General features: G+C 45.0%; 2 protein-coding genes across 4 annotated transcripts; one reads left to right on the forward strand and one right to left on the reverse strand.

The window, feature by feature from the left end:
* Positions 1–15,090: 15,090 nt before the first annotated feature.
* On the reverse strand, positions 15,091–295,800 carry ARHGEF37 (Rho guanine nucleotide exchange factor 37). Of its 3 annotated transcripts, none has more exons than XM_069244612.1 (13): positions 295,702–295,800; positions 147,214–148,010; positions 123,944–124,067; positions 122,192–122,339; positions 70,194–70,390; positions 60,125–60,255; positions 46,710–46,814; positions 36,382–36,492; positions 33,450–33,779; positions 32,449–32,577; positions 29,719–29,947; positions 22,994–23,169; positions 15,091–17,374 (listed from the first exon to the last, which is right to left on the reverse strand). In XM_069244612.1, exons 2-13 carry the CDS (start codon positions 147,994–147,996, stop codon positions 17,159–17,161), a joined length of 2,679 nt encoding a protein of 892 aa, XP_069100713.1. In that variant the 5' UTR covers positions 147,997–148,010; positions 295,702–295,800; the 3' UTR covers positions 15,091–17,158. The 3 variants fall into 3 exon arrangements, with proteins under 3 accessions (XP_069100713.1, XP_069100714.1, XP_069100712.1); XM_069244613.1 differs by lacking the exon at positions 295,702–295,800 and adding an exon at positions 200,931–201,264 and having other exon boundaries at positions 29,719–29,917; XM_069244611.1 differs by lacking the exon at positions 295,702–295,800 and adding an exon at positions 200,931–201,136.
* A 169,551-nt stretch (positions 295,801–465,351) lies between these two features.
* Positions 465,352–483,138, forward strand: LOC138304494 (toll-like receptor 13). Its single transcript, XM_069244614.1, has 2 exons — positions 465,352–465,526; positions 479,974–483,138. The coding sequence occupies exon 2, from the start codon at positions 480,116–480,118 to the stop codon at positions 482,975–482,977; it is 2,862 nt and encodes a 953-aa protein (XP_069100715.1). The 5' UTR covers positions 465,352–465,526; positions 479,974–480,115; the 3' UTR covers positions 482,978–483,138.
* The last annotated feature ends 93,578 nt before the right edge of the window (positions 483,139–576,716 follow it).

Here is a 576,716-nt window from a genome sequence, read left to right on the forward strand (position 1 = left end):
GGGGTATTCCGGATGATGTGTGGGTCAGACTAAGGTCTGAATGTCAAAGACCCTCAGTGGACAAGAGGGTTTTAGTGACACCTAAATCTAAATTAGATGATAAAATTATTGTGTTTATAGGTAAAGGTGGACGTGATCCTAGTAAGGGTCTTGGTAAAGGACTTAGGTCTTGCTAAGATAGTCTCTTGGATGGTGTAGATCAACTGGCAAAGATAGTTGATATAATTGAGGTGGTGTTTGTGTTTAAGAATAGAGTTGATTTGGAGGAATTACGCCAGTGGATTCAGAGAGCAATATGCCTGTTAGGCAAAGCTAATATAGCTCTCTCAAATGAGAGAAGGAAGAGCATAATATAGAAAATAGATCCGAAGCTGGAGGATCTAGCCAGCAAAGAGGGCCCTTCTGCAAATGGCTTATTAGTTGGGGATGACTTTATAAAGGATCTTTCGGGATATGTGGGAACTTTTAGTTTGCTTCAAAAATCTCTAAAAGAGATGAAAAAAAGTATTTCAGGAGCGTGTTTTTGGGATGGCAGGGAGAACGAGGAGTCGGTTCCCCGGCCAAGGTATCACCAGAAGCTCCTTTGCTCATGGCTGCAGAAGCTATCAAGGACAGCAATCTTGCAGGGGTGGCAGATTTTGTCCCCAGACGCAGAGAGTTTGTGGTAGGAATACCCGAGGAGTAACAGAGGATCAACAGGTAAGATTTGAGCTTTCTATTATCCCCTTAAAATTGGGCAGCAAACTTGCCCAGTTTTATCAGAGCTGATTTCAGATTACAAGGGACCATTGGAAGATAGAGATTGTTCAAGGTTTTGTAATAGAGTTTGTGGAGAGACCAGTGCAAAGATACACTCTGAAAAAGTTGAGTTTTCCTTCTGATCATATGAAGTTGATAGATTCAGAAATATAGAAGTTGATTACAAAAGGAGCGGTGGTATTTGAGGAAGATCAGGGGGACAGGTTTATATGCAACATATTCTTAGCAGAAAAGAAAGACAAAGGTATGCGTCTGGTTATAAATTTGAAAGAGTTAAATGATTGGGTGGTTTAACATCATTTCAAGATGGACGGAATACATTTGTTGAAGGATGTGTTGCAGAAGGCAGATTGGAGGACCAGGTTGGATCTAAAAGATGCTTATCTGACTGTTCAAATTTGGGAGGATCATCAGGGATTTCGGAGGTTCAGATGGAAGAGGAGGTTGTGGAGGTTTGTACGCCTGCCTTTCGGTTTCTCATCAGCACCATGGTGTTTTTTGAACGTCCTTTGTCCTGTGGTAGGGTATTTGAGACAAAGGGGTATACGTCTGATAATTTATTTAGATGATATTCTGATTATGGATCAAGACAGGGAACATGCAATTTTGCACGAGTGTTGCACTAAGCCTGTTAGAGAATTTAGGATTTGTGGTGAACAGTACAAAGTCATGGTTAATACCAGGACAGCATACTCAATTCCTTGGTTTTACTATAGACACTGTGGTAGGAATGTTGAAACTGCCAAAGGAGAAGTTGAAGAGAATAAGGAAAGAGACAATGAATACTCTAGAATTGGACAGTGCTTCACTAAGAATGTTAGCCTGTAGGGTAGGTCTTTGTCCTCTACCATTCAGGTGATTTTCCCAGGGCCTTTGCATTATCAGGCCTTACAGAGACTGAAAGCAATACACTTGAGAGATGGATTGAGGTACTCAGAGACTCCTTTGTCTCACTTAGGAGGCAAGACAGGAATTGTCATGGTGGCTGAGAAACATGGAAGCTTGGAATGGGAGAGCAATTTTTGGAGAGTATCCGGATTTGGTTATAGAATCGGATGCAAGCGTGGAAGGATGAGGTGCAAGTTGTGGATTGCTAATGACAGGTTGTTGCTGGACAGAGCGCGTAAGTAATCTGCATATAAATTGTTCAGAATTGTTAGTAGGTTCTTTTGCAGTCAAATGTTTTGCAGATCAGTCAGTAAAGTGTTCAGTGGTGTTGAGAGTGGACAATGTGTCTGTGGTGAGGTATGTCAGCAGGCTGGCAGGACCATGTTCACAGGGTCTGAGAGATTTGGATGAGATCTTTTAGGAATACGGCATTGAAAGGGGCCTATGTGTGCAAGCAGAGCATATTCCAGGCTTGAACAATTCTGTGGCAGATTGGTTTTCAAGGAATTTCCAAGAATCCAGAGATAGGATGTCTGACAGGAATATTTTCATGAGATTGAACAATTGTGGGACCCATTTCAGGTGGATCTCTTTGCAACCAGGCTGAATGATCAGGTAGGGAGGTTTTTCAGCTGGCACTCAGGCCCAGTAGCAACAGGAATAGATGCATTCCTCCAGGATTGGAGTGGTCTTTACCCATAAGTGTTTCCTCCATTTATCATGACTGGGAGAGTGACGGAGTTGATTCCCAGATGGGAGACTATAATGGTGGTAAATCCTTTCTGGAGCTCTCAGGCATGGTATCCAATCACGTTGGAGATGGGGAAATTTCTCAGTGTTATGCCCAGTGTTTCCGAAGATCTTGAGAGGGCCGCAGGGGGATGTACACAGTCTTGTTGCTGCAGGTCAATTAACGGTGGTGGCATGTACTCTTTCAGGAAAGTTTGGAAAAAGCCAGGGCTTTCATCAGAGGCTTTTAGACTCATTGAAGAATCCTGGGAATCAGTGACAAGGAAGATATTTAGACTAGCATAGAAAAAATGGTTGTGCAGGTGTGTAGAAAGGGAGTTTGATCCTGTTTCTGTTGAGGTAGTACAGGTAATTAATTTCTTGACTGACTTATTTGCAAAAGGTTTGTAATACAGGTCAGTGAATATGTACAGATCAGCAATTGATGCCGGTCATATTTTGGTAAATGTTTTTTCATGAGACAGGATGTAATGGTGAAGAGATTGTTAAGGAGTATTAGAATTGGTAAACCTCCAAGTACTAGATATACAGCCCTCTGGGATGTTCCTAAGGTACTGACGTTTCTGGAAAGTTGGGGTGATAATAGTGATTTGAGTTTAAGAGATGTCTTTGAAATTGACTATGCAGTTGTGTTTAGGGTATTTTCGATTCGTTTCTGATGTTTGTGCTTTGGAGGTTTCTTCTATTATATGTTTTCATTTGAGACAGAGAACTAAGGCAAATTCTTCTTCAATTGTTTTATCAATACTTTGATGAAAGACAGAAGTTATGTGTTGTGCTATGTGTTAAGAAGTATGAGGGCAGAATGATTCTATTGAGATCGCCTGGAGTGGAACAGTTGCTCATTTTTTGACATCCTCATAAGGCAGTTTCTTCACCAACTCTGGCAAGATGAGTAAAATAGATTATGCAGAGAGCTGGTGTGAATGTAGGTTTCTTTAGTGCTCATTCTGTGAGGGGTGCAGCTTCTTCAAACACTTGTATTGTGGATGGACGTATGCAGGGTATTTTGCATTGTGCTGATTGGTCATCTGATGCTATGTTCAGACGTTTTTATTTCAAACCATTGGAGAGTGCTGCAAGATGTCTAGTCGATAAGCTTCAAACTTGCATAATATTGGCATCCGGGTCTTGACATAAAATGTAGATTTTCCCCCGCCATGGTGGGCTAAAAATCTGGATTTTAATAAAGACACGGAATCTAATATTATCCCTCCAGTACAAACCCTTCCCTGATGTTTTTAAATTGTATTTTTCTAAAGGACAAGTTTAAAAAGTTTAAAAACCTTACCGGAATATTGATAGATATATTGGAAGATGAGTTTGTTTTTCTAAAGAAGTCTTTAGTTACAAGTTGGGGATCTAACTTCAAGGTTTATTTTACTGCCTATGTTCGCAGTTCATAAAAGAAGGGAAAATAGGGGTTGCTGTTTTTTTTTATTATGTTCAGAATGTTTAAAGATTATAAGTTATATGAGCTTTAAATATGCTGCTGAGTGGTGGCAATAGGTGATTTACTCCATAATATTAGCCTCTGTGTCATTAATAAAATGGAGACAGCGGGGAACCTTCTGCATGGAACAAGATGACAGGAGTGGGGTGTTTGGGACAGTCCCAATAGCACTTGTCCTAAACTAGGAGACGGTTTTCCCTTTACCGCCACCTGGGGCCGTATTACACAAGGTGACCCAGGGGCCCCTGGGCACTTTAGTATTACAGAAGGGGCTGCAGTTATTGTGCGACCTCTTCTGTAATATAGACAGCGCTTGTGCACATGTAGTGGAAGAGCTATTGTCAGAGAGGGTTCCCTCATTTGCATGGGAGCATGGCCCCATGCAAATGAGGAAATCTTTTTGTCTCTGCCCCTGCGGCAAATGCAAAAGCAACAAAGTGATGGATGGAATGCTTACATTAATCTCAGCTACTGGTAATCACTCGGACTGCATCCCAATCCATTGTGTTTTTTTGCCACCATTCCACCCCAACCAAATGCAAAAAGAACAGATGATGGACAAAATGCTGAACAATCACAAACATTCACCCCCAGTCAGAGATCTGGGCCTAAACCCATCGTAGCCTAGCAGATGAGGGGTGATACCTCGAAATCAGTCCCAGAATGCTTGTTTTCAGTCCAGGGAAGACCTGGCCTGGTAGTTCGGGCTGAACTATTTGCATGGGAAGCAGGGCAAGACTGATTTGCATATTGCTCGGCCCAAACTGTGGTGGCATGGTGGGCAAGAAAACAATGGATTTAGGCCCAGGTCTCTGACTGGGCATGAATGTATGACATTGTTCAGCATTCCATCCGTCATCTGTTCTTTTTGTATTATAGATGCGGACTCAAAGGGAAAGAAGCTCAAATGAGGCGCACTGACAGTGTTCCACAAAAAGGTGGCCCACTATCACAGCACACCCTGATGGCAGCCCTTTGGAGGGGGAGATCCGCTTGCAGGTGGATGCAGTCACTCATTGCACACGCATGCAAGGGGATCTCTCTACCCTCCCAAAAGTGTAGGCGGGTTGCCACCTGCACAGTGAAACACAGAGTGGCTGCTTCAAAGTCGCTCCATACTTCACTTGAATTAGTTTGTGGCTGACCTGGGGGCAGTGCATTCATTCTAGTACTACACATTTTCTTACACGTGCAGGCTGCAACTTTTAAAATGTGTCCCCTAGCGAAAACAAGGGAAAAGCGTTGTATTCGTAATGCGGCCCCTGAGGTCTCTGGTGGGTTTCTTAATGTAATCCTTGAATGAAAATTATTTTCATCATGAGGAGTAAAAACCATTTATAATTAAATAAGTCAACTTGGTTCCAAAATGTTATTCCATATTTTTGTTTTCATGAATTCATTATCAACACGTCCAAAAGTGCATTCCAGATTCTTAGTGTGAATACGTGTAATTCAAAAACCCCAAAACATTTCGAACCAACAGCGGCCCTTCATCAGGGCGCACCCAGCACCGAGAGAATGAAGGGGGCGCTGGGGACGGGCGCCGCGTTAAAAAGGAAAGAGCGTCTGAACAAACCAGAGTCCACACAGCCGAAAGAGATCCTCACCAGCAACGTACGGCACTGTTTTGGGGCAGTGCCAGTGTGAAGAAATACTTATGAAGCATATGAGGATAGGGCGGCATGCTCAGTCTGCCAGTGCAACAAAGGTAATGATTCGTATTGGCAGCTCTGGGGTATCAGAGTGGGCCCTAGGGCTATGCTCGTTGGATATATCACTGGGGGGATGAGAGGTGGGAGTGATGGCACTGCAGCTGTAAAATAGCGATATCTGAATGATTTCACGAAACGTCACACAGGGTAGTCCCGTCTAGTGCGACTCCAGCAATTCAATATATCTCAGCAGCCACTGTTTTTATTTTTAGTCCTCTTACTTTTGCAGGTGCCCCTATGGACCAAAATCGAGGAGCTTCCACAGCAGAAGAGAGAGCCCCAGGGGACAGTCTGTGAAGGGCGGCATGGAGCCTCAAGGGGGCGCTAGACCTGTGAGTCGATCACACGCTTCAGGGACAGATGAAACAGTTTGCGTTTTGAGAATGCTAATGGTACTCGGAATGAAAATGCACGCGGAAAATGTTGTGCCTGGCGTAGGATGGCTAAACCAAACATTAAATACTGAAAGACACACAAAAGCAATTTGAAATAAACACACTTTCTAGGTCAGTGTTTGTTCTTCACAGTTCAAATTTTTAATCAAAATATTAATAAAATCGTTATATATTCAACCAAACAAAATCATTACAAAAATAGCAGCGGTTTATTTCACAGATATTAAAAAAGGACACACAGTGGATGGATAAGGTAATGGCGCGAAGCGCTTGTACAGGTGATCAGTGTGTGCAGAGTGCTCTTGTAGGAGCTCATTTTGAGTTGGTTGGAGGGGCACTCAAGGGAGATGGTGTCCCAGATAATTCTGAGAGGACTGGTGCCCACAGATCCTGATTTTATCAGATGTGGGAGTACTTCGGCTGGTTCCCTCACAAGTCCCACTTGCTTAACACAGGTGGCATACTTTACTCAAAAAGGCCTTTGGAATCGGTAATATGAATGCAGTAAAGGACCCGGTGTTGCAGGGGTCATGTGTTATTCACCATTCAAGGCCTCTTAACGGCATTGCCCGTAATAAAGGGTGGAGACACAGGGCCTGACTTAGAGATTGGAGGACGGGGTACTCTGTCACAGACATGACGGATTTCCGGTCAGCCATATTAGAAGTGCCACAATGCACTTTTAATATGGCAGATGGGATATCCGTCGCTTTTGTGAGGAGTTACTCCGACTGTCAAACTCCAAATCCGGCCCACAGACCCAATCATTAACTCAGTCCCGGGTATCCTCCACCCCAAAGTCCCGACCTAAAAAATCGAGTCAACTGGCAATAATCCCTAGTGGTGAGCATAGAGAAAAGAGGTCTGATAGCGGTGTGGAGGGGGTGCAGGGAGATCTGTTTGTGCTGTGGGGGTGGCCTAGAGAGCGTTGTGGTGGAGAGCACGAGGGCGGAAAGCTGCCACAGTGGTCTGGAGAGAGCGCAGAGAGCTCTGCTGGTATGGAGTGGAGATTGAGAGCCCTGTCAGTGGGGTGTAGGGAGTACCCAGAGACTTGAGTTAACAGTGTTTATAGAGAGTAGAAGGGGTCTAACAGTGAAGTCGAAGGCACGTAGCTGGAAGGTTTTCAAACCGTAGCATTAACCTCGGAGAGAGGAAATGTCCATGGAAGAATCAGTTTAGGAGAGGCAGTAGCCCTCATCTTCATCGAGGACCCCAGTCACAAACCACCCCAGTTTTCACCTACAACTAAAAGCCCCATAGACCCTGCTGCTCTTCCGGGGACACAGCTTTCTATAAAGTGCATAATCTCCTGAGCTTCAATAAATGTATATACTTGAGAAATACGAAAGGAAACAGCAACCCCCGTGCTGACGCGAGGAGATGGCTCCGCTCCAAGGACCCGAGTCCTGAGTGAGCTGTTTGCAGCCCTGGTTCACTGGCTGCGATGACCCTCGCTGCCCTGGTCTCAGCCTCTTGGACAGCATGTTTTTCTTAGCAATGGAAAGACGCCGCAAGCTCCAGAGAGTCCGAGTTTACTCCGGTTGCTAGAATTTGGAAATTTTCCTACTTGTGTTGTGATCCAGAAAAAACCTCTCTGGGGCCCGACACAATATTGTTCCAAAGATGGAAGAATACTCCATTTTCAAACCTGAATAGGGCAATACGAACAGTCCTTGGCGCAGCTCTCACTAATATGTGTCTGCAAAAACAGCCGTTGCATAGCCAAGCGCATCGAAGCCCGGCCGCCCGCCTCCGTGCGAAACTACCTGGTGCAGGGAGCGACGCTACATTCAGGGTGCCCGGGGTTCCTGTGCTGGTGCCAGGGACCAGGCCCAGGGCCACAAATGGAACTGGAAACAAAGAAAACGAAGATTTTCCATCGCACCAGCACGCCAGCACTCCGGGAAGGCTGGTAGGCCGGGTGAATAGTCACTTCTATGTCAAGCAGCCTGCGAATGACACTCACCCATCCCTGCTGACCTTTCCCGAGACCCTCACCGGTACGGACAAAACACACACACATACGCAGATTTACACACACGGACACACGTTCTCTCCATCCATCTCACTCTCTTCTGTGTCTCTTTAGATGAGGAGTGGCTGTAGGGTGGCCACTTCTTTTCAGGTGACTAGAGACATTGATTCCAGTCCTGAACCTGAGATCACAAAATGCATCCGTGATGTTGTAGCCTTTCACTGAACTAATTAGACTAAGAAACCTGAACACAATAACCTGTAAGTGATAAGGTCAGGACTGCTGGAGTGAGGTGCTCAGCTTACTGGCTATAAAGCAATGTCCCCTGACTGCGTTTTAGGAGGAGGCATGGGAGTCCCTGGGAAGCCTCAGATATCCCCTTGCAGGCAGGTGCAGTCTTTGCAGGGGAATCCCTGCCTCTTCTTGTGAGCAGGCCCATCCCCTTGCATTGACAGGCAGCAAAGCAGTTTCAAACTACGAATCCACCTTTCAGTGCTGCGCTGTCCCCAGTGAAGGTGTGAGTGCTCGCCTCCACTAGAGACAGACATTTTTTATAAAACAACTTGCAGCATGATTCTCGTTTGCTCAAGGTGTGCCCAATGACAATGCGCATGATGCAGATTTAAAAGTACAGGAAATTAGTGTAATGCTGCCAACTGTGTTTGTCTTCTTTAGTCAGACGAGTCCTGTCCCTACACTATTACATTTTCCTACATGTGCACATATACAAACTCCCACACACCATGCACAGGTCTTACATATTTATCACTTTTTGTTTCTTTTTATAAGGTTGAATGATGGATGGGGTGTAAACCTAAGCTCCCTAGTAGCTTGGATTGCCTGCGCATGGCACTCTCATTAACCACCCATAATGCAAAAAGCTTCGATGTGATGATGAATTATCATAGGTAAATAACGTCTCTACTATCCCAGGTCATCCCTATTAGACAAGTATATGAGCCTGAGGTCAAAGCCCTATGGATTGATCTAAGTGCAAACATTTGTGGACTTCGATCATTGTCGTTTATCTGCGACCACTGATGATTTAAGTTTTTATATGTTCCTATGTAGTGACAGGATCTGTTGTGATAAGGGATATAGTATCCCAAACCCTCCCCTTATGAACATCATTAGAGTATGGTTTGGTCCAACACCCTCTGGAGAAATGCCCGCTATTCTAATCTGCCACAGAATTACGTTAAGTGTCACAATCTTGCAGCCCATCTACTCCCAAGATCACTCTGCCAAAAACTCTAAGATTTGTACATCTTTGGGAATCGTGTACCTTTCCCTTTTAACATGACATTTGTGCACCCTGTCCAGATAACAATTCATTCTGTCACAACTCTCACAGCAAATATATGAATCACCATCATCTCCCTGTGTGCTGACCATAATATAAGTGTCTCTGGGCTTGGGTGTTTACTATTAATACTAAGGGCCATATTTATACTTTTTGACGCAAAACTGCGCTAACGCAGTTTTGCGTCCAAAAAATTAGCGCCGGCTAACGCCATTCTGAAGCACCATGCGGGCGCCGTATTTAATCAATGACGTTAGCCAGCGTTAGCCGCCGGCGCTGCCTGGTGTGCGTGGAAAAAAACGACGTACACCAGGCAGCGCCGGCGTAGGGGGATATGGAGCTTGGGCGCCAAAAAATGGGGCAAGTCAGGTTGAGGCAAATTTTTCGCCTCAACCCGATTTGCGCCATTTTTTTCGACTCCCAACCCCCATAGAAATGACTCCTGTCTTAGCAAAGACAGGAGTCATGCCCCCTTGCCCAATGGCCATGCCCAGGGGACTTCTGTCCCCTGGGCATGGTCATTGAGCATAGTGGCATGTAGGGGGGCACAAATCAGGCCCCCCTATGCCCCCCCCAAAAAAAATGACTTACCTGAACTTACCTTAATGTCCCTGGGATGGGTCCCTCCAGCCTTGGGTGTCCTCCTGGGGTGGGCAAGGGTGACAGGGGGTGTCCCTGGGGGCATGGGAGGGCACCTCTGGGCTCCTTCAGAGCCCACAGGTCCCTTAACGCCTGCCTTTTCCAGGCGCTAAAAAACATCGCAAAAGCGGCCGTATGTCATTTTTTTTGACCCGCCCACTCCCGGGCGTGAATTTTGCCCGGGAGTGTAAATACGGCGCACATGCCTCGGAGTAAATTTTTTAGACGGGAACGCCTACCTTGCATATCATTAACGCAAAGTAGGTGTCCATGCTAAAAAATGACGCAAACTCCATGGACTTTGGCGCTAGACGCGCCTAACGCCAAAGTATAAATATGGAGTAAGTTTTGCGTCGGAATTGCGTCAAAAAAAACGACGCAATTCCGGCACAAACGGAGTATAAATATGCCCCAAAGTCTTTTCGGGTGCTGCGCTTTAATTTGGTAGGAAAAAAAATATATAGACATATATCCGTGATCAAGACCGTGAAGGTCAAAACGCGTTGGTGTCAGTTTGTTTGGGGTCTTTTCATGCATTAAAAAAAGATTGATGCAATCCTGTGAGTGCCGCGTCTTTGACATAATTGTCAAACTGGTGTGAAGATTATTGATGGGAATAGGTCCTTCCCTGGCGTAGGCACCGACAAAAAGTGAGCGCGCCTCTTCTGGACCTTTTGGATTTGATATATATATATATATATATATGTATATATATGTATATATATATATATGTGTGTGTGTTAAAAAAACGTCTGGAATGCAGCGGCCTTCTCCTTTTATCTTACCCCAGCAAGAGTGTGAATAGCTAGAATGACAAGTACTTGAAACATGCAGGAAAGGAACAGTGAACACAGCTCTGAATGTTAAGAGAATCAGCAGCACTATGTGACAGAAAGTTGCCTGTCATAAGACAGTCTGTACTTGAATATACAGTAAATGTAAAAAAGACTTCGTTATTGTTAATTTTCCTTGTGAACTCCAACAATGATACTCGGGGGTCCAGCACCACTCAGACCACCCAGCAAGCTTAACCATACACTGACCTACCGCAACACCGCAACTGATGAACTGTATGACACAGTTATTTTCACTTGGTCTCTACAAGTTAGTATGATCATATTTAGTATCCATCTCAGCTTCCTAACAAATTATGAAACGGACAGTCTCGGGTAACTATCTGCTTGCAAGCCTCTCATTCGCCGTGGTCCTCTGGCATTTTCTCTTTCCAGGTTAAATCCATAATAGAACTAGCACTGAGGGCCCACTCTGAGCCTCTCAATGTAGTCAGAATCTGTGACTCCAGTGACACCTGTATTTATGCAGGATAGAGAGTTTTGCAATAACTGTTACCAAGAAGAAGAACAGTACTCTGTTCACTAAGGTTACATTTTGGTGGCAATTAGTGGCAGCAGTGCCACAGTATTTGTTATGCTGTCAGTTCTCAAGATGCATTCTCTGGGGTTCTTATGTCCCTCTGTACTACTAGAAGACCTTGCAGGCTATGGCTATATGGCAGGTGTGATGAAACTGGATCATTGTTCATTGGCAGGATGTAGTTTCGCAATCACCTCAGGCTCTTCATCCAGCTGTTTCACCACATCAGACATTATCATCACCAGATTGTGATGCTGAATGGGGTCTCAGCAGCCTGGCTGCATCGATTTCCTTCAATACAGAATCTTTCTCCACACTGAGACCTCACAAAAAGGGTCTCTCAAAAAGGCTTTATGACATGTTGATAGACACCGGTAGAATCCTTTTGTGGCAGAAGAAGCAAGGGAATCTGAGAGGAGGAAAGCAATGGAAATAAACAAGAGATTTGTAAAGCAGAAACACGGTACTAACATGATTATTAAAGAGGCCTCAGTGTGCCACCTGCTCATGTAAACTTAGGGTAACCGAGCACATCACTTGTTTTCAGAAATGTCAAATGCTCTTTAAGTAGACAAATAGAATTGTGTAGGAATTTGCAAAGAGTGGACTTCAGGACTGAGAAAAACCTGCCTAACACTTCAGTATGCTGAAACAGTGGGACCCGGAACAACGCCTGGCTGGAGGTTTATATCAGGTTTCTGACAGGAGCATGATCAGTACTAGGGTCCCTCCTTGGAAGCTATGAAGGTTAGAGAAGGGCCTCAAATACCCCCAGTGAATGTTAATCAAGGGGGTGTTCATTCATGCTTTCTAATCCTAAGAAAAAGAAACGTAGCAGCGATTAAATGCACTGGACCCATTCCTGCAGGCCTTTAAGGAGATCCAAAAAGAGTCCACGTCTGTAGCCCTAATAAGAAGCTACGTTGCATTCACACATTCACTCTCTAGGTGATTTTAAGCAATGGGCAACTCTTAACAGACATATATGCTAACAACAGGGCTTATAAGGACTGATGGCTGGTGCTTCTCTATCACATACCCTATGCCCACACAAGGGGGTGGGTTTGCTGTAGTGCTGCTTTGAGGAGGGACTGAGGCCACCAATTCCGAATTTGGGATTGGCTCCAACATTCAACAACTCTGTTTTGGATGGACTCATTGTAAGGAGGATTTATGAGGATCAAGACATCGACTCCTAGCAGATGGCTGTTAGAGGTGAGGTTACAGGGCTCTCGATTGCCTCCAGTTGGTTTAAAATGCGAATGTCACCCATCGTGTGAAAGGAGAATCTGTGCACTGAGTGACATCAGTCAGCGAATGCTGGTAAAGAATGCCATGAAATACCAAAATGATAGAGAATATTTCTGTGCTAGGCTACAGGATATACCCCTGCCCATCAATAAGAGCATATTCCGAAGCTGGCTTCTATTTATAAGGAACAGCAACAGTCACTGTCATTGGAGGAAGGTGCCTTTTATGCAGATTTGCATTGCAGATCTGAGGCTGCAGAGCAACTCTGGGTCGACGGTGACAAACGCTGGTGACAGAGCTAATAAAATCAGTGCTGTGAAACAGTAGTGCTGACAAAGCTGTATTTACGTCTATGCAGTCCACAAGCAGAGAATACAATAGTCACCGCTGCAACCACTGTACGAGGGACTCAGCGTTGCCTATCACGGGCAGAAGCACATACTCAGTTGGGAGCTTCCAGATACAGGTGACTCATTCTCAACTAGTCATAGCTCAATGGAAACAAACCCTGTGGCCCACCAGCACCACAGGTGCAGATTTGCATTTATCTGACTTCAAGTTTGTTGAAGGCGACATCGCAACTGCCAAGTATCTCTTGAATCCTTTTGACTCTTTGTCCAATGTTGGCCAAAGTACTGGGCCTCGAGGTACCACTGAGGAAGGAGGCATTGTGGAGTGTGTACTAAATGCACCTTGATACCAGCCAGAGGACTGTAGAATGTCAACTGACATAGGTTCTCTCCTTACCGAGTTCAAGACTCCTGGGTGACTGTTGGGTAGGTTTACCTCTTTCTGAATTGTAAAATGGTAGAAAGAGAAGTTGGAATCAGTAGCCTAAGACATTTTAGTAATCCTGGGTGGTTACTTCTGTGCTACCCCAAAGACAACCTCAGCAGCTTCCCACAGAACATTTTGTAAGAGGACAAACACTAACACATCTTGAGTTTTGGCACTCTTCAGGTCAGCATTGGTAAGTGCTTAGGTGAAGATCTTCTCTTCTCACCCTGCATTTAGAGGAAAGACATTTTGGAATAGAAGAAGGTACCTTCCAACCAGTGAATTCTGGGCTTAGTATAGAATGGTTGTGTTCTTTAATTTTGATTTCAATTTCCTTGAGAACCATCAGGAGATTTTGGAAATCATTCCAGTTGTGCCCAAGGACAATAGTATTTTTCCCTTTCCTTTTTTTCAACGGCCTTTGCAGGAAAAATGGTAACAACTTCCTCAATCTACTTTAACTCCTACAAGGGTCTCTGATAAACTAAAGTTCATATGTACCTTTGGCAAAGTCTGACAACTGGGCCATAAGGTTTGCTAATAGGCGAGTTTGGTTCCTTATAACGAAAAAGTAGACACCACCTTGTAGTAACGTTGCTGAAACTGACACCTGCTGCTCTTTATGTTATTCTTTACCTCAAAGTTCTCTGGAAGGCCTATCTAAATGGGTACTAAGTAGGCCCAAGAATCAATTCTCAGGTAGAATAGTTACCTCCATCGCCTACGTGCTGCTTATGTTCCAGCCAGGAAGTTCTAGGCTCTCAATAACCTCCTTGACATAGCTCGACCAGCTTTCATCCTGCATACAGCTGGCTTCTTTTATCAAGACTAATTGTGTAGCAATCACAGTCTTATCCCAGAAGGCGGCTGTCTCAGCCTTGATTTGTACCTAAATGTGGTTCTCATTGAGCTAAACACGCTCATCATTCAAGACTACTTTTCAGGAGACAATTACATCTCTGAGGAGAGTAAAGGACCTCAAAGCCTTTTCTTCTTTCTCTTCATACAATGTTTTTCAACAGTGAATAGTGGGTCGAGAACTAATCTCAATTGCTTAGACTGTTTACTGTTTCCATCATGAAAAGTACTTATCACTTCCGGTACTCTTCCTCAGGCCCCATAATTCTAAGTAGGTAATACAACTTCTAACTTTGGCGGCTGGTAGTGCTTCTTATTAGAATAAAGCATAATGAAAAAAGGGCTGTTTGATGCCATTAGGAATGGAGGTGATCTTACCAAGGAGGTCTCTAGTCTGATGTTTGTGTCTAGCTTTGTTCTGTTTCTGGGTCACATTTCAATATTAGGCAGGCATACCATGGTCAAGCGTCACAAGCACAATAACTGCAGCAAAGCAGGACATTGTAGGCCAGAGTCACTGAAAGTCAATAATCCCAAAATAGGTAATTTGGTTCAACAGGAACTCAGTAACTCACTTCGTTTGTTAATCTTCTGCACGTCCTCTTGAGATATAGGTATCTCATAAAATCATTCAGTTCTATAACTAAGAGGAGCACGGAGTTAACATAAAAATAAGAGAATAGGGTGATTTGAGTTCCTTATTTTGGAATTTGTGCCAAAACCATCACAAATGTATTTTTACTGCCCAGTGAATGCTGAGCTACTTTATTATCAATTTGCAGATATTCATTCTCTTTTGTGATCTTCCCCCTTTGAGACTGAAGCATATCTGTTTTGATAGCCTTTTTCTGAAAAATGTTTTCCATTCTGTCAGGTTGATTTATCATGTAATTTGAGTAACGTTTCAATTAACTTTTAGAGAACAGAATGTACAGTGTTAGCCTCAGAAAGAAAACTGAACAGAAAAAAATGTTTATTGTGAAGCGCAGTACGAGAGGGGGCACGGTTACAAGTTGCCGTGCAGAGCGACTGATTGTTAACCTGGGATGCAGTCAAACGAATGAATGTTGATAAATTTTATGATTTTACAAGGAAGACAATAGGCCCCATTCACCAAAATTTCTATGAGTAGTTGTGGCTTATTGTTGCAGTATTTCTGGCTTGCTATTACATTCCAGGAGTATGCCAATAGCATTTCCATCTTATTTGTGAAAAGCAGGAGTAAGAGGGAGAACTACAAGAGTGAGTCACAAAAAACTTTGTAAATTGGGACTAATATCTATAGACCCTAAGTTCACCACTTAAAAAGAAGCATCAACTGCATTAACTGAGCTCACTTACTTGGTGGAAATATATAAAACTACTATACAAGCTTCTGGGAACAACTTCACTACTATGTAGAGTCTGATTTGACCAAAACTGCCATATGTAACAGGTAAATCCGCCAGAACCTTTTAGGGCCACTTTTCTAGCTTAATTCAAGGTAAATACTTTGTAGGGATACTGTGATTGGGAACTGAGGACATTTCCAATTGCATAAATGACAATTTGCAATGATTTCTATTCAACTTATCACACTATACTAACCCAGTGGTCTACATAATAAATCCTGAAAGTAATTACTTATTTGTAATAGCAGTTCTTCTCTAAGTTGGTATCCAGTGGGTAGTAAGGGATTGCACCACATCCGTAATCATTCTTCCAAAATTTTCAAATGTATCTGTAGTAAATTCTGAATAGAAACCAAGCTAACAAATGCAAAATGTGTAACAAATGCAAAATGTGTACGTATTTGGAAATATTCACAGCGAAGCTTGTTCAAAACACTAGCATACTGTATGCACACACTGCATTTAAAGAGGCACTCACATACACACCATTCACAATGAAAACTCATGCCTGCAAAGATAGAACAATAATAACTAGCCTTTTGTAGATGTACAATTTCAAATCCATTTGTTTATATATACCATATTCCATTCACAGTATAGCAGACAACCATATACCCTGCACACGCACATATTTCTTGAAGTACATACAGCTTCAAGTTGTTTCTTCCTTGTCCACCGTTCTTCACACTGTGTGGACATTAGGAAATGACTTCTCTCAGTGCCTGGCTTGCCTTTGCCTAGCGTAAGCCATGATTTATTTTAACAGACCATTGTCAGATTTAGGAATTTGTTGTCAGTTCAAATAGATCATTCCACTTCAGTCTGTTCCTATGTGCTGTCCCCTCATAGAGCTGATATGGTAAAATCACTTCAATCTTCTGAACTATTAGAGTGATAGGGGTTCTCCTGGATTGCCATACCATACAGTTTGGTAATAGATGTCTTGGTGCACCATTGATCCATGCAGAACAGCCAAGGCAATCAGTCACTGCTCCACGTGGTAGGCTCTTAAATGTCATAGGGCGTCTTCTCATACAGTTGAATCACAGTCGTTGTTCCATAGCAAGGCAATCATTTTCAGGAGCTTCCTCAAACAAAGTAGCTTACAGTCAGTTTCCAAGTGTTGTCCTCACAAACAGGCAAGGCACATTCAGGTCTCGTGGGTCTTCATCCCATGAAGTAAGTTGTGGTGACTTCTCATAGAGTTTCACCACTTTCAGGGGTTTAGTGTCTACTGAAATATGCTGCTGCCCCCTACAGCAGTTACAGTCAGTTCACATGGACCACCATCTAGTATAGTGGGGTCAAAGTGCATTTTCATAGGTTGTCACACAATATAATAGGTTCATAATTTGTTCTCGTGCACCAAGCAGCAATTTCTAAATTAGTTGTCATAATTCACTGTTCCAGCAGGACACCCAGGGTCAGGTTTATTCAAGATTGTTTTGATGCAGAGAATTGCAGTCCTCATTAGTGCCTTCTACTGTAGTTTGTCATTTCCTATCTCTCTGATTTTCTCCCTAGGTTTCTGTATCATGTTTATCTTCATGGAGACTGGCAAGTAGATAAATTAGGTTCCTTCTTTTTGTTTTAATCTAGATGGTTGAAATCCCCAATATGTGTTCTGTGGTGACTATGACACACCGGGACCAGGCCAGATACCCGGCTGATGGATGGGAACAGTTACTAGAAAACTGGAAGGCACATATCCCCTTTGTCCATTCACCTCCACTAGGCTCCACTCAGTGCTTCCCTTTTTATCATGTGGTTCCAGCACTGTGACAGGCTGCCCCGGCTGCATACTGACTTCTTGGCTGCTCCTCGCTGTGAAAGCATATCCCGCCACTATCTAAAGAAAAGATAAAAAAGGACAGTCAGCAAGGCAATGCCCTAGTCTCATGTGAGCCTAGGAAAGACACATTTGTGATTAGGAGATACTCATTACCTCAGATGAACTTGAGCTTTCAGACACAATCAGTCATGCACTGGAACCTATACATTTTGTGAGTGCATCAACAAATATAAGAATGCTGGAGTGCCTTTCAGGAAAGGCATAGATCATTGACGTTGCATGATGAAGATTGCCTAACCTGACTTGAAACCCATCCATTTGTCTCACTACCACCACTTTAGGATTCGAAACATTCTGTGGGGTCTCCTATCAGTGTGTGCCCTGACACAGACCTGACAATCTTCAACTAGTTGACGCGTCATCTCCAAACATGTATAGATTAGCCTTTTACACGTCTGGTGGGACACCCCTCCAAGCACCCAAAAAGCTCAGCCACGCTAAATATCCCTAGTTCTCCATATTTCTTCATGTGATCTCCCACTGCCTTGACTCGTCCACTGCTCTGAAACCCACACCTCTGCAGAACAGGTGCATTGACCTGTGCCTCCTGATATGTAACTGCAATGCCTCTGTCTCAGCAATGCTTGCAATGCCTATTTTCAACACTCACATCCCAACCCTCAAATTGAACCCTACACACCATTGCAACTTCTTCCCCTCTGGAATATTTAGTGACAGGAGACACATGCTTCTCAGACACTTCTCACCCATCTAATTCTACGCTCACCTAGGACCTCTGGCCAAAAGTCCTTTTCCATTTTCCCGATGCCCACTCCTCCTTCCTACTGTACTCTTTCCTTTCAGAGTGGAGTAGAGTGTCATAGGGTGGAGTGGCATATAGTGTTGTGGAGTGGTATAACTTGGAATAGAGTAGCCTAGAGTACGGTGGCATAAAGTACAGTGTTGCAGAGTAGGTTGGCATAGACTGCACTGTATTGCAGGGTATTGGTTTTGAGTAAAGTGTTGTAGAGTGCATTGGCGATGAGTGCAGTGGTGTAGAGTAAGTAGAGTGGTGTAGAATAGTGGTGCAGAGTAGAGTGGGGTGGTGTACAGTGAAATGGCATAGAGTGGAATGGCATGCGGTAGAGTGGTGCACTGTGGAGAAGAGTGGCGTACAGTGGAGTGGTGTAAAGTGCAGTGGCACACAGTAGATTGTTTCAGAGTAGAGTGAAGTTGTGCAGAGTAAAGTGGAGGGGTGCAGGATAGACTGGAGATGGGTAGCATAGAGTCAAGTAGAGTGCAGTGGCATGGAGTGCAGAGTAAATTACAGTGGCGTAAAGTGTAGTGGCATACAGTGCATTTGCATGGAGGTGAGTGTTGCAGAGTAGAGTGCAATGGCATACAGTGCAGTTGTGCAGAGTAGCATATGTTCAGTGACAGACTGTGCAGCCCTGCAGAATAAAGTGTCTTAGAGTGCAGTGATGTAGAGTGCAATGACGTAGACGGCACTGGCGTAGACTGCAGTGCTGTGCAGTGTTGCACAGTTGTGTGCTGTAAAGAGCAGTGGCATACGGTACAGTGGAGCAGAGCGGAATAGAGTGGCATAGAGTGCAGTGACATAGAGTGTAAAGGTGTAGAGTGGTGTAGAGTGCAGTGGCTTGAGTGCAGTGGCATAAAGTGTTGCATAGTAGACTAAAGCAGAGTAGAGTGCAGTGGTGGAGAGTAGTTGGCACAGAGTGCAGTGGCATAGAGTTCATTGCTTTCGAGTAGAGTGGTGTAGAGTACATTGACTAGAGTGCAGTGGTGTAGAGTACACTGGAGTAGAGCACAGTGGTGTAGAGAAGAGTGGTGTAGTAGAGTAGTGCAGCATAGAGTAGAGTGGAATAGAATACAGTGGTGTAGTAGATTGATTCAGGGAAGAGTGAAGTTGGGTAGAGTGAAGTGCTGCACGGTAGAGTGTAATGGAGTGGCATTGAGTTGTGGTGTAGAGTGCATTGACACAGAGTGGAATGGTGTATGGTAGAGTGGAATGGCATAGACTGGAGTGGTGTAGAGTGCAGTGGTGAAGAGTGCAGTGGTGTGTAGTAAAGTATAGTGCATTGGCTTAGAGTACAGTGGTACAGAGTAGATTAGAGAGGTGTAAAGTGGTATAGAGTGAAGTGGCATAGAGTGCAGTGTTGTACAGTAGATTAGAGTGGTGTAAACTGCAGTGGCATAGAGTGTCAAAGAGTAGAGTGGTCCAGTGGCATAGAGTGCAGTGGAGCAGAATGGAGTGGCACAGAGTAGAGCGGTGGAGATTTCAGTGTCAGAGAGTACAGTGTTGCAGAGTAGAGTGTTGTAGAGTGCAGTGGAGTAGAGTAAAGCGGTGCAGGGAGCAGTGGCACAGAGTACATTGGTATAGAAATAGAGTAAATGATATCCTTGTGTCCTGTAAAAAAATTCAAATGGAAGCAGTAATTTATTCTCAATATGTCCTTGATGCCAAATTGTCCTTGTTCAACTGCACCTGTTGCACAAATAGAAAGAGTGACATATAAGTGTGTGTGCAAAATGTAGAAAGGAGAGAAAGAGACTCCTGCTAAAGTATTATGAAATATTACTGATGAGTATTTGTTGTTCTTTTGAAAGAACACACTGGCATAGGTTAGTGGGGATAACACAAGTAGGTCAAATCTATTTTAATGAAAAAAGTACTCCATGGCAGAAGTAGTGTATCCTGAGTTGTAATGGTATTAATTAAGTATGTAGCTGTATTCTTTTGTGGAACAACAAATTATTACTGTATATTGATCCTATTTTTGGTGTAAAGTGTTACTGCATGCAGTACATGTAATGTTATTAAGGCGCACCAAGTAATGTTGTATAGGCTAGGGCTGGAAAAGTAATAAAAAGTGAGAGGCCTGTTTGTGTTGCTTATATGATTTCATAAGTGAAAGACAGGGCCTGCAAGAGAATATATTTTTAATTGTTGTCCATGGTAAAAGGGCATGGAGGATGCAGTGTAACTGTTGTTAGAGCGTGTGGTGAAATATAAGTAGACATAGTGAGGGTCTTGGGGATGCTTAGATCTGTGGGGGTGTGGAGGAGGGATTCTTAGAGTGGCTTTAAGATTGTGGTATCTGTTTGTTTACAAGTAACAGGAAAGTTAATGTTACAACTTGTGCATAAAAGCACGAAGGTGTGAAATTACTGTCCTGGAACAAGTAGACTTGCTGACTGAATGGAAGTTAGGACTTTGTAAAAGCATGAGAAAGTGGGGAGGGGTGAGGTGAGTCAAGGGACAGAAGAGAAATATGTAGATGGGTGAAATGAAGTTGTGATTTATGTTCATTGTTTTTGTGTTGAGCATCACATTAAAAGTATTATAATCTATTAACTGCAAGTAACAAAAGGATCTCTGTGTTCAAAGCAGTAACCGACTTACCTATCTAACTAAAATAAAAATCTGCCATCCGCATGTTACGTGATGCACTATTTTAGGGTTATCTTAAAGCCTAATAAATAGCGCATAAAAGGGGCACGAGTGGGCTCCATGAGCAGTAATATGCATGCCTCTTTCCTATGAACACTCCTACTTTGAAGTAAGTGAACATAAAGTAAATACCAAGCTTCCTCAGAAGACACAGCTTGATGTTTGATCTCTGTCTTAGAACCCACAGCAAATGGGACAAGATAAGAACAAGATTTAAAGGCCTATTTACAGAAGGTGAGTTTGTGGAGGAATACAGTAAACACGGTTTAGGCAACAGAAGGGACAAAGACACCCTGCCTAAAGCAAATAAAGCCAGCAAATAGAAAGCCATAAAATGTGATTTACTAACCACAAAGCCAATGATAATCAATGGGCAGAATGCATTCATAGGTGAACTTTCTTAGAGTCCCCAAGGTGTCTTAAGCTGCGCTGTCTGGTAGTCCGAGACCTAAAAATTGGCATATTTTTACAAACAGGGGCAGTTTTGAACTTGTAAGGACACACTGTAGAAGAGTTTTGTACTTTATGGAAGACTGCAATGACTTGGGCTTGCTGCAGGCAATGTTGGTTTTAAAGGAAATTAACAGTAAAAACACAGCCCAGCAGACCATTAAACAGGCCCAGAAACAGCAAAAGAATTTGCCCCCCACACTAGTCTGCCAGATCAGCCCATCCTGCACTGCCTAATTTACCTGTAAATCAGTCTGATCCTTTATTTAACCATAGCACCAGCTTGTCAAGGTCAGAAGTATTGGCTCTGTGAAATGACCTTGCTCCTTAGTAGCAATCCTGGGTTTGTGGTCTACAGCACATTGAAAGTAGGCAGGAAAAGACACAATTATAACAGAACCATTACTCACCCATCCACTGTGCGTAATTTAGAATTCCCGGGCCAAATTTAAAACAAGGAACGTTTGGGTAGAATTCTAGTAGAAGTCCTTGACTCAGGTAACCTCTTCATAGCTAGATACATTTTTAAAATTCCTTCGACTTGCCCTCTGCAACATCTATGTGTCAGTGCCATATTTTTTCCTAGATTAATGGCTCAATTCCAAGTGGTCCTTGGAATGGGAATAATGTATGAGCCAATGCTTGATTTGAGCCAGTATTTTTCGTAATCACACATTTCCCAAGAGCAAGAAGAGGACGCACAATTGGGAAAGTAGGAAAAGAAAGACAGAAATCCATCGCCAAGTGCGAAAGCAAGGAAACGAAGGAGTACGTCGAAGGAGCCGGGGTGTCTGCCAGTGGATGAAGTAGGTCTAAGGTGGATTCCGGACTGCGCAGCCTTGGCATTCGGTGCTCTGCGTTTAATACAGTCGGCTGCTGGCTTCCGAGTAGCGCGTTGGGCACCGCCATTCCTTCTTTTACAAATTAAGAAACACTGGTATTAACTGTGCATGTTTTCACCTTTCCAAGCTGTGCTATATAACAGAACATTTCTGTCACGTTTCACCTAGTGAAAATCTACAAAAAAAAACTCCAAAAGTGGGGCAATTTTCACCCGATAGACATTACCGCCCCCTTGAAAGGAGGGACCCGGTTTACGTAACATCTTTTCAAAGGCTTGGGAGTAAACTGTGCGCAAGGCCGAGGACGATTGATCTCTGGTCCCATGGAAGGGAAAGGACACACACCTTACTGATGTCAGCTACAGGGATATTTCAATGGCTTTTTAAGTAAAACGTTACACTCATACCCAACAAGCAAGAACATGGGCAAACATTGTTAAAATGTCTCAGGCAATCACATCAGACCGTATTTAAATACGCCATGCCACCCGAGGCTTGTTTCTTCGAGGCGCCCTCTTTGTGAATTCATTGACCGAAAAACACAACCAGAAGATATTGTGTACAGTGTGCAGCCTCGTTGACTTCTCATCGACGTAAGTGAATCATTTGTGACATTTCTGGAGTCCACACCCTCACGCCGCCAAGAAAAATACACCATTCTGAGCCTATCCTCAGGTTATGGAATTACACAAAACACGTCACACAGTTCTATAATTTCACTAGCACACGGTGGATGATACTGTCTCACTTGGCCTCTTCTTTTGAGACGCACTAACCCTGCTACTTTGGTTGATATTCAATTGTATCTTTATGGGCTGACTTCAGGGGCAGGAGCAGTGCATTGCGATGATTTACCAAGGGACAATATCATCTCTTCTCACCATTCCCCGTGCACACCACCGCAAACATTACCTGGAAAACGGGCCTGGCGCTGTAGACCTGAGGGCTGGGTGTCTCCTGGATGGTGTAGGAATGCCGCCTCTTCTCCAAGCCGCTTTCTGGTAACAACAGTGTTGGCTTGGCTTGTTGCTGACTCTGTGGCAGGTGGTAGGGTTGAAGTTTTGCACATGGCACATAGCCTCGGCTTCCTGCGTGACAGATAACAATAGAAAAATGATATTTTCCCTGGAGTACCAATCGCCTGCACCCCAGTCCCAGGGCAGAGGGATGTGGACAGATCATACAGAAGGGGAGTGTGGTTTATCTATAGCAACAATACAACTTTGTGACCAAGAATTTAATTTCATCCACTAGCGGATGCGTTGAAAATATGAACATTCCACAAAGATATATAGTGATCCTAATGTAAGAGCATAGAAAGGATTTTAGACTAAGTAGAAACAATATTATTTTTTTATATAGCACTTGATACGGTGCCTAAGCATTGTAAATGAGATATGTTACTTTTAACTAATTTATGGGAACAAATAAGATAGCCCTTGCCACACGTATTGAAACTAGAACCTTTAACACCAAGGAACTTTTCAAAATCGTTAAGGAATTCTCCAGCCCGGCTGCCAGCGAAAACAACATACCCTCACAGGAGCTACGTGACTACCTTGCTCATTTCTTCCACAACAAGATTGCAACAATATACAGAAACTTTGAACTCCAACCCACATCTACGGACTTCCTCGACAGATACGCCACCACCGAAATCGACACAAACCACATACTGACCACTTAGAACATCCTCTCCATGCAGGACATCACCTTCACCATTAAATCCATCCACTCTGGAGCTCCCACAGAGCCATACCAACACTACCTCTACAAACTTGGAAACCAGAGGATCGGCCAGAAACTCACCACACCAAAGTTAGACACTACTCAAAAAACGCTCTGCCGACCTGAGCAAACCGAAAAAATACCTGCCAATCTCCCTGCTCCCATTCCCTGCGAAGGTACTGGAAAACATCATCAACAAGCAACTCATGACATACTTGGAGCAGAACCAACTACTCAATGCCTCCCAGTCCGGCTTACACAGCAATCACAGCACCGAAACTGCAGTGATCGCAGCCACCGACGACATCCAAGCACTCCTCAACTGAGGACAAACAGCAGCCTTGATCCTCCTCTCAGCAGACTTCAACACCATATCTAACCACATGCTGATCAAAAGACTCCACCACATTGGCATCCAAGAGGATGCGCTCAGATGGATCACCTCCTTACTCACGGGAAGTACCCAGAAGATCTACCTCCCACCTTTCATCTTCAAACACAAGGAGATCACCTACGGTGTCCCCTCAGCTCCACGGCTTCAACGCATATATAACCCTGCTGGCCAACATCCTCAGATCGCAGCGTCTCAACATAATTTCCTTGGCCATCGACACCCAACTCATCCTTACCCTCACTGATAACACCCCTCCACCACCAGAACCAGCTTCCACAGATGCATGACAAGCATCACTGATTGGATGAAGAACAACTGCCTGCAGCTGAGACAAGACGGAAGTACTGATCGTTGGCAACAGCAGCAACACATGGAATGACTCCTGGTGACCATCAGACCTAGGACCCACACCCACTCCATCTGAACACGGCAGAAACCTCAGAATTATCCTTGACAACAAGCTCACCATGAAAATACAGATCATCGCCGTCTCCTCAGCCTGTTTCCTCACTTTGAGCATGCTAGGTAAGATCTTCAAGTGGCTATCTCTACACACGAGACGCACCATGACACAGACCCTCATCACCAGCCTAATGGACTATGGCAAGGCCCTCTACGTAGGAATTGCCGCGCATTTCTTACAGAGACTTCAGATCATACAGAACGCTGCAGCCAGGATCATCCTCGGCCTTCCCCGACAAAACCACATCACACCCCACCTCAGGCAATTCCACTGGATCCCTGTGCAGAAGAAATGCCAATTCAAGCTGCTGACCCATGCACACAAGGCTCTACACAGTCAAGGACCCACGTACATTAACCACTGCCAGAACTTCCACTAACCATTGAGAAGACTATGCTCTGCCTTCCTTTCACTTGCCCATACTCACTGCAACTTCCGAGCAGAAGTGGAGGGCGCTGCTTCTCTCATGTCACAGCAAAACCTGGGACAGCCTCCCCACACACCTCTGGACCATCACATCACTTCTGGAATTCTGAATGGCCCTCAAAACCTGGCTGTTCAAATAAGCTTTTAATATCAAATAAGCCTCCTGGACCTACAAGTGCATGGATACCCTACCAGGTGATTAGCCACGCTTAGTAAATCCTAATTGATGGTACTCTAGTTATTGCCATCAGAAGGATGAAAGGCTGACTCTGGCTTTCTGGTATTCAAATTAGTTACCATCTGATTACTGCATTTGTCATTAGTGACAACTGAACTCACTGAGCCATCTTGTCAGCTTAGTAGTGTGTTATGATATTTCATTAAATCAATGGCAGCTGTCATTATCTGCCAACAGTCTCCCATTTATCTATTAACATATTGTTAGATCTTAATCCTGGTTCACTGAAAAGCGTGCTGGAGATTTGTCCTGGGACAGTGGTGGTGATAGTGCATTTTCTATAAAAGCTTGTTTCGATGTTCTCACAGAACTGTAGGGAAGGGGACAAAGGTGCAACAGACTGGGCAGTGGCGTAACAAAATGTGAGGGCCTCCCCTGCTAGATACGCTGAAGGAGCCCCACCACACTCACATCAGTAGTGGATGAGGGGAGCCCCTCCATTATGGGTAAGCCTATATCTCCCCCCTCCGCCAGCGGTGGCCTCTCTTACGCCTCTTAGAGTGGGCAAGAAGAACCAAGAATGTAATGAACGACTGCTTGTTTCAAGGTCTGTAACTTTCAGATTTATCACACGTTTTAGGGATTCCCATAACATAAAGCCATAACAGTCTATTTGAGGTAGGGATCTAGAGTTGTGGGACCTTGAGGGTGAGCCAGCCTCCAATACAATTCTTTTCACAAAAAGGCCACCGAGTCAACTGTGGAAGCGTCCCTGGAAATCCCTACTCAGGGCTGCTGTACAGTCTCTATCTACTAACTTTTTAGCATCTGTCTAATAGCTTTTTAAAACACTCAAAAAAGCTGACTGGATGTCCTCACACACTTCCCAGGTGTCATGCTTCATCATAGGACAAACCCATGCTCTTCAAGGCCCCAGCTTGATGGAGTGCAGGCCTACACCCTGTAGTCAAGGAGGCACTTTCTAAGCTTCAATGGAGCTGCAGATCCACTAAACAAGATAACAACCAGTGTGGTAAACCAATATGGATTTTACTTAGGGGAGTACCACTCTGTATTAAAAAATGTGTATGGACTGTAGGGGAATCTAGTACCCGAACAGCACAAACTCTACTTATGTGATGGTTCCTTCGTTATCTAAATTGAATTTAAACAGTTTTGGTACATCAAACAGTTGTATCCAACACGGATGCTGCCAACTAAGTGGCGACTACTTCAAGACCCTCAGGAAAGGCCTCACAATTTTCTGTTAGGTCAAAAAAAGATCACTTAAGAGTGCTGTTAAAAAACAATAATTTACTGAGATGGACCAGACACCTCTGCTCAATCTCCAACGCTAAATAGAGGCCAGTGTTTAGGATTTAGACTTGACTGTGGAAAGACTTACATCTAATTCTGGCATAACCACTTCAAAACCATATGTTGTCAGCAAAGGCTGTATTAAATAAATGTGGATATGTCTCCGTTTACTTATGGAGGGCATTCGCTGGGCCTCATTTTTAAAAACCACTCGCTCCCTGGGTGTGGTGTAGTATGGAAGGCTAAAACAACTGAACCAGAAGATTTGGGTTTTCATACCAGCTTCCCCACCGGACCAAATTTTATACTCTTATTTTTTAGTACATTCCCCTGCTTCCTTTTTTGAAGAGCTTTTAATTACTTAAAATTAGGTAAATTGGTTATAGTATATGGATAATAAGAAAACTAGACTGGAACTGGAAATTGGCTATTCCCCCCCGGAGAGGAAGGCACTTCCTAAAACGTGCCTGCCTAAAAATGAAACTGAGACATTCTCATGACATATTAGTAACAGCCAATACATTCAATGTCTCCTCTTTTCAAGCACCTATGGGGCTAATTTAGAAGAGGTTGGTGTGGAATAAAACCTCAGTACTGTGTTTTGTGTCTCATAGTCCACCAAGCACATTCTACTCATCACTCACCACTAGTACCAATGTGGCCCTCAGACTCTTCCTGTACCGTACTTTATGGCCCTCGAGAAAATGTTTATGCATATCTATGATTTAGCCTGTATTTAATGAGGTGAGCTGTCCACATACTGGATGTCCTGTCTCTTAAATGGAACAAGAAGACCAACTGTGTATTTAAGAAGGAAATCAGGGGGGCTTATTACTATGACAGAAAAGAGCAAACAGGGATTTCCTCTATAACAAAGTTCTCTTTCCAGTCCTTCGTCCAAAAATATATAAAAGTTTAAATATTGTGCTTTGAAAATGTCAAAATATTCCAAATATATAACTTTACCATGGATTTCCAGAGAGTGAAGCCTGCTGAGCTGTTTACATTCCACTGACATAAAGGGACGTAGGAGACCAGCGATGATCCATTGTTCTTTCATGCAGCACAACAGAAGCCGCTCTGTCTCCCACACCATGCAGCGCAAGTGGGATGTAAATAAAACATGTGCCAGCATCTCTGAGTAACTGTGAAAGGTACTTAAAGTGGCAGTTTCACAACAATGTAGGGTTTTCAAAAGAACTTACAATACCTCTTTGCATACCTTAGGTTAAATTGCCTTTAATGAGAAGAAAGAACTGCAAAGAGTATAAATAAATCAGGCAGCAGTAATGATCTATGCAGCGCCTGACATTTATGCAACATTGAAAGGTACTACTCAGATAGTACTACTAACTAACCTTTGATTACCCTCATTATACATCACAAACAAAGACAAAATGGCTACTGCGTAACTTCCCCCAAGGTGCACTGTGAGAAGCCTTCAGTTTGAGATACTGTCTGCCTAGGATCTTGAAATCATCCTTAGCTGTGCAGTTTTGCAGTGGATGCATCAGAAGACAGCTTGGTCCTAGCTTTAATATAGCCTTAAAGTCCTCTGATGACGGCCGTATTGATTCTTAAAAACCCTGAACCGAGTTATATGTACGGTCTGTAGGCAAGGGCCATTAATAATAGGTATAGCCCATGGCAGAAGGGTTATAGGGCTATTAGTACATTCCACCCACTAAGGGTAGAATTTACTAATTTAAAAAGGGAGAATAAGAAACACAAACCTTGGAATGTTGGAGCGGAATGCTTATGCCAGCAATTAAAAGCCCGAAGCCACTCCATGGTCTTCAGTGGAGCTCTTAACCTTCCGATGTTCTAAAATAGCCTGATAGCCAGATTTAGCGGGCTATAAAGGACATTAAAGGCCCTCTCCAGAGTTAAAGGTCTGAGCTGAAGGCGAGGGCCTTCAACAAGGGAGTGTGCCTTGAATGGCTGGTGTAACCCAGCTATGGCAGGCTATAGGGCTATTAGAACCACCCACTCTGAAGGGCAGAATGTCTGAATTAGTAAAACAAAGGCCTCACGGAGCCTGAGGTGGTTAAAATCCCTTTAGGCTCTGCAAGGCCTTTGTTCACAGCAACAGCTGTGAAAGGCATTGGAAGGTTGGAGCTACAGGCTTCTACCAGCCAGTTGAAGCCCAAAGCTACTCCGCTGTCTCCAATGGAGTGCTCAACACTCCAATGTTGTAATAACGGTTGTGTTGATGGTTGCAAAATGCTGTGCAATTTTGCGCTGAGCCAATATGACTTTTTCATGTTGAGTAAATAAGGGCAATGCTTTGTGTTGCTTTGAGTCACATGAGTACCCACACAGAACATTAGTAAACAACCCCCTTGGTTTGTGTAAAATGGATATTCACTTCATACAAATCTGAGAGTAAAATCCCCTCTCTGGCAGTGCTTAACTAGGGAACAGAGCTAGGTTCTGACAGGAGACGAAGGTTAAGAAGCCTGGGACTGTTTTTTCTGAATGGTAGGATACATTCCGAAGACAACATTACATTCTGAAGGCTGGAAAATAATTTAAAAGTTGGGATATATTCTGCATAGTGGGATGGGCTTTGAGGTGTATGTTGTGTTTATAACAGTAGGTGAGGTTCTAAACTGCAGGCTAGTTTCTGATTTGGATCTAGAATTAGAAAGGTGGGCCAGGTTTTGAATGTTGGACTAGGCTCATAGCTATGTTCTATGTTCAGAAAGACAGGCCAAGTTCTGTATAGCTGAATAGTATTCGAAATTGTTAGCTATGTTATGAGCTGGGTTAGGTTCTGAACGAAAGTCCAAGATGTAGAGGGTGGGCAAAGATTTGAACAGTGGGCTAGGTTCTGTATGGTGGGTGAGGTTCAGAAGGGTTAGGTAGCTTCTGAACTTTAGGCTAAATTCAGAGTGGCGAGCTAGAATTTAACATGTGGGTTAGTTTCTGGTTGATAGGCAAGCTTCTTAAGGGTGAGGAAGGGTCTGAAGAGTGAGCTCTGTTATGTATGTGGGGTCATATGTAAAGAGAATGTTATGTCCTGGGTGGTTTGAAAGGTGTCAAACGTAAGTTTAGCTAGCGGGCAGTGGCTAGAATCTGGACAAGGGGCTATGCTGTGAATGGGTGCGAATGGTGGCTGTGGATCCTACCTCCGGCATCCACCAACCAGCGATGTTTGTTCCCCTTAGTGTCCATGTCCTGCAGGAGCGCGACAATGTGTCCTCGTTGCAGAGTCAGGTCCAGTTCCTTACTGCCACTGATGTTCCCAGTCACTTGATAGATTTTGTCGGGGCCATGCTTCTTCACCAAGGACAGAACTAATTTCTCTGATTTGGGGCTTAATGATTGCTGAAAACCGGGTACAGGACATAGTATCAGCTAAAATGTACAGGAAAAGACAAAACACCTCAACAGTGATCTTTATCACAACAGTATTTTATGCACTTTACATTTATAAGAGGCTCAAGTTATTTCTTCGAAAAGCTAAACAAATGTACAGAAGTACAAACGATCCACTACTGTAGGTAGCATTTATGGTAATGAGGCAAGTGTAAAAGTAAAAGCAGAGACTGTTGTGAGTATGTAGTTTACACAAAGTTGCACCAGGGCAGCACGGAGAGTGTTCTATTTCCAGTTCATTGCTGAGCATCTTTCCAGCCCATCAGAAAATCACAAAGGAAGAAAAAACTTGGCTCATTCCAAACAAAGGAAGCTCTAGAATAGACTTTCAGAGATTTTTCCCAGTAACAAGTAAACAGCGCTTGTAATTCTAAAATCTCAACCTCTTATTGCAAAATGACCTACTGCACATTCAAAGAGCTCAATGGTAACCTCGGCCTGGGCTGAAAATGGAGAGTCTCTGAGGCACAGGAGGAGCAATCGGATAATTCGCAGTTTGGCAGAGCAAGAGCACTGCCATAAATTGTAGATGGTCCCACTTTGCCATAAATTGTCAGTGCGTCTTCTCACCATAACTTGGCAGAGCTCCCACCCCACGGTAAATCGTCTGTTGCCCTGCCACATAGCTCCACCTCCGGGTCTCTGATCATACTGAAAAACCCCATAACTTTTTTTATGGAGGGGCAACCATCACAAGATTTCTCAGCCAGATCAAGGAAATCACTCAATGATCCCCACAGTTTAGGTAGAAAACTCCCGGAGTGTCTGGGTCATTGATATTTTGTTTTTAAGAAGAAGTTTATTCTTAAGAAAACAAAAAGGATTCGTCAAGGAAGAATACCAAACATGCAGCTGGCTCAACAAAACTTTCCTGGCTTCAAGGGAGCTACAACATTGGCTACTCCTCTGAAGACAGAGAGATCCCTGCCAGCATGACAAGGACCTCTAAGTATGGAGGGCTGTATTCTGCTGAGAAGGCAGAGGCGATGGTCTATGCTGACCTGGTGGCCCAATGGACTTCACACCATTTTAAGTAATCCCCAATGTTATGTATCTGGTGGCCCGCCTATCAGTGGCCAACTCACCACCATGGTGGCCTAACTTTTGATTTCTCAACAGCCACATTTGTCATCTGGAAGGGATGAGAAGAATGGAATATTACCCTCACAATCTCTGTGTAACCAACCAGCGCATGCTGAGAGTAAAAAGATTTATCTGATTTCAGCAGCCAAACTCTCCATTTAAAACTAAACAGACTTGGAGAAGCACCAAGGATCTCATAATTCCAACAGAGCTGGCAACTGCTGTAGCTGGCCTCTTGGACTTAAAAGGTCACATGTAATGAAGACCATAGACTGATACCATGTCCAAGCTGTAGGCTGCCAGAAATCATCCGCAACAACTGCCCATGGTGGATGTCCTCACACTCTAAGCCTCAGTGATTAAAAAGACCATGCACAGACATGCATTCATTGCAAATAAAGGACAACTCCTGCCATCTACGAGTGGATATAGACCCATGTAGTCAGGCATAAGTAGACAGAATCAAAATTAAATAAATGTAAAATGCATGGGCTCTATCTCCCACAACTCTTCCTCCCATTACACGCCTGAGCAGTTACCAAAGGCAAGGTAAAAGCAGTACGTTGGTATCTCAAGCATGACATCCAAACTGCTTCCCATGGAGGCTTTGCTATAATTTCAGCACTCTAACCTCAAAGGACATTCACACTGTGTAGCATGCTACCATTTACTAACGTCAGAGTCTACTCAGTGGTATGAAGCACTATATAAATGCAAATACAATACATTAGAACTATATACACAGTGGGATCCAATATGTGTCAGACTGTCACATTATATAACATCCAAATCACAGAAACCACAGATATCACTCTGTATGAGGAATCACATTGTTGAAAGTGCATGCCCTTCTAGCATTACTGTATGCCAGTTATTTGACATCTAGACCCTCCCTCTAGAGGAAATACCCCAAAGCTCTACAAATTAACTATCTATTTTCTGGTTGGGCATAGTAAGGGTTCATTGATGCAGAGCTGCTTACTTGACTTCATCTGTACCCGGTAGCAATTAGGACCACATGATATTAAGATACAGTAGGATATAGCAGAAGTAAGCTCCAAGCACCCCTTGTGCTGATGTCTGGCTCACCTAGAAGGATCATATGTATTTGTGGGCCCCTGGTATACATGTCCCAATAGGCCCAATTCGGCCTTGTGTATCACACTGTCTTTTGGCGTTTGCCTCAAATTCTAGCTTTGCAAGAGAGTTTACTGATGTCTATGGACAAGCCCTGCATGTTTTCATTATGCTCTCATATTCATGTTGGAGCACTCCATGTTTAAGTTCACCATTAGGAGCACCAGATTTTCCTACTGTGCAACGTTCTAATGACAAAGTAAATCTATACTGGATTTATTTCGAGCAGTACTCCGATACATTCCATGTTTAAAGTGTACCTGCACTGACGGGCCTGGCATAACCAGCTCAAAGTTTCTGCAGAGCTCGCTCAGTTGAGGATCGAATCGGCGGAAAGAGTCCTCGACCATTTTCCAGAACAAATTCTGGGGAACTTGACTGTGTGGCAACTGTGAAGTAAAACAAAAAAGACTATTTATTAGCACATTTGAATGAGGAACAAGTTTTGATGGAAGAACTGCAATAAAGGAATGTCATGGTTTGATTTATTTGCTTTGAACCGGACAACATGCACCACATCCACATGCTTCACATCGACATACCTTGACTTATTATTTTTTTTAAACGTTGACGTTTTCATTACCCAGAATCTATGGATTCCACTTGTCTTTGGATCCCAAGACTGGCGCTAGAATATTAAATTAGCCAGCTCAAGGTCATGGCATGGTCAAGTAGTGGTCATTATCAAGGTAACGTTTTTTTCGAAGTCAAGGTGTGTCTCAGCATAGGTTGTCATTATGATGGTCATGAATCCTAACCAAATCTATCTCTACAATATGTTAACTATCAAGCATAGAACTTGTTCTCTGCACAAGTCCTTCTGACTGCCCATAAAGTTTGTCCTCTGACCGTCTTCTTTCCATTTAGTGCACACTTTCACTATCAATCCTAGCACTGTCGACTTTAGGGTGGAAAAGAAAAAGAATTGCACTGGAGAAAGGCCAATGAATTCTTTGGTGGACTTTCTGTTAAGCTGTTGTTACATTTATGTGGGTTGTACTTCAAATACCTTGAGCTCAGGTGCTATTTACCTAAAGTCTGCCACCACCGATATGATCAAAGAGACAATTCAATCTGTCCTGAGTCTTGAATCAATGATCAATTTTAGAATCATTAAATTCAAGTGGACCTGATATTTGCACCTCGCTAACCTGACCTATGAGATATGTTCTCTGTGGCCTGGACAATGTCCTCGTCCTTCCTCCGGCCCCCTCCAAGGACTGACTTAACTGCCCAAAGCAGCACAGCGGGCTCTCTTTACCTGACTCAGCGCTGCTTCAGATGCTTGAAGCACGTGCTTGGATAGGTCCCTCTGAATGACCACAAATGCACTGATGATCTTCCCCAGCCACTGCACCGCTAGCTCGTTGACTCTGGGGAGCTCAGACATCAGCATGGAGTGAATTGCCCGATAGGTATTCATGGTATCCTCCTCCTCATAACTAACACTCCCCATCTCTGCTTTCTTTTCTTGTAGCTGTTCATAGTCCAGCAGCTTAACCGAACGCTTCTTGATGAGGTGTTGTGGCCCTTGCAGGGCCTCACAGAGATTGCACAGAGGGTAGTAGGCCAGCTCCTGTATCCTCCGCTTCTGTAGGATGATGATAAAACCAGAAATATTAAAGTTAAAATTGATACAGCACATATATAGATGTGATAAAGAGGTTAATCAACATTCCATAACTTCTCTCCGAATACCCTTTTTTCCATTTTTTGTTATGACATGAGCGCTGGTGATACCTAAATCTGCCATTAGCCAAACCTACTAAACCATGAGCTTGAGCAGTAAAATATAATTGGCTAGAAATTCTAACTTAATGTCCAAATTGTTTTCTTATTGTTGGAAAGGCCTAAACAGAAACAGTTTCATAACTCTGAATGTGAGTGCTGCCTTTTTTGTGTGCATTGAAACTGCCTGGGCAAATACTGATACCACACAGGATCAGATTTTCAAATTGTGTCATAATTATGACACGCTGGCATTTTACACCTGATAAATGCTGGCAGGTAAAACCTGCCTAAATCTATAAGTGGAAACGGCTTAGAAAAAAAAGGTAAAACATATGGAATTCGGTCTATAAAAACCAGTTCTGCATGTTATTCCCATTTTTCTTTTAAAAACTTGGAATAGGAGGTATTTACTACACATGGTAATACCTCATCCTGCAATAATGCAATGTGCCACATGTGATATGTACCATACCCTATTCCGGCAAACTTGTGATGAGGGCCATTGTGAGTTTAGATCCCTCCTGCCAACAGCTCATGCTTTGTCACTGCAAGACATATTGGGCCAGATTTAACAGAAAGTGTCGCATTGGTCCCGAAGTGCCAATTTTCTTGCAGGCCCCTTCCGCCACCTATCAACACCACGGTTGCACAGCATTTACAATACGGCCCATCATGGCGCACGTTAGGATGATAGCGTAAACATTTTTGATAGCTACTCATCTCAGAAGACTTGACTCGAAAGTGTTTCTGTTCTTAGAAAAATATGTTTATTCTCAAAGTTGTACTTCAGGCAAGAGCTAGGATGTCATTTGTATCTTAAATAAACCTGGAGAGAGAGTGGCTCTCTTAGATTGAAACAAAACACACTCAGGATTCAGTGTCACCTCCTTATCACTGGCAGCTGCAGAACAATTAGAACAATGTCATCTAGTGCTGTGAAGGTAAAGGATGTGGGAGGTATGTCGGGCGCGTGCTGGAAATGTCCATCCCTGTAGCCATATAATTGTGCCTATCGGGTAATGTTGATGTTACATACAATTCCCAAGGTGACACCCTGTTCTGTGAAACTGGTGTACCTTGTTTCTGCATTGAAACAGAGGGCAATGTGTGCAAATCTAATCAGAAGCCATTTCCTCTAGTACATGTTGCGAACTTTTCTCATTGGAAATCCCCTCTCGTTGAGGAATTGTGGCAAAAACTAAGGTCCTGCAAAATACAACTTGCCTTCCAAAAAGATGGCATTTATAGTTAAGAAAAGATAAGATGAATGCAACGAACGAGCAAGGAGTTCTAGAGGAGGGTATAATTATAGCACCCATTTCAAAAAAGTGTAATACAATTACTGATTTGGTAATGCCCATAACTTAATTGAATTTGGACCAGGAGTGATTCCTAGTCAGAATTCTTGAACCTATTTTGGAAATACTTCAGAGAAACTTTGGAGGGTTAACAGACATTTTTCTTAAAATATATATATATAGCATGCAGCAGAAAGTGCCTTAGAAGTAAAGTTATTTTTACTACTCAAAGACATAAAAATGTACCTATTTTGCTACTGGTAGATTTCAAACTGAATCACAAAGAGAGTTAAATCAGTTAGAATAAGACAGACTGTCAGGAAGCATTGGGAATTAATCAATAATTTCCCCAGAGACAGTAATTGCAGAAGAAATCCAAACGCCATAATCATCTCTAAATAAAAATATGGATTTGAAATCTATTCTCAACCTAGTTGGTCCCGCAAAATATTGCTCAGAAATGTTCTGATACTTTATAAGATGTTTGGTGAAATTTAGTATCCACCAAAAAATAATATTCTGGTGGAATATTGATCATACCCCTTTTACAAATACAAATCCAATTTAATTCAGTTAATTAAGACTGAGGTTTGCAAGACAGATGATGCTCCTTTAGGCTGAAGTCTTGGGTTACACATATGTGGGATCTCTTTGCAGTTTGCTGGGAGGTGGGAGATCCACTTATAATTGGTGGATATCACTTCCACTCTATTTAGGGTTTATGCCATGTATATACTGTAAATGTGGTGGACCGATGCACTTGCACCGATAGTTGTCGGATGGCCAGCACCCACCGAACTCTAAATAGCCTCCACAGTCACTTACAAACCACTGTATCTGTGTTAAGGAGTTAGGAAACGCTCGAGTTCAGTTTTTAATATTATTTTCTTTGTATGCCTCAAATACCACACATAAACAATAAAATCTAATTTTATCCTCAAAAAGAGCCCATAATCCAAAAAGCAGTGCTATATAAAACAGCAAAATAAGCACATTATTTGAAGTAGGAAGATGTCTGTTTTGTAGCCCTTTACTAAATTGATAGTAACCTTAACTAGCCATGTGAAGAAAGCTAACGCTCTTTGATTAGGTACTACCACCGCACCTACGGTCTAGCACATTGAAGCCAAGTGTAGGGAACACACAGAGCTATGCATGACTTACACACTCGGGGAAGATCTGCTGGTGCAATTCTTCTGCCATATGCCGATAGAGCTGAATGGTGGGTTCTGGAATTTGCAGTTCACGTGTGTGTGGTTTCGCGGTCAAGTAAGCCTGAATCAAGCAAATAGACAAAATGTCACCCTGGAATCAGAGAAGACTCTCAAATCAAGTGTAGGAGAAATTACTTCAAAAACCGGCACAGAAAAAAACCGGTATCGCTTTTTCATTTAAGAATAACTCATCTTAAATTTAAATGGACATTAATGGACAAACAAAGCCTCAAAAACACTTAATAAATAAAACAGCACCGCACCAGGCCCTAGGAGCAGGTCATTGATTTATTTATGATTTTTTATGAATGTGCCGTGTACCTTGTGAGGCTAACGCAGAGAGCTTAGAGGAAGAGATCAAAGGCTTGCAAAATAAAAATTGACATGGCGACTGACTAAGACAGGCAGAATAAAGCCACTGTTCAGTGTAAATGTGTTATACGTTTGCTTTGAAAAACATTCTGCATTGTTAACAGACGTGATGCCCGCGTAAAGCAGCTGGTTTTGATAACATTAGTCAGAACTGCGGAGGCTATCTGAGATTCCTTTAGTGCGCACAAAGATCACCACTGCCATTGTCACCAGTGTCCAGGTATTATCTGTACCATATTCGGAAGTGCCCCTTTCACCACAGGTATCCCTGAGTGTGAACGTCCTGTTGCCACTAGTAGAAATATCCCCAATGCCACCTGTCACCGTCTGTGTTCATGTTCCCTGTACCCTTACTTTCACTCAGTCTCGTGCAAGGGCACCCACTAAAATGCGTCCAACCACCATGAGTGCCGATGCTTACTACCTGCATTAAAGTCCAGGTACCACAGGAATCCTTTCTGCCCAAATCTGTATCAATGTGCATCAGAATAAATGCATGATAAAAAATACGCCCATTTGCAAATTTGCTGCTAGAGAATATATGCACCTCCAAATTAACAAAACTGAATATACCCACCATAACTGACAGAAAATATATGCATAACTGTACTAGAGAAAAATGTGAACTGAAGTTACCATGTTACATAAAAAGTGACAGCCTGTGCCAAAGAATGTGCCCATCTAGATTAATGTGGGACAAAATAGGTCCCAATGAATTGTTATGCCAGGTGATATGCCCAGCAGGATCACTGTACCAGATTATATGGCCATCATAGTTGCTGTGCAGCAAAATATGCCTGATAGAAGTACTACAAAACAAAACATTGATTACAATTATGATGCCACATATTGTCCTCAACAATTGTACTGTGCCTACCAACAGTCAACCGATTGGAATCTCCATGCAACAAAAAATGCCCATTGAATTAAATGTGTCCATATTCTACTCCTCTTAATCACTGTGCCAAGGGAGGTTTTCATTAGGATTACTTATCTATGTAATATGCCCATGGAAATAATTGTGCCACATTACAGTCAGGATCGGAAGATATGTGCCATGTTGGATACAAGGCTCATTTTCAACAACACAGTGTTGACGCCAAGGCAACAACAAAGAACCTTGCTTAGTATTGATTTTAAGGTCATGCGTAGGCGTTCAACCTCGTGCATACTTTTAGCATACTTCTTATGGCTTAAAGCGAATTCATTTGTTGGTTGCAGTGGCCTTTAAAACATTTTGCTCACTGGAGGTCTGTTCTGCCTTTTTCTCCCTCCTTTTTTCTGTTTCAGATCAGTGACTAACTACTGTATTATTCCACTTTGGTTTCTTTATATGTTGCTGTGACAGACTATTTTTGTTAATCTTTGGTGCTCCCCTTTCATTGTAGGTGTTTAAGCTGTTAGCTGGCTGAGTTTTATTGCAGAATTCCATTCCTCCCATCTCCTCCCATGTCACTGACATTTCTTTTGGCTTTATTCCAGAGCTGTCCTTGTTTACCTCTGGCTCCTAAAATAAGCTTATTTTGCGAAAGAAACACCCAGTCATTTAGCTCACAGCTCATGAAAACCCCATAATGCCCTTTATGGTAAAATGTAGCTAAACCTAGAAGCAATGATGTGAAACTTGCTTAGCCTCGCATCACATCTTGAGTCACTCTCTCCAGGTCCTCTCCCTGCCAGCGCTCACAACATCACACACAGGGAATTGCTTATCTCATTTATTGTGGCCATAAATCTTCTCAGGCTTCTTTGCTCATTGAAATGCAAGGCAAGAATGCTTGCTAGACTTTTTATTCTGTTAAAATAAAAAGAAAATATTTTTCCAGCCTTATTTTCCAATTTCTGTTCAGACGTTTACACAACATGAGGTAGTGCAGTCATCTGGTCTCTCCTCAAGGGCTGCACAAGCTCCTGTTTAGTTTTAATGGGAATAAGAAGTTTAGCTTAGCCTTTGGCTTGCAGGCCTGTGCCCCATCACCTAGTGACTTTTAACGTACTTAGCTTGCTCTGTTTTAGCATAGCACATTTATTTAATTATTTCCTCCAAGATGGCTGCCATGCTCATAGTTAGGAAGATGTTTTAGTTTCACGTTATCAGTGCCACTCTGTAAAGGCGTCACTATCAGCGTCAAAGATAAATGAGATACCTATGTATTCACATCATGTACTTTCCCACTTTCGTATGACAGTGCCATAATGTACCTTTTCAAGGAATTGTTTATATAATTGCCACTCCAAGCATGCCTTCTTACCTATTGTTTGGGAACATACCTGCGTCAGGGGTCCTATAAGATCTGTATAAATACATCTCACACAGACAAGATAATCAGAGGGATTCCTACCAGATGCCGTCGACCGATGCTATCTATGCTACACATCGCCTTGATGCCGACCCAGTCTTCGTGTCCCCACGGAGTCTGATCTAGAGACCTCATTCCAAGGTAACAAGGGTTGAGAGGCTCTTCTCATGGTCATGGTACTGGCAGATTAGGTTTAACACACTTAGCTCTCCTTAGTTTAGATATTAGGTCCATCATGCAAGAGGATTAGGGCCTATTTCACATCTATTTCACATCTCATGTTATTGCAAGATGGTGGGGGTCTTTGTATTCATGACTCACCTTTTTATCATTCTGTTTCTTGCAGTGTTCATTATCCTAATCATTGCAGCCCATGCATTTTAAAGTAGATTGCAATCTTGTTAAATAAAAACTATTGAAACTTTACTGCATCTCCTTTATTGTCTGTGTATGACTGAGAAATGTTGCTCATGTGAGACAAGGGTAATCTCCATTTAACCACAACCTCCCTGAGATTTTGCACTCTTGAGTCCATGCGTAAAGGCTGCTACAAATCACTTATTACTGTTTTGGGTTTTTGGTGAGGTACTGCTTATGAGCCGGTAGGGTTGGGCCGACAGTTGCAACTTGTTGTAGGATTGGCTGAGTCGCCTACAGGCAAAAGTGCTGTCATCCCTAAACCAGCAGTCTTGCCTAGAGCGAGAATCAAACTACAACAGAGTCTGTGATTTCTGATGCTCCATCTGCCTTTAACAGCACTGTTTGCTGCAAATTTAGCAAAACGCTACATTCATTTAATATGGTTGATTCTGCGTCAGTATGTTCCAAATTATATTTATGGTGCCTTATTGCTAGCTGGCACTCTGTACATATGCTGTGCCTCGTTTTTTATTCCTAAGCCCAGATTGATTTTAGTATTAAACACACACTTGTACCTATAACATTGTTTTTACATGGGATTTATATATTGTGGGATAGTGCCATCTATCTTGGCATGTTACCCCCGATTTCAGCCTGTTTGTCAGTGTGTTCTGCCTGTCTCACTGGGATCCTGCAAGCAAGGACCCAAATGCTCATAGTTTGTGGCCTATATGTGTTGTCAGTATCATTGACTTTGTCACTGGAGTTCTGCTAACCAGAACTCCAGTGCTTGTGCTCTGTTTACCAAGTTTGTCACTATAGTTTACTGACTCCATATCCCAATTCTGATTGACACTCTGCCCCCCCTTATAAGTCCCTAGTATATGGTACCTAGGTACCCAGGGCATTGGGGTTCCAGGAGATGCTTATGGGCTGCAGCATTTCTTTTGCCACCAATAAGGAGCTCTTACAAACCTTTCTTCAGGACTGCCACTCCAGCCTGAGCGAAATAGTGCACACACTATTTCACAGCCATTTTTCACTGCACTAGGTAACGTATAAGTCACCTATATGTCAAACCTTCATTTACTGAAAGCTAGGTGCAAAGTTACTGTGTGTGAGGGCACCCTTGCACTAGCAAAGGTGTCCCCACGTTGTCCAGGGCCAATTCCCCAGACTTTGTGAGTGTGGGGGCACCATTATAAGCGTGCACTACATATATATAAACACATATATGTAGCTTCACAATGTTAACTCTGAATATGGCCATGTGAAGAGTCTAAGATCATAGAATTGACCCCCAATTCAAATTTGGTATTGGGGGGTCAATCCCATGCACACTGGGGGCTCCAACATGGACCCCCAGTACTGCCAAACTAGCTCTCTGAGGTTTCCACTGCAGCCCCATCTGTTGCCACCTCACAGACAGGTTTCTGCCCTCCTGGGGATTGAGCAGCTCGATCCCAGGAAGGCAGAACAATGCAATTCCTTTAGGAGAAGGGTGCTACACCCTCTCCCATTGGAAATAGGTGTTACCAGCATGGGAGGGGTAGCCTCCCAGAGCCTCTGGAAAGGCTTTGAAGGGCACAAACGGTGCCCTCCTTGCATAATCCAGTCTACACCGGTTCAGGGACCCCCAGTCCCTGCTCTGGCTCCAAACTAGACAAAGGAAAGGTGATTGACCACTCCCCTGTCCATCACCACCCCAGGAGTGGTGCTCAGAGCTCCTCCAGAGTGTCCCTGGCGTTAGCCATCTCGGATTCCAAGATGTAGGTCATACTTGGGTAGGTAGCCAATCCCCTTCTCAGGGCTATTTAGGGTCTTTCTCTGGGTGTTTCTTCAGATTCGGTTTGCAAGACTCCTCCAGGACTCCTCTGCATCCTCTGCTTCAGCTTCTGATCGTCGGTTTGACCGCAGACTGCTCCAGGAACCGCTGTACCTGCAACAAAGTACCCAGGAAGGCTACTGTGACCTGCAACTTCAGCTCCAGCCAGCAGTTGCAACAGTTTCCAAGGTGTGCACGCTCTGAAGACTGCCTGTCTTCCCCTGCACCAGAAGAACCAAAGGAATCTTGTGTGGAGTGGCGGAGTCACTTCCCTGCTTCAGCAGGCACCTTTCTGCATTGACAACCGGTACTCTAGGACTCCTCTCCTGTCGACGAGCATGATGCGTGAAACACAGGTGGTGGTCTGAAATCACCCAGACTGTCCAAAGGTCCAGCTGTCCAAATTTGGTGGAGGTAAACCTTGCCTCCCCGTGCTGCGACAGTACCCCTGTGCACTGCGTCTTCTGTAGCTCCTTGGGCGTCTGTGCACTTCTTCCAAAAGTCCTTTGTGCACAGTGCAGCCCAGGTCCCCAGCATTCTATCCTGCGCCGCTCCGCTCCCTGAGTTGTTCTCTGGCGGCGTGGGATCCTCTTGTGTAGTGCTGCGACGACCGCACTTTGCAACTCCCTTGTCCACGTGTCCTGGGACTCCCAGTCTTCTAAGGGCTCTCTGAAGTGCTGAGAGCCCCCTCTTTCTCCTCAGTCTGAGTTGAGACCCCCAGGTCCCGCCTGGGTCCGGGCAGCTCCTCTTTGATGCAAAACACATTCTTGCGTGAACCAAGAATTGTTGCGGAATCCAGCGACGCAAACAGCCTGCATCCAACTACTCGACGTGGGACATCTCCCTCACCAAGCAGGAACCTGCAGCTATCTGCTTTGGTGAATTCCTGTACTTTTGCACCTTCTTTTAGGTTGGCAGGGGCTCCTATTCTCCCTGGACTCTTCTTCGACTTCTGGACTTATTCTCCTCTCTCCACAGGTCTTCAGGTCCAGGAATTCATTGTTGGTTGCTTGCAGTCTTGCTTGGTTCTTGCATAATTCTTCATCACGACTTGTAGTGTGTCCTGAGGAAACTTGATGTACTCTACTCCTGTTTTCCTGGGCTCTGGGGTGGGGTATTTTACCTTTTCTGTTTTCTTACACTCCCAGTGCCCCTCTACACACTACACTTGCTTAGGCGGGTATTCGTTATTCGCATTCCATCTATTTTAGTATATTTAGTATATGGTTTGTGTTGCCCCTAGGCCTATTGCAGCCTATTGTGTTTTTCACTGTTCGCACTATTTTCTTACTGTGTACTTACCTGATTTTGGTTACTATTGTATATATTGTGTATAATACATACCTCCAGAAGGAGTATTGTGTCTAAGATATTTTTGGCCTTGTGTCACTTAAATAAAGTACCTGTATTTTTGGTAACACTGAGTATTGTCTTTTATTGTGTATAAGTACTGTGTGACTATAGTGGTATTGCAGGAGCTTTGCTTGTCTCCTGGTTCAGCCCTGGCTGCTCTGCTACAGCTACCTCTAGACAGCATAAGCTGCTAGAGCACTGCCTACATTTTACTAATAATGGATAACTGGACCTGGTATAAGGTGTAAGTACCTTAGGTACCCACTACAAACCAGGCCAGCCTCCTACATATATGTGCTATAAAATGTATGTGCCTTACTGGCCATTCAGTATTAGCAGATTCTTATATATAACTGGCAGAAGTACTATCCCTGCTTACATGTCACTAATTTTGACTTCTTTACTAGCCCTTGTCAAACTCAACACAACACCACACAACTGAATAGCACACAATTCCACACCACTCAACATAATTCCAGTCTACACAATTACACTACACACCACATAATTCCGCACCAAACCACATAATTCCACTCAACACACAATTCCACTACACACCATATACATCCAACACACACCACAAAATTCCACATCATCAGATATAATTCAATGCCACGCCCCATAAATTCTCTCCACTCCACTCCACCACACGTACCAATTCAAGCACACCTAATTGAAAGCCAAACAATTCCACACCACATAATTCCAATAAAACCCACATAATTCCACTCCACACCACATAATTGTAATCCACACAATATAATTCAACATCATTACACACATTTCCAAACCAAGCCACTCCACATAAATCCAAACCTTACGACATAATTACCCTCTGGCGCTATTAAATGTCAATGCTCCGAATCGCAAGGTTGTGCACTCTTGAATCCACCTGTGGCCTCTTTAACCACTGCCAGACACTATGTGCCCTTTTAGCTCTCTTTTGTGGGTTCCTGCTTTCTTCTTTTGAGAGTTTTCCATCTTTCACTTCCTTCGTCTTTCCCCTTTGCGTGTTTTTCCCCTCTTTTGCTTGCAGAAAATTTCTGATCATTGGCAACCACCGGATCAAACTAAGCACTGGGTGCTGCCCCTCGTTCACTAGGTCTGTGCATCTCCAGTGTCTTAAGGTTTCATTCAGATGAGTTGTTTTGTGTGTGTGTGTGTGTGTGTGTGTGTGTGTGTGTGTGTGTGTGTGTATATATATATATATATATATATATATATATATATATATATATACATGTGTGCGTCAATATATCTATCTATCTATCCATCTATCTATTTATCTATCTATCTATCTATCTATCTATCTATCTATCTATCTATCTATCTATCTATCTATCTATCTATCTATCTATATATATATATATATATATGTATATATATATATATATATGTATTTATTTTGTTTGTGGTTATGTATATCCAACCATTCAATGTCTTTTTAAGCTCTCTCTTGGCTAGAACATTTGTTTTACAGCTGAGAGTAGTTTGTGTTTTAAGGGCCTTGTTTGTAATAGTATTGCAGCAGGCCCGCTAGGCCTCAAAATGTGTAAGGCACTACACCCTCTAGGGGTTACATATATGGTTACACTGCATTACTTTCAGCCATTCTGTTTCATGTCGTTATGTCCTCTAGGGGCTGACTATATGGTTACATGACCATGTTTCTCCTAAATTCCATTTTCATTATGGTGTCGTCTAGGGGCATTACAGTCAAGATACTACAATATTTGCTGCACTCAGAAACTTGCCCCATTATGCTTTGCAGGGCATTCCTTTTACAAAATATTTTTGCCTATAGCTCACCGTGTGGTGGTCCTAGGACAATGGGACCACCATCAAAATTTTGAGCATGACACACTCTGTCTAGGGCATCTCTGTGCCCCACACTAATACCCCACCAGTCAGTGTCTTTTTAAGTTATCTCATGGCTGGAACTTTTGTTTTCCAGCTGGGCGTAGTTTGTGTTTTAAGGGCCTTGTTTGTAATATTATTTTAGTAGGCCTGCTAGGCCTGAAAATGTGTGATGCACTACACTCTCTAGGAGCTAAATATATGGTTACACTGCATTACATTCTGCCTTTCAGTTTTGGTGCGGTTATGCACTTTAGGTGGCTGACTATATGGTTACATGACCATGTTTCTTACAAGTGTTATTTTTTTATAGTGGTGCCCTCTTGTGGCCATTTTGAGCATTACAGTCAAGATACTACAATATTCGCTGCACTTGGAAACTCGCCCCACAATGCTTTGTGGGGCTTTCCTTTTACAAAACATTTTTGCGCATAACTCACCACATGATGCGCTATTTCTGTCTAGCTCATCTCTGGGTCCCCAGACTAGATTGGGGGGACCCAAAATTATAATATAACTAATAATGCAATATTTTCATTTCATGCTGAAGATAGAGGAAGAAGGTAAATAGAAATGCTTTAGTTATATGCAGGGCAATAGTATTATGTGGAATTATGTGCACAGACGACCAATTTATGTGGCAAGAAAAGTCCAGTTATGCATATATAACACCAATAGCTCTAACTCAAGCAAATGGGAGACCTATTGCATTGCAAATGTCTGTTTACGTTTGTCACTTATTGATTTATTTCTGTGCATATGGTTTGGAATGACCTTTGGTGTCTCACCATTCGAGTTTCAGTCAATATTAATTTACACAGACAAATCTACAAAGATGTTCAAGTAAAAGCAACATGCAACCTTTTTCACATCTCCCACTCAAGTTTCTTTTGATGTTATCGAAAAATATTCGAGTCCTGAGAGAGGGAAATGCCCTCAAAAGGCCCTCAGGACTTCAGCGAGCATGCATTGTAAGCAAAGTGCACCCTTACTATCTGCAAGCTCGCAGTACTAGCAATCATTATGCACCCCCAGCAGCCAGGGAAGGTGGCGTCTGCATGTGTTATGTGCCTTGCATCGTGAGTAGTTTGCTCATAAACTCATGTGTGACCTCTCCACTTGTTACGTAAATTGAGGACGGATGCTGCAACATAATGTTTGCATCGGGCACTTATATGCAGGTAACACTTGTTCGACTAAAGGGCAAATATTAGTATTGATGCTGAAAGAAGTACATTTGTGAACGACTGGAAATTAAAATTACATTAACAGATATATCACATGTCACATTACATTAAAACAATGTCATTCGATGCAACCATAATGCTCACTATTAAAAGAGAAAAAAAAATGGAAGAGACATAAATCACTGTAAAGTAGCAAAATTTGCAATATATAATATATAATGAATGTGCCTGTACTACAATTACTAATCTGTGCATCTAATTTCTCCCATTAACGGGGTTTTACGCACCGGACCCGTCATCAGGGCAAAAAGATGTTTAAAATCTTTTTAACACTCACAGCGATAACAGGTGCAGGCGTTGAAAAAAATCTTCTGGAGAATAGCACATTTTTTCTGTTTCGTAGTGGAATAGATTAACCTTTCATTTAGATTTACCGCAACAAATTAATATTTGAGTCATAGCATGAATCATAACTGTCGATTAAAGGTGTGTGCCAAATTAATAGGGGTGCATTTGGCTCTTGCGTGGCTTGGCGTTATTTATGGTGCAAGATATTGGTATTCTCACATTGAGGAACTGACTAGGTCCTCAGGCGGTACAGGAAATCAATGCTCTGCCACACTTCTCGCAGTGATTGGGATCAATTTTCCTGCTACCCGTCATTTAATGCTTGCTTATAATGGGATCGCTTAATTCAAGTCTGGGGCATAATTGAAGACTGCTTAAGCTCATAAAAGAGCAGAGGCTCCATCTCTGAGCCATGGACCACAGGGCAGCAAAAAACCCAAAGCTGCATATAGGACAGCGGCTGGAGGCTCCAGTAGTGCTAGCGGGTACGCGCAACCCGTTACTGACCCTGTTCACCCCTTTTGACTTTTGGCCCTGTTGAGAAATCTTCCCCATAACCCAATAGGCAGGATACTTCTTTTTCCTACCTTACTCTGGGGATTCACTAAAATGTTCATCCAAGTGCCCTTGGAACATGTCAAAGAGAATAACACAGAGGAGGAGAGTGTAAAATTACCTCAAGATTATTCAAGTAAGAAGCGACATTCTCCCTTAAGTCGGTCACACGCGACGCCAGAGTCTGAAACTTTTCTACCAAGATGTCATATTCTTTGTCATCGACCTGCAAGTGACGAACAGTGGAAGGTGTTAAGTCTTTTCGATCTACGGCACATACACTAAGTCATGAAATAATACCTGTTTAAGCTCTTTATATTTCAATTTTTACGGGGAAGCAGTTATGGATGTAGATCAGCCCACTGCTAACCACTGCACTTACCACTGTGGTAATGGCAATATGATGCAGTGTGTGCATACCTCAAAATAATCAACGTATACTGAACGCAAACTACTTAATAATCCTTCAAACCAATAGTATCTCTGTGTTATAGTCAAATATATTACACAATCATGTTAAGCTCATTCATGGCTGGATCTGAAAATCATTAATTATGAGGTTTAATGTGTTTTTAACTGTTTCATATTTTCCAATGCTCATTACAGTACTGCAGAAATTTGAAATATTAATTCATTAAATTACGCTATGAAAATTATTTAGGGAATCTCAACCTACTGTGATAAGAACTGAACCTGGTGTGCTCAGGGTGCTCCCACTGGAATAGCATATTTAAGGGTATCACACAGCTTTGTTCAGAAACAATTACAAATTAAATTAAGACGCTGCAGGACATGTGGCCCACTGGGAGCAACCACTCAAGTACAGTAGCTGCAATATTTCCATTGACGAGATAGAGTACACAATTAAAGAATGAATTAGTGAACACAAAAGTAACATATACACCAAGATTCCAAAATTCACGACTGTGCAATCAAGCTGGCCACATCCATCATTTGGGTTTGTAACTCTTTCACCATATAGTACCGTCCATACGAGGAGGTGATCATATATCACTTCTGCAATGGCAGGCCTATTGCACACACCCACTTGATTCTTTTTTCCTGAAGGAATAAATGAACATCAGGATTTAAGCTGTTTCATACCGCTGTAGAAATTGAATGGAGCTACAACAGATTTAGGAATAAGACGGTGGATAGCATGTGACTGTCTGCTATGTCCATAGCGAGGACCAATGGGAAGAAGACGATCTCTAAGTGAAAGCAGTAAGAACACACAAGGCATATTGACAAACATAAGGACTTTCAAAATTGTATACACATAGCTTTGTTAAACGTGTTGCTAGTGCTGGCTTTGGTAAATGTATGCACATTTTTGCATCATTTTATGTTTAGCAGTGAGATAATTGGAGAACCATTGCATATCCCCTGATGTAGTTCCAGAAATCATAAAACGGTAGCGGTTCATTTAAATCACACTGCATTTTGGGACAATTTCAACGTATCATTTGTAGAACATTTTAATCATTTTTTAAAATGTTGCATGAACATTGATTGCATTATTGTTTAATACAGTATATGTGAATATTCTACTGAGTTATATTTGGTTTGAAAGATTAATGAATCGTTTGCACAAAATATGTATTGAATATTTTGATATACGCATACTACTTCACCCAAGTGTACAAAGTCATATTTTCATGTGCATTTGTTGTAGATAAATAGTGTCAGATTGGCGTTACAAAACCACTCCAAATTTTCATTACTTATCTGTGTTGTAGTTATAGTGATATGCACATAGTGAACTGCAAGGTCAGACTGGGACACAAAATAGGCCCAGACACCAAAATAAAGTGGATCCTGTTTGAAATTCGGTCTCTATTTCGCAGTGATATGCAGGGTCGCCTGTTCAAGTAGGGACTTTCACTCTAGTCAGGCTAAGAGAGCCACATAGCTAAGAAAAACACCCTGCTCACTCCCCTGGTAGCTTGGGACGAGCCGTCAGGCTTATCTCAGAGGCAATGTGTAAAGTATTTGTACACACACACAGTAACATGGTAAAAACAACATAAAAGTACTTCTCATTGGGGTGTGGCCAGGCGAGCCATCATGGCGGCTGCACTTTGAGGGAGCTCCCGCTCTACCGATCTGACTGCTGATCCTGCCTGACAGCTGATCCAACCCCGCTGGCTCGCACGAGTGGGGTTGCTGATGCTGAGTACAAGCTTGCCATTATTTGTTCCTTGCTAATGTGAATGTAGCTGTCCGGCAGACTATCCGTATATGAGCGGGGTATCTAGATGTAGTTAGCTGAGCACCTCCACAAGTTATTGTAGTTTCAGATGTTTTTGGGGTCCACAGATGCTTCTAGGGTGGGAGTGTGGGGTGGAGCGGTGTTGAGGGGATGGGGAACTGTTTTGATTAGCATAATAGTTTGTATTGCACGTTCTCTTCCAGTTCAATGGAAGACCTTGTGTACAACTGATGCCATGCACAAACATGTTCTGAAACACCGATGTAGGACTAATGTTGGATCGAAACCCTATGGTTTATGTGATCAGCTGGCCACATGGGGTGTCCTCTGCCTATGGGGACGCTCCGTGGCCTACACACATCCACCCCTACAGTTAGCATGATCTCAGTAATTTCATATAATGTTAACAGGCTCCTTCACCGTATTAAAAGGACTGCAGTACTTAGGTTTATCAAGAGACATGCCCCGGGGGGTGGTCCTCCTGCATGAAACACATTTATTGGGGACCCATTGCTCCTTTTTGGGGCGTTTCGGATATGACAGGTTTTACCATTCTGGTTTTACCCGAGGTTCCCGGGGAGTGGCACTGTTGATTCAAAAGTCGCTACCACTGACAGTGACAAAGGTTCACAGGGACCCCTTGGGGACATACATTGGAGTAGAGGATCGGATAGAGACCAAGCAGTATAATTTTGTGTCCTGTTACATTCCCCCACATCTACTGCAGCCTACCTGCGGGGCAATTGGCTCGCTGTTGGCGTCACTCCCGGACGGTTTCACACTGGTTGGGAGAGATTCAAAGCTGTGCTGGACCCAATTGAGGATGTCTCTGTGGAGCCCAGCTCTGCCCGACGTCTCAGTTTGGTGTGCCTTAAGGCCTGGATGGATTTGTGGGGTTTATTGATGTATGGTGGGTCTGGCACCCATGCGAGCGGGCTTATACCCACTGATCTGCTGCCCATCACAACGAGACCCAAATTGACATCATCTGTGTTCCGGCAGCAGATATCATGATGTCGGTTTGTTGAGGGGGAACTTGAGGCCTCTTCCGCTGCAATGTGGTCTCAGTGGACTCGGGGGTGAAGCTATGGGCAGCCTGTAAGTCAACAATGCAAGGCACTATTAAAAGCTATATTCGTGGGCAGGAGCAGCGTCAAAAGGCAAAATGCACTCAGCTCGAGGCTAAGATATTGGAGTTGGAGGGCCAGTCCGGACACTCTGACACGCAGGAGGTACTTCGCCTTCTGGCCCTGGTGCGGTCTGAACTATGCCAAATATCCCTAGAGGATGCCAAACAATGCTGGCAGGCACCAACTAGCAGAGTGTATGAGATGGGTGTTAAGTCTGAAAAGTTGCTTTATTGGTTGGCAACGCACAAGACAGCAGCCAGGGTTGTGCCCAACATACACGATATGGAGGGAAACCTCCAAGTAGCATTGGCAGCAGTAGCCCGGGAATTTGTGGTCTACTACTGAGACCTATATGCTAAGGACCCCCTCCCACATGTGGCGAAGGAGGGCTCTGTGGTGTGGGATCTTCTGCTATTGACTTTCCCACCTAATCTTGCCCAAGATTTGGACCGACCATTGTCAGCAGATGAGGTGGATGCTCCAATATCCGAGCTTAATGGGGGGAAAACGGCGGGCCGGATAGATAACCAATTTAATTTCATAAATGGTTCAGTTCACTGCTGGTGCCCAATCTCTTGAACCTCTATCCCAATGCATTGTCGCGGGGAGCCTTCCCCCCTGAACTGGACTGCGTGGTCCTGCCAAAGGAAGGACTGCCTCCGGACCAGTGTGCTCATATCAATCTCCCTCATCAATGCTGACAAAAAAAAATATGCCAAAATATTGGCTTTGCACCTTACTTGTACGCTGGCCCATCTCATTCATCCGGACCAGTGTGACTTTATGCCAGGCAGGAGTACACAGCACTGCATCCGCTGTGTTCAGGTGGCCTTATCTCGTGGCTCACAGTCCAATGGTCCTCTTGCTCTTCTTTTAATTGATTTTCGCAAAGGCATTTGACAAGATCTTGTGGGAATACATGGAGGTTATCCTGCTACGTATGGGGATGGGGCAGCAGGTCCGCCGAATGATCCGGATTCTGTATCAGCACCCTAAAGCCCAAGTCCGGGTGAATGGAGTGCTGTAACACGCATTCCCCATCCAACGAGGAATGCGTCAGAGATGTCCTTTATCTCTGTTGCTTTTTGCGCTGACCATTGAACCCCTGGAGAAGCTAACCTTGGATGTGCGGCTGGAGGTGGGGAGATGGCATGGAAGACAGAGTGGCGTTATATGCAGACAATGTCCTGGTATTCTTAGGGGATCCGTCCCAGATGTGTGGAGTTGTTGGAGAGATTTGGGGAGGTGTCTGGGCTTCTAGTCAATACGCAAGAATCAACTCTGGTGGAGGTAAGGAGGGATGCTCGGGGCAACACTGGTGCCCCCAATTCTTGGTGCGCAAAAATGCGTTTAAATACCTGGGGATCCACATCTCCCTCCTTAGGATGACCCGGCATACCAACTCGAAATCCACAAGGTGGGCTTTGGCGGCCTGCTGGGGCTGCTTTACGGAGGCAAGATTCCTGTCCACGTAGCTCCCTGTACCCGGATAGCTGTAGGTTGCTGGAGAGCGGCCCTTAAACTAATAAAATGGTACTGGCACTTTACTCAATTGACTCCACTGTGGCAGGGGGAATGGCTGCATCAACTCACTACACTGCAGGGGTTTAATCAATGGGACTCAATAGGGATCACCTACTTGGGTGACGTGTACACAGGAAGTAGTCTTTTGTCATTCCAGGATCTAAGAGAGCACTATGGGCTACATAAGTCACAATTCTTTCGGTACTTGCAGCTGCGTCAAGCCTTGTGGACCCACATCCCTCCTAATGCCCAACTCCCTGATCACAGCCAGCCTGAGGCTAAATTACTAACTGGGGGTTTGGGGAAGAAAGCAATATATCACATTTACAAGTCATTACTTACGAACGCACCAGATGGGCTTGACCACCTGCGACAGAAATGGGCACATTGGGTCTGGGAGTTGGATGACTACGACTGGTGGGATGCTTCATTGGCCCTTAGGGAATCAACCATCTCAGCTAGGTTGAGGATGATACAGTTCAATTACCTACATGCATCTTACTTAACCCCAGCAAGAATCTCCAGAATGTCCGGCAGGGTGTTGATCACATGTGCTAATGTGACATCCCAGACGGTGATTTATGCGGCCAGAAGGTGCCCGGAAAAGTATCACAAAATATGGGGGAATTGGTGGACCCACCATGGAGTTCTATTGTAATGTTACCTTTGATTGGTGGATCATCTATGATTTGTTTTCTGACTATGTGAATTCTGTGATGGACAATTTTGGAACATGCTCTGTGTACACTATTCTAAACTCACTAAAATCAATAAAATTTGGTTATTCAAAAAAAAGTACTCCTCACTAGTTTAGAAAAATAGGCACTATTTATCTGTTAAAGAAGACCAAAACGACAAAAATCCAATATACACAAGCAAAGATACAAATTTTTTAAGAATAAATCTCAGTAAATAGCTTTGAAACACAATGTCTTGAAGGAGTCTTTCCCAACAGTCTGACACGACTTGTAAGGGAGTTGGCAGGTCATGGAGTAGCACGGACCACAGGTACAGTACCTTTTGAAAACAAGGAAAAAAAGACGTTGCATTGAATTGGGGAGGAGAGGCATCACTGGAGCAGGTGCGGTGTTGGTTCCTTACTGCTACCGGGGAGGTGAGGCGTCAGTTCCTTACTGCTAGGCAGGGGATGTGAGTCATCAGTTCCTTACACTGCAGGGGAGATGATGCGGCGCTGGTGGCATCGGTTCATTATGATTTGGTGGGGTCGATGAATCCTGCAGGTCAAGACGCGATGTGTTGACTTTGCTGTGTCCCAATAACACCACAGGACCACATGTGCTGCTGAGGAGTCGGGTGTCACGGAAGTTGATGACACGGCACTCAGTAATCATGCTGTGGGAGGACTTCAGAGGTGCTGTGGCAGCGTTGGGCCTGCGGCATCAGTCGCTGCATTCAGCTCAGACCACGGCTCCAGTGCAGACAACAGCGTGCAGTCAGATCGCAGCGCCGGTCCTGAAGTTGCTCTGGAGTCTATGTACTTGGTTTCTTCTGGGACACACCAGAACTCACTCCCAAGTGCCCAGGTACTAGATTTGGCACCACTTGGCGTATAAGGACTCTCAGCAATAAAGTCTAGGTGCTGGCAGATTAAGTCTTTGATGTCCCTGACACTTTTAAGAAGAAGCAAGCTTAGGACAAGCCATTGGAGAACCTATGGATACAGGATGTAGAAATCAAAGTCCAGTCCTTTAATTCCCAGGACAGAAAAAGCAAGCAGCACAGCGAGGCAACAGGTAGAGTGACAGCCCTGCCTACGGCATCTAGCTCTTCTTTCTGTCAGAATGTCCTCAGGCCAGAAGGATTCTAACTTTGTGGGGTCAGAGGTCCACTACTTATACCCATTTCTGTCTTCGAAGTAGCCAAACGTCAGAGAGAAGTATCTGTAGCGTACAAGACCCTTTCTTTCCAACCCTGGCCCCAGACTCACTCTAGGGGGTTGGAGACTGCTTTGTGTAAGGACAGGCACAGCCCTATTCAGGTGCAAGTGTCATTCTAGCCCAGGAAGACCCATCAGGATATGCAGGACACACTTCAGCTCCCTTTGTGTGACTGTCTAGAGTGAATTCACAAACATCCCAAATGTCATCCCAACCCAGACATGTATTCCACAGCCAGGGAGAGGTACAGAATGGTTAAGCAAGAAAATACCCACTTTCTAAAAGTGGCATTTTCAAACTTACAATTTAACAACCAATTTCACGAAAAGATGTATTTTTAAATTGCGAGTTCAGAGACCCCAAAGTCCACATCTCAATCTGCTCCCAATGGGAAATTACACTTAAAAGATATTTCAAGGGAATCCCCATGTTACCATATGGGAGAGATAGGCTTTGAAATATTGAAAATCAAATTAAGCAGTATTTCACTATCAGGGCATGTAAAACACACCAGTACATGCCCTACCTTTTAAATACACTACACTCTGCCCATGGGACTACCATTGGCCTACTTTAGGGGTGACTTACAGGTAATAAAAGGGAAGGGTTGGGACTGGCAAGTAGGTGCAGGTCGACATGGCAGTTTAAAAGTGCACGCACAGGCACTGCCGTGGCAGGCCTCAGATATATTTACAGGGCTTCTCGTGTGGGTGGTACAATTAGTGCTGCTGGCCCACAAATAGCAATTGATTTACACGTCCTGCGCTCACACCGTATACTGTTCTAGGGACTTACTAGTAAATCAAATATGCCAATCATGGAGAAATCAATCACCAATACATCTTAGAGAGAGAGCATATGCACTTTAGCACTGTTTTTTAGTGGTAAAGTGCCCAGAGTCCTAAAGCCAACAGAAACAGGTCAGACACAATAGGAGAAACAAAGCAAAAAGTTTGGGATAACTCTGCAAAAGGGGTCATGTTCAACAGATCGCCATAAGCTAATCAGGACAGTTGTTAACATGTAATGACACCCTGTATAGCTGTTTTGCAAGAGACGGAAGTCTGTGTATATGTTTGCTGCAGGCAATGTTTGTGGTAATATCAAGGAATCAACCAAAAAAAAGGACCACCAGTTGATAAAAAGTCCTACAAACAGCTATAAAAACCTGCCCATACACCGACCTGTAAGACCTGTCCGTAGCACACTTTCAGATTGCCCTATAGTCACGGTCACTAGAATTATGCGCCAGGAGAGGGCCGAATTATGCGGTAGGGTTGAGTAAATTATGATGCATGAACGGGCTAATTATGCAACGCAATGCAGCACATTTTTAATAGTATCATTTAATTATTTTTTTACTTTTTTCCATTGTTAATACTGTCTGGGCATTGAGTGAACCTCATTAGTACCAGCTTAATACCTAAATGTAGCAACAAGCAACAGAAAGGTGACCACTCACCCTTTTGCAAAAGGCCTTTCACTGGGCAGCAACATGTGCCGCTGCATTTTTAGTAACTTTTGAACTGACACAATTTTTGTTAAAATCTGGAGGTTATGCAGCAGATGGCGGATTAGGGGGCAGATGTGGCAAATATAGAATTATGCAGTGGCCCTGCCTACAGGCCAGCCTAACCCTGGTGAACGGTTTCATTGTCTTCATTATCGTGCTGATGCTACCAATGTTATGAAATATTTTTCCCAGATGCTGTGATTTTTACCGAAGCGTGATCAGTATGGCGGTTACTTAAAAGCATGAGATTTGGAAAACTGCACTCCTTAGTAAGAGTTTGCAAGCCACACCCCAGTTATTGAGTTTAACGGATTTAGCTATGCAGCCCCCTTAAATTAATACATGGCATGCAAAGCTTACTTTCCTGTCACTGTGGTTTACAGAAATACTCAATTTGAGTATTGTCCGGTTTCATTTATCAGGACTCGTGCTTCTGCATGCCTCCGATAAGAAATATCTCACAACGGAATCTAACTATTATTTTATTTGTAATGGCCAAACTTCCATTTGATCCCTTCCTTTATAATTGTAGACAGAATTTCCGGTCCCTAGATATTCAGTTCAGGCTTCCGGGAAGAAGATAATGTACGTGAAATTTCCACGTTTGGAATGCGTCGTAAGGCAGTTTTGTAACGAACCACTAGGTGGAAGCATTGGGATGCTGATGTGCTTACGCATACCGACGGAGAGCGAGGGAAGTAACTTTCCATCGTGGAGAGAACTCCATTCAACAGGTCTGTGTTATTGCTAAGTCAACTCCAATATGTGAGGCCACGCTCACTAACCACAGGTCAGTGGCGTAGCATGGGGGTGGTGTGTTGGGGGAATGCGGTGTTTGGACTGAGACGCTCCTCGAATAAATCTATTGGTGGCTTGACAGTTGGGGCTAGGGGTGCCCGAATCGGGCCTGCTATGTCTGTGTTGTTTTGTTACTTGTTGTGAGCCAAGAACGAAAGGCTAAATAAACAGTGACCTTTGATGTCAAAGGGGAGAGAGAGAGACAGTGTGAAACCAGATAACCTAGGCACAATAATGGCCTACCTGCTGGTCCAGATTCTGTGACCCTAGAAAAATACTGTATTTCCCAGAGCCTCCTTTTTCTTTATTACCACATATGAACACACCCTCCCTTAAATACCTGAGTTCAGTATGCGCTTTACAAGTTCCTCTTATATTTGATTTAGTAGTCTGCAAGGTTGGTCCATCTTTAATAGGAATCTAGGCCACATTTAGGGACAGATTTAAGAGCTCCTAGGGTCCCCTTGCTCCACGTTAGTGTGTAATTTTTTTTTAACGTTCATGTGGCCCAACAAGGCCAAAATCACAGTATCCCAATTACAGCGGCACAATGCATGCATTGCACCACTTTGTAACCCTTTGCGCTACATTATGCCTGCGCCAGGCATAATATATGCAAAGAGGGCGTTCCCCCATGGGGGGGTGAAAAAATAGTGCAATAAAATCTAAGATATTTCTTTGCGTCATTTTTTTCAACACTTTTAACGCCTGCTCAGAGCAGGCCTTAAAAGGAGGCACACCATTGTTTACAATGGGCCTCAATGGGCTTTGCAGGATTAGCGTCAACATTTTTTATGCTAATCCTGCAAAGCTCCGAACTAGTGTAAAAAATTATGACGCTAGTTTCACTGACTACCACCATGGTGCACCGTATCTTAGATATGGTGCACACATGATGCCGTTAGTAGGGCGATAAGGGGCGTAAGCCACTTTCCTTAAATCAGGCCCGTAGGGTTTACATTACTGCTGACTTGCCTCTTAGTTCACTAATGGCATCGTTGTTGGGGTCGAGCAATGAATGTTTCTAAAACTTTTTTGAAATAAATGTCTATGTATGTAGTGATATAATCTGATGTATCAATGTGAAACACTTTCAAATGTGAAAGAAATACACTTTTTGAATTTTTAAGAGATTGTATTATATGGTTACATCATGTTTGTTGCGCGATATACATGCCAATCACATTTTTATGTCTCGGCTTGTGCTTGGACTGTTAAAGCCAAGCCAGACCATGGCTGGGCTCTGTCTCGCCCTATTAATCTCCCTGTGCACCCTCTTATATTGGTAACTTGTACTTAGTACATGGGTCACCAGTCACTTTTAACAAATGATTTGTAACGGGCGAGGAGTAGAAACATGGAGCCCTGTCCAAATGCACCGATTTGACAACTCTACCGTCAAGGCTCTTGTAGTAGAGCCGAAGAAGAGTGTAAGCAGTGAAAATACATTTAAATTATGTGATCTTAAGGCAGGGACTCCAGGCTGTTGTATTGTATATGACTGTAGTCATGTGTACCTAGGGAGAATTACCAGGCCCAGGTTAGGCGGGCAGAGGCATAGTTTGTTGTTTTGGGCATTACTTCTCAAATACATTTTTCATGTTATAGTTGGGCCTGAGGGCCCTGAGTTGGTCTGACATGTCTGTGACATGTTTTCTTCTTGTTCTCAATTCATGAAGAGATTTTAACTTGTTCATTTTTTAGATTGGAAGCTATATATATATATATATGTATATATATATATATATATATATATATATATAAAGCGTTTTTTGACTTGGCAATATCTTTTGCACCGTTTGATGAATCGTCACAAAATTTTCCAAAAAAAGTGTGCCGGAGATTCTTGTTGTGCACGCAGATTGTGCTTTCGCTTATTTGGTGGAAATCCGTCCAGTAGTTTTGGAGATATTAAAAGGAAACTAAATTTGCAAGCATTCATCCAATCATCCTTTGGGTGTTTGATTGCCAGTAGAATGCCTGGAAACATGAGACTGGCACCGCTTTCCACGCCTACTACTGCAATATTCTTTGAGAATTGATTTGATTGTGTGGCTTGCTACGTAGTTGTGGATAGAAATTTGCAATGAAGGGCATCTGCACCCTAATTGTATAAAATAGACATGCTGCACATTTTGAGACTGCAACCTCTTCAACATAAAGGAAATGTATCATACTTTAAAGCTACCAAGACGGATTGAAACAAATTGATTGCCCTGATGAAGGAGACCCAACCTCATGCAGTACCGGAATGTTGGCGATTGATATTCTGGGAGGGATTTGTCTTGTATGGCATGAAAATGAAACAAGGCCACAATATTAAATAAGATACATGGTCTGATATGATTGTGTGGTTATTCTATGTAACAATTGTGAATTTCTTCCTGGTACTGCAATATAATAATATAATGATTATCTGTGAAGAAATGCATTATGTCTGTGTTAGGCTTCAAAGAGCACACTATCAAATGTTAGAGCACAATATTCTTTTGAATACATTTCTGTTTTTAGATCATTTGGATGTTATGTGTTCATATTATTTTAGAACAATGAATAGTCCCTACATGTAGAGATTTATTCTAACAAACTCAAGTGTATTATTCTAATGTATTATTTTAGAGTGCTGTGACAATGAAGCACAGTATGTGTTCCCCTATTGATGGTAGAGGTTGAGAACAGAGCTTGTTGTTTCCATTGACCTCCATTACACAAAGTATGGTTGCCTTCCTGTGATGGCCAATGCTCTGAGTGAACCAGAATTATCTCTGTGCTACTCTGCCCTGTAGCCTGCCATGCCATCTTTCATGTTCGCAGTATGTCCTTGCCTGCTGAGCTTCCCAGCCCACCGAACTGCCCATCTACCCACAAGAAATGCGACAGATAGTTGCTTCCTAGTGATTGATCATTTTTCTAATTTTTACAAAGCTTTAACCACTGTGGAGTGCAGCCTTGATGATTCCCGAATTGATCATCCTCCCAACACTACCTGTGGTGCCTCTTCTTGTAAGGTAAGTACAATTGTAGATGTATTTTACCTTACTTGTTCGGTTTATGTTTGTGAAGCTTGCACTATTGCGGTCATGCCATGCCATGCATGTAATGTGGGTGTTTTTCCTGAACTCACCCTCCAAACCACTCCGCACAACAACAATGACAATAACAAAGTTATTAATAACCCAAAAAAACAAGTGTAGCAAATGTACCATGCCCATTCAGCAGAAGAATGGTAAAAGGGTGGTATGTAACTGGCGGTACATTTTAGAGCACCTGTAAGGTAGCACACTGCCATTTACAGACAGCACATTTTCAGTTGAAATGGTCACTAAATTTACGTTGATATGTAAATTTACTGGTAAAAATATTTAGCACCAAAACAAATATGTGTGGAATGAATATTTATCATTCGCATATCACCAAGTAAAGTTTCTTGATTTCTTTTGATCCTATTAAAATCTTTCTTTCCATCACACTTCAGAATAGCAAAAGAGAGCTTCATTTGTGCTTTTCTAATTGCTGATATAATCTCAAATAAGTGTGTAGTTCATTTCCCGATATTTAAATGTTGTTGTGTGCTAGGAACAAAACTGACATGCTACAGCCTTTCCTTTTATTTCCACTATACCAGCAGAATTGTCATTTAGGTCAATGGTTCTCAGCCTGTGGTCCAAGGACCCATGTGGTCCACAAAGCCTCCTCAGGGGGTCCACAACTGCTTACAAAATTAAATAATATTAACAGATTAGGTCCCCAGCTTTCAGTACTGACTCATTAGGGGGTTCCCGGATTCCAATAATGATTCAGTGGGGGTCCCTGGGATCCAGTAATGCTAAAGTGGGGGTCCATAGAAGTTAAAAGGTTGGGAACCACTGATACAGATCATTTGTACAAAATCCTCTCACTTTGCAGTCAGAAAAATAAAAGTAGACTCCACTTTCTAAATAAGAGGCAAACTGTCAGAAGACATAGGCTATTTGATTTTTGAACGTTCAGCAAATGTGACAGGATACACACAAAATTGAGAGGCATCTTAATTGCTTATTCACCTTCTGAACTCCAGCATGATTATTTCTAGGCGTGGTACAGCATACCCAGCACCCTAACTTCCAGCGCCTATCCCTCTGCTGCAGAACGTATCCTTACCAGTAAAGCAGCAAGCATGCCCCTCCACCCCTCTGGCTCTCAACCATCGCAGGACATAACTGGCTATTTCCAACCCCGGCTGTGTCCCACAGCTGTGGAGGCACTCACCACTGTCAGGACTGCGCTCAGCAATGGCACCATCTGTGGAAAGATGAGCTTGACAAGGTCCCACCTTCCTGTTGTGGGGCAGAGCTATTACTGTTCCTTCCTAACATGGCTTAATCCACAACAGGATAGAATTAGCCATGCCGAACCCCTTTGGTGTTCCTTGCCTGCAGAACAACAGGTCTATCTCCACCCCATCCTAATTGCAGCACTCACCCGTTGCAGAATCCCAGCCTCATGTTTCAGCATTTGGCTCAGGCGGGCAGTCTTCTTTGTGAGGCTGTGAGTGTTGATCCTGGACACTCTGTCCATCAGGGTCAGCTGCTCCTTCTTCACATACTTGGTAGCTGCTCTCAGATGAGATGGAAAAAAGGACAAATTAATGGTGGAACCAAAGGTTGGAGGGAACATGAAGGAATTTTTTAATTTTTTAAACTGAATCCAAAGAAACAATATGTTAACACGTTCTCATCCCACATGGATGTGTACAACTAGAGTCCAGTCTTCAGACGCACCACCTGCAGCTGGACATCCTTTTTCATCCCCATCCCACGCAAGCCATTACTCTGACATTCTCTAAGTCGAGTATCCCTCTTGTGAACCTTAATTTAAAAAATGCTAACACTTACATAGACTATATTTAGGGGAAATATGCTATCAATCAAATGACATCACTGCAAAAATGACAGATGGACATACCACTTAGGGACTATGTGACAGATACCGACCTCACTTTATCTCATGTTTTTTTGGACAATGCTTTGTCCACTAATCATGCCTCTTCCAGACCATGCCGCATCCTCAGTTTACAGCCTTTCAAAATATATCCCGCCCCCACCTTTGATGCTGACATTTTGGTGTGTGCAACCCTCGCCACATCCATGTGCTTACTGGATCAGTCGCTCATCATTCCAACTTTGACAGGTTGGGAAGTTCAGCTTTCTTGCAATTCGCAAGGAGATATATGAAAGGTTTGCGGCTGCACTGAAAGGTTACTGAAAGCTAAAGTTGTCTGTTAGGGACAGCTTCCGCCGTGAGTCTGGCAGCTTCAGGCTTCCGGGGTGGGGGTGGCTAACAAGTCAGTTACAGGGACAACTGCACGCTCCACCTATCCTGTTATAGAGCTGCCCTTCGAGCATTGAGGTCATTGACTTAAAGACACAGGAGTCGCAATGCCAGCGCATATTGTTAAAGCATATGCACACGTATATGTCTGCTGTTGCCTGCAAGCCTCCATCTCTTCATTTGCAGCCATTAATACGTTTTCGCAGTAGGCCTCCTGAATATTCATGAGGCAGTATTTCTGGGAATCCTTGCACTGTGATGGATTTGTACATCCATCACATTACAAATAATTTGCCGCATCACTTCTCAGACAGTGTCCAAGGGCAGCACTATGATGCTTCCCAGCCTAATGCACATCTGGCCTGAAGTCCTTATGATGTGAAACCATTCTTAAATAGGGCCAAGAACATTACAGTCTCAGGGAAGGGACTTGGGTGACATTACCGATCCAGATATGCTGACTTCGCTAATTAATTATTGACTGAAGTTTGGACAAACTGTTCCCAGGTCGTCATAAAAGCCAATGTTTTTTATGGTTTGTGTGCTGTCGTTAATCAGGCAGAGGTTGAAAAGAAATGGCCTGCTCCACACGTACCCGAAAAGATGACATTTTTGATGGGCTGTGAGTCGATGATGTTCTTGTACATAAGAGAGCCTGAGGCCTTTTTGAACAAGTGTAATTTAAAGGAGAGGTTTAAGTTGTTATTGTATGGCTTGTGATGTCACAGGAATACTGCAAGAGGATAACCGTTCACATCTTCGTCGTTGTGCTCTGTAAGAGGCAACAGCACTTGTGCTAACCCAAGAATATTTTGAAATATTTCGTTACCGGAAACCTCCTTGAAGAAGGAATTGTTACTCCAGCTCTTAAAGAGATTAGAGTGTTTTAAATGATTATAAGAAAGGAGTGGGAACTCCTTGGATGTTCGACTCACAACATCCATGATAATAGAAACACACACATATATATATATATATATATATATATATAGTCGTCAGTAGAGCTGAAAGGGGTAACTCAAACCCCAAACAATTGCCCATGTGGCAGTGTCCTTTGGACAACATGGTAGTAAACTGCAAAACACCTCAAAGAGTTTTGAGGCTTTGTAAATCAACCTGCCACCCTTGGAGTACTCACATGCTAAGCTCAAAAAGAATGCTGCAAGAGAGTTGACCAACGCGCTGACATAAAATACATCCATCAACTCTTATTGTGGTACAACAGTTTTCTGAGTTTCTTTCTCAGTGGAAGGTCTCAAGTCTTGATGGGGTCTATTCCCTAGCTTGGGAGTGGTGGTGGAAGGGTAAGCATTCTTGTGGAGGTCACCAGTGTGAAAATGTGTTACATACCATGAAGTGGTAACTGCTGAAAAATTGGGTAGAAATTGAGAGTGGAGGAGATTGGCAGGGGGATGGCCTGCACGAGGAAAGGGGAGCGGAACGGTAAAATGAAGTATTCTTCCATTGCCACCAATAAAATCCCACTGTGCTTGTTCCATCTAGTAATCTCTGTGGACAGTGGATGACCAGTCCCTGGGAAGTATCCTGCTATCCGATGGCAAAACCAATGAAGTTCGTACATGTGGCCGATTGTCTGAGTCGCAGGTTGTCAGATGGTTTGCTCTGAAGCTGAGGCGTGGCTCGAAGGTCTGGCCTAGCTGAATGTTCATTAACTATTGATGCCCATGTGCACAAACACCTGCCAGGAGTCTTCTCACTCTACGTAATTGTTTGCAGGCACTAGAGTATGTGTCATCAAGTTAGGATGCTGAGTATTCCACAGTGTGTGGCTACAGCAATGTAGCATTCAGGGGTGTAACGCAGGTCCCAGCAGCCCCTCCAGTGCAGGGGGGGGGGCGCCATCCATTCAGGCCTATCCTGCCCGAGGCAATGAATATCTGTGAGATATGAGAGACTCAGGAGACCCTCCTCACATTCTGCATCCCTTCATTTTACATTACAGTAGTGGGTGCATTGGCACAGCTACGTCTTCTCTGTTGTTATTTATTTGTTTGTGTGTGTTTCGGGAGTTTGCGGAAGTTGCTGCTGGAAATGGCAAGTAACCACCCAATAGCCTTTCCTTTTAAATTTGAAAACTAAGGAATGGAGGGGCACCCGTATAAATGAGAATCGGGTACTGCACGACACAGCTATGGCTACTGAAGCACAAATCAACGAATTTTCCGGATTGTCAAAAGCATTGCAGTAGTTTTTAGGAATTGTAACAGAAAGCTTTGCTGTCAAGAAAACTGCATGTCATCGACCTATTTAAACAGATACAATAAGAGGAAGCTCAGAGAAAAAGAGTGGTCTTTGGGTCACAGGTTCAGCCCCCGTTTTTCATAGTTTGCCCATGCTTTGATGAGCCGTCTGTCAATACAAATGACACTTCGCGTATGGTTGCTTTGTTCCACTTTTATTCCTAGCAGGGTTTGGTGATGGGGGCCTTTTCCTTAGACTACGGCTGCAACATGACGTAGCTTGTAACTCAGCCAATTTATGTTCTCTAATGTATTTACTTTGCTAACATGACAACGTTTCTTTTGCAGGTTTATAGCCTTTTTTTAAAGAAGTTTAGGGTGTTTGGATGCCTTATCTGGTCAAAAGGAGACAGTCCTGTTCTCTGATGGACCCTTTCAAGCTAATTTCGTTTACTTTGCTGTCATGACATGTTGGATTTAAGACATTTTTGTTCACAATATAAAGGCACTCATGCATACGCATATAGCATGTAGGTTACCTTAAGGTGCAACAAAAATATTCATCCTTTGTCAAAATTAGCCTCTGTGAAATGGTTTGCTGTCTGTTCTTTGCAGACTAGTACTAAAGGGTTCCAGGCGGGGTGAAGCCTGAAGAGGCCCAAGCGCACGTTGCAATCCAGTGCGACAGCTTCGCATCTATATCCAAGCAATACTGGCAACAAATATCTTCCCTGTAAGGAAAAATCAATTGCATTTTTCTTCCTGAAGGGCAGGTGCTCCCAAATTTAAACTCCAGATCCATCAACTCAAGTGACCCCTGTACACCTGGAGCACCCAATTCCAGCACCACCTATAGAGTCTACACAAGTAGGGCCACATCACTGGATCTCTTCTTGCTCCACCTTGTCGAGGGACATCTCAGTCCTCAAGCTTTCATCTGATGGTTTACTAAGTGTATCATTGGAACATGATTCAAGACCAACAAAGGGGAAATGGTCCCCACTTTCCGCAAAGGTTGGACATATACCTCAAGCCAACACTAACACCCACAGAAATCAATACCTTTCAGGACATCATAAGGCACTTCTTTGGAGATCCAAGCAAAGGCCCCAGCCCAAGGAACTCCTGGGCCCCTTGAGTTCGATAGGGTGCAGGCATCAGCATCGAACCCCACAGAGCATGTCATGCCCCTGGAGAAGACGCAGGACTGGTTTGAAACCCTCAACAGTGGCAACTACCTCGGCACTATTTCTCAACAAAGTGCAGCCACCCCAAAGATAAACTTTGGCAAACACACAGAAATCTCTTAATTGAGAGATGATTGGTCACCTTTGCCCCAGAACTCTAAGCAGACAGAGCTACTAACCAGTGGTGTCGGACTAGACCACTCCCTCCTTCTCACTGACATATAGCAGGGGAATCTACTGACCTCAATTAATTTCACCTTGGTCACCACGATAACAGCTGTTACCTGGCAGTCAGACAAATTGGAACTCCAACTGGACCTAAATAAATACATTAGCTGCACCCATAACCAGGCTGGAGCGCAAACTGAACACCCTGAATCCAGGTGTGCAAATTGCTAATAAAACCTGTGAAAGAGTCAGTCCCTGTTCCTGCCACCCAAGAGTAGAAAAATTAAGCGCCCTCCCAGAGGTCTTATCAACTATGATAGCAGACTGGAAACAGGCTTTACCAGGGCTGACCAATTCAGGCACCCAATGTACATCTCAAACTTCGACTGCTACAGTAGCCTCCATGGGTCCGAACGCAAACAGTCCACAACCATCAGAATGTACCACTGCCCCAGCCGCAGGTGCCCCGGGGGCAACCTAACCTGCCCGGCCACGAACACCAACTATCAACCTCAGTTGGAAGGGAAGCCGCGATATCTAGTAAGGGCATAGCAAACACTCTGGTGGTCAGTTCAGAAACCATTAGTTGCGATCTGAAAAATACAGCCCTTCCATTGGGCAATCAGGTCTACACAGCAACCTACTTTGCTGTTGTTCCACTCTTCTTACATCACGCCGCAGACTGCTAAAACCAATTTTTATCACCTACTGCCCCCAAACTTGTAATGAGGTCGCAAACTTGGTGTTCAGCATCACAGAGCCAGTGGAATTGCTAAAATTCAGCAAATACAATAATATCATGAAAGACATTTTAGAGGCTGCACTTTCCTAAAGACCAGCCCTGACCTTCATGACCGAGCCACTACTTCGGCTCACAATAACTGCTTCAAAGTGGCTTAGACCACGTAGACTAAAGATTCCTCACCACTTTTTCTTGGGGTGCTGCTTGCACTTACTTATTGTTGTTACATTTTTAAATTGCTCCAACATATCTCAGTCATTGCTCTCCACTTTAATATTCGACTCACTGTGAGTGTTCTTAACTTTACCACTTGGGTCTTGTTGATTATATGCATTAATATTTTTATTTGATTTTGTATAGATTTTATAAACATGCATCCCATGTTCTGACGTAAGCACTGGTTAAAGTGTTAACTTCTGAGCTTTGGCCAAGATGGTACACCTCACAGTAGTTCCATCACCTATAGCTTGCGTGTGTGCAATGCATTTTGGGGGGAGTTTTGTGATAAGCGCTTTATAGCCGGTGGGAGAGTTGGCTAGGAAATAATATTTTGATTACCAAGTCATTGAATAACCCAATTATAGCTTGAGTGTTGGCATAAAAGAGCGTATGATAAGCATTTTTAGTGACTGAACAGGTACTAAGATTTAAACTCCTCAGAAAATACAGTACAAGAGGATTTCCTTTGAAGATGGTCTCTGTGGATTCCAATATCTATTCTAACTACTTTTTTTATTTAGAGGAGTTAGCTCACTAGGGGGGGTCATTTTGAGTTTGGCAGGTGGAAAAGCCCACCCGCCAAACTCCTGCAGTCATGTTGCTGCCAGTGCTGCCGCCATCCCGCGGGCCCCATTACGAGGTCCCCACTGGGTCAGAGGGCGGAAATTGTGTTTCTGCCTGCTGGCCCAGCAGGGAACAGCCCACAACATTGAGGTCAGCTCTTAATGGAGCCGGCGGCAATGTTGTGGTGCATAGGGTGCAACAGCACACGCCGCGCTTATCACTGTCAGCATAGCAGACAGTGAAAGGCATGACGGGACTGCCCTTAGAGGCCCCAGCACTGCCCATGCCAAGTGCATGGGCAGTGCAGGGGGCCCCATGGGGCCCTCTGCACCCCATCTTCACCAGCTTTTACATGACTGTACAACCGCCATGTAAAAGCTGGTAGACAGGGGGCTCATGCTGCATGCCCAACCACCACGTTCATAATGTGACGGTCCGACCGCCGCCAAAGTGGTCCGACCAACTTTTTGGTGGTGGTCAGACCACCACCGCAGCCCTGGCGGTCTTAGTAATGCCAGCCTCTGTCTGACTCTAATATGATACTTTTTTAACGGTTAACCAGACTCAGATTAATTTGATTGTTTGTAATATGGTATTGCTTTCTTTTTATGTGTTTGAATGTGCATGTAATCGTTTTAATTAACTATGCATGATAAATAAATAAACATTACTTTTCTGTAAAACGTCCTGATTTAGATGCTGGTGAGGGGAATACTCAATCACAAACGTGACAGGAATCCCGTCTGCGGTATTACGATCCCATTATATCATGTAGGGATCGTAATACGGTGGACGGAATATCCGTTACGCATGTAACAGAGTGTTCCCTCCACAAGGATCTAAATCAGGCCCTGAGTCTTTTAAGTTCATGACTTACATATGAAACTTATGTCCTCATCTAAATCTTGGCAGACGGGTTTAACTGTGTCACAGCGACAAAGTAAATTACTCCGTCATGCTCACAAGGTGCCCACTTGCCAAATGTAGAAATGTCTACATGCCCAGTGGACATTTTTAGCATTGGTAGGAACCGTTGTTAAGGTGGTTCTTGTCAATACATTGTAAACTTGGCAGATGGCTCCACCAACACAACAGAGCTGTGTGTCAACCTAGAATTATTTTTTTAGTTTCAAAAAGAAAATCCTGCATTGGGATTTTCTTTCTGAAATTAAAAAAAAAAAACAATGTCCTCTTGCCATTGGAGTTTTCTCCCATGGTGAGAGGGCATTGAGCACTTTTCAATGTCCTTACTGCCACGTTTTTCCTGGTCATGATGGGCATTGAAAATTAGGTGGGCAGGCATAGAGCCAAACTGTATGAGTTGGATGATTTACATGAGTGTAGGAAATGCCCCACTCATGCTTAAGCAGGCCTGTAGCAAGGGCAGGCATTGCCACAGAGGTATGTATTACAATGTTATTGATTGTGCACATTTCATAACATATTTTGGACGTCACCCAAGGTCACTTAGAGGCAAAGGCACCCCTCTACCTGGTATATTTAGTGTCAAGGATTGACAAGCACGTGTGCTGGAAGAGGGGAGCAGCTAAGATTTTAGAGTTCTAAGTACGATGAGGGCATTTTTTTCTGGATGTTTATTTCTGAGGAATTTGACAGTACCAAGAGTTACATGCTTCTCCTGTGCTGGTAGCTGTGTTGCATGTATGTATGTATTATGTACATTTATGTATGTATGTTTAATGCATGTATGTGTACATGCAAGGGTATTTGTTAAGCACATACCTCATCAGAAAGCAAGAGAGAACAGTAAAGATGGGAGGTATATTATTTGCAACTTTTTCCCCCCAATTATGGGATTAACAATAGAGAAGTCGGAGGAGATGAGTAGCTAGTTGGTGAAGGTGTAACGTTCCTGGAGACGTATGTAAAGTGGGGAGGGGGCAGATATGATAGACAGTGGGTGAGCTAAGAATGCAGCCTCCATTGTATGAACAATTGCTTGATTCATTGGGGTGCGTAGTGAGAAATATAGGTGGCCTTCAGTAGGAGACACTGAGCAGCAGGTAGCCAGGAGAGTGTTTGTATGTTTTGTGAAATGTGGGTCCCAAACCCTAAACATGAAGGGGCAGGAAGAGTACTGAAACCCTGTTCTGCCCACTTTAGAACTTGCAGAGTAGGTGTTCAGGTGTGCCAGTGCCTATGTTCTGCAGTGACTTGCATTCCATGCAGGGATATCAGCAAAGTAAGGATTTGTTTTAGGAATCTCCGGAGGTGAAACAACATCTTACCCCTGAGTAGAATGACATGCCAAGTGTAGGCCTCAATCCAGTCTGACCCCCAGGTTCCTTAAGAAGTTGGTTGGAATAGATAAAGAGCCTAGCTTCGCATTTGAGGTAGGTTTCAGGTTGAACAACTACCTGATATCAGTTTTCCCATTTTTAGGCATACAGTTACAGGTGGTTCTGAATCATACAGTTGTCATTTGCCAGGAGTTAAGCTCCCATATGCAGGCTTTGGAATCATGTGTGTTTTGTAATTTTAGAATATTCTGATTGTCATTGACATAATTGCAGCACTTAAAGCATACAACTGGATATGGGGGGAATAAGGCTCATGAGGGAATGGAGAAGATGGAGTCCTGTGAAATAGATGGGGTGAGGAGAGGACAAGTAATGAGTGAGAGAAGTTGTGTGCACCCACTCGGAAATGCACATTGAGATCCAGATCAAAGTCATAACCAGTACACTCATGAGTATGAGATGGTGGATGAAGATGGGATGATGCTTTTGATCAGCGAAGTGTAAAGTTCAAAATGCAGTGTACAAAATCTAGAAATGTAAGTACTGCCCGGTGGCAATGAGATTTCACTCTGTCCTGTGGCATTGACACTGGCTTGAGCATTGGCGAGAAGAGTGTTGCTATGATCAACTCCTTGACTTGAAAATAATCTGCTATTTCGAGAAGCTTAGACTTAAAAAATCCAGTGGTGATGAATCTAATTTTAGCCTTTCCCTTGCTCACCTCTCAGTGTAACAGTAATTGCTGAATCCTGTATTCTTCCAGATAATTTTGATGCAGTAAACTTTGAGGACCTTGTAAAGAATCCCATAGTCAAACGATACTTCAGTGATCATTCTGGTCGGTGGCAGAGTGAAGTGGGTGAAGTGCAGGATTTGCAGGAAAGCTGGAGTGGAGTGTCGACAAGGATTTGCTGGGGATCCAGGCTTTCAGTACAAGACATTGGTATGCCAGAATCCAGTGGGTGTGAAGATGTGGAAATGTCTAGCCTGGCCCCTGAGGGGTAGGGTTATTCAGAGCTGGAAAAGAAGCTGGTAGGGTGATCACGAATCAGTCCACGAGGTAGGGACCTGGTTCCCAGTCTCTTTTCTTAAAACAGTTGTCCAGAGAGTCCCAGAGTTGTTAAGGCACATTTCCTAGAGTTGCTGATGGGTTTCTGAATTCTTAAATGTTTCTGAGGAGCATGAAGTAGAGACAATGAGGGATGAATAGTATGTCTTCTTAGCCTTTTTTGTTGCCAAGTAAAGTCGCCTATTTTCATTTGAGGGGCATCTTTTTGGCTTTGTGGATGGTGAGCTTTAGGGTAAGCAAAATGTCACTTCATCATAATAGCATTGGAAAGGTGGGGGGTGGAGGAGGTGTCAGAAAACACCCAGAGTTCAGCTGCATTGACTATGGTGCAAACCAGATGAAGGTGTGTGCTCTGTTACAAACCTCAGCTAAATGTCTTCTTTACTAAGATGAGATAGGATAGGTGTTTTTGAACTGGGTTCATAGACCGAGGTGATTGCTGACTGCTTTTACTGCAGCAGTGAGGACTGAGTTGCATTACCATAGCTGTGTGGGAATTTCTCTTCTGGAATTGAAGAAAATGGTGGCTATCCATGTCTGAACTACATAAATGCTATTTTGGACAACTAAGTAATGGACAGTGGTAGGCTGTCAGAGCGCAGAGGGATGTGCAGAGGTGGAATGGCCTGTGGGCAACTTAGATAGGAGTTCACAGGCTGGTGTCTGCAGGTGAGTGAAGGAGGGGCTGAATCAGTTAACGGTTGCTCCAGACAACCTGTAAAGGTATACTGTACAGATGAGTATCTTTCCATAGACCCCATCAGGCTAAATTTATCTCATATATTCCTAGCAGGCAGTCCCCGTCTTACCGACTTCCTTGTTCCTCTTGAACTCGTTGATGCGGCAGTTCACTTCTTCCATGGTGGCCGTTGCTTCTCTCAGTATGTTGTAGGCCCTGTCGAAGTTGGGAACATTCTCCAGAATCTTCTTCAATAGCAGGGGATATTTGGTGATTCGTTGCACGGGCTTTACTAGAAGGAAGCTGAGATCTGGGACAGCTGTAGGTCTATAGAGAGAAGGAAACTTTAGTGAGACAATACTAATGCTAAATTCAGAGGAGAGGAGTTGGCAAATGATATGATATGGTCGATTGCAATGTTTTTCCATGTTATCTTATGCATTACTTTGCGTTGGTATTTCATGTTAATAATATGCCTCAGTGAGCTAATGATCTAATGATATCTCAGTGAGCTAAAGAACCTGGTGCAGAGTTCTGTTCATACAAACTAACAAACTCTATCTTATAATTTAAATTTGGACGTCATTATGAGTGGACAAAAATATGGCCAGAATTGTCTCCATCCTCTGAGTTATCAATAGCTGGGGGTATTGATAACTCAGGGGTTGGGCAAAATCCAGTCCACTATTTAGTGAGACCCTTAAGGTTCCCTTAGAAATAATGAATTACTGATGTAATTGGTACTTCTAGGTCTGATTCTCCCAGTAATTCTTAATTTCCCCACTACGTTTTGCATCTGAAATATCTATTTGAAAATAAACAGATATGTGGAAACATCGGGGATCCCAAAATACACGACAAGTAACTGCTGTTAACGACCCCCTTCAGACTTAAGAGTCCACTCATAATGAGGGCCTTAGGCTGTCACTATCAGCTGGAATTTGGTGAGTGCTCATTATCGCTGGATACGTAATAGTTATTCATTACTCTTTGGGGGTTCTGACCATCGTATTATTGGCAATTTCCTTTCTATCTTCAGAGAAACATGACTCCACATAATGCTCCAAACTGTAATTTGTTTTTGTGTAATTGCGCAAATTTCAGCAAAGTAATGTATAATTACTATGGGTGCCAATTTGAAGTGGCATCACATAACCTGCGTTTGAACCACTGACATCACAGGATGTGATATCATATGATCTTTGACACTAAGGGGGTCATTCAGACCTTGGCGGACGGCGGAGGACGTCCGCCAAGGTACCGCCGACAAATGACCGCACCGCGGTCAAAAGACCGCGGCGGCCATTCAAACATTTCCGCTGGGCCGGCGGGCGCTCTCCAAAAGAGCGCCCGCCGGCCCAGCGGAAATGCCCCTGCAACGAGGACGCCGGCTCAGAATTGAGCCGGCGTAGTTGCAGGGGTGCGACGGGTGCAGTTGCACCCGTCGCGTATTTCAGTGTCTGCAAAGCAGACACTGAAATACTTTGTGGGGCCCTCTTACGGGGGCCCCTGCAGTGCCCATGCCATTGGCATGGGCACTGCAGGGGCCCCCAGGGGCCCCGCGGCACCCCCTACCGCCATCCTGTTCATGGCGGGTTTCCCGCCATGAACAGGATGGCGGTAGGGGGTGTCTGAATCCCCATGGCGGCGGAGCGCGCTCCGCCGCCATGGAGGATTCAATGGGGCAGCGGTAAACCGGCGGGAGACCGCCGGTTTACCCTTTCTGACCGCGGCTGCACCGCCGCGGTCAGAATGCCCTTGGGAGCACCGCCAGCCTGTTGGCGGTGCTCCCGTGGTCAGTGACGGTGACCGCCAGGGTCAGAATGACCCCCTAAATCCTCCTAGGAAGTGATGTCACATAACCTTAATTCCAATGGCATCACAAAAACTGACACTGTTAAAGTTAAGAGACTCTTAAGCGCACAAGTTATAGAAGAGCACAAGTTACCAACACAGATAAAGGTCTATTCTATATACCACCTACATTTTAATAGGAACATTACACATTTCAATTTTTATTGGAGAAAAAGTATATGTTTGTTGGAAGGGAAAAATATAGTGCCACTAAAACACAAAATAACACTGTAATCAAATTATGTGTCAAACTGTCATGATTTAATAGTTTTTCTAGTATATACCTTATCTATAGAACACATCGGTAATTTACAGAAAGACGCAAAAAGGGATTTAAAAAACATTATCTTCATGTCAACCAATGTGAATAATGTTACTGGCATAAAGTGTTCCTTAACATTGTACATACTGTTTGATTAGCACTACCTGTAATTCATTAGCACTTACTAAACCACATAGGTGAGATTTTTATTCAAGCACATAATTTTGTACGTTTTCGAAGTAATACAAATCTGCAAATCCTGGTTTATAACTGTGTATTTTTTTATTATTATTTTACTCAGCAGCATACACATTGCCCTGCTCTATACTAATCTGTTTTACCGATCGAAGAGCAAAACGCCTCAGTTCACAGCCAGGAAGGGCAGAAAGTACAGAGTGCACATCTCAGCTTTAGTTCTTGGCATTGCCCTTACCGTCCCTGGGGGTCAAGGGTCGCAAAGGTAGTGCCAGTGGACACAAGGGATACATGAAATGCAAAGCTGTCCACATTTCAGCGAGCCACGCATCCCTGTGTTAATATTTGACGTAAGGACGCATTTCGTGCAAAACAGTGCACAAAAAAGCACCACGAACAAAAACTGCTTGTGTTCTTACCACAAATGGCGCATAATTGTGTGTCATGGCGTTAAGGTGTAATTTGGGGAATTTCATGCAAAAAGTATAACGTGAAATTCCTGAAATGACAACTAGTATGCCAGTTTAACGTACATTTCGGCCAGTACTCCTCAAAATGATATTCAGTAGGGCAGTGTAGGAAAGTACCACCTTGCCTGGCATGTTACCCCCATTTTTCACTGTATATATGTTGTTTTAGTTGTATGTGTCACTGGGACCCTGTCACCCAGGGCCCCAGTGCTCATAAGTGTGCCTGAATGTGATACCTGTGTAGTGACTAACTGTCTCACTGAGGCTCTGCTGATCAGAACCTCAGTGGTTATGCTCTCTCATTTCTTTCAAATTGTCACTAACAGGCTAGTGACCAATTTTACCAATTTACATTGGCTTACTGGAACACCCTTATAATTCCCTAGTATATGGTACTGAGGTACCCAGGGTATTGGGGTTCCAGGAGATCCCTATGGGCTGCAGCATTTCTTTTGCCACCCATAGGGAGCTCTGACAATTCTTACACAGGCCTGCCACTGCAGCCTGAGTGAAATAACGTCCACGTTATTTCACAGCCATTTTACACTGCACTTAAGTAACTTATAAGTCACCTATATGTCTAACCTTTACCTGGTAAAGGTTAGGTGCAAAGTTACTTAGTGTGAGGGCACCCTGGCACTAGCCAAGGTGCCCCCACATTGTTCAGGGCCAATTCCCCGGACTTTGTGAGTGCGGGGACACCATTACACGCGTGCACTACATATAGGTCACTACCTATATGTAGCTTCACAATGGTAACTTCGAATATGGCCATGTAACATGTCTATGATCATGGAATTGCCCCCTCTATGCCATCCTGGCATAGTTGGCACAATCCCATGATCCCAGTGGTCTGTAGCACAGACCCTGGTACTGCCAAACTGCCTTTCCTGGGGTTTCACTGCAGCTGCTGCTGCTGCCAACCCCTCAGACAGGTTTCTGCCCTCCTGGGGTCAAGCCAGGCTTGTCCCAGGATGGCAGAACAAAGGACTTCCTCTGAGAGAGGGTGTTACACCCTCTCCCTTTGGAAAATGGTGTGAAGGCAGGGGAGGAGTAGCCTCCCCCAGCCTCTGGAAATGCTTTCATGGGCACAGATGTGCCCAATTCTGCATAAGCCAGTCTACACCGGTTCAGGGGACCCCTTAGCCCTGCTCTGGCGCGAAACTGGACAAAGGAAAGGGGAGTGACCACTCCCCTGACCTGCACCTCCCCTGGGAGGTGTCCAGAGCTCCTCCAGTGTGCTCCAGACCTCTGCCATCTTGGAAACAGAGGTGCTGCTGGCACACTGGACTGCTCTGAGTGGCCAGTGCCACCAGGTGATGTCAGAGACTCCTTCTGATAGGCTCCTTCAGGTGTTGCTAGCCTATCCTCTCTCCTAGGTAGCCAAACCCTCTTTTCTGGCTATTTAGGGTCTCTGTCTCTGGGGAAACTTTAGATAACGAATGCAAGAGCTCATCAGAGTTCCTCTGCATCTCTCTCTTCACCTTCTGCCAAGGAATCGACTGCTGACCGTGCTGGTAGCCTGCAAAACTGCAACATAGTAGCAAAGACGACTACTGCAACTCTGTAACGCTGATCCTGACGCCTTCTCGACTGTTTTCCTGGTGGTGCATGCTGTGGGGGTAGTCTGCCTCCTCTCTGCACTAGAAGCTCCGAAGAAATCTCCCGTGGGTCGACGGAATCTTCCCCCTGCAACCGCAGGCACCAAAAAGCTGCATTACCCGTCCCTTGGGTCTCCTCTCAGCACGACGAGCGAGGTCCCTCGAATCCAGCAACTGTGTCCAAGTGGCCCCCACAGTCCAGTGACTCTTCAGTCCAAGTTTGGTAGAGGTAAGTCCTTGCCTCCCCACGCCAGACTGCATTGCTGGGAAACGCGACTTTTGCAGCTACTCCGGCCCCTATGCACTTCCGGCGGAAATCCTTTGTGCACAGACCAGCCTGGGTCCACGGCACTCTAACCTGCATTGCACGACTTTCTAAGTTGGTCTCCGGCGACGTGGGACTCCTTTGTGCAACTTCGGGTGAGCACCATTTCACGCATCCTCGTAGTGCCTGTTTCTGGCACTTCTCCGGGTGCTACCTGCTGCTGAGAGGGCTCCTTGTCTTGCTCGACGTCCCCTCTCTCTCCTGACGCAATTTGCAACATCCTGGTCCCTCCTGGGCCACAGCAGCATCCAAAAACGCTTACCGCACGATTTGCAGCTAGCAAGGCTTGTTGGCGGTCTTTCGGCGGGAAAACACTTCTGCACGACTCTCCACGGCGTGAGGGATCCATCCTCCAAAGGGGAAGTCTCTAGCCCTTGTCGTTCCTGCAGAAACCTAAGCTTCTTCTGTCCAGTAGAAGCTTCTTTGCACCCACAGCTGGCATTTCCTGGGCATCTGCCCATCTCTGACTTGCTTGTGACTTTTGGACTTGGTCCCCTTGTTCCACAGGTACCCTCGACTGGAAATCCATCGTTGTTGCATTGCTGGTTTGTGTCTTTCCTGCAGAATTCCCCTATCACGACTTCTATGTCCTTTGGGGAACTTTAGTGCACTTTGCACTCACTTTTCAGGGTCTTGGGGTGGGCTATTTTTCTAACCCTCACTATTTTCTAATAGTCCCAGCGACCCTCTACAAGGTCACATAGGTTTGGGGTCCATTCGTGGTTCACATTCCACTTTTGGAGTATATGGTTTGTGTTGCCCCTATCCCTATGTGTCCCCATTGCATCCTATTGTAACTATACATTGTTTGCACTGTTTTCTAAGACTATACTGCATATTTTTGGTATTGTGTACATATATCTTGTGTATATTTGCTATCCTCATACTGAGGGTACACTCTGAGATACTTTGGCATATTGTCATAAAAATAAAGTACCTTTATTTTTAGTATAACTGTGTATTGTGTTTTCTTATGATATTGTGCAAGTGACACTTGTGGTACTGTAGGAGCTTCACTCGTCTCCTAGTTCAGCCTAAGCTGCTCTGCTAAGCTACCATTATCTATCAGCCTATGCTGCTAGACACCCTATACACTAATAAGGGATAACTGGGCCTGGTGCAAGGTGCAAGTACCCCTTGGTACTCACTACAAGCCAGTCCAGCCTCCTACATTGGTTGTGCAGCGGTGGGATAAGTGCTTTGAGACTACTTACCACTCTTGTCATTGTACTTTTCATAAGAGAAAAATATACAAAACAAGTTCAGTGTGTGTACACATAGCTAAAAAGTTTTGCATTTCCTCTTTTCACTCTTTTCTAAAGTGCTGAAAAGTAGTTCTAAACTTTCAAAAAGTTCTTAAAAGTTTTAAAAGTTTTTTTCTCTGTCTTTCTAAAAAGCTCTGACAAACTTTTTTCTCTTTTTCTATCACTTAAACTCTTTCTAAAATGTCTGGCACAGGCCAAAATGTTGACCTGTCCAAAATTGCATATGACCACCTTAGCTGGAAAGGAGCAAGGAGTCTCTGTGTAGAAAGAGGTTTGAGTGTAGGGAAGAATCCTTCCTTGGAATTGTTACTTAACATGCTTAGAGAACAAGATAAGGCTAAAAGTGCCCCATCTGTTGAAAAAGTAGCGAATGGTTCCCAATCTGATCCAGGGACTCCCCCAGGAAAAGATTCAGGAAAGAAACTTTTTAGCCTGCCCATTACTAGACAGTCTAGCATAGTTGGTACTGAGGTGGAGTCACATCATACTGTAGTGTGGTCAGTTTTACGTATATTTTGCGCATTAGCTTCAGGCCTTAGGCCTCTGTGCACTTTGCCCTAAATATATTTTATTCATTTGCTAACAGCTTAGAGCCTCTGTGCACTTTGCTCTAAATGCTTTCTATTAGGCTTCGTACTGTTATTTTACAGAATAGCCAGTTCTACGGTGTTGTTTTTTATTCATATCACACTGTTTTGCCTACTTCAGCACTGGAGTTCTTCATAACATATTCACTCTGTGCTTTAGTCAAGGATACAGTCTGGTACATTGCCGATAGACGTGGTAGGAGTCTAGACTTGCCATTCCTGCGTAGGAACATTTTGTGATCACGATGACATGTTAGTTATAAAATCACTTCTTTGTCCCAATACATGCAAGAGGGAGATTCCGACCAGGGAACCACAACTAGACGCTGACTGCCTCGTTGCAGATGCTGAACCAGATCACAGGCCTTTGCTCAGGTATGAGTGTGTCCGTCTCCCTAGTGATACAGAAAGGCAAGCTGAAAGCTTAACATGCTGTGCTCTAAATAGAACAAGCAGAGGGAGAGTAGAAACGGTTAGGAATTATGATAGCTTTATTTCTATGTTTTACTCTCCTGGTTACTATATCAATCCTACTATGTTGTATTGTTCTGGTTATTGCGGCTCACGCCTTAATATCTAAAATACAGTCGTTTTATTAAAACATTATATAAAACTTATACTGTCTTTGTCATTTGTATATGAGACCATATTGTGAATGAGAGAGTTGGATTGGATCTGAGTGACCACGACTTCCCTGAGAAGTTCCAAAGATGTCATGCGCTCGGCTGCCCAATCATTTCTTCCCCGTGGGAGAAATGAGGCACTGCTAGTTAGCCGGAGCAACAACCGGATTTAGGGTGACAGAGTTCCTTACACGTGGGTCAGACTCAGTCCCACACACCGTTATCGATCCTGCTGCCTAGAAATCCAGTAGTCTCATTTAGGATAATGAGAGCCCACGCGACAATACAGATGATGTGCTCTCACATTACACTGTCAGCCAAGCTGTTAGGGTGCCTTCTGTAAGGGACAGGTCTCCTTCTGTTCATTCCCACCATACCTCTGTGTCTAGAAATGTCCCTCCCACCAACCCTGATGACAGATTGTTAGAAAGGGAACTCAATAAGTTGAGGGTGGAACAAACCAGACTGAAGCTTAAAAAGCAACAGCTGGATTTGGATAGACAGTCTTTAGAACTAGTGAAGGAAAGACAGAAGTTGGGTTTAGAAACCCATGGTGGCAGCAGCAGTATTCCCCATAGTCATCCTGCAAAAGAGCATGATTCCAGGAATCTGCACAAGATAGTTCCCCCTTATAAGGAGGGGGATGACATTAACAAGTGGTTTGCTGCACTTGAGAGGGCCTGTGTTGTACAGGAGGTCCCTCAAAGGCAGTGGGCTGCTATCCTATGGCTATCATTTAGTGGAAAAGGTAGGGATAGGCTCCTTACTGTGAAAGAAAGTGATGCCAATAATTTTACAGTTCTTAAGAATGCACTCCTGGATGGTTATGGCTTAACCACTGAACAATACAGGATAAAGTTCAGAGAAACCAAAAAGGAGTCTTCACAAGACTGGGTTGATTTCATTGACCATTCAGTGAAGGCCTTGGAGGGGTGGTTACATGGCAGTAAAGTTACTGATTATGACAGCCTGTATAACTTGATCCTGAGAGAGCATATTCTTAATAATTGTGTGTCTGATTTGTTGCACCAGTACTTGGTGGACTCTGATCTGACCTCTCCCCAAGAATTGGGAAAGAAGGCAGACAAATGGGTCAGAACAAGGGTGAACAGAAAAGTTCATACAGGGGGTGACAAAGATGGCAACAAAAAGAAGGATGGTAAGTCTTCTGACAAGGGTGGGGACAAATCTAAAAATGAGTCTTCATCAGGCCCACAAAAACACTCTGGTGGGGGTGGTGGGCCCAAATCCTCTTTTAATCAAAACAAAGAAAAGAAACCATGGTGCTATTTATGTAAAGTAAAAGGCCATTGGACAACAGATCCCAGTTGTCCAAAGAAAAGCACCAAGCCTCCTACCACTACAACCCCTACTGCTACACCTAGTGTCCCTACTAATAGCAGTGGTGGTGGGAGCAAACCTACTAATAGCCAATCCAAGGGAGTAGCTGGGCTCACTTTTGGTAACTTAGTTGGGGTTGGTCTTGTTAGGGAGACCACAGAGGCTGTGTTAGTCTCTGAGGGGGCTATTGATTTAGCCACCTTAGTTGCTTGTCCCCTTAATATGGATAAGTACAAGCAGCTACCCCTAATAAATGGTGTTGAGGTTCAGGCCTACAGGGACACTGGTGCCAGTGTGACTATGGTCATAGAGAAACTGGTCCACCCTGAACAACACATACTTGGTCACCAGTACCAAGTAACCGATGCTCACAACAACACACTTAGCCACCCCATGGCTGTTGTAAATCTCAACTGGGGGGGGTTATTGGTCCAAAGAAAGTTGTGGTAGCCTCAGATTTACCTGTAGACTGTCTACTAGGAAATGATTTGGAGACATCAGCTTGGTTAGATGTGGAGTTGGAGGCCCATGCAGCAATGCTGGGCATCCCAGGGCATATTTTTGCTTTAACCAGGGCTCAGGCCAAAAAGCAAAAAGGACAGGGAAGCTTGGATCCTGGAACAATGGACCAAGTGCTCCCTAAAGCTAGGGCTAGTAGAAGCAAACCACTTCCTACTATCCCTCCCTCTACAGTGGATTCAACTTCTGAGGAAGAAGAATTCCCTCCCTGTGCAGAACCTACACCAGAGGAGCTGGAAGCAGACACTGCTGAGCTTTTGGGTGAAGGGGGGCCTGCCAGGGAGGAGCTGAGTGTGGCACAGCAAACCTGTCCCACATTAGAGGGGCTAAGACAGCAAGCTGTTAAACAGGCTAATGAGGATGTCAGTGACTCTCACAGAGTTTACTGGGAGGACAACCTCTTGTACACTGAGGCAAGGGATCCTAAACCTGGAGCTGCCAGGAGATTAGTGATTCCTCAAGAGTACAGAAAGTTCCTCCTAACTCTTGCTCACGACATTCCCCTAGCTGGACATCTGGGACAAATGAAAACTTGGGACAGGCTTGTTCCTTGTTTCATTGGCCTAGGATGTCTGAGGACACAAAAGAGTTTTGTAAGTCCTGTGAAACCTGTCAAGCCAGTGGCAAGATAGGTGGCACCCCAAAGGCACCCCTTATTCCACTGCCTGTGGTTCGGGTTCCCTTTGAAAGGGTAGGGGTTGACATAGTTGGCCCCCTTGACCCTCCTACTGCTTCAGGCAATAGGTTTATCTTGGTGGTAGTGGACCATGCCACAAGATATCCTGAAGCAATTCCTTTAAGGACCACTACAGCACCTGCAGTGGCAAAGGCCCTCCTGGGAATATTTTCCAGGGTGGGCTTCCCAAAGGAAGTAGTATCAGACAGAGGAAGCAATTTCATGTCTGCATACTTAAAGGCCATGTGGAAGGAGTGTGGTGTGACTTATAAGTTCACTACACCCTATCATCCACAAACAAATGGACTGGTGGAGAGATTTAACAAAACTCTCAAAGGCATGATTATGGGTCTCCCTGAAAAACTCAGCAGGAGATGGGATATCCTTTTACCATGCCTCCTTTTTGCCTACAGGGAGGGAGGTACCCCAGAAAGGAGTGGGCTTCAGCCCCTTTGAACTCCTCTTTGGACACCCTGTTAGGGGTCCACTAACACTTGTCAAGGAGGGTTGGGAACAACCGTTAAAAGCTCCAAAACAAGATATTGTGGATTATGTACTTGGCCTCAGATCAAGGATGGCTGAGTATATGAAAAAGGCCAGTAAAAACCTTCAGGCCAGCCAAGAGCTCCAAAAGCAATGGCATGACCAGAAGGCTGTTTTGGTTCAGTACAAACCAGGGCAGAAAGTGTGGGTCTTGGAGCCTGTGGCCCCAAGAGCACTCCAAGATAAATGGAGTGGTCCCCACACAATTGTTGAGAAAAAGGGAGAAGTCACCTATTTAGTTGACTTAGGCACTGCCAGGAGTCCCCTTAGGGTGCTCCATGTCAACCACCTGAAACCCTACTATGACAGGGCTGATCTCACCCTGCTCATGGCAACTGATGAGGGACAGGAAGAAGACAGTGATCCTCTACCTGATCTCTTCTCTTCCACAGAACAAGATGCTATTGTGGAAGGTGTAGTTTTGGCTGATTGTCTTACTGCTGAGCAGAAAGACCATTGCATAAATCTCCTAGATCAATTCTCTGAACTCTTCTCTACTGTGCCAGGTACCACTTCTTGGTGTGAGCACACTATAGATACTGGAGACAGCTTGCCTGTCAAAAGTAAAATCTATAGGCAGCCTGACCATGTCAGGGACTGCGTAAAGCAAGAGGTGCTGAAAATGTTAGAACTGGGAGTGGTTGAGCACTCTGAAAGTCCATGGGCTTCTCCTGTGGTACTTGTACCAAAACCCCATTCCAAAGATGGAAAGAAGGAAATGCGGTTTTGTGTAGACTACAGAGGTCTCAACCAGGTAACCAAAACTGATGCTCACCCTATACCCAGGGCAGATGAGCTCATAGATACACTGGCATCTGCCAAGTATCTAAGCACTTTTGATTTGACTGCAGGGTATTGACAGATCAAATTATCAGAAGATGCTAAACCTAAAACTGCATTTTCAACCATTGGAGGACATTACCAGTTCACAGTAATGCCTTTTGGATTGAAAAATGCACCTGCCACTTTTCAGAGGTTGGTGAACACAGTCCTACAAGGGCTGGAAGCTTTCAGTGCAGCATATTTGGACGATATAGCTGTCTTTAGCTCCAGTTGGGATGATCACCTGGTCCACCTATGGAAAGTTTTGGAGGCCCTGCAAAAGGCAGGCCTCACTATCAAGGCTTCAAAGTGCCAGATAGGGCAGGGTAAGGTGGTTTATCTGGGACACCTTGTTGGTGGGGAACAGATTGCACCACTACAGGGGAAAATCCAAACAATTATTGATTGGGTTCCCCCTACTACTCAGACTCAGGTAAGAGCCTTCCTAGGCCTCACTGGGTATTACAGGAGGTTCATTAAGAACTATGGCTCCATGGCAGCCCCTCTTAATGACCTCACATCCAAGAAAATGCCTAAAAAGGTATTATGGACAGCAAACTGTCAGAAAGCTTTTGAGGAGCTGAAGCAGGCCATGTGCTCTGCACCTGTCCTGAAAAGCCCTTGTTACTCTAAAAAATTCTATGTCCAAACTGATGCATCTGAATTAGGAGTAGGGGCAGTCGTATCACAACTTAATTCTGAGGGCCAGGATCAACCTGTTGCTTTTATTAGTAGGAGGTTGACACCTAGAGAAAAGCGTTGGTCGGCCATTGAGAGGGAGGCCTTTGCTGTGGTGTGGGCACTGAGGAAGTTGAGGCCATACCTGTTTGGCACTCACTTCATTATTCAGACAGACCACAAACCTCTACTTTCGCTAAAACAAATGAAAGGTGAAAATCCTAAATTGTTGAGGTGGTCCATATCCCTACAGGGAATGGACTATACAGTGGAACATAGACCTGGGAGTAGCCACTCTAATGCAGATGGACTCTCCAGATATTTCCACTTAGACAATGAAGACCCATCAGGGAATGACTAGTCTTATTGTCCTTCGTTTGGGGGGGGGGGGGGGGGGGGTTGTGTAGGAAAGTACCATCTTGCCTGGCATGTTACCCCAATTTTTCACTGTATATATGTTGTTTTAGTTGTATGTGTCACTGGGATCCTGTCACCCAGGGCCCCAGTGCTCATAAGTGTGCCTGAATGTGTTACCTGTGTAGTGACTAACTGTCTCACTGAGGCTCTGCTAATCAGAACCTCAGTGGTTATGCTCTCTCATTTCTTTCAAATTGTCACTAACAGGCTAGTGACCAATTTTACCAATTTACATTGGCTTACTGGAACACCCTTATAATTCCCTAGTATATGGTACTGAGGTACCCAGGGTATTGGGGTTCCAGGAGATCCCTATGGGCTGCAGCATTTCTTTTGCCACCCATAGGGAGCTCTGACAATTCTTACACATGCCTGCCACTGCAGCCTGAGTGAAATAACGTCCACGTTATTTCACAGCCATTTTACACTGCACTTAAGTAACTTATAAGTCACCTATATGTCTAACCTTTACCTGGTAAAGGTTAGGTGCAAAGTTACTTAGTGTGAGGGCACCCTGGCACTAGCCAAGGTGCCCCCACATTGTTCAGGGCCAATTCCCCGGACTTTGTGAGTGCGGGGACACCATTACACGCGTGCACTACATATAAGTCACTACCTATATGTAGCTTCACAATGGTAACTCCGAATATGGCCATGTAACATGTCTATGATCATGGAATTGCCCCCTCTATGCCATCCTGGCATAGTTGTCACAATCCCATGATCCCAGTGGTCTGTAGCACAGACCCTGGTACTGCCAAACTGCCTTTCCTGGGGTTTCACTGCAGCTGCTGCTGCTGCCAACCCCTCAGACAGGTTTCTGCCCTCCTGGGGTCAAGCCAGGCTTGTCCCAGGATGGCAGAACAAAGGACTTCCTCTGAGAGAGGGTATTACACCCCCTCCCTTTGGAAAATGGTGTGAAGGCAGCGGAGGAGTAGCCTCCCCCAGCCTCTGGAAATGCTTTCATGGGCACAGATGTGCCCAATTCTGCATAAGCCAGTCTACACCGGTTCAAGGGACCCCTTAGCCCTGCTCTGGTGCGAAACTGGACAAAGGAAAGGGGAGTGACCACTCCCCTGACCTGCACCTCCCCTGGGAGGTGTCCAGAGCTCCTCCAGTGTGCTCCAGACCTCTGCCATCTTGGAAACAGAGGTGCTGCTGGCACACTGGACTGCTCTGAGTGGCCAGTGCCACCAGGTGACGTCAGAGACTCCTTCTGATAGGCTCCTTCAGGTGTTGCTAGCCTATCCTCTCTCCTAGGTAGCCAAACCCTCTTTTCTGGCTATTTAGGGTCTCTGTCTCTGGGGAAACTTTAGATAACGAATGCAAGAGCTCATCAGAGTTCCTCTGCATCTCTCTCTTCACCTTCTGCCAAGGAATCGAATGCTGACCGCGCTGGAAGCCTGCAAAACTGCAACATAGAAGCAAAGACGACTACTGCAACTCTGTAACGCTGATCCTGCCGCCTTCTCGACTGTTTTCCTGGTGGTGCATGCTGTGGGGGTAGTCTGCCTCCTCTCTGCACTAGAAGCTCAGAAGAAATCTCCCGTGGGTCGACAGAATCTTCCCCCTGCAACCGCAAGCACCAAAAAGCTGCATTACCGGTCCCTTGGGTCTCCTCTCAGCACGACGAGCGAGGTCCCTCGAATCCAGCAACTGTGTCCAAGTGGCCCCCACAGTCCAGTGACTCTTCAGTCCAAGTTTGGTGGAGGTAAGTCCTTGCCTCCCCACGCCAGACTGCATTGCTAGGAACCGCGACTTTTGCAGCTACTCCGGCCCCTGTGCACTTCCGGCGGAAATCCTTTGTGCACAGCCCAGCCTGGGTCCACGGCACTCTAACCTATATTCCACGACTTTCTAAGTTGGTCTCCGGCGACGTGGGACTCCTTTGTGCAACTTCGGGTGAGCACCGTTTAACGCATCCTCCTAGTGCCTGTTTCTGGCACTTCTCCGGGTGCTACCTGCTGCTGAGAGGGCTCCTTGTCTTGCTCGACGTCCCCTCTCTCTCCTGACGCAATTTGCGACATCCTGGTCCCTCCTGGGCCACAGCAGCATCCAAAAACGCTTACCACACGATTTGCAGCTAGCAAGGCTTGTTGGCGGTCTTTCGGCGGGAAAACACTTCTGCACGACTCTCCACAGCGTGAGGGATCCGTCCTCCAAAGGGGAAGTCTCTAGCCCTTGTCGTTCCTGCAGAAACCTAAGCTTCTTCTGTCCAGTAGAAGCTTCTTTGCACCCACTGCTGGCATTTCCTGGGCATCTGCCCATCTCCTACTTGCTTGTGACTTTTGGACTTGGTCCCCTTGTTCCACAGGTACCCTCGACTGGAAATCCATCGTTGTTGCATTGCTGGTTTGTGTCTTTCCTGCAGAATTCCCCTATCACGACTTCTATGTCCTTTGGGGAACTTTAGTGCACTTTGCACTCACTTTTCAGGGTCTTGGGGTGGGCTATTTTTCTAACCCTCACTATTTTCTAATAGTCCCAGCGACCCTCTACAAGGTCACATAGGTTTGGGGTCCATTTGTGGTTCGCATTCCACTTTTGGAGTATATGGTTTGTGTTGCCCCTATCCCTATGTGTCCCCATTGCATCATATTGTAACTATACATTGTTTGCACTGTTTTCTAAGACTATTCTATATATTTTTGGTATTGTGTACATATATCTTGTGTATATTTGCTATCCTCATACTGAGGGTACACTCTGAGATACTTTGGCATATTGTCATAAAAATAAAGTACCTTTATTTTTAGTATAACTGTGTATTGTGTTTTCTTATGATATTGTGCAAGTGACACTTGTGGTACTGTAGGAGCTTCACTCGTCTCCTAGTTCAGCCTAAGCTGCTCTGCTAAGCTACCATTATCTATCAGCCTATGCTGCTAGACACCCTATACACTAATAAGGGATAACTGGGCCTGGTGCAAGGTGCAAGTACCCCTTGGTACTCACTACAAGCCAGTCCAGCCTCCTACAGGCAGTGCTTGAAATGGAAACATTAAAGTGCATGTAGTCTGTGCCAGAGTACCTGCTTGTTTCCGAGAAGTGCCTGCACTTTCCAATTAGAAGTATTACGTTTTTCTTGAGCTGCGCCGGTCCTCTCCCTCTCAAAATAAAAAAGTGCAGGTACTCAGTACCAGACAGTACCGGCCCACTAAAAGCACTGCAGTAGAGGGAAGGGGCCTGAGGATAGGAATGGAAGTGAAGGCAGGGAGGAGAGCAGCTAAGTGATAGGAGTGGAGGAGGAGGGAAATGAGGGGAGGGAAAGTGGCGAAGAGAGGAGGGAAGATGAGGGGAAGGAAAGGTGCAGGGAAGAGAAGGGGAAGGAGAAAGGAAAGGGAAGGGGAGGGTAGAGGAGGGGAAGGAAAGGAAAGGAAAGGAAAGGAAAGGAAAGGAAAGGAAAGGAAAGGAAAGGAAAGGAAAGGAAAGGAAAGGAAAGGGAAGGGAAGGGAAGGAAGGGAAGTGGAAGGGAGAGGGAGAGGAAGTGGGAACTAGGAGAGGTGTGTAAGGGAAAGGCGTTGGAGCAAAGAGAAAGAGTGTAAGAGGCAAAAGAGGTGGGAGACAGAGGGATAATGTGTCCATTTCTTACGATAATGGCATTACTCCTAGTCCTACTCCCTCACCTTCCTTTAAACCAATGAGGCTTCCTGCCTCCCTCTAGACCCTCCCTTCCCCTTTTAAACCCCCCCCCACCCCTACCACCTCCTGTACAAAAACCAAGCCCAAGGAGCAACTCAGACTGTCCGTACTGGGGGGGCGGGAGGGTACGGAAAGGAAGACAAGGGAGTAGGACTAGGAGTAATACCATTATCGTAAGAAATGGACGCATTACCTCCTGTCCCTCCCTCGCCTTCCTTTAAACCAATGAGACATAGCAAGAAACACACAGGAGACGGACATTGAGTTGCAAACAATTTATTATAATGCACACAGACCACCAAGATCCTACCCCATTACCTCATAGAGGATAAGACCCGGTGACCCAACACCGACTCCAAACCACCCAAGTCCGCCAGCCTATAATGCCGAACAAACGTTGAGGGAGAGGTCCAAGTGGCGGCCCTGCAAATCTCCACCACTGAAGTCCCCTGAAGCTCAGCCACCGTAGCCGCCATACCCCTGGTAGAATGGCCGTGAATCCCCGGGGGGGGGGGGGAGGGGGGGGACCACCCCTTTCATGGAATATGCCAACAGAATCAAAGACCTCACCCACCGACTCAATGACGCCGTGGAAGGCTTTTCCCCCTTATGGGCCGGACCGAAATTTACAAACAGCGAATCACCTTTACGGAAAGGAGCCACCACACTCAGATACTGCAACAATGCCCTGCGCACATCTAAAGAATGTAAACGAACCTCCTCATCCGAGGAGCGATTTGGACAAAATGATGGAAGGATGACCTCCTGTCGAGCATGGAAAGAAGAATTAACTTTCGGAACAAAAGAAGGAACCGTAACAAGAACCACCCGATCCTGAAAAAGTCTACAAAAAGGAAAGGAACAGGCCAAGGCCCCCAATTCCCCTAAACGGCGGGCCGAAGTAATGGCCACCAAAAAGAACGTTTTCAAAGACAGATGGCGCAAATCACAGTCCCCCAGTGGTTCAAAAGGGGCAGCAGTCAATGCTTCCAAAATGAAAGATCCCAGGAAGGAAAAGAACGTACAGGGCGAGGAAACAAATTAAGAAGCCCCTGAAAAAATCTAGGCATCAAATGACTCTCATCTTGTAGATTACGCCAAGGACCCCTAAACGCCTGAATAGCCGCCCACTGCACCCGCAGAGAAGCCACCGACAATCCCAATTGTGCACCCTCCTGTAAAAACGGCATCACCTCAAATAAAGACGAGCAGGTAGGATCTAAATTATGCCTGAACCACCAAGAAGAAAACACCTTCCACTGCCTACCATATGAAAGTAAAGTGGAATGCCCTCTGGAGGCCAGCAAAGTAGAACTCAAAGCCACAGGTACCCCCAGCCTCGTCAAACCCCGGCGTTCAACTTCCAGGCCGTCAAGTGTAACCTCCTCAATGACCCCATCGAGAGGCAAGGAAACTCCAGGGGAGACGGACAAAGAGGAAGAGGCCACATCCATCCGGATGCCATCAGCTGCAGCAACGGAAACCAATTCGCCCTCGGCCAATGGGGCGCAATCAAGATAACCCTGGCCCCCAGATGTCTCACCCTCAACAGAAAAGACCAGATCAGCTGAAACGGCAGGAAGGTGTACAACAGGCCCTGTGGCCAAGGACACGACATCCCGTCCACCTCCCAAGCTTGAGGACACCGAAACCGGGAGCAGAAGCGACTGAGTTTCGCATTTTCCGGGGACGCAAACACATCCAACACCGGAAGACCCCAGAGACGAAGAAACAGCGACCTCCGGAGGGAAAAAAGTTGTGAGGAAGGAATCACCCTGCTTAGCAGATCTGCCCGAACATTGATCCCCCCGAATGTAGGTAGCTCGGAGAGAAGGAACCCATTCCTGAGCCCACAAAAAAATCGCTCTGGCTAGACTGAACAAGGCCCTTGACCTGGTCCCCCCCTGTCGGTTGACATAAGCCTTGGCTACTAAGTTGTCGGTCCGAATAAGAACCGCAACCCCCTTCAGGGACACCTGGAAATGAATCAGAGCCAACAACACTGCTTTTAACTCGTGCCAATTCGACGACCGATTGGCCTCCAGCGGGGACCAAAACCCCTGAATCTGTGCTGACCCCATCCAAGCCCCCCATCCTGAGAGGCTGGCATCCGTTGTTACCACCACTGGGCTCAGAGGAGACAAAGACACCCCTACCCGAAGATGATCGGACCCCAACCACCATCTCAACTCCCTGCGAATCAATCCTGACCCCGGAATCCTGGTCATCAGAGAACCAGACCCTGGTGTCCACCTTTTCAGGAACCAGTTCATCAAGCAAAGAAGATGAAATCGCGCCCAAGGGATCAGAAATATCACCGATGCCAAATGACCTTGCAGACGTAACCACAGAAGCGCACGGGGGGCAGGCTGCAACACGACCTCCCTCACCATGGACTGAAGCGCGCCTAACCTCTTTTCCGACACCGTCACCAAACCGAGAAGAGTCCGAAACTGAGCCCCTAGAAAAACCAGATCTTGGGACGGGACCAAATGTGACTTCCCCCAGTTGATCAAAAACCCGTGGTTTTGCAGGACCACCAGCACCCAGGCCACCTGCCTCTGTAACAGGACCTGCGATGGAGCATGTATCAAGATGTCGTCTAGATACGGATGAATAAACACCCCTTCTGAATGCAGCAAAGCCACCAGGGGGGCCAGCACCTTCGTAAAAATCCGGGGAGAAGACTTGAGGCCAAAAAGCAGTACACAAAACTGATAATGAGCCTGACCCACAGCAAACCTCAGGAACCGCTGAGAAGTCCTTGCCACAGGCACATTTAGGTATGCATCCTGCAGATCCAGAGACACCAGAAAGTCCCCCGACTGACCATTAGAAAAATAGTCTGAATTGACAGCATGCGGAAATGTACTGTCCTGATCCAAGCATTCACCCCTTTTAGATTGAGCACAGGTCGAAAACCCCCTGACCGCTTCTGAACTAGAAACAAGACAGAATAAATGCCCAGACCCCTTTCTTCTAGAGGAACTCGGTAAATGGCCCCTTTTAAATGCGAGTCCCGGACTCCGTCCAATAATGCCTCTCTCCGGGCTCCGACCGCAGGCAGAGGAGTGGGACGCACCCCCGAATCTGGAGGCACCACAACGAAATCGATGACGTAACCATCGGCCACAATGTCCAGCACCCAATGTTCGCTGACACTCGCCTGCCAAGCTGAAAGAAAGTGTCTCAGCCGTCCCCCAACCTGCCCTATGCCAGGCCCACAGTGATTGTCAGGACCCCTTCTTGAACCCTTCACCACTCCCCTCCCCACCCCGCCCCAGGTTCGAAGGAGAAGCCCTCTTAGGGGAAAAGCTTGGCTGAAAACGACGTTTCCTGAAAGAAAAAGATTTTGCATCCATCTTGGGAGAAGAACGAGAATGCTTCTTCCACCCTTTGCCAGAAGCAGATCCCCCTTTATAAGGTAAGGCATGCTTCCTTTCCTTAAATGCCTTGGACAACATTGAAGGCAATTGATCTCCAAACAAGCTACGACCTTCAAAGGGCAGTCTCAGGAGGGCAGACTTCTCCCCAGGATCGGCCTTCCCGGACTGCAACCAGAGAGACCTCCGGGCCCCAATCAAAGCCCCAGATGCCAGAGCCGAAGTACGGACCACATCTGATGAAAGATCCGCCAGCAACCTGGCCTGCTGCTCCATACCAGCCAGGAGTTCAGAGCACTCCGCACCTTCCTGAACAGCCACTGACAGCTTATCAAAGTCTTGTACCAACGACTGGGCTGCATAAGCAGAATATATACCTGCTCTCAGGGCCAGATTCTCAGCCGCAAAAGCCCTCTTGAGCCCCGAATCCACCTTACGGTCTGTGGCATCAGTAGGCACACAATCCTCCGGATTGACAGCCGTCTTGCCAATCAGGGTAGCCAAAATTGAATCCAGGCGAACAGAGGAAGGCAGAACATCTTCCCCTTCTAGCAAATAAAGTTTCTGAAGGAAACGTGGAACTTGAGCTTTATCCACATCCTTCCATTCCCGAAACACCATATCCTTCACAGGACCCTGAAAAGGCATGGCAAACTTAGAAGGCGTCTGATACTGCGGGAATAAGTGAAAGTCAGTGCTCGTAGGCTGAAAGACTGGAAAGCCTAAATTGTCCTGCACATGTGCCATCACCTTCGACATCTCTTCCCTGGAGACATATTTTTCCCCAGAAGAAGTAGATGGAGCCTCCCCTTCCTCAACATCCGAAGAAGACCTTTCTGCAGCAGCAGAAGGATGTGATGCTTTAGGCATAGTAGGTCTGGCCATCCCTGCCTGGAGAGCCCTAGAAACAGCCCCCTCTATCATGTCCTGCACCTCCTCCCTGGACATGAGTGGGGCAGCACTTCCCAGCACCTGGTGACCCCCAGGAGTCAGCATGGGAGCAGCACCCTCCTCCTCTGAGGAGGAGGAAGAAACAATCCTGCGATGTTTAGCCTGAACCTTTCGGCATGGTAAACCTAATTACAACTACCAACACACTGACCCCGTCTACCAAATATATATGATACAGGACCTTCCCATAAAAAATCCTGTAACCAATCAAAAAGGAACCCAAATAGTTAAAAATGCGGGCAGAACGCCCGTCCTACCGGTTCCCCGAAGTCAAAAACGTCAGCCGGCACCTCCACGCGGCTCCGCGGGCTAAGGAACCGGAAATAGACGCCCCAGCCGCAAGGAGCCGACTGACCTCGTCAGCCGACTCCCAGGACGCGTCCTCCAAGCAGCCTCACCTGCCTGTTGAAGACGTGACTGGCCAGAGCACACCTCAAGGGGCCCCGCAGCCCTAGGAGTGCCAAAATCGATGTCCCCCAGGCCCCACCATAGAGGAAAGGAGAACAGGTAAGCCTAGCGTGGGCTAGACAAAAAAAACAGGAGGTTGTAGGGGTGGGGGGGGGGGGGGTTTAAAAGGGGAAGGGAGGGTCTAGAGGGAGGCAGGAAGCCTCATTGGTTTAAAGGAAGGCGAGGGAGGGACGGGAGGTAATGTGGGTGATAGGGTAAGGGTGGCGAGGAGAGTGGGTGAGAGAGAGTGGTTGGAAAAAAGAGGGAAGGTGGGTGTTAAGAAAATATTTGTTTACTTATCTTTATGTGTATGAAAACCTAACGTTCAAACATTGGCGGCTTCTACTGATTGTAAGTATCTGACATTTTCCAACCACCTTGTGACACAGGTCCAGAGTCCGTGCGCAGCATTACTGGAATCTGCAAACCGTTTGGACAAGAATCAAGTCTGATATGGGCGCGGTATGTTTCTTTTCCCAAGAGTAGAGCAGCCATGGTGCATCAGAAGGGAGTGGTTAAAGGGTTTAGCAATCGCCTTTATGTCATCCCTTTTATTACTTACTTAGATGAGGAAGAAAACCACGAGGTTGTTACAAAGGTCAAGTGAAAAGGAGGCCTGTCGTGCAGTTGTTGTGGAGTGCTAAGCATGCGCACGAGTTCAAACTCTCGGATCACTCTACTATGTACCGGGCACTTTATTCCAAAATATATTGCTTTGTTCTTGGAAACAGCGGGATGGAACAGTTAATTGTCCTTATGTTTTGATTTCTCAGTGTCGAGGTGTTAAATTCTCTTTTGTTTTCTCGTTTTTGTGCGCTGATATTCCATTGTTTCAGACGTATTATATTGCAATTGCATTTTTTATGGCATAATGTGCGTCTGAGGTAAACGCGCCCATCCAAGCATTGATGTGGGCCCCATCCCTTTCCTAGATAGTAAAAAAGGAGCTATCATTTGGGTGCAGTGGGCTTCTCAGACCCCTGGGCATTGGTGCTGCTGCACCTGCTGCAGCATTGATAGTTGTGCCTCACACTACTTACTCCATGGGGAATGCTTTTGATGGAGGAATCTCTGTATGTCATATGCTTATAGAGGGCCAGTTTAAAGTTTGGTACAGTTTAGGACAGTCCGCCAGGGTGTCTGAGGACATTACATCTACCACTCTGATGAATTACCGTCAGCCAAATTTAGATCACTGGTGCCCTAGAGTTGATATCTGCACTCTGATAGGGGACCGCCATCAAGGTACAAAATGTTTGGTGGGTGACCATTGTCAGGTTTTACTGCCGTTCAACAAACTTTAACAAGGTTTTTGTTGTTCAAAAACAAATTCCCAAAGTGGGGGTTTGTTAATGAAAAATAAATAACTAATAACCCCCACTGCCAGGTTCTTTTTACTAGGTGTGGGGCCATTAATTGTTTTTTCTGTTCTTCACAGATAGAAAGCACGACCATAACATAGCTCATCCAAATAGGGCACAGGTCTAGTGCCATTCCTCCAACAGGCCTTATTCCGCCAGAGGAAGGATTCTGTTGATGGAGCCAGCGGTGGCTCTGCTGACGGAAAGCCGATTGTCTGCTCAACTAAGAATGAATTGGGTGGACCGAGCGTTTGTAGGGCAGGCTACTCCATCATGTTTGTGATAGACTACCCTGTCTGACAATCTGTGAATATGGGCCAGTGTTTTTATGTGATGATCAAAGGTGTGTGAGAGGTAAAGGAGAGGTGAGGTTAAGTCGCTTCATGACAAGTGAGCAGAGCTTTATTTATTTTTGGCCACCCTTCTTTGAGGCAGAGATTAGCAAGGGTCCTAAAAGTTAAAGTTGTGACAGGAAACCAACCTGCATCCCAATATCACCTCTGGATTCTTATGGCAGGTGAATGGGGCAGATTTACGTTGAATAGAGGAGTGGCGTCATCAGACAGGTGACAGGGTGGGGCTGAGGGTTAAATGGGCTGCATCCTTTCCACAAGTGAGCGTGAGTGTGCAGGACTATGCAAAGAGGATGCTAAAACCTGACAAGGGCCACACTTTATATAGCCTGTAATAAGGCTATGATTCATGTCTATTTTCTCCAAAGCAGTTAGGTCTCCCAAAAGTCTGAAAAAGTCAACAAGTGAGGAAGGAGAATGAATGGGCTTCAGTAGGTGATTACTGAACCGTCCATCATGTTGTGTTGGATGGCAACCAAGAATGACCCAGAAGGTTCATGACCTGGACCAGGAGTCCACATTTTTCATAGATAACAACTGGACTAGGAAGGCAGCCCAAGTGATATGGACTTCATGGCAGATTTATCAAAAGGTCACGCAGCACAGCAAGAGAGCGAGATCAGGAATTCCTGCTCTCTCCCTCGACTAGTGCACTGAGTGCTGCTTAGCGCCAACACAGGCACTTTTTCACCATGATGCAAGGGTGCCTGTATTAAAGGCTGGATTGTTTATGTGTGGGAAAGGCCACCTTCCTGCACGAAAACAACCATTAGAGAATTTCTATGTGTGCTACAGAATGAGAAAGTGGAAATAATATAGGGAAGGCATACCATTTTGATGTGGATTACTGCCCTTAGAAATCCTTCTCAAGCGCAGAGAAATACAAGACAGCGATTAGCGTTACCTTGCGTTACTTTGGATTTACTAAGCCATACAGAGCCACCAAAAATGGCTTTCCGTGGCTTAGTAAATCTCGAATAAGCCTTTGCCTTTCCTTGTGTGATGCAAGAGCAATGCGAGGGCTTCATAAATCTGGCCTGTCATTTTTAACAATAACTGACAAAACTAATAGGCCTACTGTTATTGCAAAACCAAGAATGCAGAAACGTATTTCCATGCAGCATCCCATTAATGCCAGACTTGTTGAGCTTGCCTGTGACCAGTAATAGTGGCGGTATTGTTCTTGATGATGATACAGTACTGGTGGTGGTATTGGTAGTGTGTATTGGTAGTGTGCTGGGGATATTGTTGATTTTATTGGCATTCTCTGTCACACAATTCTTCTGCCTCCCTTCTCTTCATCCTGGTCTCTCTGATATCTTATGTCTACACTTTCTCTCTCTTCCCTATCTGCTTTTACTCGTTATCTCCTTTCCCTCACCTTACCTTCTTCCCACCCTTCTCTTTTCCTCTCCTTCCACAAGATACCCTCTCTTTTCCTTTAATCTTCCACCATTTCTCCACCATTCCTTCTCCCTTTTACTTCCTCCCCTTTTTAGCTCTCCTCTATAGTTTGTCTTCTTAGTCCTTCTCTCTGCTCTTCACATTTCTGCTCAAATTTTCTCTCTCTGGATTCAAATCTTCCCTCGTCTTCATTCACCGTGACTGTCCCAACTCTTCCCACCATGGGGAAGAGTAAACGCGAGCCGCGCTTTGGGGAGGCTCTGGGAAAAGAAGATCTCAAACTGAGCATGTGGCCTCTTAAAAACATGCTGCAGGCACAGGCCAAGGCTGAGTCCCCACCCCTCTGGGCTCTGGTTTCACTGCACCCGCTGCACCACTAATAGGTGGCTCAACGGGTTACCCCAATATGGATGACAACGGTGTTTCTGAGTTGAAATGTAGGAGACTTGCCCCACTAGGCAACATTGAATGCCACTTTACAAGTATTTCTGAAAAACATAAGTACCAGACCTGCATTTAAAACGTGGTTGGGATGATTAGTATGTTAAGTATGTTACTGCAAGAAAGCATCGGAGAATGTCATTTTGAATTTTCCGTTTAAATTGAATCCATTCATCCGTCCATCCACTCATCCATTTATGCATCTGGATGTCTGTAGTGGTATCCGTGTGTTGTCGATGGGTGTCTTTGAAGTGGGCATGTTGTTATTTTAATGGGCGAGCACAAAGTGCTCCGTCCATTCTGTAATCTCTCTTTGGGCTTGAAACAACGCCCATGCCACGTCAGTCACTTACATTGGTTCGTGGGCTTGCCTTTTAAAATCCACTTGCTTTCATTTGTGAAAGGCCTTTTCCAGTGTTTGGCCCACCTACACAGCACCGGTAAAGTACCAAAAACATACTAGGCTCGATGTTTTCAGCCTGGAGTCCGGACTACTTTATCTGTTTATTTTCCACGCAGCGCGATCGCGCTGCATTTTACATAGTGCGATCGCGCTGCGTTTATATTTGCTTTACAACGCTAATAGCTCTAACTCGAACAAATGCGAGACCCGTTGCATTGAAAATGCTTGTTATTATTGCCATTAAGTTCCACTTTTATGTGCACAATGTGCCTGACTGCTTAGGTGTCAGCATGTGCATGGGCAACCATATGTCTGTGATTCTTGGTAACTTTTTGCCTGTGACTGTGATATCTGTATGTCTTTTATCCTTGGTGGATAGGTGGCTCTATGACTACTGGCCCATGTGCTTTCGTTTCTACATGTTTTTGACGCACGCAATGTTCTCTCTTTCTGTGCAGGCCTGCATGAACTAGCATCTGCATGTCTATTTATGTGAATGGGTGACCGTGTGCCATTTGGTCTATTCATGTGGGTATTTGTATGTCTGTTGATCTGTATAAAGGGTGCCAGAAAGACTGTTAGCTTTTGCACAGAGTGCTTGTATGACTGCTGGTATTTCAGCACGGGGACATGTGCCTGTTAGTCTCTGTGCATAGATAACTGCATGTGTGACGATTCTGAGTATGTATGAGTGTGCATGAACGACTTTTGGTGTTTTGTCTGTCCAACTACAGACTGTACATAAGTCCTACCACTAAGCGTTGACCTGAGCTGCGATACATTGGCTGTTTTTTGTGCCTGGATAGCTCTGAGCATTTTTACGGCCTGTGCATAAGTGTGTATTTATGTGAATGGGTGCACGCTGTTTGCCTCTGGGTGACTGTATTACACAAAGCCTTTGCAATGTGTAAATCATCTGATTTGTGGGTACTGAAGTGAGGTTCAGATCCGGAATCAGTGCTTCATAAAAAGCCTGTGCTCGCACAATGCACGCACGCATGATCAGTTAGCATGTTGTGAAAAAAGAAAGATGGCGTAGTTCTAAGTAATTTGTACCTGGGAAAGAAACTCTGGTCTGAACAAAAGCAGTTTGAGAACGTGAAGTACTTGAATATGCATGGATGGATTGACGTGCGCCCCCAGATGGGCACGCAACAAGATGCGCCCTTCCAGGTGGGCTCCTAACGAGGCCGATAGGGAGGCAGCGAATAAGTGGCACAGTTTGATCTGTTATCATGTAACACGCCATCACATGAGGCTCTTCACAGGATAAAGACATCACTTCTAATATCAAGGAAGAGGTCCTGTGACTGCTTACTCAAGACCTCATTCTAGATTAAGAAATTCCTGTTGAGCGCCACTTTCTTATGGAGGGCTCCATAGAGAGCAGACGCAGTCTAATCTCTCCATGGGAGCTTTCGGGAGGGGAATTGAGGACATGGGCCGACAGGATCAGTGGGGGATACGTGGGGGAGGCAATTAAACAGGAGGTTTGTATGGGGGTTTAAGAGAGGGACCGGCCTCTTCTGTGCCAGCCCATCACATGGTCGGAAGTTTGGTCGGTTCTATTAGGCAGGTAGTGGAGTGTGTTTAGCGCAGCGGCATGGCTTCAGGCCATGACACTGATGCTGTAAGGGCCGAGCGTTGATTGCTTGGCGAAGCTGGCTGTGCTGATTTTCTCAGGCCTGGTGTCTTGGACCAGGCCTGGGTCGGCATGATGCGCCCGATGCGTGCTGATTCCAGCGGCGATCCGGCTGAGGTCGCAGCATGTGGTTCGCATGAAAGGGCCAAAAAACATAAATCAGGAGGGGGAGGGGCCGCATCGCGTCCACCGCCGGATCCAAACGGGGCCTATTTGTGGCCTTGATAGGCGGGGCCAAGGAAGGGGAGGGGCTCCGTGGTGATGATGTCGCGCTGGGCCCCGGGGGGACTGATATTGCTGAGCAGGTGTTTTTGCAGTCAGGAAGGCAGCAGTCTGAAGCGGCTGGGCCCAGTTATGAGCGCAGCTTGTCTCTGGATCTTTCCTTTTGCAAGGGCAGGGCCAGTGCAGGTGGGGGGTGGAGCCTCTGGGAAGAAGAAAGGCAAGGGGGCAGGGAAGCAGAGCATAGGGATGGGGCAGAGCAGGGCACAGGAGACTGGAGTCATGGTGGGCAGCAAGGAGGCAGAGGGGCAGAAGGGGTGTCAAGGGGACATGTCAGGCCATGTGAGGGAGGGCCCCATCGGTGGTACAACAGGGCAGTCCAGGGCACCTAATTGGTGGGCTGTGGATATAAAGGCCAGGATCAGAGAACAAAGGAGAGTGGAAAGTGAAGAAAGGTGGGCCCAGCTATGCAGGGACAGGGAGGAGTCCTTGGGGAGAGAGAGAGGCAGTCCAAAAGGAAATCAGGAAGGGGGGCCTGGGGGCCCATCAGGCCCCACAGCAGGGCAAGGTAGTTGGGCATGGGTTCCAAACACAAAGGAGAAGATTCAAGAGGCTTGTGCGGCCCGGGGTCCGGAGGCGTGGGGGGCATGAGTAGCGCACACGGCCTCAAGAGGTGCGGGGAGTACAAGTCAGTGTTGGAGGCTGGCAGAAAGGAGGTGATGCCAATAGGGCACAACACGGCCCTGGACGTTGGTATGAAGCAATAGAGGGGTCTTCGCCCGCCTTCTTTACAGTGCAGGAAAGTGGTAGTCGCAAGTATGGCATATGCCATGGGGGACAAGCGCCGGAAGAGTGGAGCGATGTAATGGATGCGAGGGGTGATGAGGACAAGTGTGAGATGGACGAAGATGAGGTGATGGAAAATGACTATCAGAATGAGATGGACAAATAGGAAGATGGGGATATTCGCGAAAGCGAGGTGAGAGGGGGCAAAGGGAGTGGGATAGGGTGCAGGAGCGGCACAACCCCTCTTCATTTTCTTTCAGGAGAATAGGAACAGTTGAACGTTACAGGTGGCGACACACAATGAGGAGCGTGGTCGCAAGGCTATGACAGATTCAAGGGCTTTGGTTCCCGGTGTTAAAGGTAGGAGAGAATGGTAGTTGGTGTGAGGAGAAGCCCAAGGCACTGCTGTGGCTAAAACGCACAAGTCAATAGGGGTGGGTGATCAATCTGTACATGACACACCTGGAGCGGCACTGGAGGGGGACGGTAAGCAGACGAGAGTACAAGACACAACTACTGCAGGTGATGTTGGGGTGAAGATGACCAGAGACGGGACAGCAGTGGATGACAAGGACAGTAGGGGGGCATACGAAGCGACTCCCTTATATGAGCCTCGCAATGCTGTTAGGTTCACATGTGGCTGACAAGGCTAGGATTTGGGGGCATGAGTATGTCGATGTTTTCAAGCTACTCCAAAGGTACTTACAGGCTAAGGAGGGTTCCAAGGAAGAAGAGTGGAAGTTAGCTCGCCGGGCCCAGGGTTCCGATCACTCTGGACAACTGGACTTTGGCTTTTCTGATATATGCCAGTATTTATTGCGAGAAATTTCCCGACAGGGCCATCAGAATGTTTAAGCACATAGACATTATACGCAAAGCCCAAATGCATTTTGGGGGGTTAGCCTGGCTGAGCTATGACCAAGAGCTTCGGGCACAGGTAAGTGTGAATCCAGATAAGCCATGGGGGGATGTGGACTCAGAATTGTGGATGCAGTGGATGGCGTCATCACACTCCACAGCATCAACACATACCTCTAGTTGCCTACTGGTGGTATATAAAACTTTTCAGTCCCGTCCCACCCACGGGGGGCGGGTACTGTACAGCGACCCCAGACACCTACTTCAGGGGCCTGTTGGAACTTTAATAAGGGTTTCTGCTCGAGACATCCATGTAAATTCAAACATGAGTGTTCCAAATGTGGGGAAGGACACCCAGTCATGCAGTGCTTTTTGCTTGCCAGCCCCGCTGAGCAGTGGAGAACAGCCAGGGGCAGAGGGATGCAGGGCGCTCCTGCACCAAAGGGCACCTACGCCAATTAAGCTGTATGTCTTACTGCCGTGGTTGCGCATGTTCTCGGATGGGACATAGCATGCAAATTGGACTGGGGTTTCAAGGAAGGATTTCGGATAGGTTATCAGGGGCCAAGAAGAAAAAGATGGGTGGACAATTTGCGGTCTGCCAAAGAAATGCCTCGGTGGTGGCAGATAAGTTGGCTAAACAACTGTCAGAAAGCAGAGACGCGGGTCCATTTGTCGACTGGCCTCTGGAGAATCTGATGATTTCACCTCTGGGTTTGGTCCCCAAAAAGCCTAGAGGTGAGTTTCGCCTCATCCATCATTTGTCCCGGCCGGAGGGGGTGTCGGTGAATGACTTCATCAAGCCAGAAGACATGAGGGTGGTGTACGCATCAATGGACGATGCCATTTGGCTTGTTTGTGGGTGTGGCAGGGGAGCGGAGCTGGCAAAATGTGACATTAAAGCAGCTTTTTGGTTTCTGCCTACCTACCCTGAGGATTTTGCACTTGTGGGCATGCAGCTAGATGGGGCAATCTATGTGGACAGAGTCCTCCTGATGGATTGCGCCATTTCATGTTCACTTAACGAGGCTTTTAGTACTTTCCTACAATGGATTTTCGTTAGGGTGACTGGGCATCGGGAGGTGACACATTACTTGGACGATTTTCTGTTTGTGGGTAAGGCTGGATCTGATTCCTGTAGGAAGGCTTTGACAGGGTTTGAAATGCTGGCCCTGGAGATGGGGGTTCCTTTCGCTCCGAAGAAGATGGAGGGCCCCAGTTGTTTTTCTGGCATTCTTGGGGATAGAACTGGACACAAAAGGCTTAGTGCCAAGATTGCCGGCGGTGAAGGTGAACGAGATTCTAGAGTTCCTGAGACATATCCAGTCCTTGCATAATATCGACCTGCGCATGGCACAACAACTCCTGGTTTTTCTCAATTTTGCATGCAGGGTAGTCAGGGGGGTAGAACATTTTGCAGGCAGCTGGGACTAGCTATGTCCAGTGCCTGCCTCCCGCACCACAGGATTCATGTGTCGGTGGGTATGAGAGAGGACATCAGGGTGTGGGAGACATTCTTAACACAATTCAATGGGGTCTCCATTATTTTTTGGGCGGAGGACATGATATGGCAGGTTCAGAAATCTTGGAAGCAGCTGGGGCCTCTGGTTTTGGTCTTTTCTGGAATGGGAGGTGGTGTGCAGAGAACAGTGCCTGAACAGTGGTTGACACAAGGCAGGAGCATTGCCTTTCTGGAATTGTTTCCTCTACTAGTGACCTTGACAGTGTGGGGGGATGAGCTGGCGAACAGGACTGTAGTGTTTCATGTGGACAGCATGACAGTGGTGGAACTTGTGAACAGACAGAGGGCAAAAGACCTTAGGGTATTGTGATTATTGAGGTGTTTATGCTCAGATGTTTATCTTTAAATCTCATCTTTACAGCAGCACATATTACTGCGGGGAACAATGCTATTGCAGATTCCTTGTCTCGTTCACAGTGGCAATGGTTTCGCAGTTTCACACCAGAAGCAGAGCAACACAAGACAGCGGTCCCGGCAGACATTTGGGAGTAGGGGGTGATGGTCATCATTAGGAGGAGTTATCGACTTCCATGGTTGGAGTTTCAGAGTTTTGAGGGTTTTGAAGGGGATTTTTGGGTGCAAGACAATGGCACGCTTGAGTTCCGGGAGTTACGCTTTGTGTTGTTCTTGATACAAATAGATTTGTCGCCTGCCACAATTGGTGGCAACTTGTCTGGTGTTTCCTTTTATGGGAAATTGTTTTTTAGTTGCGTCTCGGCCAAAGATGACATTTTGGGGAGAATGTTGAAAGATTGGGGTAGGGCCATAGTGGGGATGAGCAAGGCGGCAAGGGAACCTATTACATTTGACTGTTGGAGCTATTGCATGTGTTACCGGTTTGTTGTACAGATGCTCATGAAATTTTGTAGTTCAGGTTGTGCATGGTGTGGATGTTCTTTGGGGCATTTTGGGTGTCTGAACTTTTGGGTGTAGGTAAGTATGCTTGCGAGGGGGCAATTGGCCATATGGCTTAGAAAGTCAAAGACTGATCAGTTGGAAAAGGGGAAATGGGTGTGGTTGCGGAAAGGTCAAGATGCAGCCACTTGTCCTGTTGTGGAGTGGACTAGTTTTCGGTCAGAAGGAGTGCCAGCTGGGGTCGGTGTTTTTAGTCACTTTAATGGCAAGAATCTCATCGCATTTCAGTTGTTGTCTGTTTGGCGGTTGGTGTTGCGACAGATTGGGAGACAGGCACAGTGTTATGGAACTCATTCATTCAGAATAGGGAGCGGCTGCAGTGGCAGCTCATCTAGGTTGGGACTGGGCACAGATTAGGTGGCTTGGTAGGTGGAGATCTAGATGCTGCAAGCGATATGTAAGGGCTTGATCTGGGAGGGCATGTACAAGGGGTTTGGACGGTTAAAAGGGTTCGAATAGAGGGTTGTCGGTGATTGTAGATTTTGTACTAAAGTTTGTTCTCTTCGCAGGTTGTGTGAGTGGCCCCAGGAGTGAAAAAATTTCACTTGGATAGTCGGGCATTCGTTCATACACTGGGCAGCAAAGTACGGGAAGAGGAGGTATGGATGCTCCTTAGGACTGTAAAAAAGTCTGAAGCTAGTTCCCGAACTACTGCCATGGTGTGCTGTATATTAAATATGGCGCACATATAGTGGCTTTAGGGGGGCACTAAGGGGCGCACTAAGGGGCGCAACAAAAGTGCCACTGCACTAGGTACAGCGCCACTTTTTATAAATATGCCCCTTCGTGCCATAGTGCAAAGGTGTGTGCAGTACAGTAACCTTCTAGTACAAAATGCTATGCGTAGACACACTCTAAAACGTTTCCTACGTTTTATGTGTGCTACCCAGTGCAGCAGGCATGCACAGTCAGAAAAGAAAGGAGAAATGAAAACATTTCTCCTTTTAATGCCTGCTTTCATATGGTTTTTACTTTTTGTGCAAAACCCTGTCTACTGGTGTTTGTAGATACAGTTTTGTGTCAAAGGGCATGGTTGACAGCATGGGAACGTCCATGTACCACCCATTTAATACCCCCTTGGCGGTAACACAGAGCAGTGCTTCACGCTTCTTTCTTACTTTTAGGGTACTTTCCAGTGCAAAACACATTTTGAACTGGAAAATAAATAGGTAAAAAGACTTTGCATCAACTTGCTTCACTTTTGTGATGCAAACTCAGTGTAAAATCTTAGTAAATATACCCCTTAGTAGTGTAAGTAAACAAAAAACACATCACTAAAACTTTAGCATTGCATTTGGTACAATATTGGGTTGTACAAAGCTATCAAGTTAGTTTGTGATATCACAGAGTCACTGGCAGGGTCCTATGTGATGCCAAGGAACCCTATGTAACAGGCTGGACTTGTCCTATTGAAATAGAGTCATCAATGATTTGCATACTGCTGGGTTCAAACTGAGGTGGCATGGTCGGGAAAATAACGATGGGCTGGAATGCTACCCCTTGGCAATTGCCAGTGGTTAGAGAAATCGCAAACATTCCTTCTATCACTTGTTGCGTGTCTGATGTGCTGCCCTAAGTGATTTACCGAGACGTGGTTCCTGTGCTCACTGTGCCATAGGAACCAAGCTATATCTGACAGAAGATCCCCCATCAGGGAGAAACCGATATTAAATTGCTTGCTTTCCAGTTCAGGGAAGACCTGGCCTGGCAGTTCGGGCAGGACTATTCATAGTGGAGAAGGGCTAAGACTTATTTGCATATGGCTGGGTCCAAACTGAGGTGGCATGGTAGGCAAAAAAACAGTGGGTTAGAATGTTACAAATTACAAACATTCCTCTTGCCACATTCTGTGTGTTTGATGTACAGCCCAAAGTGGCAAGGATATGCCCATACTTGGGTCCTGCACTCACTGTGCTGCGTAAACTAAGCTACACCTGACAGAAGAGAAACCAGTCTTCGGTTGCTTGTGTTCCAGTTCCAGGAGGGTCATGGGAGTCCCTGGGGGGGCAGGTTGGGAGCTTGCCCCCCCCTGCATTTAGGTGCAGCCTGGAGTGCAGGCTCACACTGCAACATAACACTATGACCCCTAAGTGTTATGCTGCCTGCACTATAATGACTATGCCTCTGCCTTTTTTGACATTGTGGGAGGATGGATAATGTTAAAATTATGCCCCTCCAGGGACATGGAATTCCTATTGTCTGACACCTGGGACATATTGTTTGGGGTCAAGGGTTTGAACGCTGAATTTTTACTAATAAATATTCATGTATTCTGAATGTTGAATCTGCATAGAAAATTAATTAATATAGAAAAAAATACACAACTTTGAAAATGTGCCTTCTTGAGGGCCACCAGCAATCGCAAAGTGTCCTTATTAATTGCTTATTGATAAGAAATGTTGTGCTCATGTTTAGATTAATGTAGTAGTATGTTATAGTAATGATTATGTACTATGTATTTCCTTTATTAAATTATAGCTCGTAAGTTAACGAGATGTTGGGCCTAGTTGCACAGCCTTATGTTAAGTTGCACTGCTTAAATAATTCACATAAAAATGGCTGGTTAGAGAAATGAATACTTGTATTGTTCCACTGCATTGATCAAATGCTAGTAGATGGTTTCTTTTCCCATGAGAACTGCTTGCTAGAATATGCTGTATTAGCTATTGTTACAATGTAAAGTACAGTGTGCGTGAAAGGGATATTCCCAGGAGCTAACAATGGATGCACTGACTGAAGGACAGAGAGGTACAAGATCGTTACCTGATGATTCCGATGATGGGAACAGGAGAAGAGTAGCCAATCATCGACATGTCAAAGACAGTTTAGTTATAGCTTAGATTTGAAGTTCTACTTTCATTGGACTAAATGTAAATGTACAATTCTTTAACCAAAGCAATGTGGGAAGAGTTTTAAGTGATTTTAACTTAGCCTGACTGCACCAAGAGAGGAGAGACACTTTCCTGTTTTCCTTTCACCACCAATGAGGTGTGCTCGTCTTGATTTATTTACTTAGAGAATTCTATCTTGAACTATATTGCTTAAACTTTATGCTGAATGCTGACCCTTAGACTATGCCTTATTAATTGTTCGGATAGTTAGGGTCCCCTTGTTCTGAACCATTCTCTTTCTTGGCCAGATGCTGAGGCTGACCGAACAGATGTCCAGTTGACGAAGACAGTTGCAGGTTGCTGATCCATACCGAGGAGAGGTATTAATCAAATGTTATTGTTTGATGTAGTTTGTCTTTTAGAGATTCTTTAGGAGATTTGCTCAACCAGTGTTGTTTCTGTATGTGTATCATTTGATTTTGAGATTAGGTTACGTGATATTATCATTGTTGATATAGGGAAATAAACATTCTAACTTTTACCTAAAGGTGGGGTTATTCATGACCAAAGGGGTCATGGTGTGTGGAAATTACTGACTCCCAAGATTACTGATTCTATTGATTGATATTGTTATTGATTGGTATTGAAATTGAGTACTATGGTGGGATTTACTCTAAGGGCAGTCAAACGGTTCATCAAACTGCTAATGAGCCCCCTTATTAAAGTTAAGAAACCAAATAAGGTCAGACACGCTAATAGAGATGGTAGCAGAGTATGATGGTTTGTCTCCTTAAGAGCCCATCATAAAGGCCTGGTACATGGTTTGTCTCCTTAAGAGTCCACCACAAAAGTTTCCCCTTAGGAAATAGCAGGTCCCCAGAGATGGTAGTAGGGTAATGGTTAGTCCCCTAAAGAGAGAAAATAATTTGCAGATTGGGTAAGAGAAATTGGTGAAAGTTTGGATTTTCAGATTCGATGATACAAAGTGGAGAGGAAATGTGTCCCTAAGATGCATGTGTGTGGCGCTTTGTGCTCAAAACATTGTCCACGTGGTTGTTGGTATACAGACCTCACGTGGTCTAAGACTCCCTACTATATTGAAAAGTGTATGAGACATTTGTTTTTTGTTGCAATTTGTCTGGTTTAATAGGTCAATTGGGCATGGTTAACAAACTCAAGATTGCGTGTTAAAGTGAGTGAAAGGCTTTTCGACTGAGATCTGGAGAGTCTTATGTGCACTAGGACAAGACCCACTGATCAGTTGAGAGTAAAATTTGCAGTTTGAATTTTGCTTGCGAATCAGGGAATCTGAGAAAGAAAGAGTAGTTGCTAGAGCGAAAGGCTGTCAGTTAAATATCCGTAAGGGTTCTGTAGCGATTGTGTTACCCTACCTGTAGTAAATGGACAAATTGGGTTTTGATTTTGTTTAGCGCTTGCAGTACTTTTGCCTTACTTTAGTGTGAATCCGAGTTTGGGAGGACAAGCCGAAAGACTTTGTCAGCCGCTGTACGTGTGAGTGTGACATCATTGGAACAGTGCTGGGGTAGGTCAGTGAGTGAGAAGAGTCGTGCACGGATTGGTGGATAACCATGAGAAAAGGATTTTGGAATTGAAAGTCACTTCCTGATTTGATTGAAAATTAGCATTAAAATCGGAGAGATTACATTTTTCAAGGCTTTAAAGAGTCCCTAAAGGGGAGATATGTATATTTCAACAAGTATAGGAGACATTACACCACCAGAAGGTACACCCGCCTATATTGTATTCGAAGAGAAGAGTGCTGCACCATGTCTTTGGCTGAAACAATGGTACAAAGTGACAGAGAAAGATGGGAGATTAGAGTTTCCTGCTCATGGAATATTTAATTTGAGGAGTTTAGAGAATTTGAGGAGGGTACTGTTATTTGAAACATCCTCCAAGACTGACACAGTTCGAGGCATTAGCAATTTGGGAACTAGTAGCCAGACAGAAACAGCAATTAAAATTTGAGAGGAGAATAAGAAAAACTGAGAAGACACTAGCAGAGGCTAGATGGGAGAGTCATCAGAGATTTTGGCGAACCATGACTTTGCAGGGAATTAAATAGTTTCCTGCAATTATACAAGAGAATGAGAACGAAGCTACAAAGAGCACCAGAATGAAGGATTTGTATCCTTCCAATGACACAGAGCAGAAATCTACAGGATCTCTGACACATGATGAAGAGTCAGATGATGAATCATTTTACAGTTATTGAGAAATCGTCCCCCGGCGTATGCAGTGCATGAGAGAAGCTCAAACACCAGTGTAGATCCTACAGCGCTGATATCAGTTGAATCAACACAGATCCAGATACAGGTTAACCATAAATCTTCCATTACTTCAGCAGTTAAAAGGCCCATGCCGCAAACAGATATTCCAAGAATTTACCCTGATGTACCTATTGTAGATACTGCAACAAATTTAATAGTTCCGACAGGACAAGTTTACCAGAAGCCAACATTGGTCCAGATAGAGTCCACCCCAACTTTTATGTCCTCGATACAGTCACAGACAGTTCCATGATACACCCCTATAACAGGATCACAGACAGAAATGTTCACCTTGACAAATCAGGATACAGGAATAGTCCACCCATGAGAGCCAAATGTCAGACCAAGCCCAGATGCAGTGTCAGTACCAGTTACTATAGGTCCGGTCATGCCATTGTTCACCCAGGGAAATAAGAAGAACAGTGAGGAGAACTCTCTGAGCCCGAGTGTAGAAAGAGAGAGATACAACGCAAATGGAAGAATGACAGCTCCTATGAAAATAACGTTTGATGGGACAGACCCATTAATTGATTTAAGTCCTTTCAGAACTCCTCCAATTAATAAAGTGAGATCATACATAGGTCTAAATCCAAGCATGGTGACACCAGAAACCCCAAATCTAACAGTACAGCAAGTGCCAGGTGTGAGTCACAATAATGTTACGTTACAGGGTTTGACAGCTCAGAAGTTAACCGAATGGTTAGAGAGGCTAAGTAATACTCAAGGAGATTCTAGCGGAGGAAGTGCCCTGAATTTGACCAGACTTAGACTATAGGCAGAAGACCTAATTGAGGGAACCATGAGGTTAGACAGAATTGGCACGTTCAAGGAAGATGAGTTGCATTACCTATACAAACTGATTACTAACCAGGCAGGAATAGTGCATTCGAAATTAGCAGAAGTTGAGAAAATGAAGCAGTAGAAGAGGAATTACAAACTAGATTTTGATTCAAAAGATTTTGATAACATGAGCATACCAGGAATGAAAATTCACCTAAGGGAATTAATCCAGAGTATTCAAACAAGGGGAGCATTAGACAAATGAGAAGGCAGATGGGTGAGGAAAAGAGACAAGAAGAAAAGAGATCTTGCTAATCTTACTGCAAATGTGCAGCAGGTTGAGTACCCAGTGAAAATTCTACCAATGAGGGAGATTCCAGGAGGGAATGTTGTCCATGTCCCTTGGAGCAGAAGTGATATTCTGTCATTCACAAATGATTATCCCAGGTTGAGAGAGAAGCCAGTGGAATGGTACCAACAGACAGACAGGTTTGTGAAACTCGCAAAATGCCTGTAGGAGGATTTGAACACCCTGTTAGAGATAGTAGTCCCAGCAGACTTATGGATTGAATGCAACAGGAGTGTAGATAGGCCAACAAGAGAACCTCAGCGAGATCCAGCAACAGGTGCACCGTTCCATGACATAATGAAATACTACTATAAAGTGACTGAATTTTTGAAAACGAGAATTTCGCCAAAGAACATTGACTGTCAGAGAATAGACAGGACAGCCTAGGAAGCGAAAGAGTCAATATATGCATATTATGAGAGATTGTTGCAAGCGGTTACACATTACAGTGGTACAGAAACTATTGAGCCGAAAGACATGATTCATTTTGTGTTCAGATTTGTCAGAGGACTGAGACCTGAAATTAGTCAGATGATTAAGAGTCATTTGATTTGCTGGCAATCAAAGCCGATTGATGAGGTATTGCAGTATGCAAAGTACTGTAGTGATGAGATTGAGTTTAAGCAGAGAAAGTTGAAAGAAAAGGCAATGGTGATGCAGATTAAAGTGGAACAAACAGAAATGAAGGGAAATTTTCTGCAACAACAGCAGGGAAACATAGTGTTTCAGAATCAAGCAAGAGGTAGAGATTGAGGAGGAACTGGAAACGTCAATTGTAGTCCTGATTTGAATACTGTAGTGGTTCAGAATGATGTGTAGGGAATGAAGAGATTGTTGCCATGTCACGCTTGCAGAGGGCTCGTACATTGGAAGCGGGAGTGTCCGATGTTGGTACAGGAAGGTATTGTTCAGCAAACAAGTTCTTTTCAAAACATGAGATGACCGAGAATGAAAGGTCATAGTTCAAATTTTCAAAACTAAATCAGGTGCAAGGTTTTCAGCCCAAGGAACAAGTGCAAAGGCCAGGTTTGCAGATGCCCCAGCCGCAGCAAATGCAACAGCATGTTCAAATGGTACCTAGACAGCAAATTCAAATACCTCATGCCCCAATGGAACAGCAGCATGTGATGCTTCCTCTGCAGGCCACGGGTCAAAGGTTTAATCAAAGTAATAACACAGTGCGCCAATTCCCATTACACAGTGAGAATGGAATAGACGATGACTGGGTGAGTGAGAGTTCGGATGAAAAAGAATGTATGTTAGCAGCTTCCCTAGAAGTAGATCAGAAAGGTCCATATGTAAAGGGAAAAGTAATGAGGCACAAGTTTCATTCTTGGTTGAAACAGAAGCTACACGCTCTACAGCACGAACTGCAGAAGTTCCAAACTTGCCCCTTTCAGGGAAAACAGTCCAGATTGCAGGTGTCGCAAATCAATATTTGACCAACCCATTTCCAAACCAGTTCAGGTTAAAATTGGCAACTGTAAAGGATTACACAAATTCGTTGTTTGTGACTCAAGTCCAGTATTCTTCCTGGGAAGGGACTTGTGTAAAATGAGATGCTCAATTACTTTCTCAAATGTTGGAATTGAAATTCAGATTAACAGTGATGATGAGGATGACCCAGCTCCAGAGACAGATTGTGACAGATATGAGGAGTACCCTTTGATTAGCTTTTCACAGTGAGAAATCTTCCTTGTGGCTTACAGGGAATAGTTCAAATGAAGGTGTGGGATTTGACAGGAAAGGACATTGGTCTAATAAAAAGAGTTGAGCCAGTTAATGTTCCAGTCAAGCCAAATGTGATTTTTCCCCAGATTCCTCAGTATCATATGATACAGGACACCATTGATGGGATTGCACCCATAATTGCAGAATTTGTAAACCAAGGAGTTTTGAAAGAAGTGGTGAGCAGTCCATATAACTCACCAATAATTGGATTGCAAAAGCACTGTGGGAAATTTCGAATTGTCCAGGATTTGGGAAAGGTAAATGACCTTGTGATGAAATGCTGCCCTGTAGTGCCAAATCCAGCAGTGATTTTGTTTCAGATCCTATGCAATGCTGAATGGTTCACTGCAATAGACCTGTCACATGCATTCTTTTCTGTACCTCTTCATGAGGATAATCAATTTCTCTTCTGTTTCAAATTTTGGGATTGAGTTTACTGTTGGTGTAGAATCCCACAAGGTTTTTCAGAGTCGCCTTCCATTTTGAACCAGATTTTGAAAAAAGAACCAGGAGTCAATGGAAATGCCTTTCCAATCGACATTGGTGCACTACATTGATGATTTTTTGATCTCATCCACAACAAAAGAAGAATGCAAGTATGATACGATTGCCTTACCGAATCATTTAGGGAAGAATGGTCATAAAGTGTCCCCAGCAAAATTACTATACTGTCAGAAGGAAGTAAAATACTTGGGTCACCTAACTGAGATAAGAACTAGGAAAATATCCAGAGAAGGGTGTCACAGCCATATTACAGATGAGTCCGCCTGACACACATAGACATGTCAGGATGTTTTTGGGAATGGTAAGCTATTGTCGCCAGTGGATTCCCAACTTTTCAGTCATTTTGAAGTCATTGCAGAAGCTGACTCACAAAGAAGTTACTGATCCCTTAGTGTTAGATCAAGCCTCTATGAAAGCATTTTCTGAACTGAGAGAAAGTCTGTGCAAAGCCCAGGCTTTGGGAATGCCTAATTACACAAAACCCTTTACATTGTTTTGGCATGAGCGTGATGCATGTTCATTGTCTATCTTGACTCAAGTCCATGTTGGTGTAAGCTGCCAGTAGCATATTTTTCAGCTACTTTGGACCCAGTTGCAGCAGCTTTACCAGGCTGTCTGGATTCAGTCGCTGTGGTTGGAACGAGCCTCACTCAGAGTGAGAGCATTGTGATGGGACACCCTCTGACAATTATGGTCCCTCGTTCCATTGAAGTCTTACTTACACAAACCAAAACGCCATACCTTACAGGTGCCAGGCTGACTCGTTATGAAACGAGCATCCTGGGGTCCCAAAATGTGTCATTGAAAAGGTGTACAGTGCTTAATCCAGCAACCTTACTCCTGAAAGAGAATGTTAAAATTGACAAATTGGAAGACGTTGAACATGACTGTCTCAAAGAAACTGATCTGTGCACAAAACCGAGACCTGATATTAGAGATACCCGATTGGAGGAAAATGATCAAATTATTTTTGTTGATGATTCCTGTTTAAGAAACAACACAGGAACACTGAGAGCAGGATATGCTGTATGCACAATTTCTGGTATAATTGAAGCATCTTGGATTCGAAGAGTATATTCTGCACAAGTGGCGGAACTGGTAGCCCTTACTAGAGCATGCCATGTTTCTGCACAGCTTAAAGTTACCATCTATATGGACAACCTGTATGGATTTGGAATAGTCCATGATTTTGGCCAGGTGTGGTCACAGAGAGGTTTTTCTGACCTCTTCTGATTCATCAGTCAGAAATGGTGAGATAATTCATGAATTGCTGCAAGCTATTCAAATGTCTGAGAAGATTGCCGTGGTGAAATGCAGTGCACACCTGAAATCATGAGATTTTGTGTCAATGGGAAATGGATAGGCGGATCAAGTCGCAAGGTTTTGCGCATTGAACTGTATGTCGTTCAAAGATAAATGGGAATTGTTATCTGAGGAAGATGAAATGTGCACGAGTTACGCATTACATGTTATAGATACCTTGGAAGAATTGAAAACATTGCAGGATAACGTTGAAATGGAAGACAAAAAGTCATGAGTCAAATTGAAATGTGTCCAGTGTGAAGATGAACTATGGGTTTCTGAAGAAGGTCAAATGGTTTTGCCAAATAGTTTGCTGATTCAAGTAGCTAGATATTATTATGGTCAAGCACATGTTGGGAGGGATGCTATGATTCAAGTGTTTAAACAAAATTGGTTCAATCCAAAATTTAGACAGATTGCCGAAGCAGTTTGCCACTGTTGCGTCATTTGCCAGCAAATGAACTTAGGCAAGGGACAGTGGTCAATTTGAGTGGTGGAAGAGCAAGAGGTCAATTTAGTAGAATTCAGATTAACTTAATTGAGATGCTGGTGTGTGGAGGATTGAGATATGTGTTGGTGATTGTTTGCATCTTTAGCCTTTGGATTGAAGCTTATACTACACGAAGGAATGACAGCCTCACAGTAGCGAAAATAACTGCTTAGGAAACTGATACCATGTTTTTAGGTTTCCGGTCTCTTTAGTATCAGATAGAGGAAGTCACTCAACAATGAAATTATTAAATTACTATGTTCAGCTTTAAACATTGAGCAGAAGTTGCATTGTAGCTACCCCCCTGAAGCATCAGGACTTGTGGAACAGATGAATGGTACTTTGAAATCAATACATGGCGAAAATGTGTGCATCTATGAATCTGAAATGGCAGGACACACTACCGTTAGTTCTGATGTCAATGAGGAACACACTCAACAGGAAGACAGGACTGTCACTGCATGAGATCCTCATGGGCAGACCAATGAGGTTGCCAGCGGTTCCTGCAAATGCTCTTGTGAACATATCAGATGATATGGTGTTGGACTGCTGCAAAAGTCTGTCTGATGCGGTTCGCTCTTTGCCTCATCAGGTGGAAGCTACCACACTGCAACCATCTCAAGATCAAGGACACAACCTGAGAGCAGGTGACTGGGTTGTGATCAGAAAGCACATGAGGAAGATGGGTTTGGATCCTCGGTACAAGGGTCCTTACAGGTAGTTCTGATCACTGCCACAGCTATGAAGTGCGCTGGAGTTCCGAACTGGATCTACACAAGCCATACAAGGAAAGTGGCATGTCCTTTGGACAATGAAGAGGAGTTGTTGAGAGTACCAACAACGTCCATACCAACTCCAGAACTGGAGAGGGGAGAAGGAGAAATTGAGACTGAATCTGAGCAAACTGAAAGTGGTTCGGTCACTCCTGTGAGAAACTAAGGAAAAGACCAACAGGAAAGTGGAAGTGAACCAACCTCAACTGAGGCAGCAGGAGAGTCTAGTTAGAGGAGGGCTCTACCAGAAGCAGATGGTCTTGAGAGATAAACAGAGCAATCAACAGATCCTGAGGGAGAAGGAAATGAGGTGAATCAAAGCCAATGTGGTCAGATTCCTCCTGAACCAGTTGCAGGTCCGTCAAGAGAAAATCCTGCAGAACAAGGAGAAATTACAAGTCCAACACTGAAAAGAGCATTAACAAAAGGTCAATTGAATGGAGATAAGTGGCCGAAGTCACAAGCAAAGAGAAAAGAAGCAATTACAGTGACATCAATTGAGGAAGAAGTAGACACAACAAGGAGATAAGACTTGAGTGATGGAGAATTAAACGGAGATCGAAGGTTGAAAAGAAAAAGGATTGCAAGCCGAAGGTGCACTGGTCCTTACTGGGCATATGTAACAACAAGTGAATGGCAAAGATAATTTTTGTCTTTTTGTTTTGATCGAGATATTCCAAGTCAATATTTTGGCACTTGAAGGAAATCAATGAACTGAACTGCTGAAAACTGTAAGCTGAGAAAAGTGCAAGAAAGAGACTGTTGAACCGGAAAATACTTCTTGATAACCTGATTTGACAAGCTGCTAAACCGATTTTGACAACTTACTGTTTATTTACAAAAAGGGTCCTGGAAGAAAGACTGAAAGGTGTAAATCATTGCTAAAAGGACGATTGAAGATTTGTTTTTGATTTTTGTTGCATAGTTATATTTTAACCTTCTACTTTATGATTCTTTTCAGATCATGAGTAACCTTAGTCAGCAGGGTGGGAAGAATATCTGCTGTAAATACATGAGTATTGGTTTGGCGATTGTATGGATGATGTTGTGCCTGCTATTGATTGTGGGAATGACTGTTCTTGACAAGAGTAAAGCCAACCATACCTTAACATTAGAGACAACTACTGCACTCACAGAAGTAGAGAAGTTTAGGCAAGATGAGAAATATCTGCACGTAGAAAATGCCTAAGGAGAACTTTCTTCTAACGTTTTCTATTGCTTAGTGAGTGAGTATGTTGAGACGATGAATGTGAGAGATTGTTATGTTTGCACGCCGATTCCTTCATCAGTCGAGGAAGGAGTTACTTATCATAGTTTGCCGCTTACTTACGGGATAAGTTGTCTGTTACTAACAAGATTCTATAACCAGGAGTACATTCAATATTTCTACTCCAATTATGACGTTGTGTTTTCGTTTGTCCCTATAATTAGGTACCCGAGTAGAGTAGCTAAGGAAAACACTATAGAATTAGTGAGAGGATTCTTTGAGCCTACGTTGAAGTTTGGCACTGCATACACGCACCACAACAATTTAACATGCTTTCTTAGACCCACAGAAAATAGCTGCTTAGATCAGACAGATGACAGAAGAAAAGCATTTAAGAAGAAATTAGAAAAGGGTTTAGAGAAAAGAACATTTAGAAATGATTATGCATTTTTTAAAATAAAGACACAAGGAAGGTTAGCATTAGATGCGCAACATGTAGGAAAGCTGCGTGTGTGTATAGGCCCAAATCTAGAACTGATACCTTGTTTGTGGGAACGAGTGAATGCAGACATGTTATTTTGTTTCAGAGTAAATGGACGTTCATTTTGAATAGACAGGATCCGTCAATTCCAGGAGTTTATTACATCTGTGTATCAAATGCATATTACCGACTTTCAAGAGGGTGGTATGGCACATGTTACTGGGGGATAGTTTTCCCAAAGATATTTTAGATAGAGAGCTTGAAGAAATTACCTAAAATCACTGAATTGCATCATACTAGACAAAAGCGAGAATCGTATGCTGGCATAGTTGGAGACATATTTGGAGCAATCTTTCTTTCAGTAGAAGTTGTTCTGAATTCATTGAAAATTCGAAAGTTGCCTACTATTGTGGATAACATGTTGACAGATTTTGCAGGAGCCATGATCCTAATGGATACAGAAATGGCTGGGGTAAGATCTATGACTCTTCAGAACCACCTTGCTTTAGACATTCTTTTAGCAAAGGATGGCGGAGTTCGCAAAATGTTGAACTCAAAGCATTGTTGCTCATATTTTCCTGATAACAGCAAAAAAATGAGAAGCTTGATTAGTAATATGACTAATGATAGTGCTGATGTGAAAGAGCTGAAAGAACCAGGAGTTTGGGAAAAGGTTGGCAAAGTGCTTCAGTGGGAAATTGGCTTGGCAATCTAGGAAAAGGGATAATATTGAAAATAATACAAAGGATATTGATTATTGTGATTTGCATAACTGGAGCATGGGGAATATGTAAATTAGATCATGTGATTAAATTAAAGAGAATGAAAAATGATCAGAGGAGGAGGAAAGAAATGAAAATGGAAAAATTGTTCAGGTAAAATTTGAAAAGAGAACAAAGAATTTAAAGAGATAGGGAGGACAAATTTTAGTGGAGCAACAATTTGTGTGAAAAGATGTAAGTCTGATTACATATTTATTCATCAGAGGGGGAATTGTGAACACTGAATTTTTACTAATAAATGTTCATGTATTCTGAATGTTTAATCTGCATAGAAAATGGATTAATATAGAAAATAATACACAACTCTGAAAATGTGACTACTTATTATTTTTACGAAGTGTCCTTATTAATTGCTTATTAATAAGAAATGATGTGCTCATGTTTAGATTAATGTAGTAGAATGTTATATTAATGATTACGTACTATGTATTTGCTTTATTAAATTGTAGGCCTTAAGTTAGCGAGGTCTTGGGCCTAGTTGCACAGCTTAAATAATTCACATAAAAATGGCTCGTTAGAGAAATGAATACTAGTATTGTGCCACTGTGTTGACCAAATCTTACTAGATGGTTTCTTTTCCCATGAGAACTGCTTGCTGGAATATGCTGTATTAGCTGTTGTTATAAAGTAAAGTTTACTGTGTGTGAAAGCAATGTTCCCAGGAGCTAACAATGGATGCACTGAAAATCAGAGAGATGCAAAATTGTTACCTGACAAGTCCAATGATGGGAACAGGAGAAGAGGAGCCTATCATTGACATGTGAAAGACAGTTTAGTTATATCGTAGATTTGAAGTTCTACTTTCATTGGACTAAAGGTAAACGTACGATTCTTTAACCAATAGCAATGTGGCAAGAGTTTCAGGTGATTTTAACTTAGCCTGACTCCACCAAGAGAGGAAAGACACTTTCCCGTTTTCCTTCACCACCAATGAAGTGTGCTCACTTTTATTCCTTTACTTAGGGAATTCTATCTTGAACTTTATTGCTTAAACTTTATGCTGAATGCTGACCCTTAGACTATGCCTTACCAATTGTTCGGATAGTTAGAGTCCCCTTGTTCTGAAACATTCTCTTTCTTGGCCCCATGCTGATGCTGACCAAACAGATGTCCAATTGACAAAGACAGTTGCAGCTTGCTGATCTATACCGAGGAGAGGTATTAATCAAATGTTATTGTTTGATGTAATTTGTTTTTTTGTTTCTTAGGTACCAACCGCTATGTTGATAGAGCCATAGCTATATGTTTTTCCAAATTTGTGCTAACTATATAGTTTTGCATGAAGCCCAAACATGATATTCTAATCGGAAGGTTAGTTAGGACACTTTTGGAATGTAGTTTTAAAATCAAGATTAACATGAAATGTTTGCGAATTAATGTGTAATAATGCAGCATAGAAAATGTATTAATGTGCTTTTACAAAACGTGCGTTTGAAATGTGCCCACGGGGAGTGGCCCCCAATGTATACAATGATTAATGAAATTGACTAATGATGAAATATTAATGTACTAATGTATGATTTTTGTATTAGTATTAAGGATTATATTTTAAGGTTTTGCTAATTAATCACTAGGCCTTAGTTAGCATGAGTCGGGGCCTAGCTGCCCGGTTCCATATTAGATGTGTTTTTCTAACGTGCAATGTGCTGACTTGCTGAAGGACATGTAGTTGTATTATTCCAGAAGTTAGAAGATGTGTGTAACCGTAGTGAAATCTTTTCTCATGAGACCCGACTTGCTCAAGGAGACATTCTTGCCGAATGAAACAGTGTAGACTTGCAAAAGGTACAAGGTCGCCTAAACTGGTATGGACAATGGGACTACTGACAGGGTCTGTGAGAAGACCGAGAAAATATGAAATTGTACCTGATATTCTCCCCGATGGAGACGTCGATTAAAGGAGCCAATAAACTACGTGAGAACTGTTATGAGGTGACAATTTTGATGAGGCGACAAGTAATTCATTGGACGGAGAAAATGGTGTGCGCAAACTTGCCCAATTGGAAATTAGGGGACTGGACAACAAGAGATGATATAATTATTTGCCACAAGGAGAAATTAGGTTATTATTGATCCTAGCCTTTTAATCCTAGCCATTATGTGCCTTTGCTATTGCCTAGACACTTTGTCACTCTGACTTTGTGGATAATCTCTTCAAATCATCCTCATCTTTGTCTTGCCCATTCTTATACTTTTCCTCCTTATGAGGGAAGTGTTCCTTATTCCTGTCTTGCTGAACTTTGCTGAGTTTCCTGGCTGATGGCGAACCAACTGATGTCCTGAGGACGAAGACTGACTCTGTATGCTGACTTATTACGGAGGGTAACTATATGATGATGAAACTGTAATTGTCTATTTGCCTTTTCTTCTGGGTACCAACTTCTATCTTTTGATAGAGACCATAGTCAGATGTTTTCTAAATTTGTGTTGCTAAATTGTTTTGCATGATGCCCAACATGCTAATGCTAATTCGAGGTTAGTTAAGGAGTTCACTGGACGGACGCAAATAGACAAATGACTGAATCTATGCTTTGTTGAATAATGCGCTAATGATGCTCTGCTAAAGTTAATCCATGTTGACATTGTGCTTTGTTCTAATGTTTATGATTCTTGCTTTGCTGAAATCTTATTCGAGTTGCCACGTTATGACGATGTTGATGTGTTTTATGGTTTTGAGACTAATAAACTTGCTAGTAGAATGTAACCAATAGGGAATAAATATCATACATTTTGTTAAATCTGGTGTGGTTATTCATGACTGAAAGGTCATGGTGGTTTCTGATTCTTATCAATGTCATGGTATGTGTTGAATCGATTTGTTATTGCAGATATTATTGACGTTATTGATCTATTGATTGGTATGTTGATTAGTTGCCTCGTTCTAAGGTGTCTTCAATCAGGGTCAAAAGATTAATCGGCCTAAAACGAGTCCCAGACTAATTAAATTATCTAGAAGGGGACACATTATCAAGACCCACAGAAGATTTTTTCTAATTATTAACAACAGTTGATGTTGTTTGTTTGTTGCACCTAAATGTATGCTATTTCTATTGTGCAGTTAATGTTGCTATTGATTTGTACTGTAATCCTAGAATGCGTAACCATCCATGCTTTGATTAAATTGGGATTCTTTAGGAGCCTGTGTTTTGTGTAAGGGTTATTGAGAGGGAAGATGAAAGTAGGAGTAGGTGTAGAATTCCACCAACTATGGCCCTCACTATGAGTGTCCCGGAAAATGACCTGGGTTTTCCCCATCTTTAGAACTATCTAGGTATCAGTAGCTCTGGGTGTGGGAAAATTCCGACCATGAGAAACTGGATCCTGAGGGTCATTTAGGAAATGAAGAATTATTGTGGGGATCAGTAATTCCCTGTTAGTCCTTTCCTTTAGCTCCTTATTTTATCCTGGAGTTTTCATGGCGATTTTGACTGCTGTAAACTGAAAGCAGCCGGAATCTGTTTGTGAAAATAAGCAGGTTCATGGGAATAACAAATAACTCTTAATTCAATGGAGACAGTAACTGCTCTTCCCCGCCCCACAGCAATTAAGTGGCCACTACCCTTTCACAACCATGGGGTCGTGCATTTTATGATATAATGAAATGTGAGCACCTATATAATTCATGTGGCAGAAATGTGGTATAAACAAAAACCTGCTTGCAGTCCGAAGGCTCCCTGACTCCCATACGTAGTTGAACTCAAGGCCTAAATGAACCTTCTGCCGGGTAGTTGTGTTTACATTTCAAACATGTCACCAAAGTACACATTGGATAATCACGTTTGTGATTGTTCTGCAAATGGAGCGAGACCTGAAAGCCAGATGCTGCGCCCTGGTACTGTTTCTGCTGCAGGGGGTGATTTCTATTTACATTTAGTTATGTAATACAGCAGTTGTACTGTTTCCAAAACCTTTGTGAATGGTAGGTGATTTTATTGTGCAATGTAATATTATTGGACTTGCAAGCCTCAAAATGATGTTAGGCCAAGATGGTCTCGCGGTCTGTAAAAAAGTGTTTATCTCACTGAGTCAGCGACCACAAATAAGCCACGTAGAGTGCACATATGTGCTTTTGAATGGAGGAAAAACACCAGGCAAAGAATAGCATAAACGACAAAAAGACAGCAAAAAAGGGGGTGTACAAGTGAGTAGAAGGGAGAAAAACACAAAGCCAATTGAAATGAAAATGGGCTAGAGACAGAGAGAGAGCGACGGAGACGTTAAGATCGAAAATAAAGCCATGTTGGAAAATCTTTCCATTTCCACACGGCTCAATCCACCTGTTAATAATTGATGTTTCCAGTGATACTGTGTGCAACTATAACTACATAATCCCAACACACCGTCCACTTGGCCGCCTGAACAACCGGCACTATTAATTCGGTGACACTCTGATACACTAGGGCAGGGCGGGGGGAACTCATTTTAAAAAGCTTTGCAATCAGTCGGCAGTGTGCAGACCCGCTCCCCCGGCCACCACCACCGTTGATATCTGGCAGCTATGCATGCCTGCCCACAGACTGCTAGCTGTATGTGCTGTTTCTGCGATCATATGACTCGATTGAAATGAATCAAAACAACAACAGGCTTAGCTAACAAAGGGCTGAGAACACGAGACTGGCACTTTCGCACAAACACACTGGTTCCCTGTCCTGTCCACACCCACCCTCCGCATAGCTGGCATTGTTCTGCAAGCGTGGCGCGAGCCCAAAGGGCAGAGAAGTCCGAACCCGCCTCACCGCACCAGGCCCTGACGGTCACACTGTTCACTGGACTGGCCCAGGCCTGCCTCTCTGGATGTAGCCAGATCTACTTCGTCGCTCTGTTGTCTCGTTGTTACTGTATAACAGCCCTGGTATCTAGCGTTTGTATTTACAGCAAAACCTTTACTATGAGATATGATATAGACAGAGGGCAGAGCTCACTGGGCGATGTGTCTGCTGGTGTGATCCATAGTCTGAAAGCGAGGTCTCTCAGACAGTACTTACCTGCGAGAGGTCGGTGTGGTATTGTGGGACATGTTGCGTAGTCGATGTCTTTGTTATGATGTGAGGTGTTAGGTTAGTGTTGTTGCAGTGACTCTCATGAGTAATGAGGCAGTATTGTGTCATATTACAAGGTTTGTGAAGCAAAAAATCTACCATTTCCGGAGGTACCCCAGATTAGGGGAACCCTGTGAGACTCTACTTTGTAGTCAGAGCAGGGTGTATTGTGGTTGTGTGTTGTATGCATGGTGGAGTTGGGGCATTGTGATGACAGTTCTGTAGTGTACCTTTGATTATAAGGATAGTTGTGATGTGACAGCATGATGCGAGAGCTAAAGGTATGGCCAGAAAACCTTTTAAACTCCCTTAAAATTCAAAGTGATCTCTTGCTACTTTGAGGGAAGAACACATGAATTTGCATGAATGTTAAAGCAAAGCATTTTAGTGACTAACAGGAACTCATTATTTCAATTCTGTTACAATTATATTTGAATGTGTGAAGTTTCTGTTTACCTTGATGAATCAACTGGGGTTCTTAGCACCCTTCTGCCCTTTCATGCATGAGTACAACAACCAGAAAGTTAAAGGTGTTCAATGACGGTTTGCTAAGAGTCGGGACCTACATAATCTTCCCAATGGTGATGGAACAATATCCAGAATGGGAGTGCTGCATTCAGTGTTACATCTCTGAGGTCATTTGGATTGTGAAAAATACAAGCATCACATACACCAGTAGTCCTCAAAACCTATGCAGGTGGTCCGCAACTGATTAGAACATTAAATAATATTAACAGATTATGAAAGTGTACCTAAAAAAGAAACAAAATGTAAAGTTTTGTAACCATTATGAAAATGTGGAAGACTTTGAAATTGGAGGTTTAAAATTAAGTTAGTATCCCATGATTGATTAGTGGAAGCAGTGCAAATGCATTAAACAGAATATAGCATGGATGAAGAGGACCTCAATTGAATTTCAAAAAGCTACAACCTTTCTATTAAAATTTAGATTTTTTTTTTTAAAAAGTACAATTTAAATAAAATATTTCATAATTTTTTATTTGCCTGATAAATGCTTGTTTCTGTAACCTTTGTGTATTGTTTTGCATTTTAAATCTTGCGGGTGTCCCCAGATTCCAATATTGATTCAGTGGGGGTCCCCCGGTTCCAGTAACGAATAAGTAAGGGTCCACAGAAGTCAAAAGGTTGAGAGCCACAGACATAAACAATAAGTGTAGCAAATAAATAAATAATAAATCCAGGACTTGTGAAGTGCGGCAAATCACCCAAGAGGGTCTCAGGGTGCTGAATCGTAGGCATGGGGAGATAAAGTGATTTGCCCAAAATCACAGGATGGGGAGCTGACACTGAGACTCAAACTTGGTTCCCCCAGTGCCAAAGTCAGAAGCTCAGGTCATTAGGCCACATCCTCTCCCCTTCAAATTAGCTAGTGGTTAGTCCATTCAGCAGGAGAGTGGTAAGGGTGTGAAATGTAGCTGGTGGTGCATTGTGGAGTAAACTGACCCAAATATATCACTAAAGCATGGTGTGGTAGCGCATTCTCATTTATACACAGCACGTTTTCCATTGAAATGGCCACTAATGTTGCACAGATGTAGTTTTACTGCTAAAATTATACAGCACTCAAATGAAGTGTAAGATCTAAATCTTTATAATTTATGCATTACCAAGTAAAATGTCTTGATTTGTTTTCATCACACTTTAGAATAGCGAAAGAAAGTGCTTCATTTGTGCTTTCCTAACTGCTGATATTTTTTTAAATATTTCTACAGTTCATGTTTTGTTTGAAGAAATGAACACCCTTTAGCCATTCCTTTCACATTTAGCAAGAATGACAGCAGATTTACATTGCAAAACCCTTTCACTTTGCAGTCAGAGAAAGAAACACCAGTCCCCATGTTAAAAGAATAAACATCAGTTTGTCAGAAGATAGAGCCTGACATTTGATCTCTGTGACAAGATAAAAACAAAACTATTAGGTATCTTTACTACTCATTCACATTCTGAACTCTAGAATGATTATTTTGAGGCTGCTGCAGCACCCCCAACACCATACTTCCAGTGCCTACACATCTTCCATATGTGGTTTTTTTTGGAACTTTTGATCAGTTTGAGTTACGAGCAGATATTTTTTGTTGATGTCTGTAAATTATCCCACAGATGATAAATTGGCTAGCAACAGCAGCAAATCCATAATTAATATGAAAATAATTTATTTTCAGAATCACATACCAGTTTCCCTATATATAGTGCATTTATAGTGTTCTTTCATGGTGTTTTCTGGTGTGCTAAGGTGAAGTATGCTGGGGTTAAGTAGTTGTGGTCCACGGTGCTATAATATGGTGGAATTGTTTCTGTTACACAATGGTTGACAGAGGGCAATGAGGTATGATAGATTTTACAGACTATCTATCGGTATGTTGCCAAGATGAAATAGATGCTGAGTCATGAGTATTGTATGCTCACATGTTGCAATGTTGTCTATTATGTTGGAGTGCGAGCAAAATTATAATGCTGTGTTGAATTAGTGTCATTTCACCGGGGAGAGTGTTTCTTCTGTCATCTGCTGGTTGCATAAGCATGACAGGAGTGTGTGATTGCCCAGAGTGCTGTGTAGGAATGGTCTGCTACAGATGTGCCAGGAATGCTGAGATCACAAATGAATAGGGCAGCAGGCAGACAGACTGGTGGCATCTCTCAACTGAGGGCTTCTGCAGAAAGAGTCCTAAACTGTTACCCTTCCACTTTCCTGGAGGCACAGGCATCTCAGACCCTTTGTCTTGATGCTGGCTTGAACTTCTCTTCATGGTTTGGTAAACAAGGTGTGAGGTAGATCTCAAAACATGTCGGGCTCGTTTAACTTTTGAGGGAGCATGACCCTCTAGGAGAGTGGGTGGTACAGTCTATAATGACCGTTCAAACTTCTTTTGCTTGTCTCACTTCTCCTCCTCACTGCAATTCCCCAATCCTTTCTCTATGATTTGCCACGGGCCCCACACTTCTCCTGTAGCATTTTGTGCACAGTACACACGACAGCCTAGGTAGCCCACCAGAATGAAGCGCGCAATAGCCTGGCATGAAAGTATAGGTTATCCTACTTACAGTACAGTATTGACGTGGGCCAGGATCTCCTTGTACAAGTCTGCATTCTTCTTGTAGCCATCCAGCAATGAGAGGGCCTTCTTGTAATCGGCACAGTAAACCCGATAGACAAGCTCCATGTCTTGGCTGTACGTCACAAATAGGTTACCTGGGAGATTGGACAATAGTTAGCATCTGCACGTCAGTCCAAAAGGCTGTGGCAATACGGGCCATAAAAAGGGGACCCAATGTTCGAGAAGGAGCTGGCTTACTTAAAGGACCAAGCAGGTGTTTCACGTTGCCACATGTCTAATTTCCTAAAGTCAACCTACATAGGAGGTCACCCTCGTTTGCTGCTCATCTATTGATTGTTTTTGGATTAAAAAGTTGATTTTGGTGTAGTTATACTAGAAAATGTCCTGACGTCAGTAACCACCATCACCAATGATGCCCTAGCTGAAAGCTTCAGGTGACCGTGAAATCATACAGTGGACACAGTACTGCTCACTCTGTGGTGCAAAGCTTTGTTAACATACCTGCACATACAAAGGCAACTGGGCAGGCCTATGCTCAGTGCCTTCCAACCACTGAGAAAGTATAAAATGTTGTCTCAAAATAAAAACACCTCAGTCATAGCGGTAGAGGAAGCCAGTCAGCAGTTTAAAGAAAGAAAACAGACACTAAAAAGGACAGCTGGCTTTATATTAGCCAGAAAGTTGGAAAATAGGTGTATGAAAAGGCCTGGAAAACGGAGGGGAGAGCAACTTACAGGTGAACATCAAGTGTTGCAGAAGTGAAACATAGGCCGCAGGGAGTGAGAAAGCAGCGCCTTGGGTTCAAAGCAGGGAGTTAAAAACAAGGGATGAAATGAAGGGATGGCGTGAGCGAAGAGTCAGTAAAAATGAAATGCATTGAGAACAAAAAACAGGTGATGCAAAGAGAGAAGGAAATATTGCTTTGAAGTGGGAATAAAATAGACATAAAAACAAGTACAAGTAAGGGTAACAGATTTTAAAAAACTGTCCGAGAGAAGGAAGAGGCGAAACTTAGAGAGGAAGTCATGGAGTAAAGAAGGTCAGGGAGGGCAACAGAGACTGGTGACTGAATGAGTGTCTGTGCCAGTATAGGGACCCAAATCAAATGGCAGGTCTAAAGTTCAGACTCAAATAAAATATGATTGTTTTTTTTTTTTTCCTTTTTATGCTTGTAGAGTTTTTGCTGCAGCAACATCAGAAAGAGGGAGATGTTTTGGAGGACAGGCTGTTGGGTGTGGTTCAAGCCCTTTGGCTTGCATTAACCATTAGATCATTTCCTCTCTATATCTTCCAATACTTGGGAACCTTGCAGAACCTATTAAATGAATGCCTTTTATGCCGCCACCCGCAAAATGCATTACCGGTACCACTTATTCAGATCTAGGAAAAGGATGCAGCCAAAATATTAAGCCACTCCGAAAGCCCCCTTTGGTCTTCAAAGGGTTCTGTCTACCTTACTCTACCACTGCTTCACGCATGACCCAGCTACCTTCTGGCCAGGGTTGGGTGACCACCTCACTGCATGCCATCACAAACACCGTTTCCATCCTGAACTTGTCACCTACAACTCACTGATCTCAGGTGTGTGAGTCTAAGTAATCCAACAAAAGCAAACCATGAGTACAAGACCCAGAAGGCATTAAGGAGACACTCAAAAGCCCCCGACTGGAAACCTTATCTATAAGGGCACAAAGTGAGGTGGTCACCCCAGCCCTTGAAACCTCACATTTTAACTCACCAATTAAGCAGAGCTGGTCCTGCTCTTGACAATCAGACTTCTTCAAGTCCTCCAGAAATGCCTGGGACACCCTAAGAATTTCATCTGTGTTTGACAGAAGCTCATCTACAGCAACAAACGGAATCTGGAAAACAAAACAGACCCTTAATACAAAGTCACTTGCTACCAAGTCAGCATGCATTTCAGATTATTGTAGCGCAGTCATAGAACACCCATTGGTGCAGTGCTTAATTTGTAAATAAAAACGTGCCGGTGCTCAAAGCCCTTCTCTTAAACACGCGGCTGCTGTATTTAAATGTGCCAACACAGAATACTGAGGCAGCGTAATCCCAAAGCCATCTCAGGCCTCTTCAATCCATTTAAAGCCCCTCCTTGTCCCTTCAGCTCACTCTTGCAGCTTTCTGCTTTCTCCCATTGTAAAGCTTTTTCGTGTTTCTCTTCCTCTGTCTTTCCCAAAAGTGTATTTTGCTCGCTGTAAATGCTTGAGGCAGAAACATAAGCGCCGTCCCTCTAAAATAAGTGCTGGTGCTTAGCACCGGTTACAACAAGCACAAATTAAGCACTACATTGGTGCAGGGATCGGAATTTACTAGTTGTGCCAGGTTTACCCCACCTGCTAATTAGCAAATTGTTTACAAATTCCTCGATTTAAAAGAACTAAACTTGGTGGAAGATTCTTCTCTGTGCTTGCAGCTAAGGAATGGAATCAACTAGCAACGTCTATTAGATTAATTCCTTCACACTCATTGTTTAGGAAAAGACTAAAAACTGTACTTTTTTTACTCAATGGTACTGTGTGAGCTTTTCCATAATTAGTCTTGTTCGAGCTTTATCCCCATGAGACCTACGGGTGTAAGCGCGCTCTATGAATCCGAATGACAAACATAAACTCTGCACTCCAACAAATTTAGTCAGAATAAACCTGAAAATTGCCACAAAAAAGGTCCTGTACAGCTACTATAACAGCAAATGTGGATTATCAAAACGGGTAAGCACCAAAATCATCATGCCATTCCCTATTTTGTGAAAATCTCAGATTATCTCACCTGCCAAATTCAGATCCCTGTGGTGTGGGATTTAATTAGGTGCGTTAAATATCGCATCCCAAATTGAGATAATCCTAATCAAGACCTTACTATTTTATTTTAAGCAAATGAAACTCTACAAAGCTCAGGTTTAAAATAACAGAACTGAAGTGTTCAGCAATATATCCTATATGAACGGATTTAGAGAACTCTATTTGGAATAAGACTTTTAGACAAACAGAGGCTTATCGCATTGGCCATGTTTGAAGCTTGATAATGTCACATATCCAAGACAAAGTCGAATTTTAACTGGATTGTTATTGCTATAGTACACTTTGAACTGAACCGGCTACTGTTCCTCAGTGATCGCAACTTTGAATTTTTTTTATGTCATCAATAATTCCCGCAATTCAATTATTGATGCTTCATGCAGTAAAATAATATTCTGACTATCAGCATGTTTTAATAAAAATATAATGACAACGCCTCTATCACCCGCAAACCTTGTAACCAAAATGTATATTTTAATTGTTTAAAATAAAATAATCATGTGCAAAAGAAATGTCTTCCATTTCAAGAATTGTGCTCACTAGTAACATTGCTTATGTGTTTTTGATGAAGAATAATTCTGATAAAAGCTGAGTTGGACGTTTTGGCGGCCCTGAAGCTCTGTTCACAAGGGCTGGGCGGAAAAAGAGCTCGATGGAAAAAATTTTGAAAGGAGGAGACATTTTTCAAGTTCACTGGAGATGAAGAGATTTCAATTGAATCAAGGAGCTGCTGCGAATCAACCTTCGCTTTAGTTTTGCAATTTATTATTTAAAAAAAAATGTTTTTATACAGTGCTTGCCAGGAAGGGACTTACAAGACTCAGCATTAAGAATATGCTTTGTAATAACGACAATTTCTTTGGATGCGTTTTTTGACTGTTCGGTTCTAGTAGCCAGGTATGTGGTGCAAGTTTGACAGATACGTTTATGATAGTCTTTTGTCGCTTTCCTATAAATCTCTTTAGCCTCAGGGCCAGCATTTTTTGTCCACGATCTTTCTACAGCTTTACATTGTTAACAGTCAAAAGCGCATTGGGAAACCAGGAGGAAGGAAGGATTTGATTGGAGTGTGGAGGTCTAAATCAGAGGAAAGCCAGTCATGAAAATGTTCTCCTGCTATTGTAATGAAGACCAAATCATTATGGATCAAGGGTACAACAGGGCTTGACAAAGAAGAAAGATCAGGCAGAGTCTGTAGAAAAGAGTGCTGAGTAACCCTGGAGCAGATCGACCAGCACATGCGGTATAGCCGATGTTAAGAAATTAGCCGGAACATAGAAAACCAATGGAATAGGTTAGGGCCATAGTATAAAAACAGATGGGGCGGTTCTAATAAAATTATTGTTAACAAAGATAGGGTCCAATAAGTGACTGAACATAATAGATATGCATCTAGGTTTTATGTTTCTAAACCCGTCCTTAATCCCCCTCCACATGTGAGTTGTCCTCCTTTAACTCTGCTCCCATCACCCCAAGACCACAGTAACACTCTATTGTGCCATTCATATGGAGCCCCCTACCCCATCTAGTTGGTGCCAAGGAAGGGCACCTGTCTTCCTAGCCCACTGATCTACTGAGGAAGCTCACTCACTCTACATCTCCCGCACTGAATTAAACAAGGAACATAAGAAAAATAAGTTGATTTTTCTTTTACTATAGCACAGGGGTACTGTATTGTACATGTAAACCTTTACCTAATCTCTATCACTATTTCCAAGGATCACCAAAATTAGCAACATTTTCGCAATTTACAGTGATACCAAAGAAGTGGAAAGAAACCCTCCAGTTTTTTAAATGGTCCTGCTGAGGTTTCCCATCTGCAAGTGCACCTGATGTAAGTAAACTTAATCCCGATGGCTGCACGGGAGGGCAAGTCCATGCTTTCCTCCACCTCTCCTCTTCTGATGGCTCTGCCTAATTCACTTTTGTGATGCAGCGTGTGATTTGCTGTGTTAAGCAAATGTTGTAAAAGCGGTGCTTAAAGGGTTCTGTTATGATGTGTGAACTTCTAGAATGTGAGCGGTGGCCGGATTCGCGAGAAGACGGTTAACGCGAGGGAGACCGATGGCTGAACGGCAGGTTGTGTTGTAGTGAAATAAACTTACGGCCAAACAAACAACGTGTTTATGGCCCAAATTACAAAACTTTTGGTGCCAAGGGTTTATGGCACAACCTGGGTTGGCTGGATACTTACCTGATTCCATCCGCCGACAGAGTTGAAGAGCGCAGCTCGAACATGCCATCAGCAATGACCCAGGGGAGGCCCAGACAAGCAGTGAGGAATGTGACACTTCATTGCTGAAGGTAATCGCTAATCTCCATTTTTCCCACAACATCTCTCTCATTTTACGGAAGTGAGGAGGTGCGGCCAGCATATCAAAGGTGCTCTGCTCTGGGGGAAGTCTATTTTTACACACAGCCGGAAGCCTGGACGGTACACTGCATGCTTCGGTGGTGCGGGGGCGGGGTCTTTTTCACATGAACAGGAACACTAGTATGCTGCCTGAAAGTGCTCTGTGTGGGCTTTAACAGCGATATAAACATTTTAAAAAGATTGCTGCCCTACACAGTACTGTGTACCATATTCTGACATTTGTTTCAATGCTGCCTGAAAGTGTTCTGTGTGAACTTTAAAAGCAATTTAGACAAAGTTAAAAGACTGTTATCCTGGACAGTGCTGTGTACCGTGTGTTTACATTTATTCCATCGAAAACAGTTTAACCAATTTTAAGCTGCTCACCCAGTTGGTTGGTCTAGAAGTGCTTTTTCAATGTCTTACCTGGAATTATTTTTTTGTTTTGTTTTTGGACATTTGTTACTGTAATATTAAAACACTGTTCACCAGGTACGGCTTCAAACAAAGGGGAACAGAGTACTTCTGGTGTCAGAGGTAAAGGGGACTGTACCCGGGGTGGTAGCAGCCTTCATGACTCTGAATCAAAGAAATGTTTCGCCCTTGACAAAATTTACAGGAAATGTGGGAGGAAAGGCCACTATGCAAGGGTGTGTAAAACTAATAGGAGTGTGAGTTCTACTGTAGGTGCGGTTGAGCGTGCAATGGGAAAGATGGATGTTGACAGGATCCTTGTAGTAAGGGAAAATTCCAAGATGAGAAATGGGACCGTTTCCGAAATGAAAGAGAGGATGGCTAGGCCGAAAGCAATTTTCAATGTGAGTGGGAAAGATATTGAACTAATGGTGGATTTGGGGTCCATGTACACAATCATACCCCAACGTATCTTTAGAATGTTGTGGCAGAATGTTAAACTTTTGCCAAAGGATATAAACCCGGGGGGTTATCAAGGTGAAGCCATTGACATTCTGGGGTACATGGAAGGTAATATACAGTATGGTTCAAGGAGTACAAGGGGTAAAGTGTATATATCACTTGAGGGACCTGCAATCCTAGGGTGGATGCATCAATTTGATTTGAACATTATATTAAATCCCGGAGTTCCCAATCAGGTATTAATTACGTTAACAAAGGTGTTGACTGAGGCAAAAAATGTATTTAACAAAAAGTTAGGATGTCTGAAAGGGTATGCTCATAAAGTTAAAGTAAAAAGTGATGCAGCACCAGTACAGCATAAATTAAGGCGAGTCCCACTGTCAGTTCGTGAGGGATTGAGAAAACTTTTGACAGAGATGCTGGAAGATGGGGTCATCGAGCCTGTTGAGGCGTCAGAGTGGGTATCGCCAGTAGTTATTACCAAAAAGGCTGATGGTCGCCTAAGGTTCTGTGTTGACTTGCGCTCTGTCAACCAGAGTATTGTAGTGGATGTGTTTCCACTTCCCGACATTAGTGAACTACTTACTTTGGTGAAAGACAAAAGATATTTCTCAAAGCTAGATCTAAGGAGTGCGTACCACCAGATAAGATTACATGAGAGCTCCAAATCACTTACCACACTCATCACTCAAAAGAGAACATTTCAGTTTACACGCTTACTGTTTGGGTTGGCATCCTCAGCCAGCGTTTTTTTTTTTTAAGATCTCTTTTATTGCTTTATAATTACATGTAAACGCATACAGAGCAAAATAACTTCCCATCTTTTTGTATCCCCCCTCCCCCTCCCCCTCCCCTTTCGCACTTCCCATCAATTATACACAGGTGTTTGTACGGTTCACAAATGAGTCACTTATTTGGTCTCTTGTACGATCTTCAACAGGAATATCTTGGTCAACTATACATGATCTGACTCTGATAAATTTGCCTCTGCATCAGAGTTAGAAGTGTCAGGTGTTCTAAAATTGTCCAGTATCGTGTTCCAATGCTGAGCATTGTCTCTAGTTCCTAGGCCCCTGAGTGTTTCCCTTAATAATACTGTCCCTTCAGTTTCCCCCCATTTGATTAATGCATTTCTCCAACGATTTATCTGTGGTCCCTTCGGATCTTTCCAGTGTGAGGTAATTTCTCTCCTTGCTAATATCAGAGCCAGGTCTATGAATCGGTTTGTGATTTTATGCTTGCTGGGGCGAGGGAAATCTCCCAAAACCGCCACCATGGCTGATCGGGACAATGTTCTGCCCATGCAAGTGGAGAGTGCCTCAAATATCCCCGTCCAGTAGTCCCCGATTAGTGGGCAACTCCAGAGCATGTGCAGCAACTCTACTACTAGTTCTGCACATTGGGGGCAGCTGGCATTTTCTACACCATAAATCTTTAATATCATATAGGGGGTTAAGTAAGCTCTGTGATAAACATATGTGTTTATTAATTTAAACCTGGCATTCCTGGAAACTGTATATATGTGTGTGGTTATTCTGGTCCACTGTGTGTCATCTATTGTAACATCCAATTCCCCCTGCCATTTGGTCTTAAGTTTATTTAAGGGAAGACATATGCTGGTTAGTAGAGATGTATATATCCCTGATATCAACTTCCCTTGGTCTCCTATAGTGCATATTTGGTCACAGGTATTATGTCTGGGGGGTTCTTCTAGTCCTGTGCCCCATTGTCTACGAAGAGTCCTAGCAATTGCGTTAAAAGTTAGGAACAGCCCTGGTGGTATCTGGAACCTTTCCTGCAGTCTGCATAAGTGCACAGTTTCCCATTATTATATAGAGCCCCTATAGTGTCGATCTGAAGTGCCATGAATTGAGTGATGCCCCTTATCACATGGTTTCCTGTGATGGTTCCTATACAGATCAGGGGGGCTTCTGGTGAGTACGGTGTTCTGGTATGTGTTAGTTTTAGGTATTGTTCCCAGCAGTGACGTGATGCTTCCCATTCTAACGGAAGTGGTTTATTCTGTTTCTTGGGGTTTAGTAGAATGCCCAGAATTCTATCACGGGAACAGTGGAGAGGGGCTCTCAGTGCTTCCCCCACTGGGGGTGCTCTGATGAATCACGCCAGCCATTGGAGTTGGCTCGCCCAATAGTATAATTCAAAGTCAGGAACAGCCAAACCACCCTCCGCTGTTGTTCTCTGGAGGGTGCGCAATGCTATCCTTTGTCTGTTGGTTCCCCATATAAATCCTGTAATCAAGGACGAAATTGTTTTAAATACCACCCTCGGTATAATGAGTGGTATGGTTGCGAAATAATATAACATTCAGGGTAATACTATCATCTTAATCAGTGCAATTCTCCCAGTGACCGCTAGCGGAAGTGTCTGCCAGAATATCATGCTGTTTTTGATACTCCTAATCGTGCTCTGAATGTTCCCCTCTAGTAAATCCTCAGCAGAGTGATAGATATTGACCCCTAAATATTTGAATGTGGACGGGGACCACGGGAGACCCCGATTGTCCATTGGTTCTTCGATACCCCTAGTAGCTGGGAAAATGGACGACTTCCCCCAGTTTATCCGGAGCCCAGATGCAGCTCCAAAGTTGTCTAACATTGTCATTGCTCCTGGTAGATCGGTCTCTGCGTTCCGGAGGAAGAGTAACATGTCATCCGCATAGAGAGCAATATGATGCGTCCAAGCATTGATTGTAATGCCTTCGTAGAACCTCTGGGACCTAGCTGATTGGGCGAGAGGCTCAACTGCCAACGCAAAAAGCAAAGGTGATAGCGGGCAGCCCTGTCTTGTACCCCTACCTATGACAAAGGAAGGGGATATTGTACGGCCAGTGCGTACTCTCGCTGTGGGGTTTGTGTAGAGAAACCTCGTCCATTTGACAAACCCTTCTCCTAGTCCTAGCTGCAGCATCACTCATTCTAGGTAGTCCCATCGTAGGCTATCAAAAGCCTTCTCGACACCTATCGAGATGATTACTTCTCTATTTGCGTCAGAGGGCAGGGCATGAAGGAGTGAAATCAATCGACGGATATTTTGGGCAGTGCTTCGCTTTGGGATGAATCCCGATTGGTCCTGATGGATTAATGAGGACATGTATGGTAGAAGTCTGTTAGCTAGTACTCTGCTTAATATTTTATAATCTAAGTTCAACATTGATAGTGGGCGGTATGATCGAACTTCTGTGGGGGGGTTTGGTGGGTTTCAGAAGGGGAATCATTATGGCCTCTGTAGTGGAAGGAGGTAAGCTGTTGTTATTCCATGCCTCTGCATATAAAATGCTGAGCTGGGAGGTTAATGAGTCCTGATACGTAAGGTAGAACTCCAAAGGGAGACTATCTGCTCCTGGTACCTTGCCCCTTGCCATACTCTGGATTGCAGTCTTTATTTCTGTAAGCGATATGGGAGTCGCCAGGGCTATTCTATCTTCCCCTTTCAATGCCGGGAGGTTGAGGTTCCCCAGATCTTGTAATTGAGCGTCGCTGAGTACTTCGGTGGGAGGGGCATATAGCTCTGAGTAATATTTAAGAAAGGTGGCATTGATCTCCTTCTGTCCATATACTTTAATACCCGGAGTGGTCTCTAACTCCACCCCTATGGTTTGATGTTGGGGCGGTTTGGCCAGCCAGGCCAGTAGGGCACCTGTTCTGTCGCCCTCTGTATGTTGCTTCTGCAAGAATTGTTTGTAGTCGAAACAAGACAATCTAGTGTTAGTTTCTATTATTCTAGCCCTTGTTTCTTCTAGTTGTGTTGAGAGGTCGGGTTGTGTTGGGTGCTTACGTTCGAGATCCCTTAGGGAGTTCTCGAGATCGGTTAATTCTATCTCTAGCACCTTCCGTACTCCCACAGTTGTGCTAATACAATATCCCCTGATCCCTGTTTTAAAGGATTCCCATTCTACAGATCTGGACGAGGCAGTTCCAGCATTATTCTCGAAGAATTCCGTAATCTCCGTGCCCAGTTGGGCTCTAAAAGCTTAGTCTTCAAGTGACTCTGCTCTCAGACGTCAAGTGGGAATCAAAGGTCTCTCGCCGCACCAGGCCAAAGAAATCAATAAGGGATTATGATCTGAGATGGTGGGGCCAAGATACTCGGCCTTTGTCACCACAGATTGCACCTCTGGAGACGCCAAAAAGGTGTCCAGTCGTACATGCAGGTCGTGAACTGCTGAGTAGTAAGAGTATTCTCTATTGGGGGGATTAAGTTTGCGCCAACAATCCGTTAATTGCCAGTGTTTTTGCCACTGCTGGAAGTGCAGTGCTGTTTTATGGGTTACGGATTGTGACAATGGTGGGTGCGATCTATCAATTGCGGTATCCATTACACAATTAAAGTCTCCTCCTATTAACGTAGTGCTAGTGAGAAGTGTGCTCATGATCAGTGATATTCTGTCTAGAAATCTTCCCTGTTCGTGATTTGGGGCGTATAGTCCCGCAAGAGTTCCCTCTGTCCCGTCCAATCTACCAGAAATCACTACGTATCTCCACTCAGTGTTGATCAAGGTATGAGGAACCTGTAATGGGACGCCTGGTCTGATCAATGTCAACATTCCCCTCGCAAACGCTGAGTGGGTAGTGGCGAATATTTGTCCCCTCCAGCGCTTTTTCAAGGCCTTGATCTCCTGCTCCAACAAGTGAGTTTCTTGTAAGATAGCTATGTGCACTCCCCTTCATTTAAGAAAGCTGTGAACCTTGTACCTCTTGGACATGTTATTTAGGCCCCTGACATTCCATGTGATTATCTTATATTCTGTGGTCATAATTTAAGGAGGGGTGTAGAGGCGGTCCGCTAACACCGCTCTACTACTACTACTGGACAAACCTATTGAGTTTCATAATCTAAGGTGTGAACCGTTTGGGCTGCGAGATAGATGTGCCTGATAAACCCTGATAACAACACAACCAAAATCAAATCCCCTTTGTAACTCCCTCTCCCCAGGACCGGTACCTACAACTCTCCCCGTCCAAACCATTACAACTATTGTAATCTTAATTATCAACCTATTGGAGGGAAGCGTGCCAGAGACCAAGAGGCAGCGTCCCGGACCCTTCCCCAGCCCCGATCATGTGTAATGTGGCGGTTAAGAAATTATATCTAGGTTCCTATCGCTCTATATTTACGGTTGGGTCCTATCAATGTCCCTAAACAGATTGAGGTTCCCCCACAATTGTCCGCTCACATGCCAACTCGTTCTTTTAGCGAGGTCAAATAATCTCGTCCACCGTTCCTGGGGTGATCAAAGGCAAGCCGACGAGAGTGTCCTGAGAGGATATTGAGGAATGTTCGTAGTTTGAGTCAACGTCTGATGCAGGATCTGGGGTCCGGTGTGTATGGAAGTCTCCTCCGCTTAATGCTGCTGCTGTTTCCACCGCATCACGCATCTCCTGTTGTGACTGACGTTTCGATGGAGCCGCTTCTGTGGTCTTCTTCCGGGATCTGTTACGTTTCTTCCCGGGGTTTCGGAATGTCCGGTCGCGAGTTGCTCTGCAGTGGATGTTCAGCGATTCAAGCCATTCCATCGCCAGCTGAGGTGTGAGAAAAAAATGGGTTCTGTTATCGTATTCCACTCAGAGTTTTGCCGGAAAGAGCATGGCATATTTTATACCATGCTCCCGCATGGCTCGTTTTACTACGATGTAGGATGCCCTTTGCGCCTGTGTTTCTCTCGTAAAGTCTGGGAATATCATAACCTTTTGGCCATCCAATTGAATCTCTCCTAGCTGGCGGGATTGTGACAGTACGTAGTCTCTATCTTTGTGGTGGAGTAATCTAGCGATTATTGGCCGTGGCCTGACTCCTGGTGGGGGTGGTCTGCCAGGGATCCTGTGGGCTCGTTCCACCGCAAAAAATGGTGAGAAGCCCTCTGATGCTATCGTGTCTCTGAGCCACTGTTCTAGGAATACTTCTGTATTAGCTGTGGAGGCCTCTGCCCCCTCCGGAACCCCCACCAATCTGATGTTGTTCCGTCGGGCTCGGTTTTCTGCATCCTCCGCCCTTGCCTCCAATGTTTTCAGCCGGGTGGTCAGGTCTTTAATTTCTGAGGACGAGTTTTTGTGTGCCGCTAATACCCCTGTCAGCGTAGTCTCGTGCAAACCCACTGTTTCCTTTAATTTACGGTGGTCGTCTCGCAAAAGGGAAAGATCCGCGGTGAGGTTATCGATTTTACCCTCAAGCGCTTCCCGAGAATCTTTAATGGCCAGCAGTACAGTGTCCAGAGTTGTTTCTTGTTGTTCGTGCCCCGTTTGCGATTTTCTGGTGGGCGTTGGGGGTGGATTCTCAGTGTGCGAGGAGTCCCCCGCTGGCGATTTGTCTTGTTTTTTTGGTTTTACCATTGCAACAGGTCCCAGACGCTTCTCTTCAATTTTTGAGACCTTCGGTCGTTATTATGGCAGGGTTTAAGCTTTGGGCCTGGATTGTGGCCCGAGGGCTCTGCACTACGCTGTATTTGCTGAAGTTCCGCTTCGTACTGTTGCTCTCGTCGTTAGTGGCAAAAGTGTCTGAGTCCTTTGCGCCCTTCAATGGATGGTGTGGGAGATCTCACCTCCACAAGACCTTCGTATCCTCTCAGCCGAGGGCCGCGGCTGTAGCTGGTTCCCTGCTCTGTCGCGGCCGCCATTTTATGTCGCGGTAAACGCAAAATTGTCGGGGAGAGTTTTTCGGGCGATCTCTGCCCCAAAGTGGAGCGCTTCGGTTCCTACTTGTGCTGTATATTCTCCGATCGCTTCCCTACAATTTTTAAGACCTCCGTTCGTTATTATGGCAGGATTTAAGCTTCGGACCTGGATTGTGGCCTGAGGGCGCCGCCCTACGTCGCATTCGCTGATGTTCCGCTTCGTAATGTTGTTCTCGCCGTTGGTGGCGATGGCGTCTGAGCCCCTTGTGTCCTTCGATGGATGGTGTGAGGGTCCTCACCTCCACGAGACCTTCGTGTCCTCTCAGCCGAGGGCCGCAGCCGCCGCGAGCTCACTGTTCTGTCGCGGTTGCCATTTTGGGTTGCGTCAGCCGCAAAGTTTTCGGGGGGAGTTATCCGGGCGATCTCTGCTCCAGGGTGGGGCACCGCGGTTCCTATTTGTGCTGTGTATTCTCCGATCACTTCTCTTCAATCCCCAAGACCTCCGTTTGTCACTATGGCAGGATTTAAACTTCGGGCTTGGATTGTGGCCCAAGGGCGCCACACTATGCCGCGTTCGTTAATGTTCCGCTTCGTACTGTTGCTCTCGCCGTTTGAGGCGAAGGTGTCTGAGCCTCTCGTGCCCCCCAATGAATGGTGTGGGGGCCCTCACCTCCACGAGACCCTTTTATCTTCTCGGCCGCGAGCCGCGGCTGCAACGGGTTCAATACTCTGTCGCGGCCGCCATTTTGGGTCACGGTAGCCGCAAAGTTGTCGGGGGTAGTTTTCCGGGTAAACTCTGCCCCAAAGTGTATCGCCGCGGTCTCTACTCGTGCTGAGTATTCTCCGATCACTTCTCTTCAATTTTTGAGACCTCCGGACGTTATTATGGCAGGATTTAATCTTCGGGCCTGGATTGTGGTCCGAGAGCGCCGCACTACGCGTGCAGCTCCATTGGTCCCCGGCCACGCCCCCCTCAGCCAGCGTTTTTCAACGAGTCATGACGAAAGTCTTAGAAGGGGTAAAAGATGTAATTTACTTTCAAGATGACATTTTGGTGATGGGAAAGTCGGAGGGAGAGCATAATGCTACCTTACGCCTCGTGTTGAGAAAGTTGGAGGAATTTAGCCTCACACTTAATCAAGAAAAGTGAACCTTTTTAGCTGAAGAAGTTGGAGTATTTAGGTTACATCTGTTCCAAAGGATAGAGACCAATTAAGATCATTCCTAGGGTTGGTGGAATACTGCGCTAAATTTGTTGAGAAGTTTGCAGAAAAAACAGAGAGTTTGAAGAAATTGTTGTGAAAGGGAAATAAGTTTGAGTGGCTGGAGGAACAACACCTGTGTTTTAACAAATTAAGAATGAGATATGTGAGGCGGGTATATTGTCAGTGTTTGATGGGGGTCTTAAAACCATTCTCACTGTTGACACCAGTGCTTCTGGTTTGGGAGTAGTGCTCTCTCAATTTCACAGTGGTGTAGAAAAAACTGTAGCATTTGCCTCTCGCACCCTGACGATGGCTAAGAAAAACTATTCAGTCATAGAACGGGAAGCTTTGGCTGCAGCCTGGGGTGCTGAGTACTTCCGAGTCTATTTATGGGGCTTGCCATTTGTTTTGTGGACGGATCATAAACCGCTGGTTAAAATCTTGGCTCCAGGTGATGCAGGGAAGGGTTCAGCCAGATTGGCTAGGCTTGCGGCCAGGCTTCAGGAATTCACATACTCTGTTGAGTTCTTGCAAGGATGGAGAAACGTTCAGGTGGATTGCTTATCCAGACTATCTTTGAACTGGGAGGAAGTGGATGGTGTGGGTGTGAATGACGCAAATGAGGAAGGTGCTGTTGCTACCGTGCATGACGCAGTAGATTGTGTAACAGGCTCATTTTCGGAAATGCACTGGCAGGAAAAGATGAAGGAAGGTCCTGTGATGAAAGGCGTAGTCAAAATGATCAGGTGTGGAGGGGTGAGAGAGAGTGTTTTAGCCCCGGCAGTGAAGCCCTATTTGAAGGTGATGGATGATCTTTCAGTGTGCGGTGATGATGTGATCATGAAAGGGGATCATTTTGTACCCCCTGTTGGGTTACGTTTTCATATTTTTCAGTTAGCGCATGAGGGTCATCTGGGTCAGAGTCTTACTACCAGGAGAGTGAGAAAAATGTTTTGGTGTCCAGGTATGGACAATCAGATCAAAGAGTGGGTGCAAAATTGTGGCCTGTGCAAAGTGAGTGAGAAGAGGTTGGTCCTTGAAAAATGTAATGATGGACATTTGGTAGATCCTGGCAAATCTTGGCACACTGTCTGTTTGGATTTCATTGGGCTACTGAGAGAGTTGCCTCCTGATATGAAGTTTGCAATGGTGGTGGTTGACATTCACTTGAGATGGTTGGTGGTAGAATTCCTGACGGATGTTACAACGAAAACCACTATTAGCGTCTTAAAAAAGATCTTTAATGAAGAAGGGGCTCCAGCAGTTCTTATTACGGATAACGGCACACAACTTACCTCACTAGATATGGTGGAGTTTTTGAGAACTTGGGGAGTCAGACATTCTTGCACATCCTTGAATAATCCTAGGGGCAATGGTGCAGCTGAAAGAGCTGTCAGGTTGCTTAAAGGGACACTGCAATTAGCCTTGACGAATCGGTGTGACGTCAAGGACACCATTTTTGATATGGTGTGGGCTTTCCGTACCACACCACACAGTGTTACCTAGAGGGTTCCATTTGTGGATATGAGGGGGCGTTTACCCGGCACTAAACTGGTGCCAGGGTGGTTAAGAAAATTGTTTGGTGGGGACACTACTTCTAATGATTCAAACAGGTTTCCCAAAAGATCACGCGTGGAAGTAGGAGATTGGGTAAAAGTGAAATCTGGTAGAATACAAGGAGGATTATCAAAGTTCAAGGGCCCACATCGAGTTAAACAAGTTGGTACACATTTTGTGATTTTAGAGAGTGGTGAGAGGTGGAATTTCAGAAATGTAGCCCTATATCAGAAAGGGGGAATAGTTGATAGGGACAATGATGAAAGTTTCTCAGGAGCAATGTTTATGAATGATGGTGAGGTGGTTGGTGGCAGGGGACGGAAGTTTGGTGGCGATTGCGTAGATGAGCTTCAGAATGTGTTCAGAGGAGAAGAGCCTTCTAATCAGTTTAGAGGCAAATCCAATGGGAGTGAGGAAGTTCCCATCCTTCAGAAGAGAGTTAGAAAGCCACTGTCTTACCTGAAAGATTTTGTTAGATGAACACTTTTACATGCAGCTTATGAGTAGACAACTGGAACTGAAAAACATATCTATTGATAAAGACCTTGCTCAGTTTTAGGTTTCATGTGATTCTTTGTTATTTCTTCTATTTCAAATGTTAAAATTGTTTTTTTTAAACAGTATTTATTAGATTTGGGTTTTTATTTAACTGTAAAATAGCTTTCTTATTTAATGTTTGTTAGTGAACGGGAGAGGATGTGTTATGATGTGTGAACTTCTAGAATGTGAGCGGAGGCCGGATTCACGAGAAGACGGTTAACGCAAGGGAGACCAATGGCTGAACGCCAGGTTGTGTCGTAGTGAAATAAGCTTACAGCAAAACAAACAACGTGTCTATGGTCCAAATTACAACAGGTTCCGTGGCTGAAGTGGATGCAGTCATTTGATGTAATCATCCCTGGTTAGGCATAAAAAATTAACATGTATTGTTTTCCTCAAGGCGAAGATAGTGGGAGGCTGAGTGCCCCAGTCGCCTGGGAGTGCCGCTTCAAACGTGAAGTCAATTAAGTGGGGAATTTTTTTAACTCCACATTCATCTGAAGTTGCAGAAGATTTTCTAATAAGGTGAATAGGCAGCTCCTGCAGCCAGCAAATCATCTATAACACAATTGGCAAGGGATGAACTGTTATATGTAATGCACAAAAATGTAATAGCACGTGGTGGCGAGAAAGTCATCAGACTGGCTTATGAAGGAGAGTATGAACAAATGTTGAATGATGCGGTCCTCTGAATGGACGAGGGAAACGTACACAGCATCACATGAGCTTGTGTGACGTAGTTCTGATATTTCATATCCCCATTGTAACTGACCTCCTTCATAGATTGATGTGTACAGGTGGGTTCAGAAAGGGACATACTTTGAACCCTTTCCCAGTAGAGCCAGCGATTAGAGGGGACTGGGGTTCTCCTCACTATACCAGAGACGGATACATGCCATAAAGAGTTTTATTATCCAATGTGTCGGACAAGGAATGGGACAGATTGCAGGGTATATCCCTGCTTGGGTTAAAAATTCAATTGAGCTAAGTGTTTTCTTACTTTATTCTGCCAAATTTCCTTCGTTTGTAGCAGTCTGTATCTATTTTTTTAATTCTGAAGAAAAAGACAATGAGCTAGGGAGAGAGTGAAGGCCTTAGCATTATACCACAAATCTGACTTTACAGCACAGAAAACCGAGTATGACTTAAGCGTGTTCATGTGCAAAAAAATTCAACACTATGCTTAAAAGAAAGTGAAAATAAACTCACAGCACATCATGCAAAAAACAACAGTAGTGAAGCACGAAGAAATATAGAAGTAGCCTATTCAAATGAAAAAAAACATCTTAGACATACTGGTTAAACCATTCATTAAACCCATTTTCTTTACACTATTCAAGCATTTTGTGGTTACCAAAACTATTTTCCAAGGAGAGTTATTTGGATTTCCCAAAACGTGTGTTTGTAGAGACTTTTAGATACATCATTGAACATAGCACTAACAGTGTGTGTCATGTGCGGCAATTTCATTGAGGGCAAGATCACATTTAACACAGACACTCTTAAGTTAACTTTCCACTCTTCATCTCACTCAACAAACGTAATCAAAGGTTCTAATTCTAGCCCACTTCCCTTTTCCTACCATCCGGCCCTCCTACCTTCACAAATGTATTCAACATATCACATAACGGGGGCGTGGCCAAGGTTCCGGTGATGGCGCACGTCTGATTCCATCGCTCCGGAGGGGCCGATGGAATAAACCGTCGTAAAGCGAGCCAGCCCAGGCCGGCTGACGCTTGAGTGTGGGCGCTGTACTGGGGGCCAGCCCTGGACGCTGCCGGGCCCCCGTGGCGGACCTGGAGGGCGTGGAGGAGAGAGCCTGGCTTGATTGACGGGGGAGGAGGCAGGTGGCCCCTCCTCTCGCCTGAAGCCGCGGCCTCGCATGAAGCTGCGGGCCGCTGCAGGAGCAGAGCGGATGGCCCGGGTGCAGCGGGGGACCTCGCTCGAGTCTCCCTGCAGCGGCAGAGGTGCTGAGGCGGCCGGTGGGGGCCTGTGGGCTCTGGGGGGGCAACGAAACAGTGAAGGCGGAGAGGCGGGGGCAGCCCTGGATCTTGCTGGGGCCGGCCCGCGAATATAGCGCTTGGCCCGGGCGGGGCACTGAGGAGATGGATTGGCGGCGCGGCCCCCGTGCTGACACGCCAATGTAGAGGGGCAAGTGACCCTGAGAACAAAGTGAGCGGCGGTGAGCCCTGTTGGTTGGGGACCCCCGTGGGCCCCTCCGGGCCCCTGAAGAGCTGAAGGAGGCCAGAACAGGAGGCGGTGGCGCGACCCTGCATGGAACAGGTGCTGGTCTGCGACCGCGCTGGGCAGTAATTACTGAGGGACGAACTGGGAGCGAGGGGAGGCCGCCCCCCTGGTGAGCTTGAGCTGGTGCAGAAGTGAAATGACCAGTGGAGCTGGCGATTGAGGAGGCACACCCCACAAAGGAACGAAGGATTGACTACCTGGCAGGGGAAGACCGTTGAACGCCCCGGGTGCCTTGGAGCACCGACGATCCCTGAGTGAGTACGCTGTGGATGGGGCTCCTGGAGAAACTGGGCCCGTGTGGTGGTGGAGTGCGCCCAGGTGTGATGCTGACGTCACAGAGGAAGCACTGAAGAGGGTGTAACTACCCTGTGAGTGAAGGTGACCGAGCCGCGGCTGCAGCGCATCTCTGGGCCCAGGTGGTGGGGCGTGGCCCTGGACGCGCAACGAGCGGAGGAATGGCCGAGACGACCGGGGCTGAAGTGAGTGGCAGTCAGCCACGGACCGACAACGTGGAGCCCCCCAATCCTGTAACTGGAAGCTGGGGATAGCTGGCAGGGTGCCTGGGGCCCTGCTCGGGACCGCCCGGGGGCCGCGGTGAGACCTGTGGAGTCCAGAGCGTGGGGACACGGAAGGAGAAGAGCATATGATAACACTCGGGCCGCTTTCTGGGCCTCTGGGGTGCTACCCCTTACTCGTCCGATGCCCCTCAAGGGCCGACACAAGAGCAGAACCATGGATCCCGTGGCGCCGCCGGGGAACAGAGAGGCGGACCTGCAGGACCAGTCACAAGTCAAAGTTCAGGACACCCTAGACAAGATACTCGGGCGATAGAAGACACAAAGACAACACTGCAGCGCGACATCAATCAAGTTGCGGTTGAGGTGGGTCTTCTGAGAGCAGATCACCATAAACTGGTAGACAGAGTCAAAGAAACGGAATCCACGTTGGCGGATATCGTGCCAAAGCAGAAAGATGTGGCGGCCGAGGTGACTTCCCTTGCTAACAGAGTGGCACGACTTGAACAGAGAGCAGAGGATGCGGACGGGAGAAACAGGAGGAACAACGTGCGTGTGGTGGGCCTCCCCGAGGGGACCGAGGTAGCAAACATGGTGGAATTTCTGGAGAAATGGTTAAGCACGGTGGTCGCACCTGGGTGCCTGACCCCCTTCTACACTCTGGAGCGTGCGCATCGGGTGCCGTCAAGGCCTCTTGCCCCTGGCAGACCTCCCCGTGCTGTGATCGCCAAACTTCTGCACTACAGGGACAGAGACATCCTCTTACAGAAGGCTAGTGAGATGGGCCCATTTAAAGTAGCAAATGGGGAGGTGACGCTATTCCCGGACTTCACACTGGACGTCCAGAACAAGCGAGCTTCATTCCTAGCAGTTAAAAGGGCCCTACGTGACGAAGGGATCCAGTATTCGCTGCTTTATCCAGCCAGATTAAGAGTGATGATGGAGGGGAAGACCACGTTCCTCCAGTCCCCAGAGGAGGCATGGGAGTGGCTCGAGAAACATGGGTCCCAAACGGTGCGATCCACAAGGGAGCAAGGCTCGCTGGGCCCCGAGGGGACGGAGACCCAGAGATCGCCCGCGACTGGCACCCATGCAAACACAGAAAGAGAGGGGCAGGAAGGCGGCAGCCCGTGTGGGTGGAGAGGAGTCCCCCCAGAAAGGCTCTGAGGGGGAGTCGGACGACACACTGGTGTCCTCTGCCGGGGACTTGGGGTGCTCGACCCGCGCCCCGAGGGTGACCCCGCAAATGGCTGACGAACTTGGATAATCCAGGACTGCAGAAGCGCCTGGAGACATGGCACAACGAGTGAACGAGTGGCCCCTCTGGACCTGGCCACCCCCCTGACTAGAATCTCGCCTGTCCAACCAGGCTGGCGAGTACTGCAGTTATGCGTTTGAACAAGTTGCACTGTTGCACAGTTTTCTGGGCAACCTACAGTTCCGGAGGCGCCCTGGGGAATGGGAGTTGGGGTATACAGTTACGAGTTAAAATGGCAAAGTGGGTGGGGAAGACCGACCATAGAAAGGGTCTGAACATGCGAAAGGGCCAATCCGAGCCCTGGGCGCGCCAGGTACATTTTTACCAGACTGAACAACTAAGATGGCAGACTACAATTTCTTAACCTGGAATGTCAGGGGGATGGGCACGTCGGCTAAAAGACATATAATTCTCTCCTACTTAAAGAGAAGGGGCGTACAGGTGGCAATGCTACAAGACACCCACCTGGCATCAGGGGAGGGAGAGAAACTGAGACGTAGGTGGAGGGGGCAGGTGTTTGCCACGGAGTACTCGGCTTATGCAAGAGGTGTATTGATATGGGTCAGAGCATAGGTCCCCCTAACGATTGACTCTTTCAACATAGACCGGGAGGGCAGATTTGTGATACTGGAGGGGAAGCTACACGGTACCCCGATAGTCTTGAGTTGCATTTATGCCTCTAATCACGACCAGGTCTCCTTCATGACAGGTCTATCAAGCCACCTTACCCGCCAACGCACTGAAGAATTTCTAATAGGAGGGGACTTCAACGCAGTATTAGACATAAACACGGACAGGTCAACCCCGCCACTACAGGGGGCAGTGTCAACTAAGATAGGTGAATGGCTGGGCACCTGGGGGTTGGTGGACGTCTGGCGAGAGCAACACCCAGATGTTAGAGACTACTCGTTTTATTCGGGCCTCCACCGGGTGCACACCAGAATTGATAGAGTGGTTTGTACGGCGGGTCTGGCCTGTAGTATGACTCACTCTGAATACCTTGCCCGCACTCTGTCGGACCATAATCCCCTGTTGTTGTCGTTGAGGGTGTCGGAAGGCAGACCCCCCATACCGTCGTGGAGACTGGCCCCCGCGGCGCTTGAAGATCAGGCGTAAAGAGATGCCCTGCGTTGCCACCTGGCCGAGTACATTGAGACCAATAGTGGATCCACCCCTTCTAGGGCCACGGAATGGGAGACACTCAAGGTGGTGACGAGGGGCTTCTGTCTGGGGCAGTCAGTGGGGGTGAACTGACTGCCCTGGAGAAGGATATGTATGAGGGGGAATTGAGACAGGGGCCAGTAGCTCAAGAAAATGAGGAATATAACCGTGCCAGTAGAGAACATTCCCGAATTGAGGAGCGGCTTAGGTGTCACAGTATGCAAAAATATTTGGCATCCCTACAATCAGAGGAGGGCAGATCGGGGAGGCTGCTGGCGTGGCTGGTGCACTCGAGCGGAGATAGCGAGCCCATCACAAGCGTACTGGACAAAGGGGGACTTCGTAGACTCAGACCAGGCCCCATAAATGACGCATTTAGGGATTATTATACACACCTGTATGGGAGACCTGGTAACTTGGAGACGGAGGCCTTTGATAACTTCCTAGAGCAAATCCCACTGCCGATACTGAATCCAGAAGGGAGGGACAGCCTAGGGGGATCAGTGACAGCAGAGGAGATAAGTGAGGCCATAGCGCAATTAGCCCCTTGGAAGACCCCTGGTACGGACGGTCTTCCCATGGATTTTTACAAAAAGTATAAACCATTATTGGTTCCCCAGCTGGCAGAGATGTACGCGGAGGCACTGCATCGTGGGGAGCTGCTGTGCACACTACGGGAGGCCTTGGTGGTACCCCTCCCCAAGACAAACAACAGGGAAGCATCGGTGACCGACTTTCGTCCTTTATCGATGCTAAACAGTGACTTTAAGATCCTTAGTAAGATCATGGCTGGCCGGTTGCTCCCCCTCATGACCACACTGGTACACAGCATGACCAGAATGGCTTTGTCCCCGGTCGCAGCACCTCCCTGAACCTAAGGCGAATCTTCGCTATTTTGCACATGCCCAACGAGTTGAAGCCGCCAGCGGGGGTCTTGCTTGCGGTGGACTTCGAGAAGGCTTTCGACTCGATTAGATGGGACTACCTAAGGGCTGTGATGTTAAGAATGGGACTCGGGGATTGCTGGGTTAAATGGGTGGACCTGTTATAGTCGTCCCCACTGGCAAGAGTGAAGACGGGCAGAACAATTTCTAGTGCATACCCAGTATTTGGGGGAACCAGACAGGGGTGCCCCCTGTCCCCACTGTTATTTGCCCTGGCAATTGAACACCTGGCGGCCCAGCGTCGGAGGGAAGGTGTGGGTAGGGGGATTGAATGGGGAACAACTCAACATATTGTCTCTCTATACGCCGATGATATATTAATTTATCTGAGGAATGGGACTGATGGACACCCATGGGCTCTACGGGTCCTGGAGGACTTTGGGGTGGTGTCAGGGCTTCGCCTTAACCGTGGCAAAACATTTGTGTTTCCCATGCTGCCCGGCTGCGTACGCCCCAGAGCATGCCCGATGGATGTGAACTGGGCCCCACAGACCTTAAAATATTTGGGAATTCAAATATTCCATGAGTTGAGTGATCTCTGGGATGGTAATCTTGGTAGGACGCTCCTCTCCCTGTGGTCTTCGGTTGGGTTCTGGTGCTCATTGAAATGAACACTAATAGCCAGAGTGGCGCTGTCCAAAATGATTATGCTTCCTCGTCTCCTCTACTACTTCGCTAATTTACCATTACTGATCCCCCGGCGTGGTTTCGCGAATTTAACACTTTGCTCAGGTAGCTAATATGGGACGATGGACGTAGACGCACATCACTGACGACCATCTGCAGACCAACCCATATGGGAGGGCTGGGTGCCACTGACTTCGAGGCATATTACCTGGCATCCCAATTACAGTGGGTGTCTGGTTGGCTGGTGGGCAGGGGACATCTGGACTTGAGTACCGCCCACGGTGTAATTGACACAGCTAGGATTGTAGCGCGTATGGCAGAAAGGAAGATTGCCCCATTAGGGGACAACATAATGAATAGTGTTGCGATGACATGCTGGAAAAGGTGCGCGAGAATGGTCGGAGTGGGCCCACCATACTCCCCAGCTTTGCCGTTATCGGTCCTTTCTCTGGACCCGGGAGGAAAGGGACCGGGGGGTCTGGGGCTGGGTCCTTGGACAAGAGCAGGAGTAGAGACAATTGGGGGGCTCTTCGGTGAGGGAGTGCTGAAGAGCTTCACTGACCTAACAAGAGGGGGCGTTCCTCAGGGACAGTTTTTACTCTTCAGGAAGCTAGTGCATACCCTGAAGGACCACTGGGACACGATTAACGCGGAACCCACTATCCACAGGGTGTTACACCTCCTGTTGACATCAGGAGAAGAACCTCATTGGATTGCTAAAATATATCGGGCCCACATTGAGGCCGCACTAGACCCCCTGCATTCCCTGAGAGAAAGATGGGGGAATATGATCGGGCGGGACTTATCTGAGGCAGAGTGGAGCAGAACACTGGCTTATCCCTGGATGATCTCACGTAACACGCGGTTAAGATACATTCAATACAACTATTTACATAGGACGTACCTCACTCCTCACCGACTGTTCCGCATATATGGGGGGACCCGTAGGACATGCCCTAGATGTGGGGGTGGGAAGCAGACTTTGACCACATGGTGTGGGGATGCCCGGTGCTCCAGACTGGTTGGAGGGAGATGATGACGATTCTGTCACGACTATTTGGGACGGAACTGCTGTCCACCCCTGCTTTGTGCTTGCTGGGCCTCAAGACAGGTGCGCTGCGGGGGAAGGTTAGGGATCGTTTCCTGGACCTGACCCTGGCCCTGGCCCTTTACAAAAGACTGATCACAAGGGGCTGGAAGGCCTCTAGCCACCCCTCACTGACTGAATGGAAAGGCGATGTTGTGAGATGGACTAGGGCTGAACTGCAGGTCCTGAAGGCTGAGGAAGCCAGGGGCATCCGTCAGGCCCCCATTGCTCCAGAGTGGGAGGACTTAGTGACGAGCTGGGATGACCTAATGAAGGGACCGATAGGCCCCGAGATAGAAGTAGGAGACGATTAACACACCCAACGGGGTTGGCCCTTGGGGAGGGTTCCCAAAGCTGAAGCCGAGATATTGACGAATACATCAACAGACCGCACCAACCGATATTGAGCAGAGACGGTTGAGACACAAAGTGCCACATCATTGTTGGTGGGGGGGTGGAGTGGGTGGCTGGCCGTCCCCCGTACATTGACGTGCCCTAGGAATGACTTCCTTTATCAGCCGCAAGACCCACCCACACAAAGCCATTACGTTGATTTTTTTAATTTATAGTTTAGAGTTGATTTAAGACTGTTATGTGGTCACACAATTCAAAATGGTAACACAGAACCGCAAGGAGCATAACCCCTTAAAGCAAGGACGTTAGTATATTAGATCTAGTGATTAATGAATACAAAAGGACAGATAACAGTACTAAGAAGATGTGTAACAAAGTACATTTAACGTATAACATAAATGCGGATTATTTGATCGATATGTATGATAAGAACAAGATGTTACCACAAATGGAACTGCAAATGTAAGACAGCGAAGTGTAAATAAAAATATATTAAAAAAAAAAAAAACATATCACATAACAACATAAAGTGTTTATATCAAAGATCCTGTGCTCCTGAAGCAACCCATACCTACTGGCTTGATGTTGCTCATTTTAACTTAGAATATACATTGAAATAGAAACTAAGACTTGCCAGTCAACCCTTAGCAATGGTAAAGTGATGCCACCTAAAAGAGGGCATTTTCTCTGACAATTATAATTATAAAATGGCAGTGCCAGTAGCCCCATCTGGATTTCTATGCTTGCACAGAACTACTTTTTCCTGGTGAGAAGTGAGGCTGCTATATTTGTAATTTTATCACGCAATGGGTTTATGTCTTGTCTGGCAGATTTTCCCCGTACCTTTTGCAGCTGTGATCGAATATCCATTGCCAGGAGTTGGATGTCTTGAACGTAGCTAGACTCAGTCATGATCAGTTCACTCACTGCCATCTGCTGCTGATGGTCTGTCCTGCTCAGAGTCCCCACTTCCTCATACACATGATCTGTCTCCGGCGGTGTCAAGGCTGGAAGCACCTCCAGGTATGTGGCAGTTTCTTCATTTGCATCACTGATCCTCACAGTGGGAGGTGGGGCATTTGCACTAGGAGTGGTCATCTGGGTTGGCACATCTGGCAGGGGGCGCATCGATGCTCTGGGAGGCATTTTCTGGTTAACAGTGTTTTTTCTCATGTGAGGATGTTCATACGTTCCAGAGCATGCTTGTCTTTTAGAAACATCATCGTGCATTATATAACCTTTGTCTTTTGTGGAAACATCATCATAGATCGCTGAACTTCCTGTGAATTTAAAAGCATCATCATATGAGGTCCAATCTTTGTCATTGGAGGTAACGTCATCATAAATCTCAGAACTTGCTGTGAATTTAGAAGCATCACCATACGAAGTCCAATCTTTGTCACTGGTGGAAACGTCTTCATATATCTTGGAGCTTCCTGTGGATTTAGGAATATCATCATCTTTTACCTCATCGTTAGTTCCTTTTGGGGGTTCGTCATATATAGCAAGGACATCCTCGTTGGGAGGCACATCATAGGTTGCATCACCGGTCCCTTTAGGATGAAGGTCTTTTATAACACAAACATTTTCTCTGGAAGGGAAATTATGTGCACTGCGTCTCGCCATGTCCGGTAGTTGCACTAAGGAGTGAAAAAGAGCCAACAATTACTACTGTGGTGACTCCATCTTTGAAATATTAAATACAGTATTATTCACGCAAACAAACTATTGTCATACATCAGGATGAGATGTGTAATATTTCCGTTGTAACTACAGAGGCTGGATACATTGCTTTCTGCATTATTTCACTGTGCATGATGCCACAATATTTTAAGGTCAATAAACCACAAAATATAATCAGCACTTTGGGAATTACATTTTATTTCCAGCTTTTTAAATAGAGATATGTTTAAAGTTCATTTTAAAAGAACATTACCTACTGGAGTAAAGGCTAGGGAATAGAATCGACTCATTGGTAAAACATTTTGTCCATCTATACTAAACTTCGCAGTGCGATCTTTTTACAAGAACCACAAATTACAGATCCTGACTCATACATTAAGGATCTGCAGATGTTAATCTTTTCAGTGTAAAGACCAGGAAAAGGATAAGAAATGTGAGTTGACAGAAGAGCGCCAAAGGGAGGAGATGTACTTGGGAATGTAAGCATTTACAGACCATCCAGAAACTAGCAAGGAAGACATCACACCTTTTCACTATACCCATCTGCTTTCCTTGTTTGTTACACGCATCAAATTCTTATTAGCCATTCACATTAAGTAGAGAAATTCATTTTAGAAAAGTCAGTCATGAATAAACATTCTCTGAACATTATAAAGCAACAGAGTGAATAAAACATCAAGAGTATGGAAAAAGAGCAAAAGAAAAATGGGAATATTGTTTAGGAACGATTATAACAAAAAAACAAGATAAATTGGACTTAGGCCCTAACAATAAATTATAATATTTTTTTCACTATGAATCTCCTTTATCTAACCACAGAGCGAATGTTGAGACAACTGCTGCATGCTCTTATTGCGTTCAAGAATATTGATGTTTGTGACTTCTAGCTGGTTGCATATTCTCTTGCATTGGGAAAAGATCAATATACGAATTAACTGCCTAAATCGATTATTGCAATTCACCCGTAAGATTTCTAGAGATTATAGGAGTGCAATATAACTAGAGAGAAGTTGATTTTAGTGTCATGATCACAACCAGGCAAGAAATCACAAGACATTGAAAAAACACTGAAATTCACAACTCTCATAGGCAGTGAGGAAAGATGAGAAAGACAAGGGAATCTGACAACACTGTCCCGAATTTCCAGATGGATGTAGGCTTCTGTCCCAAATAGAATACTACATGCAAATTTCTCACAGAAAAAATAACTGCTAAGGTATTGGATGAACTATCTGCTAAGACTATAATACTAATACAAAAAGGTGTAAAATGTCAATGAGTGATAAAGTTCCTTAGTTTAATAATATACACATATTAAGACCTCTTAGCACTGCCTGAGCAGCAGCATATGTATGTACAATCTACCTATTTGGAAATAGCAATGCCTTCCACTGCCCACAAAATTGACTTTTTTCGTTTTTCGTTTGCAGGATAAACAAGGGGGGGGGTGTCATAGTTATGGAGCAAGAACATGAATTGCTCTGCTTTCACTTCATCCATGTTTGATCCCTGAGGCCAGACCTCCTGAAATTTACTACCAAGCTACAAGACTCATGTCAAAATAGGTATCTATTTGTATTATTATGAGAAATCTATGTCAACTAAGGGCCTGATTTAGGTTTCAGTGGACAGGTTTCTCCGGATATCCCCTCCACCGAAATACAAATCCCATTATTTCCAATGAGATTTAGATTTCAGCGGAGAGGAACTCCGTCACAAACCAATCCACCGAAGTCTAAATCAGGCCCTTAAATATCAATGACATTTGGGAAAATCTCAGATAAGCAGGTCTGCACATTTGTGTATGATAACAGTAAGATTATGTTTTCAGTTACATGGATATTAAACTCTCTTCCTAGATGCCTATTTAACATGTCACCCTTAATATTAATGTATCACGTGCCTGTGCTGAAGCTTCTTCTTGTTTAAGTAGGTCAGTGATTGCTCGAGGAGGTTCTCTGGAATCAGGTTGGAAAGCACAGTTTTGGAGTTCTAACCCTCCATCAGGACTGGTGGATGGGAGGCGTTTTGTACATTCTGGAGAAGCCATTGCCTGTATCAAACGAGGATCTCTTTATGAATGAATCAAACATGGAAATGGAGGGATGAGAAAATGAATCAGCAGAGGGATAACTGCGAGACTTTCTCTTATATTAGGAGGTGTCCACCCCATCTCTAGTAATTAGATAATAAATAAACATAAACCTGAACGGATCAGAAGAACCTGTGAACTTTTCTAAACTCCCTGCTCCGTGCTTACATTGTTACCCAACATTTAAGCAACATATCGTGGTGCTCTCTCAAGCATTTGATAATGCGCCTTGCAATAACAACAGCCACAACAAAGTGAAAAGGCAAAGGAAACCTGTTTGGCTACATCAATTAAATTTTTTGTCACAGGTTTTACAAGTTGTTAACTTTTCACCGCTGTCAGTCATTCACTCAGTTATGCAATTTTACAGAAACTGCTATCTTTTTTATAAAACCTCTACTGGGATAAATTCTACACCATGCTCCCTTTTATATTCTTGACAGCTCCTTCTCACTAATGAATGAAAATGTGCTCTAAATAGGGGTAAAAACAAACTGCCCACATTTGCACACGTTCAGGCAGTACGCAGCTGAACTGTCCTTCAGGTTAGACTGGTGTTACAGGCCCAGCCAGCGGAGCATCCGGTTAGTTCACAGAGACCATATAGATGCAGACACCATACATCTCTTATGTTGAACCATTATTATACGCTAAGACCGTACCAAGCAAATAAAGTCAGGAATAAGTGTTCCTCTACTCAGGCTCTCATTGTGAGTCGGGCCTTAATTTGGGCCCATCGGAATTACTAAGAATGCTGTAAACTTGTGGAGCTAGTAAATTTCACCCCTGCCTTTACTCTGTGTCATAGTGAGAGATTACTAGCTAATGTAGCACGGCATTCGCAATTTCGTTGTAATTTCTGATTTTGTAGAGGACCATCAGCCTCCAACTCCAAATGGGCTGTGTTTTTCCAAGCCTTTAATATCAGTAGCTCCAGAGGTGGAAGGGATAAGACATAGGCCCGAATATGTGACAGAACTACTAGGTCCTAAACAACTATAGCCTAAACCACTACTGCTAAACAACTAAAACGTCTCTACAACTAAGTACTGAACAACTACTGTATAAACAACAATTGTGCCTGAATAACAATTGCCTGAACTACTAATATATATATATATTCTAAACAACTAATAAACCATTAAAAAAACCAAAAAGAAAACCTTACCTTAAAATTAGTTGCTCAGGCAATTGTTATTCAGGCACAATTGTTGTTTAGACAGTAGTTGTTCAGTACTTAGTTGTAGAGACTTTTTAGTTGTTTAGCAGTAGTGGTTCAGGCAAGTAGTGGTTTAGACCTAGTTGTTCAGGATGTTTCCCCATAGGAATATTCCAGGCCCCTAGCCATGAGTGTCAGTTTTAAAAAATCCGTTTTACCTGTATTTATTAAATGAGCTTGTTTCGATAGCTTAGTAAAATGCATTAATTTTGCGTACAATTAATTTTTTTTCGCATTTTGATATATAAACTCCTCTTTCTTCAAAAATTGATCACTGTAAATTTGCATTTGTTTCCTCCAAATAATCGTTTTTCCTTTCTGATCAAACTTTTAATTTCGGAAAATAAACATTTATGCCCAAATACAAGCTTTTCATGTTTAGGATATGCAGCACTGACCTACGTGGAACTCTCAAATGCCCATGCATATTCATCACATGCTGGAAAGGCACACTGTAATTCAGCGATGCCCACCTCATGATATTGGACGGCAACTAGATGAGAGAGGTATGCACTGATTACGTGCACACCCTTTTTATACCACAGATGAACAGTTTACACCAGAGGTGGCCAAAAGTAGCAGGAAAGGGCACCAGGTGATAGGGGGTGCACCTACATGTCAGAAAATCCTATTGAAGATCACCAGATGACATAATTATTCACAATATACCCACAGTATGCACCTTATGCCCTTTGTGGCCACTTAATGTCATGGGTAAGTACAGGATTGCAAGAACACCCACTGTACACCCACTGGAGGTCGGGAACACCAATATTATGTCTAATAACTCCAACAGATGACAGAGGCAGCTGCAGGATACCAATCATGGCCATGCTAGGAATTCTCATTTTACGCATGGGAGCACCAAAAACGTGAACGTTGGCCACCAATGCGAGGTATTGTTGCTTTATGGCAAGGGTGACGATCAGTCAATAGCGCTGATCATCAGATATCATAGATGGTTATTAGACCTGGCATCTTTTGGCATGGTTTCCCCTGACATTTTGCTTTCGCACCTCCTGTTTTGTCTTTGCTGAACTTCGTTTTTGCCGGCTTTAGGACTCTGTGCACTTTTTCAAATCTGACCAATGCTAAAGTGTATGTGGTCAGGGCATCGCTTGGCCTGACAGCAAAATGGGCACCGCTGTGTGAGGCTCTGCTGGCCAGAGGCCTTATCCTCAAATTATCCCTTCCAGTTGAGGCCATCGGCAGCCACCCGGGACAGCAACTGTTGTGTGACAGGCCCCTGTCTGCGATGCAGCATTTTGACCCGGGTTGCTCGCGGAGGAGAGCGTTAATTCCCTGGGAAGCCACAGGCCGCTCGAAGACGTGAAAAACAGCTCGCATGGCACCCAAGCCTGCGGTGGGGCGCTGAGTCCTAACACTGTGTGTGCCACTGGAGGAGTGGTGGGGAGCCCTTGGATACCGCTTTTGGGGGTTCTGGAGGCAGAGGAGAGCTGGGATGGCTTGCGGTGAGGCTGGTGGTGATGCGACAGAGGAGGGAGACCCCTGAGCCTGCGCTGCAAGGATGCTTACAGTTGTGGTCGCTGTGCCACTGTGCGCCATATGAGGTGAGGCCGCAATGGAGAACTGAGTCGGCATAGTGCACTTTTCAGACTGCTGGAGCGGGGGCCGGTGCCATTGGAAACTGCCCGCGAGGCATTGCATGGAAGATTGTGAGCAGGTCTGGACTCGCTGAGCCCTGCGGGAGGGGCAGCTCTCCGTGTGGCTACAATGCGCCGCTGAGCATCCCCCCCTTTCTGTTGCGCTCCGTGCCTGGCCTGGCCCTCTCCTGGGCCACAGCAGTAGAAAACTGTGATTATACCACTCAGAGGCAGCTGTACAACTCCATTATGGCCTGATTACCTGCAGATTAGAGTCTCTTGCTGGCTCCGACCTCACATCCAAGTGAACATTTGGAGTGTTACACTGCCTGCAACTCTGGGGAGTGCAGGTTCACTCTGGGCCTACTCGTGCCCTCAGGGGATTATTCTGGAGTGAGGCGGGCCTAGATAGTAAAGTGTCTGGACTGCACCGGACCTTCCCCCATTTCGCTGGCTGTGTGCAGGGGGTGCGTACCGGATCGCCGAGGAGAAGCGGGGGCGGGTGACTGGCCCGCCAAGGTCCACTGGCTGAGCGACTGCCTGGAGGGGCGCAGGCCCTCCCCACCCCATGCTTCTATAAATCAGGAGTCTGACATAGTGGGCTGAACCAGGGCTGGTCTGGACATTTAACACCCATAGGCAAGGCAGATCATAAACATGCTTAGTTGTCTTTTGACACCCGCAGGAAATCTGGAACGCCAAGGCAGCCTGGCAACATTAGCATTTCGGACCCATTGCAGGAGGACTCGGTGCAGTCACCTTCCATCAAGGTCATGTTCATGGACCTCAAGCAAAGCCTCACAAGCATTGACTCTAAAATCGATCTGCTCACTGATTGGATGGACCACCTTAAGGAAAAGGTGGATGGGCATGACACTAGGTTGGGCATCTGGAGCGCTGTACCTTGGATCTGGATGATGAACAGCACACTTCTGGTGAGCACCTGCTCTAGATGGAAAAAGTTCTTGAGGTCTTCTACAACAAAAATGAGGACTTGGAGGCACTCTCATGGAGAAACAACATACATATTATGAGAAGCCCTGAGTTCACTTCCATGGGTCGCATGGAGGATAACGAGGAGGACATGCTCAGGCCACTGTTCGGCAAGGCCCTCTCTGCCCTGTTCGTGGTGTAGTGTACCCATCTCTCGCTAGGTCTGAGACCCCACTGGTGCCCTGGCCCAGCCTATCATAGCCAAATTATTGAATTAGAGGGACCGCAAAACTGTTCTACGTTTAACCCGCGAGCGGCAGCCCTCACTTACCAAAACAACTCACTCACTATCTTCCCGGACTAAACTCCTGCGTACCAGGCCCCCCGCAGGGATTTCATGTTGGTTTAAAGATCTTTGCTGCAGATCCATGCGCCATGATCCTTGATAGATCTGGTGAAACTGAGAATCAAATCACGGGGGAAGTTACACTTTTTTACGGATCCGAAAGCAGCTTCCAAATTCTTGAAAATGCTCCCCAAAATGGATGGCGGAAGCCCTCGGTTGGATGGTGGATGTGCCGCCATCCAAGTGAGTGACAATTAGTGAAGATGCACGATGCCCCGCCTAATGCCAAGCTTCTCAGCCCTCCACCGTACGTGATTTTTTACTGCATAATAAGGTTGCAGGCTGAACCCGTTGCCCATTGCCTCCTGACTCACTGGCAACTCGACCCCCTCCACTGGTAGAGGTTATTGGGCCTCCCATTCTCCCCCTGGGATGAGTCCACACTTGATTGTGCACTCCTCAACGTTGGGAGAGACATTGGGGCATTTTTGGGGTTGGTGTGTACTGTCTGACCTGTTTTGGGTGTTGCGTGGGTGGTGGGGGGAATGTTGAGCACAAGTTTACTGTTTTTTTTTTATAGTGGATGTTGCTGTGGTTCATTTCCTCTTTTCCCTGATGCACTCATACACTTCTTTTATGCACGACATTGCAACTCTGAGACACTTTTTTTAACCATACTACTTACACTGTCACACACTGAAATGTATAATGTGGAAGGTATGAGGCCTAAATGATGCCTGTAAAATGCATCAGGTATCTGCATATTTTCTGCACCACAAGGTGGATATATGCATGCAGCAAAAATTACATCTTACTGCGGACACCAGGTCGAGGCTGCACGCAGGCTGGGTCAGGGAGTGGCATATTGCCCATTACTCCTGCTATGCCGATAGGGGTGATAGTCATTTGCAAGGGACCTCCCTGGCTCTCTAGGAGGGTCCACTGTGACCCCAACAGCCGACAAATCCTCCTGTCATTGCCCCTTCTGCTTATTGTCTATATACAGCCCAAATTCAGAGTCAAGAGTTCTTTGCAGAGATATGGCACCTAACTGAGTTAATGGGCCCAGGGGTCCTTTTGTGCAGGAGGTGACTTCAATATTGTTTTAGATCCCATTGTCGACCATAGCAACAGTACGAGGCTGCTGCCCCCTGTTGCGGCGGCAGTGCTCCGCTCACTCATGTCAGAGCATGACTTGGATTTATGGCACCCTAGACATACTCATGACAGGAAGGGTACATGCCTGAATACCACACTCAGCAGTTGGTCTCGCACCGACATATGGGTCGCCAAGAGGGATGTTGACTCGTGGACCATCCGAGTGGCACTTTGCCCGCGCACACTCTCTGACCCCTCGCCTGAGCTCCTAGAGCTGGGCATTCTGGGGGTGGGGGAGGCCAAACAGGTGTTCACCTGGAAACTTCCGAGAGGTGCTCTTCGAGACCCAATTTTTAGGGACGAGGTTTGGGAAGCCATTGTAGATTATTTTGACTGTAATAAAGGCTGTGTGCGAACCCATGGGGTATTCTGGGAGGTGTTCAAGGTGGTGATAAGGGGAGTCAGCATTGCAAAACAACATGGAATTCTATGGACGCTGTGCCACAAACTTGGGGAGCTGGAGGAGCAGCTGTGGGATAGTGAGAGGCACTGCTCGTGGAGTGTAGGGTCAAGCTTACTCTGTATATGGAGCAGCTCAACGTGAGGTATGCTACTCAGGGCACACAGCACAGGCTCAGTGATATGCGGAGGATGACAGGACTGGTTAAACGCTTGCGAATATTCTGTGTATACGTTGAGTCTGCGACTATATTTGTGAGCTAGAAGATTGCCAGGTGCACTTGCAGGTGAGACCTGTGGTGGTCCAACAGACCATGATGACATTCTATACCTCACTATATTCCTGACACACATACTGCTAACTTTGATGGGCTCAAGCTCTGATGGCTGGAAGATGGCCATGGACACTTCTTAGACTCCCCTTTCAGTGTTGAGGGCATTGTCCAGGTCATTTGTGGGCTTCCTGGTGATAAGGCGCTTGCCTTGGATGGCCTAACGGCAGCATTTTATAAGGAGTTTGCTGAACTGCTGGTGCCTCATCTCTTTGAGATGTACACCAAATCCATTGACAACGCTCAGCTCCCACCTTCCTTGCGTGAGGCGCTGATTGTGATGATTTTAAAACCTAGTAAAGACCCGACTAATTGTGACTCTGATCATCCGTTATCATTGATTAACATGGATGGTAAAATATTGGTAAAATAGATTGTTTCCCGGCTACTTCCTCTCCTGCCGCTTATTGTTCATCTGGACCAATCTGGGTTTGTGCCGGGTAAGTCAGAGGCACCTAACCTGCGAACGTACTTTGCAGAGGCGCAGGCGGTCGACCAGGAGTGTAGGGTGGCAGCAGTGTATTTAGACGCAACCAAAGCACTTGATTCTTTGAAATGGCTCTATTTGTTTGCACTATTGGCTCGTCTGGGCCTCAGTCTCAAATTCCTCTGCCTGATTCAACTCCTTTATACCGAGCCCTCGGCCAGGTTGCGTGTTAATCGTTCCATCACAAGACCTTTGCAGTGTCCCGGGGCAACCATCAAGACTGCCCCCTTTCACCATTGTTGTTTGGGGTAGCAATGGAGCCGCTTGCCTGCAACAACACCATGTACATAGGGGTCTCTCCTGCACGTCGAGGGCAGTTCTAGTGTCTATTTATACTGATGATGTCAGGCTTTATGTTCATGACCCATATGAACACTTGGAGTTCCTTAGCTTTGGTGACCTGTCTGGCATCAGAATCACACTGAGCAAAGTCTATAATATTTCCCTAGAAAAGAGCTGCCTTACCGCACGATTCTGAGTTTGCTCTGTGTTGGCAACAGAGCCTGTACGCTACCTAAGAATTTGACTAAGTAGAGACTTAGGCGAACTATGGTCCACAAATTATGGAAGTGCAGTCTCATGGCTGGAGGATATAATCGAACGCTGGTGATCCTTGCCGCTCTAGGTTATGGGGCGGATCGCAATTGCTAAGATGTTGGTCCACTCTAAGTTTCTCTACTTATTTGTCAATATTCTGATGCCTCTTTCCTGTGTCTTCCAGGGAAGTTTGCGTTCACTCCTTATCTCACTTGTTTGGGCTGGGAAATAGCCCATGTTCTCGTGGGAATTACTTGACCCCTTTTCGAGCAGGGTGTTCAGACCTTTATTACAACTGTGCTCAAGAGCAATTCGTGCATTTCTGGGTCCAACCCATTCAGCCTCAATCCCATACTGCTCCTCAGCATGATCAAGAGTTGCCATATCAGCTGAGTAGTGCACTGTATTTGCCTCCATGGCGGCCCTGGGCCTGGTTATACACTGTGGCTAGCACAGTGTGGGCATGGCATGAACTCTGCCGAAGAGCACATACTAGTCTCCTATTCACTTCCACGCCTGTATTGTATCACCCGGAGTTCCCACTGTCTAACGACATGGATACACATGTGCGCTTATGTGATATGCAACTGACCAACATGGGCCTCCTCTATCCTGATGGGCAGTTTATTGAACCTGAACAAGGGTTACAGGAACCATCTAACACACTGTTATATATATTGACCTACTTTCAAATGCGTGCAGTGGTTCGATCTTTCAGTGGTGACTTTTTGCTGCCCCTCCTCCACTGCAGGCTCTGAAACGACTGCTTGTAACTCCGTCCCCACATCCGCTGATTACCAAATTGCATCTAACGAAGCAAACTACGGCACTGACACTGATGCCCCGTGCACATGTGGCATGGGAAAGTGACCTGAGTACACCCATTACTGACGAGTCCTGGCAGTATTGCGGTGCACACAGCCGGGCACTCTCCCCTAACTACTGCCTCTGATTCACTTCCAGTTGCTACACCGCACATACTACACGCCTGGCACCTTCATGGCACTGGTCTGCAGGCATATGTGTACTGCCAACAGTGCCCCTCTTCGGTTGCTGACTTTATTCATGCCGCCTGGTACTGTTCCGCTGTGCAAACTTTTTGGCGAGAGGTGTTTGATGTGGTGGAGCATAAGGTGGGTGTTGCAGTTACCCGCACTCCTCTCACTGCTCTGCTGCGGTATGTGAAGGACGTTCAGGCTGATGTCAGGAAACTAGTTGGCATGCTGCTATTGTTAGTGAAGTGCAGGGTCATAATGCGATGAGGGTGTCCGTTGTACCCCGCAAGTCTGACTGGTTACAATACGCTGCATATTGTCAAGAGCAATTACAAATTTACTTGGACTTAACGCCTTCTGGGTCGCATCCCCGAATATCTGGTCTCCCGTGGTGCTCTACTTGACCGTGCACTTGGCCGACCCCCATGAATGTAGCTGGTTGACTATGTCATGAACCTCTAGCTGACACACTCAGACTATATGACCGGATGAGTGCTTTCTACCTATTCCCTCTAGTCTATCCCCTTCCTCTTTTCCCCTCATTGTTACTCCCCCTTTTCCCTTTATCACTTGACGTTCCTTGACATTTGCTGGGTATTGTTAAACCTTTGATGCGTTGGTTAAATATTATGTAAACTCAATGGGTTACAATAGTGGCTTTTGATGTACCAGATACCAATGGGAATGTCCCTTGTTGTGGTTTGCCATGTGTTTACTGTCTCAAATACAAAATGGGTAATTAATTTTTCTTTAAAATGCGCATTTGGTCTGTGTCTAAAACACATGGTAACATTGGCTTCTCGATAATTGGCATATTTGATTTACTGATAAGTCCCCAGTAAAGTGCACTAGGTGTGCAAATGGCTTTAAATCAAATGCTACTACTGGGCCTGCAGCACTGATTGTGCCACCCACTACAGTAACCTTTCAAACATGTCTCAGGCCTGTCACTGCAGAGCCTGTGTGTGCAGTTTTAAACTGCCATCTCAACCTGGAAAGTGTACCCACTTGGCCGGCCCAAAACCTTCCTTTTTATTACATGTAAGTCACCCCTAGGAAAGGCCTGGTTAGCCCCAAGGGCAGGGTGCAGTGTATTAAAAAAGCTGGACATGTACTTTTGGGTTTTACATGTCCAGATAGTGAAACACTCTTACATTCATTTTTCACTAATGCCAGGACTATCTCTCCCATAGGCTAACATTAGGGTTACCTTGAAACATCTTTTAAGTGTAATTTCCAATTGGGAAAAGATAGAAAAATTGAGTTTGCTGTCTCTGGACAATTTAAAAACACATTTTGTGGTAGAGTTGTTTTTTTAATTGCAGGTCTGAAAATGCCACTTTTAGAAAGATGTAATTTTCTTACTTTAACCTTTCTGTGCCTTAGCCTGTCTCTAAATGCATGCCTGGGTTTTGGTGCAGCTATATGTGTGCATTCTCTCCAGACAGCCACAAACAGGATGGGCTGGGTGTGAACAGGAGATACATCTGCATTCATCTGCATACTGAAAGTCATCTTGGGCAGAGAGAAGGAGAGGTAGTTCACTCGTACATCTGATTAAGTTGTGTCCTGCCCTCGCACAAAGGGCTGATTACCCCCTTTTGGTAGTTTGGAGCCAGGGCTGGGTTGAAAGAGATCCTTGCGCACTTCAGAGAATTCTGTTGAAGTTACCCCTACATCAATGGCCTTTTTAGATATAACTACTGGGCCACTGACACCATACACTTGGAACACTTCTGGACTGAGGACATTCTACCAGGAAGAAGGACTGCTGTGCTGTCAGGGGGGACTGCTACTTTGCTGTTTGCTCTGCTGTGTTGGCCTGCTGCCTACTACTTATTGCCTGGGAGCGAGGGGACTGGATCTAACTCTTTACATCCTACAATCTAAAGATTCTCCAAGGGCCTGACTGAGCTTGCCTCCTGTTTCTGAAGTCTCAAGGATATCACAAACTTCACCTGCATTTTGCTGCCAGCACCTTGCTCCTCTGTGGTGAGTCCTACTCCTCTGACAAGTGGTGCCAAATCCAGTTCTGAGCCCTTGGAGGTTAGTGTGGTGTTCCAACACAAGAACTCATGTAACGATACAGCGTGTCACTTGGAATCAATGCTGTTTTGCTGCTGCCTGCATTGAAGTCCATCCATACCGCTTGCTGACTGCTTGACACAATGACCCCAACTTAGAACGCAGCCCCAGCTTGGCCGACGCAGCACCGATGCATCAGAACCAGTACTCATTGCTTTTGGACATAGACACATCAACGATGTTGCCCGATCACGAAATGATGCATCGCCTGCCAGCGTGAAGCATCCCCCACCTCTGGATCAATGCATTGTTACCAAGCATTGATGCAACAAAGGTGCTGTCAATGGATCTGCATGACTCCTGTAGCCTGCAATCCACTGCCACACTTTTGAATTTCCCCCTGTCCAGCGTGACCAGATAGCTCTGATTGGAACTATTGTTTCTAACCACTGCATTTTGATTTAACCTTTAAACATGCATAACTTGACTTGTGTATGTTGGATTTTTGTTGTTTTGGTCTTGTTTGACTCACATAATATGGAGTCTTTTGGTGGTGTGATCCCTGTGTTACTATGTGGGGGTGCATAAATACTTTACACATTGCCTCTTTAGTTTAGCCTGGATGTTCTGTGCCAAGCTACCAGAGGGTGAGCACAAGTAAACTTTCTTACTTTCTTTCTTACTGTCTTACTTGCCCTGACAAGGATTACCGTCCCTACTTGGACAGAGTGCAAACCTCTGCCCACTAGAAACCCGATTTCTAACAATGGTCATACGATTTCAGGGAGTTCTTCTAACATACACTAGTTCATACATAAATGCCACAAACAGGAGCGCACACAAACACAGAAAATTCAATGCTGTCCCTTACACACACACAAGCACACACACACACACACGCACACACACAAACACACAGGCACCCTCCATACCCCAAGGTAGTCAGGACTTCAACTCTTTTTGCCTGCATTCTTATTGCTTTCAGAGCTAGATGTGCAGGGCTGCAGCATGTAGCCTCAGAGGAGAGCTTGTCAGTGTTCATTGTCTCCCCAAACGCTCTTTGTTGCCCATCACTACTGCTGGACAAGCACTGCACCTTCTTTTGGACTCATGCACCCACCACAAAATTAACTTTCTGGGCTCAGGAGGGAGCAGAGGACCTGGGAGCTGCATGCACAAGGAACCACTGAACCAGCAACACAATTCCAATCAAGAACCTTGACGCTTTTCCTGCAGAGAACATTGCCAGGAGTAATATAAGCGTTTCATTTCTACACATTCTTGATGGTTAATATTGAAAGCCTTCGGGTTTAGCATTGACAGGAAAAGTGTTATTTTAGTCTTTTGCTTTAAAAATCTTGTGAATCTTTTAAAAGTATGAGCACCAAGGTTAATGCACAGTGAGAATGTACCTATAAAAAACAGGTTTGCACCCAGAAGCATGGGCAAATTATCTGAAAGGGGTGTTCTTTATATGTATTTTTGTTTCCTTTTTTGCTTCCCTCATTCCATCTTTTGATTTCTTCCAATTAGAAAAGATATTGCATTGACTGCTATTTCTTTTTATTGTTTTAGTAAGTCCCTGACTGGCATTTTAGAGATAGGGTGTGGTTAGCAATTGTGCTTCGGCTGTTTGAAAGTTTGATAACACTGCAGGCCTACCTGTCTTAGTGTATCTGGATGTTCATCTGATTTATGTCTTTCATAATTTGCAAAACACTCAGATGAGCAGAGAAGATGGTCTATAATCAAACCTAGAATTATGTTTTTTGTAGTTAAGCCATAACAAAAAGAAGTGATGGAACAATATTTAAATAGTGCATCATTAGGAACTGCATGGTACTGGCAGTAGGAAAACTCAGCAAATGAAATTACGTTAATGTGTGATAACACCCTGCCAGTACAGTGGAATTATAAGTTAATCACCCCGGAATGGGGAATAACTGTGTAGACTTTAGCAACACAAAAGGATAATGGACGGAGTGCTGAACAATGCAAACACTCACCCCCAGTCACAGATCTGGGTTTAATCAATTTTATTTTGCTTACAATGCCACCCCGGTTTGGACTCAACCATATGCAAATCAGTCTTGACCCTGTTCCTCATGGGAACAGTCCAACTGAGTCCACCCTGGACCGGAAACAAGCATCCTGGGACCAGTTTCAGAATATCACCCTTCATCAGCCAGACTAGCTTAAATCCAGTGGCACAGTGAGCACAGGACCCACTTGTAGGCATACCTTTCCCACTTAGGGCAACTTTAGCAAAACAAAAGGATGATGGACGGAGTGCTGAACAATGCAAACACTCACCCCAAGTCACAGATCTGGGTTTAAACCATTGTTATTTTGCTCACCATGCCACCCCAGTTTGGGCCCAACCATATGCAAATCAGTCTTGACCCTGTTCCTCATGGGAACAGTCCAGCCTGAACTGCCAGGCCCTTCCTGCTTACCATGCCACCCCAGTTTGGACCCAACTGTATGCAAATCAGTCTTGACCCTGTTCCTCATGAGAACAGTCCAGTCAGGTACAGCCTGGACCGGTAACAAGCATCCTGGGATACAAACACTCACCTACAGTCACAGATCTGTGTTTAATCCATCGTTCTTTTGCTCACCATGCCACCCCAGTTTCGGCCCAGCCATATGCAAATCATTCATGACCATGTTCCTCATGGGAACAGTCCAGCCTGAACTGCCAGGTCAGGTGCTTCCTGCTTACCATGCTACCCCAGTTTGGACCAAACCGTATGCAAATCAGTCTTGACCCTGTTCCTTTTGGGAACAGTCCAGCCTGAACTGCCAGGCCAGGTTCTTCCTTTCTACCATGCCACCCCAGTTTGGACCCAACCATATGCAAATAAGTCTTGACCCTGTTCCTCATGGAAACAGTCCAGCCAGGTCCATCCTGGACCAGAAACAAGCATCCTGGGACCAGTTTCAGAGTATCATCCTTCATCAGCCAGACTAGCTTGAATCCAGTGGCACAGTGAGCATGGGACCCACGTCTGGGCATACGAGTCCCACTTAGGGCAACTTTAGCAACACAAAAGGATGATAGACAGAGTTCTGAACAATGCAAACACTCACTTCCAGTCACAGATCTGGGCTTAATCTATTGTTCTTTTGCTCACCATGCCACCCCAGTTTGGGCCCAGCCATATGCAAATCAGTCTTGACCCTGTCCCTCATGGGAACAGTCCAGCCTGAACGGCCAGGCCAGGTCCTCCCTGGTCAGGAAACAAGCGTCATGTGACTGGTTTCAGGGTATCACCCTTCATCAGCCAGGCTAGCTTGAATCCAGTGGCACAGTGAGCACGGGACCAATGTCTGGGCATACATGTGTAGACCCAGTTTCCCTTTGGAATTCCATATGATATTCTCTGCTCTGGGGAGATTAACACTCACATTTACCACCTGCTATGTGGTATAGGTGGGAGCAGTGGGCCACTTAAAGCCCTGGGTGACTATTATTGCACCCACTGCACTACTGTTAGCTACACCTATGCTGCTGAAAAGGGCTAGAATTTGAACTTTAAATGCAGCTCAGTTCAGGGCTCTTTGTGTGCCAAGCAGGGTCGGGAGCTAGAGAAGTTGCATGAAGTTAAATCCACCATAGGGGGAACCCTTCAATTAATGGGAGATGCCAGCTTCGATACATCATAGTAATGCACCGTTAACTGTTTCAGCCATGAAGAGTACATTATAGAGGCTTTGGTGTTATTTTATATATTTTGTTTTTCATCTTACTGGTGTCAATCCTTTAATGTCAAAAGGTTAATGATACTTCCTGTAATGTCATCAAATATGCTAATTAGTTCTATCCTAAGGACTGGACAAGTCTGGTAAGGCTTATGGCCTTTGGCCAGTAAGACATGTCATGTCCATGAGTTATATGTCAAATGTAACCAGAAATCCCATGTTGAGTCATGCCCTATGAGGAGGTCATCTAGACCTGTGCGTGTTTTTTTTTTTTTTGCTTTCCTTTCTGCCAACTGCAGTTCGGCAAAAACGGGACTGCGTGAGGAAAAAAAAAACGTGATGGCATAAAAGGATTAAGGGCCTTATTTACAATTTGGTGGACAAGGCACCCTATCACAAAAATGGCAGATGTTTCGTCCGCATTTTAGAAGTGTATTATATTATTTGGGACTTGTAAAATGAGGATGGGACATGAGCCACGCTTTTGAGCAAGTATCCGATCTGCCAACCTCAAAGCACAGCCCTAAGTTTTCTAATCAAAGATGAAATGGTTTATAGGAACCATGTTCTAAGATGGAAACATCTGCTCATTGGTTTACCAAGTGCAGGATATGAAATCATGAGAGTCTGCAAACTGAAATTCAGGCAGGTCTTATGAGTTTTCTCTTTACAGGAAACCAGGCATGAAGCTCACATTACTATAATGTTTAAATAGAGTACGAAAAATATCAGAATAGTGCCATGCAAAGCAGAAGAAATCAATGCTGTGAAACAAGAAACAATCACTTTTGCGAATAAATAATATACTAAAGAGGACAATAAACTGAGACCTGTCATTGGCCATTCCAGAGAGAGCCGGACACGCCATGTCAGGTGGTAGCAGATGACAGCTGCAGTTTTTTGGTTTGCATTCTGCTACTATACTTTCGATGTTCACATTATATAGACACCGAGACCTAAATTCCCTCAAAACAAATTAAAATTCACGACCATACGAGCTTCTGATGATTAAACTCCCTTTGCAGGCTTGGAAATGACTTATGAACATAGACACTGAGCAAACATACAAATGGCGCAGGTATGTTCAGCTAGGCAGGTTAGGTGGGCGAGCTCCTCTTGAGCAATACCTCCCCTCTCTCCTGCATCCCTGTCATGCACTATCACATCATTCTCCAAGCCCCCTGATTGGAGCAGAGAAGGGGCTGGCCAGTGCTTTCGGCTATTTGATTTTCCACATGGGGTTAGAAAGTGGAAAAAATGAGAGGGAAAATAGAAAGATAAAGGGAGCGATGGAGGAGGGAGTGGAGAAAATGGTGGTGAAAGAGATGGAGGAGAGAGGAGGGGGTAAAACTCAAAGAGAGAGAGTGTGTGAGAGATGAGAAGAGGGAGAGAGACAAGGTAGCTATTGAGATGGAGAGAGAATGGGAGGAAAAGTGTGAGTACCAAGACGCCGATTTTTTTTTGCCAACTCTGATCGTGTTTTGGCTCTTAGAGCCAATCGGGATCCCTGTTTTGGTTCACGATTTGGTTCTCTCCCATAATTCCCTTTCTTGCCCACCTTTACTTGGCAACTCTGACTTTCTCCAAACCCTGTGAAAATGAGCTGATGTGCACATAATTGGATTGCCATAAAAAGAAACATACATGTACAAGAGGTTGCTAAAATATTTAGCTCCAACAAAGAATAAAACATTTGCCACGCATTTGTGAATTCATATATGTGCTGCCTTGCTTAGTTTACGGTTTCAATAAACAGAAGCCAGGCACTTTTAGGTATCGAAGCACTATACGAGGTGATAGGGACTTCCCGTTCAGTGCCAGTAGGCTGCTTACTTCACCTTATGTGAGCAATGGTCACGAGGAGGCAGATTAGAACTGGAAACGTTAATAAAAAACAACCTTTAATCAATAGCCAACATAATTGTAGCCTGGTGTTTCACAATACCATAACGAGCGACAGAGAGAGAGAGCGAGAGAGAGAGACCGAGGAAGAGACTTTCATTGTACACATTCCTTGTGTGTGTGATTGATTTCCATATGCTTTGTGAGGTGCATAGCTCCAAATATGATTGGGTTCAAAAATGTACCCGAGCAGTTTTGTTTTATTTTCTACTACATGTTTTAAAACATTATCCAAACAATCCAGTAAATATCAAAAAGATCATCTGAACAATCTTATGTCATCTTGCCAAATGTGAAATTACAAACATTGCCCAGAAATACATCAAGTTTGTGAATTTATACCAAGATTCATTACTGTATCTGCCATTTTTGAGGGATATCAAATATATTAAATGTCTTTCTAAATCCCAATCATTAGAATATATTCAACCATTAATGGTTATATAGTATTATTTCTTTCCAATAGTCCATATGAGGGCGGTCAGAGCATGGCTTACAGTTCAATGTCACCTCTACAGCAAAAACTCAGAAGTGTGACTCCATGTCAGAAATGTTTGTAATTCTTTTTGTGTTTCCCTGTGAAGATAAGATTCATGGTATGAAAATGTAATGTGAGGTAAGTGTCTGCGGTGGATTCTTGAAACCCTGTGTCCTTTTGACAGAGTAAGAAAATCAGATGATCAACTATACACATCTAGGAAAATATCTAAGGGCCAGATGTATCATCACGGCCCTTTGCGATTCGGAAATAGTGATTTTTAAGAAATCCTTATTTCCGACTCGCAAAGTGCCATGTATCACATTTGCGAATCGGTAATAGCGATTTCTTAAAAATCGTAAATGCTATTACCAAGTCGCAAATTGCGATACCGGCCCCATTCGCAGCTATGGGCCTGTTGGCCCATATCTGCAAATTTTTTGCATTTCCAAAATTGCGATTTCTGAACCAGAAATCGCAATTTTGGAAATGCAAAACCCCAGGGTGCTAGGGGGCTATGGCCCCTTCTGCTGCACCCCAAAAGTATTTTTGGGAACATGTAAGGTGCACACATGCCAAAAGGGCTTTATATGTACAATTTAAAAATGCATTTTAAATGCATTTTAAAATTTTGCACATTGTTACCACCAAGTTCAACTTGATGGTAATTAGCGATTCCTAAATGCCAAAATCGCATTTAGGAATGGCTTCATACATGTGCTAAGAAATCGCCAATAAGGATTTCTAATTTTGAGAGTCGCAATTTGCATCTCTCTAAACAGGGTCGCAGTTTTAAAGAATCGCTATTTTAGCGATTCCTTAAAATTGCGTTCAGAATGTACTTCATACATTCTGAAATGGCATTTTGCATTCGCAAACGGGCATTCGCACCGTTTGCGAATGCAAAATGCTTCCATACATCTGGCCCTAAATGTCTTAGCTGTGCATGAATATTGACAGTTATATTGTTCATATTGTGCACGATTTATGTCTTAGTGTGTCAATTTAACTCAATTATCTTCTGAATTTAGAGGACATATTTAATTAACTTTTTCATAATTTCCTATTTCATCCCAAAAATATAGATTTACATTCTGTGTTGAAATATTTTGAAAAATGAAAGCTAAACCAACTGACATGCAGGTTTCAAGTGCTGACATCGTTGTATTGCATATATTTACGTCACATAACTAAGAAGGTATGTTTATACATAGGACAAATTAAAATGGTGTGAAATGCTGGGCACTCCATCTACGTCATTAAGGGCCTGATTTATGAAAAGTTATCACCTCCTTTATGTCATTTTTTCACACAAAAGCGGTGCAAACGTACAAAATATAATTATATTTTCTAAGTTTGTGCCGCTTTTGGTAAAGAAATGACGTAAAGGCGACGCTAACTTTTCATAAATCAGGCCCTAGGTTATTTAATCTTGACTAATTATGTGAACTTCAGAAAAGCACTGCAAAAGTAGGTATTGTGTCGGAAAATAAAGCACAAATCTCTGAAAATGTTTTATTGCAGGAAATCCCCACCCTCCTCTCCCCCACAACTTTGGCATCAGAATTACATTTAAGACAGCCAAAAGAAACAATTCAGAGGCAAACCCCGGATATCATAAGAACACTAGGTTCTGTTGAAACAAGAGCATCGATTTCTATGAGTATCTTACATGGAAATTTAATGAGTTTTAATGCGCCTTTAAATACGTTACAAACTGATTCTGCGTTTGAGAATGGAAAAGAATGTTATTTATTCAAATTAAGAATTATTTCTCTTTTGTCCCTTGGCTTTTTCCATCTCTCGAAAGGGGATTCATTCATCTAAAGAATGCTCAATTGGAAAGGTATACACCATCATCTGCAGGTTGGGCCTTCTGAAAGAGGAGGACTTTCAGATATGATCCTCCCCACATCTGCCAATCAAACAACAGCCAAGCTGGTTGAGGGCAAACCTGCACAACTATTTCAGAATCAAACGGCTAGCCTAGTTGGTTTCATATCCACATGCAAAAGTATGGATGCCAATAGCTCAGTGGATGACACATTTTTAAAGTCTAAAGCAAATTAAGAGATTCAAATGATTTTGTGATTCTCACTTATGTAATCCACGTCGCCCTATCAGTCGCACATTAACCAGATCTTAGTGCCTGGACATAGGCAGGATATGTCTGTTGAGGGGCAGGGTATCCTACAGCTAAAGAGTTTAATCTTTCAGTATTCACCATTGCAAAAATTAATACTGGCCTACCCTTGATGCACAGTTACTTCAAATATTCTATACAAGGCAGCTACCTCATAATGTCTGGGTCTCACAACATACTGTGTGCTTTTTGCTATTTTGCTAAAAGTGCCAACAACTAATTTTGGATTTTAGAAATGTAAGTACAGACCTCTTGACCACAATCTACCACCCTACATTCTTGGGCCAATCCAACTGCCCACTAGTAGCACTTTGCTTTGAGCCACTGCCTCCTCCCCAAATTAGCGTGGAGCTCTGCTCAGCTCCCCACCCAGGTTATTGCTTTTTAAAAAGCCTGCAATACTATTCCTTGCTTCTCTTTTTTTTTTTTTTACATTTCTTTTTATTTAATTTTTATCAGGATCCACCAAGATAACAGAAAAAAAAACATTGCAATTCCATACTTTGGCAGTCATTTTGAACAAGGCGGGATTTCCCGCCGTGTTCAGGCTGGCGGTCTTTTCATCGACCGTCAGCCTCCTGGAAAACCCACTGGCCGTATAATGTTTTCTCCGCCAGGCCGGCGGGTGGAGACAGTGGGGGTTATTACAACTTTGGAGGAGGTGTTAAGACGTCCCAAAAGTGACGGTAAAGTGGCGGATATACCACCAGCCGTATTACGAGTCCATTATATCCTATGGAACTCGTAATACGGCTGGTGGTATATCCGTCACTTTACCATCACTTTTGGGACGGATTAACACCTCCTCCAAAGTTGTAATAATCCCCAGTATCTCCGCCCACCGGCCTAGCGGGGAACACGGCCGCAACATTGAGGGCGGCTCCATGAGGAGCCGCCGCCAATGTTGGTGTGCGGCGGGTGAAGCAGCACCCGTCGCGCATGTCACTGCCCGTAAATCAGGCAGTGACATGCGCGACGGGGTCCTGCACGGGGGCCCCTGCACTGCCCATGCAAAGTGCATGGGCAGTGCAGGGGGCCCCAGGGGCACCCCCACCGCCAGCCTTTTCCTGGCGGGATATCCGCCAGGAAAAGGCTGGCGGGATATGAAACATTATCCGCAGGGTAGCGCATTCACAAAGGGGAAGGGGTCCCATTGGGACACCTTCCAATTTTCAAATGAATTACTATCAACTTTGAGTTGGTGGTAAAATATCAAGGATTTGCAACCACATGTCAGTCGCAAAAGCTTGATACATAACACTGGATATCGCTATTTGGAAGGGATGCCCTAAACACGCTCATTCCAAATAGCAATTTCTACACCAAAACTGCGGCTCTGGAGAGTCGCAGTTTGGATGTTTGTACTTTTGGGAAAACATTTTTGTTGTTGCAAACACCCTGGGCAAAAACGATTTGACAATATCACCCCTAGTGATTTGTAGTTGACCTAAGAAGTGTGGATGATTCAGTGCCACCTCTCTCTACTTTACGACCTCTCCAGTATGAATGCCCACTGGTACCTCAGATATTTGTCATGTTTCACCTCAGACCTGGAAACTAATCAGTAGGCTCCTTTCCGGGAAGTCAATCCATCCCAGCTCCTGGACTGGGAGTGGTGTGGCTGTTTATGTAAATATGCTTAATCCAGGTAGATTATTCAAGATCTCTGAGATGTCTGTCCTCTTTGAGGAGAACATCGTTCAAGAACTTTCTTCAGGAAGGCTAACAGAATTCTTTGCACTAGCTCCAAGGCACAGATCATACAAAGCATTGTCAGCAGATCAAAAAGCCTCCACTTGACAAGAAATAGCCCAGATCTTGACCAGATCAAGACTCTAGATGTGCAGGGCAATGATACATGAACATGTACAGTGGTATTTTATCCTTCTGCGACAGGTAATGTTTTGAGGCATAGATAGTGCTGGGGAGAGATAACTGTGTGTATGTAGCGGCTCTGAAGTGTTGAGCGGGAAGGCAGTGCTTTGTGCCCACCATTGAAAAGCCAGTGATTTGAAGTTGATCAAAGGCAGCATCTTCTCTCCGAGTGAGGATAAGGCAGCATAAACAGAAACCAAGAGGCATTTGATGTGTCCTTGTTATAACAATCACAGACTATGAGGCTCTGGAGGACAATTAGAAAGAACCTTTCTTGCCTCCAGACAATGCACGAGAACCAGTCAATCAATAGGCTCCAGCCAGTCAGCAAGTGCTGTTAATGTACTTTCAGGTTGGAGTCCCAATAAATAATAAAGAGTATGGACTGTGTTACAGCCAAGTTGAGCCTTGTGCCTTATGCTTGAAAGCGTTTCTGTACTTTCAAGTGTTTCATCCATGTTTTCTCTTGTTGGTTTTGCGCATGCATTTGTTTACTTATTCTGTTTGAGAATGCCTCGATGCCTGAGCATCGGTACCTGACCTCTGGGTCGACCAGGGAGCCCCTGGACTTAGGACACCAACAGGGGCGGCTCCTTCGCAATAGTGAAGGAGCGTCGCCCCCCCAGGCTAAGCCAGCAGCTGAAAAAGAAAACAATAGCTTACTATTGTTTTCTTTTTCAGCTGCTGGCCCAGCCAGCAGCATGTGCAGGGAGGGATGGGCTGGGCCATGGAAGGTGGGAGAGAGGAGGGGCATTTGATTGCACTTAAGTACGCATGTGTGTTTGGCTGGCCATCTTAGGCCGGCCAAACACACATGCGCACTTAGGTTTCTCAACACAGCTGGGCTGGAGAAACTTCACAGACTCCCATGCAGTGTCTGAGCGACAGACCAAGCTGCTCAGACCAATCCTGGCACTGCTCGCATGCTAGGTGTAGCATGAGAGCAGTGCCAGGATTGCATGGGAAGCCTGTGCTGATGTCCCAGGGACTGCTGGGGCATCAATACCATCAAAAGTATGGTCAGAAAGGTACTTTTTTTTATTGTCAAGACTCTTTTCCGTAGGACAGATGTATCAAAGTTTTACCCATTCTGTGTCTATGGAAAAATGCATTGGTACATAAAGGCCCCTAGTCCAGTGCTGAATAATGCATGTAACCAGTGCTTAATTTGAGCTGGTGGTTTCCAGTGCGGGGCACCGGCACTTAATTCTGAGGGCCGGAACTTATTTTTCTGCCTCAAGCATTTACTGCGAGAAAAGACACGTATGGGATAAAACGGAGGAAGTAAAAAACAAAAAAGCGTCACAAAGGGATAAAGCACAAAGCTGCAACAGCAAGCTGAACGGGCAGGGAGTGGCTGCAAATGAATTAAAAAGGTTTTAGTATTACGCTGCCTCCGTATTCCGTGCTCGCACTTTTAATTGCACAAGCCCAGGACAGCTTTGGGCACTGGAACGTTTTTATTTACAAATTAAGCACTGCATGTAACCATGATGACAGCCTACTATTTTCTCCGACTTTCAGATTGCTTTTCACCTAATATTATATTTCAGTTTTATAGCAAGCTTTGTTCTGGTTAAGAAATAATTATTAACTCGGGGTTCCCCAGATGTCCAAGTCTGTATCTGTTACTTGTGACATCTTTACATTTAATAATACTTTAAATTATGTGTTCGTGTTTGTATGACGCACATCTGCCAACTGTATGACATCATAACTTTGTGGGATGTGTGGAATAAGTTTACTTCCTGACCAGAGTCTCACTTCAGGCGGTTTGTAGCTAGTAAAGGGCGTCATTACAGTAATATTAATGATGTAATAACTTTGAGCTCCTCCAAAAAAGAATCCCATTATTTGAAAAGTGAACAGTTTGAATCATGACTTTATGGCACAGAAGGGTATCCGCCATAGTTGGAGGGTAACAGTGTTATTACAAGAAATAGGCAAAAAAGGAAGTTGAAGCAAACTTCAGGCACCCTTTGCCTTTTCCAATATGTCAATCACTCTGTTGTGTGCATCTCGTAGTGCACGGCGGTGTAAGCTTGGGGTAATGATTTACATTTTATTTAACTTTATCCATTAACTTTGTGAGACGCTTTAGTCAAAGTGCCATCCACAATAGCTAAAGATACAATAAAAAGCAAAATAGACATTTGTACGTTGCGGTATGCCAAGGATACCCAGTGAAGGGGAGGTTAACAAATGATCTTCAGTCCTTAGAGTAAAGAAGAGCGTGTGGGAGTCAAGAGAATATACAACGATGGTGAATTTCAGAGTTTGGGAGCAAGAAAAGAGACAAAACTAAAGTGAGGAGCAACAGAAGGAGGATGGAGAACAGACAGAAGGAATCGAGATGCTGAATGAATAGTTATAAGAACATTGCGAGGAGGCAAGACAGAGCTACAATACATAGAACGCAACATTTGAACTGATATTGAAAAGGAAACAAGCGAAGAGAAGCAAGATACAAAGAGATACGAGTCATACGAAGAAGTTGTTAAGGGAGGTGAACTGCAGATTTATAAATCAGTAGGAAAGAGGGTTGAAAAGCTTCTGGTGGGTTAAGATGGAGGAAGAGAGAAGCAAAGGAAAAACTTAAAATAGGAAGACGACTATGTCAGGAAGTGAAAAAGAGAGTGTATTGTTGTATCTTGAGTTACTTTGTATGTATATGCCCCATTAAAGACAGTGCTTAAGTTGTAAAGGAATAAGTGCCTGGCCCAGGGTCTTTCTCAGAAACCTGCCGCTAGCGCTACCAAAGGTTGGGAATGCCGAATACCAAGCCTGCCTACTCTTGATTCCCCCTTATGCTCTTTCATCCACCCACTGGTCCCTACCCTTTATCTCACTCTTTCAGACTCTTTATCATCCCTGCTTTCCTTTGTTGCCAGTGTTATCCTATATTATTCCCCTTTCTTCCTTTTCTGCCTCTCTCTCTTGCTCTGGGTAAAAGTCTTATGATGATAAATACGTACCGGTCCCCAAAAATGAGTGTTGGTGGCCCCGACCTGCTACCACTGGTGAAATCAAGTACTGATGAAAGATAATATATACTTAAGAAACATAGGCCCTTCTTTATACTTTTTTTGCGCTGCATTTGCATCATTTTTTTACGCAAAAGCGCGACAAACGTACAAAATACAATTATCTTTTGTAAGTTTGCGCTACTTTTGCATCGAAAAATGGCACAAATGTGGCACAAAAAAAGTATAAATACCGGCCATAATACATATACCAAAACCAGAGTGACGAGAAGTGAGCACAGAGGTATAGAAGAGACTTAAAGTTAACCACCTTGGCCCATATTTATACTTTTTAAACTCTGCATTTGCGCCGCTTTTTGACGCAAAAGCGCCGCAAACTTACAAAATACAATTGTATTTTGTAACTTTGTGCTGCTTTTGCGTCAAAGAATGACGCAATTGCGGCGCTAAAAAAGTATAAATATGGGCCTTGGTGTCTTTACCATCTGCCGCTTCAGGAAGCAAAGCAGCGCCTACAGCTCAGAGGAGGAAGGAGCTACTGATTGGAGAGATGCTGGCCTGTGTTGAAAATAAGCAACTGGGACCAAGAAAACACTTGCTGAGGTAGCAGAGGTCATTAGTCCAGAAGAGGAATCTGAGTAAGTATATTTGTAGCCAGCAACTACAGCAGATTAGATTTTGAAACACAGCCAGCACAGGCGGTGCTTGCCCGATGCCTATATAACAGAAAAGAAGGATACGGTCCCCTGTGCCTCCCTGCTCATATCAGGCAAATCACCCCCCCCCCCCCCCCAGTGCTGAACCCTTTTTTGGCTATTTGGGGTAGTTTGCACTTAGGACGTCATAACTTTTTGTCCACATAAGCTATCCACACCAAATTTGCGTCCTTTTTTTCCAACATCCTAGGGATTCTAAAGGTACCCAGAGTTTATGGGCTCCCCTGGAGGAGACCAAGAAATTAGCCAAAATATAGCTAAAATTTTGTTTCTTTTAAAAAAATGGGAAAAAAGAGCTGCCGAAGAAGGCTTGTGGTTTTTTTCCCTGAAAATGGCACCAACAAAAGGTTTGTGGTGCTAAAATTACCATCTTCCCAGCTTTCAGGAACAGGTAGACTTGAATCAGAGAACCACATTTTTCAATACAATTTTGGCATTTTACTGGGACATACTTCATTTTTACTGCTTTTGGTGCTTTCAGCCTCCTTCCAGTTAGAGACAGGAATGGAACCAATACTGGATCCCGGAAAGCTAAACATTTCTGAAAAGTAGACATTCTGAATTCAGCAGGGGGTCATTTGTGTAGATCCTAGAAGGTTTTCCTACAGAAAATAACAGCTGAAATAAAAAAATATTGAAATTGAGCTGAAAAAACAGCCATTTTTCTCCACGTTTTATCCTGTAACTTTTTCCTACAATGTCAGATTTTTTAAAGCAATATACCGTTACGTGTGCTGGACTCTTCTGGTTGCAGGGATATATATAGGGCATGTAGATTCATCAAGATCCCTAGGTACCCAGAGCCAATAAATGAGCTGCACCAAGCAATGGGTTTTCATTCTATTCCGGGTATACAGCAATTCATTTGCTGAAATAGAGTGAAAAATAGGTATCGAGAAAACCTTTGTATTTCCAAAATGGGCATAAGATAAGGTGTTGAGAAGCAGGGGTTATTTGCACATCTCTGAATTCTGGGGTGCCCATACTAGCATGTGAATTACAGGCCATTTCTCAAATAGACTTCTTTTTTACACACTGTCTTACATTTGGAAGGACATAATGTAGAGAAAGGCAAGGAGCAATAACACTTGTTGTGCTATTCTGTGTTCCCCCAAGTCTCTCAATAAAAATGGTATCTCACTTGTGTGGGTAGGCCTAATGCTCACAACAGGAAAGGCAATATGGACACATCACATTTTTACATTAAAATCTGACATGTTTTTTTACAAAGTGCCTAGCTGTAGATTTTGTCCTCTAGCTCAGCCGGCACCTAGGGAAACCTACCAAACCTGCACATTTTTTAAAACTAGATACCTAGGGGAATCCAGGATGGGCTGACTTGTGGGGTTCTCACCAGGTTCTGTTACTAAGAATCCTTTGCAAACCTCAAAATGTGGCAAAACAAAACACTTTTTCCTCACATTTTGGTGACAGAAAGTTCTGGAATCTGAGAGGAGCCACAAATTTCCTTCCACCCAGCGTTCCCCCAAGTCTCCCGATAAAAATGGTACCTCACTTGTGTGGGTAGGTCTAGCGCCTGTGACAGGAAATGCCACAAAACATAATGTGGACACATCACATTTTCCTAAAAAAAAACAGCTGTTTTTTGCACAGTGTCTAGCTGTGGATTTTGGTCTCTAGCTCAGCCGGCACCTAGGGAAACCTACCAAACCTGTGTATTTTTAAAAAGTAGACACCTAGGGGAATCCAGGATGGGCTGACTTGTGGGTCTCTCACCAGGTTCTGTTACCCAGAATCCTTTGCAAACCTCAAAATGTGGCCAAAAAAACACTTTTTCCTCACTTTTCGGTGATAGAAAGTTCTGGAATCTGAGAGGAGCCACAAATTTCCTTCCACCTAGCATTTCCCCAAGTCTCTCGATAAAAATGGTACCTCACTTGTGTGGGTAAGCCTAGTGCCTGCGACAGGAATAGATCACACAACGGTCAATGTTGGTCCCTACATGAGGCAACTGTTGACCCTCGGGTGATCCATTCCTGACGCAGGCACTAGGTATAGGCACTCAAGTGGGGTAGTGTTTTTATCAGGACAGGTGAGGAATCACTGAGTGGTAGGAATTTTGTGGATCCCAGCATATCCCTCTAGTTGGTCTGACATAAATGCAGGAAAAATAGAGTTTTTATTCAACATTTCAGCTTTGCAGGGTATTCTGGGTAAGAAAACTTTGGGGAATCCACACAAGTCACACCTGTGTGGACTTCCCTGGATGTCTAGTTTCCAGAAATGTTTGGTTTAGTATGTTTCCCTATATGGCCGTCGAACCCAGGACCAAAAACACAGGTGCCTGCCTTACAAAACCAGTTTGTTTTGTAATAGATAACTTTGATGTCTCCACAATACGAATTGGGTGGTGGAATTTGAGGCTGAACTAAATTGGGGAGCTCCCAAGTGAGCACTCTCTCTCTGTGCTTGCCCCCGCATTCACCTGCTCTCTGGGTTGGGCTAACCCACTATTGCCCCCTTGCACATACTGTGCATGCGGAGGGACAGCAAGACTGTCCTCATCACATCCCTCAAAATTTACTCGAAGAGGAGTTATCCAATGGGACTCCTCCGACTGAAAAATCACCCCAGACTCTGTGCCATTGTCCTATCCCTCAGATGCTGTCTCGGTATCTGCTGTCTCAGTCTCTGATCCTATGTCAGAGCTGTCCTCTATAACCCGAGTGATGGCGTCAGCAGCAGTCATCCATCAAGATGCCATCTCTGCTATTGGCTAAACTGTTGCTCTAAAACACTAGCCTACGTAGACAGTCACACAATTGCTGGTGTGTGTGTGATACGCGCAACAGTAGAGGCCACCTTACCTGCGCTTCTTCCCTCAATCAGCACGTTCTTTCAAGACACTCAAAAAACACCTCATCACATACCATTCGTCACAGTCTTTAGCACCTCCTGTGCCCAGTCCAACAATCATTATTGGTTCTCCCACTCCCATGTCCTCCTCCTAGGATTCCCTCATTACCACCCAGCAAAAGTGCCCTTTATCTCTCCATAGCCACCCCTCACTCTGCACATACATTTCATTTGTATTATAGAACAGGTAATGGCTGACTTTACTAATGTACTCAGCTATTTACATAAAATACAGATTTGCTCTTTGCAGAAGGCATATAAACCTTCTGCGCTTCTTTATGACACTAAAACTGCCACAAGACTAAAGTCTAGCAGAAACATAACCACAAGACTTACTTGACTTTTTTTATTGCTGCCTAAAAGCTACAGTTGAAGTAAGTGCATTGCTTTGAAGACACAAGCTGCAACTGCAAGACAACTGGTGGCAAATATATATATATATATATATATATATATATATTGTTCGCTTTTATATTTGGGTCCGGTTTTCCTGGGGGCCGATCGCAGCCCCCAGGGAAACCACACATGCATTGACAAAAGTGATATATATATATATATATATATATATATATATATATATATATATAGATCTATCTCTATATAGATATATCTATCTACATAGATAGATATATCTATCTACATGGATATATCTATAGATAGATCTATAGATATATCCATGTAAATAGATAGATATATCTACGTAGATAGATATATCTATATTGAGATAGATCTATATATATATATAGATCTATATTTTTTTGAGTAGTTGTATGGTTTCCTTGGGGGCCAAAAAGGTCCCCAGGGAAACCCTTCAACTACAAAAAAAAGTATTGCCCCCACAGGGGGTCGCCCTGCCCACAGGTGACCCCCTGTCAATTTCTTTATTTTCTTTAACAACATTTTTTTTAGCCCTTGGGGGGCGCAATCGAGTGCAATCGCGCCCCACAGGGGACACCTACCTCCATGTTAAAAAATATGCCCCGGGGGGTGGGATGGCCAATTTTTGAAGGGGGCCGACCTACCCAAGTGACATCCCTGGTGTCTAGTGGTGTTTCCTGGCCCTCAATCGCAGCTGTGCTGCAATTGAGGGCCTGGAAACACGTTCAGGAAGGCCTCGTGTGAAAGGGGAGAGTCTCCCCTTTCATACGAGGCCTTCCCGAATGTCGAGAAGGCCGTTTGGGGCCGTTTTCCCCATCGGAGAAGGAGTGCTGATGTCACAATGGGGCGGGTGGGGTGGAGACACGGAAGATCTTTCGTGTCTCCCGGGGTTTGAAAAAATAAAATCCTCAGGTGTGATGCACCCGAGGATTTTTTAACCCCCTCCCTGGTGTCAGCCACTGGTCGTGACCCGCACAGCCCACAGCAAAGGGGTTAAATCTGTGCATTTTCTGTTTGATCCTTGTTTCCCCACTTTGCTTTCCCAAACGAGCTTCTACATGCCTTTTTCCCACTGCTTTCAACAGGCAGGTATTGATGACTCTCTGCCCCCTTTGCCTTTCTGCCTCATTCCCTGCTGCCTCTCCACCCATTATCCTTTACCTTCCTCTGCACCCAGTTCATTCATTAGATGCCCCCTCTTTCACAGTTCCTGCACCCCATGGGCTTCCTGTACTCCCATGTTTGTCTTTCATGCCCTGATGCTGTGATGCATGTGCCCTCCATCTGTTGTTTCCTGTACCTCAGGACATGTGCCTCCTGCCTGTTCTTCCCTATGCCTTCCACTCTCCCCTCCTCCCTCCTCTTTGCCTGCGTCCTATGTTTATGTTTATTAAGCACAATGCTATGCTGGAACACATCGACCTGGCCCTACACCAAGCAACAGAGAAGTTGAGCACCAACAAATCAAGAGAAAAATAAAACCGAGGAAAATATACGATTCTTAATTTTCTCCCAGAAATATAAGGGATGAGCTGTCATTCTGCGACCCAGAGGGAGGGAGTTTCATACGCTGGGGCCGGTAAAGAGAATGACTGTCCCCAATTCTGCTCTTATGGAAGTGAGGTATGCATAACAGACAATCAGACACAGACCTGAGACTTGCAGTAAAAGGTCTCTGAATGAAAATGGGTCAGTGTTGCCGGCCTTGGAGACCACGCACCCTCTAGCAGGTTGGCAGTGTGGAAGAGCCACGGAAGGTGACACGTGCTCTTTCGTGCAGGCCAAGAATGGAACTAGCAGCAGAGTTTTGAATTACAGGAAGCTCGTATTCCAGGCATGATGCATACATGGGCAGTGGTCTTCCTAAAGGAGGAAGAAAGCAGAGGCTAGATCTTTTTCAGCAACCTGAGTGAAAAAACATGCCCATTGAAGCTTATGCTGACAACAACAAAAAAATCCTAGGGTACGGACACTTAGGGCAGAGTTTGTAAAAGCATCAAAGTCAGACAACCACCATGCACCGGAAGAAACTGATGGCGTGTTGGAAAAACCTAAGTTCTCTGTTTTCCTACAGTTTAACTGTAGTGGGTTAGTGTCCCAGCAGACTGCGCTGCCTCCAGTACTTGAAAAGCAATAGATGCAGAATAGAATCCCTAGATAGTAGCATGATTCACATGAGGCAAACTAGTGGAGCCACATAAATATTACATAGGGTCGACTTATAGCTGATTCTTAAGACAACCCATATGAAAATGTGTTTACTACTAGAGAGGTGACGGGAGGAAGACCACTGGGTAATGCCCTGTCAAAAATGAGCCAATCCAATCCAGGGCACGATGTCTCACACCCTTCTGCATGACAGTTTCTAGAAAGATGGGGTGGGAGAACTATACAGGTTTACAAAAACATGACAACACTAAACGGTCATTGAAAAAGCCAAGCAGCTGCATTTAGTGCCAGACCTATTTAGTTTGCCAAAGCTTGTTTTTCATGAAAATAGTTAATCAAAAGGGCTGTAAACAAATAATAAGCTTGAAGTCGACTAGAACGAAGGTAAGAGTGTAGAAGATACAAAAAACTTCCTAGGCAAGATTAAGGGCAAGACTTGTGTGACTGCTTGCCACATGCAATCACAATTTTGTTGTCCTTTCTAATGAATGCATAGTAGATTGTTGCAACCATTTTCACCACATTATCACACACAAGCATCATTGCAAATTATTAGTCAGTACTTTACAGATTTTAAATTATGAACTATACAGGTTTTTAAGATTTGAGATGCAGGTGAGGTGTTTTAAGTGTCTGCAAACCTTTTTTGCCTGCCTCAGTTAAGATGAGAACTCTGCTACTGTCAGGGTATTCTAATAAATATTATGTCAAAAATATCATGATGTCAAGAATATTTTGGAACCGCAAACAAAAGGTAAGAATATAATGTATTTAGGTACTAAATAATGTTTTTTTCAAATAATATATATAATATTTTTAATTAATGTAGTTTCATAAATTTTAGTTATTTTAGTATTCTTGTAGTACTGTAATCACCTAGCACTGTAATAATAACTGGATTTAACTTGTTTCAGTATATTTTGTAAATTTGTACATGATTGTTTTGAATGCAATTAGAAATTGTTAATTTAGTAACAAGTTGTTAGGTTTGCTGTGGACTAGGGTGGGATTATAATTTTGATTTATTTTTTATTTAATATATTTATATAATTGATGATTATATATGCACATTATTCAATTGATTAATTGTTGTTTTAATTATTTATTAGTTTCTACTTAATTGTTATTGGGTTGAGCAATGTATTTATTTTTTGATTGTGATCATTTTATATTACATGGGTTAATGTTAATTGTTTTATTTAATTTTTAATGTAATATATATAGTTTACCTTGTTTATATTATTTATTTTTTATGAGTTTTAAAAGTTTGTCGGTGTTTGTGTCTTAGAGTGGTAGAGTCGGAAATGTTTTAATTGAAATAATATCTTTAGATTTTAAAGCATTTTTATTTTATTAGAAATATAAATTTTCTATTAAATAAATGTAATTTTGTATTACACTTAATAACTAGATTTAATATTTTATAGATATTTTACATTGATTGTGTAAATTTTCATTTTTTGTTTGCAAAAGCTATAGGAGTGGGAATATCAAATATGACTTCTCCAAAGTCCAATACGTTGCCTACAGTAGATTAGAATGGTGTGGGAATGGTAAATCTAACTCCTCTGAAGTCCAACAGTTTCCTCCCTATTGCTAAGATTTGAGTGGGAGTAGATTTTGTCCCCCGCCAGACCGGATTTTGAATCAAACTAGCACTATTGATCAAGTTTTGCTAAGGAGCCAAAAACCATACATGGCATTTGTTGACCTCTGTGCTGCGTTTGACTTTGTACTACGAGCGAAGCTCTGGGGAGTCTTAGCAACTATGGGTGCTCCCAGTGAGCTAATTGCTCTTCTAACAAAACTTCCTGAAAGAAGTTATGCACAGGTTAGGTGGGGGGACAAAAGTGAACTAACTAAGCGCATCACAGTTCTAGGTGGGGTTTGTCAGGGGTGCATACTCGCACCCACTCTCTTCACCCTGTACGTTAATTATGTGGTTGAAGGACTGCTGAAGTACACAAATGATTCCCCTACTTTAAATGGCATAATAATCCCAATATTATTATTTACAGACGATTCACTGTTAATTTTGAAAACTCCTATGGGCCTTCTAAATTTGATAGACAGATTTCTAGCGTTCTGTTGGGAGAGGGGCTTGGAGCTAAATGTGGCCAAAACTAAGTTCATGGTCTTCGGTAAGAATTTGATTACTTGAGAGTGACTTTATCAGACAAGGGTGTCTCAAATGAACAATGGCTCCCTATTAATCTCCCACAGATCGAAACATATTTTATGTTTCATTAAAAGGACTCATTTGCGATCTATCTCACCTGCCCTAGAAGCTTATCCTGCCAAGGCTCAGAATGCTGCCCTCCTCTGAGCTGAAATCTGGGGCTATGCAGATACTAATAAGTAGCCCATAGGCGAGAATAATTTTACCAGGGTACTGACTGCAGTACCTGTCAGCACTTCTCTTATTCCATTATACTCTGACTTAGCTATTAAACCTGTATCTGGTTTGGAACAATTGAAGCCTCTACTCTTCCAGTTACATATTTGGATGATCCCTGAGCTTTCTGAATATAGAGACTCCTTATGAGATCTTTTGAAATTGGAGCTCACCCTAAAGGTACCCTGGCTGAGATTCATTTTCAGTTTTTACAAAATACTAGGCCTGATTAAATTATAGGACACATCTGAACAAATTTGTAGGGCAGATAGGTTGTTTTTAACTACAACCTATTGGTCACATTTGCATGAACATCAGATCACAAGGGGCAATCTAGGACATCCAACTGAGCAGTTCCTGGAGTTTGAACACATTTTAGACAGTATCACTCCATCTTTGGCAAAAAGCTTATACTTAAGATTTAGATTTAGCTGTCTTCTCCAAAGAACATTTACCAGAAACTGGAGGAAAGACCAGCTTTTGGATCATTGTCCTGCCTATGACATGTACCGGGGGACAGTGGAGCACATTTTGTTTACTTGTGTTGGGTAATATGGCATGAGCCGTAAGTGGCTGAGTCCAGTTTGTCTGACTTTAGGGATGACCCACTGTTTTGAGGCTCAGTGAATTCTGAGAACAGATACCTCGGCTGGGTTGTATTTTCAGTGTGTTTTTATTTGCTGAATATATTTAATTAACGTGAGAAGTATCTGAAATATTCCTCACTCCCATTGGATTGACACAATGTAAGCCGCACCTACTAGCTGTTTTTTATACACATTTGCACTATGGCTTTGGTCTTTTTAATCCAATGCATTTATATTATAACAAAATAAGTTGTGTTAAACCACAATGTGATGGAGCCACACACTTCAGTGACTACCTTCTATACTTTCCCTACTGTTGGTGAGATTGGATTGGGGATAGTAAATCTGACCTTGCTTTGGTCAAACACTTTCGCTATTGTTGCTAAGATTGGAGTGAAAATAATAAATCTGCACACATGTATTTTATACTGGGTCTATTGTTTCTAAAATAAATTGTAATTCCTTCTTTAGCTATATATGTAACAAATATTACTGCAAGAATTTACTTTTTAATAAGCAGGGTACATTATAGGGTGTGGTATCTACTGGCAAGGAAGATGTTTTAGATATTTCAATTTATGTTTTTAGTATTTGCTTGTTTGTACTTTTCCTATCTAGATATTGTATTTCCATTTTAATTTAATCCAGAAGGATAATATATGAACCAAGTCTTTTTATTGATCTAAATCCAATGTTTTATGGTCATTTTAGTGATTCTTCTTGGCTGCTGTGATTTTATGTTGAATTATGTACTTTTTATGGTTGTTTTTATTGTTTTCGATGGTTAAGAAACCGAATAAAGCATATATTGAGTGGGAATTGTAAAGTTCATCCCTCCAAAGTTCTATACTTTCCCTACTGTTGGTGAGATTCGAGTGGGGATAGTAAATCTGACCCCTCCAAAATCCTACATTGTTATTCATTTTGCTTATGTTGAAGTGGAAATAGTAGATCCGATTCTTACAAAGTCCAATACTCTCCCTACAATTGCTTGCATTGGAGTGAAAATAGTAAATCTGAACAAAGAACAATCCAACTCTTCAACTACTGTTGCTTAGATTTGAGTGGGAGTTCAAACCTGACAATGCCACAGTCCAACACTTAACCAACGATTGATCAGGTTAGGGTACCCACTAGCCTCGTGGTGAGAAGACCGCCGCAGTCCCAGAGGTCTTTTTAACAGCCTATTACATCTTTCCCACTGGTTGACGGTCAACCCAGTGGGAAAGTTGTGGCAGCATTGTTCCGGCTCATAATTGAGTGGCGGTAATGCTGCCGCATGCAGGGTTTACCAGCATCCTTGAAATGCAGACCGTCTGCACAGCATGCAGCGCGCATTTCAAGGGTGCTGGGCAGGTGGACCCCTGCAATGGAGGGACCCCCCCCTCCAGCGCCCTGTAGTTGTTCTCTGCCAGACTTTTCATGGTGGTGAAACAGGCATGAAAAGGCTGGTGGAGAACAAGGTTGTAATCAGCAAGGTGGCGCTGAGTTCAGCACCGCCCTGGCTGATTACAGTCAAGCACACTGTCAGCCTGTCAGAACCTCAGATCCTGGCAGAGACGGTGGTCAGTTGGCGGATCTGCCCGCCAACCTTGTAATGTGGCGGTCGGACCGCCACAGCGTCCAACCGCCACATCGAGTCTGACGGTCTTTAGACTGCCAGACTTGTAATTAGGCCCTTCGTTAGTTTTTGTTTTCATTTTAAAAGTTAATTTCATGTATTTTTTTATTATTTATTTTTGTAGTAATATATTTAAATAATTTCTTTTTCACTTTAATGTTGCTGTTTTATATGTTAATATATTTAGTGTTTGTAATTATAATTAATTTGTAATCGTTTTTTATAGTTCAGACTGAGGTGAGCGCGTTTTCGCGATCACTGCCGATTTTTCCCATTTTTTCCAAATTTTTTCCCATTTTAGCTTAAAAATTTCCTGTATCTTGCCGCTTTTTATCGCTCTGTGTGAATTTGAATTTGTACTTATTAATCTGTCTTTTTAGGAATGAGAATTACTACATGCCTGTTTTTACAAAGTTTTTTAACATTTGGATTTATTTAATGCACTTCAATTTGAATTGTTGGGATAATCACCGCCCCTCCTTACCTGAATGATACTCGGTTGAGAAAGGGATATTTTTAATTTATGGTGCTCTGAGACCCCGACCACTTTGGGTGCAGGAAGTTGGGCCGGTTAGAGCCCACTTCCGGTTTCGGGGCCAAAACCGCGGTTTGCGGTCTAGTGGTTTTGTCCCATCAAGGGGGGTTAAATGCCGGCTCAAACACGGCTGCGCAGCGGGCCGCTGGCGCGCCGAAGGCGCGCCAAGGGCAAGCCCGTCTGCGCCTGTCCGCGCCAGAACGGGCCAGAGGGCCAGGAATCTTGCATCTTGTTCTGGAAAAATTAGTTATACCATTGAAGAACTCAAGAAGCTGGCAGGCCCCCGGTGCACCCACACTCTTATCCCTGACACTGCTTACGCCTGGAGGTGTGCGCAGTGTAATTGGATGGTGCCTATACCATCTTTGATGGGAAAGCAGAAAACCCAGGGAGTTTGGGGAGCATGGGGGAACAATTTTGAACATGCTTTGGGTGGAATTGTAAGGGACAGTAGAGCGGTGGGCTCTTTCGCTCTTATAAATGTTAGATCCCTCCCAAAACACAAATTTGAAATGAACTTATTCTTACTCTCAACATAGACTGTCTCTTCCTAACAGAAACTTGGGCGAGGCCTTTAAACTATTCCTGGACAAATTTCTAGTCTTGGAAGGCCTGTTAATTTACCGGCCCCCCGGCCCCGCTTCTAAGTTCCTCTCGTTATGGCCTTCATTATTGGAACCTTTAATCATGGCCCCTAAAGCAATCATCTTGGGAGATTTTAACATCCATTTTGATAATACGCATGATTTGCTGGTTGCGGAATTCCTCAACCTTATGGTGGTTCTGGATTGGGTCCTAAAAGATGGGATGGCCACTCATAGAGCTGGTCATACCCTAGATGGGATTTTCACCCACCCCGAGGAAGATTTGTATCTCTCAACGACCCCGTTAGAGTGGACGGATCATGCTCTCCTGACGTTTAAATTTCTGGCCAGGCAGCAGCCCATAATATCCATTCCCCAGAAAAAACTGATAAGATCCTGGAGAAATATTGAAGCAGAACCACTGAAAGTAACACTTATACATAACTGGAATGATCCAAAGGTGTCCATGTTGTCACCGCTTGCTAGATTTAATCTGGGCATTAGACAGGCAATGGACACGCTAGCACCGGCGAGGATCTCTGCTTCCCGTACTAGGAAGAAACCCAATCAACCTTGGTTCTCTCAAGCCCTCAAAATCTTACAGAGGAAATACCGGCTGAAGGAACGCTGCTGGAAACTCAGCCTTTGTGAAGCCGAGAGGGTGGATCTCAAGCTCGCACTTAACACTTACAAAGAAGCCTGTCGGGTAGCCAAATCGGACTATTTTTCACGTAAAATTAGCGAAGCAGCCAACTCTTCTAGAGAGCTATTTAGAACCGTTAATGTTCTCACCACTCCCTTAGGCACTCCCAAAGTAGAAAATTCTCAAGACGTCTGTAATAAAGTAGCCACATTTTTTTTATGTAAAGTTCTTGACATTTATTCCAGCTTTAGGTTCATCCTCACCCGGGGGTGACAACTAACGGGGTGCCAGACAAGCCACTCTTACTCTCAAAGTTTAGGATGCCCTCTCATGAGGTTTTGTGTAAACTGCTCTTGGAAGGTAAATCTGGCTCCCCTATGGATCCCTGCCCCCCTGCTATCCTCCAATTAGTACCAGAGCTAGTGGTTTCTATGCTGGCCCCTATTCTTCAGGAAGTGCTTGCAACGGGCCTATGCCCCAGGGTATGGAAAGAAACCACTATTATCCCGTTAAAAAAGAAGGCAGCTGGCAAACCCGATGACTTGACGAACTTACGCCCAATAGCCCTTCTCCCCTATGCGGCCAAAATCTTAGAAAAACATCTTAATAAAGAATTGGTTGATTTCCTGTCTGCCTCTAAGGGCTTGGACAGCTCGCAACATGGTTTTCGGAAATCCCACAGCACTGAATCAGCTCTCATTGCATCATCGGACACCATACGCAGACTGGTGGATAAGGGGCAGGGGGTCTTTCTGGTGTTATTGGACCTGTCGGCAGCTTTTGACACCATTGCTCCCCATATCCTGCTAGACCGTTTATATCAGGCAGGTATTAGAGACCAGGCTCTTAAACTGATCGAATCTTTTCTATCTGACAGGTGGGCCACAGTTAGTAGTGGCGACTTTAGATCCCCTGCCTACCTCCTGCCGTGTGGGGTCCCTCAGGGCTCCTCCTTAAGCCCGACGCTATTCAACGTGTACGTAGCACCGCTGGCAGAGCTGGTTCGCTCTTTTGGCTTTATTCCTACTTCATATGCTGACGATACTCAAATCATCATCCCTATTGATAAAGACCTTGAAGAAGTGGCCATCCACTTCAACGCCTGTATGACAGCAGTGAATCATTGGATGAAGACCAACTGGTTGAAACTCAACTGTGAAAAAACTGAGATTTTGTGCTTTGGAATTGGAAGGGGTACATTGGTCTTCTAGCTGGTGGCCTGAAGAATGTGGGACGCTTCCTGTTCCACGGTCTACCTCAAAAGATTTAGGAGTAGTATTTGATGAGCAACTGTCTTTTAAACCTCAGGTCAATCTGATAATTAAGACCTGTCTGTGGACTATGAAGAAATTAAAGAAAATATTTCCTTTTATTCCACAAGCCTGCAGAACTACTGTCATTTTGGCTTTAGTCATTTCCAGATTGGATTATGGAAATGCGCTTTTACTCAATCTGGATAAAGAATCTTTGCACAAACTACAGTTGATGCAGAACACTGCTGCCAGGCTTTTACTAAAATTGCCTCGCGGGGACTCTGTTAAGAGGTGCCTTAAAGATCTACACTGGCTTCCGGTAATCCAGCGGCTCTCTTTTAAGGCTCTCTGCATCACCCACAAGGCTGTCCATGGGATTAACCACCAAGCTGCAATGGCACAGGCCGAATCGGCTGTTGCGCTCGGCCTGTGCCTATCAAATTCAAACAACCCGCACTAAGAAAGTAAAGTGGGGAGACAGAGCATTTACCATTGCGGCTGCTAAAATCTGGAACTCTCTACCATTGAACATTAGGCAAGAACATAACTATTTAATATTTAGGAAATTGGTCAAGACCTGGCTGTTTCCTCTATAAGTTTGGGAGTTTTCCGGTTAAGTTACCCCGCCTCACCCAGTTAGCGCTTCGATGCCCTTGGGCCGGAATGCGCTTTATAAATACTCAATACATACATACATACAGATTTACATAACATTGTTAATATTTAAATGTTAAATTAATTATTTGTATGATTATTTTAATGTAAATGTTTTTATTTTGTTTCTGTTAGTGCCGCATTTGTTATACATTTTTTACATTAGAAATATGTAATATTTCAAATAGTAACATTATTTTTAAACCTAATACATATTCTATAGTGATATTGTGGTCTCTATATTTTTGTTGTTAATATTTTTTACTTTTCAAGCAAAGTATGTAGTACCAGATGTAGGTAGCTATTTTCTGCTTGCCAAGGGCCTGGTTCGGAAAACTGATCTGTTTGCAACCAGAAAATACCATTTTGGTATGTACCAATGCAATTTTGTGATTCAGTAATCTATTTACCGAATTGCAAAATAGGTCTGTGAGTCACTATTTGGAAGGGGCGTGCGAAGGTGTCCCTTCCAAATGGCGAGTCGCAATGGCATGTATGATTGTTTTGTGAATGTGGTCGCAAAACAATCGCAGTTACCACCAACTTCAAGTTGGTCGTAATCCATTCGCAAACGGGAAGGTGACCCCAAGGGATTGCTTCCCCTTTGTGAATGGCGGCTTCAACATTTTTTCATAGCAGGCAGTGGTCCCACGGACTACTCCTTACTCTGAAAAAAGTATAAGGAATCTTCTCATTTTTTTGTTTGTAATGCATCCCGTTTTCCATTAAGGAAAACAGGCTGCATTACAAAAAAAACTGCTTTATCTAAAAAGCAGTCACAGACATGGTGGTCTGCTGTCCACAGCAGGCCACCATCCCTGTGAGTGTGGCCATTCCAAATGAGGTCGCAAATTGTGACCTACCTCATGAATATTAATGAGGTAGGTCATGTCAACTCCATTGGAAATTGCGAAATGTGTCTCAGACACGTTTAGACATTTCATTTTGCGGGTCTCTAATTGCGATTCACAATGAATCACAATTAGAGACTTGCAAATGAAATGGTGGTACATCTGGCCCATAACGTCTATATTTGTGTCGGCCATATTTTTGGAGGGATATTTTTGGTGCCAATATGTTTTTCCTCAATATTATGTCACACAACCACTAATGGCTTAGCCTGGTTAAGTTGCATGGATATAACAATAGCCACAGGGTCAAGGACTGCTGTGGACAGGATGTAAAATTCCTAGCTGCCTATTTCACTTTAGTGATGTCAGAAGGCGTAGAGAGCTGCAATATATATAGTGAGATTGGAGTCTGCTTCTAGTACAGGTACAGCATCAAGATTCACCAATAAGCAGATGATAAACAAGGCTGCTTGAAAGTCTCTGTTTGAGACATCGCCTCAAACACTGCCTGAACAACCTCCAGACCTAGATTTCAAGTGTTTATCTGAAGCTTAACACAACAAACACAGAATTCCTGTTGTTTTCCAAGAACAACAACAAAAAAACAGTACAAACCTAGTTCAGTGAGATGAACTTTGGTAGCTTAAAACCCAAACTTTCATCGAATGCCAAGTTACTTGGATTCATTCTGACATCAACCTCATCTTCAAAGAACACATTACCGAAAAAACAAATAGCGCCTGGTGTCTCTTTATGTTATCCAGAGGGTAGACTGCAGGCACAAAAGCATATTCAAAAACAAGCACATAACAATAATACCAAAATACATTTATTAAATATTAGTCCCATTGATCTCAAACACAATAAGCACATCATTTATTATCGCATGCAAATCATCATGTTTGTCATGCTTGATTGGTTTGAAATCTCTAAACAAAAAGGTGAGCAAGATGACTTTTGAGAAATACTACCTCACAATCTAAAAATGATTCTACATTCAGTAGAGCGGTACAAGCAATGTGTTTCTTATATTGTAATGATGCATTAGTCAGGTGTATTGTCCTGACATTACACATAAATTATGCACCGATTGTATTTGAGTGGGTATGAATAATATTTAATTCGTATAGTTTGATGTTTTTGCTTTATAATTTTTTGTACATCTGTATTTGTGGTTTCAGTGCACACGCTGATACAAATAAAGCCACCCCCAAATAGTAAAGCAACAGGATCTGTATACTGACAAAGTTACATTAAAAACCTTTTTCATACTGGCCTCTTTATCTGTCATCAATGTGCCTCTTGGCACATGTCCATATACCTCCTATGCCATTTCCCGTGTGGCCCCCTACAGTGTGTGTGCCTCCCTCCCCTCTGAACCTCTTCATCTCCATGTCTCCCTGGATAGGCCCTTGGGCCTCCCTGCTGATACTTGTTCGATGTCTACTAGACTGTGAAGCTGATGCCTCCCTGTCCTGTCCCTTGGGCTTCATTGCCTATTTCACATGTCACCTCAACAATACCTCCGTGTCCCCTTTGTCCTCTGTGCCTCCCTGTTCCCATGCTTCGCTACTTGTGCCCTATGCTCCTTACTCGTGCCATTTCTACGCTTCCCTGAATGTGCCCTTCTCTACATCCCTGACAATGACCAGTGTACTGCCACAGTTCCTCTCTGCCCCTTTACCCATCTGAATACACCCAACCCTCGTCTTTTGTGCCTTATTTTTAAGTGTACCACACTGCTCCTTGATGCCTTTTTCACCCATGTGCCTACATGCCTCGTGCACCAACCTGCTCCCTCATTCCTTTTCAATTCCATGCCATCTGTACCTCCTGGACTTTTTGCTCTCACCCAAGCCTCCCAAATCCAGCTCCCCATCAGCAACCTTTACATCTCAATCTCCCTGCTGTTCTGCCTACTTGCCCTTGCACTTCCATGTCCCTCCGCAGGGCCTCCTTCCTGTGTACCTTCTCACATTCCTTCCCCTGTGCCCACACGCCTCCTTGCCCATGTGACCCTTGCCACTGCTCGCCCATGTGACCCTTGCCACTCCTTGCCCATTGTGACCCCTGCCACTCTTTGCCTGTGTTGCTTCTTGCTCACCTGCCCTTTCAACAAATCGATTCTGAAAATACTTTGAAACTAGAGTCAGCTGTTTTCTGCCATTAATCTATGAAACACTTTTGACTGAGTGAAGCGTACACTACTCCTCCCCATGCAATGCTGTATCCAGAGAGGGAACGGGTTGTTTGTGTGGGAGAGGGGTGAGTGTGTGGGTTTCTGTCTTACACTACTGTAGACTACACTGTAACAGACCTGTGTGTGAAGGAATCTTGCAGTTCCACAGACTCTATTGTGCCCGTTACGTGTAACTGACAAAATTAAGTCACAGTACTTTACAAAAGCCTAAACTATTGATTTTGTTAACGGTTGTTTAAATTATTCTTTAGAAACGTTAACCTTGGTTACTCTTGTTATGGTCCGTTCCCAAGCAGATAATGCCTTTGGATTTCTGGGTCTGACTCTGGATTTAAGATTACTTTCCCATTGCCCTTCAGTAGATAATGCCTGATAGTCCTGGCCAGAGGTATAAGGTTAAAAGAATGATGAGATCAATGATGCATTTGGAGTCATGGTGCTGTAGGCATTTAGGTAAATATAAACTAGTGATTTTTTCCCCATTCCTACCCTTCAATGCACGTCGGTGGTAAACAACCCTCTATGATGAACCATTTTGTGGTCATGTATTTGATCCCAGTTAGTCAATATCTCTGCTGCAAAATGACACAAACATACTCCTTAGTCACCTTTGGAAAATTGTCCTTTAAGTTTGTCCTGCAGTTATAGTGCCTCCCTAACCGTAACAGAGAACACTGTATGCCAAGTTACACGTGGCAGGTTTACACAAGCAATCCTCAGTGAGCAGAATCCTACTTGCTCTCTAAAGCATCACTTCTTCATACCGATTCATTCTTGATTATATTGTAATAGGCTTAAAACCTCTTTTCAATGATCAACAATTTCAGGATAGATGGTCAAGCAAAAAGTGCCCACTCTCCCGAGATCATCAATTGTAACCTGCTTAAGAATACCCACACAAGAATACAGCTGTAAATTTGAAGAGCTGAAGATGGAAAGGCCTAAACTTTTTTTTAAAATACTGCAAGAATCAATTAGTGCTTTTCACCTCTGGTGAGCATCTGCAGAGGTTGGTCCAATAACAGCTTTTGAGAATAATGCCCAAGAATGGACATATTTTGCAAACTATCTTTCAGAAGCATTCCCCGGTTTCGCCAGACACAGTAGGTCAAAACTCACAACTACGACTCATCGTAATAGATGGTTCTCCAAAAAGATAGTGTTACGATGACTCCAGGCACTTCATGTTAAGCCACAAGTCTTTAATAACAAAAAACATCCACTGGTAACATCACAGGCCTTTGCCTCCAGCTTCTCCACCAACCGCCCTTTCAAGAATCCCCCGTCCTCTCTACTCTAATCTCTGACATCATCAGTCAATGATGTCAGAGATCTCAAGCCACAACACATCTTCCCCTTCACAATGACTAACAAATTAACTATATCTTAACTTCTATTAGAAATGAGATTCTAAGAACAAAATAAAAAGAAATAAAAATAGATAAAAACACAACTAAATAAACTGGATAGCAACAAAAGATTAAAACACAACTAAATAAACTGGATAACAACAAAAGATTATGTACATTATATGCAAATGAAATTAATACAATTTTAAAGTTTACCTGGACAATTGAATGCACTATAATACATCATGCGATTACATTAAATCCTTCAATGTACAAAGTCTTTCAAATGTCTAGGAAATATTTTCTTCCTTATGCTTCTTCTATTCTCTACACCACTATCAAGCTCACAATCATTCTGCTCTTTGCACATGTTTCCCATACTCAATTCTCCTCTTACACATTTGACCAATCTTGACATACTCCATACACCACCTCCTTCTAGGACAACAACATTTCTTTTGACTCGTACAATTTTCCTTGGTCCCATAAATTTAGATTCACCTTTTTGTGTCCACATAGGTTTCTCGATATAAACCAAATCACCCACATGCCAAACTCTTTGAAGTGCACTATGTCTGTCATCAAATACTTTTTTCTACTTGGCTTGGTTTGTTTTGCAATTACCTTGTTACGGATAGGCCCCAATGACTCCTCACACTTTCCTCCAGGCCACAACCATAATGGAGTTAATTCAGAGCCTGCCATTCTGCCTCTTAAAACTCTAAACAGAGACATACATGTCACAGCATTTGGAGCATTCCTATGAGCCCACAATTTTTCTCTGAGGACAGTTTTCAAAGGTAGTCTATTATCAAGAGCAGTCTGTACACTAGCTCTCACCAATTAATTCATCTTCTCAACCAGACCATTAGCTTGAGGAGAATATAGTGCAGTACGAAAATGAGAAATGGCCAAGCTATTAAGAAAATTCTTCATCTCTAATGAAGTGAATTGTACCCCATTATCTGTGATTATCACTTTAGGAATGCCTTCACACGCAAAATCAGCAGTTAAAAACTCTATAACAACCTTGGTGGTGATTGAACTTACACAACTGTCCGTGGCCCACTTAGAAGTATGATCTACCAAAACAATGACAAATCTTTCATTGAAAGGTAAAGCTTCAAATGGTCCAACCAGGTCCAGCCCCAATTTGTGCCAAGGTTCATCTGGGATAGAGACAGGAGATAAAGGAGTAGTTCTCACGTTTTTAGACTTATCATTATTTGCACATTGTATGTAATTCTTTGTAATTGCTTCCACCTGCCTATCCAAGCCAGGCCAACAGTAACATTCTCTAACACTTGCTTTAGTCACATTCCTACCTAAATGTCCCTCATGAGCCAAATTTATCAACTTTTCATATAATCCTGCTGGTGGAACAAGCCTATCACATATATATAAATTACCCTCAACAATACTTCACTCATCACTGACATTCCAAAATGCACTTGTACCTTCTGAACAACCACTTTAACTAGGCCAACCCTCTACCACATAATCAGAGACCAACTTACGAACAGCATCCTTCTCACATTCTAAATACCGTTCTTCTTTATCAATAGCCGATTCTTTGACCCACAATATCGGAACATGATCATCCAGGATGCGATCTGCTAAAGGCGACCTAGAAAGAAAATCAGCTGGAACATTCTTCTTCCCAGGTAAATACTCAACTTGAAAATTATACTCCAACAAGTTTTCCACCCAACGTTTGATATGCGGAGTTGTGTTATCTACATTCCGACAAGCAAATATCTGAACCAAAGGTCTGTGATCACTTCTAAGTACAAATGGTAAGCCCCGATTAAATAGTACTTAAAATTATTTATAGCCCAGTAACAAGCCAAGGCCTCACGCTCTATGACAGAATAACGTTTTTCTGACCCCTTAAGGGAACGAGACGCAAAAGCTACAACTCTTTCTTCACCATCCACAATTTGTGAGAGAACTGCACCAAGACCCTTCAAACTTGCATCAGTGGACAACACAGTTTTCCTTTTAGTATCAAAATGACTCAAGGAGGCATTTCTCCAATTTTGGCTTTCACAAAATTAAAGGCTTCTTCACATTCCGAGGACCACTCAAAACTCACACCCTTTCTCAGCATAACTCTCAAAGGTTGCACTACACTCGCAAAGTTCTTAATGAACTTTGAATAGTATTCAGCAAGACCTAAAAATGATCGCAACTGATCCGTGTCTGAAGGTGTCGGCATAGATGTAATTGACCTGGCCAATGCGAGGTTAGGTTTAATTCCATCACCAGAGATGGTATGACCCACATATGAAACTGTTCCAATGCTGAATACACATTTTTCTCTCTTCAGAGTCAACCCCTTTTCTTTTAATCTCCTCAATACTGCTCTCAGAGCTGCATCATGTTTTTCTTCGTCTTCACCATAGACAAGCATATCATCCTGGAAAAACAATACAGAATTTAGTCCTTTGAGTACTTCCTTCATCACGCTTTGGAAACAGTCAGCAGTCGGAGCTAGCCCAAATGACATCCTAACAAACCTGAATGCTCCCAAAAGCATGACAAAAGATGTAAGATGCCTTGAGTCTTCACAGAGTAAAATTAGATGATAAGCTGCCGATAAATCCATTACACTAAATACTTTGGCCTGAGATAGCATTGTCAGAGTTTCATTAATTTTTGATAGCGGTTGACCATCTACCCAGATACATTGGTTGAGACCCCTCAAATCCACACACATTCTTATCTTCGATCCATTGTCCTTAGAACCTAAAAAAAATAGGAGCTAACCATTCTGAGGCTTCAATTTCTTCAATAACTCCCAAACTCAATAACCTATTGAGTTCTTCTTGCAGTGGGTTTAACATCAAGTGAGGTACTTTCCTTACTTTATGCACTACTGGTTTAACACCAGATTTCAGAATGATTTTATGTTTAAAAACCACCAGTAACCCAAGTTCATCACTGAACACTTCAGGAAATTCATTCACAATATCAATATCATCCCCAACATGAGATACAGAAAGGACTTGATCGGGTGAGTTTGGATTAAGAATAATACCTAAATCCCTTTGATGTCTCCAACCCAACAAATTGTTTCCTTGTTTGGCTATATAAACCTTCCCTACTGTTTCTTGCCCTTTAAATCTTATAGTCATGAGAGAATATCCAAATAAGTCAATCTTCTGTCCCCCATAACCTATGGGTCAATGTCAGGGGGTGATAATTCAATTTTGGCACTTCCATAAATTGTCTCCCAGTTCTTATCACTAATCAAAGTGAAAGGAGATCCTGAATCCGCAAGAACAGGAACAATTTTCCCATCAACCTCAATGTCACATTTCGGCATGACTAATTTTGTAGAGTCATCTCCTATAATAAGTTGGTTACCAGGGCAATTCACATTTAATATCATCTGTTGACTCATCAGTGTTTCATCCACCATGTTTATTTTATGACTTTTGCAAATTTTTGCTAAATGTCCTTTCTTGCCACAATTCCTACAATTAACATTTCTAGCAAAGCACTTTGGATTGTTTGCAAGATGCCCAGGACTACCACATTTGTAACATTTAATTTTGGAGTCCTTAGGCAAAACATTACTCACTCTTATTCACCCTGACACTTTTTGTACAATATCCTCTTCATGCATGGAGTTGGACATAGTTTCCTGTGAGGGCATAGAAAGGGCATGAAAATTAGAAGCAGTGTCCTTCATCTCCTTGGCCCAAAAAGTAGCATGCTCCATACTTTCCACAATGATAATAGCTTCATGTAAAGAAGGATTTTTTGCCAACAACTTTCCTTGTACACTCGGATTGTTAGTACACCGCACTAGTTGATCCATGATGAGAGAGTCAGTTAAATCAACAAATTCACAAGTTTGTGCTAAAGTTTTGAGAGACGCAATATAATTCCCAACCCTTTCATCTTTAGCTTGAGACCTCATGAAGAATTTGTGCATTTCCATGACAACGTTTACGAGTTCTAAAACGTTTTTTAAGCATCATGACTGACATTTCATAAACATCTCTGGGGACACCATCAGCAGTGCCAATGGTAATTAGGTCAAGACTGTCATAAATGTTCCTTCCTTCGATGCCCAAATTATGTAAAAGAATTCCTTGTTTCCTCACAGGTGAAAATGTTTCCCCACCAATTCCAATCAAATAAGACTCAAACAGATTAATCCGTTTCTTCAAAGGTAAAACAGGTTCACCTCGCTCAGATAAAAACTGTGGTGGCTGGGATAAATTAAGAGGAACTACTTGTGACATATTGCAATTATTTATAATGCAATACACCAACATAATAAGTTCAATTAATAACTTCCACCCTAATTAATTTTGAAATGGCAAAATATAACTCTATAAGGTAGATAACTACTAAGAAAAATCATGTAACAACAACTTCCTGTTTTACAACAGCAAATTGAGTCAGCATTCTAGCCTCCAACAATGATTAAACTTGAAAATGTCCATCCTTTAAATTGTGTGACAGGAAATAGAGTCAGTGTTCTAGTCTTTTTCCCTTGGAGACAGGAACCACTTTAATAAAAGCAGGAACTGATTACACTGAGTTGGCGTTCTAGTTTTTTTTTCTTGAAAAGAGGAAACTGTTTAATTAAGGCAGGAACTGACTACACGGAGCCAGCGTGTGGGCAGATCCAACAAATCAACTGAAATCTGAAGCTCCAAGACTTGCGGTGAGGCCGCACCATACGTGCCGACATTCGGAGCAGAAATGGTACTCAAAGTATCAGCAGAACTTCAACTTCAAATGTTGTGCGTAGCCAAATTCAAATGACATGCTCCGTTAGGCACTCACGCTCATCAGCGTCACACGATATAAATAGTGCCTCACCAGGTTAATAGCAGAGACATCACCGGATGTCTTAAAACTGATAGTAACAGCACGCTGCGGTTCAATGAACTGGTGGATGCTTGAACAACTCAATGCCACTTGTTACGATGACTCCACCCACTTTATGTTAAGCCACAAGTGTTTAATAACAAAAAACATCCACTGGGAACATCACAGGCCTCTGCCTCCAGCTTCTCCACCAACCGCCCTCTCAAGAATCCCCCGTCCTCTCTATTCTAATCTCTGACATCATCAGTCAATGATGTCAGAGATCTCAAGCCACAACAGATAGTGTTGGAAAACACCAATGATCACCAACATCATGTGTGGGCAATGCTTCTCTACAACTGCAAAACTAATAATTCCAAACGATTTGGGGGGGATGATAAACTGACATATGGCAAGGTCAAGGAAAGTAATGCAACCAACACAAAACAAACCTGCTCCTCTCATATGAATAAGCTGTACGGCATGTCACTTCAAGTCTATCTCAGCAATGAGAAAAATAATGAATAGGCCGGTACAATAGGTATCAATTATACCCATTTTCATACTCGTACAGTATTTGCAAACGTTAAGGCTGAAGGTGCACCAGAACTAAATGGCCTTCCTAATGACCTCTTTCAAACAAATATGGAATTCTGGCTTTCTTTGGCAAGCTTTTTTAACAACTGCCTGTCAACCAGATCTATCCGGGACCTTTAAAGAGGAACAGTTTTACATCTGATTTTTAAAGGGACATTATGACGGACCCCAACTACGCACTAAAATCCCTTATTAATGATGAGGCTAAATTGTTCGCTAACCCGTTATTAAAGGATCTTGAGGCCTGGTTAGAGCAACAAGCTCTTTCCCTTTCAATCAAACAGGCTTCTGTGCTGAAAGTGGTACCTTCCCAAATCTTCTTACCCTGTCCATTGTAACTGGGCATGCATGCAGCAATAAAACACCACACTACACCTGTTTTATTGGCTTGAAGTCAGCATTTGATAAAGTCTAAAAAAACATTATAGCTTAAACTGAAATATTGGAAAATCCCTGGCCCACCTCAAACCTGCCATCAAATTGCTTTATTCTAACAGCAGAGTAATCATAAAATCAGGTGACCACACCATAATTTCAAAAGGGATTCATATATCAGTCGGTCTGCAACAAGGCTGCTTGTTAGCGCCCTTATTATTTATCCTCCAAACAGAGAACATCAACGAAGCCTTGGAAAGCTAACTCACATCGCCAACACTTAGGGCCTGATTAAAGGAAAGTGGTGCTGCACCCAGTGCAGAGCCACTTTCCTTTCACCCTTTTGCACGCCCCTACCACCACCATGTGTGCGCAGTATTTAAAATACCGTGCACCATGGCGCAAGGTAGGGGCAATCGCGTAAAAATCCCTGATGCTATTGATTTTTTCTGCAGGAGTAGCGCCTAAATGTTGGCGCTACTCCTGCATCCATTGTGCCTCTTTGTAAATCGGCCATAAGGTAAAAAGCTACTTTTGCGCACATTAGCTTAAAAAAAATTATGATATTGTGGCGCTAAGGTGCCACTAGGGCCGTTTAAATCAGACCCTTAGCTTTTAAGCCAATCAAAGCTTACAGTGTGCTGACAATATTGTCCTATTAAGTTGATCACCCCTAACCCTACAAAGAGCAATAACGAAACTGTCAGGTTACAAAAGAAATTTGCAGATATTTCATCGCAGGGCAAACACCACTCTCTGTGCCAGTCTTTGCCTCGCAATGATTGACATTTTTGATTTATTTATTTACAGTGATGCCCCCTGGTGTCCCTGCTGCCCTCCCCACCCTGCCCACCCTGCCCACGAGCATTTTGACATCTCAAACTGGGGTGCTGTTTTATTAAGGGCTGCAGTGCAGGCAGAGGTATGTCTGTCTGCAAAATAAACACAGCATAACGTACATACCTAGAAAAGCATTTTTTTTAATTAAGTTTTAATTAGTGAGGGTGTTTTTATGATTACCCACACAGTTAACATAGAGAAAATGCATTTTGAGACCCCTGTTTTTCTTGGCCGCTGCTTGACAGACCACCTCGAAACTTTACAATAACTGAAGTGAGCGTTGTATTTTTTTTAATTTTGTGATGATTCAGCAACCGGCGCCAAAGATATAGTAATGTAAAAAAACTATTTGTCTATAGAAACTAGGACCTAAGTATAACTACCTAATAGTGACCGCCAGCATGTAACATATATAAAGTAGTAGTAGGTAATATATATAGTTACAGTTAACTGAAGAAACTACAACTCATGCCGGAAAGTAACTTTGGGCAACATGATAGTTTCTTAACATAAGTATAACTATAACTGCTGAATTTGTATGGTTTTGTAGGGGTAAAACAACAACCGAACTATAACGTCCCTGTAAACTTTGTTTTTTTTTGTGAACATTTATATATATATATATATATATATATATATATATATACACTCACACACCCATACAAAGATTTATAGCAGCTTTTACAAATAGCGCCTAGATTTCAAGCTCCCTCTGCAGAAGGAATATAAAGATCTTATTCGGGCTCTAGACTGTATGTGAAGTAAGTGAAAACGTGTGGAAGGTCATCGCTCTAGTCCACTGGTCAGCCCTGTGGGACGCTCGCAGGGGAGGGTTTAAAACACTTTCGCCTGTAACTCGGCCCTTCGAATAGACACCACACCTTCAATTCCTGCAAAGAGCATTATGCAAAAAAAAAACTGTCAGGAGACACAGGACTTTCTCAGAACAGTTAGAAATAACGGAGTTTAGACCGGGAAAAGCATAAAAACATAACCCTCGGCTTCGGTTTATTTGGAAGGTTCTGGTACTTGCTTATGTCTTCTATCATTTTAAGTTTAAAGCCCGGAGTAAAAGAGCGACGTGTCTCTTCTGGCAAATAATTTCGGATAACGAGCTTTAACTATCGCAGCTCATTCAGTAAACAATATCATACCAGCGGGTTCAGGCACCAGAATAGTCGCATCAATGTACGCAACCGGCATAGAGATTGGAAGCAGTTCGACACTGCTGTGTCTACAGTACCCATGATAACTTTCCACCGCCGTCGAGAGAGGAGAGAGCGCACCCTTAACGCTGGAGGCACTGAGCACCGCTCGAACTAAATCTACGGGTCCACGTGACAGCAGCAGGTGCGCAGGAAAACAGGATGACAGCAGCACTACCCTAAACGCAAAGAAAGAGTCTATCCGCGTATGTCCAATCTGCACAGCTAGGAAAAATACCGTGCTGCCTGCGCCAGCGTACTGCAGAAGCAGTGAGACAAAGCAGTGTCGCCCCCTCCATCAGCAAAGGAACAAACAGTACGATGCCTGCCCCGCTCCTTACAACAGGTGAACTGGAAGAGGCTGATAGCAGGCGTACAAGTAGTAGTACCTGGGCTAGTCGTACAAAAACAGGGTGGCGTCACCAGGGCACCAGGGGGAGAGAGGGCGACAACAACTTAATTGTTTCAGTGCCTGAAGCTGTCGGCGTGTTGTAGTGTCTGTCAAAGGCGACGCCAGGGGAACTGTGGCATAATCCCCGCTTCCCCACTCACCCAAACTGTTTGATCCTGGGAAATCACCTTTTGGTCTCTTTATCTTCAAGCATTGAGGTCGCTTGGCAGCTATAAAAACTGCATTTCTATTTAAATGTGGCGCTTCTGAGGTTGATCAATTACCCGTGTATACAATAAACGAAACGCATCCATGAAATACATCCGCATCCAGTATTCACACGTGGGGCGTATGGGCGTGTTCTGATGGAATGCGATGATTTTCTGTCCCCCAAAGCTCCTTGTTTAGGGTGCACGCAACGCTTCCTGGCATGAACACGGGCAACCGTGACGCCGGCATTCCGTGCGCGGCTCCTGCACGGGCATCTTAATGCGGAATCCAGGCGGCGCCAACACGGCCCTTCCCTGAAAACAACCTGCTGTGCGCAGGGCGGCGCGGGGCAGGCAGCAGGGACACCGGCCCTCTCGGAGTCCCTGAGCTCCCCCCTTCCTACCTTCAGATGGTGGTGACCGGCTCCTGGTCCAGCCGCTTTCTCGTTCCTTCCCCTGACCGGGCACAGGGCCTCCTCCCAGCCGCAGCAGTGCAGGGGCAGAGCCAGCCTCTGCTGTGGCGAGCGCGGGCCCTGGCTCCGGGGTGGGGGCGGCGGCTGGTGTCACCCCGTGCTGCTGCTGTGCCTGTCACTCCCTGACCCCGTGTGTCGCTCGGAAAGAGGGAGGGGAGCCCGTGGTTCCCAAGGTGACGTCAGCACTGTGGGCAGAGAGACAGCCGGGGACGCAGCCAGCAGGTGCACTCCCGTCCAGGGAGCAGGTGAAGGGCTGCGCTGCCGTGAGAGGGCGGATTCATCCAGCTGAGGGATAGCATTATCACTGACAGGAATACATCATTGCACTCACCATACTCAATGGTGATAGAGACATGAGCAAAACTTGCACTTCATATTATCGAATATTGGCAGAGCAGAATCTCTCTCTCATCATTCCGAGGTTCACAAAATGTGTACCATCGAACTGGGAAAGAGTAACATTGGTCACATAGAACAATATTTAAGGCTACGGAGCCACAGTTTTGTGTCAGCAAGCACCTCCCAAAAGGCGCACGGTGGCCCATGTGACGTATTTGTACAGTATAAACACAATATTCATATAAACAAACACTGGCGAAGCCTATGAGTTTGCCTTTGCCGAGTACATGCACAAAGAAATACACAACATCCCTACACACAATGGCATAGATAACATATACCCACATATATCAACAAGACAACATGTTCATAGACATATATGGACTCAAAAGCTATCGCACTTTGTTACAGAAACACGCAGACATCCACTAGTGCACACTGGCTTCACATTCCTCTTCACACAGTCCAAAAGACAGTAGGGTTACACATGACCACATACTAAACGACATATAGACAACCATCCAGGCAGACCAGCACACAGAGACATTCACAATACACACGAAGCAGGAAAGGATACATACAGCCCAACAAAACCCAAATATAGCGAGGCAGCACACGGTCTTTCAAATGTGTCATATGTGTCTGGTGTTTTGGACAAATAGAAAGGGATGCACAGATAGATGGAACCTTCAGCTACTCTAATTCCTAACCTATTTGCAAAGCAGATAACATTTGAGGTAGACAAGAGTGGAGAGTCCATACCTATTCAATCCTAAGCCTCTCCTTAGTGGAGGTTAATCGACTACCTGAGTCACCATCCCCATTATGTGGGGAAAAGATAAATAACGAGCAACTGTAAGAAAAAACAAACCACGCGGGATATCACAGGGCTACTCGGAATTGGTCTAACTGGTAGTTTGACGAGGTCAACACTTACTCACGCAAGATTCTCCCTAGCATCCCGTCTGATTTCCAACTCATGGGTGACATTACTGAACAAACCAAAACGATTGCTAAGTTATGTGTAGCAAATCTGATCATGCATCAGAGTACATACTGAGGGTGGCAATTCTAGGCGCGCTGAGGGTTGGTAAGTAGTGTTTGGCAAATCATAGCACACCCTGAAGCTTACTCTCTGTTACACGGCAGATATGCACATCCACTGATGCTTGCTTGCCACACATTGGACCACAAACTAATTACTACTGAAGGATTTGCACAGTAGGAGTATCGACATATTGTCCAGAAATGCGCACCTAGTTCCAGATGGTGCAAATATGGAAAAGAGGAGACTCAGGAGTAAACTTGAAATTGTGTTCTTAGAAAAGCAAGTGAATGTGTATTACAACTTTCCAGGAGAAGTTATAGAAAAATTATTCATTATATTATTTCAAAATAGCCGCCCAAAAGTAACATGAGAAGATTATTAATAAAAAAACAATGGTCAATTTTCAACCCGTAAGAGGCCTGCCCCTCACGAACATGAAAGAAATGGGAGGCCCTGTGGAGAACAGCGGCCTTTATTTAAATATTTCAAAAAATGCTTCTACAAAGACACAAGGAAATAACAATACTGTAAAAGAAAAGGTAAATTTTGAGACCATCTATGAGTGCGGTTTTCTTCAAAAGCGAGGGAATGGGCAGACCAGCTGGGTCTAGGTGCCCCTGTGCCATGAAGACATGGGCAGACTAGATCAGACTACCAGCTTTGACATCCTATATTTCCATGGAAGCTAGCGATGAGATAACGCCTGTGCTGAAAACACCCTTCTTCTCCGAGCAGAAAACCTGCTAGACCAGGGAACTTCAAAGTACAGCCTTGAGGCTGCTTGCGCCCTCCTGACCTTTATATGCGGCACTCCGGGCTGCTGTTTGTTTGACTTACTAAGGGCATTCAGAATGCTAGTAATCCTACCAGTATTTATTTACAGGTTACCTGAAGGAAACAAAGAAGGTGTCCTTCATCACTTATCTTCAGAAAAGCCTTCATATTTAAGACAATGCACAACAAATGTGAAAATATTATAAAGGTTCTTAAAAATTCAAAAAGTGTGTTTCATTAACTTGAGGAAGATTTTCACCTTAGTGCATCTGATTATAGCACTCCATAGAAAGGCATTTTTAAAATCCCTACGCTGCCAGGCCTTTCCCCCTCCTGTGCCAAGCCTTTTTTTGGCTATTTGGGGCAGTTTGCGCTTAGGCCCTTATAACTTTTTGTCCACATAAGCTATTCACGCCAAATTTGCCTCCTTTTTTCCCAAGGGGTACCCAGAGTTTGTGGGTTCCCCTGGAGGACACCAATAAATTAGCCAAAATACAGCAAAAATGTTTTTTTTTTTTTAAAAATGGGAAAAAGGGCTGCAGAAGACTTGTGTTTTTAACCCCTGAAAACAGCATCAACAAAGTTGTTGTGGTGCTAAAATTGCCATCTTCCCAGCTTTCAGGAGCAGGCAGACTTGAATCAGAAAACCCAATTTTTCGAAACAATTTTGGCATTTTACTGGGACATAGCCCATTTTTACTATTCTTTGTGCTTTCAGCCTCCTTCAAGTTAGTGACAGAAATGGGTGTGACATCAATGCTAGATCCCAGAAAGCTAAACATTTTTTAAAAATCAACAAAATTCTGAATTCCGCAAGGGGTCATTTGTGTAGATCCTATAAGGTTTTCCTACAGAAAATAACAGCTGAAATAAAAAAATATTGAAATTGAGGTGAAAAAAACAGCAATTTTTCTCCACGTTTTACTCTGTAATGTTTCCCTGCGATGTCAGATTTTTTAAAGCAATATACCATTATGTCTGCTGGACTCTTCTGGTTGCGGGGATATATAGGGCTTGTAGGTTCATAAAGGACCCTAGGTGCCCAGAGCTGCACCTTGCAATGGGTTTTCATTCTATACCCGGTATACAGCAATTCATTTGCTGAAATATGAAGAGTGAAAAATAGGTATCCAGAAAACCTTTGTTTTTCAAAAATGGGCACAAGATAATGTGTTGAGAAGCAGTGGTTATATGCACAGCTCTGAATTCCGGGGTGCCCATACTAGCATGTGAATTAAAGGGCATTTCTCAAATAGTCGTTTTTTTTACACACTGTCTTACATTTGGAAGGGACAAATGTAGAGAAAGACAAGGGGCAATAACATTTGTTCTGCTATTCTGTGTTCCCCCAAGTCTCCTGATAAGAATGGTACCCAACTTGCGTGGGTAGGCCTAATGCCTTCAACAGGAAACGCAATATGGACACATCACATTTTTACATTGAAATCTGACGTGTTTTTTGCCAAACAAAACTGACGTAATTTTGGGAAAGTACCTAGCTGTGGATTTTGGCCTCTAGCTCAGCCGGCACCTAGGAAAAACCTACCAAACCTGCACATTTTTGAAAAATAGACATGTAGGGGAATCCAAGATGGGGTGACTTGTGGGGCTCTCACCCGGTTCTGTTACCCAGAATCCTTTGCGAACCTCACAATTTGGCCCCAAAAACACTTTTTCCTCACATTTCGGTGACAGAAAGTTCTGGAATCTGAGAGGAACCACAAATTTCCTTCCACCCAGCGTTCCCCCAAGTCTTCCTATAAAAATGGTACCTTACTTGTGTGGGTAGGCCTAGCGCCTGCGACAGGAAATGCCCCAAAACACAACATGGACACATCACATTCTCCCAAAGAAAACAAAGCTGTTTTTTGTAAAGTGCCAAGCTGTGGATTTTGGCCTCTAGCTCAGCCGGCACCTAAGGAAACCTACAAAACCAGTGCATTTTTGAAAACTAAACACCTAGGGGAATTAAGAATGGGGTGACTTGTGGGGCTCTCTCCAGGTTCTGTTACCCAGAATTCTTTGCAAACCTCAAAATGTAGCCAAAAAAACACTTTTTCCTCACATTTCGGGGACAGAAAGTTCTGGAATCTGAGAGGAGCCACAAATTTCCTTCCACCCAGCATTCCCCCAAGTCTCCCGATAAAAATGGTACCTCACTTGCGGGGGTAGGCCTAGCGCCCGTGACAGGAAATGCCTCAAAACACAACACAGACACATCACATTTTCAGAAAGAAAACAGAGCTGTTTTTTGCAAAGTGTCTAGCTGTGGATTTTGGCCTCTAGCTCAGCCGGCACCTAGAGAAACCTAGCAAACCTGCGCAGTTTTGAAAACTAGACAGCTAGGGGAATCCAAGATGGGGTGACTTGTGGGGCTCTGACCAGGTTCTGTTACCCAGAATCCTTTGCAAACCTCCAAATGTGGCCCAAAAAACACCTTTTCCTCTCATTTCGGTGACAGAAAGTTCTAGAATCAGAAAGGTGCCACAAATTTTCTTCCACCCAGCGTTCCCCAAGTCTCCCGATAAAGATGGTACCTCACTTGCATGGGGAGGTCTAGTGCCCGTGAAAGGAAATGCCCCCCAAAATGATGTGGATACATAAAAATTATCAAATACTAAACTACCTGTTTTTGTGGGGAGTGGGGACCTGCGTTTTTGGTCCTCGGCTCAGCAGCCATATAGGGAAACCTACCAACCCCAAACATTTCTGAAAACTAGACCCCCAAGGGAATCCTGGGAGGTGTGACTTGCGTGAATCCTCCATTGTTTTCTTACCCAGAATCTTCAGCAAACCTCAAATTTAGCTAAAAAAATCAAATTTTTCCGCACCAGGACTAATTTCCTACCACCCAACATTCCCCTCAGTCTCTCAGTAAAAATGATACCTCACTTGTGTAGGTGGGCCAGGTGCCTGTGACAGGGCAGAGCCAAAAACGTGTTGAAATTGAGGGGGAACCAAAGCGGGTCCAAAAGGGTAGTTTGAAAAAAAACAAAATTGTGGCTGACAAGTGCGGCAGAATTTTGATCAGTATAGATGAGACAATGCTGGGTGTTAGGAATTTTGTTGATTCCTTCAGATTCCGGAAGGTTCCATCACAAAAATGTGGGAAAAATGTGCGATTTCCAGCAATGTTGGAGTTTTGCAGGGCATTGTGGTTAAGAAAATGGTGCGGGGTGCATGTGAAGCACACCACCCTAGACTCACCCAGATGTTTAGTTTTCAGATGTGTCTAGGTCTTGTGGATTTTACTACATGGCAAGGTCCCAAAGTCCAAAAAGTGCAGCCCTGACCATTCCAAGTGGGACGATTTTCAGAGTTAGCCAAGCTCTCTTGGCCCAAATGTAAAACCAAAACCCAAAATAATCAAAAGTCCTCTTGGTTGCCGTGGAATAAGATGTTTTAGTGTACGGGGGGGACAGCTGAAAGACTGTTACCCCATTTAGTTGGGGTGGGGGCATAACCGGGCCCATACTGGTTGGTAGCCACCGGCCCACTATTTTTTTTTTTTAATTCCCTGGCATCTAGTAGACTTTCTGTCCTCCTGCGTGTGGATTGGGGGTAATTGCCCCATCTGCCCACCGATGGGCAGAACAACTTTGGCCCCATTTATTTGGGGTGGAGGTGTGGCCATACCCCAACCCTCTTATTTTGAAAATAAATTTTCTCTGGTCTATGGTGGGCTTTCTGCTCCCATGGGGGCAGATGGGCCTTCCAAAAATAGGCCGATCTGCCCCCTAGGGGGACAGATATGGCCAACAGTAATGTGCCCCCATAGGGAGCAACCCTTTCCCAAGGGGCTGTCCTCCCAAACAAAACACGCACATACGCACATACCAATCCCTGGCGCCTAAGTGGTTTCTGCCCTGCCGGGGGCAGATTGGCCTAATACAAATAGGCCGATCTGCCAACAAGGGGAGAAGAAATGGCCTAAAATAAATCCCCCCCCCGGGGAGCGACCCTTGCCTAAGGGGTCGCTCCCCTCACATGAAACTAACAAAAAAAAAAACCTGGTGTCTAGTGGTTTCTGCCCCCCTTGGGTGCAAATTGGCCTAATAAAAGTAGGCCAATTTGCCCTCAATGGGGGCAGGAATGGCCTAAAGACAGTTTGCCCCCCTGGGGAGCGACCGCTTGCCTAAGGGGTCGCTCCCCACATATATATAAAAAAAAGAAATAAGCAAAAAGTCCCTGGTGTCTAGGGGTTTCTGCCCCCTCCGGGGGCAGATCAGCCTAATTACAATAGGCCAATCTGCCCCGAATGGGGGAAGAAATGGCCTACAACAAATTTCCTCCCCCAGGGGAGTGACACTTGCCTGAGGGGTTGCTCCCCTCACGTGAAATTGACCTTCAAAAAAAAATTCCAGGGGTCTAGTGGTTTCTGCCCCCCTTGGGGCAGGTTGGCCTAATAAAAACAGGCCGATCTGCCTCCCAGGGAGGAAGAAATGGCCTAAATATATTTTGGGTTTGATCTATGCTTCTAATATATTTTGCCTCCCAGGGGAGCGACCCTTGCCTAAGGGGGCCACAACCCTCATCTGAAAAAAATAAAATAAAATGATCCATGACGCCTAAAGGTTTCTGCCACCCCTGGGGGCAGATCGGCCTAATAACAATAGGCCGATCTGCCCCCAGGGGGGGCAGAAAAGGCCTTGAAAAAATTGCCCGCCTGGGGAGCGGGAGCGACCCTTGTCCAAGGGGTCGCTCCCCTTATGCCAATTTCACCAACAGAAATTAGCCCTGGTGTCTAGTGGGCATTTCAGCAGCCGGATTGCTTCACGATCTGGCTGCTGAAATGCTCTGAGAGACTTCAAAGTGAAGGAAATTCCGTTCTTTCCTTTTGAAGCCTCTCAGGCCCCCATCACATGATCGGAAGAGAAGTGCAAATGCATTTCTCTTCCAATCGCACTGGAAGCTCAGCCTCCAGCGCAATGGGAGGCAGCCTCTGATGAGGTCAGAGCGCCATCGCGTGCTAACGTCATCAGATGTCACTGGGGTGGGTCGGGGGAGGTCGAGGGGGGGAAATGGAAGCGATTCATCTTCCAGCCCTGCCATGGGGAGGGAGTGGGGGGGAAGCCCACGGATGGAGCTCGTTCCGAGCTCTGGTGCCGGGGTGTAATGGTTATGTCCTTGGCACAGGAGCACTGTGCTGCAGGACGTAACCATTACGTCCCTGGCACAGAACCAGTTAAACAAGTTATCGTTATCAAATATGAACTTGAAAACATTCATGCCTTCCTTGCCCGGACAACAATGCCATTAGTGAACCAAGAGGCAAGTCAATTGCTATGTGCAGCCTCTATGTGTTCTTGCTTAATATTATGATCCACCAACATTATAGTTTAATAAATCAAACACAAGGGGTTTTGTACAGCTCACACCCTGAGCTCATATATTTCAGAGTGCTCTCATATACGATAAAGAAGAAAAATTAGGCAAACTGAATAAAACGATTGCCTAGGATCATACAATTTGGTCAATTAGCAAAGCTGGGATTGATCACAGGTTTGACCCCTGCTTCTAATGTTTACAGATAAGAAACTATAGGTGCAAGGAGATTGTGAGGCCTTAGAGTCTATTTCATTCCAATTTGATTCTAAGTTACTTCCTTTGTAGACTTGACTCGCCAATGGCAATAAGAGCGAGCACCTATCCCAGGGTACAGTAGAGGGATAGTGGCTCAGAAACAGCATGACACAGTATTGTCAAACCTATGCCTCTCCTAGAGAGTGATTAAGGGCTTAATTTAGAGGACAGTATGGAATGAAATGCCAAAATAACTCCACAACTCACTGCGCTCACAATGTACACAGGAGCAGCTCACTGTAGTAAACAGGGGCGGGGCAGTGCATGCGCGAGAGGGAGGGTTAACGGGAGAATTAATTTTAAAAAAACGTACCTGTGCTGCCACCATCCCCTCTGCGCTGCTCCTCTCCTAAGCTGTAGACAGGCTGCAGGCACAGGCTCCCAGCCTGCCCTGCGGCCAATCCTGACGCTGCTCAGAGCAGCGTTAGGATTGACAGGAAGAGCCCAGTCAGGGAGCTCGCAAGCAAACTGGGAGCCTGTGCAGGCTCTCTCCTGCCTGGCATCTGTGTTGTTGGGCTGGAGAGGGCCTATTGCACATGGGTGTTTGGCAGACCGGAGACGGCGGGCCAAACATACATGAGCAGTGAGGTGGGGGGTGCACAGTGCTCGACACAGCCTGTGGCCCGACCCTTTTACCAAAAACCGATAATAAACATAGTTTAATATTGTTTTTTGGTAAAAGGTTTGCAGCTGGTGCTGCTGGTGGGGGGGGGGGGGCAACGTTTCTTCACCCAAGCGGAGGAGCTGCGCCTGAATGTACATTTCACTGTGCTCATTTACCCCCCTCCCCCTGACACTCACAAATAATGCTTACTTGGGTTGTATGCAGCAATGCGATTTATAGCACTAAAGCCTGATCTAATGACTTTGCCAATGCTGGCTAAAGTGGAAAGAAGGATTGCTTTCTGTAAAGAATGCATGTGGGGGGTAAAGATGTGAAAGTATATTGTATGCTTTTCAGATGTAAACATTTCTCTCATGCATTCTAGTGGCTGAAGTGGCAAAGCAGGACTCCACTGGGAGCAGCTGGCACAACCTTTATACATATTTTCTAGAACTGGAAACAATATATGCCTTAGACAGCTGCACTGTCAAGGTAGACCTGACATGGCATCCACAGTTTATTTTACTATCTACATCGCTGAAACACACAATTATAACTTTCACAACAGATACACAGGTATTATGATATGAGCTAAGGACTCAAGGCGCTTGTAAGCACGTGTAATCGGATGCTACACGTCTCTCAGAAGTTCCCTCTTTTCGGTTCTTTTGCTAACAATACACTAGAGACCCTGTACTCCTGGTTTGCATTCAACCTTCTGTATTTTGGTTATATTGTTGAAAATATATCGACTTTCCTGCAGTACTTTTATTGTACTGCACCTTGCATCAATTTAATCAACTCTCTGCGAGTAAAGTATGTCTAAGAGTGTCAATATTATGCTCATATAGGTAGGCGAGGCAAGGCAGGCCTGACCCTGGCACGAGCCAAAAGGACGTCTCTGGCTCAACTCTCGGGCCAAGTTGAAGGTCGAATCAGAGTCGAGCCAAGGCACAGACCACTTTTCCTCTGTGCAACTTTCAACAGGAAAAAAAAACAGATTTCTTCAAAATGAAGGAAAGCTGCTTCCAGAAATACCAAAAGAATAACACCTGAGAGGTGCATTTTCCCTTTTTTCACAGAAGTGGCAGTTTAATTAAATGCAACTCAAGAAAGCTAAAATATGTGCCCCAGATAGTTGCCGAATGACCTCCGCATTGTCATCTTGTAACGAACTCCATGCCCCCGTCTCTGATTTTGTAATGTATTGCCACTCTAGTTCTCTGCCTTTATTGAGTGGTGGGCCTTATGGAATAAGGAGGGTTAAGTCAGGGTAATCCAGTAATAACATGTAATGGAGTACTCTTCTTTTCATGCTATTCAATTCTTGTTATATTGAGGGCAAAATTGTCGCATTTTTAATCATTATAGTTTACTGGAAACATTTATACTAATTTTGAAAATTATCTTTCACGATGTAATCACATTCATTTGACTAAACTTGTTCCTCGAACAATATTAGGTAATTTATATATTTTGCAAGTCCTTTCTATAACTCTATATACAGGAAATAATTCCTTTGACCGGATGACAGACTTCATGACCGCAAACTTGGCCTGTAATGTTGGCATCCACCCTAGGCCAAATGTTGTGACCCTGAGAAAACAACTCAGTATCATTGTATCTCATTGTCCTTAAATGGCAAACATCTATAGTCTTACAAGTAAATTGACTCAGCTGGTTTTTCGCCAAAAATTAACTTTTTAATCTACTACGTGGTGTACACAATAGGTCTCTCAATTGCTCAGCTTCTACTTTGGCTGACAGGAACAAACCAAACTCATGGCATGGTTCAGGCTCGGCTCTCCTTATAAATTTGCTGGCCTGTCCACTTCTATATCCTCAATGCTTCATAGATTTGTATTCTTGTAGGGTACTTCATTTCTGGACAGCTGGAGACTAGGGCTGGGGATGGGCAAGTGACACTATTGTTTTTTGGGGGGAAATATGCCAAATCCCCCATCACCACTATTAGATTATCTTTATGTTTTAGCATTTTATGACTTTTGCTATCTGCCCAGTGGGTTCCGAAATGAAGTTTTTCAATTTCAACATAAAAATCCTTGAAGGACTCACCCTACCTACACAATTCCCAAAAGCTCCGGAGGGTGGTTGTGCAATTAGGCTTGGCAGTCAGATGGACCGTCTCCCCCTGGATCCACAGCACACATTGTGAGCTGCTTTGTGTTTCAGGCTTCCAATGCTCTCATCGTGTATGGGTATTTCCTTGGAACATTCCAATTGGAGGGGTGGGGGCGGAAGCACGTCATCAGGAGTATGTCAGTTGGTGTCCAAAGTGGTGTCCGAAAGACTACAAAACCTTGTGGGGCTTGGGGCTTCACTCTGTTTGCTGTCTCCCACACCACTGCCAGGTTTCCTGGGCCATGAATGAAGTGCTGTTCCAGTCCAGGTTTTTCTTTGAATTGTAGTCTTGTTTATTCAATTATAAATCAGGACTGAAGGTCCCAGAGTGCTGAGAAAAAAGAAGATGGACTGGAATAGCACATCACATGTGGACCTAGGAAACTTGGCAGTCACACCCACAGATGTCCCAAGGGCCTGGAAGCTACCTTGTGGCTCTAACAGTAGTTCTCAAATTGTTTTCTAAGTCTTTTGGAGAAATTTACATCTTGCAGCTGGACAAGTGAATGCATTTATGAACAATTCTACCCCTAGTTTTGGCAACTGAGGAAGTCAGCAGTTTTTGGGGACACTGAACGGGGGTCTATTTTTTCACCACTGTGCCCCCAACCTGAGAAACCCATGGGCAAAAAGTAGACATTTAGGTCCAGGATGCGGCAACTGTGAACAGTACAGTGTGTGTGTTCAAGGACTGTGGGGGCACATGAGCACAATGACAAGGTTGTCATACTAGTTTATCACTTTTGAAGTCATGGAAGTGAGATAGACCTGTTAAGCTTTTATGCTTGGCCAATAACTAAAATGGGTTCTGGACTAGAGCAATGCTGACCTTAAAATTATGTAAAAATATACTTATGAAAATACTGTAAGTTGATTTGTTAAGCTATACAGGGAGTGCAGAATTATTAGGCAAATGAGTATTTTGACCACATCATCCTCTTTATGCATGTTGTCTTACTCCAAGCTGTATAGGCTCGAAAGCCTACTACCAATTAAGCATATTAGGTGATGTGCATCTCTGTAATGAGAAGGGGTGTGGTCTAATGACATCAACACCCTATATCAGGTGTGCATAATTATTAGGCAACTTCCATTCCTTTGGCAAAATGGGTCAAAAGAAGGACTTGACAGGCTCAGAAAAGTCAAAAATAGTGAGATATCTTGCAGAGGGATGCAGCACTCTTAAAATTGCAAAGCTTCTGAAGCGTGATCATCGAACAATCAAGCGTTTCATTCAAAATAGTCAACAGGGTCGCAAGAAGCGTGTGGAAAAACCAAGGCGCAAAATAACTGCCCATGAACTGAGAAAAGTCAAGCGTGCAGCTGTCACGATGCCACTTGCCACCAGTTTGGCCATATTTCAGAGCTGCAACATCACTGGAGTGCCCAAAAGCACAAGGTGTGCAATACTCAGAGACATGGCCAAGGTAAGAAAGGCTGAAAGACGACCACCACTGAACAAGACACACAAGCTGAAACGTCAAGACTGGGCCAAGAAATATCTCAAGACTGATTTTTCTAAGGTTTTATGGACTGATGAAATGAGAGTGAGTCTTGATGGGCCAGATGGATGGGCCCGTGGCTGGATTGGTAAAGGGCAGAGAGCTCCAGTCCGACTCAGACGCCAGCAAGGTGGAGGTGGAGTACTGGTTTGGGCTGGTATCATCAAAGATGAGCTTGTGGGGCCTTTTCGGGTTGAGGATGGAGTCAAGCTCAACTCCCAGTCCTACTGCCAGTTCCTGGAAGACACCTTCTTCAAGCAGTGGTACAGGAAGAAGTCTGCATCCTTCAAGAAAAACATGATTTTCATGCAGGACAATGCTCCATCACACGCGTCCAAGTACTCCACAGCGTGGCTGGCAAGAAAGGGTATAAAAGAAGGGAATCTAATGACATGGCCTCCTTGTTCACCTGATCTGAACCCCATTGAGAACCTGTGGTCCATCATCAAATGTGAGATTTACAAGGAGGGAAAACAGTACACCTCTCTGAACAGTGTCTGGGAGGCTGTGGTTGCTGCTGCACGCAATGTTGATGGTGAACAGATCAAAACACTGACAGAATCCATGGATGGCAGGCTTTTGAGTGTCTTTGCAAAGAAAGGTGGCTATATTGGTCACTGATTTGTTTTTGTTTTGTTTTTGAATGTCAGAAATGTATATTTGTGAATGTTGAGATGTTATATTGGTTTCACTGGTAATAATAAATAATTGAAATGGGTATATATTTGTTTTTTGTTAAGTTGCCTAATAATTATGCACACCTGATATAGGGTGTTGATGTCATTAGACCACACCCCTTCTCATTACAGAGATGCACATCACCTAATATGCTTAATTGGTAGTAGGCTTTCGAGCCTATACAGCTTGGAGTAAGACAACATGCATAAAGAGGATGATGTGGTCAAAATACTCATTTGCCTAATAATTCTGCACTCCCTGTATGTAAGTTTTTGATTCCATTGTCAGGATAACATGTTGATAGTTAAAATGCAGCTGTGAACGTTAACCAATGATTTTTTGTGAACAAATGCTACCCATAGTTTCCAAAAATGATTATTTGGGCTGTCTGTATCTTTTTGTTTAGAGAAAACTGGGTTGGGGGGTGGTCTATGGCTTGACAGTCCACAGCTTATATCACACAAGGTGTACAATTGTTTTTACATCTCATTTCACTTTACATTACATTACACCAGATTTATAAATCACATGGCTAGCAGAGAGTGGGCTTCCGAGCACTAGAGAGGGACCAATGAGCCACAAGCAACTCCACTGAGGGAGGAGGTATGTTTTAGCTGCATAAGGAAGTACAACCAATTGTTTTCCCTTCTCAATTTAACCGGAAGCGAGTTCCACAGTTTGGGGGCTAAATAAGCAAAAGACTGACTGCATCACCTGGATCTTCCTATCCTGAGTATAACTAGAAGGCCCAAAGAGCCGGATCTGAGGGACATGCTAGGTTGGTAAGGGTGAATCAATTGATGAAGATTTTTAGGGCCATGCTTATGTTTGGCTCGATAAACCAGGCAAAGTACATGAAAATTAATTCTGTTGCTTATAGGAAACCAGGGAAGTGTTCTGACGGCTTCACTTGCCGGATGAAATTTCGGAATCCCCAGGAGAATCTGAGCTGCGGCGTTCTGGATTACTTGTAATTTCATGATCACCACTTTTAAGCTGCCTAAATGAATTTAATTCCCATAGTCCAGGCATGAAAGTATCAACCCTCGATCATAATTTTCTGGCCTTCGGTGGGAGCCTTTTCAGGGTTTTCCAAAGCGCTCTCAAAAGACCAAAACAAGTGCCTGCAATCCTATTCATTTGGGAGGCCATTGAAAGCCTATGATCTAAAATGAAGCCCAATCTGGTTTTGGTGCCAGACAGTCACCTAGCACAGAGGGCCTGCTGATTTGTTGCCAAAGCGATGGATTATTACCAATCACCATTACCTCAGTTTTTCTCCATTTCATTTTAGGTAGCTATCTGTCATTCATTTAGCTATCCCAGTCAAATCTGTTGAGAGTAGCAGAGGTGATCACAATGTCATGGGTCAGCGCAGCTATCAGCTGAGTATCATCAGTGTAGGAAAATATAGAGAAACCAAAGGTCTCAATGACATGAGACAATGGGCGGACGTAAATGTTAAAGAGTGTTGGACTTAATGACGAGCTCTGTGGCACTCCACTCTCAATTGATGACTGGAGGAGTATCATGACCCCTCGCTATCTTGGAAGCTCTTATCACAGAGGAAGGAGGCCAACCATCTTAGAGCCAGTCCAGAGATCCCTAGACCTTCCAGACAATGCAGTAAGACACAGTGAGAAAATTGTTTCAAAGGCAGTACTAAAATCAAGAAGAATGAGAGCTGCTGAACCACCTTTATCAAGAACCTGTTTAAGATCTTCTGTCGCTCTCAATAGAGCGGTTTCTGTACTATGATCTGCTCAAAAACCTGGCTGGGATGGGTGGAGAATGTTGTTAGCTCCCAGAAAAGCTGTTGGCTTACTGATAATTATCTTCTCTAAAATCTTACTTGGCCCTGGAACTAGGGTTATTGGTCTATAGTTCTCAACAACTGTAGGATCTAAAGAGGGTTTCTTTAAAAGGGGGTAAATAATTGCATGTTTCCAGTCCGACGGGATCTGCCCACTCTTCAGTGATAAATTGTACAGAGCTGTCAAGTCAGTCAACACAACATCACCACCCTTCAATAAGGTGTCTATAGGGGCAGGATCTAATGGCGAGCTTGATGTAATTGACCTTGCCACTTTTGCTACCTCCTCTTTAATTAGGGGGAAACTCGAGTGACTGACTCCCTGAGTACTAAAGCCAGGTTCCTCATCTTGGTTAACCACAGACCCAGGTGCCAGTGTGTCATATATACTACTCACTTTCCCAAGAAAGTACCTTGCCAAAAACTCAGAGGGTGAAAGACCTCCCTCAGTGGAATTGACTTTTAGAAAAGTTGTTTACAATACGATTCATTTCTTTTGTAGTATTGGGAGTGGAGCTAATCCTATTGGCAATGTAATGTATCCGTGCTTTACGGATAGCATGTTGAAATTTCTTTACCAGCGTTTTATAAATATGTTTCTCTGCTTCATCATAGCCCTTTACATCTCCTTTTCTGTACCTTGCACCCTCTCTTTAGTTGTTTCAGTTCAGGAGAGAACCATTTCGACTTTTCCAATGGTTTAGCTCTTTTACAAATTTTGATGGGGACTACCTCATCTAGTGCATTAATGACCCAAGCCTGTAAAGCATTGTAACACAACAAAACATCCTTCTCCTCCAACAACTCAGTTACAGGATGAAAGGTTGCGCTCTGTAGAGCATGATCCCAACTAACTGAGTTTAATTTGGACCACTGACGTGATTTAAAGATCATGCCGAGTTTAGGTGACACTGCTGATGATATGGGAATGCTAAATAGAATCAAGTAGTGGTCTGTCCAGATTGTTTGTACAGGGAGATCCACTCCCATGTTCTCCACATTAGAGAAAAATGGGTCTAAAATATGGCACTAATTGAGTTAATTGAAGTATACCGACATGTCCTGTAAGAAGCTGGAAACTAACTGAGCGATAACATCTTCCAGGTGCATGTTAGATCCCCCAGAAAAGTGGAATTTGTCAATTGAAGACTGAATGTTGCTAGTATATCAGGTAAAACCCTCACAAATTCTGCAGTAGGGCCAGGTGGACAGTAGACCTATACTCCAGTGTACATAAATGTCCAAGATGGTTAGCTAGAAAATAATAGGCTATCACAGCCTAGGATTGTGTTGGGCGTGCATTTACATTCATGTTACATTAGTCATGTTATAGCCTGACAGTTCTTTGAAATGTACCACAAAGCACTCTTTTTCCCCACAGGCTCATTGAAGAAGAGATATAAACTCCTTTAGTGTTTAGTTTGTTCTTGGTGCAACGTGAGAATAAACCCATATGGACTTATAAAGTGGTCGTTGAATCAGTACAGTTTTACAATATTGTTGCCCAATATGCTTTTTAATCCATTATTTGCACCTTTTATTCCAAACATTTCTCCATATTGAATATTTTTCAAATTCTTCACGGGTTTTGACAAGTCTACTTTTCCAATGGGCCTATAATCTGCATGCACACCCACCAGCACTAATTATTTGTCTGGACGACAGTAGTGGTGTAGGTTCCATTGGTGCAGCAGGTGTAGTAGTGCCGGGGCCCAGAGGCCTGAAGGCCCACTGAAGCAGGATTTTTGCTGTATTTCACAGCTCAAACAGCAGCAAGGGGCCATTTTCTTTCTTGCACTAGCAGCAGTGGTTTCTTCATGAGGGCGGGGGAGTGCCACCCCTTCCCCTCCGCCTGCTGCAAGCCACGCTACATCAATGTGAACAATAAAATGGCGATGAAATGATTTGATTGCCATTTTATTTTCACAAGGCACGTCGCAGCCTGCCCCGGACCCGGGAGAAATGAGGGACGTGTCCTCTGCTGCATGGAGGATTAGAGCAGTGGCTGGCCAGAAACTGCAAATTGCGCATATCAGTTTGGCCGGCTGTCTTGCACCGGCCAAACTGACATGCACACTTTGAAGATCTCCACCCAGCTGTCTCAGACAAGAGGGTGGAGACCAAGCACAAGCCTACAGGCCTGAAAGAGTGTCTAGCCAGCCACCCCCATCCAATCCTAGCGCTGCTCTTATGCTGGTTAAGAGCATGACAGCATAGCTCGGCTTGTTTAGGGAAGTGTTCTCTTCCGCTTATGCCCGTCAGAGCCCCACACTGCGAAGGAAACAGGGGACGCAACCCAGGTAAGTACATTTATTCTATTTTTAATGTTATTGTACAGCATGCAAGTGTTTTCATTCTGCATGTTTGTTTTATGTATGTGTTTTGGGATGCAGTGGGGCACTTCACTGGTCCCACCACTATCACATATTACCAGCCGCCCTTGTGCACTAACAGTGTCATCTTAAGGATTTTGTGGCCAGGAACAAGAAGAGTTTTGAGGGCCCCATCTGAAACATATTTTAATCTTATTACCCTTTATTTCTAGTTCATATCCTGTGTTTTAAAAACAATAATGAATTTTATGAAAAGAGTTGAGATGCAGAAATGCTCAGAAGTAAGCAACAGGAAAGTTCACTCTCCCAGGGGCTCTCCGAAGGTCGGGTTCTGGGCAATTGCCCACTTTGCCCATACCTTAAAACCCCTCTGTGCACTGAGGCACATACCAAACTGGCTACACCACTAGACAACAGGTGTCATTAAAGCAGTCCTTGTTATAAAGCACACTAGTTTTCAGATGTAGTGGACCACCACATCAGTTCTCTGGTGGACATTCATCCACCACATCAGTTCTCTGGTGGACATTCATCCACCACGTTTGCTGAGTCGCTAGAGGCATGGAGTAGGCACTTGCGATGGTTCATAGTCCACCAACTCCCAAATTATTCAGGACTTCACTGACCCAAAAGAGATGGAAGAATGCCTGGCCCCACCTCCGCAGTCAGTGCAGGGCTGCATAGACCTGCACTGACAGGGAATGTCAGGCTGTTCTTCTGAGGAGCTACCACAGACCCATTGTAAGGACAGCACTAGTCTCTGCTTTCTGGCTGAGAGCAGAGTTGATGCTGGGTGTGGGAGAGAATACGCTGAGGGTGGTGGAGTAGGGTGGCAAGATGCCATTTCTTGCCATATTTAAATATTTGAATAGGGACATTAGATGTTGATGGTGGTAATGGACTATGGCAGGAAACTATTTATTATTTTTTAGGTCTCACCTGCAACAGCACATGCGCTGCATGTACTCCCACTGATGGAAGATATTGTACGCAACATGGGGCGTATAGCCCATCATTTTATTAATATTTATTGGCTTAATTGTCACTCCTATTAGCTGCCTTCGAATTGGCCGGCACATGCTGGTTTCACTTCCTCTTCTTTCGGTTGGACTATGGACCGAGCACTGATTGCTTCAGCTTGATTGCTGTCCTTCCGCAGATCGCTCTGCAATTGAGGTGCTACTTTTATCTTTTCTTCTTCCCTGTCATCCTTGTTGAATCTCCTGCCATTTGGTGCTATGCTTTACTATGCCACACTCACTTCAAAGAAGCAGTTTCTCCTTTGAAATAGATGTTTATTAGGCAACAGATGTTATCTGCTTAAATTATGAAAACAGATTTTCTGCTTCCAAATGTATTGTCACTAAGACATTGGTATGGGTGCAATTGCTTCTTTTATGTCATAAGATTTTTTTGCCTAATGTGATATTTTTTCTTTTTCATGCAAGGAGAGATTGACTGGTTTGCTCAGAATCAGAGGTGTTGTACTGCAAAGCCAATAGGTCTCACCTTTGAGTCTATTTGCTCTGCCATTGCCTTTGTTCATGCAATACAGCGAGCATTGTCAACTTTGACAATGATTTGTAGCTATGCTGTATATGAGCATGCCTAAAAATAATAAAAGGACTATGGTCCATTAAAAATAAAAGCACATTAGCCCTGGCTGTGTCATAGCACTTTAAAAAAAATAGTTTTAGCCACACTGCAGAGCATCCACGCTGCTGTACAGCATGATTATAAAACATTGCTAAAGCCAATAGCTCTCATAAGCGCAACTTATTTGCTTTGCCAATACTCACTTATAATGTGATTGGGTAAAAGAGTGTGCTTTTGATGTCAGAATGCCAGGTACATTTTTGCATTTGGCCTTCAGACAACATGGCCCTCAGTAAAACAGCAAACCATAGAGTTTGACCCTCCATAAAATCTCTGTGAGTACCCCTGCAAAGTGTCAATCTATTTAGTCATTGACCTCTCATTGAAAAAAATCAGATCTTGTGGTGCTGGAACATAATGGAACGCATGTCCAAACAATGATTGCCCTTTTTGGGATGATCACCTGTGATGATCACACTACCCTACACTCAACATAGCCATTTCATCCACGCACAGCCTCTATCGCTCCTTATTGAATGATTGTCACAGGTATAGTTACCAAACCGCTTTGCATATATTGAAAATGTATACAAAGTCCTGGGCTTTCCACATTCGTTGTGGACATACTTGTTAGTCAACGGGGCTGAATTTAGGAAAATAAAGCACCTTTTCTTTAACCCCTTGGGTCCCTGGACGCAAAGGTTACGTCCTGGGCAGCACCGCTCGGGTCCCAGGATGTAACCGTTATGTCCAGATAAGGGCCCTCGGGGTAAGCGCTAGCGCTCCATCCAGGGGCCTCACACCCCCCTCCCCTGGGCAGGGATGGAAGGGGAATTGCTTCCAGTTCCACCCCCGACCCTCCCATGGCGTCTGATGGCAGCAGAAATGGCCACTAGACACCAGGGAGTTGTTTTTTTTGTATTTCTCAATAAGGGGAGTGGCCCCTTGGGCAAGAGCCACTCCCCAGGGAGGCAATTTATTTTAAAGCCATTTCTGCCCCCCTGGGGGCAGAAAGCGCTTGACACCAGGGATCATTTTTTTTTATATATATATATGCGGGGAGCGACCCCTTAGGCAAGGGTCGTGCCCCGGGGGCAAAATTACTTTTAGGCCATTTTGGCTTATTTTTATTAGGCCAATCTGTCCCCAAGGGGGGCAGAAACCACTAGACTCCAGGGAATTAAAAAAATATATATTATTGAATGAGGGGAGCGGCCCCTTGAGCAAGCGCCGCTCTTCAGGGGGTCAAAATATTTTTAGGCCTTTTCAGCCCCCTCTGGGGGCAGAAACTACTAGACACCAGGGATAATATTTTTTGTTTACTTTATTTTTTTACATATGGGGAGAGACTCCTTAGGCAAGGGTCGCTCCCTTGGAGGGCAAATTGTATTTAGGCCATTCCTGCCCCCCTTGGGGCATATCAGCCTATTTTTATTAGGCCAATCTGCCCTCAAGGGGGGCAGAAACCACTAGACACCAGGGATTATTTTTTTGAGTACATTTTGCGCAAGGGGAGCAACTCCCTAGGCAAGGGTCATTCCCCTGGGGGGCAAATTGTATTTACAGCATTTCTGCCCCCCTTGGGGCAGATCGGCCTAATTTTTATTAGGCCAATCTGCCCCCAAGGGGGCAGAAACCACTAGGCACCATGGATTTTTTTTTTAGCCAATTTCACGCAAGGGGAGCGACCCCTTAGGCAAGGGTCGCTCCCCTGGGGGGCAAATTTATTTTAGGCCATTTTTACTCCCCTTGGGGGCAGATACCACCTAGGCACCAGGGATTGGTGTGTGTGTATGTGTGTTTTTTGTTTGGGGGACAGCCCCTTGGGCAAGGGTTGCTCCACATGGGGGCACATTACTTTTGGCGAAAAGGCCCATGTGCCCCCAAGGGGGGGCAGAAAGCCCACCAGAGACCAGGGAAGATTTTTTTTTCAAAATAAGAGGGTAGGGGTATGGCCCTACCCCCACCCCAAATAAATGGGGCCAAAGTTGTTCTGACCACCAGTGGGCAGATGGGGCAATTACCCCCAATCCACACCCGGGGGTGGCAGAAAGTCTACTAGATGCCAGGGAATTTAAAAAAAAATAATAGTGTGGTGGTGGCTACAAACCTAGATGCCAGGGAATTAAAAAGAAAAAAGTGGGGTGGTGGCTACCAACCAGTAAGGGGCCGATTAGGTCCCCACCGCAAATGAAGGGGGTAACAGTCTTTCAGCTCTTCCTCCGCACACTAAAACATCTTATCCCATAGCAAGCAAGAGGACATTTGATTATTTTGGGTTTTGGTTTCACATTTGGGCCATGAGAGCTTGGTTAATTCTCAAAATCGTCCAACTTGGAATGGTAAGGGCTGCACTTTTTGGACTTTGGGACGCTGCCATGTAGAAAAATTCACAAGACCTAGACACATCTGAAAACTAAACATCTGGGTGAGTCCAGGGTGGTGTGCTTCACATGAACCCACACCATTTTCTTACCCACAATGCCCTGCAAACCTCCAACTTTGCTGGAAATCACACATTTTTTTCACATTTTTGTGATGAACCTTCTGGAATCTGCAGGAATCCACAAAATTCCTACCACCCAGCATTTTCTCATCTATACCGATAAAAATTCTGCCCCACTTGCCTAAAAATGTTTTTTTTTCAAACTGCCCTTTTGGACCCGCTTTGGTTTCCCCTCAAATTTGACATGTTTTTGGCTCTTCCCTGCCACAGGCACTTGGCCCACCTACACAAGTGAGGTATCATTTTTACCGGGAGACTGAAGGGAATATTGGGTGGTAGGAAATTACTCCTGGTACAGTGATCCCACACAGAAAGTGGGAAAAATTTGATTTTCAGCTACATTTGAGGTTTCTGGGTAAGAAAAAACAGTGGGATCCATGCAAGTCACACCTTCCTGGACTCCCTCAGGTGTCTAGTTTTCAGAAATGTCTGTGTTTGGTAGGTTTCTCTGTATGGCTGGTGAGCCCTGGACCAAAAATGAAGGTGCCCCCCGCAAAAACAGGTAGTTTTGTATTTGATAATTTTGAAGAGTCCAGATAGTGTTTTGGGGCATTTCCTTTCGCGGGCACTAGACCTACCCACACAAGTGAGGTACCATTTATATCAGGAGACTTGGGGGAATGCTGGGTGGCTCCTCTCACATTCCAGAACTTTCTGTCACCGAAATGTGAGGAAAAGGTGTTTTTTGGCCAAATTGTGAGGTTTGCAAAGGATTCTGGGTAACAAAACCTGGTGAGAACCCCACAAGTCACCCCATCCTGGATTCCCCTAGGTGTCTAGTTTTCAAAAAAGCACAGGTTTAGTAGGTTTCTCTAGATGCCAGCTGAGCTAATGGCCAAAATCCACAGTTTGGCACTTTGACAAAACCAGCTCTGTTTTCTTTGGGAAAATGTAATGTGTCCATGTTGTGTTTTGGGGCATTTCCTGTTGTGAGCACTAGGCCTATCCACACAAGTGAGGTACCATTTTTATTGGGAGACTGGGGGAAATGCTGGGTGGAAGGAAATTTGTGGCTCTTCTCACATTCCAGAACTTTCTGTCACCGAAATTTGAGGAAAAAGTGTTTTTGGCCACATTTTGAGGTTTGCAATGGTTTCTGGGAAACAGAACCTGGTGAGAGCCCCACAACTCACCCCATCCTGGATTCCTCTAGGTCTCTAGCTTTAAAAAAAATGCACAGGTTTGGGAGGTTTCCCTGGGTGCCGGCTGAGCTAGAGGCCAAGATTCACAGCTTGGCACTTTGCAAAAAACAGCTCTGTTTTCTTTGGGAAAATGTGATGTGTCTATGTTGTGTTTTGGGGCATTTCCTGTTGTGAGCACTAGGGCTACCCACACAAGTGAGGTACCATTTTTATTGGGAGACTGGGGGAAATGCTGTGTGGAAGGAAATGTGTGGCTCTTCTCACATTCCAGAACTTTCTGTCACCAAAATTTGAGGAAAAAGTGTTTTTTGGCCACATTTTGAGGTTTGCAATGGTTTCTGGGAAACAGAACCTGGTGAGAGCCCCACAACTCACCCCATCCTAGATTCCTCTAGGTCTCTAGCTTTAAAAAATACACAGGTTTGGGAGGTTTCCCTAGGTGCTGGCTGGGCTAGAGGCCAAGATCCATAGCTTGGCACTTTGCAAAAAACAGCTCTGTTTTCTTTGGGAAAATGTGATGTGTCTATGTTGTGTTTTGGGGCATTTCCTGTTGTGAGCACTAGGCCTACCCACACAAGTGAGGCACCATTTTTATCGGGAGACATGGAGGAACACTGGGTGGAAGGAAATTTGTGGCTCCTCTCACATTCCAGAACTTTCTGTCACCAAAATGTGAGGATAAAGTGTTTTTTTGGCCACATTTTGAGGTTTGCAAAGGATTCTGGGTAACAGAACCTGGTGAGAGCCCAACAGGTCACCCCATCCTGGATTCCCCTAGGTGTCTACTTTTAAAAAATGCACAGGTTTGGTAGGTTTCCCTAGGTGGCGGCTGAGCTTGAGGCCAAAATCTACAGCTAGGGACTTTGCAAAAAACACGTCAGATTTCAATGTAAAAATGTGATGTGTCCATGTTGCGTTTCCTGTTGCGAGCATTAGGCCTATCCACACAAGTGAGGTACCATTTTTATCAGGAGACTTGAGGGAAAACAGAATAGCAAAACAAGTGTTATTGCCCCTTTCTTTCTCTACATTTTTTCCTTCCAAATGTAAGACAGTGTGTAAAAAAGACATCTATTTGAGAAATGCCCTGTAATTCACATGCAAGTATGGGCACCCCAAAATTCAGAGATGTGCAAGTAACCACTGCTTCTCAACACCTTATCTTGTGCTCATTTTGTAAATACAAAGGTTTTCTTGATGCATATTTTTCACTCTTTATATTTCAGCAAATGAATTGCTGTATACTCAGTATAGAATGAAAACCTGTTGCAAGGTGCAGCTCATTTATTGGCTCTGGGTAGCTAGGATTCTTGATGAACCTACAAGCCCTATATATCCCCGTGACCAGAAGAGTCCAGCAGACGTAACGGTATATTGCTTTAAAAAATCTGACGTTGCAGGAAAAAGTTACAGAGTAAAACTTGGAGAAAAAGTGCGTTTTGTTTACCTCAATTTTAATATTTATTTTATTTCAGCTGTTAGTTTCTGTAGGAAAACCTTGTAGGATCTACACAAATGACCTCTTGCTGAATTCAGAATTTTGTCTACTTTTTTAGGAATGATTAGCTTTCTGGGATCCAGCATTGGTTTCACACCCATTTCTGTCACTAACTGGAAGGAGGCTGAAAACATAAAAAATAGTAAAAATGGGGTATGTCCCAGTAAAATGCCAAAATACTGTTGAAAAATGTTGTTTTCTGATTCAAGTCTGCCTGTTCCTGAAAGTTGGGAAGATGGTGATTTTAGCACCACAAAACCTTTGTTAATGCCATTTTCAGGGATAAAAACACAGGCCTTCTTCTGCAGCCCTTTTTCCCATTTTCTTTAAAAAAACGAAATTTTTGCTGTATTTTGGGTAATTTCTTGGTCTCCTTCAGGGGAACCCATGAACTCTGGTTATCTCTAGAATCCCTAGGATGTTGGAAAAAAAGGATGCAAATTTGGCGTGGGTAGCTGATGTGGACAAAATGTTATGAGGGCCTAACCGCGAACGACCCCAAATAGCCAGAAAAAGGCCTGGACCTGAGGGGGAAAAGGCCTGGCAGCGGAGGGGTTAATATTGATTTGTTGAAAGAAAGCTTAGGCCTGGGCAGGTAGGGCCTGATCCACTACACTATTTGCACATATGGGTTTGGCTTATACTTACAAACAGATTTTTTTTTAAATAATGCAATATCACAGTTGTAATTCACAAAAGCTGAACTTGATCTCGTAAACAGGTTCACATCTACCAAGATTTTCATATGAGTACATGCCTGTGAAGAGGCCAAAAGTGGGTGTTTCTGGGCGAAAATTATTAGAAAAAAAATTCTAACACAAATGTGTACATTAGTAGGCATTTGAAAAGCAGTCTCTGACCCCTTCTCACACTGACAAAGGATTTAAAAGTCTCAGCAGGAGTAAATCATGTCCTGTGTTGGAAGGGAAAGTAATCCCGAAAATGTAGTGAAGGTGAAGGGAAGAGGTTTATCCATGGGGAAAAGTAGTTCCCACTTGGAGAAAAAGAATTAAAAAACGTGAGTGAATTTGCACTGTGTTGCTTTTTAACATGAGCAAATAAACGTATGTGTATGTCTGTCCGTGCAATAAATAAATGTATTAAACCTGCGACTGATGCTTGATTTCAGGTGCACTTCAGGAAAGCTTTGGGGATTCCTTAATGTCGTATATTGCCTGCATGTCTTACGCGCATGTAAGACTATCGACCTGTAGGTGCATTTTTAACTCTGTATGAGAATCAAGCTCATGGTTCTTATCTTATTTGTATAGATTTATTAACTCTTGTGCACACAATTTGCGTGCACTAACTGTGCCAATTTTTATTTTATACACAAAAACAAATTTGGTGTTTACATTTTTGCATTTCCTCTTAATTTGACTTTTTGCTGCTTTCACTGGAGTAAATATCTTTTAGCATTTTGCAACAATGTTGATAACTTGTTTTGTTTACTCTCACAGTAGATAATGGGTCTTATTCAGTGCTTAATTTGTAAATAAAGAGGTGCCAGTGCTCAAAGCCCTTCTCTTAAACACGAGGCTGCTGTAATAAAATCTGACTGCACTGAATACTGAGGCAGCGTAATTCTGAAGCCGTCACTGGCCTCTTCAATCCATTTACGGCCACCCCTGCCCCTTCAGCTCATCCTGCAACTTTCTACCTTCTCCCTTTATGACGCTTTTTAGTTTTTCCTTCTTCCATCTTTCCCAAATGTGTCTTTTGCTCGCAGCAAATGCTTGAGGCATAAGAATAAGCCCCGGCCCTCACAAATAAGTGCCGGTACTCAGTACCGGAAACAACAAGCACAAATTAAGCACTGGTCTTATTAATAAATATTTGTAATGAGAGGTCTCAATAAGCAGCTAAGTCACTTTGTTGTCAAGTAAGCTCATCGATGTACACGAAACTAGCAGCCAATGGCAAATGCCTTCCTTCAGTGTGATTGCCATCAAGACCTAGCCAGATTTTCACCAGTACCAAATCAATGAAATCACAGGTGCTGTGGAGCAGCTGCTGAACTCCTTTAATGAAGAATTGCACTAGGAACTCAACCAGTCACAAAAGCAGCATGTTGCCAGTGTTTGCCTGTGCTTGGAACAGGCATTTAATTCACCAGTACACCACACGGTGGCGCTTTCTGCCTCTTTTCAGCACAACACAATAGTTTGGCAGTTCAATATAAACTAACAACAGTAGCGCACCCAGGCATTTTGTCCTGGCATTTGGCAGCACTGGCAGCGGCAGAGGTGGTGCAAGCAGGAGTCCCCTCAGTGATGCTTTGGGCCCTGACACTTATATTTTTGCAAATTAAGCACTGCATAGAGCACATGATAACGTAGGCCCTTATCTATGTACACAGGAGGGTTAAAACCCTTCGCTTCATGGTGCCCTTAGCCTTAGGTATACAAGTGGTGCAGCAATCAGCAATCACAGGCCGACTCTGTAAAACGATATGTTGAGAGAGAGCTCTTACAGCGCCTAACTAACGAGTTAAAGCTTAACAAACTCAGTAGATAAGACTTCCGCTTAAAATAACATATGCGTTTAAGGGGGTAGATGTAAAAAATGCTGAGCATCTTCTTTATGTTTTGCTATGGTTGAACTCAAAAACTGGACTCTCCCTGCTGTCTTGAACTGTTCAGTGCTTATGGCACCAAAGACCAGTAATCAAAATGTTCCTGTTCCGGTTTCAATAGCGGGGCGAGGGGGATAAGGCAGGCCCAAGACCTGGTGTCATTTATTCTACAGAAGGTGGGATCACGAGAGCTTCATGTCAAACGTGATCAGAACTCAGTGCTGCACGAGATCCCACTGAATGTGAACGGAAGTGGCCTCTGCTTCATTGGACATCTCCAGTAGAGATGGTTCTAATTGGAACTCAGTTATGGCTTTCAGTAAATAGGGCAACCATATGAACCCTCTGGTCTAACCAGTAGTGTAGCTTGGATGCCATGGGCAAAGTGGCCCCTTTGGCTGCTGTTGGGGGTAATCAGATACAGTAATGATCAGGGTTCAATGGCCTCCTCTGGGTGCTGGGCTCCGGTGCCACTGCACCTGCTGCATCAATAGTGGCTATGCCCCTAACCTTGTGAAGGTGAAAGACGTCTGTGGGGGGTCGGCCAGTGCTCCAGCTGGTTGGCGGGTATGGGACCTGTTTACACAACTGTTTTGTTTGTTTGTTACAGTACCTCTCACGAGCACAGCGTGAACTAACGAACATTGTAGCTGTAGAGGAACATCTCTGCGGAGAGAACGAGAATGTACATTGTGTTCGGGTTATTTTTCCCTCTTGTTACTACTGTAAAGGAAAAGGAAGGGAGTTGGTAGAGGTAGCGCTGGGTCTGAGAATTGTTCTCAGACACCACGAATTTCTATCACCGGGCATCCTGTTACTGCTTCAAAGGAAAAATAACAACGAGTTGGCGAGAGGGTAAACGCTATTTTTTCTCACATTTCACAAATCCTAGTCCAGTGAAGTGGTGGTCGAGCATGGCGAGCTGAGAGTCAGGCAGCATCTTTCCAGCATCTTAGCTAGTTATGAGGACGTATACCGCCTCAGCTCTCCGGCGTCTAATGCCAGCTCCGTGGTACATCGGAGCTCCAGTCTATACTTATGAAACATATAGGCAGCTCGCAGTGCCACCCGAGCCACAGGAGTGGAGGGATGTTGTCTGTGTGTGGACCAAAAAAGGTGTATGTTCACCTGTAAATCCGACTAGGCCCAGTGATCCATGCGGCAACTAGCGCCAGGCAGGAATTGTGCGAAATGAGTAAAAGGATGCCAAAAGGGCAAGAAGTAGCAATGGTAGAATGAGAAGCAGGCACGCACATTTTTTAAGACAAGGCGCTGTCTGAAGCAGAACAAATTCACTATTTGAAAGATGAAGGAAGTGGGAGAGCCAGCACAGCTGTCAACTTCAGCAGAACTCCACCATCTTTAAATGGCAGCCTACTTCTGATAGGTTGAAGGAAACAAACATTTTGAGAAGGGTTCATGGACCAAGACCCTTTACCGCTCCCAAAGGCACCAGGCAGGGAATCCTCGTCTGGTTGTGGCCAGACTCTAGCCATACTGCCGCCCTGCACATGTGGGGGTGAGAGACAAAGCCCTTGGTGGATTGCTTCGAACGACCTAACTCATTTTACAATCCTGTCCTCATCCCTCCTTGCAAGCCAAATACTTTTTTTGAGATCCCTTAGACCCACATTCTTTCTAGTTTCCATAAGGGTGTAGTCTCCAGACCTTCCTAGCAGACTATTTCCACTTTTATTGTTACTACTGAACGACAATTCAGGGTAAAAAAGAGTCAATGTGTTTAAAGGAGATTTACCATAAGCTCATTGTTTAGGAGGGCCGCAGAATGGCACAGAGTTCAGGTATTCTCTAACATGTCTCCACAACTTAAATTTCTTCACAATCTCCTCTATGTGGTCCCTTCCCCTTCCTCCATTATACCTTCTCCCATCTCCAGGGGTGGCTCCTCCACAATAGTGGATAAGTGTCACCCCCCACTGCTCAGGTCATAGTGGATAAGTGTCACCCCCCACTGCTCAGGTCAGGCAGTGACAAATAAAATGATAGTAAAATAACTTTATTATAATTTTATTTGTCACTGTCTGACTGAGCTTTGCAAGTCTAGGGCGGTGCGGGCTGGACCATAGGGAGGAGGAGTGGTGGGCACTGTAAAGTGCACATGTCAGTTTGGCCGGCCGTCTTAGGACAGCCAAACCTACATGCGTACTTACATTTCTTACACAGCCGGCGGAGAAAAAGCACAGACTCTTTGTGCCTGACCGAGCGTCAAACCAGCCCACTAAGGCCAGTCCTAGCGCTGCTTTCATGCTTGGTGTAGCATGAGAGCAGCGTTTGGATTGGGAGCCGGTGCTTGTGCCTCAGTGCCTAACGGGAGGACGAGGAGCACCAAGGCGGCCGGGACTAGAGTGGCAGGGAAGTTTTTATTTTTTATTTTTAACCCCCTCCTGACAGTACCACCTAAACCCCTCTTACCCCTGTCCCACCACCCTTGATTGGGGGCAGACACCACTGCCCATTTAATATGAAACAATACTTGCCAATATATACCCTTTTCTGACTTAAGTAACTCCTAAATCAAACTCTCTGAAGGCCGGCTCCAGCCAGCAGAGAGTGTTGTGGAGCTTGCTGGATACTACAGCCCAAGTCTGCCCTGAGATAACATTACCTTTGCCTGCCTTGTTCTGATGATTGCTGCCCCCTCCAGAATGGAATGGCTGAAGGAGGTAGCAGGACTTGACATGGTGTCACCTGGATAACGCCACAGGCCGGAAGTGATTACATTAGCTTCAAAAATGTCGTGTATAGGGACACCTAGCAAACATAAAAGTTTGTTGGATGACAAAAGTCAAGCTCGCACCAGGTTGCACATGCAGGTTACATTTGGGAAGACGACATTGTTTGCATGGTACAAACCACATGAAACCCAGGCAGCATCAGGAAACTGGTTATAGCTACTCTGCTCTTACTGGCTGGAGAATCAAGTTATTCCTCTCTCTGCCGTTCAGTGACAAATATGTTCCAACCCACAGAATGTCAGCTCAGGCCTTTGCCACTCTACACTCCTCTGCACTCCATGCTTTGCTGAAAATTAATTGCAGCTTAGGGTCTTTATTGACATATCTGCCATCTCCCATACTATTGGCGAAAGCTAGCACATATAGGGCCTCATTCCGACCCTGGCCTGCGGCGGTAGCCGCCGGCCTGGCGGGGCCCGCCAGAATACCGCTGCGCGGTCAAAAGACCGCCGCGGGTATTCTGGGTTTCCCGCTGGGTTGGCGGGCGACCGCCAGAAGGCCGCCCGCCAGCCCAGCGGGAAACACCCTTCCATGAGGATGCCGGCTCCGAATGGAGCCGGCGGAGTGGAAGGGGTGCGACGGGTGCAGTTGCACCCGTCGCGATTTTCAGTGTCTGCATGGCAGACACTGAAAATCTTTGTGGGGCCCTGTTACGGGGGCCCCTGCAGTGCCCATGCCACTGGCATGGGCACTGCAGGGGCCCCAGGGGCCCCACGACACCCTATACCGCCATTCTCTTCCTGGCGGCCAAAACCGCCAGGAACAGGATGGCGGTATGGGGCTCGGAATCCCCATGGATGGAGGATTCCCCAGGGCAACGGGAAACCGGCGGTACACCGCCGGTTTTCCGTTTCTGACCGCGGCTGTACCGCCGCGGTCAGAATGCCCATGGGAGCACCGCCAGCCTGTTGCCGGTGCTCCCGCGGTCGTTGGCCCTGGCGGTTTTTACCGCCAGGGTCAGAATGACCCCCATAGCCTTGTCAAATATAAATTATGCAGTAAAATACTTTTTCTAATCATTATATAAAAAAAAACACCTGGTGGTTCCCTCTCATCCTATTTGGGCAGTAACTCAATCGGGTACTTTCTCCTTGCTTTTAAGAGTTTTGGGCCACATGTGTGAAGTCATTTACAGTCCCAGAGCCTGTGACTCGATAAATCGCAGGGTTTGCTACTGCTAAATGGTTTTTAGGATGTGTTAATCCCATTTTGCGATTCGGTATCAAAATACAGAATCACAAAATGGTTTTAGAAAGGCTTTACCAAGCATACTATAAAGTTTTCCATCGCGTTTTAGCTTTTCAGCAACAACCCCTAGGCAGGGGGATCGTCCTGATAAGCAAAAGACAAAGGTCCCGGAGTGCTGTGAGATGTCTTCCTGTGTGTCGGGAGCATTTTCATATTTTTCTTCCTGGGAATGGAATGCCTTTTACAACAGTTGAAAGGAAGGAGAACTCAGCGACAGCAGCCCCACCCTAAAGAGGATAAGTGCAGCTAGCATCCAGCAGTTTGTTGTTAAACAGACAACTGACTCAAGGGAAAGAAATTAAGCTCTGCACTGAAAACACAGCAGTTCTCCTGACTTGGGATTTGTGGTACAAATTTCTTACTTTACTGCTGACAGATCGGAAAGTGTATTAAGAAAAACGATGTTTGAGATCCTGAAAGACTGCGAGATTTTGGATAGCAGGGTGTGAATCAAACCGGCTATGTGGAGCTGAGGGCCCCTCTCATGAAGTAAACAATGCCCACAGTTTAATGATACGCCATATGTTTTTTCACTCTTCCGGGAGATGGGCAGGGTAGATGTACCATAGAATTGACCATTCCCTTATTTTTTGCCGGCTAGAAGTAGTATGAGCACTGGCTATAATTCTGTTCCATCAGGGATTTGAGGATTTGTCGCAGTATCGTGTATTTTCGATATGATGCCTGTTAACATTAATGGGTTATCCATTGCTTACGTGAAGCCAACCAAGCATATGTTATTGTGCTCGGATGTTAGAGGAACCCGCCTCACACATTTGGTAACAGTAATACAAATATAGTTATGAAGATAGTCCCTTTACATACATACAAGGCGATGCTGTGTCCTATTTGTCACATTGCCCCAGGTCATCCAGACACTACATTTTCACAGGCGTACACTGAAGCTGTTTAACTCCATACATGTGTGAAATAGAAGTGAATGGTGATCCATGGTGCTACTAACATGGTGCTCTGATACTCGGTAACAGTTTTTGGACCACATGTACGTACCATTTTGCACGTCTGTAGGAAAGTACCATCTTGCCTGGCATGTTACCTCCATATTTCACTGTATATATGTTGTTTTAGTCTATGTGTCACTGGGACCCTGCCAGCCAGGGCCCCAGTGCTCATAAGTATGTGCCCTGTATGTGTTCCCTGTGTGATGACTAACTGTCTCACTGAGGCTCTGCTAACCAGAACCTCAGTGGTTATGCTCTCTCTGCTTTCCAAATTGTCACTAACAGGCTAGTGACCAATTTCACCAATTCACATTGGCATACTGGTACACCCATATAATTCCCTAGTATATGGTACTGAGGTATCCAGGGTATTGGGGTTCCAGGAGATCCCTATGGCCTGCAGCATTTCCTTTGCCACCCATAGGGAGATCTGACAATTCTTACACAGGCCTGCCAGTGCAGCCTGAGTGAAATAACGTCCACGTTATTTCACAGCCATTTACCACTGCACTTAAGTAACTTTTAAGTCACCTATATGTCTAACCTTCACCTGGGGAAAGTTGGGTGCAATGTTACTTAGTGTGAGGGCACCCTGGCAATAGCCAAGGTGCCCCCACATCGTTCAGGGCAAATTCCCCGGACTTTGTGAGTGCGGGGACACCATTACACGCATGCACTGTACATAGGTCTCTACCTATGTACAGCGTCACAATGGTAACTCCGAACATGGCCATGTAATATGTCTAAGATCATGGAATTGTCATCCCAATGCCATTCTGACATTGGGGGGACAATTCCATGATCCCCCCGGGTCTCTAGCACAGAACCCGGGTACTGCCAAACTGCCTTTCCGGGGTTTTCACTGCAGCTGCTGCTGCTGCCAACCCCTCAGACAGGTTTCTGCCCTCCTGGGGTCCAGGCAGGCCTGGCCCAGGAAGGCAGAACAAAGGACATCCTCTGAGAGAGGGTGTTACACCCTCTCCCTTTGGAAATAGGTGTCAGGGCTGGGGAGGAGTAGCCTCCCCCAGCCTCTGGAAATGCTTTGATGGGCACAGATGGTGCCCATCTCTGCATAAGCCAGTCTACACCGGTTCAGGGATCCCCCAGCCCTGCTCTGGTGCGAAACTGGACAAAGGAAAGGGGAGTGACCACTCCCCTGACCTGCACCTCCCAGGGGAGATGCACAGAGCTCCTCCAGTGTGCCCCAGACCTCTGCCATCTTGGATTCAGAGGTGTGCTCGCACACTGGACTGCTCTGAGTGGCCAGGGCCAGCAGGTGATGTCAGAGACTCCTTCTGATAGGCTCTTACCTCTGTTAGTAGCCAATCCTCCTTCCTAAGTAGCCAAACCTCCTTTTCTGGCTATTTAGGGTCTCTGCTTTGGGGAATTCTTTAGAAAACGAATGCAAGAGCTCACCAGAGTTCCTCTGCATCTCCCTCTTCACCTTCTGCCAAAGGATCGACCGCTGACTTCCCAGGACGCCTGCAAAACCGCAACAAAGTAGCCAGACGACTACTAGCAACCTTGTATTGCTTCATGCTGCCGGCTTTCTTGACTGTTTCCAGGTGGTGCATGCTCTGTGGGTAGCCTGCCTCCTTCTTGCACCAGGAGCTCTGAAGAAATCTCCTGTGGGTCAACAGAATCTTCCCCCTGCAACCGCAGGCAACAAAGGACTGCATCACCAGTCCTCTGGGTCCCCTCTCAGCACGACGAGTGTGGTCCCTGGAACTCAGCAACTCTGTCCAAGTGACTCCCACAGTCCAGTGACTCTTCAGTCCAAGTTTGGTGGAGGTAAGTCCTTGCCTCCCCACGCTAGACTGCATTGATGGGTACCGCATGATTTGCAGGTGCTCCGGCTCCTGTGCACTCTTCCAGGATTTCCTTCGTGCACAGCCAAGCCTGGGTCCCCGACACTCTAACCTGCAGTGCACAACCTTCTGAGTTGTCCTCCGGCGTCGTGGGAATCCCTTTTGTGACTTTGCGTGGACTCCGGTTCACTCCTCTTCTAAGTGCCTGTTCCAGTACTTCTGCGGGTGCTGCCTGCTTCTGTGAGGGCTCCCTGACTTGCTGGGCGCCCCCTCTGTCTCCTCATCCAAGTGGCGACATCCTGGTCCCTCCTGGGCCACAGCAGTATCCAAAAACCCTAACCGCGACCCTTGAAGCTAGCAAGGCTTGTTTGCGGTCTTTCTGCGTGGGAACACCTCTGCAAGCTTCTTCACGACATGGGACACCATCCTCCAAAGGGGAAGTTCCTAGTCTTCTTCGTTCTTGCAAAACACCAAGCTTCTTCCATCTGGTGGCAGCTTCCATGCACCCTCAGCTGGCATTTCCTGGGCTCCTGCCCACTCTCGACACTGTCGCGACTTTTGGACTTGGTCCCGTTGTCTTACAGGTACTCAGGTCCGGAAATCCACTGTTGTTGCATTGCTGGTGTTGGTTTTCCTTGCAGAATCCCCCTATCACGACTTCTATGCTCTCTGGGGGTTGTAGGTGCACTTTACACCTACCTTACAGGGTCTTGGGGTGGGCTATTTTTCTAACCCTCACTGTTTTCTTACAGACCCAGCGACCTTCTTCAAGCTCACATAGGTTTGGGGTCCATTCGTGGTTCGTATTCCACTTTTGGAGCATATGGTTTGTGTTGCCCCTATACCTATGTGCTCCTATTGCAATCTATTGTAACTTTACACTGCTTGCATTACTTCCTTTTGCTATTACTGCATAATTTTGTTATTGTGTACATATATCTTGTGTATATTTCTCATTCTCATACTGAGGGTACTCATTAAGATACTTTTGGCATATTGTCATAAAAATAAAGTACCTTTATTTTTAGTATATCTGTGTATTGTGTTTTCTTATGATATTGTGCATATGACACCAGTGGTATAGTAGGAGCTTTACATGTCTCCTAGTTCAGCCTAAGCTGCTTTTCCATAGCTACCTTCTATCAGCCTAAGCTGCTAGAAACACCTCTTCTACACTAATAAGGGATAACTGGACCTGGCACAAGGTGTAAGTACCTTTGGTACCCACTACAATCCAGGCCAGCCTCCTACAACGTCGCAAACGGCGCCAAATCGGGCCGTTTGCGACATGCAAAATGCACTCTGACATGTACCAAACCATTTTTGCTATTTGGTAAACTATTTACCAAATCGCAAAAAGGGATTGCGAGTCGCAATTAGGAAGGGATGTTACCTTCCTAATTGCGACTCGCAGTCCCATGTATGATTGTTTTGTGACCACGAATGCGGTCGCAAAACAATCGCAGTTAGCACCAGTGTCACACTGGTGCTATCCCGTTCACAAAAGGGAATTTGTGAATGTCAGTGAAAAAAAAAATTCAGAGCAGGTAGTAGTTCTACGGACCACTGCCTGCTCTGAAAAAATGAAACAAAAACGTTTCATTTTTTGTTTTTGGAATGCATCTCGTTTTCCTTTAAGGAAAACGGGCTGCATAAAAAAAAAAAAAACTGCTTTATTTAAAAGCAGTCACAGACATGGTGGTCTGCTGTCTCCAGCAGGCTACCATCCGTGTGAGGGCCGCCATTCCCAAGGGGGTTGCAAATTGCGACCTACCTCATGAATAGTCATGAGGTAGGCATTTGCGACCCCCTTGCGAGTCGCAAATAGTGTCATTGACACTATACAACATTCGGTTTTGCGACTCGTAAATTGCGAGTCGCAAAACCAAAGTTTTATACATGTAGCCCGTAGTGCACAGTGTAGCAGCAAACATAAATTACTACAGTATGTGATATTTATAAATGATGTGTTATTTTTTTCCAAGGATTTGGTAATGGTTTAGGGACATTAGATTTCCACGTCTATTTTCAGGAGTTCAGCATCCAAGATTGGATTAATAAATGAAATTGGCAACAGATCTGCAATGACTCAGTGCAGAATTAGTGAGGAGATGGCTTTCCTGCAGTATTTGCATAAGTCATCATGTCTGTGTTGAAGCATTTCACTCCCCTTCATTAATCAGGCAGATTCCTTTCCATGCATTGAGCTAGATCCTTTTGGTGCTGCAACACTGCATTTTTTTCAAAACCTTGCTCATGTCCGGGAGTATTTGGGAGCATTTCTATCAAAGGCTTAGCATTACCCTTGCACCACACAAGGGGAAGCGGGTGATGCAAAACCCAGAATGAGAATAACCAAGCCACGCAAGGCCACCTTGTGTAGCCCCGCGTGGAGTGGTAAATCTGGAGTAACTCAAACCAGCGCAAGTCCCTGCCTTGCTTTGCTCTGTTCTAGGGAGGTGCTCCATGGGTGAAGCGTGGGTCTTCCCCTGCATCCACCCATGGATTTTGGCACATTCCCAAATTTACCATGAGTGGTAGACCTGGGAATGTGTCAAAATGCTACGCTTTCCAAGTGAGGCGTAATAAGGAGAAATATCCTTATTTCTCCTAATTGTTTATGTGTGCTGCATTGGCCTTATTCTTTTGCCATACCAACAGCAGTGGCTGATCTATATGTGTTGATCAAAGGCTTGGTAATACTTAAACTATAAATATGATTAGAGTGAGCCAGAATAGGTTGGGGTATTTACCAAACTCTGTAAATGTTAGCATCCTGGGCTGCAGTGAATACCTCACATTCTTAATTGACACTAAAAGCCTGATTACACGTTGCACATTAACTTGTGACCCTGTGCAAGTTATTGCATGGATCACAATTAAAAGTGGTGTGATGTTTATCATGCCTAGTAATTACTAAGTGTGATAAAGTTTGAACGCTTAATTGCATTTCAGCAAGTCAAATTTAACAAGGAGAAAATGCACAGCATTTACTCTAGCATGATTTCTGCACCAGAATCTGCATGTTATTCCACAAAATCACAGAATATGTGATAACTATCACATTCAATAATTCCAAACACTTTGCATCCGATATTTGGTGGATGCAATAATTAACACATCCGACTCACCCTTCTCAAATTTAAGCCCTAGCAAAATGGAGAAGTGCTTAGTGCAGCTAATAGGTGCTTAGTGCAGCTTTTTACTTATGTATTCACATTTTACCCAAGTTTCAGCTAGATAAATTTACCTAAATTTAAAAGCGAGCCCAGTATTAATAACAAAATCTGATCCCTGCACAACCTCCTACTTGAGTTTGAATCAGAAATCATCCCTGTACTCGTAATCAGTGCTATCACAGGCAATTATTTGCAGATTTACAAACACTTTGCATCATCACCAAGTGCCATCAAGTGATGTAGAGCAGCGCAAAGCAATGCATTGACACTTACGTTCCAGCACTAAAGGAATTGCACATAATATGATTGCTAGACTTGGTATCTTTGGCGTGGTCTCCCCTAATTTTTTGTCTCCGTTTCCCAGGTTGTTGATGTGTGTGGGACTCTGTTTCTGCTGTTTTTGTTACTCTGGGCACTTTACAACTGCTATCCAGTGCTAAAGTGCAAGTGCTCCTATGTAAAATATACATGTAATTGACTTTCCATGATTGACATATTTGATTTACTAGTAAGTCCCTAGTACAGTGCACTAGAGGTGCCCAGGGCCTGTAAATCAAATGCTGATATTGGGCCTGCAGCACTGATTGTGACACCCACGAGTAGCCTTGTAAACATGGCTCAGACCTGCCACTGCAGTGTCTGTGAGTGCAGTTTTAAACTGCCGATTCGACTTGGCAAGTGTACCCACTTGCCAGGCCTAAACCTTCCCTTTTTATACATGTAAGGCACCCCTAAAACAGGCCCTTGGTAGCCCCATGGGCAGGGTGCAGTGCATGGTAAAGGTGGGACATGTACTTATGTGTTTTACATGTCCTAACAGTGAAATACTGCCAAATTCGTTTTTCACTGTTGCAAGGCCTATCTCTCTCATAGGTTAACATGGGTGGGGGGGGGGGGCTGCCTTTAAATATTAATAAAGTGCAGATTCCCTTTGGGAATAGATAGACATGTGGCGTTTGGGGTCTCTGAACTCACAATATAAAAATACATCTTTTAGTGAAGTTGGTTTTTAGAGTGTGTGTTTGAAAATGCCACTTTTAGAAAGTAGGCCTTTTCTTGCTTAAACCATTCTGTGGCTCTGCCTGTTTGTGGATTCCCTGTCTGGGTCAGTTTGACAGTTGGGCTGTTGCACCTCTCTCTAGACAGTGACACAAAGGGAGCTGGGGTGTAGCCTGCATATCCTGATGAGCCATCTGTGCTGGGAGGAAGGGGAGGAGTGGTCACTCACACCTGAAAGGGCTGAGCCTGCCCTCACACAGTGCAGTCTCCAGCCCCCTGGTGTGCATCTGGGGCCTGGCCTGGGCAAGGCAGGATCTCACAAACAAGAGAGACTTTCCTTTGAAGTAGGCCTACTTCAAAGGCAGAAAGTGGTATAAGAAGAGCACCCAAAACCCCTGAAAATTAGATCACTTCTGGAATCAAGAAGAACTCCTGCTAAGGAGAAGAGCTGAAGAGCTGAGGAGAAGCGCCGCCCTGCCTGTGACTGTGCTTTGTGGAGCTATCCTGCAGTTGCTGTTTCTGCCTGTGTAAGGGGACAAAGACTGGACATAAATATTGGCTATTTTTCTAAACCTGTGTTGGGTCATTTTGTGGTGTTTTTACTGTATTACTGTGTATATTGGTACAAATACTCCACAACTTGTCGCTGAAGTTAAGCCTGCCCGCTCGTGCCAAGCTACCCAGGGGTGAGCAGGGGTTAACTGAGTGTGATTCTCCTAACCCTGACTAGAATGAGGGTCCTTGCTTGGACAGGGGGCAACCTGACTGCCAACCAAAGACCCCATTTCTAACAATGATGATCTGAAATTCTATGGCAATACTAATAGAACGGTCCGGGGGGAAGTTTGGGGTGTTACACCCCCTAAAATGTTATTCTTTAGTGAATAGTTGGGTACAAATGCTTTCATTTGGGTATGGTGAAGTGTCTGTCGTTGTTCACCTGGGATTTTTACATGCCCACATTGACAAAAACGCACCCACCTACACACTCTCTCGTCTCTGTTTTGAAGGCCTTAAAAATTTGATCAGTTTGAAAAATTTTGTGTTTTAAGTGCCCCTATAAATCGCCCATCTCTCTCTTTATACCACCTCTTATGCCCCTCTCGCTATCTGCTTCTCACATAATGTGTTATAACAAGATACCCGAGTGTGATTGCTAGGAAATCTGTAGCTCACACCCCCAGCTCCCAATCCTATTGACCAAGCAACGCCACTGGATCGGCCCATCCTCTGTAGTATGATAAATGATGAGCTGGCATTCTATGGCACAGCAGCATATGCAGTGGCATTCTGTAGCATAGTTAAGGATGGACATTTTGTGATACCATGCCTGTCATTCTCTGGCTCTTTAAATGACAGGCAAGTATTTTGTGGCACAGTATCTCATAGACAGAATTCTATGACTTACCAACTAATGTAGATTCTGTGGCACCATAACTAAATGGCAATTATTTTCAGCACAGTAGCTAATCTCTATGTTATCTCTGCACAGGAACTCTGATGGCCATGGGTATTTATTACACATACGCATCACACATTGCTGTACAGCATTTTCTAGAAAATTATGTCCCTCATCACATGCTTCTGTGAGCACAGAAACTCAAATGGGCGTAGTTTTGAACAGCAATGTGGATTAACAGATTCGGTAGAATTAAGGACCCTTTTGTCTCTCCTCCTTGCCTATGCAATGTGCATTACCCTTTGTGACCTTCTATCAATGCACCTGTTGCCTACTTGCCTTGGTACGTTCCCCCCTGACCTATCTAAAGCTCTTCACTGCTTTTTTGGCCTAGATTTACGCTATTCAAATAGCCCCGATTAAACAAAAAACTGTAAAATTAAAAACTTCGGGATAAGGAAATCACAAGAACATATTCCCCAGTGCTCATTACATCTCCCATCATGGGATGAATGGGAGGTGTTATTTCTTCTGGCACATCAGCTCTAATAATGGGCAAAAATAGTGCTTTGTTTATTTTCTCATATAGTTTGCCCTCGTCTGCCTCCTAGGAAATGAGTGCAAATACTGCCCTCTCCCGTAATTTATTAGGATAGGCACTTCCTCTAGCTCTGATCTGGAGAGAAGTGCCTGTGCAAAACAAGGTGCAAGCTGCAAGAGAGAGAAATGTGCCTTAAACACTGTAAATACTATGGTCCATATTTCTAATTATATTTTGTAAGTTTGCACGGCTTTTGTGTAAAAAAATGACACAAATGTGGTGCAAAAAAGTATAAATATGGGTCTATGGCCCTTATTTACAGGCTCTAGGCGTAGGGAAGAACCACAAGTCATTTTGCAGAGCTGCCCTACGCCAAAGTGAAAAGGCAGGAATGTACCATATTTATGCATTTCTGTCCTCTCCTCCCGCGCTGGTGCCGTTTTAGCAGCCTAGTGCCGACACAGACCTTCGCAGCAATGTGTAAGGGTGCCTGCATTGCATGCAGGATTCTTTTTGCACAAGAAGGGGCAGGTTCCTGAACAAAAACAATCCCAAGAGGCGTTTTCCTCATTCTTTGTGTCCTGCAGAATGAAGCACACATGGAAAGAGGAAAAATTGAGGATCAATTAAATTATTTCTACCCTTTACGCCTCACCTCGGAAGGCGTAAGATTTTGGCACTTCCCGAAGGTTCACGTGATTAAATAAATCTGAGGCAGCATCAAAATCTATGGGTGTTACATAGGAAAACCCACTGCAACGCCCATGGAACGCCTCACTGGCACGGAGTAAGACAATACAGCAATTTGTGCTGCTTTGCCTTACTCCATATCTATAATGCCATTCAAAGCTAACCGTAGTGGTCTTGCGTGGCTTCATAGATATGGGTGAGAGGTTTGCGCCACTGTAGCATCACAAAAAGTGGGGCTCTGCTGGCGCAAGCCTCTCATAAATAATACCCTATTTTTGCAATCTAGTCACTATTTTAACATATACATTTATTGGGCTGATAATTACACTGCAGTAATAATTATCACCCGCTTACCACAAATAGTCACACTTTGCACCTATTAGGCATATTTGTTTAGCACTGCTTTGGATGTGTGTAAACTTCAATGTTTATGCAGACAAATCACGTTTCTGGTGGTAGCAGCAACGGCCTACATCCAGACCTGTCTGTAAGACTCGTGATAAAGAATGGAGGACATGGCATTTTAGTTTGCACTTGTCAGTGTGGCTTTCTGCCTGTCCTGTTGTTACCAGGAGAGTATTTCCCTCTCTCACCTCATGCTGTTGATTCTTTGGTGTATCATCTCCCATCCTAGGCAGTGTTAACTTTGTAATGCTGAAGGGACCAATTTCTCAAAAGTACATAGAATCATCACACATTAAATTCTCTATCTCATAGAGGCTGTGAATACAGAGAGCACTCGTTGTTTCCACTTTGCAGGCTTCAAAAAAATATTTTAAGCAAGACTCAAAATACAAGCCACATCTAGTGGCTTTGTCATTGCTACTTAGGATGTTTGGTGAACTTCACCATTTTGTGCCATATAAAAAAGGAAAGCTAGAGAGGGGTAACACCTTCTCTTTCCCAAAACCATGTATGGGATTGACTCCATTTACTTACCCATTCATGTGCGGACTCTTTTAAACTCCTAAGATTTGGGAGAAATGACAACAGTGTACACATCTGGATCAAAAGAAAGCAGACGTGAGATAAGTTACTCCACAAAAATTGTGGAATTCCTGATTATTCTTAAACAGTTGTTGTAAGACAGCGCTGGGAGGCGAGGTAAAGAAAAGTTGCAACATATCAAGAATGGAGTACCCTTCAATGAAGGGTTATTTCTAAAGAATAAAGATTAAGGACTGGATGCACAAAATATATGAAACAGTCAAGGCGTGTCTTCTATTAGTTCATATCAGATTTGTGCACAATCTACAGCAGTTGGAATTCATAAAATACTTCAGATCCGTGATATGATTTGTGAACATTTGTGCAAGAAAGTGTAGCGCTGGTGATAACCTCTATCCTCATAGAACCCTTATACCTAATCATTTGTCTGGCAAAGCTCACACTCACTTGCGACATTCGCAAGCTGGCTCAAATGAAAGCACCCGAGCAGGGGATGTGAGCGCAACTTCACAATGTGTACTTCTACCTGCTCAAGAGCAATAACAGTGAGTGTGAGAGGGGTGAGAAAATCATGAAGGGTGGCCCTTCAAAGGGCATCTTAATGTTTTTTTTATGAAGTTGCTGTTTTCAGGATCTTCAAGATCTCTTGCGGGCTTCAAACATTCCACATAATATAGGTATCATTACATACTATTTTGTTTCCTATGTAGTCCGTCTCTCACAGTTGTTCCTCAGCGAATGGGTGGTTAGCCTCCAACCATGCAACCCTGTTGGTATATCAACCCTGAGAGAAGCCATTCCCACCTTCACCACTTCCTGTCACCCTCCTTTCCAGGAAGTAGTCATTGTCCTTCAAGGACAACATTGTCCATTCCCTGACTTGACTGTTGGGTCCTAGCTCCCATTCTTCTTCTTCAGAGATAGTGGCCCGGTGTTAACAGCAAATCAGTCTTACTGTACTGCTGCCTCCCAGCTTTGATATTTACACATCCAAACTCACTCAGCATCATTGCAGAGCAGGGGTGGATGCCTCGCGGACCTTTGGTGACTCTTAATCCAAAGAATCCTGTCACGAAACCCTCAGCTGTTTCCAGCTGGTGAACTGTAAGAGGTAGGACCTCAAGTAGTCTTAGTCGGCAGGAGCTACCCCTTGCTTAACCTTTGTTACTTTTGACACTGACCTCACGAACCCTGATCTCAAGGGTTGCCACACCATAACTTACCCACCATAACTTACCCACACTGCTCAGAACAAGTTGGGGGTTGCTGAGGGGCTAAAGATGTAACAATGTATCAAAACTGTGAAATTCACAGGGTCGAAATAGGGCCATGATGTCACTTCCGCTACTCTAATATCCATGAACAGAGGAAGAACAAGCATAGGACTCGCCTATGCATGAGCTGTTGGCTTTGCCAATGGGTTTTAGCCATTTTGTACACCAGCATGGCCACTGTTCAGCATGGCTAAAAGTTAGTGACATAGAGGAGAGTGGTGTGGAGTGTCAGACAGTGGAATGTTGAAGAGTAGAGTAATGTAGAGTCTGGTGGAGTGGTAGAGAGTGGCATGTATTGGAGTGGCATAGTGTGGAGTCATGTAGAGTGGAATACACTTGACTGGAATAGAGTAGAGTGGACTGCTGCAAAGTGCTTTGGTGTAGTGTGTTGCAGAGAATAGTGGTGTAGCGTGCAGTGGCATTGAGTGCAGTGGAATGGAATTCAGCGGCGTACAATGCAATGTCGTAGAATGCAGTGGCAGAGATTAGAATGTTGCATAGTAGAGTGCAGTAGTGCAGAGTAGAGTGGCACAGAATGGCGCGGCGCAGAGTAGAGTGGTGCATAGTGCAGTGGCATAGAGTGAAGTGGCGTAGACTGCAGTGGCATAGAGTAGAGTGACGTAGAATGGTGCAGAGTAGAGTGGCGCAGAGTTGAGTGATGCAGAGGGCAGTGGCAAAGAGTAGAGCTGAGTGGCATAGAGGGTATGGCTTATAGTGCAGAGTTGAGTGGCATAAAGAGCAGTGACATAGAGTGGTGTAGAATAGAGTAGCATAGAGTGATGTGGAGAAGAGTATAGTGCCTTGGAGTGGGGTAGCATAGAGTGCAGTGACATAGAGTTAAGTAGTGTAGAGTGGAGTAGTGCAGAGTAGAGTGACATAGAGTTCTGTGGTGGAGAGTGCAGTATTGCAGAGTAGAGTGCCAGAGTGCAGTGGTGTAGAGTGGAGTAGTGTGGCATAGAAAGCAGTGGCCTAGAGTACAGTGATGCAGAGTAGAGTGCAGTGGTGTAGAGTGCAGTGAAAGAGTGGAGTTGTGTAGAGTGCACTGGCATAGAGTGGAGTGCCACAGAGTGAAGTAGAGTGGCATATAGTGTAGTGGTGTAGATTGTTTTTCAGAGTAGAGTGAAGTGGCATAGCATGGAGTGGTGCTGGGTAGAGTGCAGTTGCGTATAGTCACATAGAGTGTAATGGTATAAAGTGGTGTAGAGTGCAGTGCATAGAGTGTCGTGGTGCATAGTAGTTTAGAGTGGTATACATTGGATTGGCATAGATTGCAGAGGCATAGGGTTGAATATCACAGAGTAAAGTTAATTGGTGTAGACTATTCTGGTGCAGAGTGGTGCAGAATACAGTGGCATAGAGTGAGGTTGTGCAGAATAGATTGGTGTGGCCTATACTGGAGTAGTGTAGAGTGCAGTGGTAAAGAGTGCCTTTGCATAGAATAGAGAGGTGTAGAGTGAAGTGGCATAGAGTGCAGTGGCATGGAGTAAAGTGATGCAGAGTGTAGTGGCATGCAGTGGTGTAAAGTGAAGTGGTGCAGAGAAGAGTGCGGTAGTGTGGAGTGGTGCAAAGTAGAGTGGCGTAGAGTGGAGTTTTAAATGTGTGGTAGCACCCTGCCATTATAGACAACACATTTTCAATTGAAATGACCATTACATTTGCACAGACATACACTTTTACTAATAAAACTACACAGTGCACAGACGAACATGTGTGGAAATTGCATCACCTAGTGTAATGATTTGTTTTGATCATATTAAAGTATTTGTTTCCAACACACTTCAAAAATAACAGAAAATGTGCTACACTTGTGTTGCTAATTCTGATATATTCTGAAATACTTACACAGTTCATTTGAACGTTGTCTTGTGCTAGAAAAAAACGATTTTCTACCTCCAGTATACAGCAAGATTGTTACATAAATCCTCTCACTTTGAAGCCATAGAAAGAAAAGACAACAAGCACCATCGGAAGACGGTGACTAACATTTGACTTCAGTCTTTGAATGACCAACATATGTGACAAGATAAGAACAAGATTTACAGGCCTGTTTACAAAAAAGGAGCACTTGGAAGGATACTGTAAACAAGGGAAGGTACAAACTCAAGCTAGACAACCTAAAACAAATAAAGCCCATAAATGGAAAGCAAGAAAATGTGAGAAACAAACCACAAAGCCAATAGCAAGCAATGGGCAGAATGCATCCCTCGGTCTACTTATTGAATGTCCCAAAGATGTCTTTAGCAAACCAGGCAACCGAGCTGTCTGGTAGGCTGCAACCTAAAAATAGCTCCCCAGTGAACTACTCACTGCAGACCCCCAGCAACAACATAAGTTGAGGAGGTGCTTAACAAACTAGAGGGTGGAGTGTTAAAAGGCTTGACCTGTGGCTCTCCTTGGATATTTGTGGTTAATTCTATGTGTAAGGTTTTATGAATTCTAGATCTATAGAAATTAGATGAACATGAATGCCTTTAGCCTCTTTAAACCTGGACTTTTGGCATGTTCCTATCCCTGGTACCATTGTGTGCAACGTATGCAGGCAGATGGTTCTGTACAGGAAATTCAAGATTTCTGAGATGCAATTAAGTATTACGGTTCAAACATCATACCATGAGTTTACAGGAAACACTCTTTATTGGCATCTGTCTTTTCAAAGTGAAAATGCTCAGCATGTAAAAGAAACAGGGAAGGACTCAAAAACACATTCCTGTCACACTTCAGATGTATCAACTTCAGAACAAACATTCCTTCAGTGTAACACACCTAGGACAACTATTATAGTCACATAAACAGGGTGTGAACAGTAAGAGGTAGGCAAGCAAAAATGAGCAGGGTCTTCGCTCTGCCGAGGGCATGTGGACTTCCAGAAGGCAGGAGCAGCTCTCACAATCTTGAGGCTTCCCGCATGGGCATAAGCCTGAAAGTATGAATAATATCGACATTTATCAAAAGGAACAAGCCTGTGATTGACAAGTGGAAGAAACTGCATGATGCAATGATTGCTCCATTTCAAGGTCAGGACCCTTGAGCGTTCCAGGGTCCAAATGGTGGGGCGACCCTAGACAATGCTTTTTCTGTAGCATGGGTAGCCTTTATTAGTCGTGGTGAGTCTTGTTGAACTAAGTAAACGTTGGGATACAATCTATTTGTAAATAGGCAGGACACAGGTTGCAGATTCGGCATTATTCAGGCAGTTGTTGGGTCAAAGGAAGATCGTTCATGGGTTGGGAGTTCTCACTTGATGTAAAATAATGCCTGTGATTGTTTTGGCTGAATCTACTCAGCCTGCCTAGTTATGAAGACTGCCCTCCCTCACTTTCTGTGTCTCTCTATGACCTGTAGAGTATCAATTGTTGTGGTTTGTTATGACTCCAGGCTTCCTCCAACACTTGTGCTTAATTGCAACTTTAGTATTAGTGATTCTTAACCTATGGTCAAATGACCCCTGTAGGTCCAGAAAACCTACTCAGGGGGTCTGCGACGGCTTAGAAAATTGAACACTATTAAAAGATTTATAAAGTGTATATTAGTAAAAAAGAAAAATGTAAAACTGAAAACTTTAAAACCTCCTGCAAATGTGAAGGAATTTGAAATTTGTGGTTAAAAGTTAAGTTAGTATCCTCAGACTCATTTGTGGGAGCTATGCAAGTGCATCAGACAGACTATAGTGTGAAAGATGAGTGGCGTCATTTGAATTTAGCGAATATTAAAATTGAGATTTTTTTAATATTTGTTTGTGAATTAAATAAAGTATATCATGTGTATTTGTTTGATGAATGCTTGGTTCTGTAGTTTTTAGGTCGAGCATGCAAGCGCTTTGACCTGTAAATATTGTGGGCTTTCAACCACGTCCACCTCACGCCCTTCACTTTCGCTCATTCTTGGGCTTGGATTTTATAAAATCCTTTCATGTTATTGGTGAATGCTTTATGTTTTGTTACCGCATTGCAGACTGACCCTGTTTCATGGATAATTACACAATTGCCAATAAAATTTAGCCTCGGTGAACTACTTGTTTCATTTATCTCTCCCCTTGGCGCTGCATGGCGGCCATGGCACTTAGAAGTTTCATACAGCGCAAACTCGACTGCGGTATTGCAGTGCCTTACCAGTTATATCACATTGTTTCTTTTGTCTCTCCTTTGCGCTAGTTTTTATATAACACTTAACCAACATTGGAGCGCTTTACACGAGCACCGGGTTACGTTACATAAGGTCAGGTTCATATTTTAGTTTTTAGGCATTGGGAGGTTATGTGTTTTGCCTAGAATCACAGGATGGACACAAATGTGGTTCCCCACTTCCGAAGCCATCGGCTCTGCCCATGAGGCCACATCTTATTTCTGCTGAAAGAGGTCCTCATGGTGACGTCTCAGCTACTGAGGTGATCAAGCTATTTCCTCAGACTTTGTTATTCCAAGCTGGCTCCAAAAGCAGAGGGATTTTAATTGACTATTAAAAATGGAATGAAAAGTGCATGTTGCCCACTGATGAATGGGGTTAAATGAAGAGGCTACATCTTGGCCAAACATGCTAGAGTCCGCGGTGCATCACTGTTGTGTGCTGGGAGCCTGTGCCTGCAGAGGAGCAGGTGGAGGTAAGTGGTTTTGTTTTTCATCATTTTATTATTTTTTATTTAATTCCCCCCCACGTGCCTCCCTGCCCCTTTTGCATATCATGAGCCGTGACTGTCCGCTGGATTCCAGTACCCTGGCATTCCACAGATTCCAATAATGATTCGGGGTGGGGGAAGTCCTAGGTTCCAATATTGATTAAGTGGAGGTAACCAGAAGTCAGAAGGTTAGGAAACCCTGCTTTAGGTTATGATACTGCCTTTACCTTTCATCTCTCTATATATATATCTCAGATAACTCTCATTATGAGCTCCTTACATTTAATGGCTAATGTGTAGTATGGTTTGCAGACTATTGTATGCTGTGAGGTTACAAGACTCTGACATACATGGAAAATGCTGGGATTTCTCAATTGCATTTGGAACCAACCTATTATACTGAGTGATCATGTGTGTTTTTGAAATCTTTGTGTGTTAATACTGCCCTAAAGAATGGAATTTTCATGGGGAAATATCACTTGCAACGTGGTAAATGCAACGAGATGCATTTACCGTAATGCTGTTGCCACACTTACCGGAACGACTCTTTTTCTCTGCCTTAACCACGCATGTGCTGAACAACGCACATGCGTGGATAAGGCAGAGAAAAACGGAGTCAGCATCAGGAGAGGACGCGGTCAGCTAAGTGGGCGGGGGGTAGTTTTTAGGGTAGTTTTGTTTTTAGGTCTCGGTGGTGGGGTCGGGGTAATTTTGTTTTTAGGGGCGGGGGTTGGAGGGTCGGGGTAATTTTGTTTTTATGGAGGTGGGGGGTCAGGATTTTATGGGAAGGGGTGGGGGTCGTGGTAATTTTGTATTAAGGGCGGGTGGGAGAGCGGGTTTTTAAGGGTAGGGGTGGGGGTCAGGGTAATTTTGTTTTTAGGGTGGGTGAGGGGATCGAGTTTTATGGGACGGGGTGATGGGTCAGGGAAATTGTGTATTTAGGGTGGTGTAGGGGTGGGGTTTTTAGGGGCAGGGGTTGGAGGGGTCGGATAATTTTGTTTTTAGGGGCACGGGTCTGGGTAGGACACGGTCATGTAAGAGTGGCTGGGAAAGGATTAGGGGAGTTTTGAGGGGCAGGGTAGGTTTTAAGGGTGCGGTGGTTGTTTTTTTTTTTTTAAGGGGCGGGGATTGGGTTCGAGTAGTTTTGTTTTTAGGGTAGGGCTGGGGGGCTGGAGGAGTCGGGCAATTTTGTATTTAGGGCGGGGGGTCGTGTTTTTAGTAGCGGGCGTGTGGGGGGATGGGTTTTTAGGGCTGGGGGGCTGGAGGAGTCGGGCAATTTTGTATTTAGGGCGGGGGGGTCGTGTTTTTAGTAGCAGGGGCTGGGAGGTAATTTTGTTTTTAGGGGCGGGGTATTTTTTTTGGGGGGTGGGGGTCGGTTGTTTTTAGGGCGGTTGGGGGTTGGGGTAGGTTTTAGGACTCAGGGTGGGTGAGGGTATCCGGAAGTTTTATTTTGTGGGTGGGATGGTTGGGGTAGTTGTGTTTTAAGGCGGGTGGAGCGGTCGGGGTAGTTGTATTTATAGTGCGGTTGGGGGGGTCGGGTAGTATTATTTTGGGGGGTCGGGTAGTTGTGCTTTAGGGCAGGTGGGGGTCGGGGTAGTTGTATTTATAGTGCGGATGTGGGTGGCATGCAAAAACTACGCATGCCGTTCCACACAAGCCTTCACTAGGCATGTCTTTACAACGAAAAATCATTGTAAAGGCATGCGTGGTAAAGGCATGCGTGGAAACAACGCGGTCTTGTTCCGACAGCGTTCTACAGGCATGCGTGGTTGGTGCATGCATGGTTCCATCATACATCCATCTTCGTAGATTTAGAATGGTGCTCTCGGAAGGAGTCTAGGAATTCTTTCTCTGTCAGTTGTCCTATTGTGTGCGTAAACCTCATGTAAACTGGATGTTTCAATAAAATCTTTATTATCATAAGGATAGCTTAGATTTCTTCACTAGCCACTCTGCTACTTAAAATTTGGAAGTTCTAATTGACCTGCCTGATATAGTCATCATTCGAAAGATTCAAGGATGGGCTAACTTGGACAAGAGCCTTTTTCGCCCATTTAACTGAGATCCACTCAAATAGTCCACTTCTGAACTTCATAACAATGTTCTTGCTCCATATGGTTAACATCATCTTTCGCTCAAATTGCACATATCAAACTTTAAAAACAACAACATTTGGTAAAGGGAAACACTGATTTAATGTGGAGCTACCACCCTGCCCACCGTCAACAAAATCAACAGGAATAAAAAATGGTGCAACACCTAAGAGTCTTGCTATAAATCACGGTTGAAAACCTAATTTAAGGTTCGGATGGAGTATACATTATCTCAGTCTGGCAAAGTGGGATCCGCTGTGGTCACAAGGCTGGAGCAATAATCCGCCGTCATTTGTGGTAGATGGACCGAACCTTGAGATATGATAAACATGTGAAAGGTAATATGATTCTTCCCCCCCCTCCGCCCCTTTTTAAGCTGTCTGCCCTAATCCTGAATATCAGTCTGAATAGATTTGGTTTTAGAATTCACAAATTAACCAGAAAGTATTTACGTTCAGCCCATATGCGTCTGAACCTTCATGGTTTCTCCTAATGTTTGAATGTGTGTCAGCTACTCTCATGCTTAGCAAAAGGCAATCTGAACACAGCCGAAAATGTAAAAACTTGATTCTGCTGCTGGACGCAAAGGTTTAATAACAGACAAGCAAAATGATGCGGGCATGGCAAGCGCACCCCATCGATTGACAAAAAAGCTACCACTGCCATTTCATTCTAGTGACAAAAAATACTTTAATCGTATTATAACAGTGCTTAGAATTCCATAAATATTCTCAACACTCTGGAGTCTTTTTTTCACTGCCATCTCGTTTTGAAGCTTGAAATACTGGTTTACCGGCTAGCGTGTCATAGAATACCAGAACCCAACCCACAAAAGGCGGAAGCCCACAGCTTTATGTGTTTCATAAATTCCAAGAAGGGGGGAGGTAGCGTTGAAGGGGTGAAGGCGTGGTGCGTAGACAGGCGTATAAGAATGTGGTTGTGTTGGAGGGAGCCACCTCTTGTGGGCTGGGATGCAGCATTCGGTAAATGACTGGCAGCGTTTCCGGAGATAGGAATCACACACTTATCTTGTCAAACATATTTGCTAAATAGTAAAAGATGTCATTAGTTTATACCAAGCACTGGCAAAGCCAACTGCTCTAGTATGTTGGGCGTATTGTATTTGCCTATGCTGTTTGCTGATGTGTGCAGCACCACAAAACAATATTCACCCCATTCTACTCTCAAGCCTCAAACAACTGGTGTGGGTGTAATACAATTTAAGCTGAACATTTTGGAGAATGTCACTTTCCAGGCTCCAGAAAATGTCAAAGTCGACGACACTAGACAACTAAGGCAAAGCAACACAAGGTGTACTAAGTCTAGCAAACGAAGAACGGACGCGCGTGCTGAAATGATCGCCAGAGCACCTCCCATTCAAAAGTCGCAACCGATAACCAGAGCTTAAGTTTAAAATGTGGTGTCCTAACATGCACACCCTTTGGTGAAATGGCGTCAGTGGGGAAGGTCCTTCCTGGGCCACGCGAAGCAGCTTTACGTCTGGTGGTCCTCCTTTTGCCTCACCGGACCCGAGGCTGTCAGGTGCCACAGAGACGTGGACGTGGTCTGTGACATCGAGAAAAAATGTATACACCGCGCTGCTTTGGTACTTTTTCCTTTAGAGTTGCTACACGTTTTGTATCAACCCATACGGAGTGGAGGCATGATATTACTTGCTTGTTGCAACCGCAGGAAAATGGGCGGCTAATGAGTATGTGCGCGCAGTATAGAAATTCTATGAAGGACTCTCTCACTGGCGTCATGGCACCCGCAAAAATCCCAGAATTTTTCGCAGCGTGCTGTCCGATGCAGTGTAGACAAGCAGCACTGCACGAGTCCATAGGCAGAGGCGATGGATGACAGGCCTCCAGCTAGAGGTGAGCGAGCCACTTAAGGCTGGTACCAGGCTGGGCTGGCTCTGGCTCAGCCCGAGGCGCTCTTCGAACCTGGAGCCCAAAACGAGCCGTGCTTTAATGTGGCTTCTGCCTGCCATCTAAGCTCTACCATCATGCACCAACATTGGAAAATAAAGCCTAAACGTTTGGTGTTAAACATGAGAGAGCGCGGTAGCTATCTTGTGGGTGAACAGCACAATGTGAAACCCGAAAATCTGGGACCAATCCTGGTTCCCCCGGATTGTGTGATTCCAGCCAAATATTTTATTGTATAGAGCCATCTTTTTCATTACGGCATACTAGCGCCTTCCAATAGGCGAGGTTAGCATGTGCTCTGTACAAAAAACATTGGGGGCCAGATGTAGGAAGCACTTTGCACGTCGAAAACAGCGAATTTCGCTGTTTGCGACGTGCAAACTGCACTTTGCAATGCACAGAACCCGTTTTGCGATTTGGTAACCTGGTTACCGAATCGTAAAACGGGTTTGCGAGTCGCAATTAGGAAGGGGTGTCCCCTTCCTATTGCGAGTCGCACTGCAATGCAGGATTGCTTTGTGACTGCGAACGTGGTCGCAAACTAATCGCAGTTAGCACCCATTTCAAATGGGTGCTAATCCATTCGCAAAAGTGAAGGGGTCCCCATGGGACCCCTTCCCCTTTGTGACTGGCATTAAAAACATTTTTCCAGAGCAGGCAGTGGTCCTATGGGCCACTGCCTGCTCTGAAAAAATGAAACGAAAACATTTCATTTTTTAGTTTTGTGATGCATCTCGTTTTCCTTTAAAAAAAAAAAAAATGCTTTATTTAAAAGCAGTCACAGACATGGTGGTCTGCTGTCTCCAGCAGGCCACCATCCCTGTGAGTGCCGCGATTCTCAAAGGGGTCGCAAATTGCGACCCAACTCATGAATATTCATGAGGTGGGCATTTGCGACCCCCTTGCGAGTCGCAAACAGTGTCAGGGACATAAGGTTTTGCGACTCGCAAAACCCAAAGTACCTACATCTGGCCCCTAATGTATTAAAGTGAAAAGCTTCTAAATGTTAAAATAATACCTCATTCAATTTTAAAAAGAGATTATCATATTTTCACATGATTTGTTGCATGATTTAGATGCCAACTATTTTCAGGACAGCTCGTGCATGGATCTTTGACTCCACGATGGCCCAGCTCTCCTTGTTAATTTGTTGGTTCACCCACCGCTACTGTAGCACCATCACTGTTGACTGTGATGTATGATTCCAAGAGTATGAATGTTGTAGATGAGCTGCTGGGTATCGAATTATCTCTGTTATGCTCTGATGAAAGCGAGGAGGCCCATCAGTTGAGAAAGCCTTCAGTGTAAAGATCACAGCAGGTGGCAGACCTCATCAGTGCAGTTATTAAACAGACTGTCAGACGACGTATCTGACGTAAAGCAATCAGGTCTAGCTATAGGGTGGTGCAACTGGTGCGGTCGCACTGGGAGCTGACCTGGGGAGGAGGTGAATACCTCAGGCTGTGCTTAGCAATAACTGATGAGGTAGAGTTCCATGTGCGTCTAGCTTTCAGGCAGCAATTAAAATATGTCACGATAACTCTTGTTGTTAATGTTTATGCTAGAAAGAGAGATGGGAGTTTTGTCAAGTGGCAGTTTTGACTCCGCAAAATGTAACGCAGAGGGTTACTATGCATGCTGCAAAGAACACACACCATGCTAACCACAGATTATTATTTTATGTGGATAGCCGAGTGGATTGCGGCTGTTGTCACAAAGATCCTTTTGTTAGCGTAGTTCATGGATACAAGCCTAATATTAAACAGGGACTGTTAGGAGCTGTCATCAAAGAGCTGCACGCAAACTGCATAAAAGAGGTTAGGACATTATGGGCTTGATTACGACTTCGGCAGAGGGGATTACTCCATCCCAGATGTGAAGGATATCCTGCACACAGTATTACGAGTTCCATAAAATATAATGGACTCGTAATTCGGCAGCGGGATATCAGTCACATTTAGGAAGGAGTAATCCCCTCTGCCGAAGTCGTAATCAGGACCTATGTTTTTTCCTCATTATTTTATTATCTGTTCATAATTTTGCTAAAAAAGTGTTCTTTTGGGTAAATATGCATTCTAATTAGCAAAGCCAGCATTTACCAGTATGAGCGTGTCTGTCCTTATTTGGTCTTTTAAGGTTTAATTAATAAGGGGACGCGTTAGAGGTTCAATGGACCTTTTGACTACACTTAGAGTGATTCCACCATAAATCCCATAAACACAATATCTCATAAACACAATATCTTCAACATCAATCAACGACATCAAAATTCCTTTGGAGTAAGAAATCTTCTCGCACCATGACCCATTTGGCCATGAATAACCACACTTTTATGTAAAAGTTTGAATGTTAATTTCCCTATATTAACAATGCTAATGTCACGTAAATTAGTCTAAAAATCAAATGGTATATCTACAAGAACAACACTTTTTGACCAAATCTTCTAAAGAATCTCAATTTAGCTAACGCATTGATCACTAAACATTCGAGAGACACAGTACAAATCAATAGCAAAAATAATTGCATAGTAGAAATAGCATACATCTGGATTCAGCAACTGAGCAACCTCAATTGTTATTACTAGCAACCTGTTAACATTTCAAGGTTTCCTTTACTAACCTTCTGATGAGAATAGCATGTTTGGGCTTCATGCAAAACAATTTAGTCAACATAAATTTGGAAAACATCTAATTAGGGCTCTATCAAATAGCGATTAGCACCTAGAAACAAAGGACAAACTTACAACAAGAACAATAGCATTTTGTTATACCTCTCCTCATATGGATCAGCATGCTGCGTTTATCTTTGTCTGTTGAACATCAGTTCGGTCAGCATCAGCAATAGGCCATGGAACGAAATGGTTCAGAAATGGGGACTCTAAGCTATCTGAACCATTAGAAAGCCATATCAAAGGGATCAGCATTCAGCATCAGGAGTCTAAGCATTAAAGTTAAAGATAGAATCCTCCACAGAGGAAATCAAAGTAGGAATGAGCTCTCTTCTCTCTGTGCAGCCGGGCTAAGTTAAAATCACCTGGAGAACTTCCCACATTGTCATTGGTCAGGAAATCGTACGTTTATAATTCATACAATAAGGATTCATTTCTCAATCTAAGATATAACTAAATTGCCTTTCACATGTCGATGATTGGCTCCTCTTCTCCTGTTCCCACCGTCAGGCTCTTCAGGTAACATTTTTCGTATCCATCCGTGCTCCAGTTAGTGCATCTATTGTTAGCTCCTGGGGACAGCTGTCTCACGCATCAATTTATACAATGTTTCGAAGTCTAATACAAGACATTCTCGCAAGCAGTTCTCATGAGAAAGTTAAAGACACCTGCTAACGTTTGGTCAACGTAGTGAAAATAATACATGAATTGATTTCTCTTGACATACATTCCCACAATATTATTTAAAACAGTACAACTTAATATGAGGCTGTGCAAAACTAGGCCCAAACCTTTCTAACTTAAGGTCTATAATTAATAAGGCAAATACATAATGCGAGATCATTAAAATGCCACGTTGCTACAATAACCTAAACATAGGCACTTCAATTAATATTAATAAGCATTTAATAAGGACACTTCATGATTAATGGTGGCCACTCAAGTGGGCACACTTTCCATGTCACACATTATTTTCTATGTTAGTCAAATTCTATGCAGATTCATAAACCAAAATACATAACAATCATTAGTAATAAATTCAGCATTCACAATCCCTCCTCTGATGACTACATATGTCATCACACTTTACATTTACCCACACACATTTTGTTCATCTAAAATGTGTCCTCCCAATAACTTTTATTTCTTCTTTCCCTTTTTGAATTTTCCCTCCATTCTAATTTCTTCACTCCTCTGATCATTTTTCAATTTCTTCACTTTAATTACATGATACAATTTACATATTCCCCATGCTCCAATTATACAAGGCACGATAAACATTATTACTTGTATTATTTTCAATATTATCCCTTTTCTTAAGTTGCCAAACCAATTTCCCACAGAAGCAAAACCTTTGCCAACATTTTCCCAAACTCCAGGTTCTTTCAGCTCTTTCAAATCAGCGCTATCATTAGTCAAATCGTTAATAAGGTTCCTAATTTCTTTACTATTGTTAGGTATATATGAGCAACAATGCTGCAGATTCAGCATTTTACAAACTCCGCCCTCCTTTGCTAAAAGGATGTCTAACGCAAGGTGGTTCTGAAGAGTCATAGATCTTACTGCAGCCATTTCTGTATCCATTAGGATCATGGCTCCTGGAAAATTTGTCAGCATGTTATCCACAATAGTAAACAACTTTCATATTTGTAAGAATTCAGAATAACTCCCACTGAATGAATTATTGCTCCAAATATGTCTCCAGCTATGCCCGAATATGATTCTCGCTTTTGTCTAATGTAATGTAATTCCGTCATTTTAGGTAACTTATTCAGATTCTGAAGTTAATAAATCTTTGGGACAACTATCCCCAAGTAACATGTGTCATACCGTCCTCTAGGACGACGATAATATGCATTTGGTCCACACATGTAATAAACTCCTGGAATTGCTGGGTCTTCTCCATTTACAAGAACGTCCATTTACTCTGAAACAAAAACACATATCTGCATTCACTCGTTTCCACAAACAACGTATCAGTTCTAGACTTAGGCTATATACACAAAGCTTTCCTACGTGTTGTGCATCTAAAGCTAACCTCCCTTGTGTTTTTTTGTCACTAAATGCATGATCATTTCTAAATGTCCTTTTCTCTAAGCCCTTTTCTAATCTTTCTTTCAATGCCTTTCTTCTATCATCTGTCTGATCTAAGAAGCTCTTTTCTACAGGTGTAAGAAAGCATGTCAAGTTGTTATAGTGTGCATATGCATTGCCAAATGTCAATGTTGGTTAAAAGAATCCTCTCACTAACTCTATAGTGTTTTCCTTCGCTACTCTACTCAGGTTCTTAATTATAGGGACAAACAAAAATACTACATCATAGTTTGAGTAGAAGTACTGAATATATTCCTAATTATTCCATAAGTAAGGGGAAAACTATGGTAAGCAACTCATTACTCTACTGATGAAGGGATTTGCATGCAGACATAACAATCTCTTGCATCCATCGTCTCAACATACTCATGCAATGACCAATAGAAAACATTAGAAGTAAGTTCTCCTTGAGTACTACCTGCGTGCAAATATTTCTCATCTAAACCTATCTTCTACTGTGAGTGCAGTAGTTGTCTCTAACGCAGAGGTATGGTTGGCCACACTCTTGTAAAAAAAAGTCATGCTCACAAACAACACTAGACACAATATTATACATACAATCACCAAACCAATACCATGTATTTACAGCACCTATCCTTCCTACCCTGTTGGTTAAGGTTACTCATTATCTGTAAAGAATCAGAAAGTAGAAGGAAAAAAATGTATAACTATGCAGCAAAATCAAAAACAAAATCTTCAATCTTCTTTAGCAGTTATTTACAGCTTTCAGTCTTTTTTCCAGGAGCCTTTGTCAAAAATAGGTAGCTTGTCAAAAATCGGTTTAGCAGCTTGTCAAATCAGGTTATTTCAAATTTCTCTTCCTGTTAATTTCAAAAGTCTCTCTCTTGCACTTTTCTCAGGTTTACAGTTTTCAAAGTTGAGTTCATTGATCTTCTTCAAGCGCCAAAATATTGCCCTGGAATGTCTTGATCAAAACAAAAAGACAAAAAATCACATTGCCATTCATTTGTCATTGCATACACCCATTCAGGATCTGCGTTCCTTTGATTTGCAATTCTCTTTCTTTTCAATCTTTGATCTCCATTTAACTTTCCATCACTCAAATCTTCTCTTCTTGTTTCTTCCTCAATTGTTATCACTGTGATAGCTTGTTTTCTCTTTGCTTGTGACTTCGGCCACTTATATCCTTTCAGTGGACTTTTCGTCAATGCTCTTTTCAGTGCTGGATTTGTAACTTTGGCATGATTTCCTCTCGACGTACCTGCAACTGGTTTAGGAGGAGTCAGATCATTTTGGCTTTGATCCGCCTCAACTCTTTTCCCCTCGGGGTCTTTAGTTTGCTCTGTTTGTCTTTTAAAGACTGTCTGCTTCTGGGAGAGACCTCCTCTGACTAGACTCTCCTGCTACCTCAGTTGAGGTACGTTCACTGTCATTCTCCTGTATTACTTCCACTTTGTCTCTCACAGGAGTGTTTGTACAGGCTTCAGTCTGCTCAGATTCATTCTCTGATTCTTCTTCTCCCCTCTCTAATTCTGGAGTTGGTCTGGACATTGTTGGTACTCTCAACCACCCTTCTTCATCGTCCAAAAGACACAGTACTTTCCGAGTATGGCTGGCTTGGATCCAGTTTGGAACTCCAGTGCACTTCACAGCTGTAGTAGTAATCAGTACTACTTGGTAAGGGCCTTTCCCCTGAGGCTACAAACACATCTTCTTCAAGTGCTTCCTGATCACATACCAATCTCCCGCTCTCAGGTTGTGGCTTTGATCCTGAGACGGTTGTAGTGTGGTATCTTCCACCTGAGGAGAGAAAGAGCGAACCACATCAGCCAGACCTTTGCAGTAGTCCAACAGCATATCTTCTGTCATGTCACAAGAGCATTGGCAGGAACCGTAGGCAACCTCATTGCTCTGCCCATGAGGATTTCATGGGGTGACAGTCCTGTTTTCCTGCTGGGTGTGTTTCTCATAGTCATTAGAACTAACAGCAGTGCGTCATGCCATTTCAGATTCGTGGACACACACATTTTCGCCATTCTTGATTTCAAGATACCATTGATCTGCTCCACCAGTCCTGAGGCTTCAGGGCGGTAACTACAATGCAACTTCTGATCAATGTTTAAAGCTGAACATAGTAATTTAATTACTTCATTTTTTAAGTGGCTTCCTCCATCTGATTCTAAAGAGTCCAAAACCCCAAAACGTGGTATTAGTTTCCTAAGCTATAATTTCGCTACTATGAGGCTGTCATTTCTTTGTGTAGAGTAAGCTTTTATCAAGTTGTTAAAGATACAAACCATCACCAACACAAATCTCAATCCTCCACACACAGGCATCTCAGTGAAATTCATCTGCATTCTGCTAAATGGACCTCCTGCTCTTCCAATGTGGCTCAAATTTACCACTGTCCCTTTACCCATGTTCATTTGCTGACAGACAATGCATCAATGGCAAACTGCTTCAGCAACCTGTCTAAACTTTGGTTTGAACCAAGATTGTTTGAAAGGTACAGACCATGGCATCTCTCCCAACAGGTGCTTGACCATGATAATATCTAGCCATTTGAGTCAACAAACTTTTAGGCAGAACCACTTGTCCCTCCACAGACACCCAGACGTCATCTTCTTGTTGAATACATTTGAACTTTATCCAATTCTTTTTCTCATCTTTGTCAACATTATCCTATAGTGCTTGCAATTCTTCCAAGATATCTATAACATATAATGCGTGCTTGGACACATTTCTTCTTCAGGTAACAATTTCCACTTATCTTTGAACGATATACAGTTCAATGTGCAAAACCTTGCAACTTAATCCGCATATCCATTTCCCATTGACACAAAGTCTTGTGATTTCTGTTGTGCACGGCATTTCACCAGAGCAAGCTTCTCAGGCATTTGAATAGCTAGTAGCAGCTCATGAATTTTCTCACTGTTTCTGACTGGTGAACCAGAAGAGGTCAGGAAACCTCTCTGTGACCATAGCTGGCCAAAATCATGGACTATTCCAAATACGTACTGGCTGTCTGTATTAATGGTAACTTAAGGCTGTGCAGAAACATGGCATGCTCAAGTGAGAGTCACTAATTCAGCCACTTGTGCAGAATACACTCATTGAAGCTAGGACACTTTAAGTATACCAGAAATTGTGCATACAGCATATCGTGCTCTCAGAGTTCCCATGTTGTCTCTTAAACAGGAACCATCAACAAAAACAATGTGGTCATTTTCTTTCATTTGGGTATTTTTAATGTCAGGTCTTGGTTTAATGCACAAGTCAGAAACCTACAGATAATCATGTTCAACTTCTTTCAATTTGTCAATTTCGGGGGCGTGGTCTGGCCGCCGTTTCAAAGGGCCGCCTGAGAGAGGAGCTCCGCTCGCCGGGCCAGGTCGGGGCTTAGAGGAACGCTATCCCCCACCAAGAGCCTCTCCCATGACATCGGGGAATCCTGAGAGCGGCGGGCTCCAATAACGAGGAGCCCCGAGGCGTGCAACAGCTGCAACAGCTGTTTATAAGCAAAGGCCGGGTGAGGCCTGGTGAGATGCGCTGAGCCGCGGCCTCAAATTTGAAAAGGTACAAAGGGTGCCGCAGAATGTGCGGCCGGGAGTGTCTCTCCCTGATCAATTGAAGCCCGCTCCCATTGAACGGACCTGGGCACCGAGAGGGGGAGGCGAGGGGCACCTCCCTTAATGTACCAGGAAACCTAACGGCACGGCACACAGCTGGTCATCGCGGCCAAACAAAGGATCCCCGCAGGTGCCTGGAAGCAAGGCGGACGGACCCCATCAGCTGAGCCTGGCACACTGGAAAGCCAGGGGCCCACCAGAGGACTACAGGCACTGGAATTACAGCCTCAAGAGCCCATCTTGGCAGCTGAGGGGCGCATATAAATAAGGTGAGCAGGAGGGAGCCCTGCTCAGAACTCCATAGAAGGAGGCCGGGGCCAGACTCAGGTGACACGGCAGGAGGGACCCCATCCCCGAGACGAGGCTGGTTCCTTCGGAGGGGCATTTTGTATGGTTGGGCTCACCTACTCGCCCCCAACGGAGCAGTGACTGAGGTCCCAATCAGTTAGACCTACCGGGGCTCCTCATTGCAGCCACCACTTCTCTGTCCTCTACCCCCCACTCCTGTACCAGCGTGGTGGTTGGCGCTGTGCCCTGTACCAGGACGGACTGCCTTCAATAGTCCTGAAAGAGGGGTTTGCCACTGCTCGATTGTTTGTAGGTGGAGGGGAAAGCATAACCCCCAGTAGGAGACCATGCCTGCAAACATGTGGCACACCCACCAAGACCGACACTCCTCTTGGACTCAACCTGCTTGCTTGATTCCTTACGACAGCCGTAGTACTGGAAGCCTGGACGGCTATGCCACAGTTCACTTGTCACGTCCCCACCAGGCAATTCCCCTTGAGGAACTTAATCACACAGGGGCAATGCCAAGTGGGAAGTCCTCCGGCAAACACTCCTGTCAACTGTTATTTTCTGAGGCCATAGCACAACTGAAAACCATGGCAGCACAAACGACCCCTCCATATTCTGCGTCTTTGCCAGCTGACTCCCACTCAATGGAGGCGGCAGACCGCATACTGAAGGAGATCGCCGTGGTGGGGCGTCGTCTGGAGGCAATGGATTCCAAGATTTCAGGCTTGACAGTGGCCTCTAACTCTATACGGGCTGACATCGCCAGTTTTCGGGAGACAGTGACCGACCTAGACCAACGCCTCACGATGGTGGAAGACCAGGTTTCGGCATTGCTCGACCACGAGGCAGAGTTGAGGTCTTTGCGAGCAAAGGTAATTGACTTAGAGGATAGGAGTCGCAGAGATAATTTACGCCTTTTTGGCATTCCGGAAAGCAAGGAGGGCTCCTATATTAAATCCTTTCTCAAAAATCTCCTACCTGAGCTCACATGCCTGGATTTTTCACCGCCATTGGAGTTCCAAAGAGTCCACAGGATTTGCCCTTTACATAACGCGACCTCCGATATACTTCGTCCCATCATCGCTTGTTTCCTGCACCATGAACAGGCCAGACAGACCATTTCGGCAGCCAAATCTGAAGGTCCGTTCTCTCTAGAGGGTCAGGAGATTAGGGTGGTGGCAGATTTCTCTAAACTAACAAATGAAAAGCGGAAGGCATTCCTGGCCCTTCGCCCACAACTCAGGAACCTGGACATTAAATTTGGTCTTTTTGAGCCGGCTCGCATGTGGATCACATACAACGGCAAATCCAGAGACTTCACTGAACCTGCGGACCTCAGCTCCTTCCTGAGCGACCTTGCTTCACATCCTATGGACTCCGCCTCCGCACACTCGGAACCGAGCGTCTTCACTCCTGGAGATTCCCCCATTACACTGCCCCGCTGTCTCAACCTCAGCGTGCAGCCTCGCAAAAGAGAGGTAGGTTTTATGACCGCTCGTTCAAATCACAGGAGGGTCGCGACTATGTCCTCCAAGCGGTGATAGACAGTACTCAGGACCAGGACAGAGACAAGTCCCGATCCCCCTTTGAAGTCAACCCTTGAAGAGCACCCGTAAAGCTGGACCACACAGTGCTCTGAGGACTTCTTGCACTTCACCCAGCAATGGGTTCTTCCTCATCAGACAGCTAAGTGTCATATCAGACTTTCACTATGATTGTTTTTTGTCTCGGCTGGGAGAGGTCGGGATGGGGTCTGGGCCAGTACTTAGCTTACACGTTCAAGCTGCAACTGCTGTGATTTACCTCTGCTTTTGGGTCAGTTACGTGACTAGCCCCTAAGTGAACATTTTGTTATTTTGTCATTTTGGGGGTAACATTATAGTCAAAAACACTGAACAATAGCAGATAAGGATATGTTAAAGTATTATGTCCCATGTCTTATGATATAGTCTCTCTAGAGTTATTTATTCGTTAGTAGCAGTTTTTATATGGAATTGATTGCCCTATGCATATCATGCGATCTGCCTCCAGCTTTGGGTTATAATCTCGTCCTCTGGCGCCGCCGGCTCTTCCTTGACTGTCCTCCCCCGTACTTCTATTCCCACTTACCCTGTAGATTAGCAATCGTGGGGACCCACCACAAGACATACCTCAGAGTACCTCCGGCTCTCTACACGCCCCAGATACTGGGGAGGTCAATGCCCCCTCTTCCTCTCCTATCCTTCCCCACCCACCAACTTGGAGGGTTGCTCTGATATCCTTACTCTCATCCTCCCTCATGTCCCCACCTTTCCTGTTTCCACCCCTCTTGGTCACCCATAGGTAGGTTCTTCCTTTTTTTTTTCTTTTTTTCTTTTTTTGCTTTGTCTATATCTTCTTCCTCAGATATTCCCTTTAATACCTCATCCATGCTAAGCACTGTCGCTGCCCTGAGACGCCTACTCTTTCTCACAGTGTTACTATCAAAAGGGCATCACTACACCTCCGTTCATTCCCTTATATGCCCCCTCTTAAGTCCCCGCTCCCTCTATCCAAAGGACGGATAGCACCTCTTCATACACCCATCGGGGCCACCGTTCTTCGCCCTCTGCTTGTGTTTCCTGTCTGGAGGCCCTATATCACTGTCTTTAGCCCATAATTCACTAACTTCAGTGACACCTTAATGTTCCCCAAACCCCTATTTTCAATTTAGACACCAGGTACTGGAATTCTGGAACACTAAGGGGACCAGTGGCCTAGAATGGCTGGCTGGTTAGCCTTGCTAGGGATATCCATAACCAAGTCCGATATTAGGGACTGATGCAGGACTGAGGAGAAGTGCTATTGAAGCATAGTGGCACTGCATTATTATTATTATGTTATTAAGTTAATTGTATTTGTGTATCATTGTACTAGGATAAGGAACTACTGTATTATTGAGCTCCCACCATATGATTACTCTTTTTGCTCCATAACTGTAATAGCTAGATGTCTTAGGTATAGATATGAAGAATTAAGGATTTTCTTAGAGGTTATTCTAAATCTGAGTGTCTTCCTTTCCTAATTGTTTTTCTGTTTCTTTCTTCTTTCTCTTTTCCATCCCTCCCTGCGTAGTATTACTAGATTTTAAGTCAAATATTGTATAAGAGTATTGAAGGTTTGTTATTTGCTTTCTGTAAATTGAGTATCATTCTGGAATATGGAAATAAAAAATTACAACATAATTTGTCAATTTCAATATTCTCTTTTGGAAGCAGAGATGCTGGGTTAAGCACTGTATACTGTTCTAATGGGAACCCAGGATGACAGTTTCATAACGTGTCAGCCTGACAGTAGTCAGATGCTGAGTCTTGGTTCTGGTGAGTAAAACTTCAATGGAGTGAGGGATCATGAGAGTCAAATGATGTCCCATCACAATGCTCTCACTCTGAGTGCAGCTCAGTCCAACTGCACCAACTGTTCACAGACAGCCGGGAAAAGCTGCTGCGGCTGGGTCCAAAGTAGCTGAAAAATATGCTACTGGGTGGTTTACAACACCACGGACTTGAGTCAAGACAGACAAAGAACATGCATCACACTCATGACAAAACAACATGAAGGGTTTTGTCTAGTCAGGCATCCCAAATCCAGGGCATAACACAAACTTTCTCTCAACTCAGTAAAGGCTTTCATTCAGGCTTGGTCTAACACTAGGGGATCAGTAACTTCTTTGTGAGTCAGCATCTGTAGGGGCTTTGAAATGACTGAAAAATTGGGAATCCACTTGTGACAATAGCTCACCATTCCCAAAAACAACCTGACATCTCTCTGTGTTGCTGGGGGTTCATCTGCAATATGGCTGTGACCCTTTCTCTGGAGATTTTCCTAATGCCCTTCTCAATCAGGTGTACCAAATTTTTCACTTCATTCTGACAGTACTGTAATTTATCTGGCCACACTTTATGCCCATTTTTCCCTAAATGATTCAGTAAGGCAATAGTTTCATATTTGCATGCCTCTCTTGTCTTTGATGAAATCAAGAAATCATCAATGTACTCTACCAATGTCGATTGGAAAGGCATTTCCAATGACTCCAGGTTCTTCTTCAGGATCTTGTTGAAAATGGACGGTGACTCTGAAAACCTTGTGGAATTCTACACTAACAGTAGACTCGATCCAATAATTTAAAACAGAAAAGAAATTGGCTATTGTCATGAAGAGGTGCAGAAAAGAATGCTTGTGACAGGTCCACTACGGTGAACCATTCAGCATCACATGGGATCTGAAAACAAATCACAGCCGGATTTGGCACTACTAGACAACACTTAGGGGGTCATTCTGACCCTGGCGGCCGGTGACCGCCAGGGTCACCGACCACGGGAGCACCGCCAACAGGCTGGCGGTGCTCCCAAGGGCATTCTGACCGCGGCGGTTCAGCCGCGGCCAGAAAGGGTAAACCGGCGGTCTCCCGCCGGTTTACCACTGCCCTACAGAATCCTCCATGGGGATTCTGACACCCCCTACCGCCATCCTGTTCCTGGCGGGTCTCCCGCCAGGAACAGGATGGCGGTAGGGGGTGCCGCGGGGCCCCTGGGGGCCCCTGCAGTGCCCATGCCAACGGCATGGGCACTGCAGGGGCCCCCGTAAGAGGGCCCCACAAAGTATTTCAGTGTCTGCAATGCAGACACTGAAATACGCGACGGGTGCCACTGCACCCGTCGCACCCCTGCAACTCCGCCGGCTCCATTCGGAGCCGGCATCCTCGTTGCAGGGGCATTTCTGCTGGGCCGGCGGGCGCTCTTTTGGAGAGCGCCCGCCGGTCCAGCGGAAATGTAAGAATGGCCGCCGCGGTCTTTTGACCGTGGTGCGGTCATTTGTCGGCGGGACTTTGGCGGGCGGCGGAGTCGGAATCAGGCCCTTAATCACAATGGGGGTCATTCTGACCCTGGCGGCCGGTGACCGCCAGGGTCACCGACCACGGGAGCACCGCCAACAGGCTGGCGGTGCTCCCAAGGGCATTCTGACCGCGGCGGTTCAGCCGCGGCCAGAAAGGGTAAACCGGCGGTCTCCCGCCGGTTTAACCGCCATGGGGATTCTGACACCCCCTACCGCCATCCTGTTCCTGGCGGGTCTCCCGCCAGGAACAGGATGGCGGTAGGGGGTGCCGCGGGGCCCCCGTAAGAGGGCCCCACAAAGTATTTCAGTGTCTGCAATGCAGACACTGAAATACGCGACGGGTGCCACTGCACCCGTCGCACCCCTGCAACTCTGCCGGCTCCATTCGGAGCCGGCATCCTCGTTGCAGGGGCATTTCCGCTGGGCCGGCGGGCGCGCTTTTGGAGAGCGCCCGCCGGCCCAGCGGAAATGTAAGAATGGCCGCCGCGGTCTTTTGACCGCGGTGCGGTCATTTGTCGGCGGGACTTTGGCGGGCGGCCTCCGCCGCCCGCCAAAGTCGGAATCAGGCCCTTAATCACAATGGGGGTCATTCTGACCCTGGCGGCCGGTGACCGCCAGGGTCACCGACCATGGGAGCACCGCCAACAGGCTGGCGGTGCTCCCAAGGGCATTCTGACCGCGGCGGTTCAGCCGCGGCCAGAAAGAGTAAACCGGCGGTCTCCCGCCGGTTTACCACTGCCCTACAGAATCCTCCATGGCGGCGGAGCGCGCTCCGCCGCCATGGGGATTCTGACACCCCCTACCGCCATCCTGTTTGAACAGGATGGCGGTAGGGGGTGCCGCGGGGCCCCTGCAGTGCCCATGCCAATGGCATGGGCACTGCAGGGGCCCCCGTAAGAGGGCCCCACAAAGTATTTCAGTGTCTGCAATGCAGACACTGAAATACGCGACGGGTGCCACTGCACCCGTCGCACCCCTGCAACTCCGCCGGCTCCATTCGGAGCCGGCATCCTCGTTGCAGGGGCATTTCCGCTGGGCCGGCGGGCGCGCTTTTGGAGAGCGCCCGCCGGCCCAGCGGAAATGTAAGAATGGCCGCCGCGGTGCGGTCATTTGTCGGCGGGACTTTGGCGGGCGGCCTCCGCCGCCCGCCAAAGTCGGAATCAGGCCCTTAATCACAATGGGGGTCATTCTGACCCTGGCGGCCGGTGACCGCCAGGGTCACCGACCATGGGAGCACCGCCAACAGGCTGGCGGTGCTCCCAAGGGCATTCTGACCGCGGCGGTTCAGCCGCGGCCAGAAAGAGTAAACCGGCGGTCTCCCGCCGGTTTACCACTGCCCTACAGAATCCTCCATGGCGGCGGAGCGCGCTCCGCCGCCATGGGGATTCTGACACCCCCTACCGCCATCCTGTTTGAACAGGATGGCGGTAGGGGGTGCCGCGGGGCCCCTGCAGTGCCCATGCCAATGGCATGGGCACTGCAGGGGCCCCCGTAAGAGGGCCCCACAAAGTATTTCAGTGTCTGCAATGCAGACACTGAAATACGCGACGGGTGCCACTGCACCCGTCGCACCCCTGCAACTCCGCCGGCTCCATTCGGAGCCGGCATCCTCGTTGCAGGGGCATTTCCACTGGGCCGGCGGGCGCTCTTTTGGAGAGCGCCCGCCAGCCCAGCGGAAATGTAAGAATGGCCACCGCGGTCTTTTGACCGCGGTGCGGTCATTTGTCGGCGGGACTTTGGCGGGCGGCCTCCGCCGCCCGCCAAAGTCGGAATCAGGCCCAATGTCATTTACTTTCCTCAAATCGTGAACAATTCGAAACTTCCCAAAGGGCTTACGGAATCCCATTATATGTGAATTACATGAATTGCTCAACACTTCTTTTAAAACACCCTGGTTTACAAATTCTGCAATTATGGGTGCAATCCCTTCAGTAGTTTGTTGTGTCATGTGGTATTGGGGTATCTGGGGAAAAATCGCATTTGGCTTGACTGGAACTTTAACTGGCTCACCTCCTTTGATAAGACTAATTTCTTTGCCTGTAAGATCCCACAACTTAATTTTAACCATTCGTTGTAAGTTAGAAGGAAGATCTCTCACTGTGAAAACTGGAAAGAAACTAATCAAGGGAAACTCCATTCACTGTATCACAATCTGTTTCAATGGACAAGTCATCCTCATCATCACTGTTTGAATGGCAGTTCCATCGTTCGAGCAAGTAATGGACATCTCGTTTTGCGCAACAAGTCCCTTCCTAGTAAGGATACCGTACTCGAGTCACAAACTACAAATTTGTGTAATCCTTTAAAGTTGCCAATTTTGACCTGAACTGGTTCTGCAATTGGGTTGGTCAAATATTGGTTTGCAACTCCTACAATCTGCACTGTTTTCCCTGAAAGGGGCAGGTTTGGAACTTCTGCAGTTCTCACTGTTGAGCAATTAGCGCCTGTTTCAGCTAAAGATGAGACTTTGTGACCCATTACCATTCCCTTGACAAATGGACCTTTCGGATCTACCTCTAGTGAAGCTGCTATCACGCATTCCTCTTCATCCGAACTCACACTCACCCAATCATCATTCGATTCATCCTCACTGTGTAAAGGGAATTGGTGTACTGTGTTATTACTCTGATTAAATCTTTGACCTGTGACCTGCTGTGGAAGCATCACCTTCTGCTGCTCCATTTGGGCTTGAGGTATTTGAATTTTCTTCCAAGGTACTATTTGAACTTGTAGTTGCATCTGCTGCGACTGGGGCATCTGCAAATGTGACATTTGCATCTGTTGCATGGCCTGAAAACCTTGCACCTATACATATTGTTTTGAAAATTTGAATTGTGATCTCTCAATCTTGGTCCTCTCAGATTTGGAAGAAAACTGATTTCGCTCACTTGCTGAACAACTCCTTTCCTGTACTATTATCGGACATTCCCGTTTCCAGTGTCCGAGGCCTCCGCAAGCGTGACATGGCAACAATGTCTTCAATCCTTGCACATCATTCTGAACAACCACAGTATTCAAATCAGGACTACAGTTCACATTTCCAATTCCACCACAACCTCTACCTCTAGCTTGATTCTGAAACAACACGTTTCCCTGCTGTTGCGGAAAACTTCCCTGCATGCCTGTTTGTGCCACTTTAATCTGCATTACCATTGCCTTTTCTTTCAACTTTCTCTGCTTCAATTCAATCTCGTCACCACAGTACCTTGCATACTGCAATACTTCATCATTTGGCTTTGCTTGCCAACAAATCAAATGACTCTTAATCATCTGGCTAATTTCGGGTCTCAATCCTTGAACACATCTGAACATAAAAAGAATCACGCCTTTCGGCTCAATTGTTTCTGGGCCACTGTAATGTTTTAACGCCTGTGATAGTCTCTCATAGTATACATGTATTGACTATTTCGCTTTCTGGGATGTCCTGTCTATTCTCTGCCAGTCAATGTTCTTCAGCGAAATCCTAGTTTTTAAAAATTCATTCACCTCATAATAATATTTCATTACATCAGGAGATGGTGCACCTGTTGCTGGATCTCTCTGAGGTTCTCTTGTTGGCCAATCTACACTCCTTTTGCACTCGACCCATAAGTCTGCTGGAACTGCTATCTCTAATAGGGTGTTCAAATCCTCCCACAGGCATTTTGAGAGTTTCACAAACCTATCCTTTTGCTGGTATCACTCTTCTGGTTTCTCTCTCAATCTGGATAAACATTTGTAAGTGACAAAATGTCACTTCTGCTCCAAGGGACATGGACAAATTTCTCTCTGGGAATCTCTCTCATTGGTAGAATTTTAACTGGGTACTCAACTTGCTGCACATTTGAGGTAAGGTTCGCACAATCCATTTTTTTCTTGTCTCGTTTCTACATCCATCTGCCTTCTAATTTTTCCAAAGCTCCCCATGTTTGAATGCTCTGAATTATTTCCCTAATGTGGATTTTCAATCCCGGGACTCTCATGTTTTCAAAATCCTTTGAGTCAAAATCTAACCTGTAACTCTTCTTCAAGTGCTTTGTTTTCTCAATCTCTATGTCATATTTTTCTGCGAAGTTGGCTAATTTCTGATGTACTATTCCTGCTTTGTTGGTAACCAGTTTGCACGAGTAATGCAGCTCATCTTCTCAGTATGAGCCTATTCAGTCTAGCCCTGTAGTTCATTCAATCAGGTCTTCTGCTTCTAATCTAAAACTGGTCAAATTCAGGGGACTTCCTCCAGTAGAATCACTTTGAGTGCTATTCAGCTTCTCGAACTGCTGAGCTGTCAAAACTTGTAACAAAATTTTGTTATGGCCTGCACCAGGCACTTGCTGTATCGTTAGATTCGGGGTCTCTGGTGTCACCATGCTTGAGTTAGGACCTATGTATGATCTCACCTCATTATTTGAAGGAGTTCTGAAGGGACTTAAGTCAATTAACGGACCTGTTCCATTGAATGTCGGCCTCCTGGGAGTTATCATTCTTGCGTTTGCATTATATCTCTCTGTTGTATCTGTGACTCTTTTAGAATGTTAACTAGTTAGAACCTGGGGAAGGATTCTAGGAGAATGTTGGGTGTGCAGTTGGAGACAGTTTGGAGGAGGTGCCGAGGCTGGTATGCTTAGCTCACTTGAGCTTACTTGCAACTTAAAAAAATGAAGAAATCCGGACCATCTTCGAGTATCCTGACGTTCTTTCTGCCTCTACATTGAACTTACAACACTGGCGACTAGGGTGAATTGCCTACGCTATGGAAAGAAGCATCCCAACTCCGATCGTGAGGTTCCTATTTAATTCTGACAACGAAGTGCTGCATTTCGCTTAGTATTTCCTTCTTTTCGGTGACTTTATGTTTTTGGCCTGTTTTTTTTTTCCTTTTTTCTTTCTTTTATTTTTTTTCTTTCTCCGAGAGGCTTTGAACTTTGCTTCAACGTTGCGGTATCCTAGCAATGTTGTGCTGTACCTACCTCTCGAGCAGCCTCATTGGAACGAGCGTCTTGTGTCCCTTGGCAACCCCGCGAGGTTGCAGCAATCTTGTATTGCTTCGTAACAGCACGAGCGTGCATCCTCACCTCCTAGCAATGCTGCATAACCACAGACGTCCCTTTCCTCCTGGAAACAACACACCGTCTTGTGTTGCATCGTAATAGCACGAGCGTGCGCCCTCATCTCCTAGCAATGCTACGTGCCCAGACGCCTCGTTCTTCATGGAGTGCTCGCTTATATCGGCACAGGTCCAGCGTGACTACACGCTTCCACATTTGTGCGCGCTGTCACAGCCTAAAAAAAAAAATCAACTGCAACATTGTGGGAAACTCTTTTGTCCTTTCAGCCTGTCGCTGTCGATTTTATTGCGATAGGCACGCATCTATTTCCACTGTATCTGTGCGCTTCTTTTTTAAGCGCACGGTCATATTCTGGTAAAGTGTAAGGCTATCAACAACTTTTCTCCTCATTTTGAACTTTCGTTTTTTTTTTTGCCACATATTCACTCGGTCTACCATGTAAAACGGACTCGTTTATATTTATTAATATTGTACTTTGTTTCTTTTGTAGTAGTAAGCCTTTTCCTTTCTAGAAAAGTTGATAATGCAGAAAGTAGCTGCTCCCCCGTTCTTCCTTTCCACAACTGGTGAACCCCTTATCAAGTGGGGGGAAATGGAAGAAGGTTTTTGAAAGGTATGCCAGAGTTTGTGGAACCTCGTTGAGCACGGAAAGGAGAACTGCTTTATTGTTACACTGTCTGGGTACTGAAGGCCAAGAGGTTTTTGATCATCTCCTTGATATTCCTGACAGTGAAGCAATTAGTCTTAATGAATATGAAATCTGCATTAGAAAATTGGATTTGCATTACTTACCAAAAGTTAGCAAGATCTTAGAAAGATATTATTTTGGTAAAAGACTTCAAGTCGACGGTGAAACTGTTGAGAATGATGTCACCGGTTTGAGATGTTTAGCCTCCTATTGCAAGTTTGGTTCATCTTTGGATGAAAGAATTCATGATCAATTCATGCAGGGTTGTAACTTTGATAAAGTACGCGATGAGTTGTTGTTGCTGGATGATCCTCATCTTGACGAAGTTATTTCTCTTGCAAAGAGAATTGAACATTCCGTGAAGTGTGTTGAAGTGATAAGAAAAAATGGTTCCAATGATGTTTCTTTAGTAAAAGACAGCAAATCCAATTGTAATAAGAAGGTCTACAAGCATACGTCTCAAAACTCTGTAAAAAAGAAAAAATGCTACAGGTGTGGCAGAGAAGGCAATTTTCCAATGATAGATTGTGTCCAGCTGTTAATAGTTCTTGTTTATTCTGTAAAAAGACGGGTCATTTCTCCTCAGTGTGCAATCTACGTAAGGCTAAGGAAACAGTGAACTCTGTTGATAATCACTCGATTAACAATGAGGATGTTGGTGAGTTTCAGTGTTGTCAGATAGTTCTGCAAGTGTCTGATAATAATGTTAGTGGCCCTTTAGATTACATTATAGTGGAAGGAAAAAAACGAAGGTGCTTTTTGATTCTGGTGTCAAAATCACTATTGTTTCTTATCAGTTTTATCAGGAGCAACTCAGAGGGAAAGTCAACTTATTGAAACCTGATATCAGACCGTGTTCATATGGTGGAGAACTTGATGAGTTACATGGCTACTTTTTGGGTTTGATTGAATATAACAAATGGTATGCCTCTGGGAAAGTCTATGTCTCAAAAAAGGGTGACAGTATATTAGGCTGGTAGCATAAGAAAGATCAGGGAGTCATGCTCGATCCTAACAGTTCTCCCCCTATAGTTCTAAAAGAGCAGATGTGTGTTGATGAAGTTGATAATGCAAGAACAGCCTCAGATTTGTTGACGTCTCTTCGTCAAGATTTTGGTAAAATTTTCAGTGATAAGATTGGATGTATGTAAGGATATTAATATAGAAATGAGTTAGTTCCTGTATCTGTTCCTTTTTGCAGTAAGGTTTACAGTGTTTTGGACATTTTGGGACCCATTTATAGTGAGAATACTGTGGAGTACATAATTGTGGTTGTGGACATGTATTCCAGATGGCCGGAGTTGTGTTTTACTAAGAGTATCAGGACTTGCAAGGTTATAGAGTTCATGAAAGATTTGATAACTAGAGAAGGTATTCCTTCTACCCTTCTCACTGACAATGGAGTGCAATTGGTTTCCAAGGAAATGAATGATTTTTTGAGTGGATGTGGGATTAAGCATAAGCTGTGTGCTTTCTATCATCCTGAATGCAATGGTATGGTGGAAAGGTTTAATCGAGTTCTTATAGAAACCATCTCTACTGCTAAAGGGAGTCATTTAAATTGGAGGCAAGAGGTATTGAAAAAATTAAGGGGGTCATTATGACCCTGGCGGAAGGCGGAGATGCAGGGGTAAGACCGCCAACAGGCTGGCAGTCTTTTTTTTTGTATTATGACCATGGCGGTTACCGCCATAGTCATCCGCCGCTTCTCCGTTCCGCCCGCAGGGCTGGAGACCTGGGTCTCCAGCCCTGCGGCCGTCACTATACCGCCGGCGGTATTTTGACCCGGCTTACCGCCGTGGATTTCCTGCGGTTGGAACCGCCATGAAATCCATGGCGGTAAGCACTATCAGTGCCAGGGATTTCCATCCCTGGTACTGATAGGGGTCTCCCCCACCCCCCACCCCGACTCCCTCCCCTACACCCCCCACCACCCCTGCCACCCTTCAAAGGTGGCAGGACCCCCCTCCCCACCCCGACCCCCAACATAACATCATTCATACACACACGACACGCACGCAGGCACCACCAACACACATACACGCACACACACCGACATACATGCCAACATACACACACACAGTCAGACACGCACACCCACATTCAAACATACATGCATACATCCATACAGACATACACGCACTCATTCCCAAACACACCTGCAAGCATACACGCACTCACACACCCCCTCTACATACACACACGCACACACGCACACCCCCATGCACCCACACAACACCCCCCCACCCCTCTCCCCTAACGGACGATCGACTTACCTGGTCCGTCGATCCTCTGGGAGGGGACGGGAGCCATGGGGGCAGCTCCGCCGACACCACACCGTCAACAGAACACCGCCACGGCGAATCACAGGACGTGATTCGCTGGGTGGTGTTCTGTTGGGAGGAGGTGGAGCAACCTCCATTTCCCCGCCTCCCACCAGTATGGATGTTGGCGGCTCTCCGTCCGTAAAAGGACGGAGAGCTGCCAACGGTCATAATAGGCTGAGCGGCAAACCGCCACCACTGGCGGTCTTCTGCACGCCGGTCCCTCAGCAGTCTTGGAAAAAGACCGCCGAGGTCAAAATGACCCCCTAAGTGTGTATAGGCATACCCCACATTCTACTACTGGTCAAACACCATTTGCTCTGTTCCGAGTTAGGCGTGGATGTACGATATTGGAACCAAAGTGGGTGAATGATCTCTTGGATAGTAGGGGAAGAGTGGTGGTGGATGAAAATTGGAGGCTTAACGAATGAGAAAAGATGCTAAAGAGTAAACTGAGCTTTGATAGAGCGAACCTTGTAAAGAAGACAGTAATTAAGCTTGGTGATTGGGTTATGATCAAGAGACCCCTTGGAAAAGGGAGTGGGAGGAAATTATCACTCCCTATGAAGGTATTGAAACTCTTCACCAAAGCTATAAAAACGGATGATAACAGGATATGGAATTTGAATAGGGTTGTCAAGTATGGTGGTGATCATTTTGTTCTGAATAAAGATGATGTACAGAATGAAGGGGCTGATGTTCTTACAAAGAATGCAGTTTTGAGAAGATCGAACGATGGAACTGATAATTCTACAGAGCATCCAGAGTTGAGGAGATTGAACAGAAGTGTCAAGACACCTTCACATCTTAAGGACTATAAATTGTTGTGAAGGAATTTCCTGTTTATTTATCTTGTGACCTTTCTTTTTGTCTTTATTTACATTTGTAGTTTCCAAAATTATTACTCTCTTATACATGTTTTTATACTTTGTTTTGCATTATGGGAGGGAGAGGTGTTGTATCTGTGACTCTTTTAGAATGTTAACTAATTAGAACCTGGGGAACGATTCCAGGAGAATGTTCGGTGTGCAGTTGGAGACAGTTGGGAGGAGGTGCGGAGGCTGGGATGCTTAGCTCACTTGAGCTTACTTGTAACTTCAATAAATAAAGAAATCCGGACCATCTTCGAGTATCCTGACGTTCTTTCTGCCTCTACATTGAACTTACAACACTCTCTCTTTTTATACTCAGGTTCAGGGTTTTCTGCTCATTGTTCTTGTTAATTCCCTGGGTGATCAATGATATAACTGGACCTATGGTAACTGGCACTGCCCTGCATGTGGACTGAGTCTGGCGTTTGAATCTCTCGGGTGCATTGCTCCTGTATTCTGATTAATCAATGCAGAAATTTCTGTCTGGGATCCTGTTATGGGGTGTATCTCGGGATCGTCTGTGTCTGTATCGGAGACATCAAGTTTGGGGTTGACTCTATCTGGACCAAGTTTGGCTTCTGGTAAACCTGCCCTGTCTGCACTACTAGCTTTGTTGTGGTATCTACAATAGGTACATCTGGATAAATTCTGGGAATATCCATCTGCGGCATGGCCCTTTGAATCTCTGAAGTAGCTGGAATATTATAGCTAACCTGAATCTGTCTCTGAGCAGAGTCAATTGGTATCAGGGCTGTAGGGTCTATACTGGTTCTTGAGCTCCTCTTGTGTGCTTCATATGGTGGGGACGATTTCTCAAGAGCTGTAAAATAAACTTATCATCTGACACTTCATCGTATGTCAAAGACTTTCAACTCCCTGTGGACTTCTGCTCTCTGTCATCTGAAAGGGAACACTCTCTCTTCTTGGTATTCTTCCTAGCCTCATTCCTGTTCTCTTGTGTAATGGCTGGAAACAGCTTAATTCCCTGTAAAGTCTTAGTTCTCCAAACTTTCTGCTCACTATCCCATCTAGCCTCTGCTAGTGTCTTCTCAGCTTTCCTCATTCTTCTCTCAAATTTCAATTGCTGTTGCTGTCTAATTACTAGTTCCCAAATCGCTAATGCCTCGAATTGTGCTGGTCTTGGAGGAGGTTTCAGATCATACAGTACTCTCCTCTTTCTCTAAAATCCTCAAATTAAATGTTCCATGGGCAGGAAATGCTAAGCTCCCATCTCTCTCTGTTTCTTTGCACTGTTGTTTCAGCCAAAGACATGGCACAGCACCCTGTTTTTCAAATACAATATAGGCGGGTGTACCTTCTGGCAGTGTCATTTCTCCTATTCCAGTTGGAATAAATGTATCTCCCCTAGGGCACTCTTTAATGCTATGAAAAATGTCATCTTTGATAATTAACGAATCAAATCATGAAGTGACTTTCAATCCCAAAATCCTTTTCGCCGACTTTCTCAACCAATTATGCTTCATGGTTTCCACCAATCCGTTCGCAGCCCTTCTCACTAACCAGCCTTTCCCAGCTCAGCTCTAAGGACGTCACATTCACACGTAGAGTGGCTGACAAGCTCTTTCGGCTTGCCCGCCTTAACTCATATTCATGCAAAAGTAAATGTAAATATTGTGAGCACTAAATAAAAGCTAATACACACATTTGTCTGCTTACTACAGGTAGGGTAACACAGTCGCTTTAGAAACCTTACAGATTTTTCAGTGTGGCATTTCGCTCCAACAAATACTCTTTCTATCTCAGTTTGCCTGACTCGCAAGCAAAATTTGACCCGCGAATTTCACTCTTAACCAATCATTGGGTCTGTCCTGGTGTACATAGGACTCGTCAAATCTCAGTTGAAAAATCTTTCACTCACTTTGGCACATACTCTCGATTTTGTCCACCACGCCTGATTGACCTATTAAACAGACAAATTACAATATCAGTCCAAGTGTCCCATACACTTATTCAATACTCGGAAGTCTTAGACCACGCAGGGTCCGTATACCAACAACCACGTGGACAATTTTTAATCACAAAGCCCCACACACATGTGAAGTTTGATGACTTCCCTAGTCTCACACTTCAGAGTACGCACACTCCTTCAACTACTTCATTTGAAGTACGCAAACTCCCTAAACAACCTCATTTGGAGTACACAGATTCCCTAATCCCTCACAAATATCACAATTCACCTGCGATTTGCTTAAGTTGTGCAAGTGCAAAACCTTTTTCATTCACTCTGTCACTAGAACGCTGAGAACATCCTCAAACAAGCATTGGCAAGCTCCAAGGTTCTGGGAAAGTCATAGAAGGTTTTTAGGGAAACCTTTTCCCTCCACTTTGTGTCATCAAATCAGAAAATCTTAACCTTCACCAATTCCTCTCACCAAATCCGCGAATTATCTTGATCTCTTAAGACTACCCATCACACTCTCTTACCATTTCTATAGGAAAAAGGGATCTTATGATGGTCTCTTAAAGAGATAAACCATCCTACCCTGCTATCATTTCTAGAGAGCAAACGACAAAACCTTTCTTTAAGATGGCCTCTTAATGAGACATAACCATGTGGAAAACTTTATGATGGCACCCCAAGAAGGCTAACCATCCTACTCTGCTACCAATTCTGTAAGTGTCTGTCCTTATTTGGTCTTCTAAGGTTTAATTCATAGGGGGACGTGTTAGAGGTTCGATTGAACTTTTGACTACACTTAGAGTGGTTCCACCATAAATCCCAATTACAACACAATATCTTCAACAACATCAATCAAAGACATCAAAATTGTTCTGGAGTCAGAAATCTTCACGCACCATGACCCTTTTGGCCATGAATAACAACACCTTTATGTAAAAGTTAGAATGTTTAATTCCCCATATTAACAATGATAATGTCACATAAATTAGTCTCAAAATCAAATGGTATACATACAAGAACAACACTGGTTGAAACAAATCTTTAAAGTATCTCAATTTAGCTAACGCATTGATCACTAAGCATTCGAGAGACACAGTACAAATCAATAGCAAAAATAACAGCACAATAGAAAAATCATATATCTAGATTCAGCAACTGAGCAACATCAATTGTTATTAATAGCAACCTATTAGCATTTCAGAGTTTCCCTTACTAACCTTCTGATTAGAATAGCATGTTTGGACTTCATGCAAAAAATTTAGTCAACATAAATTTGGAAAACATCTAATTAGGGTTCTATCAAAATAGCGGTTGGTACCTAGAAACAAAAGACAAACTTACAACAAGAACAATAACATTTTGTTATACCTCTCCTCATATGGATCAGCAAGCTGCGATTATCTTCATCAGTTGGACATCAGTTCGGCCAGCATCAGCAACGGGCTGTGGAATGGAATGGTTCAGAAATAGGGGCGCTAAGCTATTCAAACCATTAGAAAGCCATATCTAAGGGATCAGCATACAGCATCAGGAGTCTAAGCAATAAAGGTAAAGATAGAATCCTCCACGGAGGAAATCAGAGTAAGAATGAGCTCTCTTCTCTCTGTGCAGCCGGGCTAAGGTAAAATCACCTAAAGAACCTTCCACATTGTGATTGGTTAGGAAATCGTACTTTTACAATTGGTCCAATAGGGATTAATTTCCCAATCTAAGATATAACTAAACTGTCTTTCACATGTTGATGATTGGCTCCTCTTCTCCTGTTCCCACCGTCAGGCTTTTCAGGTAACATTTTTTGTATCCATCCGTGCTTCAGTCAGTGCATCCATTGTTAGCTCCTGGGAACATCGCTGTCTCACACATCAAATTATACAATGTATCGATGTCTAATACAAGACATTCTAGCAAGCAGTTCTCGTGAGAAAGTTAAAGACACCTGCTAACGTTTGGTCAACGCAGTGAAAATAATACATGAATTGATTTCTCTAGACATACATTCCCACAATATTATTTAAAACAGTACAACTTAATATAAGGCTGTGTAAAACTAGGTCCAATCCTTGCTAACTTAAGACCTATAATTATTAAGGCAAATATATAAAGTGAAATCATTAATATACCACATTACTACAATAACCTAAACATAGGCGCTTCAATTAATATTAATAGGCCTTTAATAAGGACACTTCATGATTAATGACGGCCACTTAAAAGGGCACACTTTCCATGTCGCACATTATTTTCTATGTTAGTCAAATTCTATGCAGATTCGTAATCCAAAATACATAAAAATAATTAGTAATAAATTCAGCGTTCACACCAGTGCTTTAAAAAAATAAAATATATGTGAGTGAAGGGCTATTGAGAGATGATGGGCACTTTTGCCGGATGGTAGTGAGGGAATCCAAGGAGGACATAATGGGGGGGGGGTGCCAATAATTATTCAGGCATGGGGCACCACCAGCACTAAAGCTGGCCCTGAATATGCTTATCTGCTATTAGCATCTGTTATAGTTTCGGGGTACAGCTTGCTTTAAGGTATGTCGTATTTTCAGATCTCTAAGAGGGAACTGGGGCAAAGGACACTTAAAAATATTCGCCTGGTCAGCATGCTGTGTACAGAAAAATGCAGACTTTTCATAGCCGTCTTCAAAGCGCTGAACCCTGAAAGATGCAACTTCCACATTTAACAACTACTGGCCGCATTACTCACTTTAATCTTTGGAGATATTATGTAGAAATCAACTCTCCTGACCTTCTTTTATTAAAGCAAAGAGTCCTTACTAGTTCTATATGCAGGACTTAAGTGCAAAGGTTTGTGCTTTGCAGTGAAATAAATAATGAGTGTCATAATTAACCATTTTGTTGATACTCATTTTTATTGATCTTGAGTAGTGAAAAGCTAACTTCATTGTTCTAGGATTCAAACCTGTGACATTTAAGCCGAACACAGACTTTAGCAGTAGGTGCATTCACCCACTCAGCTGTCTTACCCATTTCTGACTAATCAAATATGTTTTCACACCTTTTAAGGAGTCAACATCGAAGGTCATTTATGTTATTGCGTACATTTAAGCACAGTGGGCAGTTTCTATCTAATGTGTGTTAACTACTCTGATTGGAAGTAATGGAGTTAATGTGAGAAAAGCACTTCAAGAACTTTTTGGATGATGTAGAGAAGGGAAATATGACCAAACCTACTAAGGACATTTATCTTGATTTACCCACCATTTGGATTCTGGAAAAAACACAACTTGCAACTCAGTGAGGTGATTTATCCAGTCACCTTCCAATGTGGTCTAAAGTATATCAGAATGGCTTGAAGAGCATAGAAAGCAAAGCAAGATCTAAACAGAAAAGCATGAAATGCCTCACTTGTTACTTTTTAGAATAGAGACTTAGGGCCAGATGTAAAAAGATTTTTTCTTTTCGCAAACGGCCCACAAGAAAAAAGCATTTCTCAAAGTACAAACCCAATCTTGCAATTCAGTAAACTATCTACCAACTCACAACAAAGGTTTGCGAGTCGCAATTAGGAAGGGACGTCCCTTCCTAACTACGAGCGACAGTGGTATGTATGATTTTTTTCTGACCATGACTGTGGTCGCAAAACAATTGCAGTTTACATCAATTTCAAATAGGTATTAACTCATTTGCAAATGGGAAGAATTCCCCAAGGACCCCTTCCCTTTGTGAATGGAGGCAAAGATATTTTTTCAGAGCAGAAAGTGGTCCCACAGACCACTGCCTACTCTGAAGAAATGAAAAGAAAACTTTTCACTTTTTTTTTTTTTAAATGCATCCCATTTTTCTTTAAGGAAAAAGTGCTTTATTAAAAAAGCAGTGACAGACATGGTAGTCTGCTGTCTCCAGCAGGCCACCATCCCTTGTGACCAACCTTATAAATATTGATAAGGTAGGTAATTTGCAACCCTATTGGGAATCGCAAACAGTGTATTTAACACAGTTGTACATTTTGTTTTGCGACTCGCTATTTGCGATTCCCAACGAATCGAAAATTGCAAGTTGCAAAACAAAAGGTTGTACATCTGGCCCAAACTTTAGAGAATTTGCATTGCCTAATCAGAGAAAAGCTCTGAATCTAAATCCGTTCTCCTAAATAGAGAACAGAGGTCTAAACAATGAGATCCCATGGAACCATATAAACGCCATGAAATTTGGTTTAAACTGCTTCATGTCATTTCTTCCTTAGTCCGCAATAGTTCCCTATCATTTCTGTTTTTCAGTTCATACAGTTTTAGACATAGGGGGAAGTCACACTGAGGTCTATATTGAAAGATAATGATTAAAAAGTGCACCCTGGCATATCAAAAAACAATATCTTAGCCAGATATATTGGTAATCTATCTGCAGCTTCCGAGTCATTATCATCTGACCTATCAATCAAGGAATATTTGTAATACATAGAATAGAATTGTATGTTTAAGGGTCTCAAGATACTCATTTTTGAAGTGTAACAAATTGGAAATGCATATTTTTCTAAAGATACTTGATCATGACTCTAGTGGTTTAGTAGGTTCTTTTCTTCGACCAAGAGGTCTTCATTTACAAAATCCATAGGCAGCCACCATGCTTGTCTAAGACTACCATATTACATACCCGCTACTCGTCCTCAATGTGTGACATGTTATGTCACAGGCAGTGTCATGACACTTTACATGCAACACAAAATGCTTCTATGTAAGTAGAAGCATGTCCCCTCTCCTTTGACCACCACTGTGAGGAAGGAAAGATGCAAATGACTGAAACTTCATTCCTTTCACAAAGAATGTGGAGGTGCTCAAAATGCACTAAATACAACGCTTAGACATCTCTTGACAAGCTTGTCACAATGCTCTCTACATTCAACGTAGGACTACAGGGAGATGTATTCTCTCCTTCCCTGCGAGGTCTTTTACTCTTGAGTGTAATGTGAATTCTAATAATCAGGCATGAAATTATTTCATTGTATCCATTTTTTCACTTAAAAAACAGTGTTGGGAAAGTGTTTTCAGTGTGACACCACCACCATCACTTATCAAATGTTGCCGTGCAATGATCTACATGGTTGTTGATAAGTAGCAATGATGTATATTTTTGTATACTCCATAGAAAAAAATTAAGGGCCATATTTATACTTTTTGACGCAAAACTGCGCTAACGCAGTTTTGCGTCAAAAAAAAAGCACCGGCTAACGCCATTCTGAAGCGCCATGCGGGCGCCGTATTTATTGAATGACGTTAGCCAGCGTTAGCCGCCGGCGCTGTCTGGTGTGCGTTAAAAAAAATGACGTACACCAGGCAGCGCCGGCGTAGGGGAAAATGGAGCTTGGGCGCCAAAAAATGGGGCAAGTCAGGCTGAGGCAAAATTTGCGCCGCAACCCGATTTGCGCCATTTTTTTTTTACTCCCAACCCCCATTGACATGACTCCTGTCTTAGCAAAGACAGGAGTCATGCCCCCTTGCCCAATGGCCATGCCCAGGGGACTTCTGTCCCCTGGGCATGGTCATTGGGCATAGTGGCATGTAGGGGGGCACAAATCAGGCCCCCCATGCCACAAAAAAAAAAAAAAAATAATACTTATCTGAACTTACCTTAATGTCCCTGGGATGGGTCCCTCCAGCCTTGGGTGTCCTCCTGGGGTGGGCAAGGGTGACATGGGATGTCCCTGGGGGCATGGGAGGGCACCTCTGGGCTCCTTCCGAGCCCACAGGTCCCTTAACGCCTGCCTTTTCCAGGCGCTAAAAAACGGCGCAAAAGCGGCCGTACGTCATTTTTTTTGACCCGCCCACTCCCGGCCGGGAATTTTGCCCGGGAGTGTAAATACGGCGCACATGCCTCGGAGTCAATTTTTTAGACGGGAACGCCTACCTTGCATATAATTAACGCAAAGTAGGTGTCCACGCTAAAAAATGACGCAAACTCCATGGACTTTGGCGCTAGACGCGTCTAACGCCAAAGTATAAATATGGAGTTAGTTTTGCGTCGGAATTGCGTCAAAAAAAACTACGCAATTCCGGCGCAAACAGAGTATAAATATGCCCCTAAAGATCAGACACTGAGCGAGTATCTTTGCATGCTTTTGTTTGTGTTACTTTTTTGGTTTGTCAACTGGAAACAAAGAACAGTAAATATGAGACTCATGGGGATCGATGGAAGCCTCCTGACCCTTTAGGGCATTAACAAGGTTGGACATGCTGTCTAAGATGGTGAGATACTAATTTCCCTTAACCATCGATAATTATTTCTTTTGTCTGAAAAAACTAAAGACACTTTAATATTGACATTTGTTTCAAGACAATTTTATTTCCTGTAAAACAGGTATCCGAGATCCCTAGCGCAAAATATTAAATGTGCCCATTTGAGTGGTTAAACCCATCCTGACAAAACTAATATAACATGTAGAACCTGATGATAAAGCATGCCACTAATTGTGGGTGAGAGCTATAGCTTTCAACCACCAACAGTTGTGGCCTACGCATAATATTATTGTAAGCCTCCCCAGGGGTTGCAGAAATTTAGCTACACTGTTATGTGATGATAGTGTGGAGAAAGCCAATTGACTGTCAGAGGACACAAGCAAACACATAGCCATTACTTGAGAAGTTCCATTATCATGGGCATTTTTTACAGTCCTGGATTTTCATGCGACTACCTGATGCATTCTGGGTGTTATAGTCTTTAGTTTGATTCCATCGTACAAGTTAGACCAACACACCTGCTATCCATAGGACTGGAAACATTGTTCATGGCATGGAGTGAGCTGTTCTGAGCTTCCACATGGTCATGAACAGCAATTATGAATGGCCATGGGTAGCGGCAGCACTTTGGCAACCCTAACAATGCTCTTTGCCAATGTTGGTCTCAGGAGCAAGAGGCCTCAGAAGGAACAGAAAGCAAAAACGACTCAGTGCAATTCATACCACACTTTGGTGTGTATTCCTGGCTTTAAGTGCTTTGTCCCAGAATTACTGACAAGTGTTCCTAAACGGTAGCCCAGCACCCACTGGCTCATTTATGTTATTGACTAATGTAGATTATACGCCCTTCTCACATAACAGTACTGTACATTTTGTTTTCTAGTGTTTGGAGAAAATCTAAACTTTTTCTAAATCTTTCCTAATGGAAAAGCATATACTACAATTTCCCATACACATCATGTAAATCCTCAAACGTTTGTTTCATGTTTTCTTTTTATAGGTGTCTACCAATATCCTGTCCTGATGATGACCCCAGTGAATTCATCCGAGTAGGGGGGGCGAAACGTCAACTTGTTCATTGTGACCATTCCTTATATACAATGCAGGATACATGACTCCTGTTCTATTGTGTTGCTGGACTTCAATCCCAGGGTCCAATAAGCCAAGCGAGTGTGGGCTTCCGGTGCATTGCAGACGTTTGTTTACTTTGTATATTTTTTGTATATTGTATATAATTGTATTACATCACGATTCACTAAACATCGCTTGTTCACTGCACTGTCAAATTGGAGAACCTTTTGCAATTTTTCTAATTTGCAATCCATAGTATTTTTGCAATGAGTCATATGCCATTCTTGCCTGAAAGGTATGTGTTTACCTAGGTGTCAGGTCAATTTTACTTCCGAGATTCATCATTAGGAATTTAGCTTATTGTTTTTCCCAGTAGAATATTTTGTTTGAATGATATTTGTACCCTTGTTCTAGGGGTTACAGGCTGCCCCCTTGTTTTGTCTGGGTTTTTTGTAAGCACAATTTATCAAAACATAGAATGAATGAGGCATCTTCAATATAATTTAGTACTTTGCCCAGACAATCTACAGTCCACAATAGAGCCATAAGATTCAAGCTGTCCACAGGAGCAAACTCCACACATTAATGTAAGGCCGAATGGTGAAAGACTGGCTTGTCAATTCTTTTAGGTGCGTCTAATTTTGCTCAGGGAATGAACTAGGACAACACAGCTGACTTTCAAATTCCAAAGAAATCTTTGTTCAGAACCTGCATCATTCTAAGACACAGCCCGAAAAGATCATTCAGAATTGGCCAAAATATTTGAACAATTGTCTGCATTCAGCTTTAAACTACTGTCCTCTCTGAAATGCTCAGCACCAAGTGTAGGCCTTGGACAAGTTTCCTGGTTCACAGAGCGAGGTGTGCAGAAAACCCAATGAAACGTAGAATACTAGCTTAGAAGGATGCTTATCCATACTGCCTATGAAGCCCTCCCTAGCTCTGCAGGGTACACCTAACACACTCTTGCGTGGCTCAGCTCTGAAGAGTTTGGTGCACTCACAGAAAGAGGGAGAGCTTCCTGCATAAGCTGCAATGCAGACTATCGGCCTGATTTAGATCCTGGTGGAGAGGATCCCATCAGCCGTATTACGATCCCATATCAGCCTATGGAGATCGTAATACAGCGGACGGGATATCCGTCACATTTGTAATGGAGTAACCCGTCTGCCAAACTCTAAATCAGGCCCTAAGTCATTCAACACCAACAAAAGCCTCATCCACTGTCACGCCAACAAATAACATCCCAGGGCATAAGCACACACTTGAATCCAAGTGACTTTAAGGTTCTGCAAAAGATTTTAGTTGGTTAGAGTGTGTTGTGAGAGAACATGGAGCTGTACTTAAAGTGCGTAAACCAGGTAATAAACTGCAAAAGGAGAGTGTCAAGCATCACAGTATCACGTCTTCTGACTCATGATAGATGGTTTTTCGAGTTACCCAGCTAACAACTTTCACTAGGTGACAAACATTACCATCCCATTCACGAAATTTACCCAAAGTATGCCTACCTAAAACTGGAGACGCTTGCGGTGCAGCATGTGCAGCACATGCTGAACCTGTTCAAGGCAGGGTGCATCACAGAAGATGACGACATCACTTCATTTGAATCACACAAATTCCCCTCAGAAGGACGGGTACAAACACAATGATTTTTCCATTCTCACTGTCTCTTTGGAACGTCAGAAAAGTCAAGTTATTGTTGTGGTAAACAGCAAGGCCAGATTTCCAATGAAGTGTTAATCTTAGCTGATTAGCAGCGATATGCCAATATTTGTATTGAAAGGCAACCTGGTTAACATGTGGTTGTGTAAAAGAAAAAAATGCAAGTCAAGAGCTAAATCTTATTTTTATTTTTACAAGTCTCCAAAGTGGCACTTATGGATACCAGCAGGCATGCTTCGCTTTTCAAGCGACAGAAAGCTACATTGTGGTCTTTGCAGTTTTCTGTTAACACTTTAATTAAGGACTCAAGAGACAAGAACACAGAGTTATGTTGGCTAGAGTAACAGAATTGGCAGAAGGTATTAACACATGACATGGAGCCACTTGTCAGTAAAAAAACAAATAGAAAGTCTTCTGGCCTGATAGAAAATCTGGGCGTCCCCAAGAGCCACGGGAGTCAGATTTCTAAACCACTGATGCTAGAACTGAGTTCAGTGCACCAACGCTGAATTAGAAGGCCACTTAGACCGCAGCCCCAACACGATCAGTGATCCAATCAAGAGATGTATATACCACGTGACCACTGATTTTATCTCATATTTACAAAACAATTCAGGGTTTGAAGACAGTAAGCTTCTCTGAGTCTAAAGTAACGGAGTAAAATGTATCAGCTCGATCCACATATTGACATTAAATGCCGATTTTTGTAAACAATAACCTTACACTTTAAGGGGCCATTTTGTAATGGCCATGCCCATTAATACAAACAGAAAGTATGTCAGCACACAGTGTTGTTGACCATGATGATATCAGCATTTTTGCACGTGCTCAGGAACTATACACTTTCTAACAGCAATAAAAGAAATGCTAATCAAAGTCAAGCAAAGAAAACAGACTGCTTAAATGAGAGCTATTGCAGTTTCCATAACAAGTCCATGTCATAAATTGCTTGTATAGTTATAAGGACTTACGTGTAATTGTAATATAAATGGTTGTTAATTAAATTACCGAAGTAGGCAAATATATCTGACATTGTTATATAGCTGACTATATGTTAAATACAGCACTTGGAAAACCCCAAAACGTACACTCAAGTCATAATTTACCTCAAGCACGCGTGAAATGACAAGGTTAATGTCTTATTTCCCCGATGGCATTAGCATCAATGTGTTAGGCTCCAGCAAGGTCCCCACCAGAATGAGACTTCAACAAAAGAAGCACTGATGGCACTTTAAGTGAGACATTTGTGTCAGGCCCACTTGGAACTGAAAGTTAAGATTCCTCCCTCATCTCCTGCCGTTGCTGTTCTGAAACCAGAGCAAAGAAAGTGTGAGTGTTGCTGAATGTGTCCCAATGTAGGCAAACCACACTGAGACACAATTGGCACATTTCACTGGCGCCTATGTGAATCCCAGATTCAGCTCAACAACCGCTGCCTATCCAGGTCCTCTCTTTTCCAGCACTGTCTGGTTGCAAATAAAAGATTGAAATGGGGAGACCAAAAGATGAAAAAAAATGAATACCAAGAAAACAAATTAGAGGAGTGGCTGAAGAGGCAGAACAGAGTGTGGGTGCAAGGTTGAAATTTGTTGCCACAGGCTGGGTCGTTATACCATGTAGGGCAACCTGGGAGTGCCCGTCAGATCTAACTGATCAGTGTATGGGCTAGTGTTCTGTCTGCTTGTGGGCCTGTTTTATGGTCTGGTGGGCCAGGTTTTACTGTTGATGTCCCTGACATGGCCACAAATATTGCCTGCAGTAGGCACAAATGCATGCAGTCTCCCATACCTTGCAAAACACATATACTGCATGTCTTTACAAGTTTAAAACGTCCCTGTTTTGCAAATGTGGGGCACTTATTTAGCTGTCTGGTTCGCTAATAGGAGCACTTGAATTTGGTGCCTGAGGCAATTTTTTGTTCTTGTTTGAGCACCTCCTCTTCCTTCCTCTTGTCACAGCTTCTAAGCACTCTCTAACTGGTTGTGTGGGTTGTTCCCCTATTATGAGATGCATAGATTGGAGAAGCGTATTGGTTGCAGTACCATCTATTAGTGCTGAGTTTCGGCATCATGCATGAGGGATAGTTTTTCATGCTTCTTATACAAACCTGTGAATGCTGTAGTCTGCAAATCACTCATTTTTTTATTGTTTTTCTGAATTCTAAATGATTTAAATGATCGTTGGTGGTCCGTATTCTCTCAGGAGCTTATAAAATAACCTACAAGTCTGAACTGAGGAGCTTCTGCCTATGCATGTTTTTTTTTTAAACTATCACACTAGACCAGACCACATTTTCACTAGAGAGCATAAAATGATGTATTTTCAAGAACTCAGGGTAAAACATAATCTCTTTCATGGAGAACTGTAGAACCATCTGACTGCAACATTACATCAGTAAACCGACAGCAGATGCTGTAGGTAGCTTAGACCTGCAAGAGTTGGCCATAAGATATGGCAAGCTAATTGAGATAACATCTTGTCCAAAGATTCAAAAACTTATAATTAAGGAAATGTAAACTTGTTCTCAAAGAATAGACGTGATTGCGAAATAAACGGGGTGTCAAATATCAGAAAAGGACTGGTGGATATGCACACCAAAAGTAAGTGCTGACATGGTGCATCGTTATTTCAACAGAAACTTATTCAAATAACATACTGGGGGCCTCATTTATAAGCCCTTTGTGCCACCGCTGCATCATTTTTCTTTAAGCAGCGGTAGCGCTAGCAGTGCCCTACACTGGTCCATATTTACAAACTGACACATTGGGCCCAATGCGTCAGTTTGTAAAGCCGTGCATCACATTATACCTGTGCCATGTATAATGTATGCAGGGTAGGCGTTCCCACGGGAAAAGCCACACAGAACTGACACAGTGAAATTTACAACTCACTGCATCATTCTGCGACTTTACTGCACCAAATATGTTACCACCTGTTCAGAGCAGGCATAAAGTTGACGCAGGGCTTTTTCCTATGGGAGACTCCTCGCATTGCTGGAGTTGCGCCAGTTTAACAATGCTACTTCAGTATGCGTGAGTTTAGCGTCAACAGATGCGTCATAATTACTGATGCATCTGTGAAAACAAGCACCATGGAGCTCTGTATTGTACATACAGTGCATCCATGGCACATCCATGGCGTTGTTAGGGGATGTGCGGGACGTGCAAGAAATCTGACACATCAATAGCGATGCATCAAATTCTTGAGTATGAGGCCCTGGACCCCACAGATGACAGGACACCTAAGCTGACATTACTGGATGTGCATGGACCATGATGCAGACTATTTTTACAAGTGTCCAGAGATGTTGGATTGGTAGTGAAAAAACAATATTAGATCTAATATTGTCCTCAACAGTAGCAATGCTGCAAGGGAATACTTTCTCAAGATAATGAAAGACATAGCCAATCAAATATAGCCGTAGACATACCTAATCAAATGTAGCTTCAGAAATGTCTTATGCTGACGAAAAATATCAATCTAAAAAATTAGAAGCCCTGCAAATTGATACATAGCCAATTTAAAAGTCTAATATTGCACAAATGAAGAAACTTTTATTCACAATATGAGGTCAATAAGGATTTTTTTTAACTATATGATTATTAACCAACTTAGTTGTTGTTCTTTTTGTTAACTATTAGTGATCTAGAATGATTGCTTCTCTTCTGCCTATTATACCCAGCTTTTAAATTATGTTCATTAGATAATCATATATGTTATGCAACAACGTTTGTGTATTATTAATGATTTGATATTACCATTGAGAATATATGTGTTCCTTCTATTTAATGGCCCTTGTGTATGTAATGGGTTTATATTTTAAGAAAAAATTTCAACTTTAAAAAAATCCACTAATTGCTTCCTCTTCAAAACAGCCAAATCTGTCATCAATCTGATGTAGCAACATACTAGTTCTAGAGCAATCCACTTTTCACACCTTTCGAGAAAAATCAATAATTTTGCCATTTGTATACTGCATTACCTAAGGCGATAATTACCCATCTCCACCCACCAGTATATGTCTGGGTGGCTATTTATCAAAAAACAGAGCAGCACACAAGCTACTTATACTGCCTTTTGAAGCCATCGACAACACAACTCCCTCTAATCACTTTCATGCCACTATTCCACCTGCCCTCGACTGCTCGGCCACTGGGAACTTCTCTGCCATGAAATCCCCATGTGCCTCAATGAAGTTGTAATGGCTTTAGGTATTGTAACCACTTGACTGCAGTGCCTTCCACACTCATAAGGAAGACCCCATCACCCTTCTGGAATTCAATAGTACCCTCAACATCCAGTTACTACAAAGAGAACCTGTCCACTGTGTCGCCACATTTACAGCCGGGTCCTTCTACATCAGCTCGTCTTTTGTAAATAAGTATGTATCAAGAAAATGATTGAAGTTTCTGGTTGCAAATTATGTACTGTGTTGCTTTGTCCTCAACATTGCAGCCGTCATAATGTAAACAAATTATACATGGAATGCTTTAATCATTTCACAAACATAATATCTCTAGGTCTGGGGTAGTGTCCAACACTTGCCCCTAACCCCCCTCCCTAATTCCCCCCCATCCCCACATGTGTCCCCACAGGGGCCACCCCCTCCTGGGGATACCATTCCGGGGCATTCATAATGGAGGGCTAAGGGCTCTGATGTCTGTGTTTCTACTTTCTGGACCTGAGGATGATCCACAGTCAGCCTGTCTCTCTTTTTCAGTGCACCCTTTCCTCTGATTTGCTTGCCTGCAGCCACAGGATAAGGATCCGCAACCAAACGCTCAGATTTAAGCAACCACGTCCTTGCAACTTGTTCCTGAATCTCTACTTATTGGGATGATGGCAAAGAACAAACACTATGCAAGTTGCATCGCCCAATCACATGATCTCTCCATCTCAGGGTCTTGGAAGTAGGTGTGTACCGGCAGAAATATTATTTTCTGTAAATAGTAATGCACTTCAGTAGCTGCATGCTCATTTATATATGGTAACCAAGACAAACGATCCTCCCCATGAACTAGAAGTAACCATTTTGAAGGCCCTCCGTGTGCCAGCAAGGGGAAGCGATTAGCGAGGGAGTTGTCATCAAAGTCCTTCCAGTGACAAAAAACGAGACTCTGTTTTCCAAAGAGCCACACGTGTTTGGCAGGCAGACTGCAACAGAGGCAATACCGTATCCTTTGTGGGTTTGTGGGCCTGTGGAACCTGTTACTAGGTGGTAAATCTGCTCGTGAAGGTGTACGTGGCTGATGTAATAACGGCATTAATCCTCAGATGACCTACCCGGCTTAGCGATTGCCTCCCAACCTATTTAAGAAAAGCCTTGCCACTCGTAAGGACTTAGGTCCACAGCTGTATGCAGGAGCTTTGCAAATCTGTGTTTTTATTTCCCCCTCAAGAGTTCCCATGCTTGTTTTCACACAGTGGCTCAGGTGCTAGCTCTGTATGATTGTGTGTCAAATTCTAGGTGGTGATTGGATGGGCACCCGAAATACCTCTAGTTTAATCATGAGAGAGTAGCGCTGATGAGACTACCTAGTTATTGTCACACTATTGTGCATGGGTTCATGCAGTGACTCATAAATGGGCTAACAACCCAACCTCATGCATCTGGAAATATTGGCATGATGAATTATTGCGATACCTTGGCTCCTCTCTAGGAGGCTGGCCCCGGGAAAAGACTCCACTTTCACTGGAGCCAACTGTTGCGTTCGGAGGGAACATAATAGTAGTTGTAGAGATGCCTGCCATGTGACTGGAATACCCACTCAGCAAATCCAAGCTGTTTTGTCCGGGTAGGTTGCCTGCAACAATCTCCCATTGCCTTCTGGCTTCGATAGATTCCTCACATTTAAAATATGTCTCCTTGCTGATTGGAAGCTATGCCATGGTTTCTCTCCCGTAAAATCAAAAGTACTGGGTGTCTTCAGTCAGAAATTTGAGGATCCACACCTCAAAGACATGTGTGGATACGAAGGATGCCTTCTCTGTGTTGGTGTTGCTGGGTGCCTTTTTACCACACGTTCCAACTAAGGTTGAATACTGTGCCTGTGTGCCTACCTAAAGTGCCTGCCCATGCGCCAACCAGAAGAACTCCTCAGTAAGAGGAGGGCATCAGTTCCAACCCTTTCCTGCCATGTGGGCTGTCTTCATATCCCGTACCCTTTTAGCATTAAGGTTCAGCATCTATTGGAACATGTACAGCATTTACGCATGACAAACTGTAATTGTCACGTTTCCTGGAAACTAGGAGGCAGATCTACTAATATTTTACACAACATAGAGCAGCAAAGCAACTTGCTTTGCTGCATTGCTTTAAAGGGAGGGATCAGAATTACACCATATTTACAAATATATGGTGCATTTCTGCTAGCTCCTTGCACTGCCACTCTGTGTGCTGGCTAGAGCCAGTGCAGGCACCCTTGCGCCATGTTGGAAGGGGGCCTGCATTAAGAGCAAGGTTGTTTTTTGTGTCGGTAGAGACACTCTTCTGCACAAAAAAATGTTCAAGGTGCTTTCCGTTTTCTATGTGTGGCGTGGAACGCTTGTAGACCTTTATCTACAATAAGTCCAAGCCAAATTCATATCAAGAAGACTCTTTGTCACTGCGAGGACATCTTTTACTCCATAATTACCAAAAACAGAATTCAATCTACTATTAAAGAAATCACTGTGAACTTCAGAGGACTGCGGTCCATGTAATGTTCCCACGCCCTGCTGCCTTGTGTCTCCTGGCACTGGTCCATTGACTAAATATCTGCAGTAAACAGTAGTATTGATTAACATGAAGCCTAAGGGATTCTTAGACATCTGGTCACCAAGTAAGTCTAATGCTTGGTGAAGTTTGGTCCAAAAGCTGACAAAGCCCTAATCAATTAATAGACCCTGGCCGCCATCATGGTTAGATTAGACTATGCTGCCTTAAAATTGCGTGTGGTCATGACTAAACACCTTGCACAGGAGAGATGTCAGGTTTTTACTCTTTATCAACATTTTAATTTCTCTCTTAACCGGTGTGTAAATAAAAGACATAATTATTGTGAAGTTACATTTAACCAGGGAACCCAACAGTGGCTGAGACCTTGGGTAAAGTTGACATTTCAGTACCCTAAAATGGCGGTGGGATCATCATCAGGACTCTTAAAATAAATTAGCCCTAGACAGGAAAAACAAGAACAGCGGTCGTCAGGCAACAGAACTCAACTTGAGGCTCCCTGGCAAAAAGACCAGGGCTGCGGCTCCGCTCAGGTTCGAGGATCACATCAAGTTAAAGGGCTGTTACCCCACGACTGCAGTGCTTGTTCTCTCTGCCTTGGGCTCACTTATTTTAAGAGTCCTGATAATAATTCCACAACTGTTTTAGGGGATCGAAACGTTGACTATTACTATGGACCCCCTTTTAAGATTGTACATATAAATGGGCTGTGCTGTTCTTGTTTTGTGATATACATTTTTGATCACTAATTCTCACATGTATGTATCAGGTTTATGACAGCACCGTGCAAGTTTCTCGCTATACACCCACTGCGCCTTCAATAATTAAATTCTTATTTTTTTTAATACAAAATGATAAAAGAAAACTTTGGGTACATTTGAATTGTTTGTAATATTATTGTCAGTAGGGCCAGTGTTTCTATATACATAATTATTGTGAAAGCAAAACCAATGGCTAGATATTCGCAATTTTCAGTTTCACTGATCATCAGAGGTACCACGTAAGAATCAAGGATGTTAAGGAAGCCTAGGCTAATCGCTGCAGCCTTCTCTCAGGTTTTCTGGGCATGGACCGAGAATAGACCATTACACCTCTGACACTGCCCAATGTACATTACAAACAACAGGATCTGGAGGAAAAAGGCCAACTGCTGATCAAAGGAGAGCCAAGCCAGACCCTATTGTCTGAATGTAATGTGAGATAACTTCTGCATCCAGGTAATGACATTCTAGGGACACTTCATAAAGGGGGGTCAGCCAAATCTCATTTGCATCATTAGCAACTTTTCAAAGTAAGCCACGCCATGCCATCTGATGACATCACTCACTAGCTTGGTCCATAGGTGGAGGGAACTGTGAACAACGTATAAAGCATGAGTTAAATTCGGGTGCTGACTGAAATTGACCTGGGTGTGGAAAAATGGTACAATGGCCATGTTATTAACTCTGCAACCTGGTGACCCAGGGTTCAATTTGCCACTTGCCACAGTGTGTGATTCTTGGAAATTGCAGATCAGAAATGTCCAATGTCCAATTAGAAAGCTGTAAGTAGATGTCCCCCATTCCCCAAACTTGTTAAATTCAGGATTTCTTGAAATTGGCTACTTTCAAGGACTAACAACAGGACATTGACACTTGGGGGCATATTTATAATGCCCTAGCGACACCTTGCACCACATTTACGTAATTGCTTTTGACGTTAATGTGGTCCAACAAGGCCGAAATCCCCATGCCTTATTTACTGGGTGGTACAATGCATGCATTGCGCCACTATGTAACCCTTTACGCTACATTATGCCTGTGCCAGACATAATGTATGTCTGGGGGGCATTACCATGTTAGAGGAGCCAGAAAAATGGCATAAGGAAATCTGTGAGATTTCCTTATGCCATTTTTTTATGGCACTTTTAACGTCTGCTCTTGGGGCCTTCCATTCTTTAGAATTAGGCCCTATGTACTCTGCAGGAGTAGTGCTAATATTTTGGCACTACTCCTGCAGAGTACATCATTAGCGTCATGAAAAATGATGCTAATGCCCCCTACCCTGCGTCATGGTGCGCTGTATTTTAAATACGGTGCAAACTTGGTGGCGGTAGGGGGTTGCTAAAGGGCGCAGAGAAAGTGGCACTGCACTCGGTGTAGAGCCACTATCCATAAATCTGACCCTTAGTGCCACCATTGGCATCCTGACAATTCGTGTCTCGTCCCACAAACAATACCTAATGAACGGTGGTGTAGCATCAGTTTGCACTCAGAGCTAAAGGGCCGTTAACATGCTGAGGCCTACATCATTCAGGCACAGCAGAACAGGATGACTAATAGAACTTACAGTGATTGCAGGACCCAATCAAGAAGAAATCCAGACACAAGGAGACTAATCTTCAAGAATAAACCAGGATTTCTTGAGGTCCTTAACCTGAGAAGAATTTTTGCCTTGCAAAGCTTTTCCAAGAGTGTCAAAGCCTTCAGAATGTCAACACTTATCCAAAAGACTTGCATTTATTAAATGTTTACTCGAAAGCCTCCAGGGCCTGATTGATCAGTGTGGTGGACTCTGGAGACTTCCCGAGAGCTGGTGTCTTTGGCCTCAAGGCAGGGTCAGGGGCTGAGTCAGTCGCATATCAGTTCCGGTCAACCAGTCAGTCAGAGCCACCTTCTGTCAGAAGTTTTCCTATTTCATTGCAGACCTTGTTACTAGCTTAAACCGAGAGGTTCCTGTTGTTACAGTATCAGTAACGCATATTTTTGAAAAGCACTTTGGGCGATGATGTCAGGTTTGTGAACGTCTTGTGGAGCTTTAGTTCCCCTTTAGATGAAGTGACTTGAGGAGAAATTATCAGAGAATCAGTGTTTGCAAGAGAAAGAAGAAAACACATCTAAATGCCATAGCACCTTTGACTTTGGTACTGAGTCCAGGGATGGACACATATCATAATAGTTCATGGTTTAAACCATCTCCATCGAGGTGAGACCCACGAATCTAGAAGAGCTAGCACTGGGTGAAAGCAGTGCTTAATTTGTAAATAAAAAGGTGCCTCAAAGCTCCCCTCTTAAACACGCGGCAGCTGCAATTAAAATTGCGAGCACATAATACTGAGGCAGCCTAATCCTGAAGCCACCTCGGCCCCCTTCAGTCCATTTATAGCCACTTCCTGCCCCTTCAGCTTACTCTTGCAGCTTCCTGCCTTCCCCCTTTCCGACGCTTTTTCGTTTTTCTCTTCCTCCGTCTTTCCCAAGTGTTTTTTGCTCACACTAAATGCTTGAGACAGAAAATTAAGCGCCGGCCCTCAGAAATAAGTGCCGGTGCTCCGCACAGGAAACAACAAGCACAAACTAAGCAGAGGGTGGAAGGGCGTGTGATGTAAAAATGCAAATTCATTGAGGGAATAACAAGAGGTTACATTTTCCTTGCAAGAGCACCCCCATATTTATAGAATGGAGTAGCTATCAGTAGTGCTGCAGGCGAAGGGACACTGGGACAAAGAAGGACGAGTGACCTACGCACTGCACCCTAACTATGGCTGCTATTTACTAGAGAAATAACATGTCCCAATTTAATTGGAAGGGCATCCCAAGGACAGTAGGTGGCAGAACGAAACTAACTTGACATGTATACAGTACGTGCTGCAGTTCCACAAATATGAGTTGCTGTTATAACCTCAAAAAGTAAGTTCTGTTTTATCAATTTCAGAATTAAGAACGGCTGAGTGAACCTGCTATTAGAATATATCAAGTGCAGCTACACTCAGGTCTCAGAAGAGGGCGCTCACCACCCAGCTCCGTCTGTGGCTTACCCTGGCATTGAAGAGCTCTTGAAGGTTCGCAATTACTTTAGAAAATGTTATTCAGAAGAAGGCGAAGAGGATTATTGAGGGAACAACCTTCCAGTGGAAGCAGACAATATGTCATTATTTTTTGAGCTAGAGGGCAGAAATAGAACAATGGAATAGGGAAAACTGGAAACAGTTGCAGCGAATGAGCAGTCTGTTTGGATAAAAAAGCCAGTACCCCCTCCCTCATAACTGTGTTTAAAAAAAATATAATTTATACTATATCGTTGTCAGAGCTTAGCCTTCCTGCATCATCTTTCAATAACATTTTCAGATAAGAGAGACCTAGTCCCTACCTTCATCCGGAACAACGCTGTCCCGTCACGCAGAGCCACTCATGGAAACAACATGGCGCCGCGTTGTTGTTCACCTTTGCTGTCTAAGGTGTCCAGGAGCCAAAATGTTTCTAACTCTCAGCCTGCTATTATTTACCAATGCGCTGATAGGTTAGTGATTGGAGGCTGTTCATGCAATTGTTGGAAGGAATGTTTACGTAATGAGTATTTTAAGAATGTGGCCGCAGCTCTGGTTTGGTGACACACCCGCGTAAAAAGGCAAATGTTGCTGATTAAGGAATTGTGTGCACATGAGTGTACCTGGTGAGGCTGCAGATTAAAAGAAGATTTCGCGGAGTAGCTATACAATTTATCCGGCAGCTAGAGAACTACTGCACCAGTGCTTATTTTAAACCGGTCTTTGCAGGTGAGCCCACAGGCGCTCATTTTTTGGGAAAACCCTTTATTTTTCCTCATCAGACTTTCACCATGAACAAGGTAAATAAAGCCACACAAGAGGGAAAGGAGGAAACAAAAGACGAAAAAGAGTGACAAAGAGAAAGCAGGTATGAAACAAACCGCAATGAGTTAAACAGGTAGGGAGTGTCTGGTGATGGATTTAAGAGGCATGAGGTGGAATCAAAAGTAGACACCCTTCATATTTGGCAATCTCGACAGCTGACATCACCAGGCGCGGGCTTCAAAGCAAAACTTTGTGCCTCAGCACTTTTTTTCCCCACAAAAATTTGCACTGGGCTGTACACTATGCACACCTCTATACAAGAGCGCGGAATGTCTGAGCTGCATCGTTTTTCTGGAGCAGTGCAGCTCTTCTTTCTGCAGTAGCAGTCTAGCCAAGTGCCACGCATGTTGCGTTAGGCTAATGCAATTTAAGTTCCCACATTACCGCATGACTGGTATGTATCACGCAAACAAGATGAAGAGAAAGCTAAGCAGGATATCTCTAATTCTATGGCAGGACCGGAGGCTTCAGATTATGCTTTCTCTTTCTTTAGCGAGAAAATCACAGCAGCCAATCAATGTTAAATAAGCAAAAAAAATACATATCCCAACAAACCCCGTAATTAGTCCATAATGCCCAATCCCAGACCTGCTCTCCATATAAATGTCTCAGCCCCCTTAGTGCTTTGCTGCTCGCAGCCAGAGATAAGTACCCAACATTTTTCACTGCCATACAATCTGCATTTTAAATGATTTTTATTGATTTAAATGTACAACTGTGAAGCGGCAGCAGGGTTCTGAACGGCGCTTCGCTCAGGACTCTGTTCCTCCAATTATTCACTCTCTTCACGCATCACACGCCTTTTCTGTTGTGAGGTTTTTCCCCTCGGCTCGGCGTTCGCAATTGCGTGTTCTATCATAAAGGTATTACAAGAGCACACCCGCTGGGCGCTCCATATTTCCTGAGTGTAGGAAAGTACCATCTTGCCTGGCATGTTACCCCCATATTTCACTGTATATATGTTGTTTTAGTTGTATGTGTCACTGGGACCCTGCCAGCCAGGGCCCCAGTGCTCATAAGTGTGCCCTGTATGTGTTACCTGTGTAGTGACTAACTGTCTCACTGAGGCTCTGCTAACCAGAACCTCAGTGGTCATGCTCTCTAATTTCTTTCAAATTGTCACTAACAGGCTAGTGGCCAATTTTACCAATTCACATTGGCATACTGGAACACCCTTATAATTCCCTAGTATATGGGACTGAGGTACCCAGGGTATTGGGGTTCCAGGAGATCCCTATGGGCTGCAGAATGTCTTTTGCCACCCATAGGGAGCTCTGACAATTCTTACACAGGCCTGCCACTGCAGCCTAAGTGAAATAACGTCCACGTTATTTCACAGCCATTTTACACTGCACTTAAGTAACTTATAAGTCACCTATATGTCTAACCTTTACCTGGTAAAGGTTGGGTGCTAAGTTGCTTAGTGTGTGGGCACCCTGGCACTAGCCAAGGTGCCCCCACATTGTCCAGGGCCAATTCCCCGGACTTTGTGAGTGCAGGGACACCATTACACGCGTGCACTACATATAGGTCACTACCTATGTGTAGCTTCACAATGGTAACTCCGAATATGGCCATGTAACATGTCTAAGATCATGGAATTGCCCCACCAATGCCATCCTGGTATTGGGGAGACAATCCCATGATTTCCCGGGTCTCTAGCACAGACCCGGGTACTGCCAATCTGCCTTTCCCGGGGTTTCACTGCAGCTGCTGCTGCTGCCAACCCCTCAGACAGGTTTCTTCCCTCCTGGGGTCCAGCCAGGCTTGGCCCAGGAAGGCAGAACAAAGGACTTCCTCAGAGAGAGGGTGTTACACCCTCTCCCTTTGGAATAAGGTGTCAGGGCTGGGGAGGAGTAGCCTCCCCCAGCCTCTGGAAATGCTTTGATGGGCACAGATGGTGCCCATCTCTGCATAAGCCAGTCTACACCGGTTCAGGGATCCATCAGCCCTGCTCCGGCGCGAAACTGTACAAAGGAAAGGGGAGTGACCACTCCCCTGACCTGCACCTCCCCTGGGAGGTGTCCAGAGCCCCTCCAGTGTGCTCCAGACCTCTGCCATCTTGGAAACAGAGGTGCTGCTGGCACACTGGACTGCTCTGAGTGGCCAGGGCCAGCAGGTGACGTCAGAGACTCCTTCTGATAGGCTCCTTCAGGTGTTGCTAGCATATCCTCTCTCCAAAGTAGCCAAACCCTCTTTTCTGGCTATTTAGGGTCTCTGCTTTGGGGAATTCCTTAGATAACGAATGCAAGAGCTCATCAGAGTTCCTCTGCATCTCTCTCTTCACCTTCTGCCAAGGAATCGACTGCTGACCGCGCTGGAAGCCTGCACAACTGCAACAAAGTAGCAACGACGACTACTGCAACCTTGTAACCCTGATCCTGCCGCCTTAACGACTGTTTTCCTGGTGGTGCACGCTGTGGGGGTAGTCTGCCTCCTCTCTGCACTAGAAGCTCCGAAGAAATCTCCTGTGGGTCGACGGAATCTTCCCCCTGCAAACGCAGGCACCAAAGAACTGCATCACCGGTCCTCTGGGTCTCCTCTCAGCCCGACGAGTGAGGTCCCTTGAACTCAGCAACTCTGTCCAAGTGACTCCCACAGTCCAGTGACTCTTCAGTCCAAGTTTGGTGGAGGTAAGTCCTTGCCTCCCCACGCCAGACTGCATTGCTGGGAACTGTGTGTTTTGCAGCTACTCCGGCTCCTGTGCACTCCACGAAGATTTCCTTTGTGCACAGCCAAGCCTGGGTCCACGGCACTCTAACCTGCATTGCACGACCTCCTGAGTTGTCCGCCGGAGGCGTGGGACTCTCTTGTGCAACTTCGGGTGAGCACTGTTTCACTCCACTTCGTAGTGCCTGTTCCAGCACTTCTGCGGGTGCTGCCTGCTTCTGAGAGGGCTCCTTGTCTTGCTAGGCGCCCCTTCTGTCCCCTGACGCAATTGGTGACATCCTGGTCCCTCCTGGGCCACAGCAGCATCCAAAAACCCTAACCGCAAGCTTTGCAGCTAGCAAGGCTTGTTTGCGGTCTTTCTGCGGGAAAACACTTCTGCACGACTCTTCACGACGTGGGACATCCATCCTCCAAAGGGGAAGTTTCTAGCCCTTGTCGTTCATGCAGAATCCTCAGCTTCTACCATTCAGTGGCAGCTTCTTTGCATCCACAGCTGGCATTTCCTGGGCATCTGCCCACTCCCGACTTGATCGTGACTTTTGGACTTGGTCCCCTTGTTCCACAGGTACCCTCGTCTGGAAATCCATCGTTGTTGCATTGCTGGTGTTGGTCTTTCCTGCAGAATTCCCCTATCACGACTTCTGTGCTCTTTGGGGAACTTAGGTGCACTTTGCACCCACTTTTCAGGGTCTTGGGGTGGGCTATTTTTCTAACCCTCACTGTTTTCTTACAGTCCCAGTGACCCTCTACAAGGTCACATAGGTTGGGGGTCCATTTGTGGTTCGCATTCCACTTCTAGAGTATATGGTTTGTGTTGCCCCTATCCCTATGTGCCCCCATTGCATTCTATTGGGACTATACATTGTTTGCACTGTTTTCTATTGCTACTACTGCATATTTTGTTATTGTGTACATATATCTTGTGTATATTTGCTATCCTCATACTGAGGGTACTCACTGAGATACTTTTGGCATATTGTCATAAAAATAAAGTACCTTTATTTTTAGTATATCTGTGTATTGTGTTTTCTTATGATATTGTGCATATGACACTAGTGGTACTGTAGGAGCTTCACTCGTCTCCTAGTTCAGCCTAAGCTGCTCTGCTAAGCTACCTTTTCTATCAGCCTAAGCTGCTAGACACCCCTCTACACTAATAAGGGATACCTGGGCCTGGTGCAAGGTGTAAGTACCCCTTGGTACTCACTACAAGCCAGTCCAGCCTCCTACACTGAGAGTGTGGCTGGCCTCTAGTTGAGGCCAGGCAAGCGCTGCACTGAGAGGCATGTCCCCTCTCTTTGTTTACATGCGTGCATGCGCAAGACAAACTCTGAGGTCCTTTTCACTCAGAGTTTCTTTTGTGCAGAGTGTTTTGTTCCTCAGGCATAAATACCCCCTGAACACCTTGCGGGGTGCAAAAATGATTCAGGGCTTTGCCTTAGGGGAATTTAATGTGCAGGTGCTCCCTCCTCTCTGACTTGGGTTGTTTTGAGAGTTTTGCTCTCTTTTGTGATTAGGAGTTTCTCCTCATTTAACCTGCAAGGGCTGTATTGCCCCCCTTTTGAACTCCTCCATCTCCTCTTGTGATACAAAAGTGGCGTACTACGCAGAGGAGGATGAATATTATCAGGATGAACCTGAGATTCCATACGAAAATCAAATGGAGGAGAGACTAGTACAGGCCCTGGGTCACCATGTGAAGGACTCTGTTAAGCAGGGCCTAATAAAAGCTTTAAAGCCTTTCACTCAACCCCTGGTGAGGTTTGGCCAAAGAGAACTGATGGGGAGGAACCCCTCTGAGACACGGGTTCAAGATATCCAACCTTCTTACATGGGCCTTGCCCAGAGAGCCTCAATGGGAACTGTTTCCTCAGTGGAAATGTTAGCGCAAATGACCACTTCAGTCCTAAAACGCCACAAATCCGGGCATGGGGGCTCCTTCGAATCTCATTGAACATTTCCTACCCCCTCAGCACCACTGAGGCGTCCCAAACCTCTGCTTCCCAATTTTCTGATTTAGAAAGGACACTGGATGAACACAAACAACCGACTAAGCGAAAGCGCAAGACCCGTCATACCAATGAGGAGACAGTGGTTAATGAGAATTAATTTTTTGACCCCGAAAATATAATCCATCCAAGATCCACGGAATGGGTACCCTCTATGTAGGTGGCAGACTATGTGCAAGAGCGAATTCATTAAAGTTTCGACAAAGATGTGCGTAATACCCTGCAAACCGAGTGCCCACGTCCCTCTCTCCTAGGCAAGGTGGCAGATACCCCAGAACTGGACCCTAGCATGGCCATTTTCCTGAAAATGTTTGCTAAAGATCCTGAAGAAGGGCCTAGATCGAGGCTAGAGAGGTTGCCAGGACAATGTATTGGACATATCAGGACCAATCACTAAAAATTTACATTTGGCAGTTCAAGCGAAAGAGGCCAACACGCCACTAGATGGTGAATTGGTGTTGGAATGGGCACAAAGAGCAATTTGCCTCCTTGGTAATGCCAATTGTGCCATGTCCACGGAACGGCGTAAATCTTTTCTAATGAGGATCGATCCTAAACTGGATGAAATGGCCCCATCAGAACCTGGAACTCAGGCTAATGGTCTTTTGTTCGGCGACACATTTGTCAGTCAAAGACTTAAAGAAATATGTTTCCACCTTTTCCGCTCTTAACATGGCTCAGGCCTCAATGAAGAAGATGTTCAGAAGTGGCTTTTTCACAGGGCCGGATGCTATTGAGGCCGAGTGCCAGGCCAAGGTTTCTATCAGGCCTCTGCAAACTATTCCCAAAGAGGTCGGGGCTCATACCAAGGCACTTCACAATTCTACCCCCCTCATGGAACAGGAGAGGCCGAAGTTGCTCCTATAGGAGCAGTGACTGAGGTGGTGTCAACACCTACGACATGGCAACAGTAGGTGAGAATAATCCCCTTTTCAGAGGTTGGTCTGAGGGGGAGACTGAAATGGCATTTACAGGCTTGGGAATTAATCTCTCAAGACCCTTAGGTTCTTTAAACGGTCCAGGGCTACAAGCTGGAGTTTTACTCCCCTCCCAGGCAAGAAACTATTCCCCCTTTCTGCATTTTTCCAAAGCAGAAAGCTCTTTCATAGATGACAAAATCGCATCTCTTCTGCTCAAGCACGCAATAGTAACGACGACCCCTTACCCTACAGGTTTTGTCAGCACAATCTTTTTAGTGCAGAAAAAAGGTGGGGGTTACCGTCTAGTCCTAAACTTAAGGATTTTCAATTCTTGTATAGTGTACTGCCATATCAAAATGGACGGCATACATCTGTTAAGAGATCTCTTGCAGAAAGGAGATTGGCTTGCCCGGCTAGATCTCAAGGACCTCTATATAATGGTGCCAATCTTTCTACCTCATCGTCGCCTCTTCCAATTTTATTGGCGCTATCTATTGTTCGAGTTCTCAGACCTTCCGTTCAGTCTGTCTTCGGCCCCATGGTACTTCACCAAACGAATGCGGACAGTAGTACAATTCCTTCGGGAATGAGGCGTGCACCTCTTTGTTAACCTCAACATTATTCTGATCATGGTCCAAACCAAGGAATTGGTTTTAGAGCATCTGGCATGGACCATTCAGCTTCTTCAGGAGCTAAGTTTTCTGATAAACTCAGAAAAGTCAATCATAATTCCCTCACAATGTATAAAATTCTTAGGCTTTCAGGTAGATTCCATCAAAGCGCAGCTAAGATTACCTCTTCTAAAACAAACTCTGATCAGAAAAGAGTTACGGAGAGCCCTTGCCTCTCCGATCATATCATTGAGAACCCTTGCTCGCCTTGTGGGGTTCCTGGCCTCCTCTATCCAAGTGATATTCCTGGGCCCTCTGCATTACCGGGCTCTTCAGCGGTTGAAGATCCTTCATCTTCACAAAGGGATATGTTATTCAGAACAGATTTCTCTGACGAATGAGGCCAGGACAGAGATCCGTTGGTGGCTGGATCACATGGATGTCTGGAACGGCAAAGCAATTTTTGCCTCTTCTCTGGAGATAATAATAGAGTCAGACGCCAGTCAGTGGGAATGGGGAGCCCGATGTGGAACAGTGGAAATGGGAGGCTGTTGGTCTCCAGAAGAGCTTACCCTTCACATCAATTGCTTAGAGCTTTTCGAGGGAGCTTTTGTGATTCGCTCCCTGTAAAGAAATGGCTCCCTGTTGCAGTTACCCCCCACTTTTTGCCTGATACTGATGCTGACTTGACTGAGAAGTGTGCTGGGACCCTGCTAACCAGGCCCCAGCACCAGTGTTCCTTCACCTAAAATGTACCATTGTATCCACAATTGGCACACCCTGGCATTCAGATAAGTCCCTTGTAGCTGGTACTTCTAGTACCAAGGGCCCTGATGCCAAGGAAGGTCTCTAAGGGCTGCAGCATGTCTTATGCCACCCTAGAGACCCCTCACTCAGCACAGACACACTGCTTGCCAGCTTGTGTGTGCTGGTGAGAACAAAATGAGTAAGTCGACATGGCACTCCCCTCAGGGTGCCATGCCAGCCTCTCACTGCCTATGCATGTATAGATCAGTCACCCCTCTAGCAGGCCTTACAGCCCTAAGGCAGGGTGCACTATACCATAGGTGAGGGTACCAGTGCATGAGCATGGCACCCCTACAGTGTCTAAGCCAAACCTTAGACATTGTAAGTGCAGGGTAGCCATAAGAGTATATGGTCTGGGAGTTTGTCAAACACGAACTCCACAGCACCATAATGGCTACACTGAAAACTGTGAAGTTTGGTATCAAACTTCTCAGCACAATAAATGCACACTGATGCCAGTGTACATTTTATTGTAAAATACACCACAGAGGGCACCTTAGAGGTGCCCCCTGAAACTTAACCGACTGTCTGTGTAGGCTGACTAGTTCCAGCAGCCTGCCACACTAGAGACATGTTGCTGGCCCCATGGGGAGAGTGCCTTTGTCACTCTGAGGCCAGTAACAAAGCCTGCACTGGGTGGAGATGCTAACACCTCCCCCAGGCAGGAGCTGTAACACCTGGCGGTGAGCCTCAAAGGCTCACCCCTTTGTCACAGCCCAGCAGGGCACTCCAGCTTAGTGGAGTTGCCCGCCCCCTCCGGCCACGGCCCCCACTTTTGGCGGCAAGGCTGGAGGGAACAAAGAAAGCAACAAGGAGGAGTCACTGGCCAGTCAGGACAGCCCCTAAGGTGTCCTGAGCTGAGGTGACTCTGACTTTTAGAAATCCTCCATCTTGCAGATGGAGGATTCCCCCAATAGGGTTAGGATTGTGACCCCCTCCCCTTGGGAGGAGGCACAAAGAGGGTGTACCCACCCTCAGGGCTAGTAGCCATTGGCTACTAACCCCCCAGACCTAAACACGCCCTTAAATTTAGTATTTAAGGGCTACCCTGAACCCTAGAAAATTAGATTCCTGCAACTACAAGAAGAAGGACTGCCTAGCTGAAAAACCCCTGCAGAGGAAGACCAGAAGACGACAACTGCCTTGGCTCCAGAAACTCACCGGCCTGTCTCCTGCCTTCCAAAGATCCTGCTCCAGCGACGCCTTCCAAAGGGACCAGCGACCTCGACATCCTCTGAGGACTGCCCCTACTTCGAAAAGACAAGAAACTCCCGAGGACAGCGGACCTGCTCCAAGAAAAACTGCAACTTTGTTTCCAGCAGCTTTAAAGAACCCTGCAAGCTCCCCGCAAGAAGCGTGAGACTTGCAACACTGCACCCGGCGACCCCGACTCGGCTGGTGGCGATCCAACACCTCAGGAGGGACCCCAGGACTACTCTGATACTGTGAGTACCAAAACCTGTCCCCCCTGAGCCCCCACAGCGCCGCCTGCAGAGGGAATCCCGAGGCTTCCCCTGACCGCGACTCTTTGAATCCTAAGTCCCGACACCTGGGAGAGACCCTGCACCCGCAGCCCCCAGGACCTGAAGGACCGGACTTTCACTGGAGAAGTGACCCCCAGGAGTCCCTCTCCCTTGCCCAAGTGGAGGTTTCCCCGAGGAACCCCCCCCTTGCCTGCCTGCAGCGCTGAAGAGATCCCTAGATCTCCCATTGACTTCCATTACAAACCCGACGCTTGTTTCTACACTGCACCCGGCCGCCCCCGCGCTGCTTAGGGTGAAATTTCTGTGTGGGCTTGTGTCCCCTCCGGTGCCCTACAAAACCCCCCTGGTCTGCCCTCCGAAGACGCGGGTACTTACCTGCAAGCAGACCGGAACCGGGGCACCCCCTTCTCTCCATTCTAGCCTATGCGTTTTGGGCACCACTTTGAACTCTGCACCTGACCGGCCCTGAGCTGCTGGTGTGGTGACTTTGGGGTTGCTCTGAACCCCCAACGGTGGGCTACCTTGGACCAAGAACTAAGCCCTGTAAGTGTCTTACTTACCTGGTTAACCTAACAAATACTTACCTCCCCTAGGAACTGTGAAAATTGCACTGTGTCCACTTTTAAAACAGCTATTTGTGAATAACTTGAAAAGTATACATGCAATTTTGATGATTTGAAGTTCTTAAAGTACTTACCTGCAATACCTTTCGAATGAGATATTACATGTAGAATTTGAACCTGTGGTTCTTAAAATAAACTAAGAAAAGATATTTTTCTATATAAAAACCTATTGGCTGGATTTGTCTCTGAGTGTGTGTACCTCATTTATTGTCTATGTGTATGTACAACAAATGCTTAACACTACTCCTTGGATAAGCCTACTGCTCGACCACACTACCACAAAATAGAGCATTAGTATTATCTATTTTTACCACTATTTTACCTCTAAGGGGAACCCTTGGACTCTGTGCATGCTATTCCTTACTTTGAAATAGCACATACAGAGCCAACTTCCTACATTGGTGGATCAGCGGTGGGGTACAAGACTTTGCATTTGCTGGACTACTCAGCCAATACCTGATCACACGACAAATTCCAAAATTGTCATTAGAAATTGATTTTTGCAATTTGAAAAGTTTTCTAAATTCTTAAAAGACCTGCTAGGGCCTTGTGTTAGATCCTGTTTAGCATTTCTTTTAGAGTTTAAAAGTTTGTAAAAGTTTGAATTAGATTCTAGAACCAGTTGTAGATTCTTAAAAAGTATTCCAACTTTTAGAAGCAAAATGTCTAGCACAGATGTGACTGTGGTGGAACTCGACACCACACCTTACCTCCATCTTAAGATGAGGGAGCTAAGGTCACTCTGTAAAATAAAGAAAATAACAATGGGCCCCAAACCTACCAAAATACAGCTCCAGGAGCTTTTGGCAGAGTTTGAAAAGGCCAACCCCTCTGAGGGTGGCAACTCAGAGGAAGAGGATAGTGACTTGGAGGAAAATTCCCCCCTACCAGTCCTATCTAGGGAGAACAGGGTCCCTCAAACCCTGACTCCAAAAATAATAGTCAGAGATGCTGGTTCCCTCACAGGAGAGACCAACACCTCTGAAATCACTGAGGATAACTCCAGTGAAGAGGACATCCAGTTAGCCAGGATGGCCAAAAGATTGGCTTTGGAAAAGCAGCTCCTAGCCATAGAAAGGGAAAGAAAAGAGATGGGCCTAGGTCCCATCGATGGTGGCAGCAACTTAAATAGGGTCAGAGATTCTCCTGACATCCTAAAAATCCCCAAAGGGATTGTAACAAAATATGAAGATGGTGATGACATCACCAAATGGTTCACAGCTTTTGAGAGGGCTTGTGTAACCAGAAAAGTAAACAGATCTCACTGGGGTGCTCTCCTTTGGGAAATGTTCACTGGAAAGTGTAGGGATAGACTCCTCACACTCTCTGGAAAAGATGCAGAATCTTATGACCTCATGAAGGGTACCCTGATTGAGGGCTTTGGATTCTCCACTGAGGAGTATAGAATTAGATTCAGGGGGGCTCAAAAATCCTCGAGCCAGACCTGGGTTGATTTTGTAGACTACTCAGTAAAAACACTAGATGGTTGGTTAACTGGAAATGAAGTGTGTGACTATGTTGGGCTTTATAATTTGTTTATGAAAGAACACATTTTAAGTAACTGCTTCAATGAAAAGTTGCATCAGTATCTGGTAGACCTAGGGCCAATTTCTCCCCAAGAATTGGGAAAGAAGGCAGACCACTGGGTCAAGACTAGGGTAACCAAAACTTCCACTGGGGGTGACCAAAAGAAAGGGGTTACAAAAACTCCCCAGGAGAAAGTGGGTGACACTAGAAACAAAGAAAAAGAGTCCTCTGTAGGCCCCCAAAAACCAGAACAGGTGGGTGGGCCCCAAGACACAACCCAAAACAAAGGTGGGTACCAGGGTAAGAACTGGGATGCCACTAAGGCATGGTGCCACAACTGTAAACAGTCTGGGCACCACACCAAGGACACTTCTTGTCCCAAAAACAAACCCCAGAACAAAATTCCAGGGGTAACCAGTGTAGCCATGGGAGATGACTCCTCAGATGAGGAGGTCTTCATAGCCTTCAACTGGAAACAGGGCCCAACAGGTGAGTTGGAGATTCCAGAGGGAAGTAGACACTTCCACCACCTACTGGTGAATGGAATCCCAACCACTGCCCTGAGAGACACTTGTGCCAGTCACACTATTGTGCATGACAGGCTGGTGCTCTCAAACCAGTACATCCCAGGTGAGACTGCCAGGGTAAGAGTTAGCCTAGACAGGGTCACTAAGAGGCCTGTGGCTTTAGTGCCCATAGAAGTGGGTGGCACTCTTAGCTGGAGAAGGGTAGTAGTCAGTACAGACCTCCCCCTTGATTGTCTCCTTGGAAATGACTACCCAGAGGTTAGTCAGAGCCCAAGAGAGGAACTGGTCCCGTGCCAGTCCTCTCCCAAGGATTCTGGAAGTCCTGCCTCTGCAGTAAATGCAAGCAGGCCCCAGAAGAAGAAGAAAAGAAAACAGAGTAGGAAGGGTGGACAACCTTTAGCCAAGGTTACAGCAAGCCAAGGAGATTCTGCTCCAGTAGGGGAGAACTCCAAAAATGGCCCTGATAAAGTCCAACCTGACCCACAAGAAGTCCTGGCTAGTCAGGCAACTGTTAAACCTGAGTGGGTGGCTCCTCAGCTAACAGAAGAAAGAGTGGAAGAAGGGTGTTTACTACAAGATGTGGTAACCCCCCACTCTAATACAGCAGACAGGCAACCTGAACCCAAAGAAGCCTGTAACTTAGCCCCTTCCCTTTTAGGTGAAGAGCTAAAGGTGTGGTTCTGGGCACTGACAGCTGTCAGTGGCCTCTGCTGGGTGTTAGCCTTTATGGCTGCACTATCCTTAGCATGGTGGTCTGACCCCATGCCAAATAGCAAGTTAGGCCCCCTGACCCTATTGGTCATGGTGGGGTTACTCCAGCTCTGGGTAACCTCTTTGGGTAAGCTAGGGGTAACCCTGGCCAAGATAAGGTTAGCAGAGGTGGATACCTCTAAGACCAAAATAGAAAAAATGGGTGGAGACATTGAAGAGGCAGACAAGAGGCAATTCAGACTAGGTCCTATCACTGTGGAAGTGGGTCAGTTCCCCAAAGGGAATGACCTGAACAGAAGGATGTAAGGCAGAGTAGGCCCTGCAACTAACCAGCCTATTTCTCCTACTCTTCCTCGCCTGACAGACTAGGAAGACTCTCCCAGCTTGGGCTGAGTCTCCTGGCCTGTGGGCTGGGGGGGGCTTGTGTAAAGAAATGGCTCCCTGTTGCAGTTACCCCCCACTTTTTGCCTGATACTGATGCTGACTTGACTGAGAAGTGTGCTGGGACCCTGCTAACCAGGCCCCAGCACCAGTGTTCCTTCACCTAAAATGTACCATTGTATCCACAATTGGCACACCCTGGCATTCAGATAAGTCCCTTGTAGCTGGTACTTCTAGTACCAAGGGCCCTGATGCCAAGGAAGGTCTCTAAGGGCTGCAGCATGTCTTATGCCACCCTAGAGACCCCTCACTCAGCACAGACACACTGCTTGCCAGCTTGTGTGTGCTGGTGAGAACAAAATGAGTAAGTCGACATGGCACTCCCCTCAGGGTGCCATGCCAGCCTCTCACTGCCTATGCATGTATAGATCAGTCACCCCTCTAGCAGGCCTTACAGCCCTAAGGCAGGGTGCACTATACCATAGGTGAGGGTACCAGTGCATGAGCATGGCACCCCTACAGTGTCTAAGCCAAACCTTAGACATTGTAAGTGCAGGGTAGCCATAAGAGTATATGGTCTGGGAGTTTGTCAAACACGAACTCCACAGCACCATAATGGCTACACTGAAAACTGTGAAGTTTGGTATCAAACTTCTCAGCACAATAAATGCACACTGATGCCAGTGTACATTTTATTGTAAAATACACCACAGAGGGCACCTTAGAGGTGCCCCCTGAAACTTAACCGACTGTCTGTGTAGGCTGACTAGTTCCAGCAGCCTGCCACACTAGAGACATGTTGCTGGCCCCATGGGGAGAGTGCCTTTGTCACTCTGAGGCCAGTAACAAAGCCTGCACTGGGTGGAGATGCTAACACCTCCCCCAGGCAGGAGCTGTAACACCTGGCGGTGAGCCTCAAAGGCTCACCCCTTTGTCACAGCCCAGCAGGGCACTCCAGCTTAGTGGAGTTGCCCGCCCCCTCCGGCCACGGCCCCCACTTTTGGCGGCAAGGCTGGAGGGAACAAAGAAAGCAACAAGTAGGAGTCACTGGCCAGTCAGGACAGCCCCTAAGGTGTCCTGAGCTGAGGTGACTCTGACTTTTAGAAATCCTCCATCTTGCAGATGGAGGATTCCCCCAATAGGGTTAGGATTGTGACCCCCTCCCCTTGGGAGGAGGCACAAAGAGGGTGTACCCACCCTCAGGGCTAGTAGCCATTGGCTACTAACCCCCCAGACCTAAACACGCCCTTAAATTTAGTATTTAAGGGCTACCCTGAACCCTAGAAAATTAGATTCCTGCAACTACAAGAAGAAGGACTGCCTAGCTGAAAAACCCCTGCAGAGGAAGACCAGAAGACGACAACTGCCTTGGCTCCAGAAACTCACCGGCCTGTCTCCTGCCTTCCAAAGATCCTGCTCCAGCGACGCCTTCCAAAGGGACCAGCGACCTCGACATCCTCTGAGGACTGCCCCTACTTCGAAAAGACAAGAAACTCCCGAGGACAGCGGACCTGCTCCAAGAAAAACTGCAACTTTGTTTCCAGCAGCTTTAAAGAACCCTGCAAGCTCCCCGCAAGAAGCGTGAGACTTGCAACACTGCACCCGGCGACCCCGACTCGGCTGGTGGCGATCCAACACCTCAGGAGGGACCCCAGGACTACTCTGATACTGTGAGTACCAAAACCTGTCCCCCCTGAGCCCCCACAGCGCCGCCTGCAGAGGGAATCCCGAGGCTTCCCCTGACCGCGACTCTTTGAATCCTAAGTCCCGACACCTGGGAGAGACCCTGCACCCGCAGCCCCCAGGACCTGAAGGACCGGACTTTCACTGGAGAAGTGACCCCCAGGAGTCCCTCTCCCTTGCCCAAGTGGAGGTTTCCCCGAGGAACCCCCCCCTTGCCTGCCTGCAGCGCTGAAGAGATCCCTAGATCTCCCATTGACTTCCATTACAAACCCGACGCTTGTTTCTACACTGCACCCGGCCGCCCCCGCGCTGCTGAGGGTGAAATTTCTGTGTGGGCTTGTGTCCCCTCCGGTGCCCTACAAAACCCCCCTGGTCTGCCCTCCGAAGACGCGGGTACTTACCTGCAAGCAGACCGGAACCGGGGCACCCCCTTCTCTCCATTCTAGCCTATGCGTTTTGGGCACCACTTTGAACTCTGCACCTGACCGGCCCTGAGCTGCTGGTGTGGTGACTTTGGGGTTGCTCTGAACCCCCAACGGTGGGCTACCTTGGACCAAGAACTAAGCCCTGTAAGTGTCTTACTTACCTGGTTAACCTAACAAATACTTACCTCCCCTAGGAACTGTGAAAATTGCACTGTGTCCACTTTTAAAACAGCTATTTGTGAATAACTTGAAAAGTATACATGCAATTTTGATGATTTGAAGTTCTTAAAGTACTTACCTGCAATACCTTTCGAATGAGATATTACATGTAGAATTTGAACCTGTGGTTCTTAAAATAAACTAAGAAAAGATATTTTTCTATATAAAAACCTATTGGCTGGATTTGTCTCTGAGTGTGTGTACCTCATTTATTGTCTATGTGTATGTACAACAAATGCTTAACACTACTCCTTGGATAAGCCTACTGCTCGACCACACTACCACAAAATAGAGCATTAGTATTATCTATTTTTACCACTATTTTACCTCTAAGGGGAACCCTTGGACTCTGTGCATGCTATTCCTTACTTTGAAATAGCACATACAGAGCCAACTTCCTACATTGGTGGATCAGCGGTGGGGTACAAGACTTTGCATTTGCTGGACTACTCAGCCAATACCTGATCACACGACAAATTCCAAAATTGTCATTAGAAATTGATTTTTGCAATTTGAAAAGTTTTCTAAATTCTTAAAAGACCTGCTAGGGCCTTGTGTTAGATCCTGTTTAGCATTTCTTTTAGAGTTTAAAAGTTTGTAAAAGTTTGAATTAGATTCTAGAACCAGTTGTAGATTCTTAAAAAGTATTCCAACTTTTAGAAGCAAAATGTCTAGCACAGATGTGACTGTGGTGGAACTCGACACCACACCTTACCTCCATCTTAAGATGAGGGAGCTAAGGTCACTCTGTAAAATAAAGAAAATAACAATGGGCCCCAAACCTACCAAAATACAGCTCCAGGAGCTTTTGGCAGAGTTTGAAAAGGCCAACCCCTCTGAGGGTGGCAACTCAGAGGAAGAGGATAGTGACTTGGAGGAAAATTCCCCCCTACCAGTCCTATCTAGGGAGAACAGGGTCCCTCAAACCCTGACTCCAAAAATAATAGTCAGAGATGCTGGTTCCCTCACAGGAGAGACCAACACCTCTGAAATCACTGAGGATAACTCCAGTGAAGAGGACATCCAGTTAGCCAGGATGGCCAAAAGATTGGCTTTGGAAAAGCAGCTCCTAGCCATAGAAAGGGAAAGAAAAGAGATGGGCCTAGGTCCCATCGATGGTGGCAGCAACTTAAATAGGGTCAGAGATTCTCCTGACATCCTAAAAATCCCCAAAGGGATTGTAACAAAATATGAAGATGGTGATGACATCACCAAATGGTTCACAGCTTTTGAGAGGGCTTGTGTAACCAGAAAAGTAAACAGATCTCACTGGGGTGCTCTCCTTTGGGAAATGTTCACTGGAAAGTGTAGGGATAGACTCCTCACACTCTCTGGAAAAGATGCAGAATCTTATGACCTCATGAAGGGTACCCTGATTGAGGGCTTTGGATTCTCCACTGAGGAGTATAGAATTAGATTCAGGGGGGCTCAAAAATCCTCGAGCCAGACCTGGGTTGATTTTGTAGACTACTCAGTAAAAACACTAGATGGTTGGTTAACTGGAAATGAAGTGTGTGACTATGTTGGGCTTTATAATTTGTTTATGAAAGAACACATTTTAAGTAACTGCTTCAATGAAAAGTTGCATCAGTATCTGGTAGACCTAGGGCCAATTTCTCCCCAAGAATTGGGAAAGAAGGCAGACCACTGGGTCAAGACTAGGGTAACCAAAACTTCCACTGGGGGTGACCAAAAGAAAGGGGTTACAAAAACTCCCCAGGAGAAAGTGGGTGACACTAGAAACAAAGAAAAAGAGTCCTCTGTAGGCCCCCAAAAACCAGAACAGGTGGGTGGGCCCCAAGACACAACCCAAAACAAAGGTGGGTACCAGGGTAAGAACTGGGATGCCACTAAGGCATGGTGCCACAACTGTAAACAGTCTGGGCACCACACCAAGGACACTTCTTGTCCCAAAAACAAACCCCAGAACAAAATTCCAGGGGTAACCAGTGTAGCCATGGGAGATGACTCCTCAGATGAGGAGGTCTTCATAGCCTTCAACTGGAAACAGGGCCCAACAGGTGAGTTGGAGATTCCAGAGGGAAGTAGACACTTCCACCACCTACTGGTGAATGGAATCCCAACCACTGCCCTGAGAGACACTTGTGCCAGTCACACTATTGTGCATGACAGGCTGGTGCTCTCAAACCAGTACATCCCAGGTGAGACTGCCAGGGTAAGAGTTAGCCTAGACAGGGTCACTAAGAGGCCTGTGGCTTTAGTGCCCATAGAAGTGGGTGGCACTCTTAGCTGGAGAAGGGTAGTAGTCAGTACAGACCTCCCCCTTGATTGTCTCCTTGGAAATGACTACCCAGAGGTTAGTCAGAGCCCAAGAGAGGAACTGGTCCCGTGCCAGTCCTCTCCCAAGGATTCTGGAAGTCCTGCCTCTGCAGTAAATGCAAGCAGGCCCCAGAAGAAGAAGAAAAGAAAACAGAGTAGGAAGGGTGGACAACCTTTAGCCAAGGTTACAGCAAGCCAAGGAGATTCTGCTCCAGTAGGGGAGAACTCCAAAAATGGCCCTGATAAAGTCCAACCTGACCCACAAGAAGTCCTGGCTAGTCAGGCAACTGTTAAACCTGAGTGGGTGGCTCCTCAGCTAACAGAAGAAAGAGTGGAAGAAGGGTGTTTACTACAAGATGTGGTAACCCCCCACTCTAATACAGCAGACAGGCAACCTGAACCCAAAGAAGCCTGTAACTTAGCCCCTTCCCTTTTAGGTGAAGAGCTAAAGGTGTGGTTCTGGGCACTGACAGCTGTCAGTGGCCTCTGCTGGGTGTTAGCCTTTATGGCTGCACTATCCTTAGCATGGTGGTCTGACCCCATGCCAAATAGCAAGTTAGGCCCCCTGACCCTATTGGTCATGGTGGGGTTACTCCAGCTCTGGGTAACCTCTTTGGGTAAGCTAGGGGTAACCCTGGCCAAGATAAGGTTAGCAGAGGTGGATACCTCTAAGACCAAAATAGAAAAAATGGGTGGAGACATTGAAGAGGCAGACAAGAGGCAATTCAGACTAGGTCCTATCACTGTGGAAGTGGGTCAGTTCCCCAAAGGGAATGACCTGAACAGAAGGATGTAAGGCAGAGTAGGCCCTGCAACTAACCAGCCTATTTCTCCTACTCTTCCTCGCCTGACAGACTAGGAAGACTCTCCCAGCTTGGGCTGAGTCTCCTGGCCTGTGGGCTGGGGGGGGCTTGTGTAAAGAAATGGCTCCCTGTTGCAGTTACCCCCCACTTTTTGCCTGATACTGATGCTGACTTGACTGAGAAGTGTGCTGGGACCCTGCTAACCAGGCCCCAGCACCAGTGTTCCTTCACCTAAAATGTACCATTGTATCCACAATTGGCACACCCTGGCATTCAGATAAGTCCCTTGTAGCTGGTACTTCTAGTACCAAGGGCCCTGATGCCAAGGAAGGTCTCTAAGGGCTGCAGCATGTCTTATGCCACCCTAGAGACCCCCCACTCAGCACAGACACACTGCTTGCCAGCTTGTGTGTGCTGGTGAGAACAAAATGAGTAAGTCGACATGGCACTCCCCTCAGGGTGCCATGCCAGCCTCTCACTGCCTATGCATGTATAGATCAGTCACCCCTCTAGCAGGCCTTACAGCCCTAAGGCAGGGTGCACTATACCATAGGTGAGGGTACCAGTGCATGAGCATGGCACCCCTACAGTGTCTAAGCCAAACCTTAGACATTGTAAGTGCAGGGTAGCCATAAGAGTATATGGTCTGGGAGTTTGTCAAACACGAACTCCACAGCACCATAATGGCTACACTGAAAACTGTGAAGTTTGGTATCAAACTTCTCAGCACAATAAATGCACACTGATGCCAGTGTACATTTTATTGTAAAATACACCACAGAGGGCACCTTAGAGGTGCCCCCTGAAACTTAACCGACTGTCTGTGTAGGCTGACTAGTTCCAGCAGCCTGCCACACTAGAGACATGTTGCTGGCCCCATGGGGAGAGTGCCTTTGTCACTCTGAGGCCAGTAACAAAGCCTGCACTGGGTGGAGATGCTAACACCTCCCCCAGGCAGGAGCTGTAACACCTGGCGGTGAGCCTCAAAGGCTCACCCCTTTGTCACAGCCCAGCAGGGCACTCCAGCTTAGTGGAGTTGCCCGCCCCCTCCGGCCACGGCCCCCACTTTTGGCGGCAAGGCTGGAGGAAACAAAGAAAGCAACAAGGAGGAGTCACTGGCCAGTCAGGACAGCCCCTAAGGTGTCCTGAGCTGAGGTGACTCTGACTTTTAGAAATCCTCCATCTTGCAGATGGAGGATTCCCCCAATAGGGTTAGGATTGTGACCCCCTCCCCTTGGGAGGAGGCACAAAGAGGGTGTACCCACCCTCAGGGCTAGTAGCCATTGGCTACTAACCCCCCAGACCTAAACACGCCCTTAAATTTAGTATTTAAGGGCTACCCTGAACCCTAGAAAATTAGATTCCTGCAACTACAAGAAGAAGGACTGCCTAGCTGAAAAACCCCTGCAGAGGAAGACCAGAAGACGACAACTGCCTTGGCTCCAGAAACTCACCGGCCTGTCTCCTGCCTTCCAAAGATCCTGCTCCAGCGACGCCTTCCAAAGGGACCAGCGACCTCGACATCCTCTGAGGACTGCCCCTACTTCGAAAAGACAAGAAACTCCCGAGGACAGCGGACCTGCTCCAAGAAAAACTGCAACTTTGTTTCCAGCAGCTTTAAAGAACCCTGCAAGCTCCCCGCAAGAAGCGTGAGACTTGCAACACTGCACCCGGCGACCCCGACTCGGCTGGTGGCGATCCAACACCTCAGGAGGGACCCCAGGACTACTCTGATACTGTGAGTACCAAAACCTGTCCCCCCTGAGCCCCCACAGCGCCGCCTGCAGAGGGAATCCCGAGGCTTCCCCTGACCGCGACTCTTTGAATCCTAAGTCCCGACACCTGGGAGAGACCCTGCACCCGCAGCCCCCAGGACCTGAAGGACCGGACTTTCACTGGAGAAGTGACCCCCAGGAGTCCCTCTCCCTTGCCCAAGTGGAGGTTTCCCCGAGGAACCCCCCCCTTGCCTGCCTGCAGCGCTGAAGAGATCCCGAGATCTCTCATAGACTAACATTGCGAACCCGACGCTTGTTTCTACACTGCACCCGGCCGCCCCCGCGCTGCTGAGGGTGAAATTTCTGTGTGGACTTGTGTCCCCCCCGGTGCCCTACAAAACCCCCCTGGTCTGCCCTCCGAAGACGCGGGTACTTACCTGCAAGCAGACCGGAACCGGGGCACCCCCCTTCTCTCCATTCTAGCCTATGTGTTTTGGGCACCACTTTGAACTCTGCACCTGACCGGCCCTGAGCTGCTGGTGTGGTGACTTTGGGGTTGCTCTGAACCCCCAACGGTGGGCTACCTTGGACCAAGAACTAAGCCCTGTAAGTGTCTTACTTACCTGGTTAACCTAACAAATACTTACCTCCCCTAGGAACTGTGAAAATTGCACTAAGTGTCCACTTTTAAAACAGCTATTTGTGAATAACTTGAAAAGTATACATGCAATTTTGATGATTTGAAGTTCTTAAAGTACTTACCTGCAATACCTTTCGAATGAGATATTACATGTAGAATTTGAACCTGTGGTTCTTAAAATAAACTAAGAAAAGATATTTTTCTATATAAAAACCTATTGGCTGGATTTGTCTCTGAGTGTGTGTACCTCATTTATTGTCTATGTGTATGTACAACAAATGCTTAACACTACTCCTTGGATAAGCCTACTGCTCGACCACACTACCACAAAATAGAGCATTAGTATTATCTATTTTTACCACTATTTTACCTCTAAGGGGAACCCTTGGACTCTGTGCATGCTATTCCTTACTTTGAAATAGCACATACAGAGCCAACTTCCTACACTCCCCCTTTCCTCACAAGGCCAGTTGTTGCATACTATTATGTATGGACAATATATCGGCAGTGAGGTACATAAATCGCCTGGCCTCGCGTCCTGGCGGAGATAGCCAAGGATTTTGGGCATTTTTGCATTCAACACCAGATTTCAGTGACAGCAGAATACATTCTGGGACACTCCAATGTGGTAATGGATTGGAATTCTCGCTTTTTGAGGGATGGCAGCGACTGGAGACTTCATCAGTCGATTTTTCTCACTCTGACGAAAAGGTGGTGCAAGTGCTTGATAGACCTTTTTGTGCCACAACTCAACTCCTTCGATTTTACAGCTGGAGACCGGACCCTCTGGCCCTGGGGTCAGATGCTTTTCTCCAGGACTGGTCCAGGATTCTCTTTTATGCATTTCCTCCATTCTCTATGATTCAGAGAGTTCTCTCTCATGTGAAGAGACAGTTGGTGGAGATTATTCTGGTGACCCCCTCGTTGGAAGGCTCTGTCGTGGTACCCAGTGGTGATGTCTCTATCATGTGCATCCCCGATTCTCCTCCCATCCTTTCCATCCTTACACTTGGATCTGAGAGGACTTACTCATCCTCTGATAATGCAGTGTCTCTTGTCTCCCATTGCTTGGAGACTTTTAGGAAACGTTGGCACATGCTGGGCGTTTCGAGTGATGCTATGTTCTTTTTATCCCAATCTTGGGCTCCTTCCATCCATAAGAGATACAAAGCTTCTTGGAAGCGATGGATGGGTTAGTGCAGTGAGCGGAGTATTCATCCCTTGGGGGCCCATATTAGCAGAATCATCAGTTTTCTATCGGATTCTGCAACTCATGGCTTGGTTTATACAACCATTAATAATTTTAGATCTGCTATTTCTGCAGGACATCCACATTTTGAATGTAAGGCGGTATGTGAACACCCCTTGGTTTGTAAACTCCTAAGAGGCATCAGAATGGTTGAACCCCCCTTAACCTAGATATACAACGTTAGGGGACTTAGACATTGTCCTAAAGTTTCTGAGAAACTGGCCATGTGATGAAGATCTATCTCACAAACAGTTGTCGCCCAAACTTATAGTATTACTATGTCTTTTTATCATGTAGACGAGTATCTGATGTAAGAGCACTGGACTTAGAAGGTAGATTATTTACTCCTATGGGAGCTTCCTTCACTATTTCCAGATGCACAGTCTGCTACTAAATATATTTCTTACCTGGATTTTCCCTAGCATCAAAAACTGTGTGTTGTAAAATGTTTGAAGGATTATGAGGATTGCACTGAAGAATTTCGCAGAGATGCTCGAGGACAATTACTCATTTCATTACAAAAGCTGTTTTCTTCAGTTTTGTCAGCCACTTTGGCCAGATGGGTCAGATGGTTGTTGGGAGAGGCTAGTATAGACATTACTATTTTTGGGACACATTCTGTGCGCAGTGCCATGGCTTCCAAGTCGTTTGGTGCAGGTTCTCATTTGGAGGATATTATGGCTGCCGCAGATTGGTCTTCTGATACTACATATAAGGTCTTTTATCATAAGCCTATTGTTGATCTAGCTTATGTTGTAGTGGATCTGCTTTGAACAAGCATAATCCGAAGCCTCCGGTCCTGCCATAGAATACAACATTTTCTAGCTATCGCGCCAAGAATTTTCAGTTCCATTAAGGACACGGAGGCGAGGATTATCCCACCCTTTTTGAAGATAATTATTATTAAATGTGTTTATAATTAAGATATTACTGTTATAATTAATATATGATGTTTTTGCATGTATTATTGAGATGCCCACCCATGTTGTTTCTTAATAGTAAATAGCAGATTAATAGCACTGTTTCCTTCCATTAATAGGGTCGGATAACAAGGGCGCATGAGTACCAAGAGGGACGATTGAGGCATGAAACACGCACCAGGGTTCAGTTGGTGGCTTCAATGCGTTTTCTTTGTTGGAGTTTGTAGAATCCAGTTCTTGGAGTGCAGGTTATCTTGTTCAGTTATTGCAAAGAAAGAGGAAGGACTAAGGAGGCAGAGACATTAATATGGAGAGCAGGCCTGGGACTGGGTATTATGGGCCACTTGGAATGTTGGAATACATAGTTTTTTTGCATGTTTAACATTGATTGGCTGCTGTGATTTTCTCGCCTTCATGTCCTTAATAGAATTGAAAATTCTTGACGCGATCGCTAGAACATTTTTATTCCCTGTTGTGAATGGCTCTGTTCTTTTCAGTTAGCTGCCAGACAGTGACACCTAGTGGCAGCCAGTTCCGTTATTCAAAACAGCCCTTTGACACATGGAAAAAGCTTACATAAGTACTGGAGAAGAGGTGCTCTTTTTACCCAACCAGGCCTGAGAGTGTTCCAGAACTATTTTCCAGCTGCTGATAAGAGTATTGGGGCAAATTAGGTGGGGTGGCTTGCGTACTATAGTGCATGGGTGGAAAAATCTAATACCTTCTCATTACGCTGCTCGAAGTGTCATTAATACCTTCTACAACCCTTATTTAATTTACTTTTAGCACGCCATGATCATGGCCCCAAGTAAACTGGGCACTATGTTAGTGCCCTTCCATTTTTGGTGCTTTCAGTATTTTCCAGATCTTCTTAGAGTTTTTTGTTGCAATAATGGGTAATTTCGGATATTTATGTTTCCCTCATCTTCATTGCTTGATTTTGCTCGAGAGAAACTGTCACTCATAGTTGTTGAATGTCACTCATAATTACACTAAAATTATTAACATGTCACACATAAGCAATCTGTAACCTCGGTACCTATGCAGTAGGGTCAGAAATGCCTTTTGTATACCTGCAGAAGGAAGCCAAGCAAGAATCCCATGCAAAGCAGGCACTAAGACATGGGGGAACAGTCTTGACAGCGTGCATTGCTGTAACCTATTTTATAGGGTGCAAGTGTCCATGTCTGCTGAGACCTAGCCTAGAGCAGCTCTCATGCCTGTTCAAATCCCCACCTCACCGTGCCCCACCAGAGATTTACGTTTGGATTTTCACCGTTTGTCTATCTTCAATGCATTGTCATCGCACCAGTCTAGTCTATTAGTGTATCAGTGCATTGGGTTCGGTTATGTCTGTGCTTTGACACCTAGTATATGGTGGTATGTTGTTCAATCTTGGACTGAAAAGTGGATTTAAGTGTGTGTCAAGGGGCCTCAATCATCATCTACAGAAAATCACTTTAGCAGGGATGTCAAAAGATTTTGTGGGGTCTGGAGCAAAAACCCTTGCAGAGCCTCTCTCTGGGTTGTAATCCAAGGAGCTCCTAGTATTTAGGAATAAACTTGCTTGTTGAGGAAAGATAAAAGAAAGTTTTAGAAACCACCTAGTAATGTGGCAATGACTTCTGCATTGTGAAGGTACAGATTAGGCCTTCTTTTTTTAATATTTAAATATATTTTGTAAATATGAGGGTGTCAGGAAAAAGATACACTGCCTCCCCTCCCCTTGTGAAGTCCTGGCTTTATGGTCTCACCTATTTTTTTCATGGCTATTCTGCTTGCTGTTTTGGGTTGCAACTTAAAACTAGTATAACTCCAGCCAGACACAATATAAGAAAGTAATATTCTTTGATCCGGCTACACCTGCTGCCTGATTTAAATTTATGACAGATATGCTGTCCGTTCTTTGAGCCTCATTCTACTCCTAAGGTCCTGAGTCCATGAAGAAAATTAGTACTCATTGGATAAAAACTTCCTTTCCCAAGAATAGAGCTGATCTTGGAGAGATGCCAAAGCTAAAGAAGTGACCTTGTCACCCATGTATCACTGAAATGTTTATCTACATCTTTAGGTTACCTACTTAGTGCTAGTAGTCATGATGTTCGGCAGTATTAAGCTAGATTTACCTTCAGCTATCTGCACTTTACCTCACATAGGCCCTCATTACGAGTTTGATGGTCAGCGTCCCACCGCAGTGGGGTTGGCAGCCGCACCGCCGCGGGCCCGGCGGTAAAGGTCGCCACATTACAAGTCCCAGAAAAGTACCTGCAGAACACAAGCAAGTTATCATCTGGGCCACCACAGCGGAAGTGCTGGTGCGCCAGGCAGCAGCCATCTCCAGCCTAGCGGTCAGGCAGCTTCCCACGCCCATGTTACGAGGTTGCATTTCTGGGGCGGAACCACTGCCACCAAAACCCTGGCAGAAACGAACAAGATAAAAGGAACACCTCCATTCAGGAACACAGGCCCGTCCATAGGTGGCATGGCATGCAAAATGCACCTCCTTCCAATCCTCTACCTGGCCCTGCAACTCCCGGAGCAGCAACGGCAACCACGACACCAGGTGTAAGTACACCAGCCTAGGACACACTGGAGGGAACGACGTTAGTACACACACACACACAACACAGGAAGCCATGCCCATACACACATTCAAACAAACACCTGTACCAACACACACACACACCAATACCCACAACCACCACACATACATGGAGAATGAAAGCCAGGACTAGGTAGGTAACAACGACACCAATGGTGTAGTGCCGCATGATAACCATGTATTTTAAAAGTATGTGATAAAACGTATGTACATACAGGCCCAAGGGCCAGTCCAAAAATAATATTGCCCAATCACACTGGGCACAAGATGACGCCCCAACTTGATTCCTGACTACAATGTGCAGACCTCCACAGGGCAGGGGCATCAATGGGGAATGCAGGCACATCAGGGGTGGTGGGGGTGGGGGGGCTCTCGGGATTGGAAGGGGGGACCTTCCATCTGGGCCTGGAAGGGGGCTACTTAGAGGTGCCCTTAGATGGAGGTCCCTGGGCTTGACCTTGGATGGTGGTGGCTTAGCAAGGGGATGCAGTTTGTACTTGCCCTTGGATGGGGGGTTTAGCAAGGGGCTGCGGTTTGGGCTTTCCCTTGGATGGTGGGGCCTCACAAGGGGGGTGGGCATGGGCTTGGCCCTGGAGGTGGAAGGAGTGGGCTTGGCATGAGAAGAGGAGGGAGTGGGCTTGGGTTTGGCAGCAGGAACAGAGGACGTGACAGGGGCGGAAGTGGCAGGTGGGGGAGGGTCATGGGCAGGGGCAGTGGCAGACTGGGATGCGGAAGGCTGAGCCAGAGGAAGGGTAGCAGGGCGCTTGGGGGAGACAGGCCTGGGTCAATGGTGGGGAACAGGGAAAACTTGTGCAGGAAACATTTTTTGGGAGCACATAGGAGGTCACTGGAAAGACGTTTTAGAGTGGAAGGAGTGGGTATGGTTGTGAGGTGTATATGTGGGTGTGCCATGGGTGCGTGGTTGATGAAATCTGTGTGCTGGTGGACTGTTGGGTGGGTGAGTGTGTGCGTTTAGATGTAGTGGGAGGAGGTGGGGGAGATGCAGGGAGATGGCGGGGGAAGTGTAAGTGAATGTTAGGGTGGTGTCTGCAGGTAGGGTGGATGTCCTGCATGTGGGTGTGTTGATAGTTGTGGTGTCTGCACCTGTGGTGTATGGGGTGCATGAATGGGGGTCAGAAGATGTGGTGACGGTGGCAATGAGGGCACATATGGCTGGAATAGTGACTGATGTGATGCTGACTGTAGGTGTGAGTGTAGTGTCGACTGTGAGGGGGAGGTGGTTGGGAAGTTGGTGCAGGGTGTGAATGTTAACATGTCTGCATGGGTGTGTTGAGTGTGTGCATGGCGGTGGTGGCGTCTGTGGTGCCTATGTTTGTCCTTGTGTACCGTGTCTGTTGATGTGGATGCATGTGGGTCAGTAGGTAATTGGAGGGGGCAGAAGAAGAAGAAGGGACACTGGCTACCGTCAATGAGGAGGGCATAGCCTGAAACGTTCTCTGTAGGCCAGACAAGGCACCGTGATTGCCTTCCAGGAATGCATTAGTTTGTTGCATCTGGGATGTGAGTCCCTGAATGGCATTCACAAAAATTGTCTGCCCCACAGAGATGGACCTCAGGAGGTCAATAGCCTCCTCATTGAGGGCAGAAGGTCTGACTGGGGTGGGGGCAGAGGTGCCCACCCTCTTGGGTGAGCGGGCATGGGCAACTGGGTGGGGAGCTACAGGGAGGGCAGTGCTGGTATGGGGGTGGTGGACAAGGATGGTGCTGGGGTGGTCCCAGAAGGGTCAGCCACCACCAGGGAGCTGCCATCGGAGGAGGAATCAGAAGATGTAGTGGTCGATCCGGTCTCCCCCGTGGCACTCCCCTTGCCCTCTGTCCCTCTGGTCCCCTCAGCTCTGCTGGTGTCAACCTCCTGGGTCCCGTGGGCTGCTGCTTCCCCACTCGCTGATGCCCCTTCTCCTTCACCAGATGATACTGATGCACACAAAGATAGAGGACAGGAAAGGAGAGAGAGAGAGAGCCAGAGTGCAATCAGTCAATGCCAGCACAACAGTCACACAGGATAGTACATCTGCATTTGATGCTATGCCATGATACATTTTTCCCACCGCTGACCAACCTACTACTTGGTGACACCATGGGGGGAAAGAGCAACAATGCACATGTCAACTGCTGGTGGTCTAACTGAGGCATATCTCGACATAAGGAGTGTCATACCTGCCCACTACCGTTGGCCGTTGTGACGCACATGCAAAGGACAGGACACCCAGGAGGATCCTGCACAACCAATTGAATGGCCACGTTGGCTACTGTCAAGAATCACTGTCACCACTTGGTGCACCCACCCCACCATACATGCAGTGCCTGCCACCTGATTGAAGTCATGGATACACCCCTGGCACAGTGTTTGACCAGGACCAATCACAATGCCCTGACATCCCAGCTCTGAAGATCCAGTTGCCATGGGCTGGTAGGCAGATCTAACAAGTAGGTGACCACACAGTACGTCATTGGAAGTCTGCCCCGCTACCACTAACTGCATGGCATTACTCACACCTGTGATGTCAATCCCACCCAGATGGACACAACCCATAGTGGAGATCAGTGTACCAAGCATCCACGCTACAGCTACACCCAGAGCCACCATGTCAACACATGTCACAAATGAGAGTGAGTACTGACCCCGAATGTGGCTGCCGTGCTGCCCTCAAGCACCCATCCACCTCAGGGTAGGACACTGCCAAAATGCGGGCCATTAGGGGGGTCAGAGTCCAACGGGCACCTCTCCCTCATTGGGAGGACGTTCCCAGCTGGGCCTCCGCGATCTTCCAGGCCCAGCATCTCAGGTTCTACCACTGCTTTCTGCAGTGGGTGCTCCGCCGGGCATGGACCCCCAGGGTCCACACTTGCTTGGTGATGGCACGCCAAATCCCCTTTTTCTGATGGGTGCTGACCTTATGGGTGACACAGACAGAAGAACACAGTCATGTAGGATGGCATACCTGGGACAGTAGAAGATAGCACACATCACACATCAACACCCACACGTCGTCAGCCAACCTAGCCCACGGCCCCTCACCCATATCCATGCTTCATTCACACTGCCACCTACCAAGGCCCCCATACCCATGCGTGCAACTCACATACAGGACAATGACAAGGGGCTCACTTGCTGCTCTGGTGCCCCATACAACTGTCCATACAGGGGCAGGACCCCGTCCACAAGCCACACCAACTCTTCCTGAGTGAAGGCTGGGGCCCTGCCTCCTGCAGGACGCAGCATCTTGGCTACCAGAGTCAGTACACAGCAGCACATGCAGTGGAGGTCTTCAGTGCACGAGGTTCAGGAGCCGCATGAGCACATGAAATGGCAGTCACGGCAGCCGCAGATATCACGGTCACCACAGGCGGCGATCACCATTGGCTCCTGTCTACCATTGGCAATAGTGTGAGCCAATGGTGTGTAGCACAGAAGACGTGACCACCTACCGCCATAACGTGTTATGCCGGCGAGATGATCTCACTTCCACCTGTCCCACGCATGCAGACAGGCAGCAACCATTTCACATTTAGGATGTGTGATGTGTGTGAAATGTACTGCATCGTATGTATATGCTGCATGACATGTTACCACCTCTCCCCTGTCCCCAGGTACATTGCACAGTTGAGGATGAGGAATGCACCGGTTTACAGGCCCCTAGTTGACCTTGCCACCCTGGTGGAGCGTCACATCATCCAGACCTATCGCCTGAACCGTGTGACCATAATGGAATTAGTGGCCCAATTGGAACCAGATCTGTTGCCTGCCAGACACAATCCATGCCTTACCTCCCACAGTGCAGGTGTTGTCAGTCCTCCACTACCTTGCTTCTGGCTCCTTCCAGGTCATAGTCGGCCTCGTAAGTGGGATGTTGCAGCCCATGTTCAGCAACATCCTGAAGGATGTACTGTGTGCCCTGATAAAACATATGGCCATCCGGTTCCCCCAACATGCAGATTTGCCCACTGTCAAGGCTGCATTCTACGCTGTGGCACACATCCCACATGTCATTGGTGTCATTGACAGCACACACATTGCCCTGGTGCCACCCAGGAGGAATGAACAGGTGTACAGAAACTGCAAGAACTTTCATTCGGTCAATGTGCAGGTGGTTTGTCTCACGGACCAGTACATCTCCCAGGTGACAACCAAGTACCCAGGCTCTGTGCATGATTCCTACATCCTGCGAAACAGCAGTGTCCCACACATGATGGCACCCCTCCAGAGGGACCGGGCCTGGCTCATCGGTATGTACCCCTAGATATGTGTGCCCCTCAGCTCACTGCACCCTTGTGTCCCTGCCCCATTGCCCTCCCGTTCTTGACATGCCTCTTCTCTCTAGGCACACAGGTGACTCTGGCTATCCCAACCTGTCCTGGCTCCTGACACCCGTGAGGCGTCCATCCTCATCTGCAGAGGACTGTTAAAATGAGGCCCACAGTCGTACCAGCTGGGTCATTAAGAGATGCTTTGGTCTGCTGAAGGCCAGGTTCCGTTGTTTGCATGTCTCCGGGGGTGCCCTGCTCTACAACCCACAGAAGGTGTGCCAGATCATTGTGGCCTGCTGCATGCTGCACAATCTGGCCCTGAGGCAACCCATCCCATTGCTGGATGCAGAGGAGGAGGTAGCTGTGCCTGTGGCTGATGAATGGGACAGGGGGAGTGATGAAGAGGAGGATGATGAGGATGCAGCCTACTCCAGGGCGGAGCTGATTCAACATTACTTTGGCTGAGATGCATGTATGTGCAAACTGTGTGGTATGTGTCCTCTATAACTGTCTGCCATTTCCCTGCTGCCACCTGTTGTGTATGTCCACTGACAGTATTGGTTGCAGCTCTGACTCAGGGTGGGTTTGGGGTGTGTCACATGTGGCCTTGACTGAGGTAGTCACAGTGTACAGGTCAGTCCTATAGTCAGGCAGGTGTTGTGCTGGTGCACTAGTGCCATCAATGTGTATGTGGAATGTTCCCTGATTTACCAGTTCAAGTGCTATGGTTTCCCACACAGGGTTGTTGCATCTGTGCAGCATCCATCCTGGAAGTCGACATTGGGTGGCAGTGCAACATTGTTGTTGGTGGCGAAGGGAGTGGGGCCAGGTCTGACGTTGGGTGACGTGAGGGTGGGACCATTGGGTTGGTATGTGTTGTGTATGTGTGTTGGTACTGGCCAAATGGTTTTGGACCTGCCTGATATATCTGCCCTGGATTCCTGTTCATACAGTGCATTTGTGTCGAATTGGCATCTGTGACTCCCACAGTAATTGTTGTCCCTGCCTTAGGCTCCTTTCAGGACAATGTAGTGGGGTTCTGTTCTCCCTGCCTGGGCTGTTGCCTCCATTGACACATATGTCCTGCCACTGCCTGCTCCACGATCAAACTCCCGGCATTTTGCTGCCCCAGGCGTCATCCTCCCATGAATGTGCTGGGTGTGGGTTGCCACTTGTACACGTATTGGCTGTTCCATACATACTCATGGGAAATAAACACGTAGACATGGACTGTGCTCAGTTGTCGTTTATTTGTGATGTAAAAGTGCAAGGGGTGATGAGTGGGGTCATGGCAGCGGAGGTCATCGGAATGGTAAGGCAGCTGTACGTAGTCCAGGTCCAGTCTACTGGCCATGGATAGACAGTGATATGGGAGTGGACAGTCGACAGGGTGTCACACACAAGGGAGAATGCTTAGGAGAGGGTCACTTCCTGGCGGTGGTCTTGTTCTGCACATCATGTCCTGCTGGATGTCTACTTGGACGACCTCACTTGCGTGGGGGTTCCTCAGCTTCACGGGTAGGGGTGGTGGTGTCCTGCGAGACTTGTGGCAGGGCCTCCATAGCACTGGCTTGCGCTGACGTGTAGGGCTGTGATGGGATGTGGCCAGTGGTAGGGGCCTGCTGGTGGGTGGTAGACTCAGGCATGACACTGTTCAGGTCTTGAGCACCCCTACAATGGAGGCCATGGTGGTATTGTGGAACTGCCACTGTTGCATGGCCTCCTAATGGTATTGCCCTTGCAGCTGCTGGGTCTCCTCCATGGTGGAGAGGGTCTGGGCCACTGTGTCCTGGGTGTGCTGGTATACACTCAGGACTTGGTTGAGGCCCTCCTGGGCAGTCAGTTGGTGTGGCTGTCCCGACCCTTGGGTCACGATTTCCCTCCCACTACTCCTGGCTTCCTGTGCCTGTGCCCCTGACACAGTTTACCCACTCCCAGTATCAGCAGGGCCAACATTGTCTGGGGGGGTGCCCTTGACCCTGGCTAATCTTCTATGGGGCACACCTCTGATTATTGGGTCCCTGGGGCACAGGTTTGGGGTTCAGGGTATGGCTGTGGTGGTGTTGCCACATGGGTAGGGTCTTCCAGTGTGTCCAGGGTGGGTGTGCCGTTGGTGGACTGCCCAGTGACCCCAGATGGCCCAGGTAAGTCGTCCTCATCCAGACATCCAGTGGCGCTTTCATCCTGGGAGGGCTGTCTGAGCCTGGCATACTCTACAGGGTGTGAGTGGCAGGGGTACCTGTGGATGGATATGGTAAATGTTAGTTGTGTGACTGTTCTTGTTGTATCCTTGTTGTGGTGCATGCAGTGGCTCAAATTGTTACCCAGTGATAGCAATGACAGCTGCTGCACTGCAGACATTGGTTTGGATTGGATTGTGGGAGCTGTGGTTCTTCCACATTGTGCTTGACATCCATGCATTCAGGGTGTGTGAGTAAGGATGGTGAGGAGTGGGGTTGTGTGGCATGCAGAGGAGGGGTGTGAGGTGTTTGGCACAGGGTCAGTGGCACAGGGTTGCAGTGGTTTGGAGAGTGGTGGGGAGGCATGTTGGGCATGGGTGCTTGGTGCTTGGGGGCTATTGCTGACTTACCAGTGTCGAGCCCTCCACTGATGCCAAACAGGCCCTCGGGATAAATGATGTCCAAGACCTTCTACTCCCAGGTTGTCAGCTGGAGGGGAGGAGGTGGGGGCCCACCGCCAGTCTTATTACTGGCTATCCTCTGCATGGACGCCATGGATCGGACCTTCCACCTGAGGTCTTTCCACCTCTTTCTGATGTCCTCCCTTGTGCGCGGGTATGTGCCGACTGCGTTGACCCTGTTGACGATCCTCTGCCATAACTCTGTCTTTTTGGCTATTGATGTTTTTTTAACCTGGACTCCCATGAGCTGTGACTCTACTTTGATGATCTCTTCCACCATGACCTGCAACTCATTGTTGGTAAACGGTGGGTGCTTCTGGAGTGACATGTTGTGGGGGTGGGTATGTGTAGTGTGTGTTGGGTGCAGTACTGGGTGGGTGGAGATGTGGGGGTGGTTGGCTGTGAGTGCTGGTGGGCTACGGTGTTGATCTGTGCAATGTGTGTTGTGTGAAGTTTGTTAGCTGTGTTTGGGGTATGCTTCTTCTCGACTTTGGCTGTGGCTGCGTGGATCTGACGCAAGGGATTGTAGGTGGGTGGGGAGGAGAGTCATATGGTGGCGTGGTCTGGTGTCCGTGGTGTCCGTGGTGTGTGTATGGTTATCAGGTGTGGGTTATTTGAAATGGCCAATGTGGTGTTGGGTACTTTCTGCAGTGCCTTTTTGTTCCGCTGCAGTGCGAACCGTCAATGTTTCCGCCGTGCATGTTCCGCTGTGCTGGAGGTTGTCTCATATGACAGTCAGAATGGTGTCAGCGTGGCAGGGCCAGCGGTTGATCAATCACTCTTTCGCGGTGGGTCGACCCGGCGGTGTTGGTTTTGTGTCTGTGTATGTTTGTAACTGATACTTAGAACACAATGGTGTCTAATAACTTAAATCTACACATGCATATTTACTTCCGTATAAACGTACTATTGTGCTAGTATTAACTTTTGAGTTTTCTTTATACGCATCAGTACTGAAAATAATTATACTACTAATTGCAGACTTACATGCCTCCACCCCTCAAAACTGCAAAGTTATAACTAGTTACTTTTCACACATAGTTGGAACTCTCGAACACTGGGGTGGAGATCTCCCTATGGTAAAGTATGGGGAAAAATAATAAGGATTAATACTTATTAAAAATATACTAAAATATTTCAATTGTAATGTGAAATAAAAATGGATAGTAACTTAAGTAATATTAACCCAGATCTAAAAAAGCACAGTAACGTATCTAATTATATGTTTAACACACGAGTAAATACATGAAATATACATATTTTAAAATATATTTATTGGGTTTTTCTTTAAGAACAACAGTTACAATTGGCAGAATCCATCAGAATGACTGTTAAATAAATTAAATACATTCAATTAATTTCAAATTTTAATATTTACAATCATTTAAAAAAAATCCCACCCTCACTATCATTATTATTTTGAATCATTATTTGGTAAGTTTGTTAACAGGTATTTGTTTACTTAATTTAAACTAATTTATCTTTTTATAAAAATCTTAAAACAAAGCATTTAATGATTTATTAAAATAATTCTAAATTGACCATCACCTCCCCAGTGCAATGCTTGTTGGAGGGGGTTTGAGCGCCCCCCCTTGTGTAGCGTACTGCCCTGGGGCCCGCCACCCCCCAGGGCCGGCTGCTTTTATGCCCTGGGGTGCTCACCCCTAGGACATATCTGTTTCCTTTTGCTTAGTGGAGCTGACAGCTCCCACCAAGCAAAAGCAAACTCAGATTGCTTTCTACAAGACAAAGCTGTCAAGCAGCTCTCTCTTGCAGAAAGTGGTGTTTTCATCTGTCTTCCCTACATGCAAATATGCGTGTGGGGAAGACAGATGAAAACATTGCTCCCACAGGTAGGGAGCTGCTATTTAAAGCAGCACCGGGGCCTTTAGGCTACCCCTGTGATCCCCTCCCAAAAAACAAATGCACAGGCATAGCTGCCAAGGTGTCAGACTGCTTATATGTGACATTTTCATGATTTCTGTGTAATTATGAGTGACATTCAAGGACTACGTGCAGGGCCACTGGAATTATGTGGCATAAGAGGGCCAAATTATGTGGCAGGGTTTAGTAAACTATGCAGCAAGAAAAGGCAAATTATGTGGCATAATGCAGCACATTTTGTAACAGTAGAACTTCATTATTTCAACATGTTTAAACTTTGTAACACCGTCTGGGCATTCGTTGAATTTCATTAGTATGATCATAATACCCAAATATAGCAATAAGAAACCAAGCCCAGCTTGATAACAGGCCTTTCATTGTGGAGTAACATGTGTTGCTGTATTTTTTGTAACTTTTGAACCGTTTGAGCTAGAAACAAAATTATTTTTTGTTAAAATCTGCAGATTATGCGGAAGATAATAGCATATGTTGCAAATGTGGCAAATCTGTAAATTTGTGAAAATCACAGAGGCCACAAAATCGCAGAAATTCCATTCGCCCTCACTATGAGTGATATTTCCTTGCGATCAAAATCAAGAAATGGAGACGAAGGAAACATAAAAATATCACAAAGTACACTCATCTAAGCAACGAGAAACTCTAAGATCTTAAAACTGCTGCAAAGCACCAGAAATGGAAGGGCAGCAGCCTGATCATACTGAAAAACAAATGTATAACCATGAATTTAAACTTTAGCGTGGGCCACCAAAACGCAAATTTTCATTAGCATTTAGCAATTTACCTAGGCAGGAAATGAACAGAGAGCCACAAACACAGGGCAAGAAACAAATAGAAAGTCAGAAACAGAGGGCAAGAAATGATGCAGTGTTGGGTGAGTATAAGGTCTTGGCCACAGGGCTTGGCCGCAGGGTGCAATGGTACTGTAAAGGATACCCATCTTCCTTTGCCCAATTGATCTGTTTTGGACCGTCAAATCCATATGCCCAACGGTTTTCCAGGCAAGCTGACCTTCCCTTCCTTCACGCCAACCGACTTCCCAACACCCAGCAACTCCAACACTCGGATAGCCTCAAAAACATAAATATCATGCATAACCTGAACAGTTCCACTTCATGTGCATCCACACAACATGCTGGCAATAAGTGCAGTAGTTCAAGCAGCCGCACAAACGTAATAGCCTCTCTTGCCGATGTGCCACACCCTAGTCATCCCTTCCCCCAAGCTTTCAACATTTTCCACAATATCGTATCTTGCGGGATCGCGAACAAAAAACTACTTCCCCTAGAAAGACACACCAGCCAACTTGCCCCCAATAGTGGCGGGCAAGAAGCCTTTTCCAATCAGTAGCAAAACAAACTCAACGCTTGTGTCTCCAGAGTACGACTAAACAGCAACCTAAATTTCCCATCACAACCCTCAAAATTCAGGAACTCCAACCATGCCAGGCGGTAACTCCTCCCTGTGGATTCGGCCAACGACCTCTCGACCTGCCTAATGATCATCACACCCCCCACTCCCAAATGTCTGCCGGAACCAGTGTCTTGCGTTCGTCCATGTCTGGGGCCAAGCTGCGAAAACGTTGCCATTGTGAACGTTACAGGGAAACTGCAATGGAATTGTTCGCCCATGGAATGTGTGCTGCCTTAAATTATATTCAGAGTTAAGCATCAAAGCATGAAACTCCACAGCTGCCGCAGTACCTTAAGGTCACTTGTCCTCTGTTCACCAAATCCACTACTGTCATATTGTCCACATGGAAAAACTATGTTTCGATTGGCCAACTCATCTCCCCACACTCTCAAAACCACAATTAGCGGAAAGAATTCCAGGAACACAATACTCCTGCCTTGTGTCAGCCATTGTTCCGGCCATGCTTCCGCATCACCGCCCGTTCCCGAAAAGGCCAAAACCCGGCGGCCCCTGCCGAATCCGAAAATATCTGCACCTGCCATACCGTATCGTCTTCCCTAAAGGCCATTTACACCCCTTAAAAACATGTTAGAAACATTTCCCACACCCACATGTCTTCACTAAGGCCCCTGTGGTGTGAAAGGTATGCACCCGGCATTGCAAGTCCCATCCGCTTACCAAATGTCCTGCCCTTCTGAACTACCCGGCATGCAAAATTGAGGAAACCCAATAGCTGTTATGCCATGTGCAATTCAATTGAATGCAGCAACTTGATCTGCCGCAGATCTTTCTGTGAAGGCCACCGTGTCCAGCTTGCTTCATAAAAAAGTCAATACACACTGGGGCCCTATGTCTTTCCAGGAGTCAGGGGAACACCAACCTCCCCTGCAAGCTGCTCGAAACACTGCAAGGCCCTTCCCCATGACCCTGAAATGGTTTTGCCCACAAAAGGAAGTCGTCTAGATAGTGCGTCACTGTCCGGTGTCTACTTACTTTCATGAAAACCCACTGCAGAAATGTACTGAACGCTTCGATCAAAGCCCAAGAGATTGCACACCCCATGGGCAGCACTCTGTCCACATATATTGCCCCCCCAATTGCATTCCCAGCAATGCAAAATCCTCTGGATGGCTAGACATTTGACCAATTCAGCGCCTCTTCCTCAGCCTTGAATGACCCAAGTAGCATCATCCACTTACGCGTACACCACTCAAATATCTGCCGGCGTGATTAAGCCATTCACCGATGCCCCCCTGGCCATGACATGTGATGTATAGGCCATGACATGTGATGTATAAGCCTGAACTCTACTTTGCTCTTTTGTGGCACCGCACCCAAAGATGAAATCATCAAATCTGCCAACTGCCACTCATCGAATGTTCCCACAATTTTGCCCTCTGCCACTTCCTTGTTCACTTTAGTCGCCACCACACCTGCCATTTCTTTAGCTGACTGCAAATTGGCAGCCCATCGCCGCATCTGCGACCCTTGGTATCCCACATAGAAACAGTCTTTGAACCCCCACTCAAGCTTGAGCGCTATGATCGTAACCGGATAAATGCGCAGTATGGTAGCAATTTTTCCCAGCCTAATTGGTGTAGTAGCCCTTTGGCCCAGCATCTCCTTGTCCCCCACTTCCCCTGCTGGCCTTCCATTGTTTAGCAGGGCTAGGAAGTGAGAAGCATTGTGTGACCGGGTGTTTCCCCCCCCGCATTTTTAACACTTGTGATTGAATGTGCCCGGAACAAAAACGTCAGTTAAAATTCCAGCAGGCTCCTGAGGTCATTGATGAGTAAAACCCGCCACCCCTTGTGCGGGACGTGGCTGAAAAGGCTTGAGTCCCTGTGGAGAATCCTGAAAACGTCGACATAGTCATACTTCCAAAACCTCGCCTTAGGTTTCTCCGCAACGTGAAAACCAAGAGTCATTACCAAACTCATGTAAAGGAGCCTCTCAATGTCCCCCTGTCACCTTGTCTTCACCCACAGTCACTCCTTCCAATATCTTCTTTCCATCCCCACCCAGGCCCTTCGACTCCTTGCCCTCTACCTCCTCCTTGTGCTCCGCCTGTGCCGCACCTGTACTAGGCCTTAGTGTATCGAATCATCACCCATCCCAAAGGATTTGCAGTGCGGGCTGCGTGACTACTCAGCGAATTACTCCAAGTGGACCACTATTCACCTTAACCTTGCACCACCTGTTCCTGCGCTCCTGTGTCCACCATTGGCTTGCAACTGCGGTCTTGTTTCTGCAAAACTTTGTGTGCCCATCTTAGAAATCTGCAAAACAGTAACTGAAGAGGGTGTTGCGCCACTTTTGGGCCCCTTTCCCTTCCCTCCTGCTAAAGTCACTTTGTGCTCGCAGATCTCCCCTTCCTCCCAATCTTCAAACTCCTCCTCATAATCGAGTTCACACACAGCCTCATCTCTCATCACACACTTGTCCTCCGCACCCCCAGCATATTTCTCATCACGCAACTCTCCCGCTCCTTACCCCTCATGGCGTGTGCCATGTGTGTGGTAACCATGTTCCTGCGTTGTAGAGAAGGCCACTAAAGACCCCTCTAGTCCTTCGGACCAACATCCAGGGGCTGTATTGCACCCCGTTGGCTTCACCAACTTTCTGCCAGCCTCCACCGCTGACTTTGACTCTCTGCGCCTTGCATGGCCATGTGCACTACTTGCACCCTGCTAGCGCCTTCGGCCACTCCAGCCTCCTTCCCCTTTCTTTGATCCTCATGTTGCACACACACCCCATTACCCTGGCTTGTCCCAGGCTCCTCCATGTCCACTGCCATGGCCCCCTGCCTTCCTTTTTGGTTGCCTCTTTCTGACTTCGCTACCATCCTCCTCTGCTCCCTGATCGTGGCCTCTATATCCACTCCAGACCAATCCCTGACCCTCTGTTTGCTTTTGTCTCCCTCTTGGCACCTCCCCCCGGCCATCTACTTGTTCACCCAGGAGCCACCCCACACTGGTGTGCTCCTCCACGACCCCTATGCTGCCCCCTGAGGACTCCTGCGGTAAACTTGCCACCGCCCTACCTCTACTCTTTTTTCTGCCATGTGCCCTGCCACACCACTTTGCCGTCGCACCCTTGTACCCCACTGGAAAGTGTAGGGGCTGGACCTGTCCCCTGTGCTCCTCTCCTCCCACTCCTCCCTCTCTGGGCCCTACCCTGCTGGTGTGTCTGCCCCACACTGCTCCCGATGCACTAGCCTGCATGCCTATCCAAAAACCCTGCACCTCCCACCCCTCCCATCCCTCCAATTCTCCTCACCACCTGCTGCCCTCCTCGGGGCCATAATTCGAGTCAGGAGGGGGTGGACAGGGTGGACGCTGCATCCCCCCACAGCCATCTTATTGCCACTCTTAGGCGGCGACCGGCCTGCGGCGACACCCGCCGCCACTCTGCGTGCCGCTGTGCCCTTTGGGTGTGCCATACCTACCCAGGTCCTGTCCCGCACCGGGCCTGAGCAGGTCTGCCAAGGCCGGCTTCACCGGTGACGCGAAGCCCGGCCTGGACAGCATCCGAGTCCTGTGACATGGCACCCCTTCCCCAATATAACCCGGCCTAACCTACCTCACCTACACCACCACCCCCCCGGCCAACTTCGCAGCAGCACAGCAGACTGTCGCAGAAGAGGCAGTTCCCTCTCGCTAACCCCTCTACATATCCCCAACCTTAAACCCTCCTCAGCCTGGACCCAGCCAATCCCTGTCCTACTGCGTCACTTCCCTGTCCCGAATGCTCCCGTGGAAAGACTAGACTGCGTCTGCTCGCCACGGGGCCCTACATAATCCTTATATGAAAACAGTTACAATCCAAATATAATCAGAAGACACAGTCAATAAAAGAAAATAGAGAGTTAAAAAAAATCAAAGAAGACTTAGATGTATAACAGAGGTTGAGATCAGGCAGGTCCCACACCATCCATGCACAGCTGGGATCAGCAGAGGTGCCACGCACAAGTATCCCAACTCTTCCTGGGCTTCACCAAACTCCCTAATTGGCTGCAAGTCTCAGCTACACTGATGAATGCCACAAATATTTTTGGTGTCTATATATTTACATCTAACGCCACACCGACTTTTTGAAAGGATCCTAAATGCTTGTTAGCCTGCATGCATGCAACAGCGTGAAAATTGAAAAAACACTTTACGAATGATATCAAATAGTTCTTTCACTGAGGGCAATGGGCTGACTTTGCCATGACAAATCAATGCTGTGGTATGTCAATGCAGGGTGTTGCTTCTAGGCACATCAGATAATATCTTTGCATGTCACTTTACATTGTCAAGACAAACCTGTATTTATCAGATTGAGGTTAAAAGACTTTGGTTGCTTCACAGCATGTCCTAAAATTGCACAACCTTATGATTCAGAAACATTAAAAATCTGTTTGTTAACATCATTAATAGTCCATGTCTATGCAATGCTTGTTTAGCTATCTTATGTTGTACCATTTGAAGTATTCAACAAGTGATGGATGAAACCTTGAATTAATCTCAGCGACTGGTATTTAATTTGGGCCACTTCCCAGTACATTGTTATTTTTCACACCATGTCACCTCAGTTTGGACCCAGCCACATGCAGACCAGTCTTAACCCTGCTCCAATGGGAACAGTCCAGCCTGAACTGTCAGGCCAGGTCTTCCATGAATCGGAATACAGGTAACCCAGGGCCAATTTTGCTTTTATTAGAGCTCATCAGTCATGTATAGCGTGGTCCCAGTGGCATAGTGTGCATGGAGCCCATGTTTGGGCATGCCATAAAGCGCTTAAACCCCTTGTCAGGGGTAGTAAGTGCTATAAAAATAGAATTACAATTACAATGTGGCAGAGATCTCCACATACAAAAGATAGGACAGGAAAAGGCTGGGTTTGTGAACATCATTTTGTAATACCTGAGTAGGACTACTGTGGTATTCTAAAGTGCATGTTTTGAAAAGGCCCCCAAAATTTTTTCAGGTGATATTTTGATAACAACATTCAGGTACTATACTATGCCCTTTGTGCTTTTTTTTTTACTTTCTATCTAGGTTTTGGGAAAAGCATTTGGAACTCGTTCTTGCCTCCATTGGCTTTTGGCAACAAAAGCCAGTATGTTTTTGTTTTTGTTACTGTTTAAGGAAAACTTTACATGTTGCGCTGTTGTCAAAATTCTTTTTCAGGCAGTGAGGGTTAGGATTCACTTTCATTTGGTTTGTTGTTTTGATTTTATTTTTATTTGCTGTGTTTATACTTTTACACTGATTTTTTCCAGATTTCCAAATAACTGTAACAAGAACCATGAAAATAATTCATGGTTATGTTTGCTCGTGCCCTTGGTTTTAGAGGTGTAAGGTTTTTCATTAATTGGATTTGTATGTATTTAGCGTTCTTTCTTTGGTATGCATTGTATAGAATGCATGGAGCTGTAATGGTTATTCTGCAATCAGCAACACGTGAAGTATGTGTAGTCTTGGGCCGGCAACATTGCTTGATCTATGATGCAGGAGTGGTATTATTGCCTCATTGAAGCTTGTTTATTAGGTACAACCCAAGTCCCTGGTAGGCTGCATAATCTTTTAGTAGCACTACTAAATACATAATGGTTGTGAATATTTGTTTGTTCGCTGGATAAGGGAAGATGAGTTTTAGTCTTCAGAGGTGGAAGAAACTTATTTACATTGTTGAGAGAATCTAGAATATTAGGAGAATTTTCCTCAGTCCATGTAGATTTGCAAGTGTTTTTACACTCAAAGTTTTTTCTTACTTTTGTACGGATAGGAGCATAGGGCCAGATGTATGACCTTTTGTTTTGCAACTCGCAATTTGCGGTCCATTTTGGAATCACAAATTGCGAGTCGCAAAACAAAATGTACAACAGTGTTAATTAAGTACACTGTTTGCGATTCCAAATGGGTCGCAAATAACCTACCTCATCAATATTCATGAGGTAGGTGGCAACTTGAGACCCCATTGGGAATTACCGCACTCACAGTGATGGTGGTCTGCCGGGGACAGCAGACCACCATGTCTTTGACTGCTTTTTAAATAAAGCAGTTTAAAAAAAATGCAGCCTGTTATCCTTAAAGGAAAACGGGATGCATTTGAAACCAAAAAATGAAAAGTTTTCTTTTTTTTTTCAGAGTAGGTAGTGGTTTGTCAGACCACTACCTACTCTGAAAAAATATTTGCGCTTCCATTCACAAAGGGGAACGGGTCCTTGGTTTTTATGTCTATAATGAATTTTGATTCAGCTGCATAATGGTAGAATGTGAGGTTGAAGGATTAGATGAAAGGAGGGGAATAACATCAAACATGCATGGATGAAAGGTAACAATACAGATCCTTGTGGGTACCCACAGAAGTTATGCTTTATTTATAAGAAGATTGGTGAGAGCAAAATTATTTGTGATCTATTGGTGAGGATGTCAGAGATCCATTTTAATTTTATATTGGGGACCTAAAGATGGCATACTTAAAGGTAGCATGTTATACTACTTCATATGGAAGATGTAGAAGTATCAGGCCACTCACCTTATCCTGACATTTTATCATATATTGCAATGAGGGGTGAGTTGAACTTGTGGAGTTTCACTCCACCAAATTCTGCAGCACTACATGAAAACTCCTTGAGATTCTGCAGAGTTGGCGAACGGGTGGAATCAAGCACGTCATGCTGCTCTTGCTGATTTTTAGCACTGGGAGCTCATTCTGCGCTTAAAAATCAGTGCAAACGGTACCACCCAGCGCACCAGAGAGTTGATTTTGTTGCCGCTTGAGTAGAGTTTCTACTTTGAACCACCCACGCTGAGGAAATATCATTAGGTGCCCTCCTAGTGACTGAAAGTAGTGCTATGGGATGCCAAATCTCGCTCGACAATTTACCAGTGGTGAGCTGCACGTGAAAAAACGCTTTTATGTAGCAGTTGGCAGAATTTGGCCAGAACTCTGCCATCTCAGCAGGGGGAGCAGAATTGATTGCTTAACTCTAATTGCAACCTGGTATCAAAAGTGCTTGTGCTTGGTTCAGTAGGAAACTGAATTCCATGTCATCCACAAGTTGGGTTTGTGCTGATCTTTCAAGTAGTTTAGTTGGGTAGGGAAAGTTTGAGATAAGCACTTGGGGTCTGATTTAGAGTTTGTTGGAGGGGTTGCTCTGTCAGAACTATGGGCTAGATGTATCAAAGGATTTTGCATTCTCAAACGGTGCGAATGTCCGTTTGCGAATGCAAAAATGCGTTTCACGATGTATGAAATACATTCGCAGTGTGAATTTAAGAAATCGCAAAAACGGCGAATTTTTGCAAATGAGAGACGAATTTGCGTGTCGCAAGCAGTGTATCGTAAATATCGTCATGATTTACAAAATCGCTGTTAGCGAAGCGCTAGTTGTGATACAGATTAGCGAATCGCAGATAGCGATTTCCAACATCTTGCCGCTATTTGCGAGATGCAGATTGCGACACGCAAAAATGGATTCGCAATGCAATGTAGTAAAAAATCACAATTTGCGATTATTTACAGAATGGCCGTTTGCACATGCAAATTACCACGAACTGAAACCAGGTGGTAACCAGGTGCAACCTATTTAAAGAGGCCCAGAATGCCTCAGCCCCTCTCCCACAATAGCTGCACTCTACGTCATGGCGGGAGAATGAGAATCTTGGCAGGTTTGAGGAGAGAGAGGAGGAGACAGGAGCGCATTTTCAGAGTGCACATAACCCTTTTTGACCAGACTGAGGAGGAAATTTTTGATAAGTACAGGTTAAGCTCAGCCATGATACTTGACCTGATAGCTGAGTTACAACCCATGCTGCTGCGCACAACACACAGGACCAATAGCATACCAACCCATGTGCAGGTATTATGCTCCCTGCACCTACTAGCCTCAGGGAGCTATCAAGGGGTCATAGGAGCAGCTGGAGGGGTATCACAGAGTGCCCTCTCTAGATTTTTCAATACATTTCTCAATGCCATGCTGAGCAGAATACAAATGCACATCAGATTTCCCAACACCCCACAGGCAGTACAACAAACCAAAGTTAATTTTTACCAGATAGCACAGTTCCCACATGTGCTAGGTCCCATTGATGGGACACATGTAGCAATCTGTCCACCATGGGCCAGCGAGTATGTGTATTGCAACTGAAAAAACCATCATTCCATGAACATACAGGTGATATGCAATGCCTCCTACATCATTACCGATCTTGTGGCAAGATACCCAGGGAGCACACATGACTCCTACATCTTTCGACTCAGCGGGATACACACAAGACTGCTAGCTGGGGAGTTTGGGGAAGGATATCAACTAGGTAATTTGATAGTTCACAATAATGCATTGATGTAAGCGTAACGTCAGACTGCAAATGTACTCATTGTACTCTCTGTGCATTCAGGAGACAGTGCCTATGCAGTGCGCACCTATATGCTAACGCCCTACCTGAGCCCTGCCTCCCCAGCAGAGAGGAGGTACAATGCTGCACATAGTGCTACCCGCAACGTGGTGGAGCGCACTTTTAGGCTGCTTAAGAGCCGTTTCAGGTGCATCCATAGGAGTGGAGGTGCACTACAGTACAACCCTGAGACAACATGAAAAACTGTGGCCACATGTGCTATCCTGCACAACATAGCAACCACCAGGGGCATACCAGTGGAACTCACGGAGCCAGACTCAGATGAGGATTATGATCCCTTACCACCCCTTCTATCAGCCGACAGGACCAGTGCAGCAGAAGGCAGGCAAAGACGTGCTGACATCACACGCAACCATTTTTGACGTAAGTAATGACAAATCCTCTTCAATATTATGTTTCTCAGAAGTTAGCATCTTTATTACCTTGACTTCTGGTAAACATTGTGTCAGTAGGACATAGCTATTCACAATGGGCAGACATGATCTATTAACAGTGTCACACTATTAGCATCATAGCATGACTTAATTACACGTTGAGGTGGTCCCCTGTAGCCTTCAACATCACTTCTTTAGTCCACGCACTCCACTTGAGTGCTCAGTGCCCTCATTGGCACCTCTAGTAGCAGGTTCACCTGCAGTACTGTGTCTGGCACTCTGACGCCTCGGATCAATCACAGGGACTTTCAGACAGGTGAGGCTAGAGGACTCCTCACTGTCACCAACACCCAGTTCGCTGGTTGTGGCACTGCGTACTGTTTGCATGGCATCCACTACGTTGGTAATTTGCACCAGTCCCTGTGCAATGTCCCTACTGCAATGTGCCATCTCCACCTGTGTGGCAATGGCACAACGTGATATCAGGGCTGTTGAACTTGCAAGCTGATTGACTGATCTACAGAAGCTGTCAAACTTAGCCAAATATTGGGGATGGCGCCTGCGCTGGCTGACACGCTCCTGCCGTATCTCTGTGCATAGTTCCCCAATGGCCTGTGTCAACTCCTTGGTGTTTTCAGCAACTCTTACCTGTCCCTCAATCAGGGTCTCCCCACAAACTGTCTGTGCAGTGACTTCAAATGTTTGCATTGCAGGCGCTGCACCTTCAGCATGGAAGGTTTCAGGCCGCCAAAGATTGATGGGCCCACTCCTTCTTCTGTGCCCTGTCTGCCTGCATCGTGACTCCTCCTGAGGGGAGTAGGCTGGCGCTGGCGCTGGTGCATGGACTGCTGTCTTCCTGTGGGACTCGGCTCTGGTGGTGGTGTGGGGTCATGTTCTGGCATCTCATCTGAGTCCAGGTTGTACTCTGGCAGTGGTAACACCCTTGACCTGCATCTAGTAGGAACAATACTGTAGGACTCACTTGGATTTGAGTCGGACTGTGGCTGTGTTTCTGCTTCCCCCCACTTTTTCTGATCCTGCAGCAGCAGGGACCAAGTCATCTGCAAGGATAATGTGCAGCATGTCAGTTCTAGCATTTGTCACAGATTTCCACAGTGTTGCTGTATATGTACAAATAAATTGTGTCACCCTGAGTCATTTGTGGGGTTTCTCTATGTGGCTGCCCACTATCTTGCTATTTATGTTGTGTATTCACCTTAGGGTTGTGTACTACCACTCCCAGAAGGCACTGTTGTGTTGCATGTAAGATGTGACATGGACTACTTTTCGTTGTGCATCAAGCTAGGTTATATTTCCTACGGGGCATGTGTACATGCAGATGTGGGGATACACATAATCACTGGCCTTACCTTTGCTGGTGCTGGGTGTCCCTGAGGTGTCGATGTCAGTTACACAACTGACAGCTTCTGGCAGCAATGTGGACTCCACCAGGTCTTCCATAGGGGTGGAGGGTGTGTGGGTGGATGGTCTGCCTCCGGTGCTCCTTGCCTCCCTAAGCCTGCTGGCCACCCTCTCCTTGGCACGGGACCGAAAGTTGTACCATCGCTTGTGTATCTCCTCCACAGAGCGCTGCACAACACCCACTGTGCATATTTTTGTCTGTATGTCAGACCAGAGTTTCCGCTTCTCACTCTCAGGTACTTGGAGTAAGCTCTTGCCAAAGAGTCTGTCATGGTTCCCAACAACCTCCTCAATGAGCACCTCCAATTCTGCCTCACTGAATTTCAGCTTCCTCTTCCTGTCTCCCTTTTCCTTCCCATTGCCAGCATTGGCCATGTTACAGTTTGATCTTGGCTTCCTCACAATGCTGACTCCCTGGTGCTGGGCTGTGTCGCTCTCACTGCTCCTTTGGGTGTGGCTCCTGGAAACAGCATGGGCTGACTCACTTCCTGGTTGTGATGTCATCAGGCTAATCCGGTTTGCCGTTTTCGCTATTTGCAAATTTCATTTATGGAATTGCAAATTTATTTGCGATTCGGTATTTGCATCTCGCAAATTGCGTTTGCGAATTTTAAGAAATCACTATTTGCGAATTTCTAAATTCATACATCGCTTTTTGCATTTCTAAAATTGCGATTTCTTAAAAATCGCAATTTGGAAATCGCTAAACGAAATCTTGATACATCTAGCCCTCTGGGATTTATATTTTAGCAGACAGGATATCCATCACCATTGTGACGGAATAACCCCTCTGCCAAATTCTAAATCGGGCCCTTAGTTCTTTAGGTATAGTGGGCAGGTGTGTTTTTAATGACTGGGTGTATGTTTGTTTTAAATGGTTAGTCACTGTACAATTATGAAGGGAGGCACTGATAAAGGGTCAAAGAGTTGTTTATGGAGCTTGTAGGGAGACTATTTCTTAAGTAGAATTGAGGGACATTGACCCTTCTTAACCCACATTTGCTATTGCTGGTGTATAAGTTAGGTAAGTGTGACACTTGTCATGGGGGGACAGATGTGATATGTTGGGATACTGATTGTTGTGCAAGGATTGATTACATATTTGGTTCTGTCTCTGAGTTGGGTGAAGGAAGATAGCCTTTTTTAGCTGATGTGGATGGTCATGATTTCTCTAGGCGGTAGTTTGATAGTTTGTCTAAAATATAATATGCAAGAGTAGTGTCGGAGTTGGTATGATAAAAAAACCTCACTGTTAACTACAGAGTTGTATTTGCAATAACACAGTAATTACAAATTGACTTGATGTAATTATTTATTGCATTTCTGTATAAAATAAACTTTATTGCACTTTCTTAATTCTTCAGTAATCCTTGCACAGAATTGTGAAGTAAGCTAAAATAAATGGTTACAGTTACACAAGCTTTGGAAAAGCAAACAGGCCTGGCTTGGCAACTTATTTAAATATATATATGCCGCAAATAAAAAATAAATAAAAAAGAAATGCCACCATATAGATGTGGCAGCCAAATGCTCACAATATAAAATTGAACTAAAAAACAAATATCCTCTGCCCTTTTTTAGTTTTAATGTATGGCTCAGAAAAATATGGTCCCTTTAGCGCAAAAATGATATGTTTGACTTTAAATTACTGTAACCTAAAGACACATTTTAGTCAGACAAGGATAATTACAAAAACAACAGAAAGAAAAATCAATGGCAAACTAAAACATTGGTCCCTAGCCCTACCAATGAAGTGCACTTATGTTGTTTCAAGCAGATGGGAAAATGTGATCAGGAAAAATGTGATCACTGACAGTCCAAAAAAGCCACTGGATAATGCAGGCCGGCCCATTGCTAAATGTTGTATTATGTGATGACTGGAAGCAAAACGAAAACAGTTGAACAGCCCAGTGGATAAAAAGGGATTTCAGCAGTCTACAGGAAGACCTGAAAAAGTCAATGAACGTCGCTTTTGCATTTGCCTCCGTCATGGTTTCCTATATTCCCCAAATAATCTTCTGCACTCATTACACAAGAAAAGAAGACAGTTCTTGCGCTTTCTGTGCGGATCAAAGGGTCGTTTGGCCTTTTTCATCTCTCCCTGTGACCCTGAGGCAGTCAGACAGTGACTGTTCAAACCTATGAACCAGTCCTCTACATGTGGAGAACATCAAATACCAGCAATGTAGCTACAAGTCTGCAACCACACAAAGTCGACCAAAAGTAGGCAAACTAGAATACTAAAAACTCAGACAAAATGTTTATGCTTATATTGTATGTTTTTATAAAATGCATGGCTACACTAAGGCTTCTCAGCGCTGAAGTGAGTGATGAGCAAAGCAGTAAGGAGCAGTGCAGGCAAGCTTATTGTGGGAAGAGCCAAGCTTTAAGCAATTTCCTGAAGCAAGGTTAGTCGTCGAGGTGCCTCAACTCAGTGAGGGGTGAATTCCAAAGTTTGGGGACCAAGTATGAAAAAGATCTACCCCTCCCTATCTAGACATATAAATTCTTTGTACCCTCAGTAGTCGGCCAGAGGCGGACCTTAGAAGTCGTGATGATGAGTAGGGGGAGAGAAGTCCTCTAATTTTCGAAAGACCTTTAGAGTTGAGAACTTTATGTGCCAGGCATAAAGAGTTACATTTGATTCCCGATTCAATGGAAATCCAGTGCATTGCTCCCATGGCCTCTTTTACTGAGGCAAATGTCAGGATTATAAGAAGAGTAACGAGAAACAAAATCATATTTGTTCACATTTCCTTCAGAGGCAGATGAGCACCTGCCCCTAACATCTCTGCAATTTCAGTTATTTAGCAGCATTTGTGAAGAAATTTGTTTTGAGCCTTAGTGGTCATTATACCGCCTAGCAACCTGAATAACTTTGATAAAACAATGTGGCCCAGATTTATGAAAAGTAGTGCTGCACCCAGTGCAGCACCACTTTTCTTGTGCCCCTTACCGCCCCTCCACCCCATGCCACCATGTGTGTGCTGTATTTAAAATACAGCGCACCATGGCAGTAGTCAGGGGGACTAGCATCATAATTTTTAATGCTAGTCCGGCGCTTTGTAGGACTAGCATAAAAAATGATTACGCTAATCCTGCAAAGCACCCAGAGGCCCATTGAACACAATCGGAGTCTCTTTTTAATTCCTGCACTTAGCATGAAGATGAAGATAAAAGATTTAAACTTATCTGTAACCAAGATAGGGACGTTCCAGGGGTCCCGTAGAAAGCTTGCTGGTATGGTAAGTACATAATAAGGATATGAAACATGTTGACCAATACAAAGTAGTGAGAGAGGAAGCCTAACAGTTGTCAATACCCTGCTCCTTTTCCTGTGTTACCCTTGCATAGTCAGGAACAACTAAATAAAGCAGTCAAACAATTCCTGTCCTTATTACATTTTTACATCTTTGTCGTGACCATTCACATTTCATCACCAAATGCTAAAAAACCCTCCTAAAATTAAAAGAGCTCAGGGTAAGCCCACCTCGCATCAATATGGTGCTGTGAAGGAAACCGCATTCATGAAGCATGTCACATAGTGTGGGTAAGTGGTACCATCCCTTTTTTATTTAAAACAACCCAACAAACATGTAAGTGGCTGGTAAGTCTAGTAATTACATTCAGAGGACTGTAATCATAGGAGATGGTGATAATTTCCCTAAAGTGCTGTAATAGAACCATTCCAGCCTTTGCTGTATATAAGAACTGAGGGTGCTAACAAAAAGCTGCAGGGGTCACAGAAAATGTTCACCTTTCCTGTCGGAAATGCTGGGAAACGTATTAGAATATGGGTTTGACCTATGTTGACTATCATACTGTATGCTATGTCTATTTGCTTTTATTTCTAGGTACCAGCCACGCTATTTTGACAGAGCCATAGTTAGATGTTTTTCAAAATTTGTGTTGTCTAAATTGTTTTGCAAGAAGCCCAAACATGCTAATTCTAATCCGATGTTAGTTAGGGTACTCACTAATGAAAACCAATACATAGAGTAACATTTGATGTCTTTTTTTTTTGCTGATCCTAAATGTATGTAATATCGTTTGTGCAATTATTCTTGCTATTAATTTGCACTATAACTTTGGAATGTATAGTAGCTCAAGCTTTGATTAGATTGCGATTCTTTTGTCGTTTTGGTCAGCCAGTGTTGTTTCTGTATGTTTATCATTTGATTTTGAGATAATCTTACGTGATATTAGCATTGTTAAAATAGGGAAATAAATATTCTAACTTTAACATAAAGGTGTGGTTATTCATGACTGCAAGGTCATGGTGTGTGACAATTACTGACTCCTATTGATTATTAGTGTGATTGATTGTTATTAGTTATTGATCTGTGTATGTACGGGATATATGGTGGGAAAATCTCGAAGCGAGTCAAAAGGTTCATCGGCCTATTCACATCCCCTTGTAAATTTACTTATAAAGGTCAGATGTGCCAACAGAGATGGTATCAGAGCTTGATAGTTTGTCTCCTTAAGAGCCCATCATAGATGCCCGGTACAGGTTTGTCACCTTTAGAGCTCATCATACAGTCCAGAAAGAGAGGTAGTAGAGAATTTGGTACGGGAGATAGTAGCAGAAAAATAATAGGTGTCCCCAGAAATAGTAGTAGCTTGATGGTCTTGTCTTTGGAGAGCTCATCATCATCGATATTTGGATTTATTTTTTCAATGATACAAATTGGAGAGAAAATGTGCCCCTATGTCCTGAAATGACTTTCCCAGAATCTTGGAGCTTGCTAATGGTTGTTTGAGGATGTTCTCGGCGTTCTAGTGATAGTGTGAACGAAGTAGGTTTTGCACTTACACAGCTTATGCAAATCGCAGGTGAATTATGGTGTTTGTGAGGATTTAGAGAGTTTGCGTACTCCAGATGGAGTTGTAGAAGGAGAGTGCGTACTCCGCAGTGTAAGGGTAGGGAAGTCGTCGAACTTCACATGTGTGTGGCGCTTTGTGCCCAAAAATTGTCCACGTGGTTGTTGATGTACATACCCAGCGTGATCTGAGACTCAGAAGTATATTGAAAAGTGTATGAGACACTTGTTTTTTGTTGTAATTTGTCTGGTTTAATAGGTCGATCGGGCGTGGTCGACAAGTCAGAGTTTGAGTCAAAGTGATTGAAAACATTTTTCGACTGAGATCTGGCGAGTCCTATGTGCACCAGGGCAGACCCACTGATCAGTTGAGGGTGAAATTTGTGGGTCAAATTTTGCTTGCGAATCAGGGAAACCGAGAAAGAAGGAGTAGCTGCTAGAGCAAAACGCCATCAGTGAAAATCCGTAACGTTTCTGAAGTGATTGTGCTACCCTACCTGTAGTAAACCGGCAAACTGGGTTTTGATTTTGTTTAGTACTCGCAATAATTTTGCATTTGTTTTGTGTGAATCTGAGTTTGAGAGGCCAAGCCGCAAGACTTTGTCAGCCGCAGTACGTGTGAGTGTGACATTATTGGAGGTGTGCTGGGATAGGTTGGTTAGTGAGAAGAGTCGTACACAGATTGGCAGCCCTCCGTGAGGCGCAATTGGTTGAGAAGGTGGGTGAAGGGAATTCTGGTAATAAAAGTCACTTCCTGATTTGAATTTGAATAACAAAGTTCGAAAGGATGACATTTTTCAAAGCTTTAAAGAGTGCTTTAAGGGGACATATGTACATTACAGTGAGTATAGGGGCTATTACACCACCAGAAGGTACACCAGCTTACATTGTAATAGAAGAAAAGGGTGTTGCGCCATGTCCTGGGCTAAAGCAATGGTGCACAGTGACAGAGAAGGATGGGAGCTTAGCATTTCCTGCTAATGGAACATTCGATTTGAGGAATTTAGAGAATCTGAGGAGGGTGCTGTATAATCTGAAACCCTCTCTGAGACCAGCACAGTTTGAGTCACTATCAATCTGGGAGTTAGTATCCAGACAACAACAGAAATTTGAGAAGAGAATGAGAAAGGCAGAAAAAAACACTAGCGGAGGCTAGGTGGGACAGTGTTCAGAGGCTTTGGAGAAACAACACTTTGCAGGGGATGAAGTTATTCCCAGCAATTATACAAGACATTGAGAAGGAAGGAAGGAAAGCTACTAGGAAGCCTAACAAGAGCCCTTCTGAGAGTAGGGAAGCTAGAAAATCTTTGACATATGAGGAAGAATGAGACAATGATGAGTTTCTTTTACAGTTATTGAGAAAACGTCCTCCACCTTATGCAGCATGTGAGAGTGGTCCGAGCACCAGTGCTGATCCTTCAGTTCCGACACAGGTTAATGTGATAGCAATTTCAGTGCAGGTTAATCCCGGCCCAACACAAAATCTGATGCAGAGCAGTCTTAACACGCCTACTACTCCAGTAGTACAAAATCAGGTGCCACAGCCAAATGTCCAGAGAATTAACCCTGATGTGCCCATTGTGGAAACTGCCACAAATCTAATAGTGCCTACAGAACAGGTTTTCTCGAGGCCGATGTTGGTTCAGACAGAGCCAACTCTACTCTTACTGCCACAGGTATGAGCCAAAATATGGGAGCTACTCAACAACGGATCCTAGAACAAGCCCAGATGCTGTATCTGTACCTGTTACTATAGGTCCGATTGTGCCATTGTTTGCACAAGAGAAACCCAGTGCAAATGGACAGAGAGTCCTAAGTCAGAATTCAATGAGGGGAGGACTTAATAAGAATATTCAAGCAGCCTCTCCTGTGGGACCGATCTTTGACAGATCCAGAACCATTGCTAGACCTTAGTCCATTCGGAGTACCTCCGGATACCGTGATAGGATCAAACACTAGTCAGAGATTGAAATTGTTGACACTGCAGACCCCGAATACAGTTGTGCAACAAGTACCACCTGTCCAGGCCAGCAACATTTTGTTGCAAGATTTGACTGCCCAGCAATTGACTGAATAGTTGGACAAACTGAATACCCCATAGAGTGCTCCAAAGGGAGAGGAGTACTTGAACTACACTAGACTGAGTACGGAAGCGGGTGAGCTCATTGAGGGAACTATGGGTGTGAAAAGGCTAGAGTCATACAAAGACGCAGATTTGAGATATCTGTGCCCGAAAACTACAAGGGAAGTGATCAATGTGCATCAAAGACTATCAAACCTGGCAGAGAAATACGGCATATAAACAGAGAAAACAAAGTATTTGAAAAGGAGTTAGATTTTGAAGCTAAAGATTTTGAACACATGAGGTCTGCCGGAATGAAGGCACAACTTACGGAATTACTTCAAAGTGCCCAGATTTGGGGAGACTTAGACAAATGGGAAGGCAGATGGATAAAGAAAAGAGATAAAAGGAAAAGGGATTCTGTGGAGCTGACTACAAATGTACAGCAGGACAAGGATCCAGTAAAATGTTTGCGAATGAAAGAGATTCCAGGAGGGAATTTTGTTCACGTCCCTTGGAGCCGAAGAGACATTCTGTCGTTTACAAATGATTATCCTAGATTGAGAGAGAAGCCAGTGGAATGGTACCAGCAGACAGACGGGTTTGTGATACTTGCAAAGTGCCTGTGGGAGGACTTGAGCACTCTATTAGAGATAGTAGTTCCATCTGATCTGTGGATGGAGTGTAAAAGGAGTATAGATTGGCTGACAAAAGAAACAGCGAGGGATCAGGTTACAGGTGCGTAATCTCCTGAGGTAATGAAATACTATTACAAGGTGATTGAATTCCTGAAGATGAGAATTTCGAAAAACAAAACAAAAACATTGACTGGCAGAGAATTGACAGGACAGCTCAGGAAGCTAAGGAGTCAATACATGCATGTTATGAGATATTTTTGCAGGCGTTCAAACATTACAGTGGTACAGAAACAATTGAGTCGAAAGACATGATTCATTTTGTGTTCAGATTTGTGGAAGGATTGAGACCTGAAATTAGCCTAATAATTAAGAGTCATTTGATTTGCTGGCAAGCAAAGCTGATTGATGAGGTGTTGCAGTATGCAAAGTACTGTAGTGAAGAGACTGAATTGAAGGATAGAAAGTTGAAAGAGAAGGTGATGGTGATGCAGATTAAAGCTGCACAGACAGGGATGCAGGAAATGTTTCCACAACAGCTACCACAGCAGGAGCAGGGAAACATGGTATTTCAAAATCAGATGAGAGGTAGAGGACGCGGGGATAAATAAACCGCGGTTCAGACATGAGAACTGTAGTGGTTCAGAATGATGTGCAGGGAATGAAGAAATTGTTGCCTTATCACACCTGCGGATCAGTCGGACATTGGAAACGCGAGTGTCCGATGATGGTGCAGGAAGGTGTTGTTCAGCAAACTAATGACATCAGCTCATTTCAAAACATGAGAGGACCAAGGATGAGAGGTCCCAATCCGAATTTCCAAAATAATGTGAATCAAATGCAGAATGTTCAACCCATGCAGCAGCTGCAAATGCCACGTGTGTGAATGACACAGTTGCAGCTGATTCAACAGCAGGTTCAGATGGGCCACGGACAGCAAATTCAAATACCTCAAGCCCCTATGGAACAGCAGCAGGTGATGCTTCATCAACAGGTCACAGTTTAGAGGTCCAACCAAAGTACTAACACGGTACACCAATTCCCGATACACAGTGAGAATGGAATAAACGATGATTGGGTGAGCGAGAGTTTGGATGAGGAGGAATGTGTGCTTGCAGCTTCTTTAAAAGTAGATCAGAGAGGTCCCTATTTGAAGGGAAAATTCCTGGATCACAGAGTTTCATTCTTGGTTGACACAGGAGCTACACTGTTAGAAATGGGGTCTTTGGTTGGCAGTCACGTTACCCCCGTCCAAGCAAGGATCCTCACCCTAATAAGGGTAAGTCACACACTTACCCTCTGGTAGCTTGGCACTGAGCAGTCAGGTTTTACTTAGAAGGCGATGTGTAAAGTATTTGTGCAATAAATCATGTAATAACGCAGTGCAAACACCACAAAAATACACCACACAGGTTTAGAAAAATATAGCACATTTATCTGAATAGATTAAGGTCAAAACGCTCAAGATTTGATAAATACAAATTAAGATATCACTTTGTGATAGTAAATATAGGGGGTCATTCCAACCCTGGCGGTCGGTGATAAAGCGGCGGCCAACCCGCAAACAGACCGGCGGACAAAAAAATGGAATTCTAACCCTGGCGGGAACCGCCAACACAGGCCGCCACTTTAACACTCCGACCGCCACGGCGGGACAGACAAACAGCGCGGCGGTCACCGCCAACAGGCAGGCAGCAGACAATGTACCGCCCACCCTATCACAATTTACCAATCCGCCACCTTTTCTGGGGCGGGAGCCCCGCCGATAAAAACACGGCGGAAACAGACTACGAACGGGAAAACGCTCACCTATACACACTCCACGAGGAAGGAGGACAGCATGGAGCCCGAATTACACATCCTACCGGCTATTGTCTACATGCTCATCTACCAGGAGTACGAACGCCAGCGCAGACGACAACGGTGAGTACTGCACCTACGACACAGGCGAGGGGGGAGGAGGAAAGCTTACGGGCACACACATGCGCCATACACCCACCCCCCCACCACAAATACCTACACCCCAATGCCGAGCAACAAGTCAGAGTGACACCACACAAACCCCCCGGAATAATGCAAAGACGCAATTTAAATGATCTATGAAATATATGTATAAATAGCTCCATTTAAGGAATGGCAAATATGCCATATAAAAGATACAAAAATAAGGAATGAACATAGGCAACAATATATCCATAGGCAAAAAGTCCGGCACATTCCGTGAAAGTTCCATAGTCCGTGGGCCAATGTGCACAAACACAAGGGCAAAGCCCACACAAGAGACCAGATACCATTGGAGAGAACACTGCAGGGGCATGAGACGATAAAACTACAGGCACCTCAGGGGGAAGGGAAGGGGGGGCACCTCAGCCACATGAGTCTACGACGCCAGATCCACGAGGGGCCTCCATGTCCACTGTCCCATCCTGGGGAGTGCAAAGCCACAGTCTCACAAGTCCCTACAGTGGGAGGCTCGCCCACTGGACCATCCTGGGGAGTGCAAAGCCACAGTCCATCTGATGGATTACCGACTCCACAGTTATTGGAGGAGGCATGGTGCCCAGAGTGCTTCCTGAAGCCCTGCTCGACACAGAACCGGCACTGTCAATGGGCCAGCGGTGCTTGAGATGAAGGGCCCAGTGGAGCGGTGCTTGAGATGAAGGGACCAGCGGAGCGGTGCTTGAGATGAAGGGACCAGCGGAGCGGTGCTTGAGACGGCGGGGCCCAGCGGAGCGGTGCTTGAGATGAAGGGCCCAGCGGAGCAGTGCTTGAGATGAAGGGCCCAGCGGAGCGGTGCTTGACAGGAAGGGCCCAGCGGAGCAGTGCTTGAGATGAAGGGCCCAGCGGAGCGGTGCTTGAGATGAAGGGCCCAGCGGAGCGGTGCTTGACAGGAAGGGCCCAGCAGAGCGGTGCTTGAGATGAAGGGCCCAGCGGAGCGGTGCTTGAGATGAAGGGCCCAGCGGAGCGGTGCTTGACAGAAAGGGCCCAGCGGAGCGGTGCTTGACAGGAAGGGCCCAGCGGAGCGGTGCTTGACAGGAAGGGCCCAGCGGAGCGGTGCTTGACAGGAAGGGCCCAGCGGAGCGGTGCTTGAGATGAAGGGCCCAGCGGTGCGGTTCTTGTCCCGGCGGGGCCCTGTTCAGCGGTGCTTGACAGGAAGGGCCCAGCGGAGAGGTGCTTGAGATGAAGGGCCCAGCGGAGTGGTGCTTGACAGGAAGGGCCCAGCGGAGCGGTGCTTGAGATGAAGGGCCCAGCGGAGCGGTGCTTGAGATGAAGGGCCCAGCGGAGCGGTGCTTGACAGGAAGGGCCCAGCGGAGCGGTGCTTGACAGGAAGGGCCCAGCGGAGCGGTGCTTGACAGGAAGAGCCCAGCGGAGCGGTGCTTGACAGGAAGGGCCCAGCGGAGCGGTGCTTGAGATGAAGGGCCCAGCGGAGCGGTGCTTGAGATAAAGGGCCCAGCGGAGCGGTGCTTGAGATAAAGGGCCCAGCGGAGCGGTACTTGACAGGAAGGGCCCAGCGGAGCGGTGCTTGACAGGAAGGGCCCAGCGGAGCGGTGCTTGAGATGAAGGGCCCAGCGGTGCGGTTCTTGTCCCGGCGGGGCCCTGTTCAGCGGTGCTCCTCCCGGCGGGGCCCGTTCAGCGGTTCTTGTCCCGGCGGGGCCCTGTTCAGCGGTTCATGTCCCGGCGGGGCCCTGTTCAGCGGTGCTCCTCCCGGCGGGGCCCGTTCAGCGGTTCATGTCCCGGCGGGGCCCGGTTCAGCGGTGCTCCTCCCGGCGGGGCCCGTTCAGCGGTTCATGTCCCGGCGGGGCCCTGTTCAGCGGTGCTCCTCCCGGCGGGGCCCGTTCAGCTGTTCATGTCCCGGTGGGGCCCTGTTCAGCGATGCTCCTCCCGGCGGGGCCCGTTCAGCGGTTCTTGTCCCGGCGGGGCCCTGTTCAGCAGTTCATGTCCCGGCGGGGCCCTGTTCAGCGGTGCTCCTCCCGGCGGGGCCCGTTCAGCGGTTCATGTCCCGGCGGGGCCCTGTTCAGCGGTGCTCCTCCCGGCGGGGCCCGTTCAGCTGTTCATGTCCCGGCGGGGCCCTGTTCAGCAGTGCTCCTCCCGGCGGGGCCCTGTTCAGCGGTGCTTGTCCTGTGTGTCTAGGGAGCCAGACCTGGCCAAGACTTCCCGCTCATTCACCATTCGAACTTGCGGTCGCGGCGCCCTCCTGTGATGGAGTCCTGGGCCCGTGGGTGTCGTCCGTCACAACCGGAATGGGGCTGGTGGGGCCCTCCTGGGCAGCTCGCCTGCTGCCTGACTTCTCCGCCCTGCTGCCCTTGCCCTCCTTCGCTGGAGCTCTGTGGGCCTTGCCTCCCTTGGATGATGTGGCAGGTGACGGGGCAAGGCTACTGTCCTTGGTGGCAGCCGTCTCAGGCTTGTCACGCCGGCCCTTTTTCTTTTTTGTCCTCTTCCCAGGGGGGGGGCTGGCTGTCCCCTTGCTGGTGGCCGATGTCCCTGCCCTAGGATCTGGTGGACTCCAATAGCCCTGCACTATGGTCACAGTAGATGCAGGGCTGGTGGTGGCTGAGGTGCTTTTTTTAGTCTTACCAGATGGAGGGGGTGGGTCAGTGATTGGAACGAGCTCAAGGTTGGAAAGGAAAAGGACTTTGGAAGGACAGGGACGGGTAGGTGTAGTGGGTTTGGGAGTGGAGGAAGAGGATGTGGTTGTAGGAGAGTCAGGTGTGCTGTCTTTGGGTGCAGGTGCTTGTGACGGAGGCTGTCGTGAGGTGGATGGCTGTTGGGTGGGTGGCTGCCTGCGTTTGTGTGCTTTGGAAGAGGGGGTGACAGACACACTGGGAGAGGACACAGGGGACGTGTAAATGGCAGTGGGGGTGGTGACTGCACGTGTGCGGACTGTAATGGAGGGTGTACTGGTGATGGAAGTACTGGCTGATGGTGGTGTGCATGCAGGTGTGAGTGGAGACGTCACAGGGAGGGAGGAGGGAGATGAGGAGGTGGGGGACATAGAGGTGGTAGTGACTGTTGGCATGTCTGCATCTGGATGTTGCTTGGGTGAATGCTTGTGGGATCTGTGGTGCTTATGTCTGGATGAGCTGCCCTTGGGTGTAGAGGTGTGTGCAGGCTGGTCTGATGGTGTGGATGGGATAGGCAGAGGAACAGGAGACTGGGACTGGGTGGAGGGAGTCAGAAGAGGGAGGCTGGAGACAGGGACAATGGCTGCCGTCAGTGCTGAGGCCAGAGCGTTGAACGATCGCTGATGGGCAGCCTGACCCGAATGAATGCCCTCCATGTATGCATTGCTCCGATGCACCTCCCTTTCTACACCCTGGATGGCATTCAAAAGGGTAGACTGCCCAACAATGAGTGTCCTGAGGAGGTCAATGACCTCCTCACTGAGGGCAGCAGGGGTAGCTGGGGCAGGGCCTAAGGTGCCTGGGGCGAAGGAGATGCCCGTCTTCCTGGGCAAGCGGGCACGGAGCGAAGGCTGAGGGGCTGCTGGGAGGGCGGGGCTGGTGCGCTGGGTGGCGGCTGTACCTGTTGTGGCGGTGGGCACGGATGTTGCCACCACCGCTAGGGAGCTCCCTTCCGAGGACGTGTCGGTGTCGCTGACGTCTCCACGGGTCCCCGTTGTGGAGCCCCCCTCGCCCTCCGTCTCACTGGTGTACTCAGAGTCTGTTGTATGGCCCTCCGGGGCCATGTGAGATGCAGCTCCCTCGTGCGCCGATGCCACTTCTGTGGGGAACCGACTGTCCAGAGGTCCCCGATGGGCCGGGCTGGTCGTCTGGCTCCAGGGAGACAGAGCTGCTGTCATCGCTGGGGGCCTCTTCTGGGGGTGGGATGGACATCTCTGGACCCTCCATGGCGGTGTGGTGGCGTTCAGGTCCTGCAGGGGTATAAAGGTATGGTTATTGCTTCTGTGTGTGGGATTTCGTGTGATGGGTGGGTGTCCGTGTACCCATGTGCAGGCATTTCCTTGTGGGGGCTTTTGTGAGGGTGGCTTGTGGGGGTGATGTGTGTGTGCAGTGGGCATGCTTTGGTGATGGGTGTCCATGCTTTGGGGTCGCATGCAGGGCTTGGTGTTGGGATGGGTGGATTGTGATGGTGAGGCTTTTGCTAGGGGTTGGTGTGATGGGGTGAGGGTGGGGGTATGATTTTGCATTCAGGTGGGGTGGGGGCGGGAAGCAGTAGTGAAGATTTGCCTTACCAGAGTCCATCCAGCGAGGCCCTCAGGATGCAGGGTGTGCAAGACTTCCTCCTCCCACGCGGTAAATTCTGGGGGAGTAGGTGGGGGTCCGCCGCCAGTCTTCTGCACCGCTATGTTGTGCCTTGATACCATGGAACGCACCTTCCCCCGTAGGTCGTTCCATCTCTTCCTGATGTCCTCCCGATTGCGTGGATGCTGTCCCACCGCGTTAACCCTGTCCACTATCCTTTGCCATAGCTCCATCTTCCTGGCAATTGTGGTGTGCTGCACCTGTGCCCCGAAGAGCTGGGGCTCTACACGGACTATTTCCTCCACCATGACCCTGAGTTCGGCGTCACTGAACCTGGGGTGTCTTTGGGGTGCCATGGGGTGGTGTGGTTGAGGTGTGGGGTGGCATTTGTGGTGATGAGTGTGGTGCGTGTGGTGGTGTGTGGTGTTTGGTGAGTGGATTCTGTGTGGGTGATGGTGTTGTGTGCCTCTGTGCTGTGGGATTCTCGATTCTGTGCTCTGTCTCTAGCCTTCGTCAATGATTTCGGGTCGTAGGAGCTTGTGGGTGATGTGGGTGTGTGTTTTATATTGTGTTGGGTGTGTGGGAGTGGTGTTAGTATGTGTATCAGGTGTGTGTATTTCGAACTGACCAATGTGGCTGAGTTTTCTATGGGTGTGTGTATTTTGACCGCGGCGGTGTGTACCGCCAATGGAATACCGCGTTTGAAAGACCGCCGCGTGGATTTGTGGGTCGGAATGGTATGGGCGTATTTCTGTTGGAGTGACGGTGGAGGTTTGGTCAGCGCCATTTTTTCGCTGACCTTTGGTGTGGCGGATTATTGAGGATGTCGGGTTTTCGGCGGTTTGGCAGTTGCGGGTCAGAATGACCGTGGCGGTTTACCGCGGCCGCAGCGGTGTTATGGCGGCCTTCTGGCCGGTGGTAAGCACCATTTACCGCCGAGGTCAGAATGACCCCCATAGTCTTTAGTTCTTAAAAACAACAATGGACTCTTGCGAGCGCAAAGTACCTGGTTCACGTCTGAATTATCCGCACGGGACCGCAGAGGAGGAGATACGTGAAAAACGGGGAGGTGTGCGTCGGTTTCTCCGGGCGCACACAGACTATGCGTCTATGCTTTTACACTCAGCAAGGACTTTGTGTCTATTTCCGGCACGCAGGCTTGGATCATCTTTGGATTGCGGGGTATTTGGACACCCCGGGGATGATGCGGAGAAATCCTGGGCTTGCAGGATGAAGTCACAGGAGCTGTGTCAATCCAGTGGGCAATGCGGGGAAATTTCTGTCGCACGACAGGTGCTGCGTCGATTCCTCTCACAGGAAGTCAGGTTGCACTGTTCTGGCTCAGCAAATCGTCAATCCCGTTGGCCGTGCGTCACAGTTCCGGTCGCAACGCTGGAGCTGCGTCCATCTCCACTCGGGAAGCCAGGCTGTGTCGTTCCGGTTCGGCAATGCAGTGATTTTCTCACCGTAGGACAGTCTATGCATTGATTCCGGCAAGCCATGCGTCGATTTTCACTGCACAAGGAGTTCTTTGCAGAGATTATGGCCCTCATTACAACCCTGGTGGGAAATCCTGCTTACTGCCATGCTGAAGGCCGCCAACATACCGTGGCCGCGGTGGAAATCCGCTACAGGTATTACGACCCACATCTCGTAATCCGCCACAATACAGATACCCACACAAGTCCGCCACACCAAAGGTCAATGATAAACTGGCGATACCAAAACCCACACCGTCACACCAACAGGAATACGCCCACACTATCACGACCCATGAATCAATGTGACGGTCTTTCAACCGTGGTAATCTATTGGCGGTACACACTGCCGTGCTCAAAATACACACACACTTACAAAAACCAACCACATTGGACAATCCAAAATACACAAACCTGATATACATACACACACCACACCCACACACTCAGACCACTATAAAACACCCACCCACATTACCCACAACCCCTTACAACTACATTTTGTTGAAGAAGCAGCGAGAGAGAATAGCAAACAGAAAACCAGCATCCACAGGCACACAACACCATCACTCATACAACATCCACGCACCTCAAACAACACACACCAACACAACACGTCACACAGCACATCAAACATCACCTCACACATTACCCACACCACATCATGGCACCTCATAGACACCCCAGGTTTTCTTAGGAGGAGCTCAGGGTCATGGTGGAGGAAATAATCAGAGTAGAGCCACAGATATTCGGATCACAGGTGCAGCACATCTCCATTGCTAGGAAGATGGAGCTATGGTGGAGAATTGTTGACAGGGTCGACGCAGTGGGGCAGCACCCCAGAACACGGGATGACATCAGGAAGAGGTGGAACGACCTACGGGGGAAGGTGCGTTCTGTGGTATCCAGACACCAGGTAGCTGTACAGAGGACTGGCGGTGGACCCCCACCTCCTCCCCCACAACTAACAACATGGGACGAGCAATTCTTGGCAATACTGCATCCTGAGGGCCTCGCAGGAGTAGCAGGAGGACTGGACTCTGTTAAGTAATATCTTTACTACTATATCCCCCCACTTCACCTGCATGCCATCACATACCCCCACCCTCACCCCATCACTCCACCACCTCCCATATACCCCACCATCACAACCCACCCATCCCAATACCAAGCCCTGCATGCAACACCTATGCACCGACACCCATCACCAAAGCATGTCCAGTACAGATACCCACCCAGACCCCAAAATCACTAATCATACAAGGGCAAACACAATAATGCAAGCACAGGAGTTCGAGGGAAACTCACCCATTGCACAAGATGGCACACACAGAAAAAATAACTATGCATTTACACCCCAACAGGACCCCTACCCAACGTCACCGGATAGGAGGTGCCAGACATATCCAGTCCCCCCACAGAAGAGGCCCACAGTGATGACAGCAGCTCTGCACGTCTGGATCAAGATGACCAGCCAGGCCCATCAGGGACCTCTGGACAGTTGGTTCCCCTGCCAAAGTCACAAACCACCACAGACCCTCCCCCCTCAGGTAACACCACCACAGCACCCACCCAGTGGGCCCATCCCTATGTCCCCACTACAGGGATCCTAGGCAAACCCACAACCCCAAGACAATCAGGGACCTGGGGTCAGTGGCAGTGGGCACACGGTTCAGGGGACAGAGGCACAGGATAACAGGGAAACTGAGAGGACTGCTGTGCGACAGGGGGAGGACAGGCCCAGGGAACCCACTCTCCACGAGGCACTCTCCAACATCATGGGAGCATACCATCATTCCCAGGAGACCATGGGCACGGTACTGGCCAAGTTTCAGGAGACCCAGCGGCTGCAGGAGGAACACTAGCTGGGGATCAGGGAGGACTTGAAGTCCATCAACACCACCCTGGTCACCATTGCATGGGTGCTGGCAGACCTGGCCAACACCATGCGGGACACAGTGGCACGCAAACGGGCCCCCGACACTAGCCTGAACGTTGATCAGCCCTCCACCTCCGCCAGCGCTAGTGGACAGGAGGTCCTGCCACAGGACCAACAAGTCACCAGCACCCCACCCCCTGCAGAAGGAGAACCACCACACAAAAGGTCCCTGAGATCCAGGAACAAGACAGAGAACATTGCCAAGACCCCCGCCAGGAAATAACACTGTCCTGATTGTCACCCTTTTGTCCCACTTTGTCACCCTGACAACTTTGAACTGCCACTACTCCACCTCCTATGCCCCCTTGGACGATGCACCTGTGAGGCCAAGAGACTGGACTCTACCATGGACATTTTTCCACCATCACCCTAGCCCATGGCACACCCCCTCCACTTATTTGCACAGAAATAAACACCCTTGAATCACAAATCAATCTGGAGTCAGTCTGTACTTTCACAAATGTGTAATTGCAATCTCTCAGAAATATAGCGATGTCAATGTTCATGTTCACATAACAATGTTAGACAGTTGTTGGGCAGCAGTTAACATAGCAGAAGGCACAAAGTGGGACCCAGATCTGTGAAATGGAAAGCCAAAGTGACATGTCAGGGTCCATACACAGAGGTAAAAAGGCAGATTTATGCAATGTCCTACAGTAGTATGATGTGAGAAAAGCAGTGCCATTCTCTTACCTGTGTCTCACTGGAAGTATTGCATGATGATGTTGTTTCGGTTGTCTATATATTCCTCTTCTGCCTCCTCTTCTTCATTGTCCACAGGCTCAACATCAGACCCATCCTCCTGCAGAAAAGGCACCTGGCGTCGCAAAGCCAGGTTGTGCAACATACAGCATGCCAGAATGATCTGGCACACCTTCTTCGGTGAGTAGTATAGGGAGCCACCTGTCAGATGGAGGCACCGGAATCTGGCCTTCAGGAGGCCGAAGGTGCGCTCTATTATCCTCCTAGTTCGACCATGTATCTCATTGTAGCGTTCCTCTGCCCTTGTCCTGGGATTCCTCACTGGGGTCAGTAGCCATGACAGATTGGGGTAACCAGAGTCACATGCAAATATCGAGGGACAACTGTTAGACATCCTCTAACCCTTAGGGACTCTCCCATACCCAGACACCTATGTCAACTGTGTTGGGACCATGGGATCACCTATTAGCCACACACAGTGCATCTGGAGTTGCCCCATAACATAAGGGATGCTACTATTCCTCAAAATGTAAGCTTCATGCACTGAGCCAGGATACTTGGCATTCACATGGGAGATGTACTGGTCTGCCAAACACACCATCTGCACATTCATAGAATGGTAGCTTTTGCAGTTTCTGTACACCTGTTCATTCCTGCGAGGGGGGGACAAATGCCACATGTGTACCATCAATGGCACCAATGATGTTGGGGATATGTCCCAGGGCATAGAAGTCACCTTTCACAGTGGGCAAATCCTCCACCTGAGGGAAAATGATGTAGCTGCACATGTGTTTCAGCAGGGCAGACAACACTCTGGACAGCACATTAGAAAACATTGGCTGTGACATCCCTGATGCCATGGCCACTGTTGTTTGAAAGGAACCACTGGCCAGGAAATGGAGTACTGGCAGGACCTGCACTAGAGGGGGGATTCCTGTGGGATGGCGAATAGGTGACATCAGGTCTGGCTCCAACTGGGCACACAGTTCCTGGATTGTGGCACGATCAAGTCTGTAGGTGATAATGATGTGTCTGTCTTCCATTGTCGACAGGTCCACCAGGGGTCTGTATACCGGAGGATGACGCCATCTCATCACCTGCCCCAGCGGGCAGGGCCTATGGAGAAGAAGGGTGAGCAGAGGGTCAGACACCACATAGGTTTCACAAGCCTGTTTAGAACAATCGTGATGTAATCGGTGTGTGGCGCTGTCTGTCCGTATTCCTGGCCAAAAGTGCTGTGACGCAGTTAGTTGCCCTGCCATGTGCCCCACTGAAATGGCGGCTCCCTGACCTGTAAGAAGGGACAAGGAGAAATGAGGTAACTACGCTGGTGTTGTGCAGCATTGCGGTAGGCAGTCGAAGACCGCGACGCAATTCAGCATTGGTTATCATTGGGCCCCGTGGGTTCCAGGAGCCAATGACGATGTACGCCGGTGGTGACGGTACGCACCGCCGCGGACGTGACCGCCATTTCCTATCTATTCACTCACTTGATACCTGACCTTCAACAGGAGAGGACCTACACTGCAAGTGCTGCAGTGACCTGAGCCTGGAAGCGACAATGGCTACAGTGTCTGGGGAAAGGGCCCCTGCCTTCACTGCGGAGGAGTTGGAGAAACTAGTGGATGGGGTCCTCCCCAGTACACGCTACTCTACGGTCCTCCAGACAAACAGGTGAGTACACTGTGTGCATGGTGGATGGCACATGAATGTATGGAGTGTCATCGATGGAAGAGACGGGGGGCAGAGGCCAGCATGTGAGTATGGTGAGTGTATGTTTTTCTGGGCCTGGGTGGGAGTTTTGTGATCAATGAGTACGAAGAACCGGACAGGGGAGTAACATCCATTCTTACTTCACTATTCCTCTAGGTCAGTGCCCACCAGAAGAAGGGTATTTGGCGTGCCATCGTCAAGGAAGTGCGGACCCTGGGGCTCTACCATAGACAGAGCACCCACTGCCACAAAAGATGGGAGGACCTGCACCGCTGGACCAAGAAGACGGCGGAGGCCCAGCTGGAGATGGCCTCCCAATGTGGAAGGGGTGCCCTTCGCACCATGACCCCCCTGATGTACCAGATCCTGGCGGTGGCATATCCTGAGTTGGATGGGCCCTTGAGGGCATCACAGCAGCCACAAAGGGGTGAGTATAGTCTTATTCAGCTGACTCTGTGGCTTTATGAGATTTGTGGGTGGGGGAAGTGGGCGTGGGTTCCCCTAGGCCATGGCAGACGTGCCAAGGTAGATCCATTCTTTTGCAGGCTCAGTGCCACTCCAACCCCAAAAGTGGTAGTGGCCCTCTACACCTAGTCATGCTCCTGTGGGTTCCAGCTGTGCATCACATGGGTCTAGGCAGAGTCCCCCATGGGCATGTGCTTTTCCCCTGAACTGTTAGTGTGTGGGCTAGTGCATAGGGCTGCTCCCTGTGTGTTCTGTCTGCCAACGGTAGTGGTGTTGCAGGCATTGACCATGTGTCTCTTGTGTCTTTCCCCCCTTTTTGTTTTGTCACCCTGTCTTTGTGTGCATTAGCATCATCTGGCAGTGGAGCATTGGCACCGGAGCAGGAGGGAGCTGCAACCCACATGGCCCTGGAGGGTGAATTTACAGAGTCTGAAGGCACCAGTGGGAAGGAGGGCGAGGGGAGCTCCACGACGGGGACAGGAGGAGACACCAGCAACAGCGACTCCTCCTCTGATGAAAGCTCCCTTGCTGTGGAGGGCACCTCTGTGCCCACTGCATCAACAGGTACAGCTGCCACCCTCCTACCAGCACCGCCCTCCCAGCAGCCCCTCAGCATGTTTCCCGTGCCCGCTCACCCAGGAGGGTGGGCATCTCCTTCGCCCCAGGCACCTCAGGCCATGCCCCAGTCAGTCCTGCTGCCCTTAGTGAGGAGGCTATTGACCTCCTGAGATAACTCACTGTTGGGCAATCAACCATTTTGAATGCCATCCAGAGTGTCGAGAGGCATTTGCAGCAAACAAATTCATACCTTGAGGGCATTAATTCTGGCGTAGCAGCCCAACAGAGAGCATTTCAGGCTCTGGCCTCAGCACTGAAGGCAGCCATTGTCCCTGTGTCCAGCCTCCCCCCTCCAACTTCCACTACCCAGACCCAATCCCCTTTACCTCAGCCTATCCCAAGCACACCATCAGACCAGCATGCACACTTGTCAACACACAAGAGTAGACATGGCAAACATAAGCACCACACATGCCACAGGCACTCTCACAAGCACCATTCCCATGCAGACACACCAACATCCACTGCCTCCACTGTGTCCTCCTCCTCCACATCCTCCTCCTCCCTCCCAGTCTCGTATCCACTCACACCTGCATGCACTACATCCTCAGCCACTACCTCCATCACCAGCACGCCCATCACCACACACCGCTCACGTGCAATCCCCACCCCCACTACCATGCAAACGTCCCCTGTGTCCTCTCCCAGTGTGTCTGTGAGCCCTCCTCCCAAAGTACACAAACGCAGGCACACATTCACTCAACAGCCATCCACCTCACAACAGCCTCCATCCCATGCACCTTCACCCAAATTCAGCAGACGTACACCTCCTACAACCACTACCTCTTCCTCCACTTCCAAACCCCCTCCAGCTTCCCGTCCCAGTGTGTCTAAGAAACTTTTCCTGGCTAACATTGACCTCTTCCCTACACCTCCCCCCGTCCTTCTCCTAGGGCCAGGATGTCCAGATCCCAGCCTAGCACCTCAGCCACCAAATCCTCCAGCACTGTGGTCCCTGCAAGTCCTGTAACATCGCGGGCGGCACCCATCAGGGCTGCCAGTGTGTCACCTAGTGAGGCCAAGGATCAGCCCATTCCGCCACCTGCCAAGGTGAAGAAGGTGCCCACATGCTGTAGGGAAAAGACGCACACACTACCCAGCAAGACCTCCTCCAAGCCAAAAAGGGACAGTGCCAAGGTCCCAGCAGTGACTTCCAAGGTGGGGAAGGCTAAAGGGAAGTCAGCACAGGGCACGGAGCCTCCGGCTGAGGGACTGGTGTCACCCCTTCTGGCAAACAGAACAGCAACCTGTATGGCGGTGGACACCGCCACCTGCACGTCTGCTGCCTCAGCAACAGTCCCCAGCATCATCCCCAGTGGGCAGCCATCCGAGGCTGCAGGAGACGTCCTGCTGTCTCCCTCCACAGGTGCTGACACATGCACCACCGGCAGCATCTCCGCCACAGACACCGCTGCAACCACCGCCACCAGCCCCGCGACATGCACAGACAGTGCCACCACAGCCGACATGGACAACATTCCTAGTGGGCAGCCATCCGAGGCTGCAGGAGACGTCCTGGACCCTGCACAGCGTACATGAGGCACCACAACCAGCACTGTTGGTAACAGCAGTTGGCAGGCAAAGTCGCAGCAGGGTGAAGTGTGTCTCTAACTCCATGGAGTATCATGCTACCTGTTCCCAGGCTATCTCGTGGCATACACACCCAGGTGAGGGAATGGGACCTGCCACACAGCATGTGCAGCACTCTGGGCACCAAGCCCCCTCCAGAACCAGTGGAGAAAATCATCCACTATCCCAGTCCTTGGCAGGATGAAGCACTCTGGGCACAAAACCCCCTCCAGAACCAGTGGAGAACTGCATCCACTCACCGTATCCTTGGCAGGATGAAGCACTCTGGGAACTAAGCCCCCTCCAGAACCAGTGTACAACTGCATCCACTCACCCTCTCCTTGGCAGGATGAAGCACTCTGGGCACAAAGCCCTCTCCAGAACCAGTGGAAGAAGGCATCTACTAGAGAGACTGTTGCTTTGCACTCCCCAGGATAAAGCAGTGGGCAGTGAACCCACTTAAGAGACTTGAGAGACTGTGGCTTTGCACTCCCCAGGATAAAGCAGTGGGCAACCCACCCACTTGAGAGACTTGAGAGACTTGAGAGACTTGAGAGACTGTGGCTTTGCACTCCCCAGGATAAAGCAGTGGGCAAACCACCCACTTGAGAGACTTGAAAGACTGTGGCTTTGCACTCCCCAGGATAAAGCAGTGGGCAAACCACCCACTTGAGAGACTTGAGAGACTGTGGCTTTGCACTCCCCAGGATAAAGCAGTGGGCATGGAGCCCCCTCATGGTGCAGTGGCGCCGTCCCTTCATCCAGCTGAGGTGCTCCCTCTCCCCTTCCCCCTGAGGTGCCTGTTTATTTTCGAGCTGATACCCCAGCAGTGTTCTCTCCGTTTAGAGTCAGGTATCATGTGTGGGCTACGCCCATGCATTTTGGGACCACTAGTCCACGGACAATGATTGGAACACTATCCGGACTTGTGTAGTTGCTGTACATATTTGTATGTAATGATCTGTTGCAGAGCTTTTTCCATATCTGAATTTTCGATGATTACACTTGTTACAATTATTTTATTTTGTCCTTGCGTTCCTCCATGGGGTTACGGGGTGTATATGTACTGTTGATGCATGGATGTGTGTGTCTGGTGTTGTGGGTGAGGGTGGGGGTGTTGCATGTGTGTGTCACTCTCTTTTTTCACCCCGTCCCCTGTGTGCTAGGTGCAGTACTCACCGTGGTCGTCGCCGCCGTCTTTGCTGCTCCTGGTAGAAGAGGAGGTATACCAACATTGGTAGCACCTGAAGTTCGGGCTCCATGGCGTCCTGGTTCCTCATAGGGTGTCGAGAGATGAGTGGTTTCGGTTCCACAGACTGTTTCCGCCATGCTTTTTGATGGCGTTGGTACCGCCCCGGAAAAGATGGCGGATTGGTGCCTTGTAATACAGTGGGCGGTACATTGTGTTCCACCTGTCTGTTGGCGGTTACCACCGCAGTGTTTGTTTCTACCGCCGTGGCGGTCGGAGTGTTAAAGTGGCTGTCTGTGTTTGCGGTTTCTGCCATGGTCGTGATTCCATTTTTATTACCGCCGGCCTGTTGGTGATCTTACCGCCGCTTTAACACCGACCGCCAGGGTTGTAATGAGGGCCTAAGGGCCAGATGTATCAAAGGGTTTTACCCATTCTGTGTCAATGGGAAAATGCTTTGGTACATATGGCCCTAAGTCTTTTTGGCCCAGAGACGTCAGGAAACAGGAGGCAAGATCAATCCAAGCCCTTGGAGAGCACTTCTCAACAGAGCCAGAGAACAGCAGAGCAGCACAGCAACAGCAAGGCAGCAATCCTTTACAGCAAAGCAGTCCGATGAGTCCTTTGGGCAGCCAGGCAGCTTCTCTTAGCTGGTTGCAGGTTCTGGTTCAGAGTTTGTTTCCCAGGAGGTATCTTGTCAAGAAGTGTCTGTGTTGGTAGGGTCAGGGACCCAGTTTATATACCCAAATGTGCCTTTGAAGTGAGGGAGACTTCAAAGAGTGGCTTAGAAGTGCAGAATGTCCCCTTTCAGTACAATCTTGTCTGCCAGGGTCACAGTAGGGGTTTGACAGTCCATTGTGTGAGGGCATGAAATGTAAGTGTCCGGCACTCCACCCTTCCAGCCCAGGAAGACCTATTCAGTATGCAGATGTGTGCAGGTACTGTGTTTGTGGTTGCCTGGGTGAAATGCATAAGGGAGCTGTCAACCAGCCCAGCCCAGACTTGGATTGTAAGGCACGGAAGGTTTTAAGTTCAGAGAAATGCTCACTTTCTAAAAGTGGTATTTCTAAAATAGTAATATGAAATCCAACTTCACCAGTCAGCAGATTTTTGTATTACCATTCTGGCCATACTAAATATGACCTGTTTGCCCCTTTCTAATCAGAATCTACCACTCAAACAGTTTATGAGGGTAGCCTTAGTGTTAGCCTATGAAAGGAGCAGGCCTCACCGCAGTGTAAAACAAATTTAGGAGTTTTACATTAACAGCACATATAGAACACATATGTTCATGTCCTGCCTTTTACTTACATAGCACCCTGCCCTATGGGTTACCTAGGGCCTACCTTAGGGGTGACTTATATGTGGAAAAAGTAGAGTTTTAAGGCTTGGCAAGTACTTTTAAATGCCAAGTCGAATTGGCAGTGAAACTGCACTCACAGGCCTTGCAGTGGTAGGTCTGAGACATGGTTAAGGGGCTACTTATGTGGGTGGCACAGTCAGTGCTGCAGGCCCACTAGTAGCATTTAATCTACAGGCACATGCAGTGCACTTTACCAGAGACTTATAAGTAAATTAAATAAACCGATTGGGTATGAGCCAATGTCACCATGTTTGAAGGGAGAGAGAGTATGCACTTTAGCACTGGTTAGCGGTGGTAAAGTGCACTAAGTCCTAAAACAAGCAAAAACAAAGTCAAAAAGTTAGGGGTGACCACCCTAAGGCTGCCAGGTCTAAAATACATGTTCTTTAGTAAGATGTGCAGAAGTTCCGAATTTGCCACTTTCAGGGAAGACAGTCCAGATTGTAGGGATAGCGAATCAGTATTTGACCAACCCCAATACAGATCCAGTACAGGTTAAAATTGGCAACTTTCAGGGATTGCATAAATTTATAGTCTGAGATTCCAGTCCGGTATCCCTATTGGGAAGAGACTTGCTGTGTACAACTAGGGGCTTGATTACTTTTCCAAATTACAGAATCGAGATACAGACGAATAGTGGTGATGATGAGGATGACCAAGCCCCAGAGACAGAGTGTGAAGTCACAAATGAGGAATACCCCCTGATTGATTTCTTTCCAGTGTTCAAAGTGAAGGACCTTCACCCTGACTTACAGGGAACAGCTAAAGAGAAAGTGTGGGATCTGACAGTGAAAGAGATAGGTCTAAGTTGAGGCAGTTAAAGTTTCTGTGCAGCCGAATGCGTTTTTCCTCAGATTCCCCAGTACCACATGCCACAGGATGTTCTCATAAAGGTTGCCCAAATAATTGCAGAATTTGTGAAGCAAGGGGTTTTAAAGGAAGTGTTGAGCAGCCAATGTAATTCACCACTAATGGGACTGAAAAAGCACTATGGGAAAGTTCCAATAATCCTGGGTTTGAGAAAAATAAATGACATTGTGATCAAATGTTGCCCCATAGTGCCAAATCCGGCTGTGATAATGTTTCAGGTTCCATGTGATGCTGAGTGGTTCACTGTCATTGATTTGTCACAAGCCTTCTTTTCTGTGCCTCTTCATGAGGATAGCCAATTTCTCTTTTGTTTCAAATTTTTAGACCGAGTTTACTGTTGGGGTTGAATTCCTCAAGGGTTTTCAGAATCCCCTTCCATATTCAATCAGATTTTGAAAAATATTTGGATTCGTTGGAATTGCCTTTCCAATCGACCTTGGTACAATACATTGACAACTTGCTGATTGCGTCCAAGACGAGGGACGAGTGCAAGTATGACACGATTGCCTTGCTGAACCATTTGGGAAAGAATGGTCATAAAGTGTCTCCACTGAAATTGCAGTACTGTCAGAAGGAAGTGAAATATTTGGGTCACTAGATTGAGAAGGGATCAAGGAAAATATACGGAGAAAGGGTCACAACCATATTGCAGATGAATTCCCTGACAACACAGGGCAATGTCTGAATGTTCTTAGGGATGGTAGGCCACTGCCACCAATGGATTCCCAATTTTTCAGTCATTTCCAAGCCTCTGCAGAGGCTGACCCACTAGGAGGTCACTGATCCCATAGTGTTAGATCAGGCTGGTATGAAAGCGTTTTCTGAATCGAGATTCTGTGCAAGGCTCTGGCTTTGCTTATGCCTGATTATACGAAACCTTTCACATTGTTTTTTCATGAGCGTGATGCATTATCTTTGTCTGTCTTGATGTAGGTCCAAGGAGGTGTAAACCGCCCAGTAGCATATTTTTCAGCTACTTTGGACCCAGTCGCAGCAGGCTTACCAGGTTGTCTACGTGCTGTTGCAGCGGTTGGACAGAGTCTCACACAGTGTAAAGGTATTGTGATGGGCCATCCCCTAACTATCATGGTCCCTCACATTGAGATTCTACTTACAAAGACGAAGACCCAGTACTTGACAGGTGCAAGGTTGACCAGATATGAGACGAATATTCTAGGGTCACCAAATGTGTCATTGAATAGATGTACAGCGCTGAACCCGGCAACCTTACTTCCAAATGAAAATGTTGAAATTGAAAAATTGGAGGATATTGAGCATGATTGTCTTGAGGTAACTAACTTGTGCACAAAACCGAGACCTGATATTAGAGACACTAAATTGGCGGAGAATGACCAAATTATCTTTTTTGATGGTTCTTGTCTAACAGACAATAGAGGGACACTGAGAGCAGGATATGCCGTGTGCACAATTACTGGTACCCTCGAAGCGTCTTGCTTTGGGGAGTGTATTCTGCACAAGTAGCTGAAATGGTAGCCCTTAATAGAGCGTGCATTGTTTCTGCTCAGCTGAGAGTTACAATCTATACAGATAGCCATTGTGGATTTGGGATAGTCCATGACTTCGGCCAGGTGTTGTCATAGAGAGGCTTCATGCCCTCTTCTGGTTCACCAGTGAGAAACGGTGAGAGAATTAAAGAACAGCATGCAATCCAAATGCCTGAAAAGATTGTCGTGGTGAAATGCAGTGCACATCTGAAGTCACCAGACTTTGTATCAATGGGGAATGGATATGCGGATCAAGTCGCAAGGTTTTCGCATTGAATTGCATATCGTTCAAAGATAAGTGGGAATTGTTACCTGAAAAAGATGAAACGTGTCCAAGTTTTGCACTGAAAGTAATTGATACTTTGGAAGAATTGAAAACATTGCAGAATAATGTTGACAGGGAGGAAAAACGTTTGTGGGGCAAAATGATATGTGTACAGAGACAAGATGAACTGTGGGTTTCAGAAAAGGGTCAATTGGTTTTACCCAATAGTCTGTAGTATCAAATGGCTAGATATTATCATGGTCAAGCACATGTTGGGAGGGATGCCATGATTCGTTTGTTCAAGCATAACTGGTTCAAGCCAAGGTTTAGACAAGTTGCTGAAGCAGTTTGCCATTGTTGCGTCATTTGCCAACAGATGAACGCAGGGAAAGGGACAGTGGTTAATTTGAGCCACATTGGAAGAGCAGGAGGTCCATTCAGCAGAATACAAATGGATTTTATTGAGATGCCCGTGTGTGGAGGTTTGAGATGTGTGTTGGTGATTGCATTTTTAGTCACTGGATTGAAGCGTACCCTGCATGAAGAAATGACAGCCTCACAGTAGCAAAACTACTGCTTAGGGAATTGATACCACGTTTTGGGTTTCTGATCTCTTTAGAATCAGATAGGGGAAGTCACTTAAACAATGAAGTAATTAAATTACTGTGTGCATCATTGAACATTGAGCAGAAGTTTCATTGTAGTTGCCGCCTTGAAGCATCAGGACTAGTGGAACAAATGAATGATACCTTGAAGTCAAAAGTTGCAAAGATGTGTGCGTCCATGAATTTGAAATGGCCTGATGTGCTGCCTTTAGTTCTGATGACAATGAGAAACTCACCCAACAGGATTGTCGACGCATGAGAGCCTTATGGGCCGAGCCATGAGGTTGCCAGCGGTGCCTGCAAGTGCATTTGTCAACATTATGTGGTGCTGGACTACTGCAAGGGTCTGGGTGATGTGCTTCACACTTTCTCTCAGCAGGTAGAGGCCACCACACTGCCACGATCCTTGACCCAGGGCACAACCTGAGAGCCGGTGACTGGGTTGTGGTCCGGAAACACATGAGGAAAACATGTTTGGAGCCTCGTTGGAAGGGTCCGTTCCAGGTAGTGCTGACGACTACCACAGCTGTGATGTGCACTGGAGTTCCGAACTGGTTCCACGCAGCCACATGAAAAAAGTGGCATGTCCTTTGGACAGTGAAGAAGAGTTGATGAAAGTACCAACAATGGCAAAACCAGTCTCAGAGACGGAAGGAGAAGAAAGAGGAACTGAGACTGGATCTGAACCCAGTGAGGACGGTTCAGTCACCCCTTCGAGAGCCGAAGGAGAAGACCTCCAGGAGCATGACAGTCAGCCTATCTCAATTGAGGCAGCAGGAGAGCCTAGTCAGAGGAGGGCTTTCCCAGAAGCAGATGATTTTGAGAAACAAGCAGAGCAGTTGCCAGACCCCGAGGGGGAAGGAGTTGAGGTGGATCAAAGCTAATGTGATCTGACTCTTCCAGAACCAGTTGCAGGTCCATCAAAAGAAAACACCACAGAGCAAGAAGAAGTTACAAGTTCAACACTGAAAAGAGCACAACACTGAAAAGAGCACTGACCAAGGGTCCACTGAAAGGAGATAAGTGGCCGGAGTCACAAACAAAGAGAAACGAAGCTGTTGTTGAAGCAACAATTGAGGAAGAAGTTGATACAACAAGGAAAGAAGATTGAAGTGAAGGAGAACTGAATGGAGATCGAAAGTTGGAAAGAAAGAGAATAGCAAGTCAAAGGTACGCAGGTCCTGAATGGGTGTATGCAACTACAAGTGAATGGCAGAAGGAATTTTTTTCTTTTTGTTTTGATCGAGACATTCCAGGTCAATATTTAGGCACTTGAAGGAAGCTGATGAACTGAGCTGTTGAAACAATCTGAGCAAAGTGCAAAGAAAAGGAGACTGTTGAAAGTTACCGGAAAAGACTTTGATAACCTGATTTGACAAGTTGCTAACCTGATTTTGACAAGCTGCTAATCTGATTTTTGACAAAGGATCCTGGAAGTGAGACTGAGAGCTGTAAATAACTGCTGAAAGAAGATTTTTGTTTTTGTTTTTGATTTTTGCTGAATTTCCTAAATTTTCTCTTCTGCTTTCTGATTCTTTACAGATCATGAGTAACATTAGCCAGCAGGGTAGGAAGAATAGGTGCTGTAAATACATGACTATTGGTTTGGCAATTGTGTGTGGGATATTGTTTGTGATATTGATTGTGGTTATGTCTGTTCTTGACAAGGGTAAAGCCAACCATTCTTCAGCTTTAGAGACATCTACTGCATTAACAGCGATAGGGAAGTTTAGGTTAGATGAGAAGTATCTGCATATAGGTATTAATGCCCAAGGGGAACTCTCTTCTAATATCTTCTATCGCTTATTGAGTGAGTATGTTGAGATGATGGATGTGAAGAATTGTTTTGTGTGTACACAGATTCCTTCATCAGTCAAAGAAAGAGTTACCTATCATAGTTTGCCTCTTACTTATGGGATAAGTTGTAGTCTGTTACTAACAAGATTCTATAACACAAAGTATATCCACTAGTTGTAGTAATAGTATTTACTTTATTTTGATTAAACAACCATAAAAGTATACATAAATACATTAATGAAATTGAGTATATACAATCTCCTCGTGCATTCAGATCTTTAAAAAAAAGGTAAGAATATGTATTATTTACACATGTAAAAGAATTAAAAAACAAATGCATTGTGTAAGTGCAAGGTACAAATTTAACTTGAAGTACATGTATGGCATATGGGAAACAGGTTTAAATTGGAGATAGAATAATCAAATGTAAGTTCAAAAGTATTTGTCCGATAGCTAGACAGCCTGGGCATTTTGTCAGTCCAAGAATACCCATTAGGACATGGCTCTCCATCTTATGCACCATGCTTGCTCCAGATATTTGGTTACAGCAACTACTATCACCGCCTTCGAGTCATATTTAAAGATTCTCAGGGCCTCCCAGTAATGTCTGGCACCCAAGAGCTTACAAACAGGGATTATCCATCTCCCACAAGGGTGCGAATATTGCTGGCAGAAAAAGAGAAAGTGCTCTTCAGTCTCCTTTAACTGAGGGCAGAAATGACAAGACACAGAGGAGGTACGCTTCTCCCATTTAGCCATTAAATGTCTTAGTGGTAGGGACCCGTACCTGAGCTGTAGATACAAGCACTTGGCAAAGGGGGGGGTGGATTTCATCCAGGAAATTTTCATAGAATGGGGAGCATTTAATGTTTAAAAATTGCCCAGCCAGGTTCTCATGACCATTGTTCAACCATGTCTGTTCCAAGGCATAGTTCAAATAAGCTCTTTTTAATGTCAGAGATACGTCCTCGGCTACCACTGTGGGAGACTTCCAAAGGTCAATCATTTTCAGCTTCTCACACTGAGACTTAAGATAGTTCAACCAAGGCGTAATTACCCGTGAGTCACTAGAAATTAGGTCAATCAAGGAGTCCCCATATGGTGTTAGTTCCCTGCATTTCCACAGCTTCACCCACTACAACAAGGGTTTCAAAGCCACCACCAAATTTGTATCAGTGGCGCCAGTGGTGTGCCCTTATGTAACTTGAGCATGTTTCTAAGAAAATTGTTCTCAGCTGTCAGAAGGACGGTAGCGTCCGTGAAACCCCAAATCTCTGCCCCATAAGTGGCTGCCGTGAGGGCAGTAGCTTTGTATATCTGGAGAACCGGGAACACCGCACCACCCCCGTTTCCTTATGTTTCCTGCTGATTGGGTAAGCCTTCTGGATGCAGAGATTTTTGCTCTTCACAAACTGATGGCCCCAAGAAATTGAATCAGACAGTCGGATCCCTAAGTAGTCAAAGTGTTTGACTTGTTCAGTTATGGAGCCAATGATTAACATTCTCCCTCTAAAAGTCTTGTGGGTGTTTATCCCATAAATTTTGTTTTTGTTGGGTTCATTTCCAGACCCCTTGCCTTAGAAAATGCCACAAAGGTTCCAGTTCTGCCTGAAGGCCCATTGGAGTTCTAGAGATGAGCAGGGTATTGTCGGTGAATACCAATATCGGAAGCGGGGTTCCAGCAAGCTTAAGGGCATCCTGAGTACATTGTGATAGCCGTTTAACTGCCCCATTAATGTAGTCGCTGAAAAGTGTCGGGGCCAATACGCAACCTTGCTTTACCCCTCAACGAGTTGGAATCAGGTCTGTTAAATCCCCCTTATGTTCCATCTCACTTTGGCATAGGTGTTTATGTGAAGTGCTCTCAAGATACGTATTAGGTCAAGCAGCACCCCATATCCTGCAAGTATTTCCCACAAGTTATCCCTAAGTACCAGGTCTAAGGCTGCCCTTAGATCTATAAAGGTGACATACAGGCGATTCCTCTTTAGGGTGACATACTTCCAGCATAACATCTTGAAACAAAAGGCCTGATCAACAGTGCTGATCTTGCTCCTGAACCCTGCCTGGGCATCCTCAAGGATATGATTGTCCATTAACCATGCTTGTAGTTTGGCCGGAACCTGTCTGCAAAAGATTTTTTGAGAGTTGTCCAACAGGCTTATCGGTCTGTAGTTAGAGGGAACGTCCCTACTTCCTTTTTTGAAAATGGGTACGATAACAGCTCCTAGCCAGGTCGGTGGAATGGTCATGCCCTTCATTATAGCTTTGCTCAATGCATTCAGGTAGGGGATCCAGACATCTGGGTGTGAGAGGAAAAGGTCGCTAGGAATACCGTCCGGGCCAGGGGCCTTCTCCTTCTTCATTTGCATCAGGGCTACCCTGGTTTCAGCCTGGGAGAAATATGGGCACTCGGTCTCTACGTTATCCTCCATCTCAGGAGGGTTGGAAAAGGCCTCTAGGCCTACCAAGCAATCCCTCTCAATTAGTTCCTCCCTCATTCTTTCATCGTGTCCCTCTCCACCCCCACTGTACAGGGATCTGAAGTGCTCAACCCAAGCCCCCGGTTGCACTACCGCTTCAAGGGGGTTATCTATTAATCTTGAGCTGAATGCCACCAGTAACCAGAACATCTTCTGATTCTTACTCTTAAGTGCATTGGTAAACTCTTCCCATTTGGCCATCTCCCAGTTCTGTTTAGCCTTTTTAGGATAGCCTTGTAGTTATTCCTAGCAGTGGTTATTTTTGGCTTGATTCGCTGCTTCAAAGCGTCTAGGAGACTGAGCTTGGCCAATCAACAGCCCTTAGTGAACCATCCTGGGGTACCTTTGTTGGAAGCCCCTCTTTTCCTAAGTTTAGTAAACAGAGGCCTAAGCTGTTCCATGATCTGACAGTGCACAAGAACCATATCGGGCTCATACCCCCTTAAAGGTGTTACTTCAACTAGGTTATCCACAAATAGTTTGCATATTTTAGTTTGAATTTCCGCATTATCCATGACTTCTGCCCATTTCACGTTCCTCCTGTTATTAACTGTATGCCTCCTGGGGCTGCAAAGCAGTCTAGGATCTGTAGTCCCTCTGGCCTCCGGTCTTGATCAGCGCATCGCACCTCAATCAAAATATTATCTTTGATTTAATTGGCAGCACCGCTCCTATAGCCAACAATCAGTGAAAGTTTATTCTGTGAAAGACAGGCCCTTGCAGCAGCTCAAAATTCAATTTGTGACACCCATGTGTCAAATATCGTACCGAACTAGGATGTATATGAAGACCTGCTCAGAGTTTCTGGGTTGATGAGGCAAGTGGTTCAGCCGGTCAGCAAAACTCTTGTTTCCATCCAAATTGATTGGTCACAGAGCCAAGACAGAAAATGAAAGATAGATCAACTGGACATTGGATGGTGGAGTGGAGGCACGAGCGAGGCGTAGCTTTTACAGAACGCTTTTCAGTTGATTTGTGAGAGTTTTTTGTAGTATTAGCTTCCTCAGATGTCAAAATTTGAAGTGCTCCTGGAGGTTGTCCTTTTGTGCTGCATACTCAAAGCAAACTGTCATCGGCTTCTATTTCTAGACCATTCGATGCCTCACTGCAGCAAGCATTTCATGTCCAAGCAGTAGGTTGTCACGGCGTTCCCTCATCCCAAAACAGGTGCGTGAGGTGAACAACCCAGCAGCCTTGTGCCTGGGCGGGTGGGACTCTTGTTCTGTCGCTGATTACGTCACACACTATATCCACTATTTCTACTCCAATATGATGTTGTGTTTTCATTTGTCCCCATGATTAGGTACCTGAGTAGAGTAGCTAAGGATAATGACATAGTACTAGTTAGAGGTTTCTTTGAGCCTATATTAACTTTTGGCACAGCTTATGCGCACAGGAACAACTTAACATGCTTGTTTACACCTTTGGAGAAGAGCTTCTTAGATCTCACATGTGACAGGAGAAAGGCATTGAAGGAGAAATTAGAGAAGGGTTTAGGGAAAAGGACTTATGCGAATTATTATGCTTATAATGCAATAAAAACACAAGGAATATTAGCTTTAGATGCGCAACACATAGGGAAGCTTTGTGTATATAGGCCTAAATCTCACACTGACACTTTATTTGTGGGAACAAGTGAATGTAGACATGTGTTTTTGTTTCAGAGTAAATGGACATTTATGTTGAATGGACAGGAGCTAGCGATCCCTGGGATATATTATATCTGTGGTCCTAATGCTTATTAGTGTCTCCCAAGAGGATGGCATAGGACATGTTATTTGGGGATAGTTTTCCCAAATATTTTTCAACTTGACAACTTTAGGAAATTTCTGAAAGTGACTTAATTACATCATATTATACAGAGGAGATGTATGGGATATATGGGATATATATTTGGAGCAATAATTCCTTCGGTGGGAGTTGTTCTGAATTCGATAAAGATTTTAAAGTTGTCTACTATTGTGGATAACATGCTGACAAATTTTTCAGGATCCTTACTCCTGATAGATACTGAATTAGCTGCTGAAAGAGCTATGGGCCTCATTACGACACTGGCGGCCGGCGGTACGCTGGCGATAACACCGCCAACAGGCTGGCGGTGTGCCACCAGAGTATTATGACCGTGGCGCATTAGCCACGGCCATACCGCCGGCCTTTTCACTTGATCGCCAGGCTTCCACCAGGTGGTCATAATCCCCAACCGCCAGCCTGTCGAAAGGCTGGCGGTAAGCTGGACTCGGGGTGTCTCTGGGGACCCCTGCACTGCCCATGCATTTGGCATGGGCAGTGCAGGGCACCCCAGGCACAGCCCCTTCGCGCCTTTCACTGCCCAATTTCGGGCAGTGAAATGCCTTATGGGTGCTGCTGCACCCGCTGCACATCAACATTGTCGCCTGCTCTATTATGAGCTGACGGCAATGCTGATGTGACTTTTCCTCTGGGCCAGCAGAAGGAAACGCTGTTTCTGTCCGCTGGCCCAGCGGAGATGTCAAAATAGGGAGCCACAAATACCGCCAGCACTGGCGGTTTTGTGGCACCCGTGGCTTCAGAATGAGGGCCTATGACTCTTCAGAACTGCCTTGCATTAGACATTCTTTTAGCAAAGGAAGGTGAAGTTTGCAAGAACCTTAATTCTAGGCATTGCTGTTCGTTCATTCCTGACAACAGTAAAGAAATTAGAATTAATCTGACTAATGAGAGTGCTGATTTGAAAGAACAGAAGGAACCAGGTGTTTGAAAGAAAGTTTGCCAGAGATTTGCTTCAGTGGCAAATTGGCTCAACAACATTGGGAAAGGGATATTTTTGAAAATAATACAAGGGATATTGATTATTGTGGTTTGCTTAATTGGAATATGGGGAATATGCAAATTGTGTAAATGAATAGAATTGAAGAAGACAAAAAATAATCAGAGGAGGGAAGAAAAGAAATGGAAAATTGTTTAGGGAAAATTCAAAATGGGAACAAAGATTTGAAGGGATTGAAATGACAGAATTTTAGCTGATGCAAGGATTTGTGAATGAAGGTTTGGTGTGGTGACATATTTAGTCATCAGAGGAGGGATTGGTAAAACTGAAGTTTTTAATGAAATTACTAATTAATATTCATGTATTTGAGTGTTGAATTTGCGTAGAAAATATAATAATCTAGAGGAAAAATAATTCACGCATTTGAAAGTGTGACCACGTGAGTGGCCGTCAATGTTCACGAAGAGTAATTATTAATGGTTTATTAATAAGAAATGTTGATCTTATGTTTGATTAATTTAGTAATAGGTCAGATTAAGGATTATACATTATGTATTAGCTTTATTAATTGTAGACCTTAACTTAGCGGAGGTCTTGGCCTAGTTTCACAGCCTCATGTCAAGCTGTATTTCTAAAGCGTTTAATAAAATGTCTTCTTAGATAATTAAATTGTGATTTTCTACTGTGCTGACCTAATGTGCTCGTAGCTAAAAGTCTTTTTCATGAGATCTGCTTGCTAGAAGATGCTGTTCTTGCTAATGCAACATTGTAAATGTATTGTGTGTAAGACTGACTTTCCCAGGAGAGTACAATGAAGACACTGACTGGAGTATAAGCTGCAACAATATTGTTACCTGACAAGCCAGATGATGAGAACAGTAGGAAAGGAGCCAATCATCGACATGTGAACCATGTACTAGTAGAAATGTAGATTTGAAGTTTTAGTTTTAGTACACAAAGTGTGAACATGCGATCCCTTGACCAATAGGGACTTGGGAATACGTTTTAGGAAATCTAACCTAGCCGGACTGCACTGAGAGTTTAGACGCATTTGCCCATCTTCTAGCTTGCCGAAAGGCCAATACTTTCTTGAGCGTCTTGAGAAGAGACGTGCTTAACTTTAATGCTTAAAAGACTTTGCAGTTTCTGAACTTTGCTGCTGTATCCTGATGCCTTGCTGACCAGACTGATGTCCTGCTGATGAAGACTGTCACAGCTTGCTGATCCAAATTGAGGACAGGTATATTGACTATGATACTGTATGCTATGTCTATTTGCTTTTGTTTCTAGGTACCAACCACGCTATTTTGACAGAGCCATAGTTAGATGTTTTTCTAAATTTGTGTTGACTAAATTGTTTTGCATGAAGCCCAAACATGCTCATTCTAATCTGCTGTTAGTTAGGGTCCTCACTAATGAAAAACAAACACATATAGTAACATTTGACCTCTTTTTCTTTGCTGTATCTAAATGTATGTAATATAGTTTGCACAATTATTCTTGCTATTAATTTGCACTGTAACCTTAGAATGTGTAGTAGCTCACGCTTTGGTTAGATTTCTATTTTTTCATCGTTTCAGTCAGCCAGGGTTGTTTCTGTATGTTTATTATTTGATTTTGAGATTATCTTAAGTGACATTAGTATTGTTAATATAGGGAAATAAATATTCTAACTTTTACATAAAGGTGTGGTTATTCATGACTGCAAGGTCATGGTGTGTGACAACTACTGACTCCTATTGATTGTTAGTGTTATTGATTGTTATTAGTTATTGATCTGTATAAGTACGGAATATATGGTGGGAAAACCTCGAAGTGAGTCGAAAGGTTCATCAGCCTATTCGCGTCACCTTGTAAGTTAACTTATTAAGGTCAGACATGCCAACAGTGCTATAGGCTCTGAAAAAGCAGGGATGGCTTCATCTAGTCACCTGTACATAGCTTATGTGTATCAGCCAATAACATAATACATCCTATCACCACACATGTTTGGATTGGACCAGAGAGGAATGTGAGATATACAGGAGATTCAGCAACTTAAACCTCCTCTATTAGACCTTAGTCCTGGTTCGAGGCCAGTTGACACTAAGCAGTTGGTTTTGACAGCCTTAAGGACCTTAGAAGAAAAACTCTTTTCTGGAGTCATCATTCATCACATTTAGTGATTGTCTGGAGAAAGAGGTGAATCTTGCCATCGATTTGTGGAATATGAGGACTTTAGATGACTCAAAGGAATGAGCATTTGGAAGGAGACACATTCTGATGTCTTTCAGAATAGACATAGTGAGTGAGTATTGAACAATATGACACGAGGAGAGCTACTTATATAAGAGAACAAGCTGGATTAAATAGCGAGTGAACATTAAGCCCCCAAAGGCATCCTTGAGGATAGTCCAAGTCAGCTTAGCTCAGGTCAACACAACCCTTGATGTGGGGTGATGCGTTTGTAAAATTGAACATCAGAATCCAGACCAGGCAAGTATTTTATGCTGATAAGCCATTCACACTCTCAAGGAGTTCTTTAGTGGAGTTCACTGAGAGATGGCTATTAACTCCAGAGTGCCCTGAAATTGGGAATGGAAACTGTCACCGTTTGAACGAAAGAGAACCTTTACCTCCTATAGAGGGTCTCATGAGGAGTAGAGTTTTTTTGGTGGCACTCACACACCAGAGTGACACTATTGCAGCACGATGGTAAACAAAAGCACACACAGGGAACACTCCTAAAACAGGAAAGTCTAACAAACTTCAAATACAGGAGAGTGAAGGGGAACAAAGGGGTCTAGGAGTAAGGGAGGCAGGTGTGTGGCTGTAATCTGGAAGTGGCATGGAAATGGCAACATAAGTGTAAACACTAATCTCTACCCAATCATTAAGAAAGTGATAATACTCTAGGCGTCAGTGGATATAACTATCAACCCTATCCACCAAAAAAAGATCAGAGTCGAAGACAAGGGTAGTGGCGGCTGGAGCTGCAGCACTCCCATAATGGTGGCAGATAAGAAAGTAAATGTAAAACAATGAGGCCTTTTAATCAGTTTTAATTTCAAGCAGCATTAGCTGTTTGTGCAAATGCAGTGGCTGGTCAATAGTAATTAGGAGGGTTACAGAGAACAATAAACCATGGCACATTTGCTTGTCAACCAGATGTAGGTTTACACCACATGAAGTCAAAGAGACAGCATTTGTTAGCAAACTTTTGTCACTCTTGAATTCAGGTCCTATGGAAAGTGAATGAATAACGAAAGACATTAATGTAAAATATAGCTTTGTTTGAAAATGTACAAACATTAAAACAATGCTCTTTGTCATCTGGGGCTTTCACTTGTTGAATATGGTGGTCAGCAGGTTTGAAGTATGGAGAGAAATCAAACCAATACACATTTAATTTACCCTTGTGTGCAAGTGTGGCTAAAACCGCTCAGATTTATTAAAAGTCTCTTTTGAATATTCCTTTTTTTAGTAAAATTTGACTCAGTTTATTCATATATTTACAAATATTTAATCATATTGCTCCAGTGAACCACAATTTCAGAAAACATGTCTCTACCTCTGGTAGACCTGGCATCCTTAGGGTGGTCTTTCCCCAGACTTTTTGCCTTTACCTCTTGTTTTGTTGCTGTACCTTTTTGTTAGCCTTAGGACTCTGAGCACTTTACTACTGCTAACCAGTGCTAAAGTGCATGTGCTTCTCCCCTAAAACATAATAACATTGGTCACGTCGCAATCCCTCAATGCCTTGGCCCGCAACCTCCAACAATGGATTGCTGACTGCGCAAACACTCTAGCCCCCTTAAGGAAACCCGCCGATTATCAACACGACTGGAAATCCAGCTGGTTATCCCCCCAACCTCCAAGAATCAAAGCGCATCTGCAGATGACTCAAGTGAAAGTGGAGAAGCAGCAAGAGCATGACAGACCACAAAGCCTTTGTCACATTGCACCACTGGCTCATCAGATCAGCTAGAAAGTTAGTTATTTAGGAGTGCACCAACGCACACAACAGCAAGGAACTCTTCACCATAGACAATGAATTCATGAAACCCGGCACAAACACCACAGATATCCCCCCTCCCAAGACCTCTGTGACAACCTCGCACTAAAAAATCCAGGACATCTACGAAGGATTCACGAGCCAAGACCCGTCCTCCGCCCACCAGCACCACCACAGACTCTAACCCCCTGCTGACCATGAACCACTGGACCCTCCTCACCCCAGAAGACACCCTGAGTTCTATCCACTCTGGGGCACCCTGAGACCCATGCCCCCACCACATCTTCAACCGAGCCGGCGCAACCGTCGCCCCTGAACTATGCTGTACCATCAACCACTCCACTGAGAATGCCAACTTCCCGGAAAACTGGAAACATGCGGGGATAAATCCCCTACTAAAGAAGCCCTCGTAGACCCAAGGGAGCTGAAAAACTACACATCAATCTCACTGCTCCCTTTCCCAGCCAAAGTAATAGAAAAAACGATCAACACAGCTCACCGAGTTCATCAAGACAAACTACATCCTAGATCCTTCTCAATACAGATTCAAGAGCAACCACATCACTGAAACTGCACTTCTGGCAGCCACAGGTGACATCTGCACCCTATTGAACCACGGTGAAACAGCTGCCCTCATCCTCCTCGACCTCTCTGCCGCGATTGACACCATCTCCCACACCACATTATGCACCAGACTACACAACACTGGTATCCACGGCAAAGCCCTGGAGTGGATCCACTCCTTCCTCACTGGCCGAACCCAGAGCCAGGCTCCCACCTTTCAACTCAATACCAACAGAAACCAGCAGCGGAGTCCCCCAGGGCTCCTCTCTGAGCCCCACCCTCTTCAATGTCTACATGACCCCGCTCACGGAGATCGTCAGACACCACGGTCTCAACATCGTCTTATACGCAGATGACACATAGCTAATTCTTTCCCTCACCGACGAACCATCAACATCCAAAAGAAACTTTCACAACGGAATGAAGGCAGTCGCCGAGTGATTGAAGGACAGCTGCCTCAAGCTCAACGCGGAGACAGAGATCCTCATCCTCTGCCCCATCTCCTGGGGCGACTCGTGGTGGCCCACTGCCCTCGGAACTGCCCCACCGCTCACCAACCACGCATGCAACCTCAGCATCATTGACTCCTAGCTGTCTATGGCCCACACAGTCAATGCCATCTCATCCTCGTGCATCCACACACTCTGCCTGCTCTAGAAGATTTATAAGTGGATCCCCAGTCACCCATGCACTCATCAGTAGCAAACACGACTTGTGGCAACGTACTCTATGCCGGCATTAACAAGAAACTCCAAACAAGACTCCAGAGAATACAGAACGCCGCAGCCAGACTCATCCTGGACATCCCCCAGCACAGCTACATCTCTGCCCAACTGAGAGACCTGCATTGGCTCCCCGTCAACAAACGCATCACTTTCAAACTCCTGACACAAGGCCCTACAAGCATCGGACCTGCCTACCTCAAATATCGCCTCTCCTTCTACGCACTCCCAAGCTATTCCCCTCTGCTCAACTGGCTCTCGCCACCACCCCTAGGATCCGGAAGAATACAGCTGGAGGAAGATCCTTCTCCTACCTCACCGTGCAGACCTGGAACATGCTGCTGCTTCACCTCAGGCAGTCTCCCTCACTGGCTCAGTTCAGGAAGGACCTCAAGACCTGGCTCTTCGACTGATCCGCGTTCCCCCACCAGCGCCTTGAGAGCCCCCCGGTGATAAGCCACGCTATACAAATATCTGATTGATTGACTTATTGAGTGTATCCACAATTGGCATATTTAATTTAAATATAAGTCCCTTGTAAAGTGGTATCCCATATACGTAGGTCCTGTAAATTAAATGCTACTAGTGGGCTTGCAGCACTGATTGTGCCACCTACCTAAGTAGCCCTGTAAACATGACTCAGGTCTGCCACTGCAGAGCCACTGTCACCTAGACCTGGCATGCAAAATGTCTTGCCAAGTCTGAAACTCCCTTTTTCTTGCATAAAAGTCACCCCGAAGGTTTGCCTTAGGTAGCCCATAGTGCTGGGTGCCATGTAAGTAAAAATGTAGAACATGTATTTTTTTAGTTTTACATGTTGTGGTAATGAAACATTACCAAAGTTGTTTTTTCATTACTGTGAGGCCCCCCTCATAGGCCAGTATTGGTAATTCCTCATAATACCTTTAAACTGTAAATCATGACCTGAGAGGGGTAGCTACATCATTTTTAGTATCATTTGAATAGTAATGATAAATCCTCTTTACTGGTAAAGTCAGATTTATTATTACTATTTTAGAAATGCCACTTTCAGAAAATGGGCATTTCTCTGCCCTCACTGTCCTGTTTGCCTACAGTCTATCTCCGGTACACATCTGGCCTGAGCCAGGTGACAGCTACACTTGTGCATTCCTACAGACACCTACACTACAGCATCTGCATTCATTTGCATACGGATGCGTCTTCCTGGGAAGGAGGATAGGAAGGGCTCCAACTTACATCTTAAAGGATAAGTGGGAGCCTTACTCCCAGATAATTTGGACTGAGCTAAAAGGGTGGACCTGGGTACATCACAGAGACCTTTTGAAGTCACCCCCCACAACAAAGGCACTTTTTAGTAAAAGTACTGGGTCTCTGACCCATTAATGTCAGTACACTCCTGGACTTAAACAGAACTCTGCTGGAGTGGATCGCCAAATTGCCAAGACTGACTGTTCCCAGGAACTGCTGCCCTGCCTTGTTGTGCTGCCTGCTGATCTCTGCTCTGCCAAAGACTAAAACCCAGAGTGACTCCAAGGGCTTGTTGGCTTGCCCCCTGTTATGTGGGAAACCTCAGGGACATGCAGGATTTCCTCTCCCTGTGGCTGTCGCTGGACTCTAATAGGCTGAGAGCCATGCAGCCATATTCAAAAGTGAAGATGAATGTGTGCTCACTGATGAACCTAGGAGCTGCACCCGCGCCTGTTTGCTCACTGAGAGCCTCTCCATCACCTACGTGTCTGCGGACTTCCCCTACTTAGTGCACCACAGCACAACTTGTCTCCTAGTGCCACGGGCCCCGTGTGAGAAGCCGTCGACACCCGCACAGAAGAAGAGCCTCATTTGAGCGCTGCATCGCAGCCCTACTTGCCATCCAGCACTGTGTGCCCCATGTGAGAGGCCTGACAACATCTGGACAGCAGAAGCACCTACCTGGACAGCTGCTTAGCAGCGTGCCATCTTCCCTACATTGTGGGCCCCGTGGATGAGGCACGCCAACAGCCACCTCAGCGTCAACAATCCTCGCAAGTATTCGAGCAAAGGGCGTGCTGAGCCCCGAGCCTTATTGCGAATGTTGAACAGCTGAACTTAATTAACGTAAAGGCTCTAAAAAGAGTACATAAACATTTAGCACTGCTTTTATATTGAGTTCTGCATCAATCATATCTTTTGATCCATTGATAGATTTTTCTGTCATTTTGGCCTTGACTTACACTGATAAATAAGCTTTATTTTACTACACTTGTGTGGCGTTTTTTGTGATGTTCCCATTGTGATTACTGTGTGTGTGATTCACAAATACTTTACATGTTGCCTTCTAAGTTAAGCCTTCCTTCTTTGCGCCAAGCTACCAGGTTAATTTAGGTTGTGTATTTGATTTACCCTGACAAGGATTGTGGTCTCCACTTGGACAGGGTGCATATCTCTGCCACATAAAGACCAACTTCAAACGGGCTGAGATCTTGTCCACCTGTTTCCATCCCAAAAACACACGCTTCCCACTTAAAGTGTTTTGCTAATTTGTAGCAGACGTGTGTTCAGTAACATGAAGAGTTTTTTAGAACACCAATAACGTTAATGAGGGAATGCTCCTGGCCAGCGCTCTCAGTCAGAAGGGTATTCTAGATCCACTGGCCCCAGCCGAGGAAGAGCAAAGGAGAAAGGCACTTGAAAGAATGAGAAGTGGGAAATAATATCTGTTGCATGACATCGAACTAAAATGTATTTTAGGAAGTTGCTCGGATTGAATTCCTATGAGATGTTTTTGATGCTGCTGTGGTTCGATAGTGTTAAATCTACATTCTTTGAACATCTCGCTGCTTGACTTAAAATGTAATAGTTTTAAATACAGTGCGGAACTGTAACAAAGATAAGCTGATACCGCACCTCGCTGTCCAGATGAGAAACCACTTCCTCTTCTTAGTTCTGACATGATTGGCTATTGCTGAATCAGATTACCTGCAGGGGAACCAAAGGTGGGGGTTTGGGACTAGTATCGCACTGAAACTGAAACGTTCATCTAGAAGCTGTAGATAATGAATCGTGGGCACAGGTGAGGATTGAGCTCTTATTCTGCTCAGCCTATCTGCAGCTTTGACGCTGTGATCTATGAGACACTAGCACACACATGCATGGACAAAATGTGTGGAAAAATAGGGTTCTCCAAATGCGTGGGCAAAACAGGGTACTCTACTGGTGTACCACATTTCTGCATTAGCACCTAGAGGAGGAAACACTGTCGACCTGATTACAAGCCAATTGGAAAAAAATGAATGCATGTTTACGTGTGTTCATTTATTCCATCTGGGTATTAGTGGTTACCATTCTACGCCCTGATTCACTTGATGTGAAAGCACCTGACAGAATATTTTGGGCTAGAAAGAACAGTAGGAAAAATCACATGAAATCTTGGCTGCAACATGAGCCACGTCTCCGGTTGCCTTTTTATTACGGGGGAAGCACACAATGCTTCCCTCTGCTAAAAAAAACTTAATTCTACTTCCTCTACTCACCCACCCTACTCCCTCATATTCTACCCCAGAGTAGGTGTTAAATGTAGCATATGGTAAATCTATGCGGTAAATGTGATAAATATATGGAGTAAAACGCAAGGAATAAGAGTTTTGGGTTAGTTCATGGCTGGAAAAATTAGCAGCCCCACATATTAATTCAATTTTTCATTTTACTGCTATGGTGATTTTTCCACACGGAAACGCAGGGGTGGCTCCTCCGCAGTGGCGGAGAGACGTCACCCCCCTGGCTGAGCCAGCAGATGAAAAATAAAACAATAACTTGCTATCGTTTAATCTTTCATCATTTTTCATCTCCTTGCTCTGCCAGCAGAGTGTACAGGGAGAGGTAGGGCTGAGCCACGGGAGGTGGAAGGGGGATGTGGGGACAGTGCACTAAGTGCAAATGTGTGTTTGGTCGGACGTCTGAGGCCTGCCAAACACACATGAGCACTTAGGTTTCTCTAACCCGGCCCTATGCACAGCTGGGCTGTAGAAACAACACAGACTTCACATTTGTGTCTGAGCGGCAGTCGAGCCAGGAAGCCTGTGCTGATGTGCCAGTGAAAAGGTGGGACACCACAAGAGGAGAGAGGCAGCTGGAGACGGCGGAAGATGGCCGCGCGAGGGAAACGGTAAGTGTTTTCTTAAAAAAAAAATGTTGTTTCCCCCATCGTCCCACCCTGCCCCCCTTGACATATGCGTCAGCCGGCGCTATAGAAACAGCGCAACAGCATGCAATTTCACTGTGTAGTACTATTGTTACATGTAAAGAAATGCCTCTTTTTCTCAAGATAACCCCCAAAGTTTTTGATTGATGCTGCTGGTTTTTCAACTCTGGGAGGAAACTGAGGCCTGCTAACCAGACCTCAGCGCTAGTGTTCCAACCCACTACAAAGTGCACGTTGAATTGGCTACCCCCACATGGCATAAGCTGACTGACTTATAAGTCCCTACTATATGGTACCAAGGGTACCCAGAGCATGTGAGTTGGAGTGTACACCCCGGGCTGAAGCACTTATTATGCCACTTAGGCCCTCATTATGACATTGGCGGCAAGTGCCGCCAACATACCGCGACCGTGGTGCTATACCGTTACGCTTATTATGACCCACACATAGAAATCAGCCACTATACAGACACACACACAAGTCCGCCACACCAAAGGTCAGTGATAAACTGGCAGTACCAAAACCCACACCGTTAGACCAACAGAAATACGCCCACAGCATTATGACCCACGAATCACAGCGGCGGACATTCAATCACAGTAAACCATTGGCGGTACATACCGCTGCGCTCAAAATACAAACACACATACAAAACTACACCACATTGGACAATTCAAACTACACACACCACACCCACACCACTATAAAACACACACACACATTACCCACAACCATTAACCACTACAAACAATTTACAACTGAAAGAGAGACACGCCAGGAGCACCCACAGAACCAGAGACACAGAACACCATCACCCATACACCATACACGCACCACACAGCACACATCCCAACACATCACCTCACACACACTCACACACACTCACACTACACCCATGGCACCACAAAGACACCCCAGGTTCTCAGAGGAGGAACTAAGGGTCATGGTGGAGGAAATCATCCAGGTAGAGCCACAGCTATTTGGCTCACAGGTGCAGCAGAAGTCCATTGCTAGGAAGATGGAGCTATGGCGGAGAGTCGCGGACAGGGTCAATGCCGTGGGACAGCACCCCAGAACATGGGATGACATCAGGAAGAGGTGGAATGACCTACGGGGGAAGGTGCGTTCCGTGGTTGCAAGACACCAGATAGCTGTACAGATGACTGGCGGTGGACCCTCACCTCCTCCCCTACAACTAACAACATGGGAGGAGCAAGTCTTGGCATTCATGCATCCTGAGGGCCTGGCAGGAGTAGCAGGAGGACTGGACTCTGGTAAGTCAACTCTATACTATCATCACCCCCCTACTTGCATGCCATCACATACCCCTCCCCCTGCCCTCACCCCGTCACCCCACCATCTCACATACACCCCACCATCACAACCCACCCATCCCAGTTATCAGCACTGCATGCACCACCAATGCATGGACACCACTCACAGCCCTGCATGGACACCCATCACCACAGCATGCACACTAGTGACAATCAAATCATAACTCACACAAGCCAAAGCTGCCTTGGTAATAACAACCATAGGGGGAAACATACCCATGCACAAGATGTCACATGGAGTAACAATAACACTGCATTTACATCCCCATCCCCACAGGACCCTACACAACGTCACCGGAGAGGAGGTGCCAGCAACATCCAGTCCCCCCCAAAGAGGCCCACAGTGATGACAAAAACTCTGCACGCCTGGATCAAGATGACCAACCTGGTCCATTAAGGACCTCTGGACAGTCGGTGACCCAGGCAGAGACCCATACCACCACAGAGCCTCCCCCCTCAGGAAACACGGCACAGCACCCACCCAGCAGGCCCATCCCTCTGTTCCCAGGAGACGTCAATCAGCAGTGTGTCCACCACTACAGGGACCCCAGGCAACCCCACGAACACAGGACGATCAGGGACCTGGGGTCAGTGGGCACACGGTTCAGGGGACAGAGGCACAGGACAACAGGGAAGCTGGGAGGACTGCTGTGCGACAGGGGGAGGACAGGCCCAGGGAAATGGCTCTCCATGGGGCACTCACCAACATCCTGGGAGCATACCACCATTCCGAGAAGACGATGGGACCGATACTGGACAAGTTGCAGGAGACCCAGTGGCTGCAGGAGGGACAGTACCTGGGGATCAGGGAGGACCTGAGGGACATCCACACCACCCTTATCACCATTGCAGGGGTGCTGGCAGACATGGCCAACACCATGAGGGAGGCAGTGGCACACCAACGAGCCCCTGACACTAGCCACACCGATGAACAGCCTTTCTCCTCTGCTGACGCTAGTAGGCAGGAGGCCCCGCCACAGGAACAACCGGCCACCAGCACCCCTCCCCCTGCAGAAGGAGAACCACCATGCAAAAGGTCCCTGCGATCCAGGCAGAAGCCAGAGAACATTGCCAAGACCCCCGCCAGGAAATAAGACTCCCCTGAATGTCACCCTTATGTCCCACTCTGTCACCCTGTCCACTTTGAACTGCCATTGCCCTACTCCCTATGGCCCCTTGGATAATGCACCTGTGATACCAATACACTGGACTCTATCCTGGACTTTCCTCCATCAGCAACCCAGCCCATTGCAATACCCCCTACACTTATTATCACATAAATAAACACCCTTGGAACTAATACAAGTATGGAGTCTGTCAATTGATTGAAATATGCATTAATTTAACAAGCTGTAAACATTGCAATTCAATTGTACAGTTATATATACATAGGTATGACCTGTAGTGGGCAGCAGAAAACACACCAGGAGCCAGAGTGGGGCACAGATATCAGAAAATAGAGATGCCAAAGGCCACAGAATTTGGAAAATCAGGCTGCCATGTACAATGTCCAACACAAAACTGCAATGGAAGGTGAAGTTACAGTGTCTTACCTGTGTGTCACTGGAAGTACTGTTGAATACTAGTTGTTCTGTTGTCCACATTCTCTTCATCTGCCTACTCTTCGTCACTGTCCACAGGCTCCACCGCTGCCACACGACCATCTCCAGCCTCATCCTCCTGCAGAAAAGGCACCTGGCGTCTCAAGGCCAGGTTGTGCAACATGCAACGATGATCTGGCAGACCTTCTTGGGTAAGTAGCACAGGGATCCACCTGTCAGATGGAGGCACCGGAATCTGGCATTCAAGAGGCCAAAGGTGCGCTCAATGATCCTCCTTGTTTGCCCATGTGCCTCATTGTAACATTCCTCTGCCCTTGTCCTGGCATTCCTCACTGGGGTCAGTAGCCAGGAGAGGTTGGGGTAACCAGAGTCACCTGTAAATATCGAGGGATACCTGTTAGCCAGACACTCACCCTTAGGGCCAAACCCACACCCATATACCAACAGACACTGGGTGGGGACCGTGGGTTCACCTATTAGCCACAACCTGTGCCGCTGGAGTTGAGACATCACATATGGAATGCTGCTATTCCTCAAAATAAAGGCATCATGCACAGACCCAGGATACTTTGCATTGACATGGGAGATGTACTGGTCCGCCAGGCACACTAACTGCACACTCAGAGAGTGAAAGCTCTTTCGATTTCTGAACACCTGCTCATTTCTCCGGGGGGGGACAAAGGCAATATGTGTACCATCAATAGCACCAATGATGTTGGGGATATGTCAGAGTGCATAGAAGTCAGTCTTCACTGTGGCCAAATCCGCCACCTGGGGGAATACGATGTAGCTGCACATGTGTTTCATCAGGGCAGACAACACTCTGGTCAGCACGTTTGAGAACATAGGTTGTGACATCCCTGCTGTCATGGCCACTGTCGCTTGGAAGGACCCACTTGCCAAGAAATGGAGCACTGACAGGACCTGCACAAGAGGGGGGATACTAGTGGGGTGGCGGATAGGTGTAATCAGGTCTGGCTCCAATGGTGCACACAGCTCATGGATTGTGGCCCTATCAAGTCTGTAGGTTAGGATAATGTGCCTGTCCTCCATTGTCGCCAGGTCCACCAAGGGTCTGTACACGGGGTTATGTCTCCATCTCCTATTCATCCTCACTTGTTGAACTCTAGGGTGAAAAACGGTGAGCAGATGGTCATATTCAAAGATATCCTCAGATTAAAATGCCTTTCACTTTTTTTTACAGAAACAGTATGTGAACTTGTAGGTCAGTTGATGTGCCGATGTCTGCTGTGACGCAGTTAGGTGCCATGGCCCGTTCCCCCCTGAAATGACAGCCTCCTGACCTGTGAGGAGGGACAAGTGGAAATGAGGTAATTCCGCTGACGTTGTGCGTCGTTGCGGGAGGCGGTCGATGACCGCCGTGCAACACATCATTGGTTATCATTGGGGCCTAAGGGTTCCAGGAGCCAATGGTGATGTACGCCGGCGGTGACGGTACGCACCGCCGCAGACTTGACCGTCATTTTCTGTCTGTTCACTCACTTGCTACCTGACCTTCAATAGGAGAGGACCTACACTGCAAGTGCTGCTGTGACATGTGTCTGGAAGTGACCATGGCTCGAGTGTCTGGGGAAAGGGCCCCTGCCTTCACTTTGGAGGAGTTGGAGAGACTAGTGGATGGGATCCTACCCCAGTACCCTTTACTTTATGGTCCTCCAGACAGACAGGTGAGTACACTGTGAGCACGATGCGTGGGGCATGAATGTATGGAGTGCTGTGTGTGTAAGCCTCGTGTAGGGGAGGGGTGCTGTGGGGTCCTGGGCAGAGTGCTGCATGGTTGGTGGGCAATGTCTTTGTGTAAGGGGATGGGAGGGATATGGTGGGCCATGAGTGTAACAGTCTGGATGGTATGACTAATACCTTTTCCTATGTATCTTTATCTGCAGGTCAGCACCCATCAGAAAAAGGGTATTTGGGGTGCCATTGCCAAGGAGGTGCGGACCCTGGGGGTCTTTGATAGGCGAAGCACCCACTGTCGCAATCAGTGGGAGGACCTGCTCTGCTGGGCAAGGAAGGAGGAAGGGATGCCCGTCGTACCCTGACCCCCCTGATGTTCCACATCCTGACAGTGGCCTATCCGGAGTTGGATGGGCGCTTGAAGGCATCACAGCAGCCACAAGGGGGTGAGTACAGTTTCAGAATCATGAAGTTGCGCTTGTTGAGGTGTTACCTGGGTGGGGGTTGTGGGTCTGTGGGTGCCCCTAGGCCAGGACGAACATGGCAGGGTAGGTTCCATGATGGGCAGGCTCAGATGCACTCCAACCCCAATAATGCTGGTGGGCATCTACTGCTGGGCAGGGTCCTGTGGATTTCAGGTGTGCTGCTAATGGCGTTAGGCATTGTACCCCATGGCCTGGTGACTAGCAATGTAACTGGTATTGCATGGCCTAGTGCATAGGGCTGTTCCCTGTGAGTTGTGTATGCCAACGGTGGTGTTGTTGCTGGCATTGACCAAGTGTATCCTCTGTCTCTTCCTCCCCCCTTTTTGTTTTGTCACCCTGTCCTTGTGTGCATTAGCATCATCTGGCGGAGGAGCAGAGGCACCGGCGATGGAGGGAGCTGCATCCCACATGGGCCTGGAGCCGAACCCACCGACGGTGAGGGCACCAGTGAGATGGAGGGCGAGGGGAGCACCACAGCGGAGACTGGAGGGGACAGTTCTGATAGCGACATCTCCTTTGATGGAAGCTACCTGGCGGTGGGGGACTCCTCTGTGGCCACCACAACTACAGGTACAGCCGCCACCCCGCGTACCAGCACCGCCCTTCCAGCAGCCCCTCAGCGAGTTGCCCGTGCCCGCTCACCCAGGAGGGTGGCCAACTCACTGATGGCAGCCAGTGTCCCTGTCTCTAGCCTCCCACCTCCGACTTCCTCTACCCAGTCCCATTCCCCTCAACCCCAGCCTATCCCAGGCACACCTTCAGACCAGCATGCACCCAAATCAACACACAGAAGTGGCTCAGGCAAACACAAGCACCACACTTCATCCCACAGGCACTCACACAAGCACCATCCAGATGCAGACACACCAACATCCACTGCCTCCACTGTGTCTCCCTCCTCCTCCTCCTCCTCGTCCACCTCCATCCCAGTAGCATCTCCACTCACACCTGCATGCACTACATCCTTATCCACTACCTCCATCACCAGCACGCCTATCACTACACGCCCCTCACTGGCAGTCACTACTCCCACATCCATGCACACGTCCCCTGTGTCCTCTCCCACTGTGTCTGTGCCCCCTCCTCCCAAAGTACACAAACGCAAGCACTCAGACACCCAACAGCCATCCTCTTCACAACAGCATCCAGCCCATGCACCTGCACACAAACACAGCAGACAGACACCTCCTACAACCACTCCCTCTTCCTCCACTCCCATACCTTCACCCTCTTCCAGCTCCAGTGTGCCTAAAAAGCTTTTCCTCTCCACCCTTGACCTAGTCCCTGCTTCTCCCCCCCACTCCGTCCTTCACTTCGGGCCAGGGTGGGCAGAACCCAGGCCAGCACCTCAGCCACCCAGTCCACGGCCACTGTAGTTTCTGCAGCTACTGCATGTGTGAGAGGCACCAAGGAGGCACCCGTCAGCACTGCTAGTGTGCCTGTACCACATGCCATGGGCAAGAATGGGCCGCCAGCTAGCAAGGACAGGGAGGGAACACCAGCCAGCAAGTGCAAGGAGGCACCACCAGCTAGCAAGGAGGCACCACCAGCTAGCAAGGGCAAGGAGACACCACCAGCTAGCAAGGGCAAGGAGACACCACCAGCTGGCAGAAGCAATGAGGCACCACCAGCTGCTAAGGGCAGGAAGGGAACAACAGCTGCCAAGGCCAATGTAAAAGGCACAGGCGCCGCAGGCAGGATGGATCTGGTGCCTGTGGCTGGAGCAGCATCTGGGCAAACAACACCAGCCATGGCACTTCAGCCGCCTGAGGCTGCAGGGGAAAGGCTGGAACCTCCCCCCCACCACTTGCAGCACTGCCTCCTGCACCGCCACCAGCATCGCCACCTGGACTACTGCCAGCAGCAGCAGCCCAAGTGGGCAGCCCTCCGAGGCTTCAGGGGAAGGGCTGGATCCTCCCCCCACCACTGGCAGCACCGCCACCAGCACCGCCATCTGGCCATGTAATTTCTGGGCTAGGCTTGTTTAGTGGGAATGATCTTGGTTTGCTGCAATTAACCATTAGACCAGAGTGTCTCCCAAATTAATTTGACATTTGTGTAATCAAGAGTCCAGCGATATTGGGGTCAATTCTATAAATCAGATTATCAGCATATAGGAATGCTTTATCTTCAATCCCCACAGACCACCTGTATGCTGAATACAGGTGTCTTGTCTGAGCAACTCGGCTAAGGGTTCAATGGCCCAGTCAAAGAGTAGCGGTGACAGTGGGCACCTCTGTCTGGTGACTCTTTTTATTCAAATGGTTCAGAGAGAAGCCCTTCATTCTCACCAACGCTAATGCATTGTGTATTGTAAATTGATGAAAGGTGAGGCTTGGGTAAGTGAGTAGAGAGACAAAATGTAATTCCATGAAAACTATGAAAGATCTTTTAAAAGACTATATGCATTACAGTCATTGTCCCTTGCAATTTGTTTGCCATTGTAACTGACTTGATTAATTTTCTATGTTGTGCCTAGTTGATGAATGCAGCAGGAAGCCACTTTCACTTATAAGATTTAAAATGGTGATTATTTTAAGCATTCAGTTTTCTAGGTGTCACTTTTGAAGAGAGAGCCTATAAGATGCGCTTATGCTCTGAAGGTTTATTAGGCTTTGAGAAGACAATTATATAGGCCTCCCTAAGATCTTTCGGCAGGCACCCTATTTCTTTTATTTTCTTTAGCATTATAGAATAAGTTTTGTAATGCATAGACCAGCACAAATGGGAAGAGTTACAAAATTCTATTGGTAGCCGACAGGTGCCATGTGGTTTACCAATTGTGAGCAGTGAAAATACTTCTGCTTTCTCATCAGTTGTTAATGGTTCGTCCAATGTTATGGTCCACTGTAAGGTTAGGGGAATACAGATGTTTGCAAAATATTTGGTTAATTCCTCAGACAGGGTAGTTTGGCAGTTATGTTAAAGCTAATTTTAAAATTGAGCCAATGTATTCACAGTGTTAGCGTAAGTGGTATATGTATGGCTCTCGTCATCTTGGCCTTGTTTAATTGTGTTTGCTGGTTTTCCAGTTTCGCTTTTGACAGTTGGGTCAAATTAAAATCAAATCAAATTAAATCAGAGTTTATAAAGCACAGCTACTCACCTGTAAGGGTCTCAAGGCGCTGAGGCAGTTTGTCCTCTGAGCTTCAATTGAAGAGCCAGGTTTTCAGGTATTTCCTGAACTGATGCAGCGATGGTGACTGCCTTCGGTGCAGGGTGTTCCAGCTCTTTGCCGCAAGGAAGGCGAAGTATCTTCCACCAGTCGAGGTCTACCTATGCGGGGTACGGTGGCTAGTGCTTGTTGAGCAGAGCAGTCTGGTGGGGGAGTAGAGAGTGATGCAGTGGTTGAGGTAGGCGGGTCCTAGGTCATGGAGGACCTTGTATGTGTGTTCGAGGTGTTTGAAGTTAATCCTTTTCTCGATAGGAAGCCAGTGTAGGAAAGTACCATCTTGCCTGGCATGTTACCCCCATATTTCACTGTATATATGTTGTTTTAGTTGTATGTGTCACTGGGACCCTGCCAGCCAGGGCCCCAGTGCTCATAAGTGTGCCCTGTATGTGTTACCTGTGTGATGACTAACTGTTTCACTGAGGCTCTGCTAACCAGAACCTCAGTGGTTATGCTCTCTCATTTCTTTCCAAATTGTCACTAACAGGCTAGTGACCAATTTCACCAATTCACATTGGCATACTGGAACACCCTTATAATTCCCTAGTATATGGTACTGAGGTACCCAGGGTATTGGGGTTCCAGGAGATCCCTATGGGCTGCAGCATTTCTTTTGCCACCCATAGGGAGCTCTGACAATTCTTACACAGGCCTGCCACTGCAGCCTGAGTGAAATAACGTCCACGTTATTTCACAGCCATTTACCACTGCACTTAAGTAACTTATAAGTCACCTATATGTCTAACCTTTACCTGGTAAAGGTTGGGTCCTAAGTTACTTAGTGTGTGGGTACCCTGGCACTAGCCAAGGTGCCCCCACATTGTTCAGGGCAAATTCCCCGGACTTTGTGAGTGCGGGGACACCATTACACGCGTGCACTATACATAGGTCACTACCTATATATAGCTTCACAATGGTAACTCCGAACATGGCCATGTAACATGTCTAAGATCATGGAATTGTCACCCCAATGCCATCCTGGCATTGGGGAGACAATCCCATGATCCCCCCGGTCTCGAGCACAGACCCGGGTACTGCTAAACTGCCTTTCCCGGGGTTTCACTGCAGCTGCTGCTGCTGCCAACCCCTCAGACAGGTTTCTGCCCTCCTGGGGTCCAGCCAGGCTTGGCCCAGGAAGGCAGAACAAAGGACTTCCTCAGAGAGAGGGTGTTACACCCTCGCCCTTTGGAAAAAGGTGTCAGGGCTGGGGAGGAGTAGCCTACCCCAGCCTCTGGAAATGCTTTGATGAGCACAGATGGTGCCCATCTCTGCATAAGCCAGTCTACACCGGTTCAGGGATCCCCCAGCCCTGCTCTGGCGCGAAACTGGACAAAGGAAAGGGGAGTGACCACTCCCCTGACATGCACCTCCCCTGGGAGGTGCCCAGTGCTCCTCCAGTGTGCTCCAGACCTCTGCCATCTTGGAAACAGAGGTGCTGCTGGCACACTGGACTGCTCTGAGTGGCCAGGGCCAGCAGGTGACGTCAGAGACTCCTTCTAATAGGCTCCTCCAGGTGTTGCTAGCCTATCCTCTCTCCTAAGTAGCCAAACCTCCTTTTCTGGCTATTTGGGGTCTCTGCTTTGGGGAATTCTTTAGATAATGAATGCAAGAGCTCATCAGAGTTCCTCTGCATCTCTCTCTTTACCTTCTGCCAAGGAATCGACTGCTGACCGCGCTGGAAGCCTGCAAAACTGCAACAAAGTAGCAAAGACGACTACTGCGACCTTGTAACGCTGATCCTGCCGCCTTCTCGACTGTTTTCCTGGTGGTGCATGCTGTGGGGGTAGTCTGCCTCCTCTCTGCACTAGAAGCTCCGAAGAAATCTCCCGTGGGTCGAAGGAATCTTCCCCCTGCAACCGCAGGCACCAAAGAACTGCATCACTGGTCCTCTGGTTCCCTTGAACTCAGCAACTCTGTCCAAGTGACTCCCACAGTCCAGTGACTCTTCAGTCCAAGTTTGGTGGAGGTAAGTCCTTGCCTCCCCACGCTAGACTGCATTGCTGGGTACCACGTGATTTGCAGCTGCTCCGGCTCCTGTGCACTCTTCCAGGATTTCCTTTGTGCACAGCCAAGCCTGGGTCCCCGGCACTCTAACCTGCAGTGCACGACCTCCTGAGTTGTCCTCCGGCGTGGTGGGACCTTCCTTTGTGACTTTGGGTGAGCTCCGGTTCACTCCACTTCGTAGTGCCTGTTCTGGCACTTCTGCGGGTGCTGCCTGCTTCTGAGTGGGCTCTTTGTCTTGCTGGACGCCCCCTCTGTCTCCTCACGCAATTGGCGACATCCTGGTCCCCCCTAGGCTACAGCAGCATCCAAAAACCCTAACCGCAACCCTTGCAGCTAGCAAGGCTTGTTTGCGGTCTTTCTGCAGGAAAACACCTCTGCAAGCTTCTTCACGACGTGGGACATCCATCCTCCAAAGGGGAAGTTTCTAGCCCTCTTCGTTCTTGCAGAATCCACAGCTTCTACCATCCAGTGGCAGCTTCTTTGCACCCACAACTGGCATTTCCTGGGCATCTGCCCACTCCTGACTTGATCGTTACTCTTGGACTTGGTCCCCTTATTCCACAGGTACTCTCGTCTGGAAATCCATTGTTGTTGCATTGCTGGTGTTGGTCTTTCTTGCAGAATTCCCCTATCACGACTTCTGTGCTCTCTGGGGAAATTAGGTGCACTTTGCACCCACTTTTCAGGGTCTTGGGGTGGGCTATTTTTCTAACCCTCACTGTTTTCTTACAGTCCCAGCGACCCTCTACGAGCTCACATAGGTTTGGGGTCCATTCGTGGTTCGCATTCCACTTCTAGAGTATATGGTTTGTGTTGCCCCTATCCCTATGTGCTCCCATTGCATTCTATTGTGACTATACATTGTTTGCACTGTTTTCTATTGCTATAACTGCATATTTTGGTATTGTGTACATATATCTTGTGTATATTTGCTATCCTCTTACTGAGGGTACTCACTGAGATACTTTGGCATATTGTCATAAAAATAAAGTACCTTTATTTTTAGTATATCTGTGTATTGTGTTTTCTTATGATATTGTGCATATGACACCAGTGGTATAGTGGGAGCTTTGCATGTCTCCTAGTTCAGCCTAAGCTGCTCTGCTAAGCTACCATTTTCTATCAGCCTAAGCTGCTAGACACCTCTTCTACACTAATAAGGGATAACTGGACCTGGTGCAGAGTGTAAGTACCCCTTGGTACCACTACAAACCAGGCCAGCCTCCTGCATTGGTCGTGCAGCGGTGGGATAAGTACTTGCAACTACTTACCACTTTGTCAGTTCGTACTTTTTATAAGAGAAAAATATACAAAACAAGTTCAGTGTATGTACACCTAACCAAAAAGTTTTGCTTTTCTTCTCTTACTCCTTTGCTAAGTGCTGAAAAGTACCTCTAAAACTTTCAAAAAGTTCTTAAAAAGTTGAAAAAGTTTTTTTTTTCTGTTTCCTTGAAAAGTTCTGAAACTTTTTCTTTCTTTTTCTGTCCCTTAAACCTTTTCTATCATGTCTGGCACAGGTCAAACTGTTGATCTGACCAGAGTTGCTTATGATCACCTTAGCTGGAAAGGAGCAAGGAGTCTCTGCATTGAAAGAGGTTTAGGGGTAGGGAAGAATCCCTCAAGAGAACTGTTAGTTAATATGCTCATAGAACAGGATAAGACCATAGTTGGCACATCTGGTGAGAAATTAGCTGATGGTTCACACTCTGATTCTGGGGTGGCCCCAGTAAATGTGTTAGAAGGGAACCTTCCCAACCTGCCCCTTAGCAGGTCACCTAGCATGGCTGGTACTAATGTGAGTTCTCATCACAGTAGGAGTGTTACTTCTGTAGGCCAGAATGTTAGAGTGCCATCTGTTAGGGACAGGTCTCCCTCTGTCCATTCACACCATTCTTCTGTGTCAAGGCATGCCCAACCCACCCTCCCTGAAGACAGAATGTTAGAAAGGGAACTCAATAGATTGAGAGTGGAAGAGTACAGGCTGAAGCTTAAAAAGCAACAGCTGGATCTAGACAGGGAAGCATTTGACTTAGAAAAAGAAAGACAGAGGTTGGGGTTTGGACCCCATGGTGGCAGCAGCAGTTTTACAGACAGCAATCCTGTGAAAGAGCATGATTCTAGGAATCTGCACAAGATAGTTTCCCCTTATAAGGAGGGGGATGACATTAACAAGTGGTTTGCTGCACTTGAGAGGGCCTGTGTTGTACAGGGGGTCCCTCAAAGGCAGTGGGCAGCTATCCTATGGCTATCTTTCAGTGGAAAGGGTAGGGATAGGCTCCTTACTGTCAAGGAAAGTGAAGCCAATAATTTTACAGTTCTTAAGAATGCACTCCTAGATGGTTATGGCTTAACCACTGAACAGTACAGGATCAAGTTCAGAGAAACCAAAAAGGAGTCTTCACAAGACTGGGTAGACTTTGTTGACCATTCAGTGAAGGCCTTGGAGGGGTGGTTACATGGCAGTAAAGTTTCTGACTATGAAAGCCTGTATAACTTAATCCTGAGAGAGCATATTCTTAATAATTGTGTGTCTGATTTGTTGCACCAGTACCTAGTGGACTCTGATCTGACCTCTCCCCAAGAATTGGGAAAGAAGGCAGACAAATGGGTCAGAAAAAGGGTGAACAGAAAAGTTCATACAGGGGGTGACAAGGATGGCAAGAAGAAGGATGGTAAGTCTTCTGACAAGGGTGAGGACAAATCTAAAAATGAGTCTTCATCAGGCCCACAAAAACACTCTGATGGGGGTGGTGGGCCCAAATCCTCTTCAAATCAAAATAAAGAAAAGAAACCATGGTGCTATTTATGTAAAATAAAAGGCCATTGGACAACTGATCCCAGTTGTCCAAAGAAAAGCACCAAGCCTCCCACCACTACAACCCCTGCTGCTACACCTAGTGCCCCTGGTAATAGCAGTGGTGGTGGGAGCAAACCTACTAATAGCCAAACCAAGGGAGTAGCTGGGCTCACTTTTGGTAATTTAGTTGGGGTTGGTCTTGTTAGGGAGACCACAGAGGCTGTGTTAGTCTCTGAAGGGGCCATTGATTTGGCCACCTTGGTTGCTTGTCCCCTTAATATGGATAAGTACAAGCAACTTCCCCTAATAAATGGTGTTGAGGTTTAGGCCTACAGGGACACAGGTGCCAGTGTTACCATGGTAATAGAGAAATTGGTCCACCCTGAACAACACCTACTTGGTCACCAGTACCAAGTAACTGATGCTCATAACAACACACTTAGCCACCCCATGGCTGTTGTAAATCTCAACTGTGGGGGGGGGGGGGGGGGTTACTGGTCCAAAGAAAGTTGTGGTTGCCTCGGATTTACCTGTAGACTGTCTACTAGGGAACGATTTAGAGACATCAGCTTGGTCAGAAGTGGAGTTGGAGGCTCATGCAGCAATGCTGGGCATTCCTGGGCATATTTTTGCTTTAACAAGGGCTCAGGCCAAAAAGCAAAAAGGACAGGGTGACTTGGATCCTGGAAGAATGGACCAAGTGCTACCTAAAGCTAAGGTTAGTAAAGGTAAAACACTACTTACTATCCCTCCCTCTACAGTGGATTCTACTTCTGAGGAAGAAGAATTTCCACCCTGTGCAGAACCTACACCAGAGGAGCTGGAAGCAGACACTGCTCAGCTTTTGGGTGGAGGGGGGCCTGCCAGGGAGGAGCTGAGTGTGGCACAGCAGACCTGTCCCACACTAGAGGGTCTAAGACAGCAAGCTGTCAAACAAGCAAATGGGGATGTCAGTGACTCTCACAGAGTTTACTGGGAGGACAACCTCTTGTATACTGAAGCAAGGGATCCAAAACCTGGAGCTGCCAGGAGATTGGTGATTCCTCAGCAATACAGAGAGTTCCTCCTAACTCTAGCCCACGACATTCCCTTGGCTGGACATTTAGGGCAAATGAAAACTTGGGACAGGCTTGTCCCCTTGTTTCATTGGCCTAGAATGTCAGAGGACACAAAGGAATTTTGTAAGTCCTGTGAAACCTGTCAAGCCAGTGGCAAAACAGGTGGCACTCCAAAGGCTCCCCTTATTCCACTATCTGTGGTTGGGGTCCCCTTTGAAAGGGTAGGGGTTGACATAGTTGGCCCCCTTGACCCTCCTACGGCTTCAGGCAATAGGTTTATTTTGGTGGTAGTGGACCATGCCAGCAGATATCCTGAAGCAATTCCTCTAAGGACCACTACAGCTCCTGCAGTGGCAAAGGCCCTCCTGGGAATCTTTTCCAGGGTGGGCTTCCCAAAAGAGGTGGTATCAGACAGGGGAAGCAATTTCATGTCTGCTTACTTAAAAGCCATGTGGAAGGAATGTGGGGTTACATACAAGTTCACCACACCCTATCATCCACAAACAAATGGACTGGTTGAGAGGTTTAATAAAACTCTCAAAGGAATGATAATGGGACTCCCTAAAAAACTCCGCAGGAGATGGGATGTCCTGTTACCGTGCCTCCTTTTTGCTTACAGGGAGGTACCCCAAAAAGGAGTGGGCTTCAGCCCCTTTGAACTCCTATTTGGAAACCCTGTAAGAGGTCCTCTAACACTTGTTAAGGAGGGTTGGGAACAACCTTTAAAAGCTCTGAAGCAAGACATAGTGGACTATGTACTTGGCCTAAGATCCAGAATGGCTGAATATATGAAAAAGGCCAGTAAAAACCTTCATGCCAGCCAAGAGCTCCAAAAGCAATGGCATGACCAGAAGGCTGTTCTGATTCAGTACCAACCAGGGCAGAAAGTGTGGGTCTTGGAGACTGTGGCCCAAAGAGCACTCCAAGACAAATGGAGTGGTCCCCACATTATTGTTGAGAAAAAGGGAGAAGTCACCTACTTGGTTGACTTAGGCACTGCCAGGAGTCCCCTTAGAGTGCTCCATGTCAATCGCCTGAAACCCTACTATGACAGGGCTAATCTCACCCTGCTCATGGCAACAGATGATGGACAGGAAGAAGAGAGTGACCCTCTCCTTGATCTCTTCTCTTCCACAGAACAAGAGGCTCTAGTGGAAGGTGTAGTTTTGGCAGATTGTTTTACTGCTGAGCAGAAAGACCACTGCATAAATCTCCTGGGTCAGTTTTCAGAACTCTTTCTACTGTGCCAGGCACCACTTCTTGGTGTGAGCACACTATAGATACTGGAGACAGCTTGCCTGTCAAAAGTTAGATCTATAGGCAGCCTGACCATGTCAGAGACTGCATAAAACAAGAGGTTCAGAAAATGCTTGAACTGGGAGTGGTTGAGCACTCTGAAAGTCCATGGGCCTCTCCTGTGGTACTTGTACCAAAACCTCATTCCAAAGATGGAAAGAAGGAAATGCGGTTTTGTGTAGATTACAGAGGTCTCAACCAGGTAACTAAAACTGATGCTCACCCTATACCCAGGACAGATGAGCTAATAGATACACTGGCATCTGCCAAGTATCTAAGCACCTTTGATTTGACTGCAGGGTATTGGCAGATCAAGTTATCAGAGGATGCTAAAGCAAAAACTGCGTTTTCAACCATTGGAGGGCACTACCAATTCACAGTAATGCCTTTTGGGTTGAAGAATGCACCTGCCACTTTTCAGAGGTTGGTGAATACAGTCCTGCAAGGGTTGGAGGCTTTTAGTGCAGCATATCTAGATGATATAGCTGTCTTTAGCTCCACTTGGGATGATCACCTGGTCCACCTGTGGAAAGTTTTGGAGGCCCTGCAAAAGGCAGGCCTCACTATCAAGGCTTCAAAGTGCCAGATAGGGCAGGGGAAAGTGGTTTATCTGGGACACCTTGTAGGTGGAGAACAGATTGCACCACTTCAGGGGAAAATCCAAACTATCATAGATTGGGTTCCCCCTACAACTCAGACCCAGGTGAGAGCCTTCTTAGGCCTCACTGGGTATTACAGGAGTTTCATAAAGAACTATGGCTCCATAGCAGCCCCTCTTAATGACCTCACTTCAAAGAAGATGCCTAAAAAGGTATTGTGGACAGCTAGCTGTCAGAAAGCTTTTGAGGAGCTGAAGCAGGCCATGTGCTCTGCACCTGTCCTGAAAAGCCCCTGTTACTCCAAAAAATTAATTGTCCAAACTGATGCATCTGAATTAGGGGTAGGGGCAGTCTTATCACAACTTAATTCTGAGGGCCAGGATCAACCTGTTGCTTTTATCAGCAGGAGGTTGACCCCTAGAGAAAAGCGTTGGTCTGCCATAGAGAGGGAGGCCTTTGCTGTGGTCTGGGCACTGAAGAAGTTGAGGCCATACCTGTTTGGCACTCACTTCATTGTTCAGACAGAACACAAACCTCTACTTTGGCTAAAACAAATGAAAGGTGAAAATCCTAAATTGTTGAGGTGGTCCATATCCCTACAGGGAATGGACTATACAGTGGAACATAGACCTGGGAGTAGCCACTCCAATGCAAATGGACTCTCCAGATATTTCCACTTAGACAATGAAGACTCATCAGGTCATGGCTAGTCTTATTGTCCTACGTTTGGGGAGGCGGTTGTGTAGGAAAGTACCATCTTGCCTGGCATCTTACCCCCATATTTCACTGTATATATGTTGTTTTAGTTGTATGTGTCACTGGGACCCTGCCAGCCAGGGCCCCAGTGCTCATAAGTGTGCCCTGTATGTGTTACCTGTGTGATGACTAACTGTCTCACTGAGGCTCTGCTAACCAGAACCTCAGTGGTTATGCTCTCTCATTTCTTTCCAAATTGTCACTAACAGGCTAGTGACCAATTTCACCAATTTACATTGGCATACTGGAACACCCTTATAATTCCCTAGTATATGGTACTGAGGTACCAAGGGTATTGGGGTTCCAGGAGATCCCTATGGGCTGCAGCATTTCTTTTGCCACCCATAGGGAACTCTGACAATTCTTACACAGGCCTGCCACTGCAGCCTGAGTGAAATAAGGTCCACGTTATTTCACAGCCATTTACCACTGCACTTAAGTAACTTATAAGTCACCTATATGTCTAACCTTTACCTGGTAAAGGTTGGGTGCTAAGTTACTTAGTGTGTGGGCACCCTGGCACTAGCCAAGGTGCCCCCACATTGTTCAGGGCAAATTCCCCGGACTTTGTGAGTGCGGGGACACCATTACACGCGTGCACTATACATAGGTCACTACCTATGTATAGCTTCACAATGGTAACTCCGAACATGGCCATGTAACATGTCTAAGATCATGGAATTGTCACCCCAATGCCATCCTGGCATTGGGGAGACAATCCCATGATCCCCCGGGTCTCTAGCACAGACCCGGGTACTGCCAAACTGCCTTTCCCAGGGTTTCACTGCAGCTGCTGCTGCTGCCAACCCCTCAGACAGGTTTCTGCCCTCCTGGGGTCCAGCCAGTCTTGGCCCAGGTAGGCAGAACAAAGGACTTCCTCAGAGAGAGGGTGTTACACCCTCTCCCTTTGGAATAAGGTGTCAGGGCTGGTGAGGAGTAGCCTCCCCCAGCCTCTGGAAATGCTTTGATGGGCACAGATGGTGCCCATCTCTGCATAAGCCAGTCTACACCGGTTCAGGGATCCCCCAGCCCTGCTCTGGTGCAAAACTGGACAAAGGAAAGGGGAGTGACCACTCCCCTGACCTGCACCTCCCCTGGGAGGTGCCCAGAGCTCCTCCAGTGTGCTCCAGACCTCTGCCATCTTGGAAACAGAGATGCTGCTGGCACACTGGACTGCTCTGAGTGGCCAGGGCCAGCAGGTGATGTCAGAGACTCCTTCTGATAGGCTCCTCCAGGTGTTGCTAGCCTATCCTCTCTCCTAAGTAGCCAAACCTCCTTTTCTGGCTATTTAGGGTCTCTGCTTTGGGGAATTCTTTAGATAACGAATGCAAGAGCTCATCAGAGTTCCTCTGCATCTCTCTCTTCACCTTCTGCCAAGGAATCGACTGCTGACCACGCTGGAAGCCTGCAAAACTGCAACAAAGTAGCAAAGACGACTACTGCAACCTTGTAACGCTGATCCTGCCGCCTTCTCTACTGTTTTCCTGGTGGTGCATGCTGTGGGGGTAGTCTGCCTCCTCTCTACACTAGAAGCTCCGAAGAAATCTCCCGTGGGTCGAAGGAATCTTCCCCCTGCAACCGCAGGCACCAAAGAACTGCATCACCGGTCCTCTGGGTCTCCTCTCAGCACGACGAGCGAGGTCCCTTGAACTCAGCAACTCTGTCCAAGTGACTCCCACAGTCTAGTGACCCTTCAGTCCAAGTTTGGTGGAGGTAAGTCCTTGCCTCCCCACGCTAGACTGCATTGCTGGGTACCACGTGATTTGCAGCTGCTCCGGCTTCTGTGCACTCTTCCAGGATTTCCTTTGTGCACAGCCAAGCCTGGGTCCCCGGCACTCTAACCTGCAGTGCACGACCTCCTGAGTTGTCCTCCGGCATCGTGGGACCTTCCTTTGTGACTTCGGGTGAGCTCCGGTTCACTCCACTTCGTAATGCCTGTTCCGGCACTTCTGTGGGTGCTGCCTGCTTCTGAGTGGGCTCTTTGTCTTGCTGGACGCCCCCTCTCACTCTTCATGCAATTGGCGACATCCTGGTCCCTCCTGGGCCACAGCAGCATCCAAAAACCCTAACTGCGACCCTTGCAGCTAGCAAGGCTTGTTTGTGGTCTTTCTGCACGAAAACACCTCTGCAAGCTTTTTCACGACGTGGGACATCCATCCTCCAAAGGGGAAGTTTCTAGCCCTCTTTCTTCTTGCAGAATCCACAGCTTCTACCATCCAGTGGCAGCTTCTTTGCACCCACAGCTGGCATTTCCTGGGCATCTGCCCACTCCCGACTTGATCGTTACTCTTGGACTTGGTCCCCTTATTCCACAGGTACTCTCGTCTGGAAATCCATCATTGTTGCATTGCTGGTCTTGGTCTTTCTTGCAGAATTCCCCTATCACGACTTCTGTGCTCTCTGGGGAACTTAGGTGCACTTTTCACCCACTTTTCAGGGTCTTGGGGTGGGCTATTTTTCTAACCCTCACTGTTTTCTTACAGTCCCAGCGACCCTCTACGAGCTCACATAGGTTTGGGGTCCATTCGTGGTTTGCATTCCACTTCTAGAGTATATGGTTTGTGTTGCCCCTATCCCTATGTGCTCCCATTGCATTCTATTGTGACTATATATTGTTTGCACTGTTTTCTATTGCTATTACTGCATATTTTGGTATTGTGTACATATATCTTGTGTATATTTGCTATCCTCTTACTGAGGGTACTCACTGAGATACTTTGGCATATTGTCATAAAAATAAAGTACCTTTATTTTTAGTATATCTGTGTATTGTGTTTTCTTATGATATTGTGTATATGACACCAGTGGTATAGTGGGAGCTTTGTATGTCTCCTAGTTCAGCCTAAGCTGCTCTGCTAAGCTACCATTTTCTATCAGCCTAAGCTGCTAGACACCTCTTCTACACTAATAAGGGATAACTGGACCTGGTGCAGAGTGTAAGTACCCCTTGGTACCACTACAAACCAGGCCAGCCTCCTACAACCAGTGGCTGTCTCTTAGGTGATTGGAGATGTGTTCCCGGTGGGGAATGTCCAGGATGAGATTGGCGAAGGCATTTTGGATGTGCTGCAGTTTCTTTAGGTTCTTCTGGGTGGGTCAAATTATCAACCAAACTGTCCACTCTAAGCTTTTCTTTGACATTTAGTACTGTGTGTTCTAAGTCAATGGACCTCCATTCCTCTTCATTTTAAGTTGTGTTACTGTAAACATGGCCCTACCTCATCAGATGACCACCTTCTAGGATTCCAAATAGGTTGAAGGGGATTCTACTATATGTGTATTGATTTGGAGGTACTGTGCCTCATCTCTGAGTACATCTCAAATTTGCTATTTGTCAATTATCAACAGCTCAGTCGCATATTGGGTAAGATTTTGTTTTTTCACATTGTATGTGGAGTTTAATCAGAGCATAGTCCAAGAGTCAAAGTGCATGGAATTGTATATTTGTTATGAGCTGTAGACAGGCAGCGGGGATCAAGAAGACGTCTATTCGAGAGAATGATTTAGGTGTCCTCAAAAGGATGGTGTATGCTCCTCCTGCCTCAGGACGATAAAGTCTTCAAATATCACCAAGGACCATGGCCATTATGAAGGGTGTATGAGGATATAAGGACAGGCAAGCTACCACAGGGGCCCATCCCCTCTAACTCAGCTTTCATGAGGCCACTGTAAGTAGGATATAATGCACTTGTAGTAAGGCGGATGGGATATCTGTCACATATGTGATGGAATTTCCCTCTGACAATTCTAAATTAGGACCTAAGACCTAGATGGTCTCCGTAGATTACCTTAACTAAAACTCACTAGTTATTAAGTAACTCACAAAATAAATAAATATGATATTGTAGCTTAAGTTTGTTCTCACATGGTGTTTCTTAATTGTCACTGACAAAGACATAATGGGCATCTGGCCATCACTCCCTGACCCCAGCATCATAATTCTCTTAACCCCACCCACCTCAGGATAGTCAGGATATTCAATTCCCAGCTAAACAGTTCAATAATTGTGTAACTTGCAGGACATCCATCCTGGATCCTTATGAAAAGTCATGTCCATATCTGAACTTGTTTTCACTGAACCATGCTCTCCACAATTCATCTTCATGGTGTGTCTCTCATGTGCTGTTTCTGAGTCACTACAGTCTCCTGGTTCAGGACTATCATCTCTTGGGCACCCAATTTCCCATTGCTTTTCACGTTTTTGGTCCTGGGTCTAGATACATGACCTTGGGTAGAGCCTTGTTCTTTAGGTATAATAGCATCTAGGGTGCACTTTTGTTGCATTCTTTTCATCAAGGAAGATCTCTCATCTATGCACATCCATCCCTGGTCTGCACTGTCAAAACCAGAAATACTCAGTTTGTTTCACTAGAAATAATAATATATATTTGAGTCCCAGGGCCTGCAGTTTTGGTTGATTGGATCACATTTTCTGTGTTAATTGTCAATTACCCTAAAAGTGCAGAGGATCACGATTCTGTCCATGAAAGTGTAGATATGCAGCATGATCAATTGGGCTGGTGCCTTTCACTAAGAGCTCTGTGAGCAATTTTGATTATAAAGCATGTTGATAGTTCTTCCCCTTCGATGATTGTCATTAACCATTTCATCAGAAGTTGTTCTGCATCTCTACCATCAATTCCTTTGGGAAACACACAAGATTTGTAACAGCCCCTCAGAACGGCGAGCAGTTGAGACACTGTGGTTCAGAGCTCTTTAACTGTGTGTTCCACCTCTAATATTCGTCACTCAGCTTCAGTGACTCTCTCAACTGCATTACAAAGATCCTATCTCAGGAGGACCATGTTGGATCTAACCTTGTCAATTGTAGTCCCACAGGCTGTTTTGAAGTCTTTTATTGCCTGAAGGATTGAGGTTGTCAATATGGGCACTTTTGACAGTGGGTATTCAAGCTGTCCTGTGGTCTTTATTGAGTCTGTAGTGGGTTTAGCTTTTTATTGATAAGCCTGATTGTTCTTTGGTTGTAGGAATTTGAGTTTGAGGTCAATGGTAACTTTTCTTTGGTTGGAGGCATTTGAGTTTGCTGTCGATGGTAAATAAATGTTGAGAATGACCATAAAATATGTAAGAATGGTTTAATTGGATGCATACTTAGGAGAAGAAAGAGCCACTATCTATTTGTTCTGCATTTCATGGGGCCCTTACCCGACATCTACACCCCAAACTTGTTCACCCCAACAACATTCTACTGCACACATGGGATTGCATGAGCATCTGGAGGGCTGCATCTACTACAGACCTTGTGTAATAAGTGTCAAAGTCTATCAGCAGGATAGATGGAATAAGGCCTAAGAACATCTGCAAGTCCCTCAATTCAGGAACCAATTCCATCCCCCAGCCCACTTACCCCAGTGAGAGGACTGGCACTGGATCTGCATGGGCAACCCTGGACACCTCTGTATCATGACATAACGTGCTGTTCGGCTTTGAGGGCTCCCTGAACAATTATGTTTCCAAAGGACAACTCTTCTAGACAGCCACCATGGCATCAACTCCAGCACTGCATGGTGTGAGTCTTCTGCAATTTCTGGGATGCATACAATCCCCTAACTTATCTTTGGAACAATGTCAGATGAAAATCTTGACTAAATCATATATGCAGATGCAATCTAAGCTAATATTCCTCCAGCACACTGCTGGAGGTGGGAGATAATCCTTCACAATAGGTTCCCATTTTATTTGAGTGGTGATGGAACAGGATGCTGCAGGACTATGGAGCAAGTGGTCGTAGCGTACAGATGCGTCTGCAATGTGGCCTGCCATGCCACACCCCTAATTATTATTCATTTTTGACAGTAAGCAACATTTTCCATCTTCGCTTTAAAGGCATGATAAAGTCATCAACAAATCTTTTATGTCCTGAGGAGCAAAAAGAATTTACTTTCGGGCAGGACCCTAGAGCTTTAGTTCAGGATCTGGTTTAATAGAGTATGCGAACACTGATCTTACTTGCCTTCAATGAACCAATTAACCTGTCTGGCTTCTAAATAAAGGATGATGCTTGTTTAAAACTGTGTCTACCATGCAATCTGCCATACCACTCCCATAGCCCTAGCAGATTAAGAACCAGATTTAAGAAAAGTGGCGCTGCACAAGGTGCTGCAGCACTTTTTTATACTCCTTAGCACCCCTCTACCACCACCATATGTGCGCCGTATCTAAGATATGGCGTACCATGGGGGTAGTTAGGGAACTAGCATCAAAGTTTTTGATGCTACTTTAGAGCTTTGAGGGATTAGTGTCAAACATTTGACACTAATCCTGCAAGGCCCATTGAGACCGATTGTAAACAATGGTGTACCTCCTTTTAATACCCGCTCTGAGCAGGCATTAAAAGTGCCATAACAATGAGGCAAAGAAATCTCTTAGATTTCTTTGTGCCATTTATTCTCCTGCCCTAACAGGGAATTTCCCCTTTGCAGACATTATGCCCATTACAGGAATAATGTAGCACAATGTAGCGCAAAGGGGTAGCATGTAGAATGCATGCATTGTGCCACTTTGTAAATTTGGTGCAGCGATTTTGACCTCGGCCTCAGTATTAAAAATAAAAATGACACTAATGTGGCGCAAGGAGGCACTAAGGGCTCTTAAATCTGCCCTTAACTCTTTTTCTAGTGAATACCAATGTCTCCAAGGTGGAAATACATACTTTTCTCCACTCTTTACTTGAATGTTCCAAACCCACCTTTTACTTTCAAACATACATATACACATGAAAGCCTCTCTTGAACACTGAAGCCTTTTAGATCTGCAGCTACTAGCAAAAGTAGGAAATCTTAAAGCACTATTCTCTCTAGATCTCCCTTAACAGCTACACTTACTCTTTGCCCCATGTTGGAAATGGCCCTTTCTGCAGGGTTATCCCCAGACTTTTTGCCTTCTTTCTCCTATTTTTTTCAGATATGTGTTTGCTGGTTTATTGTCTCTGTGCACTTTACTACTGCTGATCAGTGTTAAAGTGCAAGTGCTTCCTAGGTAAATTGTATTGGTTATTGATTTATCAGTGATTGGCATATTAGATTTACTGGTAAGTCCCTAGTAAAGTGCACTATGGGTGCCAAGGGCCTGTAAATCAAATGCTACTAGTGGGCCTGCAGCACTGAGTGTGCCACCCACATGAGTAGCCATGTAACCATGTCTCGGGCCTGCCACTGCAGTGACTGTGTGTGCAGTCTTGCACTGCCAATTCGATCTAGTAAGTGTACCCACTTGCCAGGCCCAAACCTTCCTTTTTGGTACATGTAAGGCACCCCAAAGGTAGGCCGTAGGTATCCCCATGGGCAGGGTGCAGTGTCACCGTCACTGAGCCACTGCTTGCACCATGACCTGTGGGCCCTGCACTCCGCATCACCTTGCTCACACCTCAGCCTTGGTATCCCCGACAATGACGTACCATGTTGACGCCGATGCCGCTGAGGACACCACTCGTGAGGTACATGATGCACTGTCCCATCCGTACCGCAGGCCCGCCGCGCCACCGCCTCCGCACCACTGCCTTGGCTCTACTGACGACAGCACTTCAGCAACTATGACACCGCTGCCTGCACCGTGACCTGGAGACACCGCATGGTGCAGTGTCCCTCTTCGCACTGCAGCCCTGGTCTCACCAATGGCACAGGATGCCGTCACCGAGCCACTGCCTACACTGTGACCTGTGGGCTCTGCATCATCCTGCTTTGCACTGTAGCCCTGACGCCATCAACGCCAGCGCTCCTGACTTTGTCATCAGCCCGGAGTTCGATCTACAATGAGTTCAATGACGCCTACACCGACCTTCAGAACTGACCCCTGTGACGCCGCACTTCCGGTCTCATCACAAGGATCACAACGTCCTACATTCCCAAGGTACTGTTTCCGGGTCTTCCCAACTTCAGAGCTGGCTCACGACACCGCAGCCGGCCTGAACTGTTGGATTTGTTGTTCATGATGCCATGATAGGCCCAGACTGAGCTATCGACTTCAAGGAACTGTGGCGGTCATTCCGACCCTGGCGGTCATAGACCGCCAGGGCCGGGGACCGCGGATGCACCGCCAACAGGCTGGCGGTGCATCCAGGCCAATTCTGACCGCGGCGGTAAAGCCGCGGTCAGAAAAGGGAAACCGGCGGTTTCCCACTGGTTTTCCCCTGGCCTGAAGAATCCTCCATGGCGGCGCTGCAGGCAGCGCCGCCATGGGGATTCCGACCCCCTTCCCGCCAGCCTGGTTCTGGTGGTTTTGACCGCCAGAACCTGGCTGGCGGGAACGGGTGTCGTGGGCCCCCCTAACAGGGCCCCACAAAGATTTTCAGTGTCTGCATAGCAGACACTGAAAATCGCGACGGGTGCAACTGCACCCGTCGCACCCTTTCCACTCCGCCGGCTCCATTCGGAGCCGGCATCCCCGTGGAAGGGGGTTTCCCGCTGGGCGGGCGGGCGGCCTTCTGGCGGTCGCCCGCCAGCCCAGCGGGAAACTCAGAATGACCGCCACGGTCTTTTGACCGCGGTACGGTCTTCTGGCGGTTCCCGCTTGGCGGGCGGCTCCTGCCGCCCGCCAAGATCAGAATGACCCCCTGTATCTTTAAGTTAATTCTTGCAAAATTCATATCATTATTATTGTATGTTAGATTTTTCTTGTTTTGGTCTTGCTCTACCCAGATAAATATTGGCTATTTTTCTAAAACTGTTGTGGTGTCCTTTTGTAGTGTTTCACTGTATTACTGTGTGTCATGTGTAAATGCTTTACACATTGCTTCTGAGATAACCTTGTTGCTTGTGCCAAGCTACCAAAGAGGTGAGCAGTGGTTATCTGAGTTGGGTATCTCCCTTACCCTGACTAGTGTGAGGGTCCCTACTTGGACAGGGTGCAAACGGATTGCCAACTAGAGACCCCATTTTGAACATCCCACTTAACAGAGTTCTACAACCCTCACCTGCATGAGTTCTTTTTCACACAAGTGATATAACCATTGTGAATTGTGGGGCATTTCCAGCAGTAGGTGTTAGGAACAGCCACACACGTGGGGAACCATTTTCATCAATGGAAGTAAGGGAACACTGCAGGAAAGTACCCTCTTTCTTGGCATGGTCACCCCCCTTTTTCTGCCTGATGTCATTGTGCTTGACTGTGTTCACTGGGATCCTACTAACCAGGACCCAAGTGATTATGCTCCCTCTCCCAAGATGCTGTATTTAACCCGCAATTGGGTCCCCTTATAAGTCCCTAGTAAATGCTACCTAGATACCCAGGGCATTGAGGTTCCAGGGGATCCCCATGGGCTGCGGCATATATTTTGCCACACATAGGGAGCCCATGGAAAGGATTCTGCAGGACTCCATTGCAGCCTGCATGAAAAGGTGCAAGCACCTTTTCACTGCCATTTTTCAGTACACCAGGTCACTTATAAGTCACCCCTATGGTAGGCCCTCTAAGCCAGAGGGCAGGGTGTAAGGTACCTGTGTGTGAGGGCACCCCTGCACTAGCAGAGGTGCTCCCACAAACTCCAGTCTAATTTTTCCGGACTTCGTGAGTGCAGGGACACCATTTTACACGTGTACTTGACATAGGTCACTACCTATGCCCAGCTACATAATGGTAACTCTGAACATAGGCATGTTTGGGATCAAACATGCTGGAATCCCCAAGGCTTTTGCAAGCATTGGTTGTGTGATTCCATGCACTCTGGGGGCTCGTTAGAGGACCCCCAGTATTGCCATTTCAGCCTTCTGAGGTTTTTCAGACAGCCCCAGCTGCTGCCACCTCCCAGACAGGTTTCTGCCCTCCTGTTGCTTGAGAAGCTCGAGCCCAGGAAGGCAGAACAAAGGATTTCCTTAGGGAGAGGGGGCGTTACACCCTCTTCCTTTGGAAATAGGTGTTACAGGCTTGGGAGGAGTAGCTTCCCCAAGCCACTGGAAATGCTTTGAAGGGCACATATGCTGCCATCCTTGCATAAACCAGTCTACACCGGTCCAGGGACCCCCAGTCACTGCTCTGGTGCAAACCTGGACAAAGGAAAAGGGAGTGACCACTCCCCTTTCCATCACCACCCCAGGGGTAGTGCTCAGAGCTCCTCCAGAGGGTCCCCGGGTTTTGCCATCTTGGATTTAGGGCTGGCAGGGAACTCTGGAAGCATCTGAGAGGCCAGTGCCAGCAGGTGACGTCAGAGACCTCCCCTGATAGGTGCTTACCTGGTTAGGTGACCAATCCCCCTTTCAGGGCTATTTAGGGTCTCTCCTTTGGGTGGTTCCTCAGATTCGGATTGCACAACTCCAGCAGGATACCTCTGCATCCTCCACTTTGACTTCTGACCGAAGAAACTTCTTCTGGACTCTTCAGGACCCTACAAGCTGCAACAAAGAAGCAATACACCTCCTGCAACATTGTACCTCCGGCTCCTTCCAGTAACCGCAACATTTCCCTGGTTGTGCATCCTCTGAAGACAGCCCGTCATCAACCTGCATCAGAAGGAAGAAGGAGTCGCTCCCCTGCTTCTGCAGGCACCAACTGCGACAATGACCAGCTGCGTGGATCCCCTCTCCTGCTGAGCTGCGTGGATCATGCATCACGGGTGGTGGACTGAAGTGGTCATGATGGTTCTCTCTTCCATCTGTCCAACTTTAGTGGAGGTAAGACCTTGCCTCCCTACCCAAGATAGTACCCACATGCACCACATCCTTTGCAGCTGCCAAGGCTTGTTGGCATCCTTCCTCCAAGATCTTCAAGCATCTTGAAGCTCCAGCCCCCAGCACCCTATCCTGCGATGCACAGCTTCCTGTGTGATTCTCCGGAAGCGTGGGAGCCTTTGTTGTAGTGCTGCCTGGGCCACTTCTGCAACTTTCTTGTCCTCGTCCTGTGGAACTCTTGGGGGCTCTCTGTGTCACTGAGGATCCCCTCTGACTCCCCCTACTGGGTAGAGTCCACCTGGTCCTTCCTGGTCCCCGTGAGTGCCATTTTCTGCTAACTGCGAGCCTTGCGTGGGCCAAGGCTTGTTTGCAGACTCCGACGACGCAAGCCCGACAGCAATCCTCCATCCAGCGTGGGACATCACCTACACCTTCCAGAAACCCAACTTTGTCTTCTTGGGTCAGTGCTGACTTTTCTTCTTCATCGGTGGCTCACCTTTTGCACCTTCTTCTGGGTTAGCAGGGGCTTCTGCTCTTCCTGGACTCTTCTGTGCTTCTTGGACTTTGTCCCCTTCTTCCACAGGCCTTGTTGTCCAGGAATCCACTGTTGGTGTCTTGCAGGCTCTTATGGGTTTTGCATAGTTCTTCTTTTTGTCTCTGTGTGATCTGGGAAAGTTATTGTGATTTACTCCTGTTTTCTTGGTCGCTGGGGTGGGTTGTGGTACTTACCTTTGGGCTTTTCTAGTACTCCCAGCTCCCCTCTACACACTACACTTGCCTAGGTGGGGGACCGACTTTCGCATTCCACTTTCTTAGTATATGGTTTGCACTCCCCCTAAGCCCATTGCTAACTATTGTGATTTTCACTAATTGCACTGTTTTCTCACTGTTTTTATGCCTATTTGTGCATACTAGTGTATATGATTTGTGTATTACTTACCTCCTAAGGGAGTATAGTCTCCCTGGTAATTTTGGTATTTGTGTCATTAAAATAAAGTACCTTTATTTTTTAACACTGAGTGTTTTCTTTCATATGTGTACTAAGTGTGACTACAGTGGTATTGCATGAGCTTTGCATGTCTCCTAAATAAGCCTTGGCTGCTCATCCACAGCTACCTCGAGAGAGCCTGGCTTCTAGACAGTGTCTGCACTACACCAATAAGGGATAACTGGACCTGGTTTAAGGTGTAAATACCATAGGTACCCACTACACACCAGGCCAGCCTCCTAAAAACACTGAGGGCCATATTTATACTTTTTGACGCAAAACTGTGGCGATGCCAAACATTTTACCGCAGGCTAATGCCATTTATTTGCGCAGCTCGGGCGTCAAATTTATACTTTAACGCACGGCGGCGCAAACCAGAGGTGTGAGTCATATTTTTTTTACTCAAACCAATGCATCACGTCGTAAAGAAAAACAACGTTAACGCGGCGAAAATGAATGTGAGCCGGTTTACGACGGCACAAACCGGACACGTGTCTTTTTTTGACGCAATAGCGTCAAAATGCGGTGCAAACACAGCAAAATGTGCTAAGGAGAGCCAAAATGGATCCCAGATGCTTGGACAGACCCCAAGAAGATGACAACAGACCAGGAACCAGTCAGGAGGACCCACATAAGACCCAGGAGAGGGAGAAGAAGAAAAGAAAGTGTTGCTTCAGTGCAGAGGAGCAGGAAATTCTGGTGAAAGAGGTGACGGAACACCAGCACCAACTTTTTGTCACCTCAAAGTTGCCAATTAGTAGGAGAGAGGCAATATGGCAACAAATTGTTGACAAGATAAACAGTGTGGCAGAAGTACAGAAAACAGTCATCGAGTGCAAGAAATGCTGGCATGATTGCAAGCGCAGGACCAAGGAAAAGATGGCCAGGAACAGGAAGGCAGCACTGCAAACTGGAGGTGGGAGTCCAGCACCGCAGGAGGCCATGGACCACATGGAGGAGATGGTGGCAGCCGTCATCCCTGAGGAGATCGTCACAGGGATTCAAGGACAGGACAGTGCAGACTACCAGGAGACAACACAGATGCAGGGTAAGTCGCATGGGGAATTAAAATGCACAAATGTTAACTGCAAGCGGAGGGGACATACCTACTACACAATGCATGTAAGTCATGATATTCAGGGAGTAGAATGGGTAAAGAGGCACGGCACAGGGGCATGGGTTGTTCAGAGGAAACCTGGGGCACAGTACTACACTACACCAACAACCTTTGCCTGGGGGTATGCTGCCATGCCAAGGATGTTGGAAAGGTAAAGCCAGTCCAGGAGGGTAGGGTACAACGTAAAACTGGCCTGCTCTCACACAACAGCTGGTATTCTCCCTACATGAACTAGGGCTCAATTAACAGTCTCAGGCCATATCTACAAGTGGAATTTAACATTGACAACAGTTGCCACTACCACCTCTGCTGTGTGTGCAGGTCAAGTAGCTAATGGCAGTAATGTCCGAATGGATCAAACACACCCAAATTAGAGGGTTCAGGATGACAACGTTATCAATCCCCTGTAATCAATAAAAATGTTCTAATCCTGTCAAATGTGAATGTCCATACTTGCTACGAACATCAGCCATTGTCATAAACATTATGAGGTACACAGCATGAATATCATACCCATGCTGCATATGTCAGGGTCCACCCCGTGCCTGGGTCATAATAGCTCCAATGACACCATGCAACATCCCAAATGTCATACTGCTCAGACAACAGCATTGAGGGGGAAGACATATTTCACCGGCTAGTGAAATTCACCCTCACAGTCAGAAGAGGAAATTGAACACTGCTAGGACCATCAGTGCAATCCAATGTAGCACACATTCCCCAACATTAACATTACACATTACCAATGCTGACATCTGTAGTGTGCCATGCCAATGCTATACCTAGTATATGCTAGGTCTCAGCAACATATAGCTGGATGTGAAATATCTGAGACTGGCTCAGTTCCAGATTCTTAAGTGTGGTACAAGTGCCATCAGAACAACCACAGCCAGTGCAAGGCCTCACCATGAGAATGGAAGTAGATGGAGGGTTGAGTAGGACAAGGTGGCAATATCAAATTTGGCCAGAACCAACACCTAGAGGATGTGATGCTGACAAGTCCCCAACCTGACAACATTACATGTGACATGCAGGTGGGGCATAGGCCTGGGAGAATGCTAATATAATAGACAGGAACAATGAACAGGAACCAAGATCACAATGTGCAACAAATAGGAAGGCAGGCACGTCACATTACAAATCCAACAACACAGACACACTAATTGTACAATATCTCATTGCAGAGGACGATGGCTCTCCTGGGGATATGCCTGTCCTGGACTTCCCCGATGACATGGATGATGAGCTGACAAACATCAGCCAGCAGACCCTCCAAGATGTCCTTGGAACCCTCCAGACCCCACCTTCAGTTGCAAGGAGGAGCACAGATGCAGCAGCCATCACCCACCACCCCAATTGTACAACCTGCCAGCTCCAACCCAGCTGAGGACTCTGACGACACTGGCACCAGCTTTGAGAGAACTGTAGTTGGAGTACAGCAGGAGCTGGCCAAAGAGGTGCGGGTGGGGATGGAAAATATGGCAGCCAGCCTAGAGGGGGTGCGTTTGTGCATGATGTCAACTGCAGAACAGGCAGCCGCCATGCAAGGGCGAACATCAATCTTGCAAGAACTTGAAAAAAGTGTGAAGGAAATCAGCACAGCTGTAAGAGAGTTGACACAACACCTCCAACAACAAACTTTTCAACGCGTGCACAAATGCAATATTGACCCCCTCAGGGCCGACCTAGCTGCCTACCACAGTGATGTGGCTGCTATTCTTAAGAACCAGCAGCTCCTCCTTGCTGCAGTACTGCCCTTAATAGCCCCACAGTTGGAAGCTACCGGGAAGTCTGACTCCACGTCTTCAAACACTGAGGTGTGTGTTGCCCCTTCACAACCACCACCACCAAGGGAAGAAGAGACAACACACACACATCAGAAGAGTACCCGGTAGCACTAGTCCCTGCCACATGGCCACTTATAACCAAGGTCCTGTGTTTTGTAACATGCCAGTCTTGCAACAGCTGCTCTCAAGCACTGTTCTCCAGCCACTGTTTATCTTGTCACTCTGCCCTGTGATTGTCTCTCACTAACTCATTGGCAAATCATGTCCCTCTGCACTGTCTGACACTTCACCCCAGCATGTCCAATGACATGTCCTTTTGCACTTGCATAGGATCACAATGGAAGGTGTCACACTAATGGACTCACAATCATGGACAATGTAACTATAACACTACAGCACTTTATCATAAATAACACTTACATAACCACTTTGTGTCTGTGTAATGTGACACATCAACCATGAGGGAGATCAGTGATGTTTGCCTCATGTCAATTATTATAGAATGTCAATACAACTGCCCTGAAAGAACATGGGCTGATAACTATGCACTGTGGTCTGGATTGTACCATCATATGCCCTTCCTGAGGGTTCATTCTGAGGTAAATAGAAACTATACAGTATAATGATGTGTTGGACAGAATAAGTCTTCCTCAAGGGATGTGTATGCCAAAAATTATTGTCTTCAAAATCTTCTTCAATACAATCTTTACGTATGTGACATTTGACCCAAAATTGTCCTCACACACAACATACAGCAGGAATGGATGTGTATGAGTGTACGTACAAATAAGTAACCTGACTGAAAAATGTAACAAATGATAGGTGTGAATTATGTATACCATACTTCATGAGATCATACCACCACTCACCTTATAAGGCTTCACTTGAACATCAGGCTGCAGGCAGACGTAACAGTGTCCTCAATGCCAAATTTAGTCCCAAAGTATGTAAGATTGAAAACATACATCAAAAATTAACAACACATTGGGATCCATAGTAACCTTGAGTGGTGGGTGCAATGGATGGCAGAATCTTAGCAAAGTAGCTCTGGTGTAGCTGCCAATGTAACAGCTCAATTGAGAATTGGTTGCAGGATGGGACACAAATGCAAATACTAAAGGGACACTGTTCAGCCATGGCAAGGCCCTGATCCCCAAGCATATGACACATACTGTAAAGGAGTACCATACATATTTATTTAACAGTAAAAAAGGAAGATAAAAGCTAGGGAAACACCTTAACTAACCTAAGCTATCCTAACTACACATTACCCACAACAGGCCCTAACTAACCTAAGCTAAACTTACTTATCACATTTAACTAACCACTCTAAACATTAACCCCCCACCTCCCTTATAAGACGGGACACATGGAGGACAACATATACTAACCTAAACACATACTATCTTATACTGAACAAATATATATATTGTTTTATTTTTTATATATATTTTTTTTTATTTTTCATTTTTTGTTTTTTATTTTTTTTAAAACACCAAAACCCCAACATCATCCAACACACATAATGAAAAAACATTTAAAATTATCATACCCCCACCCACAATCCACTACTACTAACTAAACAAACAGCCTATTCTAACCTAACACTAAGCCCCCTAAACCCACTAATTAAAAGAACCAGGAAAGAGGAGGGAGGGGAGGGAGGGGAGGGATTCAAGGCAGAGGGTATAATGTTCACAGGTTCACCCTCCTCAGGGTCTTCTTGATGGCACGCACCCTCTTATTAATTTGTGACACCTCCTGCTGCAGCCTGTTCATTCTCCTCAACATACATTGCATGTCACGTTGCATCCTTTGGAAATCTGCAGGGTCAATGCTTGCAGCAGGGGTGGTCTGGGTGCCAGTTGTAGATGGTTGTCCGGTTGTCGGTGCCATGCTTGTAGGGGGAGGTGCAGGTGGTGCTGTCATAGGTCCGGGAGCAGTGAAGGTCGATGGTCCTGCAGTGGTGCCTGATATGCTTGGTGCCACCTGGGTGGTAGTGGTGGTGCTGGTGGTGGTGGCTGTTGTGGACACCGAAGGGCCCCCTTGGCAAATGCCCTCCACACTCCTGAGGCTCTTTCATGGTGATAACGCCGTGCCATGTGGCAGAACCCAGACTCCACATCCAGAATGTGGTGGTAACGCACGCCTGGCGCTGAAACTCCAGAATCTGGATGGCATTCATATTGGCTCCTGTTAACAAAGATAAAGCCAAACATTAGGTACTTCATTGTGTGATATAGCTACTAAAGAAAATCAGACAATACATCTAATATAACTGAAACAGGCCCTATCACCATACAGATCACAGATTCGCCCTGAGGAAGTACATGCCAACGCAGCCTACACATGTCCTATCTAACAGCACAGCAATGCTCTAAAAGATGTGTTACAACTTAAATGACCTATGCATCATTGTTCAGCAATTTGTCACGTTAAAAACGCTGCAAGTCCTCCACATGTGACAAGCCAACTAATGACTATCTTCTGGATGACAATCAAGGGCCACAAGATCTGTGAATTGTAAATGGAATTGCCAGGATGGAATGCAGTTGCTAATCATGAGTGGGTATCTATCCTAGGTTTGGACAAGTGATTTACAGATTTACATGTCTGTGTACTAAACTTGGATCATCACACCTAGGTACACGTTTCATAACCCCAAGCCTGTGCCTCGGGGGGGATGGAGAAGCAACAAATAGTTTCTAACATCTAGGACACCCAGGAAGCTTTGGACAGCTGTACATGGGTTTGGGCAGTCCACCACAGGTAAGGAGGATGTCCAACTAGGATACACCTAAACCTTGGATAATCCCATCCACATTTATGTTTGTAAATGCCGACAATTGTCAACATCATTTAATACCACTAATACCTGCCTTACAACAAGCAGATAGATGCAAGCACACATCTGGGCATGAGCTGCATGCACACCTATGACATTGTACTCAAGTGCCACATACACGTAGCACAACATGTGGAACTACATGCTGCTAGGAAGTCAAACATACAGTCAAACATGTTCATTAGTGAACAGGGAGGCTCAAGTCAGTGGGTAAGACTTTGGCATCCCTATTCTGTGAGATTCATGGTCTGACTTGCTGACTAAATCATAAATATGTCCCTCTGCTAAATTTAACAACAAATGTCATCCTCTTCACATGGCCATGCCTACATGGCTGCAGTGCAATCCCAAAATATGACTATACGCTAATGATTGTCCAACTCAAAGATGGGAAAAAACTGATACTGCACTCAAGTAAAATATCTGATCATTTACCAGCACATCATACCTTGCAATGTGTCCAACACACAGGAGTCAATCACACAACAGCTGCAAACACAACACAGAACTGAAATATCAACACTTACTGGATATGTCTGGGTCTGCAAATCAAGCCACCTCTCCAATTGTGAAGGGGGCAGGTCCACCGGTAAAGCATGGAAGGGAGAAATGAGCTCAATGCCTGTGCACTGTACAACACTTCCAAATAAAATTACTGTGTGTAACATTAAATCTGGAACTCCAGCCTCTCAGGCATGATGATACTGCAACAGACATAACACTGCAAACATGTACAGACCCGGTCACTCCAGTGAGTGATACACACATACCTGCACACATGCTGTGGCCCTAACTATCATGTGTTGACAAACATGCTCCATTAATTGTTTGCAGACTCATTTATGGAGTGTACTCCTCTCATCATTTGTAGTAATGAGAGACATGCAAAGCCACTTTCCTGGAGCACTGCAATACCAGTCACTCAGGTATTGTGGCTTGTGCATCAAGGGACAATCATTTACCGTGTGATGCACCTGTGGGTTGATTTAAGGTCATGATTTATGATACGTTCTATGGTCCCTTACATGTAGGGCCTGTGTTGTGTCTAGGTTACATATGCTACATTAACAGTGTACCCTGAACCACATATGCCCCCTATGACACCATAATGGCAGGGATCCTGTGCATTAATTGGTGACAGTTTGAGGCTAGCCATGGATTGACCAGTTTTAATATTTGGATGCAACAATGAGATGTATGTTGACTGTATATATTGTAGTCATCCATGACAGACTGCATGGGCACAGGTGTAGTCATTGCACCTGAAATGTGTCACTCATTGCCCTGTGTACCCATTATGGGTTTTGGAAATCACAGTGAGCCACATTCATCCTCTTACATTTGCCAAGTTGGTTGATCATCGGCTAAACAGCAAACTGACACTGTCAAATTATTAACACATGGTTTAGCAAATGTATCACTGTGTCAATCATGATGATGTAGGTTTCCATTTGTGTGTACCTTCGGAATGGCAGTACTCACAGGAATGATGGTCTTCTGTGTAGGAAAGTACCATCTTGCCTGGCATGTTACCCCCATATTTCACTGTATATAAGTTGTTTTAGTTGTATGTGTCACTGGGACCCTGCCAGCCAGGGCCCCAGTGCTCATAAGTGTGCCCTGTATGTGTTACCTGTGTTATGACTAACTGTCTCACTGAGGCTCTGCTATCCAGAACCTCAGTGGTTATGCTCTCTCATTTCTTTCCAAATTGTCACTAACATGCTAGTGACCAATTTCACCAATTTACATTGGCATACTGGAACACCCTTATAATTCCCTAGTATATTGTACTGAGGTACCCAGGGTATTGGGGTTCCAGGAGATCCCTATGGGCTGCAGCATTTCTTTTGCCACCCATAGGGAGCTCTGACAATTCTTACACAGGCCTGCCACTGCAGCCTGAGTGAAATAATGCACACATTATTTCACAGCCATTTTCACTGCACTTAAGTAACTTATAAGTCACCTATATGTCTAACCTTTACTTAGTTAAGGTTGGGTGCTAAGTTACTTAGTGTGTGGGCACCCTGGCATTAGCCAAGGTGCCCCCACATTGTTCAGGGCAAATTCCCCTGACTTTGTGAGTGCGGGGACACCATTACACGCGTGCATTACACATAGGTCACTACCTATGTGTAGCTTCACAATGGTAACTCCGAATATGGCCATGTAACATGTCTAAGATCATGGAATTGCCCCATCTATGCCATCCTGGCATTGTTGGCACAATCCCATGATCCCACGGGTCTGTAGCACAGACCCGGGTACTACCAAACTTTCAGGGGTTGCACTGCAGCTGCTGCCAACCCCTCAGACAGGTTTCTGCCCTCCTGGGGTCCAGCCAGGCTTGGCCCAGGAAGGCAGAACAAAGGACTTCCTCAGAGAGAGGGTGTTACACCCTCTCCCTTTGGAAAAAGGTGTTAAGGCAGGGGAGGAGTAGCCTCCCCCAGCCTCTGGAAATGCTTTCATGGGCACAGAGGTGCCCATTTCTGCATAAGCCAGTCTACACCGGTTCAGGGACCCCTCAGCCCTGCTCTGGCACGAAACTGGACAAAGGAAAGGGGAGTGACCACTCCCCTGACCTGCACCTCCCCTGGGAGGTGCCCAGAGCTCCTCCAGTGTGCTCCAGACCTCTGCCATCTTGGAAACAGAGGTGCTGCTGGCACACTGGACTGCTCTGAGTGGCCAGGGCCAGCAGGTGACGTCAGAGACTCCTTCTGATAGGCTCCTTCAGGTGTTGCTAGCCTATCCTCTCTCCTAAGTAGCCAAACCCTCTTTTCTGGCTATTTAGGGTCTCTGCTTTGGGGAATTCCTTAGATAACGAATGCAAGAGCTCATCAGAGTTCCTCTGCATCTCTCTCTTCACCTTCTGCCAAGGAATCGACTGCTGACCGCGCTGGAAGCCTGCAAAACTGCAACAAAGTAGCGAAGACGACTACTGCAACTCTGTAACGCTGATCCTGCTGCCTTCTCGACTGTTTTCCTGGTGGTGCATGCTGTGGGGGTAGTCTGCCTCCTCTCTGCACTAGAAGCTCAGAAGAAATCTCCCGTGGGTCGACGGAATCGTCCCCCTGCAACCGCAGGCACCAAAGAGCTGCATCACCGGTCCCCTGGGTCGCCTCTCAGCACGACGAGCGAGGTCCCTTGAATCCAGCAACTCTGTCCAAGTGACTCCCACAGTCTAGTGACTCTTCAGTCCAAGTTTGGTGGAGGTAAGTCCTTGCCTCCCCACGCCAGACTGCATTGCTGGGAACTGCGTCTTTTGCAGCTACTCCGGCCTCTGTGCACTTCCGGCGGAAATCCTTTGTGCACAGCCAAGCTGGGTCCACAGCACTCTATCCTGCATTGCACGACCTCCTGAGTTGTCCTCCAGCGGCGTGGGACTCCTTTGTGCAACTTCAGGTGAGCACCATTTCACTCCTCTTTGTAGTGCCTGTTCCGGCACTTCTGCGGGTGCTGCCTGCTTCTGAGAGGGCTCTTTGTCTTGCTGGGCGCCCCCTCTGTCCCCTGACGTAATTGGCGACATCCTGGTCCCTCCTGGGCCACAGCAGCATCCAAAAACCCTAACCGCACGACTTGCAGCTAGCAAGGCTTGTTTGCGGTCTTTCTTCAGGAAAACACTTCTGCACAACTCTTCACAACGTGGGACATCCATCCTCCAAAGGGGAAGTTTCTAGCCCTTGTCGTTCCTGCAGAATCCTCAGCTTCTACTGTCCAGTAGCAGCTTCTTTGCACCCACAGCTGGCATTTCCTGGGAATCTGCCCACTCTCGACTTGATCGTGACTCTTGGACTTGGTCCCCTTGTTCCACAGGTACTCTAGTCTGGGAATCCATCGTTGTTGCATTGCTGGTGTTGGTCTTTCCTGCAGAATTCCCCTATCACGACTTCTGTGCTCTTTGGGGAACTTTAGTGCACTTTGCACTCACTTTTCAGGGTCTTGGGGTGGGCTATTTTTCTAACCCTCACTGTTTTCTTACAGTCCCAGCGACCCTCTACAAGGTCACATAGGTTTGGGGTCCATTCGTGGTTCGCATTCCACTTTTGGAGTATATGGTTTGTGTTGCCCCTATCCCTATGTGTCCCCATTGCATCCTATTGTAACTATACATTGTTTGCACTGTTTTCTAATACTATACTGCATATATTTGGTATTGTGTACATATATCTTGTGTATATTTGCTATCCTCATACTGAGGGTACTCACTGAGATACTTTTGGCATATTGTCATAAAAATAAAGTACCTTTATTTTTAGTATATCTGTGTATTGTGTTTTCTTATGATATTGTGCATATGACACTAGTGGTACTGTAGGAGCTTTGCATGTGTCCTAGTTCTGCCTAAGCTGCTCTGCCAATCTACCATTTTCTATCAGCCTAAGCTGCTAGACACCCCTATACACTAATAAGGAATACCTGGGCCTGGTGCAAGGTGTAAGTACCCCTTGGTACTCACTACAAGCCAGTCCAGCCTCCTACATTCTGATCTTAGCATACACCCATGTCTGTGATAGCCTCCATACTGGGAAGTTCGCTTTTGTACATATGCTGCACTAGATCAGCAGGGGTGTGCCAAACTAAACTAGCAAAGTATTAGGGAACTTAATATGTATGATGGAATTGGTCAGGGGTCCCTTGCAGGACATCATGCACATTATACATTGTGATCATGCATTCCCCAACGTCAGGTATCCCATGATGATCCCATAACTTATGAGAAGCTCATGGCTATAGAGTAACACAGATGGCAAATGCATTAGCTCTGTTCCAGCTATTGTGCCCAAGACTATTGTAAAACACAGAGGTACAATGAACAGAGGGCCATGGATAGTTTTTACTCCTCAATTTGTATCATTTGCTTCATTTTATGTGCCACAGCTATGGAAAGTAGCACCAAACATTCAGATATGAACCCGTGTGCATTACTTTTGGCATCCATCCGTAATTTAATTGCAGCACAACCAATTCAAACTATCAGCCGAAGATGTCACCTGAGGTTAGAAATAACTTGGTACGTATGTGTCAGAATCCAGTTCAGACATGTATTAGAAATAATTGGGGGACACATTAATTATTGAAAATATCTGGATGAAATTCATGTCTTTCCTGGTACACTCACAGACCATGCCTAAAACATATGTTAGAGCCACATTTGCATCTTCTAATGACGTGAAGGCAGCACTAATTTACAAGCCCCAGTTGTGTTTTATAACTCAGTGCATCTGTTGTGTAAACAAATGACGGTAATATGTCGTAATTATTGTATAACTCCAGTGCCTGCAGCATATGAACAAATCTGCTACTGTCACTACAGAGCATTTAAATGTGCACATTACTCTGAATTGTACTCACCAACAGGGCCACCAATCACAATCCCCAGGTGGTCCAGCAGGTCTTGCTCCCTGGCAACAAGGTCAGCCCAATGGTGCTTTAGCTGGTGGTCGTTGCGTGGTGTGTTGTATATGTGTTGCAGATGGTACAGGACCTTTGCCCACCGGAGCCTCCTTGCCTCTGTGTGATACCCCTGTATCACCCGGCCACCTGCTTCTATCATCAATGGGAGGAAGTGGCACACCAGCCAAATGAATCCCCCCAGCTCCTCCTCCCCCATTCTACCGAGACGTGGACTACCCAACATGCTTGAAATAAAGAAGGAATTAAGGGGTACAGAGGATAATGAAGGGAAAGGAGGAGAGGGAAATGAAAAGTAAACAACACTACAACAGCCCAACTATCCCCAAACGAACACTACCCACAACAGACTCCCAACAGTACAAAGACAAAATTAGATACCAGAAATGACAAAAATACACTTACACAGGATACCACAGACACTTAGAAAACACCAAACGACAATATTAGGAGCACACAGGAGACAAATTCACAATATTCATTGAGAGACAAGTTCAAACACAGCCACACAGTCAAGAAAAATCACAGACTGCAAAGTGAAAGTACACCCACTGTACCAATTCTGTAAACAGGATATCCTATTACATCACTTCCTGCCTTTGCGGTGCATTTTTATTCGTCAAAATATTATAAAGCTTACAGTCTGTGCGTCATTTTTTTTTTACGCACATGCTTAGAAATTATCCTGCATCCATATTTTCTAATATTTTTCATAGTTAACCATTTTCATGGGTTACAGTGTGAGAATTACCGCTCAGGGCCAATGGATGTATCATGGCAGTGAGCGTTATTTTTCTATGCATATGAGGCGTTTTTGACGCATGTGTGTCTTTTTTTACGTGTATGCGTCAAAATTCATGTCTTTTACTGAGTTTGGGTCATTTCTCAAATGTTATAGTACATGACAGCTGTAACTATGCACAGATAGGATGTTTTCACCTACAGTGTGGCATATCACACTACTGCGGACCATGATCCTCTAGTTTTTGTACCGGATCTGCACTCTTCACTAACGCAATAGATCCCCAAACGTTTGGAATACAAATTGGTATTACCCAGTTTGAGCAGGTTGTGCATCAGTAGAGGATAGCAAGGCTACGCAACTCAATACAGTAACTCATTGCCTGTGTGTCAATGTGTGTGAATTGGCTCTTACAATTTTAGTTGTCCCACTGTGTGAACATCACAAGACGTGTTTTCATAAATGTGCTTGTATGCATGTGTTTTCGTGGACAACCATCAGATGCTATTCAGTGTGGAAATAAGTAAGGAAATGTGTTTGTCATACACGTAGCAACAAATGCTGTGTAAACTTCCCAGATTTTTGGGACATAAGCATCTCCCATGACAAACCATGCACAGGATAGATAGAAGACGGTTGATCATGGCAATGTTCCAAGACTAAGCCATCACATGTCCTGGAATGTTGGATACCACTTCCTGGTCACATGCTTGTGTACTACCCATGAGTCAGGCATTTGAAAATGCTATGTGGGTACGGTGTTTGTGAAACTGAGTCCCAAAACCATTCCACAAATGTAATGTCACTCCGCAGTTTGAGTCTTATAAATGACCTATGTTTCTCCTGTGGCAGTGGAGGACCAGCAGACCAAGCAGCATGTGTTCACAGATTTCCAGTGGTTAATTGCACAACGGTGTCCAGTTCAAGTGTGTGGGCCCATGTGTACCCTGTGTCATTATCCAATCAATCAATCATAAAATTTATAAAGCACACTACGTACCCGCGAGGGTTTCAAGGTGCTTGGGGAATAAAAGGGGGGGGGTGCTGTATACTGATCGAAGAGCCAGGTTTTGAGGAGTCTTCTGAATGCAAGGAGGTCTTGGGTCTGGCGAGGCAGGAGAAGGATCTGCCGCCGGAGGTCTTTCGCTGGATGCGGGGGACGGCGGCCAGGGCGAGGTTCGTGGAGCGGAGCTGGCGGGTTGGGGTGTAGAAGTTGAGTCTGCTGTTAAGGTAGGCAGTTCCGGTGTTGTGGAGGGCCTTGTGTGCGTGGATGAGTAGTTTGAAAGTGATCCTCTTGTCCACAGGGAGCAAGAGCCAGTAGAGGTCTCTCAGATGGTGGGAGATGTGGTTGTGGCGGGGTTCGTTGAGGGTCAGTCGGGCGGAGGCATTTTGGATGCGCTGGAGGCGTCGTAGGTGTTTGGCAGGGATGCCTGTGTAGAGTGCGTTGCTGTAGTCTAGCTTGCTGCTGACGAGGGCTTGTGTCACGGTTCTTCTTGTTTCAGTCGGGATCCACTTGTAGGTCCTGCAGAGCATGCGGAGGGTGTTGTAGCAGGAGGAGGAGAAGACTGCGTTGACCTGTTTGGCCATGGGGAGGGAGGAGTCGAGGATGAATCCTAGATTTCGTGCATGGTTGGTGGGAGTTGGAGGGGTTCCCAGTGTGGTCGGCCACCATGAGTTGTCCCAGGCTGAGGGGTGGTTCCAAGGATGAGGACCTCCGTCTTGTCCGAGTTCAGCTTCAGCCGGCTGTTCCTCATCCATTCGGCGATGGCCTTCATGCCCTCGTGGAGGTTGGTTTTGGTGGTGTGCGGGTCTTTGGTGAGGGAGAGGATGAGCTGTGTGTCATCAGCGTAGGAGAGGATGTTGAGGTCGTATTGGCGGGCCGTTTGTGCAAGGGGGGCCATGTAGATATTGAACAGTGTAGGGCTGAGGGAGGATCCTTGGGGTACGCCGCAGATGATGTCGGTGGCTGTGGATCGGAAAGGTGGGAGGCGTACACTTTGGGTTCGGCCGTGGAGGAAGGAAGCAATCCAGTCGAGGGCTTTGTCTTGTATTCCGGCTTTGAAGAGGCGGGCTATCAGGGTGCGGTGGCAGACTGTGTCGAATGCGGCAGAGAGGTCCAGGAGGATGAGGGCTGATGTTTCTCCGTTGTCCAGTTGGTGTCTGATGTTGTCTGTGGCGGCTAGAAGGGCGGTCTCGGTGCTGTGGTTCCATCTGAACCCTGACTGGGAGGGGTCCAGGATGTTGTTGTCTTCGAGGTGGCGAGTCAGTTGCGTGTTGGCGATTTTTTTGATGACCTTTGCCGGGAAGGGAAGCAGGGAGATGGGACGGAAGTTCTTGAGATCGAGGGTGTCAGCTTTGGGCCTCTTCAGGATGGTGTAGATTTCGGCATGCTTCCAACTTTCTGGAAAAATTGCTGTTTCGAAGGAGATATTGATGACCTTCCGTAGTTGGGGGGCGATGGTTGCGTCAGCTTTGTTGTACACGTGGTGTGGTCATGGGTCCAACGGTGATCCTGAGTGGATGGAGTTCATGATCTTGAGTGTCTCTGTGTCGTTGACGTTTACCCAGGAGGTCAGGAGGTTGGTGTGGGTGGGGCTTGCGGGGATGGGGTCTGGCGTCGTTGTGGTAGAAAAGCTGTTGTGGATGTCGGTGATTTTCTGGTGGAAGTAGGTGGATAGGGAGTCGCAGAGTTCTTGGGACGGTGGGATGTCGTTGATGTTGGTGCTGGGATTGGAGAGTTCTTTTACGATGTTGAAGAGCTCTTTGCTGTCGTGTGCGTTGTTATCCAGGTGGTCTTTGAAGGAGGATCTCTTGGTGGTTCTGAGGAGTTGGTGGTGTCTGCGGGAGGCGTCCTTGAGGGCTGTGTGGTTGTCGGGGGTGCGCTCGTGGAGCCATTTCCTTTTTAATTTCCGGTAGTCGCGTTTGGAGGCTTGGAGCTCGTCGGTGAACCAGGTGGTTTTTTTGTGGGCTTGGTTGTTGGGTGGGTTCTTGAGAGGTGCTAGGGAGTTGGCACAGTTGGTGATCCACTGTTTGAGGTTGAGGGCGCAGTGTCTGGGTCGGTGGGGTCGGTGGGTGGGTTCTGGTTGAGGGTGTAGGTTAGTTGTTCTTTGGTGATTTTGCTCCAGCAGCGGCGAGGTGATTGTTGGAGGCGGTGGTGCTTGGTTTGTTTCTTGAAAGTGAAGTGGATGCAGTGGAGGTTGGTCCAGTAGAGTTCGGTGGTGTGGTTGAAGGTGACGTGGGCGCTTGTGGTGAAGATGGGGTCAAGCGTGTGTCCTGCGATGTGGGTGGGTGTTGTGATGAGATGTCGGAGTCCGAGGTTGGCGAGGTTGTCTATCAGCGTGGTGGAGTTGAGGTCGTTGTTGTTCTCTAGGTGGTAGTTGAGGTCTCCGAGGAGGATGTAGTCCGTGGAGGGGAGTGCGTGGGTGCTGGCGAGTTCGGCAATGGTGTCGTTGAAGGGTGCTCGTGGGCCTGGTGGTCTGTATATGAGCGTTCCTCTGAGGGTGGTGTTGGGGTCGGTGTGGACCTGGAAGTGTAGGTGCTCGGCGATCTTGAGGGTATTGTCAGTGTAGGTGGAGACTTTGAGGGTGGATTTGTGGGCGATGGTTATTCCTCCTCCGATGCCGTTGGTGCGGTCTCTTCGGGTGATCTAGTAGCCGTCCGGGATGGCTATGGCGATGTCGGGTGCCAAGGAGTCGTTCCACCAGGTTTCGGTCAGGAAGGCTATATCTGGGGCGGTGGTGTCGAGTAGGTCCCAGAGTGCGATGGCGTGCTAGCGAGCGGAGCGGGTGTTGAGGAGTATGCAGTGGAGGTGGTTGGTTCCGGCTCTGGGGGGTTTCGTTGTTTTGTCGCAGGTGAATTTGCAGGAGAGGCAGGAGAAGGGACCAAAGGTGTTCCGTGGGGCGGGTTGGAAGCAGTCAGTGTTGTGGCCAGGGTTGAGGGCGTTGAGATCGCTGGTCGTATAGCGGTGTCTGGGTGTGCGGTGGTCCTAAGGACCAGAGGGGGTGGCGCTGGGCGCGGCCCAGGCGAGGACGGGCGCAGACGGGCTTGCCTCTGGTGCCCCTCCGGCTTGCCAGCGGCGCGGACGAGCAGCCACCGCCATTAAGAAGGGAGGAGGAAGGAGGGAGGAGGAAGGAGGGAGGAGGAAGGAGGGAGGAGGGAGGCAGGAGCAGCTGGGAGGCGGGAGGGAGAGGCGAATAGGGGCGCGAGAGGGGCGGGCCGCAGGGACGCAGCGGCAGGGGAACGGCTCAGAGGGAGCGGGGGAGCGCACAAGGGGCAAGATACGGGCACAGAGAGTGGAAAAACAGAGGAAATGGCACAATAAACAAGGGGCAAAGTATACGCACAGAGAGAGGAACAGAAATAGAGGAAAAAAGGCACAAAAGGACAAGGGGCAAAGTACAGGCACAGAGAGTGGGACAGAAACGGAGGAATGAGGCACAGATCAACAAGGGGCAAAGTACGGGGCAAAAAACTGAGGAAATGGCACTAATCAGTACAAGGGGCAAAATACAGGCACAACGAGCGGAGCGGAACAGGGGGACACAGCGCAAAAAACAGAGCACGAAAACAGAAAATAGGCAAAGCAAAAGTCTAGCGAAGCTTACCTGGAGCCCACTAGACACCAGGGATGAGGTGCAGGCGGGTGCCTGCGGGTGGAGGAGGGCCTCAAACACGCGAACAGCAGCATGGGCGGGGGTCAGGGACACGGAGGCAGCAAGGTGGTGCTGCGATCGTGGGGGAGCGAGGTTCTGGCCAAAGGTAGGTCAGAGGTCGCTCACCCTCGATGCGCAGCGACCGGCATTAAGAAGGGAGGAGGGAAGGAGGAACAGCTGGGAGGTTGGAGGGAGAGGCGAATGGGGGCGCAAGGAGGGCGGGGCAGCAGGGACGTAGCGGCAGGGGAGCGGTGAGCGGCTCAGAGGGAGCCGGAGCCGGGGAGCGCACAAGGGGCAAGATACGGGCACAGAGAGTAGAAAAACAAAGGAAATGGCACAATAAACAAGGGGCAAAGTACACGCACAGAGAGAGGAACAGAAACGGAGGAAAAAAGGCACAATAAACAAGGGGCAAAGTACACGCACAGAGAGAGGAACAGAAACGGAGGAAAAAAGGCACAATAAACAAGGGGCAAAGTACACGCACAGAGAGAGGAACAGAAACGGAGGAAAAAAGGTACAATAAACAAGGGGCAAAGTACACGTACAGAGAGAGGAACAGAAACGGAGGAAAAAAGGCACAAAAGGACAAGGGGCAAAGTACAGGCACAGAGAGTGGGACAGAAACGGAGGAATGAGGCACAGATCAACAAGGGGCAAAGTACGGGGCAAAAAACAGAGGAAATGGCACTAATCAGTACAAGGGGCAAAATACACGCACGGTGTTTAAGTCACACCTACCTTGCATGTCATTAACGCAAGGCAAAATTTTGACGCACATTCGGCGCAGACAGAGTATAAATATCCCCCTTGGTGTGGTATGCTCTTTTCTGGAAATTTCCCTAACAATTGTAAAGGAAAATGTGTGATTTTAGCCAAAGCATGATATTTGCAATATATTCTGGGTAGGAAATCAGAGTGGTCTAAATGTAGGCCACACTACTTTTGATTCAAATGGGTCTCTAGATTTCATGCACATGGTTTGTATGATTTCTTATTTACAAGGTGACCAGTGGGCCTTTTCCCTCTTGCTTGCTTGCTTTTCATGGCGAGTCCGTGATTCTGTGGTCCTAAGTGGGCAGAAAGACCGTGTGGCACTTTAGGAGATCAGGTAAAGTCCAATGCCTGGGTGTGCTGCACATACACCTTTTTAAAAAGTTTTATTCCCCTTGTATTTAGTGGGCCTTCTACCTTTCCTATGGGGGGAGGGCGGAAAGGGTGTTAGGCCCTTATAGGGTGGCAGCAGGGTCCAATGCCTAAGCGTGACACCATATTCCCCTTTTTTTTAAACATGTTTATGTGGTGTGTACTGGGTTTACTACCCCATGGGGCAGCTGGGGTGGGGGCCAATGACTAGGACTTTTCCTTTAGGTGTGATTATTTATTGGTATAAATATTGTAAGGTCATAAACATTACATTAGGTATGTAAGTTATGGTTTTCATTCCCTATTGTGCGAGTCTGTTGTGCAAACCATATGCTATACCTCCAATGGTGGCAAACAGTCTGACCTGCGCGCAAACAACTTCTGATAGTCAACTCCTGCTGTGCACATCACTTGGCTGTGCCTAGCCCACCACAGGTGACCAACGTCTGCTGTGCACGGTTTAAGTTGTTCACAGTTTGTGTTGACCACAGAGCCTGGCCTCTGACCAGGTCTGCATGGATCCCACCAAGGGTGGCAAAACCCCGCTGAGCACAGGGGCTGTCTGTAAGGCCCAGTCTATGGACAACCCCCCTTCTTTTAAAAAAAAATTGTTTGGAGTTCACAGCTCCAAAATTGGATCAATGGCCCCAGGGTCAGCTGAACCCCTGTGCTGCTAAGCCTCCCCCCTGTACTAAGCTTTTTTTTGCTATTTGGGGTAGTTTGCACTTAGGCCCCCATACGTTTTTGTCCATATAAACTATCCATGCTAAATGTCTGTGCATTTTCCAACATCCTTGGGATTCTAAAGATACCCAAAGTTGTGGATTACGCTGGAGGGGACCGAGAAATTAGCTAAAATACAGCTAAAGGTTGGGTTTTAGGGGAAAAATAGGAAAAATGTGCTGCAGAAGAAAGCATCCATTTATTTCCTTGCAAATGACATCAATGAAGGGTTTGCAGTGCTAAGATCACCATCTTCTCAGCTCTGCTTTCAAGAACAGGCAGAGTAGATACAGAATATCAAGTTTTTCAACAGTTTTGGCATTTTACTGGGACATATCTAATTTTTCCTATTTTTATGCTTTCAACCTCCTTCCATTTAGTCACAGAAATTGGTGTAGATCCTGGAAAACTATACATTTCTGAAAAGTAGACAGAATTCTGAATTCAGCAAGGGGTAATTTGTGTAGATCCTCCAAAGTTTTCTTATAGAAAGTAAGAATTGAAATAAAAAAATATTGAAATTGAGTTTAAAAACAGGCATTGGTATCTAAGTTTTCAACTGTAACTTTTTCTAAGTATGGTAGTTTTTTTAAAGCAATATAACCATTACGTCTGATGGACTCTTCTGGTTACAGGGATGTATAAGGCTTGTAGGTTCTTCAAGAACCAAAGCTACCCATAGCAAATAACTGAGCTTCACCTTGCAATGGATTTTCATTGTGTACCGGGTATACATTGATTCATTTGGTAAAATATCAAAAGTGAAATATAGGTGTCAAGGAAACCTATGTATTTTCAGAAATGGGCACAAGATAAGGAGTTTAGAAGAATGGTTATTTGCACATTCCTGATTTTGAGGGTACTAGCATGTGAACTATATGGCATTTCTCAAAATGACTTCTTTCTTAACACTGTCTTACATTTGGAAGGAGCAAATGCAGAAAAACAAAATTGGTGCTAACACTTGTTCTGCGTTTCTGTGTTCCCCCAAATCTCCCAATAAACATGGAATCTCACTTGTGTGGGAAGGCCTAGTGCCCATGACTGAAAACTGACTTGTTTTTTGCAATCTGCCTAGTTGTGGATTTTGGGCTCTAGCTCAGCTGGCACCTAGGGAAACCGAGCAAACATGTACATGATTGAAAACTAGACACCTGGGGAATTCAGAATGGGGTGACTTATGTGGCTCTTACCAAATTTTCTACCCAGAATCCCTTGCAAACCTCACAATTTTTCTAAAAAAACACATTGACCTCAAATTTCTGTGATGCAAAGTTCTGGAATCTGAGGGGAGCCACAAAGTCATTCCACCCAGCAGTCTCTCGATAAGAATGGTACTTCATGTGTGTGGGTTGGCTTAGTGCCCGCGACAAGAAACGCACCAAAACGCAACGTAGACACATCACATTTTCCCATTGAAAACTGACTGATTTTTTGCAATGTGTATAGCTGTGAATTTTGGGCTCTTGTCCAGCCGGCACTTAGGGAAAAATAGCAAACCTGTACATTTTTGAAAACCAGACACCTGGGGGAATCCAGGATGGGGTTACTTGTGTGGCTCTTTTCACATGTTTCTACTCAGAGTCTCTTGCAAACCTCAAAATTCACTTCTGTGGGTGGGCCAAGTGCCTGCAACAGGAAAGGACCAAAAATGTTTAGAGATTGAGGGGGCACCAACGCATGTTCATAAGGGCAGTTTATTTCTATATGTTTTAGGCTGACTCTGCTTTGGGCACCCACACAAGTGAGGTATCATTTTTATCAGGAGGCTGAGGGGTACCCTGGGTGGTAAGTAATTTGTGGTTTATTTCTGTTTCTGGAAGAATATGGCACTGAAATACACGGAAAAATCTGTGATTGCAATCTCATTTTGATATTTACAGGGCACTGTGGATAAGAAAACTCATTGGGATCCATGAGAGGCACACCATAAGGTACTCCCCTGAGTGTCTAGTTTTTTAACATATCTAGAGTTGGTAGATTTTCCATAGACAAAAAGCCATCAAGTTACCAAGTCTCTGACTTTTGTGATGTCCCAAACACAAACTGTGAAAAAAAAACCCTTAGGTTTTGTTAAAAAGACTCCTCACCCACCAACCTAGTTGGTGGCATGCTTAATCTTTGGGGTCCCACCCAAGACACCTAGCATGTAAGGGATGTGGTTTGATGCCTAATTATAGCTGAGCGTTTTTTTTTTTTGTGAGTTGAATTCCCAACTGAGAGGAGAAGTGCAATAAAAACATTTTGTGGCTACTCACCATTATTTTTACACACACATACTGGTTGGATTTGGCACAAGGGCGAGTGATAGTTCAATATATAAAATTTTATCAACAAGAGATTTCACCAAAATAAGATGCACTGTTAATGATTGCAAGGCCAAAAACTGAAGCAATGACTCACAGCTCGTGAGTTGCAAATCCGCGTCAAGTTACCAACCGCGTTACAGTCCATTTGCACAACTTTCATAAATGGCACACACAAGACCATTCATACCGGCAGTCGCTGGCCCATAACATTACAACACTCACACCAACAGTGCCATTCAAAGGCCCATCACTTTCATACGGCCACAGTCCTGACAGAGCAATCACACCGGCTGATGGAGGTAATGAACTGCCGTTTGGCTAGCAGTAAGTGTAGTGACCAGCAGCAAGTCACTACTCGCACACTGTTATCCAAGCACCAGCTCACACACTCTGCCAGCCAAGCAGCAGCTCACTTCCGCCAGCCAAGCACCAGTCCACGCACACAGCCAGCTAAGCACCAGTCCACTCACACCGCCAGTCAAATGCCAGTCCACACACCACCATCACTTTTTTTGTTTAGCAAAAACAAAAACACAAAACAATTGTAAGTAAATAAAAAAAAAAAATCTCAACAACTCTAACTATATACATCACACTGTTGCCAACTGTGAAACTGAACAAAAATAGAAAATGATACAGACCAAGCAGTTCACTTTTACCTCCTGGTTACTCCCAAACACTCTTTTCCGTGTGTTACTGTCTAAAACATGCAGGGACACACAGCCCAGGTTTACAAGGACAGTCAGGGCAGTACGTAGGAGTCTCCTACTGCATACCTCTTCACATACAGACTCTACATGGGAAAGTATTTTTTGGGCATGGGAGGAATGTGATCAGCAAACTGGTGATCTTTCAATCCAGCCACTTCCTGCACCACTCCAACTCTAGGAATACTTGCCTGTTCCACTACAACAAGGCTGCTTATTACAGACTCCTGAAACTGAACAAATGTCATCCTTGATTCTGGAGAACAATCTTTAAACACCACAAAATCATTAAAGGTTGCTAAGTCAAAAACATGGATAGCAAATTTCTTATACCAAAGGTAAACCTTTAAAACAGCAGTGTAAGGTTACAGCCTCTGATCTACTCTATCAACACCACCCATGTGCTTATTAAAGTCTAAAATGCACACATGTTTGCACACTTTAGCAACCTGACCTCAAGCAGTAACAGGTGAAGTACTTTCATCATGGATGGTAGTCAGAATGTAGACATCTCTCCTGAATGCAAATTTAACAGGAAGAAGTTCATCACTACGGAAGGCACTGCACTGTCCCCACTCAAGTTTTTTACAAACTCTTTTGGGTAAGCTTTATGGTTAGAGCAAATTGTGCCGCAAGCAACAGTGTCCACTTTGACCATTTCCCTGAAGAATTGAACACCAGTGTAGAAGTTATCTACATATAAATGGTGACCTTTATTAAAAAAATACAGTCACAATTAGGGTGATCTCATGGTAGCACTAAAACATTACCAACAAAATGCAGCATCCAAAGCAGAAGGAATGCTGATCACGACTTATGGTTGCAGGAAATATAGCTATAGCCATCAAGGAATTAGTGGACAAATATGAAGACAGCGATGGCTTCCTTATCAAGCTCATAAAAAAGTTAAACCCAAGAATTTCTTCATTTCATCCAGATTTGTGGGAGTCCACAGGCCAGCTCTAGAATGGGGCTTACGTCTGACACTGTTGTCCCTCAAATACTGTTCGGCATACAAATTAGTCTGCTCAACAATCTCATCCGAAACTACATGGGCCATAAACAACTGAAAGAAATTTATTAGCAAAAAGTTTTCAGTATTCACTCTACACCCTGCTACCCCAATAAAGGCAGGTAACTCTGGATGTAACATGTTAGGGGCAACACAGAGTTCCGATCTTCCAATGGGAAACCTTTCAGCCCCAGCCTGCAATCCAGATGCCTCTTGCTGCACTATTGGCACATCAGTGTACTCCTCTAAAAGAGGCACTTCCTCAGCACTGAGAGTGGCTTCATCATCAGATGATTCCTCTCATACAGAAAATTCACTGCCAGAATCTTGCACTTCCTCCTCTGTCTCAGATGCAGAGTTAACCTCATAACCATGATCAGAGGAAGATAAGAAAAGCATAATAACAACCTGCTGAGTGGTAATTCTGCGGCTAGCCACAGTCCTTACTAATAAAAATAACTTGACAAATAAGTCAACAATAACCAACACAATGTAAAATAAGTAATAACCCAAGTGTGACTTTATCACATAGACCTAATTACTCAAAAACAATACCACTCACTTGCCACAGACAGCTAGAATCACCAGCACCTACTCGGCACAGACACAGCATGCACCAACGATATCCCACTAGAAAGGAAAAACAAAAAAAAGATTATTCACAAAACAACACAATACACATTGTGCACAAAAGCAAGGAGAATTTCACGCACAATAAAACGGAAGCTAAACATGCGGCTATTATTACACCATTTACAAAAAACACATTCATGCAGGGAACTGAGACTCATTTAGAGTAAATAGTACAAAAAACGTTTTCTTACCAAACACATGCAACTACAATAAACTGCAGATCAACCAGTGCCGAAACCTCAGACAGGAGTTTCAGGAAAAGCTATCAAAAGCTTTGTACTAAAATAAAAAAGAGAAATAAAACTTTATAATCACACTTGAAAACGATGACAAGAAACAAAAAAGTTATCATCAAATGCTACTCATCACCACTCAAATGCCAGCCACACATACCGGCAGCAATCAATCAATCAATCAAAAGATTTATAGAGCGCGCTACTCACCCGTGAGGGTCTCAAGGTGCTAGTTGGAGGGGGCGAGGGGGGTTACTGTTCGAACAGCCATGTCTTGAGGTTTTTTCTGAGGAGTAGGAGGTCTTTGGTTTTGCGGAGGTGTTGGGAAGGGAGTTCCAGGTTGTGGGGGGCGAGGTAGGAGAAGGCCCTGCCTCCTGTGGTGGTTCGACGGATGCGGGGGGCTGTCGCTAGTGCAAGGTCGGCTGATCGGGGGTTGCTGGTGGGAGTGTGGAAGTTCACTCTTTCGTTGAGGTAGGTCGGGCCAGGGTTGTGGAGGGATTTGTGTGCGTGGATGAGGATCTTTAAAGTGATTCTCTTGTCTATGGGGAGCCACTGAAGAGATTTGAGGTGTGGTGAGATTCGTTTGTGGCGGGGAGGCCAAGGACGAGGTGTGCGGCTATGTTCTGGATTCTCTGGAGTTTGCGTTTGAGTTTGATTGTGGTGCCGGCGTAGAGGGCGTTACCGTAGTCAAGTCTGCTGGTGATGAGTGCATGGGTGACTGTCTTCCTGGTCTCTGGGGGAATACATTTGAAGGATTTTTTTAGAGTGCGGAGTGTGTGGAAGCAGGAGGAGGTTAGTGCATTGATTTGTTGTGTCATGGAGAAGGAGGGGTCCAGGATGATGCCGAGGTTGCGTGCGTGGTTTGCGGGGGTGGGTGCGGGGCCTAGTGCAGTGGGCCACCAGGAGTCGTCCCATATGGTTTTATTGGGGCCGCAAGATGATGATCTCGGTTTTGTTGGAGTTAAGCTTGAGGTGGTTAGTTGTCATCCAGTTGCCGGTGTCGAGGAGAGCAGCGTGTAGGTTGGTTTTGGCAGTGGTGGGGTTGAGGGTGAGGGAGAGGATGAGTTGGGTGTCATCTGCATAGGAGAGGATAGTGATTCCGTGTGGTCGGAGGATGTTGGCTAGGGGGATCATGTAAATGTTGAAGAGTGTGGGGCTGAGGGAGTACCCTTGGAGGACTCCGCAGATGATCTTGGTAGCGGTGGAGTGGAAAGGTGGAAGGCGGACTCTCTGGGTCCGGTCGGTGAGGAAGGAGGTGAGCCAGTCTAAGGCTTTGTGGCGAATTCCTATGTTGTGGAGGCGTGTGCGGAGTGTGTGGTGGCAGACAGTGTCAAAGGCTGCGGAGAGGTCTAGGAGGATGAGTGCGACAGTCTCGCCTTTGTCGACTTTGGTCCTTATGTCATCAGTGCATGCGATGAGGGCGGTTTCCGTGTTGTGGTTCTTGCAGAACCCGGATTGTGAGGGGTCGAGAGTGTTGTTTTCTTCGAGGAAGTGGGATAGGCGGGAGCTGACTAGTTTCTCGGCAACCTTGGCGGGGAAAGGGAGGAGGGAGATGGGGCGATAGTTGGACAGGAACTCCGGGTCGGCTTTGTTTTTTTTTAGGAGAGCGGTGATTTCCGCGTGCTTCCAGGGGTCTGGGTAGGTGGCGGAGTCGAAAGAGGAGTTGATTATGTTGCGGAGTATGGGGGCGATGGTTGGACTGGCTTTGTTGTAGATGCGATGTGGACAGGGGTCGGAGGGGGATCCGGAGTGGATGGAGTTCATGGTTTTCTCGGTTTCTTCGTGTGTGGTGGGGGCCCAGGTGGTGAGTGTGGTGGGGTGGTTGTGAGTGGGGGTTGAGTTGGGTGAGTGAGGGGTGTGTGTGGTGGGTGTGTGTGGTATGAAGCTGTTGTGGATGTCCAGGATTTTGTGGTGGAAGTGGTTGGAGAGGGTGTCACATAGGGGCTGTGTGTGTCGGGGATCTATGTTGCTGGCTTTGGGTTTGGCTTGCTCTTTAATGATGGTGAAGAGTTCCTTGCTGTTTTTAGAGTTGTTGTCAAGGCGTGTCTTGTAGTGATCTGTTATAGCGGTGCGTATGAGTTGGTGATGGATGCGAATGGTGGCTTTGAGGGTGGAGAAGTTGGTTGTAGAGGGTTCTTGTTGCCATATTTTCTCCGCTTGGCGGCATTTGCAATTGGAGTCTTGGAGTTCGGGGGTGACCCAAGGGGCGTTCTTGATGTTGCAGGTGGTGATGTGTTTTCTGGGGGGGGCTAGTGTGTCTGCGCAGGTAGTGATCCATTTAGAGAGGTTGTGTGCTCCTGTGTTGGGGTCGTTGGTGTGGGAGGGAGGTTGTGAGCCAGTTGGGAGTTCAGACCTTCTGTGGGGATCTTGTCCCACATGCAGTAGGGTGTGCTGTGTTGATGGTGTTGTGTGGGGTGTTTGGTGAAGGAGAAGTTGGCGCAGTGGTGGTCAGTCCAGAGGAGTTCGGTGGTGTGGGTGTAGGCTATGTGTTGGCTTGAGGTGAAAATTGCATCAAGCGTGTGTCCTGCTGAGTGAGTGGGTGCGGTGATAAGCCAGTCCCAAGTGTCACTACCCTAACAACAAGTAAATCCCTGCTGTTTTAGTGGGATTCCACCCCCCCAGAGGCCAGATTGGCCTAAAAATGGCTGATCTGCCCTTTGGGGGGAGTGGAAGTACTACATAGATTCTACCCCAAAGGCAGCAACCCTTGCCCAAGGGGTTGCTACCCTACAAACAAGGAAATCCCTGGTGGTTTAGAGGCCTTCCACCCCTAGAGGGCAGATCAGCCTTAAAAAAAAGGCACTATGCCCTCTGGTGGGGGTGGAATAACTAAATAAATTCTCCCCCAATATTGCTACCCTTGCTCAATGAGTTGCTACCCTAAAAACAAATCAATCCCTGGTAGTTTAGTGGGCTTCTGTGCCCCCCCCCCAAAGGGTAGATCAACCTCAAAATGTCTGGATTACCCTCTGGGGGTGGAATAACTAAATAAATTCTCCTCAGAGGGAGTGACCCTTGCCCAAGGGGTCGCTATCCTAAAATCAAAGAAATCTCTGGTGGTTTAGTGGGCTTCCACCCCCACAAGAGGCCAGATTGGCCTAAAAATGGCTGGTCTGACCTCTGGGTGGGTGGATTAACTAAAGAAAATCTCCTCCAAGGAAGCAACCCTTGCCCTCTATATTATGTCTATTATGGCTACCAAAAATATCCCTGGCGTTCAAGTAGGTTTTGACCCCCCCTGGGGGGCAGATTGGCCAAAAAAATGGCTTACCTAACCCCCAAGAGAGGCCAAAACAAGGATAAATAAATTGCCCCTTTTGGAAGTGAACCTTATGCAAGGGGGTCACTCAACCCATACAAAAAATATCCCTAGTGGTCCAGTGGGTGCATTCCTGCTCCACAATTGCGGCCCTCCCTGCAATCGTGGAGCAGGAATCCACTCAAAACAGAAACAGGGGAAAAGGAAAAACCTTTCCTTTCCCCCTGTGTTCAGTCCCGCCCCTCCACCAAAGCCACTCAGAGAAGGACTCTCCTGTGATGCAGCTTCTCCTGAATACGCCCTCAAAGCGAATAGATTCCAGTGCGTTGCGGCTGCATTTAATGATGCCATCATGCCATACAGGTGACAACATCATCGGATCACCAAATTGGGGGGGGTGTTGGGGCGCTTCCGCTGCCATCCTCTTTGGGGAGGCTGTCATCCCCTATGGGGAGGTTGAAATGGCCAGACCACGGGGGGAGAACCAGCGCTTACCCAGTGGGTTGGTGCAAGGACGGAACGGTTCTGCACTGATCACACGCCCACCGCGGCTGAGGACAGAAGCATTCCATCCTCAGCATGAAAGGGGTTAACAGGCTGGTGTCTTGGACCACAGCATGCTTCACTTGACAGTTCTAGATTCATGAACCTGAAACCTAAAAGTGAAACTTGCACGGCTCCTTGACACCAACCCATGACGCTTGTCCTGGGTCTACGAATCCTGACAGCCGACCGAGGGGCACCTCCCTAGGCTCAATAGATCAAGAAACACAAGTGATTGTTTAAAAACATTTTAAAAGTTGGGTGTTGTCCTTTGAGCATGCCCGCATGGGTCAGACAGTCAGGATGTGCTCACCTTGTGCCTTTATGTTCCCTTCTATTTTAATTTCAGGTTGCGGGGGATCAAATCTCTACATACCGTAATTTTGGCCACAGCCTTTTCTCGTGATGCTACAGCCAGTCAATCAGACATTTTCGAATCTATGGATCCATCTCAGGATCCACATACTTGAAATGTCTGGCAGGAGAAAAAAGCTTCTTCAACGAGTCAGATCCTATACTTTTCGAATCTTTAGTTTGTGGACAACTTTGTATCCGGACACTTGAATACCTGTTAATTAACAGTCAATACCGCTCGAAAATATACCCCATTCTTGTCCAACCTGCACACTTTTTAAGCATGAATTTTACGAAAACTGCTAAATCTTTGAGTACAGATCTGCCTTCATTCCAAATTTGGTGTAACCCTGCTTCTTTCTGTACTTAGGAGAAAAGACTTCTAGGGTAATTAAAAAGGGTAATGACACCTTGGGGACCTCTCTTTTTCTTGGCCCTCACTTGATGGATCTACACGATACATGCAGTAATACATATATATTTGTACACCCAGGTGTACATGTTTATTTACATTTGTGGACACATTTTGTTATTGCTAAAGTCATGTGTTTTGATTTTGCATTTGTTTATTTACAGATGGGGTAGTGATGTATTATGGCAGGTGCAGGTACATGTTGCTACATGCTGCTTGCATTTCAATTTGGTTGAACATACGGACTCTTTGTTCAGTATAAGAAAGTACCCCAATTACTAAGCATTCACTTTGTCTACCTTTTGTGTCTTTGCACTAATTATGGGGTGGGGCGGACACTGCTAGTCATGTAAACATTGCCAGATTTTGTGGCCGAAACGTGTAATGATGGGTGATTGCACTTTTCCAGCAATGGAGTTTCAAGTGAGTGTCTACTTCTTACGGATTGTTGGTTTTTTCTGCTGCCACGCTCCCACAGGAGGGACGGAAGGGCCCAAGGAGCTGAGGTTCTTGATATATATATATATATACCCTTCCTCAAAGACAGGATGCCCCACCCTCTCGGCAGTGTCTCATGATCCGTTGGGAATGGAGCCCAGTAATCCAATTAACATAATACTAGAACAAGTAGTTTGGAACACAGGAGGACCCAGGAGCAATTCGTGCAGAAAGTTTATTTCCTCATGACACATTCCGGATCCAAAGAGCCTTGATCACATGATATCAAGTCACTTTTCAGGAAGTTAAATAATCAAAGGCATGAACAAAGGACAGCAACAGTGTACAGGGGAAGTGTCATCTTAAAATCTATATAGACACATACATTGGTGGACAAAACATTACAAAGTGACAGTGTGAAACCCCACATATACGAGATGACAAAACATCGTAAACATTGTTGAATGGTTTGTAAATATCACCAGAACCCTGAGAGGGTAATATAAGACCATGATACAAGTTACCCAAAATACATTTTTTATATTACATATTTATATGGTGGTAGTTGCCTTCAAAAACGCTATTTTCTTCAAAGTGCAACTAACAATGGCACCTGATTGGGATTATAATGTTTAAGCTTGGTTTTCATGAATACATTTTTGGTAAAACAATGAATAATCGTGAGGGTCAGTGGATTTGTGCAATTCTGTGATTGCAGGTTTCCCACATGAAAATGGAACTACCACATAATTTGCCACAAAATGTGCATAATTCACAGATTTCGCAAAAAGTATTAGGCCTGAGTGGCAAAGGTAAATTTACATGTGTAGATTTACTCATGTATATATCTACTATTTCATCTAGCTGTACGACTACAGGTTTTTTTTTCGAATCACCCATTCTGAGCATAGGTTTTCACCTAAGTGCAGACTTGCAGGTCTCCATCCCTTTAAGTCAGGGGTTGAAGACACCTAAGCCTAACATTACCTCTAGTAACTTCACACACAGGCAGAGATCTCTACCGCCTGAACGGAGATCTCCCTTTGCGTAAAGATAGTGAAAAATAAAATAGTTGCTAATTCTTGGAAAAAAGTTACACACATTTCAAGGTATAATAAATTTAAAATAATTATTGTTATCTTAGAACTAATAAAACAAAATGTTATTGCACGGTATCTAATCAAGTAAAATATTGATTAAATAATTAAATAATGGATATGTATTAATTTAAGTTATAATGCATATTTTTCTGTGCATTAACAAATACCCTCTCTAACATTTTAATATTTAATTAATATGTAGTACATTTAAGTAATAATTGTGTGGTTTGTGTTAATTTAAAATAATTTTATATTGAGGCTACATTTTAATATATTTATATTTTTTTTTTAAAGATCATTATTAAATTTAAATATTGAAAGGATACATTTTAATTGAACCTAACTTTTTAAACCTAAACAAACAAGTGTGTTGCAGCTCCTCTGCATGTGGTGCTTTACTTACCCCAAGGCGTGGCTGGAGTACATTTACTACCTCTATGGGACATTTTTGGCCATAGTAAATTTAGAAATATAATTTGAGTATAACAATGCTCTTAATCTTATGTGGTTGAGTGGGTGTTTGTAGTAGCACATCCTTCCATAAACCCCTCCTTATCCTTCCCTAAACCTCTCCTTTCTCCCCTCTAAGAACAGACCTAACTTTTTATATGCAAGGAGGTTCTCTGTATTGTTAGTGAAATACAATGGAGTATCTCTGGGCTTATAATGGCTGGTAGAAGCCCAGACATCCAACATTTCAATTTTTGTTTTCAAGTTTCTCCCTTTTTAATTTAGAACATTCTACCCTTAGTGTGTGGAATATTTTGATATGCTTATATCCCTCTGCATAAGGCTATACCGGTTGTTAAAGGCCCTCTCCCTCATTATAGGCTCTCGCCAGAGGCTTGGGCCTATAAGTCTGGTTCAGGGCCTTTAACAAACAGTATAGCCCTCTTCAGCAGGCTATAAGGCTATATTATACTCATAGTTTGTGAATATGAAAAAAATAAACGTACGCAAAATTGTAAGTTTACTTTTCTGAATAAGGCCCAGTGAAAGTTACACTTTTGTAGTAAAGTTACACTCTGATTTTGTGAATAGCAAAAAGTGGTAAATCACTCAAAAGTGTAAATTACTTAAACGTGTACAGTACAGTCCCACGCCCTACAACTTGGTGGAGATAGGTGAATTACACTTTTGAAGCATTTTTACACTCAGATTTAGCAAATAGCCAAAAAGCATCCTGCAAAAAGCAAGGGAGCAAGTAAATAAGCAGGGACCTTGGGTAAGGTAACTCTAAAGTAACAATGGTCCCTGCTAGCTGTGGGATTGAAACATTGTAGACTAAAGTTCCCTGACTCACAGTGTTGTAACTAAGTTAATGTGTACGGGCTTGGGCAAGATATGTATGTGACACATTGTGTATTCTGTCATGTCACAATGAACTTGTCTGAGGATGGTTGCTTTTAATGTTTTTGGCTTCCCACATTTTTTGTCTATTTAATAAATGAAAATACAATTTTTGGACCAAGTTATTTACCTGTTTTCATAGATTTCATTGCTCCTCTATGATTATTACGTTCATCTTATTTAATTCACGGACCATTGTTCCTTTAGGATAGTCAAAAAATAGAAAACTCTCAAAAGTGTAAATTACTCAAAAGTGTAAGTTACTTTTGTGAATCAGGCCACCTGTTCCCTATTGCACTTCAAGTCGCTCAAGAAAGACCAGAGAAGCTCTTACAGTTTTGCAAAACAGAGCTTATCCTAAAGGGTGAAAAGTTAAGTTTCCTCATATTTATTACACATTTGGATAGTGCAGAACTTGTCTCCAAGCTGCTTACAACATAGTAACTTACGGAATGTTTCTCACACCCCGTCAGGAAAAGAGACCACTGTAGAGCAGCCTAAGCCCAGAAAATTGCTTTTAGGTCGAGCTTTCGAGACGTCTTGTACATACTTTAGTATATACTTGTTTGTGGGCTTACTGCTTTTCATTAGTTTGTTTCAGTGTCCTTTCAAACTCCTTACTTGCTAGTGGTCAATCTTTGCTAGTTGTCCCTCCTTTTCAATCCATAGAGTAGTGCCCCAGTACTTGTACTCTTTCACTTGTACCATGTGTTTAAGGACTAGTTTTCCCTTTCTCTAAGAGCATTTTACCAGAGCGCTTGATTTCTTCTCTGCTCCTGTTACTGTTTGCCTGACAGAGCTGTAATTCGTTTTATCTCCTCACATTTGCTGTGCCTTCAAAGACAGAGATCAAATGCCAGACACAAGGTAATTTTCTTTCTCTGACGTGACAGTGTAAAGGGATTTCCCCCATCCCCAAACCCCTATTGCTGCTTGTCTTTTTTTCCTGCTCGTGTTTGTCCGACTCCTCTGAATAGCTGGTGCCTGTCCCTTTAACAATCCTCGTGCTCCACTTCGCCTTTAACTCAGCTGTAGCTCTCCGATCGGCAAATAAAAATAAGACAACACATTTTTGCAAAGCATATGCCTTGTGGTCCATAGTTGGATTGTGGATTGTGAATATATAACTTAATAATTGATCTCTGAATTATTTGATTAGTCTCCTCAATAAGAAATGTTCTATTTATAGTTATATTTTACCATTATTTCAATTTAAACTTTTCACCAACAATCTGCCCTTTTAATGTATCCATTCATTTTTTAATCTTATTTTATCTAGACATTTATTGTAGTGAAACATTTTTGCAGTTCTACTGTGGTGAATCAATTTTATTTTCCTATTGGGACACAGGAGTTCAGCTTAGCCTTTGTCTTGCAGGCCTGTGCCCCTGCCACCTAGTGACTTTTATCTTACTTAGCTTATTCTGTTTTATTTCATATATTTTATTATTTCTTCCATTGTTTATATTTTATAAAATATTTTTTAATTTGCATTATCAGTGCCGCTCTGAGAAGGCTTCATTATCAGCGTCATGACCAGTGATGTACGTAGGTATTGCTATCATGCATCCTTTCTAACTTACGTGTGATAGGAACATAATGTGCACTTACAAAGATTGTTTATGTAATTGCTGCCACAAGTCTGCCTCCTTATCAGTTGTTTAAGAACATACCTGCGTTAGGGATCCTACATGATCTGTATAAATACATCTCACTCGGACAAGGTCATTAGAGGGGTTCCTTCCAGATGCCACATATGCTGCATGTCACCTTGCTGCGAAACTCAGCCTTTGTGTCACCACAGAGTCTGACCTAGAGACCTTATTCCAAGGTAACAAGGGTTGGAGGTGCGCTTATCATGGACAATTTACTGGCAGATTAGGGATATCACACCTAGCTCTCACACCTTGCTCTCACTAGGGTAGAGATTAGGCTTTCTATGCTAGGAATTTTATATATCATGTTATCGTAAGATGGTGGGGGCTTTATATTCACAACTCTCATCTTCACAATTCTGCTTCTTTTACTGCTCATTATCCTAATCATTGCAGCTTGTGCATTTTATCATCGATTGCAGTCTTTTCAATAAATATATTGAAAACTCTCCTGCATCCCCTTCATTGCCTGTGTGTGTATGACACTTGTTGCTAATGTGAGAAAAAAGGTAACTTCCTTTCCACCACGACTTCCCTGAGAGGTCTTATCTAGAGTCCATGCTGCCAGAAATCACCTTTGCTTTCTGAGTTTTGCCTGTGAGCCGGTAGGGTTGGACTGACAGTTGTGACTGGTTGTAGGAGTGGCTTAGTCATCTACAAGCAAAAGTGTTGTCATCCCTAAACCATAACTCTCACTTAGGAGCGAGAGCCCAACTACGACACTACTCTCCTAACCATTCTTTCTGAGCCTTTTTAAAAATGTTTTCTATGGCATTTCACTCTAGTATCCTGTTTAGCAATGTGCACTGTCAGTATGATCACAAATTGATCTATCTACTGCATGTCGACTCACAATTGGACTCCACAGAGAGGAGGCCCACAGTACAGCGGCAAAGTTTTAATAGTAGCAATCCTTGTTCTGGAGTTTGTATTCCTCAGTTTGCTGTTTCAGACAGCGTCCCCTTCTCTAATTGCTCTTTTTCAGATAGAGGGAAGATCACTCTCCTCAGCCAGTAATCCCTGTTCCTCCAAATTGGACTGCTGAAGGTTAAAAGTCAATACAACTTTCATACATTGATACTTCCATGAGCATACAAAAACTACAGAGTATTTTATTTATTTATGTTCAACAAGCTCTTTTAAACACAGGTTGGACTAAGTAAACACAGAGGCTGAGAAACGCTGATACATTAAAGGAACTGTTGGTATCCAATCTGCAGTTCCCTCTGGCTGATTAAGAGCAAGCCCATGTTCCTACACAGATGAGGGGGGAGGCAGAGGGGTACATTCTATCAGCCATTTAATGCAGAGGATTAAGTAACAACATGTTGATAGATTTCTCAACCTAACTAGATCTTCAAAGATATCTACCCTGTACCAAGAAGGCGCAGAAAAAAACACATCTCTCTCTGCTTCGGAATAATTTCCCTAGTGTGAGCAGGTGGCATTTGAGGAAGCTAATGAGGAAAACGAGTTGGTCCGGGTTTGCAGCACCAGTAGCCATATCACAGCTGGCCATTCTCAAAGGGACATAACCAGAGGCAAACTTTTTCATTACAGTCAAATGTCAAAGATGCGGCATTACCGCCACACAGTCTACTCGCTCTAGGAAGTAAAGGGCCTGATTACAACTTTGGAGGAGGTGTTAATCCATCCCAAATGTGACGGATATACCACCAGCCGTATTACGAGTTCCATAGGATATAATGGACTCGTAATGCGGCTGGTGGTATATCCGTCACATTTGGGACAGATTAACACCTTCCTCCAAAGTTGTAATCAGGCCCAAAATGTCCCTTTTTCCAAGTGAAGTGGAGATTTTTGCTGTTGTACGACAAAACTTTAGCTTGCTAAATATATATTTCTTTACTTTTCTGGCAATGGACATCATTTTCCACACACACCTGAAATATGACAGGTTTGATGCAACGGGGCATTGTTAAGTTCCTCTTGCACTGTGATACTCGGCGTCGCATCTGTCACTGGTCTATACATACTAAAATATGAGGGAAGCTTCTGTTCTATAAATATGAAAATATGAAGGAAGCTTCCAGAATCTAAGTGCACAATTATGGAAGAAACTGACAGGGGACATATATCTAATTTATTATCAGGACAAAATTAGGTCAGTCTTCAGAGCAAACTTCACTTTTGCGCTCTGTCTGGTGAGTAAAGCTATTTTGGAAATTCCACATGATTAACTCCATAACACACAATCTCACTCTACATAATCCCACTACATTTAATACCATTTAATTACTATCCACATAATTTCACAGCACATCATGTCACATATTACACCCACACAACTCCACACCACACCGCACAATTCCACAACAATTTCATTACAACCCACTTCCATCAACCCTCTCATCTCTCCCTCACACTCCAACTATCCCCTCTCATCTCGCAATTGCACTGCCTCTAGCATCCCTCCCTCACACTCCCTGTCTCCTCTATATACTCCCTGTTCGCAAATGCTACCTTCCTGTACCTCCTCGTGCTGGGCACTGGTCCATCTCTTGACCCGCCCTCGCCTTTCTCCGGGTGCCCTTTCCACTTGTCACTCACTCTCTATCTTTCTCTCTCTCTCTCGAATTCCCCCTCACTCCTCTCTCTGCTATCTCATGCACTCTTCCCACCTCTTTCATGTGGTTGACTTCAGGTCTTCGATCACAGTTTCTTTCCTGTGTCTTTTCAAAGTTTTCGTCCCTCAAACCCATGCTCTCCTCTTCTTCTTGGAGTGTCTTCAGCGTACACAGGCTCCCTCTTTACACATCTGTAGCCTACTATCCCCTTCATTCTCTCTTTCTCACACACCTTTTCTGCTCCTCTGTCTTGAGTTCATTCACCACTTTGTGCAAAAACTACCTATCCATCTCTATCTTCCTTTCTATCTATTTTGTTCAACTCTCACCCCCAGTCTATTCACCATGCCACACAATTCCACTACTAAAATACACTACACCACACACAATTCCATAACGAACAATTCCTATTCACTCCACATAATTCCACTCCAAACCACACACATCCACTCCAAACCAAAACACATGGGTAATAGACATTGTCAATTACAATGCCAATAGCTCTAACTCTCGCAAATGGGAGGCCGCATGCATTGCAAATGCTTGTTGATGTTTTTATTGCGAAGGGGCTTGTTGCATATTGTGAGGTAGCTGGCAACTGATAAAGAGTCTCCATTAGTTGTAATGTTTCTTTTATTTTCAGAATTATTAGGCAGGTAGCCCCATTGGGACACCTCACCGCATGAGCGACAGATTTAGAGGCACACAGGCAGAGACAGGAGGACAAAACATCCAAAAGGAACGTATGTGAATTTGGGAGGTCTGCCAGTGACAGAGTCACAGAATAAGTGCCAGTATTTAGAATCCACTGACTCTACAATGTCTTTAAGGAGGTTAATCAACTGCTCTATAGTGAGAGAACACTTTTGAGGCACAAATGTCTGCCAGATACAATGTCTTCAAGACTGGAGCACTAGAAAATGACCTATGTCACTCCATATGATGACGGTGATTTTACTCACACCTCTTCTATCCTGAACATAATGGACTAATACAGACAAGGAAGGATTGATCTGGGTAGTACTACAGAGCATCTCACCCATTAGACACCAGCATAGAGGGTTGTATTCCACAATATAGCAGTCAAAAACATAGGCCATCACATACATAGCTGCGCATACAGGATGATCAATGAACATCCATTTTATAAACTGGCAGCGAAGAAACCCTCACTTCCTTCCCTCACATTTGTTCTCTTCATATAACTGCCTCCAGTTTAGTGTCCTACCCCTTTTGGCACTGTTGGACCTGGCCCACTCTGCAAGGTCTTGCCCAAACGTTTCCCTCCAATTTTTGCTGAATTTGTCTTTGCTGGCATTAGGACTCTGAACACTGTACTACTGCTAATCACTGCTGAAGTGCATGTGCTCTCTCCCTAAAACATGGTTAGATTGGCCTACTCACAAATGACAGATTTCATTTATTGATAAGACCCTGGTAAAGTGCACTACATGTGCCCAGGGCCCATAACTCAAATGCTACTAGGGGCCTGCAGCACATCTCAGGCCTGCAATTGCAGAGCCTGCGTGTACAGTTTACACTGCCATGTCGACTTGGCATTTAAAACCCCTTGCCAGGCCTTAAATTCCACTTTTATTACATATAAGTCATTCCTACGGGAGCCCCTATGTAGCTCATTGAGGAGGTTGCTATGTAATTAAAAGGTAGGACATGTACTTTTAAATTTTACATATCCTAGCAGTGAAGAACCCTCAAATTTGTTTTTCACTACTGTGAGACCTACACCTCTCATTGGATAACACTGGGGATTCCTTATTATATTTATTAAGCTGTAATTCCAGAGTGTGAAGGGGTAGACCTACCATGTTTAGTGTCTATGGAGTTGTAAAAATAAATCCTCTTTACTGGTAAAGTCAAAATTATTGTTACTATTTTGAAGATGCCACTTTTAGAAATTTGGCATGTTCCTGCTCCTACCCTGTGTGCCTGCAGCCTGTCTCCAATAAATGTCTGGCGTGGGGTGACAGCTGGGCCTGTGCATTCCCTCTAGACAGTAACACACAATGGGAGCGTAGGTGTGACTTGATGGGCCCTGATGGGCCATTAACTGGCTTGATGGGGGTGAAGCTAAGTACAGCCTCACACTTAAATGGACTGTGCCCTGTTCACACACAATAGGCCTACAACTCTGTATTTTCACTCTAGCCAGCTTGGATCACGACAGGGGAGGAAGGGGTGTACATGCTCTTCAAAGCCACTGTCTAGAAGCTTCTCCCACCTTCCAGAACCAGGGCACCAAGTATAAATACTGGATCTCAATCACCACCAACTCAGTACACTTATAGATCTGTGGATACTCTGCCAGGCAGAAGGACTGCTATGATGTTGCAAGGGCTGCCACTCTGCTGAGCTGACACTCTGCTGAACTCCTGCTTTGCTGAGATGACCTGCTGCCCTCTTGCCTGGGGAAGGAGAACCTGATCTGCAACCCTTCATCTTGAAACCAGGACCCCAGAGTCACTCAAATGCCTAGTCTGCTGGCTTCCTGATCTGAGTCTCAGGGACACAACAGGCTCTCCACAGCTCCTGGACTCACCTTCAACAAGCTCCTGACCCCCAAGAGACACCTCTCAGGTCCTGGACCCTTGAATTTGGTTTGTGGCTCCTGAAATCAAGCTTTTGGACTCTTCGCAACAGCAAACATACAAGTTTGGCCCGGAACAGTGCCATTCCCCCAAAGAGTCAGTGGGAGCCACCATAGGTTCATCTCTGAACACATCAACTATCACCACTGGTGACTGCAAGGCTCCAGCCTGCCCTCAATGCCCATCTGACTCCTTGCATCCGCGGACTACCACCAGCAATGCTGTCCTTGCTTCCGGTGAACTTCTTCCCCGGTACCGGGACTCAGCTCAAATCTTGAGAAGAGGGACTGTCTGGGACTGTGTCTGACCCGAGCTTCATTGCAATCAGCCTGAACTTTTAGATTACACCTGGTCTGGTGCCAGCCTTGGTTAGCGCTATATGCTTTTAAGCACTAAAACTAAGCTTAATCTTTAAAAATGTTATATTTTGACTTCTCTTTATTGGATTTTTGTCATTTGGCTCTTCTTTGTTTCTCAAATTAATATCTATTTTTCCAACTAGGTGTGGTATCTTTTTGTGTGGTGTTTTCACTGTTTTACTATTTGAAGTGTTGAACAAATACTTTACGCATTGCCTCTAGAGTTAGGTCTAACAACTCTATGCCAAGCTAGCAGGGAATGAACACAGGTTAACTTTTAGTTAATGACTAGGCATGCGGTTTCTGCTTCAGCAGGGTGCATACCTCTGTCAACCAGAAACCCATTTCTAAGAGGCACTCTGCCTTGTTCTCACGGTGAGGATAGGATGTGGCTTGGTTATCCTCTGCATCTCCTAATTAAACCTCTCTCTCAGGGAATGCAGTCTAAGCATCCAGGCAAAGCCAGAAGCGGTTAATGGTCTCCCTGTAGCCTGTTTTCCGGTTAACCCTATTATGGCGTAGAAAGGGTCAGACTGTCTGTTCCATTTTGATCTTCACCATGCATTAAAATTCTCCATCTGGGACCCACCCGTTCATCTTATTCTAAACACATTCCTTCTACTGGTTTCATGAACCTCCCCTTATCTGGTGCTTCATCTGCTTCTGGGTGGACTGCCTGTTCCCTCTAACTGGTCATCAGTGCTAATCTTTGAAATGTGATTGACTTTAGGGCACACAATCGACCCTCCCCAAAACCAAAAACGCCCCACCCTCCCAACCCCACCCCAAAACCTAAAACCCCCCACCCCCTCCCCAAAACCAAAAACGACCCACCCCCCCAACCCCACCCCAAAACCTAAAACCCCCTAACCCCCCACCCCCTCCCCAAAACCAAAAACGCCCAACCCCACCCCAAAACCTAAAACCCCCTAACCCCCACCCCCTCCCCAAAACCAAAAACGCCCCACCCCCCCAAAACCTAAAACCCCCCACCCCCAACCCCCTCCCCAAAACCTAAACCCACCACTTACCTTAGTCAACCCCTTGTCACCTGCGTCGTCCTCCTTTGCCAACTCCCTTCTTTGTACCTTAACCACGCATGTTCGTTGTTCAGAACATACGTAGTTAAGGCACAAAAAAACTGAGTCGTGGTTAAAAAAAGCGTTGTTGCGCTTTCGTTAACCACGACTTTCGTAAAAAAAAAAGTCGTAAAAAAGGATGTTTCCCCCTAATGGGACCCTGGCAGACAGGATTGAACTGAAAGGGGACCTGGTGCACTTCTAAGCCACTCTTTGGAGTCTCCCCCACTTTAAAGGCACATTTGGGTATTAAAACAGGGCCTCTGCCCTTCCACCTCAGACACTTCCTGGAGAAGAAACCTGAACCAGAACCTGCACCCTGACAAGAAGAACTGCCTGGCTGCCCAAAGGACTCACCTGACTGCTTTCTGAAGAGGACTGCTGCCTTGCTGTTGCCCTGCTGTCTTGCTGCTCTCTTGCTGTGCTGCAGAAGTGCTCTCCCAGGGCTTGGATAGAGCTTGCCTCCTTTTCCATGTAGTCTCAGGACCAAAAAGACTACTCTCATGCAGCTGAAATCCCCGTGCGGTAAAAATTCAACGCACCGCCTGCCAAGAATGACGCACAGCCTGCCTGCTGTAAAAAATTCACTGCACACCGAATCCGGAACGATGCAGCCCGACTTCGTGACAGAAGATCAACACAGCGCCACAACCGGAACTTCAACACACGGCCCTACAGGATCGACGCAAGCTGACTCAGAACGGCGACGCCTGACTTCCTGAGAGGAATCGCCGCAGCGCCTGCCGTGCGGAAGAAAATTCCACACATCACCTACCGGAATCGACGCAGTACCTGTGACTTCGCTCTGCAAGTCCAGGATTCCACGCATCGTCCCCAGGGCGTCTGAAAACCCCGCAACCCAAAGAGGATCCAAGTTTGCGCGCTGGAAATCGACGCAACGTCTTCCCCGCATGGAAAATAACGACGCAAGTCCATGTGCGATGGGGCAACTCACCGTTTTCCACGCACATCTTCCTCTGCGGTCCCTTGCGAAGATATTTCATCGCAAACCAGGTACTTTGCACTGCAAGAGACCCTTGTTAATTCTAGGAGAACTTAAGACACTTGTTATTGCTTTTACAGTACTATTTCAACTCTAAGACACTTGATATCACTTTTAGTGATATCTCAACATTTGCTTATTTCATCTTTAATCGTTTTGACCTGCATTTATCCAGATACATATTATTTATTTTTCTAAACACTGTGTGGTGTATTTTTGTGGTGCAATATTGTGATATTGTATGATTTATTGCACAAATACTTTACACATTGCCTTCTAAGTTAAACCTGACTGCTCAGTGCCAAGCTACCAGAGGGTTGGCACAGGATAATTTGGATTGTGTGTGACTTACCCTGACTAGAGTGAGGGTCCTTGCTTGGACAGGGGTTAACCTGACTGCCAACCAAAGACCCCATTTCTAACAACTCCATACAGTTTTTACCAGTGCTTTAACATGCCTGCAGTGCTTGGGTTTCTTTCATAAAGTATTTACCGATGGAATAACAATACTTCCTGCGGTTGGGCATGTGTTGCTTTCTGTTGAAAGCAAGCCCCGCAAATACACTCAAGAACAAAAGTAATGATTATCAGTAATCTGTAATGGCTGTTCCCAAAAATCAGAACTCAAATGACTTTCAGATTACAAGTCATACTGGTTTTATAGGCATCCTGTCAACCTATGCCTATTGTCTTCCATTGCATACCGCTCCATGCATACGATGCTACTATATACTCCTGCCCCAGTCAGGAGCACATCTGTAAGCTTAATGTATGACAACAAATGCCAAAGTTCATCTTGCCTCGAAGCTCTTGAAGAATAGTTACTTCACTGCAGCCAGGGCATCTTTACCCCAGCTATCAGTTCATGCCACAGTCCGGTTCAAGTGGATTTGTCTATTTTATAGAAGTAGTCAATGCTACAGTCCCCAATATCATCTGAAGAATACTCTCCTGTTTCTTCTGTCTTGATTGCATTGTTTGGCTGGTATATTTTACTTATTAAAATTATTTTCCTGCTGAACAAAGATTTTCTGGTTTCAAGTGTAAGCTCATATCTTATGGTAAGCTGGATAGTTTTTTCTGTTTCCCTGACATTACTACTAACATTGCCTGGAGCAAGCACAAATGCATATGCAGTCTCCCAGGTGTTGCAAAACAGCTATAGTGCATCTGTACAAGTTCAGAACTGTCCCCATTTGCAAATGCAGGGCACTTTTTTAGCTTTTTTATTCGTTAATGAGGACCACTTTTATTTTAGGGCCAGGGTCTACGTCCCAGTTCAACCCTGGCAAGAACCTTATTACAACTCTTTGTTGTCTAAAGGTGCAATGGAATTGTTCCTGTTGTATTCTAGGCATGATTGTCATATCGTGAGTATATTCCCCTTAGCGAATAGAGTCAAAACGTAAAGACTTCTTTCCCCCAGAGGAATAAGGAGGGGCAGCTAATAATTGCCAGTATCCCCTTTTAATTTACCGTCCAAGTGTACTGTGGAACTGATGACGAGGCGAGAATAAATGAACTGATCCAGCTTGAATGAAGAGGACTATTCAACTTCAGAGAACTCTAAAGCGTTGGGAAAGTATGGCAAATTGAAACCCAGTCAGGTTTGTTAAAAGTAAATGCATGTTTGCTAGCAGTAGCAAGGACAGTTTTGATAACAATCACCAATCCATCAAACATTACCTGTATTCATGCAGCCTCTACTATAATGAAAGTTCCATCAATTTACATCTCAAATAAACCTATGTTAATTAAATAGAGAGGCGAATATATGTTCCATCGTTGTCCTTATGCATTATATCATAGATACCTACTCTTAAATACAAGAAAGCGAGTAACAGTTGAAAAACAAATCAAAAAGAACACAAGAACTTCTAATAAACACAAATAAGATGCAGAAAAAATTATCTAGGAGCGTTCTTTAAACCTTGCACATCTGAAAATGTCAATTCCATCGGCACCATCAGTTCAGTTTAAGATAAACGCATGCCCAAAGTAAGAAAAGCCCCAAGCAAGGTGAAGCAATAAAGAATTAAAGCCACTGACAAGGCTAAAGTACAACATTCGCGTGCTAACTTTATAGAGAAACTATTCTCCCAAATCCATCAAATGTACCAAAAGTAAAAATAGTGGTTTAAGGAAGGGGAACACAGGTGAAGAATACATTGAGTTGTAGAAACAAAACCGATGCAGTGCAGTAGTGGACATAAAACGTATAGACTCAGGTGACACCCCTATCTTACATAGAAAAAGCAAATAAACCAAGTCTATTTAAGCATTCATGTTTCCTTTGGATATTTATTCACTCTTCTTTAAAATCACTATTGACGGCAGATCTAAAGCCGGGAAGACCAAAGAACTGAGAAGGAAGGGGAATAACTATAGCAATGTTCCACTAAGTTAAGGTATTGATCCTGAATTCACAAAAAGACTTGACAAATTAAGGAATCTGTTTTATACTTAGACCGGATATAGAGCTACTGATTCCACATATGAAATCATTTATGAACAATTAAGCTGGTCTGAGGATGAAAGAAGTTAATTTACCCCGACTCAAAAAATTCTTTGAGCTGTTTAAGCTATCTGTCAATAGAGGGAAATGTAATTTAGGAACTGTCCGGTGATCCGTTTTGCCGGGTTATTAGAGGGGAGCCACTCTCTCTGTAAACCTGTAAACGAACTTTAGTATTGAAAGTTCCTCGCCAACCATGTATTGACTATAATTGCTTGTCTTGATTACTGGGAGCAAAGCAGCTTCATGCTGAAGAGTGGCACGTGCTACATCCTCCAGCGCTTACGCATTGCGTTTGGTCGTTCCAGCCATCTCAGAGGCACCAGCTCTCTGGTCCTTATCAACTTTGAGAAGGCCTTTGATTCTGTCTATTGGCTGTTCCTGATCCGTGTCCTGCCTCGTTTGAATTTCAGCCTACTGTTTCGGAAAAACGTTGATATACTGTACTGTGCAACTACTCACGGGCTCAGGTCGGGATGAAGGGTGTACTTTCTCCTCCTGTTTCAATAGAGCTTGGGACTAAACAGGGATGTCCCCTGTTGCCCTTTCTATTTGCATTTGTGATCGAACCCCTTGCGGAGTGGATTAGATAGATGCTTTATGTGACTGAAAGGATTCAGATGGGATGAGCGTCACAAAGATAGATGTGCCCTCTATGCAGACAACATTCCCCCGTATGTGCAGGTCCTAAATGGTTCCATGCCAAGGCTGATGAAAATGTGGCAGATTTGCACTCAGGCCTCTGGCAGTGGAATGCACTGAGAAAAAACCATAAATGCACCAGTCAGAGGTGCACACTTTCCCTCCCCAGCTATGGATAGGCTGAAGCGGGCACCAGATGACTTTAAATACCAAGGTATCTACATTGTGAAGGACCATGACAGGTGCTCGGCACTAAGCATTAACCCACTCTCATGCTGGTGAAGAAAGACACGGTGGCCTGGAGCAAATTGCTGCCATCTTTTGCCAGGTGTGATGTCCTATTTAAAATTATTTCTCTCCTGCAGCTGCTACATGTGATGCAAAATGTCCTATACTAAATTCCCATACACTCCATTGATAACCTACAATTCTCTGTAAATTTGTTTTTTATGGGCTGGTGGCCCAGTGATAATATCCTTCACTAAATGTTTAATGTCACAATTTGAAGGAGGACAAGGACTAGCACACATCAAATTACGTTATTGGGCATCCCAAAATCCCTCCTTCAATAACTGGGTGTTTTAGGAGCATGACGGTCCCAGTATCTGGCTTGAGTTCAAGCTGTTGGTTTGACAGGGCTTTTTTGACCTGCGATGTTGACTGCCTGATATGTTGACCTCCGCTCGAATACCCAAACTGCCCGCTCTGTTGGCATTGTGCATTGGGTTGGATTCATTGGGAGGGAGTTCCTTTAGGTGAGACTACTCTGTGGCCTGGGACCTGGTTCCGACAGGTGATGGGGCTGTCAGGCTTTACAGCCTGGGATCTCATCAGTATTTCAAACCTTGGGAATGTGTGAGAAGGTGACCATATAAACATATTTGAGCAACTGGAAGAAGACTCTCTCTGCATAAGGAACAATTATATTGATATCTCCAGCTGCAGCACACCCTTGAAGCACACAGAGAGAAGGCCGCTTCCTCCCTCAACTCAGTGAGGTGGATTCCAGGGTCAATATGGATAGAGTGGATTAGAAAGGTGTCTCCGTGTTTTACAAAACACTTGTCAACAACACTCCAGGGCCCTCAAAAAACTCATGTAGGCTAAGTGGGAGCAGGACTTTGGGCCACTGAATGAGGCAAACTGGACAGAGGCAAAAATGCCCCCCGTAGTCTAGAGATGTCAATGTGATTTCAATTAATAGAAGTCTATTGTAACCACCATTGGTTGTGGGAAATTAACAGGAGCCACCTGTCTCATATGCATCTGGAGCAAAAATGAATATGCTCTTCTTCCATATGACATAGTCATGCCCCAAGATTCAGCAGTATTGGTGTGATGTGCACAACACACTAGCACAAGTAACTCACAGACATGGTATGCCTGGCCACAAATTGGCCTAATGGATGAATGGGGTGGTCCATGGGGCATTCACATGCTGGTGATAATGGTGATCGTCCTTCTTGTTGCAAAGAGGGACATAGTGAAATACTGAAATGCCATTGAGACACCCCAGTTAGACAAACGGATCAGGGGAATAGACTAATGTTCCAGAGCAGAAGAATTCACATAGAAGTTCTGAGAGTCCCCACAGAAAATTGTGAATGTATGAGGCCAGCGGTTACAATATTTTCCAAAGGCTTTTCCCTTACATTGATCAGACTATTGAAATTCGGCATTAATTGTGTTCTTGTTTTCTAGGCGATCAGCATATTCTTCCATACTTGCAGAATATATGCAATGCACAGATGAGCAACCCCTGTCTACATTTGTCTAAACCCCAAGAAAAAGATTTGTAAAAAAAAAGAACCTGAGTCTGCAGACAAATCTAAAAGGGATTCCCAGGTACAACAGGTGAAGATCTGTTCTCTTTCCTATATAATAGACCTTAAGAAGTTTTAAAACCTTTGGTGGACCTTCTTTGACACCACTCCTAAAGTCATAAAAAGCAGTAGGTTAAATACTCTTCAAAAATTCCATGTTTAGACAGACAAAATATTTTGGGACCAATTAGAGGGTTGCTGCCACAGATCATTGTTTGCCCTACCCAAGTCCTCAGTAGTGTAGGTGACACGGTACAATTAACATTAACATCTGTCTATTACAGTGCCAAGCTCCGAGTATTGTGGCATCTGAACAAGCTTATTGCTTCAACCCAATTTAAGGCTGGTAAGTATCGAATCCATGAAGTGTTAAAAAGCGCATAAAAATGGGCTCAGTATATAAGGAACCAGATTGTAACAGTGAGAGAATCTTTTCAGCAGACATTCAAGAACGTAACAAGACATTTAACCCTGTCCAAACAGGAACTTTAAGCTCTGGTTATTGAGGAATTCTAAATAACTCGACTTGACTTATCTTAAGACAAAGAATGAGTCAACCCTGTTTATGGTTTCTTCGAAGATGTTCAGAGTATATGTCTGTATGTCTTATTTACCGGACCAAGGGCTGAGACAAGAAATCATGACGTTCCCGATACGATTAAACCCCTTTTACGCACTACCCTTAAACAATAAGGATATTACCTTAAAATGATAGAAATTGCCTGTGTCAATGGAGAAAAATGTAGCAGTACGCCTATTTTGTTGTATAGAGTGCTTTTTAAGGAATCCTAAATATCGCTTTCTTTACAAGCAAATGTAATTAAATATGTAGTTAGATCATGTTTGGCTGCTAAAGTATGTTCACCATACGTGCGTTTTTTTAGATGTGACATTTGCAAGGGGACGATTGTTGAAGGGTATAACATATAAATGTTTTATTGTAATGTATCATATTATTGTTCCATTAAAAAAAAAAATGTTGTCGTGAATATAGATGTGTCAACCTAGTGTTTTATTTGGCTAATGGTTTAAGTGTTTCATTAGAATGCTTGAAATTCCAGTGGGTTCAGTACACTATTTTTTGCCGTTGAATCTATATGAGAGAATCAACAGGTCTTCAGTAACAGAACACTGTAACACGAAGAGGCTAACATGACATTCATATCACCATGGTGCTGGGCACTGTCGGTGGCTTGTGGACAGCAAGGATGCTCAAAGCTCTGAGCTAGCGTTGCGACCCAGCTACAAATGTCCATTACTAGTTTTAACGTTCCAAATATCCTCTTGTGTGGCAAAACTGCTGTAAGAGTAGGCTAGCCTTAACACAATCATTTTCACAGGAAGGACAACTAATACATGTAGATTTGAGCCGTTGATCCAGTGACAGGACTACTCTCTGAACTAACCAATGTAAGATACAAATCATGCAATGCTTTATCTCACTTTATTAGTACGTAGCTAAAGCACAACCACTGAAAATGTCAACGATGCACAATGAAGTGTCATGTGTTATGAGTCAGAAATACGTCTATAGATTTGGGCTGCTAGCGTTAACTACTATAGCATCCCCCATGAGGAGCTTAGAAGCCACCATCCTTTCCCAACTTCTCTCTGGACCTACACACTCTGCTTGACATGTCTTGGATGCAATTGTCTCTCTGCTTGAATGTCCATAGTAACAGGAAACCCAATACACTGGGGCAATCACCACTACATCTCTGGCATGCCAACCACCCACGTGATGTCCTCTTAATATAACTGCAACCAAAAAGGATAACTAACATTTTGTTACTCAGATGGCAGCTGTCTGCAATCTCACCACACAAACTAACATTAGAAGTAGAACAGCTCGACATATTTCTGACAGCTTTGACAGACTCAAATGTGCTAAGTTTCTGACTATGAACCAAAACACCCATGGCTCAACAAAGAGTTACAGAAGGTGAAAAGAGAAATACGTGCACTACAATACCACTAAAAGGAATCAAACATCCAAATATGCCAAAACACATTTCCAACATCTCAACAGGATCTACAAATCATCCATCCAGAGCATAAAAATATACCACTATTGTCCAAAAATATTCATGCCAACTCCTATTGCACAAAACTAAATAACAACTCTAACAATTGGAGTATTAGTTGAGGGGTATGAGAACCCACTTAAAATAATGATCAAAATCCTTGTTAAGGTGAACCACTAAAGTTACTAATAAACCTGTGCTTAACCTTCTGGTAGCCTGGCATAAAACAGTCAGGGGTGTAACTTGGAGGCAATGTGTGCAGTACTTAGTCAACTTTCAAACACTAATAAAGTGAAAACACAACACAACAAAAATCTCAAGCCAATTTAGAAAAATAGAGTAAATGTTATTAAATAAAAGGACACCAAAAGGATGAAAGTCCAGTATGTGGAATTGGACATATGAATTTGTGAACTTTGAATTAAAAGTAGTCCCAAGAAGCACAAAGCTTCAATCGTGGTTATTTAGTTGTGCTAGACTGTTTCAAAGTCAAAGGTTAGGGCGGATAGTGATGGAGTGCAGGTCACATATAGGGACTAGGTTCATCCTGTGGAAAGATTGTCTTCTGACTTACAAACTCTTATGGGGATAAGGTGGTCGTTGACATGTCATCATCAGGGCAAGCTGCAAGCTGGATGCAAAGCAGGGCTCGATGATAGTAGGTTGCTGAAGAGCGGAACCTGGTGCAGTCACTAACGAAGGCAGGAAAGCTCCAAACGGGCAAAGCCCAAAGTCTGTGCACGGCAAGGCCATTGACAGGTAGCTGCTCTGCATCAGTCTCGATAAAGCCCTCTATGTTCAGACTTAAAAACTTTTCTGGAAGTCAGATCTCCTTCATCTTGACAAATCAGCAAGCTGAGGGAAACTGATGATTCAACGTCAATGGCGATCCTGGTCCTCCAAGCAAAAAGTCCACCTTCTTGCAGTTTGGGGACAGGATGAGTACTCTCTAACACCAGCCAATAGACTAGGGCCTGGGGGCACCATCTGGGATGAGTAAGGAATCACTCTAACAGAGGCAGCAGCAGGGACAGGACAGGTCCAGTTGGTACCGGTCAACTGGGCAGTTGCAGGTAAAGGTCTCTGGAAGCTTGTAGTGTCCCTCTAGGTTAAACAGGAGGTCAGCCAATGTATCCTTGGAGTCACTTCTGGGGTCCTGGGTTCAAGGCAAACAGGCCCTGTTTTCCTTCACTTTCTTCAGACAGCCAGGCAGTCCTTCTTCTGATTCTTCACAGGTCCAGGAGTGTTCTGGGGTAGGTCTGTGGGGGTCTACTTTTTTGCCCAGTGCCAGCCTGTGGGTAGATGGCAAACATTTGCCCACCCACTAAACCAGTTCTGGTCAGTTCCACTATCCCCACTGAGTTTGTGCAAGCCTGAGTACAGAGCCAAGGGGGAAACAGGCCTAGGTGTGAGCTTTATCTGCCAGTGACAAGCTAAACATTCTTAGAAGCTCAGGAAGGGGGCTGACGCTCCCCACTGGCCATCCTGTCAATGGAAGATTCCAAATCCCATCACCCAGCAACAGGGCCCTTTGTCCACTGTCTGGAAGCACTGCACATCTCACAACAGTAGAGCCATCAGGGGTCAGGTGACAGCTGGGCATTGGCAGGAAAATATTTTGGTTTTTGGCAGGAAAATGACAACTTTATAAAAGTGTCATTTCCAAAATAGTGATAACAAATATGACTTGACCATTAAGTTGGATTTCAATTTATTATTAAAATGAGTTTTTGAATCACTTTTTCGCTGTTCCCAAATTGAATTTAGCACTAATTAAATGTAATAGTAAAAACCAGTGTTAGCCTATGAGAGACACAGCGTTGCCACCTTGAAAAATGACCTTCAAGGTTTTTCACTGTCCGGATGTGTAAAACATCCAATATACATGTTCTACATTTTAAATACCATACACCCTGCCCTACTGGCATTTAGGGCCTAACATAAGGGTAAATTGTAACTATTAAAAAGCAATTTTTAGATCTGACAAAAGGTTATCTTACTAGGTCGAAATGCCACTTTAAAACTGCATATCCAGGCTGCAGGGGCAGGCCTGGAGACAGGTTTTTACAGTGCTGCTGAAGTGGGTGCACAAAAAGTGCTGCAGCCTACTTGTAGCATTTACTTTACTAGCTGTGGTATAGGTAGTAACATATTCTGCAGGGTTAAAGTGGACAGAGTCCTAGAGCCAACAGGAAAATGGGTTCAGGAAACAGAAGGCAAAATTGGAATGACCCTTCAGAAAAGACATATTTCCAACAGGAACCTCACAGAAGGCTACCGCATAGAATGCACTATTACAACAATCTTTACTCCCTACCTTTCAGAAATCCCCTTGGAGACCACTTCTTTAGAAAATAAGGATCATTGAACACCCCTGGAGCAAGATGCCCAACAATAGACTAAGTATGTTGGGATTAAAGACTACTTCTATTAGCAGACTTTATATCCTCGCCTACTCTGAATAACTCTCCAACTCCCAATTCAAGGTACGGATTAAGTCAAGTGCCTATCTGTTTGCCCATTGGAGATATGCCCTGCTCAATCATTCAAGAACCTTGTGCTCTCCAAAACTGCTGCTCTTCTCCACGAAAAAACACCATCAATAAAGCTCTAGCTCCAGCACCTTTCCCCCTTTTTTCCAAGACCACTCAGGAAAAAGACCCTGGATCCAGTAGACCCAACCATCTATCGGCCAATCATTTTAGACATGGGTTGGATGCAGTCAGATAATATACTGAAGGTTCAGGCCATCTGCATATATGTTCTTAAAAGCACCAGACTGATGTGGTTTACTTTAAAGAGTGATTTATTTGGTTTTGAAGAAGTGTCATTCACAATACCCGCTGAGTAGATCCTTCATAGTTCGTTCGCCAAGGAACCTGGAATCAACCCTAAGGAGACCCAGAGAACTTTGGCTAAGAGTGGGTAATTCGTATAGCAATTAGAAATGCTAGAACAACAGGTGCCCCTTTGGCAGATTCCTTTCACAAAACATGGTAGAAAGGGTGGTATGCCAGCGCCAGTGACGTTTACAGCTCAGGCACCTCACTTGCTGCAATATAGCCCCAACAATGAGGCAGATGGGCTGCAAAACATTCTCTTATTAAACGTGTCTGTGAGTAATAGTGATATGTTTAACATTTAACAATTTTAGGATTATTTGAATTCATGTCCAATCCAGAATTGGGGAACAAATACCACTACTTTCATTCTTTCTATGTTAAAAATTCTCTCCTATTTTTAGTATATTTCTTCAATTCACTCTTTATCCGTAAAGTGTTTAACTTACCCATGCACCTCCCTCTCTTCCACAGTCGACCCAAATGGTAGCTGCCATGCTATTACCACTTCACTTAAGGTTTTGCAGTGGCAGTTCTACACAACTGGTAATCACCCTCTCTTTCTTTTAGCATTTTTATATAACCTGAACGCGACCCGAAATTATTAGAGCGCTAGTCACATTACATCACGTAGCATTCATTTTTTGTAGGCACCGGAAATTAATTGTGAGTTATCCAGAATCACAGGATGGTGAGCCATGCTGTGACTCGATCCCGATTCCCCAAATCTAAAGACGGCGGCTCTGTCCGTACGTCACATCCTCTCTAAGGGATGTCATGTAACACAAATAGAGGACTGAATACTCTATGATCAAAGCAACAGTAAACAGCAGGCACGACAGATTATCAATGAGAGGGCCCCGATGTGTTTCATGCGGAGGACATTCTTGAGGGTTGCATGGTCACATATTGCTATCAAGCGGGGGTCAGGCCAGTCATCTGAAATCATATTTAACCACTGTGGGTGCTGGGAGCAAGCAAAAAAACGGTACCATGTCAGGCATTCGGCCTATTTACCGCTCAATAATACATGGCGTGCAGGAATAGATTTATTACTCAATTGTGGTTAGTTGCCCAATTATCCAAGAGGAAGTATGTGTTGGAGCAGCAGACAAGCACGCCCTCGCAGGAAAGACATACACGCGTCTCCACAGAGGGCGATAGACCTAAGGGTGATACAGCTGGCATCAACGGAGCGACGGACACGTTTTACGCCACAGGGGACGACATTTGCTACTTCACATCTGGTGCACCCCCCGTACCTGCTGACTTTATTCAGCCTCAAAGAGTCTGAGGCGGCGGTGGAAGGCAACTGCCTTTGGTCTACCTTTTCGAGGGTAAGTAATGCAACCCACCTCCTTTTATTATTAGTGTATCAGTCGTCTTGAATGGCATTGCCCCAACACGAATGCAAAAACAATATATTTTGCTAAAACTGACAAAGAAACGAATCTTAGTTTATGGAGTGCTCTCTACCCGAAGTCTATTTTTTTTTTAAGGAACTTCCTTAGGAAGTGTATGTTTCATGAGAAACCAAAGTAGGCAGTTTGGTCTTGTCTGTTTGGGGAATTCAGAATTTTGGAACCACAGTGGGGCTAGTTATGTAAGTGGTGGTGAATAACATTAAATTGTTGAAGGAGCATTTTAGGAAGTGCTTAAGGGGAAAGTGCCTAAATACATTCAGACTCAAAGCAAAGCTTATAGAAATTCTGGTGACCAGTGTTAAGAAAGTTTCAAAAGGAAGTGATACCATGCCTGGTATTAGTATCAGAGGGAAGTTGGGATAAGGTGTAAGAACGAAAGCCCTGATTGGTTAGTGGCAAATCCTGACTCTGCAGTGTTTTCATTGTGCCCAGAAAATTTATTTTGTTGACACCTGGTGCTCTATGCTTCCAGAGAATACAGGTGCCAGCTCTAAAGTGCTAAAAAGCTGGGTTCTAGATTTGGCCTGAATAAGGAGTACCAAAAGACCTCACACTGTCATGTTCACACAGAAACCACCCTTGGTAGGCTCTGGGGTGACACTGACAGCCAGGTTCCTGGCAGTTCAACCAGAGGAACACATCGTTTTGATTACACACTGAAGGATGTAATCCATCGCCACTGTATTAAAATCCAGGCAGTACCGAGTCTGTTTATTTAATGGGTTTATAACCTGTATCTAAGGAGCGGGCGCATTAATTATTGATGTGTTATTCACTTCAGTGTCAACCTGTGTACTTGACCCTCCACACATACCAAGACCTTTGCAACAGATAAAGCACTTCTTCAGCTAGAATACACATCATGTTCAGGTTTAAGCCAGTTCCCACAACGTACCTTTTAGGAGGGTGCAAGTTCGCCCTTTGCCTTGGTTGGTTTATTATCAGAAGTTGAAAGAGCCTGGCTACTTGGAATTTGAACATTTATAGCTACCCAAAATCCAATACTTCTTCCCCTGTCTCTCAGCTTGGACCAAGCTGGAAATGTTCGGCCTTTCCCCTCACCTCTGACTGCTGAAAGCTTGTCAGTAGTACTGGAAATGCAAAATAATTACTGCAGACCTCCATATATTGGGGGTCAGGCGAAGCAACAAAAGAAGGTGAAGTCACGAGGGTTGAGGCATGAAAAGTTGAGTCTGACAGTCAACTCATATATTTACACAATACACAACCCTGCATTAAAAAAACATGCATTTATAACCATTATCTAAACCTTTTACGCAATAAAACACAGAACAAAGAATGCAAGCATTGCTTAAATAAGCCATGCATCGTTAGGCTATTTTACTTCATATATGGAAATCAAATTAATATCAAACATATATTTGGGAAAGGTTAAAGAAGTGGTCCCATGGGACACAGACACAGGTTCCATTTAGGAATCTCAGAGTTTAATGATCATCTTCTGTTTTGTTAGTGCTCTGAAGCAGCCTCCTGTCTATTTGAGCACTATTAAAAAACAACAAATGAACTAGATATTGCTACACACAATTGTGAAAACAACATATAAACGTGATGTTTTATTAGAAGCCCAGATGTATGTTTTACACGCATTAAGTGGTAGTCGTACCCATTAATGACCCAAAGCAGCACAATCTAAAAACAAATTGGTTGTAAGTTTGGCTAATAATCTAATACATTTGCAGTAGGTTGTTTTCAATGGGTAAAACAAGTGTCCTGAGGATGTTTTTAAAACTCTTTGTATTAATACTCTAATAAAACGAGAGATAGGTTTCAATTCATTAGTTTTGCAGATCAAACCATTTGAAACATTTTCGAATGCTTTGAGGGCAGGTACCACCTAACAATAGAGCGTTTGTTAGGTCTCTTTGCTCCTGGAAAAATCTGGTGCAAATGCTGGTTCAGAAAGGGCTCGTCAATGAATCTTTAGTTCAATACCTTTCAATAACATGAAGCACATTTGGCTCCACAAGGAAGACAGAGAGTGGTTACATTTCAGAGTGGTTACGTTTCAAAACCAAAAAGGTTTATTTAAGGATTAGCAAAGCTACTAACTCAAATTAGTCATAATCAGTAATGAATACATGATTGCAAAAGTCAATGTATAGTTCAATGCAATTCTAAAGCATAAAGCAGAAACAACTTATTATGAAGTGGCCTTACAAGAAAGTTAGGTAATCTGTCTCTCCCATAAGGAGAATATTCTTTTTTGATAAGCAATAAAAATGTTCAGCTAGGAAATCAGAAAAGAGGTTTCTGCCATGAAGGCAAGTGGAAGTACTTCTGCTCTAAAGGCAACTGAAAAAAGTATCTCTCTAGGGGTCAGACAAAAATGCTTCTGCAGAACCTTCTAAATTGCATTAACTCACACAGTCACAAATCATACAATGTCTATCACTTGCTACACCTACACATGATCCCCAGACGGAGACCCAGTCCTTCATTCTTACAGTTATCTGCAACATAATGTAATACAATTGAACCAAACAGTACCCTGCAGGTGTTCATTAGCGTGTCGGGCAAGATTGTACCCCGATGTTAACTATTTTAAAATCTGGCTTACACTAAGTCTGGTTAATCTAAACGGTATATGCTGCAGTGACCACGGGACCTCCCGAACAATACAGCAGCTAGCTCTTTACAACAGCTCTCTATGTACAACAGATATTTCAACTTAAGATGCACACAACCAGAATGATTAAGCTTTAGAGTAACACTTAAATGAGTGAGATAACTCAGTTATTTAATGCAGGTATTGTAGAAATCTTGGCGGGGGACAAGCATGATAATCTGATTGATTCCCTATCAAACCCATCTTCGCTCCTGATAAACCTGGAGACCTTCACAAAAATCAAATAAATCTGTCATTAAATGGTACTGAGCTGAACACATAACTTAGTGAAATAGCTTGGTAGGATAGGTGAAGCCTGTGTGCTCTCCTGAAAAAAACTAGCTCATCTTCTAATGGAGCCAACAGAATACATTTATGTCATCCAGCATGTGAGCTCGTCAAGGGCTAACACACTCCTGAAACAGTCTTGCCAATGAAGCAACTTTTAATTTGCAGCACACCACAGCTAGAACTAACCACATTTGCCAGTAAGATAACTGAGTGTTTTATAATGTTTTTGGTATTTATATAGTACGTTTGCACTGCTGAGATCTCTTACCACTGGGTCTTTGCAGGTGTCAATTTCCATGGGCAAGCATAGCCATATGGTATAGACCATCTAAAAGTCTGCTACGGAATGATTTTAGGAGGTTTGGAGACTTAGGTTCTTTACCATGGGTGAACAAAAAGTGTAGATGAGTGAGCAAGAGATGCAGTTGCAACAGATAAGAAAAGTGTATGCTGGCAAATTTTTTAGGACAAACGATCCACCAAACCTTGTTTTGTAGGAAAAATGCTGCCAGAAGTAGGTTGTTAGGGATTCATCGACCGTAAACATTATGTAGGCCTGCAGAATTCTCTCCAAATAAACTATGGCACTCCCCCAGGCTTTCATCTTTCACCTTTGCTCTACAATATCTATAATGAATTCCCTAGAGCTCCTTTCCTTACCCAAAATATCTACCTGTGCCAATATGCTTATGAAATATAAGCCTAATCCAAAGTGCCATCAGTAGAGCTATGCAATGTTGATCAACTTTGCTTTGACACATTTCTTGAACTTTTGAAAAGGGAGCACATAGGCCAGATAACTGTATATCCACATTTCTTGGTTACATGTCTGAATATTATGGACTAAAGTATCATCTCACATAATTACTGGAAACAAAATATAATTGAAATACGTCACCCTAAGCAAATCAAACTTGATCCTGTTTCACTGGTACAATTCAGCCCTTTAGCAACAGAGTCCAAATCCCGTCAAGACTTTACCTCGTACCAGTGTCAGCCTATGGATGGTCAGAATGTCACAAAGAAAGACTACTGTTTATTAATGATGCCATTATTGCACAAACGATAACCAGAATATTGTCAATAATTTCCCCTACATGTTAAACGTTTTGGGGCACTATATACTACCAGAGTTTCACGCCAAGTGCGTTTTATATGTAAAGGATCAACCACCATCTCAGAGAAACCAGAGTAGAGTTTATGATGAGCACAACCTGTCAGATATGGGCCACTAGTGAGCCATGGGCAGCAATGTTGCTAAGAACACCTACAATAACTTAAGTATAGCAACTGTTAATATAGGGATGGACAAAATGTTATCACAGCATTACAACATCACCATTGGCCTTGTCTGCAACAGTCCCCGACAGTCATACATTCACAGCAGTCCCATTCTCCTGATTCCACATCATTGTCCTCTAGGGTTGACATCCTGCAAAATTTGGGAGGTGAGTGCTGCAGACCCCGGTCCAAACAGCCACATAGACATCCCAGGGGCTCGGGAGACTCAGGCATGTAGTCATCTCGGCTCTTCTTTCTTCTCTCTAGGGAGATCTGGTATCTACACAGTAGGCAACGGGAAGGGAAAGGGGGCACAGTGGCAGGCTGGGTTCAGCCATCGACTTAAACAGGTGGGCAGTCAGGGTAATCATGTGTGGGGTTGCTTTTGGCTCTGACCCTTCCAGATTCCACCTTCTCCTCTCCTTGGCTACCTCCTAAGATGGTCGGCCATTGTGCTGGAGAGGCCTGGACCTGGGGGATGGGCTCAGCTGTTGTCAGGCTCAGGGTAGATAATTTATCCTGTGAGCAAGCCAAATCTGGCAAAATGTATTCAGAGTCAAAGGCACAGAATACACCGCCTTAGTGCACATGTTCATATTGACAGTAAAATAGAGTTTCACTAAACCGAAAATGTCGGCTGTGAGGACTTTAATGTATCTTTGGACAGTAAGTGGTTACTGGACAATATCTTTGGGGCTTTGTTATTTACCAATAGTATCACACAGCCTTGGGAGCTATTGCACTTCAATTGTATAACTAAACCACTCAATGTGTACACAACGCTCCAGAGGCAGAAGGGTTGATCAGCCAAGTCTTTGTCGAGAAGATGTTAGTAGGATAGGATCTCAGACGCAGTAGAACATAGGAATGCCATAGTAAACGAAATGCAAATTAAGAATTATAGATTTTAAAATGAATGTATCTAATAAAATATCAGTAAGGGTTCAGTGGCGTAACGAAACTGGAGGGGGCACCCTGCACAGAACATGGAGTGGGTCCCCTCCAGACTCACTCAGGCCAGTTGTTGTGTTGAGGGGTCTGCCTAGAGCTCGGGACCCACCCGCACCGCAGGGCCCTTTGTTACGCCCCTGTAAGGGATGGGAGTTAAAATGATTAACAGCCAAACACATCAGAAGAGTCTCACACTTTCTGCGGTCAAAATATAATCTTAAACAGGTTTGTAGCAGTTACGTCACAAGGGATATAAAATAAATATCACGGAAACAACACAGAGACCTGTTGACAATATGACTCTATATAGTGCAGACCTTAAGCAATCTATAGATCTTATTTCCTTAACCACTGCCATTTTTGCAAGGAGCAAATGTGCTATACATAGTGCTAAAAGTCGGTATACATGTGGTCACTATGAATTTGGCAGCTGTACTTGGTGTGTTAGAAAGTGAAAAAGCCTGAGCTTAGAAGCACTGGTTTGGGAGAGTGAGAGTTGTGGAGCAGCTAAGATGGCCACTCGATAACAACGCTCCCGAGCTGCCGAGGATGTTTTTATATTGGAGGGAGACGTTTTTGACAGCTGGCTGCTTTTTTTCCCAGAATTGGATGTTGGAACAAGCAGGGAGCAGTATGGTGAGTTTTTTCTCTTTTAAAACTCTGGTGTTTTACAGAGTTTAATCTTTTTAACCTACTGCTCCCTTTCTGACAGGAATGCGGCGCCATTTTGAGAGGATTTTTTTTTTATTTTTTTTATTCCTAATGTTTTTTTTTTTTTTTTGTCTTTTGGCTACTTGAATTAATGTGGAGATCTTAATACTTTTTGGACACTCTTGGATGCCACTCTTGAAGCTGTTATAGTCATTTTATTCTGGATTTTGTTCAAATTTTTTAACATTTGTCCTCTGAGGTGACTTAATTGGCGTTTCAGGAACATTAACTAAACTATTGTACTAAATATATACTGTGTGGCTGAAATGGAAGCCCCTCATACTTCCAAATTATCTGTATCCTCTGTGTCTAACTCTAATGGTCATAAAGACTCCGGGGGCCTCAAAAGTGTTAAAAAAGACCCATCCTCTCCAACTAAGTCTCCATTGCCCTTCACATTGGATGACATTATGGATGAGCTTAAGCTCATAAAGCCTTTTGTTATGGAGACGAATATTGCGCTACAGCGAATTGAGGAGAAGTGGTCACGTCTGGATTCTAGACTTTCTGAGGTGGAACAGAGGATTAGTGACATACAAGATACTACTACTAAAGTTGATAACTTGACTAAGGAAGTCGCACTACTTAAAAAACAGACAGAAGATTTGGAAAATCACAATCGGCGGAATAATCTTCGCATTTATGGCATTCCGGAAGGTTCAGAAGGCCAAGATTTGATAACATTCTTGCAAACTCATATTCCAAAGATTGTTGGTCTTCAGAATACTACTGCTCTCAACATCCAGAGAGCCCATCGTGTTGGTCCCTCTTCTCCATCAAAACCAAGAGGAATTATTGCCTACTTCCTACAGTACTCAGATTTAAAGACTGTTTTGACTGTCGCCAAACAACGTAAACAACTGTTGTGGTCGGGCCAAAAGATTTTCTTTAGCCAGGATGTGGCCACGGTGACTGCCAAGCGAAGGAAGGAATTTCTGGATCTCTGACCAGCCCTAAGATCTATGAATGCTAGATTTGGCCTAATTCACCCTTGCTTTTTTAGGGTCACCTTCAAGGACAGAACAGCTACTTTTGAAAATCCCTATGGTCTGAAACAGTTTATATATACTCACAAAGGGGAGTCAATGGAACTCAGCAAGACTTGATCGGTTAATGTGAAATTCTCAAATGATCTATTTCTTCTTTACAGATATTGGAACCATTGAAATCTCAGGTTGAGAAAGTCCCCTTTCCGATTGTGTCTATATTCCTGTATATCTCGACATCATAGTGTTCTTTTCCTTGTTGGTTAGTCACGTCGTCAGTTGTTCATATTGTAATGTATTTATTTTGTTGCCTCGTCTCTCCTCTATCTTGTTATACAATCATTGTAGTTCCTCGGGGGTACTGTTGCTGATTTGCCTCTTTTTCTTTTCTTGCTCCTCCCTTTCTCCCATGCAAAGTATTTTTCTTCTCTTTAAGACAATTATGACTGAAGTTTCTTGGCTTTTTTCATCTTTTCTTTCTTTTATCAATGGGGTGCTTTTGCTACTCTTTTCTTTTTCTCTCTTTCTACTTTTCTTTCTACCTTTATTATTTCTTACGTCCTACAATGCAAGATTGGCATCATCACGCAATCTTATCTAGATATATGTTCATATGTTTCCTTTCCACCTTCCTCTATTATTCACATGTTGTTTGTCTCTTAGGTTTCGGTAAGGCTTTGTTGTCTAAATGTGTTCTACTAGTTAATTGACCAGTCTTCGAATCATCTCATGGAATGTTAAAGGTTTACGTAATCCAGTTAAGAAACAAAGAGTGCTCCAGCATCTCTCTAAATTGAATTGTCAAGTTGCTCTTGTACAAGAAGCCCATCTTAAAGAGCAGAATTTTAAAAGTTTTAATAGAAATTGGGTTGGTCATGTTTTCAATCAACTTATGGATCCTTTTATAGATCGTCACTCCCAAACTCGATATATCCCTAATAACATGCAAAAAACATTTTATCAAGCAATCTCCTCCAGAGGTCTACGTGATGTATGGAGAATTGCTCACCCAGATGTACTAGAATTCAAGTTTTATTCTCCAGTACATCACTCATATTCTAGAATAGATTATATATTTGCTACACAAAATGTTTTACAAACAATTTCACATGCTGATATTGGGTCTATTCTCTTATCAGATCATGCCCCAGTAGTAATTGATATGAGCCTTCCAGGAAATTCCTCCTTTTCTAATCGCTGGAGGTTTAATAACACTTTATTGCAAGATAATTTATTTATTGAACAATTTACAATGTTTTCTAAAGAATTTTTTATGCACAATTTACCTTCGGATACTCAGATGAATTTTATATGGGATGCATTTAAAGCTACGGCTCGAGGCTTTATTATAGATTATGTTGCCATTAAAAAGAAAGAAAAATCTAAAGTTTCCTCTCAACTTCTCACACAAATAAAATGTCTTGAGCATGAATATTTCTCATCTAACAAACCAGACACCTTATCCAGGTTGAATGATGCTAAACTACAATACAATAAGCATTCCTTGGAAAGTGCGTGTGGAACTCTACTCAAAATAAATTCCTCATTTTACGGGGGGAAAATAAAGCGGGTAAACTATTGGCAAATTATTGAAAGATCAAAAAACAAAAGTCTAAAATTACTGTTATCACAGACACATTTGGAAATAGACACACTAAAGATTCAGAAATCCTGGAATGCTTTACTGACTACTATACCACATTATATACTCCCGAAAATACTCCTAATATGACTGAAGTGGATGCCTTCTTCCACTCTATTCCTTCGAAACAAAAAGTAGATTTGTCACCAATAGACTCTGACCTATCTGAAGCAGAAATTAAAAATGCCATTACCAAGCTTCCTAAAGATAAGGCTCCTGGCCCAGATGGCTTTTCAACAGAATTTTACTCAACCTTTGCATCTATTTTAGTTCCTAAGCAATTAACACTTATACAATATTTCATATCAAAAGATCAAGCAAAGGGCACTTTTTCTGCAGCTATGTTGTGTTTGATTCCTAAAAAGATAAGGATTTATCCAAATGTGGTAATTACTGACCTATATCCCTTATTAATGTTGATTGTAAAATCATTGCAAAAGTCCTAGCCTTACGGATTAATCATTCTATCCCAGACCTAATAGACATTCATCAGTCAGGTTTTGTTAAGGGGCGGTACATATCAGATAATTCTAGAACTTTTCTCAATATTATCCATCTTGCCTCTAAGTCCAGGGATCCTATAGCTGCCATAACTCTAGATGCTGAAAAAGCCTTTGATCGAGTTTGTTGGGATTTTATGTTTGGAGCATTAAAATGGCATGGTTTTAGTCCTCATATTATTAAAATTATTAGACTTTTATACTCTTCACCCTCTACATCAATTTTAGTCAATGGTAAACAATCTCATTACTTCCCCCTACACAGAGGTACTAGACAAGGTTGTCCTCTCTCACCTCTGTTATTTATATTAGCCCTTGAGCCCCTTCTAGAGAAAATACGTAAGTCATCTGATTTTTATGGTTTTTAAGCACAAAGATACTGAGATTAAATTCACAGCTTATGCTGATGATATTTTACTTTTTATCTCTAATCCTCACAAGACTATTCTGGAATTTTTAAAATTATTACAAGAATACTCAAGTGTCTCAGGTTATAAGCTTAATGTAGATAAATCAGAGGTTTTGCCATTAAATGCTTACTGTCTACCAGACATGTTTAAGGATACTGGGTTTACGTGGAACTCTAAGCATATCAAATGCCTGGGCATATCCTATTCCAACTCTCTTAAAGACACTATTCGAACTAATCTCAAAGAGTTAGAGTCAAGGATTGTGAAATTACTTGATAGATGGTATCCTCTTTATTTAACTTGGTGGGGACGACTGGCCATGATTAAAATGATGTTGTTGCCCATTTTACATTTTTATTTATCTATGCTTCCCGTTAAACTTCCTTCTAGTTTTTTTAAAATTATAAATGCATTATTTATGAAATTTTAATGAAACAAACGTACATCTCATATATCTCTAGTCAAATTGCAGGAACCTAGAGACAATGGAGGTGTACATTTTCCATGCTTTAGAAGATATCACTCTGCATTTGTTTTAAAACAAATATGGTTGTCCCTCTCTCCCACTTTTCATAAAGGGACCTCTCAGTGGAGTCATTTGGAACACTCACAAATTGCACCATTTACATTTAGAGATGCAGTTTGGCTTTCAAAACCCCCTAAATCTCTTTTCTCTCCGATAATAACTCATTCTATTTCTATTGCCAGGCCATTACTTCTTGCCTCTCACTCCTCATATGAGAACCTTAGGCAAACTCCTACATGGTACAATGATGATATTAAATTTCATAATAGAACTTTGGCATGGAAAGAGTGGATGCACAAAGGCATTATAACTTTAGATCAGATAATTCTTGATAATGCTGTACTTTAATTTTAAGATATTCAACGGACATTTCATATCTCCACTTATTACGCTGTGAAATATCAAACTCTCTATGCTATCCTCTATAATTTATTGTCTCAATCTTTGGAGGCTCCCTCTTCTATACTGCCTAATTCCCAACCTTATAATTTTTCCTCACAAGTCCCGGCGTCTTTTATATACAGAACCCTTACACATACCACTCTTGTGAGACCAAAATCTAAAATAGAATTAGCATGGGAGCAGGATTTCAATCAAAGCATTCCTATATCTACATGGAAAAAAATATGGTCAAAACTCCATACAACATCCCGTTCAGCATCTACAACCCAAACGTTATTTTATTTTTACAATAGGGTGTACTATACTCCTGTAGACCTTTATAAATTTAAACTTACTACAGATAGCAAGTGTTGGTTGTGTTCTAAAGAAAACAGTCATTATATGCACATGTTTTTTGAGTGCCCTGCAGTTCATACTTTTTGGGAACAAGTTTGGGATAAAGTTAATCAGATTTTCTCCATCAATGCACCTTTCAATGGATTACATGTTTTTTTGGGTAGTACTTCATCTATTTGGTATTCCCAACCACTGCTTGGTAAATTGGCTGATTTGCTCATTGCTGGTGCACTGCAAATTATAACTTCTAATTGGAAAGATACTACGAAAATATCTGTTGTAACTTGGTGGAATCTGATCTGTTATAATCACAGAATGGATCGAGCAAATGCTAATACTACTCAACTGTTAATTAAAAGGGACATGCTTTGGTTTCCCCTCACCTCTTTCCTTTCGCAACACAGGACTTTACATACTACTGTTAATACTTAATGGTTGCTTTATTGTAACTATGTGATTTTTAACTTGCATTGTTTTACTTTTTCTTTCTTTCCTTTCTCTCTTCTCTTTCTTTCTTTACTAAAACATAACAAAAAATGCTATTATTCTACGGGAGAATATTACAGTCTGGTTGTGTGTACAAATTGTTTCTCATGGATATAATTATCTTTATGATTATGATTAATCCTTTTTTTTTATTGTTTTTTCTTCTGGTTGCAAATGTATTTATTCTATTGTACCAGTGTATGCTAACTTATTCAATAAAGCATTATTAAATTAAAAAAAAGAAGCACTCGTTTGAGTAGAAGTGGCACGTACATCAGTCCAAATAGTAAAAAAGAAAAAAAAAAGTGCAGTCTTGTCACAATACATATGTATGTGACAGAAAATCCTGAGAATAACGTGCAACAAATTGTTAACAAATAACTGCTTCCTTCAGTTCATAAGCATCAACTTCAAAAACTTGTTAAAATAAAAAATAAAAACTACTTTGTATTTTGGAATTCAGGTTTTGTGGATCCCAAAAGAAGAATGGGCTTGATACTGCCACCGAACAAATCGATGTCCAAAAAATAGTATTTGCTAGAGGTGTCACATGATCGTATTCTTAGCATTCTAGTATTTACAGTGTACTTTTTCATTGCTACTATAGGGCTAGGTAGAAGGAGAATGCAGAGAAACAAAAAAGGACAACAGTAGCTACTCAGCTTGCAAGTAATAACCCGACATCCCTGAATGCTACACAATAACGCAGCAAGTAATCCAAAGTATTGACTGTTTTACAAAGTCCCTGGCATTCTAGTAATGTGTAAACATAAACAGAGTAGAACATCAGATAACAGATGACAACATACACATGGAATACACATTCTCTTAAAAAAAAACACAAACTAAGGCTGTTTAAATAGCTCTGCCATAAAACCTCATTAAAAATCCTGGCGTGAGCAGTCAGACTCAAAACAAATTCTAATACTTCCCTCCCAACACAAGTAGTCCCCCATTTCACCACATATAGCAAATGACGATTCTTTCACTGAGTAGGGTTGGATTTAGGCCACAATTGGGCCCGGCAGGCAAAAAAAGTGGCCCACATTTGCAGGTCATAACCTTTCACAATAAAATGGCTGGTTAGGATTATGGAGCGAAGTGTTGGCAACTATTTGCGTTAATGGCACCGACCTAGACTGCCTTTTATCCTCCCCCATAGCTTTTATATATTTATTTCTTACAATACTTAAGAGAGTTCCTCCAGTGCTCAGAGACTGTTGAAAGTTGTATCTGTATTTATATGTTTTACTACTAACATCACGTGTAAATTCCAATAAAGGGGATTATGGTAGTGCATAATGCAAAAATGAATTTGAAAAAAAGTGTCACTTTCCTCAAGTGCATGCAGTTTTAAATAGCACAAAACTGGCCCACAGGCACTAGAGTGCTTCCCATGAGTACCAAATAACATTACAGACGGTCAGATTAATTGTTTTGGCTCATGTAGATTACATAATTTGCCCAGAATCACAGGATGTTTTACTGACACTGGGACTCAAACCCTTAGCTAAGGTCACAACCTGTCCCTGTTAACTGCAGTAAATAATTTATGGGAGGCAAAGGAGAACACCAGCCTGTTCCGTGTAAGGGAGGGAGACAATAATAACCTAAGAGCTCCCCCTTGCTGGCCCTCACCAACCCCCACAACCTACTCCAGTCCTCTCCCCCTGCCCCAGTCCCCTGCAAACAAGTGCTAATGGCTTCCCATCTGCAGCTCCTTGTGCCCTCTGTACACCTGGAGGGAGCCAGAAGGCAGACACACCTTATGCCGCAGCAGCCCACTGACCTTCTGCCTCTGAAAAGGAGCAGCCTGACTTTAATGTGCAACTGGTCAGGCCCATATGTATCTAAAGGCTTTAACTACACCCTTTGATGTTGTGGCCTTGCTGTGAAGACTGAGATGGCCACCAAAAAAACGTCCCATCAGTGGGCCTCAACCACAGGCCCATTGGCCCGTTGCGTATTGTCTACCTTTCTAATCTGAGGCTGTCACTGACCCATATCCATAACTACACAGGGATCTCACAGAACGCCTTCTCAGTTCTAAGCCTACAGACAGAGAAAGAAAATTACATGTCTACAGATAAAGGCTTTCCTTCGATTTTAGCCTTGATTATTTTGACAGTTCAATGAACCTCAAAACACCAAAAAATGGAGTGTGTCAGTTTGGAGGAGAAGTTACCAGATGTTACCTTTTCATTAACAAGCATCCCATGCAAAACCTATGTTTCTGGCAAATCAGCTGTCTGCTTAATCTCTGGCATAACTGCCAATTCTGTCCTCCGAAAGCACAGTTCTTTCAGGTGTTGTGTAGTAATCCAAAATCATATCATATGATAATTCATCTTTTGTAATATCCCTGGATTTCATTCCTCCGGTCTTCAAATGATAGAGCCCTGGTTCCAGTACCAGCAGCATGCATGATGAATGATAGCAAGATCAGGGAGTCTCGTTTCCCTCCACGCACCCATACCCATGGCAGGGTCTGAAACGCTTTGCTTGCTGTAACACATACAAAGAACTCCAGAAGGAGAGACATGCAGGACTGCTGCGAATAGAGTAACTCCTTTCATAGTTAGCTACATGGATATTCCTATCGAGCATCAGAAGAATGCACAGTCACACATATCAGATCTTCTCCTATTTCCTCTGCTACAACTTCTTTCGATGTATTGGAGGTTAGTACCACAATATGCAGATCCACAGATCTCTTCTTGCGTCTCAATGTTCTGTGACAAGGCCACATATTACAAGCCCCCACTAGTTCTTCCCTGATCAGAGTTCAAGTGTAAAGTTGAAAACCTGAACACAGGCACACATAAATAACACAACACCACAATACGTGGACATCAAGGAAGGCCCATTTATTTTGCCTTATCTTTCAAATCATCAAAAGTATTATAGTCACTGACTTCCAACAATCATGCAGATAAGGCAAGTAGTTCTTTAAAGTTATGTGGCCTGAAACCAGGTGGAAGAACTCCACAAAACTGCCATATATAGCTTTATTTGTTAGGTTTGAGGTATATACCACAAAAAAGCCTACCCACTTGGAAGAAACTAACTCACAATAGTCCTCAGGATTTAGAGGCAAGTTATATTACACGCAGAGCTGTGGAGGAATGGCTGAGCTGTGCACGGGCTTCTGATTTATAAATATTTGTCATTTCTTTTTCTAATTTGTTTTTCTATTCTGTTGTCCACAGCTCTTGTGAAGGAAAGAACGCAAATATCCAACTGAGCCTTCATGTATGGTGACCTACCTGTGACTGCACTCTTACGGATTTATGAGGAACGATTTAATCGGTTTATGTGTTTTTTTGCTAATTAAAACTTCTTACAGAGGCTATGATCTCTCTCTTTATAATACTGGTATTGCTGTCCATAACTGCTCAGAGAGTAGGATGTTTCTCCCTACAAGGCTGCCAAGTGCAAGGAGTCTGGGGCCCTGACATGAAAGTTCTATGCTACCTTGTGGGCTTGTCACGAGTGCCCCGGTCTCTACCTGCAATGGTGGTGAACTTGGATCTCTCCCAAAACAGGTTCTCCAACCTGCAGGAGAATGACTTCCAGAACCTGAGCCAACTGCAGGTGCTAAATGTTTCCCAGAACGAGATTAGCACCATTGAGAGTCGTACATTCTCCAATCAAGGCCGACTGGAACTCTTAAACCTCACCAGTAACAGGTTAATTGGCATCTCAAACAGCATGTTTACTGGGCTGAACAACCTCACCACCCTTATGCTCAGCCACAATAACATCACCACCATTGAACTGCATGCCTTTTCAAGCATGAAACATATAAGAATAATTGATTTGGCATCCAACAAGCTGCAGACCCTGGATTCAATGCATGCAGTCTTTGTGCTAAGCACCTTGGAGAAGTTACATATAGGCGACAATGGTTTATATAATTTTGCAACTGAAGATTTGAGGGGCACCCTTATGAACCTCACAAGGTTAGACATCTCCAGAAATCCGCTCTCTGAAATTAACATGACCAGCAATGTTTTCCAGAGTCTCCACTCGTTGGATTCTTCATACGTTGGTGGGGGTCATTCTGTCAAATGGTTTTTTAAAGATCCATGTTTTCTAAATGCACTAAAGAATTTAATGCTTAGTGGTGTAAATATGACTCCTTCCGAGTTGTCAGATCTTATTCAACACCTTTCTTGTTCTTCCCTGGAGAATATCCAACTCAATTATTTAAACTTGACAGACTCTGACAATCTAGTGGAGCAGGTCTGCTCTTTCCAACCAAATCTTAAGTATCTGCAGCTGCAAGGTAACAACTTCACGGGGCTGAAGGAAGATGTTTTTAAAAACTGCACTTCTCTAATACATTTGGATTTGTCCATGAACAATTTCCAGGAGGTAAGCAAATTGACTTTTAAACATCTACATTTTCTGCAGGTCCTGTCCCTGGCATATAACAAGCTTTTTGTTGTGTCAGATGACATTGTGCAGATGCCCTCTTTACAAATGTTGGACCTTAGCTACAATAATATCAAATATATTTTCATGAATCAATCTGCGTCTACCAGTAAACTGACACATCTCAACCTTTTCTGTAACCAACTAACACAATTATTCAGTTCTTCTCAATTTCAGGCACTTGGCGGATTGGCAGAATTACATATTGGTAAAAACCTCCTTTTGGAAATCTCAGCACCTTTTTCTCCAGCTTTAGTGATGCTAAAATTACTTGAACTGAGGAAAAATAAACTCACTGCCATTAGGAAACACACCTTCATAAACTTGTCTGCACTACAGACTCTTAATCTAGTGGCCAACCAGATAGAATCAATAGAAGCAGGAGCCTTTGATGGCCTTAGTCATTTAGAAACACTACTAATTGGCAGTAATAACATTGCCAGTCCATTGTTAGAAAAAGGGATCTTCAATGGATTAACTTCCCTCAAAGAACTGCAAATGTTTAGCAATTACATATCCTACACTTCAACAGAAAAACTTGAAAGACCTCCTTTTCTTCAGCTGAAGTCATTAAAAATATTCACTTTAAACAGTCAAGGCCACACAGGGCTACTTCATTTGCCAGCAAATTTCTTTGAAGGATTGATATCTGTGACGAGGATTCATGCAGGTAACTTGGCCATAACCACTCTGGACTCAACCACTTTTACTTACACCCCTAAACTCAAAGAACTAGACCTGAGCAATAACCTTCTCAAAACAATTGACCCAGCATTGTTCAAGCCAATAGCAAACTTAAGTCAACTGCATATTAGTAGAATTGATCTTCAATCCCTGGATTTCCTATTCCATGTCAATTTTTCTAAGATGTTTCTTTTGCGAGCAGTGGGAAATCAACTGCAAGTTATCAATCAAAAGCACATAAAGGCTCTACCATCCCTCAGTTTCTTAGATATCAGACAGAACCCCTTCACCTGCAATTGTGACAACAAGGACTTCCTGAACTGGTCCCTCCACAATCTGAAAACCCAAGTGCTTCATTTCTATGGATACATCTGTGCATATCCACCTGGATCCAAGGGCAAGCCCCTACACCAGTTCAAAACCACCTGGTGCAGGGTGTACTCTGAGTTTATCCTCTTCATTAGCACATCAGTGGTAACAATACTGGTAATGGCTTGCTGCACAGTCTATCACTTGTTCAGGTGGCAGGTGGCCTATGCTTACTACCTCTTCCTTGCTTTTCTCTACGATAAGAAACAAAAGAGAAAATCTGATTCAAAATATACCTATGATGCATTTGTATCATACAACAGGCATGATGAAGAGTGGGTGATGAGAGATCTTCTTCCAACACTTGAAGAACAATATCACTGGAAACTATGCCTCCATCACCGAGATTTCCAGCCAGGGAAGCCAATTTTGGATAACATTGTGGAGAACATCTATGCAAGTCGGAAGACCATCTGTATTATCAGTGAACAATACTTGGGGAGTGAGTGGTGCTCCAGTGAGATGCAGGTGGCAAGCTTCCGGCTTTTTGATGAGCGTAAGGATGTCCTAATTCTGATTTTCCTTCAAGAAATACCCAAAGAGAGGCTGTCACCATATCATAGGATGAGAAAGCTGGTGAAGAGAAAGACCTACCTCCGCTGGCCCCAGAAGCGGGAGGAGGTACAATTATTCTGGCACAAAGTCAATATGGCCTTAAAAACACTGGACGATGGAGGAGAAAACAACCCAATTCTGCGTGGGACTATTCCATATGACTTGTAACAGACCCATTACCAAAAATCTACTGAAAGTATCAGCTCCTGAATTATGAGCAAGCAAGAAAAGTATGAAGGATCAGTTCTATTTGACAGTGCCCTTTCTTCACTTCTATTGTTGAGAAATATCTATGATCTTTTTATCCAAATAAATTATGTTATTAGACACCAGCCAGCATCAGTCCATTGAGTCTCAACAGGTATTTTATTTGAATTTGTGCAAACAATGTGCTAACCAAGGGTTATTTACGTACTGAAATCTTGCCTCTTTCCCATCAGAGTTGGGATCATTGGCACCAATTTTCTCATCCCCAGTTCTAGTAGGTAATGGCCATCCCATCAGCAACTGATCTCTCTTCTGTGTCATGTGATCCTTTTCAGTACGAAAGACCACAATGAGATCCCAAACTGAAATGCCAACATCATGCCTACAGCCTCCTTGCAACTCCCACTAACTTTGATTTGAATTGGGGCTTTTTTCTCACTTATGCCCACCCCCAGCTACTTCTTTATCACAATATAGTGTAAATACTCCCACAATTGGATATCCGAAAAAAGGGTTACAATTAATGGCATTTACCTGTTTGGGCCAGTTGGCCAAGAACATTTCTCATGATTTACCCCTGCCTTTCTTTCACTTTCTAGCAACCTCTAACATGCCCAGGCTGCATCAACAGCCATAATCTAAATCAGTGTAACTTTATATGCATGCATGTAAATATTGCAAGATTATCTAATGTGAAAAAATAGATATGCTTCTTGCCCATGGGTGATCCAAAATAACATACCGTCGTCAAGTAACTAAACATATTGAGTTATAATATGTTGCTCCTAAGGACATTGAGAGAGGGTACTTGCTCCCACTCCCTGCCGTACCCATATGGGAATCTTCTATTCATATTGTCTCCTTTCTTTGGTGCATAGGGTAATATTCACCCTGAAGGTCAGTTTCTAATGTCAGCCTAATTATTACTAAAGCAAATGTTTTTACTCCTGAATTTAGTCTAAAACCTATAATTTATAAACAAGGAAGAGATTATTTGTTCCTGGATAGCAGCTTAATGACTGATACATCTGAAGACTGTGTACAGCAGAGGCTGGCAGTAAGTGCTGGCACAGGAGGATGGATCACAGCAACACCCTCTGGTCAAACTTTTCTTCATGCAGCTTAAGTCCTTGTGCCGCCAGAGTGGGACAGCAGTGGTGGGTGGGATGCAGAGCAAGATTGTGGCCCACTCTCCTTGTGCACAGTTAAAGACCATGCGCAGCATAGGTCTGATGCCCACAGTAGGTGAGACCCAAGGTCTGTCTGGAAGCCTGGCCTTCTGGAGCTCCCTGCTACACATAGTGGAACACAATACACAGAAAGAATTGGATGCCCAAAGGCAAAGTGCAGCAAGAGTAGGTCACCAGGGAAGGGTTGGGTGCCAAATATGGCCAGAAGCCAGGCCCAGCAGCCTTACCACGCTGCACATGGTCAAAGACCACACACAACATTGGTGAGTACATGTGGATGGTACGGTGCAGGGCTCCATAGGAGATTAATGACACACAACATTTTTTCTGCTCTTTATAGGATCCATAGAGCCTCTGCAAACCCAGCAAGGGAGCTACTGGAGAAACATGCAGAAAAAATGAATTTTGCCTTGGGTCAGTGGAGGATCCAAGGCCCCTAATAATGGCAATTTGTTTATTTAAAAAAATCAAAATGCACTTGTAGATAGAAATGGATACATTCCTTCAGGTTGATTAGGAATAATACATTGCATTTTGCTGTTAAATGTGCTGCATGTCTTCATGAAATTCCAAGAATGCCGAATCAAGTGCCATTGTTGTGGACAGATCCATTGCTATATACCCAGATGTATGCAGAAGTCATTTTGTTGATATGTTTACAGGATATGTCTATTTGTGGATACAATTAGTCGGACCATTTTGATTCGTGTCTTTGACACATATTTGAATATACGCAGCCTGTGTCGGGGAAGAGGCACATCAACTTTCCAAAGCTTTCTTTCATTTCAGATTGATACAGTGTAATTCCATGTATGCCAATCCAGGTAATGTCATCATTAGGAATGCTCCATGCAAGATTTAATACACTCATGAGCCCCTTTGACAATGGAGTGACAAACTATCCGTACGCAAACCCTGCTGCTCGAGTCTTTGTCTCTGAGAATAATCTACTGAGTGAGAAGTATTAGAGAAGAAACCGTAGTGTGCAGTGCCTGCCAGGAGGCCCACTTTTGTGTCCATGCATGCTGCACACAGCTGAAGGCTTTGCACAGCAGGTATTGGCTGTCTTTGGAGTATGTGTTACTTCTGGAGCACACCCAATGCTGCAAACAAATTGCTGAAGGCTTTGGTGGCCAGTTCTTGTGTTCAGTTCCCAATAAACATAGCCGCAGGCCAGGTGCAGCAGAGTTGTTTTTTTACACACATGGATCCTGTAGCACTCCTCCACTTGGGCACCAGCAGAGAGTGGGATGTAGAGCCTAGTTGTAAGAACTCCTTCTCTGAATGACCAAAGGCCCTTGGGCATGAATACTGGGGGTTGCTTTTAAAGATTGGCCAAAGACCAGGCCCTGCTGGCAATGTGTATGGCCAAAGGCCTTTTGCAGTAGGGCTTATGCAAAGCTAGCAGATTGAATGCAGGGTCTTGCTGGGCATCACTCTCAGCACACAACCATAGGCCAGGTTTCCCATAAGAACGAAGAGACAGTAAAAAGAACTAGACACTTTTTTTGTTGTAGAGTCCCCTATGGAAAAATTGTAACAATATGAGCAAAAAGGTCAAGATTTACCTGAAAATTGAAATATACTTTCTCAGCAACCAAAGAAATCCTTCAAATGGTCTCCAAGGATTCATGGGATCATTGGTATCTTGCCTTGAACTGCATTTCTGGTTCCTGGCATTGTGGCTTCAAAACCCTTTAAACTAAGGAACCTTTGAAATGTGCAATTATCAAAACCCTACCCTAAAACAGTAAAAACATATTTGTTGTCTTATCAAACTCTACTTAGTGAAAAGTTGCAGGATTTGTAACAGTGATTTTGAATTTGTGGTAACTGGACCTTAGCCTACAACAAACCTAGGGTCATCCTGTTGAGGTAGTTAATATTTTGTGATCATAGTCTACTTAGGGGGGAATGGCTAGCATTGGGGGTGGAAGCAGGGCCCTGTGGACTGTTCCTAGCACAAAGAAATCAGTGAGGGCCTCCAGCCGGTTGAACATTTTAATCTACTGTTCTAGAAATCCGTCCAAATTGTACCCCTCTGCTCCCTTTGGAATCCCCACAAAGCATAAGCCTAGAGCGGCCCTCTGCATCCTCCACCATATCATCCAGTTGTTATGTGATCTTTGGCAGTGTGCTCACTGTTTTTTTAAGTGTTTAACCTCCTCCAGTAAGGAGGCCACAAAGGCTCAATTTTCAGGGACATGTCTGCCAGGTTGCGTACGTCCACTCACAGGAGATTGACCTTAAAGGTCATCTAACTTGGCTTCTAGAGTGGATTTAGAGTCCTGAATAACTGCTACTATTTGATCCCCGTAAGACCCTCCTGCTGTCCTTACTGGCCCCATCAGTTGCCATCACCAAACCCCAGGGCAGCAGCTCCAAACTTGTCAATCTTAGTTTGTTGTGTGGCCCTCAACTCCTTGACTGTCTATCTGTGTCCATTGTTGAGCCTTACTGATCGCAGATGGCTCTGAGGTCTCGCCCCAGGTAGGGTTGTCACAAAAGGGTTGTCATCTCCAAAAGGGAGCATGAAGACGGGAGAGAGGCATACAACAGAAGCACACTGTCACAATCTGTGACCCTGCCTCCAGGATGGGTTCCCACGCAGGCTTCCATTGTCTGCCCTAAATGAGCGGACCAGCCAACTCCCACAGGCATTTGTCTCAGCTACCTTGTGCCCCTGAGCGCAACCGAGACCCCAATCAGATACCCCTGCAATCAACATGAATTGGCATCTGACCAAGTACATGTGCCCAGGGCTGTCGTGGAATGTCTCTGGGAAAGTTCTGCTACAAAACATGGAAAGTCCGGACATCTTTGTAGCAACCAGGCCACTGGCCCTGGTCAGCGTCTCCTCTGTGAAAAGAGTAAAGAAGACATCACTCTGTCTTCAGTAAGCGTTCCGCTATGGTCAGGCTGTACTACATGTGACTTCTAGGCATTTTGGGCCTGGGGGAAATTGAGGAAGCCGAACGATTGATAAAAAGGTTCAAGAGCACTAGCCTAGTGTGTGCTATCATCAACAGTGTGTGTTGGCCATGCCCCGCATTTCTGTGGCTGAGATTAAATTAAGCATTCCTCTGTCACCTTGCTCTTTGTTGCCGTTTGAATGTGTTGTAGTTGAATGAGGGATGGAAGAGTAATTCGGGGTAGTTTGGAATCTGAGTTTTCTGATCTCAGCAGTTGATGTCAGAGTGGGCGTCAGAATGGATGTCAAGGAGGAAGAGGACCAGTTTTGCTTCTTACTACCCGATAAAGCTGTTGAAGATCAAACACTGACTCAAATTTCACTTTTTAACAAAAAACATAGGTGTGATAAACTCACATATTTAAAAGGTCTGTGGGAACACAGGTGCACAGATTTGGGTCATGTCTTGGCAGGAATGTATTGATTTTGTGAGAAAGACTTAAGGAAACTACTTCGGATTTTGAGAAAAAATATACTGAATATCAGACAAATGCCTTGCTCATCAAGTTGAGCTGACCAGCCAATCAGGGCAGCCTGGCACCAGGCAATATTAACTTCATCATGTGTTGTGTTGTGGGATGTTTCCGTACAGCCCAGGGGTCATACCGCCTACCAAAAGACAGGTAGTCTAAACTGACATTTTGCTTTCAGTTGTTTTCTGAATTTTCAACATGCACTGCAACCAGATGACTTCCTGTAAACACTCCAAATCCATAGCAAGCCTATGCTTGCGGGATGGTCCGATACTGCTTAAAGCTTATAAGTATGGACGATTAACTGGTGAAAAGGATACCTCATGCAGGTGCTGTCCACCACGAAGGAAACTCTTCCACACATCCTCTGCTTATGCCCCTTTCTATCTTTAATCAGACACTATTGGCTTTTTCGGATCTTCAGACAACTGAATATAAAGCCCTGTAAAGTGTCAGTCGAAGTATGTCTGAAAGGGGAATCAAGCCAATTAAAGGCAAGTTTTATAAAATTAATGAAGACTGCATTCCTATCGCTGATCAAGGCAACAATGGGGCACTAGCAGGGCACCCTTTTATGCACTTTCTAGAAATACTTTTCATTTTACCTCTCCTCCCTCCTCAGGCAGTGGAGGCCACTCATAGCTCTTAGTATAATGGCGATTATGGCATTGGACTGTAGGGTGGATGAGCACCATCTTGCATTTGCACTTTAGATTTTAGGAGGGTTTTTCCTTCTGCAGTCAGCTCTGCTCCGCATCCTTGACCTCAGACTCCAACATCAGAATCTGCTGTGAACTGTTTTGAACTTTTGGTGAAAATCTGATTGGAGTGGCACATCCTTGCACTTGCACTTCCTCAGGGAGCGTCGATCTATGTATGGTGGATGTACCCTGTGCTGCACTTGCACTTTAGACACTGGGAATACCCCCCTTTCTGTAACTTAGGTCACATAGCAATTTTGACCTTAGATCTTTGTTCCAGAACCAGTGGTGAATTGTATTGAAATATTCTATCATTTCATATCTCTTGCGGCCATGGTTCTGTCGTCATAGCTAATTTGCATGTGAATGTCTGGCATGTAAGCTTCATAACACTGTATTGGGATCTAGAGCAAGATTGGGTAGGGCTTGCTTTTAATCCACTGACATTGGTGCTGCTGGTATCTTTTGATCCAGCTCTGGATACTCTTTCTTAAATCTGAGGCCCGATTAATCTTTTTCCAAGTTCTGAGGTGTGAGAAGACTTACATCAATATTTCTCAGTGCTAATGACTGCAACCTGTTACCCACACAATTGAACCTCAGAGACCACATTTAATTTTAAAAATGTATTACAGACTCAAAGCCAAACTTACATGTATGAGTTTCAAAAACATACTATAGATAAACAGGATTACCAAATGAGAATGAAAGCGACATACCCCCCTACATTTAACAAGCATATGTAGAATTGATACTTCAATAGTAGCAATACAGAAAATGAGAAAAAGGATATGGGCCCGTATTTATACTTTTTGACGCTAAACTGCGCTAACGCAGTTTAGCGTCAAAAATTTTTGCGCCGGCTAACGCCATTCTGAAGCACCATGCGGGCGCCGTATTTATTGAATGGCGTTAGCCGGCGCAAGAAGACCGGCGCTGCCTGGTGTGCGTTGAAAAAAAACACGTACACCAGGCAGCGCCGGCGTAGGGAAAAATGGCGTTAGGGTGTCTTAAAAATGGCGCAAGTCAGGTTGACGCTAAAAAATCGTCTTAACCCGATTTGCGCCATTTTAAACGACGCCCAGACGCCATTTACATGACTCCTGTCTTAGTAAAGACAGGAGTCATGCCCCCTTGCCCAATGGCCATGCCCAGGGGACTTATGTCCCCTGGGCATGGTCATTGGGCATTGAGGCATGTAGGGGGGCACAAATCAGGCCCCCCTATGCCACAAAAAAATATTAAAAAAAAAATATATTTATACTTACCTGAACTTACCTGAATGTCCCTGGGGTGGGTCCCTCCATCCTTGGGTGTCCTCCTGGGGTGGGCAAGGGTGGCAGGGGGGGTCCCTGGGGGCATGGGAGGGCAGCTGTGGGCTCATTTTGAGCCCACAGGTCCCTTAACGCCTGCCCTGACCCAGGCGTTAAAAAGTGGCGCAAATGCGGGGTTTTCTGCCCCGCCAACTCCCGGGCGTGATTTTTGCCCGGGAGTATAAATACGACGCATTTGCGTCGCAGTCATTTTTTTGGACGGGAACGCCTACCTTGCATCTCATTAACGCAAGGAAGGCGTTCACGCTAAAAAATGACGCTCTTTACTCATACTTTGGCGCTAGACGAGTCTAGCGCCAAAGTATAAATATGGCGTTAGTTTTGCGCCGAATTTGCGTCGAAAAAAACAACGCTAATTCGGCGCAAACGGAGTATAAATATGCCCCCTGATGTTTCAAATCCAGGCTCAAATCAGTTCAGCTTTGGTTTACTCCTGTGCTCAGGAATTTCAGATTCGATTTTGGCTGGCATCTCCAAGTTACTCCTCTCGGCCTTGTTAACATGTGTTTTCTGCCTTTATCTTCTTTGCGCACTGGTATCCTTACTAACCAATGACTAGCACCATCGCACCTGCAGCTTAGGAAAATATGCAATAAAACAAGCTTTCACGATGAAGGTTAGAAATACAAAAAAGAACTTGAGCCTTTCTTGAGCCTTCAATCTGTCCATGCTAAAATAAACATGAATGCACTTGTAGTTTAAAGGGTTTTTTCACAAGTTTCTCATGGTGAATATAAAATGATAATGGAAATAACATTTCTAAAATACCATAACATAAACATACTTACAAAGCAATGAATAAATGTGGTTTACATGAAACGTTGTATTCATATATGCAGTTTACTTCTGTGCATTTCAGTGCACCACGTTTCATGGAAAGCAATTTTCTCACATTTACATAGGAAAATAACCATTCCTTTCACGTTTTATGAGACATAATGGCACAGCCAAGTTATGTTCTCTCACTTTCTAGGGTTTTACGTCTCCAGGATCTCACAATGCTCTTTCCTTTTACAAAGGACAGGGGCACTTTATTAATGTTACTTTAACCCCGGATATCGGTGCTGTTGCTATTTATCTAGGGGGGAATGTAGGAAAGTACCATCTTGCCTGGCATGTTACCCCCACATTTCACTGTATACATGTTGTTTTAGTTGTATGTGTCACTGGGACCCTGCCAGCCAGGGCCCCAGTGCTCATAAGTGTGCCCTGTATGTGTTACCTGTGCTATGACTAACTGTCTCACTGAGGCTCTGCTAATCAGAACCTCAGTGGTTATGCTCTCTCATTTCTTTCCAAATTGTTACTAACAGGCTAGTGACCATTTTTACCAATTTACATTGGCATACTGGAACACCCTTATAATTCCCTAGTATATGGTACTGAGGTACCCAGGGTATTGGGGTTCCAGGAGATCCCTATGGGCTGCAGCATTTCTTTTGCCACCCATAGGGAGCTCTGACAATTCTTACACAGGCCTGCCACTGCAGCCTGAGTGAAATAACGTTATTTCACAGTCATTTTACACTGCACTTAAGTCACCTATATGTCTAACCTTTACCGACCACGGGAGCACCGCCAACAGGCTGGCGGTGCTCCAACGAGCATTCTGACCGCGGCAGTTCAGCCGCGGTCAGAAGCGGAAAGTCAGCGGTCTCCCGCTGACTTTCCGCTGCTCGTGTGAATCCTCCATGGCTGCGGAGCGCGCTCCGCAGCCATGAGGATTCCGACCCCCCCTACCGCCATCCTGTTCATGGCGGGAAAGCCGCCATGAACAGGATGGCGGTAGGGGGGGTCGCGGGGCCCCTGGGGCACGGCAGGGGCCCCAGTAAGAGGGCCCCGCAAAGTATTTCAGTGTCTGCCTTGCAGACACTGAAATACGCGACGGGTGCCACTGCACCCGTCGCACCTTCCCACTCCGCCGGCTCGATTACGAGCCGGCATCCTCGTGGGAAGGTCGTTTTCCCCTGGGCTGGCGGGCGGTTTTTCAGCAACCGCCCGCCAGCCCAGGGGAAAACTTGTAATACCCGCCGCGGTCTTTTGACCGCGGCGCGGTATTTTGGAGGGCGGCATCCTGGCGGGCGGCGGGTCATAATGAGGCCCTTAGTGTGTGGGCACCCTGGCACTAGCCAAGGTGCTCCCACATTGTTCAGGGCCAATATCCCGGACTTTGAGAGTGTGGGGACACCATTACATGCGTGCACTATACATAGGTCACTACCTATGTATAGCTTCACAATGGTAACTCCGAATATGGCCATGTAACATGTCTAAGATCATGGAATTGCCCCACCAATGCCATCCTGGTATTGGGGAGACAATCCCATGATTCCCCGGGTCTCTAGCACAGACCCGGGTACTGCCAACCTGCATTTCCCGGGGTTTCACTGCAGCTGCTGCTGCTGCCAACCCCTCAGACAGGTTTCTGCCCTCCTGGGGTCCAGCCAGGCTTGGCCCAGGAAGGCAGAACAAAGGACTTCCTCAGAGAGAGGGTGTTACACCCTCTCCCTTTGGAATAAGGTGTCAGGGCTGAGGAGGAGTAGCCTCCCCCAGCCTCTGGAAATGCTTTGATGGGCACAGATGGTGCCCATCTCTACATAAGCCAGTCTACACCGGTTCAGGGATCCCTCAGCCCTGCTCTGGCGCGAAACTGGACAAAGGAAAGGGGAGTGACCACTCCCCTGACCTGCACCTCCCCTGGGAGGTGCCCAGAGCTCCTCCAGTGTGCTCCAGACCTCTGCCATCTTGGAAACAGAGGTGCTGCTGGCACACTGGACTGCTCTGAGTGGCCAGGGCCAGCAGGTGACGTCAGAGACTCCTTCTGATAGGCTCCTTCAGGTGTTGCTAGCCTATCCTCTCTCCTAAGTAGCCAAACCTCCTTTTCTGGCTATTTAGGGTCTCTGCTTTGGGGAATTCCTTAGATAACGAATGCAAGAGCTCATCAGAGTTCCTCTGCATCTCTCTCTTCACCTTCTGCCAAGGAATCGACTGCTGACCGCGCTTGAAGCCTGCAAAACTACAACAAAGTAGCAAAGACGACTACTGCGACATTGTAACGCTGATCCTGCCGCCTTCTCGACTGTTTTCCTGGTGGTGCATGCTGTGGGGGTAGTCTGCCTCTTCTCTGCACTAGAAGCTCCGAAGAAATCTCCCGTGGGTCGACGGAATCTTCCCCCTGCAACCGCAGGCACCAAAGAACTGCATCACCGGTCCTCTGGGTCTCCTCTCAGCATGACGAGCGAGGTCCCTTGAACTCAGCAACTCTGTCAAAGTGACTCCCACAGTCCAGTGACTCTTCAGTCCAAGTTTGGTGGAGGTAAGTCCTTGCCTCCCCACGCCAGACTGCATTGCTGGGAACCGCGTGTTCTGCAACTACTCCGGCTCCTGTGCACTCACCGAGGATTTCCTTTGTGCACAGCCCAGCCTGGGTCCCCGGCACTCTAACCTGCATTGCACGACCTCCTGAGTTGTCCTCCAGCGGCGTGGGACTCTCTTATGCAACTTCGGGTGAGCACTGATTCACTCCACTTTGTAGTGCCTGTTCCGGCACTTCTGCGGGTGCTGCTTGCTTCTGAGTGGGCTCCTTCTCTTGCTGGGCACCCCCTCTGTCTCCTCACGCAATTGGCAATATCCTGATCCCTCCTGGGCCACAGCAGCATCCAAAAACCCTAACTGAGACCCTTGCAGCTAGCAAGGCTTGTTTGCGGTCTTTCTGCGGGAAAACACTTCTGCACGACTCTTCACAACATAGGACATCCATCCTCCGAAGGGGAAGTTTCTAGCCCTTGTTGTTCATGCAGAATCCTCAGCTTCTACCATCCGGTGGCAGCTTCTTTGCACCCACAGCTGGCATTTCCTGGGCATCTGCCCACTCCCGACTTGATCGTGACTTTTGGACTTGGTCCCCTTGTTCCACAGGTACTCTCGTCTGGAAATCCATCGTTGTTGCATTGCTGGTGTTGGTCTTTCCTGCAGAATTCCCCTATCACGACTTCTGTGCTCTGTGGGGAACTTAGGTACACTTTGCACCCACTTTTCAGGGTCTTGGGGTGGGCTATTTTTCTAACCCTCACTGTTTTCTTACAGTCCCAGCGACCCTCTACGAGGTCACATAGGTTTGGGGTCCATTCGTGGTTCGCATTCCATTTCTAGAGTATATGGTTTGTGTTGCCCCTATCCCTATGTGCCCCCATTGCATTCTATTGTGACTATACATTGTTTGCACTGTTTTCTATTGCTATTACTGCATACTTTGGTATTGTGTACATATATCTTGTTTATATTTGCTATCCTCATACTGAGGGTACTCACTGAGATACTTTTGGCATATTGTCGTAAAAATAAAGTACCTTTATTTTTAGTGTATCTGTGTATTGTGTTTTCTTATGATATTGTGCATATGACACTAGTGGTACTGTAGGAGCTTCACTCGTCTCCTAGTTCAGCCTAAGCTGCTCTGCTAAGCTACCTTTTCTATCAGCCTAAGCTGCTAGACACCCCTATACACTAATAAGGGATACCTGGGCCTGGTGCAAGGTGTAAGTACCCATTGGTACTCACTACAAGCCAGTCCAGCCTCCTACAGGGAATTTGTTCAGACCATGAGTTTGTAAGGTATTTTTGTTGGGGATGAGATACATGAATAATTGTTTATGCAATGTGTATTTTATGTATTTATGTTAATATTGTGGCACTTTGTGCAATGGATGTATGGTTTGCAATGACTTTAATTAATTATGCAAATACATTTTTCTGATTTCTAATTTCTTTAGTTAACTACTTATAAAAGAAATGCTTATAAATAACATAGAAAGCCCATTCATCACTGGTACCCCTGCTCTCAGGAGACCAAGAAGAAAACAATAAGTGGTCAGGCCTTGGCAGGGACCTGTTTCTGCATGGGGGTGATTGAAGACAATTACCATGGTTTAAAAACAATTGCCAAAAAATGACAATTGAAATGCCCAGTGTGTTCTTCCAGCCAGTCACCGAGGGCAAGTGATCACCCATACAATCGTTTTTGTACTTACTGAATAGTCAGAGTTTGAAATCTGTCAACAAATAAACAGTGCACTGGAAACAGTGAGTTTATCAATTTCGTAATCTGTGCATATATTACTTAATTGATTGTGCCAACTACATTCCCTTTGAAGACCCCCACTTGTTTGGTATTGGTGGACTCCAGACATCCAGGGCTACATTTCATTTGTTAGTGTTCTGGGATTTATATTTTACCATTTGAGAAATGCAACAAAATATTGAGCACAGTCGTAAAAAATGATAATATTCCCCACATTTTTAATGATATCTTCTGATTGCAGTGAAGTATTGATGCAGGGTTTGCACCTATATATAGCAATAAATGTGCCACAAAAACAAATAGTTTGTATGGGTGCAGAAAGAGACAAAAGGGTACTTAAGGATAAACAACTTAACCCCTTCGCTGCCAGGCCTTTTCCCGCTCCTGTGCCAGGCCTTTTTTTGCCTATTTGGTGCAGTTCGCGCTTAGGCCCTCATAACTTTTTGTCCACATAAGCTAACCAAGCCACATTTGCGTCCTTTTTTTCCAACATCCTAGGGATTCTAGAGGTACCCAGACTTTGTGGGTTCCCCTGAAGGAGGCCAAGAAATTAGCCAAAATACAGTGAAAAGTTCGTTTTTTTTAAAAAAAATTGAAAAAGTGGCTGCAGAAGAAGGCTTGTGGTTTTTCCCCTGAAAATGGCATCAACAAAGGGTTTGCGGTGCTAAACTCAGCAGCCTCCCAGCTTTCAGGAACAGGCAGACTTGAATCAGAAAACCCAATTTTTCAACACAATTTTGGCATTTTACTGGGACATACCCCATTTTTGCAATTGTTTGTGCTTTCAGCCTCCTTCCAGTCAGTGACAGAAATGGTCATGAAACCAATACTGGATCCCAGAAACCTAAACATTTCTGAAAAGTAGACAAAATTCTGAATTCAGCAAGGGGTCATTTGTGTAGATCCTACAAGGGTTTCCTACAGAAAATAACAACTGAAAAAGAAAAATATTGAAATTGAGGTGAAAAAAACATCAATTTTTCTCTACGTTTTACTCTGTAACTTTTCCCTGCAATGTCAGATTATCGAAAGCAATATACCGTTATGTCTGCTGGACTCCTCTGGTTGCAGGGATATATAGGGCTTGTAGGTTCATCAAGAACCCGAGGAACCCAGAACCAATAAATGAGCTGCACCCTGCAGTGCGTTTTCATTCTATACCGGGTATACAGCATTTTATTTGCTGAAATATAAAGAGTAAAAAATTGCTATCAAGAAAACCTTTGTATTTCCAAAAAGGGCACAAGATAAGGTGTTGAGGAGCAGTGGTTATTTGCACATCTCTGAATTCCGGGGTGACCATACTAGCATGTGAATTACAAGGCATTTCTCAAATAGATGTCTTTTTTACACACTCTCCTATATTTGGAAGGAAAAAATATAGAGAAAGACAAGGGACAATAACACTTGTTTTGCTAATCTATGTTCCCCCAAGTCTCCCGATAGAAATGATACCTCACTTGTGTGGGTAGGCCTAGCGCCCGCGACAGGAAAACGCCCCAAAACGCAGCGTGGACACATCCCATTTTAAAAAAAAGAAAACAGAGGTGTTTTTTGCAAAGTGCCTCCCTGTAGATTTTGGCCTCTAGCTCAGCCGGCACCTAGGGAAACCTACCAAACCTGTGCATTTCTGAAAACTAGAGACCTAGGGGAATCCAAGATGGGGTGACTTGTGGGGCTCGGACCAGGTTCTGTTACCCAGAATCCTTTGCAAACCTCAAAATTTGGCTAAAATAACACATGTTCCTCACATTTCTGTGGCAGAAAGTTCTGGGATCTGAGAGGAGCCACAAATTTCCATCCACCCAGCGTTCCCCCAAGTCTCCCGATAAAAATGATACCTCACTTGTGTGGGTAGGCCTAGCACCCGCGTCAGGAAACGCCCCCAAAGCGCAACGTGGACACATCCAATTTTTTTAAAGAAAACAGAGGTGTTTTTTGCGAAGTGCCTACCTGTAGATTTTGGCCTCTAGCTCAGCCGGCACCAAGGGAAACCTACCAAACCTGTGCATTTCTGAAAACTAGAGACCTAGGGGAATCCAAGATGGGGTGACTTGCGGGGCTCGGACCAGGTTCTGTTACCCAGAATCTTTTGCAAACCTCAAAATTTGGCTAAAAAAACACATGTTCCTCACATTTCTGTGGCAGAAAGTTCTGGAATCTGAGAGGAGCCACAAATTTCCTTCCACCCAGCGTTCCCCCAAGTCTCCCAATAAAAATGATACCTCACTTGTGTGGGTAGGCCTAGAGCCCGCGACAGGAACGCCCCAAAGCGCAACGTGGACACATCCAATTTTTTGAAAGAAAACAGAGGTGATTTTTGCGAAGTGCCTACCTGTAGATTTTGGCCTCTAGCTCAGCCGGCACCTAGGGAAACCTACCAAACCTGTGCATTTCTGAAAACTAGAGATCTAGGGGAATCCAAGATGGGGTGACTTGCGGGGCTCGGACCAGGTTCTGTTACCCAGAATCCTTTGCAAACCTCAAAAGTTGGCTAAAAAAACACATGTTCCTCACATTTCTGTGGCAGAAAGTTCTGGAATCTGAGAGGAGCCACAAATTTCCTTCCACCCAGCGTTCCCCCAAGTCTCCCGATAAAAATGATACCTCACTTGTGTGGGTAGGCCTACCGCCCGCGACAGGAAACGCCCCAAAGCGCAACGTGGACAAATCCAATTTTTTTAAAGAAAACAGAGGTGTTTTTTGCGACGTGCCTACCTGTAGATTTTGGCCTCTAGCTCAGCCGGCACCTAGGGAAACCTACCAAACCTGTGCATTTCTGAAAACTAGAGACCTAGGGGAATCCAAGATGGGGTGACTTGTGGGGCTCGGACCAGGTTCTGTTACCCAGAATCCTTTGCAAACCTCAAAATTTGGCTAAAAAAACACATGTTCCTCACATTTCTGTGGCAGAAAGTTCTGGAATCTGAGAGGAGCCACAAATTTCTTTCACCCAATAAAAATGATACCTCACTTGTGTGGGTAGGCCTAGCGCCCGCGACAGGAAACACCCCAAAGCGCAACGTGGACACATCCAATTTTTTGAAAGAAAACAGAGGTGATTTTTGCGAAGTGCCTACCTGTAGATTTTGGCCTCTAGCTCAGCCGGCACCTAGGGAAACCTACCAAACCTGTGCATTTCTGAAAACTAGAGACCTCGGGGAATCCAAGATGGGGTGACTTGCGGGGCTCGGACCAGGTTCTGTTACCCAGAATCCTTTGCAAACCTCAAAAAATGGCTAAAAAACACATGTTCCTCACATTTCTGTGGCAGAAAGTTGTGGAATCTGAGAGGAGCCACAAATTTCCTTCCACCCAGCGTTCCCCCATATCTCCCGATAAAAATGATACCTCACTTGTGTGGGTAGGCCTAGCGCCCGTGACAGGAAACGCCCCAAAGCGCAACGTGGACACATCCAATTTTTTGAAAGAAAACAGAGGTGATTTTTGCGAAGTGCCTACCTGTAGATTTTGGCCTCTAGCTCAGCCGGCACCTAGGGAAACCTACCAAACCTGTGCATTTCTGAAAACTAGAGACCTCGGGGAATCCAAGATGGGGTGACTTGCGGGGCTCGGACCAGGTTCTGTTACCCAGAATCCTTTGCAAACCTCAAAATTTGGCTAAAAAAACACATGTTACTCACATTTCTGTGGCAGAAAGTTCTGGAATCTGAGAGGAGCCACAAATTTCCTTCCACCCAGCGTTCCCCCAAGTCTCCCGATAAAAATGATACCTCACTTGTGTGGGTAGGCCTAGCGCCCGCGTCAGGAAACGCCCCAAAGCGCAACGTGGACACATCCAATTTTTTGAAAGAAAACAGAGGTGATTTTTGCGAAGTGCCTACCTGTAGATTTTGGCCTCTAGCTCAGCCGGCACCTAGGGAAACCTACCAAACCTGTGCATTTCTGAAAACTAGAGACCTAGGGGAATCCAAGATGGGGTGACTTGCGGGGCTCGGACCAGGTTCTGTTACCCAGAATCCTTTGCAAACCTCAAAATTTGGCTAAAAAAACACATGTTCCTCACATTTCTGCGGCAGAAGGTTCTGGAATCTGAGAGGAGCCACAAATTTCCTTCCACCCAGCGTTCCCCCAAGTCTCCCGATAAAAATTATACCTCACTTGTGTGGGTAGGCCTAGCGCCCGCGACAGGAAACGCCCCAAAGCACAACGTGGACACATCCAATTTTTTTAAAGAAAACAGAGGTGATTTTTGCGAAGTGCCTACCTGTAGATTTTGGCCTCTAGCTCAGCCGGCACCTAAGGAAACCTACCAAGCCTGAGCATTTCTGAAAACTAGAGACCTAGGGGAATCCAAGATGGGGTGACTTGCGGGGCTCGGACCAGGTTCTGTTACCCAGAATCCTTTGCAAACCTCAAAAGTTGGCTAAAAAAACACATGTTCCTCACATTTCTGTGGCAGAAAGTTCTGGAATCTGAGAGGAGCCACAAATTTCCTTCCACCCAGCGTTCCCCCAAGTCTCCCGATAAAAATGATACCTCACTTGTGTGGGTAGGCCTACCGCCCGTGAAAGGAAACGTCCCAAAACACAACGTGGACAAATCCAATTTTTTTAGAGAAAACAGAGGTGTTTTTTGCGACGTGCCTACCTGTAGATTTTGGCCTCTAGCTCAGCCGGCACCTAGGGAAACCTACCAAACCTGTGCATTTCTGAAAACTAGAGACCTAGGGGAATCCAAGATGGGGTGACTTGTGGGGCTCGGACCAGGTTCTGTTACCCAGAATCCTTTGCAAACCTCAAAATTTGGCTAAAAAAACACATGTTCCTCACATTTCTGTGGCAGAAAGTTCTGGAATCTGAGAGGAGCCACAAATTTCTTTCACCCAATAAAAATGATACCTCACTTGTGTGGGTAGGCCTAGCGCCCGCGACAGGAAACACCCCAAAGCGCAACGTGGACACATCCAATTTTTTGAAAGAAAACAGAGGTGATTTTTGCGAAGTGCCTACCTGTAGATTTTGGCCTCTAGCTCAGCCGGCACCTAGGGAAACCTACCAAACCTGTGCATTTCTGAAAACTAGAGACCTCGGGGAATCCAAGATGGGGTGACTTGCGGGGCTCGGACCAGGTTCTGTTACCCAGAATCCTTTGCAAACCTCAAAAAATGGCTAAAAAACACATGTTCCTCACATTTCTGTGGCAGAAAGTTGTGGAATCTGAGAGGAGCCACAAATTTCCTTCCACCCAGCGTTCCCCCATATCTCCCGATAAAAATGATACCTCACTTGTGTGGGTAGGCCTAGCGCCCGTGACAGGAAACGCCCCAAAGCGCAACGTGGACACATCCAATTTTTTGAAAGAAAACAGAGGTGATTTTTGCGAAGTGCCTACCTGTAGATTTTGGCCTCTAGCTCAGCCGGCACCTAGGGAAACCTACCAAACCTGTGCATTTCTGAAAACTAGAGACCTCGGGGAATCCAAGATGGGGTGACTTGCGGGGCTCGGACCAGGTTCTGTTACCCAGAATCCTTTGCAAACCTCAAAATTTGGCTAAAAAAACACATGTTACTCACATTTCTGTGGCAGAAAGTTCTGGAATCTGAGAGGAGCCACAAATTTCCTTCCACCCAGCGTTCCCCCAAGTCTCCCGATAAAAATGATACCTCACTTGTGTGGGTAGGCCTAGCGCCCGCGTCAGGAAACGCCCCAAAGCGCAACGTGGACACATCCAATTTTTTGAAAGAAAACAGAGGTGATTTTTGCGAAGTGCCTACCTGTAGATTTTGGCCTCTAGCACAGCCGGCACCTAGGGAAACCTACCAAACCTGTGCATTTCTGAAAACTAGAGACCTAGGGGAATCCAAGATGGGGTGACTTGCGGGGCTCGGACCAGGTTCTGTTACCCAGAATCCTTTGCAAACCTCAAAATTTGGCTAAAAAAACACATGTTCCTCACATTTCTGCGGCAGAAGGTTCTGGAATCTGAGAGGAGCCACAAATTTCCTTCCACCCAGCGTTCCCCCAAGTCTCCCGATAAAAATTATACCTCACTTGTGTGGGTAGGCCTAGCGCCCGCGACAGGAAACGCCCCAAAGCACAACGTGGACACATCCAATTTTTTTAAAGAAAACAGAGGTGATTTTTGCGAAGTGCCTACCTGTAGATTTTGGCCTCTAGCTCAGCCGGCACCTAAGGAAACCTACCAAGCCTGAGCATTTCTGAAAACTAGAGACCTAGGGGAATCCAAGATGGGGTGACTTGCGGGGCTCGGACCAGGTTCTGTTACCCAGAATCCTTGGCAAACCTCAAAATTTGGCTAAAAAAACACATGTTCCTCACATTTCTGTGGCAGAAAGTTCTGGAATCTGAGAGGAGCCACAAATTTCCTTCCACCCAGCGTTCCCCCACGTCTCCCGATAAAAATGATACCTCACTTGTGTGGGTAGGACTAGCGCCCACGAAAGGAAACGTCCCAAAACACAACGTGGACACACCACATTTTATTATAAAAAGCAGTGCCTACCTGTGGATTTTGTCCTGTAGCTCAGCCGGCACCTGGGGAAACCTAGCAAACCAGCGCATTTTTAAAAACTAGAAACCCAGGGGAATCCAAGATGGGGTGACTTGCGGGGCTCTGACCAGGTTATGTTACCCAGAATCCTTTGCAAACATCAAAATTTGGCCCAAAAAACACGTTTTGCTCTCATTTCGGTGACAGAAAGTTCTGGAATCTGAGAGGAAATTTCCTTCCTCCCAGCGTTCCCCTAAGTCTCTCGATAAAAATGGTACCTCACTTCTGTGGGTAGGCCTAGCGCCCACGAAAGGAAATGGCCCAAAACACAACGTGGACACAACATATTTTTTCACAGAAAACAGAGGTGTTTTTTGCAAGGTGCCTACCTGTGGAGTTTGGCCTGTAGCTCAGCCGGCCCCTGGGGGGGGGGGCAGAAATGCCCTAAAATAAATTTGCCCCCCGGAAGCGACCCCTGCCTACGGGGTCGCTCCCCCTGCGTGACATTGGCGCCAAAAAACAAATCCCAGGTGCCTAGTGGTTTCTGCCCCCTTGGGGGTAGATCGACCTAAAATCGCCCAATCTGCCCCCAAGGGGGGCAGAAATGGTCTAAATACAATTTGCCCCCCAGGGGAGCGACCCGTGCCTGATGGGTCGCTACCCATCTCTTAAAAAAAATTGCCCTGGCGCCTAGAGGTTTCTGCCCCCAGGGGGGGCAGAAATGGCCTAAAATAAATTTGCCCCCCCAGGGAGCGACCCTTGCCTAAGGGGTCTCTCCCCTTGCGTGAAATTCACGCAAAGAAAAAACTCCCTGGTGTCTAGTGGTTTTGGCCTCATCAAAATAGGCCAATCTGCCCCCATGGGGGGCAGAAATGGCATAAATATAATTTTCCCCCAAGGGGAGCGACCCTTGCCTAAGGGGTCGCTCCCCACCTAAAAAAATAAAATGAAACATACAAAAAAAAAATTGTCCCTGGTGCCTAGAGGTTTCTGCCCCCAGGGGGGGCAGAAAAGGCCTTCCCGAAAAAATGCCTCCCCTGGGAGCGACCCTTGCCCAAGGGGTCGCTCCCTTATGTGAATTTCACACACACAAAAAAAATCCCTGGTGTCTAGTGGGGTTTCAAAAGCCGGATTGCAAGCAATCCGGCTTTTGAAACCCTCGGAGAGACTTCAAAGGGAAGGAAATACATTTCCTTCCCTTTGAAGCCCCTCCGGGCCTCCCCCAGTGATTGAAAGAGAAATGCAAAGCATTTCTCTTTCAATCGCGCTGGAAGCAGAGCTTCCAGCGCGATGGGTTAGGCCCCTGTGACAAATCAGCACGTGCTCGCGCGCTGACGTCACAGGGGGGGGCAGGGGTGGAAGGGGAAGGTCTTCCCCTTCCATCCCCGCCTTGGGGGGGAGGGGGGTACACGGGGGGGCGCGCTAGCCCTCCCCCAAGTTCCCCTGTGCCTTGGACGAGGTGATCTCGTCCAAGGCACAGGGGAACTGTAGCCTTGGACGAGATCATCTCGTCCAAGGCACCGAAGCGGTTAAAAGCGACACAGAAGTGTGCATCGTTCTCTGTAGTGAAAGGAAAACCTTGCTTTTGGTACGTGGAGTTCCCTGCAGAACTGTAAAGGGGCCACCGTTAAATGTGGGGGAATCATAAAATGTTTAATTACCTATTAAGTTAGGTGCCATTTGATTAATCTCCACACACTTTGGTAGATCCGTTGGTTGATCCTAGTTCAACGGTGGACTAAAAATTGAATTTGCTAATACATTTGACAAATAATTTTGCATGAAATTTGATGGGCAGTCAGCAAATGAAACCGAGTGTGGGGATATCAGTTTCCATCTAGATCTGAAATAGGCACATACCCACCATCAGATGTCCAACACCAACCTTCTTCTCTCAACTTATTCCTCATAAACCTGGTTTATGTAGTGCATTCACCTAAAAAACACAGTTGAAGTGAGGTTTTGAAAATGAGAACCATAATTTGCACCCCTCATGCTCTGTTCATGACCTAGCATGTGACATCCTTGATGACAATCTCAATGGTTGAGGATAAAGTATAGTTAGAAAAACGTAATCATTTATTATGATTATTAATATGGCATACAGTGGTGTGTCTTAGAGTATTGTCTCATACAGTGCCATTGCATAGAATGCTGTGGTGTAAAGTAGAGTGGCATGTCATTGACTGGCATGGCATGTCATACAGTGGAGTTGGGTTGACTAGGGTGCTGGTGAGTAGAGTGTCGTACACTGGCATAGAGTGGAGTAGAGTGTCATTGAGGGGAGTGTAGTCAATGCAAGTGTTGTGGAGTGGAGAAGAGTGTTGTAAAGTGGAGCATCATAGAATGGAGAGATGTACAGTGGAGTGTTGCAGAGTGTAGTGTCATAGAGTGTTGTACAGTGGAATGGAATGGCACAGAGTGGAGAAGAGTGTTGTAAAGTGGAGTGGCATAAAGGGGAGTACAGTGTTGTAGAATGTGTTAGAGTGGAGCAGCATAGAGTAGAGTGGAGTGGCATAGAGTGGAAAAGAGTGGAGAATTGTCTCACAGAGTAGAGAGGATTACAGAGGCATGGAGTGGCATTCAGGAAACTGCGTAGAGTGGAAGGGAGTGTTGTAGAATCCCATTGAGTGGAGTAGAGTGACATACAGGGGAGTAGAGTCTTGTAGAGTGGAGTGGCATCTGGTAGAGTGTAGTGGAATGTCATAGAGTGGCACGTTGTAGCGTGTCTTAGAGTCGAAGAGCATAGGGTAGAGTGGCGTAGAGTGGAGCAGCATGCTTAAAGTGCGGTAAAGTGGTATAGAGTAAAGTAGAGTATCATAGAATGGTGTGTCATAGAGCGACTTAGAGTAGAGGGGTGTAGTGTGGAGTAGAGTGGAGTGACATGTTGTAGAGTAGAGTTGGGTGGAATGTCATAGAGTGGAGTGGAGTTTCATGGAGTGGAGTGGCGTTTGGTTGAGTAGAGTGGAGATCATAAAGGAGAGTATAGTGTGTTAGAGTGGAGCAGCACCGTGTCATAGAGTGGAGTAGTGGAGTAGAGTGGAGAATTATCTCACAGGGTAGAGAGGAGTTCAGTGGCATGGAGTGGCTTTCAGGGAATTGCGGAGTGTTGTAGAGTAGAGTGTTGTAGAATGCCACTGAGTAGAGCAGAGTGTTGTAGACTGGAATACAGGGGAGTAGGGTTTTGTAGAGTGGAGTGGCATAGAGTTGAGTAGACTGTCGTTGAGTGGAGTGGCATCTGGTAAAGAGGAATGGTGTGTCAATGAGAAGAGTGGAGTGGCATGTCATACAGTGGCATGTTGTAGAGTGTCTTTGAGTGGAAGGGCATAGAGTGGAGTGGTGCAAAGTGGAGTGGCATGCTTAGAGTGCTGTAGAGTGGTATAGAATGGATTAAAGTATCAGAGTGGCGTGTCATTGTCGTGGGTCCATTTTAGTTAGTCACTTGGGAACACTGATAGCTTAGCCTTCGCTTGCAGTCTGTGCCATTTTACCCAGTTATTATGCTCTGTTCTTTTTTTTCATTTTGTTTTCTTAAACCTTTTAGCGGTATTGTTTTAATTCCAATATCAGATGCTATTCTGGAAAAGCGTAATTATCAGTGCTATTGATGACATAGTTTGCATCATGTTCTTTTCCTCAGAATCACAAGAACGGAATGGGAGGCACACAGAATAATATTTTGTATTTTGTATTGATGGCCTCAAGCCTGTGTTACCAGTCCAGCGCTTAAGTGCACACCAGCGTCAGGCTTCTGTGCATGAACATAAACATTTCCCTTATAAAAACATCTTGTAGAACGAAGACATTAGAGAGGGATTCAAGACAAAATTTCCATCCATGCTGCATGTCGATTTTTGGCCAGCCTCAGTGTTTGTGTCTCCACAGATCCTGATCTGGAGACTGTCGGCCTGACTTTGTACCAAGGTAACAAGGACGGGTGTGCTTCTCATGGGCACTGTACGGACAGATTTGGCTTACATCGCCATGCTCTCTCTTAGGGGTTAGAGATTAGGTATGGATTGTATATTCATGTTGCTACAAGTATGTTGGAGTTGTTTTTATTCACATATCTAATTTTCACAATCTTGATTCTGTTATTCTTCATAATCCTAATCATTGCAGATCATGCATTTTATTGTAGATTGCATCCTTTCAATAAATGTATTGAAAACTGTCCTGCATCTCCTCCGCCTATGTGTGTATAAGAGACTTGTATGTGGAGAGGAAGGAGTAAGACTTGTGTCCACCACAATTTCCCTCAGGAGTTTTCAGAGTCCATGCAAGGCTGCCACAAATCACCTTTACCGGTTGGGTTTTGGTGAGGTGTTGCTAGTGAGCTGGGAGGGCTGGGCCGACAGCTGCCATCTGGTATAGGAGTAACTCAGTTGCCTACAGTGCAGAGGTGCTGCTGCCCCAAATCCAGAAGTCTTGTTACTTTGCAGGAGTCCATATGACATTGTAGAGTGACTTAGAGTGGAGGGGTGTAGTGTAGAGTAGGGTGGAATGGCATGTTGCAGATTAGATTGGCATGTCATAGAGTTGAATGGGGTGCAGTTTTAGAGTGGAGTCTCATGGAATGGAGTGGCGTGTTGTACTGTGGAGTGGAGGGCCGTAGAGTGGAGTAGCACATCGTAGAGTGGAGTAGCATTCATAGAGTGTCTTAGAGTGGAGTAGAGTATTGTAAAGTGGCACAGAGTGGAGTAGAGTGTCATAGAATGGAGTTGAGTGTCGTAGAATGGAGGAGCATATATGTTGTGGAGTGGGGTGTTGTAGAGTGGAGTGGCATAGAGTGGAGTGGCATGTCGTACAGTAGAGTGGAGCAGCATACAGTGGAGTGGTGTGTCTTAGAGTAGAGTTGAGTGACGTCTTGTAGAGTTGAGTAGAGAGGCGTGTCATTGAGTGGTGTGTCATAGAGTGTCTTATAGTGCAGAGACAGAGAGTGGAGTGGAGTAAAGTGGAGTGGAATGTCAGAGAGCTGAGTGGCTTCTGGTAGACGTAGAGCATATTGTCTGTATAGAGCGGAGTAGATCACAGAGGAATGTCGTAGAGCGGAGTGGTTTGTTGCAGAGTGGAGTGGCGTGCAGAAAGTGGAAAAGAGTGTGATAGAGTGACATAGAATGGAGTAGAGTGGAGTGTCGTAGAGTGGAGGAGCATTGAGTGTTATAGAGTATAGTGGAGTGGTGTGTCATAAAGTTACTTGTCCTACCATGTTTTATAGTGCAGGGGCATAGAGCGTAGTGGCGTACAGTGGAGTGGCATGTTGTAGAGTGGAGTGACATGTCCTAAAGTGGAGTTGTGTATCATACAGTGGAGTGGCATGTGGTAGAGTGGAGTGGCATGTGTTATAGTGAAGTGGAGTGCAAATTCGTAGAGTGGAGTGGAGTGTTGTAGAGTGAAGTGGCATGTCTTAGAGTGGAAGGGCGTGCCATAGAGTAGAGTGGTCTGTGGTACAGTGGCTCACATTTTTTATCCTGCTGACCCAATGGTTTCATGCATGCATTAATACCTCAGTGTTCATTTACTTCAACCTGCTCCTCACGGGTTTACAATCAACAGCTCCTATTCCAATAAAATTGTGTTCAGGACTGCCTCACTTTTGTCTTGAATAAAAAATAGTAGAGCCCTAGTTTTTCATTCGAACTCTGTGATGAAGCTGGAGTTTCAACACCAGGGAGGTAACTAACAGAATGCTGATGGTGTTGGAAGTGCATGTTTCACTCTGCTGGTCAGAGTGTTTTACTGAAGTGGAGAAGGAAAATATTTGGGAACTAATTGAAATGTGTCATGACTTTAGCTTTCTACAGCAATGACCATATTTCTGTGACAAAAATAATCCCCTCCTCAACTGCAGTATCCTCTGTATGAAATGCTTCTGGTTTTATAGCTTTCATTTCATCAAGATGGAGTTCCGGTGTGCCACACTTTTATCATAAATGCATAATTTTAGCAAGCTACTTGTTCATTATAAAACTTTGGTGAAGCTGCAGTTGAACATTTGGGAATCAACTAACAGGGAGCTACTGCTGTTGAGAGTATTTTTTTTCACTCAGCATACCAGCCTTGTTTCTGACATTGATAAGGAAGAGTTTTGAGAATTTGTAGAAAATGTGACCTCATTTTACCTTTCTAGACTACCAGCCATAATTTCTATGACAAAAATGAACCCTTCTCATTTCATTAATGCTTTCAGGTTTTCAGCTTTGATTCCATCACGATGAAGTTCCAGTGGGCAACACATTTGTCATCCTTTCAGAAAGAAAGCTCTCTAGTTGTTCATTAGATCACTGTGGTGAAGCGGCAGTCAAACACTGGAAAATCAACTGACAGACTTCTGCTGCTGTGGTAAGTACTTGTTTTAATCAGAGTTTTATCTCACATGTCTGAGGAAGAGAGTATGCTTACACAAGATGTGTACTCATTTTAGAATCTGGAATACTTTCCACGGCATCTAGGAATAAAATTGAAAGAGAAAGCTGTTTTCTCTCAAATAAGATTTTTCAAATCCAAGCAGAGGATCAGCTTTTTTAAAAGAGTAAAATCACTTTAGAAAAACACCATACTTCTTATTAATATATTTGAACCTCAAAAATAATCAAAAACTACAGGTTAGTTTAAGCAAATAACAAGTAGCACGCTTTCTGAATAAAGTTGTAATTTGTGCCAAATTTGGTGTAAATCTGTTCAGCCATTTGTTTCTGTATTGGAGAGCACAGTTATTAGCGAAACAAAAAACAATATACATAGTCACATTTTAAAGTGACAATATATTTAGGTCTGTTGATAATTTCTTAACTAATAAAAATCGTAGATGTTTGAAAAACAAAGGTTAAAGTGATGTAATATCTAATTCTGGAAATAGCATAATACTTGTTAAAAAAACTTCATAAATTCACTAAAAAACAAAAGTTAAACTGATGTTAGTATTAAATCTGGTAATAATATCTTACTTTAGATTTAAAAAAACTCACTGAAAAAATCAAAGGTTAAACTAATGGTATTGTTCAGTGAAAATGCCAGTTATGTCGTGAAACTTTAAACTAAAAAGTAATTGAACATCACTAGTTGTAGTTTACTGAGCTAACAATAACTTGTGCCTTCATGCATTGCTTATGACCGTGCACATTACATCACTCATGACATGTTCAATAATCTTATTGATGACATCACTGATAACATCTCAAATGATATTGCAACACCGCAAAAATGTTTAGATTTTTTAACCAGGGTGTCAGGGTAGTACTATCTTGCCTCCTTATGCTTTATGTTTTTTCATTTTCAGGTCATGGGGACCTCAATAATTTTATTGAAAATGTTGCCAGCCAATCAGAGCATGAGCTCCCACTGGACAGTTTTGCCCCCACAGGAGCAAGGTGACCGATGGGGAAAAAAGCTCACTTAGCCAATTACAACGATTTTGTTTTATAATTTTCGCTCCTGTGGGACTGGTCAATATATCTATACATTTTTAACCTTAATGTCTCAAACACTATTGAACAGATTTGCACTAACTCACATAAAGCATGCTTCCTGGGTGAAAATCTAGCTTTCTTCTAAATTTGGTGTAATTGTGTCCAGCCTTTTATTCTGTGTCATCATCTACTTATTCCTCTTGAATTTGAATGGGTAAAGGATGTTTTGAGACCCCGCCTTTTTCTCTGGCCCCACTTGACGGATCAAACCAAAACTTTTTGTGACAAGGAGCTAAGATTGATGGACTCTTTTTGGAAAGTTTTGTGAAGATTCGTCAAAAGGCAACAAAGTTATTAGCAAAATAAAAAACCCTCCTTCTATGGAAATTGTGACTTATTATTACATAGTATTCATAAATATTCACTGTGTAAAAAAACTGTGGTTAAAGTGACGTTATAGTCAAAATGTAATGTTTTAAGCTAAAAAAAAAACTGAAATTCACCAATTATAGTTAAATCAACTATAACATGTACACTTGCCATGCACTGTGATGTCATTAATGATGTAATTTCACATGTCATCAGTGATGGCAGCAATGATATCACAGAGCATGTCATGACTGATGTAATTTATAAGTTCATATATCAAGTCATAATCAGTACATGGTGAGTTTGCAAGTTATGGTTACTTGATTCAACTATAACTGGTGAATTTCAGTGTTTTTTCGAGTTTAAAATGTTACATTTTAACTTACATTTTAACCTAACTAACGTCACATTAACCTTTGGTGTTTACAGTGCATTTCAAAGGTTTTATTTAATGTAAAGTAAGATATTTTTACCATATCTAGTTTTAAAGTCACTTTAAACTGTGCTTTTTCAGTGAATTTGTAGGTTTTTTTCAATGTAAATTAAAATGTAATTGCCATTCCCGTCCACCTTGACCTGCTGAACACCACTGCGCATGGCTAAAGACTGTACACAATGAGACAATGATACCTGTAATTGCGACCGCATATTTTTCTTCATTGCAGCCAGCCAATTACATTGGTCGGTCCATGAGACTGCTGTGGCCCGAGCGACTCAAATAGCATTTTTGCTAGCCCAGACCTGTGGAAGTCCCACAGGAGTACTCCAGGGGTACCACTTTTCTCAATATACATCTGTAACCTAAATGTTTCAAAACGTACTGAATGGATTCACTCCAGATCATAAAAAGCACACTTGCTGGGTAATGACCTAGCTTTCTGCCAAATTGAGTGTAATTCTGTTCTGCCATTTTGGCTGAAGCTGTGTCTAAAGTTCTCATGAGAAACTGCATTGGGAAAATGCAATTCGGGACCACCCTGTTTTTTTCTGCCCCCACTTGATGCAATGCCCCAAACCTTTCCATTAAGGAACTGCGGTGGTCAGAAAGTTTTGTGAAGATTTGTCCAATGGTGTCAATGTTATTAGCAAACCAAAAAATCAAATTCCTACCAAGATTAGCAATAGTTTGGCATTGTCATTTAAAGTTCAGCATTATATTGTTCATGACAATCTGTGCACTGAATAGACCTGCACCAAATTTAGCAAGAAATAGAAAGAGTTCACTCACTCATTCATTTGTTTTAAATCCATTTTGTAGTTTTGGAGCTATAAGCCTTACAAATATTGCCAGGTAATCTTGATAGGGCTAAGTCTTTAGTATATCTCTGTTGTTTTAGGTTATGCTACTGAAAATCATAGTTCTGGTCAATCACATTTTTTATTTTGTCTTAATGTGATTGGCTGATAATAAGCATTTCAAATGCGATTTTTTTAATCGTGATTTTTGCACTGAGGAAAGGAACAACATTGAGGTGCATAATGAGAGGTGCCTGACCCCATGGGAGGCTGGGAGAGCTTCCAAAGGAGTGGAACAATGGCCTGTAAAAAAAAAAGAACAACATTGAAGTTGTTATGGTAAAATTGTGATTTTAATGTAAATTGGACCTTTTGTGAGCAGCAAAAAAGCATACTTCTTTGCTGAAAATCACCATTTTTAATTAAATCATACGTTTTCACTAGAAGTTAAAAAGAATTGAAAACTGTGAAGTGTTGGTGATTGTCAGTGAGCCATTCAGGCCTGATTTCCTACCCAGTCATAGCTGGTTGTTTTTATTTCTTCTCTTTCCTACTTTGGCACTGGCAAATATTGTTCTCTGAAGAATATACTGGTTCCCAGAAGTAGTGGACCTCGGAGTTTAGGGGTACGTCTACAGTCATGGGATACATTTGAAATCCAACTTGTAAGTTTTATTATTTTGTGGGCTAATTGTTTTTATACCCAGGAGTACAAGTAATATTTACCCTGCCAGTTTTAGGCCTTGAGGACAAAGGCCAGGCTTCATGACTGTCAAACAACACCCACTATCTGCTAATATGGTTGTGAGGTGACCATTGATACTGAGGTTCAATGTGTGAACACCTCATCTGAGGGATTTTTCTACTGTCAACAAGTTAATGCCTCATCGAACGTGTTTTTCAACTGTCACTTCTCAACTGACTAAACAAAATCAAAGACCCCCTGAATTTAATGCCTCGGCGTGGGGATACTGGTGAACATGAGAATGGTCATAACTTTAGTGTGCTAACGACTGTGATAAAGAGATCCACCCTTCTTCAGAGCAGTCCACAAGTCTTCAATCTACCAACGAATCTTCTGATGCAGCATTTGTGCAACTCACCAGTGCTCCATACACCGTTTGTGAAAAGGTACTTTCATTTTTGTGACAGGTCACGTGTACACATGTGACATGGAACAGCACGAAAATATTGTGCTCCAAAGTTATTGTTAGATGGGAACAGGCACTTTATAAAAACACCTAAAATAAATAAATGAGTACAGGATGGAAACTGCAAATTTCCTTGAATTTGACTTCTCTTGGCTCCTATGTGGCAAAGCAGTAGTGCATGACCTTGAAAGTGTTGTTTAAATGTTTTTTTCCATAACAACAAGTAAATGTTTGTGGAACTGGCTGGTTTGGCTTGTCACTCAGTATCCATAAATGATATGTGGATGTGATTGGTCAGAAGACTGGAGGAGAGAGTGTGAGATGCACCTAAAGAGAGGTTCTTTTGAGTAAGAAGAGTTTGTAACAAAAGGAAAAACAAGAGGTCTTCTGCTACTTCTACACACTCATTGGAAGTGGATGGAGTGGAATTAAAGTGTGGCCTTCCGCTGCACCCGATCATAAGAGGGCCGGTGTTTCCTGGACTGATTTTGTCATATGGAAAACAGCCAGTAAAATGACTTGAGGCTTTGAAAGTTACCACGGCCAAGACTCTGTTGTCATCCCTGTCCGTGTCGAGTTTTTTAGATTGAGGCCTATACGATAGCACAGTTGTCTGATTTGCTGACGTCTTCGTGAGGACATTCTGAAAGCTTAACTGGGAATGCATTCCACCCACTACTTACCATTGGATTTGTGTTTTTGCAACTCACATTTGCTTGATTTCCATTTGGTGGCTTTGTTTTAGACTGTCCAACTTGAGTTTGTCCTTCCTGTGGAGCATAGCCTATTTGCTGTGTTCTTCCGAGTGCTCGCTTTCTATGAACAGGCCTCTAAATTTTGTTGGTATTTTGTTACGTTTGTTGTGCATTGAAAGATAAAGGTCAAATATCAGACTCCATCTTCTGAGGGAGCTTGGTGTTTACTTTTTTTCTCAGACTTCAAAGTGATAGGATTTCTGTTAATAAACCTGCTGTCTACCCATGAGAGATGATTGGCTGTTGGATGTTATTTTTCTAGCACACAACAAAATGTAAATGTCTGTAAATGAACTGAGAAAATATTTCAGAATATATCAGAATTAGGAAAGCACACATCAAGCACATTTTTAGTCATGCTGAAGTGTGGAGAAAATAAATATTTTATTACAATCAGACCAAAGCAATACCCTTGGTGATGCCATTTCTGCACATTGACATTTGTGGACTGTCTTCTAACACATAGCAACATTTAAATGAACTGAACTGTGCACATATTTCAGAATATATCAGAATTAGGAAAGCACAACTGGAGCATATTTTTTGCAATTCTGAAGTGTGGAGGAAATACAATTTTTAATATGGTCAAAACAAATCAATACATTAGTGGCCATATCCACACATTATCGTTTGTGCACTGTATAGTTTTATTAGTAAAACTGTATTTGCAAATATAATGGTAATTTAAATTGAAAATGTAATGTCTGTAATGGCAGTGCACTATCACACAGTGAATACTCCAGTCTACGCAACTCCACTCTATGACATTCTATTCCACTCTATATCTGTCCACTTTACAACACTCTACTCTATGACACACTACGACACTCTACTCCCCTCTTTCCTATGCCACTGTACTCAACACCACACCACTCTATGACAGTGACACTCCATGCCACTCGATACCACTCCACTCTATGCCATTCTACTTTACTCCATTCTATGCCACTCAATTCCACTTTACGTCACTTCCCTCTATGTCACTCCACTCTATGTCACTCCACTCTGCGATACTCCACTTTATGATACCCCTCTCTATGACAATCTACTCCAATCTATTCCACTCCACTCCACTCCGCTCTATGCCACTCTATACCACTTCATTCTAAGCCTCTTTCTACACCACTCCATTCTACAACACTCCACCCTATGCCACTCCTCTACACTCTGCAACACTCCACTCTAGGATCCTCTACTCCATTCCACTCTACTCCACAACACATGACTCCACTTTATGCCACTCCACTCTACAGCACTCTATGCCACTTCACTCTAGGCCGATCCATTCTACGCCACTCCCCTTCATGACACTCCATGACACTATACAACACCCAAATCTACAACAGTACACTTTCAACATACTCTGCTACTCTATGCCACCCTACGACACTTCACCCTATGACATTTCATGCCACTTTACCCTACTCTACACCACTCCATGCTAGGCCACTCCACTCTATGACACTTTAATACATTGTATACTGTGCCACTCCACTTCACTCTACGCCACTTCACTCCATTCTTCAGCACTCTAGTCTACTCCACTCCATGCCACTCTGCTCCACTGTATGCCACTCCACTCTACACCACTCTATGCTGCTCTACTCCACTCCATGTCACTTTACACCCCTCCACTCTCTGACATGACACTCTATGACACTCTACATCCCTCCACCCTACTCCACTTTGTGCCACTGCATGATATTTCACTTTACGGCACTCTACTCCATTCCATGCTAATCCGCTCTACACCATTTTGTGACACTCTATGCCGCTTCAATCTAGGCCACTATAGGCCACTCTACAACACTTCACTTCACAATACTACACTCTATGACACTGCACTCCATTCCATTCTACTCCATTCTACAACACTCCACGACACTCTACGACACTCTAAGCCCCTTCACTCTAGACCACTCTATTCCACTGCCAGCAAGACCCCATTATAGAGGACAAGGAAGACTTACCAGAAATCAGGTGTTGGCTCCTCAGTCCGTGGCACCTGTAATAGAAACAATGAACAGAGTTTTATTTTTTCAGGAAACAAAAGTGAAGAAGGGCATACAAAGAGAAGATGGACAGGAAAGCTTGCAAAAGGAGACAGCAACAGAAAGAACGTACTACGACCAGGAGTCCAGAAGTGTGGAAGGCAGAGCAAAAACTGAGGAAGACGAAGAGACACTGTCAAGTGAGGCAAGCCAGCGCAGAAAGGAATACGCGACTCAGCTATATGACATTGGGAAGCTCGAGGAAACCCGACAACCGGCTAACTAAATAGGACCATGTGAGACTGCTGACAACGCTCTGCTCACAGACTGAGAAGTCATGACCAACCGGTCAGAGAGAGCACAGAACCACCCCCCCCCCCCCACCCCCGCTTTTGCAACATGTACAACATGGCTAAAACACATTTAAAAAAAAACAATAGCTTTTGCATAGGTGAGACGAGCTTTACCAATGATTGTTTTTTCAGAAAGGACACTTTGAAACCCCCAGACAATATTTACCTTCTGCTCAGAGCACAATGCTATCCTGCAGCAACCTCCCTACATTATTGAGGGATCTGACACCCTAAACTACAGTTTGAACACAGAATGAGTGAGCGCAGCAAGTAAATTAAAGTTTTTACGGGTGTCAATGCCCATGCAAAATTATCAATTGATACCAAATGGTGCTTCCTGTAGCACATTTCTCTAAATTAAATAGCTCAAAGTTAAAAGGTGTAAATGGCAGATCTGAAGATTAGCATTGGAAACCTCCCAACATGTCTGGGCCTAACAGCAAAAACCGTATTTGTGACTGACTGACTTGATACAAAAGTCTGTTCATTGTTCATGAAGGACACAGTACACACAAGTTTATGTTGTATGTTTCAGAGATTTATTCCGGTTTAGCAAAAGCGTTACTCAAAAAAATGTAGGGCTGCACACTGAGCCAAAGCATCTCAATCCCTTTAGCCTGAAAGGGGGGGGGGGGGGGGCGGTTTTATATCAGTGCAGCTGTTTTGAAAGCACAACAGAGTTCCTTGTATATTCAACAATTTTCAGGCACCATTAAAAGTGCCAAGATAAGTCTGGTGATTAATGTACCTGCTAAAGAGAGATCCAGTTTTGTCTAGTGGCAGTTTTAACTCATCTAAGGTAGCGCAGACGCCTAATGTGCCTGCTGCTACACACCTACGATAACCCCTGCTCACCCCCTTGGTAGCTTGGCACGAGCAGTTAGGCTTATCCCAGAGGCAATGTGTAAAGCATCTGCACAACACTCACAACCCAGTGACACAATAAATACACCCCAAAGAAAACTCCACAACAAGTTATATAAGCAGGCAATTGTCAAACCATCCTCATCATGAGTGCAACTAAAAATAAATACTCTCACAGTGTACATGTCATGCAAAACATTACCCTCCCCCTGCATACCAGGTAGGTCCTGAAAATATCTATGTCACCCCTACATGGCAGCATGACACAGTACACAAGTCAGGTCCACAGACAAAAAATATGGAAACAATGAGGGCAGAAATCCTGTAGTGAAGATGTAGCATGGACAAGACTCACCACAAGCACCTTGCACACGAAGGTTGCAGAGCGTCTGTACTTCTTGTACAAGATATACGGTAGGCACAGACCCACCACACAAGGCACATAGGGCCCCTTGCGCCACCCTGTACCACATTAGCGTCATTTTTTTATGCCTCGTCATTTTTACCCCACGCCATATTTACAAAGTGGTGTAATGCTTGCATTGCACCACTTTGTAAACCCTTGCACCACATTATGCCTACGCCAGGCATAATGTATGCACAGGTGCATTCCCTGGTTAGGAGGCCCAGAAAAACGGCACAGTGGAACCTACGAGATTCCACTGCACCATTTGTAGCATCATTTTTAGCGTCTGCCTAAGGCAGTAGTTAAAATAATTTTCCCATTGTTTTCAATGGGCCTCCTTACACTTTACAGGATTAGCATCCAAATTTTGGGCGCTAATCCTGCTAGCTCTGAACTAGTGTCAAAATTTGTGCTGCTAGTTCCCTAACGTGCGCCATTGTGCCCCGTATCATAAATATGGTTCACACATGATGGCGTTAGGGGGGCACAATGGGGCACAAGACAGGTGGCACATCAGGACATGATGCTCCACGTTTCATAAATATGCCCCATAGTCTTCTGTGCTCTCTCCATACGAGGGGTGGTGAACACACCTGGTTTAATACAGGCACCCGCGCTTCTAATGTAGTAAATATTTTATTGCTTCTGCTCAGAGAAGTGATAGAACACCACAGGTGTGACATAGAACATCCAGATATCACCATAACTGCTCCCTCTAGGAGATATACGATAACATGATATGAGACTTCTGGTGTGTGAAGCCCAGCACTCTCACCCAGTTGGCGGGCTCTTTTATTAACATTGTGCCTGCCCACTAGCATGCATGCAGCCACTAAAACTCCAGTGCACTACCGCTCCTAGGAGCGGTCTCTTCTTAGCCTGACAGCTTCGCTGCATTGCAATGCCCTCCGCTCCTCTGTCTCTGTGATCCTGGGGTCACACTGACCATCTCACTCTTAGGATGGGCGGGCTGCCTACAATAATCACACAACATGGCAGCAGGGCTCATTTTCCTACCATGCTCCTGTCACGGCACTCCTCTTCACAATGGGGTTTATCCTCTCAGCACTCAACAGAGTCGGTGTAGAACACGCTTCCAAAGTGGCTCGGGCCAAGGCGATGAAGGGCCTCAGGAGTACTAAGAGGTGTGCGCTTTCTCCGTACTCCCCCCTCGGGCACTATAGAGAAACAGCCATGGAAATCACTCCTCTCCCCGGCTCCTGCACGGGGGGAGACAAAAAAGGGGGGGAACCACCCTAGCATTGGGCAGAGTGCTCTCCACGCAGTTCTCCTGGGTAGCAGCGCTCACCGCACATTGGGAGCTAAAAAGGAGAATCCTATTGCACTCTCCTAGCCTTGCTAAAGCGGTGCACTCCTTACTAAAAGCAGGTGGGAAAGGGGGCACACCATCCAGCCCCTGGCAATCACTGGGGGAACATAGGGCAGAGGGCAAGCACACCAGGGTCCCTGCAGATTAAGTGGCAGTCCCTGTGGCTCAGCAGGCCACAAATCAGTCCAGAGGTGGTTCCTTGCAGCATAACAGTCCGCCTCCAGCAGCATCTAGTTCTAGGTCCATGCAGTGTCCCAAAACATGGGGAACAACCCCTGTATTTATACCCATTTTGTCTTAGGTGGCACTTCAAAGGACCTTTGGAAGCGCACAACCTCCCCCTTCAACCCTAGCCCTGGCTCCAGACATCAGTAAGGGGTAAACAAGCCCTTTGTGTGAGGGCAGGACACAGCCTATACAAATGTAAGTGTGTCCCACCTCTCCTTCTCCCAGCCCAGGAAAACCATTCAGTGAGCAGATGTAATCCTGTTACACCTCCACCCTCCCTCTATAATGGCTGTCTGGAAAGTAAGCACAAAGTCCAGCTGTCACTCTACCCCAGATGTGGACTGGAGTCAGGCTGTAAAGCAAGAGAGTCATAAGCACATAGAAATGCCCACTTTCTAGAAGTGGCATTTTTACAATTGTAATTAAAATATCCACCAATAAGCAGTATTTCCGACTACCATTCCAACCATACCAAACATGCCCATGCTGCTCCTCAAAGATCAGAAAATACCACATAGACATATGCAAGGGCATTCCTAATACAAACCTATGAGAGAGGCAGCACTCAGAGCAGTGAGAAACCAAATGGGTTGTTTGTCACTACCAGGACTGGCCACACAATAAGGTACATGTCCTACCTTTTACCTACACAGCACCCTACCCATAGGGATAACTAGGGCCTACCTTAGGAGTGACCTATATGTTGTAAAAGGGAGGTTCCAGACCTAGCAAGTAGATTTAGATGCCAAGCCACTGTGGCAGTAAAATGCACACCAAGGCCCTTTGGTGGCAGGCCTGAGACTGGTTTGAAAGACTACTTCTGTAGGTGACACAAGCTACGCAGCAGGCCCACAAGTAAAATTGTATTTACAGGCCCTGGGTATAAGGGATACCACTGTACAAAGGACTCACAGGTAAATTAAGGGCCAGATTCACAAGGCCCTAGTACCAGTCAGTCAGTCAAATAACTTTATTCGGCAATTGCCATAAAAGTACAAACCAAGACACATTTCCCAATCTATAAATAGTAAAATAAAACTTTAAAACCATTACTGGAAGCACCAGATGAACATCCAATCTGAAACCCCTTGACATACATAGATAAATATACTAGACATGATTAAAAATCACAAAGTCAGAAAAGTACAAATGTTAGCGTTAAAAAGATATTCTATACGTACATAAAATATTTAAAAAGGAGTAGGCCTTTTCCTAATACGTAAAGAAGCTGTGACAAAGTCTAATACATGGTGACAAATTTGGATATTAGGCAATCTCTGAAGGTATAGCAGGGCTTCCTTATAATGAATAGGTCTAAAAAGACGTAACGTGGGTAAAATAAAGGCCCCTCTAGGTGCAGCATATAAAGGGCAAAAAAGAAAAAAATGCAAAGTGCTCTGGGTTGATTTGGAGTCACAGGGACAAAGCGGTAAATCCTTTTTCCAGAAACATGGTTCAGGGAAAGCTACCTTAAAATGAATTAGATTAAGTCTAAAAAGTGTTAAAAAGGAAATTATTTTAAAACTTGAAAACCAAGACAAATAGGGTTCAAGGCATGGAACAGTCACAATCCGAGAATAAGAATCGAAAGATTTCAATTTCAGGGAACTATAAAATCTCAGCTCTGATATGTGCTTGGAATAAGTAGACTTCAAAACAGACCTAGAGTTTGTGGTTAATAGATGGGGATCATCAAACATATATCTAAGCCCTAGGTTCTCAAAGGAGTTTTGCAGAAACATAAGCCAGGGAATCCTATTTGAGTATTCCAATTGAAGACAATCAGTGATACAGTCTTGGACCAAACTTGCCATAGGGTTTGACCAACATTTGATCCACAGCAGTAGGGGAGCCATAAAGACCCTGTCCTCCAAAAAGCACTGACCCAGTTCTTCATGGCAGATTATGTTTGCGGTGCATTTTGGAACCAACAATAATCTGCGCAGGAATTTATTTTCTACACTCTGAAGAGACGGTATTTTATTATAGCCCCAGACGCCTGTCCCATAAAGGACTGATGCAGTGCATTTGGAATTATAAAGAGTTTTCAACTGAGCAGGGGGTCTGTGACCTAGTTTATTTGAAAAGCGAAAAATTGCTTCATTGTTCCTTATCAACTGTTGGAGCTTAAAATTAATGTGTGTCTTCCAGGACAAAGAAGAACTCATGTACATGCCTAGATAACAAAATTCTTTGACCTTATTAAGAGTGTGCCCTCCCATAGAAAATAGTTTAGACTTTGTATTGCGTGGGCCACAAGTCATAACAAAAGTCTTTGGGTAATTTACTTTCAGATCCAGATTCAGCATAAAATCGTAAAATACATCCAGTAGTCCCTGTAAACCGTTTGCAGTACGGGCAATTAAAACTGCATCGTCAGCGTATAATAAAACTGGAAGGTGTCTCTGACCCATCTTCGGTATGTCCTTTGCATGTTTTAAAAGTGAATCATAGAGCCCATTTATATAAATCAGAAAGAGAAAAGGGGCTAAGATACATCCCTGCCTTACGCCCCTAGTTGACGGGATGGGGGAGGTTCTCTGCCCATGTGAGCCGACCTGAACAGAAATTGTTAGGTCTGTGTGTAGGCGTTTAATAAGCTCCAATAGAGGCGGATCACAGCCTAAGGCTTCCAAAATTTGCCATCACTTTGACCTATTAACCATATCAAAGGCACTGGTTAGATCAATGAAAGCCATGGGAATAGACTCTTTTTTGACTGTCACATATTTGCTGAGTATCAGCTGCAAGTTTAAAACTTGCTCAACTGTGCCTACACCAGGTCTAAAACCAAATTGAATAGGGGATAAAATCTGGGCCTCGGACACCCAGTCTTCTAACCGGGACAAGATCACACTACCTAAAATCTTTGCCGTCGAATCAATAAGAGAGATTGGTCTGTAACAGGAAGGATCTTGTCTATTACCTTTTTTAAAGATAGGAACAATAATGGCCGATTTCCATGAAAGGGGCACGTTACTGTTTACCACACTATTCAAAACATTTGTAACTAGCGGACCCCAAAGATCAATTTCTGATTTAAAAAGATCAGCGGGAACCCCATCGGGGCCGGGAGCTTTTCCCTGCCTTGATCTATTAATAGCATTTTTGACCTCGTGGAGGTCAAAAATAATGTTTGGGGCCTTAGTTTTGGAATCTAAATTGAAAAGTGCAGAAGGATTTACATGCGAATTCTCATAGGTTCCTGAACAGAAGACTTTCCTAAAATGAGTTAACCAGACATCCTCAGTAAAAAGACAGTCATCGGCCAAAGAGTGGTGACCAGAAAAGTATGAGTGATTAATCACTTTCCAAAATTTAGAAGTGTCCTTCTGCTCAGATGCAGCCAAAAGATCGCCCCAGGCCCTGGACCTAATTTCTGATTTCCGTTTGTCAATGGCAGCCTTATAATCAACTCTGGCTATTTTAACTAATTGACGGGAGAGAGGAACTGCTTTAAGTGCATCTTTGAGTTTTTTGTGGGCAGATGAACACGCGGAGTCGAACCATCTGTGGGCCGCCGGCCCCTTCGCAGGCCTGTCCACCGCCAAGGCGCGTGAAATGTCAGTGCTTAAAAATTCAAATTCACGCACTATGCGGTCAGAATCTAACTGCTGGGAGAGACACATCTGAATCGAGTCCGACCTACTTCTTACAATTTCCTGGTTAAAAAGTTTTGGATCTATTTTGTCCCATTTTAAACGTATGCCACAGTTTGGATTATAAACAGTAGCAGCGCTCAAGCTTTTATTATTGGGTGCCTGAATAATTTTTAGGTCCAATATAATACTAAGGGGGTTATGATCACTCGCACAGTGGGGCGTAATCTTGAATTCTTGAATTACGTAAAAATCAGAGGAGCTGATAAGTATGAAATCGATAATACTCCCCCTCAAATTCCCTGTAAAGGTTGGTATATTGCAGGCGTCAGGGGCCAATTTCTCAGTAACATGGACCAAGTCAAATTTACAAGTAAAAGGTTTAAGGCATCTCCTTCAGATGTATGGTTAAAATGAAATACTGACTCTCTGCCCTCAGCAGGAAAGGCACACAGGTCCATGTGTTCTTTGCTGCACAGAGGAGTGTTGAAATCGCCCACCCATATAATAATTAGGTCACTATTCTGCAAAGCATGTGAAGAATCTATAAAATCCGTTACCTCTTCCAAATGACCCATAAGGAGGCCCCGAGGGATATTGTTATAAAAGTTTAAAATAAGGATATCCTTTTGGCCACAAATAGAGACTAGGACAACCATAAAATAAAGGGAAGACCAGATTAAAGACACTTTTAAAAGCGGGAGATGTACGGAAACGAGAACTAAGAGGCCGCCACTAGCTCTCCCCATCTGGGAGGTTAATGCCGGCTGACACAAAGAGGTGAAACCGTTCAGGAGGAACGTATCTTTGGACCAGGTCTCCTGTAGACAGATTATATCGTAGGAGGAAATTAAGCTCTTCCAGTCCGAATTGTCAGATTTAGATCGCAGCCCTGCTATGTTCCAGCTAAGCAGAGTTAATGGTCTAGACACAGGACATGACATTAGAACTTTAGTATTTATAGGAGCTTTCAGGTCCAAATCAGGCTTTCCTGTGTCCCAGATACATTCAGCGTGGACATTCCCAGCCTTTGGTCTCTCCTTTTTAGAAGAACAGGGGTGGGTCACCGATAGTCAATCGTTCACGTCAAGGTGACTGAGAGTCGAGAACCGGTTGCTAGAGGGTACATTTACCCGTAAATGAAGCCTTTCAAAATCTGGTCTGCGAATACTAGAATTAGTGACAATGCGGTTTGGTAGGAGCACAGGGTTGTAAAAATGATACAGGGGATGTATTTGAATCCTGTTAGTTGACATTTTACAGTAGTCCAAATTGGTCAAAAAATTGTCTACTGAACGAGGATTAGCAAAATTTAAAACAACATAGTCTCCCTCCTCCAATACTTTGGAGTGTCCTACCCTCCTCACTCTTCGGGCCATGAGAATCTTATCATTGTGGAAACAATTGGATTTGAAATTGAAGTTCAACCAGTGACCAGCTTTTCTAATTAGGGAGTGGGTATCTTCTTGTTTGGAGCACTCCAGAGGAGGAACATTTGAGAGAACCAGAACGTACGGGTTGCAGGCAGGTGGTAAATGTAAAAAGTCTGCATGGTTAGTAAGTTTAGTAGGATCTTTGTCATGCGTTCTAGAGGAATAAACTTCCCTTATCGGCCCTGATGCAGGGTTGTCAGCGAAAGGTCCTTGACCAGAGACGGTTCGTGGATCAGGCAAAAAATTACTTACTCCTTGGGGTACCAAAGTAGGGGGAGGAGTAGACTGATGTGCTGGTTCGGGGCTATGAAGTATTCCCGTGCATAAAGGACCTGGTTTTAAAAAACTAGATAAAAACCTGGTCACATCGTTACAAAAGCAATCGAGCTTCCTAGCGATCAAGGTGGAAATTTTTGCCTCAAGAGTTGCGCAAAAGGATTTGAGTGTCAAGTCAATAAAACTAGAAAGATCTTCAGGAGCATCCTTACTCGGAGGGCATTCGGGGAAGGAGACCAGGGGGATTGGGGGTTGGTCACTATGGGCCAGGGAGGTAGGTAGATTCTTATTGGAGCCCAGGGCCTTTTTTGTATTTTTGAGCTTTTTCCCGGCTCTCCTCTTCTTCAAAGGGGGAGAATCGGCCTGAGAGCAAGAGCTTTCAGGAGGAGGAATAGCTAAAAGGAGAGAAGAATTAATTTGGTCGGTAGTGGGGAGTATATCGGCGCCCAACTGGCTGGTATTCAGAGGCGAGATCAGTGATGAAGGACCAGTCCTTGGAAAAGTGGAAATATGGATGGTAGGTTCCAAGGGGGGGTGTTGAACAGTACTTTGGACAGCCCCAATCCTTTCTTCTACATGTTCAAGTTCGGATTCAATGGCCCCCATCACAGAAGATAAATAACTAGTAATGGAGGACTGAAGGGAGCTGGACCCGGCTTCCCCCTTCTGAACATTAGACTTTCTTTTCCCCATATTTGGTAACAAACTCACACAGTATCTGAAACAGCACCCCGATGGACATTCCACAGGCAGAAGAAGTAGACGTTAGGGGGGGGGGCCCAGCCCGGCCTCTTCCGGTTGATGACGGGCGAAGGACGGGCCCGCCCTTGGCCCGGGCTTCGCCCGGACGCCGCCCGCGCGCGTCACGCGCAGCAGGAGCGCGACAGAAATATAAAGGGCTCCTGCCCCTCCTCCACTCACAGCGCTTCCCGCGACGGCGGGAGCGCGATTTCAAAGTTAAAGGGCTCCTGCCCCTCCTTCACTCACAGCGCTTCCCGCGACGGCGGGAGCGTGACAGAAATATAAAGGGCTCCTGCCCCTCCTCCGCTCACGGCGCTTCCCGCGACGGCGGGAGCGCGATTTCAAAGTTAAAGGGCTCCTGCCCCTCCTTCACTCACAGCGCTTCCCGCGACGGCGGGAGCGCGACAGAAATATAAAGGGCTCCTGCCCCTCCTTCACTCACAGCTCTTCCCGCGACGGCGGGAGCACGATTTCAAAGTTAAAGGGCTCCTGCCCCTCCTTCACTCACAGCGCTTCCCGCGACGGCGGGAGCGCGACAGAAATATAAAGGGCTACTGCCCCTCCTCCGCTCACGGCGCTTCCCCACCGGAGTGTCACTTTTTGTGATGCTCCAGTGGCGCTGTGCAGTGCACAACATTTACAGGGTGGCGCTAAGACACTTTTTGTGGCTTAACGTCACCTTGTAAATATGGGCCCCTCCAATGCAGTTTTCTGCGTCAAAGGGGCGTGCAGTGGGTGTTGTTGTAGGCGTTCCACCGTAACACCCATTGCTTTTGATGTTGCCCGAGATTTACAAGAGGTGTAAATCTGTGGTAGCGCCAAAAAATAACGCCACCCCAGGGGTGAGGTTTGCATGGCACAATGAGGAGGAAAACTTTTATTTCTCCTTGTTTTTGATTGTTTCATGTGTTCTGCATTCTGCAGCACACATAGAAAGAGGAAAAGCCATTAATTAATGTTTATGTGCAGGAAGGTGTCCCTTCCTGCATATAAACAATCATTCAAAAATGAAAATGTGTTACTTCTATGTGTGCTGCATACTGCAGCACCAATAGAAGTGCAAAATTGCCATTGTATGTTGTTTATGTGCAGGAAGGGACTAAGGCACTATGGTGCAATGGTGCCTGCATTGGCACTGGCAGCTAAATTTAGCGCCAGCACAGGGGGAAACACAGAGGTGCACCGTATTTTAGTAATTATGGCGCATCCCTGCATTTCTAAAGTGACGCAGCATAGCAAATATTGTTGCAGCACCGCACTGCACCACTTTTTAGCAAATCTGACCCTAAATGTGCCAATTAGGTGTAAGCGAATCATACCAAGTTTACAGGGGAGAGCACATGCACTTTAGCACTGATCAATAATGATAAAGTGCCCAATGGTCAGGCTCACTCCCTATGCATCCTATAGGCCTGGTCTGACATATTTTGGCAGGGCAGCTTCGGGTACCCAGGCCGGCATTGACGACAGCCCGAAGACGGCTCACTGAGTAATTACAGCCTGCTTTAACTCCTAGCTAGCCCAAGAAAATGTAACCAAACACATCTGACAATTGTCAGTGCATCATAGTCTAAACCCGCATCACCACCTACTGTTTAAGTATGGCATCTCACGCAGACGCACGCACGCGCACACACACCGCGTTCTATGGGTAATTTATTCACGCAGTGATAATCTAGGGCCAGATGTAGGAAAAAAGCAAATTGCGACTTGCAATTTGCGAGTCTGTGAGACTCGCAAATTGCAAGTCGCAATTTGCTATGCAGAAAGGTGTCTCAGACACCTTCTGCAACTCGCAATGGGGTCGCAAAGACCCACCTCATAAATATTTATGAGGTGGGTCGCAGTTTGCGACCCCATTGCGAGTATGGGCACTCACGGGGATGGTGGCCTGCTGGAGACAGCAGACCACCATGTCCGTGACTGCTTTTTAATAAAGCAGTTTTTTTTTTTCTATCTGCAGCCCGTTTTCCTTAAAGGAAAACGAGCTGCACTTAGAAAAAAAAAACGAAACCTTTTGTTTCGGTATTTTTCAGAGCAGGCAGTGGTCCATAGGACCACTACCTGCTCTGAAAAATAGTTTTTGTGATCATTCACAAAGGGGAAGTGGTCCCATGGGGACCCCTTCCCGTTTGCGAATGGGTTACCATCCACTTCAAGTGGATGGTAACAGCGATTTCATTTGCGACCGCTTTCGCGGGCGCAAATGAAATTGCATAGCATTGCGAGTCGCAAATAGGAAGGGAACACCCCTTCCTATTTGCGAGTTGGAAATGCATTTTGCGAGTCGGATCCGACTCGCAAAATGCATTTCTGCATAGCAGAGAGGCTTTTGCGCCTCGCAAACGGCGTTTTTCGCCGTTTGCGAGGCGCAAACCCTTTGCTACATCTGGCCCCTAGTGCTGAAAAAAACAGCGACAGTTAATGCACATCAATCCTGTGGTGTAGGGCCCTGCACAGAAACAACACTGGGCCCGATGGTGGTTATGGTAGTTTACTTTATTAGAGAACCCAACGGCTCACTACTTCAACATTAACCTTTCCCGCTGCTTCCCGCTCATATTCAACCTTTTCTGTGCAATGTCATCGCAGCCCTACCACGGCAGAGGAGGGGAGGGGCTGCTCTGACCCCTCAGCAAAGCACGGCAGTGGACTTGCCCTAACAGGGGCAAATACTACAAATCCTTTGCAAACAACTGACTCAATTCATTTGAGTCCACACCTCGAGCCTGCCATGGATCCTCTAGAGCTCCAGTAGTACGTCAGGTATAGGGACTCTGTCGGACCAGTGCAAAATATAAACCTGGACACAAATATAAAGATAGCCTCATTTGTGATTTGTGAAATGGGTTGTAAAAAATGTGACCTATATTTGTAAATTGGACAACTGGGAACTTTTTTTTTTGAAGACATACTGTCTGGTGGGGGTTTGGAGGGTTTCTAAAACGTGGCCTCTACAGGCATTCATGCTTGCTGCATGCAATTTGTGTAGGAATGTTAGGGAAATGAAGCAGAGAAATCCACTATTAAAAGATTTCTTTAAATGACATACCCTTGTTCTTCTTCTCACAAACTGCTATTGGTCCACTGATGTTGCCTTCGATGACACACTAGCATTCACAATGGACCTTCCTGATTTTATTAATATTGTACACCTCTTTTACTCTAGCCTGGTCCCACTTATTCATCTCTACTGGTGCCATTTTAGATGATGGAAATCAGAGGTAGAGCATTTAGATGATTGCACAGGCCGTTCCCTCTTCCTCTCTTAAGTAAGTTCATTTAAAAAGGTACAACTCAGCATGTGTGCATAAGGATTAACAGGGGCATACAAATCTGGTATAATTTTGTGAAATATATCTTTGCATCGGCTGCGTATGGACCAGGTGCTGGTTGCTCAAATCAGGACATGTGATGGCCCTTGAAAAATGGCAGATAGATGATGCAGTCTTGGGGGAAGCCATAAAACAGTCTGGCCCGGTGACTGGATAGCACAGTAGTGTGGTGATTTGATCCTTAGAAAATATTGTGCTGTCAGCAAGGCTTAGTTGTCCTACCACATATAAGACATTTATCCAACTTAGGGTGAGCTCCATGATCTATGTTCACTGGCTTCTAGAAAATGGCAATTAGCTACAGTGGGTGAGAGCCTGGCCTGGGGCTACCTGGCAGTAGAAGAAGAAGAATTTATTTCATGCCACTATTAACAAACAGCAATAAAACAATAAATTAACACTGCTTTACAATGGATTGAACTAGATATAGCTTAGTAGCGAAATGCACAATCCGTCTGGGCAGACAGTCTTGTCAAAATAAAGTGCATAGAACGGCTTTGAGCAGACCGATGTTAAGTAGCAGCTGCCTAAGGGCTACCACTCAAAGCTGGCACACCTAAGGGACAATCGGTATTCCCTGAGACAGTTCCAATTGTTGATATGGTAGGCCTAATTTGTTAAAAAACTTGTAAGAACTAGGGGCCTTATGTACAAACACGTTTTCCCATAGACACAGAATGGGGAAAAACCTTTGCTACATCTGGCCCTAGTAATCTTAAAAACTACATTTATTTTAAAACTGAGGTAACCTCTTTGTGGGGCTAGGAGAGATGACCCCTCTACTCACTAGAATGATCTGAAATACAACCATATGATTCAGCCCCCTGTTGATTGCTTCCTTGAACCGCCTGCAGTTTCTTTTCAACTACCAGAAAATATTTAGGAAAGCGGCAGAACAGTTGTACATTTGTGGGCGAAAAGCAAGATAGAACCACGGGTCTGCAAGATCGAAGGCCTCTTTGTAAGAAGAGTCACACAACATTGCTTTTCTACTAACTAGCTCTTTGCAGAAGCATTCAAGGTGGGCAAGGTCTTCCTTCCATTTTCCGCACAACGGGCAGACTGTTGCAGATGGTTTGCACTCCCAAGAGGATAGACGTAAGTGTGAAGGTAAGATGAATTTTTCCTTGAGCAAGCTTAAGAAGCCTATGCAAAGATACGGTTGTGGCTCCACATTGCAGTAGCCTTGCAATACAGCCTACCCAGGGGATCTTTTGGCAACTGCCTCATTGTCGTTTAACAGTGATATCTGATTAATAGATTTCTTTACTGCAGTTTTAAAGCTGTTGAGTGTGACCAGAATTGCCCATAGCTCTTGAAGTCCAAGTTGTGTTAAGGACTCATTGAGATACCTTTGAGTGGGGGAGCTATTTCTAGTTGCCAGATCCCCCCACAGGACAGAGTTTAGTGAATTAGGGCAGGCATTCTTCATTTTGAACCAGAAGTTAATGTACGCACCTCTTCTAGCTAGAGACTATCTCTGGAGGCCAAACTCCAACCTTATTTGAGCTGGAGAAGGTTGAAAATCGTTCTGCAGGCTTTGGCAATCACCCGGCCCAGCATTCGTGCGTCTCTCTCATAGCCCCTTGCTGTTGTAAGTTAATAACAAAATCAATTTTGCCTGTATTACTCGCAGTAGCAGAGTTAAGTTAGGACCAGACACTTTCCTTGCCCTTTCTTTCCAGAGCATTACACTACGTTTTAACAGTTCCTTTGTTGTTGAGCATAACACCCAGAGATTTATAAGAGGGCACCTTCTCAGGCGGACTGGCGGCAATGCTCCAGTTGGAGAACTTCCTTCTCTGGCTGTTTACCGGCATTACTTTTGTTTTTTCAAAGTTGATTTTTAGGCCGCTTGCAGTTGAGTAGGCATGGGTAGCATTAAGAAGGTGTTGCAGCCCAACCAGCGTCCATCTTGTTAGTACCAGGATGTCTGCATGAAGGAGGACTGAAAGAGCGTGGCTGCCCAGCTTGGGTGTGAAGGAATCACATGGATCTAGAGTTTCTGTTAGATTAGCGAGAAAGAGATTGAAAAGCATAGGGGTGAGGACCAGCCCTGCTTCAAGCCTTTTTCAGCTGGAATTCGACTTGAGAGATGCGTCCCCATTGCTAGTTTAACTTGCACCCAGGTGTCCGTACGTAATGTAATTCGAAGCCTCAGGAGAGTCTGCGATATTTTACGTGCTGCCAGCTTCTGCCATAACTTGTCACAACTAAGCGTAAGCACCTGTGGAAGATGGTCACTAGATTCCTCGACCACCAGTTGATACATACGGATTTTATGGCAGAATGGTAAACTTGTAAAGGTGTAGCTTAGGGTTGACATAGTTCTTGAGGAGTGGAGCGTTGCTTTTGGTGGATCGTTGTTCTGAAAGCGCCTTTTAAGGCCCTGAGGCCAAGACACTCCAATTCCCTCAGCAGATGTTTGCCTGTTTTAGTCAGATTGCCCGTTGAGTTCCTTCCTTGCTGTGGGATTTCCCATTGTGATGACTGAATCGCTATGAATTTGTCTTCAGTAGATTCCAGGAGGAATACGTTTCAAATTCCCTGAGACAATAAAGTTTTGGGCCTTGTTCTTTGTCCATCAGCCGTTTGGTTTTGCCGATTAGCGTCTTGGAGGCCTTTGTTCTGCCTTTCGGGCGCAGGTACACATTGACAATCACCGCCCTTATCTCTCCCTCTTGGCTCCGGATCGCTACTCTGACTGCCCTTATCTGAATGAGTTCTACCAACTTTTCTCTTAGATCCTCGACTTTGCTGATTCTTGTTTTGGAGGTGTAGATTGACAAACCCCGCTTCGAGCGGCCAAATGTGGTGACTTTGCAGGCCTGGACATGATGTTCCTTAAAGCTCTCCTTGTAGGACGGCTGCTCCAGCCATGTTTCCTGAATAGGGTAATGTCAAATGTTTTTAAGAAAAAAAGGACTTGTCATAGAGCTTTCTTTAGGGTGGAGGCTCATAGCGATAGTTAGGACTTGTCATACAGTGCTCGTTGGGCCATTCATTGTGCGTGAAGTCCAACTCCAAACTTCTGTGGGCCTACTTGTTAGCTTGCTATCAGATTGAGAGTTGTACCTTGTGCTGTCAAGTGGCTCTGTGCTTCCTTAAGGACTGGGTAAGTGGTTTTCTGAATGTGTGAGTTGTGACTGGGCTGTTTTGAGGCAAGTAAGGGGCTTGGATAGCCTGGGGCATGATATTGAATTACTGTTATGCCCCAATTTGTGAACTGATCCTGTTCTTCCAAGATCTACCCAGCTATTTCGGCAGTGGGCCATGTAGCTTTTGTTGCCATCATTTCCTAAGGGGCTTATGGTTTGTATGAATTCTATTGCCAAGCAGGTCCGATGATTTCAAATTATTCTAATCCTTGGTCGTGATAAAAGACGTAGAATGTTCCCTGCATTCAAGACGTTATAATTTCCTTGCGATTTGTGTTCTGGAAGAAAGAGCAGGATGTTAGTGGCCGGGGAAGCCTCTTTTAGGGGTGCAATAGCATGATGTTCTTGGTAAGCAACTTCACCCTCACGTGAGGTGGGTTCCCTTTCTCTGTAATCAGGAGGTGGTGGGTTTAACATGTGAGGTGCTGGCTCTGTCAGTCGGGTTGCTTCCATGACCCTCCCTGTAGCTACTTCTGCAGACAAGTTGTGGCTCCCCAGCCGTAAAGCCTCTCCTTCCCAAGACCAGATTGTAGCCTTAACTTGTGGGATTCCTTGTTCTGGTGCTGCGGCAGGTGGCGCTGATTCTTGTGGGGGGGCCTGTTCTGGCACCGCTGCAGCCTTCCTTAAAAGTCAGGCAGGTCCTTCCTCCGTGTGGAGAATGGTTATCTTTGACCTATCCTCTGCTTCTGCCAGCTTGCTGTAAATGGATAGGTTGGTATCCTCTGTGGCTACCGGCTGGATTGGGATCTTACGAAGGTCAACTGAAAATACTCAGTGATGGCATTTTTGCCTTTTCTTCCTTTTCTCTTCTGTTTGAGCTGAGGTCAAGCAATTGTCCTTTGCTCAAATTCTCTTAGTTCTCCATTTCCGGTTATGAACTTGATTGTTTTCTGTTCTCCTACAGGATTCTCCGACAGAGGCCCCCAGCTGATTCTGGATGCTTTTGCTGGGGTGCTCATTTCTTTCTCCTGTGTCTCTTGGTGCAGGGGAGCTGCAGATCATCCACTGGGCCACCATACAGACTGAAATTTGACACCCCTGTGGGTGCTTGAAGACTGTACTCAATTCAGGGGAAAGAATGACCCTCCTATTTTCTGTAGTTTGTTTAAGTTCTGTTAACCACTTTTGCTCCCAGGCCTTTCCCCTCTCAGGTGCTGAGCCTTTATTTGGCTATTTGGGGTAGTTCACGCTTAGGCCCTGATTACTTTTTGTCCACATAAGCTACCTAAGCCAAATTTGAGTCCTCTTTTCCCAACATTCTAGGGATTCTAAAGGTATCCAGAGTTTGTGGGTTCCCTTGGAGGAGACCAAGAAATTAGCAAAACTACAGCTAAAAGTTTGTTTAAAAATGGGGAAAGTGTGCAGCAGAAGAAAATATGTGGTTTTTCCCTGAGAATGGCATCAACAAAGGGTTTGTGGTGCTAAAATTCACCACCTTCCCAGCTTCAGGAAAAGGCAGGCTTGAATTAGAAAACCACATTTTTTAACACAATTTTGGCATTTTACTGGGACATACCCCATTTTTACTATTTTTGTGCTTTCAGCCTCCTTCCAGCTAGTGACAGAAATGGGTGTGAAACCAATGGTAGATCCTAAACAGCTAAACATTTCTGAAAAGTAGACGAAATTCTGAATTGATCAAAGGGTCATTTGTGTAGATCCGTCAAGTTTTTCCTCCAGAAAATAACAGCTGACATAAAAAAATATTGAAATCGAGTTGGAAAATCTGCCATTTCTGTTCATGTTTCCTTCTGTAACTTTTTCCAGCTATGACAGATTTTTTTAAAGCAATATACCATTACACCTGTTCCACTCTTCTGGGTCCGGGATATATAGGGCTTGTAGGTTCATCAAGAACCCTAGGTACCCAGAGCCAATAAATGAGCTGCACCTTGCAATGGGTTTTCATTGGGTTATATGACGGAACACCGAATCTTAAACTACTACTAACCTTAACAACGAGGTCGGAACACCGACCTCGTCTTTACTACTAATGATTTTACCACGAATGCCTTAACAACGATATTTCGTTGTAAAGGCATTCCTGATAAAATCATTAGCAATAGGCACCATTCACCCCTACATCCCTCACCCCAACCCCCACCCCAAAACCTAAAACCCCCTGCCCCCCCACCCACTCCCAAAACCAAAAACGCCCCACTCCCCCAACCCCACCCTAAAAACCTAAAACCCCCTGACCCCCCACCCACTCCCCCAAACCAAAAACGCCCCACCCCCCAACCCCACCCCAAAACCTAAAACCCCCTGACCCCCCCCACCCACTCCCCAAAACCAAAAACGCCCCACCCCCCCAACCCCACCCTAAAACCTAAAACCCCCTGACCCCCCACCCACTCCCCAAAACCAAAACGCCCCACCCCCCCCAACCCCACCCTAAAACCTAAAACCCCCGACCCCCCACCCCCTCCCCAAAACCAAAAACGCCCCACCCCCCCAACCCCACCCCAAAACCTAAAACCCCCAACCCCCCCCACCCCCTCCCCAAAACCAAAAACGCCCCACCCCCCCAACCCCACCCCAAAACCTAAAACCCCCTGACCCCCCACCCCCTCCCCAAAACCTAAAACCCTCCACTTACCTGAGTTGTCACCTTGTCATCTGCGTCGTCCTCCTCAGCCGACTCCCTTGTTTGTACCTTAACCATGCATGTTTGTTGTTCAGGACATGCGTGGTTAAGGCACAAAATAACGAAGTCGTGGTTAAAGAAAGCGTTGTTCCGCTTTCGTTAACCAGGACTTTGTTATAAAAAATTCGGCATAAAGGATGTTTACCTTTTCATTGTATACCGGGTATTCGTCAATTCATTTGGTGAAAAATAAAGTTTGAAAAATAGATATCAAGGAAACCCTGGTATTTCCAATATGGGCACAATATAAGGTGTTGAGAAGCAGTGGTTATTTGCACATCTCTGAATTCCAGGGTCCTCATGCTAGCATGTGAATTGCAGGGCATTTCTCAAATAGACTTCTTTTTTACACAGTATCTTACATTTGGATGGAAAAAATGTAGAGAAAGCAAGGGGCAATAATACTTGTTCTTCTATTCTGTGTTCCCCCAAGTCTCCCAACAAAATAGTACCTGACGTGTGTGGGTAGGCCTAGTGCCCGCAACAGGTAACGCAACATGGACAGATCACATTTTTACATTGAAATCTGACCTGTCTTTTGGAAAGTACCTAGCTGTGGATTTTGGCCTCTAGCTCAGCTGGCACCTATGGAAACCTAGCAAACCTGTGCATTTTTTAAAACTAGACACCTAAGGGAATCCAGGATGGGGTGACTTGTGGGGCTCCCACCAGGTTCTGTTACCCAGAATCCTTTGCAAACCTAAACATTTGGCAAAAAAACACTTCTCCTCACATTTTGGTGATGGAAAGTTCTGAAATCTGAGGGGAGCCACAGACTTCCTTCCACCCAGCATTTCCCTAAGTCTCCGATAAAAATTGTACCTCACTTGTGTGGGTAGGCCTAGTGTCCGCAACAGGAAATGCCCCAAAACACAACGTGGGCACATCACATTGTCCCAAAGAAAACTGACCTGTTTTTTGCAAAGTGCCAGCTGCGGATTTTGGCCTCTAGCGCAGCCAGCACCTAGGAAACCTAGCAAACCTGTACATTTTTTAAAACTAGACATCTAGGGGAATTCAGAATGGGGTGACTGTGTGGCTCTCACCAGGTTCTGGCACCCAGAATCCTTTCAAACCTCAAAATGTGTCTAAAAAACACTTTTCCCTCACATTTCAGTGCTCAAATTCCTTAGTTCTCCGTCCTGGTTATGAAACTTGATAGTTTTCTGTTCTCATACAGCATTCTCCGACAGAGGCACACAGCTGATTCGGGATGCTTTTGCTCGGGTGCTCATTTCTTTCTCCTATGTCTTTTGGCACAGGGGAGCTGCAGATCGTCCACTGGGCCACCATACAGTCTGAAATTTGACCCAACTGTGGGTAGTTGAAGACTGTACTCAATTCAGGGCAAATAATGGCCCTCCTATTTTCTGTAGTTTATTTAAGTTCTGTTAACCACTTCGCTGCCAGGCCTTTTCCCCCTCAGGTACGAACCTTTTTTTTGGCTATTTGGGGTAGTTCGCGCTTAGGCCCTCATTATTTTTTGTCCACATAAGCTACCTAAGCTAAATTTGAGTCCTTTTTTCCCAACATCCATGGGATTCTAAATGTATCCAGAGTTTGTGGGTTCCCTTGGAGGAGACCAAGAAATTAGCCAAACTACAGCTAAAATGTAGGTTTTTTTTCCACAAAAATAGGGAAAAAGTGCAGCAGAAGAAAGCATGTGTTTTTCCCCACAAAATGGCATCAACAAAGGGTTTATGGTGCTAAAAATCACCACCTTCCCAGCTTTCAGGAAAAGGCAGACTTGAATCAGAAAACTACATTTTTCAACACAATTTTGGCGTTGTACTGGGACATACCCCATTTTTACTATTTTTTGTGCTTTCGGCCTCCTTTCAGCTAGTGACAGAAATGGGTGTGAAACCAATGGTAGATCCCAGACAGATACACATTTCTGAAAAGTAGGCAAAATTCTGAATTTATCATGGGTCATTTGTGTAGATCCTTCAAGTTTTTCCTACAGAAAGTAACAGCTGACATAAAGAAATATTGAAATTGAATTGGAAAAACAGCCATTTCTGTCCACGTTTTCTTCTGCAACTTTTTCCACCTATGGCAGATTTTGAAAACAATATACCATTACATCTGCTCTACCCTTCTGGGTCCGGGGATATATAGGGCTTGTAGGTTCATCAAGAACCCTAGGTATCCAGAGCCAATAAATGAGCTGCACCTTGCAATGGGTTTTCATTGTATACCGGGTATACGTCAATTAATTTGGTGAAATATAAAGTTATTAAATAACAGGTATTAAGAAAACCCTTGTATTTCCAATATGGGCACAAGATAAGTTGTTGAGAAGCAGTGGTTATTTGCACATATCTGAATTCCAGGGTCCTCATACTAGCATGTGAATTACAGGCATTTCTCAAATAGACTTCTTTTTTACACAGTCTTTTACATTTGGATGGAAAAAATGTAGAGAAAGACAAGGGGGAAATAATACTTGTTCTTCTATTCTGTGTTCCCCCAAGTCTCCCAAAAAATTGGTACCTGACTTGTGTGGATAGGCCTAGTGCCCGCGGCAGGAAACGCAACATGAACACAATCACATTTTTACATTGAAATTTGACCTGTTTTTTGGAAAGTGCCTAGCTGTGGATTTTGGGCCTCTAGCTCAGCTGGGCACCTTATGGAAACCTAGCAAACATATGCATTTTTGAAACTAGACACTTAAGGGAATCCAGGATGGGGTGACTTGTGGGGCTCCCACCAGGTTCTGTTACCCAGAATCCTTTGCAAACCTCAAAATGTGGCAAGAAACACTTTTACCTCACATTTTGGTTAAGGAAAGTTCTGAAATCTGAGGGGGAGCCCACAAACGTCCTTCCACCCAGCCCTTTCCCCTAAGTCTCCCAATAAAAATGGTACCCTCACTTGTGTGGGTAGGCCTAGTGCCCGCAACAGGAAATGCCCAAAACACAACATGGGCACATCACATTTTCCCAAAGAAAACTGACCAGTTTTTTCCAAAGTGCCAGCTGTGGATTTTGGCCTGTAGCGCAAGCCAGCACCTAGGGAAACCTAGCAAACCTGTACATTTTTAAACCTAGACATCTAGGGGAATTCTGAAGGGGTGACTGTGTGGCTCTCACCAGGGTTGTGGCACCCAGAATCTAAAAAAACATTTTCCCTCACATTTCGGTACTGCAAAGTTCTGGAATCTGAGAGGAGCCAAAAACTTCCATCCACCCAGCATTTTCCCATGTCTCCCGATAAAAATGGTACCTCACTTGTGTTAGTAAGACTAGTGCCCTCGAAACGCCCCTAAAACGCAACATGGACACATCAAATTTTTAAATTGAAAACTGACCTGTTTTTTGGAAAGTGCCTAGCTGTGGAATTTGGCCTCTAGCTCACCTGGCACCTAGGAAAACCTAGCCAACCTGTGCATTTCTGAAAACTAGACACCTAGAGGAAACTCAGGATGGGGTAACTTGTGGAGCTCTCACCAAGTTCTGATACCCAGAATCCTTTGCAAACCTCAAATTTGGCAAAAAAACACCTTTTCCTCACATTTCGGTGATAGAAAGTTCTGGAATGTGAGAGGAGCCACAAATGTCATTCCACCCAGCATTCTGACAAGTCTCATGATAAAAATGGTACCTCACTTGTGTGGGTAGGCCTAGTGCCCGCAACAGGAAATGGGCCAAAACACAACATGGACACATCAAAATTATCTATGTCAAAACTACCTGTTTTTGCAAGGGGGCACCTGTGTTTTTGGTCCTGGGGTCAGCAGCCATCTAGGGAATCCTACCAAACCCAGACATTTCTGAAAAACTAGACACCAAAGGGAGTCCAGGGATGTGTGACTTGTGTGGATCCCCCTGTATTTTCTTTCCCAGAATCCTCAGCAAACCTCAAATTTAGCAACAAAAAATAAACAAATTTTCCTTACATTTCTATGTGTGTTCACTGCACAGGCATGAATGTACTACCACCCAACGTTCCCCTAAGTCTAATGATAAAAATGATACCTCACTGGTGTAGGAGGACCAAGTGCCTGTAACAGGGAAGGGCCAAAAATATGTCAAATTTGAGAGGGAACCAAAGCGGGTCCAAAAAGGCAGTTTGAAAAAAAAACGTTTTTCAGCTGACAAGTGGGGCAGAATTGTTATCGGTATAGATGTGACTATGGTGGGTGGTAGGAATTTTGTGGATTCCTGCGGATTCCGAAAGGTTCCATCACAAAAATGTAGGGAAAATGCATGATTTCAAGCAAAGTAGGAGGTTTGTAGGGCCTTCTGGGTAGGAAAATGGTGTGGGGTGCATGTGAAGCACACCACCCTGGACTCAACCAGATGTTTAGATTGCAGATGTGCGTCGATCTGGTTGATTTTTCTATGTGGCAGCTTCCCAAAGTCCAAAAAGTGCAGCTGCTCACCATTCCAAGACGATATTGAGAGTTAGTCATGCTCCCTTGGCCCAAATGTAAAATCAAAACCCAAAATGATCAAATGTCATCTTGCTTGCCGTTGGGATAAGATCCTTTAGTTTGCGGGGGGCTGAAAGACTGTTACCTCTTTCAGTTGGGGTGGGGGGAATAACCATGCCCATGCTGGTTGGCAGCTCCCACCCCTCTAGTTTTTTTTTATTCCCCGGCATCTAATAGGATTTCTGCCCTCCCGGGTATGGATCGGGGGTAATTGCCCCATCTGCCCACTGGTGGGCAGAACAACATTGTCCCCATTTATGTGGGGAGGGAGTATGGCCATACCCCCACCCTCATTTTTTTTTTATCTTCCCTGGTCTCTGCTGGGCTTTCTGCCCCCCTTGGGGGCAGAAGGGCCTTCCAGAAATATCTGAACAAGTAGAGAGTGAGAACCCACTTGTAGTTCAGTTCAATTATATCCAATTTTCATGAAATAAGCTTGCAAACTGTGCTTAGTATTCAATCATTTATTTATATGTTCCAGATCGGACACAGCCGACACGTGTTTCACCCTCTATGGTGAGTCCACCTAGGGCTTTCTCAAGGCTGTAAGTAATCAAACATAAAGCAATCAATTATGAATGATTGGCGTTAAGAAGAAGAACACCATCGGTAGGTGAAGGGCAAGTGATGGGGCATACAGTGTAAGGAATCATAATCAAACGTGAAAATGGTGAAAATGGTGAAAAAAGGAAAACACCACCATAAAGAACTAATTTAGCGTAGTTAAATTCAGTGGAGCGAAAAAACAAAAGAAACACCAAAGGGATCGGAAGGTTCCGTCATACAAATCTCGTTGGTGAGTTAAGAAACTTGACAGAATAATTCCGGAGAAGAGAGAACTTGTAAAATAAAAGCGTTTACAAAATACATAAAAAGGTGCTGGCCCATCCACCAAAAGTTTTGTGGTAAAATAACTAGTAATTTGTGGAAGATACTCATTAAATGTAATTTGTGATTCAAAAGAAATCATTAATAAAAAATGCAGCAAGACTAACATACCATTTCAATTAATCATGTATATCAAATGATATGGCGATCTCTAATCATTACAAGAATTTATATTGAGAAGTGCATCATGTAGTATGTGGTCTAGAAAAGAGAAGAAGAAACAAGAAGAAAGAAAGATCATGCATCTTAAAATACGACGTTTGTAATGTGCATGGAAGTGATAGCGGTGAAATAATTATCCATATGTAGACAATTAAAGAAAATTACAGTAGGTATAGAATACCGTCAATGTCGTCATTCGTCTAAACTTAAATAACTACAAATAGTGCATGGAAGATATTGTCTAAGAGCATACGTGTTGTTAAATTATGTTAGTTCCCGTCCTACGTAAAAATATTTAATTCAAAATCAGGCATTGTATTTTCACTGTAAATAGCAGTTTTCAATCTAAATTATATTGTAAAAAACAATCCGGGGGCCAAAAACGTGGACACTTACATTAATACCATGAGTTGAGTCAGAAATTCAAAACCGGCAGCAACCGTGTGCCGATATCGATAGATTGACGCCATCTTGGAAAGGTGAAACGAGGTGTGCCCACGCTTTTATTCATCATTTGATACTTAGTCCTTCTTCAGTTTTTTAAACCGAAATGAAAGGTTTTACGGGGCACCATATTGGAAGGAGATATATATGTATTTGAATGTAAGGAAATTAATCAGGCAGAGTTTGCCTGGATAGAAAAACTATAAATACGGTATTAACTTTAAAATTATGAAACATAAAAAATGTTTTGGCTTAGTCCTGCTAATATATTGAGTGTCTTAAAGAGACGAAGTAGATAAATTTTGAGGCATCAATTTAGGTTCGGAAAGAAAAGTGAATACTTCCGAATATCTCAATAAGAAGGTGAATAGGCAAATACGTTAATTTTCATTCCTTCATTATTGAGTTTCTTAATGTATTATAGTAGTTTCAAAGATAAATGTTCTTAATGTTTAAATAATTAAAATATAACTTCACATACTCCCCATAATTACATCGAAAGGTAAGGAAAAGGAAAAATGGAGCTATGAACCGGTGAGCTTAATACTGTCTACTCTGAGTCTACTTACGTTGGTTGAGAATGACATTATATACCAGAATCACGTGCACTAGAAATGTAAAAGAAGGTACGTTTGTCATTAAAGAATCTTAAGCTGTTGTATATGAGAAGAGACTAATCATAAGAATTTAAATGAACTAATTTGTCGGGTTAAAAGATAAGTCAAGCAAATGTCCTCGTCTTACGGTGGCATAACGAATAATAATTTGACTTTCATTTTGACGAAGCTGTAATTCCAAATTACCCCCTCTTGGGTGTGGTTTTAGTTGTAAAAGGCCACAGAAAGTGAAAGTCTGAGCTTTCAGATGATGTTCCACAAAATGATCCACCAAGAGCAATTTAGTATCATTTTTTTGTACATTGCGATAGTCTTCTTTTGGTCGTTGTATCACACTTTGATTAAGAGGTTTGTCAAAATAAAATGATGAACAAAGTTTGTCCTTAAGGTTAGGAGCTCTTCTAAAGCCTATTTGTGGGTAGGTCAAAATGTGTTGATTAATAGATGAAATAGGCTGATCTGCCTAGGGGGGCAGAAATGACCAACAGTAATGTGCCCCCATGGGGAGCGACCCTTGCCCAAGGGACTAGCCCCCAAACAGCACACACACACACCAATCCCTGGTGCCTAAGTGGTTTCAGATCGGCCTAATAGAAATAGGCCAATCTGCCCAAAGGGGGGCAGAAATGACCTAAAATAAATTTTCTCCCCAGGGGAGCCACCCTTGCCTAAGGGGTCGCTCCCTATCTGTAAAAAAATGTTTTTTAAAATCCTTGGTGCCTAGTGGATTCTGCCTCCCTTGGGGGCAGATCAGCCTAATTAAAATAGGCCAATCTGCCCCATGGGGGCAGAAATGGCCTAAAATAAATTTGCCCCCAAGGGGAACGTTTCTTGCCTAAGGGGTCTAGTGGTTTCTGCCCCCCTTGGGGGCAGATTGGCCAAAGAAAAATAGGCTAATCTACCCGCAAGGGGGGTAGAAATGGCCTAAAATAAAATTGCAGCTTCAGGGGAGCGACCCTTGCCTAAGATGCCGCTCCCCATCAGTAAAAAGGAAAAAAAAAATCCTGGTGCCCAGTGGTTTTTGCCCCCCTTGGAGGCAGATCGGCCTAATTAAAATAGGCCGATCGGGGGAAGAAATAGCCTAAAATAAGTCCCCCCCCCCAGGGGAGCGACCCTTGCCTAAGGGGTCACTTCCCTTTAGTAAAATTGTCAAAAACAAAATCCCTGGTGTCTAGTGGTTATGGCCTAAAAACAAAGTTTCACCCCAGTGGAGGGACCCTTACCTAAGGGTTCGCTCCCCTCCTACAAAAAAAAGAAAAGTAAACAATCCCTGGCATCTAATGGTTTCTTCCCCCCTGGGGGCATATCGGCCTAATTACAGTAGGGCAAAAGGCCTTAAAAAAATTGCCCCCAGGGAGCGACCCTTGTCCAAGGAGTCGCTCACCTTATTCATAAATGTATTTTTTTAAAACATCGCCGGTGGTTAGTGGGCATTTCTTCAGCCCGATCGTTTTACGATCGGGCTGCAAAAATGCTCACAGAGTCATGAAAGGAAAGGTCTTTTCTTTCATGCCTCAGCCTGCCCCCACCTCCCGGTCGGAAGAGAAATACTTTGCATCAGACATCACGGGGGCAGAGGAGTTCGAAGGTGGAAGGGGAAGCGATTCCTCTTCCATCCCTGATGGGGGGTGTGGGTGGGAGGCTAGCGGTCCCCCTGTGTGCCGGGTGCAGGACGAGCTGGTCTCGTCTTCGGCACATGGCGACCGTGGCCGAGGGAGAGACCAGCTCGTCCAGGGCACCCAGGAGGGTTAAATTGACGCTCCCATAGCAACCTATAGGCCTCCTTGCACTTTGCTGCACTAGCGTCAATATTTTTGACGCAAGTGTAGCACCAAAAGATTGTGCTAATGACCGCTATGGTGCGCCATATTAAAATTAAGGGGCAAACATGGTGTTTGTGAGGTGCTGGTAAGGGGGCGCAAGAGAAGTGGTGCATCACAGCTGATCCGCCACTTTTTCTTAAATATGGGCCTTACTGTCTGAGCAGTGCTTTGAATGAGCAAGTACCGTCAGGTACTGAGTACCTGTGCTTTTTTAAAAGTTTCAACCTGTCAATAGATAAAAACTAAATTCTCTTCACCCAGGGCTGTCTCACTATCAGTCACTGACAATTGGCATTCTAGAATATTGCTAAGAATGTAGCTTAGTCAGTAAGTTTGCATTGTGAGCTTCAGATTTCTCAACATTCAAGCTGGCATACCATATTAAAATAAGTTATATAAGAAGCAGGGCATGAGATGGGCTTAAGAGGCAGGGGAGCAGGATAGGAGCGTTAAAATCACGCTCCCATAGTAACCTATGAGCCCCCTAGAAATTTGCTGCACTAGTGTAAACATTTCAGACGCTAGTGTAGCAAAGTGTCACAATAGCGTCAAAAATGTTGGCGCTATTGTTCTAACGACTGCCATGGTGTGCGTACTATAAATATGACAAAACCATGTTGTCGTTAAGTGCAGTTGGGGGGGGGGGGCACAAGAAAAGTGGCCCATTAGAGCTGATGCACCACTTTTTCTTAAATATTGGCCATAATATTTTGCTAAGTAAGCAATATTTCTAAGACCTTCAAAACGGAAATGAGAGAAAGACAAACCTGCATGTGTGTATGTTTTGCCTATGTGTGTATGTACGAATCCCGAGTGAAATCCAACAGACACCACACCATACCCGCCTGGAAGCACCTGTGCCCAACTAACTACTAGATAGTGCCTAAATGAAGGAGATGTAACACCCCAAACACCCTCCCCTCCAAAGCTATGCCCCTTAATGTTGCTTTGTTTGATGACGTCTGCTGGGGTTATAACATTTATTGTGACATCATTCACCAGACACCCCTTTAATTTGAACGAGAAAGTACCTGCGCTTCTCAGCAGCATAGCAACACTTTTTATAGGAGGGTACCAGTCAGTGCTTAATTTGTAAATTAAAACGTGCCGGTGCTCTAAGCCCTTCTCTTAAACACGTGGTTGCTGAAATTAAATGTGCGAACATGGAATACACAGGCAGCGTAATCATGAAGCCATCTCCGCCCGCTTCAATCCATTTAAAGCCACTCCCTGTTCCTTCAGCTCACTTTTGCAGTTTTCTGCTGCCTCCCGTTGTGACGCTTTTTCGTTTTTCTCTTCCCCCGTCTTGCCCATGTGTGTCTTTTGCTCACAGCAAATGGTTGGGGCAGAAGAATAAGTGCCGGCCCTCAAAATTAAGTGAAACAACAAGCACAAATTAAGCACTGGTACCAGTGCTTCCTAGAGGCTCCTTCTCTGTGATCGTGAGTACCAATACTTCTATATTTCTGTTTCAAGCACTGGCTGCGAGTCACCTTGTCAGACTCAGGGGGTTAAAGGAGATGGGGCTGTTGTATCTGCTCAATGTGCACACCAGTACGTCTGCTCACTCGACCTGCTCTCCGAAACACAGGCAGGATACTATAATTTCGTCCCAAAAGAGTTTTAATGACCCAACTTTAATGGTCCCTCACACTAATGATTTAATTTTAAATCGCCCCAGTATGGCAAATAAAATTGACCTTGAGAGGTAGTGGATATGTGAAATCATTGAATTCCTTAGTCATTCTCTTTTTTCGAGAAATAAACACCATGACTGTCAGTCGTTTTCTTTATTTCTGTTAATTTTGTATATAAAATGCATGCAGGGTTTTTTTAAATTCAAAACCAAGGCATGCATAAAGTGGCAAAAATGTTTTGGGTGAATTATATGCATTCAAGAAAAAATTAAGTAAAAATAATGTATAACAATTTATGGAAACAACAAAAACAAATTTATCATGTGTTACGTGACAGGTTTTTGTAGTGTTTTACATGATTGCCACATGTCAAATTCAAATTCAGTTCAGATACCATTTTGCCTATTGCTAACTCTGCTCTCAATACATATTTTGCTTGGCAAAGGCTGTCAGTGAATGTTCTATTTCTTGTTATAATATGTAGACGTGTTTCAACTCTTTCTTGTTTCTATGGCCATCACTGGGATAGGACCTCTGAGTGTGGTCATTAACTCACACTTTTTAGTTAGCTTACAATAGCAATCTACACAGAATTAAGGAAAGGAACAATTGTGGTGATGCAAACATTATTTGGCAACTACTATATCAAATTGTTGGCAAGTGTCTCATCCCTAAAATTTGAATGGTAAGAGATTAGGAGATGTTTCAGGAGCCCCGTTTACTTTATCTTCCTTCTGTTCCCTCCTAGTTTCCTGAGACTAGGAGTTGGAAGGGTACTGCCAGCGGTGCCACAGGTGAAGAAATGGGCTGTCACCCAGAGCTTTGACAGATTTGACAGATACGATGAAAGGTGCTGCTTTCTGGTCTCCTTTCAGGCCTCTTTGGTTCCTCCTTGGTTCCTCACTGTGAGAAACTGGGTTACTAGCAGACTGGGTTATGAGCCCTGGTCGAACAGCAACCACAATCTTTGTCAGAGTAATGCACAAGCAAACCCCAAATTAACCTGTGCTCAAACCCCGCTTGTGAATTAAGAAACCACCTTCTTAGTGTCTTTCCAAATTGGTACTCCTTTTTTTTATTACTTTAGTTGCTGCAGTCTCGTTTATACTTTAATTATTTTTATTGTGTCCAACTTCATGTAATTTCATCTCGCTTTCGCTTTTTATATCCACTCTGTTGGGGGAAAAGTTGCATTTCAACAGCTCTTGTTCTGGCTACTTGAACTCTTGGCCATGTGCAGTGCCGGTAGTCTGTTTTCAGTAGCTACTAGATGCTGGAGTCAGCGTTCTAATCTTTTTGGGCCCACACTATATAATGGCGGCTGGTACACAAACGCACAGCCGACGCACACATCGGGTGTACTGAATACGCACCAAAGGCGGGGCCGGCCAGGGGTTAGACCCCCTGGTCTTTCCGAGATAGAGAGGATTACCTGTTCATCAGCAGAATTGAAGAGCCTCAACAAAGTACCTGAGGTAGGCTATCACTTTTCCATTGCCCTAGACAATTCATTAAATGAGTAATCTTGTTCCAAATGCAACTAAGGTAAAAAAGGACCCCATTTCTAAGGAAGTTGTCAAAAGATGGAAACCAGAAGGTATAAGGTCATCCAACCAAGCACTGGCAGAGGTATGTAGTTAACGGCAGATCCCTCCCCAAGCACCAAATAGACCTGTTTTCATTCTTAGAGGATCTTCAACCAGAAGCACTTTTTCTTACAAAAACCTGGTTGAAAGGACATAGTGGGCCTGAAGTAGCAGCAGCCCTGCCACCAAGTATACATTTGTTAGGTCCGACCAGCGGACAAGGTTGGGGAGGGGTTGCCATTATTGTGAAAATCAGTTTAGAGTGTAATTTCTCACCAGTTGCAATCCCATGCTGTGGAAACCTATTAAACCCATTAAAACAATCTCATACTTATACACTGTCAGGGCTTTTGACTGAACCGGCCACCAGGATCAGCTATAGAGTTTGCAAGGACTCTGCTAGATATGCTGACTGCCCATATCCTCCAGACAGCTCTTTATTCGCTATTGGGTGATTTAAACAATCACTTTGATAAACCTGAATGCTTACAGGCTGCCAATGTGCTACAGGAGCTGTCAGTGATCAATCTATCTCAACTGGTTAGCTCCCCAACGCATATGAAGGACCATATTTTGGATCCTATTTTTACAAGCATACGTAATATCACTGTGGAGCCCCCTTTAACTTTTACATGGATGGACCATTATCTTATTTCATTCTCCATTCCAACAGAAGGGGAACTAACATCAAAATGTGTGTTCCCAGAGAAGTTTGCCAATGGTCTAATGGCCCAAACTGGGTTTAGCCAGCTGGAAGCTGGCCCTACTTAAGTCAATCCCTAATCTCACTCGTTCTACTTACTATTTAGATTTTTAAAATTGTATTAATGAGGCTCTAGATGGATTAATTCCAGAAAAATCTGTAAATAAAAATTGCAATCGAAGGGTAAAATCACATGGTTCTCACAGAAACTTGCACAACTGAAAAGGAATGTAAAAAGTGTGAATGGAAATTGAGATCTAATTATGACAATACCTGCAAGCATATCTCTTAAAGCATCTTTGAAAAAATATCAGTATGCCATTTGCAGAGCTCAAGTAAACGACTTTGGAAAAGGTATAGAATAGCCTTCCAATTCTATTAAAGAAATGTACTCTTTCTTTAAACCTGATCGGCCTAATCGTCACCTCCCCTCCCTCCCCATCGGAAGAGTACTGTGAAGCATTGGCGCACTATTTCCTTTAGAAAGTAAGGAGCATCAACAATGCTCTAACAGATTCAGCAGCTCAGGATGAGAATATAGAAGGAAGTCTCACAATCAGTGACATAAATACAGAGCTTTCCACATTCCCTCAACTTGCTAAAAGGACATCAGTGCAGCAGCAAGCTCTTAAATCTGGCTCACCACTTGATGCTGCTCCAATAGAAATCCTGCTGAAAGGGGGAAACGTGATGCTTACTGCTTTGACATACGTATAGAATCTGTCTCTGAATAACTGCAGTGTTCCGTAGGAATGGAAACACGCAACTGTCGGGCCAGTACTCAAGACGCTTCTTTGGTCCTAGAGGTCACAGGACATTACAGACCGATATTGCTTCTTCCAAGAGTTAGATCTTGGAGAAGATAATAAATACAGTAGATGAGTTGTTGACCACTTGGAAACCAGCAATATTCTCCACCTGACCCAAACAAGATACAGTTTGGGTTGAAGCACAGAAACAGCCCTACTACGAGCCACCAAAGTTTCTAAATTAATCCTAGATCAAGGTGGCTCAGCAGCGCTGATCCTTCTAGATTTAAGTGCAACGTTCAACAAGGTCTCCGGCCCTATTCTTCTCCATTGTCTGGAAGAAGCTGGAATTAGAGGGAGGTCCTAGGATGGCTTGCATCATTTGAGGGAAGCATGGCTTCCAAGTCAGTGAGGGACAGTTCCTCTCCAGTAGACACCAGTTGATAAGTGGGGTTCCTCAAAGTTCATCCCTGAGCCTTACACTCTTTAATCTTTATGTCCGCCCTCTTTCTAATGTAATTTGTTCTTTTGGTTTTAAAATGGTATTATACGCAGATGATACTCAGCTGATTGTTTCACTAGCCCCTGATACAGATTTTACATCTATGAGACTTAACAGCTGCCTAGAGAAGGTCCCCAGTTGGATAATAGCCAGCTGCTTAAAACTAAATGGAGAAAAACCAGAGGTTATGATAGTTGCAATAATCCTTTACTTTGGAACCAAATCAGCTGATCCCCTTCCTTGGGAGAACGCCCATCACCTGAACCTGAAGTTGAGTCTAGGGATCATGGTGGATAAGCAGATTTCTATGTCTTCCCAAGTAAAGAAGGTGTCTGCCAGTTGTTTTGGCCATTTAGGAGACTCACGAAAGACATTGAAATGGATACCAGAGAAGGCTCGTAGAACACATCTTGATTATGGCAACTCATTGTACTTGGGCAGTCCGCAGGCAGTGATGTTGAGGCTACAAATCATCCAGAATGCAGCTGCGTGATTTCTGCTGGATGCCCCAAAATCACAATCAGCATGTCCAGCGCTTAAAGCTTTGCACTGGCTACAGATAAAAATAATACAATTTAAGGCTCTCTGTATTATACATCCGGCAAAACATAATGCAGGTCCGCCCATTCTTTGCCCCCTCTCTGTATTGTACATCAGTCAAAACATAATGTAGGTCCATTGATTCTTCGCCACCTGATCACTTGTAATCAGATCATTAGGGATCTTAGGTCCAACAGCCTTGATCTCCTAGTTGTACCAAGAGTTAAAAGATCTGGAAGTGGAGGTTGATCATTCTCATATCTTGGGCCCAAACTCTGAAATGCTTTGTCTACTGAGCTGAGAAGAGACAATAACTACATGAGCTTTAGAAAACATTCAAAATGTACCTCTTTCTCTAAGTTATCTGCTATTTGATCTTGCTTTCCTTAGTCTAACTAGTACTGCCAATGCTGGGATGACTGTCGGGTAGCCTTGCGCTATACAAATTCAGATGAATAGACAAGAATAGTGTGGCACAGAGCAGTAAAGCTTAACTTAGAGGCAATGTATAAAGTATTTGTGCAACACTTCAAACAGTAACACTGAAAACACCACACAAAAAGAATCCTCACCAGGTTAGAAAATAGAGCTGAATGTAATAAATACAATAAGATAAAAACAACAAAAATCTAAGTATTAAAAGCAGAGTTATGATTTTTTTAAATTAGAAATTATGAAATAGTGCCTAAAAACACAGGGGGGCAACCGCGTCTATCTGATCATGTGATCCAGAGACAGGCTGTAGGCATCAAATGGCTAAGCAAGAAAATGCCAACTTTCTAAAGTGGCATTTTCAGAATAACAATTTAAAATCCGACTTCACCATGAGTTAGGCTTTTAAATTGTGATTCCAGAAAAACTAAATATGAAGGGTTTACCTGTTCCGATTTGGAAATTACACGTATAAAATGTAATAAGGTAACTTCAATAATATGCTATTGGAGAGATAGGCGTTGCAGTAGTGAAAAACACATTTAGGTGTTTTTCATCACCAAGACATGTAAAACTTAAAAGTGGATACACACACAGACTGCAATGACAGGTCTGAGGTCCTAAGGTCAGCAAAACAAATTCAGCAGAAAAAATAGGAGGAAGAAGACAAAAATGTTTGGGACTGACATGCCGAGAGGGGTAGGTTCAACACTCACCTTTTAGCAAAGGGACTGGAGGTCCAAGGAGACTGGCAGAGATCTCTTTCAATGCAGATCCATATTAGCCACTTCACTTATTCCTCAAGTCTGTAGTCGAAGACAGACACCTACACAAATCAGATTGCGCTGTGTTGTCAGTTTTACCACTTTCACCCTGCTTCTGCTAGCAGTCATTTAAACTGTGCAACTGAATTGTTCATCTACACAGGATTCATTAAATATTATGGTCAAGCCATCTATAAGTAGAACCAGGCATCTGCCCATAGGGAATTAAAATAACACCTGGCTGCAGGGAAACCTTAATTAGTGACATTTTGTTATGAAAAGGCCCTTTTAGAATGTAATGTACTTTCACTTTTGAAACATAACTATATGGATCCCGATTGACAGTTATTTTCAGTTGTAGACAAACATTTATGGGAAAAATACATCCATTTCCACCTGTTCGTAATTCATAAAAGCATTCATAGTAGGCATAAATGGATTTTCTACCATGGGTTTCTATGTGCAGAGTGCAGACAAATCTGCAGTAGTAAATCCCATGGGAAGTGGGTGATACAAACCGTGATTTGCTGTGTAAGTTTATGAAACCCCACTGTAAGGGAATGCCTCCTTTTGCATGATCACCCTCCAAAGTTGTAGACTGATACTGCTGTTTTTTTAACTTTGAGAGTGCACTGAGGCCTGCTAACCAGACCTCAGTGCCTGTGCTCTGACCCTGAAAACAGTATGTTTAAATTACCCTAGGATATGATACATGGGATACCCAGGGCCTGTAAGTTAAAGTGACCTTCATGGGTTGCGCCACCGTGAGTGTGACAAAGTAAAGCATGTCTCCCAGACTGACACTGCAGACAGGTAGAGCAGTTTTAAACTGCTAACTCAACTTTACTATTTCAACTACTGGCAAAGAGCATACCTTTACTTTTAACATATATGTCATCCCTAAGAAAGGCCTTGCTAGCCCTAAGGCAGGGTGCTGTGTAATGAAAGGCAGGACATGAATTTTTATATGTCCTAACAGGAAAAACCCCAAATTGTAGAAAAGCTAGTTGCACTATTGGCAAGTACATGGTTCCATGGTGACAACTCAGCTGTGCTAACTTCTGAATAGTACTATTAAAGTTGGTACTTCAAGGTATCAAAAGAATAGTTACATTAAACCCGACTAGATGCCAAAGTTGAATTTAATGTAAACTTTGACTGTAAGCCATTAGAAAGTTGCACTTTTGTCGCCCAAGCCTTGCAGTGGTTATTTACAGTGTCTGGCCATGAGACAGCCTTCTGCCTTCCTGGGAAGAGGTGTAAACATCGCCCAGGAAAGGACATAATAGAGGCCTGCCATTGTAAGAGGTGTTACCTGTCCAGGGCAGGAAGCCTGAGAGGGTGTAAGCCCAAAAGGCAAGCTTCAAGGGGGAAGCCAACTTTGAAGGGCAAATGGTGGACATACAAAAGAGGGGCTGCTCTTTTGCTGTGGTAGACTGGTTGGTGTTGGGGACCTTGGGGAGTGAGCATAATATTCCACTCTGGGATAGCTAGATGCCACACGTTGCAGGATGTCGTCATCAGGCAGGAGAGGACCAGGTAACTCATTGGCTAATAGCACCGCATCTCCTGAGGGCAAATTGTGACACCCCTTGCACCCAGACCTCACATCACATCTGTCCTGGAGAAAGGACAGAAGAGAGAATGCCCTGCTGTTCCCTGGACCTGGCAAAAATAGCTGCACCAAAGAATGAACTGCACCTGCAACACAAAGTCATCCTCCAAGTTCAAAAGGGAGGAGGTGAAGAATCAGTTGGTAGAGAATCAGTTGTCTGGCTTCCGGCTCCAGGGCCACAAAAGATGTAGAAGCCGCCTTGCCAACTTGGTACCCATGATCCCTTAGCCGCAGCTGATTGCTGAAGAGAAGCCCATAAGACTTAGCTCCATCTCTCAAAGGTTGCACCAAAGCCTGCTCGACCCAGGAGAGTCATCAAAGTACAGCTTGGTTGCCCAATATGGACATTAGCCTCCGGTAAAGGAAACTGCTGGTTTCTCTCTGACTGTAGGCCAGTGGCAGCTTGTTTGTGGTTGAACTTCACCTAGACATCGGTTTACATTGACCTCTGTGACCAAAGTAACTCCACTGTTTTTGACGACCAAGGGGGGCACCCTTGAAGATCCCCGCCGATGGATCAGCATCCTCAGGATCTTCAGCATTCTAAATCCCTAGCATCAGGACCACTCCTTTGATGTCTATGTCGGGTTGCCTATAGAGCATGGAACTGGACTGTAGACTGCTTTGACTGCAAAGTAATTGTCTTTCTAAGCCTTACTGGCCCCTATGACATGCTCACTGATGGAGATGGTCACCCACAGTGGGCCAGAGTACCTAAGTACAATTTTATAAAACGTTTTAAAGTAACTGCTAACCTTGGTAATTGCCAATGCTTGTTTGCAATTCGATTAAAAAGCAGTGATTTACAATTTGCTTAATAATTTATATCTCCTGAACCCATCTGGTGGATTTTCTTCATTTTGATGTCTAAAAGTTTATAAACTTAAGATCTATTTTTATAAATTGGTGTTGGATTTCCTTTGTAGCTCTTTTTTTTCTTATTCAATTGTTTTTGTACTTCCATATTCCTTGCCCCTGTTCCTTTGTGAAAGCCTGATGGCTTGAAGCCACAGCTACCCAGGGATGAGCTAAGGTTTTACAAAGAAGACTGACTGGACCTGGAAAGTAGCCAGAAAAAAATACCCCCCACTTGAAGTACATCCCTAAAAGCTTTAAGCGAGCAAAGCAAGCAAGACCGGAGCTTTATAGGTGGTTGGGGGGTTGTCTGGCTCTTCCTTAAGATTTTTCTTTTAAAATGGGGCCAAATTGTCATTCCACTAAGCATTCCTTCTCATATGCGTATTGCAAATGATACATAGAACTGTGCAGAGAGCCATGCAGCAAATACACTAACTCCTTGAGCTTCATATATGATTCATACTTGTTGTCTTTGGTGAAAGTTGTATGCACTCGTCCATCCATCTAATTTCTCTTTGTTGGTTGTGACACCCTGGGTAGCAGGTGCCAATCACCCCCTACCCTAGTGTCACCAGTGCCCCCTCTTCTGAGGCCTATACACGTATCCCAAATTGTCTTATGAAAAAGTGCCTGTCTCTGCTTAAACGGACCCCACTAAGCTATCTTGTGGCATCTGTTGAAAAGCATCAACTTATCAGACTCCAAATATCATGTGATGTTGGGACAACATGATTTTATATCGCATTTAATGAAATTAACTAATTTCTCTCAAGCTGAACAAAAATAAAAATATACTCGACAAAGAACTGCAGCATTGCCTAATTCCAGAATTCCAGTGAGAAATACTTTTTATTGTGCCTGCATAATATTTTTCACATCTCTCTAAAAGTACATCACATTTGAGGTGTGCCCCCACAGTGAAAGACATGTTGATACACGCATCAATGCTGGTAAACCTAATTTATATGTTTTTAGCCTTTTTTTTAAAAATAATTAGATTGAGGATCTGATGTGCAAGAACAAATCCCATTCTGAAGCAACATTGATGAAACCTACATATGTCTAGGGCAAGGGCGTCCATCGTAAGACCATGAACACCAAATCTTCAAGATAACCACTGAATAGACAAATGAGTTAAATGTAGATGTATTGTGGATATCCTGAAAATGTGACATAGATCTCGTGCTCCTGGACCTACATTGGACAGTCCTGGCCTAAAGTAAAGAAGCAGCTTTAGTTGCAGTTTTTTTGTTACCATCAGGCAAAATAATTGAAAATCATTTCTGGAGAGCGGATTTCATAGTTTTGTTAATTAAGATTTTTGTAACGAGAAAAAACATACTTCCTTTAGTTTATGAAATGTTGGCATGTATGTGTCATTCAGTGGAAGAATAGTGGTGGATTGGCAAAGTTATTTATAGAGCCCCAGAGTTATACTAGCATTTAGTTACCTAACCTAGGTATTAGTTGATTAGCAGAGGTTTGCATAGGAGTTTTAAGTTCAGCACTTAGGTCCAAATCCCTCAAAAACGGTTTACTTTTCTTCTTTAAAGGTTCATTCTCATCCTCCCTCCTCTCTCTTCCCCTAGAAGTTTTCATTCATCTTGACCTGATTTATTTCAGTATATATAACAATTATTTTGACCCTCTGCAGAGGGAGAGAATTCTGCATATTTAAGTATGCCAATATGTTACTCAGGGTTGTATGCCCGAACAACGCATGCCTTCACAACACATTCATCAACCACTGCCATGAACGTCTTTACCGCGCATGTCATTTCCACAAACTTACATAGAGGTATAATATAAGTACCATTACAACTCATACACTTAACATGCTTATTGTTACCACGTCAGCATGTACCACATATTTGTATTCCCTATAGTTAAATATTTTAAATACATTTAATATAAGTACACAAATCAGAAAAATAGCGAACCACTACAATGCAAACCACATTTTCTACATTTAAAAACAAAACAAAAAAACACATCTTAACATAGAACAAACACTGTACGTATTGTATTAAAACATTCAGAATATACACATTTGTCTTTCTTTAATTTCAACTAATGCAATCTCCCTTGAACCTAATTAAGATAGCCATCACAAACTGTGAAGAAGGTCAAAACCTTTTTTTTTCATTAAACAAAATAATTTTACATATAGTCGTGGTTGAATTCATGGTAAAATACACTTTTCAACACATATTTTGTAGTAAAATTATCTTTTACACTCTAACTACATTTAAAAGCAGCCCTCATTTTCAGTTGATTTTCTAGTTTTACTCCAGTAGAAGGTAACAACCCCCCTATTTGTAAACAAATATGGAAAATTTAGTTATTAAAAAAAAAAACATGTCAACTACTCAGATTCAGTACTGGACACTTACTGGGGGCCAGAATTACTATTCTTATTCCTCTAAGTACTTACCTCAAGGACGGTGTTGAGTACTGACTGCATGACAAAATTACTATTCTAACTCTGCCAAGTACTTACCTTAGGGAGGAGCTGGACAGTGATTAGGGGGCCAAATTAGTGTTCTTACTTCTCCAAGTACTTAGGGAAGGTGCTGGACACTGACAGGGGGCCAGAATTACTATTCTTATTCCTCCAAGTACTTACCTCAAGGAAGGTGCTGAGTACTGACTGGATGGCAAAATTACTATTCTAACTCTGCCAAGTACTTACCTTAGGGAGAAGCTGGACTGTGATTAAGTGGTCAAATTACTGTTCTTACTTCTCCAAGTAATTAGGGAAGGTACTGGACACCGACTGGGTAGCAACATTTCTATTCTTACTCCACCAGGACTTAACTCAGGGAAGGTGCTGGATACTGATGGTGGGCAACTGTTCTTACTCTGCCAAGGTAGTTACTTCAGGGAAGGTGCTGGACAGTGACTAGGGGCCAAATGACTATTCTCACTCCGCCAAGTACTTACTTCAGGGGAGGTGCTAGATACTGACTGCTGGCAAAATTACTGTTCTAACTCCACCAATTACTTACCTCAGGGAAGTTGCGGGACACTGACTGAAGAGGAAAATTACTATTCTTACTCCACCAAGTACTTACCTCAAGGTAGGGCATGGATACTGACTGGGGGGCAAAATTACTATGCTAACTCCACCAGTGGCCTACCTCATGGAAGGTTCTGGACACTGGGGGAGGGTAGAAAATACTATTCTAACTCTGCTAGATACTTACCTTAGGGAAGGTGCCAGACACTGTCTAAAGGAGCAAAATTATGATTCCAAATCCACTGGATCCTTACCTTAGGGGAGGTTCTGGACACTGACTAGTGGGCAAAATTACTCACAAAAACTGAAATAATATTTACCTGTTTTTCCCATTTAAACAGATACAACTACCAACAAAACCACATCAGTGTGAAAATTGAATACATTTTGCAAAAAACATACTACAAATTGTACAATTTTGAGAAGTAAATCAGCATTTTGGGCGTACGTAAAGTGAAAGAACTTAGTAAGAACAAATAAATCACAATAAAATCAAAAGAATAAAAACAATCCTCAAACGTTTTCTTTCTATCTTTAATCAGATAACAAACCAAAATAAATCTCCAACAACTGCAAAGACAGTCTCAAAGAAAGAAGTTCCACAGACAACACCTTAAATTGAAAAGGCACAACCAACCAACCACTAGGTGAAAAAATCTTAACAATTCATTTTTCCTGACATACCTACCAACATTATTTTTAAGAATAAAAAGATAACAAACACTGAAACTCCTCATTTCAACAGGGCATCTAAACATTTTTCTTTCTCTACAGACTGCCAAAAAATAACAACAATTGTTTTGTTTCTCTTACCAGGTAAAATAACAAAGGACAAAATTAAAACAGTACAGTATAAATACACTCATACTCTTTTCTGTTTATTTTTTTCAGAACCAAAAATAATAGATTCAGCTCAAAATGCAAGTTACATCCGTCCCGTTGGGGCAATAGGCTCCTAAAGTATGGTGGCTATATTTACTGTAAGGAAAGGTGAACTGATCCCATGAGTCATTGGATGTGTGTAGTGTTTTTCTCATCCCATTGCAATGGCAGAGTGGTTACTTTGGGTGACACTTTGTAAAGGACCAAAGAGCATAACCACTCTGCCTCTGCAATGGTGTTTGAAGTAAGAGAAAATATACAACAGATAATATTACTAGCAGCCCCCTCCAATGAACCCTGTGACTCAGTTTTGAGGGAGGTAGAACAAAACATGTAGATGCACATGGCTGGTAGTAGGCCCTCAATACCTAATTTGAGGAGAACAGTCTAGAGAACAAAACAGGCAAGTAATCCACAAAGAATAACTCCACAACCCTGCTCTGATATTAACATCCATCCTGAACTCATAATCTTCAGTGCAATGCATCATTTGGTAACCCTTAAGAATACTGAAATAGGGATGATGGATGGAGCAAGTCAACACCCCATCCACTCACCCAACTTTACACTATTCACTGCAATATTAACATCACTGCCATCTTCTTAGTATACAGTTTACTCAGTGAAAAGCAATCCTCAACTTAAACCGAATTTTTATCAGACATAAATTCCAAAACTGCTAGCAAAAGTCCTAGGAAAATAATATTGACTTTGAATTTCAGATGATAATTCAATTGCTAAACTTAACTCTTTACTTACATTAAAAATGTCCTCCAAATCATGGAGGAACCTGAGTCTTCTCCTCATAGGCCATTTCCTTTGACTTCTTAAAATAGATACCCTTGATAAAAATGCAACCCAAAGAATTAAAATGTTGCTTTTGTTTCAAAATAGGTTTAAAAAGTTATATTAATTATTTTTTCCTAACTATTCAACCTACATTGAAAAATAAGTAACCGTCCCTAGGTACGCGTAGGTAATCAATCTGCATGGGGTTGTAAAAGTCTTCTGGTGTTGCATGGCTCTATCCTTGGGCCCTTCGCCCTCCGTATTTTACTGCTGCTTGCTCCCATGCCTGACTCCTGAGACAGGAGAGCACTGGTACTGGCTTGCATGCCCCTTGCTGTCGGATATCCTTAGCAGCTTCCCCTGTCACAGTCACCTGACATGAGGAAAAGCAACCATTTTCAGAGTAAGCTGGCCTTTGATTCTCGCAGAGCTAGCCAGCAAGAGGCCACAGAGCCAGCGGCAGAGGCAGGTGTGTCCTAGAGAGCATGTGGCACAACACCTCCAGGGACGTATCCCATACTGTTGGAGCTCAAAGCCACTAACCATTGACACAAAAATTGACTCCATTGCCACTAGACTGGATAGACTAACAGAATTCTTGTTAAGCATAATAACATGCTGGACGGCATGGAAAGGCGTATATTGTACTTAGAGGACAGAGCTACCATGATTATTGGTAAAGTTTCCCAAATGCAGAGACACTAGGCTGTGGAAATGGCCAAAAATGATGACCTGGAAGCCAGATTTTGGCGCAATAACATCCGCATAGCTGGAACAGACAATTCCACAAACATAGGGCAACCAGAAACATTTGTCAAAGACTTGCTGTTAGATTTCTTTGCAAGATCTATTTTTTCAGAGGTATTTCTATTCGGAAGAGCGCACAGATCCTTGGGGCCACAGCTGCCTCCCCACCCGACATCCCACCACGTCCACTGATGGCTCACCTGCTGAATGATCAGAAGCGTGATATAGCCTTGTGCCTGGCCCAAGAACGAGGACCTCTTCAACAACACGGATCCATACTCTCCATTTTTTCTGACCACACTCAGGCAGTGCAGAATGTCCAGAAGTAGTCTGCAAATGTCAATAAACTACTCTGGGAGAAAGGTATCCAAAATGGCATGTCTTACTCTACGTGGTTAAAAAGTGACATTAACAGGGCATGCTCAGTGTTAACCAGTCCTGCCAAGGCCTGCTCCTTTGGTACAAGACACATTCAGTCGAAGACATCCCCCCCTGGTTGGGCATATCATCCCCAGTGAGACGGTGCAGAGTAGCTGCCACACCATAGGGCTGACGGACTGCAGACACCTGTTGGGGGTTCTCACCTGTGGTTCAAGCTGCCTCCTTTACCTGGTCCCAGCCACTGTTGCTTGGACTTACTTCATTGGTGCCCTTTATTACTTATAATTATGTTGTCATTGACAGTCTAAGGTTCCTTGGTTGGGGTATTGGTGGGACCATTGAAAGTTGGGGTCTTCAGCACTGGTGGTGGGAGAAATGCTTTTGATTTCAATAGCATCATGGGACACAGGGTTATGCACATGAAATCTACAATATATATGGCATCTAACACTGCTAAGACACTGAATGTCATGACAAGGGATGTGGGAGGCATAAAAATCTCTGACAATGGGAAATAAATCATCACTTACGTAGACTGTCATAAAGCAGCCGTAGCCTATTTACAGGAAACCAATTTCCCACCATCTGAGCCCATGACTTCTGCTGCCAGATGGGGCAACCACAGATATTTTGCATTCTATAGCTCAGATGCCTGGGGTGTCTGTATACTGATTCAAAAGAGGGTACATTTCAAGCTCACACATCACCAGACGGGCAGGCAGGTGAGATACATTGTTCCGCATGGGGTCCTTGAAGACAATAGCATTGCTATGGCTAACATCTATGCACTCAACGTAGATACAGTGGTCTTATTTCAGGACCTACAGATGATCTGTACCCAAACACAGTTGAACAACATCTTGTGGGCTGGGGGCTAAATATGCTATTAGACACACAGCAAGACTGATCAGGCCCAAGAAGTGACACCGCACTCCCTTGAGGAGCTGTCAAACATTTTGGACAGGCATGGTCTTGTTGATATCTGGCGTGCCCAGCATGCAGACTCACCAGAATATTCTTTTTACTCAGCCCCTCCTGCAACACAATTCCAAATGGATTATTGTCTGATCTCAAAAGTCACAGCTTCCTGGGTTTCCAAAATAACACATTTATCACGCACGGTATCCAAACATTCCCCAGGTAAACTAGTCCTGAACATGCGTAATTCCAGATTCTACCAACCCCCTGCCATTGCCCAGGTGATGCATTCTATGACAATGTGGCAATTCTGGAATATTTGTGCCTCAATGAGGGCTCGGTGTCGACCCAGGCAGTTTTGTGGGACGTTTTCAAGGCATATATTTGTGGTATTGCTACAGCCAAACCTGCTGGGGTACTGAAGAACATATGCACGCAGCTGATGAAAATCGAGTATGATATTAAATGCCTCAATGACTCATCTGCCCATGCACCACAAGCTTCCTGCCTTTTAGACAGATATCATCTAATTCTGTCCTATCAAGATTTGGCAGACTGGAAATAAAGCACCTCGGCAAGTATGCACAGGCCAGAAAATAAGGTGTTGTGAAAGGCTAGGGAGGACACAGGTGTTGCTTTCGAGGGGAGAAAGGCATTGTAAGAATGTTACCCAACTGAGAGTGCCACTAAAGAAGAGAAAAATAGATTATTCTCAAATTTGCAATGTACTATAGACACCTGTACACCTCAGGTTTGATAGTGCCCGTAGCCTCTGCCCACACTTATCTCAACAACATAGCTATGGTCTTGTCGGATAATGCTCCCCAACAGCTACTAGCCTGCCTGAATACTAAGGAGTAGATCCTAACTGCCATCAAGATGCGGCCAGGCCAGGCAGTGATGACATAACTGGCAAGATATGTGCTGGCCCGCACCTCCTAGAGGTGTATGCAGAGGTCCTGGAAAGAGGGATCCTGTCGCACTCACTGTGAGAAGCAGTGATCATGTTATTGCCCAAGCCAGGCAAAGCATCCGAAATGTGTTCCTCATACAGACCCCTGTCATTGCTGGATGTTGATAATACAAAACTGGCCAAGGTGTTGGCATCTAGACTTTCTGTGCTGAGGGAACAACTGATCTTCCCTGTTCTGTCTGTCTTTGTCCCCCACAGATTGACGCCTGTCAACCCCGCAGTCTTTGCCATACGGAATCAGTTGAACCTTGAAATAGTCACAGGGGTATTACTACTAGATGCCAAAAAGGCATTTGATTCTTATGGAATTTCTTAAAATTGGTGTGCCACAGGGATTTATTAACCTAGTCCAGCTGCTGTATACACAGCGTGTAGCTAGGATGCAACTTAGTGGCCTTACATCTGATCCCATCCCTATACATGAAGGCACTCCACAAAGGTGCCTGCTCTCCCTCCTACTATTCACACTTTCACTGGACCCGTTGGCAAGGCTCCTAGCGGAGAATCACCTCCACAGCAGACTTGTGTTCCCCTCTGGCTGCCTCCTACTGTCCATGTATGCGGACAATATATTTCTTTCTGTGAGAAACTGGAAAGATAACTTTGCTCCCATAATCTGCAATATCATTATCCTCTGGTTTGTCAATTAACTGGTCACAGTCCGAGCTATTCACTCTCATGGAAAACGCTCCACAAGCGGACCTAGAATTTTACATTCACTGCTAGTGTGACCTAGTGATATATCTGGAAATTGAGCTCCATAGAAACAGGAAAATGGTCACTCGCCTTAACTACAGATGAGGCATGGACCAACTTATGTCGTAGATAGATTCCTGGATGTGACTGCTGTTATTTCTGGGGGGCCAAATTAACGTTATGAAATTGTGATGCTTCTTTGTTTTTTAATACCTCTTCATAAACATCCTGATCCTTCTGACAAAAATTTCTTCAGAACTCTCCAGAGTGGCCTTTCAAAATTGATATGGGCCAGTAGACAGCACAGAGTCTTCTGGGAGACATTCAAGCTGCCCTATGGGGGGTATAGAAGTCTCTGACCTTCAACTATATATGTTTGGTCGTTCAAGCGCAATATGCACTCTATTGTTATCATTCAAATGCTAGAATACCATACCTCAGGCCTGAGCATGCCCAAACGAACATCATCTTCCCCCAGGCACTTCTGCCTCAGGGCATGCCTGCCAACTAAAGGGAAATCAAGACACTGGCAATGACTTGGTGGGCTTGGAGGAAATTGGCCCGGCGACTGGACAATTCGCCTCTTTACTCCACGGCAAAATCACTATTACAGAATCTGCTCCTGCACTTAACTGCAGAGAAGCTGGTGTGTTACACCTTACAGAATTGAAGAAGATGAGACTTCGGAGCCTTGTAAGATTAGGGGATGTTCATATCCTTCTAACCCTTGAGATCAATCCATAAAATGACTCCACTTGACCTGGTTGTTTATGCCAGACTGAGACGCATGGCCTGTGAAAGAATCCCAGGACTCCCGGAGGAACCAGCAGACTTCCCTCCCCACTAACCACCCTCACCACGCACTGGGACACCACGCATTCGGTCTCTAGACTCTGTTCACTATGCCTGATGCTTCAACCGCAGTGCACAGACAGTGTGGGGAGGGCTTGGGAACGGGATATAGGAGACACCGTCACACCGGCCCAGTGGTGCTTCTGTTGCATGCAGACTAAATTAGTCTTCTTGAACCACCGTTTAATGCTGGTACACTTGGTACTATGTTGGTATAGAAAAATACTAGATCTTACAAATGCCTTAGATTTGGTGAGGAATAATCAGACTTCTTACATCTATAGCCTGGGGTGCTCCACCATACAGATGTACTGGGGGGAGGTGACAAATAGCCTGTCAGACATGTTGAGCTAGTGAGTGGAATCGTAGGGGCTTATACTCTGTTTGCGCCGGAGTGGCGTCATTTGTTTTACGCAATCCAGCGCAAACTTAACTTCATATTTATATTTTGACGCTAGACATGTCTAGCACCAAAATATTGGAGTTAAAATCTTTTTTTTTTTTTGCCTGCGGAAAACTACCTTGCGTCAATGAGATGCAAGGTAGGTGTTCCCGAGCAAAAAATGACTCAAAGGCCCTAGCACCTTATTTATCCTCCTGTGCAAAAATCACGCACGGGAGGAGGAGGGCCTTAAACAATGGCGCTAAGCTTGCTGAGGATGTTTGGACCCATCCCAGATAAGTCCAGGTAAGTATTTTTTTGGGTGGGGGCTAACTTGGGCCCTCCTACATGGCACTGTGCCCAATGGCCATGCGCAGGGGACTTAAGTCCCCTGCACATGGCCATTAGGCTGCGTGGCATGACTTCTGTCTTCACTTAGACAGGAGTCATGTCTATGGGGCTTGTGCGTGGAAATAATTACTCTAATCAGGTTAGGGTCATTTTATTTACTCTAACCTGACAAGCACCATTCTTTCACGCACAACCTCCAGTTTCCCCTACGCCTCCCCCACCCGGTTAGCGTCAATACTTTTGACGCTAACTGGTTGTTACCGCCGGCTAGCGTCATAGCTTAAATATGACACCCGGCTGGCGTCCAGGAATGGCGCTAGCCGGCGGTATACTTTTTGACACAAATCTGCGCTAACGCAGGTTTGCAGCAAAAAGTATACATCAGGGCCTCAGTACTCCTCAATTATGTTAAGGAATTGTCACTGTGAGTGCGCCGTCTGCGGGTCTCATGTTATTGTTAGTTCGTAGAAGAATCGCCATATAATGGGCCCGCACGTAGGGTTGGTTAGTCGATCTGTCCTCCTGCAACAATAAATGCAAATTATATGCAGATCTATAGCTACCAATACCTCGTCTCAAAGGCATTCGGGTCCCCTTCACATCTACCTGGCAGAACACACAGCAGATCCTTCAAATGAAGATTTAGACCTCCCAACTGCTGAGGGACGTCGGGCACACCTGGACGGTCAGCTGGCAGAGTCGGGCGACTGTCTGGAGATGGCTCCAGATGATTTGGTGCCCCACCTGCCCGCCAGCATGTCAGCCACTGTTATTGCATGCCTACGTGCTATTTCTGTAAAATATTCATTTGCCATCCTGTATATCAGAGTGAAACACTTTATCGAGTTGGAAACATTTTTTATTGTGATGTCTCGCATTAATACCATTGACATGTATAGTGACTATGATTATACTGCATAAGTTCTGTGATGTGATATAAGCATGTGTTCTTCTTTTGTCTGTAATGTGTTCAGTTCTACTGCACATTGGGTGAAAATGGAAAACCACAATAAAATTGTCTTTTAAAAAAAAGAGTGAGCTCCTGTTGCACACCGTTGGCCTGCCACTGTGACCTTAGGCTGGCCTACTCGTGATAACAAGTGCTGATCACTCTGGGCGCCTTTGTTTCACCGTGTCCTGCACTGACTGGGGATATCATCAGACCAGCAGGACTCCAGCACCAGATCCCAAGTCCCCGCTCCAACTGAGAGTGAAAGCTTCAATGCGCCACTGGACTGGACCTAAGACGGGTTTGTGAGTTTATTACACAATGAGGTTGCAAAATCACACCTTATAATAAACCACATTTCCTCACACCACAATCATGTATATTTGTGGGCATTCACAAAATGCGACCAAGCCCCTTACCATCCTGGAAATGGTTGGCAGGAATAATTATCTTTTCAGAATGGGGAGCGGGACGAGCCACACATAGATTTGCTAGGGGTGTCAGGAAAGGGATATATAAATGAGGAAAATTGTTTCCCCGTGGAGAAAAAACTGCATTTGTGTAGTCATATATGTCATATGGCATTCCTAGGAGCATTCATGGAAATATGAACCTGACGCAGTTTTACAAGCATGCCACTAAGATTGTTTGCGATTTGAAAATAATGGTAAAAGTACTTTGAGGCAGAGATGTAAATCTCCATATGTAAGTGTATGTTATTTTTCTGCCTCAGCCCATGCTTTTCCATGTTATGTTTCTAAAAACAGATTTTATTGATTTTGCTATATGAGTATAGCCTCTGAAGGCAAATATACAAACAACATAAACATACGCATGTCCCTCCGCACTCACCCCTGTCTCACCCCTACCCACAAATGAGCATTATGGAACACAGTAATTCTAAGAACCATATCAAGCGCCTGCCTCCCCTCAATCCTGGCACATCCCCATAACATCTGAATTTCACTGTTGAATATGTTTCGCAGAGAGTGGACAGGTTCTAACACTATGCCCCTGTAATCAACCCATAGCTGCCACACCTTGGTGTGTTTTGTGGGTAGCCTCAAGCCTTGTACATGGTCATGTCCAAGCCCATACAGTGAGCCATCTCGTTTTTCCACGGGGGGGGGGGCCTCAGCCTTCCACTCCTTCGTTATATCTTGTTTGGGCAAGGTCAGACCCAGAAACAGCAGTGCCACCTTGTATCAGTTACCGCCCAGTGTATCATTAATATGGAGGAGGATGAGTTTGGGGTCATTCGAGATAGACCAGCCCAGTACCCTGCCCAGGCAGTGAGTCACCCTGCACCAGAACAGGTCCAGTGCAGGTCAGCCGCACACCATATGCATGAATGTCCTGTCTGCTGCACTCATTCGGAGTAATGTTGGGGAGGTAATCACCCCCATTCTCAATAGATGACGTGTGAGACAGACTCTGTGGAGGTACTTCGTTGCATCTACCGCAGTCTGGCCGCGATAGCCGCTACCCTAGGAGCCCCTATGGCCTCAGCCCAGGCATCATTCCCCAGGTCTCCCAGATCAGTCTGCCGTGTCTTCGGAGTGCGGGGAAGGCGTCGGGTTGATTAGAGACGAGCATCTGGTATCTCTTCGCTATCTTGAGATTTCCCAGAACTCCCAGAAAAGCCTACCCTCTAATGGATTAAACTTGGCAGGTTAGTCAGTGAGGCAACATATGGGGTCAGTGCGTGGCGAAGTTGTAAATAATGATGGAACTGACTGCGGTGGCGCTGGCATTGCGCCTGTAGAGTCTGAGGGATACGAGGACCGTCCCACACTTTTCTCTGTTATCATTTTCAGGGGTAAAGCTTTAACTGTGCAAAAAGGCCTAATTAAATGGTTAGACCACAACCAATATTTTCAGATTTACACATTTGTAGACATCTACACATGTTTGTTCTAAAGATAAACACTAAAAGCATATATAATAATTATTTATAAGGGGCACAATATTAACTAGGGCGCCCAATTAGTATGAGAAGTTGTACTGATCACAAAAAAAGACCCAGCAATTCAATGGTTACTAAATAGCTCCTTTTATGTATTAGTGAAGTCACGTTATGAATCACTTCAAAGATTAGGACAGACTCGTAGCTATCGATAGTACAGCATGTGCTGAGGCACTGGCCTCATAGGTTTGAGTGGCCAAATATACGTCAATGAAAGCAGGTTTTTTTTACTACCAAAACAGGATCGTAGGAACACATTTTCCTTTTTTACCCCAAGGCACTCTTGTTACTTCACTTAAAAATGAGGCACTTTTAACACTTAGGGCCAGATTTACTAAAATGTGGTGCAGCACAGTGCTGCACCAAAATATGCAGCGCTGTGTGGCATAACTTTATAAATGCAGAGATGGGCCATATTTACTAAAATAAGGCACACCCCTGTGTTACCCCGAGCGCCGACGCCAAATTTAGCTGCCACCGCAGGCATCCTTGCATCATAGTGTAAGGATGTCTGCGTTGAGGGGATTGATTGTTTATGTGCAGAAAGGTGCCCCTTCCTGCACATAAACAATTTACAATGGCAATTTGGTACTTCTATGTGTGCTGCAGAATGAAGTACAGAAAGAAGTACCAAATCATCATTTTTGAATGATTGTTTGTGTGCAGAAAGGTGTCTCTTCCTGCACATAAACAATCATTCATGGCCTTTTGCTCTTTCTATGTGTGCTGCAGAATGCAGCAAACATCAAAAAACAAAAAGGAGAAGGAATAAAAGTATTCCTCCTTGTTGTGTCACAGTGGAGAGAGACTACTGCGCCGGCCCTGCACTCCCCTTTCCGCTGTTATCCCCAATGCCACGCCCCTTTAACAATGAAAGGATAATAAACCTAGTTTATTATCCCTTTGTTGTCCAAGGATTTGCAGCTGTCACTGTTGGCGGGGGGGGGGGGGGGCAGCGGGGTGACGCTCCTCTGCCATAACGGAGGAGACACCATTGGTCAAATTACCCAATGGCAGGTTGGTTCAGTGATCCTTATTTTAATATGAATTGTAGGAATGGGCTAAGACGTGTTTTTTTCCAGTTGGTAAAAAAAATTTAGGAAGAATTTTCCACAACCCACAACTTTTGATTTAATGGCATATGTATTTCTGAGTGTGGAATTACCAGTGCTGTCTTCCTCCTCATTCTGTGCAGGCCTAATACTATGCTTCCCTGCCTCAGGGAAATCCATTGGTAAGTGCTAATAGGAATTAATTTTAGCACTTGCTTCTATTATCAATTGAGTGCAAATTGAACCTCATCTAGGGCCAGATTTATCAAGTGCTTGTGTTGCCCTTGTATCACATAAAATGCATAAAATAGGTACGCATTACCAAGTGAGGCGTAAATTCTTGGTATTTCCCTTTTCTACATGTGCTGCAATGAACCTCAGATAATTGTTTTTGTGCAATTGTTTCCTGCACAAAATTAATCCTGGCTGTAATGCAGAAATCTTTCCTTTCACAAGGAGCACATCCACACGCAGAGTAGTTCCCCTAAGTGACAGTGATTAATAAGTATGTGCTTTTTGAGACCAAAATTATGTTCTTTTACCAAAGGGAAATGATGTGTTAAAATGCGTGCAAAATGTTTTCCCAGGTTATTCTGAATACTAACTACGAGATCTTAATCGGGTACAAAAACAAACCAGTCACAGGCCTGCAAACATTGACAACATTTTCATTGATTATTTAAACATTGCTCCAGGTCTTGAACAGGATAAGGCATAAAAAGACTAGCTCAGCTCTCCTCATTTTCACTAGATGTTCTGAGTAGATAGGCCATCAAGCCACCACAGGCCAGCCTCTGTTCAGTGCACTGTGTCTCTCCACTGACGGTGGTGGGCCTCTTCACTGCAGGTCTCCACAGCGCTCTTCTGTAGAACCTCGAAATGTGAAATCTCCATTTTCCAGAGCAACGTTTGTCCTGCGGCGCAATAAGAAATGCAAGTCTCTAAAAGGTGTCTCTTGAGAGTCAGACCTCAAGTTCAAAGTGTACGGCATCACTTGAGGGATATCTATCCACCGGTTGTAGAGAAGCTGATGTCCACCCCACGGAAATGTAGCACCTAGAGATGGCATGTCAGTTAGTTTAATGGACTAAATCAATATTCTGCAATTAGTTCACACGCAGCCATTGGCGAAATCAGGACATCTGGCTTACTAATTATGAAACTTTTTTGTCTTGAAGATAATTATGTCTCTACATCTGAGGCAAGAATAAGTTATGTTGTCAAACACTGGTTACGCTTTCCATGCACTGATGAACTGGCGTGTTCAATGTCATTTATAATGATAATGGGACAGCACTTGCCCATTACAGTTTATATCTACAGAATGACCTTGGATAGTTAATGTACACAAACATTCACTATAGTATCTGTCTCATTTGGATTTAATGAAAAAAGAGCAAAAACTCGGCTTAGGCAGACTGAGGTTGGACATATAACGAGACAGGCATTTCTCAGCAGATTCTGTATGTTTTTTGTGGGACTATAAATTAACCTCCTAGTACATTTGGATGCCTAGAAGAAACACTTTACTCAATATTGAGTGTAGGCCCGACTGAGACCTATCTAAATACAAAGCAGTGCACCAAGATACTGGTACTGACTTTGGCTGTAATCCAGCCCTTTATTCTTTTGCCCACCTTGCCACTCCAGACAGTGACCCCCATATGCAAATTCGACTTTGTTCTCATCGGATAAACACACCGTAGCCCGTACTTGCAGAACAGATCCCATCTAAACTCAAACCAAAAGCAATACTGGGCATCAATGATAGACTACAGCGTGAGTCCTAAGGCACAGCAAGTATGGGACTTGTGACTAGTGCTGTACACCATTCATGTGCATCCACTCTTGGCTTCCTCCGCAGCCACCCATCTTGCATACTGGGGTCATGTTCTCCACACTTGAGGTGGCAATCCTTTTCAGGTCACAACACTGCACAAGATGGTGGCCTTGTTTTTGCTTTGTCGCCCTAAGTGGGAAGGGTATACCCAGACGTGGGTCCCGTGCTTCCCATGCCACTGGATTCAAGCTAGCCTGGCTGATGAGGGGTGGAACCCCGAAACCGGTCCCAGGATGCTTGTTTCCGGTCCAGTGAGGACGTGGCTTGGCAGTTCGGGCTGGACTGTTCCCATGAGGAACAGGGTCAAGACTGATTTGCATATGGCTGGGTCCAAACTGGGGTGGCATGGTGAGCAAAAAAACGATGGATTAAACCCAGATCTGTGACTGGGGGTGAGTGTCTGACAATGTTCAGCATTCCGTCCATCACTTGTTGTTTTTGCTTTGTCGCCCTAAGTGGGAAGGGTATACCCAGACGTGGGTCCCGTGCTTCCCATGCCACTGGATTCAAGCTAGCCTGGCTGATGAGGGGTGGAACCCCGAAACCGGTCCCAGGATGCTTGTTTCCGGTCCAGTGAGGACGTGGCTTGGCAGTTCGGGCTGGACTGTTCCCATGAGGAACAGGGTGAAGACTGATTTGCATATGGCTGGGTCCAAACTGGGGTGGCATGGTGAGCAAAAAAACGATGGATTAAACCCAGATCTGTGACTGGGGGTGAGTGTCTGACAATGTTCAGCATTCCGTCCATAACTTGTTGTTTTGGCCCTTTTTTCACCACAGCACTGGAAAAGGGTGCCAGCCCTCAAGTTTCACTGTGGCCCTCACCTGGCAGATGATGGTCACGTTACATGCACACAGGTGGGCAACCTAATCAGTGTGCCAGTCGTGATGCACCAGAATCTCTAACAAGTCTTCTGGGAATCACTCGGCAGGATCCCCTGTGAACCTCACTTCTTACAGGCAATCTCCATCTCCTAAGAGAGTTAGGTCTCAGGTTAGGGAGAAGCTGGTGCACCAGGCTCCTGGCAAGTGTTTGTGATTCTCCAGGGTGATGTCCACTCAACCAACATGGGAGACTGTCAGACCTTCAGTCGTCAGTCCAGACCTTCCTGCTGAGCTTCTCCACATTGAGGTACAGCTTCAGTTTGACAATTTAGGAATCTCAACCTCCCCTTTTCATAATCCATTTCCAGACACAAACATGATTTAGTGTCTCTGTCTTTGAAGTTTGTGTTCTGGGTTTGCCCACTTTAAAGTGCCATCTCATCTGTTGTGCTATTCCTTCAGAAAGCCATCTATTACAGCATGAGTGTCTCCATTCTTAAAAGACACGGACACAGGTCATGAGACTGACTAAAGGATCACATCAGGATGTCAGACTCACTGATTTCTGCATAAATAGGCTAAAAGGCCTTCGGTGCTACTCTTTATGACTATCATATCAACTCCAACTCCTACCTGAGATGTGTCCAGGCCTCTTTCACCAGTGTCCTCTTTCAGCATCAAGGATCCCAACTGAAGTGTACTAAAGATTCTGGTTCTTCCCTTTTCCAGTGTGTGTCCCGCTGAGGTCACAAGAATGCAGCAATCCACAAATCGTTAAGGGTGGCTTCTCTACCTCCACAAATTCCTCCATCAGGCTCTGGAGCTCCAAACAGAGAAACCATAGGCCTTCATGAACTGTACTCCTCACAGTCACCAGTGCATCCGTAGCACTGCACGCAAACATGTCTGTAGCCCTGAATGTGCTGTACCACTACCATGTTACGGCAGTTGAGGCACTCAGGGTAGCGGTTCACACATGCCATTGCACTTTATGCCACTGCACTCTACGCCACTCTATTCTACTTTGCACCACTGTACTCTACACTGATGCTCTATACGCTGCTTTAATCTGCTCCTCTCTACGCCAGTACCCTCCATATCAATGCACTGTATGCCACTCTACACACACAACATTCCACTCAACACTGCTCTCCCCGCCACTGACCTCTATGCCACTCTACTCTGCACCACTGCACTCTGTGCCACTGCACCACTCTACCATGCAAGGGACCTTTCTGTCCCAACAGGTGGTTCTTGACTGCTTTTAATATTTATCTCTCGTGTTCCGACTTCCCTCTGCACTTTGATTCCCTTTTTCCTATCGTAACTTACATTAAGTGTTTTTGCCATTTGTTAGCTCAGCTAAAACCTACGGTTGTTTGAACTTTGCACGTTTTATTTTCAACGAAAGAGGAAGTCAACTGAAATGTATACATATATTACCTCCATATGCATACCCTTGACCCCTTGCTAGATTGTGTAAGTAATTACTGGCCTCAAGCTGCTATGGAAGGCACTGTAACTTACCCTCTGCAATAGACATCTTATGTACAAAATGTTTGGTCGCAAAACGTGTTTCCAAACTGTACTATTAGGTCGCATAACAAAGTCTCCAGTCACAGGAGGTTGAATACTGGCCTGCCTAATGAATATGAATTAAGTCACTGTTTGTAACCCTCATTGACTGGCTATAAACACAGGGATGGTGGCTTGCAATGAGCAGCAGGCTGCCATCGCAGTGTCTGCATTCCGAAATGGGAAACTTGTTTTCAAAGGAGCATGTATTTCTTTAGAAATCTAGTGCTGCTTTAAAAAACAAATGCCACTTGGGAAAACACCAGGGAGAAAGAAGTGGTCCTGTGACCACTGTCTGGTCCCCCTGTTGATGACCCACTCAATGCCCAAATGTGAAGCCGTCCAGAGGGGACATCTTTCCCTTTGCTAATCGTTTACCACCTTATTTGAGGAGTCTGTAACTTTTCAATGATTGGGAACCACAATTGTCTTTGCAAAACACTACACATCTCATTGTGAATACCCCACTTTACCCCACTTCACTCTTCTCTGCACCACTCCACTCCACACCACTGCACTCTGCTATGCACCACTCCACACTATAGCACTACACAATGCATCACTGCACTCTATTCCTCACCATTCCATTCTACACCATTTCACTCTACTCCTCTCTACTCCACATCACTCCTTACCAATGCACTCTACTTTACTATGCACAACTGCACTCTGCCACTGCAGTCCATGCCATTGCACTCTACTCCAATCTACTCTGCAACCCTGCTCTGTATGCCACTGCACTCTATTCCAGAGCAGTCTACCCTGTACCACTCCACTCCACACCAGTGGAGTGCACCCACTATACACCATTCTAGTCTACCCTGCACCACTGCACTCTGTGCCACTGCACTCTATCCTGCACCACTCCACTCTACTGCGAATGATCCCACTCTATGCATCTACACTCTACACCAATGCACTCAACTCTACACCACTCCACTCTATGACAGTGCATTCTGCCATCCACTCTGCGCCATTCTAATCTACTCTGCACTACTACATTCTGTGCTGCTGCACTCTACCCTGCACAACTCCACTCTACTGTGCATCATTCAACCCTATGCCACTTCACTCTACTCTGAAACAATCTACTCTGTGCCACTACACTCTACTCTACACCACTGCAACCTATGCTGCACTACTCCACTCTGCGTCACTCTATTGAACTCTGTACCACTGTACTCTATGACACTGCACTCTGCTCCAGCCACTCACTTTATGCCAATGCACTCTACACCACTTTACTCAGAGCAGTGCACTCTACACCACTGCATTCTATGCCGCGTCACTCTGCTCTGAAACAATCTACTCTATAGCACTGCACTCTAAGCCACTGCATTCCACTCTGCACTATTCCACTCTGTGCCACTGTACTCTACTCCAATGCACTCTAAACCACTTTATTCAAAACAATAAACTCCAAGCCACTGCACTGTATGTCACTCTACTGTACGCCAATGCACTCTATGCCTTTGCACTCTATGCCCCTGCACTCTATGCCACTCTATTCTACTTTACACCACTTTACTCTGTACCATTCTACGCCACTGCACTCTACATCAATGCGATCAATGGCACTCTACTCTACACCTCTGCACTCTACAACACTCTACTCTGCAACACAGTACTCTCTGCCACTGAACTCTATGCCACTCTACTTTACACCACTCTACACCACTGCACTCTATGTTACTCTAATCTACTGTGTACCACTGCACTCTACGCCACTTCACTTTAAAAATCTGCACCACTTTACTCTATGTTTATGCACTCCACTTTACTATGTACCACTGCAATCTTTGTCACTGCACTCTACACCACTCCAGTTTAGGCCACTACGCTACACTTTGAGCCACTACTCTATACCATAGCTGTTAATATCCACTCTATGCCACTGCACTATGTGACATGCTATGCTGTGCCACTCTACACCATTCTACTCTGCACCACTCTACTCTATGCTACTGCACTCTATGACATTCTACTATAAACTATTGCACTCTACCCAATGTACTCTACACCACTTTAATCAAAACCAATGTACTCTATGCGAACTACTCTGCCGCACTCTATGCCACTGCAAGTTACACCACTCTACTGTACACTATTGCACACTACTTCACTGCACTCCATTCTACTGTGCACCACTGTACTGTGCATCACTGTTCTCTACAGTACTCTACCCTGCACCACTGTATTGTATGCCAATGCTGTTACGTACTGCGCTGGACTTCTCACCTCTGGATACTGGGTTGTCGAATACACCAAGTCTTCTACAGGTTCTGGATACTCCCCGATAAGGGCGACCCCTTCTAGTAGCCACTGTGCCGCTTGACAGGCTACGCCAAAGCAGACCGTACCCTCCAGAAGGAGTCCCAGAGGGAAAAAACCCCAACACTGGGGAAAAAACCTCAAACAGGAACTCCTGAAGTAAAACAAGAAAAAACAGGACTAAACAACAGGAAACAAAAATAGGCAAAAATCTCCCAAGGCAAAAGCAGGAACAAAGAACAGGCAAAAATCTCCCAAGGCAAAAAGCAGGAACAAAGAACAGGAGCGAACAGCACAACCAGAAGGAAGTGTTTGCAACGCAAGGTGGAACAAGACTGACTGACTTATATACTGAGAAAAGGGAAGTGACATCACAGGAAAAGGAAAGAACACCATCTTGAATTGGGAAGAGCCCATAGACCAGTATAGGAAAAAGAAATTAGTATAAAAGAAAAACAGAGCATGCTGGGACAAAAATACGAAGAAGACAAGATGGACACAACATGGGCAGAGACAGGTAAAAAGACCAGACAAACCCACCAACAACAAAAAGAAGAAAAAAAAAGGCTACAGGTAAGTGTAGCACGACCGGGAAAGAAATATATGCTTCCCAGAATGTGTAGTCAAAAAACGCGGGGAACGGCGCTCCGAGTATCAGTAGCGCGTTCCATCCGCGAGGACAGAAAGAGACGCCGCGTCTGAGCGCGGCGTTACAAATGCACTCCAAGGCACTCTAGTCTGCAAGTCTGCACTCTCAGCCACTGAACTCTCTTGCTACACAGCACCACTACCCTCTATGCCACCGGACTCTTCTCTGCACCACTCATCTCTATGCCAATGCAATGTAACTCACTGCACATCACACCACTCTAATCTACTCTGCACCGCTGCTCTCTACACCACTGAATTCTATGACACTCTAATCTACACCTCTGCACTCTGTCCTGCACCACTCCATTTCACCCTGCACCACTTCACTCTTCACTGAAACAATTTACTCTATGCCACTGCACCCTGTGCCACTCCACTCCACCGGGCGCCACTCCACTCTAGGCCATTGCGCTCTATGCCACTGCAATGTATGCTGCGCTGCTCCTCTCTAATCTACTCCACTCTACTCTCTGCCACTCTACTCTGTGCCACTGTACTCTACTCTGTGCTTGTTGTGTAAGCAAACATTCTCCTGTGCAAAACCCCAAACTGTCAATGTCATGTTCTAAGTATTTTTTCATTTAGAACTGAATACTTAAATTGTTTTCTATGTGTGGTGACCCCTGAGTCAATAAAACTTTTCATCATCATCCAATTTCTTAAGTAATTAGACCATAATAAAGAGAGTTATAGGGTGGCTGGCTTAATACAGATGCATTTATAGTGTCATGAGTGCAGACAGGCTGAAGTGGGTGATCTAAGGAGCACATATATTGGCTAACTGAGAAATTAGTCAAAATTTGCGCTCAGCAAATGAGCTGTATGCAAAAATGCAAGCATTCCTTATATAATTTGCAAATGCATATCTGAAAGTGCCTATCTGCTAGGTGTGCATAAAATAATGTATCCCGTCTTCCTGTAAACCTTTCGTGAGTGCTATTGAAATTCTGTGATTTTTAAAACACGCAAAAGAAAATGTCAAGATCATGTATTGGAGGACCCTTTTTAAAGTTCAAAGATAATGTTTTATTGACTTCTTCTTGTGCTGTTTCCTTTTGAGTACTTTTAGCTTGCTTTGCCTTTTTTTCTTTCTTTGCAGGTCTCTTCATTTTTAAATTCCAAACCAGTATTTTTTAAAACACCTCTCTTTTTATTAGTAGATAAATATCAAGGACGAGCATATAAATTCTGTTTACTTTATCGCCCACTGTGTCCTTTTTGTATTGACCTTAGGCAAGGTCAGTTTTCTGTAGGTATTTATGCTTTGTGTGTAGGCATCTCTCTGAGATGTGTGTTTTCCTAGCACTGGCTTTGTTGGTCACAATTGTCCTTTAAAGAAATTGGGAAGATTTATCAAGTTAACTTCCAAGGCAACATAGCACCTCTTCTTTTCCTGCAAGCGCTATTCCCCAACAGAGGTGGGTTTTGGACTTAATATGGGAATTTCCTAGTGGGAACCCTTGTTAGCTGCTTTTGTCCTTGACTCTTCCATGATATACACCATGGTGGTATCAGTGTCGTTATCTATGGATGGGTTTAGCTAGTATGGGAGCTCAAATGCGGTATAGAGGGCTGGAGTAGGTACAACTCTAGGAGTTCCAGTGTACAAGCTACAAATACTACAAAGCGAGCAGCACTCAGTAAAACAGCAAGACCCATATTTATAATTTTTTAGTGCTGCATTTGCGCCGCTTTTTGACGCAAACACAGCGCAAACGTACAAAATACAATTGCATTTTGCAAGTTTGCGCCACTTTTGCGTCAAAAAAATGACGCAAATGCGGCGCTAAAAAGTATAAATATGAGCCCAAATGTTAAGGCCAATTCACAGTTTCAATGTAAACACAACGGTATCAAGTTTCTAGAGTCAAGTAGAAGCTCTTTCCACTTTCGGTCCATTGGTACATTTTAGGACACCAGTTCCTTGTGTGTTCCATTTTATTCTTCAGTCTTCAAAGCAATCACTCAGCCCAGCCAACGCATTTCGTCCTTACAACAGGACTTCACCAGGACTATGAAAAGATGTACACATACAGTATTTACATTTAAAAAACAATTAAAGCATGTTTCCAATATCCATGACCCCTACATATACATAACTTTTTACTAAGTGCCACATCACACCCAATGGACTGAAATTACATATGATAGCAAATAACATTACAATGTCAAATCACATATTCACTAATTAATATATAGTGATCACTTATAAAGAGAGATTCAAATCAATTTCAAACGAAGGTACTATTATGTAAGAAGGAGAGCCTATATGGACATAACCTAAAGTCAATTCCATAATATGCCCTACTGATTACAGTGTTTACGCAATGTACAGTATGTCAACCACACAAACCTCTATTAAAGGGGTATAACCAACAATTCTTAGATACAGTTTTTTCATATGTGTCCCATTAAATTTAATTGTACTCATATCGATAAATTCACACATCACCGAACATGCCCACTTGTTTGGCGTTATCCTTCCATGGTTCATGAAAACATGCATCCTAGAACTAAACATACTAAATATTATCATATCAAAAATCTACCCTCTAGGGTACCGCAGTATCTCCTTAGGAAACTATCGTGGATTTGTTCCGGACTAAGAGACCAATGGGATTAGATTTAGCCTCTTATTTTAAATAGGCCAAATCCGTAATGGACACTTTGAAAATCCTGCTGGGGCCATCACATTATTTAACACATTCAGGGAATAATGCTTTCAGTGCCACTGATCTGGTACCACTTATATGTTTAATGGTTATACATTTATTTACAGACCTCTGAAACAGCAAAGCAGTGGTAGTATGAGCTACAGAGACAAAAATAATGTGTTGTAACTATGGCATTGCACATCTCCAAGTACTAGTTGGTTTTCTGTGGTCACCACCTTGATGCACAGTTAATGTTCGATGTTGGCCCACATCTGGTGATGTTACCTCAGTGTTGTCTTTAACTTGGTTTCCTTTCCCACTAGGGTGACTTAATTACCATCTTTCGTTCTGGTCAACATTTCCCAGTGTTATGTTTCTGTTATAAATGATCACACACTGTCAGCTTCCTTCTAAGTCATTTATTTAGATTCAGTAACACACCACCAACCTCCATGTAGTGGCTCTCTCACCATCACCCCCATAGAATGTTCCCTTAACATTTAGAACAAGCCAGGCAAAGATGCCGACTGGAGCGGCAGCATAATCTGCAGCTCCGATCCCAGCCAGCTAAAATCTCCTGATAAAAGGCGATCCCCGGACCTCTCTGGCAGATCGGCAAGTGCCTTGTTGACCCGATCACCCTGTGGAACTCGGGCCCCTGTCGGATGGGAGTGGAGCCAGAAATCGTGAAGGCGGCGTGCCGGTACGGACTCGTGGGCTGAGGCAGCAGGGCCCGCGGTGCCATCGAGCGCCGCCACCGGTGAGTGGAACCGGCATCGCCGCGGAGGCACGAGCAGTGTTCCGCTGGCTTGCGCCGCCCCATCATCATAGGGGGTCATGCTCCGTGGACTGAGGCGGATTAGACTGCGCAGTGCTGTGCGTGGCTGCGTGAGATCACCACGAGCTGGGTGCAATGTATCGGTGGCGCATGTCGGGCCTCGCTCTGTTGGACCCGGTCAGCCTGCGGCCTGGGGCCGAGTGTTTCCCTTTTTAGTCCCGACGTGTGCCGGAGGCGGAGGTGGCTGGCACTGTGCGGTGGAGCCACGCCGCAGCAACGCGACACCGGGAGCCGGCCTCGTGGGCTGTTGCTCCATTGCCTGTGCCCTGTTGTAGGGGCGGACTGATCGGTGCTCCTGGCCCACCCGGCCCTGACCAGTGGGGCATAGTATTCTCCCAGGCTTGGGGCTCGGCCGTGTTGGCCCCCTATACAAGTGGTGTTCCAGGGAGGAAAAGACAGGAATCATTTGCACGGCACCACATCTGTTAACGTGGAACACATCACCGGTTCTATCTCGAACGTTACTCACATGGTGGGGGCCCAGTGAGACGGGGCCCACACCGCATGGTGACGGGACCCTCCCAGTGCCCCAGAGAGACACTAGACAGAGCGTCTGCTGTCCTCCCCTCTGCATCTTTCCCCTGTGCCAGAGTGCTAGGCGTGGATCCGGGTGGGCGGCCCCCCCAGGGGCCTTTCCCAAACTCACAGAGGACAAATGGGCAAGCAAAAGACAACTAGAACGTCTGCAGGGACGATGGACGCGCCTGTGCCCCACCTAAGGAGCAGGACATGACCTTCCAGGCACGGCGACAGACGGAAGGTACTTTACACAACCACATCTCACAATTTGAAAGGGTGCAGCAGGCTATAATGGACACCAAAACCACCCTTGAATCGAAAATTGGTGAAGTAATAATAGATGTCAACTTACTCTGAACTGACCATCACGCGCTGGCTGATCGGGTCAGAGATGTGGAAAAAGATCTGGTTGAATTGACTCCCACTGTAAGAGCTCTTCAGGAGAAGATGCTCCACCTGTCTGTCATGACCACACAAACTTGCCTAATCAAATCAAAGAAATGCTTGAGAAAAGCAAAGAGATATCCTCAGGGGAGACAGCAAAGCCCAAACTGGAAGAAGGTTTGCAGAGTAATCTTGCGCTTATTTCAAAGGAAGAATCAAGAAGAGAAGATTCAAGATGGCCGTCGTGAGTCCTGAAGGTTAGTTACAGTTCTAGTCTTGCAAACGGTTGGTTGCTAGGCTACGAGCTCACCAGCTGGAAGCTTGGCACTTCAACTGAGGTCTGACAGGAATCAGCTGTGTGGAGAGAGAGCGCGCTTCAGAGCAGAAACTCCTGTGAGGTAAAATTACACTTGAAGACTATTTTACAGAAAACGTGATAAATATTGTCAAGGTTTATTTGAGGAGTTTGATAGTAGACTGTTCCAGTGGAGGTTTGGCAAGGCTACAGAGTTTAATGTATGAATAAACCTTATGTTTACAAGGTTCCTGTTTAAGATACCAAAGTCAAAAGAAAAACAAACTTTAACAAGCAAGAATTTACAAATACCAAGGTTATAAACAAAGGCCGAGTTTAACGGAGAAATGAATGTTAACAAGTAAGCATTTACAAATGCAACTGTAATAAACCAAAGGAGAGTTTAAAAGAGAAACAAACTTTAATAAACAAGCATTTACAAATACAAGTTATCGACACATGTCGAAGTAAGAAAGAAGAAGCTAACTTTAATAAACAAGCATTTAGAAATACAAGTATTGACAGAAGTCAAAATAAGACAGGAGAAACAAACTTTCACAAGCAAGAATTACCAATGCAATAAACGTAATTGAACTCTCTAATGTAAAGTAGAAACCAACTAACA

Source organism: Pleurodeles waltl, chromosome 7, assembly GCF_031143425.1.
Source record: "Pleurodeles waltl isolate 20211129_DDA chromosome 7, aPleWal1.hap1.20221129, whole genome shotgun sequence".
In the NCBI taxonomy this organism is placed as follows: domain Eukaryota; kingdom Metazoa; phylum Chordata; class Amphibia; order Caudata; family Salamandridae; genus Pleurodeles; species Pleurodeles waltl.

What these genes read in the sequence shown, in the direction of transcription:
- LOC138304494 (XM_069244614.1), top strand. Translation starts at nt 480,116, where the DNA reads ATGATCTCTCTCTTTATAATACTGGTATTGCTGTCCATAACTGCTCAG.
- ARHGEF37 (XM_069244612.1), bottom strand. Translation starts at nt 147,996, where the DNA reads ATGGCGAGACGCAGTGCACATAATTTCCCTTCCAGAGAAAATGTTTGT. An exon ending in TTCGATCACAGCTGCAAAAG is followed by an intron (nt 124,068 to 147,213) that starts GTACGGGGAAAA and finishes TTTGTTTTCCAG; the next exon opens with ATTCCGTTTGTTGCTGTAGA. An exon ending in AGGCTGGGATTCTGCAACGG is followed by an intron (nt 46,815 to 60,124) that starts GTGAGTGCTGCA and finishes CGTCACTTGCAG; the next exon opens with GTCGATGACAAAGAATATGA.